Source organism: Loxodonta africana, chromosome 3 (genome assembly GCF_030014295.1).
Source record: "Loxodonta africana isolate mLoxAfr1 chromosome 3, mLoxAfr1.hap2, whole genome shotgun sequence".
Lineage (NCBI taxonomy): Eukaryota > Metazoa > Chordata > Mammalia > Proboscidea > Elephantidae > Loxodonta > Loxodonta africana.
This window is the reverse complement of record NC_087344.1, coordinates 118,893,498-119,470,213: the sequence shown is the minus strand read 5'-3', so window position 1 is coordinate 119,470,213 and position 576,716 is coordinate 118,893,498. Positions and strand designations below refer to the sequence as shown.

General features: G+C 39.4%; 1 protein-coding gene across 1 annotated transcript; it reads right to left on the bottom strand.

Moving 5' to 3' along the window:
- Window positions 1-202,207: 202,207 nt before the first annotated feature.
- ST6GALNAC3 (ST6 N-acetylgalactosaminide alpha-2,6-sialyltransferase 3) lies at window positions 202,208-568,648 on the bottom strand. Its single transcript, XM_010591182.3, has 4 exons — window positions 568,085-568,648; window positions 448,882-449,291; window positions 206,326-206,433; window positions 202,208-205,242 (listed from the first exon to the last, which is right to left on the bottom strand). The coding sequence occupies exons 2-4, from the start codon at window positions 449,238-449,240 to the stop codon at window positions 205,056-205,058; spliced, it is 654 nt and encodes a 217-aa protein (XP_010589484.2). The 5' UTR covers window positions 449,241-449,291; window positions 568,085-568,648; the 3' UTR covers window positions 202,208-205,055.
- Between the last annotated feature and the right edge of the window lie 8,068 nt (window positions 568,649-576,716).

Below are 576,716 nucleotides of genomic sequence, written 5' to 3'. Positions count from 1 at the left end.
TTGAAAAATCAGCCGTTGAAAACCCTGTGGAGCACAGTTCTACTCTGACATGCATACGGTCTCCACGAGTTGGAACTGATTAGACGACAACTGGTGGCTTTACTCATGAGCAAGTCAAAGGTAGAAAGTGTTGGTGCAAAGTTCTTGTACCAAGAAGTTAAATAAAATCTGTTGAGTTATTCTTGTGCAGTGTTTCCACTATTCTGGTAAGAACAAAATACACATGCACAAAAATTATGTAATTATGCAATTCTGGTGATTGTGCATATGAGTTAATGCTCTTTTATTTGCATTTAAAACTAGCATAGCACAATGTAAAGATGAATGGTAAAATTCATGATAATAATCTAATATTTTAATTTTTCTTTAGTTAGAATAGCATTAAATAACAAATTCCATGACCAGTCAAGAAAAACCAAGGAAGAAAGGGAAAAAATATATATATATTTTAGGATCTTAAACAACAGTTCCCTTGTTTTGTACAAAGAGTCTCACATTTTCATTTTGTTGGACCCCACAAATTATGTAGCTGATCCCGGGTGGTAAGAACTTGGAGCCCAAGCAAGTGGGGAAAAGCCTCATTGGTAGCACTGCTTGGAATATTTTTGTTTTAAAGTAAGCCAAACCAACTTGACTAACTTAATCAAAAACTTGTTTTGGTTTGTTTGGGGCAGATTCATGGTACTCACAGGATGGAAAGAACAGCTGAGAAAAGAGGTTTAGAAAAGGCAGGAATAACAGAAGTTCTGGGATACAGGTAGGAGACACCAAGGGATGGTTCGTAGGAGTCACAGCTGCAGTGAATGTCTTCGAAGTGATTGTCTACTGCTCATGCAGCTGGACTCAGCAGTCTACGTCTGAGCTGGAGGAGAAAAGAGGGTAAATAGTTATTTTCTCCCTTTTTTCCTCTGTCTTCTCTTTTCTTCATTTTCTTTATACTTCCTTCCATCTCATATGGTACTTGAGGTTAGGGGATACCTGGGTCATCAGCCTCATCAGGATTTAGACTTTAGCTTTGACCTTGACCTGAAAGGTTAAAGGGATTTTTGCAAGTCTTACATGTACTAGCTTAGTTCATTAGGATAGGCAACTAGAGAAAAAAATTGGAGCAGAAGTTCAGCTAGTGACAAAAATTTGCATCTTCTGGGGTCTTTCTTGGGCCTCTACATATCAGAAGCCTAGTTGGGAGTCAGGATTTAGCTACTTCATATCTTGGCGAATAGTTTTTAAATTCCCTGTTTAATTCTGAATTACCTTTAAGTGCAGTCTTTAGAAATAATATCGCTGAGATTTCTTTCTTCAAAAGATTTTGTAAAAGGCTGGTTGTTTAATTCCTGTTTAGATGGTACATGAAGACAATACTCAGAAATGTGCACTTTTGCCCTCAGCATTTCCTTGAAGGTAACACGAGTGACATATTTGTTTCATAGACCATTGGACACATTCGTGCTACCTTGAAAAGAATGGGACTTGTGGCAGCAGAAATGCAAAGAGGAAAAAAGAATCAGAGCTGAGGTTTTTTTACTTCTGAAATAGGCTGTTGGAGTCCAGCGCATAAATAACAGTTTCAAAAGGCAGAGCTTTTGAGTTAGAAGAGGTGGTTTTAATTAAGAGAAGAAAGGCTTTGAGAACCACAAAGGCAGTCCTGAAGGATGCAGGACCTAAAGATTAGAATATCATACTGGAAAGGGAAACAAAAAGATCCAGATAATTCTGCTCCCATGGGCCTGAAATGAGGACCACTGAGACCTGGAGGGGAGTGGAAAGTGGAATGGGGCATGGGCTTCGAATAGGAGCTTGAAGGGGGCCCACCCAAGCGAACCACAGGAAGGGGAATGAAGTCAGCATCAAAAGATCACCAATTACCTGTGCAAGGAGCCTCGTCCAAGCCAGACCAAGCCTGCAGACCACCAGCATTCTGGAAAACATTGCTTATCACCTGGGGTAGAAAGCACATTAGCACTTCTTGTTGTCCCTGATGCCTGGTGGGGCCTTTTTAGCAAGGGTTTCCTGCCCTGCCATCATTAGTAGCTTGTCCTTTATAAGAGAGGCGTTGCTGAGCCCAATATGAACTGTCTTAAGTAGATGTTCAACCATTTTTCAACCCTCTGGGGCACTCACAAGCTCCCTTAATCAAGCGGTGGATATCTTTGATGCTGATAGGTATGTTGGTAGTGTAGAGGAAACACGGGTTTCTCCACTGTGCAACCCACCCCAGTTACATAGGTTGTAACTGTCTTACTTTGCTTGGAGTTGAAGTGTAAACTGTCTCTATACAATCTGTATGCTGTAGGTCCTCTTTCTATGTTTTGTCTTCCCGATTATGCTACAGTGGAAGAAGCGCCATTTTCAACTCTTTTGGTAGAAAAGTAGCTTCCTGATTCCGTCCCTTTTGGACAGAAACATGGACTCTATGTATTAATATTAAACATCCACCTCTGGTTACAATAATCATGAGGGTATTTCCATGCTGCAGGTCCAATACTGATAATTTTGACAGCACATTCAATTCAATTTAATCTAATCAAATATACCAAGCATTTATTGAGTGCCAATTCTAAATCAGGCACTATGCTAATTACTGATAATACAAAGTTAATAAGACTTGGTTATAGATGTTCACGGTCTGGATAGAGCTTAGTTCTGTAAAAGTCCTTAAAGACACTTCTCCCCATCTATTGTATGTTTGTTACCAGTGTAGGGCAACTGGTAGACATGGAGACATCCAATAAATGAGCTTGACTTTTTTCTTTCTTGGCTGCAAACTATCACTGATTCACTCAATAGTGACTATTGTAGTCCTTAGAGAGGTTAAAGAAGGTATTTTGGTGGTTTTGCCACTTCCAGCTTCTCTTTTTGCCTATTCCCCAGTTTTGTCACTCATATTTCTCAAATTTGAAACTTTCCCACTGCCGTGACTGCCTCAGTGTTCTATCTCCCTGGCTCCTGTCTGTTCCCAAAGCTGAGTTCTTATTATTTCAGTTGTTCCCATTTAGCAATCAGGGACAGCTGCTTGAGGGTGGCTGAGTGGGTAGCTGGAGTGTGTTCGGCTCCATTTGGCTTGTGCTAATAATTTAGGAGTTTTTGTTTCTTTCATTTTTTTCTCATTCTGGATTGGAGGGGAAAAAAAAAACTCTGGAAATTTGTCTGCTGAGTGGGGTAGAAAGGTAGCAGGTGGACGAGGCTGAAAGAAAGGGACTGGGTACATCTTTCCTGCCACCTGTTAGGCTGAGAAATTCAGTTCCTTTCTTTTTTTGCTGTCTGTACCATCTGCCAAACTATATTAGTCAGGTCTCTTTTTGTTTTACAAGTTAACAGGAACTAACTTGACCTTACTTAAGTAAAAAGGACATTTATCTTAAGGATACAGGGATGTTTCACAGAACCTAAAGACAGAAATACAGTTGGACCTCAGGAAGCTTCTGGAAAGAACACCTGGAAACCTTTGGGTCTCTCCTTTTTCTTCCTTTATCTCTGCTTCTTATGATTCACTGGCTGGCTCTCTCTGTCTCTTGCTCTCTTCTCTCTTTCTTCAGATCTCTTTCTAGGTTTTTCATCCACAAGATACAACGTGGCTACTCTACAGCACCTGAATTCAGAGGTGAAAGCTCCGGCCAGCTTCAGAGCTGACTGGTCAGCTTTGGATCAGTGCTCATCCCTGGTCCAATCAAGCATAACAAGAGGGGTGGGAACACATAGTATAAACTTGATGGGAAGACCCACTTTGGTGTCCCAGAGACAATTCCAAGATAAGGGGAGATGATTGGGAACTGGGCAGATTTACTAGGCAGGTTTACCTCCAATCAGAATTTGAGTTTGGTTCTGCATTTTTCTCCCATTCTAATCAGGGTCATCTATTGTGGCCCTGGTCAGATTGGTCAGTGGTGGTAGCCAGGCACCATCTAGTTCTTCTGGTCTCAGGGTAGTTGAGGTCATGGCTCATGTAAGCTATCAGTTTGTAAACTTTTTTCTTCTCTGTGATTTTTTTTACCTTCTTACTCTTTTGTTCCTGACCAGTAGAGACCAATATAGTTGTATACTAGATGGTCACTCAAATTATTAAAAATGGCCAACTAACTGGACCATTGAGACCAGAGTACTCCCTGAGACTGTTACCTCGAGACACTATTTAAACATTGAACCAAAACTATCACCTGAGATCACCTTTTAACAGAAAAGCAGAGTGACACACAAAATAAAGGCTATTACCCGTTAAATCAGTGCTCTACTAAAAAAAAATCTGTATGAATAGAAAAGGTCAACATTTAAGCCAAAGCAAAGATGAGAAGATAAGGGGGTAGGGCATATCGAGTACTGGAAATGGAACAACTAGAATACAGTAAATGAGAATATTGACACAATGTGAAAAACATAACTAATGTCATTTAGCAATTTATATGGTAATTGTCAAAGGGGGCCTAACTTGCTGTGTAAACTGTCACCAAAAACACAATTAAACATTATTTTAAAAAAAGTCCTGTGAATTAAAGTCCTGACTCTGCTGATTACCCATATTATAATGATCATAACCTCAGTTTCATCACCTGTGCCTCAGTTTTCTCATCTGCAAATAGTGATAGTAGTATCACAATATAAAGAAAACTAAAATCCTCACAACTGAACCATAAGCAACATCATGATAAATGGAGAAAATATTGAAGTTGTAAAGCATTTCATTTTACTTGGGTCCACAATCACTGCCCACGGAAACAGCAGTCAAAAAATCATAAGACTCGTTGCATTGGGCAAATCTGCTGCAAAAGACTTCTTTGAAGTGTTCAGAAGCAAAGATGTCACTTTAAGGACTAAGGTATACCTGACTCATGCCATGGTGTTTTCAGTCACCTCATATGCACGTGGAAGCTGGACAATGAATAAGGAAGACCAAAGAAGAATTGATGCCTTTGAAATGTGGTGTTGGCGAAGAATATTGAATATACTACGGACTGCCAGAAGAACAAACAAATCTGTCTTGGAAGAAGTATGGCCAGAGTGCTCCTTAGAAGCAAGGATGGTGAGACTTCGTCTCACATCAGTCCCTGGGGAAGGACATCATCTTGGTAAAGTAGAGGGTCAGTGAAAGAGAGGAAGACCCCCAATGTGATGGATGGACACAGTGGCTGCAACAACAGGCTCAAACACAGCGATGATTGTTAGATGGCGCAGGACATGGCAGTGTTTTGCTCTGTTGTAAATAGGATCACTATGAGTCAGAAAGGACTCGACAGCACCTAACAACAACAACAACAACAAAGATTTATCAAAAACCCACTCTACACCTAGCATGGTCCTAGGGCCATGATACAGTGCCCTTGTGTGTGCACTTGTGTGTATGTGTATTTTAGTTATGAAATATATATTCAATTATCGTGAGACCTTTTAGACATAAAAAGAACTACCCATGATCAACTTAAGAAATATAATACATTCATGGCAGTTGAAGTCATGGTTAACCCCTTCCTGAATATATGTTCTCTCCTTCTCCCCTGAGGTGACCGCTTTTCTGAATTTGGCATCTATCACTACTTGCATTTCTTTATATATCTACTATATTTGTATGTAGCTGTAAATAAATTCAAATTTCGTTTATATATTTTCAAACTTTATGTAAATGACACCACACCACAGGTAGTCTTCTATGACTTGCATTTGTCTCTTAGAATTATGTTTGTGAGATTCATCCATAGGTATATGTAGTTTTAATGCCTTTTTTTATTGTTGTATAGCACTTCATTTTATGAATATACTTTAATTTAGTTAATACAATTGAGTATTCATTTTCCTGATGATGGACATTACAAACAATACTACTATGCACATTCTTATCAATATATCTCCTGGCAAACATGTCAAACAGCTTCTCTGGCATTAGTACCTAGGAAAAGAATTTCAGTGTTGTTATATGTTGTGCCAATTTTTACTCCTGATAGTGATATTAAAAAGTTTATGTTGCTATACAACCTTACCAACACACATCATCTGAATTTAAATTCTTGCCGATCTGGTCAGAGTGCCTTCAACAAATACTTAAAATTATTGAGAGTTCTATGAACAAGCTAACACCGGGTGCTACAGGAATGTACAAAAGAGGTCCAAACTAGCCTAGACAGTGCAGCATAGAAGCCTTCCCATGCAAGCTGAGACTTGAAGGGTGAATGGGCATTAGACAGGCAAAGAGAGTGTGGGAAGATGGTGAGGGTAAAGACAGCAGCTTGATGGAGAGTGTAGAAGGAGAATACACGGGACACAGTTGAGCAGGGAACAGAGCATGCATTTATTAATGCCAGCTTAGCCTTTTGATGATGCACGTGGGTCCTCCTCTTTGACAGGCAGCAAAGAACAAACCACCTGTTTAGCCCAATAATGAGCTCCCATTGACTCTAAGTCTAGGACTTATGCCTTGGAAACAGGGTTTCAAACTGGTTTGTTCAGGTTCAAACCCCTGCTGAGAATGTGCATTTCTAGCTAATGCTACTAGTAGAGCAGTGTTTCTCAAAATTTATTATATAGAAGCATCACCGGGGACTTGCTAAACTGTAGATTCTGATTCAGTATATCTGGGGTAGAAATGCACTTTCTCAGCAGGAGTGTGAACCAGTTCGAAGCCCTGCTTGGAAACTGAATGAAAAGATATGCTTTTTTCAATATGGATTTAGATAAGAGTTCACAACTGGAGTCAATGGGCTGACTTAGATCCTCAGATGTATCTTGTTTGTATGTCACAATAATTCTTATAATTTTTATGTTTTACGGCCTTAACATTGAATAGAATTAAATGAATTCTTTAGTCTGCAACATTCTATCTGTCTTATACCCAGACCACTTAACTCGTTTCCTATCTCCCTGGCCCCTGAAGCCATTTAAGTTTGAGACCCCTAGCTAAGACTATATTGTTGTGTGTTTGTGTGTGAAGGAGAGGGGTGGGAAGGGCAAAATAATCCATCTTTGGGAGAGGTTGCCTACTTTAACAGATCTCCTGGTTGAAATCACTGGTGGGTCTACAACTCCAGGAGTTACAGGAAAGAAAACTCGGTTGGAGGGCCCCTTGCTCCTGAGACTGGACTCCATCCTCCCCTGGCAAGTTAAGAAGTTCAGAAAGCTAGGAGCACCATTGCCCATCTCACCTACACAAAGGGCTACTTCTCAAGACTCCAGGAATCAGAGCTGGCATATGGGGCGTGGGGGCAGAATCTGGAAGTAGGAAAGGGTGGAATTTTCCTGTAGAGGATAGAGATTTTTACTGAAAGGCTTTAGGAAGAAGGCCTTAGAGGGAGTGGCTTGATATCCTGATGGCAGGAAAACACAAAAACGCTAAACACTTTGCCTTTGAATCGATTCCAACTCATAGCAACCCTACAGGACAGAGTAGAACTGCCCCATAGGGTTTCCAACGAGCAGCTGGTGGGTTTGAACTGGCGACTTTTTGGTTAGCAGCCAAATGCCCAACCACAGTACCACCAGGGTGAGGGATATCTTCCTTTTGCGATTCAGAAAGTCCACATCATTAGAACCTTGTTCATTTCTAAATTGTAACTTCTTTTTGACTCTTCCATTAAGTTTTGAAGCTATCTGATACACAGTCTGGTATAGTGAATTTGGGGAAACTGGTCACTATGAGTTGGAATCAACTTGAAGTGAATGGGTAGCAGGGGAAGGGGGCAGGGGCTGTCCTAATTCATCTTCCACTTGCCTCCAGCAGAAAAGGGATTGAGGCATATTCATTGGGCTACAACTCAGACTTTAGTTCTGTTCAAGACAGAGATCCATGGGGAAGTCCACAAGGGCAGCAAAGAAACAGGATACTAAAAAAAAAAAAAAAAAAAACCACTGCCGTCTAGGAGAGGATAACTGAAGGGACAAGAAACTCAAATGCTATAGGTTAGTCACACATTGGTTCTCAAAGTTGGCTTCAAATCGGAATCATCTAGGAGCTTAAAAAAATCCCATCGCCCATATTGCACCCTGAGATCAAGTATAAATCCAAATCTCTGGGGAAAAGGGCAGAAATCCAGGTATTGTATTTTTTAAGACTCCTCAGTTGATATCTGTGTTCAACCAAGATTGAGAACCATTGAGTTAGAGGATCTCGCCTTCTAAAAGGGATCAGAGGGTCCGAGGCAACACCTGTCTTAAATATCTTTTCAGTGAGAAAATTAAGTATATTGAATGGAAATTCACCATCTGAGGGGGTTTTTATATTGTTGTCAAATGGTTAGTTAGTAGAAACAAACAAACAAACAAAAAATAGATGACATTGGGAAGGGAAAGAGAGAAATGCAGTTAGAAATAAAGTGCTGTGATTTTTTTCTCTTTGCTTGCGGAAACTGCAAAATATTTTAGTCTCTGCCAAAATGAGATTGGATTCCCACCATCTTTTATTTCTTAGCAATCCTCATTCCTAGCATCAAATGCCCTCCTGCACCACCTCCGGTTCATAGATCCCAAAGCGGTTGTGTATTCCATCTCAGAAATTCATTCTTCCTTGCACTTACAACATGTGTCGATTCTGAGGGCGTTTAGAAGGAATTGGTTAGAAAAAGCCCTGCGGGGAGCCTGTCATAATGATGCAGTTTTAAAGAACACCTCAGACCACTTGGGGGAACCACTAACCACCCTCCTGTTTTGTTTTTAAAACCGATCTCCTAGCTTTCTGCAGTCCTTTGGTTTGGTTTCTAAGGCAGAATTTAGGATATCTTGCTAACTGAAGAACATTTGCATTTTATCCAACAGTCATGCTTGGCTTCAATTTCTCACCAGGAGAACCAACTAATATTTTCCCCAATATGCTCCATGTGTCTTTTGGTCTCTTTCCTCCAAGGAGGAGAAGGAGGTAAACATGCATGCCTTGTCAAACAAGCCACATGTACAGATGTTTTTCCTCCTTTTTCTAAGTGTGAATGCAGAAACTCGAACTCTGTTTGTGTTTGTATGTACATATACGTGTGTGTGCACACACTTAAATCCGTGAGGACATAGATCTTCTTATATAGTTTTAGATGACGATGGCTCCTGCCCAAATGGAATATGAGGCTTGTCTTACGGTAGTTGCTTGAGCTTTGTGACAGTCATATCCCATTGGCCTCTCAATCTCTGATCTTCTTGTCCAGTTAATCGTTTCACCTGGTTAATGATGTTTCAAGTGGCCTATGTTAGGGATTTAGAGGCTGGAACTGAAAGTTCAGAAAGTCTGCTTTGAAGCCTCATTTTTTTTTTTTTAACCAGGGGTGGCCAATTTTCTTACTCGTCTTAGTTACCTAGTGCTGCTATAACAAAAAGACCACAAGTGGATGGCTTTAACAAAGAGAAATTTATTTTCTCATAGTTTTGGAGATAGAAGTCCGAATTCAGGGTGCTAGCTCCAGGGGAAGGCTTTCTCCCTTTGTCGGCTCTCAGAGAAGTTCCTTGTTATCAATCTTTCCTTGGTCTAGTAGCTTCTCAGGCACAGTGCCCCGAGTCCAAAGGACACAACCTGGCTCCTGGTGCTGCTTTCTTGGTGGTAAGAGGCCTCCAAGTCTCTCTGCTTGCTTCTCTCTTGTATATCTCAAAAGAGATTGACTTAAAACACAAACTAATCTTGTAGGTTGAGTTCTGTCTTGTTAACATAACTGCCTCTAACCCTGCCTCATTAACATCATAGAGGTAGGATTTACAACACATAGGATAATCATATCAGATGACAAAATGGTGGACCATCACATAACGCTGGGAATCATGGCCTAGGCAAACTGATACACATTCTGGGGGGACACCATTCAATCCATAATGATTGTTTCATGTGGCTATGTTTGGGATTTAGAGGCTGGAACTGAAAGTTCAGAAAGTCTGCTTCGAAGCCTCCTTTTTAACCAGCGGAGACCAATTCTCTTACAAGGCCCTCTCCTCTCTTACATGTAGCTGAAAGAACTCTGGTGACTGGGTTTCCTTAAAAAACAAACAAACAAAAAACAGACTGGTTTCTTCCCTCATGGGTTTTCAAAGGTTTTATTCAATATTTGTTTCATAAAATTCAGATATCACATTGCGCATCTTCCCATACCTGAGGCTGGTTTGCTTTCCAGTTAAATCCCCTGGCTGGCTGTCCTTTTTCCTCTATACTACGGGGTTCATTTCCCCTTTCGGTACCAGGCCTAAGGAATACTCCACAGGTGTTGTCCTATTTAGCATATTTCCTTTCAGCTCTGAATGAAGTCTGCACCTCAACAGTGTTATTAAAAAAAAAAAAATGTTATTACCAAGGGCTAAATCAATAACGAACCTCTTAAGTCAAACAGGCCAGCAATTGTTCTAGCCAGGCTTAAGGAGGCAAGCAAAATGCCCACTGCAGACCCAGTAGTGAACCGAGGTGCGGAGAGCGTTTAGACAGTACCAGATTGATAAAATCACATGCGCTCAGCTTGTTCCCAGAACTTAAAGCAGTTTTGGGAAAAGCATATGACACACACACACAAAAAAAGCCAACGTTAATCGCAAAGTCAGGCGTCCAATAAAGCAGCATCTGTTTGAAAAGGGAAGCCCATCAGCCTCTGCTCAGCGACTTCTCTGGCTGTTCTGTCAAACGTGGTGATGTACAGAGCAGGCTTAGCAGGGCAGCAGGTCCCAGCTCGGCAGCTGCCAGGGTGGCCGCTGAGGTGCTGCCACGCGTGCCGGGGAGCCCAGAAACCTGGGGATGCGCTGGCCCAGGGCAGCCAGATGTGGGTCTGATTTGCAGCAGTAGCGAGTGCAGCTCCAGCGCTCACTATCCCCCCTTAGTTTCCTTTCCACTCATGAAACAGCCACCACCATGCTTGAACGTTTCCTACCAATTCTTGATGCACTGCCGGTTGTCAGTAATCGTCTGTGACCACAGGAGCATGACCTCATTTAAAGAGCTTTGGCTGAATGTCTGCGTCATGTTTTCTTTCTCCCCTCGTTTCACGATGACGTCTCTTTTTGCTGCTTGATGCTGGGACTGTCGTAATTGCCATTAAGAGCTTCTGTGTCTAGGACTTGGTAACACGACCACTCTCCTCCCAAGGAGACAGAAGAGGAGAGGGGGTTATAGACCATCATTCACTTGCTACCTTGTGTGGAATGTGTTTTCAGCTTGTTATATAGATGAGGACCATGGTTTAAGTTTTGGGCTGCTCTCCTGCTTGAAATCCTATTGTATTTACTGAGGGTAATTCCATGAGACACTAGTGAAATGTAATGGATATGACCTAAGAATATAGATTCCCAGGTCACTTAAAACTGAGAAACACTGCATTTTAAAAGGTTTTGTTATGTTACAGTTTCATTACTGCAGAGAGGGTCAGTATTTTTAAGATACTGATGTGCCTTGTTATTTTGGGGGGAGAGATCCTATAGTGGCTAGAGCTTGCAAAACTTCCCAACTGTTTTTCTGTAGAACCCCGTTTTAGGAAAAATATTCAAGGGACTACCATTCTAAGGCATGTACTTTGAGAAATGCTGCTTCACAGGCTTACCAGTAGCAATTGTATTGGTCTAAGGATATATTTGCAGAAGTTTAAGAATATAGAAAGTTTAAAGCTCAAATTAAGATTTTCTATATATAGGATCACTACGAGTTGGAATCTGTTTGACGGCAATGGGTTTTTATGGGACATATCGTGGGTAGAGTTAATTCTGACTACATCGACATTATTTCACATTTAAAAGAAAAATCTTGAGCCAACCGTATGAGATATTTTATAAAGCAAATGTCCATACTACCATCCTACATCCCCAAATGCTCAAATTATAAAACTAGTTTCATTATTTAAGTCAGTGGTAATCTTTTTGTCTTGCCTGAGTAACTGCTGCAGCCTTTAATTAACTGGGCTGGCAAAAGGGTCCCAGGAGCTATACTAGCCTGTCTATTGTACTCTTTTATCACACTGGCTTGAATTAAAATGGAATGTCCTAGAATTCATGGCTGTACATCAGATAGTGGTGCAGCTATTTTACTGAGGGAATTCTGAAAGTTTAAAAGTGATACCCAAATTTTGGTGTTTCATGGACAAGTACATTTTAAAAATTAATTTGGGAACTGATATAGGTTTATATTTTTTTTTCTGTTGTCTGTAAGAATATTAATACAACAACCAAGGAAACAAACAAGTATTAACTACCACCATGTACTAGTGACACTGTTTCAACTTTTTATTTTGCCAGGAATATTGAAACAACAGCAACCACCTAAACACACCAAAACAACAACAATAACAAAATACAACATCATTAACAACTATGCACTAGTGACATTGTTTATAAAAATTAAGAATAGTTTCAAAACCAAAAAGGTAGAACTAAATGTCATGTTAATACTAGTGGGTTATACGTTTTGAGTGCTAACTATGTGACAGGCATATTCTAATGCTTTATGTGCTTAAACTCAAATAATCTTACCAAAAAAAATCTACAAGTTGAGATGACTCCTTCCATGTTATAGAAGGGCAAACTGAGCCACTGGGTTTAAAAGTTGCACAAGGTTACCTGCTAGGTCCCTGGGTAGCACAAATGAGTTGCACTTATCTACTTACCTAAAAGTTGGTGGTTCGAACCCACCCAGTGGTGCCATGGAAGAAAGGTCTGATGATCTGCTTTGGTAAAGGTAACAGTCAAGAAAACCCAGTGGTACAGTTCTCCTCTGTAACACAGGGGGTCTCCATGAGTCAGAATTGACTCTACAGGAATGGATTTGTTTTTTTATTTTCGTTTTCCTTTTAGGTCACCTGCTAGTAGATGATGAGTCTGGGAGTTGAATCCACAAGCCTGGCTCTGGAGTGTGTGATCTTGGACGTTGTATGATCTTGCACCAGGAAAGAAAACTCAGCAAACTTACTGAGATATGCCTGAGGGTGAGTGTGCACATAGACGTTTTACAGTATTTCCATTTTTTTTCCCACTTTGCCGAAGACCTGTAAAACAGTGTCAGAGCAGCCCCGGTATCCGGACTGGCCTAGACAGCAGCTGAAGGCTGCACGCCAGCAAAGGACCCAGCCTGAAAAAAGCACTGTGCTGTTTACGGAGGGAATTCCTATGGTAGATAGGGGACATGGCTCATTTTTTTCAAATTAGTCATCTATGTTTTGTGGTAGGGTTTGAGCAACCTTATAAAAGGTGAGTACAAATCAATCATTTCAGCTGACATTTTGGAAATACTTCAGGGTGGCAGAAAGTTAATGTATCAAATGTCATTAAAGGTTTAAAACAACCAAACCAAAACTAATACACTTTCAAGTTAACCTCAAAACTTGGACTGTGATTCAGTGCTGGGTGTGGCGTGTGTGTGTGTGTGTATGTGTGTATGTGTGTGTGGTATGATTTGAGTTCTATAGCTGGGATGTATATGAAAACAGACCACATAAGCCATTCACTAAAAAAGGGAATAGCATCAAAAATGGTACTAAAAAGTAATGAGATAAACGTGTTCAGGGAGGGCTTGTTTAGAGAGTGACATTTATGCAGAGAGCTGAATGAAGATGCTATGACCTTTAAAAAAAAAAAAATCCAAACCCATTGCTGTTGAGTCAATTCCGACTCATAGCAACCCTATAGGACAGAGTAGAACTGTCCCATAGAGTTTCCAAGGAGCACCTGATGGATTCAAACTGCCAGCTTTTTGGTTAGCAGCTGTAGCTCTTAACCACTACGCCACCAGGGTTTCCATGACCTTTATGTACCTGGAAATTACCAGGCAGATATAGTCATTACAAGAGAACACCTTTGCAGTGTAGCGTGATTTAGTGAAAGGAACATATGCTCTCGGAACAGATAAACACAGGTTCAAATCATACCTTCTGCTCTTCCTTGCTCTGTGATCTCAGAAAAGTCACTTAACACTTCTGAGCCACTTTCATTTGTAAAATAAAAACAATGAAACTTATAGTTTTTTATGAGGATTACACTAATTCATGTCCAATGGTTAGCACTCTTATTGATTGAAGAGTTTTTTTTTTTTTTCAAATATTTATATAGCATTTATATTACCAGGCTCTATTCTAAGTAATTTACAAATATTCATAATAACCTTACCAGGGTAAGTTATTTTATTATTTCCATTTTACAGTTGAGAAAAACGAGGCATAGAGAGGTTAAGTAACTTGCCCAAGGTCACACAGCTGATAAGTGTCAGTAAAGGGGTTAAAACCCAGCCAGTCCAGGGCCAGAGATCATGGTCTTAGTCGCTACTGTGTATTGTCCTAATAACTGAAGGTGGACTATTTTCAGGTATTTCTCAGTAACCTTGAAGACTAAGGTGCGCCTGACCCAAGCCATGGTATTTTCAATCGCATCATATGCATGTGAAAGCTGGACAATGAATAAGGAAGACCAAAGAAAAATTGATACCTTTGAATTGTGGTGTTGGTGAAGAATATTGAATATACCATGGACTGCCAAAAGAACCAGCAAATCTGTCTTAGAAGAAGTACAACCAGAATGATCTTTAGAAGCAAGGATGGCGAGACTGTGTCTTATGTATTTTGGACATGTTTTCAGGAGAGAATCAGTCCCTGGAGAAGGACATCATGCTTGGCAAAGTACAGGGTCATTGGAAAAGAGGAAGGCCCTCAATGAAATAGACTGACACAGTGGCTGCAACAAGGAGCTCAAGCATAAAAACGATTGTAAGGATGGCTCAGGACTGGGCAGTGTTTTGTTCTGTTGTGCATAGGGTCGCTATGACTCAGAACCAACTCGACGGCACCTAACAACAACAACATTTCTCAGTCAATTGTATTTGAAGGAAGTGCTTTACCAGAACTTCAAAAGCAAAGGAAATATTTGGATGTGGGCAAATTTTATATGGATTTAATTAACTGTGACGTCTATGAGTTTCATCACTACATACAGAGATTATACAGTGTGGATTTTCATGTTACCTGCCCATGTCTTCACAAGAGAGGTTGGCACTAGTATGTGGGAATCAGCTTCCTAGATGACTCTTATTCCTCTCTAGTCTCTTCCTATTTGGAAACCCTGGTGGTGAAGTAGTTGAGACCCACAGCTGCTAACCAAAATGTCAACAGTTCAAATCTACTAGCAGCTCCTTGGAAACCCTATGGGTCAGTTCTACTCTGTCCTTTAGGGTTGCTATGGGTTAGAATCAACTATGAGTCAGAATCGACTTGATGGGTTTGGTCTGGCTTTTTGGTTTAGTCCTCTCTGGCCTGGCCTGCCCCTCTAACTTCTGTCCTGGTCCTCGCTGGATGTAGGGGCTCTCAGACTCTTGTGCACTTTCTGCCTTTGTTAACGTCAACCCCCTACCTGATTCCAGGCCACTTCCTCTCCTCACTGCCCTTCCCCACCCTGTTCAGACTCCCACTAATACCCGGTCTTCTCATACTCGGTACAGGACTTTGCCTCCTAATTCCGAAGAGAAACAGAGGTCAGTGCATGAAAACTCAGGACTCCTTTCGCCTGCACCACCGTGTGCACAAGCATAGCAATATGCAAATACAGGTCCTTCCTCCTCTCCAAAGCTTCCCTCCACTTGTGTTTCTGAGCTCATTCTTTTGCCTGCGGGGGCCTTTCTTTGCCCATTATCTCCCCTCTTTCTCTCTTGCATCTTCCATTTGTCAAGTTTTTCCTCATCTTAATATAGATCCTGTTTTGACCTGCAATCTCAGCAGGTTACTGCCCTTTCTCCTTTCCTTTACTGACACACACCTTGGAAAAGGGTTTCTACTGGCTGTCTCCCCTCTTTCTCATGAGACCCACTTCGCAACTCCTGCAGTCTGCTTGGCTCCTTTCCACAACACTTGACAGAATTGCTCTCGTGGTGGTCATCAGTGCTCCCTTAATTGTTGACTCTGAGGGCATCTTCTCAGTCTTCACACTTGGCCTGTCAGTAAGACCCTGCAGAGTCTGGCTGGAGGCCAATTCTCTTGCCATGTTTCCTATTATATCCCTTTTACTTACCACACTAGACTGGCCTACCTACTGTTTACAAACCAGCTCAGCAGGGCTGTGCCATAGGCTTTGCATGAGCTGGTACCTTTGTCCCTAGAGCATTATTCTTCCAGGTATCTGCATGGCTCTCTCCTCTTCATTCAGCTTCCTGCACAAATGTTACTTCTTAAAGAAGCCCTCCCTGAAAATTGTTACCTAAAATGGCACCCCCTTTGCCCATTACTTTTTAGTATCATTTAATATACCCACAATTCAGATTTCCCCATTGTCTCATTAATGGCTTTTTGTGCCTGATTTGATGAACAGGATTCAAACAATTTCCACACTTTCATTATGTTGATGAAGACTTTTCTAAACCAAGTGTTGTTGTTTTAGGTGCCATCGAGTTGATTTCAACTCATAGTGACCCCATGTGACAGAGTAAAACTACCCTATAGGGTTTTCTACGCTGTTATCTTTATGGGAGCAGATCACCAGGTCTTTTCTTTCGGAGCCGCTGAGTGGGTTCAAACAGCCCACCTCTCGGTTAGTAGCCTTAAGGTTAGCTTAACTGTTGCTCTACCTGGACTCCTAACCTTTACTTTGTACCCCCTTACCTGCTTGCGTTTTTTTCATATCATGTGTCATCACCTACATGTTCATTATCTTTCTCCCCAACAATATAAGTCCATGAAGACAATGACTTTTGCTTTTTGTTTTCAGGTATATTTTGGCTGTAATCTTTATGGAGACAGATTGCCAAGGCTTTCTTCCATGGCACTGCTGGGTGAGTTAAAGCCACCACCTTTTTGTTAGTAGCCAATCACAAAGCACTTGTGCTACCATTTACCAAACACCAGACATTATTCTAAACACTTTGTATATATTACTTGTCTTAATCATTAAACAACATTAAGTAGATACTATGATTTTCTCCATTTAACAGGTGAAGAAACTTAGGCACAGAAAAGATAAGAAACTTTCTGAAGCCCTTACATGTGTGAGTGAAACAAGGATTCAAACTCAGGCAATGTGACTAGGAAGTGAAGAGGCTTGTAGCTCTAACTGGGAGGGACATGGGATCAGGATTGGGAAGCCATATTCCTTTCAGAAGTCCCTGGGCGGTGCAAATGGTTGAATGCTTGACTACCCACCAAAAGGTTGATGGCTCCAACCCACCCTTAGAGGTGCCTCAGAGGACAGGACTGGCGATCTGCTCCTGAAAGGTCACAGCTTTGAAAACCCTATGGAGCAGCTCTACTCTGCACACATAGGGTCGCCATGAGTCAGCACCTATTCAAAGGCAACTAACACAGCAACAATGACAACATCCCTCACTTCTTTCTCTGGGGCCTCAAAGACTGGGCTGAGGAGAATGGCATGAGTAACTGAGGTAAGAATATACAGGAGAAATTTTATGGGAAGAAATTGAGTTTTCTTGAACAATAGTTTGAATAACTTAACAGAGATTTCAAGGGGTAAGGTAGAGAAGGGAGGGCAGGGGACAGGCAAGCAAAGAAAGAGAGAATCAAAGATGAAAGAAAGTCCTTTGCAGCCTCCCTCCCTGTGAGGCACTGAGAGGTCTAGAAAATCCTTCTGTTGTTTGGAGCAAGGGTATGACTCAGTTGATGAAACCGTGGCCCCTTATTCCTCCCTTCCCGGACTCTGCTATCCCTTCAACAACCACTGCACCTTTTGGATTGTTCGGGCAAGTGGAAGTGGATGGGCAGAATGGCATATGGAAGTGATTGATTCAGCCCTCTTACGTATTTTGGTAGAGAAAGGGCTGCAGGGGAACAGGTCTTTGTAATGGATTAAGCTTGGATGCTGAAGAGATCCAGGAGGCACCTCGGATGATCCTCAGGCTCCAGAGGCAAGAGGTAGAAATTTGTTACTGCCCCAGGTTGGTGCCCCCAGTGCCAAGTGAGGGTCTGCCACAACCAGATGCATGTGCTTCACCTGCAACAAGTGACTCACCTTTACCCCATTGTAGACTCACTGTCTTAGTTATCTAGTGCTGCTATAACAGAAAAACCTCAAGTGGATGGCTTTAACAAAGAAAAAATTAATTCTTCACAGTAAAGTAGGCTAAACGTCCAAATCCAGGGCGTCATCTCCAGGGGGAGGCCTTCTTTCTCTGTCAGGCTTCTCATCAATCTTCCCTTGGACTAGGAGCTTCTTCCCATAGGAACCCTGGGTCCAAAGGATGTGCTCTGCTCCCAGCATTGCTTTGTTGGTGGTATGAGGTCCCCAACTCCTTTTTCTTTTATCTTTTGTAAGATAAAAGGTGGTGCAGACCATACACCAGGGAAACTCCCTTTACATTGAATCAGGGATGGGACCTTACTAAGGGTGTTACAATCCCATCCTAATCCTCTTTAACAAAAAATTACAATCACAAAATGGAGGACAACCACACAATACTGGGAATCATAGCCCAGCCCTATTGATACACACATTTTTTGGGGGACGTAGTTCAATCTATGATACTTACCAACCAGGCCCTTTCCCATATCTGGATCTGTTAATATGCTTATGCTGCTCCCTGTCTCCAATGACCTTCCTTTCCCCTCTGTTTTCCTGCTGCTCTTGCCACTCCTTTCAGTTCCTCTCCCTCCTTTGAGGTCTTATATGTCTCCAAGGACATGGCATGTATTTCTATAGAGCACATTAAATTATGATTTTCTCACTAAATTGTGAGCTCCTCTAACAGCATACTTTGAATTTTATCCTTTGTGTTCCCAGCAAGAAGCACAGAGCACATGGTAGGTGCTTAATAAATGTTTGATGAATACATAAATGAGTGAATACCTGTAAAACATTTAATGGTGCTGCAGCTGTCCCTGCTGTCACTCGTCATGCATCTCAGTGGAGATTTTTTCTTTCTTTCTTTCTTTCTTTTTCTCTTGCACTGGCATGCCGCACCCACTGAGAAGAAAGAAAGATTCCAAGAGTGTCATTCCCCCTTGGGAGATTCCAAGAGTGTCATTTGCTACATGGCACTCCTTATGGCATACAAATAATTCTTTATCCATTGTCCTTCTGTTTCTTTATTAAAAAAAGAAAAGGAAAAAAAAGAAATCTGCTTTGTTTTAGAAGTCTCCTGTGGTTGAGGATCCACACCAAAAAGACTTTAATTCTTGATAATGATTATGGAGAATTCCACTGAAGATATACTTCATGCTGCCTACTGTGCTAGATGCTTTCAATACATATTCTCATTTTATCCTTAGAGTAATCCTCAGTTTAAAAAGCATTATCTGCGTTTTAAAATGAAGAAGCTGAGACTCAAAGTGGTTGAGTGACTTACCCAAGGCCAATTTACTAATAAGCAGAGACACCATGATTCAAAGCCAGATTTCCTGGAATCTAAAATCCCAGGCATGGCAGGGACATAATCAGATTTGAGATTTGGAAGGGCCCACTGGCTGCTGTGCAGAGGGTGGCTCTAAAGGTGACAGAGGTGGAATTGAAGAGGCAAGTATGAGGACTTGGCAGTGACTCCTGTGAGAGACAGGTAGGACTTCAGCTGGGGTGATGCTGATGAGGACAGGGAGAAGCAGACAGATCGGAAACATGTTTAGCATGTAAAGTTTGAAGAATGTTGTGACTTATTACCAAAAAACAACAACAAAAAAATGATAACAAAAAAACCTGTTGTCATTGAGTTGATTCCGACTCGTAGTGACCCTATAGGCTAGAATAGAACTGCCCGATAGGGGTTCCAAGGAGCGGCTGGTGGATTCAAACTGCTGACCTTTTGGTTAGCAACCAAGTTCTTAACCACTTCAAATTAGAGGTAGGCAATTAGGCAAGGGAAGACTTGCTAGTGACTTTCTAGTTCCTGGTTGGTTCCCTGGGCTTATGTGGGCATGAGTCCCTGAGTAGGAAATACTAGAGAGGGAACAGGGATGAAGAGAAGATAATGAATTTAGTTTGGGAGTATTGGATGTTATGTACTTGAGGGTGTCCAAGTAGAACTTCTGGTAGATAGTCATACAAGTAAGTCTGAAATTCACAGGAGATGTCTTTAATCTTTTTTCTAGTTGTTCGTGCTATGTGATCATTTGCTTTAAAATTCTTTTTGTTCTCAAAAGTTTTTCGTTGAAGGTCAGATTAAATCAAGGGAGTGTCTACTAGTGAATCAGAGCCTCTTACAGAAACCTGTTCCATATTATTCTATTAAATGCTTGGATAAGGTTTTTCCCCTTTGTTGCATTTTCCCATTGCCTGATGTCATTCTGCGGCCTTAAATTTATTATATTGAACATTGATCTTTCTCAGGAAACAAATAGCTGATTGTGTCACCTCTACTTCCATGGCCTCAAACTTATCTTGGTTGTCAGATAAACTAGCCATCTATGAATTATCTGCTGCAGTCTCTCTGCAAACATATGTTATAACAATATATTTATTTATTTATAAGTGAATTTAGACACCTTTTCATATATTTTAGGGCCATCAGAATGTCTCTTCTATGAACTGCCAAATTATGTCTTCTCCCCACTTTTCTATTGAGTTTAGGTCTTTTTCACTCAATTAAAATTTTTTTATCATGATAAAATATATGTCATGAATTGAATTCTGTCCCCCCAAAATACGTGTTGTAAATCTTAACCTCTATGTCTGTTATAATCCCATTTGGGAATGGGTTTTTTTTGTTAGGGTAATAAGGCAGTATTAGTGTAGGGTGTGTTTTAAGTCAATCTCTTTTGAGATTTAAATAAGCAGATTGCACAAGCAAGCAAGCACAAAATGGATGGGAAGATACATGTCACATGATTTCCAAAGTATCTAGGAATACAAACCCAAGCCCACTGCCATCCAGTTGATTCTGACTCATAGCAACCCTATAGGAATAGAAGCTGAAAAGAGACAAGGACCGTCTCCCAGAGCAGAGCGAGAGAGAGAGAGAGAGAGAGAGAGAGAGAGGGCTTTCCCCTAGAGCTGGTGCCTTGAATTTTCACTTCTAGGTTCATAATTGTGAGACAATGAATTTCTGTTTGTTAAAGCCACCCACCTGTGGTATTTCTGTTATAACAGCATTAGATAACTAAGACAATATATATATAACAAAATGTTTGCCATTTTAACAATTTTTAAGTGTAAATCCGGTGACGTTAATCACATTCACCATGTTGCACTACTGTTACCATTCTTTTTCTAAAAATTGTACATCAGCCCAAACAGAAACTCAGTACCCCCTCAGCGATAATTCCCATCCCCTCCTCCCTCCGGCCCCTGGTAACCGCTAATAACCTTTTGTTTTTATGCACTTGCCTAATCTAGATATTTCGTATAAGTGGAATATATAATGTTTATCCTTTTGTGTCTGACTCATTTCACTCAGCATGATTTTTTCAAGGCTCACCCGTTCCGTAACGTGTATCAATTACTTTATGTTTTTCTTTCACACCATCATCTATTTCAAAAGAATTACCATTTCTTCTTTAATTAATGAGTTGGTCATTCAATATAGCCTTGTTTATAATCCTGGACACAAATGAAAGTACCATGATTAAATAAACCCTAGGAGTCCCAGCTCAGGCTATCTCACCAAGGAGACAGCAAATGCTCTAAGATAAAAAGGGATACAGGATGGCAGCGACTGATAAAAAGCATTGTCTCATTGAACAAAGGAAGAGGGACATGCATGCCAAGATGGGCTTCTACAGACCTCCTCCCTTAAGCTGGGTGCCCAGTATGGCTTCTTCTATATAGTGGGCAGTTGCAGCGCATTTTGACTGCCCAGCATCTGAGCGCTGTACGTATGTTTGTGAAACCCCCGTCAACTGATAAAGAGCTGACTCCTATGAGACAAACTGAAAATGCCATGGTTGCTCTCCCGCCCCTTGGAGCTAGAGTGCAGGTGCTGGCAATGAGAGATACCCACCCCAGGCTTGCAGCTTGATGTTGGTGACAGGGGGCACATGGACTCCACGCTGGTGAAGGTGGCACCAGCAGCATCCAGTTTTCAGAGGGAGCAGGGAATGGTTTGGGAGAAAATGCTGTGTCCTCTATCCTTGGTTTGGTGGTATACATCACAGAAGCTGTGTCCCCCTCTGTCAGACCAATACTGTTGTATGTGATTCAGACACTGTTTTCGTCTCCAAAACCTCCACGTCTGGCCCTTCTACAGATTTAGTAAGCTACCCAACATTTTTATTTTTAATAAAAATAGATTTTTATTCAATCTATTTTCTGCTTGTATTAGCCAGGGTTGTTGTTTGTTGCTTGCAACTGGTAGGTATATCTCATTTTCATGCGATACACTAATTTTTAAGGATTATACTCTGTCCTCCTATAGCTTCTCTCACGGACTCTCCTTACAACGTATTTTACTTTGCCTTGTATTATATTTTAATAGTTACATGTCTTTTTTTTAAATCAGATTTTTGAAGAGCATGAACTGTATCTATCCCCACCCCAAGTACCTTGCATATGTTTTTGTTGTTAAGTGCCATCAAGTTGATTTTCAACTCCTAGTGACGCATGTGACTCAGTAGAAATGTCCCATAGGATTTTCTAGGCTGTAATCTTTATATCTTTTAATCTTTATGGGAGCAAATCATGAGGTCTTTCTCACCCAGAGCCTCTGGGTGGGTTAGAACCACAAACATTTCTGTTAGCAGCCAAGTGCTTAACCACCAGGGCTCCTCACCTTGTATATAGTAAAGATTATATAAAGAATTGACTTGATCAGGCTGTGAATAAACTAGACTTTTCTGGCTGTGTAATGGTTGTGGTTATGCATCACTTTGTTAGGCCACAATTTCTCAGTGATTTGGTGGATATTATGTCATCATCTTCCATTTTGTGATCTGAAGTGAGCAGCCAATATACTGAAAGGGAAATTTCCTAAGGGGTATGGACTGCGTTCAATATATGTGGATGTTTTGTCAAAGCTCTCTTTCTCACTCAATCCTGCATCCAACTCATCATTCTCTGACCTCTGGTTCTTGAGACATGAGCAATCATCCTGCTGCCTGACCTGCCAATTTTGGGTTCATCAGCCCCTGCAACCAAGTGGGTAAGGAGAAACCTCCAGCCTGATGCCTGACCCACAGATTTGGGACTTGCCAACCACTACAACTGCATGAGCCATTTCCTTAAAATAAATCTCTCTCTCGGCTGTAGCTCTTAACCACTTCGCCACCGGGGTTTCCATATATATGTGTGTGTGTGTGTGTGTGCGCGCGCGCGCGTGCGCACGTATGTCACTGGTTTTGCTCCTCTAGATCACCCAGCCTAAGACTTTTGGTGCCTAGAGTGGTTCTAGAGGAACAAAACCATAAGGATGAGTTGTCTGAATTGTTTCTCAAGCCTGGCTAGTCTTAAAGGTGCTGATGACTCTGTCTCCAGTAGTAAAGAGGGTGCTGCTCATTTGTGGCATGAGGTGGCAATAGAAATATGTAAAATATCACCCCATTGGATCAAATAGTTTTGAGAGGCAAGGTCCCAGGTGATTACATATTGGATACTTTTCTATAATTTTGTCAAAATGAGAAGTATAAGGAAGCTGGTTGGTTGGTCCTACTTTCACCAGACAAAGTGGTGAAAGAAAGGGTTAAGCTCAAAGCTTCAGAGTCATAGTTCAAGAGCCACATATAAGACCTGAAAGTTGCCACTTGTGCCCTGAAATAAATTCTTATTTCTTGTAGTAAGAGTTGATATTGCCAAAAACCAAACCCAAAGTCTTATTATAAGAGTAGGTGAATTACAATGCCAATTGAATTCCCAACCTCGAATTGCATCTAAAGTTAAAGTGAGGGCATTGATTGTGAAAAAATGGGATCCTGAAACTTGTGATGGGGACATTGAGCCACTAAATTCCATTGAATAACTCCTGCCAACAGAACCAGCCCTCTTACTCCAATCTGAAGAGATTATTCCATCTTTGTCTGCTAAGACAGGCTTCCCAGTAAAACCATTACCCTTTTCATCCACATCTGATGAGACTAACCCAGCTGTGCCTAAAGAATCTCTGAGATATCATCTGGTGTGGCACCTGGAGCAGATGCCTTACAAAACATCACTGAATGTCCTCAGGACCCACTCTCATACTCAGCGAGCTCCAAGAGGTGAAGTGTAAAATGTGACCCAGGAGGAGGTATGCTACAGTCCAAAAGAACTACTTAATTTTTCTAATATATACAAACAGAAACCTGGGGAATATGTGTGGGAATGGCTATTAAGGGTGTGAGATAATGGTGCAAGGAACATAAAGTTGGATCAATCTGAGTTTAAAAAGTAGTCTATTTGTTTATTTCACTAAAGCATTGATTAAGTGGTGTCCTACACTAAATCAAGTTGAAATACCAGACCTGACTTAGTGTACCGTAGAAGAAGATATACAAAGGCTTAGTAAAATTGGCATGTTAGAGTGGATTTATCAGACCAGACACACAGACACTCCCAGAGGGTACACCTTTTACCACAATGGTGAGGAATAAATTTGTGAGGGGAGTCCCAGCAATCCTTGAAGATTCTTGTGATTGCTATTTTACGTAAATCAGATTTGACAGTGGGAACTACCCTAACTGAATTAAGACACCTAACTACAATGGGGCTGATTGGACCCTAGGGTGGAAGGGCTAAGTGGCTGCACTTAATCCACAAAGTGGGCATGGCTATCATAATGGACAGCAGAATCAAAGCAGTAATCAGAATAACCTGACTCATATGGACTTTTGACATTGACTACTTAGTCACGGTGTCCCTAGGAGTGAAATAGAAGGGAAATCTACTAAATTTTACTTCATCTCTACAAGTGGAAGAATTCTGGGTCAAGTGAACGGCAGCCTAACTCAAACTGCCAGAACAGAGAGTCACGGTCCCTCTATCAATTTCCAGACTTGAGCTAGTTTAAAGACTCACAACACTTTGAATGAAGGGGAGGTCAGATCCCCTTGAGGAACCCCACTACACTGTCAAAAATTTAAACTGTTAATCTTTCTCCCAGCCTTCCCCCCAAAGGGATCAATGGCCTTTTAAGAGAGTGACTGTTCATTGGGGAAAAGGAAATAATCAGACTTTTGGGGGATTACAGGACACTGGCTCTGAACTGACACTAATTCTAGGAGACCCAAAACATCATTGTGGCCCACCAGTCAGAGTAGGGGTGTATGGAGGTCAGGTTACTAATGGCGTCTTAGCCTAAGTCCATCTCACAGTCGGCGCATTGGGTACCCAAACCCATCCTATAGTGGTTTCCCCGTTTTCAGAATGCATAATTGAAATAATCACAGTCAGTAGCTGGCAGAAGCCCCACATTGGATCTCTTACATGTGGAGTAGGGGCTATTATGTTAGGAAAAGCCAAGTAGAATCCATTAGAACTACCCTTACCTAAGAAAATAGCAAACCAAAAGCAATACCACATTCCTGGAGGGATTGCCTAAATTACTGCCACAATAAAGGACTAGTAAGATCCAGAGGTAGTAATTCCCACCACAACCCCGTTCAACTCACCTATTTGGCCTGTGCAAAACCCAGACGTATCTTGGAGAATGGCAGTGGTAAACTGATGCAGGTGGTGACTACAATTGCAGCTGCTGTTCCAGATGCGGTTTCATTGCTTGAGCAAATTAATACATCTCATGGTACCTGGCCATGAGAAGTATTTTTATGGTACCTGGCATACAGCTATTGATCTGGCCAATGCCTTTTTCTTGATTCTGGTTTCAAAGGATCACCAGAAGCAGTTTGCCTTCATTTGGCAAGGCCAGCAATACACCTTCACTGTCCTACCTCAGTTTAACAACTCTCCAACACTATGTCACAATTTAGTCTGCAGAGACCTTGGTTGCCTTTCCCTTCCATAAGATTGGTCTGTTACATTGATGATATGCTGATTAGACCTAGTAAGGAAGAAGTATCAATGACTATAGACTTACTGTCAAGACATTTGCATTCTAGAGGGTGGGGAATTAATCCAATAAAAATTCAGATGCCTTCCACCTCAGTAAAATTTCTAGGGGTCCAGTGGTATGGGGTATGTCAAGACATTCCTTCTAAAGTGAAGGATAAATTATTGCATCTGGTACCTCCCACAGCTAAAAGGAGGCACGATACCTGGTGGACCTCTTTGAATTTTGGAGGCAACATATCCCTCGTTTGGATATGCTACTCTGTCTTGGAAGAAGTACAGCCAGAATGCTCATTAGAAGCGAGGATGGTGAGACTTTGTCTGACACACTTTGGACATGTTATCAGGAAGGACCAGTACCTGGAGAAAGACATCATGTTTGGTAGAGTAGAGGGTCAGTAAAAAAGAGGAAGACCCTCAAAGAGATGGGATGACACAGTGGCTGCAACAATGGGTTCAAGCATAACAATGATTGTGAGGGTGGTGCAGGACCGGGCGCTGTTTTGTTCTGTTGTAAGTAGGTTTGCAATGGGTTGGAACTGACTCGATGGTACCTATAAACGACAAAAACAACTCTGGCCTATTTTTCAAGTGACTTGAAAAGCTGCTAGTTTTGAGTGGGGCCCAGAACAAAAAAAGGCTCTACAACAGGTTCAGGCTGCCATGCAAGCCACTGTGCCACTTGGGGCATATGATCCATCTAATCTGATGGTTCTTGAATTGTCAGTGGCACATAGAGATGCAGTTTGGAGTCTTTGGCAGGCCCCTATTGGTGAAGCACAGCTCAGACCCTTAGAATTTTTGAGCAGAACTCTGCCATTCTCTGCAGAAAACTACTCTCCTTTTGAGAAACAGCTTTTGGCTTGTTACTGGGCCTTAGCAGTGATGGATGCTTAACCGTGGGCCACCAAATCACCACTCCACCTGAGCTGCCCATCATGAACTGGGTGTTTTCTGACCCACAGTCATAAAGTTAAACGTGCACAACAGCACTCCATCTTTAATTGGAAGTGGTATGTATGAGATCGGGTTTGAGCAGAAGCTGAAGGCACAAGGAAGTCACATGAGATGGTGGCCCAATTGCCCATGCTCCTCACTTCTGTCAACTTACTGTCCTTCTACCAGTCTGCACCTATGTCTTCATGGGGAGTTCCTTGTGATCACTTGAGGAAAAGAAGACCCCTGCCTGGTTTACAGATGGTTCTGCATGATATGCAGATACCACTGGAAAGTGGACAGTGACAGCACTATAACCCTTTTCTGGGCGCTCACTGAAGGACATTTGTTATGGATTGAATTGCATCCCCCAAAAATATGTGTATCAATTTGGCTAGGCCATGATTCCCAGTACAGTGTGATTGCCCACCATTTTGTGATTTTCCTACTCATTGTAAATCCTATCTCTTTGATGTTAATAAAATGAGATTATCAGCAGTTATGGTAATGAGGCAGGACTAATCTACAAGATTAAATTGTGCCTTAAACCAATCACTTTTGAGATATAAGAGAGAGAAGCAAGTAGAGAGACATGGGACCTCATACCACCAAGAAAACAGCACCAGAAACATGTCCTTTGGACTGGATGTTCCTGCAGAGTGAAACTTCTAGACCAGGGGAAAATTGATGACAAAGACCTTTCTTCAGAGCAGACAGAAAGAGAAAGCCTTCCCCTGGAGCCGACACCTGAATTTGGACTTCTAGCCTAATAGGTTATGAGAGAATAAACTTCTGTTTGTTGATGCCATCCACTTGTGGTATTTCTCTTATAGCAGCACTAGATAACTAAGACAATGGTGAAGCAAAATTCTCCCAGTGGGCAGAACTTCAAGCAGTGCACCTGATTGTTCATTCTGCTTGGAAGGAGAAATGGCCAAAAGTGCAATTATATACTGATTAATTGGCTATGATTAACAGTAGGCTGGATGGCCAGGGACGTGGAAGGAACATGATTGGAAAATTGGTGACAAGGAAGTATGGGGAGGAGGTATACGGATAGACCTCTCTGAATGGGCCAAAAAAGTGAAGATATTTGTGTCTCATTGAATGCTCACCAAAGGGTGACCTCAACAGAGGAAGATTTTAATGATCAGGTGAATAGGAATGATGAATTCCGTGGGTACTAGTCAGCCTCTTTCCTCAGCCACTCCTGTCATTGACCAATGGGCTCATGAACAAAGTGACCTGGGTGGCAGGGATGGAAGTTATGCATGGGCTTAGCAACACAAACTTCCACTTACTAAGACCAAGTTGCTGAGTGCCCAATCTGCCAGCAGCTGAGACAAATGCTGAGACCCCGATATAGCACCATTCTTAGAGGCAATCAGCCAGTAACCTGCAGCAGGTTGATTCCATTGAACCACATACATCAGGGAAAATGCAGTGGAATAGACGCTCTGGATACAGATTTGCCTTTCCTGCATGCAATGCTTCTGCCAAAACTACCATCCACGGACTTACAGAATGCTTTATTCCCTGTCATGGTATCCCATACAGCACTGCCTTTGATCAAAGGATTCATTTTACAGCAAATGAAGTGTGGCAATGGGCCCATGCTCATGGAATTCACTGATCTTACCATATTCCCCATCATCCTGAAACAGCTGGCTTGATAGAAAGATGGAATGGCTTTCTAAAGACAATTATGGCGCCAGCTAGGGGGCAATACCATGCAGGGTTGGGGCAATGCTCTCCAGGAGGCTGTAAATGCTCTAAACCAGTGTCTAGTATATGGCACTGTTTCTCCCATAGCCAGGATTCGTGGGTTCCAGGAATCAAGGGATAGAAATGGGAGTGGCACCACCTACTATTATCCCTAGTGACCTGCTTGCAAAATTTTTGCTTCCTGTCACTGCGACCCTATGTTCTGCAGGTCTAGACGTCTTAGTTCCAAAGGAAGAAATGCTCCCACTAGGAAACACAACACTGATTCTATTGAACTGGAAGTTAAGAATGCCACCTGGTAACTTTGGGCTTCTCATGGCCTCTGGATCAACAGGTAAAGAAAGGATTTACCGTATTGGCTTATGTAATTTATCCTGATTATCAAGGAGAAATAGGATTGATATTACATGATGGAGGCACCTCTTAATACTACCATGCTCTGTGATTATAGACAATGGAAAACTACAGCAACCCAATTCTGACATGACTACTCATGGCTCAGATCCTTCAGAAATGAAGGCTTGGGGCACCCCATCAGGCAAAGAACCACGATCAACTGAGGTGCTTGCTGAAGGCAGAGGGAATATGCAATGGGTGGTGGAAGAAGGTAGTTCTAAATACCAGTTACAATCACATAACCAGTAGCAGAAATGATGACTGTAATTGTAACGAGTATTTCTTCCTTTTTTTATTATATGCATATGTGTGTGTATGCATATATCAATTTTTTTGTTGTTGTTGTTTTCTTCCCTCATTTACTCCATTGAACAACAACAAAAAGCAGAAACCTTTGCCAACAAGTCGATTCTGACTTATAGTGGCCCTACAGAGCAGAGTATAACTTCCCCATATGGTTTTCAAGGAGTGGCTGGTGGATTTGAACTGCCAACTTTTGGTCAGCTTCTGAGCTCTAACAACTGTACCACCAGGGCTCCCTTTATTCCATTATTTATTATAAAACGTAAGATGTAAAGGGGGCTAGTATGTTTTTGGTTGTAACATGTAAGTTGTATGGTGTTAGGCACAATTTTCTTTAGAAATTTTTTATGATTTACAGAGATTTGTATAGGTGCCAAGCAGACAAGGGGTGGATTGTAATGGTTAAGTTAATTTATGTATCAACTTGACTAGGCCATGATTCTCAGTGCTCTGGCAGATATTGTGTAAGTACCCTCCATTTGATGATCTTATGTGAGCAGCCAATTAGTTGAAAGGGAAATTTCTTTGGGAGTGTGATCTGCATCCAATATATGGATGTTTTGGCAAAGCTCTCAGTCCTGCATCTGACTCATCATCTTCTGACCTCCGGTTCTTGAGATGTGAGCAAACAGCCTACTGTCTGATCTACCGATTTTGTGTTCATCAGCCCCTGCAACCACGTGAGTCAGGAGAAGCTTCCAGCCTGATGCCTGATTCATGGAATTGGGACTTGCCAGCCTCCACAACTGTGTGAGCCATTTCCTTGAAATAAATTTCTCTCTCTCTCTGTCTATATATACGTTTCGCTGGTTTTGTTCCTCTAGAGAACACAGCCTAAGACAAGCTGTAAGAAAACAACATGGGCTAAGTGTACCCCTGGCAGTGAACTGTGAAACTCTGAAAAACCCCTGGAAGAATAGTCAAAGGGTATCCTCTCATAGTTAAGACTTAGATAGTGTGATATTCTCTATAAAGCTTTGCCTGTTAATAGGTTCAGACCCCTGGTAAGTAATAGCTGAGTGATGGTGGTAATCCCTCCTTTAAAATTCTCCCATCAGAGTCTATTCGCTGAGCAATTATAGTCTGCATCTCAACACCTACTGGGTCTTCTGGTGAGTTATTGTAGTGAACCCAATGCAATTCCTCTTTTCAGCAGGGTGCTTAGAAGCTTCTTTCCTTTCAAAAGAAAAAAAAAAGGTCCCTAGAATCAACAGGATGTACTCTGTATCATAATGCTTTATTTCTCAAGATCTCACTTTCTTTTTATTTCCTGTGGCATGAAGTGAAGCCCTGTGTGAAGTGTGCATCCATTTCTTACAAACATACTATCACTAGCCTAATTTTTTCATAATGCTTATTGGACACAATACAGAATATGGTACCTGCAGTTACATTTTGCTGCTAATTGACATGAGTCTAGGGATCACACCTTTAGCCACTTATGTCCGTAAAACCTGAAATTGGGCATAGATCTAGCTCACTTTAGCATGAACATGAATTGGAGCCTCTTCTCCATTTTACCCCATATCTTTGACCTAATTATGAATTATCATGTATTTGCTTTGCAGTTTTAGTTGTGGTCTTGATCCCTTCTCTACACTATGGTCTTAAAGTGGTATGTGCATTCCATTTTTACCTCTCCTCTTATCTGTGACTTATGACTTACCGAAGGGCAAGATACACTATATTTGCCCTATACTACTGAGAATCCCATTTCTTTTCATGAGAGAGGTCTCTCAAAGAATACTCAGAGTAGAATAACTGCTAAGACCCAAGTTCACATATACTCTAAGAAGCTATAAGAACTACTCTCCTTCTTCTAGCTCACTCATAGCTCTAATGTAAATCGCAAATTTGTCTTTAGCTAGCTAGATCTTCAGTATAGCAGTTAAGAGTATAACATATTAATTAGAAGTATGGCCTCTGACCCCCAGATGTCTGTCAGTTTGTCATACTGTGAGAGCTAAGATGTTGCTGTGATGCTGGAGGCTATGCCACTGGTATTCAAATACTAGCAGGGCCACCCATGGTGGACAGGTTTCAGCTGAGCCTTCACACTAAGAAAGACTAGGAGAAAGGATCTAATGGTCTACTTCTGAAAGAATTAGCCAGTGAAAATCTTATGAATAGCAGTGGAACATTGTGTGATATAGTGCTGGAAGATGAGCCCCTCAGGTTGGAGAGCACTCAAAAGATGACTGCGGAAGAGATGCTTCCTCAAAGTAGAGTTGACCTTAGTGACATGGATGGAGTCAAGCTTTTGGGGCCTTCATTTGCTGATTTGGCACTACTCAAAATGAGAAGAAACAGCTGCAAACATCCATTAATAATCAGAACGTGGAATGTATGAAGTACGAATCTAGGAAAACCAGAAGTTGTCAAAAGTAAAATGAGACACATAAACATCGATATCCAAGCATTAATGAGCTGAAACAGGCTGGTATTGGCCATTTTGAATCGGACAATAATATGGTCTACTATGCTGGGAATGACAACTTAAAGAGGAGTGGCATTGCCTTCGTTGTCAAAAAGAACATTTCAAGATCTATCCTGAAGCACAATGGTATCAGTGATAGGATAATATCCATATGCCTACAAGGAAGACCAGTTAATACAATTACTATTCAAATTTATGCACCATCCACTAAGGCTAAAGATGAAGAAATTGAAGATTTGTACCAGGTTCTACAGTACGAAATTGATTGAACATGCAATCAGGATACATTGATACTTACTGGTGATTGGAAGGCAAAAGTTGGAAACAAAGAAGAAGGATTGGTAGTTGCAAAATATGGCTTTTGTGATCCTGGAGATCCCATCTAGTGCTCCCATAACAGTCTAGAAGGTAGAAGTCTGAATTCAGGGCACCAACTCCAGGGAAAGGCCTTCTCTATCAGCTCTGAGGGAAGGTCCTTGTCATCAATCTTCCCCTGGCCCAGGAGATTCTCAGCACAGAGACCCTGGGTCCAAAGAATGGGCTTTGCTCGCGGTGCTTCTTTCTAGGTGGTATGAGGTACCCAATGTCTCTCTGTTTGCTTCTTTTTTATATCTCAAAAGAGATTGACTTAAAACACAAACTAATCTTGTAGATTGAGTCCTGCCTCATCAACAAAACTGCTGCTAATACCACCTCATTAACATCATAAAAAAAAAACCAAACCCGTTGCCATCGAGTCGATTCCGACTCATAGAGACCCTATAGGACAGAGTAGAACTGCCCCATAAAGTGTCCAAGGAGCGCCTGGCAGATTCGAACTGCTGACCCTTTGGTTAGCAGTAGTAGCACTTAATCACTACACCACCAGGGGTTCCTATTAACATCATAGAGGTAGGATTTACAACACATAGGAAAATCACGACAGATAAAAAAATGGTGAACAATTACACAATACTGGGAATCGTGTTCTAGCCAAGTTGACACATATTTTGGGGGGACACAATTCAATCCATTCCAAACGACTTCATGCTGCAAATACCCTTTATCAACAACATAAATGGAAACTATACATTTGGATCTTGCCAGATGGAATAGATAGGAATGAAATCGACTACATCTGTGGAAAGAGGAGATGGAAAAGCTCCATATCATCAGTCAGAACAAGGCCATGAGCCTACCTCAGCGTTGACCATCAATAGCTCATATTCAAGTTCAAGTTGAAACCGAAGAAAATTAGAACTAGGCCACGAGAGCCAAAGTATGACCTTGATTATATCCTACCTGAATTTAGAGACCATCTCAAGAATAGATTTGATACATTGAACTCTAATGACCAAAGGCAAGATGAGTTGTGGAATATTAACGACACCATACATGAAGAACACAAGAGGTCATTAAAAAAGCAGGAAAGAAAGGAAAGGCGAAAATGGATGTCAGAAGAGACTCTGAAACTTGCTTTTGAATGTTGAGTAGCTAAAGCCAAAGGAAGAAATGATGATGTCAAACTAGAGCTGAACAGAAGATTTCAAAGGGCGACTCGAGAAAACAAAGTATTATAATGAAATGTGCAAAGGTCTGGAGTTAGAAAACCAAAAGGGAAGAACAAGCTTGGCATTTCTCGAGCTGAAAGAACTGAAGAAAGAATTCAAGCCTTGAGTTGGAATATTGAAGGACTCTATGAGGAAAATATTAAATGATGCAGGAAGCATCAAAAGAAGAGGGAAGGAATACAGAGTCAGTATACCAAAAAGAATTGATCAACATTCAACCATTCCAGAAGGTTGAACCTATGTTACTGAAGGAAGAGGTCCAAGCTGCTCTGAAGGCATTCATAAAAACAAGGGTCCAAGAACTGATGGAATATCAATTGAAATGTTTCAACAAATGGGAGCGGCGCTGGAAGTGCTCACTCGTCTATGCCAGAAATGTGGAAGACATTTCCACCTGGCCAACCGAATGCAAGAGACCTCTATTTATGCCTATTTCAAAGAAAGGTGATCCCACCAAATGCAGAAATTATTGAGCAATACCGTTAATATCACATGCAAGTAAAATTTTGCTGAAGATCATTCAAATGCAGCCAGAAATTCAAGCCAGATTTAGAAGAGGACATGAAACCAGGGATATCGTTGCTGATGTCAGATGGATCCTGGCTGAAAGCAGAGAATATCAGAAAGATGGTTACCTGTGTTTTATTGACTATGCAAAGGCATTGGACCATGGGGATCATAACAAATTATACATAACATGTTAAAGCATGGGAATTCCAGAACACTTAATTGTGCTCATGAGGAACCTGCTCATAGAACAAGAGGCAGTTGTTTGAACAGAACAAGAGGATACTGCATGGTTTAAAGACAGGAAAGGTGTGCGTCAGGATTGTATCCTTTCACCATACTTATTCAGTCTGTATGCTGAGCAAATAGTCCAAGAAACTGGACTATATGAAGAAGAATGAGGCATCAGGATTGGATGGATGACACAACCTTGCTGAAAGTGAAGAGGACTTGAAGCACTTATTGACGAACATCAAAGGCTACAGCCTTCAGTATGGACTACACCTCAACATACAGAAGACAAAAAAAAAACCTCACAACTGGGTGAATAAACATTAAGATAAATGGAGAAAAGATTGGAGTTGTCAAGGATTTCATTTTGCTTGGCTCCACAATCAACACCCATGGAAGCAGCAGTCAGGAAATCAAACAACACATTGAATTGGGCAAATCTGCTGCAAAAGACCACTTTCAAGGGTTAAAAAGCAAAGATGTCACCTTGAAGACTAAGGTGCTCCTGACCTAAGCCATGGTGTTTTCAATCACCTCATAAGCATGTGAAAGCTGAACAATGAATAAGGAAGACTGAAAAAGAATTGACATCTTTGAATTATGGTGTTGGGGAAGAATATTGAATAAACCATGGACTGCCAAAAGAACAAACAAATCTGTCTTGGGAGAAATACAGCCAGAATGCTCCCTACAATCGAGGATGGAGAGACTTTGTCTTGCATACTTTGGATATGCTATCCACTGGGACCGGTCCCTGGTGAAGGACATCATGCTTGGTAAAGGAGAGGGTTATGAAGAAGAGAAAGACCCTCAATGAGATGGATTGACACAATGGCTGCAACAATGGGCTCAAGCATAGCAACAGTTGTGAGGATGGCACAGTGTTTCATTCTGCTGTACATACTGCTTCTGTGAGGGGAAGTGACTAGACAGCACCTAACAGCAAAACATGGTCTCTGATATCATCCTAACCAAAACCAAAAACCCACTGCCATTGAGACAATTCTCAGCTCTACCATTTAACAGTTTTAGACTATTAAATGAATCATGTCTTAATTTACTCAGTTATAAAAAGAGCATAATAAACTACCTCAGTGTAGCTGTTAGAAATAAATTAACTTTTACATACAGAAATTTAGAACAGAGAATGATTTTTTAAATAAGAACTCAATAAACGTAAGCTCTATTATCCACTTTTCCTTTTAATGATGTCATTTGCACTTGCAATGACAAGGCCACTCCTTATGACAAGGCCATTCCTTATGACAAGGCCATTCCTTCGGTCACCTAAAACTATAACTGTTGGAACTCAAAAGGAACCAAAATACTCATGATGAGCCTTAAGTCTCTTGGTGTATGTAAAGGAAATGTAGAAGAATCATAAATCTGAAGGGAAGTAAGTCATAGATTAATTTTTAAAGCTTAGTAAATTCATCAACTATTATTACTTTTATGCCACTAAAACATTATTTCATAGACTAATAGATTTTATCAACTTAGGTACTAATTTCCTGTAGATCATAAGTTTATGACTCTAGATGGAATCACAGCATTTGAGACTTAGAATTGGTCCTAGATATCATAGGGTCCCATTTTCTACCTCAGAAGTAAACCCAATTGTCCAGGTTCTTATGATATTTAGGGTTTTCAAACTCAATAAGGCCTAAATTTTAAGTATCAGTAAGGCTAACTTTGAAGCAGAGAGTTCGTTCTTCTCTGATGCTAAGTTTCTATTAACTTAAAGGATACACAGAGTGCAAAAATTCAGCTTACGAAGCAGCTGTATATAGACAACAGTAAAAAGTTTGTTATTCCAAATAATTCTTAGAAGTTATAATTCATATCATAAGAGAATAAATTAGTTCATTCAACTGGATTTCTCATGTACCTAACACAATCTTAAGAGTTAACTACCTCTTATCATTTTATCATTAAGGTCTTGGGTCAAATATGACCCCGTCAGAGAGGCCTTCTATAACCATCCTAACTAAAGAGGCCCTCCCCAGTCACTCTCTCCCTTTATCCTTTTTATTTCCTTCATAGTTTATAGAAGAAATTATATTATCCATTTTTTTAATTGTCTCTCACACTATAGCATAAATTTCATACGAGTATAAACTGTTTTGCTTAATATCATTATCTCTGTGTGCTAGTATCATGCCTGGCACATGACAGTCTCTCAGTAAAAATATATTTGATTGAACAAATAAATAAAGGCCTTGCTAAGGAAGTTTGATCTCATTTTGAGTGTACAGTGAGGGCAATTGAAGACCTTTATGTGGTGAAGTAATATGACCAGATTTATGCACTGGAAAGATACTCTGGCAGCATTGCGTTCTTACCATCTCCATTAGCCACCAGGAAATTAAATTTACTCTTGAACCTAAATTGAGAATACCAGCAAATGTCATTTGGGACAAAGAAAGACATGGAACCTGTAGAAATTGGAAATTGGGAAAATACGAGAAGAAGAGAAAGAAGGAAGAGGTGGGGTTGGAGGAAGAGGAGAAGGAAGAGAGAAGCAAAGCAAAGCAAAAGCGTGTGGAAGCAAATGCCTAGGAAAAGTAACCCCAGACAACCAAACAGATACATCTCAATGAGAGGGAGAAACTTGGTGAAGTGGCAAAGCTTAAATGGACCAAAAGAATTTTCTAGCACAAGCTCTGGGTTATGAAATGTTCTATCCCTGGAGATCAATTTGGGCCCTTACAGTTAGCTATTTTCAGAGCTACCGTACCATCTTATTACCTAAGGTTTTCCCAGAAGTATACACTGATACACGGACTTGGTCATCTAGGAAGTTTCGTGTATCTCAGAAACTCTCTTTAGCCCTTGCTAGTCTGGCACAGGAAACCCTGGTGGTGTAGTGTTTATGAACTATGGCTGCTGACCAAAAGGTTGGCAGTTCAAATCCACCAGGTGCTTCTTGGAAACCTTACGGGGCAGTTCTACTCTGTCCTATAGGGTTGCTATGATATAGGGTCACTATGAGTCAGAATCAACTGGTTGGCAATGGGTTCTTTTTTCTTTAGTCATGCATAAAGGACCTCTGGTGGTGCAGGGTTTAAAGTGCTTAGCTGCTAACCAAAAGGTCAGTGGTTCAAGCCTACCTGCCGCTCTGCAGGAGAAAGATGTGGCAGTCGGCTTCCATAAAGATTTACAGCCTTGGAAACCCTGTGGGGCAGTTTTACTCTGTCGTATAGGGTTGCTGTGAGTCAGAATCGCCTCAACAGCAATGGGCTTAGTTTTTTTGGTTAGTCATCTGTAAATACCAAGCAAGCTGCTGATGGGGAGGGAAGGGAGTAGCTGATGATCCGAGGTGACTTTCTGGGTATCTAAACACAGTAAATAGTGGCTCTCAATCCCAGCAAAGAGAAACAGGGCTGCTCAGAATGCTGGATTCAGTTCTAGAATCTCAGGTGGTATGAAAAGAAGAGGTCACATAATTAACTCTGATTTAATGGGAGGACAGCAGTGTCATGAATTACACCAAACAGTAGATCCTTTAAAAATTGCCATAAAATTGGGCTTTGGGATGCACTGTATGACTTCTTTGGCAGAGGATTTACATTTTATTTGCTTTGTTTAGCTAATAGAAAAATTAGTTTGTATTCCCTCTGTGTTTGAAAGATGTTTGGCATCAGGTAGATAGGATGGAAGCAGAGTAAGAGAAAAGGAAAGAAAATGTATAGAAGGAGCAAAGCAGCCCAGCAGCATGTCGGCCAGCCAGAGATTTCAGGCCAGGGTGAAAACTTACCACGTCTGACCTGAATGGTGCAAAAAATATATATGCACAATGAGGAATGAACAGTATAATCAGCTGATATGATTAAAAGCACCATACCTAATAGAGCCAGCATTCAATAAATACTTGTTGAATGAACAAAAGGGTTTTTCTGGGCTGTTGAAGCATGGACTCCTTATTCCAATGCAAATCTGCAATACTTACTCAGTGATGTTTAATCTTTATTGGGTGCTTTCCTGGTGAGAAATCACAGGGACTGCTCTCCCCCCACCCCATTTTTTTCTCATCACACTGACCCCTAGAATAGTAAATAATTTTTAGGCCTTGGGCATAAAACTTGCTCTTGCAACCAGAACTTAATATGTCAGTTTGAACTTAAGTGCCAATGCCACTTTTTTGGAAATTTTGTGGTTATCTTTTTGGTACATGTTTTTTAAAGATTGAAGGGTCACTTTTTCCTGAGGTCTCTAGCTCTTTAAAAAAAAACAAATTGTTATGCTAAAATATATACATAACATAAATTTGCCATTTTAACCATTTTTAAGTGTACAATTTAGTGACATTAATTACATTTACAATGTGGTACAAACATCACCACTATGGTACTCTTATGCAAATAACATGTGCCTTCTAAATTTGTTTGCTGACTGCTCCACCCCTCCCCCACCCAGGTATTTTTGTAAATGCCACTATGCCATCTCTTTTTTTTTTTAACATGTTGCTGTAAAAAAATTAGTGTAGAGTGCTAATGAAAATACCTCTGAGGGGAGGGAGCAGGTTGGCAAACAAACGTAGAAGGGGTGCGTTATCTTCGTAAAATATAGTATCTATTTCTAAATGGGGCCTATTTCTAAAACATTTTCATCACCCCAAACACAAACTTGTTGTTTGCCATCTAGTCAATTCTGACTCAAAGTGACCCTATAGGACAGAGTAAAACTGCCCCCTTGGGTTTCCAAGGATATAGTCTTCACGGAAGCAGATTGCCACATCTTTCTCCCATGAAGTAGCTGGTGGGTTCAAACTGCCAATCTTTTGGTTAGCAGCCAGGCTTGTAACCATTGTGCCAACAGGGCTCCTATACAGAAACTTAGTACCAGTTAAGCATTAATTCTTCATTCTCACCTCCCCCAGCCCCTGGCAACCACTAATCGCTAACATACTTTTTCTCTATTCATTTGCCTATTCTAGATATTTCGTATAAGTGGGATCGTACAATATTTGTCTTTTCATGTCTGACTTATCTCATTTAGTATAACATTTACAAGTTTTATCCTTGTTGTAGAGTATATCAGAACTTCATTTATCCTCATGGCTATCTGGCCACTTTTGATACTTGTCCGTATAACATGTACACACCTGGTTATTGTTGTTGTTAGGTACCGTCAAGTTGATTTTCGACTCATAATGATCCTGTGTGACAGAGTAAAACTGCCCCGTAGGGTTTTCTAGGCTTTTTTAGTCTTTATAGAAGCAAATAGCCTGGTCTTTCTCCCATGGAGCTGGTGGGTGGGTTTGAACTGATGACGTAAGATGCCCATTTCTGCTTGACCTGCTACTTCTGACAAGGGCCAGGGCTACTCTCAGCTGGCCTTAGTAGAGAAGAGTGCTATGGGCAAGTTTCCAGGATGTACTGAGTCAGCAGCACACTTTCCACCCATGCTGCTGCTCTTATGTCAGTAGGGACTCACCGATGAAGTGACCCAGCTCTCAGAGGACTCCTGGCTATCAGAAAAATAGCTGCTAGCAGAGTACTCCACACTCTGCCTGGAGTGGTGAGAAACTTAAAGCCTTAATCCCTTCTTTAGCACGGCTTCTCTCCCTTTTTTCCCCCACTGGATCTCAGTAGGATCAAGACATTAAATTTGCATGTATTTTTATCCAGATGGGGTGAATCTATAACTCCTTGTAAATAGACTCCTCTCAAAGAGAAAGAATCTGTTTTGCATCCTCTGCAGATACCATCCAGGTTGTAGGCTTCTGTTCTAAGATGTTATTTAGAACATGACTATATTCTCTCATAACCAAAAAACCCAAATTCATTGCTGTTGAGTCGATTCTGACTTATAGTGACCTTATAGGGCAGAGTAGAACTGCCCCACGGGGTTTCCAAGGAGTACCTGGTAGATTCCAACTGCTGACGTTTTGCTAAGTAGTAGAGACATTACGCCTCCAGGACACATAGGGAACAATTCTGACAAGAAACCACCCAGTCAGCCTAGGGGTGTCTATACTATTCTTAAAATTGTGACCTAGTGGCCCTATCAATAGAAATGTTAAAGGTCTGAAGAATACTTATTGCCATAGATTATTCTCATTCATTGCTTACAAATTCTTAACATAGTATAAGCTGGTCTGTGACCTTTGTCAGTTTTCTTTTCAGTCAGAAAATGTTGGGTGATATCTTTCATTGCTGAAAAACCTCAGAGGTTTAAAAGAATAGAGTTTTATTTTTCTTCTGTACTGAAGTTTGGAGGTAGATGTCCTAGTGTTGGTTGGATGGCTCCATGGTGCCATCAAGGGCCCAGGTTCTGCCTACCTTTCTGCTTTGATATGTCTGCTGCTTGCCTGTCTTCCATATGCTCACAGGTTGGCTTTTTCTCCTCCGGACATCAGATCCGATTCCAGGAAGAAATGGGAGTGGGGAAGTGCAGGAGCTGACAAAGGGCAAAATAGAGCTGAGTCAGTTCCTTTTGTTTCAAGAAAACAATAATTTTCCAAAAATCTTAATTGAGTAGATTTCAACTTTCGTATCTTTGGTCAGAACAGGACCAAATGGCCACCCATAGCAGCAAAGGAAGTTGAGACAGTTGAGTATTTTTCACTGAGCACATTTCTGTTCCAAACAAGTTTGCGGTTTCCTTAGTAAGAAATACAGGGAAATATTCTAACAGTAAAGGTACTGGTACTGGTTAGGCAACTAACTGTTTTTACCACAATACATTTATGACACATGGAATTTTTTTCAAATTCATTAAAATTTTTTAATACTTCAACTGGTTCATCGTAGAGGGAGTCCAAGCTTCTAATATATAAAGCAAATAAATAACCAGATTCTGACAAACTTTTGTTAGGGCAGTGATGATGTGGAAGTTGAAGCTGGAACTCAAGGGATTCGTTTATTTTTCTCCCCCACTGAGCTACGAGCCCGGAAGAATGGTGGCAGAGGGCAGGATTTGTAGCTTCATTTTCCCTGTTTTGTTCCAAGCTTCTCCAGCATCACATAGGGTAAGTGCTCAAAAGTACACATTTAATGATGCATGAATCAGAGTCAGTAGACTTAGGTGCTGTCATCATCACAGATTGGCTATGGGATCGTGAGCGTGTGGCTTGACCTTTCATGTGTTTCCCATCTCCAAAAAAGCAACATTACATGTGTGATGTGTCTCATGGGGCTACAGAGAAGGTCAAATAAGGTAACATAAAATAAATATTTTTTGGCACTGTGTAAGTATTTACAATTTTTAAGGCACCTTTAGATCCATTGACCCTCTTGGCTAATCCTTATAATGACCTACTGTCGGCCCCCACTTGTGCTAGAGTGAGGGCAAGCATCATTGCACCCATTTTTGCTAGATTAAGAAACTAAGGTTCAGGTGGGTTATAAATGGTCTAAACTCATATACATTTTAAGTGCCAAAACTGGGAGTTTAGGCTTGAAAAAAAAAGTGTGCAGTAAGACTTACTTAACACCTGCTTCCCAACCCCCCCCCCAAAAGAAATGGACTTAAGAAGATAAGGAATTGTTTTTACTTTAATCTGGTTACACTGAGAAATATGCAAATTCAGTAGCTTATAGAAAGCTTATCATTTAGCCTACAGAACAAAGTTTGAAAGCCCTCATGAAAGGTTTTCAAGAGTATAAGATACCCAGAGATATAGAACAAATGTAGGTGAAGCATGATAAAGTTAGGTAAAGAATTGTTAAACAATGAGGGTTTTAAATCTCTAAAATGGGTTAATAAGGTTACTTTCTCTAGGGGTTTTTAAAAACTAGATGGATTCTTATCTGTGGGAGGCGGTTTAAGTGCAGCAACTCAGAACAGACCATTTGGTCTGCTTTTAAGTGTGACTTTGAGCCTTGTAATCTCTAAACTCTTAGAATTCATTATCACTTCTGCTTATTTACTTCAAAACAACAACTGACACTTTGCAATTTACAAAGTGCTTTCACACATAGCCGCTCATTTAATTCTCACAACAACTTTCTAATATATTATGTGCATTTCACAGATGAAGCAGTAAAACCAAAATTTGAGCCAAAGTCTTCCAAGTCTAAATCTGATGCTCTTTTTCTGGACATCTCATCTAGCCCCACCTCTATGACTGGGAAGCGGGTAAATTCACTGTCTTCCCTTTCAAACCTCCTGCTTCTCCTGTAAACCTAGTCTTGTTGGTAGGACCATTTTCTACCCAATCTTCTAAGTAAGAGACCTGAGAGTCAAACTAGACTCTTCCCTCTTTTTCTCTCCCACATCTACTGAATCATTAAGTCCTGTCAATTTTAGCTTCTAAATATATCTCAAAAATGTGTCTTCTTTCCAACCCACCACTTTAAACTTTTTCAGTTTAAAGTCTTCACCACCTTTTATTTGAATTAGGAAGATATTTTTCTTCCTAGATATTCTCCTTTCAGCATTGCTTCCTTAACTCCAACCTGTGACCAGAGTGGAGAGCTTTAAGCAGGAGAGTAGTGAGATTCCTGGGGAAATCCCTAGCTGAGAGCCCTTCCACAGCCCCCTCTCTCCTACTGAAGTCTTTCCTAGACTTGAGCCTTTTTCATAGCCCCTTTATATTGTAGTCCTAGCTTGAATCACTGGCAGAGATTGGTATGGATTCAATTTTGTCCTCCCAATATTTGTGTTGTAAATCCTAACCCCTATACCTGTGGATCCTACCAAATACAGAAATTATCAAACAATACCATTAATATCATACTAAGTAAAATTTTCCTGAAGATCATTCAAAAGCAGCTACAGTGGTATATTGACAGGGAATTGCCAGAAATTCAAGCCAGATTCAGAAGAGGACATTAATGGAATCAGAGACATCATTGCTGATGTCAGATGGATCCTGGCTGAAAGCAGGGAATACCAGAAAAGATGTTTACATGTGTAAACCTCTGTAAACCTTCATCTCAAGTACAATTAAAAAAAAAAAAGAAAGAAGAAAATAAATCAAAAGAAACATTGCATGGGGCAATTTGTTGCAAAAGATCTCCTTAAAGTATTCAAAAGCAAAGATGTCACCTTGAAGACTAAGGTGAGCCTGACCTAAGCCATGGTGTTTTCAATCACCTCTTATGCATATGAAAGCTGGGTAATGAATAAGGAAGACTGAAGAAGAATTGATACCTTTGAATTGTGGTGTTGGAGAAGAGTAGTGAATATACCATGGACCGCTAAAAGAATAAACAAATCTGTTTTGGAGGAAGTACTACCAGAATGCTCCTTAGATGCAAAGATGGTGGGGCTATATCTCACGTACTTTGAACATGTTATCAGGAGGGACCAGTCCCTGGAGAAGGACATCATGCCTGTTGAAGCAAAGAGTCAGGGAAAAAGAGGAAAACCCTCAATGAGATGGATTGACACAGTGGCTGCAACAATGCCTCAAGCATAACAACCATTGTGAGGATGGCTCAGGACTGGGCAGTATTAGCTCTGTGGTACATAGGGTCATTATGTGTTGGAACCGACTTGATGGCACCTAACAACAACAACAGCTTACCTGTAGATGTAATCCCATTTGGGAATAGAGTTTTCTTTGTTATGTTAATGACGACATATAGCAGTGTAGGCTGTCTTAACCCAATCACTTTTGAGATATAAAAGGAGCAGATTAGGCAAAGAAGCAAGAAAACATGAATAGTGGAAAGATGGAGGCCATGTGGAAATCACCGAGGAATGCCAAGAAGAGTTAGAGAAACTGAGACAAGGACTTCCCTCAGAGCAGACAGACAGAGCCTTCCCTAGGGCCAGCACCCTGAATTTAGACATCTAGCCTTCTTAAGAGTTAAAACAGAATTAATTTCTGTTGGTTAAAGCTACCCTCTGTGGTATTTCTCTTGTAGCAGCACTAAGCAACTAAGACAGGGATAGTCAATGTATTGTTGAAAAGAATACATTGATGCCCATGGATATTTTACATAGGAGAATCCATATGATCAACCTCTACTCTATCCAACTCCCAATGGGTTGTAGAAGAAGTTTCAGGTGCTCAGGGTTTGAAACATTCCTCTTGAGTACTGGGCTTGAAATTCTTGGGGTCCAGATGGGAACAATAACTACTTTAGCCCATCAAGGCATGCGTATATGCAAAAAATTATGAGTTTGATGTGCTATCTGTTTCCCCCAATACACATTAAAATAATATACCTGTTACCATCAAGTTGATTCTGACTCATAGTGACCCTATAGAACGAGGCAGAACTGCCCCAGAGGGTTTCCAAGGATTCAAACTGCCAATCTTTTGGTTAGCAGCTAAACTCTTCACCAGTACACCACCCTGGCTTCTTAAAATACATATATAGCTATTAAAAAAAAAAAAAAAAAACTTTAATATTACCTAAAAACTACTTCCTTTATACCAGTGGTCCATCACCCATCTGTCAGTTTGCTGTACTATGGTGGTTTGTATATTGCTGTGCTGCTGGAAGTTATACCACTCATATTTTAAATACCATCAGGGTCACCCATGGTGGGCAGGTTTCAGCAGAGCTTCTAGGCTAAGAAAGACTAGGAAGAAAGGCCTGGGGATCTGCTTCTGAAAATTAGCCAGTGAAAACTCTATGATCACATTAAAACATTGTCTGGTATAGTGCTGGAAGATGAGCCCTCTAGACTGGAAGACACTCAAAATACAGAGTGGCTGCAACAATGGACTTGAGCATACCAGAGATCTTGAAGATTGTACAGGACCTGGCGACATTTCATTGTGTTGCACATGGAGTTCCCATGAGTTAAGGCGACTTGACGGCAACTGACAACAAGAACAATACCTGGTGGTAAACCTAGTACACCTTTGGGAACTCCTTAGCGTGACATACATGACTTTGTGCGATTTGACCTGTGCTTTACTCTATAGCCTCATCTGCAAGGCGACTGTAGGATGGTTAAATAATTTATCACCCAAACCAAGATACTTTTGAGTATGTGCGTGTGGAGAGGTGAAGGATGCTATTAACAACTTAGGAGAGCAACAGGTGTGAAACTGTACTGTCCTCGGTAAACCTGGACATATAGTTGCTGTATTCATCTGTTCATGCCCTAATTTATATCTTAGGAACTCAAGCAAAGACCATTTTCATGGCTTGGTACTTACCATGTGGTTTCATGCCTCCAGGTTTTTGTATATCATGTCCCGTCAGCCTGGAAATCCTCTCTTACTTTTCTTCTGCTACCTAATTCCTAGGCATTAGCTTCTCCAGGGAGCCTTTTCCACACTCCAGACTGAACCAAATGATGCTGCCTGTATTCCCTGAACATTCTAAGCATATCTTTATCTTATTTTTAACATTAAGGTGCTCTTCAGAGCAGGAATCATGTCTTACTCATTTTGTTCCCTGCAGAACCTAGCACAGTTTAAGGCACATGGTACTACAGCCTACTAGCTGAAGGGCTGATGGTTTGAGCCTACTCAGAGGTGCCTTGAAAAACATGCCTGGTAATCTGTTTCTGAAATGTCACACCCTTGAAAACCCCACGAAGCACAGTTCTACTCTGCACACATGGGGTTGCCAGGAATTGGAACCAACTTGACGGCAACTAACAACAACAAGTGACATATATATGACACATTATGGGCCACCCCAGTGAAAGGATCCATACTGTTCTGTAGATAACACAGAGGGTAACCTTGGCCTGGCTTGATGATTCCAGCATTTTACAAGAATATTACCTTCCTCTGGAGAAACCATTGCTCCTTTCCTCTCTCCTCTCTTCTCTGATTTCCTCTTACCTTTGGTGCAGAGGCAGAATATCATGGTGCTTAAGACATAGCTTAGGAGTTAGGCAGACCTGGTTTAGAATTCTTGCTCTGCACTTAATAGCTTTGTGACCTTGGGCAGGTTTATCAACTTTCCTAAACCTCAATTTATTTACTCATCTGTATAGTCTGTATGTAAAACCTACCTGATGGAAATGCTGTGATGACTAAGTACTACGATATGTCTAAAGAGATGACTATAGCACCTGGCATACAATATGCACTCAATAAATGTCTTAGAAAAGAGTGATGGGTGGCGGTGGTGAGACGGTAAAGACACTCATATTTTTCTTTGGCTGATTGACTCACCAGGGAATCTTTGATTTTTAAGATAACTTGGTTCAAATCAAAGTTCAAACGTGAAATACCATTCTCTGGACTCTGAAGAAGCATGGAGCCAACACAGAGAATTAAGACCTTACCTTAGGAAGCATATCTGCCTGGCGTGTAAAAATGAAGCTTTTAAAAACAATAATGTTTTTCTTCCACAATATAGCACTGAGATCCTCAAGAGTTGTTTGGAACTCTTGATGCCACATCTTCTGTGTACCCAAAAATGTAGGCTTATTAAGTCCCTAATGCTATCTCCTTGGGCCCCATGAACAACTTGATTAATTAATCAATCATGGAATATTTAATTAATTGATTAACCAGGGTTATTGCATGCCCAATACATGCCAGGTGCTCTTTTATGCTCCCATTTTGTGTTAGGCAGTGTAACAGGTACTGGGGATAAAGTGATGTTAAAGTAAGTATCTGACTTTGGAGTTTGAGGGGGTCAGATAAATCTTTAATCATACACTATCCATAAGTGAGGCAGGTTTTTGACAAATCTGTGTCCGGGTGGTATGAGAGCATCAGGGAGTGGTGCCTAACTTCTGGTGGGAGTGGGCAGGGCATGTGAGAAAATGTTTCTGTTCTGTTTCATGACTTTTTTTTTTCTATAGTGGCAATTACTTAGCATGAACAATCTGATCATTCAACGATGAAATTCACTGGGCAAGGGCAAAGGCCATTTTCATTGGTTTCTCTGATGTGACAGCTTTAATGAGGCTGGGAGGGTGTTAGGTCATTCCTGTGCTTGCCTTTAGGGACGGCACTCTCTGCTCCACTACTCTGGTCCCCCCCCCCCCCGACACTCAGTGCCTGAAATACAGAATCTGCTATGGCAGGCAGGGAGGTAATTTAATTAGGAGATTTCTATAATCATCCATGCTGGGAAAAAAAAAAAAAAAAACCACAGGTAGGAACCAATGGAGTGGAGAAATCTGAGTTTAGGAGGCAACCAGAGGATGGGAGAGATGAGGCCTTCTGACACCCAAGTTTCTGCCTGAGTGGCCTGATCACAGTGGATAGTATTAAGAGCTAGGGATTCAGAGGAGAAGGTTCTAATGGGAGTTTTAGCCTATTTTTTTAAATATAAGATATAATTTTTAACAGGAACTAATCTTTGTTTCTGACTGTAAATGGCAATTGCCATCTGCCCAATGTTTTAGCATTTCCTTCAGGTTCCAAACAAAATGAATGCTGTCAGATATGTCCCAGTACTACCCAAACACACTTGGTACAGAGTAAATTTAAACAAGGATAAGAAAGACAATGCACTTCTAACCTATGCACAGCTCCAGTCAAGCTGTGACAATTGTGAGCTGACTGCCACCAATTCATCAGTCACTATTTATGTCTCTATAGATACATGTTTAAAAATGACAGAGATTAAAACTGTGGTGGCTGTTAACCAGTGTTTGGCATGCTATCCTTGACCAGCTTGGTGGCATGTATCTCTTGAAAGGTCCTCTTAACAATCCCATTGTTGGTTACTTGAAATAAACCACGGGACATTGCCATACAGTGCAAAGCTCATGTCTAGTAAAATGGTGCCAGTTTGGTAAAGTTAGCAAAATGTCTGAACAAAAAAATTTAAAAACATCACTCTTAAAAGATTATAAATATCACTATACACTCTCTATGTTGTGTCAGAAATTATGTCAACCAACATGTGGCTGGATAGATCTCCTGCCATAACATAGGAGTAAAAAATTAGTTACAGTTATTAAGTCGAAGTGTCAGTATAAGCATGTAGATGACTACAGAGTTTGTATGAAAATGAGTGCTTCTAAAATGTTGAAAAGCTTTTTCTTATAACATAGCCAAACATACTCTGAAATTTTGTTTATACATTTCATGTTTTGGAAGCACACTAGTTTAATTCCTATTAGTACAAAATTAAATAGTAGCCCATTTCTTGTTAATTTTATTGATTTCATTTTTAACAAATATTTATGAAGGGTCTGCTTTGTATTCAGCACTGATGTCTACACAATGCAGCATGAACAAGAATCTCAGTTTCTGACCTCACGAAGCTTTCATTTATTTTGCAGAGTAGGGATAGTGACAAAGAGGATTTATTGTAACAACACATTTCCATATAACTATGTACTACAAAGGCACTAAATAGAGATTTGGAATAGGGAGTGCCTAGGAGAATGGGAAAGAGCCCTGGTGGTGCAATGGTTAAGTGCTCTGCTGCTAACCAAAAGGTTGGTGGTTTGAACCCACCAGCAACTCTGGAGGAGAAAGAGCCCACAATATTCTACCATAAAGATAACAGCCAAGAAAACCCTATGGGGCAGTTCTACTCTGTCACATGGAGTCGCTATGAACCGGAATCTACTCAATGGCACGTAACAACAACAGCAACAGGGGAGTGGAGGCTAATTTAGTTAGAGTACTATAGAAGTTCTCTCTCATTTGATCTAAGACCTAAATGATGACAGGAAGACAGTCATACCAACATTTTAGAGGAAGAAGACTCTAGGCAGAGGGGAGAACGTGTGCAAAGACCTTGAGACAGGATAGAAAATGATGTGTTCAATGGATCGAAAGGGAACCTGTGTGGCTAGAACATAATGAAGGAGAAAATGGGAGGAGGAGATGAATCGGCAGATTACCAAAGCCAGTTGCCACAGAGTCGATTCTAACTCATGGTGACCCCATGTGTGTCAGAGTAGAGCTGTATGCACTCCACAGGGTTTTCAATGACTGCTCATTTGGATCTAGATAATTAGCTCTTTCTTCTGAGGTGCCTTTGGGTGCTCGAACCTACAACCCTTCCATTAGCAGCGGAGTGTGTTAACCCTTTGCAACACCTGGGGAATCCAGTAGGAGATTAAAAAAAAATAATACACTTGCCACCACTCATCTGTCAGCTTTTCATACTGTGGTGGTTTACATATTGCTATCATGCCGGCAGCTGTGCCAGCAGTATTTCAAATGCCAGCAGGGTCACCCATGGCAGACAGGATTAAGCAGAGCTCCCAGACTAAGACAGCCTAGGAAGGAAGGCCTGGAAATCTACTTCTAAAAACTAGCTGATGAAAACCTCATGGATCACAACAGAACATTGTCCGATATAGTGCTGGAATATGAGCTCCCTAGGTAGGAAGGCACTCAAAATACACAGTGGCCACAACAATGAAGAACATGCCAACAATTGTGAGGGTGGCATAGAACTGGGCAGCGTATCATTGTGCATGGCATCACCATGAGTCGGAGCTATCGCCACAGAAACTAACAACAACAGTACTCTGGCAGTAGAAAGACAGTGGTGGGTGATGTGATTTAATGCCAGCATTAAAAATATCACTCTGGCTACAGTGTAGAGCATGGAATTTGGGAGACAGAAAAGGAAGCAGGAAAACAATTAGGAGCAAGAGCCAACTGTAGGTTAAACTGAAGCTGTAGAAGTTGGAAATGGTGAGAAGTGGTTGGATTGGGATGTACATTGACAGCCGGGTCTATAGAACTTACTGAAGGGCTGAATGTTGGATATGCTAAAAAGAAAAAAATCAAAGATGACATAATTTGGGAATTTTGGTTTGAACAACCTCATGGATGGTGGTACCATTTACTGAGATAGGAAACTCTAGGAAAAGAGCAGGAAAAAAGCAGCAGGAAAAGAGCGGGGATGAAATTAAGAGCTTAGCTGACAACACAGTAAGCTTGAGGTAGCTTTTTGAGATATGTCATAGGTAGTTGTAAATGTATGTCTGTAGCCCCAGAGTGGGTCTGGACTGGAGATGTAGATCTGGAATTACGAGGTGGGGAGGTCAGTAGATTTGCCATTCCTGTAGGGTCAAAGGAGAGTTGGACTGGGAGAACTAGAGGAAGAGAGAGGGGAGGGTAGGAGGAGTAGTCAGAAGGTAAGATGATTGAGAGGTTGTGTTGTTATTGGTGAAAATGATACCTAAGTTAGAACCATGGGAGGGAGGGGCTGAAGTGGAGGATAATATGCAGGGAACTGCAGCTGATCTGCTGTGGGGGGGGGGGTTGAAGTCACTTAGAATGACTACAATAGCAGAGGTGGAGATGAGGATAGGGACTTGGATGCTATAGCTGCCATGATTGAGGGGCAGAGACCGCCATATTGGTAGACGGCAGAAACCAGAAAGGATGGCAGGTACCAAATTGTGATGACGTGCATTTTAAAGAACCTGTGAGAAAGAAGGGTAACTAGTTCGGGAATAGCAAGGTGAAACAAGCAGGACATACCCTACCCCTACTCCCTAAGGTATAGGAAAAGGGGATCTGGGGGGAAAACCCAGGTATAGGAGGGTTGCTAGGGAAAGCAGCCTCTTCAGGGGAAATCCTAGTTTCAATTAGGACATCAGAATCCCCTGGGGGACTTGTTAAAACAGATTGCTGCTCCTCACACCCAGAATTTCTGATTCAGTAAGTCTGGGGTTGTTGTTGTTAGCTGTTGTCAAGTTGACCCCCAACTCATGGTCACCCCATGTGTTACAGAGCAGAACTGCTCCACAGGGTTTTCTTGGCTGTAATTATTTATGGAAGCACCTCACCAGGCCTTTCTTCCATGGAGCTGCTGGGTGAGTTCAAACTACCAACCTTTGGGTTAGCAACTGGTCACAAACTACTTGCACTGCAGGTCTGGGGTAGGGCCTGAGAATTTGCATTTCTAACAAGTTGTCAGGTGATGCTTATGCTGCTTGTCCACAGACTACATTTTGAGGACCATTGAGTTAGATCAAGTGAGTGAAGTAAAGTTTTGGAGAAGGGATTAAGGGTATGGAGAGTTTGCTGATAATAAACTGAATGCCAGAGGGTAACAAGGAAGTTTCTAGGAGAATAGGGAGGGGTGTGATAGTGAATGAAAACAGTAGGCTTGGCTATCTGATGGTGCCTGAAGAAACCAGGGATGTAAGAAATCCAGGGATTAGCCCTTGTTGTCTCTGAAAGAAGAGTAATCAGTGAAAGTCCACAATACAAAGCTTGAGGGTTTGGGTCACCAGTCAGCTCTTTACTTCTGTAATGGAGAATTGTGTATTGGCCTGGAGGATGGCCAAGAGACTTTTGAGAGGCAGCCCCTTTTGGGTAGCTCCATGATTTATGAAGGCTCTGGAAAAGCATCTTACTTGGAATGGGGGAAGATCTGACTTCCACGACACTTGTCTTCCACACAAGGAGGGGATGACTCAGCAGGAAGGCAAGGTTGGCTAAAGAGCACCAGGCAGTTGATGTCACACAGCTCTAGGTATTGGGAGCTGGAGCTTGGAGAGCTTTAAAAGCAAGTTAGGTTAAAAGACACTGAGCACCATTTTTGTATAATTGATAGGGTGAGCACTGTTATGATAGGACAGCTTTTGCCCATTAGAATCTCAAAATTCTGTAGGTGCAGGTAGGAGAGTAACTTATTTAGTCAGGACTCTTTCAGTTGCCAGTGACGGAAACTCAGTTAAACTAATGTAACAGAAAGACAAGCAATGTCTCATGTTATCAGAAAGCCTGGGAGTGATTGCTTTCAGGCACCATTGGATCGAGGTGCTCAAGCTGTGTCATCTGGAATCAATCAATCAATCTCTCTCTCTGTTTCTGTCTCCGTCTCTCCCCTACTCCCACTCTCTTTCAATTGTGCTGGCTTCATTTTCAGAAACATTCACCCTTTGTGGTAGAGATCTGTAGCCCGAAACTTGCATCTTATTACCCAGGAAAACCTTCTTTTCCTAATAGTTTCACATAAATTGGAGTTACACACCATCCCTTGAACCAATTATTATGGCCAATGGGACAAATGCTCTGATTTGACCTGGCTTATGTCATGTGCTCACCTCTGGAAACAGGAGGGGGTTCATGAGGGCTCAGCATCAACTCCACCTGAACCACATGGACTGAAAGTGCAGGAAATTAGTTTCCTAAAAGAAAATTAGGATGTTATGATAAAAAAAGATAGCAACAATAATGTTTATCGACTGTTTACTTTTTGCAAGGCATACTGCTAAGTGTTTTACATGTATTATTTCATTTTGTTTTCACAAAATCTGATGCAAAGAGTACTATTATTATCCCTACTCTCCTGAAACACCAAGAGGCTAAGTCATTCCATAGGTTCATATGGCTGTAAGTGGCAGGGAAGAACCTGGAATGAATGCTGGGCATGGAGGCAGGACAAAGTACAGTATGAGGTCAGGGCTGTAGGGAAGATGTTCAAGTGAGGGGCCCAGAAAGAGCCATCCAGAGAGAATGAAGCAAGTGGGGCCTGAAGGTGAGGCAGGAGAATAGCAGGTGGATATGGGATGAGGCACTTTCTTAGTATAGGAGTGGGCCGCATAAATAGTGGCATAGGAGTGCTAGAAAGTGAGCCATTTTCTATGAGAGTGAGGAGGGCATGGGGTGAAAGGCTTCCACATGAGATGTTTGGAAAGATGATCTGAGCCCATAAGGTCACTTTGAATGCCAGTCTGACATGTTTGGCTTTTAGCCTGAGGCAATGGTAAACCAACGGAGACTTTTGAGCAGGGGCATTACAAAATTGGGCCCCTCTAGTGGCTGTGTGTTGTGGAACTGTAGTGAAGAGAGAATGGATGGTGATTAGGAGGTTGCTGAAACATTGCAACAGGGAAGTAATGAGTGTCCAAGGGGCGTCAGATTCCAGAGTTACTGTAGACAAAATTAGCAGGATTTGGCAACTGGCTTGGATATGGAAGTAAGAATTAAAATGCTTTCTCCGTAGGAGGCACATAATAAATCCCTATTATATATGCACCAGAGTTTCATTCCTGGGGGGTAGAAGTATGGTAGATACACTATGGGGAAAGAGAATGCAGTGATGTTAGAGAAGTGGGGGCGGGTAGATTATAAAGTCAATATTTGATGTGCAAAGTTTGAAGTATCTGGAAGTTATCCAATGGGAGATATAGCTTGGGCAGTTGGAAATGCAGTTTGGTGTTTTGTTGCTTAGAAGAGACAGATGGACAGACAGAAATTAGATGATTGGAGGAGTCACCATAATAGAGAAGATATTTGAAGTCAGCCCTGTAAATGGCTGAGATTGTCCAGGGCAGAGGATGGTCTGCGAAGAAGGGGACACCTGTCTGTAAGAGGAGAAGGCAGGAAGAGGAGCCCAAGGAGGGGACTGAGAAGGAGCAGTGAAGGTGGTTGAAGAAGAATCAGGAATATACAGGACCCTGGCTCCCAGGGAGCAGAAGGGAGTGTCAAAAACGAAGTGCTCCGGAACTCAGACAACTTCAAATAAGTGAAGATGGACTTAATGAGGCTTTTCTGCACTATCTTGTTGCTGTCACGATCACTTACTTCCTCCGCAAACAAGTTAAAACTGAGATGGCACAAATCTTGAAGGAGAGAGAATTTAAGTCATGTGGCTCATTGACATGTTCACAGAAACAATCATACATTTTCCATCTGCTTTTCTATTTCACTTTGTGAATCTGTATCAGTTTGTTTACAGACCAACCCCCTTTTCCCATCGGACAGCGCTGTGTATAATTATGCTGAACTTGAGCAGAAGACAAGTGATTACGATGCCAACTTCAGCCATAGGAATGTTTATTTTCTTACAGCCCCAACAATTTCAAGTGTGATTATGGGAATGGGAAATTTACAAGGAACTTTCCACAGTTGTGAAGCTCACAGAAACCATGCACTGCCTCCTTTGCTCATGTCCAGATGGAAATCCTCTTAGTGAATGAATCACTAACATCACACTGTGTCAGGAGTGATTAGACCGACACGATTGATTTCCAGCTGCCCTTCAGAGGCGCCTCTCCTCTCCTCGGGGTAGGTTTCTCTCTTGTTACCTGCCTTCAATTGGTCCTAACAGCTGCAATAAAACCCACTTCGCCTTAATAAAAATGAGTCAGAGAGGCTCATTCTACATATTCCAACATCACTTACACGAGTGCTGACTATTGATCTGAAAACATGCTATGCTTTCCCTGGTTGTGTTTAGCTTCATTTTCCCCTTTCAAGTTTCAGTAACGGCCACTGTTACCTATGATGGAATTGCTCTAGCAGAATGATGATAGAGAACAGGTCAGAAAATCCATCCTGGGTCAACAATTTGTCATAATGAGAATTGCAGAGGCCCGAGAGTGTTGCTGAGCAGTTAGCCACTCATGCTTTTCTCCCCGAGATATCACATGCACCGGGCTCGCTGTCCCTCACAGATAAATTCAATTTCTTCAATATAGGTGATGATTATGGTATTGAACGATTGAGTTTGCATAACAACATAACCACCTAACCAAAGGTGATCATTTCTTCTGAAGGGACAATGGCAGTGGTGGCAGCTGAATGTCATCCACCCCTGAAGAACTGTTAGGGAAGGTGAGACTCGATATCATCTAATTCTTCTTTCCAGATGAGCTGTTTTGCCAGCTCCTTGTTGTGAAGTGAGAACCAGGTATCTTGGAAGTGACGGCAAAATGACACTAGGGCCATGGTTACCTTTAGTTTCATGCCATGATTTCCATCCTCTTCAAACCACAAAGTTTACAGGTTGACGAGGTCATTTTGCCAAGGGCATGAACCTCGGAGTTGTGCTGAGATAGGGACATCAAACTGTGTGTTGTTCTGCCTCTTACTTTATTGTGAACACTAAACCCTGTAATATTCCATTCCATTCAACAGAGGTTTCTTGAGTGCCCACACATCTCAGGCTCTCTGCTAGGGACTGCAGGTTGGTGTGATTCGTATGCACCTTGTTTCCTTTTGTGTTGTAAAATGCCACAGTGATGTTTCCTGGGGTAGGCATTTCACCATCAGCTAGATTTCTGCTTGACCATAGTTGTCATGGTGGGTTATTGTGTCATCTACGCTCTCACACAAACCATACATGGAGGGGAGCAACTTAATGGCTGAAACTTCAGGAGCCGTATCCTGCAAGTGGGGGGGCCTGTTACTACGAGACCATGTGGAGTGGGCTGGCCCTCATTCTGTGCTGCTGGCAGGACTTGGTAAAAATATTGGAGAAGAAGATCTGGCATGGCAATCCCATTGAAATGCATGGTAATTAAAGAACATTTAGAAAGTATAAGAATTATACAAAAGAAAAAAACAGATAAAAACTGTGTATAGTCACCTAGAGAAAAAGTGTGTTATTATGCTTGCTATTTTAATATTTACCCCATACTCGCACACAGGCATATACACACTCACTCACAAAAAATGGAGATGTGCTACTTTGTAGCTTATTTTTTTTCTAAGTAAAATGACACTGTGATGATATATTCATTTATTCCACATATGTTTATTAAATGCCTACTACGTGCCAGACAGGAGTCCCTGGGCAGTCCAAACAGATTAGCCCTCAACTATTAGCCGAAATATTGGCTGTTCAAACTCACCCAGAGATGTCTCAGAAGGCAAGCCTGGCTATCTGCCTCCGAAAGGTCCCACGGTCTTGAAAACCCTATGAAGCGGTTGTACCCCACACATATGGGCTGGCCCCGAGTCGGAACCGACTTGGTGGCAACTAACAACAACAACACGTGCCAGGCTCTGTTCTGAGCCTGGGGATTTGTGAACAAAAGAGACAAATTCCAGATTTCATGGAGGTCTCCATCCTAGTGAGGGTGTAAAAAGAAAAAAATAAATAAATAAACAACAGGCTCCTATGATAGACAGAGCTTGGGGAATGCTTTTGTTTGGATAGACAGAGAAGGCCTCTGTCAGAAAATGATATTAAATAGTGAACTGAATGGCAAAGCCATGAGAAGACTTAGGGAAGTGTGTTTCAGGTAGAGAGACCCCAGCTTCTGCAAGTACTTCAAGAGGGAAGCAGCTTGCCAGGCTGCAGGAACCACGAGAGGGCCCTCATGGCGGGAGCCAATGAAGGAAGGTAAGAGGAACATAAGATGAGGTGGAGCAGAACTCAGGAACAACTCTTTTTTTATACAGTTTTTTTTTTTTTGTATGTGATCAATATGTAATACAGTCATGGAGAGGATTTATGCATTTAAAGTGTTAAATTTTTGTACCATGAATGGATTTGTGGCTTTAAAAGATGCTGTAGCTGCTGGGTGAGAAAGAATTATAAAAGGTATCCCGGCTATCTACTGCTGCTATAACAGAAATACCACAAGTGGATGACTTCAACAAACACAAGTTTATAGTCTCAGTCTAGTAGGCTGGAAGAACAAATTCAGGGCATCAGCTCCAGGGGAAGACTTTCTCTCTCTGTTAGCTCTGGGGCAAGGTCCTTGTCATCAATCTTCCCTGGTTGAGGAGCTTCTTAGCACAGGGACCCTGGGTCCAAAGGACATGCTATTCTCCTGTCTTGTTTCTTGGAGGTGTGAGGTCCTCATGTCTCTCTGCTCACTTCTCTCTTTTATATCTCAAAAGAGATTGGCTTAAAACACAACTGAATCTTGTAGATAGAGTCCTGCCTCGTTAACATAACTGCTGCTAATCCCACCTCATTAACATCATAGAGAGGATTTACAACACACAGGAAAATCACAACAGATGACAAAATGGTGGACAATCACACAATACTGAGAACATGGACTAGCCAAGTTGACACACAGTTTGGGGGACAAAATTAAATCCATAATAGAGGGGAAGAGTAGAAGCAGGGACACCAATAAAGAAGTCATTAAAGTAGTCACAGAGAAGGATAATGGCTTGAACTCAGCCTTAAAAAAGCCTATTCATACCGTTTAGGAGTATTAAAGTATTCCAAAGGTACCTATTGTGTGTCCCTGGTTGGTACAAACACTTGGCTGCTAACCAAAAGGCTGGAGGTTTAAGTGCACCCAGAGGCTCCTTGGAAGACAGGCCTGGTGATCTACTTCCAAAAAATCAGCCATTGAAAACCCTGTGGAGCACAGTTCTACTCTCTCACACACGGGGTCATTGCCATGAGTCAGAAATGATTCGCCAGCTACTGGAAACTAACTATGGGCAGAATGTAGCAGTAGGCTCTTGGGAAGAAGAAAACTCATATATACCTTTGGATATTTTAATCAGGGATGAAAAAAAGCTTTTATCCTTGAGTGCCACTAGCAGAGTTGACTGGGAAAGAAAGAAGGGGAGATGAAAAAGACAATGTGAGCAGAAAACAAGGAAGATAGAAGAAGGAAGGTGCCAAGAGGAAAAATAAGAAAAATAGACATCAAGTGATTTTGAGTGGGAATACTATGAAAAAGTTCTACACACTGGCACCTGTGACGAAAATTGTCTAACATCTCCAGGACTGTGTCATTAGGAGTAATTAGTTAATGGTTAGGAATTTGCAAAGAAGGATGGAATCCAGTGGGTTATTCACAGCTGTAAGTGCTATATTGTCTGAACTTATTAAAATATGGAAATAAGCAGCACAAGGTCTCAGGCAGGAGCAGTTATGCGGAGTAACAAGATGTCATTTCAGAATCACTTTCCTGATAATTATGCATAAAGAGCTTGGTCTAGGCTCTCTTTTATGCACCTAACTTCCAACTGAAGCCAATTATAAGTAGAGAGTCAAACTTTCATTTCTTCTTATAGTTTATTTTCACAGCCTTTCTTCTAATCACTCCCCTTATTTGTTCTCATATATGTTGTTGACTAGCATCCCTTTCCACAGTGAAAGCACAACAGAGAAAGAGAGAGAGATTTAGAATCCATGTGGCTGCCTCTTCACTCAGGCAAACGTCTTCTAGGTGGGGAGTGTGTGGGAATCTGGTTTTGCCTGAAATACCTGCACAGTAATTGGGAAAGCCCTATATTCATGGAATAATTGCTTAGTGTAAGGAACAGCAGGAGATGTGGAAAGAGCAGGCACTTTGGAGGCAGAGAGACATAATTTCAGTCCTGGATCTGACATCTGCTCTGTGAACTTGTCAATTTATATAACTTCTCTCAGAGCCCCGCTTTTGTCATCAGCAAATGGAGATGGGATGACCTACCTTGCAGCGGTGTTGTGAAGAATAGATGGGATCACTGTGAAGAGGGCATTGCACCCAACAATCATTTGTTTTCTTCTGTTCATTGTGTTGTATTGCCTATTTCTATGTGGACGCATCTACATACATGTAACCAAAACTCTTTCCTTGTTTTTCACTCAGTTGTCACCTGTCTTTCTGTCTCCTAAATCCTGCTGCCACTCTTTGGTACATGAAGTTTTGAGGTTGCAAGCTGTCAGCTTTCTGGGACACAGTTTGGATCCTACCTCTGTCAACTTGGCTAAGGATCATAAACTATGTAAATAATGACACTTCTTAAAATATTTTTAATCCTTCATCTTGATGGATGTTATTGTGTTTCACATTTGTCCTTTTGAGGAAGGAGAAGGAAACTCATAACTTCTCCAGTTGACAGGGCAATTACACACCAAGAGCTACGTTAGCACCGAGCACTATCTGAGATGTCTTGCTACAGAAAAGAGATGTTCAAAATCCCAACTCTTGATGTTGCTAAGGGAAGGCAGGTGCACATTTTTTTTTAATTGTGCTTTAAGTGAAAGTTTACAGCTTAAGTTAATTTCTCATACAAAAATTTATACATCTATTGTTATGTGACCATAGGTGCAATCCCTATAATGTGACAGCATGCTCCACCTTTCCACCTTGGGTTTTCCATGTCCATTCAACCAGTTCCTATCTCTGTCTGCCTTCTCCTCCTGCCTCCGAAGAGGAGCTTCCCATTTAGTCTCGTGTATCTACTTGAGCTAAGAAGCACACTTTTCAAGAGTATTATTTAATGTTTTATAGTCCAGTCTAATCCTTGTCTGAAAAGTTGTCTTCAGGAATGGGTTTAGTTCTGGGTTGACAGAGAGTCTGAGGGCCATGTCTTCGGGGGTTCCTCTAGTCTCCCTAAGACCATTAAATCTGGTCCTTTTCTGTGAATTTGAGCTCTGCACTGCATTTTTCTCCTGCTCCATCAGGGACTCTTCTGTTGTGTTCCCTGTCAAGGTGGTCATTGGTGGTAGCCGGGCACCGTCTAGTTCTTCTGATCCTGGGCTGATGGAATCTCTGGTTTATGTGGCTCTTTTGTCTCTTGGGCTAATATTTTCCTTGTGTCTTTGGTGGTGTTCATTCTCCTTTGCTCCAGGTGGGTTGGGACCAATTGATGTATCTTAGATGGCTGCTTGCAAGCTTTTCAGACCCCAGATGCCACTCACCAAAGTGAGGTGCAGAACATTTTCTTAATTAACTTTGTTATGCCAATCCAAGGCAGGTGCACTTTTAATTAAACTTAAACGGTGGATCAAGGGAGTGACAAAGCTGTTGCTGACCCAGCCAATTTCAGAATTGCCCAGAAGTGGAGTCAGAAGGAGATGCATTGGGCTCATACCTGCTGGACCAGGCCAAGCAAAACCAACTTGATTGGCATTTGGAGCCAAATTCACAGAAATTAAGCCTCCGCCCAGAAAGTCACATAGCTAGAGGAGTAGATTCGGTTCATGGTCTTGGTTTTGTTTCCTTGTTTCTTCTCAACATAATCTGATTTAGTGAAGTGATTCTTAGTCTGTGTCGCAGACACTGAGAAGGAAGTTTGTTGTAATACATCCTACAAAATGTACTCATCCAGATTAATTGGATCAAGCAGTGTAGTGTAATAATAGCTAACATTTACTGAGCACTTGCTATGTGCCAAGCACTTTAAATGCATGAATCCTCTCAACAACTGTACGAGGCAGGTAGTCTTAATTGCTCCATTTTACATGTGAGTAACCTGATGCACCAAGTGATTAAATAACTTCTCCAAGGTTAGGTAGGGGCTGACTTGAAATCAAACAGAGACAGCCTACCATCAATATCTGTGCTCTTAGCCACAATGCTCTGTTGCCTGGTATAGAATCATGTAGTAGAAACTCGTAGTTCATAGTAGAAACTCAAACTGGGTTTGAGCGCAGCCAGTTACTCACCATGTGCCCACAGGCAAATTTCTTATGCTCTCTGATGTTCATTTTCTTAGCTATATAATAGAGATGATAATACTGCTTTCTCAGTTGCAAAGGATAAATAACTCTATTATTTATTTATAATATACTATGTTCCGGGTTTTATATACAGTTTACCAATTTCTTGAAAGCCCCTGGAAGGCAGGAATAATTGTCCTCATTTTAGATGAGGAATTGTGGCTAAGAGATTTAAATAACATGCCCAAGGCTGTCTGAATCCAAAATCTGCTTGGATCCAAAGTCTGCACTCTTCCCAAGGTTTGTACATTGAAAAGTGGGATATAAACATGAGTTATTACTACTTCCAGGATTATAGTCTCTTTTATTTCTCTTTACAATTAATTTTCCTCTCTCTCTTTGGTGGATGATACTTTACAGGTATATCCAGTGCCAAGGTTGTGAGGATTACTCTGAATAGATACTGTATGGTGTTTTTTTTTTTGGTGGTGTACTTAAGATACATCCTAAGTACAACCTCCTTTGTTTTTATGGACTATGGAGACTACAATATTAAATACTCAATCTCCCAGCTTCCTGTAGCGAAGGCTGGCCATGTGATACATTATTATATTTGGTGAGATGTTATGAGAAGTCCTTGTAGAGGATATTTTTTTCACAAATTGAAAGGTAAAACTTTGCTGGGAGAAAACAATTTTTTCTCTTGGTTCCTTGTACTCCTCCCTCTTCCTTCTGCCTGGAATATAGATGTGAAGGCCAGAGGTGCAGCAGCCATTTTGCAACAATGAGGTCATAAGCATAAAATGAAAGTCTACATTCTAAAGAAGGCAGAACGGTAAAAAAGAAGGTGCCAGTCCCTAGTGGCATGGACTGCCTACCTCTAGATCACTATGTGTGACAAATAAATATCTAATTTCTTAAACTTCTACTAGTTAAAATTTTCTGCCATTACTAGCCAAATGGAATCCTAAAGGATCTAGTTACACTCGATATTCTACATATTTATCTTGTGCCAAAGAAATAGAGATAGTCTTTGCCTTTCTCCTCACTCAATTTTCCCTAAACTTCAGCAGCACTCAAATCCTGCTTTCATGGGAAGCTACAGGACTCAAGATGAAACCACAGTATTAAGAGAAAAAGTTAGATAATACCACCTCGTGAATGAGAAAAAACAGGAATCATCATAAGACATTCTATTTGGCTTTCCTGATATGTAGCAACAGTGGAAGTCAGTGTACCAGACTACTATAACTTGAATATGTAACTCGTTAAAATTACCCGTCTGTACAGATTATATATTCACCAAGGAAACTTTGAATCTAAATTTGGGCTCCAAATATGGTTGTCATACTGTGAAGTGCTTTCACTAATGAATAAGAATATTCTGTTTAACTTGGAGTTGTTTTTTAGTGTTAACAAATAATTGGTTTCTCAAGCAGTTATCTTTTTAGTGTGACTCAGGGACCAGGACCTACTAAACCCTAGTAATCTGAAAATAGAGTTATTGAAAGTGTAAATCCGAAAGGCAAGATCCTGAAACTGAGGGGGCCACTCTAGTTTACCCATTGCCATTGAGTTGATTACAACTCATAGTGATCCTGTAGGAGAGAGTAGAACTGCCCCACAGGGTTTCCAAGGCTATAATCTTTATAGAAGTAGACTGCTACATCTTTCTCCTGTGGAGCAGTTGATCGGTTTGAACTGCCAACCTTTCAGTTAGCAGACCAGTGCTTTAACCACTGCACTACCAGGTCTCCTTACCAGTTGGCATACACTCTATATATCCAGTTTGACCAGCCAGCCAGCTATTCTCTGTCTCCTTGGCTCACCTTTGCTGTTCCTTCACTTTGTCTCTTCTTCTGTATCATTTAGTAAGTGCTTACTATATGCCAAAATAAAAACCAGATTTCCTGGAGTCATGGCAACCCCATGTGTGTGAGAATAGAACCGTGCTTCATAGGGTTTTCAATGACTGATCTTTTTTGGAGGTAGATTGCCAGGCTTTTTTTCCCATGAGTTACCTCTGGGTGGACTTGAACCACCCATGTTTCAGTTAGCAGCCAAGCACTTAACTGTTTACATCACCTAGGGACTCAATAACTATGTAATGTGTTTTTCCTCCTCTTAATTATCAAGATAACTCTGTGAAGTAGGATTTTGGGGCTCTTTTCTAGGTTGTCCTCTTATGAATAAAGAAAGGAAGGAAGGAAAGAACAATGCAGAAGAAATAACATTTTATTGAGCATTTACTATGTTCCAGACAATTTTCTAAGAATTTTGTATAGGTACTACAATTCTTCCCTTTTTACAGATGAGAAAATTGAGGCACAAGGTGATTATACCATTCTCAAGTTAGGCAGTCCAACTCCAGATCCAACAGTCTTAGTCACATTTTATTCTCATAATGCTCTCTTTTGCTGATGAGGAAACTGAAGCTCACGGGAGTTAAATAAATTGACCTAGAACACATACATAAAATGTGTCAGAGCTGTGATTCAAACACAGGGTTCCCCAACTTAAAAAAGCCATTTTTTTAAATAATTTTTTTAAATTGAACTTTAGATGAAGGTTTACAGAACAAACTAATTTCTCATCAAATAGTACACACAATGTTGTATGACATTTTAAAGGCCATGATTTTTGAATGCAACATGGTGTCTCACTTTGTGTCACTGAGGTCTGCATTATTTCAGTGTTTTGGTTTTAAAACCACCCTGTGAAACTTAGAGTATTTAAATAAATCTTCTGAATATGACCTTAAGAGTCAAATGACAACTTCGTCCTTGGTACTACAATTAGCCCTATAACTTTTAAAGCAATGGAAGCTGCAGGATACAGCAACTAAGTGAGTATCAGACTGAGATTAAGCAGCGTGGTGCAGGACCCCTATTTCATTGGTATAAATGGTCCCCCAGATCTTGCAGTTATATCTTAAATGAGACATGATTACCAGTTAGTGTCTGAGAGATATTTTAACATCTCCCTAAACGGGGCTTTTCATGCTGCTTAGGAAGAGTTACCACATCTTATGATGTCTAAAAAATATACATTTTTGAATCAGTTACCCACCTCAAAACTTAGGGACATAAAAAAGAAAAAAAAAAACCACTTTATGCAGCTCACAATTCTGTTGGTGACTTGGGTGCGGCTGGGTGGTTCTTTCTGGTCTGAACAGGGCTTGGCTATTTTTAATTGACCTGTTTACTTGCCTGGGGCCTCAGCTGGGAGTGCTCAAATCACTGAGGCCCCTTGATTTAGTTATCTAGCGCTGCTATAACAGAAATACCAACAGTGGGTGATTTTTTAAAAGCAGCTTATTCTCCCACAGTTTAGGAGGGTAACAGTCTGAATTCAGCGTACCAACATTTCTCTCTGCCTTTATCTGCTCCGTTCTCCATTCTCACCATCACCTTCCTCTGCTTACTCATGTTTCTGCCCCCATTACCTCAGTGTTTGCATGATCCTCTAAGGTCACTCTGCACCTGTGTCATTCTGTTTGCAGTGGCCCCAGATTGCTTATAATAGCCTCTCAGTTTCCCAGTCCCAAATATTTGTACAGGGAACTTGCTGGGCCAGTGCACCTAAATATTTTTAGCTTGGTCGCATAAATCTTGGGTCACTGGTTTCTTTATGGTTAGACTGCCCTAGAGAGAAATGCCTATCCCTGGACCATCAGTTCTGGTCAGAGTGAGGTCGGGTGGTACAGAGCATGGCTGGGTCCATTAACAGAGACTGTGGACTTGGGAAGATTCCCTGAGAGCAGAATGTGAGTGGTGCATACATTTTAAATGATACCTTGCTTAAACCTATTGCTGTCGCGTCAAGTCTGACTCATAGCAACTGTCTTAGGCTGGGTTCTCTAGAGAAGCGAAACCAGTAAAGAGAGAGATTTATATCAAGGAAATGGCTCACGTGGTTGTAGAGGCTGGAGTGTCCCAAGTCCGTGAGTCAGGACAGAGGCTTCTACTGATTCATGTAGCTGCAGAGGCTGGTGAACTTAAGATTGGCAGGTCAGAGGGCAGTGCTCTTGCTCACAGGCTGTGAAGATAGATGAATCCCAAGAATGGCAGGCAAGACCGCAGCTAAGCTGCTAGCTCGAGCCTCAAGAACTGGAGGTCAGAGAGACAGAAGCCACCTGCAGGATCCAGCACTAGCAAAAAGCCCCAAGGTGTGCCAGGATGTCTGCTTATATTTGATGCAGACCACATGCCCAAGAAAACTCCCTTTCAACCGATTGGCTCCTCAGAGCTGGTCCCGTCATGGGGGTGATCACATATCAAATCTCAACAGGGAAGTGATCACAACATTATATGGCTGCCAAAACACTGAGAATCATGGCCCAGCCAACCTGACACACAATCTTAACCATCACAGCAACCCTAGACGACAGAGTAGAACTGCCAGATAGGGTTTCCAAGGCTTTAATCTTTATAGGATCGATGCCACATCTTTCCCCAGTGGCGCAGCTGGTGAGTTTGAACCACTGACATTTCAGTTAGTAGCCAAACGCTTAACCACCTTGCTTAAGTGAGGGCACGTTATGTCTGTGGGTTGCCCTTACAGCCTCTTCCAGAATCAGCATGTACTCAGAAATTTGTTGTTGTTAGCTGTTGTCCCAGTTATCTAATGCTGTTATAACAGAAATACCAGAAGTAGGTGGTTTTAACAAACAGAAATTTACTCTCTCACAGTATAGAGGGCTAGAAGTCTGAATTCAGGGTGCCAGCTCTGGGGAAGGCCCTTGTCGTCAATCTTCCCCTGGTCGAGAAGTGTCTCAGTGCAGGGAGTCTGGGTCCAAAGGAAACTTTCCATTCCCTGGCTTTTCTTTCTTGGAGGTATGAGGTCCCTCTTCAGTTTGCTCCCTTCTCTCATTTATATGTAAAAAGAGATTGACTCAAGATACAACCTAATCCTGTAGATTGTGCCCTGATCATTAACATAACTGCCTCTAATCCTGCCTTATTAACATCACAGAGGATTTACAACAGGTACATAAGATCACAAAATGGAGAACAATCACACAATACTGGGAATTATGGCTTAACCAAGAAGATACACATTTTGGGGGGGCACAATTCAATCCCTAACACCTCTCATTTACTGAATGGCTAGCCTGAGTTTGTTCACATGGTGGTATAAGGGATCCCAGTATGAGACAAATGCTGCAAGGCCAATTGAGGCTTAGGCTGAAAACTAGTACAATGTAATTTCTGATACATTCTGTAGTTGAAAGCAAATTGCAGACATTCAGGGAGTGAAGAAGGAGATTCTGTTTTTTTGATGAGAGGAGCTTCAACGATGTAGAACCATTTTGCAGTCTGCTACACTTACCGTTTTTGGTTTGCTCCATATGGAAAGACAAATCTTCTCCAACATCAATTACCACAACCGGATGCATCTCAAAGACTGAATCTTTGCTAAAGTCTTCCCAGTTACACGGACCATTACTATTCTCTTCTAGCTACAGTAAATAAATCATGATTATATATTATTTTTTATAGTCCTTTAGATTGAATTCTGTGTTATCTAAAATTAATATTACCATTCCTGCTTTCTTCTTGCTGGTATTTGCCTGACAGAGCTTTACCTCCTTTATTTTAAATATTTCTGTGTCTTTGAGTTGTATCTCTTATAAATATCATTTACCAGAATTTTGTTTTCTCATCCCATCTCAGAAGTTTTTATGAGGGAAATTTGATGCATTTAGGTGTATAATGATAACTCTTTCTTATCTTTACCTAGATTGAGTTTCTTTGTTCCCTTTTCTTTTTTCTCAGGAGTTTAGAAGTCATCCATCCTATTTCTTTCTTTCTAGGGGCTAACATTTTATTTTCTGACACATATTTGAATTCTATAAATCTCCCTGTCCTAAATAATACATTTAGCGTGCTTTTATAAACCCTTTTCCCTTAGTAGATTCCATACCTTACTGAGATCATCTGGGGTTTTAGTTCCAGATAGTTATTTGTACTCATTAATCCCGTATTCTGCTGAGGAACCAAAGTTTTAAACTCACCTAGTTTTTTCCATACATTTATCTGCAACATTAAGGGAAACCTAAATTTTTAGACAAATAATTTTGTACATACAGATATATATATATTTACCTCATATAAGATGAGCGCTTCACTTAAAGTTCAAATTCCCATAATGGAGAAATTTCCTATTTTAATATATTTTTGTTTACGTATTTTGTAATCAGTTTTATCACTGTAGTTCACATATTAATAAAATTCACCGATTTTAAGTACAATGTGAAGAATTTTGACAAATACACATTTGCGTAACCACAACCAACTCAAGATATAGAACATTTTCATCACCCCTGAAGGTTCCCTAGGGAGGCTTTGCAGTCAGTCCTTTCCCCTCAACCTCTGTCTCCTGGCAACCAGTGATCTGCTTTCTGTCACAATACCATTGCCTTTTCTAGAATTTGCTGTAAGTGGTATCACAGAGTATGTAGTGTTTTGCATCTGGCATCTTTCACTTAGCAAAATGTTTTCGAGATTCATCCTTATTTATGTATCAATACTTCATTCCTCCCCACCCCCCCCTTTTTTTTTTTTTTTTTTTGCTTGTAGAGTAGTTGGGTGTTTGTGTGTGACACCTCACAATTTATTTAGCCATTCCACACTTAATGGACATTTGGGTTCTTTCCAATATCTTACTATTATGAATAAAATGCTATAAACATTTGATTATACATTTTTGTGTAGATACATGATTTCTTTTTATCTGAGTAAATATCTAGGCGTGGGACTGCTGGGTCAAATGTTAAGGGTATATTTAACTTTATAAGGAACCACCAAACTGTTTTCTAAAATGGCTGTGCATACCAGAAATGTATGAGAGTTCCAGTTTTTCTATATTCTTGCTGTCACTTGGTATTGCCAGTCTTTTTCGCTTTAGCCATGCTAACATGTTTGCAGAGATATTCCATTGTGATTTCATTTTTCATTTTCTCAGTGACTAATGCGGTTGAACATCGTTTCATATGCTTATTTGTCATCCATATATATTCTTTGAAGTCTCTGTTGAAACCTTTTGCTGATTTTTTGGGGCTGAGAGTTGTCTTTGTTAATATTAAGTTTTTTAAGTGTTCTTTATAGTTCTTTTATTAGATAAATGTTTTGAAAATAATTTCTCTTACTCAGTAGTTTACCTTCTTTTTTTTTTTTTTTAGGTTTCAGACTTCTTTTTATTTACTTATTTATGTATTTATTATGCTTTCAGTGAAACTTTACAAATCAAGTCAGTCTCTCATGCCAAAATTTAGGTATACCTTGCTATGTACTCCTAAGGGTCGGCAGTTCGAATCCTCCAGGTGCTCCTTGGAAACTCTATGGGGCAGTTCTACTCTGTCCTATAGGGTAGCTATGAGTCGGAATCGACTCGACGGCACTGGGTTTGGTTTGGTTTGGTTATATACTCCTTATTGCTCTGCCCCTAAGTGAGACAGCACACTCCTTCCCTCCACTTCCTGTTTTCCTCTTCATTCTGCCAGCTTCTAATCCCCTCTACCCTCTCATCTCCCCTCCAGACAGGGGCTGCACACATAGGCTCATGAGTCTACTTGATCCAGAAGCTCACTCCTCACCAGTATCATTTTCTATCCCATAGTCCAGTCCAATCCCTGTCTGAAGAGTTGCCTTTGGGAATGGTTCCTGTCTTGGGCTAAGAGAAGGTCTGGGGACCGTGACCACCAGGGTCCTTCTGGTCTCAGTCAGGCCATTAAGTCTGGTCTTTTTATGCGAATTTGGAGTCTGCATCCCACTGCTCTCCTGCTCCCTCAAGGGTTCTCTGTTGTGTTCCCTGTCAGGGCAGTCATTGGTTGTAGCCAGGCACCATCTAGTTCTTCTGGTCTCAGGCTGATGTAGTCTCGGGTTTCTGTGGCCCTTTCTGTCTCTTGGGCTCATAGTTATCTTGTGTCTTTGGTATTCTTCATTCTCCTTTGGTCCAGTTGGGTTGAGACCAATTGATGCATCTTAGATGGCCGGTTGCTAGGGCTTAAGACCCCAGATGCCACGCTCCAAAGTGGGATGCAGAATGTTTTCTTAACAGATTTTCTTATACCGATTGACTTAGATGTCCCCTGAAACCATGGTCCCCAAACCCCTCAACCCCGCTATGCTGACCTTCAAAGCGTTCAGGTTATTTAGGAAACTTCTTTGCTTTTGGCTTAGTCCAGTTGTGCTGACCTCATCTGTATTGTGTATTGTCTTTCCCTTCATCTAAAATAGTTCTTATTTACTATCTAATTGGTGAATACCCCTCTCCTTCCCTTCCTCCCTCCCTCACCCTTCTCAGAACCATCAAAGAATATTTTCTTTTCTGTTTAAACTATTTCTCGAGTTCTTATAATAGTGGTTTATTACAATATTTGTCCTTATGCAACTGACTAATTTCACTCAGCATAATGCCTTCCAGATTCCTCCATGTTATGAAATGTTTCACAGATTCATCACTGCTCTTTATCGACGCATAGTAATCCATTGTGTGAATATACCATAATCTATTTATCCATTCATCTGCTGATGGGCACTTTGGTTGCTTCCATCTTTTTGCTATTGTGAACAGTGCTGCAATGAACATGGGTGTGCATATACCTGTTTGTGTAGAGGCTCTTATTTCTCTAGGATATATTCCAAGGAGTGGGATTGCTGGATCCTATGGTAGTTCTATTTTTAGCTTTTTAAGGAAGTGCCAAATCGATTTTCAAAGTGGTTGTACCATTTTACATTCCCACCAGCAGTGTATAAGTGTTCCAGTCTCTCTACAACCTCTCCAACATCTATTATTTTGTGTTTTCTGGATTAATGGCAGCCTTGTCAGAGTAAGATGGAATCTCATTGTAGTTTTGGTTTGCCTTTCTCTAATGGCTAATGATCGTGAGCATTTTCTCATGTATCTGTTAACTACCTGAATGTCTTCATTAGTGAAGTGCCTATTTATATCTTTTGCCCATTTTTTAACTGGGTTATTTGTCTTTTTTGTATTTGAGTTTTTCTAGTATCATGTAGATTCTAGAGATCAGACGCTGATCAGAAATGTCATAGCTAAAATTTTTTTCCCAACCCGTAGGTAATCTTTTTACTCTTTTGGTGAAGTCTTTGGATGAGCATAGGTGTTTGATTTTTAGGAGCTCCCACTTATCTAGTTTCCCTTCTGCATTGTTAGTAATGTTTTGCCTACAGTTTATGCCATGTATTAGGGCTTCTAGCGTTGTCCCTATTTTTTCTTCCATAATCTGTATCCTTTTAGGTCTTTGATCCATTTTGAGTTCGTTTTTATGCATGATGTGAGGTATGGGTCTTGTTTCATTTTTTGCAGATGGATATCCAGTTATGCCAGCATCATTTGTTAAAAAGGCTGCCTTTTCCCCATTTAACTGACTTTGGGCCTTTGTCAAATATTAGCTGCTCATATGTGGATAGATTCATGTCTGGATTCTCAGTTCTGTTCCATTGGTCCATGTATCTGTTGTTGTACCAGTACCAGTCTGTTTCGACTACTGTGGTGGTATAATAGGTTCTAAAATCAGGTAGAGTGAGTCCTCCCACTTTGCTCTTCTTTTCAGTAATGCTTTAGTTATCCGGAGCCTCTTTCCCTTCCATATGAAGTTGGTGATTTGTTTCTCCATTTCATTAAAAAATACCATTGAAATTTGGATCAGAATTGCATTGTATCTATAGACTGCTTTTGGTAGAATAGACGTTTTAACAATGTTAAGTCTTCCTATCCATGAGCGGGGTTTTTCCACTTATGTAGGTCTCTTTTGGTTTCTTGCAGTAGTGCTTTGTAATTTTCTTTGTATAAGTCTTTTACATTTCTGGTAAGATTTATTCCTAAGTATTTTGTCTTCTTGGGGGCTACTGTAAATTGTATTGACTTGGTGATTTTCTCTGCAATGTTCTTTTTGTTGGTGTAGAGGAATCTAACTGATTTTTGTATGTTTATCTCGTATGCTGATACTCTGCTGTTCTCTTCTATTAGTTTCAGTAGTTTCCTTGAGGGTTTCTTAGGGTTTTCTGTGTATAAGATCATGTCATCTGCAAATAGAGATACTTTTAGCTCTTCCTTGCCAGTTTGAATGCCCTTTATTTCTTTATCTAGCCTAATTGCTCTGGCTGGGACCTCCAGCACAATGTTGAATAAGAGTGGTGATAAAGGGCATCCTTGTCTGATTCCTCATCTCAGTGGGAATGCTTTCTCCATTTAGGATGATGTTGGCTATTGGCTTTGTATAAATGCCCTTTATTATGTTGAGGAATTTTCCTTCTATACCTATTTTGCAGAGAGTTTTTATCATGAATGGGTGTTGGACTTTGTCAAATGCCTTTTCTGCATCAGTTGACAATGTGATTCTTGTCTTTTGTTTTATTTATATGATGGGTTACATTGTTTTTCTAATGTTGAACCATCCCTGCATATCTGGTGTGAATTCCATTTGGTCATGGTGAATTATTTTTTTGATATGTTGTTGCATTCTATTGGCTAGAATTTTGTTGAGGATTTTTGCATCTAAGTTCGTGAGGGATATAGACCTGTAGTTTTTTTTTGTTTGTTTGTTTATGGTATCTTTAGCTGGTTTTGGTATCAGGGATATACTGACTTCATAGAATGAGTTAGAAAGTATTCTGTCCTTTTCCATGGTCTGAAATACCTTTAGTAGAAGTGGTGTTAACTCTTCTCTGAAAGTTTGGTAGAACTCTGCATTGAAGCCATAAGGGCTAGGGCTTTTTTTTGTTGTTGTTGGGAGTTTTTGGATCACCTTTTTAATCTCTTCTTTTGTTATGGGTCTATTTCGTTCTTCTACCTCTGTGTGTGTTAGTTTAGGTAGGTAGTGTGTTTCTAGGAATTCATCCATTTCTTCTAGGTTTTCAAATTTGTTAGAGTACAATTTCTTATAGTAATCTGATATGATTCTTTTAATTTCAGTTGGGTCTGTTGTAATATTGCCCATCTCATTTCTTATTTGGGTTATTTGCTTCCTCTCCTGTTTTTCTTTTGTCAGTTTGGCCAGTGGTTTATCTATTTTGTTAATTTTTTCAAAGAACCAGCTTTTGGACTTGTTAATTCTTTCAATTGTTTTTCTTTTTTGTATTTCATTTAGCTCTGCTCTAATTTTTATTATTTCTTTTCTTCTGGTGCCTGTGGGTTTCTTTTGTTGCTCTCTTTCTATTTGTTCAAGTTGTAGGGATCATTCTTTGATTTTGGTCCTTTCTTCTTTTTGGATGTGTGCATTTATTGATATAAATTGACCTCTGAGGACTGCTTTCACTGTGTCCCAAAGGTTCTGATAGGAAGTGTTTTCTTTCTCTGTGGAGTCTATGATTTTTTTAATTCCATCCTTAATGAGCTTCTATAACTCAGTCTTTTTTTGAGCACGGTATTGTTCAGTTTCCAAGTGTTTGATTTCTTTCCCTGCTTTTTCTGTTATTGATTTCACTTTTATGGCCTTATGGTCAGAGAACATGCTTTGTAATATTTCAGTGTTTTGGATTCTGCTAAGGCTTGCTTTATGACCTAATATGTGGTATGTTCTTTGTGCTTTGGAAAAGAATATATTTGACTGCTGTTGCATGGAGTGTTCTGTATATGTCAATAAGGTCAAGTTGGTTGATTGTAGCATTTAGATCTTCTGTGTCTTTATTGAGCTTCTTTCTGGATGTCCTGTCCTTCACTGAAAGTGGTGTGTTGAAGTCTCCTACTATAATAGTGGAGCTGCCTATCTCACTTTTCAACACTGTTAGAGTTTGTTTTATGTATCTTGCAGCCCTGTCATTGGGCGCATAAATATTTAATATGGTTGTATCCTCCTGGTATATTGTCCCTTTAATCATTATATAGTGTCCTTCCTTATCCTTTGTAGTGGATGTAACTTTAAAGCCTATTTTGTCAGAAATTAATATTGCTACTCCTGCTCTGTTTTGATTGTTGTTTGAAAGATTTTTTCCCATCCTTTGAGTTTTAGTTTATTTGTGTCTGTATGTGTAAGGTATGTCTTTTGTAGGCAGCATATAGACGGATCTTGTTTTTTAATCCATTCTGCCAATCTCTGTCTCTTTATTGGTGCATTTAGTCGATTTATATTCAGGGTAATTATGGATAGGTATGAATTTAGTGCTATCATTTTGATGTCTTTTTTTGTGAGTTGTTGACAGTTTCTTTGTCTACTTAATTTTATGTGCTGAGTAGATTATCTTTACATATCGTCCTTTCCTCATATTTGTTGTTGTTGCTTTTGTTTCTACTGAGTCTCTATTTTTTTTCTTGTATTTTATTTTGATGAGTAGGATAGTTTGTCTCCTTTGTGGTTACCTTAATATTTACCCCTATTTTTCTAAATTTAAACCTAACTTTCATTTCTTTATATCTCCTTGTCTTCTTCTCCATATGAAAGTTGTATGACTACATTTCTTAGTCCCTCTTTATTGTTTTAATGTTTTCTTCTTTTACATAATAACACCACTGTTTCCCTGTTGTGAGCGTTTTTTTTTTTTTTATCTTGATTTATTTTTGTGATTTCCCTGTACGGGTTGACATCTGATTGCTCTGTCCAGTGTTCTAGACTTGTGTTGATACCTGATATTATTGATTTTCTAACCAAAGAATATTCTTTAGTATTTCTTGTAGTTTTGGTTTGGTTTTTACAAACTCTCTAAACTTCTGTTTCTCTGGAAACGTCCTAATTTCACCTTCGTATTTGAGAAACGTTTTTGCTGGATATATGATTCTTGGCTGGAATTTTTTTTCTTTCAATCCCATTGCCTTCTTGCCTGCCTGATTTCTGCTTAGTAGTCTGAGCTTATTCTTATTGACTCTCCTTTGTAGGTGACTTTTCTTTTATCCCTAGCTGCTCTTAAAATTCTCACTTTATCTTTTGTTTTGCAAACTTGACTATAATATGACTTGGTGACTTTCTTTTTACATTTACATTATATGGGGTTCAATGAGCATCTTGGATAGATATCTTCTCGTCTTTCGTGATATCAGGTTAGTTTTCTGTCAACGAATCTTCAACAATTCTCTATTTTCTCTTATCTCTCCCTCTTTTGGCATTCTAATCACTTGTAGGTTATTTCTCTTGATAGAGTCCCACATGATTCTTAAGTTTTCTTCATTTTTTAAAATTCTTTTATCTGATTTATCTTCAAATATATTGGTGCCAAGTGCTTTATCTTCAAGTTCACAAATTCTGCCTTCCACTTGCTCAATTTTGCTCCTCTGACTTTCTATTGAGTTGTCTAATTCTGTGATTTTGTTGTTAATCTTCTGAATTTCTGATTGTTTACTGTCTATGGATTCTTCCACCTTATTAAATTTTTCACTATGTTCCTGAATAACCTTTTTAATTTCTTCAACTGCTTTATCTGTGTGTTCCTTGGCTTATTCTGTGTATTGCCTGATCTCCCTCCTGAAGTCTTGAAGAGTTCTGTATATTAATCTTTTGTATTCTGCATCTGGTAATTCCAGAAACTCACTTTCATCTAGAAGATCCCTTGATTCTTTGTTCTGAGAGCTTGTTGAAGTGATCATGGTCTGTTTTTTCATGTGATTTGATATTGACTGTTGTTTCCAAGCCACCTATAAGTTGTTGTATTAGTTAATTTTGTTTGCCTTCTATATCCTAGCTTCTTGCTTTGTTTTGTTTTGATATGCCAACACAGGTTGCTCAAATGAGGTAGCTTAATTATTTTCACTTTTGAAACTCTGATGCCCTGTCACCAGATGGCTAGAGCTGTTATCAGGTATATCAGTCTAGGAGTCCATTCACTTTTCTTGTATGAATTCAGCTCAGGTATCCAGGTAGCTGATCATAAAGTCTGTGGTACAGGCTCTGTCCTACAGTCTTAAAGGGACAGGGGTATTTGGTGTAGGTACTGGTATCTGGTTGTAGCAAGGGGTCACACTCTGAACAAGGCAAGGGGTTGAGAATCATCCTCCAAGTGTCTCTGAGGAAAAGACGTCCCTCTCCCTAGAGCGTGCAGGTGGATGGGTTCTGCAGACCGACCATGGGCACCCAAAGTCTTTGGTTGTAAGGACTGGGAGGTACCAGTTATCCTTGGACTCTTGTCGCAGGTGGCTGGTTGACTTGAGTGGAGCCACCAGTCCTTAGGCCCGTGGTGTCTGTAGGCGAGGACACTGTTTAATAGGCAAAGTGGTTTCAAACATCAAACACCTACCTCTCCACCATACAGCTGAAACAGTTGTAATCTGCCCACAAGAGCCTATTCTCCTGAAATAGGCCCACACATGTACATGCGGGGGGAAAGGTACTCAAAGTCCATGAGCCATTTATGCCTGGAGAAGATCCACTTCTGTCCTGAGCTCCCTAGTTTAGTGGAGCTGGCAAATTATCTTTTCCCCAATAGAGAATTTATTCCTTCTCCAAGGGTGAGAGTATGGCTCTAGGCACTCAACAGAGACTATCTCAGGCCCAGGGAAATCAACAACCACTGAAGCTGGCTTTTTTTGGGGGGGGGGGGTTGTGGTAAAATATACACAAGTACTTAGCTTTCGCTGAGAGAGCCATTCTTCTCTGGTTCCAGAGGTGTGAGGAGACTGTGCAGCTGGTTGCTTCTCCCTGAGGAAACTGCAGCCAAATGCTAGTACCACTCCACCGCGGCTGCTCCTGGGAATGGTGCCTGAGGGCTCCTGGCAATTCAGGTCTTGTGACTCCTTTCTGCTTCTGAACTGTCTCTTCCTCCTCCTGCTGCTTAGTCCGCTTTCTAACTTTGCCTTTGATGTTCAGGGCTCCTGGCTTGTCATAAATATAATTGTTTCACTTGTTTTTTCAGATCTTTGTTGTAAGAGGTTCGCCAGAAGCATCTGTGTATTCCGCCATCTTGGCTGCTCCTCCCCCTCATTTTTTTTTAATAGTGCCCTTTGAAGGACAAAAGTATCTAGTTTTGATGAGATCAAATACATCACATTTTTCTTTTACAGTTCATACTTTCCACTTTCTATTTAAGAAATATTTGCTTAATTTAAGGTCATTAAGATTTTATCCTTTGTTTTCTTCCATAAGTTTTACAAAACTTTCAGATCTTAAATTTAGGCCAATATTGTAGGGTGAATAATGGCCCTCCAAAATTGTCCACACTCTAATGCCCAGAACCTCTAAATATGTTACTTTACATAACAAAAGAGTCTTTGGTGATATCATTACGTTAGGAATCTTGAAATGGGGAGATTACCTTAGATTATTTAGGTGAATTTAATGAAATCTCAAGGGTCCTTATAAAAGGGAGGCAGTGAGGCCAGAATGGATCAAAAAAAGGCAATGTGACAATGGAGATAGAAAAATATTGGAAGAAGCTATGCTGCTGGTTTTGAAGATGGAGGAAGGGGCTAAGAGCCAAGGAATGCATACAGCCTGTCTTAAAAAAGAAATGACAGCGGATAAGAGAAGTAGGGAGCTCTACTTTCCTACTTACTCTTCATGGAAACATGATCTCGCTTGAGCAGATGACAGGAAGCAGCACAATACTAATATTGGGAGGTATTTAATATATTGTTAAAAATAGTCACCATGTCTTGAGGCAGAAAACTATGATAGATATAGCTGATTTATGAACAGCTGGATATTAACGTGCAACATGTCAAAGTGCATGAATTTTGTAGGGTTTTCCTGATTCAGCTCTCAATCCACTGCCATTCAGCTGATTCCAACTCCTAGTGAGCCTATAATAGGTCAGAGCAGAACTGCTGCGTAGGGTTTCCAAGGCTATAATCTTTATGGAAGCAGACTGCCGCATCTTTCTCCCTAGAGTGGCTGGTTGGTTTGAACTGCTGACCTTTTGGTTAGCAGTTGGGTGCTTAACCACTGTGTCAGCAGGGCTCCCTAGACAGAGTGTAGAAGGTGGAAAAGGCGGAGAAGCAAATTCTCCCCTGAAGCCTCCAGAATTTTTGGTAATATCTTATGGCAAAAATAGGAAACTAATAGAGTCAGTGACTTTTTTTAAGTTTTATGCATATTGTGAGATAAGAGCGAAGATTTATTTTCTTTCCATATGGATATCTAATTGTTCCAGCACCATCAGTTGGAAAGATTACCCTTTCCCTGTAAATTGTCTTGGTGCCTTTATCTTCAGTCAAATGATCATATATGTGTTAGCCTAATTCTGGACTTTCTATTCTGTTCCATTGACCTATTTGTCTGTTTTTACACCAATACCTCCCTTCCTCCAAGCAGCCCTGGTGGCACAGTTGTTAAGCACTCAAATGCCAACTGAAAGGTCGGTGGTTGGAAGAGAAAACATAGTCTACTTCTATAAAGATTTGCAGCCTTGGGAACCCTATGGGGCAGTTCTGCTCAGTCCTGTGAGGGTCACTATGAGTTGGAACAGACTTGATGGCAATGGATGTCTTTTTTTAGTTATATTTTTTTATCCCAATAACACTATCTTGATTACTGTAGTTTTATAGTATGTCTTCATCAGGTAACATAAGTCCGCCAACTTTGTTCTTCTCTTTCAAAATTGTTTTGGCTATTCTAGGTTCTTTATATTTTTATATAAATTTTAGACTCAGCTTCACAATTTCTGCAAAATAGCCTGCTTTGATTTTGACTGGGATTGCATTAAATTTTTACATCCATTTGGGGAGAACTGACATCTTGATACTGAATCTTCAAATCCATAAACATGGCATTTTCTTTCATTTGTTTAGATATTATTTCATTTTTCTCAGCAATTTTTTTAATTTTTTATTTTTATTGTACTTGAGATGAAGTTTTACAGAACTAGTTTCTCATTAAACAGTTAGTACACATATTGTTTTATGACATTGGTTAACCACCCCATGACATGTCAACACTCTCTCTTTTCAACCTTAGCTCCCTATTACGTGCTCTCCTGTCCCCTCCTGCTTTCTAGTTCTTGCCCCAGGGCTGGTGTGCCCCTTTAGTCTCGTTTTGTTTTATGGGCTGTCCAATCTCTGGCTGAAGGGTGAACCTCAGCAGTGACTTCATTACTGAGCTGATAGGGTGTGCGGGGGCCATACTCTCAGGGTTTCTCCAGTCTCAGTCAGGCTAACAAGTCTTGTCTTTCTTTTTGAATTAGAATTTTGTTCTACATTTTTCTGCAGCTCTGTCTGGGACCCTCTATTGTGATCCCTGTCAAAGCAGTCAGTGGTGGTAGCCAGGCACCATCTAGTTATACTGGGCTCAGCCTGGTGGAGGCCGTGGTAGATGTGGTCCATTAGTCCTTTGGACTAATCTTTCCCTTGTATCCTTAGTTTTCTTCATTCTTCCTTGCTTCCAAAGGAGTGAGACCAGTGAATATCCTAGATGGTGGTGGCTCATAGGCTTTTAAGATCCCAGATGCTACTCACCACAGTAGAATGTAGAATATTTTCTTTACAAACTATGGTATGCCTATTGAGCTAGATGTTCCTCAAGACCATGGTTGCCACAACTCTCAGCCCAGCAATATGGTCCCTAAGACAGTTTGGTTATATATATGGAGCTTCCATGACTTTGCCTTATACAAGTTGTGCTGGCTTCTTCAGTATTGTGTACTGTTTTACCCTTCACCAAAGTTACCACTTAGCTATTGTCTATTCAGTGTTTTTCCATACCCACGTGTATGACCAGGTCTTATACTTAGTTTGTTAAATTTATTCAGAAACATTCCACAGTTTTGATGCTATTGTAAATGGTTTTCATTTGAACTGCCAACTTTCTGGTTAGCAGATGAACTCTTAACCAGTGTACCACCAGGGCTCTTTAAAGTATTCATTTTTGGTATGCGCAAATATAATGATTTTGTACATTGATTTCAGGTCTTGTAAAACTGCTAAATTTACCTTTTAGATGTAGTAGTTTTTGTTGTAGATTCTTTGGAATTTTCGCCATAGATTATCATGCCATATAGCACTAGTGATTGTTTTACATCTTTCTTTTCAATCTGTATGATTTTTATTTCTTTTTCTTGTTTATTGTCCTGGATAGGATCTTCATAATAATGTTGAACAGAAGTGGTTAGGGCATATATTGCTGCCTTGTTCCTAATCTTAGGGATATTTGTTTTTCTTTTCCTGTTAAGTATGTTCTGTGCCTGACCCAAACCATGGTATTTTCAATCGCATCATGTGCATGTGAAAGCTGGACAATGAGTAAGGAAGACTGAAGAAGAATTGACACCTTAGAATTGTGGCGTTGGTAAAGAATATTGAATATACCATGGACTGCCAAAAGAACGAATAAATCTCTCTTAGAAGAAGTACAACCAGAATGCTCCTCGGAAGCAAGAATGGCAAGACTGCATCTTATACACTTTGGACATGTTGTCAGGAGTTATCAGTCCCTGGAAAAGGACATCATGCTTGGTAAAGTACAGGGCCGGTGGAAAAGAGGAAGACCCTCAACAAGACGGATTGACCCGGTGGCTGCAACAATGGGCTCAAGCATAACAACGATTGTGACCATGGCTCAGGACTGGGCAGTGTTTCATTCTGTGGTACGTAGGGTCACTATGAGTCAGAAGTGACTCAGCAGAACCTAACCACCACCACTACATGCTGTTAGCTGTAGATCTTTCAAAAATACTCTATCAATTTGAGGGAGTTCCCTCGTATTTGTAGTTCGCAGAGTTGTATCATGAATGGGTGTTGAATTTTGTTGGATGTTTATCATAAATGGATAGCAAATGTTTTTTCTGTGTCTATTAAGATGACCATGTGGTTTTTACTTTTTAGTCTGTCAATATGGTGAATTATACAGATTGGTTTTCAAATATTAAACCTGCTTCACATTTCTGGAATAAACCCAATCTGAGAGTGATGTAGTATCCTTTTTATAGCCTGCTGATTTTAATTTGCCCTTTTTTTTTTTTTTTTAATAGATTTGTATGTGTCCATGACAAATTGTGGACTATAGTTTGCTTTTCTTGTTAGGTCTTTGCCTGATTTTGATATCATAGTAATGCCAACCTCTAAAAATGAGTTGCAAAATGTTCTTTCTTCTATTTCCTTGAAGGATGTGGATAGATTTGGTATTATTTCTTCTTAAATGTTTGTCAAATTGCCATGAAGCTGTCTGGGCAAAGAGTTAACAAATCTATTGACAAAAATGTGCTCAACATTTCTTCATTATTTTTTAAATGTCTGATACATACTGATACCAACTCTTTTATTTCTGCCTGATTTTGTAAATTTATTTCCTTCTCTTTTCTACTTCCCCTGATCAGCCTGGCTGCAGATTCATAAATTTTATTAATCATTTTAAAGAACCAGCTTTTAAATTCATTGATTTTTCTCTATTGTTTTTCTGTTTTCATTGGTTTCTGCTATTACCTTAATTATTTCCTTCCTTCTTTCCTTAATTTTTCCTTCTTATTGTTGCTTTAAGTTGTTTTTTTCCAAATTTCTTAAGAAGGTTAGATCATTAATTTTAGTAGAAAGAGTAAGTATAGTAGTGGATTTTTCTATTTGTGATCTGCTGTGTTTTGAAATTTTGTTACTAGGTTTAGGATTGTTATGTCTTGTTAATTAATTGGCCCTTTTATCATAATGAAACCTTTCTTTTTCTCTTGTATTTTTTCTTGTGCTTCAATCTACTTTGTCTGATGTTATATAAACATTCATGCTTTCTTTTGATGAAATTTGCATAATATAGCTTTTCCCTTCATTTTATTTCTGTTTTTGCTGTGTTTTTATATTTAAAAGCTGTCTGGGCCAGAAAACATATAGTTGGACCTTTTATTTCTTTAAATCCAATTTGTCAATCTCTGCCTTTTAATTTGAGTTTTTAAACCATTTGCACTGCATATAATCCTCAACATTGTTGGGTTTTAATCTATAACATTGCTATTAGTTTTCTCTTTGTCACCACTGTTTTGTTCTTTTTCTTTTTCCCTGTCTTCTTTTATATACATTGAGTATCTTTTACATACCATTTTATCTCTATAATTGGTGTATTATCTGTACTGCATTGTTTTTTGGGGGATTGGTGTGTGGGTCACTCTCTTATTTACAATATATATCTTTAACTTATCACAGTCTTTCTTCAAATAATATTACATAATTGTGTGTATTTTATAAGAATACTAACCACAAGGGTATATTTCCATCTTTTTCCAGAGTTCTAAAAAAGTTAATACTGACCGTTTTTGCCATTTTTTACTCCTATTGCTGCCACGGAAGGGGAGAATTTGGAGTTCCTACTTCATCATTTTCACTGATGTCATTCCCCTGATTGACTTTTCTCTTATTCCAAAACCAAATCAAACCCATTGCCATCAAGTTGATTCTGACTCATAGCAACCCTATAGGACAGAGTAGAACTGCCCCATAGACTTCCAGGGAGTGCCTGGTGCATTCAAGCTGCCGACCTTTTGGATAGCAGCTGTAGCTCTTAACTACTACACCACCAGGGTTTCCTCTCTCTTGCTAAGGGGTTGTATATTTCTGATTCTTTGCATGCCTCAAAATTTGTTATAGCAGCTTGACATTGTGAATTTTTCAATGTTAGGTGCTGGATTTTGTTTATTCCAACTACTCCTTTCTAGTGCTTCTTTCCTTAGATTTGGTGAAAAGTATCTCCTCACACATGTCCAAAGTAGTACTCTGAAAAAGATTTTAAGGGACCCCTATGCAGATCTCTGGAGCACTCTCTTTGCACATCTCTCATCTCCAATCCTATTGCTCAAAATGTTATCCATAATTTATTATGATCCACAGAGTCGAATGCCTTTGCATAGTCAATAAAACACAGGTAAACATCTTTCTGATATTCTCTGCTTTCAGCTAGGATCCATCTGACATCCGCAATGACATCTCTGATTCCATGTCCTCCTCTGAATTTGGCTTGAATTTCTCTCAGTTCCCTGTCAATATATAGCTACAGCTACTTTTCAATGATCTTCAGCAAAATTTTACTTGTGTGTGATATTAATGGGAATTCCAGAAGGCTTAATTGTGCTCATGAGGTACCTGTACATAGATCAAGAGGTAGTTGTTTGACCAGAACAAGGGGATACTGCCTGGTTTAAAGTCAGGAGAGGTGTGCATCAGGGTTGTATCCATTCACCATACCTATTCAGTCTGTATGCTCAGCAAATAATCTGAGAAGGTGGACTATATGAAGAAGAACAGGGCATCAGGATTGAAGGAAGACTTATTAACAACCTCCATTATGCAGATGACACAACTTTGCGTGCTGAAAGTGAAAAGGACTTGAAGCACTTACTGATGAAGATCAAAGACCACAACCTTCAGTATGGATTGCACCTCAACATAAAGAAAACAAAGATCCCCACAACTGGACCAATAAGCAATATCATGGTAAACATCATGATAAACAAGATTGAAGTTGTCAAGGATTTCATTTTAGTTGGATCCACAACCAACACCCATGAAAGCAGCAGTCAAGAAATGAAAAGGTGCATTGCATTGGGCAAAATATGCTGCAAAAGGCCTTTTTAAAGTGTTGAAAAGCAAAGATGTTACCTTGAAGACTAAGGTGCACCTGACCCAAGCCATGGTGTTTTCAATAGCCTCATATGCATGTGAAAACTGGACAGTGAATAAGGAAGACCAAAGAATTGATGCCTTTGAATTGTGGTGTTGGAGAAGAATATCAAATATACCATTGACTGCCAAAAGAACAAACAAGTCTGTCTTGGAAGAAGTACAACCAGAATACTCCTTAGAAGCAATAATGATGAGACTACGTCTCACATACTTTGGACATGTTATCAGGAGGGATCAGTCCCTGTAAAAGGACATAAAGCTTGGTGAAGTAGAGGGCCAGTGAAAAATAGGAAGACCTTCAATGAGATGGACTGACACAATGACTGCAACAACGGGCTTAGTCAAGACAACGATTGTGAAGATCGTGCAAGGCTGGGCGGTGTTTCGTTATGTTGTACACATGGTCACTACAAGTCAGAACCAACTCAATGACACCTAACAACAACAACTCATCTCCAATATTCTCCCCAGGAATGCTGGCAACCTGGCATCTCTGAATTATGAAATCTTTCTCCTCAATTCAGTGAAACTGCTGAGATATTTAGGTACTCCTCCCTGCATTAAGCCCTGGAAAATCACTCCTATCGACAAACTGGGACATTGTCGGACTCATCTTGTTTTTGTTTTTTTATCCTTTTTGATCCTTAATTTGAGGTTTAAATTGGCACAAAAGAGTGATCTTAGAGCGTGATAATGTGTTAAAGGGAGCATTCCGATCCCCATTTTCATTTTGTGAATTGTTCTTTCAGGCAGCACTATCATATACTGCTTGTTGTCCAATGGTTGAAAACCAGTGTTTCATGTGTTTTGTCTTATTTTGCAGTTTTTCAAGGTAGGAGTGATAATCTGGGTCCTGTTGCCACATTATGGCTATTCCTTCACAACACCTTAATTAGCATAGATGTAGACAGCTCTTAGTTTTACTGGTCCTTAGGTTTCAATACTGGGTAGGTTTCAATTTTTTTCTTACATCCCATGCCTTTCTTCTGCTTGAATTTATTTTTATTTTGCTGAAGTATATTCTTGCATAAGGGGTTCTCAGGTGGTATACATTTCAATCTTTGCGTGTCTAAAAATGCCTTCATTTTTTCTATTTTTTGTTGACTTGGCAGACAAATTTATGCTCAGAATAGGCGTACCTTAAAGACGTTGCTCTATTGTTTTCCAGAATCTTGTGTTGCATGTAAGAATTGAAATAGGGATTTATTAATAGTCTGTTTTTACCTCTTTAGAATCATTTAGAATTTTCTGCTTTTCCTGAAATTCAGAAATGCATGTGTTCCGTGACCAAAAACTCAATTGCTCTTAAGAGATGAGACAGGAAGATATTTTTAAAATCTACATTATGGAAAGAAAAAAAAAAAAGCTTTTTTTTTTTTTTCTTTTCACAGATATTTTTGAGCTCCAATGCCTCATAGGCCCTCTCTGATGTTACAAGCTTGCCTTTGTCCCTAATATCCCTGCCTTTGTCCTACAGTCCAGCCTGACAATGGGTCTTGTCTCTTTTGCGGGATATTTTGAGCCCTGTGAACCAAGCCTGTGTTACTTGTTTAGTTAACAGTCATTTCTGCTCTACACAGAAACATGGTCTGAAAGTTTTATTCTTTTCATAAAGGATTAAAGCTCGGAGAGTTACCCACTACAACTCATATAGATGTTCACAATTCAGTATATAAATGTTCTAAAATTAGATATCAACTTTGAAGCTAGAACTAAAAGAAAATGTTTCAGGTAGAAGTTCAAGTTCCAATATGGGGATGGCATATACTTACTGGTAAGTGTTATAGCCTATGAAAATTAATTTGAGGTTTAAATTGGCACAAAAGAGTGATCTTAGAGGGTGATAACGTGTTAAAGGGAGCATTACAATGCCCATTTTCATTTTGTGAATTGTTCTCAAATTATGTATTGTCATTAAGATTGAAGCCAGTCTGTGGAAGACCCTGGCTGTTGTTAAAGCAGTTGAAACAGATTTGCCTTTGTGTGTGTGTTTTTTAACCTAGTATGTCTGCTGTTACACAGCACAGGGAATGACAGTTTCTTTCACTAATTTTCATCAGAAAAAAAGAAAACAAAAATAAGAGCTAATCTGGAGGTAGAAGCTTTTTGTGAGAATATGGTTTCTGAAATGCAAGTTTCACCTTCATTCTACAGCCTATTATGATATAAGGTTAATCTGACACACAAAGGTAAGAAGAGGATGACCTAACTTCTCTTTATATATTAACTTTGTGTACAACGAAGCATTCATATAAATACTTTGATCAACAGTATTTGTTGATGTTCTTACCTATGTCAGCAGCACAAACTACTTTCAGTGCCAAATATGTGCCTATTCAACTGAAAACAGTTTATTGAGGGTTCTATTTCCTTAGAGGCTCTGAACCAGTTGCAAAATTCCCAGTACACTCTAGAGAGGAAAAATGTAAAAAGAGGTTATTGTTGTTAGGTGCTCAAGTCGATTTTGACTCATACTGACTGTCATGGAATTGTGTCCCCCCAAAATATTTGTCAGTTTAGCTAGGCCATGATTCCCCGTATTGTGAGATTGTCTCCACCATTTTGTCATCTGATGTGATTTCCTTTGTGTTGTAAATCCTATCTCTCTGATGTTAATGAGGCAGAACTCAATCTACAAGATTAAGCTCTGTTTTAAGCCAATCTCTTTTGATATATAAAAAAGAACAGCAAGCAGAGAGACATGGGGACTACATACCACCAAGAAAGAAGCACCTGGAGCAAAGCACATCCTTTGGACCCAGGGTCCCTGCATGGAGAAGCTCCTGGACTAGGGGAAGATTTATAACAAGGACTTTGCCCCAGATCCAGCAAAGAGAGAAAGCCTTCCGCTGGAGCTGGCACCCTGAACTCGGACTTGTAGCCTCGTAAACTGTGAGAGAGTAAATTTCTCTTTGTTAAATCCATCTACTTGTGGTATTTCTGTTACAGCAGCACTAGATAACTATGACAGTACCCCTATGTACAATAGAACAAAACACTGCCCAGTCCTGCACCATCCTCACAATCGTTGCTATGCTTGAGCCCATTGTTGCAGCCACTGTGTCAATCCATCTCATTGAGGGTGTTCTGTTTTTTACTGACCCACTATCCAAGCATGATGTCCTTCTCCAGGGACTGGCCTCTCCTGATAACATATCCAAAGTATGAGAGACAAAGCCTCGCCATCCTTGCTTCTAATAAGCATTCTGGCTGTACTTCCAAGGTAGATTTTTTTGTTCTTTTGGCAGTCCATGGTATATTCAATATTCTTCACCAACACCATAAATCATAATTCATAATCAATTCTTCTTCTGTCTTCCTTATTCATTTTCCGGCTTTCACATACATGTGAGGCCATTGAAAACACCACGGCTTGGGTCAGGCACACCTTAGTCCTTAAAGTGACATCTTTACTTTTTAACACTTTAAAGAGATCTCTTGAGGATCTTTGCCCAATGCAATGCGTCATCTGATTTCTTGACTGCTTTTGCATGGGTGTTGATTGCGAATCCAAGCAAGATAAAATCTTCGACAACTTCAATCTTTTCCACTTATCATGATTTGCTGATTGTTCCAGTTGTAAGGATTTTTTTCTTTATGTTGAGGTGTAATCCATACTGAAGACTGTGATCTTTGATCTTCATCAATAAGTGCTTCAAGTCCTCTTCACTTCCAACAAGCAAGGCTGTGTCATCTGCGTATTGCAGGTTGTTAATGAGTCTTCCTCTAGTCCTGATGCTGCATTCTTCCTCATATAGTCCATCTGCTTGGATTATTTGCTTAGCATACAAATTAAATATGTACGGTGAAAGGATACAACTCTGATACACACCTTTCCTGAATTTAAACCATGCAGTGTCCACTTGTTCTGTTCGAACGACTCCCTTTTGGTCTAAGTACAGGTACCTCACGAGTAAGATTAAGTGTTTGGGAATTCCCATTCTTCACAATGATATCCATAATTAATTATGATCCACACAGTTGAATACCTTTGTATAGTCAATAAAACACAGGTAAACATCTTTCTGTTATTCTCTGCTTTCAGCCACGATCCATCTAACATCAGCAGAGGTATCCCTGATTCCGTGTCCTCTTCCGAATCTGGCTTGAACTTCTGGGAGTTACCTGTTGATGTATTGTTGTAACCACTTTCGAATGATCTTCAGCAAAATTTTACTTGTGTGTGATATTCTGATATTGTTTGATAATTTCCACATTTTGTTGGATCTCCTTTCTTTGGAATGGGTACACATATGTACCTTGGCCAGGTACTTGACTTCCAAATTTCTTGGCATAGACAAGTGAGGGCTACCTATGCTACATCACTCAAACATCTGAATTGGTATTCTGTCAATTCCTGGAGCCTTGTTTTTCGCCAATGCCTTCAGTGCAGTTTGGACTTCTTCCTTCAGTATCATCAGTCCTTAATCACATGGTACTTCTTGAAATGGTTGAACATTGACCAGTTCTTTTTGATACTGTGAGTCTGTGTATTCCTTCCATCTTCTTTTGATGCTTTCTGTGCCATTTAAGGTTTTCCCTGTAGAATTCTTCAATATTGCAACTTCAGCCTTGAATTTTTCTTTCAGTTCTTTTAGCTTGAGAAATTCAGAGCTTGTTCTCCCTTTTAGTTTTCTAACCCCAGGTCTTTGCACATGTCATTATAATACTTTCCTTTGTCTTCTCAAGCTGCCCTTAGAAATTTTCTGTTTAGTCCTTTTACTTCATCATTTCTTTCTTTCACTTTAGCTACTCTTTGTTCACAAGCAACTTTCAGAGTCTTTTCTGACATTCATTTTGGTCTTTTCTTTTTTTCTTGTCTTTTTAAAGATCTCTTGCTTTCTTTATGTATGATGTCTTTGATGTCATTCCACAACTCCTCTGGTCTTCAGTCATTAGTGTTCAACACATCAAGTCTATTCTTGAGATGGTCTCTAAATTCAGGAGTGATGTACTGAAGGTCATATTTTGGCTTTTGTGGATTTGTTCTAATTTTTTTCATCTTCAACTTGAACTTGCATATGAGCAATTGATGGTCTGCTTCACAGTTGGCCCTTGGCATTGTTCTGACTGATGATATTGAGCTTTTCCATCGTCTCTTTCCACAGATGTAGTCAACTTGATTTCTGTGTTTCATCTAGCAAGGTCCATGTGTGTAGTTGTCATTTATGTTGTTGAAAAAAGATATTTGCAATGAGGAAGTCATTGGTCTTGCAAAATTATATCCTGTGATCTCTGGTGTCATTTCTATCACTAAGGCCACATTTTCCAACTACCAATCCCTCCTATTTGTTTCTAACTTTTACATTTCAATCGCCAGTAATTATCAATGCATCTTGATTGGATGGTAAAAATCTTCAGTTTCTTCATCTTTGGCCCTAGTGGTCAGTGTGTTAATTTGAATAATAGTCTTATTAACTGGTCTTCCTTGTAGGCATATGGGTATTATCCTATCACTGACAGCATTTTACTTCAGGATAGATCTTGAAATGTTCTTTTTGCCAATAAATGTGATGCCTTTCCTCTTCAATTTGTCATTCCTGTCATAGTAGACTACATGATTGTCTGATTCAAAATGGCCAATAACAGTCCATTTGAGCTGACTAATGCCTAGGATATTGATCTTTATGCATTCCATTTCATTTTTGATGACTTCCAATTTTCCTAGACTCATACTTCATACATTCTACATTCCTATTATTAATGGATGTTTGCAGCTGTTTCTCCTCATTTTGAATCATGCAACATCAGCAAATGAAGGCCTCAAAAGCTTGACTCCATCCACATCATTAAGGTCGACTCTACTTTGAGGAGGCAGCTTTCCCCTAGTTGTATTTTGAATGCCTTCCAAACTGAGAGGCTCATCTTCTCACAGTGTATCAGACTATGTTCTGCTGCTATTCACAAGGTTTTCGCCAGCCAATTTTTTCAGAAGTAGACTGCCAAGTCCTTCTTCCTAGTCTGCCTCTTAGTCTGGAAGCTTAGCTGAAACCTGTCCACCAAGGGTAACCCTGCTGGTCTTTGAAGTACTGGAGGCAAAACCTCCAGTATCACAGAGACATACAAGTCACCACAGTACAACCAACTGACAGACATGTGGTGGAAAAAGAGGTTAGCAGATAAAAATAAAAGAAGAAAGTATGGGAGAAAACTTATTTAGGAGTCAAACTTAGAAAACAGGGTAAGACTGCCTCCAAATTTCTGGTGACAATTCGTTGCCTGGTCTAAGATCTCACAGAAGATATGTGGACTCCCTAATGGGGTGTTTTGTGTGGGCCCAGGGAACAGCAGGTCAGACACCACTAGAATACTGGTGGATGGAGCTGCCTCTGGAACAAAGGCTAGGCCCAGGCTTAATCAATGCATCATTGTCCTGGACTGTAATGTTTTTGTGCTTCAAAATGAGGATGGCAGGAAATGACAATGGCCAGCATGTTAATTTCAAATGACTCTGCTCATGTAGAAAGACTGGTAGAAAAGGAGAGCTTCTTTGAAAATAAATGTTTTTAAAATTATGAAAGTATAAAATAGAAAGAAGACATGCAAAAACTGGTGTAGAGAAAAGGCAAAGGCCCAAGATCTAAACAGAAAAAAGGCATGCTATCCACTGAAAGAAGGCCACTTGGGGGTGATAATCTTAAAAAGATTTTCACAAAATTCAGAAATACACTTAGGCAAGGTAGGAGTCCTATGCAATACATTAAAAAAATGCTTTGCTACGGCCAATATGAGCTTCTGCCACAGAAGAAACAGTGCCTGGTGGAGTTGAGGGGCCACTTTTGGTCTTGGTTATGCCAAATCAAAACTGCTGTGGTGCTAATTGATCTAGTTGGTGAAGACACCTTGGATAAGCCTGATAAGGTGACCCACCCAGTGCCGTTGAGTTGTTCCAGCTCATAGTGACCCTATAGGACAGAGTAGAACTGCCCCATAGAGTTTCCAAGGAGCGTCTGGTGGATTCAAACTGCCGACCCTTTGGTTATCAGCTGTAGCACTTAACCACTATGTCACCAGGGTTTCCTGATAAGATGAAGTTTTCATTTTCCAAAAGGGAAAAAAAGCAAAGAATCAAGAATTTCTGTCTTGAGATAAAGAGTTTGTTGTTGTTAGTTACCATCAAGTTGGCTCCAGCTCATGGTAATCTCCCGTACAACAGAACGAAATACTGCCCAGTCCTGTGTCATCTTCATGGTCTTGGTATGCTCAAGTCCATTTTTGCAGCCACTGTGTAATTTGAGTGCTTTTTTTCCTAGGGAGCTCATCTTCTAGCCCTGTATCAGAAAATATTCTGATGTGATCTACAGGGTTTCCACTGGCCAATTTTTGGAAGTAGATTTCCAGGCTTTCTTCCTAGTCAGTCTTAGTCGGAAAGCTCCACTAAAACATGCCCACTATGGGTGATCTTGCTGGTATTTGAAATACGGGTGGCATAGCTTCCAGCATCATAGCTACATGCAAGCCACCACAGTATGATAAACTGACATATGGGTGGTGGAGAAAGAGTTTAAGATAACAGAAATGATTACTCTCACAAATATAGACTAGTTACATTTAAACTGGCACTATTGTACATTGCTGGTGATACTTGTAAACTAGTATAATCTTCTTGAAAGCAATATGGAAACACAAAGCAAGTACTGTAAAGACAGTCAGAGCCTTTAACCCAGGAATCTCACCTCGGGGAATGTATCTTAAGGAAATAATCCCACTGAAGTAAAAAATCTATATGCAAGAAAATATTCTTTGTAGCAGCTTTATAATAGCTATCAAAATGCCTCTGAGAAACAATATATGTATAAAACATTTAGTATATTATGGAACATAAGTCTATGGAATATTATTCAGCCATTAAAATTATAATTATGAAGACCATGAACAACAGAAAAAATGTTTATGCTATAATGTTAAGAGAAAAAAGTGGAATTAAAAAAAACTATGTACATTATGATTGCATCTGTTTAAAAATATGCACATGAGTTAAAAGAAAATGTGAAAAAATGAATATAGTTATGCTAGCTTGGTGGACTTATTAATGATTTTTTCTTTTTCAAAATTGTGTTCAATATATGATAAACATATTTGAATAAAGTGCAGTGGAGACAGAAGAGCTACTCAAGGGGATAAAACAGTAGATAACCCGTTGCTATGGAGAAGATTCTGACTCATAGTGACCCTATAGGACACAGTAAATTGCCCTGTAGGGTTTCCAAGGTTGTAAACCTTTAAAGACGCAGACAGTTACATCTTTCTCCCACAGAGCAGCTGGTGAGTTTGAGCTGCTGACATTTCAGTTAGCAGCCCAGCACTTAACCACTACACTACCAGGGCTCATTAAAATAGTATGTGATGGGATAAAACGGTTAAAGAAAATTTATAAGAAAATGTTATCTGACATTTATGGAAAATTAGTTGCTTTGGTTTAAAAAAAAAAAATTTTTTTTTTTTTTTTTGGTTTAGCAGAGGAAAATCAGTGTATATATGTGTAGTACAAACTACTTCTTACAAGAAATGTGGTTACACAGTGCGGTGAGTCCAATGGAGCTGTTCTAAGCCTTAGCATTAAATGCAGTTTTCCTTACATCACCATCAGTTACAGAGACATAAAGTTTAAGAAGAATTGACAAAACACTTGTTTACTGGAAATAAACAGATATGCTGACTCCACATCCACGTTGACTGCTACCACTCTCCACTCCCGTGAACACTTACTCTGATATGTTTAATACACGCAATTGAGTATGCATGTATCCTTGTGTCTGTATATGTGTCTGTGTGTGGGTACTTTTCCCTTCTAAAAGTTATGGATTTTTTCATACATGCAGGAAAATATATAAAACAAATACATGTAGTTTACAGAGTAATTATGATGTGAACACTTGTGTAGCCACCAGGTAGATTGGGAACTGGAATATTACCAGCACCTTAGATGCTCCCAATCACAGCCCTTCACAAACCCACCAGTGGTAGCTATAATCAGGGAGCAGTGCCCTGATTTTTTTTTTGTTTTGGATAATCATTCCCTTGTTTTGCTTTGCTTTTTCTCATGGATCCCTGGTGCACAGAATTGGATCAATCATAATTCTTGCTTCATGGCACACTGTCATAATCAGTTTATACATAACGCTCTATTTTTTATTTCATTTCATAATAATATGATGAAATTTATGCATCCACCACCTAACCTAGCCAAGCACGTAAGTAAGTGCTAGAACATTACCACTAACTTTTACCTTTCCATGTTCTCCTCAACTAACCCATTCTACCATCTCAGAGGTACTAGCGATCCTGAAACTTGTTTTCTTTCCTTGCTCTTTTTTAAAAAATAGTTTTGTCATCTAGATATATCCACTTCTAAACAATATCTGTTTAATTTTTTTCTGGTTTTGAATTTACATGGATGAAACTATACCACATGTATTCTTTAATAATTTGATTCTTTTACTCAAAATTATGTTTCTAAGATTCATCTTTGTTAATGTGTGTAACTATCATTTGTTTCTTTTCACTTCTGAGCAGTATTTAATTGAATAAATATGCCATGATTTATTTATTCAATCTAATGTTGATCGGAATGTGTCCAGTTTTTAAAATTGTAAACAGTGCTGGTATGAATATTTTTGAACATGTTCCGGAATGCACACATACAGGAGTTTCTCTATGTTATATTCAGAGGTAACCCAAGAGCACATTTTGGTAGGCTTTTGAAATCAATGCTTAAGTAAGGCCGAATATGAATGTCATAACATAATCAATTCCAGTGTATGAGAATAAGCCTAATTTTATATTAAGATGTAATTATCATAATGTAGCTATTAAAATATTTAGGGTCAAATTTTAAACATTTGAAATGGTACAATTCCTCAGTTACGTTGACTATTATCAATCCTGTTGGTGACACTATGGTCACCTCATTGCACGTTTGCAGCAGACACTTATTTTGAATTAAGATGGAGTGAGAAAGTATCATTTTACCCACTCTACCATTACAAGATTCTCTGATGGTAATGTTGGTTCCAGTTATTATTATGTTCTTCTTTAATTCTAATGACATCAGGTTATGATAAAGACATACCTTCACTTTAACTCATGGACCTGAAAACTCGATCTATAGGGTAATGGTGCAACTTCATTGAAGTATCCCACAAACTGAACCTTTGGGTATTGCTTAAAGAAGAAGATGTCTGACTATTCTCAGGAGCAGACTTAAGGCTGATATCCTTACTTTTATTTTAATTTACTGCTATATTTTTGCCCATACTTCCTCCTACATGCATTGAATTGAGAAAAAATTACCTTAAACCTTGGATTTAGAAATGAGGCAATAGAGCAATGTGATTAGCTTTCTAGGTAAAAGAACAAATCATGTGGAAATTTCCATCTGCATCTCAGTGTCATCACTGCATGCACAGTAATTTCGGCTTCTTCCTTGGAGTAAAACGGTGGGAGAACCTTTTGAGCAGGTGTCAGGTAAGAAACAACTTGCACTCTTAAGGCACTTGAGTTCAGTTGCTTCTTCAGCAGCTTCCAGCAAATAAATTATTTCATTGTTTGCTAGCACATTCCGCTTTAAAGTTATTATTCACTGCAACATCTGGTGTTGAAATTTTTGTTATTGTTTTCATTAACATGGAATGGCTGATTTTCTCATTTTTAAAAAACATTTTGTATAAGCACAGTACAAGGCTGTTCCATATTTGTGTCTCCTGTAGATTGGCTTTGGTGGAAGATGAATGATGAAAGTGACCGAGTATTATTATGTTTTTGCCTATTAATTCTGTAACATTAATGTTGAAAACAGAGCATACCACAGGAGGGTGTGAGCAAAAAGTCATATGGCCATGACTTCTAAACCACTCAATGTTTTCGCCTCTGGTTTCATCACTGATGACCACTGCACAATGCTATAGTCACTGATTTTTCATGGAGCTAAATAATGTGATTAATGAAATTGATCTAATGGAAATACATATAGAATACCCCATCTAATGGGCGTACATATAGAACACCGCAACTATAGGAAAATGTTCTTTTCAAACACATGCAAAATTTGAACATTTTTCTGGCTCATAAAATAAGCCTAAACAAATATCTAAGGATTGGAATCATGTGAACACATCTTATGACCGCAATGCAATTAACTTAGGAATCAATAATTTAAAAATTATATATTTGGAAATTTTTGAAAAGTATACTTCTTAAAGTAACCAATGGCTCAAAAGAGAAATCACAATAGGAGTTAGAAAACATTTTGAACTAACAATAATAAAAATACTACGTATCAAATGTGGGATTCAACAAAAAATGCTGACATTTAAAAAGTAGAAAAGCTAAAAAAAAAAAAAAATAACAAATTACCCAAAATAGAAGTTAGAAAATAACAGCAAGCTACAATCAAAGGATAACAAGTAAATAAACAAGAATAAAATAATGATAACAATTAAAATTTATAATATAGAGAATTTAAAAAGACATATAGTTGGTTCTTTGAAAAGACTAATACAATTGACAAACCAGAACAGTGAAGAAGCAAAAAAGAAATGACATAAACTATACTAAGAATGTAAAAGAACATTAGCACAGAAGCTGCAGATGTTAAAAAGATAAAAAAAAAAAAAGATTATTAATTTACAGGCAATTTCATGGAAATAAATTAGAAAACACAGATAAAATAGACGACGCTCTAGAAAAATATACAATACAATACAGAAAGCAAATCTGACTTAAGAAAAAACAGAAAGCCTGATAAAACTATAAATATTAAAGAAATTGAATTAGTAGTTAAAATTCTTCCCACAATGCAAATGCAAGGACCAGATGGCTTCACTGGCGAGTTTCCCCAAGCGTTCATGGAAAAAGTACTTCCAATCTTTCACAGACTACTCAAGAGATATGAAAAAGAAGGAAATCTCCCAAACTCACTTTATGAGACCAGCTTAATCTTGATACTAAGAATTGAAAAAGATTATTCAAGACAGGAAAAAGAAAGACCACTTATAAACTTAGATGCAAAAACTCTAACCAAAATATTAAGAAACTGAATTCAGAAATACACAAGAAGAATAATACGTCATGGCAACTTTGGGTTTAACTGAAGAATTCAAGACTGATACAGTATTAGAAAAATTAGTTAATGTAATTTATCACATTAATAAATTAGAGGGGAAAACTCACAAGATTATCTCAATAGATGCAGAAAACCTGTTTGATAAAGCTGAATACCTTCTCATGATTAAAACTTTCTGCAAATTAGAGAAGTTTCTTAACCAATGAAAGTATTTACAGCAATTTTTAGCAAACCTCATGCTTAAGGTGAAATGTCAAAACCAAAGCCTTTGTCCTTGATTTAAGAAAAAGACACTATATCCCCATCTTCCCCTCTTTTCAGTGTTGTACCGGAGATCCTAGCCAGCACAATAAGCCAAGAAAAATACATAAATAAGAGAATTGGACAGAAACACAGGTGCCATTTTCCAATGACAACAGTATTATTAGAATGCATTTTATTTTCACTGAGTCTAAAATTCACAGGGAAGAAATATCTCTAGAAAACTACATCATGTTTGGTAAAGTAGAGGCCCAACGAGAACTAAGGCAACCCTCAATGAGTTGGGTTGGCACAACAGCCACAGCAATGGACTCAGACATACCAATAGTTATGAAGATGGTGCACGACTGGGCAATGTTTCATTCTGTTATACACGAGGTCACCATGAGTCGGAGGTGACTCCATGGCAACCAACAACAACAAAACTCTATCGATTGTTAAGAGTCAGTATTATTTTGAACCGCTAAGAACGGAAAAAAACTGGATGTCAATTAAATTCTGACACCACCTTAAAATTAACAATAGTCCGGCATTATGTATGGATTGTCTTTTATCAGTACATTTGTTTCTCCAGCTTTTTTCAGGGTTCAGAGAAGTTCTCTTGTCTTGAGTGTTACTGCTTGATGTGTGGTAGATAATTATTCTGCACTCGCTGCAGCAAAAAAAAAAAAAAAATTTTTTTTTTTTCTCACTGCAGCAACAAAATGTCACATAACTTTAGCTACAAGTGAGTGTCTCCTTTTCTTTTTCTAAAGCATTTGGTTATTGTTTTGCAAGTAAATATGATATTTTGATTATTCCCCTAGGATAAATATTTATTACATTACTATCTAATTTGTGTTACTTTGTTTCTATACCTTTTTCTGTGTTCCATAACATAACTTTCTTTTCAAAGCTTATTAATAGTGTCATCATTTTAAAGACATTTTAATTGACATTTACACTCAACACATATAGCACCAGACACACTATGCAATTGAAATGATGATGATATAAATACCTATGTCCAAGTCTGTCCAAGTCTGCTTAAATATAGGTAATAATGACTGCTAACTAGAGAATCCAAAAATTCGCTGCTGTCAAGTTAATTCTGACTCATAGTCACCCATAGGGTTTCCAAGGCTGTAAAACTCTACAGAAGCAGACTGCCAACTCTTTGACCCACTGAACCGCTGGTTTCAAACCACCGACCTTTGGGTTAACAGTCAATTGCTTTAACCACTGTGCCATCTGGGCTCCTTATACCTAGGCAATAAAAAAAAATTTTTTTTTTGCAATAGTGATTATAAATTAAATTATAAGATTCATTTCAATTTCAGAAGTGTCAAAATGTGTAAAAAGGTGCACCTGGGAATTGCTTAGATATAAAAAGCCCTACTAAGTTTGCAAGATACAAGATCAATATAGAAAAAGGATTGAATTTCTTTACCAGCAATAGACAGAGCACTCAGTTAGTTGGGTGTTGCCGATTTCTGTTCTCCTTAGGAAAACGAAAGATGGGGCAAAGTGCACTACAAGAAAGCTTTCTGCCACCTCCTTGGTCCTCTTCCAGTGTAGCTGCATTCCAAGCCCCCTCCCACCCCAAAGTAAACACTGGGATTCTACTACCTTCTCTCCAGAGATTTTCACATTGCTTTTTTTTTTTTTTTTTAAACATTTCAAGTCCACGATCTTCCTATGGCTTCTGGGACCTCTCCAGCAGTGGATTGGGAGAATAGAATCAAGTTTGGGTTAGTTTTCAATCTTGTCAGGAATGGAAAGGTTCAGTTTAGACTTTTTCTTTGAATCTGTCATGTTTAACATACGTGTACTTTTTTTCTTTTAAGAAACAAGGGTATTAAAAAAAGAAACAAGAGTATGAGAAGGGCTTAAGTTATTCAATATTTCTACAGAATAGGAAAAATAATCACCATATGATCTCTTTCTCTGTTTCACCATTTGTAACCTCCATAGGTATGTATCTAAAAGAATACTCTTTACCAAGTCTTGCCATTTAGAAGGAAACCCTGGTGGTGTAGTGGTAAGAGCTATAGCTGCTAACCAAAACGTTGGCAGTCTAAATCCATCAGGCACTCCTTGGAAACCCTATGGGGCAGTTCTCCTCTGTTCTATAGGGTTGGAATCGACTCAATGGTAATGGGCTTGACTTGGCTTGGGCATTTAGAATGGTTAGTTTACACAAAGTATCACAAGGTTTGTTACTGGAACTAACTCTCAAAGATCTGATAAAGCTTTTGAATGCACTAAGTGTGTTAGAGTGATGGATCTTGCATATATTTCTTTAGTTGTGTCAATTATTTCTGACAACTCAAATCCAAAGAGAGTTTGAGCAGAAAAGACAGCCTTTTATTTAACTACTTTACACTCATCCCTTTTAGAAAATCCCCAAGAGTTGATTAGCTAATTTTATCTTGCCCTAAATAAACTCTAATGATAAGCTCTTTATGATTGGCAAATCTTGGACTACTTCTCCTTTTGATAGCTAACCATCTTCCAAAACATGGCTCCGCCAGAAGATCACCTGGCTAATGAGACAGGTAGGAAATCTGTTTTCAGACATGCGGATGCTTATCTTTTCGCGCTCCTCCCAGTTATTTCTGCAGCTATTACAGTGGCATTCTCCCTGGGTGATTTCCTTGACTTCATCAGGTAATGTGCCTCTTTTTGTTAATCATACAATGTGGCTTTCTTATCGATCCTACCTATGCTGTACTCTTTTTTTTTTTTTTTCCATCTTGACCATTGTGCTACAATAAACAAGCAGAATAAAATACATTTACTGCATTGCTTTGGAAGAAAGCGACAGTTAAATCACACCATCCTACTCCTTATATCTCTTCCCCAAGTGACATAGCTGACTATTTTATTGACAACAACAAATGTTCACTCTTGGGAACGTTGCAAAGCCAATAAAGCTAGGGAAGTGGGGGGAAAAAAGCGTCACTCAGTTTTCTTCATCAGCAATCAACTTTTATCGAAAGCCTTGCTACAAAATTTATATCACCAAAATGTAAAAGACAATCATGTTAAATAGGTTAATTCTATTTTTGTTTTTTTTCTTCTTAGAAAAGGTATTGGGACTAATAAACTATAAACCACTCTAAGGTCAATTTTACAGTTATTTCCTTTGGTCTACTTTGTGAGCAGGCTTATTGTAAAGGGGGACTGGCAGTGAAAGATTTTTTTCCTGGGTATCTATTTTGCTCTGTGACCTTGGACAAGTTGTTTTCCTGATCTGTCTGCCTAGGAGGGTGGTGGAATTCTCAAGAGTTATTTATCGTTTGCTACTTCATAAATATATTTAAGTTCCTTTCACTTTTTATAGCAGTACTCCTATATAATGGTGTCAAGTAGAAGTTAAGAGTGTGGGCTCCAGAGCTAACAGTTATTAACTGTGACTGTGTGCAAATTTTTTAACCTTTCTGAGTCTCAGTTTTCTCATTTGTAAGGTGGCAATAACGAATGTACCCACATCATAGGAATTAAGTGCACAGATGTATAAGAATAAAACACTTAACAAATATTAGCTATTATTTTTCACTGATATCAAGACATCTGAGCAGAGTAAGTGTATGTGTGAATCATAGTTGTTATGAGGTAACAACTGGATATATGCCACATCTGATACTGTGAATCACATTGGTAATTCCACTGTGCATCCACTGTACTTAACAAGGAAACCCTGGTGGCGTAGTGGTTAAGTTCTGTGGCTACTAACCCAAAGGTCAGCAGTTTGAATCCACCAGGCACTTCTTGGAAATTCTGTGAGACAGTCCTACGGTGTCCTGTAGGGTCACTATGAGTCAGAATTGACTCAACGACGGTGGGTTCAATGGGTTGGGTGCTTACCAAAAATGACAACTACTGCAAAAGAACACAGAGCTGAAATGAGTTGGACAAAATTACAATATTAACCCAATGACTGAAAAAATCATTTTCAGCTATTGAAATAAAAGCTAATAAAATGAACGGAAGTGAAATAAAATAACCTTGAAAGTGATGATTAGCTGATGAATGGATGATTAGAAAACTCTAAAATTGACATGCACCCTAAAGTTTTGGCTAATGTTTGAATACTTAAGAAATATTAGATGTCTTATAAAAGGCCCTTCAGCCTCATACTGAGACCCCTCAAATGAAACAAACAAGCCAGCCAAATCAGGAGACACTCAGCTGCGTTTATCCATGCAGCTATATCAACATAACTTCCCAAAGTAACATGATCAGTAGTGTTGGACAGAATGGGTAAGCCCAGACCTGAGGAGGTAGCATATCCAGAAATGTCAAGCAATAAAGGGCAGGAATTCACTTTATTAATTACTAAGAGCATCACCGATCAGGGGTTAACAACCCCGTAACCCCTAAGTAATGTATCTTTCATTGATGAAAAAGCCCCACAAATTTAAAATGATAAAAGATAAATCAGAGCTCCTGAAAAAAATATTAAGCTTTAAGTGTTAATTTCTTCAGTGAAATCATCTCTCTATCACCTTGTTACATACGAATCACGGTGCTAAAGTGAGAAAGCAGCACTGAGACATTGAAAGTTCAGCTTTATGTCTTCCAGCCCAGGTCAGGTTCTTAAACCTCCATTAAAAGCAACCAATTTTTAAGAGCCTATTTCTAGAAGGTCCACAAAAGCCAAGGCAAGGTTGGTGGGGGATGTCTGAACAAATCAAAAATGAAGACATATTTCATGGGGATCTCATTGACTTTTAGAAATACTTTGAACAGCAGCATGGCCATTGGGGTGCTGTAATGACATGCCCCGTTATAAAATGTAACACTAAGTAAATGTGGGGGTGGAAATTTAACAATTGAACATTTAATGGCTGCAATTACGGCAAAAGAATAATGAACCTATTAGACAGGCGAGCTGGCAATTACTCTACAGCTTACTGGAATACAGCTGTGAAAAAGTAATACAACGGCATACTTAAGAATGGTTATTAAAAGGGAATAATGCATTCTGTTTACACTGACAGAAGCAATTTTTCTTCTGAAATGAAACGGGCCTTTTTGGCTATCAGACGTATGAACTCAGATATGATAAATCCAACTATTTAAAGGTAATGTATTTTCAGATATGCCTTTCTAGCTGTAAATGATGCCTCCACTAAGACCATAAGGGTGAGGCTTTTTGGTGGAAGAAATGGAAGATGTCAAAAGGGACTTAAAACACTAAATAAATCACCAGGAGAAAAGTGGGCTAAATTTTAAATGATCCAAATAGCTGCAATAAATGAAATAGCTACAACTTCAGAGATGAGGGTTGCCAAGAGAAGGTGTTCAGAACAATTACGTGATCTATGAAATCATCATTTTGGTGTTCCGGAGTGATGAATGTGTCCCATTAAATTTTCAAATGTATACACTTCTACATACAATTTATATTGTCCTCTTCATTTTCAGATATATCCTTCTAAATGTAGTTATCAGAGCCCTGGGAGTCAGCAAAGCACCAGGCTGGCTGAAAACAATAATCTCAACAGAGGGTCAGGTGCTGAAGTGCAGTTGAAGTGTAAGAAAAGTGTCCAGCCTAAGTACATTTGACAGATGGAGAGAGGGCAGGGTTCCTCAAGACCTAGATGCCTGCAGGAGACAGCAGTTGGAGGGGAAGATGCATTCTTGTAACAAGGTGTAATTTCTGGCCGTTTTCAAGTTAGAGTAGAGGAATATAAAATGGAAGCCCGAACTTCACAGATTTTTAGAAATTCAGTGAGTTTTGGGGAAGTTCCTGGTCCATCCTGGACCAAACTCAAGTCATCCAAAACAGAGGGAGAGGTTCCTGTTTTGAATCTTTCACCAAGGAAGACTCAGTGGCTATGATAATGACAATAATTGTGTACTTCCTTCTCTGTGGGAGAAGTCTGCTCAAAACTCAAGGGCAGCTTTCTTTTCCTATTGTTATTGTCAGCTGCTGTTCAGTCAGCCCCCGACTCATGGTGACGCCACGCACAACAAAACAAAACGCTGCCTGGCCCTGTGCCGTTTCCATGATCAGTTACGGACCAGACCATAGTGATTCATAGAGTTTTCTTTGGCTTATTTTCAGAGGTAGATCACCAGGCCTTTCTTCCTAGTCTGTCTTAGTCTGGAAGCTCTGCTGAAACTTGATCAACATCATAGCAACACACAAGCTGCCACAAACAGATGGGTAGTGGCTACCCACGAGGTGTATTGGGCCAGAATAAAACCCAGATTCCCTGCCTGGAAGGCAAGAATTCTACCACTGAGCCAAAGCTGACCCTCTTTCTATTATAGCCCTATAATTCTATCTGCATGATTAAGGCATGGTGGCCAGGACTTGAACTTCACCTTCCCAGGAAAGCTGCTAAGTACAGGTGCCCCACTCCTGTCTGTGTTTTGCAGTCACACACCTGGAGCTTCAAGATAACTTGCTCCATATTATGCCTTAGATAGCAAGCACATGTCTTCTGTTGGGCTGATGGCCACTTTGATGTCTGACCCATGTAGAAACAGCAAAGTAAATTATCTTTTGACCCTGAAAGACATTGCTTAGGGCAGGAAATGTTTGTGAGGTTATAAAATAAGGTATTTTTTATAGGTTTAGGGTCACTGACTTGTTATGAAGATATAATGGAATTTGTAGACACTCACCCCTTAAAAATGCACATACATACATACCTGTTTTGCATGAAATTTCAGAGCTAGAAATCTAGCAGGAAGTCTGCAGTCCTAAACTGAGACTTACTCAAGAAGTGGCCAATTTCAGCCTTCAGCAGCCCTCTATCCAGAGAAGACTTATGAACTGCCAATTCTCTGACATTTGTGTTAATGAGGCTAATGATAGTGGTGAAATTAAACCTCTAGGTTATATATATATGGCTAAATAGTTTTCCTAGCCTTCTTACTAAGTCAGATTCTAACTGGTTTGGATTTCATTCTCTTTCTTCCCATGTTTACTCTGGTAGAGGGACCAATGGAGAAAAAAAATGTCCAGCGAATAGATAAAGAGTGAGAGAAGATTGTAGATGACCTCAGTAATGAAAGTTGACTATTAGTTTTGAGAAAGGGAAGATGGAAGATTAGAGAATGGTTTTGTCCATTTTTTCCATCAACTCTGGCCCCACCTCTGAAACAAACTTTTCTCCGTTCATTTTCAAGGTGATGGCAAAGTAACGAGAACCCCCTCACCTTCAACGGGTCAATGAAACGGGCTGAAAAGGCCAGTTGCTTTGTGGGACTCCCACAATGAACCTCAGGGTCTCATGGGACCTGCTCTCATTTCAAATAGTTGCTCTCCCCCTTCACCATGGCGCTTCATTTAAGTTTCTCCTTGGACTTTGAGTCTGGTCTCAAAACCAAAATATTGTTGACATTTTTGCTTTCTGACTTGATTTTACTCTTAGGTTTTGTTTCCTTGAAACAGCTATTGGTGCTTCCCTGAGTGAATTCCCACTTTAGATTGTAGTTGCCCAACTAATTTCTGCTTCTAGACTCTGAACCCCAGAGATAGGGTCTGAGACTGGTCCTGACCTTGAGCTTCCTGAAACTACTGTGTTCTGCCATCCCTGGGTACAGTCAATGGATGAATGGGGAAGATAGTGATTAAAAAGGTGAAGTTGGGGGAGAGGGCATGGTATATTGTCCTCATGTGCACAAAAGTCCTCAAAATGTCTGACTTCTCTCATTTGATCACAGGGACAGGTTAGAAAGTCGTTTGTAGCATAGGTTAGAAAGAGGGCATTCATGACACAATTTTAGACTCATGCATTTCTTCAGATTACAGTGCCTATTGTGCAGTGAATTAATTCTTTAAATACATCATAATTACCTTATGAATAGTGCAATTATATTGCTTTGTGTGTGTATATTAAAATCGTCAATTTTTTAATGGAAACATGTAATATGCCTACCCTGGCTTGTTATTTCATTTTTATATACTTGGAGTTTCAAAAAAATCCAGACTTCTAGCTATTTATGAAAGGCCTTTGAAAAAGTAAGGAGAGGGGAAGGAAAGGGAAAGTGAAAGGGGAAAAGAAAAAGAAAAAAAAATGACTGGACAACCAGTTAGGTGCTACAATATATCTTTATGACTGTGAACTCGCTGTAGCTAATGTCTGAGGCAGATATTTTAGATTTTGAATTGGTTCATAAATCCGCCTCTTCTCTCCATATAAAAATTGAAGGGCTCCTTTCCATTTCCCTTGCTGTTGCCTAATTTTGTACTGATGAATGTGTGAAAATTAAAATATGTGGAGGATATTTTGTGGCTTCAATTAAAACACTATAAAGGATTTTAGTACGTAATAAAGTATAAAAAAATACAAAATGCCAAAATTCTCTGATTTTGTGACTTGGTCAGCTCTCAATAAACATTTGTTATATTAAACGTCACTTTGAGGACTAAGGTGGGTCTGACCATGGTATTTTCAATCATCCCATATGTATGTAAAAGCTGGAAAATAAATAAGGAAGACCAAAGAAGAATTGATGCATTTGAATTATGGCGTTGGCAAAGAATGTTGAATATACCATGGACTGCCAGAAGAATGAACAAATCTATCTTGGAAGGAGTACAGCCAGAATGCCCCTTAGAAGCAAGGATGGTGAGGATTCATCTCACACATTTTGGACATTTTATCAAGAGGGACCAGTCCCTGGAGAAGGATATCGTGCTTGGTAAAGTAGAGGGTCAGTGAAAAAGAGGAAGACTCTCAATGTGATGGATTGACACAGTGGCTGCAACAGTGCGCTCAAACATAGCAATGATTGTGAAAGTATGGTGCAGGACCGGGCAGCATTTTGTTCTATTGTACATAGGGTTGCTGTGAGTCAGAACTGATACAGCAACGTACTAAATTCAAGTAAGTAAGTAGCAGTGCATTTTCATGGTCCTCTCCAAGTGTCAGTAGCAAATCTATGAATAGCTCTGCCTGCAGGTGTCTTCATGGATCATTTGGGCAGTGAGTTAGTCATGTTTAGCTCATGACTCATCTAGTCAACTCTGTGCATTGTATGTACACAAATGTTTGACTAGTGGAGAGACCTGAGTTTCTATTCCAAGCTCAGTCTTTAGCTAGCTCTGGGATCTTGAATAAGTCACTTTATCCCCCTGGGTTTTGCTTCCTTTTCTGAAAATAAAGGTATTGAATTTGACAATATGGAAGATGTTTTCCAGATCTAAATATTTGTGATTCTGTGATTTTAATTATTGTCAAAATGATGCTGTTTATGCTATATGACACCAACCCTCAAGCCCAGATATTTTGTTGTCTGAGTATACCAAATCAACATTTCTAAGGCAAATGAATATTTCCATCCAAGCATACAACTGTGAAGCCCTTGTTTTTCTGAACACATCAACAGCTTATTTTCACTTGGCATGTCCATACAGAGGTAGAACAGGAACTTGGTCTGAAGGACAATTGAAGAAGTAAGGCTTGTGATTATTAAGACACATATGCAAATTTCTCAACAGAACCCAATCCCTCCCTAGGCTGCCATGATGAGATTTTTATAAGTGTGATGCCAGCCCTAGCCTACCTCTGGAGATTATGATTACATGTTTCGACACATTTAGTGCTATCACAGTGGGAGATGGTCGAAGGCACCAAATGTATTTTCTTGCGGTAGAAGTTTCAGCCATGCAGGAATGGCACAAGCTGTTTTCTTTCGGAAGTGCATTTTGTTGATTAGAAAATACAGAAAGAAAGCCAACGTCTGACCAACAAGGAGCTTAATGATTAACAAGAAAAGAGAAATTAGATCGCAACAACATGTCTTTATGTGATGTGTACTCCATGTAGCTCACATGTGAGGTAAACATTTTGGATTTTGAATTGACTCTTAAATGCAGCTCAAAAGAGCGATATCAGCATAATTCTTAGAGAACATATACATTGCTTAAAGAATAAAAGTAGCTCTTGGTTGATGAGTTGTGAAGCTTTGAGGAATATTGACAGGAAAATTAGAAAACAGTAAGGAAAAAATTGTTCAGAAGAAACTCTTCAAACCTACGCCTCTCTAATTGAACTGTGCTTTACAGAAAAGAGAAGCCAGAAAACTTCTGGATTAGTGCGTAGCATCGTCTTTTCATTATTTTCTTTGCTAGCATTCAATGTTCACAATGAAGAAAGTTTACATTCAGTGTACCCTTTTCTTGGCTCCCTTCACCTTTAGCAGACTTCGAGAAAAGAATACATTTCTTTTACAAATACAATACAAAAATTCCCGTAGTAGGGACGAGCTCTACCCTTTCAAATCTAACAGATGCAAGGCTTTTTTTTGTTTCTTGTTTACTCTGCCTGTAGCATATCACTGCATATATCACTGCTGGTGTGTTAATACTATTTAATGATAATTATATTAGCAACATTAATAAACTGTTTTAATTTTCTTTCCCAATTATATCAATTCCCTTGTGTTAAGAAGAAATCATTAGTAATTATACACCAACTCACAAAATTTTCCAATTATTTTAATATTGAATTTTCTGACTTCTATGGAGATGTGGTAAATAAGCAAGGTTTTTGCATGTGACAATTCAAACCTTTCCATTTCACCCTCTTGTTGATAGGCGCCAGTGAGTCGTTTCTGACTCATAATGAGCCTATGTACGACAGAAAAAAACGCTGCGTGGTCCTGTGCTAGCCTCACAATTGTTATGCTTGAGCCCATTGTTGCAGTCACTGTGTCAATCTATCTCACTGAGGGTCTTCCTCTTTTCGCTGACCCTCTATTTTAACAAGTGTGATGTCCTTCTCCGGGGACTGGTTCCTTCTGACATCTCCAAAGTATGTAAGACAAAGTCTTACCATCCTTGCTTCTAAGGAGCTTGCTGGCTGAACTTCTCCCAAGACAGATTTGTTTGTTTTTTTGGTAGTCTACGGTATATTCGATATTCTTTGACAGCAGCACAATTCAAACACACCAATTCTTCAACCTTCTTTATTCATCATCCAGCTTTCTCGTGCATATGAGGCTATTGAAAACACCATGGCTTGGGTCAGATGCCCCTTAGTCTTCAAGGCGACATCTTTGTTTTTCTACACTTTGTAGAGGTGCTTTGCAGCAGATTTCCCATCGTAATGTGTCGTTTGGTCTCTCGGCTGCTGATTCCATGGGCGTTGATTGTGGCTCCAAGGAGAATGAAATCCTTGACAACTTCATTCTTTTGTCTGTTTATCGTGATGTTGCTTATTGGCACAGTCATGAGGATTTTTGTTTCCTTTATGTTGAGGTGCAATCCACACTGAAGGCTGTAGTCTTTTTCAGCATCTACATGTGGCATTTTTGTGACCAGTTGTAAGGAAAGAAAGAAAAAGCTCCTGAGGTGTTAGAAGAGGCTTCAAATTTGCACCTTCATTTGCCAATTTCAACTAGGGGCTTCTTCAGAAATACACAAGTGGGGTTCAGATTGTACTTTTTCCCTTATTTTTTTTCTAATATTTTAATAAGTGTTGTTTATATTTTACTGTTTTTGTGGCATGGCGGTTAAGCATTTGGCTGCTAACCAAAAGGCTGGCAGTTCAAATCCACCAGTCACTCAGTGGAAACCCTATGGGGCAATTCTACTCTGTCCTATAGGGTCTCTGAGAGTAGGAATCAACTCAATGACAAGGGGTTTGGTTTTTTGGGTTTTGTCTTAATGGATTCTCTGGGTGGTGCAAATGGTTAACATGCTCAGCTACTAATCAAAAAGTTGGAGGTTAGGGTCTGCCCAGAGGTGCCTCAGAAGGAAGGCCTGTTGATTTACTTCAGAAAAATCAGTCATTGAAAAACTTATGGATCACACTTCTTTGAGTCAGAGTCAACTCAATGGCAAGTGGTAAAGTGGTTGGTCTGAATATACAGCACAGTCTTTTTTATTTTTCAGGATGCTCCTGAGTTAAATAAACTCACAAGTCTCATTAGATTAATACAATTGATGCTTATATCTCACTCACGGCACAGTCCAATGTGGCTCATGTGGCAATCCAGCAGGGGTCTCATCCAAGCTATGATTAGAGACCAGACTATTTCCATCTTGCAACTTGGACATCTCCATGTCCTTTGCTCCCAGCCTCTGGACTTGAAGAGAGAAAGGATGTGTGCAGAGAAGGCACATCCCGTTTTACCTGGCACAGATTAGGAAAGACACAGACTTCCTTTCATTTCCCACTAGCTGGAATTAGTCACGTGACCTCACCTATGCAATAGGGTGGGGCAACACAGAGAAGCACGTGGATATTTTGTGAGCACTAACACTCTCAGCTATATATTAAGAAAAACTAGGGTTATTTCTATTGGGTGGGAGAAAAAAAGCAAAACTCAAAGTATAGCTAAATAAAACAATGTATAAATTGTCCTTTCTCCCTAGTGTTTGGAGGGCTTTTTGGATTAATGAATTCAAAACTGAATAATTCTGACATTACAAATGCTAGTGCGTGTTTGTATGCTGGGCACTGCCATTCGGGGAAGCATTACTGTATTCTCAGAACCTTTTAGTTTCTGACACCTACTCAATAAGTAATAGCTGAACCAATGAATGCAAGTCAATTCAATTCAAGTTTCTTAATTGTCTTGCATCCCATCACCAGTTGGCTCATTGGACCATTGGTGAAAATACAATTTTGGCTCATAAAGATTTTTGGGCAGCAAGTGAGCTGAACTACTCCTTTCCTTCTTTGGCTCTGCTCAGCCACTTGGTGTATATGGAACCTTTTCTCTAGGGAAAAGAAAAATACATCATTCTCTTTCTCCTTTTCCCTTAGTTTTCCTGGTATTGTTTAGCGTAAATTCTAATGGCGGTTGCGGATAAACCTCACATCACTGAAGTGCCTTATCACAGAACTTTATTTCTTACTCATGACATCATCCAGTGAAGGCGTTCCTGGTGAGGAAGGCTGGCTTCCAAGTTATGTTACAGCAATCAAGTCTCCTTGCACTTCGAGACTCCTCTACCTTCAGCTTGTGGTTCCCAGTTTATGCTGGGGGGTCATCTCCATTCAAGCCAGCTGGAAAGGGGATGGATCAAAGAGGATCTCCCCTGGGAAGTTTTCATGGAAGTTTTTTGTTGTTGTTTGTTTGTTTTGAATAGGTCTAGAAATTGTCTCAAACATTTTCACCAAAACTTTACTGGGTCAAAATCCAGTCATATGATCATAGCCAGCTGTCAGGAAGATTGGGAAATATCGCCCAGTTGTCATTCTAGAAGGAGGAAGACAGGCATTATCTGCCATAACCATCAACATGGATGAAAAAGACAAGTTATTCACTCCAAAACACGTAAGATGCTCATGCTAGTAGGACTAAAAAATTTTTACTCTTGCTGTACATGCACACATATGTATATATAAGCTATTGACTCTTAGTCACAAGTGAGTACTCATTAGGTATGGAAAATGAAAAGAAACTAGGTTTTAATTCAATCCAGTGATGGAGTACCTTACTTAGAAGCCTTCTTAACTGATGTGCTGATTATCAGTATTTGTTTGATTAATTTTTAAAGTTTCATAAGGAAGGAAATAATAAAAAATTATAAATATATCAAGTATTTTAACTTAAAATATATAAATGTATATTGTTTTACTAAGTTTTCAATATAAATTCAAAAACCTTTCATTTGTGCATGAATGTATTGATTAAAGTACCATCTTATTTTTCTTGCATAAACTACATCCTTTATGCGTTTTCTACAATTTCCAGTTTTGGTTTTCTTAAGAGGGATCAAATTTCCAACTCCCTCTAGCTTTTAAAGCTGACTCTCCTACACCTAATTTGACAGCAATTTTTAAAATGATTTATCTTTCCCAAGAATTTCAAAGACATTCAAATTCATTTTTTTACTTTCATGGTGAAATGCATTATGTATATCAAAATGTATGCCTATCATTAAAAAATGTGCCTATCACTCAGCTTAAAAATAGAACATTACTTGACATTAGAAGTCCCATTGTCTGCCTCTCCTTGACACGATACCCATTCTCCTCCCCTCCTGAGGTATTTTATGTTAATCAAATTTTATCTTAAGAATTTGCTTAAACTTTATGCTAATCATTTCCTTTGTTTCCGGTATTTTACCAGATATGTATATATCATTGAGATTATAAAAAAAACTAAAAACCAAACCCGTTGCCGTCGAGTCGATTCTGACTCATAGCAACCCTATAGGACAGAGTAGAACTGCCCCATAGAGTTTCCAAGGAGCGCCTGGCAGAGATTCGAACTGCCGACCCTTTGGTTAGCAACCACAGCACTTAACCACTATGCCACCAGGGTTTCCATTATATCTTGTTTTATTTTGCCTATTTATGCACTTCATAAACGTGATCATACAGCATATAGATAACAATGGCTTTCTGTATTCACTCAAAATTATCCTTCTGAAAGTCATATACCTTAATGTGTATTTCAGTTGTTCTGTTTTCACTGCTGTATACTATTCCGTATTTTGAACATGTTGCAATTTATCCATTCTACTGTTGATAGTGGATTGTTTCAAAGCTTTGCTATTTTGAACAATGCTGGTATGAGTATTATGTTACCAGTCTCCTGATACATGTCATGCAAAATTATCTTTGACCTCTTTATACATTTACGAGTGGAATTACTTGGTAATTACTGGGTAATGGGCATGTTCAAAATGAAATCAACTAACCAACTGACCCACTGCCGTCAAGTTGAATCCGACTCATAGTCAGATTCATAGCGACCATATAGGACAGAGTAGACCTGCCCCATAAAGTTTCCAAGGAGCACCTGGTGGATTTGAACTTCTTTCCTTTGGTTAGCAGCCATAGCACTTAACCACTACACCACCAGGGTTTCCAGCATGTTCAAATTCACCATGTAGTGCCAAATAGTTTTCCAAAGAAGCTGTGCCAATTTGTAATCATACAAGCTGTATACGAAGGTTTTGATTTTCCACATGCTCATCAATACTTGATATTTTCTTACTGTTTAATTTTTCTCACTTTGGTGAGTATATAACACTATCTCATTCTTATTTTAATTTGTTTTTGCATGATTGCTTATTATATTGAGCATCTTTCCATTACTTATAAGCAACTTGTATTTTTTCTTACCTGAAATGCTCATTCATGTGTTTTGCCCATTTTTCTACTGTGTTGTTATATCTTTTTCTTATTGACTCTTAGGAGTACTTTATATATTTGGGATACTAATGCATTGTTGGAGCCCAAGTGGCACGGTGGTTAAGAGCTCAGCTGCTAACTGAAAGGTCAGCAGCTCAAATTCATCAGCTGCTCCTCAGAAACCCTATGGGGCAGTTCTTAAGTAGTAAATATCTTTTTTCAGCTTTTCTTTCACCTTCATAATTATATTTTTAGTGACAAGTGTTTTTTAAATTTTTCACATAATCGAGCTTATTGTTTTTCAATTTACTTATTGAAATTTTATGTCTTGTTTAAACAATTCTTACCTGCCACAATGTCATAAAGGAATTCTCTTATATTCTGTTCTAAAGTTTTATAATTTTTCTTTCATATTATGTATTTAAGTCACTTGGACTTGATTTTTGTGTATGGTATAAGATAATTGACTTTTCACAGAACAAAAATTTCATTTTTGTTCTGTGAAAAGTCAATTATCCCAGTGCCTTTTAATAAGTAATTCTTCATTCCCCCTCTAATCTGCAATGCTAGTTTTCTCATATATCAGGTTTCTATATATAGTATACTCTGTCCTATAGGGTCACTATGAGTTGAAATCGACTCAACGGCAATGGGTTTGGTTTGGTTTATATATAGTGGGTTTATTTTGGACTCTCTTGCTTTTCTATTGAATTATTTATCTTCCCCTGAGCCAATAATACGTGGGTAATTGCTATAACTTTATTAAAAAATTGGATATCTTGACAGAAAAATTTCTCTTTCTTTTTGTGGAAAACAGACAACTTTTATGATATTGAGTTTTCCTATCCATGATCATGGTACAGCTTGCCCTTTATTTACAATTTTAATGTCTTTCAATAAACATTTATAATTTTATCCTTTAAAGTCTGTTATATCTTAGATTTATTACTTGATATTTTATATATTTCTTGATATTACAAATGTATATTTCAAATTACACTTTCCAACTTATTTTTGCTGATGTGTAGAAATGTTAAATGTATTTAGTTAAGTAACTTAGTCGAATCTTTTTGGGTTGTACACACTAATTTGCAAATCACGACAGTTTTGTTTCTTGCTTTGTTGATTTCATCAAATGCTTATTCTACAGTCAATGAGATTGTCATAGGTTGAATTGTATCCCTCTCAAAGACATGTTGAAGTCCTAACCTCTGGTACCTCTGAAAGTGACCTTAGGAAATACCGTCTTTGAAGATGTTATCAGTTAACAGGAGGTCGTATTACAGTAAGATGAGTCCTAATTCAATCCTACAAAAGAGAAGAGACACAGAAGGAAGAACAACTGTCTGACCATGGAGTTATGCTGCAGCTGCAAGCCAAGGAATGCCTAGGAGTTCCAGAAGCTGGAAGAGACAAGAAGGGGTCTTGCCCCACAGCTTTCAGAGAGAACACGGCTTTGCTGACATCCTGAATTCAGACTACCAGCTTCTGGAACTGTAAGGCAATAAATTTCTCTTCTTACAAGCTACCTAGATTGTGTTGCTTTGATACAGCGGCTCCAGGAAACTAATACAGAGATGATCATATTGTTTATTTTTCTGGATTACATTTATTGGTTTTCTAAGATTAAACCAATCTTGAATTTTCAGGATAAATGCAACTTGGTCGCAAAAAAATATTGTCTAGCCACATCTAGATTTGGTCAGCTAATAATTTAGCATTCCTACGTTTATATCCTCGAGAGATAATTGGACTGTAACTTTTCTCTTTTTTTACTATTATTGCTGGGTTTGGGTATCCACATTATGCCAGTCTGAATAAATAAGCTGGAAGTTTGCCCTTTAGTCTCTATTCTGGGGTGAGTTTGTATAAGATTAAAATAATTTGCCTCTTGAATATGTAATAGAAATTGCTAGTAAAACCAGCAAAATATTTTAATTTCTGGATTAGTGGTTATGTCAAAATTCAGTTTTCTTATTTATTTTTGGATCAACTTTGGCAAGTTATATTTGTCTAGAAATTTGTCTATCTCATTTTAGTTTTCAGATGTTTTTGGCATAAAATTGATCATAATATTCCCTGTTAATTTTTTAATCTCTGTTCCATATGTAGTTATGGCACCTTTTACTCCTTAAAAGTGGTCATTTGTGCCTTATTTTTTTGCTAATTATTCTTGCCAGAATTTGCCTATTGCGAAGAACCAATATTTGGCTTCGTTGGCACTCTTTATAGTAATTTTATTTCCTATTGCATTACTTTCTGTCTTTTTTGTATTATTTACTTCCTTCTACTTTCTTTGGGTTTATTCTGGTGCTCTATTTCTAACTAAACAGGTTGAATACTTAATTAATTAATTTTAACCTGTTCTTATTTTCTAGTGTAAGTATTTAAGGCTATAAATTTTCCTCTGGGTAACACGTTAACTGAATACCACAAGTTGCAATAAATACTACTTTAATTACTGCTCAATTGTAAGTATTTCCTAATTTCCATTGTGATTTTCTTTTGACCAGGAGTAGTTTTGAAGTATATTTTCAAATCCCAAACATATAGATTTTCCTGGTTTCCGTTTTGTTGGTGATTTCTAATTTAATTGGATTGTGATCAGAGAATAAGATCTGCTTGACACTAATCCTTTGACATTTTTTGAGACTTTCTTTATAGCTTAGCACATAGTTCATTTTCATGAATATTCTATATGTGCCAGAAAAGAAAGTGTATTCTGAAGTTTAGGGGGACAATGTTCTTGCTGTTCCTAAATTGTTCATTGTCCTTTTTAAGTTTTATCTATCTTTGCTCCTTTTTGGACTGCTTATTCTATCAGTTATGGACAGCATTATGTTTAAGTGTCTCATTATGATAGAAGATTGGCATTTTCAAATTTGAGCTTAATAACAGACTTTCAAATAAACCTATTGAGTGTGGGGTTCAGGGGAGAGGTGCAATGTGGATATGTAAATCTAAGAATCATTGTATATAGACATTTCAAGGAGACCTAGTGGCACAATCATTAAAACACTCAGCTGTTAATCTAAAGGTCAACAGTTTGAACCCACCAGCCACTCCATGGGAGAAAAGACCTGGCAATCTGCTCACATAAAGATTACAACCTAAGAAACCCTATGGGACAATTCTACTCTGTCCTGTAGGGTCACTAGGAGTTGGAATGGACTCAACCACATACAACAACAATGGATGATATTTCAGGCCAAGAGACTGGGTGACATCATACAGATAGTGAAAATAAGAAGGAACAGAAGTGTGAGGATAAAGTAATGGGGCACTCCAGTGTTTATAGACTGGGAAGATGAGGAGGAACAGACAAAAAAAAAAAAAAAGACTGAAAAAAAGAAGTTAGCAAATTAAGAGATGAATCCAGAGATAGCGATATCCTGAAAGTTAAGTGAAGAAGGTTTTTCAAGGAGCAGAGTGATTAACTGTGTTAAATGCTGCTGAATGGCCAAGTAAGACGAGGTCTAAGAATTGAGCAACAAACCCAAAGGCTCTTGGAGGCGTACATCTCCATTGGTGGGGGCAGAAGTATGAGTAGTGCCAGAGAATGGCTATTACTAACTGCCTCCACTCAGGGTGCTACCCAGGCTGATTTTCTCTCTCCTCTTCAATCCCTCATCCAAAAAAAGCCACTTCCCTTCTGTAATTCTCTTGTCCTCCTGCTGACCTGAAGTGTGTCTTTATACCATCTTCCTTCTGCTTTTCTAATAATAAAGCCCTACTTGCCTTTCTGGGAGTCCCTGGCTGGTGCAATGGTTAACAGGTTCAGCTGCTAACTGAAAAGTTGAAGGTTCATGTCCCAGAGGCACCTCAGAAGAAAGGCCTGGTGATCTTCTTCCTAAAGATCTGCCATTGAAAACCATATGGAGCACAATTCTGCTGTGATACACATGGAGTTGCCATAAGTTAGAGTCAATTCAACTGCAAATGGTTTGCCTTTCCAAGCCTAATTCAAACATATATCCTTCCGAAACTTCCATCCCTATGATGACCCATGATGAGCTCTCACCATCTGTCTCTGTTTCTGTCCCTCCCAGCAAAATGTGAGCCCGCGAGGTCAGGGAGCATGTCTGATTCACCTTTGTTTCTCCAGGCTTCACCGAAGGTTCTACAGATTGCAGTCTTTCGCTGAATGTCTTTGGGATAAATTAATAAATTCCCTGATTTGTACAGCCCATGTATCTAGCGTGATATGTTTAGCCCTGGATGAGGTACTGAATATAAGCAGGAGTGCTGTTTCCTCTCCGTTTATTCTGTTTTACCAACTGATTTGATGTTCTAGTTATCTTTCTGTGAATCACTCAGAGGAGCTAACGTAGTTGTGAGATGACAGTTGGTTCCCAATAATTCCTTATTGATTAGAGAGGAAAGGATGTAAAGAAAATGATTTAGGATGAAAACGGAAATGGACACTTCTAACATGTAGTGAGGCATGTCCCACTTCTACAGATGTATTTTGGTAAGGAGGAAGGGAGGGAAAAATTGGAGAAGATTAGAAATTATCTCAAGACCCTGCAGTAAGCATTCTATTTCAATTTTTTTTCTCCCTGCTGCTGCCCTTATTTTTAGGATTCAAAGAGATCTTTGAGGCGATCTCCACTGTGACTATGCCCTTTCCTCTTAGTAAGGCTGTCATACTGCTTGGCAGTTACATATTTCTATCTGGTTTATGCAACTCGCAAATAACTTCCTAAGCATTGGTCTGCCTTGAAAAAACAATCATGGTATTTTTTGACTCTGGATTATCTGCCAGACCAGTAGTAGAACTTTAAAAATCCTACCTACTAACTCACATTGGTTTGTGGAATAATTTTTTTTCCTGAACATTAGCACAGTAGTGAATTGATTTCATTATGACTTTAATTAAAATTTTTTTAAAACCATAATTATAGATAATACAGTTGAGATGGCTAAAAAGAGTCACTATCAAGCCAAAAACTACACTGTGATTAGGCAATATATCAGGACGACACCTTTTCTCACAATTCAAGTCAAATAAAAATGAGGAATAGAGAGTGAGGTGGCTGCTTAGGCAAGGAAGTCTGCCGCAGTCATGCCCCTTTCACATTATGCAGAGGCCCGGGCTGGGGCAAGCCAGCAACTCAGGTAGTGGAAAGCAGATCTGGTAGCGGGAACAAGCAGTGGAACCTCCCTGCATTTCTAAGTCAGAAAGATCGGGGTTCAAATTCCAGCTACTAGCTTTCAGGTCTTGTACAACTTAATCTTACTGAGCCTGGATTTCTTCGTATTTTATTAAATTTCTGAATAACATGAAACCAGGACTAACAGACAATATTTGGATATATATGTATATATGTGTGTGTGTGTGTATATATATATATATATACACTGTTGTTACTGTTAGGCGCTGTGGAGTCGATTTTGACTCATAGCAACCCCATGCGACAGTGTAGAATTGCCCCATAGGTTTTCTTGGCTGTAATCTTTATGAGGAAACCCTGGTAGCATAGTGGTTGAGAGCTACGTTTGCTAACCAAAAAGGTCGGCAGTTCAAATCCACCACGCACTCCTTGGAAACTGTATGGGGCAGTTCTATTCTGTCCTATAGGGCCGCTACGAGTCAGAATTGACTCAATGGCAATGGGTTTTGTTTTTTTTTTAATCTTTATGAAGCAGACTGCCATGTCTTTCTCCTACAGAGCCGTTGGATGGGTTCAAACCAACAACCTTTCGGTTAGCAGCTGAGCACTTAACCATTTGCACCACCAGGGCTCCTATACGTATGTGCATACACACACACACAGATACGTGTGGAGTCCCTGGGTGGCATATATGGTTACACACAGGACTATTAACTGAAAGATTGGCATTTCAAACCCATTCAGAGACTCCTCAGAAGTAAGGCCTGGCAATCGGCTTGTGAAAGGTTGAAAATCTTGAAAAACCTATGAGCAGCTTTACTCTGCACACATGGGGTCGCCATGAGTTGGAACTGACTCGACAGCAACTAACAACAACAACATATATACATGTACATATAAAAAAACACATGTATATATACTCTTACACTCTCCGATGGAGACACATATATCTCCAAAGAGATCTCAAAGGGTTGCATCAAGTAGGCTCAATCTCAAAAAAAATTTAATAAATAAATACTTAAAGTTCTACTCTTACATTTACAACATCACTCAACAAAAAAAAGCAACAGTAATTGTACATACACATAGTAGAAGTTACAAAACTTCTTGTAAAGAAAAAGTACAAAAGCTTTTCACTGTCACACACACACACAAAGTCTTTACAGAAGAAATATCATACAAATTAAGTCTTGGCAGACAAATGTGAATTCCCAGGAAAAGATTTGTGGCACAGGATTAGATTAAATTTATTACCCCAAAGCGATCAGTGAGTAGAAATATTAGAGAAGGCTCTAGGTTGTTAGAATACATGTCTAACCACCAGAACTGGCAAGAATAAAATGGGCTGTTTCTGGAGCTAGTGAATTCCCTGTGATTGGAAACCCTGGTGGCGTAGTGGTTAACTGCTATGGTTGCTAACCACGAGGTCGGCAGTTCAAATCCACCAGGCATTCCCTGGAAACTCTTTGGGGCAGTTCTACTCTGTCCTGTACGGTCGCTATGAGTCAGAATTAACTCAATGGCAGTGGGTTTGGTTTTTTTTTTGGAGGCATTCAAACAAAACATGCATTGAAGGCAGCATGGCACAGGGGTTATGAGTGCACCTTCTGGAGATAGACTACCTGGTTTGAAATCCTGGCTCTGTCTCTTACAACCTGTGTCCTTTCGTGTCTCAGTTTCTCCACCTCTAAAATGGATATAAAAGTAGCACCTACCTCATATGATTGTTGTGAGAATTAAATAATAACAAGTATAAAGCACATCAGTGCTATGTAAGTTTTAGACATTATTAATGGTAATATTTCTTGCAGGGGTTGTTGCAGAAGGAACTCATGCTTTGAATAAGAGTTTGGATGATCAATAAGTGGTCTGCCTTATTGACACTATGATTCTATTTTTCTAATGTGCTCTGCCTTTAAAACCAAACTCATTACCATTGAGTTGTTTCTGGCTCACGGCTATCCTATACTCTCATGGCACCCTGTCAAAGTAGAACTGCTCCATAGGGTTTTCTTGGCTGTAATCTCAATGGAAAAAATGGCTAGGCCTTTCTTGTATGGAACTGCTGGGTGGATTTGAACCACCAACCTTTAGGTTAGTAGCCAAGTGCAAACCACTCACTCCATCTAGGGACCTGCTCTGTCTTTAAAGGGTCAAAATTGCCCATCAATTTAGCGCTGGCTGAGGCTTATTTGAAAACAAATAAAGAAAAACATGAACCTTTAAAACAATCTTTGACCATCCTTTACTGAGTAGTAATGAGTAGCATGTTTGAACAATATTTATTTATGCAAGTATTCCATGACTTCAGAGAGAAAATAGCCCTTCCCCCCCCCCCCCGCCCCCATACCTGCACTCGGAAGCCTAGGAACAGCAGGGATAGACGTGGGAAGGGAAGGGGCATCAAAATTAAATTCATTTCAGAAAAACCAGTCTATGAAATGACTTTACTGCATGATGTATACAAAATAAATGGAAACTGGTTTCACCTGTGGTAAATATGTCACTTTGCTGTGAATAGTGAGCTTTCACCAGGGATCAGAATAATGTCCCCACCATGGGGCAATGCAATAATTCTTTATTGCAAACAGGTTCCTCACAGTTCTCTCTGCTTTAGCCTTCCCATTCTCCACTCGATTTGTGTATTATGGCCTGAATGTTCCTTTCAAGATACAAATTCACCCCTGCCTAAAATTCCTCAAAGGCTCTGCACATGACATACAGATTCTTTCTCTAATGACTTACCATCAACCATGGTAAAGATCTCACAACTTACACCTGCTTTCCAAAAGAGGCTGTTGACCACCTTGGATATTTGTAAAAAGGAAGGTCCCCAGGCCCCACTCAGAGCTATTCAATCAGAATCTCTGAAGCTGGGGCCCAGAAGTTAAGAACTCGACTGAACAATTAACTGTTCCATCCACTTTTGGTCTAGTTGCTATTAAAGGAGGAATTTTTTTTTTTTTCATTGCGATTTAAATGCAATAAATGTTTGGCCCCCTGTTCTCACACTTACCTCCCTATGGACAGTAGCAGCAGCAGCCCTTAACAAAGCAGATAGCCGAAGACAGCTTAGCCATTTTCTCCAGCACTGTGTCTTCCAGCTGAACTGGAGACATAATTCATGACAGTAAACTTGAAACTGCAACTCTTGACAGATTAACTTCATAACAAAAATCAATCATGGCACTTGTTGCCAGCCTACATAATATTTTGAGCTTCCTGTCTAGCACCACCGAGATGCAGACCTCCTTGACCTTGGCTACCTCAAACGAGCGCACTGGTACATTAATGTAATCAGACAATCACTGCACTCGCCATCATCCCAGGCCGCTTAGTGGTGATCAGCGTGGAACTCTGGTTTCCTGTGGAGCTATCTAACTGAACCGAAATGACTTACTTACCAGCAGGAAGAGCGTCTCTTTTAGCCTAAAATGATAGCTATAGCAACATCCTGAGAAGGTTTTATTTTTTGACTGGTCACCCTAGGCGATGTGTCAGCTGATTTGCCTGCTAGCTTCTCCCTGAGCAAATTATCTGCCAGCTCCCAAAAAAGCTCACACTGGAAATCCAAGTCTGACCACAGATACAATAATCTTCTGTTTAGCAAACACCCTTGCTTACTCCCAGGGCCAAAGAGGCTAACTAGGAAAGGAAACATGGACAGGCAGGTGGCCGAGCACATTACCAGTATAATGAGCAAGCTGTAAAGGCTGGAACCACAGGTGACAAGGTGGATGGAGTGGAGAGAAGAAAATAGCTTCTCCTCTTTAAGATTAGAAAAGTTGAGGGACTAGATTACACCTGACAATGTGAATTGCTTTTGGAACAGAAGGACGGACCCTCAGTGAAAGGGCTGTTGGCTCTTCTGCTGCGTTCTCTACTTACCGACGAAGACTCTTGCTGTCGATGTCATCTGAAGGACAAAGCTTCTAAGTAGTCTGGAATGAAAATCAAGCTGATTTTCCTTAGTCGATTATTTACAGATAAAAACAAACGAACTTGGAGGTGCTTGAGGAAGGAAAGCTGGTGTGGCCACTGTCCCCAGCAAGTGGTCTTTATGTAGAAGCCTGGCATCTGACATATAACTAGAAGCAACCCTGGGTGATTATTTCAATTAAGCAAAGATGACTAGGGTACACACCTGGACTTAGAAACCTGACTGACAAATAGAAATGCCTCATTTTCAAAGCTCTTAATTTACCATTTTATAAAACGATCCAGTGGCAAAGAGAATGAGCTAATTAAGCATTTTGTTATCTGACTGATATAACAAACAACAAAGTGACAGTGAAAAAATCAGCATCAGGAAACATCTGTCCCCCTCTAATGCTGAGAATTTCACAGCCTAAGACAGTATCTGCAGATGGAGGTTTTAAAAAATTGAAATAGAGGGATCTTCAAATAGCATGTTATTGAAATACCTCCAGGGAATAGACTGCAGGCAAAGTGTGCTCTTCAAACCTGCGCATAGAATTTACTCTTCTTAGAAATGATAGTGCACCCTTTATACAAAGGAAGTCATGTTCAAGTTGGCAATGATTTAATGAATACAAGGATATTATACTGGAATTTAACATGTATTATCTCTCTCATGCTTAAGACTTTTGGAAGTGTCTTACTAACAAGCAATTAAAATGCTGGGAGACCAGGGTTCGGTGGGCAATGGTAAAATGTTTGTTCTTATTCTAGTAGTTTGCAAATTGCCTGGAATATCTCTTTGGTGGCTAGAGGAATGTTGAATGCTGATGTCATAGCTGTCCCTATATTTGCTTGAATGGGCAATAAGATTTGGGATACTCTCTATTTCATGGAATTTAATTGAAAATGCCCCTTGTAGCCTCTTTCATTAATATTGTAGTAGTCTAACTGCAGAGGCATTGGTAGGTCAGCGGTAGAATTCTCACCTTCCATGCGGGAGACGCAGTGCTTCACACGTGCAGCCACTACGCATCTGTCAGCAGAGGCTTGAGTGTTGCTATGATGCTGAACAGGTTTCAGCAAAGCTTCTAGACTAAGAAGAAGGGCCCAGTGATCTAATCCCAAAATCAGCCAATGAAAACCCTATGGATCACAAATGAGATCTAATCCACAAATATGATGGGGATGGCACGGGACTGGACAGTATTTCATTACATTGTGCACTGGGTTGCCATGAGCTGGGGGCCTATTGGACGGCAGCTAACAACAACCGTATAAGTGCAGTGGGCACACAGGCCATTTGTGTGTCCTGAGAATGTGCTGCCCAAAGACAAACAACCCCAAAACACATAAGCATAGTCTACATGAACTACAGCCTCACCTAGCTTGAGACCAGAAGAGCTAGATGGTGCCCAGCTACTACTGACCGTTCTGACCAGGGACACAATAGACGGTCCCAGATAGAATGGGAAAAAAATGTTGACCAAAACTTGAATTCCTAAAAAAGGCCAGACATACTGAACCAGTAGAAACAAGAGGAACCCCTGAGGCTATTGCCCTGGGATACCCTTTAAACATGGACCTCAAATCACTCCCAGAGATCACCTATAAGCCAAAAGACAGAGCGGCTCTTAAAATAAATAATATCCCCAATAAGTACTGTGCTCCTGTCTCTAAACAATCATCTAAATGAGACCTAATGGTCACAGATGAGAAGATAAGGGGAGAGGAGGAAGCTAGATTAATGTAAATAAAACAACCAGAGTGGAAATAATGAGAATACTGATATATTGTGAAAAGTATAACCAATGTCACTGAATATTTATAGAAATTGTTACATGAGAGCCTAATTTGCTACGTAAATTTTCTCCAAAATCACAATAAAATATTTTTTTAAAACTTCATAAGCAAATAAAAGCACACATTTGATTATTTTTATTATGAAATTAATATATAATTAGTATAAAAAACACAAAAACCAAGAGAAATATAAAATTACAGATAAGCAAATAGAAAAACTAAACACAATTTATAACATCAGCCTAGGATGAGTTAACTGGCACAATGCCTGGTAAGTACTTAATAAATATTTATTAAATAAATATTTCCTTCTAGTCTTTTTCATGTAAATATGTACAGTCTTTATATAAAAATTAGATCTTATTGTAATTACTATAACTTGATACTAAAATTTCAGCACTAGTTTGTAAATAGCTTTCTAAGTCATTAAATATTCTTATATATTTTTACATAACTGCTTGGTATTAGGAGCTCTGGTGGTGTAGTGGTTAAGAGTTCAGCTGCTAACCAAAAGACAGGCAGTTCAAATCCACCAGCCACTCCTTGGAAATACTATGGGGCAGTTCTACTCTATGAGTCAGAATCAATTCAACGGCAATGGGTTTGGTTTGGTTTACTTGGTATTGCTTATTATGGGGATAGTGTAGAACTGGGCAGCATTTCATCCAATTATGCATGAGGTCACCATGAGTTAGGGGCTGACTTGACAGCAGCTAACAACAACAAGAAGTTAGTGTTACGTTTGGAGTAAAAATTAGAAAGTATTTAATAACATATACTCATTCTTTCATTTATTCAATAAATAATATTTGAATACTGTCTTAATTACCTAGTGCTGCTGTAACAGAAATACCATAAGTGGATGTATTTAACTAATAGAGATTTATTCTCTCACAGTCTAGGAGGCTAGAAGTCCAAATTCAGAGTGCCAGCTCCAGGGGAAGACTTTCTCTCTCTGTCAGCTCTGGGGAAAGGCCCTTGTCATCAATCTTCCCCTGACCTAGGAGCTTCTCAGCGCAGGAACCCCTGGGTCCAAAGAATACACTCACTCTTGGCCCTTGTTTCTCGATGGTATGAGGTCCCCCTGACTCTCTTCTTGCTTCTCTCTTTTATATCTCAAAAGAGATTGATTTAAGACACAACCTAATCTTGTAGATTGAGTCCTGACTCATTAACATAACTGCCTCTAATCTTGCCAGAATTTACAACACATAGGAAAATCAGATGACAGAATGGTGGATGGTCACACAATACTGGGAATCATGTTGTAGCCAAGTTGACATACATCTTTAGGGGACACAATTCAATCTATAACAAATGTTTACAATATTGCAGATACTGTTTTAGATTTAAAGAAGAGATAAAATATTGCCTTCAGGGAACTTAATTGTAGTGAGGGGAGACAGACCACAAAATTAAACATTTAAAAAAAAAACAAAAAACTTTGAAGATGATAAGAACTATGGAAGAGAATAAAACTGCATAAAGGCAAAAGAGAGTTACCAAGGAAGTAGGGGGCAGGGTAGTATTTTCAAAAGGTGACATTTGAATCAGGTCTTGAAGGAGGAAAGGATCTTAGCTGTAGAGATATTTTGAGGGAAGTGTTCCTGGCAGAGACAATAGCCAGTGCAAAGGCCCTATAAAGGGAGCATAATGGGTATGCTTCAGAAACATCAAAGTGGCCAGAGTGTGTGTCCCCTTCTTTCCAATGTACCAGTGCGTCCCATCATGTGCTCTAAAGATAATCTGTTCAGATGCAAAGGATTTTTGGTTCAACCTAATCACACTGCTTAGGATTTAAAATTTAATGGAAAAAAAAAATGGTGGACAATAAAATCAGAGGTGTCCTCTGTTGTAGTGAAAAGGACACCGGATCTGCACCAGAAGGCCCAGGTTCAAGTCTCTGCCCTTTTTACTTGTCAGCACTGTGTGACTTTCTGCAAGTCACTATATCTCTCTGTGCCTTAGTTCCCTAATTTTAAATTTGTGGGAAATAATAGTACCTGGCCTACTTCCATCACCTTGTTGCTTGAGGGCCAAGTGAGATATTTGGGAGTGTTAAACAAATGCACATAAATATTTTCTTTGGATCGAAAGAACTTGTCAGGGCTAATCCGCCAGGGGTGGGGAGAATATGCAGGGAGTTCTGCCTAAGCACATACACCATCTGGCTCTTTAAAATGTGTCCCTCAGGAAGAAAAATACTATCGTTGTCGAGATTGCTGAAAAGAATCATTTTGAAAGTGATATTTTCCAGCTCTAATAAGTCTGTAATCAAACAATCAGTTTCTGGGGTAAAGGCCGCTACTTTCCACTAACTGACCTGGAAGCATGGACCATGTATTTCATGCCAAGAGTGTGCAAGGGTAAGCAGTTTCTGCCTGTGAGGAATGGAAAATAGAATCATGTCATGTAAGAGACTAGACACCCCCATCTAGTTGGGGACCTGAAAGAGACGTGCCTCCAAAGGACCCTCACCATGCACAGCCTGGCAAATGCCAGCCTGTCCCTGGGGTGACCAGGGGTGATATTCTAAATACAGCCTTCCTGTGTGTTTGTTGCAAGAAGAGAGAAATTGACTGAAAGGATGTGCCTGCCAGGCACAGCAGAGAAACAGGGGCAACTTGGGGCTATCTCTTATTTTCTCTTTCTATCCGGGAAGCATTTCTTTCTGCGTTTATCTGCTCCGTTCCCCTCTCTCACCATCACCTTCCTCTGCTCACTCATGTTTCTGCCTTCTCCCCCACCCCCATCACCTCAGTGTCTATGTGATCCTCTAGGGTCACTTTGCACCTGTGTCACTTTGTTTGCAGCTACCCCAGATTACTTGCAATAGCCTCTCAGTTTTCCAGTCCCAAATATTTGTAGAGCAATCTGATTGGGCCAGTGTACCCAAACATCTTGAGCCTGGTTACATAAATCTGGGGTGACTAGTCTCTTTATGCTTAGACTGCACTAGAAAGAAATGCCCATTCTTGGACCATCAGTTCTGGCCAGAGTGAGGTTAGGTGGCACAGAGTATGGCTGGGTCCATTGACAGAGACTGTGGACTTGGGAAGATTCTCTGAGAGGGGAATGGGCAGTGCATACATTTTAAAAAATAACCTTTCTTACTGGAAGGGCTGACTTATTAGGGGGAGAGCAAGTGGGAGTAAGGAGTAAGATGTATATTAACTGATATGTGACAGACTGACTTGATTTGTAAACGTTCACTTGAAGCTCAATAAAAGTTAATTAAAAAAAAATAACCTTTCTTAAGTGAAGGCATATTATGCCTATGGGTTGCCCTTATAACCTCTTCTAGAATCAGCTTCGACTCAGAAAGTTGTTGTTGTTAGCTGCCATCAAGTCAGCTCCAGTTTATGGTGATCTTATGTGCACAGAGAATGAAACATTACCCAGTCCTGAATCATCCTTACAATCGCTAGTCTGTTCAAATCCATTATTGCGGCTATTGGGCTGATTCATTTCGCCTAGTGTGGGCCTTCTAATTCACCAGACATGATGTACTCCTACAGCAATTTGATCCCTCCTGATGACATGTTCAGTGCAAGAGGCAGGCAATGTTCTTTTGTGACTCATAAGGTTTTCATTGGCTAGTTTTCAGAAATAGATGGCCAGGACTTTCTTTCTAGTCTGTCTTAATCTGGAAGCTCCTCTGAAATCTGTCCACCCTGGGTGACCCTGCTCGTGTTTTAAACGGCAGTGGCATAGCTTCTAGCATCATAGCAACGTGCGAGCCACCACAGTACAACAAATTGACAGATGGGTAGTAAACTCAATGTAGAAGCGTAGTGTTCAAAGAAGCAGGTTCAATTGATTATCAAATCTCCCACTTGAAAATTCTATTTTCTTTTTATCTTGTCAATCAATCTAAACTATTTTGTAAGTCATCCTTATTAATTATCAAGGAAAACAAGCTGATTTCTAATGTGCCAAAAAGGGACTTAGATGTGAAGTCCCATTAAGTTCTAAGAGCTGTTGCATGAAATGTACTTTTATTACAGTACTTTAGGTGGTCCAAGATATTCACGCTCCAGTGTAGTACAGTCTGGAATCCTGCTACACTACATTCCTTCATTGGTGTCCATCCACCCACCCAACTCTGACTCAGTGCTCCGTGTGTTTCTTCCTGGTTCCTAGCAGTGAGCATCCTTTGGCTCCACAAACCCAAGCAAGCATTCAGTTAAACTGAGGGAATGCTGTAAGCCTTTCACTCTGTAGATTAAAAATTGGCTGGGTGGAGGAGGTCAGGGCTCCCTTCTCCTCCCATCAATATCCCCTATACAATCCCTCTGGAGATAAGGATTTTTGTGTCGTCAGCATATAATGGGAATTGAAAGTGCTTTTTCCCTTGACACTTTGCTCCAGCACTACCTGAGGATGCAGCTGGTCCAGGCATTGGACTTCTGTGTGGCCTCCTGAGAGGTCCTCTCAGAGCAGGAGTGGGACTTGGAATTCTGCCATCAGGTTCATCCCAGGACATAAAGAACGGGGGCTGGCCCCCACCGTTAGAGCCAGAGGACTGAGTCATTTAGGTTTCTCTTGAAGTGGAGGCCTCTGTGGCTTTCTCTGTCATGCCCACTGACTACTACCATTTGCTAAAAAGGAGAATAGGAAACCCCGGATCTGCTACAATTACCGGGGCCTAAATGTATTGACTATATAAGGTTGCTACAACTCCTGTTCACTCCTAAGCTTCAGGGAGACATTCACACAGATAGACTTCACACAGACTCATATCTGAGAAGGCCATCAGTGAAAGATGGAGTTTCACACCTGACCCAAGCAGTCTGACTACCCAGAAAGAGTGTTCTGGAGGTCCTGTAAGTTCAGTCTGCAAACCATGTTCTTTTGGATCAGAAAGCCCAAATGAGCATGATAATGACAGTAATAATGATGTTAATATCAGTAAGCCCCTCACGTACTCAGAGACATTAAGTGACTTGGCCAGGGTCAAAGGTAATAAGTAGCCCCAGTACTGGAGAGGCAGGTTTCCACGATCACTAAGGATAGACATGCAGATGTTCGAGAGTTTTACATATGCACAGGTTGGTTCACACCCAATTTTTCCAGCCCAGTTGCATTTCTGACTATTTTTTTAAAAAGTGGAATATTGACCTAGGACTCCATGTATTTAGGAGCTAAAACGTGTTTTTCACTGCTGTTTCTATCTTGGTCTACTCTCAATCTGGCTACAGTGTGTATCTAAGGATTTGGAAGGAAGATTCAATAGCAGGAACTGCCCCAGAGGCCTGTCCTCTGCTTGTGTTTACTTTTTAGAGAAGGGACACTGGCAAAAGCATACACATCTTCTCAGGAAGGATGGTATTTGGTTTTTGAGACAGGGCTGCCACGTACAGCTGTGCAGTTTAGCACTGCACGAATGAGTCTGACCTAAACGAAGGGTGAAAGCAATAATTAATATGCCCAGGTCATAGGACTGGTGAGTGGTAGAAACCCCACAACAGCATCTGAACATAGTACACCATCAGTAAACAGTTATTTCATGAAAGCCAGAATTCAACCTCAGCTTTCTATTCCAAAGACAATGTAGTTTCCACTTGAAAATTCTGCTTCCATTTTAAACATCTTTCATTAATTAGCACTGAGAAAAATGCTTACTGTACTTTGCATTTTCTCTCTGAAGCAGAAACTTTTTTTGGTATTGAGTCATCACATTAGCAATGCCAGAATAAGGATGGTAGAAATTTAGTCTTTCTGGTCATCCTCCTTGTCGTGGGTAAACAGCAGGCCGCTGTCTGTGGGCATCTCCCTTCAGTTTCACAGTGGAATAACAAGCCAGTCTAAAATTAGTTTCAATGAACACTGGAAGGAAAGAATTCCACTTGAGATGACGGTGTTGTGGTGAATATGACATACAAACCAAGGTGTCCATCCCTTCTGCTGATGAGAGCAGAGTGATCAGAGGTGGATAACCAATTACTCAGACCAGAGCAGTGTGATCCTTGAGTGGGGACATTCCTGAGATTCACCAGGTAAGCTAATTCAGGGCTTACCTGCTTTTAAAGGCCACTCGGAAACAATCACTGGGAAATATCATTGTAACTCCCCCTGCCATGGCTTGGAATGCAGTATGTAGTTGTTTTTTGGTGTGACCCCACTCACAGCAACCTTATACGTAACCGAACGAAACATTGCCCCATCCTGCACCATCCTCACAATTGTTGCTATGTTTAAGCCCATTGTTGCAATCACTGTATCAATCCATCTCATTGAGGGTCTTCCTCTTTTGCTCTGTCCCTTTACTTTCCCAAACATGATACCTTTCTCCCAGGACTGGTCCCTCCTGATAATGTATCCAAAGCATGTGAGACAAAGGCTCACTATCCTCTCTTCTAGGGAACATTCTAATGAAAAAAAAAGAAACCCGTTGAGTCGATTCCGACTTATAGTGACCCTATAGGACAGAGTAGAACTGCCCCATAGGGTTTGCAAGGAGCACCTGCTGGATTCGAACTGCCAACCTTTTGGTTAGCAGCCGTAGGTCTTAACCACTATGTCACCAGTGTTTCCGGAAACATTCTGGCTATACTTTTTTTCAAGACAGATTTGTTCATTCTTCTGGCAGTCTGTGGTATATTCAATATTCTTCGTCAACACCATAATTCAAATGCACCAATTCTTCTTTGGTCTTTCTTATTCATTATCTGGCTTTGACATGCATATGAGGTGATTGAAAATGCCATGGCTTGGGCCAGCACATCTTAGTCCTCAAAGTGACACCTTCGCTTTTTAACACTTTAAAGAAGTCTTTTGCAGCAGATTTGTCCATGCAATATGTTATTTGATTTCTTGACTGCTGTTTCCATGGCTGTCGATTGTGCATCTAAGTGAAATGAAATCTTTGACAACTTTAATATTTTCTTCATTTATCATGTTGATCATGGGTCCAGTTGTGAGGATTTTTGTTTTCTTTATGTTGAGGCACAGCAGAAAGATGTGGCAGTCTGCTTCTGTAAAGATTTACAGCCTTGCAAACTCTATGGGGTAGTTCTATTCTGTCCTGTGTGATCACTATGAGTTGAAACTGACTCGTCATCAGTGGGTTTTGTTTTGGGTTTATGCTGAAGTGTAATCCATATGGAAGGCTGTGTTCTTTGATCTTTATCAGTAAGGGCTTCAAGTTCTCTTCCCTTTCGGCAAGTAAGATTTCGTCATCTGCGTATCACAGGTTATTAACGAGTCTTCCTTCAGTCCTGATGCTGAGTTCTTCATATATTCCAGCTTCTCAGCTTATTCGTTTGGTTTACAGATTGATTAAACGTGGTGAAAGGATACAACCCTGACACACACCTTTCCTGATTTTAAACCATGCACTATCCCCTTGTTCTGTTCAAATGACTGCCTCTTGGTCTGTGTACAGGTTCCATATAAGCAATTAAGTGTTCTGCAATTCTTATTCTTTGCAATGCTATTATCCATAATTTGTTATGATTCACACAGCCGAATGCCTTTGTATAGTCAATAAAACACAGGTAAACATCTTTCTGGTATTCTCTGCTCTCAGCCAAGATCTATCTGACATCAGCAATGATATCCCTTCTTCCATGTACTCTTCTGAATCTGGCTTGAATTTCTGGCAGTCCCCTGTGGATGTACTGCTCCAACTGCTTTTGAAATATCTTCAGAAAAATTTTACTTGGGTGTGATATTATGATATTGTTTGATAATTTCCATATTCTGTTGGATCATCTTTCTTTGAAATGGGCAAAAATATAGATCTCTTTCAGTTGGTTGACCAAATAGCTGTCTTCCAAATTTCTTGGCATAAATGAGTAGTGCTTTCAGCATTGCATCCATTTGTTTAAACATATCAATTGGTATTCCATCAATTCCTGGAGGCTTATTTTTTGCCCATGCCTTCAGTGCAGCTTGGACTTCTTCCTTCAGTACCGCCGGTTCTTGATCATATGCTACTTCTTGGAATAGTTGGACGCTGGCCAATTCTTTTTCATACTGTGACCCTGTGTATTCCTTCTATCTTATTTTGATTCTTCCTGCATCATTCGATATTTTGCCATAGACTCCAATACTGCAAGTTCAGGCTGGAATTTTTTTCTTCAGTTCTTTCAGCTTGAGAAATGTTGAGCATGTTCTTCCCTTTTGGTTTTCTAACTCCAGGTCTTTGCACATTTCATAATGATACTTCACCTTGTCTTCTCAAGCCACCCTTTGAAATCATATGTTCAGCTCTTTTACTTCATCATTTCTTCCATTTGCTTTAGTCTTTCTACATTCTAGAGCAACTTTCACAGAGTCTCTTCTGACATCCATTTTGGTCTTTTCTTTCTTTCCTGGAATTCAGTATTAAGTGAAGTAACCTATCCAAAGGTGTTATCTTAATGAAGTAGTGTAAAAGAACTTGTGAGTTTTTTCACCAGTACGGCAGGCCCATAGCGTGAATGGGGACAGCACTGGGTGAGCTCTCCAGCTAATACTTGACTGTAATGACATAATATGAAGTCTCTTGGACTTACTGATTTAGACATTTGAAAATCCTCTGTCTCTCATACACTCTTAATTCCCTCTCTCCACCCCCTTCTCCCTCTCTCTCCTTTTTTTTTTAAACCCCTGAGCTCAGTGGACTAGTAAAATTTATAAAACTTCAGCAAATTTCTTACCCATTTTCTTAGTCATCTAGTGCTGCTATGACAGAAATACCACAAGTGTGTGGCTTCAACAAAGAGAAGTTTACTCTGTCAGTTCAGTAGGCTAGAAGTTCGAATTCAGGGTGCCTGCTCCAGGGAAAGGCTTTCTCTCTCTGTCAGCTCTGGAGGAAGGTTCTTGTGATGCATCAGTCATCTCTTGGTCTGGAAGAATCTCAGCACAGGAACCTGAGGTCCAAAAGACGTGCTTTGCTCCTGGCACTGCTTTCTTGGTGGTATGAGGTCCCCATGTCTCTCTGCTTGCTTCTCTCTTTTATAAATCAAAAAAGGCTGGTTTAAGACAGTATCTAATCTTGTAGATCTCATCAATACAACTGTCTCTAATCCATCTTATTACATCATAGTAATAGAATTTACAACACGTAGGGAAATCACAACAGAAGATAAAATGGTAAACGATTGTACAATACTGGTAATCATGACCTAGCCAAATTGACAGATATTTTGGGGGGACACGATTCAATCCATGACACCTGTTGTAACTGTGTTAAAGCAGCTCTTTCTAATGCAACTCTTGGTGCAAGAAACTGAGCCCTCAAGCACAGTGTCAGCCTTATAACTTCTCCTCTCTAGATTGCTCCAGCAACAATCTCTCTTCTCATCATTCTATTACACGAAAGAGTAAATTTCAATTATTTTTTCCATGAATGCAAGCAAATATTTTGGAGCCTCCATCTGGTGAAGTTTAGTTAGGTGTCTAGTCTCCTCCTTGCCTGCCCATGGATGTTGGGAATCCAGGTGGGGAAAACTCTGGCAGAGGAAATATGGAAAGGCAGAGTGCCAGAGCCAAGGCTGGAATCCACATTTCTGCATTCCTAAGCCAGAATTAATTTATTAGTTATTAAACCATGTAGGTATGCAAAAGGATCCCTTGTGGTGCTTTGGTTCAGTGCTCAGCTGCTAACCAAAAGGTTGGTGATTCAAACCCACCCAGCAGCTACACAATAGAAAGACCTGGAGATTTGCTCCCATAAAGATTGAAGCCTAGACTGTGGGCCCATGGTCTCAGGAAACTTCTTGCTCAATTGCCATAACATAGTTTATAAAGAAAATACTCTATATTCTACTTTGGTGAGTAGTGCCTAGGGTCTTAAAAGCCTGTGACTGGCCATCTAAGATACTCCACTGGTCTCACTCCTTTGGGAGCAACAAAGAATGAAGAAAACTAAACATACAAGGGAAAGATTAGTCCAAAGGGCTAATGGACCACATCTACCATGACCTCCACCAGACTGAGTCCAGCACAGCTAAGTGGTACTCAGCTACCACCACTGACTGCTCCAGCAGGGATCACAATAGAAGGTCCCAGACAGAGCTGGTGAGAACTGTAGAACAAAACTCTGACTCACAAAAAAAGACCAGACTTACTGGCCTGACAGAGACTGCAGAAACCTCAAGAGTATGGCCCCCGGATACCGTTTTAGCTAAGTAATGAGGTCACTCCCAAGGTTCAGCCTTTGGCCAAAGATTAGACAGACCCATAAAGCAATATGAGACTAATGGAGCACAACAGCCCAGGGGCAGGGACTAGAAAGCAGGAGGGGATAGGAGAGCTGGTAGTAGGGAACCCAAGGTCAAGAAGGGAGGGTGTTGACAGGTCATGGGGTTGTTAACCAATGTCGTAAAATGATATGTTTACTAACTGTTTAATGAGAAACTAGTTTGTCCTGAAAACCTCCATCTAAAATACAAAAAAAAAAAAAAAAAAATGATTACAGCCTAGAAAACCCTATGGTGCAGTTCTACTCAGGGTTGCTGTGAGATGAAATTGAGTCACACAACATCAATGTTGATGTCATACAACAACAACAACAGATATGCAAGGGACCATCACACCTTTAAAATTACCTGTTTATCCTTCAGGATGAGGGCTTGCATGTGTTGCACTTGGATTACGTTACTTTGTCCCGTGATCATGGTATTCAACGCTAGGCAGCACACAGATACAGGTCAAGAGCAAGTGACACACCATCCATAGCAGGACTGCATCCATGAGGTACTCGCTCAGACAGTTGATGTTCTGGCCCAGACTACAGTTAGGAGATTTCAAATTCTCAAACCTCAACATCTGTCTTCTACAAAATGGACACATTGGTCTCAAACTCTAAATGATCGCTAAGGTCTTTCTAGCTCTGCAATAACTTACACAGCCTGAGTTATGATTTTAATTATCCTGTTCATCCAATGTCTGTCTCCAGCTTATTACCTCTCACTCTGTTGGATGTATTTGTTATCTTAAAAGCCACCCACCCCCCATGTGTTAGCAACTTAAAATGGAATAAGGATTGTCACATATCACATTTGAGTGGTATTTCTGTCATCCAAAAGCATTCAGTCCTCTCAAAGGAGCCAAATGGAAAATAATTCCTTAATTAGTTTAGACTGTGGTTGTAAGTAAGTGGGGGGTGGTGAAGAGGGTGAAGGGAGAGAGTGGATGAGAAGTGCTATAGAAAATTCTAAATTTTAGCAGAAGAAAATGCTTCTGGGAAGTGACTGATTTCATAAGATTCTCACTTTTTAGGGATTTTGTATGTTTTAGGAAATGTAGACTCTTAAATGATGATTTAAAAATCCATGTGCAGGTAGTCTTCTTTCGTAAATGCATATGGGGGCTGGGTAAAACTAGAATCCTCTTGGTACAAGGCTGAAATAACTTATTAACCCCATAGCTTGTAAGCTGTGCATTTTCAACCATATTCCACATTAATAGGTCACATGGAAAAATTATCATCTTGGTTAGAGCAAGTTGCATAGTTTAAACAACAATTCCACCAACCCACAGATCACTTCTGGGGCTTAAGGTCGGTGAATAGAATACCAATCTAGAAAACCTCACAAATGTGGTGAAAATTACCTGCAGCTGCATGAAAAGCATAATGTATTTCAAGAAGCACCATTCCTAGTTTTAGAACTCAATGACTAACACCCTACTTAACCTTGAGATTCTGATATTGCACAGCCACATGGTCCAGCATTGGCGTATATAATGATAAAGCTGTTTTGCCAGATATATATTTATCTGAGGGCTATTATGCTATCCTGATATTAAGATTGGAAAAAGGAAAGAATGTATGTAGGTGGGTAAGCAAATCAAGCTTTGTGTTTTGATCTGAGAGAGATTGAGAGACATTTTCTAAGGCAAAGAATTGTTCTAAGTCTCTTTTGTTTGAATGCATTGTCCTCCTCCCACACTCCCAATACTGGGTGCTGATTATAAGTTTAGGAAAACTTCCTAGTGACGTGGTTATTACTTGATAAAATTGACTTCCGCAATCACTTCCTTTCCCCCTTGGTTTTTGCTTCTGAGAAAAGTTTTAGGCCTATCAACTTAAAATTTGCAAGCTTTTAAACAAAATTTTGTCTTGGAAACACAGGAAAGCTCATCACCTTCAAAAAAAGTGAGTAATTATCTTGCCTTGCTGGGTTTGGCAATACCAATTTACAGAATTTGCATGTGAAGTCAATGTCAGGAGAACTGTTACATAACATTGGGGCCATTAAAGGAAGTGTTAAAGCTGGAAATCACTTAACTGAGACTGCAGTAACTTGAGGTTATGCTGCTAGTATGTCTAGGTGTCCCCTCCCCGCCTCCATAAAGATCACAGGAACTGGTAATTCCCTATGAATTTCCCCAGGTCCTTGAAGGCATCTATCCGCTCCCACTTTAGCTCTTCTCAAGTCCTCATATCAGATGAAGAAAATCAGGAGGACTTGAAGTGGTTAGGGTCATTTCCAGGGATAGAAATATGTGAGCATCCAGTAGTATAAAGGGTATCAAAAGAGAAAGAGTATAGACCCAGGGAGACAGTGGGAAAAACCAAAGTAACCAAAGGTTGACTGGAAGCATGAGGAAGTGGAACATTAAAGCCTGGCAATGGAAAGAAATCTCCAACAGAATTCTTGTATCAGAGGGCCTCCAGATACACAGCCCTTGTGTTTGGTGAAACTGCGTTATGCCACCGTTATTTCTCAGAAATGCTACCAGAAACCTTTGCCATTTACTTAATATTTTAAAACTTGCAATAATTATTTACTGAAGAGTAGTTCTTCCCTGCAAAGTTAATTCTTTGAGAGCAGGTTTTTTAAATATCTTTCCTAGGGAAAAGAGTTTCCAGAGCCATCCCAGATGCTTATTATGGTGAGAACCACATTTTTACATTGAATGTTAAGTCTGCATAAAACCTCGAGTTACTGTAGTGTCAATTAAGTGATTTCCAGCTTTAATACTTTCTTTAATTGCCCCAATGTTATATGACAGCTCTGCCGACACTGACTTCAAGTGTGAATTAATACTGAACATTAAGTTCACCAAGATGAACTAAGGGTATCATAGTAATAGGACTGTCCTAGAGACCAGAATGAACCTGGATGGTAAATAATGCTCAGCAACAAGTTTAAAAGTAGAAGAAAAATAAGATTCTAGAAGAGAAGAATGACTGGCTGAATTAGTGGCTGAGAGAGTCATAATTGGATGAGGCACGTGATTTCAGAGTTAAGGATAACGAGTCAGTCAGGACCACTCTAAATACTCAAAGCAAGAAGGGATATGACTCTTAAATAAATGATGCTGCGACAAGTGGATTTCCACATGCAAAAAAATGAAGCTGGACCCACATACTTCATACAATATGAAAACTAATTCAGAACGATTCAAGGACCTAAATGTAAAAACTAAAACTATAAACTCTTAGAACAAGTTTTACTTAGGGGTAATGCTTCAGGACCCAGTTTTAAACAACTGATTCTTAGATATGCCACCAAAAGCACCAGCAACAAAAACCAAAATAAATCAATTGGACTTCATCAAAATTAAAAATGTTTGTTCATCAAAAGACTTTATCTACAAAGTGAAGAGACATTCTGTGGAATGGGAGGAAACGTGGGAAGCATACATCTGGTAAGAGTTTAACACCCAGGAAAAATAAAGAACTCCTACAACACAACAACAATTAAAAAGAAGAAGAAGAGGGATTTAAGATAGAAATTTGATTGCTTTCAAAATGTTCAGAAGGATGGATGGAGTGGATACTAGGATGGCACTAGAATTACTCTCAAAACCGTTCTTAACTGATCCCCATGGGAACCTCTATCTACCTGTGAAGCCACCGTTGGAGCTACAAATTCAAGAACACGCTCTTGTACCTGCTATTCTGGGTTCTGGACCCTGAAATCATTGCAACTGGTGCTGCTTCTTTCTTGTGCGCTGCCACTGCACCTGCCTTGCAACACCTAGAAAATTGGGGAACAGACTGGATAATACCCTCAGAAATGGCTCACATTCTACAACCTTGCTTGTCAGCAGAAGCAGCAAAAATGGACAGGAAAAGAGCATCTGCCTGACTTTCCCCTAAGTTCAATTTGACTTTGGTAGCATTTGCTTTCCCACATGGTGGAACAAACTTAGATAACATTGCACTTTTTCCCCTAAATGAGTCTCCCAGGCACCAAAGACTACTTAGGCTGAATCAAAGGTCACGCACCCCTGGTGTGATTTTCTTCCTTTTTCAGGTAGGATTGAAAAGGAGATAGATTATTTAGGGCTATTCACTGGAGTTTACAGTTTGTCAGGAAAGGAAATTGAAAATTCAGAAAGAGATTGCATCGCTTCGTAAATAATTTTTTTAATTACAAACTTACAGATGGTGAGAGAAAATAGCGTTTACATAGTCGTGAATTTAAGACGAGTGTCTGGGCCTGTGCAAACAGGTCCAGAAGAACTTGGTAACCTGGTGAGAGGGCTGGTGAGAGGAGATTTAACTGGAGAAGGGTGGAGTTACCACTGCAGAGTGGTGCAAATGGTTAACGTGCATAGCTGTTAACTGAAAGGTTGACAGTTCGAGGCTACTCAGAGGTAACTGTGAAGAAAAGCCTGGTGATCTACTTTCAAAAAATCTGCCATCGAAAACCCTATGAAGCACAGCTCTGTTCTGACACACATGGGGTCGCCATGAGTTGGAATCAATTGAACAGCAACTAGCACAACTGCAGAAGGCCTGAATGTTCTCATCTAAGCCCTGCGAGCTCTGGAAGGACCCGTGCATTTTCTGGGTGAGAAGCTCCAAGTCAGAGGCTTTGAATACATCTCTGCCACTTCCTAACAGGATCCACTTGGTCACACTTTTCTCATCTGCAAAATGGGCTTAAAAGTACCCATTCTACCTGACTTTCTCAAAGGATTGTTGAAAAGACCAGGTGAGGTAATAGTTTTGACAGTACTTTGTAAAAGCATTCAAGAGCTGTCCTTATGTAAGGTAGTGTTATTATTGCAATTATTATCATCATTTTTGAGCCCAGTAAAGTGCCTGACACTGCACAATGCTCTATACAGGGTAGGTGTTCAAGAAACTGCCAGATGAGTTAATGAATTTATTGTTCTATTTGTGAAGACATTTGGCCATGCTTGGAGAGACAGAGGTGGTTGTTAGCCTCAAAGAATTCCCAATCCACAGTTCATAAAGAGTATGTCTACTAAATACATAAGTGGATAATTTCAATCCCAAGTGGAAAGATAATAGAGGTGTATGTTGGGTACTGTGGGAGCACAGAAGCAGGTACCTAATCAGGCCCGTTGTTGTTGTTAGGTGCCATCAAGTCAATTTCAACTCGTAGCAACCTGGTATGACAGAGTAGAACTGCTCCATAGGGTTTGCTAGGCTGTAATCTTTCTGGGAGCAGATCATCAGGTTTTTTTCCCATGGAGCCACTGTGTGGGTTTGAACCACTTAAATCAAACCAAACCCACTGGCATTGAGTTGATTCTAACTCATAGCCACCCTACAGGACAGAGTAGAGCTGCCCCTTAGGGTTTCCAAGAAGCACCTGGTAGATTCAAACTGCAACCATTTGGTTAGCAGTCATAGCTCTTAACCGCTACACTACCAGGGTTTCCTTCAAACACTTAAACTCTAAAAAATAGGGGAGCTAAAAAAATGTTTTTGCAAGAGGCCATACTTTCATCATTCAAATGGTAAACAGCTAAGGCAAGAAGGTATCTTTTGTCTGTGGTGAGCAACTTTTTTTTCAGTAAGGTGTATTAGTTTCCTGTTGCCACTATAACAAATTACCACAAACATGATGGTTTAAAACCACACAATTTTATTTTCTTGCAGTTTCTGGGGGCCAGATATCTGAAATCAGTTTCACTGGACCGAAACCAACGTGTTGACAGCGATGCTTTCCCTCTGGAGGCTCTAGGGGAGAATTGTTTCCTTCCTTTTCCAGCATCTAAAGCTGTGCTTTTTGTATTTTTTGGCTCATGATCCCTTTTTCTATCCTCAGAGTCCACAGGGGAACATCTTCAAGTCTCTCTGTCTCTGCTGAGGTCATCACATTACCTTCTGTCTTCTGTGGTACAGTCTCCCTCTGCCTCCCACTCAGCAGGACACTTGTGATTACATTGAAGGAAACTCTGGTGGCATAGAGGTTAAGTGCTATGGCTGCTAATTGAAGGGTCGGCAGTTCGAATCTGCCAGGTGCTCCTTGGAAACTCTATGGGGCAGTTCTACTGTGTCCTATAGAGTCACTATGAGTCAGAATCAACTCGACGGCACTGGGTTTGGTTTTGGTTTTTTTGATTACATTGAAGGGCCACTCAGAATATCCAAGATAATCTTCATATCTCAAGATCTTTAATGCAATCACATCTGCAATGCCCCTGTTAGCATAAAAGGTAACATTCACAGGTTCCAGGGATTAAGACCTGGATGTTTTTGAGGGCCTTTTCAGCCCACCACAGAGGATCTGTTCAGGAAAAATAAAAATGTCTACAGGTCACATGAAGCACTGTTTTAAATAGGAAATATAGTACTTTGTGTCTAAGCAGATTTTGATATCCCCCCTCCACTCTACCCCAGTCACTGTGTGATTTTTATTTTTGAATAAAATTTTATAAACTATATAGCTAGGATACTTCATAGTATCTAGTTGTAACTAGAAACTTTGAATACATTTTATAGAAGTTGAGATTTGGCAGTAGGATTGTAGGATTGGGAGATTAGGGATGGGGGGGGCGAACTGGCATCCAAATTCAGCCAGAGAACAAGGACGGCAAAGGCAGCCTCAGTAGATTCCTAGGTGAAAGGAACACAGGAAGAGGGAGATGCCGTTTGGAAAGGGGTGGGTCTAAGTGGGCTGCAAAATTTCTCAGTGTCAGCAAGAAATGTAAGTAGGGGTAGATTCAAAATTCCACGTAAATTATTAACTTTTCTTCTCTATTGCCTACTTACAAAATAGCAGTCTTACTACCACCCTTCTGGGAAGGGCGATTGTTCTCTTGTATGTGTGTAAAAAAAAAATTTTTTTTTTTTTTTTATGTGTGTATGCGGGGCGCGGGGGGGGTTACTTTTCTCGTGCTTTCTTGAGGACCTCCATTAGAGCTGCACTGGTTGGTGAGTTTGGGAGAGGGACCAGGTATGACTTAGCTCTTTCTGGAGCTGTCTGTGGGAGCTGGCTGCCCTCAGGTAGCATACAATCTGCTCTGATTCATTTTTCAGAGATATGCAGGGGCCCAATTGGAGTTTAATCTTTGAATTTTAATTTCTCCTTAGGAATTTCATAAAGGAAGAAGATTTATATTCACATAAGTCTCTGGCTTTGTGTTATTGAAGTATCTTTAGATTGTCACGTAATCTCTCTGCAGAGCTGCTGAGCTAAACCAGGCATTGTGACCAGACATAATTTAGGGTAGGGGACAAAATAGGACATAAACTTTCTCTCCTGGGTATAGAGTGAGCTTGTACTGTCCTGGCCTGTCCTGTACTGTTCTGACCCATTTTAGATTTTTCTAGACCCGAAATCTAAACTGTCCATTACCAAAAAAACAAACCCATTACTGTCAAGTCAATTCTGACACATAGTGATGCTTTAGGACAGAGTAGAACTGCCCCATAGGGTTTCCAAGGTGCCGTTGGTAGATTAGAATTGCCTATCTTTGGGTTAGCAGCTGAGCTCTTAACCACTGCACCATCAGGGCTCCAAACTCCCCATTAGTGGTTAGTAAAGGGTGATCTCTTCCCTCAGATGAATAACCATAACTCTGATTGACCTTTAGGTTAGGGAATATTGGGAGAACCTTCTTTCCCTGACTTCATGTTTCCATATGGAGAAAGTTCAAGTGGAATAAGTTATCCAATTATTGCATATGGGGGCATTGGCTTCACATGGTTCAGCCCCTTCCTTTCCCTGGGATCTGAAGGCAGTTGCTGACAGGAAGCATAAATTCTGCTCTATTTTGCTCCCCTGCCAAAGATTGTGGATGGGTAAGTCAGTATCCAAATCAAAAACCAAACCCGTTGCTGTTGAGTTGATTTCGACTCATAGCAATCCTATAGGACAAAGTAGAACTGCCCCACAGGGTTTCCAAGGAGCTGTTGGTGGATTCAAACTGATGACTTTTTGTTTAGCAGCCAAACACTTAACCACTGCCCCACCATAAATTGTGACAAAATATTAACAGGTACACTAGGCTAATATCAATCTGTATGACTCTTTGGTCTCTCTCTTTATTGATTCTGACTTGGGTGAGGAAGAGAGAGATGTTAAGGGTTAACCCTCTCAAGCCCTTACAGGTAAAGGCAGAATGGCTCTTCCTCAGTCCCTTAGCCTGTGTTGTATCATATGCTGTGCAAATGAGAGCCCAGGGCCACATCCTGGACAGGAGACTGTGCCAGAAATGCAGCCCTCTTGTGGCAGTGTTATGGACTGAATTGTGTCTCCATAAAATATGTGTTAGAATCCTAACCCTCATACCTGTGGATGTAATTCCACTTGGGGATAGGATTTTCTTTGTTACATTAATAAGGCCATATCAGTATAGGGTGAATCCTCAATCTGATCACTTCTAAGTTATACAAACAGCACGTTAGACACAGAAGCAAACCCATACAGGGGAAAATAGATGCCATGTGAAGGTCACCAAGGAACCAAACAACGCAGAGGCTATAGAAGCTAAAACAAACAAGAAAGGGCCTTGTCATGGATTGAATTATGTCCCCCCAAAAATGTGTGCATCAGTTTGGCTGGGCCATGATTCCCCTGTATTGTGTGATTTTCTTATATCTTGTAAATTCTGCCCCTATGACACTAATTAGGTAGGATGGGTGGCAGTTGTGTTAGTGAGGCAGGACTCAATCTACAAGACTGGATTATGCCTTGAGGCAATCTCTTGAGATCTAAAAGAAAGAAGCGAGCGGAGAGATGGGGACCTCATACCACCAAGAAAGCAGTGCCGGAAGCAGAGCCTGTCCTTTGGACCTGAGGTTCCTGCGCTGAGATGTTCCCAGATCGAGGAAAGACTGATACATCACAAGGACCTTCCTCCAGAGTCAACAGAGAGAGAAAGCCTCCCCCTGGAGCCAACACCCTGAACTTGGATTTTTAGCCTACTTTACTGTGAGGAATAAATTTCTCTTTGTTAAAGCCATCCACTTGTGTTATTTCTGTAATAACAGCACCAGATGACTAAGACAGGCCCCTTCTTAAAAGCCATATCCTGGTTTTGAACTTCTACCCTTCTGAACTGTGAGAAAATATATTTCTGTTCTTTAAAGCCACCCACTTATAGTATTTCTGTTACAGCAGCACTAGGGAACTAAAACAGGCAGTAAGTTCCCTAGCCCAGGCTGGTGGTGTCATCCATTTGGGAAGGGCTTTGCAGGGCACTTGCTTTTCAATAGGACTTTCAGTCAAACTTCATTTTTTTTTAGTGATATCAAAGTAAATTTCAAGGCTCCATGAAACTCAGGTTCACTACTGTGTTTTATATAAAGACATACAATATAGCAACAACAAAAAAAATAACTACAAAGTAGTGTGGTTCTAATTTTTACTTGTATCTCTTGGAGAACAGTAAAAAGGATGTAATGCAAAACTTAGTAAAAAATTCTTTTTGTTCCTCTCCAATTTATTCACAACCTTGGTTGGTTCTTAAACCTTCTGCTCAAAACGCAAGCATGTCTCCTCAATGCTCTCCTAAATGCTTTTCTGTTTCTCTCCCCTGCACTCATTATTATCTCTTTATTGTATGGATTGATTTAGTTTTCTTTCTACTCCACCTACTGATAGGGTTCCTCAGAATAAATGAGACTCCAGTGTCAATATGAAAATTTTAATATCCAAGGTTGTCTTTTGTACATAGAAAGAACTAGTCACAACTACTTCAGTTTAAAATAAGTATCAGTTTATTAAAATTGGTCATATTTTTAAGACCTAGTTTTCCTTAAGCCTTTAACTGCCAAGTCTTGATATTCTATTTATCAATTTAGTAATTTCGGTATAAAATGAAAACAACTTATTAATGTCAATTAACTCAAGTTAAACAGATGAAATACCCTGTAACATTAGACAATTTATCACCTCTTAGATCAATTTCCACTCTTCATTACCTGCTCTGCAAAAGTAGATCCTAAATGGGCCCTTAAATATCTTTCCCTTTGCCAGATGGCATGATGTTAAGCTTTGTCGGCAGTGGGCACTGGAGAGACGTTGCAGAAGGAAAGGGCTTGTCTTCCTGGTTCCACTGTGCTCCTTGGAGAGCTCCTGGAGCACACAAAGCTTCTCCATGTGCCCAGCTACTACAACATGCATGGTTTCTCCAAAGTCTAGATCCTCCAGTGCAGGCTTTTCCACCTTCAGGCTCTTGCAGTGGGGGTGGCTTCTTCAGCATCTGGCCCCTGCAGGTCGAGTGGCTTCTCCAGCTTCAGAACCCTGCAATGTATGCAGCTTATTCAGTGCCCAGCTCCTGCAGTGAACAGCAGTGAGCAACGTCTGGCAGCCAAAAACTTTTCCCAGCACCTTCTCAGGAAGTTTTGTAGCAGCATCTCTCCGAAAAGGTACTCCTTGGCATCCTAGATGGTGAAATGCTGGAAAGTTCCGTAGGGTGGATTTCCAGAAAGTTCTACCAGCTTAGCCCCACAGCAACTTCTCTGCCTTCCAATGAGCCATGACTTTGCCTCTTCCAAAAGAATCTCGGTCCTGTGTGGGCCTCTTCCTGTGTGCTCTATCTTACTCTAATGCTGAGGCTGCTTCTTATAACCGCTATCTCTACGTTCTTTACAGTTCTCTTTACTTCTTACCAGATAAAGTAGCACTTACTCCGTTTTGAATAGAATTGTGTGTCCCTCAAATTTTGTGTTGAAGTCCTAGTCCCTGTATCTGTAAATATGACCCTGTTTGAAATAGTAGGTTTTCTTTAGTTATGTTAATAAGCTTATACCAGAGTAGGGTGGACACTAAGCCTAATCACTTCTGAGTTATAAAAAGAGCAGAATAGACCCAGATATCACATGGTGCAGTCAGATGCCAGGAAACTCCAAGGAACTCCCTGGACTATGGACAAATAAGGACCTTCTCCTAGAACCACACTTTGGATTTCTAGGCTTTTGAACTGTGAGAATAAATTACTGTTCTTTAAAGCTACCACTTGTGGCCTTTCTGTTTTTGCAGCGATAGGCAACTAAACCATCCTCATTACTCCAACCCTCTGTTACAGATAATAACTCTTTATATTGAACTTTCCCTGTGAAAATTGTTATGTGATTTCTGTCTCCTGATTGGACACTGAATGTTGTTGTTAGTTGCCGTCAAGTCAATTCCAACTCATGTCAACCCCACGTGTGCACAATAGAACTGCTCCAAGGGGTCTTCAAGGCCTCTTTTCTGAGGTACCTCTGGGGGTTTGAACCACAACCTTTTGGTTAATAGTCGAGCACTTAACAATTTTTGCCAACCAGGGACTCCCAGCCTGAATGATACACACCCTTTGAACAAGCAGTTCCATTTATGAGCCTAATTAACTATATATGCTTAAATTTTTGAACTTCACATATGTATTTAATACGTTTGGTTTTCTTTTCAATTATTAAAATACCTAAAAGGACAAGCTTAAAATCCCAAAAAGCATTATCTTCCTACATGCTTAAGAAATTTTTGCAAATCTAGTAAGTTAAACTTATAAATATAGGAAATTTCAAGTTCACTTGAATATTCCAATTTGTTTGGAATATTTTATTTGACTAATAAAACTTAGTCAAATTGTTGTAGCGCTTTCAACTTAAATCATAAATCTAAAATCAATTGGCTTTTTAAATTTAGCACAAAAGTCTAATCTTTTAGATATTTCGATATGCCAAAATACCTTAGACAATATAATCACTTTAAATAAACAAATATGGATTAATTTGATCTTAACATGAAAGTATTTATAAGTCTGAGTTGCTTATTCATGTCTATATTTATTAAACCTTCCAAGAGTTGAGTCTTAGTTATTTAGTGCTGCTGTAACAGAAATTATAACAGAAATTTATGCCTTTGAATTGTGGTGTTAGTGAAGAATATTGAATATACCATGGACTGCCAAAAGAACGAACAAATCTGTCCTAGAAGAAGTACAACCAAAATGCTCCTTAGAAGCAAGAATGGCGAGACTGCGTCTTACATACTTTGGACATGTTGTCAGGAGGGATCAGTCCCTGGAGAAAGACATCACGCTTGGCAGAGTACAGGGTCAGCGGAAAAGAGAAAGACCCTCAACGAGGTGGATTGACACAGTGACTGCAACAATGAGCTCAAGCATAACAATGATTGTGAGGATGGTACAGGACCAGGCAGTGTTTCGTTCTGTTGTGCATGGCGTCGCTATGAGTTGGAACCAACTCGACGGCACCTAACAAGAACAAAACAGAAATACCACAAATGGGTAGCTTTCACAAACAGAAATTTGTTTTTTCACAGTTTAGTCCAAACTCAGGGTGCCAATTCTAGGGCAAGACTTTCTCTCTCTTTCGGCTTTAAAGGAAGATCCTTGTCTCTTTTGAGTTTCTACTCCCGGGAGATCTTCATGTGGCTTGGCATCGCTCTTCCTCCACCTTTACTTGCTCACTTGCGTGTTTAATCTATTTTATACCTCAAAAGAGATTGACTTAAGACACACTCTACACTAATACTGCCTTATTAACATCACAAAGAAAATCCGTTCCCAAATGGGATTATACCACACGTATAGAGGTTAGGATTTACAGCACATATTTTGGGGGGCACGATTCAATCCATGTTGTTGTTAGGTGCCATCAGGTTGGTCCCAGCTCATAGCAACCCTATGTACAACAGTACAAAACACTGTCGGGTCCTGTACCATCCTCGTAATAATTGTTATGTTTGAGTCAGTCCACTGTTGCGGTCACTGCATCAATCCATAAGAGGTTGAAAAAACCTTACCCAGCAATGGGCAGTTTTATTTCTGATTAGCTAAGGTTACCAAATTAGCAATTCATGCTCACATTATACTCACCGTCTTGGATAGGATGAAGTAAAAGTGCTACTTATTGGGCAATATTCTGAGACTATATAAATGAGATATATGAGCTACATTCATCCAAGTCACTTTTTCTGATGCGTCCAGCAGTAGGTTTTTTTTTTTTATACATGGACATGTTTAGTCCTCTTTAAAAAACAGTTCCTATGTTAACAGGGGACTCAAAGATGATACTTTCCTAATTCTTTCATGTGATTTAAGTAGTAGAAATTCTGTATATTCACTCAGATTTCAGTTACCTTCTTTTAATTCTGGATTGAATTCTGAGTGCATTTAGCAACCAGTCACAATTCTGAAGTCATTTCAATGCCATTTGATTGAATTGTGCACTCCTATTCATTTTTTTGTCTGGCTCTGGGGCCTCAGTTCTGAAGTTCTGTTAATGACACCTTACACTGACCCAGAAAACTATAATGCTTCCTTCTGAGAGAAGGGTAGTGGCGCTGTGAGCTGGGGTAGAGTTTATGAAATTGTTTTCTTCTGTTTCCATTATAGTTTTGTTTCTGAATCAGGCTGTGGGACACAGTGAGAAGCTAGACAGACCACATAAAGCCTGAGGGTGCAAATTTGGTCATTATTGCCTCTTACGGAATCTAAAACATTCACATAAAAAATACATACCTTAATTTCTCAGGTCATACCATTCTTGGGGGATAATTAAGAACTTCCATATTTGTCTTGAAGTCCCCTCTGGACTCCAAGGACACAAAACTCCTGGCCTCGCTCCTTTCCCACAGGCCCAGAGTGGCTTACACACATTTATTTTTTATTTATTTATTTATTTTTTTTTTTGAATTTTTTTTTTTTTCTACTTTTATTAAGCTTCAAGTGAACGTTTACAAATCCAATCAGTCTGTCACATATAAGTTTACATACATCTCACTCCCTACTCCCACTTACTCTCCCCATCTTGAGTCAGTCCTTTCAGTCTCTCCTTTCTTGACAATTTTGCCGGCTTCCCTCTCTCTCTATCCTCCCATCCCCACTCCAGGGAAGAGTTGCCAACACAATCTCAAGTGTCCACCTGATATAATTAGCTCACTCTTCATCAGCATCTCTCTCCCACCCGCTGACCAGTCCCTTTCATTTCTGATGAGTTGTCTTCGGGGATGGTTCCTGTCCTGTGTCAACTGAAGGTCTGGGGAGCATGGCCACCGGGATTCCTCCAGTCTCAGTCAGACCATTAAGTTTGGTCTTCTTATGAGAATTTGGGGTCTGCATCCCACTGATCTCCTGCTCCCTCAGGGGTCCTCTGCTGAGCTCCCTGTCATGGCAGTCATCGATTGTGGCCGGGCACCAACTAGTTCTTCTGGTCTCAGGATGATGTAGGTCTCTGGTTCATGTGGCCCTTTCTGTCTCTTGGGCTCTTAGTTGTCATGTGGGCTTGGTGTTCTTCATTTTCCTTTGCTCCAGGTGGGTTGAGACCAATTGCTGCATCTTAGATGGCTACTTGTTAGCATTTAAGACCCCAGACGCCACATTTCAAAGTGGGATGCAGAATGATTTCATAATAGAATTTTTATGCCAATTGACTTAGAAGTCCCCGCAAACCTTGTTCCCCAGACCCCTGCGCTTGCTCCGCTGACCTTTGAAGCATTCATTTTATCCCGGAAACTGCTTTTGGTCCAGTCCAATTGAGCTGACCTTCCATGTATTGAGTGTTGTCTTTCCCTTCACCTAAAGCAGTTCTTATCTACTGATTAATCAATAAAAAAGCCTCTCCCACCCTCCCTCCCTCCCCCCCTCGTAACCACAAAAGTATGTGTTCTTCTCAGGTTTACTATTTCTCAAGATCTTATAATAGTGGTCTTATACAATATTTGTCCTTTTGCCTCTGACTAATTTCGCTCAGCATAATGCCTTCCAGGTTCCTCCATGTTATGAAATGTTTCAGAGATTCGTCACTGTTCTTTATCGATGCGTAGTATTCCATTGTGTGAATATACCACAATTTATTTACCCATTCATCCATTGATGGACACCTTGGTTGCTTCCAACTTTTTGCTATTGTAAACGGAGCTGCAATAAACATGGGTGTGCATATATCTGTTTGTATGAAGGCTCTTGTATCTCTAGGGTATATTCTGAGGAGTGGGATTTCTGGGTTGTATGGTAGTTCTATTTCTAACTGTTTAAGATAACGCCAGATAGATTTCCAAAGTGGTTGTACCATTTTACATTCCCACCAGCAGTGTATGAGAGTTCCAATCTCTCCGCAGCCTCTCCAACATTTATTATTTTGTGTTTTTTGGATTAATGCCAGCCTTGCTGGTGTGAGATGGAATCTCATCGTAGTTTTAATTTGCATTTCTCTAATGGCTAATGATCGAGAACATTTTCTCATGTATCTGTTGGCTGCCTGAATATCTTCTTTAGAGAAATGTGTGTTCATATCCTTTGCCCACTTCTTGATTGGGTTGTTTGTCTTTTTGTGGTTGAGTTTTGACAGAATCATGTAGATTTTAGAGATCAGGCGCTGGTCGGAAATGTCATAGCTGAAAATTCTTTCCCAATCTGTAGGTGGTCTTTTTACTCTTTTGGTGAAGTCTTTAGATGAGCATAGGTGTTTGATTTTTAGGAGCTCCCAGTTATCGGGTTTCTCTTCATCATTTTTGGTAATGTTTTGTATTCTGTTTATACCTTGTATTAGGGCTCCTAGGGTTGTCCCAATTTTTTCTTCCATGATCTTTATCGTTTTAGTCTTTATGTTTAGGTCTTTGATCCACTTGGAGTTAGTTTTTGTGCATGGTGTGAGGTATGGGTCCTGTTTCATTTTTTTGCAAATGGATATCCAGTTATGCCAGCACCATTTGTTAAAAAGGCTATCTTTTCCCCAGTTAATTGACACTGGTCCTTTGTCAAATATCAGCTGCTCATACGTGGATGGATCTATGTCTGGGTTCTCAATTCTGTTCCATTGGTCTATGTGTCTGTTGTTGTACCAATACCAGGCTGTTTTGACTACTGTGGCTGTATAATAGGTTCTGAAGTCAGGTAAGGTGAGGCCTCCCACTTTCTTCTTCTTTTTCAGTAGTGCTTTGCTTATCCGGGGCTTCTTTCCGTTCCATATGAAATTGGTGATTTGTTTCTCTATCCCCTTAAAATATGACATTGGAATTTGGATCGGAAGTGCGTTAAATGTATAGATGGCTTTTGGTAGAATAGACATTTTTACTATGTTAAGTCTTCCTATCCATGAGCAAGGTATGTTTTTCCACTTAAGTATGTCCTTTTGAATTTCTTGTAGTAGAGCTTTGTAGTTTTCTTTGTATAGGTCTTTTACATCCTTGGTAAGATTTATTCCCAAGTATCTTATCTTCTTGGGGGCTATTGTGAATGGTATTGATTTGGTAATTTCCTCTTCGGTGTTCTTTTTGTTGATGTAGAGGAATCCAAGTGATTTTTGTATGTTTATTTTATAACCTGAGACTCTGCCAAACTCTTCTATTAGTTTCAGTAGTTTTCTGGAGGATTCCTTAGGGTTTTCTGTGTATATAATCATGTCATCTGCAAATAGTGATAACTTTACTTCTTCCTTGCCAATCCGGATACCTTTTATTTCTTTGTCTAGCCTGATTGCCCTGGCTAAGACTTCCAACACGATGTTGAATAAGAGCGGTGATAAAGGGCATCCTTGTCTGGTTCCCGTTCTCAAGGGAAATGCTTTCAGGTTCTCTCCATTTAGAGTGATATTGGCTGTTGGCTTTGCATAGATGCCCTTTATTATGTTGAGGAATTTTCCTTCAATTCCTATTTTGGTAAGAGTTTTTATCATGAATGGGTGTTGGACTTTGTCAAATGCCTTTTCTGCATCAATTGATAAGATCATGTGGTTTTTGTCTTTTGATTTATTTATGTGATGGATTACATTAATGGTTTTTCTGATATTAAACCAGCCTTGCATACCTGGTATAAATCCCACTTGATCAGGGTGAATTATTTTTTTGATGTGTCGTTGGATTCTATAGGCTAGAATTTTGTTGAGGATTTTTGCATCAATGTTCATGAGGGATATAGGTCTATAATTTTCTTTTTTTGTAATGTCTTTACCTGGTTTTGGTATCAGGGAGATGGTGGCTTCATAGAATGAGTTGGGTAGTATTCCGTCATTTTCTATGCTTTGGAATACCTTTAGTAGTAGTGGTGTTAACTCTTCTCTGAAAATTTGGTAGAACTCTGCAGTGAAGCCGTCCGGGCCAGGACTTTTTTTTGTTGGGAGTTTTTTGATTACCGTTTCAATCTCTTTTTTTGTTATGGGTCTATTTAGTTGTTCTACTTCTGAATGTGTTAGTTTAGGTAGGTAGTGTTTTTCCAGGAATTCATCCATTTCTTCTAGGTTTTCAAATTTGTTAGAGTACAATTTTTCATAATAATCTGAAATGATTCTTTTAATTTCATTTGGTTCTGTTGTGATGTGGTCCTTCTCATTTCTTATTCGGGTTATTTGTTTCCTTTCCTGTATTTCTTTAGTCAGTCTAGCCAATGGTTTATCAATTTTGTTAATTTTTTCAAAGAACCAGCTTTTGGCTTTGTTAATTCTTTCGATTGTTTTTCTGTTCTCTAATTCATTTAGTTCAGCTCTAATTTTTATTATTTGTTTTCTTCTGGTGCCTGATGGATTCTTTTGTTGCTCACTTTCTATTTGTTCAAGTTGTAGGGACAGTTCTCTGATTTTGGCTCTTTCTTCTTTTTGTATGTGTGCATTTATGGATATAAATTGGCCTCTGAGCACTGCTTTTGCTGTGTCCCAGAGGTTTTGATAGGAAGTATTTTCATTCTCGTTGCTTTCTATGAATTTCCTTATTCCCTCCTTGATGTCTTCTATAACCCAGTCTTTTTTCAGGAGGGTATTGTTCATTTTCCAAGTATTTGATTTCTTTTCCCTAGTTTTTCTGTTATTGATTTCTAGTTTTATTGCCTTGTGGTCTGAGAAGATGCTTTGTAATATTTCGATGTTTTGGATTCTGCGAAGATTTGTTTTATGACCTAATATGTGGTCTATTCTAGAGAATGTTCCATGTGCGCTGGAAAAAAAAGTATATTTTGCAGCAGTTGGGTGGAGAGTTCTGTATAAGTCAATGAGGTCAAGTTGGTTGATTGTTGTAATTAGATCTTCCGTGTCTCTGTTGAGCTTCTTACTGGATGTCCTGTCCTTCTCCGAAAGTGGTGTGTTGAAGTCTCCTACTATAATTGTGGAGGTATCTATCTCGCTTTTCAGTTCTGTTAAAATTTGATTTATGTATCTTGCAGCCCTGTCATTGGGTGCGTAAATATTTAATATGGTTATGTCTTCCTGATCAATTGTCCCTTTTATCATTATATAGTGTCCTTCTTTATCCTTTGTGGTGGATTTAAGTCTAAAGTCTATTTTGTCAGAAATTAATATTGCTACTCCTCTTCTTTTTTGCTTATTGTTTGCTTGATATACTTTTTTCCATCCTTTGAGTTTTAGTTTGTTTGTGTCTCTAAGTCTAAGGTGTGTCTCTTGTAGGCAGCATATAGATGGATCGTGTTTCTTTATCCAGTCTGTGACTCTCTGTCTCTTTATTGGTGCATTTAGTCCATTTACATTCAGGGTAATTATAGATAAATAAGTTTTTAGTGCTGTCATTTTGATGCCTTTTTATGTGTGTTGTTGACAATTTCATTTTTCCACATACTTTTTTGTGCTGAGGCGTTTTTCTTAGTAAATTGTGAGATCCTCATTTTCATAGTGTTTGACTTTATGTTAGTTGAGTCGTTACGTTTTTCTTGGCTTTTATCTTGAGTTATAGAGTTGTTATACCTTTTTGTGGTTACCTCATTATATACCCCTATTTTTCTAAGTAAAAACCTAACTTGTATTGTTCTATATCGCCTTGTATCACTCTCCATATGGCAGTTCAATGCCTCCTGTATTTAGTCCCTCTTTTTGATTATTGTGATCTTTTACCTATTGACTTCCATGATTCCCTGTTATGTGTATTTTTTTTTTTTTTAATTAATCTTAATTTGTTTGTTTTTGTGATTTCCCTATTTGAGTTGATATCAGGACGTTCTGTTTTGTGACCTTGTGTTGTGCTGATATCTGATATTATTGGTTCTCTGACCAAACAATATCCTTTAGTATTTCTTGTAGCTTTGGTTTGGTTTTTGCAAATTCTCTAAACTTGTGTTTGTCTGTAAATATCTTAATTTCGCCTTCATATTTCAGAGAGAGTTTTGCTGGATATATGATCCTTGGTTGGCAGTTTTTCTCCTTCAGTGTTCTGTATATGTCGTCCCATTCCCTTCTTGCCTGCATGGTTTCTGCTGAGTAGTCAGAACATTTTCTTATTGATTCTCCCTTGAAGGAAACCTTTCTTTTCTCCCTGGCTGCTTTTAAAATTTTCTGTTTATCTTTGGTTTTGGTGAGTTTGATGATAATATGTCTTGGTGTTTTTCTTTTTGGATCAATCTTAAATGGGGTTCGATGAGCATCTTGGATAGATATCCTTTCGTCTTTCATGATGTCAGGGAAGTTTTCTGTCAGAAGTTCTTCAACTATTTTCTCTGTGTTTTCTGTCCCCCCTCCCTGTTCTGGGACTCCAATCACCCGCAGGTTATCCTTCTTGATAGAGTCCCACATAATTCTTAGGGTTTCTTCATTTTTTTTAATTCTTTTATCTGATTTTTTTTCAGCTATGTTGGTGTTGATTCCCTGGTCCTCCAGATGTCCCAGTCTGCATTCTAATTGCTCGAGTCTGCTCCTCTGACTTCCTAGTGTGTTGTCTAATTCTGTAATTTTATTGTTAATCTTTTGGATTTCTACATGTTGTCTCTCTATGGATTCTTGCAACTTATTAATTTTTCCAGTATGTTCTTGAATAATCTTTTTGAGTTCTTCAACAGTTTTATCAGTGTGTTCCTTGGCTTTTTCCGCAGATATCCTAATTTCATTTGTGATATCATTAAGCATTCTGTAAATTAGTTTTTTATATTCTGTATCTGATAATTCCAAAATTGTATCTTCATTTGGGAAAGATTTTGATTCTTTTGTTTGGGGGGTTGGAGAAGCTGTCACGGTCTGCTTCTTTAAGTGGTTTGATATGGATTGTTGTCTCCGAGCCATCACTGGGAAACTAGTTTTTCCAGAAAATCCGCTAAAAAAAAAACTGCAGTCAGATCCCTATCAGAGTTCTCCCTCTGGCTCAGGCTATTCGGATGTTAATGAAGCCGCCTGGGGAGGGTGGGGGAGGGAACAGAGAGATAGGAGAGTAGCACCTCAGAATATAGCCAGAGTTGCTTGTCTTGCTTGGAATGACTGTTATATCTGAGATTCCCGCGGGCGCGTCGCCTATGTGTGCTGGCTGTGTGGAGATTGCCCCCAGGGGGTCTGGCCCGCTGGAGTCACGGTCAGATCCTCCGCTTCCAGCCCCACGCCCAGCGTCAAGGCTCCCCTACTGGAACGGTGCACTCTCAACTCCAAAATCAGTCGCTGCCTCCCGGGGACTTCTCGTCTCTCCAGCCACGTGGCCGTGCCGCCCCCGTGAACCAGGTGGGCCCCCTCCCGGGGTTAGTTCAGATGGGTGGAGTAGCTCCCCGTGCTTGTGCCGCGACCGAGTGTCCCGGCTGGAACGCTGTTCTCCCCACTCCAATACCAGTCGCTGCCTCCCTGGGACTTCTCCTACCTGCTGCGTCCCACGCCGCCCGCGCGACCCGGCTGGTCCCCTTCCCGGGGTTAGTTCAGGGGGTGGAGCAACTCTCCGTGTTTATGGCGTACCTGCGTGCAGTCCAAATCCCTGCGGGACGATTCCCCGGCTCGGATGCTGCTCTTTCTGCTCCAAGATCAGTCACTGCCTCCCGGGGACTTCTCCTACCGGCTGCGTCCCACGCCGCCCGTGGAACCGGCTGGTCCCCCTCCCGGGGTTAGTTCAGGGGGGTGGAGCAGGTCTCTGTGCTTGTTCCGTACCTGACTGGTACTCTGGCTCCAGGCTCTGGAAACAATCGCTGCTTCCCCGTATTAGTTCGTTCTCCGTCTCTAAATCTGTGTTTGTTGTTCAGGGTTCATAGATTGTTATGTATGTGATCGATTCACTTGTTTTTCCGTGTCTTTGTTGTAAGAGGGATCCGAGGTAACGTCTGCCTAGTCCGCCATCTTGGCTCCGCCCCAACATATTTATTTTTTAAAGTGCCATTTATTGAGCAATTTCTATTGCTCTATCCAGAGCCTGTGACAGGCACATTGTAGAGATGATTTCATTCAATTTGCACATCAGCACTATGACATAGATATTTTTCACCATACTTTTATTGATGAAGAAACTGAGAGATTTCATGTACAGTGAAACCTGTGAGAGCTGGACTGCCTTGTTTTTCTGGGTATTGCAAGTTTCCTGCATTTGACAGGGTGTAGTCTTACTACTTTTCTATTGCTCGTTTTAGTGGAAAATATTTGAGTTTTCCTTCTCCAACAGGTTTCCACCTTACATAGGTTCTGGCTCTCACAAGTTTTGTTGTTGTTGTTGGTGGTGTTGTTGTTAGGTGCCATCAAGTCAGTTTCCACTCATAGCGACCGCGTGTACAACAGAACGAAACTCTGCTTGGTCCTATGCCATCCTCACAATTTTTGCTATGTTTGAGCCCATTGTTGCAGCCACTCTGTCTATCCATCTCGTTGAGGGTCTTCCTCTTTTTCGATGACCCTCTATTTTACCAAGCATGATGTCCTTTTGCAGGGTCTGGTCTCTTCTGATCACTTGTCCAAAGTGCATAAGATGAAGTCTCATCATCCTTGCTTCTAAGGAGCATTCTGGCTATATTTCTTCCAAGATAGATTTGTTCATTCTTCTGACAGTCCATGGTGTATTCAATATTCTTTGCCAGCACTGTAATTCAAAGGCATCAATTCTTCTCCAGTCTTCCTTATTCATTGTCCAGCTTTTGTATTAATATGAGGTGATTGAAAATACCGTGGCTTGAGTCAGGTGCACCTTAGTCCTCAAAGTGACACCTTTGCTTTTGAATACTTTATTTTTAATTTTATGGCCTTTAGGTGAAAGTTTACAATTCAACTTAATTTCTCATTAAAAAATTTATACAGATATTGTTTTGAGACATTGGTTGCAATCTCCACAATGTGACAGCACACTCCCCCTTTCCACCCTGGGTTCCTTGTGTCCATTAGTCCAGTTTCTGTTACTTCCTGCCTTCTCGTCTTGCTTTTGTGCATTTGACCATTTGGTCTCATACATTTGATTGAACTAAGAAGCGTGTTCCTCAGAGTGTTATTGTTTGTTTTATAGGCCTGTCTAATCTTTGCCTAAAAAGTGGGCTTCGGAGTAGTTTCATTTCTGGGCTAACAGAGTGTCCCAGGAGCCATAGTCTCAGGGGTTCCTCCAGTCTCTATCAGACCAGTAAGTCTGGTCTTTTTTTCATGAATTTGAATCTTGTCCTACATTTTCCTCCTGCTGTCTCTGGGGCTCTCTGTTGTGATCTGCATCAGATCGGTCGGTGGTGGTAGCCTGGCACCATCTAGTTCTTTTGGGCTCAGGCTGGAGGAGTCTCTGGTTCATGTGGTCCTTTAGTCTTTTGGACTAATACTTTCCTTGTGTCTTTGGTTTTCTTCATTCCCCTTTGTTTCAGACCGGATGGGACCAATAGATGTATCTTAGACAGCTGCTCGAAAACTTTTAAGACCCCGGATGCTACTCACCAAAGTGGGATTTACAACATTTTCTTCATGAACTATGCTATGCCAATTGACCTTGGTGTCTCTCAAGACTATGGTTCCTGGTCCCCACCCCCAGCAACTCGATCCCTCAAGGTGTTTGGATGTGTTTAGGAAACATCTATGCCTTTACTTTGGTCAAGTTTTGTTGCATTTCCCTTCTCCAAAGTTGACACTTGTCTATTATATAGTTAGTGATTTCTCTTTCCCTTTCCTTCCCCCTCATAACCATCAAAGAATTTTTTTTTCCTGTGTTAACCTTTTCTTGAGGTCTTATGATAGTGGTCTCATACAGTATTTGTCCTTTTGTGACTATTTCACTCAGCATAATGCCTTCCAGATTCATCCATGTTGTGAGATGTTTCACAGATTCATCATTACCCTCTATTGTTGTGTAAGCTTTTGAATGCTTTAAAGAGGTCTTTTGCAGCAGATTTGCCCAAGGCTATATGTTGTTTGATTTCTTGACTGCTGTTTCCATGGGCATTGATTGTAGATCCAAGTAAAATGAAATCTCCACAATTTCAATACTTTCTACATTTATCACGATGTTGCTTATTGGTCCAGTTGTGAGGATTTTTGCTTTATGTTGAAGTATAACCTATCCTGAAGTCTTTGATCATCAGTAAGTGCTTCAAGTCAGGTGCTCTGTTGGGTGCTAGTGATAGAATGGCGAGCAAATGGTGGTCCCTGCCACTTTGGAGTTTACAGTCAAGTGTATAAGGAGATATCAAACAAACAAACGCATTGCCATTGAGTCAATTCAGACTCATAGTGACTCTATAGGACAGAGTAGAGCTGCCCCATAGGGCTTCCAAGGAGTGGCTGGTGGATTCAAACTGCTGACCTTCTGGTTAGCAGCCAAGCTCTTTAACTACTGCACAAACAGGGCTCCATTAAGAGATATACAGATAGACAAAATTATACATCACGATCAATATAGAACCTACACTAGGGCCCTAATACCACTGCTGTCGAGTCCACTCCGACTCATAGAGACCCTAAAGGACAGAGTAGAACTGCCCCATAGAGTTTCCAAGAAGCACCTGGCGGATTCAAACTGCCAACCTCTTAGTTAAGAGCCGTAGCACTTAACCACTACGCCACCAGGGTGGGGGCCAAAAAAGGCTACCTTGAGTGACATTTTAGCTCAACCCTGGTATGTTTTGACCACAAAGCCCTTTGAAGCCCCAGTCAGTTTAGAACTGATGAAAACACGTAAATTTTAGGATCAAGCAGGCCTGGATTCAAATCTCAGCTCTAATTTTTGCTGTCTGCGTTAACCTGTCTGAACTTCAGTTTCCTCATTTGTAATGTGATAATAATAGTAAAGATGGTATGATAATGATAGTGATGATGACCTCAAAAGGTAGTGAAAAAATAAGATGACATTTGTGTTATGGGTTGATATGTGTCTCCTAAAACAATATGTTCAAGCCCTAATCCTGGTCCTTGTGAATATGGCCTAACATGAATATAATCTTTGCAGATGTAATTAATTAGGTTAACATGAGGTCATGCTGGAGTAGGATGGGCCCTAATCTAGTATGGCTGGTGTTCTTCTATGAGAAGACAAATACATGGGAAAGAATACCATGTGATGATAAGGCAGAGATTAGAGTTATGATGTCACAGTCGAGGAATACCTGAGAACATCTGAAGCTAGAAGAGGCAAGGAAGGATATTTCACTAGAAACTTCAGAAAGAGCACTAGAAACTTCAGAATAAATTTGATTTCAGACTTATATCCTCACGAATTGTGAAAGAATTTGTTGTTTTAGGCCTTCATTTTGTGGTAATTTGTTATGGTGGCTCTGGGAAACTAATGCAATATATAAGCAATTTAGCACAGTGTCTGGCATCTAGATTTTAGTTTCTTTTCCCTTCCTCTTGCTTTAGTCCAAATTTGTCCTTTATCTTTTTTGGGTAATCTTAATTCTGATTCCTAAATTCCTAGCTATTGATCTCAAAGTTCCCTTCCTTTTGGAAAGAACCTGGGCCTTTCATGCAAATAGAGTTCCTGGAGACCTGTTCTCATGCCCAAACTCCCTGAGGTGGATCCCCAGATTAGGTGCTCGCCTCACAAACAAAAAACTCATTCTTTAAGACAGAAAGCCCTTCACAGTGAAACAAAGATTAAAAATAAGTGAGTAAATTTGTCTTCCCTAGTATCCTTGCCAGTTAGCCAGTTCTTCTCAGTCCTGATTCTGAGGGGGTCTCCCTTTCCTGGGGAAATTCAGAGACCTTTGCTCATTGCCATGGGTTGTGCAGCTCCCCCTGCTTGCTGTGCAGGTCCCAGCAGCCTTGCTGAGCCTGCCAGCCTAGGACACAATTACTGCCAATTGCACTGGGATATTTTATGTGAGAAAATGCCTGTTACAGAACACACAGAGGGAAGCAAAACACTGATTATTTAATTTGCATTGTTTTTCCATGAATCTAAAGAAATTCCCTTCTGCAAGGAGTGTGGAGGCAAAATGATTAAGACAGAACAGCAGACTAGAATAAAATAAATCGAGTTGCTTTAAAGGGAGGAAAAAAACAGAAGCAGAAGCAGTCATAAAAAGCAATGTTATTTAAATAATACTATATCTCTCCTGCCTTATTACATTCAACTAATCTACAAAATTGAAAGGTAATGAGCAGTATTTCTTTAATGCACATTAAATAATAGTGTCAAAATGCAAATTTATTCATTAAGTATAGATGAACGTGTTAAATATTCATGAATTGTTGCTTACATTATGTAATTAATCCCACGGTCTCTCTGTCCAAAGCCTTGACAAGGTAAAGGGAAGAACCATCACTGTTATAAAATGATACCATTCCCGAAACTACTCCTCAGGGCAAAGGTCAGGCACCTAGCTGATCCCCAAACTAGGATGGTATTTTATCAATACATTCAATTGCACTTTAATAGGAAAATGGCTATTTGATGACACGAGATTTATATTTCCAACTCCCATTGTCTGATAATCTAGGTGGGAAATAAATATTTCAGGCTTGAAGAAGCTGTTGCTTGGCCTGAGTAAACTAGATCTGAGATTCACTTTTGTTTTGCTTCTGACCTTGGGCAAATGGAAGCATTTTTTAACACCCCTGCAACTAAAGCAGAAAAGATCATGTTTGCATCTCCTTTTCTACTCCTGTGTTTGAGCTCAGTTCTCTCATTTGGGGTAGAGCACCTCGGTTGTAGAATCTTCTTGAAAACTGGTCCATTTTCTCTACATGGCCCATCTTAATTAGGGCCAAATGGAGTTTGAAAATCATTTCTCTCCCTAAATGGCTAATATATCTTCAGAGGTTTTGAAAAGCTTAAAGCCACCCATTAATAGGGTTCCTTATTTACTTTCTAGGTTACTTTATCGTTGCTTATTTTGGTTCACAGGTAGTGTTGTTGATCTCTGAAAAAACACAATTGGAAAAACCAATGAAAAAAAAATTTGGTTTTTACCAAAAGCCAAAGGAAGCTATTTTATTCCTTTTCTTATAACTTACTAAGTTTATTAATAAAGTTTATAGTGTTTGGAAGTTTTAAAACTGGTAGCCAGTTTCTTTTAATTCTGAGGCATGTCAGGAATGAACTAGATATGCCTGATACCTTTTATATAAAGCTATATAAGTTTTTTTTTTTTTTTAAGTATACCTTTATGTCTATGTGGTGCATTGGAGTCTTGTTCCTAATTCTTTACGTTGTCCCAGTGTTAGAATGTTACAACCATACCTTTGTCATGTGATTTTGTATTACATCCCACGAGAGTGGCCAGAATATATTTCTCTGCCTCATCAATGTGGAACTTGGCCATATAACTCATTTTCCCAGTGAAAGGCTGGCAGAAGTGAAAGTGGGCAAGCTCCAAGCCAAGGGTATAAGAGGCATCCTGTGCTTCCACTCATTCTCTTATGCTCTTGCCATTCACCACGTGACGGACATGCACAGATAGCCGCTCTTCTTAAGGAGAGTGGAAAGAAACATGTAGATGACCTGATCCCAGCCCTAAGGCTGGAGCCAAGCCCAGCCTAGATCAGCTGAACCCCAGGCAAACAAGTTTACCTTCACACCTGTGAGTGTGAATACACATATTGTAATAAACCACCGGGCTGTGAAGGGTTTTTTTTTAATTTTGTTTTTATGCATCTTTTTTATTGTTGCAGTAGTTGACTAATGCAACATATATAGGCACTGAGTGAGGTCTAGAAACATCCACAAAGAAAGGTTCATAGCAGTTATTACTTACAGAAATTCCAGTAAGTTTTATTTTCTCTTTTATACTTTTTGTATTATTTGAATATTTCACAATGATTATGTATCATTTTTTTATTAACTTTTATTAAGCTTCAAGTGAACGTTTACAAATCCAATCAGTCTGTCACATGTAAGTTTACATACATCTTTCTCCGTACTCCCACTTGCTCTTCCCCTATTGAGTCAGCCCTTTCAGTCTCTCTTTTGTGACAATTTTGCCAGCTTCCCTCTCTCTCTATCCTCCCATCCCCCCTCCAGACAAGAGTTGCCAACACACTCTCAAGTGTCCACCTGATATAATTAGCTCACTCTTCATCAGCATCTCTCTCCCACCTGCTGACCAGTCCCTTTCATGTCTGATGAGTTTTCTTTGGGGATGGTTCCTGTCCTGTGCCGACAGAAGGTCTGGGGAGTGTGGCCGCCGGGATTCCTCTAGTCTCAGTCAGACCATTAAGTTTGGTCTTTTTATGAGAATTTGGGGTCTGCATCCCACTGATCTCCTGCTCCCTCAGGGGTCCTCTGCTGTGCTCCCTGTCAGGGCAGTCATCGATTGTGGCCGGGCACCAACTAGTTCTTCTGGTCTCAGGATGATGTAGGTCTCTGGTTCATGTGGCCCTTTCTGTCTCTTGGGCTCTTAGTTGTCGTGTGACCTTGGTGTTCTTCATTTTCCTTTGCTCCAGGTGGGTTGAGACCAATTGATGCATCTTAGATGGCCACTTGTTAGCATTTAAGACCCCAGACGCCACATTTCAAAGTGGGATGCAGAATGTTTTCATAATAGAATTATTTTGCCAATTGACTTAGAAGTCCCCTCAAACCATGTTCCCCAGACCCCCGCTCCTGCTCCGCTGACCTTTGAAGCATTCATTTTATCCCGGAAACCTCTTTGCTTTTGGTCCAGTCCAATTGAGCTGACCTTCCATGTATTGAGTGCTGTCTTTCCTTTCACCCAAAGCAGTTCTTATCTACTGATTAATCAATAAAAAACCCTCTCCCTCCCTCCCTCCCTCCCCCCTTCATAACCACAAAAGTATGTGTTCTTCTCAGTTTTTACTATTTCTCAAGATCTTGTAATAGTGGTCTTATACAATATTTGTCCTTTTGCCTCTGACTCATTTCGCTCAGCATAATGCCTTCCAGATTCCTCCATGTTATGAAATATTTCACAGATTCATCACTGTTCTTTATCGATGCGTAGTATTCCATTGTGTGAATATACCACAATTTATTTACCCATTCATCTGTTGACGGACACCTTGGTTGCTTCCAGCTTTTTGCTATTGTAAACAGAGCTGCAATAAACATGGGTGTGCATATATCTGTTTGTGTGAAGGCTCTTGTATCTCTAGGGTATATTCTGAGGAGTGGGATTTCTGGGTTGTATGGTAGTTCTATTTCTAACTGTTTAAGATAACGCCAGATAGATTTCCAAAGTGGTTGCACCATTTTACATTCCCACCAGCAGTGTATGAGAGTTCCAATCTCTCCGCAGCCTCTCCAACATTTATTATTTTGTGTTTTTTGGATTAATGCCAGCCTTGTTGGTGTGAGATGGAATCTCATCGTAGTTTTAATTTGCATTTCTCTAATGGCTAATGATCGAGAGCATTTTCTCATGTATCTGTTGGCTGCCTGAATATCTTCTTTAGTGAAATGTGTGTTCATATCCTTTGCCCACTTCTTGATTGGATTATTTGTCTTTTTGTGGTTGAGTTTTGACAGAATCATGTAGATTTTAGAGATCAGGCGCTGGTCTGAGATGTCATAGCTGAAAATTCTTTCCCAATCTGTAGGTGGTCTTTTTACTCTTTTGGTGAAGTCTTTAGATGAGCATAGGTGTTTGACTTTTATGAGCTCCCAGTTATCGGGTTTCTCTTCATCATTTTTGGTAATGTTTTGTATTCTGTTTATGCCTTTTATTAGGGCTCCTAGGGTTGTCCCTATTTTTTCTTCCATGATCTTTATCGTTTTAGTCTTTATGTTTAGGTCTTTGATCCACTTGGAGTTAGTTTTTGTGCATGGTGTGAGGTATGGGTCCTGTTTCATTCTTTTGAAAATGGATATCCAGTTATGCCAGCACCATTTATTAAAAAGACTATCTTTTCCCCATTTAACTGACACTGGGCCTTTGTCAAATATCAGCTGCTCATACGTGGATGGATTTATATCTGGGTTCTCAATTCTGTTCCATTGGTCTATGTGCCTGTTGTACCAGTACCAGGCTGTTTTCACTACTGTGGCTGTATAATAGCTTCTGAAATCAGGTAGAGTGAGGCCTCCCACTTTCTTCTTCTTCTTCAGTAATGCTTTGCTTATCTGGGGCTTCTTTCCCTTCCATATGAAATTGGTGATTTGTTTCTCTATCCCCTTAAAATATGACATTGGAATTTGGATCGGAAGTGCGTTATATGTATAGATGGCTTTTGGTAGAATAGACATTTTTACCATGTTAAGTCTTCCTATCCATGAGCAAGGTATGTTTTTCCACTTAAGTATGTCCTTTTGAATTTCTTGTAGTAGAGCTTTGTAGTTTTCTTTGTATAAGTCTTTTACATCCTTGGTAAGATTTATTCCTAAGTATTTTATCTTCTTGGGGGCTACTGTGAATGGTATTGATTTGGTTATTTCCTCTTCGGTGTTCTTTTTGTTGATGTAGAGGAATCCAAGTGATTTTTGTATGTTTATTTTATAACCTGAGACTCTGCCAAACTCTTCTATTAGTTTCAGTAGTTTTCTGGAGGATTCCTTAGGGTTTTCTGTGTATACGATCATGTCATCTGCAAATAGTGATAACTTTACTTCCTCCTTGCCAATCCGGATACCCTTTATTTCTTTGTCTAGCCTAATTGCCCTGGCTAGGACTTCAAGTACGATGTTGAATAAGAGCGGTGATAAAGGGCATCCTTGTCTGGTTCCCGTTCTCAACGGAAGTGCTTTCAGGTTCTCTCCATTTAGAGTGATATTGGCTGTTGGCTTTGCATAGATGCCCTTTATTATGTTGAGGAATTTTCCTTCAATTCCTATTTTGGTAAGAGTTTTTATCATAAATGGGTGTTGGACTTTGTCAAATGCCTTTTCTGCATCAATTGATAAGATCATGTGGTTTTTATCTTTTGTTTTATTTATGTGATGGATTACATTAATGGTTTTTCTGATATTAAACCAGCCTTGCATACCTGGTATAAATCCCACTTGATCAGGGTGAATTATTTTTTTGATGTGTTGTTGGATTCTATAGGCTAGAATTTTGTTGAGGATTTTTGCATCTATGTTTATGGGGGATATAGGTATAGACCTATAATTTTCTTTTTTTGTAATGTCTTTACCAGGTTTTGGTATCAGGGAGATGGTGGCTTCATAGAATGAGTTGGGTAGTATTCCGTCATTTTCTATGCTTTGAAATACCTTCAGTAGTAGTGGTGTTAACTCTTCTCTGAAAGTTTGGTAGAACTCTGCAGTGAAGCTGTCCGGGCCAGGGCTTTTTTTTGTTGGGAGTTTTTTGATTACCGTTTCAATCTCTTTTTTTGTTATGGGTCTATTTAGTTGTTCTACTTCTGAATGTGTTAGTTTAGGTTAGGTAGTGTTTTTCCAGGAATTCATCCATTTCTTCTAGGTTTTCAAATTTGTTAGAGTACAATTTTTCATAGTAATCTGAAATGATTCTTTTAATTTCATTTGGTTCTGTTGTGATGTGGTCCTTCTCGTTTCTTATTCGGGTTATTTATTTCCTTTCCTGTATTTCTTTAGTCAGTCTAGCCAATGGTTTATCAATTTTGTTAATTTTTTCAAAGAACCAGCTTTTGGCTTTGTTAATTCTTTCAATTGTTTTTCTGTTCTCTAATTCATTTAGTTCAGCTCTAATTTTTATTATTTGTTTTCTTCTGGTGCCTGATGGATTCTTTTGTTGCTCAGTTTCTATTTGTTCAAGTTGTCAGGACAGTTCTCTGCTTTTGGCTCTTTCTTCTTTTTGTATGTGTGCATTTATCGATATAAATTGGCCTCTGAGCACTGCTTTTGCTGTGTCCCAGAGGTTTTGATAGGAAGTATTTTCATTCTCGTTGCATTCTATGAATTTTCTTATTCCCTCTTTGATGTCTTCTATAACCCAGTCTTTTTTCAGGAGGGTATTGTTCATTTTCCAAGTATTTGATTTCTTTTCCCTAGTTTTTCTGTTATTGATTTCTAGTTTTATTGCCTTGTGGTCTGAGAAGATGCTTTGTAATATTTCGATGTTTTGGATTCTGCGAAGATTTGTTTTATGACCTAATATGTGGTCTATTCTAGAGAATGTTCCATGTTCGCTAGAAAAAAAAGTATACTTTGCAGCAGTTGGGCGGAGAGTTCTGTATAAGTCAATGAGGTCAAGTTGGTTGATTGTTGTAAGTAGGTCTTCCGTGTCTCTATTGAGCTTCTTACTGGATGTCCTGTCCTTCTCCGAAAGTGGTGTGTTGAAGTCTCCTACTATAATTGTGGAGGTGTCTATCTCACTTTTCAATTCTGTTAAAATTTGATTTATGTATCTTGCAGCCCTGTCATTGGGTGCATAAATATTTAATATGGTTATGTCTTCCTGATCAATTGTCCCTTTTATCATTATATAGTGTCCTTCTTTATCCTTTGTGGTGGATTTAAGTCTAAAGTCTATTTTGTCAGAAATTAATATTGCTACTCCTCTTCTTTTTTGCTTATTGTTTGCTTGATATATTTTTTTCCATCCTTTGAGTTTTAGTTTGTTTGTGTCTCTAAGCCTAAGGTGTGTCTCTTGTAGGCAGCATATAGATGGATCGTGTTTCTTTATCCAGTCCGAGACTCTCTGTCTCTTTATTGGTGCATTTAGTCCATTTACATTCAGCGTAATTATAGATAAATAAGTTTTTAGTGCTGTCATTTTGATGCCTTTTCATGTGTGTTGTTGGCAATTTCATTTTTCCACATACTTTTTTGTGCTGAGGCGTTTTTCTTAGTAAATTGTGAGATCCTCATTTTCATAGTGTTTGACTTTATGTTAGTTGAGTCTTTACTTTTTTCTTGGCTTTTATCTTGAGTTATGGAGTTGTTATACCTTTTTGTGGTTACCTTATTATTTACCCCTATTTTTCTAAGTAAAAACCTAATTTGTATCATTCTATATCGCCTTGTATCACTCTCCATCTGGCAGTTCAATGCCTCCTGTATTTAGTCCCTCTTTTTGATTATTGTGATCTTTTTTTTTTTTTTTTTACCTATTGACTTCCATCGTTCCCTGTTATGTGTATTATTATTTTAATTAATCTTAATTTGTTTGTTTTTGTGATTTCCCTATTTGAGTTGATATCAGGACATTCTTTTTTGTGACCTTGTATTGTGCTGGTACCTGATATTATTGGTTTTCTGACCAAACAATATCCTTTAGTGTTTCTTGTAGCTTTGGTTTGGTTTTTGCAAATTCTCTAAACTTGTGTTTATCTGTAAATATCTTAATTTCACCTTCATATTTCAGAGAGAGTTTTGCTGGATATATGATCCTTGGCTGGCAGTTTTTCTCCTTCAGTGCTCTGTATATGTCATCCCATTCCCTTCTTGCCTGCATGGTTTCTGCTGTGTAGTCTGAACTTATTCTTACTGATTCTCCCTTGAAGGAAACCTTTCTTTTCTCCCTGGCTGCTTTTAAAATTTTCTGTTTATCTTTGGTTTTGGCGAGTTTGATGATAATATGTCTTGGTGCTTTTGTTTTTGGATCAATCTTAAATGGGGTTCGATGAGCATCTTGGATAGATATCCTTTCGTCTTTCATGATGTCAGGGAAGTTTTCTGTCAGGAGTTCTTCAACTATTTTCTCTGTGTTTTCTGTCCCCCCTCTCTGTTCTGGGACTCCAATCACCCGCAAGTTATCCTTCTTGATAGAGTCCCACATAATTTGTAGGGTTTCTTCATTTTTTTAAATTCTTTTATCTGATTTTTTTTCAGCTATGTTGGTGTTGATTCCCTGGTCCTCCAGATGTCCCAGTCTGCATTCTAATTGCTCAAGTCTGCTCCTCTGACTTCCTATTGCGTTGTCTAATTCTGTAATTTTATTGTTAATCTTTTGGATTTCTACATGCTGTCTCTCTATGGATTCTTGCAACTTATTAATTTTTCCAGTATGTTCTTGAATAATCTTTTTGAGTTCTTCAACAGTTTTATCGGTGTGTTCCTTGGCTTTTTCTGCAGTTTGCCTTATTTCGTTTGTGATGTCTTGAAGCATTCTGTAAATTAGTTTTTTATATTCTGTATCTGATAATTCCAGGATTGTATCTTCATTTGGGAAAGATTTTGATTCTTTTGTTTGGGGGGTTGGAGAAGCTGTCATGGTCTGCTTCTTTATGTGGTTTGATATGGACTGCTGTCTCCGAGCCATCACTGGGAAACTAGTTTTTCCAGAAAATCCGCTGACTGGTACGCTGGCTCCAGGCTCTGAAAACAATCGCTGCCTCCCCGTATTTGTTCGTTCTCCTTCTCTAAATCTGTGTTTGTTGTTCAGGGTTCGTAGATTGTTATGTATGTGATCGATTCACTTGTTTTTCCGAGTCTTTGTTGCAAGAGGGATCTGCAGTAGCATCCACCTAGTCCGCCATCTTGGCCCCGCCTCCCCGCCTATGTACCATTTTTATAATCAGAGAAAGCAATACATTTGTTCTCATGTAAATAAGTTAATTAATTAACTGGACCAGAGGTGGCAAACAAGTGGTTTGAAGGCCATATTTGGAATCATAGTCATGTTTTCTACAGGCCTACACAGAAAGTTTTGAATTAAAGTTCATAAACAACGTAAAAATGAGGATATTTCATAAATTTCAGACTTCTCTTGGCAAGGAATAAGAAGCTCAAACAACTCTGGGCCTGCCTTCTGTCATGGTAATCATTAGATCAGGGGTGAATAGGGGCTGCTGATTCGTCTTCCCTCTGCCCACATATGTTATCATGGTAGCTACTTTTGAACTTGTGATTCCTGGGAAAAACAGAGATGCATGCCTGGGACATTTAATTTCCTCAGGTTCTCAAATTCCATGTGCAATGTGGAGTGTTATGGAATGAATTGTTTCACCCTAAAATACATATTGAAATCCCGGCCCCTATAGCGGTGGATATAATGTAACTCAATGTAATTACCTTAACAGTAATGTAATGTAGGAGTGCCTGGGTGGCACAATCAGGTAAGTGCTTGACTACTAACTGAAAGGTTGGCAGTTTGAACCCATCCAAAGATACCACTGAGGAAAGGCCCGGTGATTTACTTCCAAAAGGTCACAACCTTGAAAATCTATGAGGTGCAATACTACTCTGTATACATGTGGTCACCATGAGTCAGCATCAATTCAATGGCAACTGACAATAACAACAACAACAGTGTGTTTTTTACTGCACACATTATCTCTAGAAAACTGGTTTGGTCTTTTTCTATATATTTCTCATCTTTATTTAACTTAACTTTTTTTAATATATGGACAACAGTTATAAAGGTTGTTTTAATCTCCTTTTGTGCTAACTCTAACATCTGTGTCAGTTTTAGGTCAATTTGGATAGATGGTTTTCTCAATCAATTGCCTATTATGAGTGTGGAACAAAAGAGAAAGAAAGAAACCAAAGACTTAGAGAAGAAAGTAGTCTATAGGACAAATAATCTACACAAACCATGGCCACATCTACCCAGAGGCCAGAAGAACAAGATGGTGCCCAGTTACCACGACCAACCATTCTGATTGGGGCTGCAATAGATGGGTCCTGATAGAAAGGGAGAAAAATGTGGAGCAGAACTCAAATTCTTAAAAAGTCCAGACTTACTGAATCAGTTGAGACTAGAGGACTCCCCATGACTATTGCTGTGAGGTACTCTTTAAAGTTTAAACTGAAATTATTCCTTGAGGTCACCTTTTAGCTAAACAACGGATTGGCTCATAAAACAAAGAATATCACCCATGAGTAATGAGCTCCTTTTAAAGATCATCTATAGGAGATGAAATGGTCAAAAATTACTCTAAAGCAAAGATGAGAAGGTAAGGGGGCAAGGAAACAAGAGTACTGGAAATGGTACAGCCAAAATGGAATGAATGAGAATGACGATACATTGTGAAAAATGTAACAATTACCACTGAATAATTTGTGGAGAAATTATTAAATGAGAACCTTATTTACTCTGTAAACTTTCATCTTAAACACAATAAAAAATTATTGGAAAAAATCTAATTATGGGTCATATTTTCCTGCTTCTTTGCTTTCCTAGTAATTTTTTATTGAATGCCAGAAATTACAGCATTTCCTTTGCTGGGTGGTGGGTATCTTTCTATTCCTAAAGTTATTCCTTAGCTTTGTGTTGGAATGCAGTTAAGTCACTTGGAAGAAGTTTATTCCTTTTGGGTCTTGCTTTTAAGGTTTGTAGGTGGGACCAGCACAGCATTAAGTCTAGGGCTAATTATTCTCCACCACCCAGTCAAGGGAAACCCTGGTGGTGTAGTGGTTAAGAGCTACGGCTGCTAACAAAAAGGTCGGCAGTTCAAATCTACCAGGCACTCCTTGGAAACTCTATGGGGCAGTTCTACTCTGTCCTATAGAGTCACTATGAGTCGGAATCAACTTGATGGCTGTGGGTTTGGTTTTTTGGTTTCCCAGTCAAGGTAGCCCTGGTGGCCAGTGGTTAAGAGCTCAGCTGCTAACCAAAAGTAGGCAGTTCAAATCCACCAGTCGTTTCTTGGAAACCCTATAGGGCAGTTCTATTCTGTCTTATGGGGATGCTATGAGTTGGAATCAACTCAATGGCAATGGGTGTTATCCAGTCCAGAACTTTGTGAGTACTGCACTCAATATAAATTATGAGGTTTTCTAGTTTTGCTAGTGAGAATGGGTACTATTCTCAATCCTGTGTGAGCCCTGGCAATTGTTCCTTCTAATTCTTTTGGGTAGTTCATTCCCTGGCCTTAGGTAGTTTCCTCAAATGAATGTGCTGATGAGTACACAACTGAGGACTCTACAGGGACCCTTTCCAGATCTCTGAATTCTCTCTCCGTGCAGCTCTCTCCTCTCTGATACTCTATTCTGCCAACTCTGGTCATCTTGATCTCTCTGGGATCGGAATTTTGTCCTTTCAACTCAGGGTATTCACCAGACTCTGCCTAGGTTCCCCCTTCCCGGAGACATAGCCTGAAAACTCCCTCAGAATAATAAGCCAGGCAATCCTATGCTCACCATGTGTGTTTCCCAGTTCTCATTGACTGGTGTTCAGTTTCCTTGAAAACCGATCTCCTATACATTTAGTTTCTTTTTTGGCTCTTTCAAGAAGGAGAGTAAATCCAGCCCATCCTTATCTTGGCCACAATAGGCAAACTTTAATAATTTTTCTAAATTTTTTTAAACTATATTTTATATGTGTATCACAAGAGAAGCCAGGAGCCTTGAATGTATTTTCACCATTTAAGGATAGGGAAAGCCAATTTGGCATGTGCGCTGGCCAGTGCTATTTGATTTCTTTCATGCTAAGTAAAAAAAAATTTGGAACCAATAACCACTTGAAAACACGGAATTAATAATCTTCTGTAAATACCACACTATAGGGGACGAGAAGTAAAATAATGCCTTCATTTTGCCCGGTGAGTGTCTGGGGGTAGAGAGGGCAGAAAAACATCTAGACATAATTGGAATCACCAGAAGGCAGGACCACAGAGAAGCAAGTTGAATTTCAGGACATTCTTTATTGTTGTCAGCCAGATTATTAATGAGAAAAAAGAATGCATAGGGTAAGCCATTAGGATAAGATGACATCATTGTGAAGGACATCTCTTTTTGAGGTGTTATAAGAGATAGAAATGAACAGTAACTACTTTGATTCTTTCCTCTGAAATTGTGAGACCACAGATGCCCAGAGTGATGAGCAAAAGACTTCCATAAGCAAAAGCCAGCTGCATTGTATGGACCTCAATGATGAAGCTGAGCTTGGGCTACTTGATGTAACACTGAGGCTGAGGGCTGCCTGGGATTTCCTCAGATAGTTGGGTGTGAAGGTGGAGGCGAGGAATCAGGTGGGAAGGGACATATGTCTGTCTAAAGTCATGTCTTGAATTCTTCTTTCATGATGCAAATTGAAACGGATATTGGCAACTACCTAGTTTCTATTTAAACTGTAAAAAGACATATGCCAGGCACTGAAATGAATACTTAGATCTGAGAGATCTGATTTGGTTGTATCCTTGGATCTACTTGAACTAGGTAATTTTCATATAATATATAAATAATGCACGTATGGGGAAGGGGAGGATAATGATAATTGTATTAGCAAATAACATTGAGATCAGTATGGGCTAAGTTCTTTATTTGCATTAACTAATTTAATCGTGCCAGTAGCTATAAAAATGAGATATCTTAGTATTTTGCAGGTGAGGCTTAGAGGGATTAAGTAACTTGCCCAAGGACATCAATTTAATAAATGATGAATCTGAGAAACCTCAGATTCTTTTGAAAATATGGGTGTTAATTAAATCCCTTTGGGTTATTGTTAGAGCTAACTGAGATACTATGTGAAAAGTTCTCAGCCACAGTGCCTAGCACAGAGTAAGCACTCAGCAAGCGATAGACAAGCATCATCTTCATTAACACCAGTGGCTCACTCGAGGTCCCACAGGTAGTAAATTGGAGTCAGGATTTGAAATCCATGTCTTTTGATTCTAGAGCCTAAGCCTAGAATCTTGCCTCTAACTTAAAAAGTATTGTTATCTATTCCATACAGGCTTTGATGTGATTAGAGTCATGGCTTCAATTCCTGCTAGGAAGATCAGACAAAGAGGAAAGTTAAAAAGAAAAATAAAATCCTAGAAGAGGAAAGCTATGTTTTTCCTGCCTTCCCAAAACCTGAGGCAAGATAGTGTGCTAAGAACTGACTGGTAAATGACTTGTCACCCAAAGAGGAGCTCACGGGATGTCATAAGAATCTCCTGTCGATACCAGTGAAATTGGAAACACCCAATGACCGGAGTGCAAAAAGTTGTCCCCATGACTAACTGGTCATCTTACCAAGTAGCTAATATGATCAAGAAGACCAAAAGAGATAAGGTTATGGACCTTATGACCACATTGCCTTGTGAAGAGAAAGTCCAAGGATAGCAGGACAAAGAAAGGAGAATAAAGGAAGCATAATCCTGTTAAAAATAAAGCATCAGGCCAAGAGTCCAGTGGACAGGAAAAAGAAGCATGGCAGCAGTAACAAGCGTAGTAGTGCAAGTAGCTGTTGTGCTGTGACCCTGGTCCTTTAATCAGAGCCAGCTCACCCAGAACGCACACAAACTCTGATAATGGGCAATGGCTGCTACCTGAGGAATCACCTGATTTTCCTTCCTCTTACCTGATCCACTTGGGTTTCTTGAGCCAGAATTCAACATTTTTCTATGGCTTTCCAAGATCTTCCTCCGACTCTTTTTTGCTTTGGTTACCCTTTGGGCATTATTTTTAGGCAGACAGCAATTCCCATAATTCACCCATTTCTTGCCTGCTGTGAGCTTCCTTGTCATCATATAATGGTAAGAATTCCCAGGTCCTGATGAGGCCAGGTCTTTGAAGCAGAAGCACCAGCACCACACAGTGGGTTACTGAAGCAATGAAAAGCTCTCTGAATGCCCAAGAGCCCAGGCTGTGACGGGCTGGGCTGTTAAAGCCAATTTGCTGCAACTCCAGGTGCTTTCTTATCTCTTCCTTTAGATGTTATGCTCCCTGATTACTTGAAAAGAGCTCAGCTTTTGGAGTCAGATAGACCTGGAATAAAATTGTAGCTCAGCTGCTTATTAGCAATGTGACCTTGAGCAATTTACTTAACCTCTCTGAACCTTACTTTCCTCATTTGCAAACTTCCCCCCCGCAAAAAAAACCTGTTGCCATCCAGTTGATTCTGACCCATATAGACCCTATCGGACAGAGTAGAACTGCCCCATAGAGTTTTCAAGGAGCAGCTGGTGGATTCGAACTGCCAACCTTTTGGTTAGCATCCGAGACCTTAACCACTCTGCCACTAGGGCTCCTCATTTGTAAAGGGGGGTTAAGAATAGCAATTACCTTGCAAAGTTGATGTGAAGATTAAAAGAGAAAATTCCATAGTCTTAACTATGCTTGAAATAACAGACACTTGTTTAACTCTTGCTCTTAAAAAAAAAAAAAAAAAAAACTGTTAAGATTTCCTGTCTTCCTCCAACTCCACATTCCTCACTTCAGTCAAATATCTTCTTCCTCTTGATTTACCTCCCCATCATGTCCAGGTTATTGTCAACCAAACCCCTACATTCTTTTTTATAAATGCTTTTATTCTTAAATACAGTATATATACTTTTAAGTGCAGGGAAAATAAATGTACAGTTTAGTAAGTTATACAGTAAACTCCAGAGTAACCCCACAAGAACAGAGATACTGTGCTTTAGACTCCCCTATACTCATCATCTTTTCTTAGCCAGCTCCCATCACTTCCACACATTAAGTAAATTTTTAAGTAAAAACTCACTTTCTTCTGTCCATACAGATTTCCTTGTAATTTTCTGAAGGGAAGTCCTAGTACCTTTTTGTTTGCCAGTAACTCCCATGAGGAAGGTGTTGGGTGATAGGAACTAAGGATGACATGATGGGGAGGATGAGGACAGCTGACCCATCAGAGAGCCCTCTAGCGAGGGCCAGCAATCCAAATCACCTGCGCCTAAGCTAACTCCAAGGAGCCCTGGTAGCACAGTGGCTAAGCGCTTGGCCGCCAACTAAAAGTCCAGGAGTTTGAACTTACCAGCTGTGGTAGAAAGATGTGGCAGTAAAGATTACAGCCTTGGAATCAACTCAATGGGCAGTGAGTAAGATGACTCCAGTCTATTTGGGGCAATGTATTTCCCTAAAGGGTTCCATCTGTGAAGAACTCAGGGCCTGGCACTGAAGCTGTCTGATGGCCCCAGCTCTCAGTGTGCAGTGGATGTCTGAGTTGCACCTCAGAGGAATCTGTCCAAAGAATGTGAGGGTTACTAAAAGCAGCTCCAGGGTAATGCTTTAAAAGGAACTTACAACTGGGCTGCATTTCAGAAGTAGGCTCTAATTCTAGGTGGGTGAGTGGGAATCAAGGAGTCCCTGGTTGGCGCAGTTATCACACTCAGCTGCTAACCAAAAAGTTGGAGGTTCGAGTCTACCCAGAGATGCCTTGGAAGAAGGCCTGGCAATCTACTCCTGAAAAATCAGCAGTTGAAAACCCCCAAGACTATGGTCTCAAGACTTCTAACCCAGTAAACCAGTCCTGTGAGTTGTTTGGATATGTCTAGGAAGCTTCCGTAACAGCGCTCCCTATGTGGTTTGTTATTTGTATGGGTATAAATGAAGGACACACACACATACATATGTCTGCAGATACACCTGTAAATGTATGTAAATTTACTTGCGTCCACCTTTCTATATGCACATGTGCATCCATATCTACCCACATAATTGCACATATATTTTTTTATTATTTTTACTGTTTTTGAAAATTGCTGTATGTTATAGCATTTGCTAAAGTTGTTCCTTTTGCTCATGTACTTCTTAGTGTCTTTACCTTGGTCAGGTTGTGCTGACTTCACCCATATTTGGTTTTGTCTTTCCCATCACCAGAAGTATCAAGTGTCTACTATCTAGAAAATGATTCCCCCATTCTTTTCCTCCTATCCCTGTAACCATCAAAGAACTTTGCTTTCTGTGTGTATATCTATTTTCGATTTTTTGTCGTAATGGGACCATACAATACTTTTCTTTTTTTTGACTGGCTTATTTCACTCATAATGTCCTCTGGATTCATCCATATTAAAAGATGTTTCCTGGACTCCTCATTATTCTTTATAGTTGCATAGTATTCCATTGTATGTACGTACCACAGTTTGTTAACTCGTTCATCCGTGAATGGGACTTAGGTGGTTGTTTCTATCTTTTGCTATTGTGAATAACGCTGCAATGAACATAGGTGTCCATATTGTCTATTCTTGTCACTGCTCTTATATCTCTAGGATATATACATACCTAAGAGTGGGATTCCTGGATCGTAAGGTATTTCTATTTTTAGCTTTTTGAGGAAGTACCATACTGTTTTCCATAGTGGTTGTATCATTTTACAATTCCATCAGTAGGCTGGTTGTCTGATGTTGTTAGTTCTCTGTCCAAAGTTCTCTCTTCAATATTTCTTGTCAGGTTAGTCTTTTTTTTTTTTTAATGAGGTCCCTTAATTTCTGTTTATCTGGGAATGTCCTAATTCCACCATCATATCTGAAAGACAATTTTTCTGGATATATGATTCTTGACTGGCAATTCTTTTCTTTTAGGGTTTTATATATGACATCCCACTGCCTTCTTGCCTGCATGGTTTCTGCTGAGAAATCAGCACTTAAGTCTTATTGGTGACCCTTTTAAGTGATATTACATTTTTCACAAGCTGCTCTCAGGATTCTTTCTTTGGTTTTGGAAGATTTGGTTATGATATGTCTTGGTGGCTTTCTTTTGGTGTCTATCCTCTGTGGGATTCCTTGAGCTTCTTGGATGGAAATCTTCTTGTGTTTCATGATATTAGAGAAGTTTTCTGCCAACAAATCTTCAAAAATTCTCTCTGTGCTTTTTTTCTCTCCTCCTCTTCTGGATTTACAATTACACGTAAATTCTTCCTTTTGATAGTGTTCCATGTAACTCCTAGGCTTTCTTTATTAGTCTTCATTCTTTTTTTCCTGATTGTTGCTCAAACAGATTAGGGTCAAGGGATTTGTCCTTGATTTCACTGATTCTTTCTTCTGTTGCTTCAATTCTACTTCTTTGTCCTTCCATTGTGTTATCTATTTCTGATATTTTATTGTTTATCTTCTGGATTTCTAGGGGTTTTTTGTGTGTAAGTTTTCTAACTGTCTATTTATTTTGTCATTTTTTTCTTGTATTGTTTTCCTGAATTCTTCCAGTGTTTTATCGGTGTTTTCCTTCATTTCTTTGAGGAACCTATATATATATCTTCTGAATTCCTTATCAGGTTGTTCTATTGCCCATTTATTTTGCACACTTGTTAGAGCTATCTTATCCTATTTGTTCATATGATTTGTTATTGTCCACTGTCTCCAAGGCATTAAGGTGTTAATTTATTTATTTATTGTATGTATATTTGTTTCATATTGATTTGTTTTGTTTTGATATATCCAGAGATTTGTTTCATCTCTTTCTTTTTTGAATGTCTTCCTTCCTTTGTATTATTTTAGTGGTTGTTGTTTTGTGGTTCTGGTCTGTGTGTGACTTTGGTGGTGTCTGTTGGCTGGGCATGATTTCCTCTCACTAGTGGATATGGTAGGTCACACCCATGTGCATGTCCTCTGTGGTTAGGCTTGTATGTCTTCCCTTACTGGATTAAGCATAGTCAGAAGAGCATGTTATTTCCCTGATAGTGGGTGACAAGTGTTGGGTAGTCAGGGTCCTTCCACAGCCCTTGTGGGACCATGGGATCCTTCCAGGTTGGTGCTATCAATTAGTGAATCAGCTGGAGAGAAAGACAGGTTGTCTTCACAGCCACAGGGTGACAATGCTACCCAAATGGACAGCATAAGCCCTTTGTGTAGTCACGAATTGGCATTTCAGTAAGTGGTGGGAGATCAAGAGGTCTCAGTGCATGCGGGGGTCAGCCTGTGGGAACAGGCTGAGTGTAGGATGGGTGTTGCTGCAGCCAGGCTGTCATTGCCTGTTGGCACAAGGAATGTCTGCTTGCATTTGGGTGGGGTAGTGTTAGAGCCTGTCAGGGTGGACCTGGAAGTCACTGGTAATGGGGTATGCCTGCTGGGAAGGGTGTATAGGGGTGATTCTGCTAGTCATTGGGCTGGGATGTGGGGCACATCTGCTGGCTGCTGAGCAATGATGGAAGGTGCTTTTCTGGTTACTGTGTGGGCATGGGGGGATCACGCCAGTAATGGGCAATGGATGTAGAGGTGCCCCTGCCAGCCACTAGGCTGTAGGTGGGGGTGGTGTTTTCTCTGGCCACTGGGCTGTAGGCATGCTCCCATGAGATGCTGGGCAGCAGGCTTTGGGGTGCTCCTGCCAGGCTGAGGGGAGAGAGCGCTCCTAGTGGTCACTGGGCTGCAAGCATACTCCGACCATCCCACTGGGTGCTGGGGCACCCCTGCCAGCCACGAGGCAGTGGATGAGGGGGTGCTCCTGCTGATTGTCAGGTAGCTGGTGAGGGGTGCTCCTGCCAGTTGCTAGGCACCAGGCGAGGGGATGCTTCTGCTGGTTACTGGGCCAAAGATGCACTCCCACCAGTCTTCAGGATGTGGGGAAGGGGGTACCCCTGCTGATCACTGGGCTGCTGGTGTGCTCCTACTGGTCACCAGTTCGCAGGTGTACTCCCACTGGTCTCTGGGCAGCAGGTGTGGGTGAAGAGTCATTATTGCCATTGGTAGGTGCGGGTGCAGGGAGCACCCCTGGCTGGCTTCTCCAGGTGATTGGAGCAAAGCCTGTCCACATGTGGGGTGTGGGAAGGTTACACAGAGGCTGGCTGGGTGGGGGAACTCCAGTTGCTACTCTATGGTTTTACAACCCAGTGGTTGATTCCTGGCCTAATGTTCAGGCACTGATAATGCTGAGTAGTCCCTTCCCCAGTTCCTGGCTCTCTCCCTTCTTTAAGGTTGGCAGGATCACTTGAGCTCTTGCTGCACTTTCCCTTTCTCACCCCAGCTTGTGTCCTGTTCACCTCGTTTCACTTCAGATTTGTTTACACACACTGTCTCTTTCTCCTGTTGTGCCTTCCTGTACTCCTCAGGAATGCTGTCTGTTTATCCCCAGATGGCCACGCTGTCCTGGGCTGGCTGGTTGGGCATCAAGGACCTGTAAATCTCCACATCTGCTGTTTTCTTTGTCTCTCCTTCCACTCAGAGTGCCACCTAATTCTTCATCCTTCCACTTGGTGTTCAGGGTTCCAAGGTTGTCACTTGTATCTGTTTCACTTGGTTTCAGGAGTCTTTGTTGTAGGGGGATGTTATGGTGTGTCAGTCTAAGTTGCCATCTTGGACTCCCTCTCCAACAGATTTTTTGTTCATATTTTATCTCGTTTTCCCAGTTGATCTTGGAAGTAAAAGTTAGTTTTGTACAAGGTAACATGCCATCATTGGATTCAGAAACTCTTATCACACTTCTCAAATTGTAATTTTGGATGTTCATATGTTATCTTTAGTGCTAGATGATAAACTCCTAAAAGGAAGATATAGAAGATTTAATATATATATTTTTTACGTCTAATATCTTTTTTCTAAAAAGGTTATAGACTCATATTTACTGATTAATTGAATTAAGGAATTATTTTTATTGGGAATCTCCCAATAAAAAGCAAATGTTAAACTCATTTTTCCCTAAAGCTAAAACTTTCTATAAAGATGCTATTGAAGGGTCATTGTGATGAATGTATATAGACACAGAAAAGCGAACCAGCTAAACTGCATCAAAGTTTTAAAATAATGTCAGAAAAGTCAGATACAGAAATTCTGAAAACTTTGAACTCCCCAGGATTTATTCATTTTACATGAAATAGGTGTTCTTCTAGTGACACTTTGATCCAACATCTCAGTGTTGTCAGAGTTCAGAAGGCTTAAGGCCTCAAAGTGCTCCTATGATTTTTATCCAAAATCATAATCAGGTTTTGATCCATTTCAGAAAGAGATCCAATCCCTGGAGTCCAGCTACAGCCACAGGACCAGAGGAATTGCTGTTGCACAGCCCAAAGGACCAGCAAGGGACAAACTACTAATAAATATGTTGCTGAAAATATTTGTCCACTTCTTCTTCCTTTTATTCAATTGCTTATCATAAGAAAATATATTTTTTATCTTTTAGCTCTTTTGAATCAACAGCGTTGCTTATTGTTACTTATTTATTTAAGAAACATTTTTAGCACCTACCACCACTAGAAGTCACTATCAAGTCAACTCAACTCAAGGCAACCCCATGTGTGTCAGAGCAGAACTCTTCTTCATTGGGTTTTCACCAGGTCTTTCTTCTGAGGCCCCTGTGGGTGGAGTTGAATTTCCAACATTTGGGTTAGCAGCTGAGTGTGTTAATCATTTGCACCAAGGGACTCCTTTTAAAGTCTACTGTGAGGAAAATATCATGAAAATAGCAATGGCTGGGGGATGCAGAGAGTGATATGGAAACTATTAAGTATAGTCCTTGTCCCCCAAATGGGGGAGACAGGTGTGTGTGTGTGCTGATGTATATGATTAAGAGACTACAGGGACCAGGCAGGATAAAACCAGAGCCTACTTCAAAGTTCCAGTGACACCTTGCTGTGGAAAAATTTATATTTATTTAATGAACATTTTAAGATCTATCCTGAAGTACAATGCTATCAGTGACAGGATAATATCCATACGCCTAAAAGGAAGACCAGTTAATAAAACTATTATTCAAATTTACACACCAAACACTAATGCCAAAGATGAAGAAACTGAAGATTTTTACCAACTTCTGCAGTCTGAAATTGATCAAACATGCAATCAAGATGCACTGATAATTATTAGTAGTTATAACGTGAAAGCTGGAAACAAAAAGGGTCAGTAGTTGAAAAATATGGCCTTGATGATAGAAATGATGCTGGATATTGTATGATTGAATTTTGCAAGACCAATGACCTATTCTTCGGAAGTACCTTTTTTCAACAACATAAACAATGACTATACATGTGGACCTTACAATACAGGATTCCTATACAGGAATCAAATGGACTACATCTGTGGAAAGAGACAATGGAGAAGCTCAATATCATCAGTCGGGACAAGGCCTGGGCTGGCTGTGGAAAAGACCATCAGTTGCTCATATGCAAGTTCGAGTTGAATATGAAGAAAATTAAAACAAGTCCATGAGACCCAAAGTAGAACCCCGAGTATATCTCACTTGAATTTAGTGGCTGTCTTAGGCTGGGTTTCCTAGAGAAGAAAGACCGGTGAAGAATATATATATATAGAGAGAGAGAGAGATTTAAATCAGGAAAATGGTTCATGAATTTTTATGGCTGGCAAGTCTCAAGTCCATGGGTCAGACGTCAGGCTGGAGGGTTTTCCTGACTCACGTAGCTGCAGGGGCTGATGAACCCAAGATTGGCAGGTCAGATGGCAGACCATTGGCTCATGAGCTGCAGAGGATGATAAATCCAAGATCGACAGGTAAGACAGCAGGCTGCGGCTCACAGGTTGTGGATGCTGATGAATTCCAAGATCAGTCAATATATAGCAGGTCACTGGCTCAAGTCCCAGGAACCAGAGGTCAGATGATGATGAGCTGGATGCAAGATTCAGGGCAGGCAAGAGAGCTTTGCCAGAATATCCTTATATATACTGGATGCAGGCCACACCCCTGAGGAAACTCCCTGTACAACTGATTAGCTGATCACATTAGATCACATAATGGAGGATGACTACATCATCACATAACTGCCAAACTACACCATTTTATCACTGCCAAATCACTGAGAATCATAGCCCAGCCAAATGACACACAACCTTAACCATCACAGAGACCAGTTCAAGGATAGATTTGATGCATTGAACATTAATGACCAAAGACCAAAGGAGTTATGGGATGACATCAAGGACATCACACATGAGGAAAGCAAAGGCATTAAGAGAGGAAGGACAGAAGAGACCAGAAGGGATGTCAGAAGAGACTCTGAAACTTGCTCTTGAATGGAGACCAGCTAAAGAATGTGGAAACAATAATGAAGTAAAAGAGCTAAACCAAAACTATCAAAGGGTGACTCAAGAAAACAAAGTAAAGTACTACAATGAAATGTGCAAAGACCTAGAGTTAGAAAACCAAAAGGGAAGAACACACTCAGAATTTCTCAAGGTGAAAGAACTGAAGAAAAATTCAAGCCTTGAGTTGCAGTATTGAAGGATTCTATGGGCAAAATATGAACGATGCAAGAAGCATCAAAAGAAGATGGAAGGATTGCACAGAGTCACTGTATCAAAAAGAGCTGGTTGACTTTCAACCATTTCGGGAGTTAGCCTGTGATCAAGAACTGACAGTACTGAAGAAGTCCAGGTGCACTGAAGGCACTGGCGAAAACAAGGCTCCGGGAATTGACAGAATACCAATTGAGATGTTTCAACAAACAGATGCAGCCTAGAAATGCTCACTATTCTGTGCCAAAAAATACGGAAGACAGCTACCTGGCCAACTGACTGGAAGAGATTCATATTCATGCTCATTCAAAAGATAGGGGATCTGACAGAGTGCAGAAGTTATTGCACAATATCATTAATATTACACACAAGTAAAATTTTGCTGAAGATAATTCAAAAACAGTTGTAGCAGTACATCTATAGGGCACTGCCAGAAATTCGAGCTGGAATCAGAAGACGATGTGGAATGAGGCATATCATTGCTGATATCAGGTGGATCTTGGCTGAAAGCAGAGAATACCACAGAGATGTTTACCTGTGTTTTATTGACTATGCCAAGGCATTAGACTGTGTGGCTTATACCAAATTATGGTTAACATTGCAAATAATGGGAATTCCAGAATACTTCATTACGTGAAACCTGTACAAAGGCCAAGAGGCAGTTGTTTGAACAGAGGAAGGGGATACTGCATGGTTTGAAATCAGGAAAGGTGTGCATCAGAGTTGTATTCTTTCACCATACTTATTCAATCTGTATGCTGAGAAAATAATCCAAGAAGTTGGACTATATGAGGAAGATGGAGGGATCGGGATCAGAGGAAGACTCATTAACAACCTGCATTATCCAGATAATGCATCCTCGCTTGCTGAAAGTGAAAAGAACTTGAAGCACCTACTGATGAAGATCAAACACTACATACAGTCTTCAATATAAGATTGTACCTCAACATAAAGAAAACAAAAATCCTCCCAACTGTACCAATAAACATTATGACAAATGGAGAGATGATTGAAGTTTTCAAGGATTTCATTTTATTTGGATCCACAATTAACGCCCATGGAAGCAGCAGCCAAAAATCAAATGTCGTATTGCCTTTGGCACATCCCCTGCAAAAGACCTCTTTAAAGTGTTAAAAAGCAAAGATGTCAGCTTGAGGACTAAGGTGCACCTGATCAAAGACATGATATTTTCAATCACCTCATATGCACGTGAAAGCTGGACAATGAATAAGAAAGACTGAAAAGAACTGATGCCTTTGAATTACGGTGTTGGCGAAGAATATCGAATTTACTATGGACTGCCAGAAGAATGGAAAAACCTGTCTTGGAAGGAGTACGGTCAGAATGCTCCTTAGAAGCAAGGATGATGAGACTTTGTCTCACATACTTTGGACATGTTATCAGGAGGGTTCAATCCCTGGAGAAAGCATCATGCTTGGTAAAGTAGAGGGTCATCGAAAAAGAGGAAAACCCTCAGCGAGATGGACTGACATAGCAGCTGCAACAGTGGGCTCAAACATACCAATGATTGTGAGGATGGTGCAGGATGGGGAAATGTTTCATTCTGTTGTTCAGGGGGTTCCTATGAGTTGGAACCAACGTGATGACACCAAACAACATATAATATGGAATGAACAAGTGGAGTTTCAGAAAATTCTGATTACCACAGGAAGTGGTTTGTTCTGAAGTGCTTTCTGATTAAGTCATAGGGAGATGTTTTACAGAATTTGGCAAAGGTTATTTCAAAATGACAACTCTGAATTTTTGCCTATTTTTGTCAGTGCAGAAAGGAATTCTGAGACTCACAGCAGGCAGGAGTGTTTGAGAACCCACAGTTCCTAAAACCGCCTCCACAGTTGGATTGACGTGTGACTTTTCTACACTTTGGGTAGTCAAAAAAAATATGGGCAGGTGAACCCTCCATGGGAGAGGTCGTACTGCAGCCAGGTTTAAAAGAGAGAGCTGCACACTGCAGCCCACAGCTGATCAGCCAGAGTCCTGGAAAGCCGAGGTGGCAGAAAGCCTGACTGCCTTAGATTGAATGGGTTTAAACCAGGTGGGTAGGTTATTTGATGCAGTTGTCCAACAATTCAATGCTTGATTTATCTAGGATGGGCTCGACCAGATCCTTCATTTTACTAGGAAAAAATGCTGGTGGTAAATATTTCTCTTTCAACTCACTGGTGAAATGATTTTAACAATATTTTGTAGTTGATCAAACTAGGGAATACAATTTTTTGTTAAAGAGATAACATTTCTTTAAACTTTCTTTGTCCAATAGTTATTTATTCAGTACATACAATGTGTCTACCACTTACTAAATACTTGGGGTATCATAAATGGAAGATACTGACTGCATTATTTAGAATAGTATTGGCTCTTAGAAATAGATGACCACAAAGTAATAGTGATCTAAACCAGAAAGATAACTTCCCTTTTGATTGAGTAATCCCCAATAAGACACTCCAGGACTAGTGTGACGCATATTTCCAGGTAATATCTATCATCCATATTGCTATGGTCCAAGTTGGCATTCATGTTCCCAGGACAAAGTAGAAGAGACAAAGAACAGATGTCTATTTTTCAAAGACTTCTAACTATGATTATTACTATTTTAGTTTACATGCAATAGAATTCACCTTCTGTGTACAGTTTTGAGTTTTAATACATGTATAGATTTGTCTAACCACCATCACAAGTAGAATACAGAACAATTTCATTACCCAAAAAAATTCCTTCATGCCATCCCTTTGTGGACAACCCCTCCCCTTCAACTGAACTGATGGAACCACTGACCTGTTTTCCATCCCTGTGGATTTTTACTTTTCAAGAATGTCATATAAATGGAATTATATAGCATGTAACTTTTTGAGAGTGGCTTCTTTCAGTTAACATAGTGCACTTGAGATTCATCTGTGTTTTTGTGTGAATGATAGCTTTTCTCTTTTCTGTGGAGTAATAAAAAGAAAGACCAAAATTGCTGTCAGAATAGACTCTGAAGCTTGCTCTTGAATGTCGAGTAGCTAAAGTGAACAGAAGAAATGATGAAGTAAAAGAACTGAAGATTTCAAAGGGTGGCTTGAGAATACAAGATAAAGTATTATAATTACATGTGCAAAGACTTTGAGTTAGAAAACCAAAGGGGATAACACACTTGGCATTTTTCAAGCTGAAAGAACTGAAGAAAAAAATCAGGCCTCGATTCGCAGTAGTGAAGGATTCTATAGGCAAAATATGAAGGATGCAAGAAGCATTAAAAGAAGATGGAAGGAATACACAGAGTGAATGTACCAAAAAGAATTGGTCAACATTCAATCATTACAGGAAGTAGCATGTGATCAAGAACCGATGGTACTGAAGGAAGAAGTCCAAGCTGCTCTGCAGACTTTGGCAAAAAACAAGGCTCCAGGAATTGACAAAATACCAATTGAGATGTTCCAACAAGCTGATGCAGCGCTAGAAGTGCTCACTCGTCTCTGCCAAGAAATTTGGAAGACAGCTACCTGGCCAATGGACTATAAGAGATCCATATTTATGCCTATTCCAAAGAAAGGTGATCCAACAGATCGCAGAAATTATTGAACAATATCATTAATAACACACACAAGTAGATTGTTGCTGAAGATCATTCCAAAGCATTGCAGCAGTACATTGACAAGGAACTGCCAGAAATTCAAGCCAGATTCAGAAGGTGTGGAACAAGAGATATCATTGCTGATGTCAGATGGATCTTGGCTGAAAGCAGAGAATACCAGAAAGATGTTTACCTGTGCTTTATTGACTATGGAAAGACATTTGACTGTGTGGATCATAACAAATTATGGATAGCATTGTGAAGAATGGGAATTCCGGAACACTTAATTGTGCTCATGAGGAACCTATATTTAGACCAAGAGGCAGTTGTTTGAACAGAACAAGGGGATGCTCCATAGGCTAAGTTCAGGAAATGTGTGAGTCAGGGTTGTATCTTTCACCGTACGTATTCAGTCTATATGCTGAGCAAATCATCTGAGAAGCTGGGCTATATGAAGAAGAATGGGACATCAGGATTTTGGAAGACTCGTTAACAACCTGTGATATGTAGATAATACAACCTTGGTTGCTGAAAATGAAAAGGATTTGAAGCACTTACTGATGAAGATCAAAGACCATAAGCCTTCAGTATGGATTACACCTCAACACAAGAAAACAAAAATCCTCACAACTGGACCGATAAGCAACATCATGATAAATGGAGAAAAGTTTGAAGTTGTCAGAATTTCATATTACTTGGATCCACAATCAAGAAATCAAAAACACTTTGCATTGGGCACATCTCCTGCGAAAGACCTCTTTAAACTGTTAAAAAAGCAAAGATATGGCCTTGAGGGCTAAGGTTCACCTGACACAAGCCATGATATTTTCAATTGCCTCATACACATGCTAAAGGTAGGCAATGAATAAGGATGACTGAACAAGAATTGATGCCTTTGAATTATGGTGTTGGTGAAGAATATTGAATATACCATGGACTGCCAAAAGAACAAACAAATCTGTCTTGGAAGAAGTACAGCTAGAACGCTCCTTAGAAGCAAGGATAGCGAGACTGCGTCTCACATGCTTTGGACATGTTATCAAGAGGGTTCAGTCTCTGGAGAAGGACATCATGCTTGGTAAAGGGTCAGTGAAAAAGAGGATGACCCTCAATGGGATGGATTGACATGGTAGCTGCAACAATAGGCTTAAGCATAACAACGATTGTGAGGATGGTGCAGGACCATGCAGTGTTTTGTTCTGTTGTACATAGGGTCACTATGAGTTGGAACAACAACAACAATATTTCCATTATGTGGATATACCACAGTTTATTAATCCATTCACTTGTCGAATGGCATTTGAATTGTTTCCAGTTTGGGGTGATTATGAATAATGGTGATATAAATATTCATGTACAGGTATTTTTGCTCAGAACATAAATTTTTATTTCTTTAAGAGTGCATACTTAGGAGTGGGATTATTGAATCCTAGGACAAGTATATGCTTAACATTAAAAGAAGCTGTAAAAATGTTTCCAGTGTGACTATCATTTTGCACTCCCTTCCACAATGTGTGAGAGTTCAGGTTGCTCCGTATCTTCTCCAGCAGACTACACAGTGGTTTTTTGTTTGGCTTTTGCATTTTTTGTGAGCTTTTTTAAGCCATTCTAATAGGTTATGTGTGTGGTGGTATCTCACTGTAGTTTTTGTTTTTATTTCTCTAATAACTAATGACGTTGAGCATCCTTTCATGTGCCTGTTTCAATCCAGATATTTTCTTTGAAATGCCTGTCAACTCTTCAGCCCATTTTTATATTTAGTTTTATATTTTCCCATTATTGAGTTTTGGAAAGTTTTTATACATTCTGGATAAAAGTCCTTTATCAGACATGGGATATGCAAACATATTTCCCAATCTGTGGCTGATTTTTTTTAATTCTCTTAAAAATCTTTCTCATAGCAAAAATATTCAGTTTCTATGAAGCCTAGTTTTTCGATTTTTCCTTTTAAGAATTGCGCTTTTGATATCATATATAAGAACTCTTTGCCTAACCCAAGGTCATGAAGATTTTCTCCTAAGAGTTTTGTAGTTTTAAGTCTATGATCTATTTAGAATTAATATTTGTATGCCACCTGAAGAATAGATGAACATTCTTATGTTTTGTTTTGCGTAGTGAAGTCCAATTGTTTCAGCACTATTTGTTGAAAAGGCTTGTCCTTTCTCTATTGAATTGCCCTTGCAACTTTGACAAAAATCAATCGAACATATTTGTGTGGGTCTATTTCCGGACTGTCGCGTCTGTTTTACTGATCTATGTTTCTATCCTTTCACTATACCACACTGTCTTGATTACTGTAGCTTTATAAAAACCAAACCAAACACAGTGCCATCAAGTCGATTCCGACTCATAGCAACCCTATAGGACAGAGTAGAACTGCCCCACAGAGTTTCCAAAGAGCAGCTGGTGGATTCAAACTGCCCACCCTTTGGTTAGCAGCCATAGCACTTAACCACTACGCCACCAGGGCTTCCAATATAGTGAGTTTTAAAATTGAGTAGTGTGAGTCCTCCATCTTTGTTCTTTTTTTCAAAATTGTTCTGATAATTCTAGTTCCTTTGCCTATCCATACTTGTTTAGAATAAGCTTTATACATACATACAGATATATGTATACACATATACAAAAATTTTGGTGGAACTTTTATTTATATTTTATTAAATATACAGAAGAATTTGAGATAACTGACATCTTACCCTTATTTCAATTTTCAATACATGAATACAGTATGTCTCTTCATTTATTTAGGTCATCTTTTATATGACGGTTCAGTAGTTAAGCACTCAGCTGCTAACAGAAAAGTTGATGGTTCGAACTTACCAGCTGCTCTGTGGGAGAAAGATGTGGCAGTCGGCTTCTACAAAAATTTACAGACTTGGAAACTCTATGGGGAAGTTCTACTCTGTTCTATAGGGCTGTTATGAGTCGGAATGGACTCAGCAGCAGTGGGTTTTGTCTTACATTTCTCACTGGCCCGTGTAGCTTGTGGCACAGTAATCCTGCTGATATTTTGCTATACATGTGTTAAGTAGTATGAAGAGTTTGAGATTTTACCCGACTTTCCAAATAAGAAGTTAGCTTGCATAGTTTCATGGTTGCTGGTAGGAGACATAAGACTTGTGGATCAGAGACCCAGTAGGCTTCATGACAGAAGAGGGATCCTTAGCTTAGAGATCTGAATCTTTTGTAACAGGCAGTGTGCATGCCTCCTGTTTTGTTCTAGAGGAAGACATTATCTTTATTACACTGGGCAGTAAGCATGCCTGATCTTTGTGCCAGAAAGAGACACTATCGCTATCTTTTAATGCTGTTTTCTGCACAAAACGTCCTTGAAAAGATAGTTTGTATCAAAAGACAGCCAATGCCTTTCTTGCAAACAGGCAGAAATGTAAGAGGCTCAAGGAGAATTGTCTCCCAAAAATGTATACCTAAGTCTTTATTTTTCGTAGTTATTGTAAATAGTGCTTAAAAAAAAAAAAAAAACTTAAAAAAAGTATTTATTTTTGGTTTCTAATTGTTCACTGCTAATGTATATAATTCTTTTGGAAACCCTGGTGATGTAGTGGTTAAGTGCTACAGCTGCTAACCAAAAGGTCGGCAGTTCGAATCCGCCAGGCACTCCTCGGAAACTCTATGGGGCAGTTCTACTCTGTCCTATAGGGTCGCTATGAGTCGGAATCGACTCGACGGCACTGTTTTATTGTAATGTATATAATACCTGGTGGTGTAGTGGTTAAGGGCTATGGTTGCTAACAAAATGTCGGCAGTTCGAATCCACCAGGCGCTCCTTGGAAACTCTATGGGGCAGTACTACTCTGTCCTATAGGGTCACTGTAGTCAGAATTGACTCAGTGGCAATGGGTTTTTTAATGTATATAAAGTTTTTTGTTTTTTTGCTTTTTTGTAAACCCTATGGATCACAACAGTCTGGTCCCCAACTGATCATGTAGGACCAGGTAGTGTTTTGTCTGTTGTACATGGGGTTGTCATGATGATAGTTAACAACAAAAACAATATATGTAAATATAATTCTTTCCTGTGACATGACTAAATCCACTAATTAATTCTACAAGGTTTTATTCTTCTGTTCATATCTTAAGCCCTTGATTTCTTTTTCTTCCTTTATTGCACTGGCTAGGACTTCCAGTAAAATGATGAATACCAAAAACCAAACTAAACTGGTTGCCATCAAGTTGATTCCAACTCACAGTTACCCTATAGGACAGAGTATAACTGCCCCATGGGGTTTCCAAGGAACAGCTGGTGGGTCCAAACTGACGAACTTCTGCTTAGCAGCTGTGCTCCTAACTGCTGTGTCACACCTTGCCTTGTTACCAAACTTAGGAGAAGAACATTCAGCCTTTGACCATCCAGTGTGATGTTAGATTGTAGGCTTTTTTAGGTAATTTAATTCAGGTTAAAAAACTATCTTCCATTCCTTGTTTTCTGAGAGTTTTCATCAGGAGTGCCTGTTGCACTTGAGGGCATGTGCGTCTCGAATTCATGCGTAAATGCATTTTCTGCGTCTGTTGATGTCATCGTGTGATATTTCTTATTTAATGTGTTGATATGGTGAATTATATTGATTTATTTTCAGATTTTGAACTAGCTTTGCAAAAAATATGGTCACGATATATTATGATATTTATTTATAAATGGATTTGATTTGCTAATACTTTGCTGAGGGATTTTGCATCTATTTTCATGAGCTATGTTCATTTTTTTTTTTAATATGTTCATGTTCATTTTAGTTTTCTTGTACTGTCTTTATCTGACTTTGGTATCAGTGTAACGATGGCCTCGTAAAATAAGCTGGAAAGTAATTCCTCCTCTTCTACTTTTTGGGAAGAGATTGTACAGAATTGATATTATTTCTTCCTTAAACGACTGATAGAATTTCCCAGTGAAGCCATCTAGTCCTAGAGTTTCTTTGCGGGAATTATTTAAACTATGACTCATATTTCTTTAATAATTAAAGGATTATTCAGGTTATCTATTTCTTCTTGAATGAGTTTTGATAGTGTGTGTCTTTCAAAGAATTGGGTCCTTTTATTTAAGTTGTTGAATTTCTATGTATCAAGATGTTTACCGTATTCTCTTATTACTTTGTGATGTTTGTTTGACCGGTAGTGATATCCCTTCTTTCATCCCTAAAGTTTATAATTTGAACTCTTTTTCTTTGTCACTCTTGCCAGCAGCTTATACATTTTGTTGAGTTTTACAATGACTATGCTTTTGGTTTCGTTGATTTTCTTAATTTTTGTGTGCATGTGTTTGTGTGTGTGTTCAAGGACATTGACTTCTGCTCTCATCTTTATTATTTCATTCCTTCTGCTTGATTTGTGTGGCAGTATTGATTTGAGATTTTTTATCTCCTAAAATAAACATTCAATTCTATAAATTTCCCTTTAAGTACTCTTTTCATTGCATCCCACCTATTTTGATATGTTTTATTTTCATTTTCATCCAGTTAAAATATATATCTAATTTTACTTGAAATTTCCTTGTTGACATATGAATTATTTAGAAGTATTGTTTAATTTCAAGATACTTGGGGATTTTTTTTCTCTAGCTCTCTTTCTAATTTAATTCCCTTACAGCCTGAGAGGAGACCCTGGGTGGTGCAAACAGTTAAGTGCTTGGCTGCTAACTGAAAGGGTAGAGGTTCAAACTCACCCAGAGACACCTTGGAAGAAAGGCTTGGCAATTTGTTCCTTTGTATGTCAAATAATGTTGGACTGTGTCCTGTACATTTTGAATATCATTTTATGATACCCCGGGGCTTGTTAAAATCTTCCGAAGAATGTTGATTTTTTTGGTTGTTTTTATTTGTTTTATTAGGCAATCAGTCCAGTTAGGCTCAGATCACAAGTCCTAACCTGCCTTGCATAGCTTTTGATTTCAATATTAGCTTAGTTTTCAAAGCCTTTGCAGTGCTAATCTCATTTGCCTCCTGTGTGCCACCAAGAGGATAGTAAGGAACTTATGCTATTATTATACCTTAGTTCTCAGTTCTCAAAGCCTGTGCTGTTTTGATTCTGGTCAGTCCCAAGCATCAGCAGTTTGGGTTGAGCCTGGGACTTTGTATAGAGAATAAGATCTCTTTCTTCAGCTTCCTGCTCTATGATCTCTCCCACACACTGTCTCTCAGAAGCCCCCTTTCCTTGTGCTTCTGTCCAGAAACCCAAGCTTTAGCCTCCCTGTGTTGCCATGCTCTTCCCCCAACTGGGTCCACCTCAAAGTAGTATTGAGAGAAAAGAGCCCTTGGGCCACTACTGCCACCGCTGCTGCCACCACTACTGTGGGGATCAGCTTCATTACTGGGGATCCATCCTACAGGGGCCTGACTTTCTGGTCCTTTAGTCAGAGAAAGAGAGAATTTTTCTTGGAGCTTTCTCTTTCCACGCATGATGAACAATTCTGGGAATCAGGCTGCCCTAGAGTGTAAGGGGAAACCCTGGTGGAGTAGTGGTTAGGTGCAATGGCTGCTAACCAAAAGGTTGGCAGTTTGAATCCACGAGGTGCTCCTGGGAAACTCTATGGGGTAGTTCTACTCTGTCCTATAAGGTTGCTATGGATCCGAATCGACTCGACAGCAATGGGTTTTTTAAGGGTATAAGACAGGAAACATGAGACGAAAAACAAATGAACGGGGAACCCACTTTTATATGGGATGTTCTTCAATTTTGTTTCCTTTTCCAATCTTCCTGCTATTACTTACTTTTCTGCATTCTTAGATAATTCCTTTATTTATTCTGTTCAGCGATTTTAGCTCTCATCAGTGGGAGATAGGGTAGGCTGTCCTTAGTTCTTCTTAAATGTGATCATAATATTGTCAACTATCTCTTAAGATTCCAACCTTATGCTTACACAACACTCATGCTTATATCTCATTGACCAGAACTAGGTAATATGACCACACCCACTTACAAGGGTGCACGATCATATGCTCAGCCATGAAGTAGAGGCTCTGTCACCTTGGAAGAATGGAAAAATAGATATTGGGGAAAAGCTAGCAGTTTCTACACCACTATTCATACCTTCAATAATGTCAAGGTCTAATAGGGAAGACAGACCTGTAGGACATCTATCACATTAATGTGTTGAAAGCTCCACTTGAAAGATTTGTTTTCATGAGTATAATATCCAATCTGGAGTTTCTAGAACATAGGGAGTTCTAAAAGTAGTCATTTATGTCTCCGAACCGTTGTGATATTTTGGAAAAACTTCACAGAAGTCTATGTTTACCTTTGATTGAGTGCCAAAAGTTAACAAAGTGTTGCATGTCTTTCCCTTTGGCTGGAATTCTGTCAACTCAATTAGTAATTCTAGGTTTTTTTTTTTTTCTTTTTAATTGTGATTAGAAGCTTAGAATGGATTTAAAATTTCTCAGTTATTAAAAATGTTAAAACTAATTTCTTTTTACTTACTAAATGCAATGTAGTAGATGATGATAGATTTCAAAGCATGGAGTCTACATGTTGTTGGTAGATTTTATTAGTCTGAGTTCTTTTGACAGCAAAAAACAAAATAACAAAAATCCAATTCTGTTTTCAGATAGTTTCTCTGAAACAAAAGAGAAAGACTTGATATATTGGCTCATGTAATTGGGAAAAACATACTTGAATAGGCATCAGTCATGGTTTTATTGAGAGGTTCAAAAGTATTACCAGCTAGTTTTTTGTCTCTTCATCTCTACGCAGCATGGGCACTTTCAAAATTAAGGGGAAAATTGTTGCTGGCCAGCTAGACTGACAGCATCCCTAATTACAGCACCATCACTAGGGAGGGTCAGTTCCTTTCTCCCAGGCTCTATACAGCTATTACAGGGAAGAGAACTTGGGACAAACACTTATTCTAAACCATTCACCAAGCTGATATGGTACAAATACTGGCCCAGCTTGAATTATGGGTTTATTTTTTTTTCTAATGCCATGGTTTTTTACTAGACAAAAAAGGGAGTAGAAAGGAGGTATATAGAGAAAATAAAAGTAGCAACCAGGCAACTTTAATATGGAGTGCAAAACAGAACTAAAATATTACACCTGAGGCTATTTTCTTATCTTTTCTTTTGTTTGGGTATCTTATTTTTTTATTCAATTCCATACCTGCATCATTCAACAAGTTTTTCCTTTGAGAAAGGTCATGATCTGAGAATTTCCTCAAATTATCACTTACAGTGTATTCTAAACTTTCTTCTTTCTGATAAGAATTCTGAATTTTCACTTCATGTACCCAAGTCAGGAATATTTTCTATCATTTGAGACAGAAAGGAAGTCTAAAATTCATTTTAGCCATAAGTGATATAGACCTGAAAGCTCTTTATTATTTTTTTCTTTCTCCCTTTACCATATTCCAGCTGTGATACAGATAACCTAGCAATAGGCTTAAATGGTCATTTAAAATATTATAATTTACTACTTAAAAAAAAAGTTCCAAAATTAATTTTCCTCAAATTTCAACTGTCATTTAGTAAATATTATTTAAATGAATAAATGAATGGCTGGTACTTGATAAATATTGTTTGCTCAGGGTATCACTCAAATATCAATGCTATTTTTATCTTTTTTTGAGATCATGCAATTTTCCCTCTATACATTTACTTAATATTTACGATGCAAGTTTCACTCTAATTTTAAAATGTCATTTCAACTTTTTTTTTTTTTCCCAGCCTGTGGATCATTCGTTTCTGAAAACAATATTTCTGACATTAATCAGTTGCCATTGAGTCAATTCTGACTCCTGGAGACCTCCTGGGTGTCAGAGTAGGAACTACACTCTACAGGGTTTGCAATGGCTGATTTCAGGAAGTAGATTGCCAGGCTTTTTTTCTGAGGTGCCTCTGGGTGGACTCAAACTTCCGACTTTTGGTTAACAGCTAAGTGTGTTAACCATTTGCACCACTCAGGAACTTGCTGGCATTACAGAGTTTTTACAGCTACAAATGATTCATTTCTCTCTGTGTGTTCTTTTTCCATTATCTCAGAGCCTCTCAAGTGCCAGTGTGTCTGGGATTCTCAGTTCACAAAATGGGGCTGCTTCTGTTCGGGAGGTCAAATAACAATCATCCTTAGAAACAGACTTCACTACATTATCTCTTGATAAAGACTAAATTAACACTCCTCCATTCATACCTACTCACTCTGCTTTGCTTCCCCGCATTGCCGCCACCTCTAAATGTTCAGCGTTCTTTTAGCTAGTCATTTGTAAACAGGATAACTTCTCAAAGTCTTTTTCTTTTCCCCCTTTGATCTTGATTTTCCTTGCAAGTTACCTCCATGGGATTGTTCCTAAATTGATTCATTTTCTGAAGCTATATACTAAATTTATTAAATTTATTATAACTTTGTATGTTTTGTTCAATTTGGTTCATGACTAATCTTGGCATAGGAAATATAGAAATTTTGCTAATCAATATTAAGATGGGAAACTGAAGCATCACTATTCTGTCCTTTTTTTGGTCGATGCTTCAGAATTCACATATTTCCCCTCAGACTCAAGTGTCACTTTTGTTACAGAAGTTTTGTCACTTTTTTCTAGGTAGTGATGGAGTGGTAAGTAGCGTAAAGATGGCCCTGATGATTCTGCTTCCTGGTAATCACGGCCTTGTGTAACCCACTTCCCCTCAGTAACTCGCTTTTCACCAACAGAATATGCCAACATTGGGAAGTTGTCACTTCTATGATCAGAATACAAAAGATTGTAACTTCTGTCTTGCTAGCAGAAACTCTCTCTTGGTGGCTTTAATGTTGCAAGCTGCTGTCAAGGAACTGAGTCCTGCCAACAATCACTTGGGCTTGGCAGCAGATCCTTCCCAGTCGAGTTTCCAGATAAGATGGCAGTCCTGGCTAACACCTTGATCGTAGCTTTGTGAGGGACCCTGAAGCAGAGGACCCAGAAAAGCTATGTCTGGATCTCTGATCCACAGAAACTGTGAGATAATAAATGTGTGTCATTGTAAGCAATTACGTTTATGGTAAAAAGAGCACTGGTAGAGTAGTGGTTAAGCACTCAGCTACTAATCAAAATGTCAGTGGTTCGAAACCACCAGCCATTCTGTGGGAGAAAGATGTGGCAATCTGCTTCTGTAAAGACTACAACCTTGGAAACCCCATGGGGCAGTTCTACTCTGTCTGTTATGAGTGGGAATTTACTTGACAGCACATAACAACAACAGCAAATTTGTGTTAAGTTGTCATGCAGCAATAGATATCTAATAGAGGTGGGCACTTATTCCTTTGTGCTTTTATGATATTCCATACATACCTCTATCAAAGAGGTATTCTCCATTGTGCAGATAACTCCCAAATTTATATTTTTAGAGTAGATTTCTTTCCTGAGTTTCATATGTACAACTTCACTTCAATGTCCTATAGGCACCTCAAACTGTGTTTAAAAATTGATTCATCTCCACTGCTTCTTCTCCTATATACCTTATCTCAGTAATATCACTATCCACACAATTGTTCAAGTCAAAAACTTGTGAATTATGCTTGATTTCTCCTCCCTTGCTGTGATCTGTTTGAACAGCAAATCAGATATTATACTCCATTGTTTAAGGGGTATTTCCATGCATTGTTCTTATAATAAAGTCAAAACTCCTTATTACAGCCTAGAAGACTTATGAGATCCTACCCCTAATTAAATTGCTTATCTTATCTTTAACCTTAATCTTTAACCTTTCACCTTTCAACCCCATGTTTTTCCTCCAACGAGCCATACTAAGCTTCTTTCAGATTCTTGAATGTATGCTTTTTCTTTTCATCATGGCTTTATGGATTATACTATCCCTTGTTTGTCCATGGTTGCCTTCTTCACAGGTCCTTTGCTTGATGGACTTCCACTCATCTCTCCGATCTCAGCTGAAATGCCATTTTCTACAAGGAACCTGCCTTGACATCCCCCGACTCAACATTTTGTTTGTGTCGTGACCTCCTCCATCATACTCCCAAAGCAGCTGTATTTCCCCTATGCCTGCTTACTTGTCTATATTTCTCATTAGAGTTTGAACTACACAAAGGCTGGAGTTATGCTAACCTTTTTCACCAATGAATTCCTTATGCCTAGCAGTGTGTTCAGTTTTGATTTGTATTTTTCTGTTCACTATGATGTTGAACATCTTTTCATGTGCTTGTTGGTCATTTGTATAACTTCTCTCTTCAAATCATCTATTTTTAATTGAGTTATGTGTCTTTATTATTGACTTTCAAGAGTTCTTTATATATTCTGGATAAGTTCTTTGTCAGATATACATATTGGAGACATTTTCTCCAGTCTGTGATTTATGTTTTCATTTTTTTAGTGTCTTTCAAAAATGAGTTTTTAAATGTGAAGAAGTCGTATTTATCTTTATTTTTTTAAGATTTATGTTTTTTGTATCCTAATTCAAGGTCATGAAGATTTTATCCTTTGTTTTCTTCTAGGAGTTTTATAGTTTTAACTTTTATACTTGGGTCTGTCATCCATTTCATATTTATTTTTGTGTATGGTATGAGGTAAGAACTGAGGTTAATTTTTTCTATACAGATACATATTTGTTTCAGCACCATTTGTTTAAAAGACTATCTTTCTCCCTTGAACTACAATGGCATCTCTACAGAAAACCAATTAGCCATAGATGTTTTGACCTGTTTCTGGATTCTGGTACAGAGCTAACTAAAACACCCTTTTCCATCAATTCAATCCTGACTCATAGTGACCCTATAAGACAGAGTAAAACTGCCCCATAAGGTTTCCAAGAAGCAGCAGGTGGATTTGAACTGCCTACCTTTTGGTTAGCAGCCAAACGTGCCACTGTGCCACCAGGGCTCCAGGACTGACTAAAAAAAAAAAATTTTTTTTTTTTTTTAGAGCTCATGAAATCACCTGGGTGGCCAGCTTTCACCTGAATATATAATGGAGAAGTAAAACCATTAGGAAAAAATATACCTACTCCTTATTTACCTACTATCTCATATTCCAACATTTCACAGTTATGACAATAATAAAAAATCTACTGACTATTTTGTGCATTAACGATGTACATCTGGCAGTAATGAACTCCAGGTGCAAGGTGAGAGTGACACTGCCTGTGATGGTTAAGGTTATGTGCCAACTTGACTGGGCCACAATTCTCAGTGGTTTGGCAGTTATGTAATGATGTAGTCATCCTCCATTTTGTGATCTGATGTGGTCATCCTCCATTTTTGCATAACGCTGATTTTTGCATAATGATCAGATCTTTGTAACCTAACCATGTCAATAAGTGAGGAGCGGGTGTATAACATTTCAGCAAAGATTGAGACTAGACATGTGTAATATCACCACACTTCATGTATTGATTTCTGCTCTTGCAATTAGTTATCTCTTCTTACACACCTCCCCCATTCAGACTAACTCATCTACTACATAGGACAGTAATTTTCCTGGGACTCAATGGCTCACTCCCAGGAAGATATATTTAGGTTACTTAGAATGCAAAAACCATTTAACCAAATAAAAGAGTGTGATTCCCCTATCAGTTTTCTCTGGATGTTACAGACAACAGGTGAAAGTCAGGACAGGTGCATATGATAATTTTTGCTTTCCCAGTCTATTTCTTAGCCCACTTAAGTCTCCAATTAGATGCATATAGCTATCATTACATTAGAAAATTTTCCTCAAACTCAGTAGATAAGTATAGATGAAACCATCATAAGAAAAGGCATAATCAGGGTAATTCACATTCATGGTAACTTCTAAAGCTGAGAATGAATGCATATCAAGAATAATAACACAAGACTAATTGATCTACATGGATAAAAGGGGTAAAATGGATCCATATTTACACCTACATTGGCTCCACATCATACGCTATTTGAATTCACAGCTTACTTTGAAATGTCTTTAAAAAGTGCTGTTTGTTCAATGAATACATTTAAAAATAGTACCAGAGTCTTAGCTGAATTCTGGGGTCCCCTAGCAGATTCCAGAGAAGACAGAAAAAGAGTCCTTAGCATTTTATTATACCAGGAGCATTTTCCTTTCTTTTTGCAAAAACAGCTCCTACATTTTCAAATAAACTTTGCTCTTCCTCTACAGAATACTGCTGTCAGGAAGCCTCATCTTAAGTTAGATGAAAAGGTCTTCATGTCTTGGCGGCTGTCTCCTGTATTAACCATTTCTATAAGGCATTGCTAATAGAAGTTCAATATGCACTTACCGGATCCAGCATGTACTGTATCATCCTGAGAATGTGAAAAAAATGAAAAAAAAATTTTTTTTGAATATTACTTACACATAAATTACAATGAAAATTTTTATATCTGAATCATTATTTTCTTATACTTCTGTATAACATATGAAATTTTTGCGGGAGGCAGATTAACCAGTAAGCAAGGTACACATAGGCTTACAGTAAGCAAGGTACACACCGACTTACTTCTGTTTACTTACTAGTCTGTAGTGCACAATTTCACATCTTTGATGTGGTGAAGAACAGGCGAAATTGTATACTACAGACTAGTAAGTGCTAGAAAGACAGTACATACCCTGCTTATTGGGTAATCCAACCCTGCCTTTTTTTTGGCAACACTCTTGTGGCCATTACTTTGTTCTGCATCATCTGGTAGTTATTTGGAGTTTTATTTTTCTCAGTCTTTGCTGAACTCTTAAAGATAAATACTGAGGCCTACCCATCTTTGTATTCTCTAAAACCCTAATGCAGTACCATGAGTGTGCATGCTCAGTATTTGTTGAAATGATATGTATTATATACATATTAATAAAAACCAGGACTAAGTCCCTAGTTATATACTAATCATATCATCAAGCTTTTACTCCAGTTACATTGCCAGGAACACAGTTAAGCTCATGGCCTATACAATTCTCAGTAATGAGAAGACAGGTTTGACAGTGTGGAATGATTAAAATGCTTAATGTTCAATTAGCCTTCTTAGATTAAGTCTAGTAGAGGAAAATGCAGGTAATTTAAAGTAGTATTATGGAGAATGTTATTTTACAAAAACCGAAAGAAGGCAATTTGAAAAGGGCACTTATTGCTCAAAACTTAAAATATCAAAGACATCATTTTGAAACTACAAAGACCAGATAAAAGGATTATAAATATACTGAAAATGAGTAGTACAGACTAGAAAACTGAAAAATGCAGCAAAACTCAATATGAAGAATTTATTTAATTTAGCAGAGATAGGAAAAGGTGGACAATATAAATGAGTCCTAAATCTACAGTGACATCCATTATCATAAACTACCAACATGAGAAATGCTATGATACTAAATGCAATTTTCTTGAGTCATTGTATTTCAAAGACGTATCACAATGGCAAGTATATGAAAATATGGATGTATGAAATGTAGATAAATTTCCCCCACTGGGAAGCCAAGGAAGTTATAGTTTCCTGAGAAGCATTACGAGAATGGCAAGTCAGTGAAGTCAGTGATAGGCAGTGTTAGAGCAGGTGGTAGTGGTGAGTGTGTTGTGTGTGTGTGTGTATGTGTGCACCTACTATCAATCGAATAGAAAAAAAAAAAAATGCCTTCCCAGAATTCAGGAACCGACTCTAATTATGAACTGGATGAAATTTGTCATCAGAAATAACCTGTTTTAAGACATGGTTTCTGAATATGCTGCTGCTAAGGTAAGGCTCTCCCCAAAATCAACTATTTTGTCTTTATTTTTTTCAGCTTCAGTGTCAGATCTTGCCTTCACACAGAGCAGTTGCATCCTATTTCACAGGGCATTTTGGATCCTTTAGAGGGACCTTGGTGACCAATGCATCCAACTCTCTATCCAATCACATGAATCACCAAACAAGTGGTGGCCTGATCTCTGAGAATACTCCTACACAAACTCCCCATTCTAAATTCTGCACCCTAATTGTGGACTCCTGTAAATGTCCTCCTGAGATAAAATCTGCAATTTGTTGGCTCTAGTTCTGACCAGTGGAGCCACAGAGTATAAAACTAATTACACACCTGCATTAATGCCTTTTAAATATTTGAATGTATTTCTCCCTAAAACATTATATTAATCTGACTAAATGTTTCCAATTCCTTGTGAAACACAATTTCCGATCCTTTCACGATCCTGGCTGCTGGCAACCTATTGCCTGTCCTGTGAATGAGTTCTGGTTTGTCTATTATCCTTAAAATGTAGTGACTTTCACTGCAGTAAAAAAAATGGACAAAAATTATTTTGTTACCGCCGAGTCGATTCCAGCTCATATTGACCCCATACGTTACAGGGTTGAATTGCTCCATAGGATTTTCTTGGCAGCCCTTTCTTTTGCAAAGTCGCTGGGTGGGTTGAACCATGAACTTTGAGGTTAGTGGCCAGTCATAAACTGCTTGCTCCACCCAGGCTCCTTGGACAGAAGTTGGGACAAGCTAATTCATGAACGATAGAATATAAATTGCCAATAGATATTTAAAATGTTTAATTTTTATAGTAATCAATTCAATGCTAATTAAAACAAGACAACTTTTTTCATATATAAAATTGGCAAAGATGGGGAAAATAATGCCAATTTTTGGTAATGATGCAGAGAAGGAGTCACCACTGTATTTTGGTGCAATAAGAGAAGTGTTAAAAAATTCTTGAAGAAGGCTGTTCACCATATAGGGAAAAGTGACAACAGAGAAATGGTAAAATAAATTATGGCTCCTGTTATGTAGCTAGTGAAAATGTTTTAGGATATTTTAGTGACATGGGAAAAAAACGCTTGCAATTTCTTATTAAGGAGAAAAATCAGGCTATAAATCAGCACATACAATACATATAATCCCATTAATATTGATAGCAGAGCACTGGATGGTTATGCACCAAAATACTGGGCAGTGGGGGAATGGATCTCGTGCCCTTCTGTCTTTTCAAAGTTTCTGACAACAAAAATATATTACTTGTCCAGCCAAAAATCAAGTTTTTACTCATTTTTTTAACAAGTTTTAAAAATACCTCCCAAAATAGTCTGATTAGTCCTCAGCCATACAGCTCGTTTTCTAGACTTGTTCTATGCATCTTAGGTCACATTGACCTTTTAAATTACTACATTTCATTATTAGTGTTTTCTCAAGCTTCCAAGTATTTTTCACGATTACTGCTAAGTCATGTTCCTGTCTTTTTTGAACCTCAGTGCTCAGCTTTACATTTGCTCCTGTCAGATTTTGTCTGGTTTCTTGGAACCCATAAGTTGTGCTGTCGAAAACTTTTTGTTTTTTTATTCTACTGTTAACCATATTGAACAGCCTACCCACTGCTCTGAAGATCCACAGTTCCACCTGTATGGCAATAATGTCCTCATCCAACATTGATATTCTTTAGCCGTCAAAGGTTGTAGAGTACATCCTGTTTTTCTAGGGATAAAACCCATTGTAATCAGCATCACCAAAATGTAATGGCCAAACCCTTTTAGTTTGAAGGAAGACCACCACTGAGGAAGGAAGGCCATTCTAAGTGAATTTCATTGTGTATGTTATACTTCTGGGGAAACTGAGGCATTAGAAAGAAAATTATTTTGAAAGATTACTTGGATTTTTAAGTTATTTCATAAGCATGGAAAATGGTGTATTTGAAAAGTTTTATTAATTATCAGTGCACGAACTCTCAATAGTGCATGGTGTGAAATGCTGCTGGTTACATTCTGTACTTGTCTTATTACACCATTGGCTTGGGAATGGTGGGCGCCATCACTCTGGTTAAACAAATTATGTCTTTAAAGCACTCTAAGATATTATCACCAGTTACAACTTTTAGAAAGTGATTCAAGTCTATGTCGTTTACCAGCCTGGTGCTATTATTTCTTATCCTTAAGAGGAATCTCACATTTATCTGAAAGAAGGTAAACATTGGCAGAGTCTCTTCTCTAATTATTTTGTTTTTAGAGTCCCCGCTAATGTCTCTCAATGGACAAACTAAGAAAATTTACATGCTAACATTCAAAGCACCTTTCCCAAGCCAACAAATAGTTTTTCATTAGGTGAAAAGAACTGTAGGATGTGAAAATCTATTAGCGTAAGGGAAAAGAATTTCTAGATATCTTAAAAGAAATAATGTTAAAGGGTAAAGAGTATTGGGGGTGGAAAAGAGGTGTTGGGAGCTGAAGATAAAAAAAACAGGAGGGAGGTCCTCTCTCCAAGGGGCTCTTCCTCGTGCTGTTTGGTGGTAGACAGTCCTTATTAGTATTCTTGAGCACATTTATATGCCAAAGTGAACAGGAGAAGATGAAGGAGTCAGAGAGAGATAGTTCTAATTTTAATATATGAGAGCCAGTAACGTCATTTTTTACTTTTAAAAAATTGCCACAGTACTGCATAGACCTGAAGACTTAAAGGAGAGTTGAAAAGAGAGGCTCATCTTGTGACATCTCCCAAAGGAAATAGGTACAAAAAGAATGGGTTGAATCAGAGGAAAGGATGGATCTGTTTTATTTCAACCATAGATAATTAAGATATCAAAAGTCATATTCTACTACCAGTAGAGTTAAATCACTTAAAAATGTTCTTAGCTTGCCAGCTTCTTTCTTTGCTTCCTTTGACAAAAGAAATCAAATCCTCTCTTCTTGGCATAACAGGGCCTAGAACAATACTTGTTCCCTAGTTTACTCTGTTTGAGGTATGGGTACTGATATCTGAAAACCTATTGCTGTTGAGTCGATTCTGACTCATAGTGACTCCATGTGTTACAGGGCAGGACTACTCCATAAGGTTTTCTTGGCTGTAATCTTTACGGAAGCAGATCGCTAGGCCTTTCTTCTGTGGTGCTTTTGGGTGGGTATGAATCAAACTGCCAGTTAGTAGATGAGTGCAAATCGTTTGTGTTACCCAGAGACCAAGTAAAGAAAAAAATGTTCTCAAGTGTTCCTAACACCTGAATAACAATTATTGACATAACTCATCCATACAATTGCACAAAACTGCATTTTTTTTTTTTTTTTAAGGCTACATGTCATCGTGTGGTAGAGACTGCTATGTGTTCATCGAAACCCTGTTCCTTTTCCTCCTGGATACACAGTAAGACAACACTGCCCAAGCTCATACTAGATCAGAACATGTGTCTGAGTCTGGCCAATGGAATGTGGGTGCAGTGATGTACACCCCTTTCGAAAGAGCCCGTAAGTCCCTCTGACATGAGAGCTCCAGATTAAGGAGGGAGCCTATGTCTCTGGGGCATCTTTGGAGGCAAGCTGACTAGAGCACCTACATGCAACTCATGTGTGAGAAATAAACCTTATTCTGTTAAGGCCCTGACATTTTGGGGTTGTCAGTTACATCTATTATCCTACCCCAACTAGGCATATACTCTAGGGTTAAATTGCCTAGGTTCAAAACCTGACTCTACTACTGGCTGTGTGACTTTGGGCAAGCTCCTCAACCTCTCTGTGCTTCACTTTCTTTATATGTCAAATGATGATAATAATATTACTTATCCAGAGTATTTAGGGGATTGAATGAAGTGTAGAGCTCTTTAAACAAATGTCACATATAAGTTATTATAATTTTGTTCCCAATATCAAATCGACTCTCATTTTAAGATCACGCCTTGTAGGGTGTGTTTGGTAGGATATTGTAAACTGATTTGTAAAATGGGAACCTATCCAAATATGACATGCCACCCAGGCCAAATTGCCTGGGTTCGAAACCTGACCTTGGGCAAGGGTGCTCAGTTTTAGAGAAAGAAAATAAGAGAGAACTGGAAGAAAGGAGGGGGGGAAAGAGTGAGAGAAGGAAAGGAAAGAAGAGGACTTCTCTATTTTGAGCAGCTAATGTGCTATCCGGAAATCCTGGTGGCGTAGTGGTTAAGTACTACGGCTGCTACCCAAGAGGTCAGCAGTTTGAATCCGCCAGGTGCTCCTTGGAAACTCTGTGGGGCAGTTCTACTCTGTCCTGTAGGGTAGCTATGAGTCAGAATCGACTCGACGGCAGTGGGTTTGGCTTGGTTTTAATGTGCTACCCATAAGGTTTATAGTTCTGCTCTGTCCTAGGGGTCCCTATGAGTCAGAATCAACTTGATAGCAACAGATTTGGTTTTGGCTTAATGTGCTACCCAAGTTTACCGACAGGTCTGGAACATCAAGGAAGACAATATATCTCAGCAACAGATAGATAATGTGGACAAAACAAATTTTAGAGGCTGACCAACATTTTCCTTGTCACTGCCTGTAGTAGTATCCTAGACATCTTCCTGCCTTGTATATTGAGTACATTAAATATCTCTCCCCTCATCCTCCCCTTTTTTTTCAGTGACACATACTCTCTAGCCTTGTTCACATATCCTCATGTATCTTGTTGTAAGAGTAGGAGAAACTGAAATATGTCAATAACCCTTTGCCACTGGTAAGCTTTATTCTAAGACACAATGCCTATAAATAAAGCAATAAGATGACAGGAAAAAAAAAAAAAAACCTCACCAAATGTATAACTGTGCACTTACAGGCTCTTCTATAAATAGACGAAGATTGCAGGCTTTTAAAGCAAATGAGAGACTATGGCAAAAATTGTGTGAACTCAGAAAAATGAGTGAAGCATAAAATATACTGTGTGTAATATAAAAAAATAGAAATGGGTATTTACTCAGCAGCAGTGACAACAAAGTTAAACACAAGGAAATTAGTGCTTTGTAGGTTAGGGAACAAGAAGTCGTGTGATGCCTTGGTTTCAGTCCCTTCGGAGTTTCTTAGAATAAGCTGCTCACTATGTAGGCAAATATGTGAACTTGGCAGTTGGCTATTTATTCATCAAGATGTTCTTCACCTTTGTGAAAGTGAGCGGCTTTTTCTCCTGAAGTCTCTAAGGCATGAACAAAAGGAGATGTATGTGTGAAGAAGGAAGAGTCTTTTTCCTCCAAAAACAAATTTTGCCTATTCTGACAATAAAATAAAAAAGCAGATATTTGAAAAAAAGTAAATGAGGTTTTCTGCACTGTTGCAATGCCCAAGGACAGTTCTGATTCGATGCCTTAGCAATTTACATGGAATTTTACTCTAGTGGTTTCTTTAAGGTTCAGCAAAAACAAGCAACAGAGCAATATGCTACTTCTGAGCCAGAGAAGCCATTTTCAGGCCCAATGCATATAGTTTCAAAATTCTCCTTTTCTAACAGTATCATGTGAGTGGACTGGGAAAAAAGCAAGAACAAAAAAACCTTCCAATCTTGCATGACAATTGAGCTTTTATGGCATACTGGGCTTCGATTTACCTTCCACAACGATATGTGCATTCAAAAATCATATGCAAGGCACAGATGAGTGTGCATTTCAGCAGCCGGTGCAGGTGGGTGATTGTACCAAGCCCAGCCGCTGAACTGGTTTGAGGATGAGGACACTCAGCTCTGTTTCACCAGGCAACCTCCATCACTCAACAGCCCTTGAGCCTTTCCAGGGCTCAATTATCCTCAACAACAAAAGGGAAGTAAGTAACTCATTTGTATGGTGTTTAAGCTAGTCCTAGAGTGTCATCATAATGGAACATGGCCTAGTCTTAGTAACATAGAGAAGGGGGACAAGACAATTACTTTCATATTGTCCTTCAATTATGCAAATATTTCTACAGTTTGTTGTGAGATTTTCTAAGACTGTAAGCGTAATTGACACTGATTGGAACTCTTTGTTTCTAGGAAGACACTCTCTTCCGTAGCCACGTATGCATTTTTCCAGCTACTATTCTGTGCTAAAAGAAAGAAAGAACATGTAGTGGAAAAAGCACTAAAGAAGATATGAGACATGAATTTGAATCATAGTACTCCTATGAGTCTGTTTTGTAACGAAAGGCAATTGATTGTACCGCTCTAGGTCTGTTTCCTCAACTCTAAGATGTGAGGGTTCAGCTGGGCTGGTCTCTCTAAGGTATCTTTCAGGTTTAAAAGTCTAAACTACTCGCAAAGGCTACGCACTAGCTCCTTCAGTCATCAGGGCTATAAGTACACTACTAAGATGAAGAAGTCGTGCTTTTTTAAAAATGCAGTTAGGGAAAAAGCATTTTTTTTTTTCCTCATGGCCCTGACTTTAAATCCTTTGTGGTACTAAGACATCCAGACAACAGACACTGGACAAAAATGTTTGTTCTTTGCTTCAACATAGCACATTAAATGCTAAATGGGCATATTGTTAAAAAAAAAAAAAAAGTAAGCTATTTGATTATATTTTCTTGCTTATCAAAATTAAACTGAGTTTATAATTAACATCCAATTAACACCACTAGGTGAAGTACTTTAGAGTCGTATTTTTTTCTCAAGAAGTTAATGAACGATTCTCTTCTGATTCTTTTATACTTCTTGAAAGGTCAGCAGAGAGAATCTCAGTCCCCAATTCAGACTCTTGCTCCCACATAAGCTGATTCATACCAAATCCTCAAAGTGCAATCTCCTTACACATTTTTCTCTTTTCACAATGGTCACAATTCTCTAGCCATAGAAGAAAAATCATGCAAATCTGTGTCTTGCTTATGCTAAAGACAGGCTTATGTGAATGGGGCGGGGGGGGGGGGAGGGGGGAGAGGCAACATTCATTTATCTCAGTGTGAATGAAGCTTGATGCACTGTTCTCCACTGTGGCTTTAGCAGAGCTGCAATCCACAGAGCCTGCTATACACGCAGCTATACTTACAACTCTGATTTGTGACAACTGTAGCATCTAACTGTGTTCTCAGTTCCAGATTTAGCGGCTTCCCTAGCTTTATTCTTCCTGCCAGCCATTGCGTATGATTTTATGTACTCTTTCTCAAAGGAATCAGAAGACTTAAAGTATATTTAATTTTGATTTTTTGCTTTCTTTTTTTCATCAAGATTCAAAATGAAGTCTAAAAAAAGTGTATTTTTTGTGATTCATACTCATCAGTGGAAAATATAGAATTAAATATACATCTCCATATGTAAATACGAGCATGTGTGTATACACACGTGCGTGCACACACACACGAAGTCATTGTGCATACGTACAAACATCCCCCCCAAATTGCTTTTTCTTTAACGGGTTTCATAGCAATGAAAAATCATACTCTAAAAGGTTTCATACTCTCATTACCATCGTAACAATGTAAATCACTACTACTTATGAATGGGTTAACATAGAAATGAATTATATATTCATTTTATAAAACCTTTTACATTTCCTTGCTATTTCTAGGGTTCTGCAGGATTAAAAATAATGTTTACTCTAGTATTTTTAGCTAGCATATTTTAACGCCGATTTCAGCAAATTTGGGCCATTTTCCACAGTACATTTGCCTAGAACCTTGGATGATAATAAAATATTTTTATTTTTCCAGATGTTAATTAACTTCCTGGATACATATACATCAGTGATGAGTAGCGTAGTTAGATTTTCCAATATCTAGATGCTAAATGAAATCCATTTTAGTGGACTGGAGCCTGTGGAATTGACCAGAATTTTGCCTGAAAGAGCACTCTTCTTGAATTGCTCCTTGGCTATGCTTTTCTCTATCAGTAAATCTTCGATGGAAAATCTCTTCTCAACATGTAAGAAATTAGACTTTGCATTTCCACTAGAATTAGGAAGCTGGGGGTAAAGAACAGAAAATGAAAGCAGAGAACACTAAGGAAAACAAGTTATGCAATTATATCAAAATGCTGATTATACTGGAAATCAACCATCCAGGTCTCAAAATTGGGAATAATGTGTTTTTTGTTTCCTGTTTTTAGAAGGAAGAGATAAAAGAAAACAAAAATACAAAGTGTAGAGAAGAGGTTTAGTTAAAAAGAGAAAACAAAGAAAAAGGAAAGGAAGTGGAGGGAAGAGAAACCTGGTGAATTGTGTCTGAAACATCACAGCCTTGAATACTGCATATAGCAGTTCTCTGCACACATGGGGTTGCCTTGGGTTGAAATCAAAGGTAACTAACAACAACAACCCCTCCAAAGGAAACACTGCCAACATAAGTATAGAGAACGCACCTACTCCACACACGCTTACTGTCCTGGAATGAGGAATACTGACATCCACTTCTATCCCCCAGCACCTCAAAGGTCTCCTTCATCAGAGAAAGCTACAGTGAGGCAGGAGAGCAAGCAAGTTTTCAGGTTTCTCCTCCGTAGGGCTAAAACAAATAGAGTTGGCCCTCCATTTACCAGAAAACAAAATAAATTCAGTTATCTCATTCCCCCAAGCATTCTATCCAGGATTCTCTTTTATTTAAAAGTGTAACTGTTCTATCACAGAGAGGAGAAAATAAAGGTCTGTACTACGATTTTAACATTTGTATCTGTTTATTTTTTTTCAAGTGAACATTTCTATCCATCGTTAACTCTTAAAAAAATCTAACAGTCATACAACTGAAAGGAAACAAGAAAAGAATAACAACTTCCTTCAACGACGGAGCTGGTGTTTGGTAATTTTTATAGATCTGAGTATTGGGGTATCAGAATGGCAGATGGGAGCATGAAAGAAGCATTCATCCAAGATGGCACATTTTAATAATAGTTAATCATGGTACTTAGCACTTGCAAACAGCTGCAAAATGCTCCTGAGGTGAAAAGAACATCACTTCCAGCCTCTAAAATATTCTGTAAATACCAACTAATAATTAAACCTGGCTTTTGTCTCTCCAGTCATTCTGCAAGGATGATTTTTGGGCTCTCAACTACTCTTTCAGCAAACTGGTCCTCTAATACTTAATGAGCAATGAGTAATTGGAGAATAGAGTTATCTCAAACCTGGGACAGAAACTTTACATTTCTCTGTTTTCATTCCCTGCTATTGCCTCTGTTTCCTCATTTTTTCCCACAGTAATAGAGCCATTAAAAAAAAAAAAAGAAAGAACCGAAGTTTACAAAGGTCCCAGTCTATGGCCAAGACCATCTTTGTGATACTTTGTGCATAATCCTGATATAATACATTGTTTTTGGCACTGAAATCAATTGGTTACTAGTCTACCTATATGCTATTCTATACAAATATTAGCAAAGGAAGCAATCTGGAATATAGGAGAATGATGAACAAATCACAGAACATCTGCTAAAGAAATGGCAGAATGCCAAAGCAATGGCCCAACAGGATGGTCGTGGACATCACATGGCGTAGCAGAGGTGAAAGGACTCTAAATGACAAAGCACATTGACCACTAAGGTCATTATTATTGTTGTTATGGTATAACACCTTATACACTGTGGGGAAAATAAACCCCAAGAAGGCAGAAGCTCTGGTCAGATTTAACACAAGGAATCATCTCCTTTTCATGTCTAACAGTTGGCACTTGGCAATGATAATATGTACGCAGAGACACATCTTGGGCTTATAAAATAGAAATTTGAATATACAAATATACATTATGAAGTATGATCAAATACAAATTGATGTAAAAATATGCTTTGCTTTCCCCATTTCATGATTTTAAAAAGCACAAAAGTCTGTGTTATTGGATGTTGAAGCAGAGTTAGTAAACCCTTTTGGTTATGGTTTAGGAATGCTTTCACAGTACACGTTATTACAGTGTTAAAGTTGATATCTTACATATCAAATAGCCTTGTGAAATATTTAGAGCTCAACAAAAAATAACTAAACATTAATATAGATCATTCTAATAACATGTTTAGTTATATTATTTGAAGTAGTAAGAATGGAGCGGCTAGAGTGGAAATACATCAAGTTTTGATAATTGGCCCATTTTGAAAAAGCGTTTGAGATAGTCAAGTAATCCTGATGGGTAGGATATCCATTGTTAAATAGGCGATTGAACTGAGGCTTTAGCTATGAGAAGTACCCCTGTATGAAGATGGTATGTCGGGAAGAGATACCTTCCTTTCTGCCAGGCTTACTAGTAACTGTAGTAAGATACTTGTACCCAGATACCATTTCTTGAGTCAGTGTTTGACAATCAACCATTATTCAAGGTGGTGGAGCTGCTCAGGTTCAAGAGGCTGTGAAGTCAATAACCTTGCCTCATGTGGCCAATTCCCATGGCTTTTGGCAGTTACTCACAGTTTGAGAATTCTGTTTAGCCATCTTGAAGGATAATCTTCCCATTTCTTAGGTCACAGCTGTTGTGTCCCTGGCCTTCATTTCAATTCCAGTTAAATTATAAAGTGCAGTATGTAGTGTTGAAGCTTCAGAAAGAACATAATAAGCACAACCACCCTCCACAGAATCCAAGTTCAAATTACTGGCAGAGTCACCATCCATATCTGAGAAGGTACAGGAACTTGATCGTCATTGTTGTTACCCTTATCACTGTCCTCATCATTATTGTCATCCGCACCAGCATCATCAGCATCACAGTTGCAGTATTATGATCTCATCAAATGGTGTGGCAAGATAAAAAACAAAACCAAACCCAACATCAAGACACTGTCCAGTTTGGGTGTGTAAATATTATCCTGTGTTTCTTGGCCCATTTAGCAAATACTTTCTTTTCAGTAATAAACCTATGCCCCCCATATGGGGCATGTTCATGAAGAAAGTATTCATCACACTCATCTCTTCCTTGTTCGTAATAATGGTAGGGGACTTTTCTATACCCTTCTGTCCTAGAAAAGAAAAAAGAGAGAGAGAAAGATGGAGATGAACGAAGCACTCATTTACAAGAATCTATTATAAAAAATTATTAAAAAAAAAATTATGTACCCAGTAAATGCATTTACTTGCAAACCCATATGTGATTCTTGTCCATGAACTCAGTTAAAATCTATTATGTATGAAAGCTTTTAGGAAGATGTACCAGGCCCTCAGAGCTTTAATAGATCAAATATAATTTATATATCACACCAATTATATTCCAACATATGGCTATCCTTTGAAGAAGGAAATGGTATATAATGGAAGCAAACTCTGGATAGCCTGATGGTTTTGCAGAGCTTGAAAAATCTTTGTGATTTTTCAGAGTAAGATATTTGGTTCATTTGTGTTCTATTGTGCTTACAGTTAGGGTAGAAATATTTGATAATTGAAGATTGTGACTGAGGTTTACCACTTTGACAATATGATTAAAATGCTGTCTGAATTAGATTGTACCAATTGTTGGTGGGAAAATATATTCTGTTATCCTGATGAAGCATGGAGGATTTGTTTTATTACCTAATTAAAAACTATCCTACCAGTGAAGATATACTGTGGATAAACACAGTGTTTTTAAATAGGGATCTGGCAGGTTATTCACTTATTAGTGAAATATAATTTCCGGAAATTCTGGTTAATCTGTCAGTTTCTCTGAGGCTCCTGGACATTTTGTCCTTCGTGATCAAATATAACCATTGCATAGATAGCCACCCACCAAGCCATTAAAGGAGCGGAAATGTCAAACTTGCTTTGCAAATTAAATAACCACTAAATTTGTTCTGTCTTTCCAGGCCCCACAAGTCCCTGATATGCCACTGATTAAGAAAAAAAGGTTCCTTGTGACATTTGACATTAGGCTGGTAAATATTTTTCTTTTTATCACCCCAAAAGCCACAACTTGATGCACTGACAATAAAATGTCATGCCAGCAAAGAACACCGGGAAATAATTGTTGCTTTATCTGTTTCTCAGATTTATGGTATTAAAATGAATTGTGATACTTTGACAAGATCTCAGAATTGGAGATGCATAAAAATAATTTCCAGTGATCTTACTTGCAGTAGGTGTCATTTATCATCCCGTAGACGTGGATGCCGTAACAGGCGTCCATGGCCAGAATGAAGGTAAACCATCCCGTGCTGAGATAAGAGCCAGACTGGACTCTGTGGGGGGAGGAGGGGAGACAAAAACAAACAACAACAACAAACAAAACAAAACAACATAGTCAGCACGCACAGAGGAACAATAAAGTGTGGTGAGAAACGAGCATCATTTTATCAAAAAAGTAGCGCTTGTTATCAGGATAAAAAGCATGAAGAAACTTGACAATCTGTCAAAGATACACACTTATTTTGAATTATCTCTGAATAATTTATAGGCATGCTCTCATTCTTGCTACCTTAAGCCTCAAAGCTATGTTGTGTGGAAGAGAAACCATATGGCAAATATCTGAAGTCGAATAATCCTGTTCCCTTCAGGTGAAAAATAATTTATTTGATTTTCCGTAAGACACAAATTAGTCCTGTATATCAGAGGACAGATTTTTTAAAAGGTCCTTGGAGCCCAGATGGGAACTGAATGATAATGGTGTTATCTTGCTTACATGAACATATCAGCTTCTCTAAGACTCATCGGATTTCTAAGTGTAAATTGAATGAAGTGTAGGTGAAAGACTTGGTCTATGAAAGCGTCTGAAAAGTTTTTCCTTACTAATTTCTAGCCATCGTGAGCCAAGATTTTTCCTCTGTAAGACTTAAGTTATTCACCTCTTCAGCAATTTTTCATTGAACACCTACTATGTGCTACAATCACTGTTCTAGATACTGGGGACACAGTAAGTTATCAAAACAAAGCCTCTGTCTTCATGAAGACCAGAGGATTGGGTTTGGAGGTAGCTGTGTTATCAAGCTTGCTCGGAAATGCTAACTTTGATAAAGTGAACAAAGATCTGGGGAGAAGAAAGGAGAACAGAAGCCATGTGGAGCACATGATGGAAAAGCATTTCAGGCAGAGGAAATGGCAAAGGCAAACTGCAAATATGGAAGTGTGCTTGGTATGTTCAAGAAACAGATGGGAAGAGCAGTGAAATTAGGGGGAAGGGTAGTCAATGTAGCTTGAGTACTGACTGGAGGGCTTTCCAGGTTTCAAATTGTTCATGGAATTGTTCAGCGAAAAGCTGGATCTCTATGGTTGTCTTTAGCCAAGGTGGCTCAATCTATCCAAAACAGATAATTGCCCATCTCTTTAAAACTTTCCCCATAGGGGCATTTGGATCATCCCAGGTTGTTTGGCAACTGTGCAGAAACATTGTTAAAAAAGACAAAATTTCCTATCTTCCATCTAGATTTGCTGACATACTAGAACATGGGCAGCTTTTCTCCTATAAACCTACACTTAGCTACTGATCACCATAACTAATCAGGAAGTTTTACTACATTTCTGATATCTGATTTCTTTTAGGCCTAACCTGATTTATCTTGTGCCTGGAAAGACAGACACACGCTAATTAACCCAAAAGCTCTTCCAGTGAGCTGTGTTGCATTTAATTCAGACCGGAGAGGGTCATACTGCTCAAGTGCCCTGTCCTACAAACAGCACTTAATTAGACAGTTGCATTTTCTTTCCCTGGTGCCTCTGATATATTTGAGATGAGACATTACAGGAGATTCCTACCCATAGTACATACTGGGGCTAGCAAAGTGGTCTCATTTCAAAGTACTCAAAGTGGGCGTCCATGCAATGGTACTGGCAGTAGTGTCATTGAAATTGTTGGATTGACCCAGAAATTTATCTGAATAAATGCCCTGGTGAGTTCGGTCTCCAAGGGAACTCCACCGGCCTGGATAGCACTGGCTCTGAGAATTCTTGTAATTGCATATTTCCAAACTCTCCCATGCTGCTCTTTGGGCACACTGAAAATGAGGATGTATAAATTATACCCAAGTAGACCTTTTAGGTTCAATAACAACAACAACAACAACAAAAGGATTGAGTTGATGTACATGAAATTGTTTATGCTTTTCAGCTTGGAGAGACCTAATGATAACTGTCAAATGCCTTAAAAAAATTCTTAAAGTGTCTCCTCTGGGACCAAATATTGTCTTGTAATTTGTCATTCATGCATGCGGCACTAACTACATACCAGCTGGCCACCAGCCATAGCACTTTTTATACCTTCCACGTTTGGGGATCAATAAAAACAATTATTGTCATCCACAAATAAACAATCAAGCTTCCCATAGGGATGATAAGAGAATTTAAGCCCTCTAATTCAGCTCAATAGGAAAGCTTAAATTAATGCAGCAGAATAATGAGCCTTGCAGGGGAAAATAAAGGCAAGAGTGTTAAGAGGAAGCTATCAATCATTTGTTACACTGGCCAAGCTTTGCATCCCACTGCTCCTTGGTAATCAAGATACTTGCAACTTGGAAACTACTTAAATTTACTTGCTCATCTCTTAGAAAATGATGCTGTCAACACCTTGATGTAGCACATGCTTGAAGGCATATCATTTAAAATATGATCTTTCATCTCGTTTATTACCAATAAAATATAAGCTACCTTGCCCCTTGATGTTTACCCCTGTTCCTTGATGTCTAAAGGTCATCACATAGCCACAGGGATTCAGTGTCTGTCAAGCTATCCTTATTTTTACTAATATCAATATTTTTGGCTGTCAGCATCCTTCATTTGCCTGAACCCCTGCTTCTGAGCATGCTCTCTCAGGGCCTCACTTCTGGAAACATGTTCCTTGTGAAGCATTTTTCTCCTATTGTCCGGCAAGCTAGAATCTTCCAATGAGTGATATTTGCCGTCTCAATAATTTCAGGGGAGGAACTTAGGAAATTGATATGATTACTCTTGAAAAGAAAACTTGATTACGTTGAATTTATTACCTATTTTCAGGATTCTCTGTGACTTACTGAACGCCTTTAGCTCATTCTGAACCCAAGGAGCTTACACTCTAATGGGCAAAGTAATAGCACTTTCCCTAAATCAGGGTTTCTTCAACTTGGCACAATTGACTCTTTGGACCAGATAATTCTTTGTTGTGGGGGCTGTTCTGTGTACTGGCTGATGCTTAGCAGCATCCCTGGAGTCTACCCACTACGTGCCAGTAGTACCCTCCCCCGAGTTGTGACAACCAAAACTATCTGCAGACATCGTCAAAGGTCCCCTTGGTGGCAAAATTACTCTCGATTGAGAACCATTGATCTAGGTAAGCATTCATATGGAGGCAGAATGTCTATGTATGCCTATTGAACATATGTTTATATTATATGAATATGAATATATGAAATTACATCTTATGAATATAAATTATGTGAAAAGAACTATAAAGGTTGGAACTGACTCTTTTGGAGCAGTCCTCAAATTTTAATGTGCTGAAGAATAACTGCCCCTACCCCCAGAAACTTGTGGGTCTGGGTGGGGCCCAAGACCCTGCACTTTATCAAGCAGCTTCAGTAAATTAAGATGTAGATGGCCCATGTGAGCAGCAGTGTTATAGAAGCAGAATAAAAAGATATCCAAAATGATTCAGTTGTAGGGACCAGAGATTGCTAAGAACAGGTGAAAAAGATAAAGGATAAAAAAGGGAGCAAAGAAGGAGAATTATGGACAAAGAGAGAGTCAATGAAGTGTTTGAGAGGAGACAGTAGGGAACAATCCATGGTGTTAGTATTCTTAGTTGTCTGTAATTCTGAGCCTTAGAGGTCAGCAGGAAATTCAAGGGTTAATGTAAAAGGAGAGCTATTACCAATATTATCATAACTAACTCCAATCCCCACCATATCTCTACTTGAGTAAGGCCGGGACCTATAGAAAGAAATGCTACAGTCTGCCTACATAATACATCTGTGAGACTCATCTCTAGAAGCTCAAGAATTTTTTTTATATTAACTTTATTGGTTTGACCTGAACCATGTTACTTCTAATAATCTGATAGTGGGTGTTAGCAATATGTACCTATCACAAGTTGCACAGGCCACTTTGAGGACAGCGGATTCAGTCCATCATGAACAAGATATGGGAGAAAGGGCCTATCTCTATGCTCACCATGTTTTAGAAAGTTTCATTATATCCTTATTCCTCTATCCATTCATCCCACTGAACCCAGATACTTATATAGGTCACGGGGCATTTATGTTACTTTTTGGTTTTGTGTGTGTAAGTATGTGAGCTGCATTCATCTAATAACAAAATATAATCCCTGTTCCTCAGTTTTGTTATCCCCCGCATTATAATCACTTCAGGAAGTGTGGCAATTTCTCATCTCTGTCAAGGGAATCCTGTACTGTCCAGTGTTATTCTGTGTACTTGTGATCACAGGAAAGAAATATCAATTATTAAATGCTTGGTCCATGTAAAATTGCTAGACAACAAGGTGGACAGGGCTCTGGGCTTCTTTTGATGGCCTGAGTCACTAGGAGGGAGAGACCACCATTTAGATTGGTACTCTTCTTTTTTGCCTTCTTCTGGGTGAAACTGATAAAATTATTTTCCTCCTTAGTGACCTAGTGGGGCTAGGTCCACAACTGACAAGCAGAGATTCTGCTTGTTGGGAGAGCTGGGAGGAAAGCTGCTGAACAACTGGTCCTGGAAAAATGAAGAGTTTCTAAGGAGTAACAATGGCCCCACTCTGCCCACTGGTTCTCAATGTGTTTAGCAGAAAGGAAAATATCCTAATAATCCGTAACACAGGCACAAACGCAGAGACAAAAGACTGTCTGCTAGGACAAGTGTATACACTGGATGCCATGTTCCTCTAGGAAATGGCCCCATCTCCAGGAGTGACATGCACTTCTATAGACATTGCCTTATTTTAGCCTTACAACAACCTGCAAGGCACAAGCTATTACCCTCATTCTACAGATTTGGAAACCAAATGTTAAGAAATATTAAATAACTTTGTTTATTTAACAATTATTTACTGAACACCTAGTAGGGGCCGGGCACCCTGCTGAGTGCAGTCATCATATGGAGATTATAGTAATCACACCATTGGTTATGGTTCTGGCTTTGCCACTTAACTGATTTTGTGACTTCACTTAACATTTTTAGGTTTCAGTTTCTTCATCTGTAAAAGGGAAATAATAATCAGCTATACTTTATCGGGTTCTTGTGAAAATTAAATGAGTTTATATATGCGAAGTACTTAGAGTGTCTAACAGGAAATAATAAACATATGGGCAATATTGTTATTTCTGAATCCAGCCTCTTTCTCTTAGTAGAAAAGTCTTAGATACATTTTTGGTTATGGACACATTAGTCCTAACTCTTGATTTCCCCTCTTGAGCCCAGTCTTATTCTTTTCCTCTTGACTCCTGAGCAGTTCTCTTTCATATTTCACTAGATTCCCCTCTGTTCTAAGCTCATTTAGGCCCTACAAGTACAGCAGCTTCCTTGGCTCACCAATGCCTACCCCTGGTTTAGGCTGACCTTCCCTGTGGGTTTCCTTGACCCTGAAAAACCATGTTATCCTTACCTACCATTCCCACTCCGCACTCACTGCCCCATTGGCTTTCCTTATGGAGCCAAGTGTCTTACTTTCCTTTCTTTTCATTACAAGTCCATCTGAAACCATTCAGTTTTGGCCAATAATGAACCATTATCTTGCCTTTTAACACAACCCTGTGAATCAGCAAATTCACTTGGCCTAGACCCAAAGGGCAAAGTCATGGCCTGCAATGGGGGAATATGCAATGGGGACGAAGACAACTGTCAGGTGGGAACAGGGCCCAGGGCTCCAGGAGCCTCAGTCTCTGTGACTACCTCTCTTTCATGGAATGGTTCCCCTGGGGGTCTTTGGCTCAAACTTTGCAGCTTCAAATCTACTGTTTCTTACTCATTCCTTCCATGAACTGATGAAAGCCAGGCCCAGGGCACTTAAAGCTAACATTTCAAAAGCATAATAATCATTTATCAAAACCCAAAGGGAATCAAGACCCTTCCAGTAATGGAGGTTTATTGGAGAGCATAATATTAGCAGCAGCTTCTGAAATCTACTATACTCAAGAATAAAAAGGGAATTTAAAAAAAAGCATTAATGGATGCTTCGTGTCTTGTTTTAACACTACTGGACCTCAGTTCTCTTGCCAATATACTACACTGGCAGGATAAATAAAAATAGCAAAGTAAGTTTCCAGATACCTTTCTAGGAAGAAGGAATACCTGACAGAATACAGGCTATTCAGTTAAAAATTCTTTCTCCCAATTTTTTCAAAAGCACGTGGATAATGAAAGAATACATTTAAACAAAAGAGACTGGGCAAGAGAAACAGCTAATGATTATTAGTAGTACCTTGGGATTCAATCTAATATTGTGGACCAGTGTCATGGAAGCAGAGCTCAAAGTGTGGAAACAATTTCAGCTGTCCCCAAGTCATATATTTTTGTATATCATTTGATAGTCGGGAGCTATGGAAATGCTCTGGAGTTTGCCTATTATGTTAACAGTGGATATTTGTACTATCTGTCAACAGGACATGCTCAGCAAGTTTTTAGGCAGCAACAACTTTCTGCAAATCAGTCAGCAGAATTCTTGATTCTGGATTGAATGATTTGCAAATGGACATAAACTTTTTAAATGGATACAAACATCATCTTGTAGATGGTAATTCTTAAGAGAATGTACCAAGTGAAAAGAATTCAGGCCTGGAAAATAATGAAAAAATGGACCACAGGTACATGGAGAAGGCAGTAAACCTTAGAGGAAGACTGTGCTGCTACCCTGATAGCTAATGTGAAATGCTTGCACTCATCAGTAGATGCTTGGACTGTGAGCATATTAAATAGCTTTCCTACCATAGAATCAACAGGGTCCTATGACTAGTGATGAATGAAATTGTACAAAAGGAGAATAATAAGAAACGACTGTGTTCTTTTCAAAATACACATTTAAAAGTAAAATGGTACAGCTCCCAATGGTATGATTTATGGCTGCTATAGAAATAGAAGACACAGCTCACAAAAATTACTTTGTTCATTCATCTTGGAAATTAAAAGGTTATTTTCCTCTTGCCCTTAAGCTTTAAAGCCCCTTCAATTGGAAATGTTGATTTTCTGGATTTCATTCACTTTCTTAAATGAACAATTGAACCCCAGGAATGGCAGGGATGGATAGTGGAGATCTCCTTGGTCCACTTCATTAAGGCAGAAATTGTTCCTTAACCACTCAGTGTGGGCGGATGTCCCTTTAGGTCCAACCCCACAAACCTAAACTCCTGCATTGCTTTCTAAGACTTCTCTTTGTGAACTCCCTGCTCTAGCCATGTGGATTTCTTTATTGCCCTTTAAATATACCTTGAGCTTTTCAGCCTATGTCTTTTTATTCTTTTTCCTTTTAAGTTCTCCCTCTTCCTGAAATGCTCTCCCCCGTCCTCTCCAGTTTCTAATATTATCCATCCAGCTTCACTGTACCTACTAACTACCTACCATTGCTCTAGAGTCAATTCAGGTTTATGGTGACCCATGTAAAAGCATAACTGTGCTCTGTAGGGTTTTTAATAGCTGATTTTTCAGAAGTAAATTGGCAGGCCTTTCTTCTGAAGTGTGTCTTGGTGGACTCAAACTGTCAAAATCTGGTTAGCAGTCAACTGCATTAACCCTTTGTGCTACCCAGCGACTCCTGATTCTACCTATTCTCATTCACCCAAGAAAGGGTTGTCGAATACATAGTATGTGTGTGAGTCACTAGAAACACCAAGTGGCTCTTGTTCTCAACTCAGGGTTAAATGCAGTAGGCCAACTCTATGACTATTTTCCAAAATAAGGTCTGCAGAGGAGAGACTTCCACTGCTAGTGTTATGGGAAAACTGAGAGGAGAACAACAAACACAGCTGGGGAAATTGGAGAAGGTGCCTTCACATAGGAGGTACGAGCTGAGTTGAGGATTAAGGCTAACTAGGGAACACATACTTAGGTCCCTGGGTGGCACAAATGGTTTTCACTCAACCACTAAGATTGGTAGTTCAAACCCACCCCGTGATGCCGTGAAAGAAAGGCCTGGTGATCTGCTTCCAAAAGATTATAGCCAAGAAAACTCTGTGGAGCAGTTCTGCTCTCCATAACATTTGGGGTTAACAAGAGTTGCACATCAACTTGATGGCAATGGGCTTATTTTTGTTTGTTTGTTTAGGGACCAGGCCAAAAAAAAAGAGAAGGGGGAAAGCACTTCGGGCACAGGGAATGCCTGTGTAATTGTACTGAGGTGAGAAAATATTGGGAATACAGAATCATTCTGGTATGTCCCTGCATCTGGAACAGATCTCAGAGCACATTAGTGTTTATGTACGTAATAGATTGTTAGTTAGAGACAGGATGCATAGGTAACACTGCTTTATTTTTCTTACATTATGCTTTGAAATATTAGAGAGCTTGATTTTCTGTATTGTTATTTTTTTACAGATGATGGAAATTTATGGGTCCGGAAGAAATATCTTGAAGTAAATTGGCAGAATTATGTTTTTTTCTTCCTCATTAAGTTCCTCATTAATTCAGAATTGGGAACAAATATAAACAATATGTGACTAAGAATAAAAACAATTAAAAATGTTCAATGATCTAAGATGCACCTAGTAGTGCTCATGTGTGTTATAAACCAAAGCTACTGGTCATGACAAGTACATTTCATCCCCACTTACCACCAAGCCGGCTTCCTCAAGACAACCTGGAGGCTCTCAGCCCGTCCCGTTTAAAAGGAAAAGTTTTTACATAAACATTTACCTCACTGAGGTTTTTTTTTTTTTAATTCATGGACATGAAAACAGATGCCATTGCTGCTTTAAGGATATGAACCCTCTGAATTACCTTTCAGGTTTGAAAATGCTGAACCAAATGATCTCTAAAGCAATACAAGCTCCATCTAGTAATGCTTCTGGGAGAAAGTATGGATATTCATAAGGAGCCCTGGTGGCTTAAAAGGTCAAGTGCTTGGCTGCTAACTGAAAGGTTAGTGGTTCAAACTCACTCGGTGGCTCTTTGGGAGGAAGACCTGGAGATCTCTTCCGTAAAGGCTACAGCCTAGAAAACCCTATAGGCCATTTCTACTCTATCACATGGGGTCACTATGGCCAAAATCAACTGGACGGCAACTAATACAACAACACGTACTCCCATACAGAATCTCTACCCTAAGTAGGGATTTCTAAATGGCCCACGATTTCAAAGACATGAGGTATAGCCTGTGTGGGTTCTAGTTTCAGACTATTCAAACTACCTCAGAGACCCTTCTCTTAATGACCGTAGATTTTCTTGCAACCTTCCGGTGCTAGACTGTATTGTTAACAACCCCCTTCCCCCCGAACATAGTTTGCTTGTGGATGGAGTAACTTCTCTGCGCATTGACTGTGGGTTTGGCCCAATGACTTGCTTTGACCGGTGAAATATAAGCAGAAGTGAACAAAGTCACAGTCCCCAATAGAGGTTTTTAGAAAGCATCATACGCTTCCAATTTCTTACACTCCTGTCTTCCACTATGAGAAAAACTCATCCTTGGTAGAGGCTGTTCCTTTAGCCTGGGTCCTGGGATGAGGAAACCCATGAGTCAGACAAGAACTTGGCCCAAAACTGGAATCAAGCCCAACAGAGCCTAGCAGAGCTATAGGTGACCACAGAACTATAAGCCGGAAATAAATGTTCTTGTAAGCCAGCAAGTTTCAGGGTTGTTTGTTATGCAGTTAAAAAGCTCACTAAATAAAATTCCTTCAGTTAATAACTGCTATTATTTACATCCCGTTAAAAAACCCATTGCCGTTGAGTCGATTTCGACTCATAGCGACCCTATAGGACAGAGTAGAACTGCCCCATAGAGTTTCCAAGGAGCACCTGGCAGATTCGACCTGCTGACCCTTTGGTTAGCAGCCATAGCACTTAACCACTATGCCACCAGAGTTTCCATTATTTACATAGCACTTATACATTTTTTTTATACATACCAGACATTGTTCCAAGAGCTGTTCATTGGTCATCTCATTTAATCCTCAAAACAATCCCACCCCACAGGGGGTATTGATGTCCCCATTTGAGAAATGAAGGCTCAGGCAGATAAAGTACTTGCCCAAGGACAGTCTGACACGAGAAAACTCAGGCTCTTGACCAACTTCTTTTTTGGTCACAGGTTTTAGTATTGTATGAGGCATCACGTGTCTGATCGAGCAGCCGTTAAAGGACCTCAATCCTTCTGACTCTGCTATTAGCTCTGAGAAGTCTTGGACACATCACATGTCCTCCCTGGGCCACAATTTTTTCGATGGTGGAACAAGAGAATTGACTTATGTAGCTTAGGATCTTTTATCCCTAAAGTTCTGTAATTGCAGCTATGGTAACATAGTCCATGCTAGAGAGATTATAAATGTATCAATTGTATTTTAATACAGACTTATTATCATTATTTGTGTGGATTGTAAGTTCCGGATTAGAAACACCTTTTTAGAATTTTGGCTGTTCTCGTGTTCAAACAGTAACTTCATGCCACTGATGCAGATATATACATAAACTTAAAAAAAAATAAGGGGGTAAGTCCTGAAATAAAGATCAAGTTCCTGGATCTATATCATTCCCCAAGCCTGGACTCCTTCTAGCCCTTAGGCTCTGTAACCTTTTAATAAACCCCCCTCTTTTTTCCTTTTGGCTTGTGCCAGCTGCAGGAGGCATCTGTCCGTTGCAACTAGGAGTCCTAAGTAAACCTTCCAATTTGTTTTAAAGATTTGTAGTTGGACTGGTTGACCTCTAAGAACTTTTCTAATACAATGAGTCTATTAAATATTTTAGTATAATTAGGGATTCCATTTCTAACTAATCCTTAACTCTTATTAACAATCTCTATTCGATCTGATCCAAGTTTTATATTTAGGCTTTAAAAATGTTTTTGTTTTTTTTTTCCCTAACTGACCTTTCATCTTATCTTGAAATCATGCCCTTCCTGAAATGTTGTGGGCCTCAGTATTGCGAATGCTAATCATCTTTTTCTACATAAGGCATAGACGCCTGTTCCTCTGCTAACCTGACAAAGGTAATTAAAGGAAGGTTTTGGATTCCTCTTCTAGTTCTCTTATCTGCCATTCCCTCTGCATATACTTTCCTTATGACTGAAGGGGGAAAAAAAGGGAAAGATTACAATCAGGTAGGAGAATTTCTAAGCACGTAAAAGACCATTTCCTGCCACTTTACCTTTTTAGAAGAGAAATGACTCACTTTCCCTTAGCTTCTTGACTTAATTGGAGTTTGAGTTAACCTTAGTTTTTTCTTTAGAAATAACTTGCATAAGACTCGGACTTGCTTCTGACAAAAATGCTTTCTGAGTCCCTTTTCTCTTTTAAATAAAAATTTACATTTAAAAATAACTTCCAAACAGCTAAAACTTTCCATAAGGATTTAAGATAGAGATGTGAGGTGGTTTCATTCCAGAGGAAAGAGATTTGAGTATCCAGCTTGTTGCTATGGTCTCTAGTCCCACTGGGATCATAGTTAACCAGCCTCAGCCAGAGCCCAAGCAATCAACCGCACATCAAAGTGAAATCTAAAAAAATACAAAGCAGCTCTGACCTTTTTCTGGTTACGAAGGACTAGTTTTGCAGCTACTTCCTGCCTCTCCAAAGCTATTATTGCCTTTCTGACTGAGTTACATGGCTCGATAGTTCCTGAAATAAATTATTTGGAGAGGAATATTTATTTTTAATAGGAAAAGCTAAGCTATACTCCTGTTTCCCCCATCTATTAAACGTGTTTTTATCTGGCTCACTAAAGGAAGATAATTTAATCAGAAGCAACAACTGGCATATGGGTTTCCAGGCCTTTGAAAGAATAAGCCAAAGAAATGAAAGCTTATCATTCATATTTGTTAATACCTAAGAGAAGAGATGCAAGTCTCTAACCTAATGAAGAGGAGTCCTTGGGTGGGACAGTTGGTTAACTCTAACTGAAATATTGGAGGCTGGAGTCCAAAAGAAAGGCCTGGCAATCCACTTCTGAAAAAAATCAGCCATTGAAAAACCTATGGAGCAGTTATACTCTGACACATGGGGTCACCAGGAGTCACAGTTGACTTGATGGCAACTGGTTACTGATAACCTGAAGTAGAAGGCTTTAAAGTTTGCCATTCACTGACACTCATCGACTAGAATATATTTGCCAAGTAAGTAACAGGGCATCAAACCAAGCACTAGTCTAGTTCTCCCATTCTAGCCCCAGCAAATTCCTAAATTTGTCTGCTCCAGCAAAACACCTGAAGTCAAATGACTTGATGATGCAACTATCCTTGAAATAATCACAACTAATTGAGTCGTTCCTATTAAACAAGCTGTTATCCCACTAAGATAGAACATTATTCCAATTTAATTTTGCCTAAGAATTTCAGTCCTAGAAAAATCCATTTTCTCTACATCCTTGAGATGAGATGAGATTTGAGAAGAGAAAATTCTTTATCTGGGGGTCCTTACAGATTTTCCAAGTGAAGTAGATTTCTCGCTTAGTGAAGAATTTCTCTCTTGAGGTAGTGGCTTCCTCATAGTGTTGCAACACAGCTTGGTTCTTGTCGTTGTTGCTCTTAGTTGCCATCTAGTCTATTCCAACTCATGGCGAGCCCATGTGTGCAGAGTAGAACTGCTCCATAGGGATTTCAAGGCTGTGAACTTTCAGAAGCAAATCACCAGGCCTGTCTTCAGAGGCACCTCTGTATGGTTCAATCCGCCAACCATTCGGCTAATAGTTGAGCACTTACCTGTTTGTGCCACCCAGGGACTCCTGTTCTTGTTGCTTACAGTAAATCTGTACCTGGGAAGAAGTCTTTCTGTGCACACCCTCCACGGTACCAGAGCTTCCAGAACCAGGGCATTCTCACCTGTTTTCACTATCGTTTATTCTGCCCACGTTAAAAAAAAAAAAAATCAAGAATATGCAAAATGTCAAGAATAGAGCTGAATTCCAGCACTTCCCCTTAAGGCCCATCTCTCAGATCAGAGAGAAAATAATAGCAGTAATTTCCTTCCTTTAGGCAGAAAAGAAAACTGTCATGTGTCACTGGAATTCTTTAAGTCCAGTATATATTGTTGATCCAGAGTAGCCAAAATGCCATAAAGATGGAACCAGAACTCAGAGTCAAAGCAATATATCCTAGAAAATGCCAGAAAAAAATAGGCAGAACAGAGATAGAAAATATTCTTTAACTGAGAGCATCTGATTGAAATGTGAGAATATTGCATCTCCATAGATTTTTCTACATGACAGTAGTCACAGGCAAGAAAAAGAAATTTCCATGCCTATTATAACAATGAGAAGGACTCAGCAAAAAACAGTTGAGGAGACGCTCCACCCAGTGTATTTGCTTTTACCAGTTGGTGACAATGCTTTACGCCCATGATTCTGAACCCTGAAATGTGGACTGAAGGGGTTGCAGGGAAGTGACCAGAAATAAGAGCTACTGAACTCCACAAGCTGTTGTGAAAAGCAGTGGTAGTTGAACAGGATGACCTATCTACTCCACTCCTACTTTTGGAGCCCTCTTATTGAACTTCTTCCATTTGTCTCACCTTCTCTTAACCCATTGTTGTCAAGTCGATTCCAACTCATAGCAACACTGAAGGACAGAGTAGAACTGCTACATAGGGTTTCCAAGGCAGTGAAGCTTTACAGACGCAGATTGCCACATCTTTCTCCAGTGGAGCGGCTGACATGTTCAAACTGCCTAACTTTTGGTTAGCAATCGGACACTTAACCACTGTGCCACCAGGGCTCCATCTGCTTAGTCTTATGGATCCATAATCATGCCAAGATGATGAAAAGAACTGTATATTTGATTTTGTACAGGGAAAATATGAGGCATAACGTTTTGTGAAAGCCTCACCCCAAAATAACGATGTGGACCGAAGGTAGCTTCCGGTCTTCCTTAACTGGACTAAAGGGTACTGGTGGATGATGCTGACAGATTAGTTTCTTACCAGCTCCTTCCTCATCGGAGCCCTGGTGGTGCAGTGGTTAAGAGCTTGGCTGCTAACCAAGAGGTTGGCCATTCAAATCTACAAGCCGCTACTTGGAAACCCTAAGGGGCAGCTCTACTCTGTCCTGTACAGCCCCAATCCTAGTGCTCCTGGAATTGAATATTCCAGACTCTCCCCCTACTCTATCTCCAGCTCCTGAAAAACTCCTTTTATTGTCATTAGAGACCCTAATCACTTATAGGCAGAGAGCCCACAGTCCTATTCCTTCTCCCAGGGGCTTCCTTTCTTCTTATTCTAGCCATCGATGCCAGAATACTGACTCCACCCTCCTGGAATCCTGGCCTTTACCTCTCAGTCTGAGCCCTGATCCTACTTTCCCTGGAGGCATTATTTCTGAGTCCTCTCCACCATTTCCCACCATTGGTACTGGTGATGGATTCTGATTTTATTGTCCTGGGGGTATAGCCTGGTATTAGCACTTAATTTAAAAGAAAAAAATCCGTCCTGGGTGATTATAGTGTGGTGGGCAGGCTGGGTTGAAAATCACCACTATAAATGGTAGTTAGAGTCTCAGATCAATACTCAGAAGCTAATTTAATTCATAATATAGTAGAACTTAACTTTTAATAGAATCCTAGAAACTAACCATTATTTTAAAATTTGTTTTTTTAGGAAAATGTGTGCCAATTTATAAATACCTAACTTGCAAGCTTATCGGAAACTTATGAGTGAAGGGACGCTGATGGGCAAAAGGGCCTTGCCTACCTAATTCACCTCCAGGACTGGCACAGAGGAGGCACTCAACTTGTTCAACTTAGTTCAATAACTTCTGGAATGCAGCCTGCCCCTAAGTAGGAAACTGTGAACATATTTTTCTCCCTAGGAATTTTAAACACTTTACAGCTGTTTTCTCAGTGATCATATAACAGAGAGGTTTATTGATGTGTCTAAGACTACCCCACAGGTCAGGGATACAGCCCAAATTACCGCTCAGCTCTAAGTTTCACACGCGGCCCCTGCAATCATTTAGCTTGAAGATCAGATTGTGAACCCCTCTTTCCAGTCAATGGATGCATAGCTCTGCCAGAATTCTGACTTCATAAATTAGGACTGAAATGTGCTCTGTACTTTGCATTTTTTTTATAAATAACAAAGTGTAGCAAAGAGCTGTTCACATACAGTGTGCCAAAGAAAAGAGAATAAACGAAGATGGGGCTTCAGGGTGGGAAGTTGTGTTTCTGTAATTTACTGGACCCACAGTAAATATATCAACATTCAGAGGCTGGTTTGCTATTAAGTTCATGAAATCATGGGGTAAAGTGTCAATTTAACTAAATTAATCTTCACTGCAAAGTAAACTCTCAGAAAATTAGAAGTGTCATTTGTACCTTACTGAAGTTATGAAGTACCTACCTAACTGAATCGCATGGCAATTAATGTCGTAGGTCATTCTGCAGACACAAGCAAGACCTCTTCCTCCTGCCTTTGGCTGCAATCATGCCCTTCCCTTACTTCTGTTGCCTCCAGACTGACAATCAACAATGCCCTGAAAGTGACATTGGCATGCGAGCTACCCATAGCACAAAACGCTTTAAGCTATGCTCAGCCTCAAAATTGCCATTTTACTTATTGGAAGGCCATTTTCCAGTTTTTAAATAGGTTTGGATGTGCCACCTCTTTGAGTAACCCTGTTTATAAGAGCAGTTGCCATTCACCTTGGGTCAGGCCAGTAGCAATCCTCCATGACTAAATAAAATAAAAAGAAAAAAAAAAGAAAAAGAAAACCAGACCCATTGCCATCAAGTCGGTTATGACTCAGGGCGACCCCATGCATTACAGAGTAGGACAGCTCCATAGAGTTTTCTTGGCTATAATCTAGTAGCAGTTAATAGGACTCATGCACTCAGGATGGTTCCATTACTTATTGAGAAGGCTTTTTAAAATGCAAGCTTGCAACTGCTGATTCGCACACTGTAAAAGGAGAAAAACTAAGCGTTCACAAATGTGGCAGGGTGAGATTGCTTTCTTCGGCTCATGCTCAGGAACTCAAAGCGATAATAACGTAGCTAAGGAATGTGTCAGATGGAAGATGGCCCCAGCTCCTGAAATATTTTACTTTTTTATTTTTTGGGGGGATGGTAACACCATCATTTTTCAGGATATGGGTAACATCCTTGGCTTTACCCTTTTCCTCATCTTTCATGCCCCAGTAGGTACTGAGTCATATCAGCTCTGTCTTCATATTGTCTGTGACAGCTGTTTCTTCCTTTGTATCCACTGTGACTGACTAAGTATTGGGGTGACTTGGGTATAGGCCTCAGATGAATATACATCCATGCGAACTACTTTAACCACTAACAGAACGGAAGGAGTTGGTGACTGGGCTGGTGGCAACAGTAGATAAGAATGCATTCCCAGGGAGCTATCATCAACCCTCAAAATGCCCCTTCACAATTTGGCATTTTCTTTAAAATCACAAAAATGGGGCAAGGCATAACACACACACACACAAAGCATTCAAACATTGCTGCAGAGAAAGATATGTTTTCCCATCTCCTTTTCCAATAATTTTTTCTAGTCACAAGTGGCTTTATTGTGAAAATAGCCTTTAGGTATTTCCTGGTTAGGTGTTGGAACTGAGAAAGCACAAGCTGGGTTAGACATGAAATCAATATTCTTTGATTCATCCTTGGCTCTTCATCGTGGCATTTCCCCCATGACCTCTTATGTGAAAGCAATATAAAAGGAAAATCAGATTTTTCTCTAATCAAGGGCAAGGAATGATTTTTAGCTCTGATTATCAAGAGTCGTCAAAGAACTCAGTGAGCATTAAAGTGTTCCCACTGCCATGGAGTCAATTCCAACTCATAAAGACCCTCTAGGACAGAGAAGAACTTCCCCATAAGGTTTCCAAAACTGTAATCTTTATGGAAGCAGACTGCCACATCTTTCTCCTGCGGAGCAGCTGGTGGGTTCAAACCACTGGCCTTTCAGTTAGCAGCCATCTTAAGGTTAAAATATTACAGCCATTCAAACTCTGATATATTGTAAGATACCATCAAAATCTTGCTTTGATTGTTATTATTATTTAAATTTGTGCACTGTGACAGAAGTAGACGCATTTAATAAGCATGCTAAACCTAGGTCCAGCACTATTAAGTAGAAAGCTACTTGCATGGATGAATGGGCCATAAATTTCTCCCAACAATTCATCTAGAGGGCCATTTTTTTTCAAGGGAGGGGAGGAGCCTGGAGAGGGAGGGAAGCTCTTTCCTACTGATAGCCATTGTGCTCCTCTAACGTGTCTTTCCTGTTTTTGACATACATTACATTCCAGAGGTTAACTCAAGGATTCGTAATCCCAGCAGTTTCTTCTTTTTGTCTTGAAAGAAATACATCACGTATTTAGGTAAAGAATGGCATCATGCACTACCTGTGTTTTAGAAAGAGATACATTATTTTTAGTCTACCCAGCACATAAAGATACAAATAGGGAAAAAATGAGAACTTAATTTATTGAGAAAAGTCATTTTGAATATTAATCTCCCTTTAACGTGTGAAATATCTGAATCCATTATTACGCCTTGAAAGTATGGGTAAAGGAAAGCTGAAAGTTAAAATTTCAGTGCTAAGAGACACGCCAACTAAAGAAGGATAAAAATATATATATTTAGCACCTAAGGAATTATTATATAAATCGTGTGGAAAAAAGAATTCATTTCTTGCCATTTAATTTATGCCCTAGATTTTAGGAGCATATCTACTGCATAAAGACAGAGGAGGACACACATAGCATTTATTCAAAAAACACTAATCAGGTGCCTGCTATGTGCTGGAAACCCTGGTGGCGTAGTGGTTAAGTGCTACAGCCACTAACCAAGAGGTCAGCAGTTCAAATCCACCAGGTGCTCCTTGGAAACTCTATGGGGCAATTCTCCTCTGTCCTATAGGGTCGCTAATGAGTCGGAATCGACTTGACAGTAGTGGGTTGGCTATGTGCTGGGCACTGCACAGCTAAGGTATTTTGCCTTTTAATGTTCAGTAATCCCAGTATCAAAAAGGACAGCACAGGAACATTTGAGTGTGTGTGTATGTTTTCCTCGGCCCTTAGAAGATCTGTGAAGTATTTTATCTGTAATAATATGGCATCTCTCTGAATAGAGGGCTTTACGGTGTGGGGAGAAATTGGTCTCAAAAGTGGCCTAACACCTCATCTCACAGACCATAAATGTCCAATATTCTCCCGACACTGCTTCAAAGAAAGTGTTTTAAAAACAAGATCAATACTCTTTGACCCTCTTCCCGGGATTTTAGGTCCCACAATTCATCAGGCTGCTCTGCCTCCCGCCCTCCAGGGCTTTATTCTTGTCACCTCACTTTGTTCTCGCATCAGGGACAACATGCTCCTGGAGGATCTTCACTCTCCTGCCCAGGATTCTATGGTTTCCTGCTTCCCTGACCTGACTTTGATGCATCCCTGTTCTGAGGTGAACTGGAAAGACAAGAGCAAGGAGTTATTGCTTCTATGTGGAGTAGGCTGTCTGAACCGTTAACCCTCTGGAGCAAAGAGCCATCATGTTTACCACAGTGATGGAAAATGGAGCCACTTGAAACCCCATCAGAAAAGGAAATAAAGTTAACAGGGGAGATTCAATTACAAGCTCACCGACAACCAGTTAGCATTGTGTTTGGGTTCATCTCTCTTTTGGAGATTTTATGAAAAAAACATTCCAAATTAAGAAAATAAAATCCTATGATAATTCCCATGCTACATAAATTGTTCCAGAGCCCAGAAAATATGGAGCATTTCCCGATTCATTTTACCAATCCAGCATCACACTGATATTAAATCCTGGGAAAGAGCCAAAGGAGGTAGGGAAGAAGGACAACAGTACAATTCCATTTATAATTACAGACTCAAAAATTCCCAATTAATGCCAAACTGAGCTTCGCACTAAATTAAAAAGCTGTCCTCTATGGCCAGGCAGGTTCCATTCCAGGGCCACAAGGATAATTTAATATAAGGAAAGCTATTTCTTAAATGTGTTAGATTGAATCCTAAGTCAATGAGATGTTAATAGGTACTATACCAAACCAAACCCACTGCTGTCGAGTGGATTCTGACTCATAGCGATCCAATAGGACAGAATAGAACTGCCCCATAGAGTTTCCAAGGAGCGCCTGGCATATCCGAACTGCCGACCCTTTGGTTAGCAGCCGCAGCACTTAACCACTATATACCACCAGGGTTTCTGTAGGTACTACATGAAGGTTAAAAAAAAAACAGATAATGTTTGGAAGTCCTTGGGTGGTGCAAACAGTTAATATGCTTGACTGCTAACCAAAGGCTGGAAGTTCAAGTCCACCCAGAGGCACCTCGGAAAAAGGCCTGGAGATTTACTTCGGAAAAAATCAGCCATCGAGAACCCTATGGAGCACAGTTCTACTCTGACACACACGAGGTCACCATGAATTGGAATCGATTCAATGGTAACTGGTTACTGGTCAATGTTTGGAAATGGTGGGTTTAAAAAAGGTAACTAAATTTCTTGACTGCAGGACTTCTCAGCACCTTTCATAATGCAGTATTTTAACAAATTGTCTAACGAGAGAACAATTTCACACTTCTCCCAGTTTTTCTTTCTTTCTTTCTTTTTTTTTTTTTTAACAGAACAACCTGTGGAACTAGCATTCTCTGGAAAACATTTTCAGTAGATTCTTTGTTAATTTAATTCATTGCATCAGTCACTCCAAGAAAAAATACCATATCATTTCTTCAACATATGCCTAAAAGAATTTGATAAAATTCAATACTCAACGCAATAAAATTGTTTTAATCTATGACTATGGCGATACTTCCCTAAGTTTTACTTTATCTACATCATTAAGGTCAACTCTATTTGAGGAGGCAGCTTTTCCCCAGTCATATTTTGAGTGCCTTCCAACCTAAGGGGCTCATCTTCCAGCACTAAACCAGGCAATGTTCCACTGCTATTCCTAAGGTTTTCAGTGGCCAATTTTTTTTTTTTTTTTTTGGAAATAGATTGACAGGCCCTTCTTCCTAGTCTGTCTTAGTCTGGAAGCTCTGCTGAAACCTGTCCACCATGGGTTACCCTGCTGGTATTTGTAATACTGGCGGCATAGCTTCCAGCATCACAACGACATGAAAGTTACAACAGTACAACAAAGTGACAGACAACTGGTAGAGAATCTAGAGTAATACTTGTCCCATAGTAGGGGTTCAATATATATTTTTTGACTGAATGATAAATACCATTTAGTCTCCATTATTTAGTTTAGGCATTTCCTGAATTCACTGGACATTTTGACTAATTTGTTTATGCATAACTGTCTTTCTCATTCATATCAGCACGTTCACATCTCAGGTTCACATACTTAAGGCTACTTCGTTGGTTTTGGACAAACTTGCTATTTTGAATAGAAGTTATAGTTCATATCAAGCAGGGCACTAAAGCCTTGAGTAAAAACTACATTTTAACCATAGTCTGTCACAGGTCTATGGAAATTCCCATTTGTGTTAACTCAGTGGCATATCATAGAATTATTATCAAGTGAGTAGTATAAGAAGAATTGCCCTCTAGCAGCAGACTGGCTGCCAAGGATGCTTAGGCCAATGTTATCCTTGGTTGGAGTGCTCATGGGGCCCTAAGTCAGAAATTCTGAGTCAGAATCAAAGCCGCAAGTTGTGGCATGGCAATTTGTCTCTTGTACAAGGGTCTTTGGCCAGGAGGGTGCTTGAACATATGTGGGGCCTAAAATCCAACGCTTACTTTGTTTTCCAAGATTTGTGCTCTGGCTCTGTCTATATCAGTCTAGAGAAAGGGACACTTTTCAGTAATCCCTTCACTAGAGGGAGCTGTGCCAGCAGCAGGCCTACATGTAATGGAAACTGTCCTTAGTAAATTAACCACTGGTTTCAGAAGGCAAAGAGAAAAGGAAACCATCACAGCTTTAACAGCTAGAAATTTTGTTGTCAGTGAAGGAAAAAAAGGAAGATCCCAGGAAAAGTCACTTCTAATTAGCATTTAGGAGAGCAAAATGCCTTGTTCTAATAACTAGTGGTAAACTTAATAAAACTTTTTTTTTTAAAAAACAAAGAGACCAAAGTTAGAATAATCCTGGAAACATGATCTTAAGTTTACACTCAAAATTAAGTTCAGAAATATTTATAATAAGAAATATTTAACTGCAGGAAGTATCACCCATTCTTTCACTCATTAATTCATACATTTAATGAAATTCTTCCAGTGCCTGTAGGTTATGGGAAGATATGAGGAAGCCAGAGCTTGTTTGAGAAGACAGTACACTGTGTTAGGTGCTACCATGAGAATCCAAACAGATTTTTGGTAGTTTAGAAAAGGGAATGACCAACTTTTATTGAGAATGTTGGAGGAGGTGTTTAATAGATGGTGATATTTCATCTGGGTATTAAAGTATGAGTACGAGCTTGCCTGTTGGATGAAGAAGGCAGAACATTATCAGTATATAATAAAAGACAGAGAAGTTAAATAGAATGTTAACGTTCAGGGAATGGTGAGAAATTTAGTATCACCACATCAGAGATATAAATGACAGAGGGGTAGGAAATGAGGTTAAAGAGGTAGATTTTAAAATGTTGAGCTGTAAAAGATCCTTCTTTGCTAAGTTTGTTGTTATTGTTGGTTGCTGTTGTGGCACCTCTGACTCATGGCAACCCCATGAGTAACACAGTGAAACATTGCCTGATCCTGAGCCATTTAAATGGTGATTGGCATGCTCAAGTCCATTGTTGAAGTCACTATGTATTTTGAGTGACTTCCAGCCTAGGGGGCTTATCTTCCAGCACTATATCAAACAATACTCTGTTGTGACCCACAGGATTTTCATTGGTTAATTTTCAAAAGTAGATTGCCAGGCCTTTCTTCCTAGCCTGTCTTAGTCTCTGAAACAGAATAACTTTTTTGGACACCAACTGAAATGATAACTCTGACCATAGAATCAGCACAAAGCTGGTTCCTATGAGGCGGAAGTCAAATATACCCCTGTTCTCTAACTTCTCCACCATTTCTCCACCAGCCATTCCCTCCATGGAATTCTTTCTCTATTGGGCTCAAGAATTCATTGTTACCGTCACTGGGAACTCTCAAAAACACCATAACTGCAGTAACAACTTTAATAACAAAGAAGGATATAACAGTAAAAAAGATACGCATAGGCTGAGGTTTGGGAGGGGGTCCCAGCACAGGGCTTCAGCCTCTTAAAGGGGACCACTTATGTTTTAAAGGGGACCTGCTTACCCTTCCTGAAAACCAATGTTTATTCTCACCCATCAGGAAGCTTTCAAAAAGGAAACTCAATGACGTCACATTATGGGCTTGGCTATCGGCTGCTCCTCTCAGGAAGGTGGCTCCTGACTCTTCCAGGATAGCTCCAGGACAGCTCTTGGATCGGCCCTGCTCTCAGAGTGTTACAGCTCTTGGCCAGGGTTCAGTCTTTACACTCTGCTGCTACCATCCAGGTCTGCTCATTGTCTCCACCTCATCTGGTACCATCACAGCCACTGCTTCCATCGCCATGACCAGTTTACCCTGTCTGGGAGGGTCATACAGCAAGGCCCCCATGTCCAAAGGACACACTTTTTTCCCAGTTCTTAATGTTCAAGAAGCCCCATCTGAGACTTATGTTCCAGGATTTTTATCAGCAGGAGGATGTCCACTTCTTCCCCTCCCAACTCCCACCCAACCCTGGCCAATCCAGGTAAAGGTCAACTACTGGGTGGGCCCCCCCAGCCAATCCCATTAAAGGTAAGTTCCTGGGCAGAGTCCCTAGCAAATCCATATAAATGTCAACTACATGGTACCTTCCCTCCCCACGCCCCTCCCATGTGGGCCACCCCAGTCAATCTTGGTAAAGGTCAGACTGGGTGGGGCTCCCCAGCCAATCTAGATAAAGGTCAGCCCTGGCAGGGTTCAGGCACCAGGACCAAAGGCCAGATTGTTTTTTGGTAATAAGATTCCACACTGGGTAGTCGGGAAGCTCTGTGGAAACCTGTACACCAAAAGTGATCCTGTTGGTATTTGAAATACCAGTGGCATAGCTTCTAGCATCATAGTAACATGCAAACCACAGAATGTGACAAATTGACAGACAGGTGACAGTTGTAAAGTTTGGATTGTATCTTTTAAGCTATAGTTAGCAGATGTTAGTTAATAGGAAATAATATGATTAGATTTTTTTGTGAAAATAAATATATGCTGACTACGAACTACATTTGGGAAAGACTGGTGATAGAATGACCAGAAAGGAGGCTCATCCGAGACTAATGAGGATGGAGACTAAGGTGAGATGAAGGATAGAAAGAAGAGAGGCCAGAGCTGGGAAACATTCCTGAGAAATAGCAAAATGATCCAAGAAGATAAAGCAAAGAATTAAACTGAAGCGATTTATAATTTGAAAACTGTGGCTGATGACACCACAAAGGAAATGGAGACTCCAGAGGCCAAGTTATTTTAGGGCGTAAGATGGCAGAGTCTGATTTAGATGTGTTAAATCTGACAAGCTTCTGGGACCACCAGTTTGAGAAGTTCCAAGACAAATTTAGGATATGAATCAGATCTGGAAAAAGAGATCTTGAAATAATCATATTATAGATTGTAGGGGAGAAACAGAGATCAGGAAGAGAAGAGCGACAAGAACAGGTATCTAAGGAACACTGACATCTAATGTGTGGGCAGAGGGCAAGGTGCTATAGAAAGAGAAGGAGAAGACGCTGTTAGAGATGCCATTTGATGGATGATTCTTTCAGACCTTGTTAGAGGTTATGTATATGTTACCTCCCCATCTATCGCAGGGAATGTTTAAATTTTACATGCTATTCTTTTTATTGGAAACCCTGGTGGCATAGTGGTTAAGAGCTAAGGCCGCCAATGAAAAAGGTCAGCAGTTCGAATCCACCAGGCACTCCTTGGTAAACCTTTGGGGCAGTTCTACTCTGGTTGCTATAAGTCAGAATTGTCGGTAATGGGTTCATTTTTTTTTTTTTTTTTGGTTTATTCTTTTTATTAAGATTTTATTTTAATAGAAAAAATAACTCCCCATAGGCTAGATTAGGTGTTTATTTATGACTTTCTAAGAATGAGTAGTTATCCAACATTTTCTGAATATAGTTGATTTCAGAACCCTTAACATCTGGTGTTCTTTTTTTTGGGAAAATATTACTCTGCATACTTTTAGTGAACTTGCGTTTTTATGTACAGAAGTTAAATTGACAGATTCATTATAATAAAGTCCTTCTTACCGATTAAATATGAAACACTGACTTGTTCTTTTCCCATTGTTCAAACATTGAACAGTTCTTGCAAAGAACTGTGACTTTGCAAGGCCCAGCCAACTCCTTATGTACATCAGAGTGAAAGTCATAAAGATCTATATATTTTAATTGAAAGTGTGTGGTTATAGACTAACACCAAGGTTTCTCATATACACATGCTTTTTTAATTTTTGGCCCAAATTTACATTTGTTATCATTATGAAACATTTTATACATACAAAGGACTACAGATAATATATTTATAGGTTCAGAGAATAATAAATTCTCAAGCTTAAGAAATAGAGCATTATAAACTCCCTGTGTTCCACTCCCCTTCTCCCTGGCAGGGGTAATTGTTATTTTAATTTGGGGATTTATTACTCTTTTTTTTTTTCTCAGTATGTGTTTCTCTACATGCATATGTGCATGAACTAGAAGTTATTTGCTTTTGTGTTTCAACTTTATATAAATGGCATCATTCTACATGCATTTCTCTGTGACTTGCCTTTTTCATTCAATATTGGTGAGATTCATTCCTGCTAATGATTGCGGCTGGAGTTCATTCTTTTTTTTTTTTTTTTACTACTATAGTAAAATCTATTTTATGAATACATAGCAATTTATTTATCTAAACTCCTGTCAATGGATATTTGAGATGCTTCCAATTTTCTTTCTCCTCTTTCAAACATTGCCACTATGAACATTCACACACCTGTACTAGTTCTTCTCCAGTGAAATGTCTAGGAATAGAATTGCTAGGGGGAAGGGTAAGTAAATGTTCAAATATAAGATAATTCCAAACTGTTTTCCGGGGGGTGGGTACCAATTTATATTATCAACAGCGTATAAGAGCTCATGCTGCTCGCCATCCTCATCAATACTTATATTTTCAGCCTTTAATATTGTTGCTAATCTGGTGGGTGTAAAATTGCATTTAATTGTAATTAAAATTTGCTTTGTAATTTGAATTTGCATTGCCCTGATTATTAATGAGGTTGAGAATCTTCTCACATGTTTATTAACTATTTGTATTTCTTCTTCTCTGAAATGTCTGTTCAAGAGTTTTGCTTATTTTTTTCCAAAGGGTTGTTTGTCTTTTTCTTAATGATTTCTTAGCAGTCCTTTATGCCACTCCCTTGTCTGTATGGGTTACTGGTATCCTCTTCCACTGTGACTTGCCTTTTGACTCTTTTCCTTTGAAGCTTTAAATTTTAACGTAATGAAATGTATAAATTTTTTTCTTTACAGCTTGTACTTTTGGGGCTGTTTTTAAGAAATCTACCTGTTATACCTGTTGTCAAATTTAAGATATTACTTACAAGCTCATTTTCTTTGCTTGTCTTACAACTTGAAAGCACAAATCTACCACTATACTAACTCATTATTTTATTAACCACTTACAAATAAAGTGTTTTCAGAAGGCTTAACTGTATCTTTGTGCCTTTGCTTCGTCCTGCTAGTCCCCTTCTGAGGTCCCTCTTCAAATTTATCCACTCAAACACTTCTTTCTTACCCACACTCCCTCCTAATTCCTTCCCCCCCTTAAATGCACGCACACAAGCACACACCCCTGTTTGCTCTCCCCACACTTATTTCCAGCTCTGCCTCCCCACTGAAGTCTTCCCCGTTGTAAGTCAGGTGACCCAGAACATCAGACATTCACGCTTAAGCTTGGCCTTACAGGTTACCCAACCCAAAACCCAGTGCCGTCAAGTCAATTTCGACTCATAGTGACCCTATAGGACAGAGTAGAACTGCCCCACACAGGCACCCCTTAAACAAGTTGTCTGCAGGTAGTGCTCTCTTTCATTTTTCTCACATCATTTCTTCTCTTTCCTGAAGCCCCATTAACATCCTCCCTCTCTCAACTTATGACCTCACTTCCTACTTTGCAAAACAATTAAAAAAACAGTTGCTATGGAATGCATTCCAACTTACGGCGCCCCACGTGTACCAGACAGAGTAGAACTGTACTCCATAGGGTTTTCAGTGGCTGACTTTTTGGAAGGGGATCACCAGGCTATCTTCCAAGGTGCCTCTTGGTGGACTCAAGCCTCTAACTTTTCGGTTAGCAGCTGAGCTGCGTTAACCCTTTACAACACCAAGGGACTAGAGGCTATTTAAAAGTCTCTTTGAAATTTCTCTCTGCTTGTCTTCTCCACCTCCCCTGAACTTTTCTCCATTTGTTATCTGTTTTCATTCATTTCTGTGAAAGAGGGCTACAACTGCACCCCATTCAAAACTCAGTGTTCAGATCTTGCCCCCGCTTACTTTCAGCCAGATCGATCACCTCGTACAGCTTTAAAATCTGTCTTTACTGGCTCCTTCTCCTCAGGATATAACTGTGTTCTCCCTCAACGTAGTCGCTTTTCATACTGTTTGTGCTAGTCTCTACTCCTCACTCCCATTCCTTCTCTCATTCCAGTGCAAACAGGCTTTTGCCCCATCCCTGTCTTGGCCATGGACTCTAAATGGTTCTTCTAAGAAGAACTTCATTTGAATTCTGGCTCAGCTACTGCCTGGCTGTTCCACCTTGGAAAGAAAAATATGAAACCTCTCTCAGCCACACCATCTTTGTAAATGGGAATAATTACTCCTACTTCATTAGGCTGTTGTGAGAATTAAATAAAACGTAGCATTTGAAACCGAGCATGATGCCAGCACATGGTAGGAGTTCTATATATGTAAATTCTCTTTATTTTTTTTAATTTTCACCACCTGTCTGTCAATTTGTTAACTTGCATGTTGCTATGATGCTGAAGGAGGCCTGGTGGCACAGTAGCTAAGAGCTCGGCTTCTAACCAAAATGTCAGCAATTCAAATCCACCAGCTGCTCCTTGGAAACCCTATGGGGCAGTTCTACTCTGTCACATGGGATCGCTATGAGTTGGAATCAACTCGATGGCACTTAACAACAACAACAACATGATGCTGAAAGCTATGCCACCAATATTTCAAATACCAGCAGTGTCACCCATGGTGTATACGTTTCAGCACAGCTTCCAGACCAAAACAGACTAGAAAGGCCTGGAAATCTACTTCCAAAAATTACCCCGTGTAAACTCTATGGATTACAAGAGAATATTGTCTGATATAGTGCTTAAAGATGAGCCACCTCAGTTAGAAAAACCAAAAAACCCAAACTTGTTGCTGTCAAGTCGATTCTGCCTCATAGTGACACTACAGGACAGAGTAGAGCTGCCTCATAAGGTTTCCAAAGAGAGGCTGGTAGGTTCAAACTGTTAACCTCTTGGTTAGCTGCTTTAGCTCTTAACCACTGCAGCACCAAGGATTCCCTCAGAAGGCCCTTAAAATACACAGTGGTCCCAACAAAGGACTCAAGCATAGTAACTATCTTGAAGATGGCACAGGACAAGGCAATATTTCTTCTGTTGTACATGTCATTACCGTGAGTTGGACCCAGCTTGACAGCAATTAACAGCAACATTTTTTAATTTAATTGCTTCTTCTTTAATCTTATCTTTCAACTTTAAAAAATAAATTCTTATTGCTTCCTGAGCTAGTAATTTAAATTCTTTTACCCCATAATTATGCTTTTCTTTTGTAACCAAGACCCAGTACTCTAATTCCTTTATTCATTTGAAAATGACTATACATTTCCCACAAATTACCTGATTTATATATCCACACTTATATTTCAATAAATACGAGAAAAGAGAATGCAAAAACAGGTGAAATTATGAAATTTTAATTTGCTGCTTTCCTGTAAGACTTTTTAGCTTGGCCTCAATACATCTTGTCCATTTTTTAGATGGCCATTTCCAGGAACTTTTTCAGTGAAATGGGATTTGGAAAAAATACATTAGATAAATGGCTTCTGAAGTAGTGTTCTAATCTAATTATTGAAGCCAATCCATATTCATAAGTTGAAAGTTGGCAAAAAAAAAAATGTTGCTTTGATGCATGTATTTTATAATAACCTTGACATGTTTTAAAATGAACCAGACAGACATTTTTAACATGCAGCATGGTGCTCTGTCTTGGAGGGGAACAGGCACAGAAAAATGAGCAGAGACCTTGTCTTATCAGTTCTCCTGTCCCTGGCTCCCAGCAATGTCTGTACTCAGAGAAAGGGAGACTGAATAATGGGAGTGGGTATGAAATATAACTCTTCATTTGAGAAAGGTGAAAGCGACCCCCTTTTCAGGCTAGGCTACTTTTAAAATAACCTTTGCTCTAGAATTGACTGTAATTTCTATTTCTCTCTTTCCACTAGATCAGTTTTCCTGCTGTATAGAATAAACACAGCAGACAAATATTCTCAAAATTGTGTGTTAATGATCGTAATCTCACTGACGTGCATCACCCAACATAATAAAACATGATAGAGAATGGAAGCAATTATTCATATTTTCTAAGCAATACTCCTTCTACCACACACACACACACACATAAACATACATACTACATTCTCTCTCTCTCTCCACACACACACCCCCCAAAAATGGAATAAACCAGTAATGGTCAGGGATGGGGGATAAAATAGTCACATAATCCATTTTTTATCTTAATTACTTGAATATTCCAGGTAAGCATGCTCCTGGATTGGGATTTTACTTGATTTTTCACATGTAGACACAGCATGTAGCGCCTTTCCAACATGAAAAGTTTACTCAAAAATATTTCCTTTATACTTTCTCATATTCTAAAACTGGAAAAAGTAAAAAAAAAAATCTTACATAAACACTTCAATTATTTGCATGCATAAGAGAACTATAAAAGATGGCTTTTTTAATATGAGTAAAACAATATGAGTAGCTGATGAAAAATAAATGAGAAGTATTAATGATATTTCTTCTATTAAATTTATGGACATAAACAATCATAAAAATATCTCTAAGCAAAAAGCAATGCAATGAGCCTACAACCATGAAAAAACAGAAATAATACTAATAAAGGTAGATTACTATTGGAAAAATAAACTTTTTGACACCAATGAGCTTCATCAAGTTATTTTCTCTTTCCATGAAAAATACAGAAATGTATTGAGAGTCAGATCTATCTGGATTTCACATATTTTGTAAGAAATTTATTTTTTTTTATAGGTATAGGATGAAGTCTATTGTAGACATTGGTGTAGACATTGGTATGATTGAAGAAATGCCCTAATCACTCCTCACTTACACGCTTAGTGAAAAGAACCCTTCTTTTTCAGTCTAACAGAGGTTTACCACTTGTTTTTTAATTTGTGAAGCATTTAGGGCAGGAATGAGCAGCGAGGCTCCGTGCTTGCCTATAAAGCACGCCTGAATCATGGGTATAGAAGAGATCAGTAGAAGGATTAGTGGAGGTTTGAAAAGGCATTTTACTTTTCTCCAACGTTGAATATAGTGGAGTAGATAGAAAAAGAGTTTTTGATCCAGAAAGATTGAAAGAGGATTAAAATTCATATTTCTTACCCAGGCTTTCACCGTCATTTAAAATTATGAGTCTGTAAACAACATTTTACAAACCATTTCTACTTGGCAGCTTGACTCTGGCCCTTGCTTTGGTACCCTGAGGCTGCTCATCTTTCTGAAAGCCCTGGATGCCGTGGGGTGAGCAGAATTGCATGGATGCGTGGGATCCCCGTTCCTCTGGAGTTTGCCTGGTACTCTGCTCGTGAAAAACTGCCGTCTTTGTTGAGAAAGCAGTTGGCTATGTGCACTTAGGCTGAGCTTGAAGTGACTGATGCTAGGTCCAGATGGGGAGGGGCATGCCAGATGGAGAGAAGAAGATGAGCAAAGGCATCGCATTAGGGATGGCTCAGTGGAAAGAGCACGGACTCCGGAGCTCTGGTCCCAGTTCTGGCACTTACTAGCAGTTTGAATTTGAGCCCATCACTCAAACTCTTTGTCAGCTTCCTCATTAGTAAAATGACAATGAAAATACAGGAGCCCTGTTATGGATTGAAATATGTTCCCTTATCGCCCTACCCTCTACAAAGATATGTTGAAGTCCTAACTCCTGGTAACTTTGAAAGTGACCTTGTTTGGAAATAAGGTCTTTAAATATGTTGTCAGTCAACATGAGGTCACACCAGGGTAGGGTGGGTCCTAATCCTGCCTGAGTGGTGTCTTCATGAAAGAGAGAAGAGACAACAAAGGAAAGACAGCTATGTCAAAATGCATCTACAAACCAGGGAATGCCTGGGGCTACCAGAAGATTAGAAAGACAGTAAGGAATCCTTCCCTAGAGCCTTCTGAGAGAACATGCCTCTACTGACACCCTCAGTGCAGACTACTAGCCTTTAGAACTGTGAGACAATAGATTTCTTATAAGTCACCCAGCTTGTGGTATTTTGTTACAGAAGTACTAGGAAACAGAAACAAGCTTTCTACTTACTAACAGTTGAGGTATGTTATTAATACTTGTTAACAATTTAGGTTCTGAAAAAGTGCTTCAGATTTCCATTTGTTGCTAAGTCTGAAGCAACCAATTTTTTATGTGATTTTTAAAAATTTTAAATTATTTTTTATTTATCTGTTGTGCTTTAAGTGAAAGTTTACAAATCAAGTCAGTCTCTCATAAAAAAATTTACATACACCTTGCTGTGTACTCCTAATTGTTCTCCCCCTAATAAGACAGCACACTCCCTCCCTTCACTCTCTATTTTCGTGTCCATCCCACCAGCTTCTGACTCCCCCTGCCCTCTCATCTCTCCTCCAGATAGGAGATGCCAACATAGTCTCAAGTGTCTACTTGATCCAAGAAGATCAATCTTCACCAGCATCATTTTCTATCTCGCTGTCCAGTCCAATCCCTGTCTGAAGAGTTGGCTTCAGGAATGGTTCCAGTCTTGGGCTAACAAAGGGTCTGGGGACCATGACTTCTGGGGTCCCTCTAGTCCCAAGTAACATATCAATAAGGAGAAGAACAGGCATGTTCTTCTCCTTATTGATATGTTACTTGGGTAAAACCTCTTGAGATTTTCAAATTACACTGAAAATCTCAAAAGGAAAGTAAGCCGCCCTTTCACCCAAGCTTTCCATCATAAATAATGCTCTTGATGGTGAGGGGGAGCACTGACAGCTCCAGTATCTGCACTCAAGCCTAGCCCATGTCTTCTTCACACGGTACAGAGGTGAACAGTCTGTGAGCCTATGGAACCATCCTTGGCATTAAAAAAAAAAAACAAAACAGAAAACTTTGTGGTCAAGTCAATTCCGACTCATAGCGACCCTACAGGATAGAGTAGAACTGCTCCAGAGGGTTTTCAAGGAACATGTAGTGTATTTGGACTGCTGACCTTTTGGTAGGCTGCCAAACTGTTAACCACTACACCTATTTCACCATGCTTCTCAGACCATGTTTGACCACTTCTGAGTTAGGTAGAGTGTCTATGAATCTCAGGAGGCAAAATCAGATATGTAAGACGTAACAGTTTTTATTTTGAGCTTCCCATCAGCCAGGTAATACAGATGCAATATTATTCAATTCAGGGTCTTTTTAGTCAATTCAGGTTCTCCTCTTCCCTTATCCCTCAGTGCATACATGTTTTTGGGAGTTTATGCAGTGTTATCTGGTCCTCAGTTGTCACCATGTGTCATGGTGGCAACTGCCCAGATATCCCTGTGCCCATTGGGCTTCCGGTTACAGATTCATGTAATTCATAGCAAGGAAATTCTCCATCCTGCTCGCTCCTGGCTACTTCCGAGATTGTCTTGAGTGCATGCTTCTCACACCACATGGAGTGCAGGAGAGTCTTACATGGCTGTCTTAGTTTCCTCTGCCCAGTAACCCCTTTCAGCTATCCTTAGCAAGTTTACCACTTCCAAGTTGTTGCTAGAACATTTGTTTCAAAGTAGCTGAGACATTCTTTTCTAAGAATCTGCTGTTAGTCTGCTTTAAGTAGGTACAGAATATGGGAATGTTCCTGCTCTGGGCCCCTGCAGGGCTGCCATCAATCATCGACTCACAGAAAGAATATGTTTTTTATTGGACGTTGCAATGCAAGGAGGGTTGATCTCCCATTCACCAACAGCCTGCATCCCCTGATTCATTACAATTGGATAAGATATTATATTTCAAACATCCCCTGCTATATGCATCTTTTGGAAGAGTTAACTCATTTAGCATAGACTCTGGAGTCATGCTGCCTGCATTCGAGTCCCAGTTCCACCTTTTACTGTGGACTCAGTTTCCCCATCTGTAAGTAGTGATGATAATAGTATCAGCGCAGGACCCATAGGCTGCTGTGAAGATAGGTTGAGTTAATTTATCTATAGCACATGGAACATTATATGCTACATGCTATGTAACTGCAATTTATTTTGCCATTATTTTTTTATCTTGCAGCTATTGTTAGATGAATCACACTCTAAGAAAAGCTCTAAGGAAATAGAAGAAAGAAGATACGGGCCTCCCAGGGAGATGAGGTGGGCAGGGAGAGACAAACTGGTCTGTAGCATGTAAAACTGCCTACAGTAAGCAGGCTCAGAATAAGCCAAAGAATACGTGGGGATAGGGGAGTCGAGGGCACTCTGCACCTCGTGAGAGTTCTGGTTGTTACTTGTCAGGAGAGGAGTACAGAAAGAGGCAGGAGAGAGTTGAAGACAAACCTCACATTTTACAATTTGGACAAAGTGCCACGATAAAGCAGAGGTTCTGGGTCATATGGCTTTAAATCAGCTGGGTCAGGAAAGCTGGCAGTCAATGGGTTTGACATGGCAAGAGCAAAGTGGGGTGTGTGTGTATGTGTGTGTGTGCACAAGCGTGCACACGCTCGCGTACCTGGGATATGTGTAGGACAACCTTTGGTTCTTAGGTGGCTATAATCTCCCACCAGGAAGCTCATCAGTGTCATCACCGGGACATGCATGTGATAACCATGCAGCATTTATTTTCTGAATAAATGAATAAAAGATGAATGATGAGTCAAACTGCAATACTTAAGTCTCTCTGCTACTCCCTTAGAACTTCCTCCCACTCACCCCAAAAGTTCTGGGCCGCACTTACTTGCGTAGGCCTCCTACACTGATTTGATTAAATGGGGAAACTAATCAGCAGGATACTGCCCAGCGTCCCCTTTATGCTCTCAGCCTCGGTCTAAACTATAGATTGTCTCATCTTTTAATAGTGTCCCCAGAAATCTTTTAGGCTAGTAAACCTCTCTGAAAACACAGTGGTAGTTAGAAGAATTAAAAAAAGAGAAAGAAAAATTTAAAACGCTCTCTTAAAATCAAGAATAATTATACGCTCACAAGTATAAACATGTTCAATCAAAACTGAATTCAGGTTTAAAGAGACTGACTAGCAGTATTCCAGATATTGTAGTGGCCATGCGTATGATCCACTGATACCAACAGTCAGAACAAATGTTCTGACACGTGAAATACTGGGGCGGGGGGTGGGGTCCGGGGCTGATTTTATTTCAATTTTATTACGAGTTGATGGAACTTATTAGCAATACCTATCTCACTATGAAACCCTGGTGGCATAGTGGTTAAGTGCTACGGCTACTAACCAAAGGTTCGGCAGTTCGAATCCACCAGGCGCACCTCGGAAACTCTGTGGGGCAGTTCTACTCTGTCCCATAGGGTCGCTATGAGTCGGAATCAACTTAACAGCAATGAGTTTGATTTGGGTTTTTATCTCACTTTATGTCGCTTTATTTTCTGAAACAGATGTTGGGCTAAATTCTTTAAATTAAGAATTTGATAGCTGCCAGATTTCTGATAGTTATCAGTATCAATACAAGAAAATATGTATTTGCCTATATTGAATTTATTGAAATTAGAAGTGAGTTTTAGTCCAGAAAGACTTTTTTTTTTTTCAGTCAATGCTAACCTACACTTTATGTCTCCTTTCAGATTTACTCCAATCCTTCCATCCTGGGATAGTCACTGGGCAACTACTACATGCAGGAATTGTGCTGAAAGCTGAGGATTTCACAGATAAACAGGATGTAGTCTCTACCTCAGAAACTGTTCAACTGGAGAGACAGGCACTTGAAAAAATAATTATAATTCCACATGATAAGTAAAATAAAAGAGCCATGAATAAGCTGTTAAGGAGGAAGTAATTAATTCTGCTTGGGTAGCAGAGGGGAAACAAAAGCTGAAGCAAGAGGTCCTTGAAGAGTCTTCCAGGCCTCATGTTCATAAACAAGGCCCACATTTCATGTGTTTATATGAATTAAAAAGATGAACTCCACATTTTCCAATGCAGTGGATCCAAGCCCTGGTTGGGCACTGGAATCACCTGGGAAACTTTAAAAAAATGAGATGAGGGGGCTATGTAGACCACTTGAATAGGATCTCCGGAGTGAGCCTCAGTCACAAGTACTTTAAAAAAAATTTTCCAGGTGATTCTAGTTATGTTGCCAGGCTTGAGAACATCTCTTCTATTGTAACCAGCTACAGAATACCCTTCTTGTCCTAATCCAAAAAAGAAAAAAAAAAAAAAAAATCCTGTTACCCAACAAGTCAATTCTGACCCACAGAGACCCCACTATGTCAGAGTAGAATAGCACTCCTCAGGGTTTTCAATGGCTGTAATCTTATGCAAACAGATCACCAGGCTTTTCTTTCAAGGATCCTCTGAGTGAGTTCTAATCATTAATCTTTTGGTTAGTATTTGGTTAGTAGCTAAGCACAAACCATTTGGGCTAACCAGGGACCTGCCCTAAACCAAAAAAAAAAAAAGGGGGACCATTATTTTGGAGGAAGAGTAAGAGATCAAACTGAAACTATGTATGTTCCTGAAAAGAAAATAAAAGAAAACCACAAAGTTTTAAAATCCACAACTTTCATATTCATAACGGCAGTCAATGTAAAATTCAAATCAAAGTGGCCTAACAGATATGATACAAATGATGTTTATTGACAATTAATGACAGGGTATTGAGAATTATAAATCAGTATGTGGACCTGAGGGAACCCTGGTGGCATAGTGGTTAAGTGCTACAGCTGTTAACCAAGAGGTTGGCAGTTCGAATCCACCAGGCGCTCCCTGGAAACTCTACACGGCAGTTCTACTCTGTCCTATAGAGTTGCTATGAGTAAGAATCGACTCGACGGCAGTGGGTTTGGTTTTTTTATGTGGACCTGAAGGCTCTTATATGCTAAAAACTCTGGAGGTTATAAGTAGTTGAAATGATTCTTGTCTCAATTAAGCTATCCTGAGTGATTTCTGAACATTTTAAGTATGCAATGGATTAAGTAAGCATAGATTGTATCGCCAATTAAAACTCCCACTTTAAAAAAAAAAAATTGAGGTAATCTGGATAAAGTATAAACTTTCGTTAATAATAATGTATCAATATTCATTCCTTCATTGTGACAAATGATAAGGAAAGAGGTAAAAGGCCCAAAGGAATACCTTCATCTATCTATCTACCTATCATGATCGAAGTTTTCATTTATGTAGTGGGCGTTATAAAAACATAAGAATGCTTTATTGTTAAGTATAATTTGGTAAAACAGGTTCTCTGAAGAGCTAGAAGGAACAAGCGAATATTAGAGATCTGTCGTACTTTCAAAGGGCTTAAATGCCAAGAAAGGTATTGAGGTAAGGGACCAACATGTTTCTAAGAGAAGGCAAAATCTTCAAAGACTTGGGTAGATGAGGTGTGCTCTTCTTTTCTGTTTATCCAAGATTAATATTGCACATGGAAACGCATAGAAGGGGTATTGTATTTGTAATACTAATTGCCATCCAGTTGATTCTAACTTATAGCGACCCTATAGGACAGAGTAGAACTGCTCTGTAGGGTTTCCGAGGAGTGGCTGATGGATTTGAATTGCTGAATGTTTGGTTAGCAGCCAAATACTTAACCACCGCGCCACCAGGGTTCCTTAATACTAACTGATGGGACAATTACCCTTCAAATAAAAACAACGTTAGTTTGGAATATGTAGAAATAAGGAGTCCCTGGATGGTGTAAATGGCTAAGCACTTGACTACTAACAGAAAGGTTGGTGGTTCAAACTTACCCAGAGGGATCTAAGAAGAAAGTCCTGGCAATCTGTCTCCAAAACATCATAACCTTGAAAATCCTATGGAGCATAATCCTACTCTGACATGCATGGGGTTGCCATGAGTCAGTTTTGTTTTTGTAGGAATAACTCATTTTTATGTTAGTATTAATCGATCTTTATACTTCTCAGAAAAATATATTTATTTGTAGAAGCTACTGAATGTTATCTCCCAACCCACACTCAGGGTGATGTTCAGAGTCAGTCCAGGAGCTCCTTGTGGTTGAATTAGGGGGAAAAGGGGGCAGCGTGAGGGTCTGCCTTATACTCTAGGGTCTTTTCTCGTACTAGTGACAGGCTCTGTGAAAATTTTGGTAATTCTTAGAGATTTCCACAGGTGAGTGGGTGGCCAATTCCAAATGAGTAAGTTTCCCTCCTTTGCTGTCACTGTCCCTATGACCTACCACATCATCGGGATTGTTACATTGTATTGTAATCATTTGTTACAGGCCTCTATTTCCCACTAGACTGTAGTGTGGGTTCCTTGAGAGCAGAGACTGAGACCTGTTTTTCCTTGATTCCCCAACAAGTATCACAACTAGTATGCACTCAATGGTTAATTACAGAATGAGAATAAACTTTTGAGGAAGTAGAGCAAACAGCTGCAGATAGAGTCTAGGTGGTGATTCTGAAATTCTGGGGAGTGTTTATTACATTCTCTTACAAAGAAAGTATAAAAGTACAGGCAGTCCCCGGGTTATGAACAAGTTCTGTTCCTAAGTCCAAGTTTAAGTCGAATTTGTACATACATTGGAACAGTTAGGTCCACTTCATACCTAATGTCAGTCAAATATTTGTCTTAGTATATAGTATACAGTGTACCTTTCTCGGCATAAAAACATTAAAGAAACACTTCCAGATAACGCTAAAACATCTTTAACATAATAATACAGTGATAATAATGTTTTGACCCACTTTGAAAAGTATAACTTGTTTGTTATTATGAACCATTGTATGCACCTCAATTTTTAATATAATAGGCTTTATGAGGGTCGGTTAGTAACTACAGGTTGTACGTAAGTCAGACGTTCGTAACCTGGGGACTGCCTGTACTTCAGAAAGATGCTGATAAAACCTCTTTCCCTTGCCCTGAAGTTCAATGTCTCAAAATTGTGCTCTATTGAAGGCAAGGATCCGTTGGGTCTCTTTTCTGCCTTAGATGGATGCTTATTACTAAATGTTTACCATGCCAAGTTTTTGTTATTTTATGTGGATGCTCGGAACTCTAGGTAGGAGTTAATAACCTTGCTGTTATTAAGGGTACCAAATTAAAAATTAACAATGAAATCACATAAAATTCCAGCAATGAAATCACAATTAGCTCTGCAAAACAACACAGTTCTTTACAGAATCTTCTTTTGCTTCTACACTGCACTTTGTCTGATAAGCACTTGCCAACAAAGGCATCACACTAATTATAATTTGTAAACTGATAAATGATTCATTGATTATTTTCTTTCAGAAATAACTCTTCCATTCTTGCCCTTAAGTTACATTTGGAAAACAAATGGAGGCCTTAAGTGCTTTCCCAAGGAGTTATTTAGAGGAAATCATGTTGACAGTTTAATTCTTAACAACTGTTGAGTAGATACACATTAAAAAAAAAAAAAAAAAAAGACGACAAAGCAAATATTTTGTGGTCTTTGTGTGTGGAAAATAATTTCCCTTTTAAAAGTGGATCTGTGCTGTAAAATGTTTTTTTTGCCTCCACGTTAAGATTCTTAAATCCTGACCATTCCAGGTTCTGTAAGGCACACCTTCTCTTCCATCTCCCCAGATGGCTGTGTCAAGAGGGACAAGATGTCTCTAAGAATTTATCCTGTTTTTTCTGTCCTGAAAAGGACAGCACATATAAGCTAATTCGTGCAAGGACAGTGGTTGGTCAGTAGTATGAGTTTGACAGGGAAGCATGTGAGCCAGTTTAAAAGGTCTCTAGTGACTACTAGGGAATGACCAGGAGGTCCGAGGAGTCACTGATGCAGGGTGGAGGGTGGTAGAACAATAGTCAAGGGGCTCCAACATTCTTTTGATTCTTTCTCTTCCCTCTTTAACCATCCTCTACAGGAGTCCCTGGGTGGGGCAAACAGTGAATTCATTTGGCTAGTAACTGAAAGGTCAGAGGTTTCCATCCACCCATTGGTACCTCGGAAGAAAAGGCACGGATATCTACTTCTGAAATATCAGCCATTGAAAATCCCATGGAGCACAGTTTTACTCTGACACACATGGGCTCATCGAGAGTTGGAATCAACTCAAAGGCAACTTATTTTTTATGATCCCTACATCTATGCAAAGGAGCCCTGGTTGCACAATGGTTAAGAGCTCGGCTACTAACTGAACAGTGGGCAGTTCAAATCCACCAGCTACTCCACAGGGGGAAAAGACCTTGTGATCTGTTTTCATAAAGATTGCAGCCTAGGAAGCCCTATGGGGCAGTTCTACTCTGTCATATAGGGCCATTATGAGTTTTTTGCATTTTTTTTATGAGTTGAAATAAACTCAACAGCACACAACAACAACACATCTATACAAGAGGTCCAGAGCTCTATCTGGATGTTTTCCTATGTGCATACCATGCCTCACATTCGTAACTTTCCTAAGCTGATCATAGTATGTTTCCTCAGTCCTTTTCTCATTTCTGTATTCCCATCTCAACTGACAGTGTTAGCAGCCACATAAGCCAGAAACGTTTTCTTATTATCCTCATCTCTTTGTTCTCCCTTAACCCCACAGCTGGACTTTACTTCGGAATGTTTCTCAAATCCATTCATTCCATCCTCCTTCAGTATAGATTGCACTTCAACATAAAGAAAACAAAAATCCTCACAATTGGACCAATAAGCAACATCATGATAAACAAAGAAAAGATTGAAGTTGTCAAGGATTTCATTTTACTTGGATCCACAATCTATGCCCATGGAAGCAACAGTCAAATCAAAACACACGTTGCATCGGGCAAATCTGCTGCAAAGGACCTCTTTCAGGTGTTGAAAAGCAAAGATGTCACTTGAAGACTAAGGTGCACTTGACCTAAATCATGGTATTTTCAGTCACATCATATGCATATGAAAGTAGGACAATGAATAAGGAAGACCGAAGGAGAATTGACGCCTCTGAATTACAGTGTTGGTGAAGAAAACTGAATATACCATGGACTGCCAGAAGAACAAACAAATCTGTTTTGGAAGAAGTAGAACCAGAATGCTCCTTAGAAGCAAGGATGGCAAGACTTCATCTCACGTACTTTGGACATGTTTTCAGGAGGAGCCAGTGCCTGGAGAAGGACATCATGTTTGGTAAGGTAGAGGGTCAGCGAAAAACAGGAAGATCCTCAATGAGATGGGTTGACATAGTGGTTGCAACAGCGGGCTTAAGCATAACAACGATTGTGAGGACGGTGCAGGACTGGGCAGTGTTTCATCGTGCTGTACATGGGGTCTCTATAAGTCAGAACTGATTCATAGGCACCTAATGATAACAACATCGTCCTTCACTTAGAGCCTCACTATCTCTGTTACGGACAGCTGTAATAACCTTTTGACTGGTCTCTCTGCTCGCAGAGTCCCACTTACCCATCTCCCAAAATGTTACCACAATGACTTTTCTGTAATACAAAGCTGATTATGTCATTCCCTTGCTTAACGTACTTCAACTGGTCTCCCCCATCTGGACTAGAGAATAAGAGCTAGTATTTTTGGCCTTGCATTAAATAAAAAAATAAAATAAATCACTATTTAAGCCATTTACATTTCTTGCCTCATATCTGTAAGTCTCAGGTATTTCTGAGCCATTCAGAATGACTTGTAGAGCTCTTTACCACGATATTTGTAAATTAAACAGGTCTATATTTAGACATATTTTCCAGGCACTCTTCTAGGTTCTTGGGATACAGCTTTGGCACCTTTTCAGATACTGTCTGGAAGTCCTTCCTTGGCCTCTTTCAAATCTCTGCTCACACATCATCACCTCCTCTGTGTAAACTTCTTCTGTGCTACCAGAGTTTACTGACCACACATACACAGCTCTGATGTGGCACATTATTTATACGTGCTTTGGTATCTCTTTCCCTCACTCAACTGAAGACTGAAGTCCTTGAAGGCAGAGGCTGTGTCTTGTTCATCTCTGTGTCCTCAGTATTTACAGCAGAGCCTGGCATGGAGTAGGTAGGTGCCTAGTAAATATTTTTTGAATGAATGACAACAATGTGCCCAATGATATGTACCGAAAGGAGCCCTGGTGAGGCAGTGGTCAAGCACTTCCTGCTAACCAAAAAGTTGGTGGTTTGAACCCACCAGCCATTCTGTGGGGGAAAGATGTGGCAGTCTGCTTGTGTAAAGATTACAGCCTTAGAAACCCTATGGTACAGTTCTGCTCTGTCTTATAAGGTCACTATAAGTCAGAATCAACATGACGGCAATGACTTTGGTGTTTGAATGTGTCCAAGTAAAATCTGCTTGCCTGGTATTCTCTCTTCAAAATATAGACACATCACCAAAGGACCTACACATACAAAGGTTATGCCTCTGTCATGCCTGTCAGTAAAAGCAATTTTATGAATTTCTGAAACAAAACACACTCATTTTGCTGAAAAACAAAACATAACTGTGAAGAATGTTAGTAATGGTAGTCTCAGGGTGGTTTGCTCCCAGAGGTAACCTGGGTGCACGTGTTCTCTCAGTCTGAAATCCAACCACTGCTATACACACACACACGCACACATACAAACACACACACACACTTCCCTGCCTGATTAAGTCTTACTGATCCTTCATATCTCAACTCATTTGTCATTTCCTCAGAGAGATTTCCTAGATTCTCCCTCCCCAGATTAAGTGAAGTCCCCCTATCACGTGTTCTTATAGCACCAAATATTTTCCCTTTGAAGCCCTTAAAACCAGTTGCCATTGAGTCATTTCTGACTCATGGCAACCCCACGTGTGTCTGAATAGAACTGCACTCCACGGGATTTCCAATGGCTGATTTTTTAGAAAATTTTTTTAGATCACCAAGACTTTCTTTCACGGTGACTGTGGGTGAACTTGAACTGCCAACTTTTCTGTAAGTAGCTGAGTGCTTAATCATTTGCACCACCCAGGGATTCCTTAAAGCCCTTAGTAAAGTCTGTAATTATATTTATTTGTGTAATTATTTGGTTAATTTCTATTTCCCTCACAAGACCATAAGTTCAACAAGAGTAGGCTCCATGTCTTACATAGAAGATGCTCAATACATATTTGTTGAATAAACTTAAAAAAAAGATCATTAGAATGATGCATTTAATCATCATAATAATTCATAATAATTACCCAGGGTAAACACTATTATTATATGCATTTTCTTGAGAAAATGAACACTAGATGTGATTAAGCAATCTGCCCAAGGCGCAAAGTCAGGGATGAAACCTGGACAGCTACTGGATTCCGGCATACTGGCTTCCTGTATCACAAAGAGCTAATCTAGAGCTATTTTAAAACTTCAAATAAATGGACTTAGCTTTATTATTCACTGTTGAATGCCTAAGAAAATTAATTTTAAACATGAGTTTTAAAAACTGTGAGTAGATCTACACAGGATTTGTCTTTCTTGATCTCTCAGCTTTGAATGGAAATAAGGTAGTATTAACAATGTTGCTGAAATCTCCACCATGAAGATCAGTGTGGGTGCCTGGAGTCTAACAATAGAAAAGGTAAGCCTATTTTCTTCTCTCATATATAATTTCTGGGGTAAGTTTGAAATAATTAAAGAAGTAATCTTATATTTGCATTTAGTGAAACATATCTGACAACTGGGTATTGAAGAATTTATTGTTGCATTATTTTATAACTTTCCTAATATCCTAATCCTATTTATCTTATAGAATGGATACATTCTTTTCTAATAAAAAATACTGGTAATGGTAAATGAAGTGTAGTCACATTGACCAGCTGCTTAGAAACTCCGTGAAGTATGGGTCCTGGTTACACAGAGTTCTACAGACCCCAGTTTTGGGGAGCAGAACAGAGGCACATTTTGTGTACAGAGGTACCACATGGGTACATTTTGTCTACACGGAGCATTTGCTAAAGTCATTGCTAGTTCTGTTCTTAGCTGCCAATGGACTTGACCCAGAATTAACTAAAATATATTCCTAATCTGCAGGTTACTTAGCTCAATGAAAATGGCTAAGATAACCCTGGATGGTGCATATGGCTAACATGCTTGCTGTTAACTGAAAGGTTGGTAGTTCAAGTGCACCCAGAGGTACTTTGGAAGAAAGACCTGGAAATCTCCTTCCAAAAATCAGCCATTGAAAACTCCATGGACACAGTTCTACACTGATACACATGGGGTCCCCATGAGTTGGCCTCGACTCAACAGCAATTAGTAACTGGTACTAGAAACACTGAATTCAAATTGCATTCCAAGGGAACTAGAACCCACACCCATAACCCAAAGAGAAAGAAAGGGCTATTATTGCCCTCTCCTTCTCAAGTTTGATACAGACAAAAAGCTCTGTGCATGAAGGGAGTACAGGTCACCAAGGAAGAACTGGTTTCTAACTCATTAGGTATCTGAATGCTCAGTTCATCTGCTTCAGGTGGCATCTTTCTATTTTTAAAGCTAATTTAAGCCATCCTTAAAAACAAGCCAGTAATTCTATTCCCTTCCATTCACACGGGTTCTTTTAATATTACTCAGTCAAGCAGTTGGGAGAAGAACTCTGAGGAATCATCTGCTGCACCTGACATGTTGCATCACATTAATGCTGCATTTCAGACATGAATTATTTTATTGGCCCATTTAATAAGTTACTGTCTAAATTCTTATAAGAATTAGCACAGTGTTATTCTTTAACCACTTAATAAAATCTCTCTCCAGATTATCTCACTCAGAATGAAATAGCCAAAAGTAGGTCAGAGCACTTTTGTCCCGTGGGCCAGGCAAATTCCTTTATACCAGGGCAATAGACTGATCCTCTAGTGATTAGGAGTGTCAGAGCAGTAGAGACCAGAGCAGTGCTTTTCTGTGATGGAATGTCTTGGTACACTATGCATGTATTTTTTTCCCACAGCTGCGTAGACACACATCTGTTAAAACACATTAACTTTCCCATTTTTACTGACTCATTGGACAGAAACAGGTTCATAACACCATGGGTAGTGTATCACTCAGGACCACGCAGAAAATAGAAAATACTATAAGAACTTCACATAAAGAAAATGCAATACCAGATATCATTTACACAGGTGATGGAAGACCTGAGAAGCCACTTAGGAAAAGATGGGACAACCTAAAGATGTGCAACAGCAAGAAGCCACTACTCCTAAGAAGTGGCATTCTCAGAAACCAGGACACTCAGGCTGGAACAAGTACCACTGTGGAGTGTGTCCATCAAGAGCTGGGACCATGGAGGAAAGGATGTCTAGTGGGAGTGGAGCCAGAGGAGAGACCACTTCTGCTGGAAATGCCACCCATGGCAGAGGGAGAAACACTTTGACTTCTCCCTTCCTCCTACCAGCCAAGCTTCTGCCAGCACTACCTGGAAGCCACTTGTCAAGGGAACCTGGAAATGTTTCCTGTGAGATACAGCAGAGCAGGGATGGGAAGGAAATGGATCTAAGGACAAAGGGACAGATGTGCTGACCTATTTGTCTCATCCATGGCAAATATCAAATGTATTACTTTTGTGCTGTAAGCTTTGAAATTCAGTTAACTGTTTCTTTTCTTTTACTTACACTTCTTAGTGACTTTTCTTGACATATTCCTTGTGTTCTGCGTAACCCTTTCATGGTCCAATTATCTTCTGCTTTGAATTTTTTGTTGTTACCAATTGTTTTCATTAATGGAAGCATGCTGAATTATGGAATAGTGTTTAAAATTTTAGTTGGTAATATGGATTTTGAGAAATATTATGTGGGAATACATGGTTACCAAAAACCTTTGGGGGTTCTTGGGAGCTACATTTGGTGTGCTCCCACCTTTACCACTGGACCTTGGTTGCTAGATGTATTGTAGGGTGCCTTCCAGTAGGTTACACGGGCAACATCTTGTTTTTCAAATACAAAACCAAAAAACCCAAAACCAAGCTCACCAGAGATCCCTAACTATCACACAGGAAATCATACTATACTTACAAGGCTTATCTAGGGGTACAAAATCAAAAAAAGACAGAATTTTTACCCACTCATGTTTTCTGGATACAGTATTTCATATTTAAGCCTCTTTTCCCCAGCTATTTTGCTTCAGTGAACATTTCCTTCATCTTTCACCATTACACAAGTTCCCAGTGGAAGGCAGTAAATACTTTCAGTGGTAAAAAATAGATTACCAGGAAACTGGAAAGCCAGAAAAAGTGAGTGGTCAACCATATATACCACGTACTATGAAAGCACTAACACACAGGTGCTGGAGTTTGCTGTGGTAGAAAAGCAGAGAAGACCAGGAGAACATATAAAGGGAGGAGGTTGTGAAGAAAGAACGGTACACTTTATTTGGATGTGACTTCATTAAAAAAACAAACAAATGAACAAAAAAACAACAACCAAAGGTTATCGAATGGGGAAGAGACAGTCTCGTCAACAAATGGTGCTGTCAAAATTGGCTGTCTACCTGTAGAAAAATGAAACACGATCCATACCATGTACATACCATACCATACCTCACATCATATGCAAAAAGTAACTCAAAATGGATCAAAGACCTAAATATAAAACCTAAAACTATTAAGGTCATGAAGGAAAAAATTAGGGACAATGCTAAGGGCCTTAACAAATGGCACAAATAGAATACCAAACATAATGCACACACAGAAAAATTAACTAGCTAAATGAGACCTCCTAAAAATTAAACACCTACACTCAACAAAAGAGTAAAAAGGGAACCTACAGATTGGGAGAAAATTTTTGGCTATGACATATCTGATGAGGATCTAACTCTAAAATTTATAGAAAACTTCAACACCTCAAAAACAAACAAAAAAATCCAGTTTAAAAAATGGGCAAATGATATGAGCAGATACTTCACCAGAGAAGATATTCAGGCTGCTAACAAACATATGAAGTAATGTTTGCAATCATTTGTCATTAGAGGGATGAGAATCAAAATTACAATGAGATACTACCTCGCCCTGACATTACTGGCACTTATAAAAAAAAAAAAATACAAAATAACAAATGTTGGTGAGGATATGGGGAGACTGAACTCCTAAGCACTGATGATGGGAATGTAAAATGGTACAACCACTATGGAAAAAGGCACGGCGCCTCCTCAAAAAGCCAGACATAGAAATGCCACATGATCCAGCAATCCCGCTCCTAAGTATATGCCCTAAATAATTAAGAGCCATGAAATGAATAGACACATGCACACCCATGTTCATGTAGCATTATTCACAATAGCAAAAAGTGGAGAAAACCTACGTGATCATCAACAGGTGAATGGATTAAAAAACTGTGGTACATACACATGATGGAATATTACACAATGCACAGAATAATGATGAATCCATGAATCATAGATGAATCTGGAGGGCATTATATTGAGGGAAATCACTCAATTGCAAAAGAAAAATATCATATGAGACAGCTTTTATAAAGTAACAACAAAAGGTTTGCACACAAGAAAAAAAAAACTCTTGATGGTTACCAGGGATGGGAGTGGAAGGGAGGGAGATAGTAGATACATGTTAATATTGGTGAAGGGAAGGGCAATACACAATATAGGAGAAGTCAGCACAACACGATCAAGAAAAGAAAGAACACTGGGAGGAACACAGGAATAAAGGACAACTGTGGAGCCCTGGTGGTGCCATGGTTAAGAGATTGGGTGCTAACTAAAAGTTTGGCAGTTTGAATCCACCAGCAGCTCCTTTAAAACCCTATGGGGCAGTTCTACTCTGTCCTACAGGGTTGCTATGAGTCAGAATCAACTCGACAGTGATGGATTTGGTTTTTTTTTTTTGGATGGTATCATAGATGATCCTACACAACAGAATCAACAAAAAATAATCTATGAATGGCTACATAGATAGATTGATCAATAGATAGATATGCCAAGAGGTGAGGGAAGGAGTAAGAGAGCACATCCACCAGCAGATATAGGTTCAGTGGTGGAAATTTCTAAATACACAACTGTAGGTGCTCCCCATATATTAATATAGACAATACAGCACATAACTGGCACAGTCGGGAAACCTCCTAGACATAACTAAACACTTCACAGGATGAATTTCGCAGGCTTGAAGGCAAAGAACCATAGACTTGGAGGACATCTACATCAATTGGCACAACATAGTTCTTAAAGACCATGTTCTACATCCTACTTTGGTGGGTAGCATCTGGGGCCTTAAAAGCTTGCAAGCAGCCATCTCAGATTTAACAATCAGCCTCTTCTAGTCAAGGGCAAAGGGGAGTGAAAACAACTAAAGACTCAAGAGAGCGATTAGTCCAAAGGACTAATGGACCACATGAACCACAGCCTACATGACTCCAAGACCAGAAGAACTAGATGGTGCCCAGTTACCACTACTGGCTGCTCTGACTGTTTTTACAACAGAGGGTCCTGGACAGGACAGGAGAAAAATGTAGAACAAATTAGCAAATTCACAAAACAGACCAGGCTTACTGGTCTGATAGAGACTGGAAGACTGGAAGAACTTCTGAGATTATGGCCCCTGGACATCCTTCTAGCTCAGAATTGAAGCCACTTCCAAAGTTCACCTTTCATGCCAAAGCAAACTCATTGCCATCAAGTCGAATCCAACTTATAGAGACCCTAAAGGACAGAGTAGAACTGCCCCACGGGGTTTCCAAGAAGCGCCTGGTGGATTTGAACTGCCGATCTTTTGGTTAGCAGCAGTAGCTCTTAAACACTACACCACCAAGGTTTCATAACACACATGAGGGACATGCTTCTTAGATCAATCAGGTATACAATACTGAATGGGCAACACCTGCCCAAAAACAAAAACAAGAAGGTGGGAAGGAAGAGGAAAACTGGAGGAATGAAACCAGAGTGGAAAGGGAAAGGGGAAGAGTACTAATATAATGCAGGATTGTAACCAATGTCATGAAACAATTTGTATATAAATTTTTGAATGAAAAACTAATTTACTCCGTAAGCTTTCACCCAACATACATACACACACACACACACACACATACATACACAAGCAACCCTGGGTGAAATGCTTTATTTTTTAAAAAATTATAATTTTTCGATACACCCAATATTAAAAAATAAATAAAGTATCCATGGCTATTTATTGAGCATTCACTGGGTTCATCATTTACTTTTTAGGACAGCTTTAAGAGCAAATAGAATACAAAGAGAAATGGGCTCTAGGGTGAGAGCTGTTCTAGCAAGAAACAAAGAGGCTATCGGTAAAAAAGAAAAAGGGCAAACTGTGTTCTCCATGTCCATCATGACTGCTTTCTATCTCCATTCCCTTTTGGCATCCCCTAGGCTTCCCAGGACATAGTTTCCCTAATCCCCTCCTTGTGTTCCTGGAGGTCTGCGTAGACCCTAACTGGCAGATGCCTACAGGGAGTTCATGCTGCCACAGCCAGTAGCCAGGTCTCACTGTTGTTCTCTGAGCTGCTCTCTTGGATCCCAGCCTCCAGGCTTTGCTGCCCACGTGCCATTTCTCTTGTCCGCCTGGAACTCATTACACCTGAATCTCACTGCCTGAGGGCTAGGTTCTCTTTATAATTTCCATCTAGAGTCCATTATGTGCCCAGAACTGGACTATACACTTTACGTAGATTATCTCATTCAATCCTCATGCCAACTCCCAGTTTACAGGTGAAGAAACAGACTTAGAGATTAAATCATTTTCCCGAGGTCACTCAACCTGTAAACTGTAGAAGTGGGATTTGAACTGATTTCCCTGGCTCCAAGCAGCTCCTCTTAAATCCACTGGATTATACTGCCTAAGGAGTCTCTGTGTGGTGTAAATGGTTAAGTGCTGTGTAGCTAACTGAAAGATTGGTGATTTGAGTCCACTCGGAGGCATCTCAGAAGAAATTCTTGCTAATTTATTGCCAAAAACGCAGCCATGGAAAACCCTATGTAGCACAGTTCTACCGTGACACACGCGTGGTTACCATGAGTTGGCATCAATTTGATGGCAACAGGCCTACTGCCTCAAGCAGCCCAGGGGCAGTACGGAGCAGCAGGACCACTGGGTGCTACTCATTCATACCAGGCTGCTGGCCTCTGGAGAACTTTATTCTTTAACTAAGCACCTCAAAGCCACAGTCACAGCTCTGAACACAAACAGGAGACCCGGATGGGCAGACACACTGGCCATCGACAGTGTACACGCTCACGGTGGGCAGTCCAGGGCTCATGCAATACATTCTCCCAGTCCCTGGGCTCCTAATTAGCCTTCTGTCTCACAGAGTGAATTGGTGCCAGGTAATCAAACACATTTCTTTCCTTGTCTCTTCTCATTTAGGGGGCTGTACCTACTTCCTATAGCTTATTTTGTACCACTTATCAGGACTAATACAAAAATCTCTCTAATAATAATCCACCCAAACTGGTCTTCATCTCTGGTATCCGCTGGAGTATAACAGAAATCTTTTCATTTCAGTTTTAAAGCATTGCTTCATCCAACCAACTGACTGCAAACTGACACACGATCTAACCTAAAGGTTATGGATCAGCAGGTAAATGCAGAAATTCTATTAGCTTTCAGACCTGAGATTTATGCCATTCATTTTAAAGAAATCACAACCCTATACAGGAATAGGAAAATCACTGTGGATAGATTCATTTTTAAAAGCATCCACTTACCTATTACACAGGGCCAAGAAAGCAATATTTTCTGTATCACGTAGAGATACCTTTTATTTCTGTTCATTGACTTTGACAAAGACAGTAAATAGTGTACAGAGAATAGGTATTTTGAAGAAATATTAAAACACTTATTAATATAACATTAAGAAATGTAAATTCCCTTGAGTAGAGAGAGAGAGAGAAAAAAAAATTAAACTGCCTTTGGTCCCTTATGAAACTGTACCAGGCTTATATAAATCTAAATTCCTTACCTTAACCTGAGTTTAAAATAATGAGCTAACTTGACAGAGCTTTACAAATCCTGGCAATAGACATTATCATTTATTACCAGAATGAGTGATAATAGGAATAGCAGGGATATACAGCATATTGGGAAGTGTCCAAAGAGTTTAGCAGGACAATATTTCTTCCCACAATACAAAGATAAAACAGTCGTAAAACTAAGAGTTCATTTCATTCTCCTGGGGGAGAAGGCCAGGTGGGTGTTCTGGTAAAACAGATTGTAACCCTCTCCTATGAGAGCGTAAGGGAGAATGAACAAACACAAGAGGTAATATTCACTCCACAGTGCAAGAAGGTACACGGATTTAAAGTCCATCGCAGTAATTAAATTTCCATGTTGACACAGTACATCTCAACATTCCGAGTTCTAAATATAGTTTATACAGTGCCTGTGAGCAAAATGCAATGCACATGAATATTTATCTCTGGAGCAACGATTCTTCTGCCACATGCTCAGGAAAGAAGGGCTGAGATTAGGATAGACCAAAACACTGTCCACAGAATTTGATGACAATCATTTCAAAATAATCGAGACGATCCCGTGGCCTCATCTGGGACAGTGTTTTGCAAACTTTTTTGGTTGCCGAGCTCCTTAGACAAAAGAAATCTAATTAGAAGCCACATATTTGAAATAGATAAAAGTGGATTGGTCAGTCGATTTATGAGGGTATTGCTCAAACCAGATCAGACTCTGAGACATAAAAGCTAAAAACTACTGTTTTAACCCATAAATAAATAAAAGTTCACTTAGCATTTGATTGAGTTTAATACTAAAAAAAGAGAGAGAATTAGTGGTGGCTTTTTTTAAGGTATTGCAAGATAGTAGAGAACTACGTATTTCAAAGAAATCTTATGGAATTGGTAGATCCTGATAGGGATACAATACGATTAGAAGAAGTAAATGTTATTTACTTTCTGCCAGTCTTCAGGAAGATACCATCTTCTTTCATATTATTCCCAGGTCCCCAACTGTGAATCTGGGCAATGTACCTGCTCTGCAGATGCCTTTATCCCCAATTGGTCCAGCTCTGCCCTCAAAGATGGCTCCAATTCCTGGAAATGGTTGGGGTTACAAGGTACAGGGTTCTTCTTGTAACATGTTTCTCCTACTTATAGCTCAGATATCCTCAAGCATATTTACTAATTTATTAGTCAGTTTAGATTAAGCATGCTTTGGTAACATATAACCCCAAGTCCTCAGTGGCTTATAATGATTTATTTCTTGCTAGTATTACAGGGTTAGTATTAAATGGCCATAATGGGTTGGCTACATGTCTTTTTCACTCTGGGACTCAGTGTAATGAATCATCCTTATTTGAGATATTGCTGGCCTTGTGACAGGGGAAAAAAAAAAGGACTGGAAGCTTCTGTCAGGAGTGGTACACATCATTTCTACTCACATGCCATTGGCCAAAATAAGTCAACTGGAGAAGTTTAACATCAAAGGAGGGGGGATGTATCATCTTTGTACAGGGAAGTGCCCTGTAGGGAGAGGTCCATAGGAAGAAGAGGCAATTATTTTGGACAATCTAATGACAGGTAGGTAATTGTTAAGGCCTTTTTTCACCCCTAAGCCATTGAGAAAGCTCTACTCAACAATCTCCACTTGGTTTCTTTTGTCTCGTGATTTCAGTGATAGATATCACATATTTCTAGCGCTGGCATGCCCCATGCCAATTTCCCCTGTGAGCCAGAAGTAGGATTTATTATATGTCCCTCTTTTAGAGCTTGTTTCTTCTATTAGGATTGCCTACTAACCAATTTCATGTGTGAGGCTGCTGCTAGCTTTTAAGATATTTGACAAGCTGAGATACCTAACACTCCCTGAACAAAAAGATAGCTCTGCCTCGGTGCTGCTAACTCTCCCAAGAGGATGTTTTTATGGAGTTCTATCATTACGTTTTGTTCTGTTACACATAGGGTTGCCATCAGTCTGAGTCAACTTGATGGCAACTAACAACAATATTTACAAAATCAAAGTTAAAAAAATTTTTTTTCACTACACATTAACAGTGACAGACATGGTTTGCATCTATAGGAAGCTGGACTTTGCATCATAGATGTTTATTAGTGAATTCATAGATTGCCTAATCCATAACATATTCATTCATTCATTCAGCATCTACTATGAACCAAGCAAGTACTGTGTCAGATCAATGCCTGCTCTCATAAAGTTTACAAATACAACCCAATCTGGAAGGGATAGCTGACATCATAAATGATAGATTCCTATGATATCATCCCAACAGGGACACTGATACCTGTTCTACCATTAGCGGCTATGAGACCGTGGGCGAATTCCTAACTCCTCTAAGTTTCACCATATATAAAGTGAGGAGAATATAAGTAACTATCTCAAAGCTTTGTTGTAAAGGTTTCCTGGGATAATAAAAGGAACTTAGTTGTCCCTGCAAGGGCCCAAGAAACATTATCACTGTCCTCACCACCAGATTAAATGTTAGAGTGAGGGGTGAGGAAGAGAACCTTGCTTTGCAGAATTTCATATGAGAAAGATCTGGGGGTCTTTACTGAAGAGGCTTAATCTGGGTCAACAGTGTAATGCAACTGTTTAAAAAGCTGAAACAAACATAAAGTCACATTGTAGGCAAATGAATTCTACTTCAGTCTGCTCTGATCGAAGTTCACCTAGAATATAGGCATATGCTTTTTGACGTGGAGCATGCGTTTCTGAAAACGAGGTGCCAACTGTATCTACATTCACATGGGGTCCTAAGAGCATAGTACCTGTAAAGATGAGTTCCTGGCATGATATGCTGGCAGGCGCTCTCCCATTTTCGTTGAATCACTGTAAGTCAAGACGTGCTAGCTTTAGTTTCTTCCAGGAGTTTTTCAAACAATTGTTGGTCAATCCTACTAGGCTACAGGGATGCTTACAATGCCCTTCAGAATGTCAAAAGGACTTACACCAATCCCTAATTTCCTGCTGATCTTTACCATCTGTTACCTTGACCTTTTCGTCAAATGCTCCTCAAGCTGCTGGAAACCCTGCATGTTAACACCCAGTATGACACTCTTCCTGTGTTTCTTTGCCTTTGTCTCAGCACTACCACTTGCATACATTTTGTCTGCTATTATGGTTTGAAACGGCTCAGCAGAACGCAAAAATATATGGCAGAAAGAGAGGCTCCTGAGGGGACTATAACACACATTGCTGAATACCTTCAACTCAGTATGGTGCAGTGAAGTGTTCACTGGCTGGGAACATTTACCATATGGGGCACAAACATTTGCTGCCTGAAAGCGTATAGTACAGTCTACCACACAAGCTCTCACTGGCTCAGAGGGTGTTGGCATTTTGAGGATTCAAAAATTTATATATTAAGAGTGCACTCTAATGAATTATTCTGTAAGTGCTTATATTTTTCTTTGGTGAAACTATTTAATATATGAATAGCATTACTATAATAATGCAGCCATCAAGGGGCAATATTAAATGGAACATGTGTTCAAATTTAGTAGCACTTTAAGAAGGATAAGGTCCAACTACGGTATGCTAGAAGATAACCAGGTGATAAAGGATTTGGGAAACTTGGTTGGAACAACTCAGGATGCTGAGACCACAGAAGAAAATGCCAACTCACAGCAACCCTATAGGACAGAGTAGAGCTGCCCCACAGGGTTTCCAGGGAATGCCTGTTGAATTGGAACTGCTGACCTTTCGGTTAGCAGCCGAACTCTTGGCCACCGCACCACCAGGGTTTCAGAAGACAACACAGTTCACTTTAAAGTTGTTGGTAGGTGCCCTTAAGTCAGTTCTGACTCATAGCAACCCTATGCACAACAGAATGAAACATTGCCTGGTCCTGTGCCATCCTCACAATCGTTATCCTTAAGTCCATCTTTGCAGCCACGGTGTCAATCCATCTCATTGAGGGTCTTCCTCTTTTTCACTGAACCTCTACTTAACCAAGCATGATGTTTTTTTCCAGGACCTGGTCCCTCCTGATAACATACCCAAAGTACATGAGATAAAGTCTCACCATCCTTGCTTCTAAGGAGCATTCTGGCTGTACTTCTTCTAAGACAGAAAGCTACTTTCAACGAAAAAAGGAAGTTTACTTGCTCTGTTCACTTCCAAGGGTCAGAATGAAGGTCAAAAACTGAAAATTCTAAGAAGGCAATTTTTGTCCATTTTGAGAAAATATTTTCTAATATTTAATGCTGTCCAAAAAAAGGAAGAGCTTACTTTCTGTGATAGTGAGCACTAGATCACTAGAGATAGTAAATATTGGAGGACCATTTGTCGAAGACACTATATATGGGAATTATGCATTGGGCAATGTAATGTTTTATAACAACGGCCACAAATTCTTTGACATTTCTTCCATAGAGAGGTAGGGTATAGGTGCCCTCCCCTTGAATCTGGGTGGACTCACAATTGCTTCAATTAATTAAATATGGCGGAAGTGATGCTACACGACTTCTAAGTCTGGGTCATAAAAAGCCAGACTACTTCTGCCTGGTTCTCTTGGAATGCTTGCTTTGGGATCCTCCCTCTTAGAACACAATTATCGTGCTGGGAGAAGCCCAAGCCACATGGAAAGGCTATTTGTAGGAAGAAAAATTCAAACCAAATCTTGAACTTTTATTTATATCTATTTTGTCATCTGAAAAATTAGAAATAAATTATATTCTACAGAGTTTCATATACTAATTGAAATTGGCACCATCACTTATCCATATTTCAGAGTGAACTTATTAGACGTATTCTCTTTTAACATATTGTGACATATTCTGATTTAGGTGGTCCAGTCAAATGGCTTTATATATATACATTTATATAATTTAGTTCTGACTTATGAATTAGGCCTCTCAAAATGGACAAGAGGTTTAAAGAGATTCCTGCAAAGAAACCATAAACCCACCAAACCAAACCCATTGCCATCAAGTTGATTCCCACCCATAGTGACCCTATAGAGAACCATAAGTGACAAAAATGCTAACAATGCAAACACATACAAACAACAAGAAGTTGGCAGAGCTGATACTTTCCCACTCCTAGGTCAAGCTTAAGCTAGCCACAGTGTCAGAGTAAAAACTGTGACGGTCTGATAAGAACTAATCAATTTAGAAATTATACAGGAGACTATTTGAAAGACAGGTTTACATCTAATATATTATTGACCCTCATCCCAAAGGTTTATTGTACCTTGATATATTAATTAGTGGTAATAGTACATGTGTGTTTATTTGTAAATGATAAACATAAACATAAGGTTGAAAGATATGAAATTGCCAATAGTTGACTACTTTTGATCCACAAAATGTCAGTTTCATAAGGTTCAACTTAATTTATTGAGCCTAAATTTTCAAAAATTATTTACCTTTGAGTGAGTGTAATAAAAATTGTATGCAGACTACCAGTTTAAGGAATAAGGCAGGTGGTTAGCATGGATTCAGTAGGCACACAGGAAACTGTTGAGTACTGTCCCCCAGTTGAGTATATATCTTGTGTCTATGTGAACACTGCCACATGCCATGTTAAAAAGTTATTGCTTTCCTTGCCTAGGTGATAAATAATTTTATTATAACCCATGGACCCTATCAAATTAGGGTGCTTCTTAGCACCTGGGTGTATTATGAAGCACCCACTTGAATGACAATGATTACTCTGCCTGACTCCATTCTGTAGTGATATATCTAGAAAATCAACATTCCTTAGGAAGAAACAAGGCTTTAAAAAGAATGATCTTTATGGGAGCTGGTGGTTATAGAGAATTTTAGTGCCAATAAAAAGAAGATGAAGATTACTTGTTCCTTTGAGGCCATGAGGTAATTAAAAAACAATATTTAGTGGCTTTTAGAACACCTATTTCCATGAAATCTCGGCACTAAACAATTCAGGGAAATCAGAATAGATAAATCACCTACATACATCAGAAGAAATGGATTAAGCAACTATAATTCTATGCTACCTCCACCTCCGCCAAACTCACTAAATTATTTCAACCTCTTGGCACAAAATCCTATAACACTCCAATGTATGTGTCTTGCTTTGGCGCTTGTAAAAATTAGTGTCTGAAAGACTGCATAGGGCATGTTTTCCATCCAAGGAACCATTTCCTCCTTGAAGTCCTCCTCCCAGATGGCTCAGGAAATCCACTCTCATCCTGCATCTCTCAAAACCAACTCTGTCTTACCAGCTAAGACTGTGCTCAGTTTCACAGCACAAAATCTAAACCCAGATTTACCTCTGAAAGTAAAAGGAGATCATGTTTCACTTGTTGATGTACTTGTTCTCTCAATCATTGATTCATACAGCAAGTATTCACATGGCTACCATGTGCCAGGCAATGATGAGTAAGATACAACATTCGCATAGCAATTTGCAGTCTGGGGCTAAGGGACCACCAAAACCTTAGGACTCTAAACACCAACTGAATTTTGTTCCCCAAAATAAGGTGAAAATGTGAGACGAATAGGACAAATGTTATTGGAACATAATGTGTTCTGGCATTCTTTTTTATCTCAATAATTTACATTTAAAATCCAGCCCTTTTAGGAGCTATCAAAAATTTAAAATCATGTGACGGAACACCTGGAAGAGCAAGAGACAGGAAGGGTAGGTTGAGTAAAAGGGAGAGGAAAGCAGCAAAGTGCCTGAGATACAATACCCCAAGCAGAGTTAAGAGGGACATGCACGTGTCTGTCAAAAGGACTTAGGAGGCAAATTGAAGGGGTTCCTACTGGCCAAAGATGGGACAATTTAAGCATCAATAAAGACAAAAACTACAATGGATTAAAATAGTTCGATAAATTTTAAATCCATATGTTCTTTTTGATATTGAAAATAATTACTGGGAACTAACTCATTATTTTGAAAACTATAAATAAGAGGAAAGAATCAAGAATGCACCATCGACCGGACAGCAACAGATCTGGTTTGGTTTTATTAAATAGAAAATATCAGAGATACGGGTGTTTTGTCAAAAATAAAATAAATTCAAATCTGATCAAACCTGTAGATCCAACTATTAATTATAGGAAACAAGAGAATTGAAGAACATATTAAACTATACCATGGGGATACAATCAGCAAAAGCCAGACTGTAAGATGCTATAAGAAAGCATCCTAGTTTCTTCAACAAATAAACTACAAGGAAAAAAAAGGAGAGTGTCTGTATGTTAAAAAAAAAAGTCTTAAAAATTTATCAAGTGATCACAATATATGGACTTTATTTGAATCCATATATTAAACTAAATATAAAAAGCTATGACATTTATGAATAATTAGAACTATAAATATTGATTGGATATCTGATTATGTTAAGAATTATTGTTAATATTTTAGTATGATATTGGTATTCTGGTCACATATAAAAAACTATCTTTTAGGGGTATATGCTAAAATATTTAGAAATGAAATAATTTGATGTCTTGAATTTGTTTCAAAATAATATAGGGGTAGGACTAGAGAGATGCAGCTGGTGGTACAGACGGGGCAGAGTGGGCCAATGAGCTGATGTTTGTTGAGGTTGGGTGAAGGATGATACCTGTAGGTTCATTATACTATGCTGTCTGTATTTTTGCATGTTTGGAATCTCTTCAATAATAAACTAAAAGAAAAAAATTGGTGAACATATAAACTCATATACCCAAATGGCCAGCCAGAACTAACTAACTTAGGCTCTTTCAGGTTTTCCAGTCAACTTACAATACACTTAAGGGCCTAGTTTTCTTAAAGCTAAAGCTATATCCTCATGGGGAGATACGAATATATGTAGGCAGAATAGAAAGAAAATAGAAACTCTGTAGGTGTATTTGTATAGAATACATGTATGCCCACAAATGTGTGCATGCATACATATCCCCAGATGTATCTTTTTGATATTCTGCTTGGAGCTCTTTCTAGCCTTGTCGAAGGAGGCATTTCAGTCTGAAAACAAATAAACCAATATTTCAATTAGCACAAGCACATATTTTAGGTTGTGTATCAGATAAATTACATTGGCAGCATGAGGAGGTATCGTCTATCAAGTGTGTCTGTGTGAATGAGCATGCAGACACTGTGCCTGAACGATTAAGGGAATTGTACACTATCCAATATCTGTGCCCAGGTTGATTTCAGCCTGGAAAAAATGCACTGGGTCCAGAATTTCCACACTTTAGTGTAGCTCCAGGTCCTGGGGCTAATCTTTAAAACCAAATGCATACAAGAATCTTCTCTAATCCACCAAATTAAGCAAGAAAAAATGTTCACCTACCTTTCGTATCAAAGATCAGAGCTTCCGTCTTAACACTGAACTATGAAATGCTAGCACAATGAAATTGAAACAAAACAAAGCAAAGCAAAAAACCTTAAGCTCCCCAAAAGAGACAAAGTCCAGAATATGATATGATGGCCTCTTGCATCTGATTGTTTACCACAACTAATTGTTTATACAACATAGAAACTCTTCTGTGTTCTTATATTATTAGAACAAATTAGCATGTTTCAAGAAAGTAGTAGGTTACTGCAGATGAAAATGCCTTACCAACAGGGGTTTTACGGTTGGCAAATGTGATTATGTATCTATTAGCATCTGCAAGCCAAACAAAACACGTGTCACGTACCTCCTGGAAACACCTTAATTCTAGCATTCTAGATTTCACCGTTTCCAAAGGACAAAAGGATTTTTACCCAGCTGTATCCAAATATAATCTTAAAATTGGGTATTAAACCAGGGCAAATTCTTTCTGTAACTTAAACAGTTATCGACTCCCCATCTGCTATCTAAGGATAAATGGCAAAGAAGAGCATCTGTCATTGTCATTTTTCTGAAACACGGGAAGTGTTTACCATTTACTTTATTAGTCTACTGTCCTCACCCTCTAAACATATTGAAATTTTATAGAACAGGAACTTGGGGAAAGTAGTAAATAGTCTCTTCTCCATCTCAACAGAATAAAGGCACAAAAAATGAGAAAGCTGCCCTCCCAGGACGCTGGCTGTATTAATGCAGTTCTGCGGGAGTCCATTATTGTGCTGAGGCGTGCACGCGGTTTCCATTACCGTTAATGGGAGCGACGTGTGCACGGGGAGGAGAGGAGGGCACCTGAATGCTCCGAGGATGCCAATGCTAAGGATTTCCCTACTTTACCACAGCCTTATTTCTGACAAATCTGGTGTGCTGTCATAAAGTGTAAGCCACAGCTGGAGGAAGAAGACATGTTCAGTTTTCAAGGTCTATGGGAAAATGAATGTTTTTTATGATGTGATTTATAAATGATATTATATCTATGAAATTTTAATGCTTTAATTTTGGCCCACATGGCATGAAGTAGTGAGCCAAGACACTCTCACGCCCCGTTTTCACAAGAGCAATTTCCACTAAAAGATTAAGAGGCTGTAGCTCTAGCTAAAGGTTACCTTCCCAGCAGAGTAGGCAGTGGCAAAGGAAACCTAGCATGGACTTTTCTACAAGACAATTCCCTTTGGAGGAATAAAAAGAAAGAAAGAAACCAAAACAAAACAAAAACGAAAAAAATCCTCTTCAGTCTGCAGCCTTGTAATCAAAAACAGAATAATGGGAAGATGATCATCTTTTGCTTGAATAAGACTTGCTGTTGTTAGGTGCTCTCAAGTCGGTTCTGATTCATACCGACCCATGTACGACAGAACAAAACACTGCCTGGTCCTGTGCCATCCTCACAGTTTTTGCTGTGTTTGAGACTACTGTGAAGACTTAATGGGGAGAAATTAGAAAAAAGCAAAACAGATCAGAAAAGAGAGAAAACCCTTAAAAAAATGTATATCACAAGTCCCCCTCCTTTCTCATTGCCATCTTATCTGAATAATTATGCGGTGTGACAACAAAGGAAAAGAGAACTTTGCAAAAAGCCACAATCTTTTATTTATTTATTTATTGTGCTTTAGGTGAAAGTTTATGTCTCAAGTTAGTTTCTCATACAAAAATTTATATACACATTGTTATGTGACCCAGATTTCCCATGTCCATTCAACCAGCTCCTACTCCTTTCTGCATTCTCATCTCACCTCCGGACAAGACCTGCCCATTGAGTCTCATGTATCTACTTGAGCTAAGAAGCGCACTCTTTACGAGTATCATTTTTATGTCTTATAGTCCAGTCTAATCTTTGTCTGAAGAGTTGGCTTCAGGAATGGTTTTAGTTCTAGGTTAACAGAGAGTCCAGGGGCCATGTCCTCTAGTCTCAGTCAGACCATTAAGTCTGGTCTTTTTACATGAACTTGAGTTCTGCAACCCACTTTTCTGCTGCCCCACCAGGGACTCTCTGTTGTGTTCCCTGTCAGGGTGGTCATTGGTGGTAGCCGGGCACCATCTAGTTCTTCTGGTCAAAAAGCCACAACCTTAACCTCTGAACCACGGAAGGAGGAGTTTTTCTTTTGTTTCTTTCTTCTTCTTCTTCTTTCCTTTTCTTCTTAAGGGAGGGGCGGGTGCTGCTTAATCAATCAATACTGTGTGCTCCACTCCATACTAGACATCATGAGCATGGAGAAGTACTGTCAGAGTTGGTTTTGGTCTCACAGTCTAGGTGGGGTAGGGAAACTAACTATCATAGAACAATCTGTTAAAGTAGATGATTATGCTGCCTTATGTCACAGAGAAGGGAATCAAGGACATCTATAGAAATCAGGAAAGGGCTCTGTGAAGAGGTGAAGAGTTAGTGCTTAAACTGCGCACTTAAGAAGGCAGAATTCTGATAGCTAGGTGTGGGAGGGAGGGGTACCCTAGGCAAGAGATCCTACTGGATTAATAATGGACTTACAGCCTTCAGATAATGAGTGTGTGGGGTCGTTTCTCTCTCTCTCTTACACATACGTACACACACACACACACACACACACACACACTCACATGGCGTATACATATGTAATGACACCGAAGGGAATTAATTACACATGCAAATCTATTTCTTTATCTCTACTAGGATCTTCCTGTTCCTTTTGACTACTGTGAAAATGGTTAATCAAGCTCCCAGAGCTCATCCTTCTGGCATTTCTTCTGACATGTCAGTTGTACATCCCAGAGTTATTATACAACTTTTATGAAACTAAGTCTACAAGACAGGCTCTAAGGTGTGACTGATGTCTCTTTTGTAAGCCAGAGAAATTTGCACAGCCCGTGTCTCAGGAGACTAATATTTCAGCTCTTCTTGGGGTGTTATTACCTGTTTGTGTCTGGCTTCCACAGTACTAGACTGCCAAGATTTCTTGGTCTAACTGCAGCAGGGGAAAAGCTATCATCAATTATGGATTGGGAGCAAACAATTAACTTTGCAGGAAGCAATTCAAATGAAAGCCAAATTTCTTTTTGGACATTCTGTGGTATCGAAACTTCAATTTACCAAGAGTTACAAAAACACTTCATTTTCCATCTTGTCTGTGGGTTCCATTAAGTTATACCCCTTGGCCTTTTCCTGTGTCACTGTAAGAATAAAAGCACCATCATGGACAGAAACACCCATTGCCAAATAACTAATAATCCCGTTCTCCACTGCTTCTGATATTCTCTAGAGGAGAAGCAGAGAAATTCTTTGAGCAGAGTTGCCTAAAGTTTCCCTAGCTGGCCCTGACTACACTGGCCACCTGTTCCCTATTTAGACAAACCATCCTTTCCCTCCCCAACCTTCTGTTCCTTGTCTCAGACTAACGATGATATATGGAGTTCTGTGTTCCTCCTAATTATGAAAATTGCTTTCCATTGGTTCCAAGATTTTTATTTGATATCTTCTCAGAATCTTAGCCAGCCTCTGTGCCTTGGGGCCCTTAAGTAAAATTAGATCTTAGAGCCCCCATATGGGGTCTGACACACAGCTTTAAACCAAGAGCTCTTATTTAAAAAGGGAAAGCTGACGCTTCAAAAAGATGCCAGTCCTCTAGCATGCAGTCCAGATATGGGCTTCCATATTGGAAGAGAAGTTCCTGGACCCTGGTACACAAAGTATTCAACATGTCATTGTCTACCAACTCTTCCCTGAAGATTTTTTCAGTATGTTGGTCCTTCAATATTCCTTACCTATGTTTGTGGGGGGCACCACCATCCACCCAACTCTCCAAGTCAGAAACCAGTGAGTTACACTTAGTGCTTCTATCTCCTTCACCACTCCCATACTGAGTTACCCACAGATCACCCTCCTCCATATCTTCTGACCCAGTCCACTCCAATCCACTGATACTCTACTACTTTATTTTAGGCTCTTATGATTTCTCACCTGGATTATAGCAAATAGGCAGCCATCCATTCTTAATCCCAACTGCCCTTCCTGCCTTCACTCTTGTTAGCTGCCATGGAGTCAGCTCCAATTCTTGGTGATACCATGTGCAACAAAACAAAGCATTGCTTGGTCCAGTATCATCTTAAGATGATTGGTGTGCTCCAGTCTATTGTTACAGCCACTGTTTATTATGATGTCTGCCAGCCTAGGGGGCCCACCTTCCAGCACTATTTTAGACCGTATTCTGTTGTGATCCATAGGATTTCACTGGATAATTTTCAGAAGTAGGACCACCAGGCCTTCCTTCCTAGTCTGTCTTAGTCTGGAAGCTCCACTGAAACCTGTCCACCATGGGTGACCCTGTTGGTATTTGAAATATGGGTGGCATAGTTTCCACCATCATAGCAACATGCAAACCACTATAGTATGACAAACTGACAGATGGTGGTTTCAGTCTTACTCTCCTTTAATTGTTTCTATACACTATAGTTTGAATGATTACTTTAAAGTGCAAATCTGATAATATTTTTCTCCTTCAAATCCTTCAGTGGCTCTCCACTGCTATCTGGATGATGGGCAAATCTTTTGCTGATAAGTTCTGGAATGCCCTTCCCATTCTTCTAAATAACTCTGACATGTCTTTGTGAACACGTGTCATAAATGTCTTTCACATTCTCATGCATACCTCTAACATAACACTAATTACTTGTCTGTGTCCATGAGCTCCTTTATGGGGGGGGGGAGGGCTACTCTGTCTTATTTATGAATCCACAGCACTTATAGTGTCTGATACAGCCTAGATTCTCAACATATGTTTGGTGAATAGACCAGTTATGCAAGTAACCAACAAGTATGTTCTCCCCATGGTTAACCACTAAGGGCATTAGTGGATATAACACTAATTTTTAGGTGCTATAGGATATGAAGAGAAAACTCACTTGCTTTACTTTTATAATGCAATTATTGGTATGTTTGTTATGGATGTTGGAAAAGGAGTCTAAGAATAATTATCTTTTCATTGGTAATTATAGTGTATTTCCATTTCCTCTGCACAGAAAGGTAATATTTCTTCATGGCTCAAACTAAGACATTTCACCAGTGGCTTTTCCATGATGACACACTCTACACTTTTCTCAGCTATGAAAGTAGGTGTTTGCGTGCTTTAAATTGCAGTTTCATATTCAGAGTTTCCACTAAAATAACTTAGCTATTCAGATACTCTTGACTGAAGAAGAGTCCAGACATAGCCTAAAAGGTCAACTTTGCCTTAGCATACACCTTGAGGCAGGGCACACATGAAATAGCCAGCGAGGAAGGTGCTGCTTTCCCAGCTAGCAAGTGAGTTAAATCCACACTGCTGATAAAGGAGTGACAGATGTCACTCACACCCCCAGTCCTTCCATGTGCTGTTAGTGTTTCTGTGATCCACTTTATTATCTTCATCATCAGATTCATAGAAGAGAGTTTAGCCAGGACTCTTTCTGGCTATTTGAGCTTCAATTTGGGGGAAAGAAATATGCTCATACTTCAATTCCTTTGCCTGAGATAGTTCCCAGAGTCCTGTACATTACTTCCAAAAGAAGAAGCTATAGGTCGGTTTCAACCTACTGTAAAGAAGATGATTTTTAAAACTGGAGCTACTGGCTGGTGAGATGGGCTGCCTCAGAAACTGGAGACCTTCCTGTGCCTAGAGTTTTTAGAAAGAGGCTGCTGTCACTGTTTAGATATGTGAGGGAACAGATTCTGCCTTCAGGGGCAGGGGTGTAAGCTAGGTAGAAATGGGGAGGGCAGACCAGATGATGCTCAAGTCTCTTCCATTTCTGAGATTCTATGATCCTTAAAGATGTGACTCAACTGGCACGAAATTCTATCTCTGTGCCAACTTAAATAAATGTCAAAAGGTTGAGAAAGGTAATGTAGAAGTAAGGTGATATGAATGCCTCATTTTTAGGCATTCTACCACTTTAGACATATAAATGAGGTAAAAGTTCTTGATCCAAATTTAACACAGAAAAAAAAATTAAAAAAAAAAATAAAATAAATTAAACACATAGAAAAGAATAGCTACTGAAAATTATGCCAGATAGCACTGGCCCTGTGTTTATTTAAACCCACTTGGGTACAAATTATTTATTGGGCTTTCAAGTATTTTCGGTATTTCTGCCACCTCCCATCCAATTTTCATAGGTTATAACCTCCATGAAGGCATTTTCACATTATTCATTGCAGTGTTTCTAGTATCTAGAACAGTGCTTGGCACATAATAGATGCTAAGTAATATTGTTGAATGATAAGTGTTTTTATTCCCCGTATGGTTGCACTAGAAGCATAAAGGTATCTCTCTAGAGGAAATGTTTTATTTAGATTCTTCTCTACTGACCCTGTCACCCACCTACCCCACCCAAAATTGCCCTAAGGACTCAAAGACCATAACAAGACCATTTATTACTCCCCAGAGTGTAAGATAAATACAAAAATGTTAACAGTATTTACATCTGGATAGGAAAATAATGAACGTGTTTATTTTTTTCCTTTAAGCATATTCATTTTTTATAGTTTTTCTAAAATGAACATTTATTATCTGTATGATATGAAAGCAAAAGGAGGGGGAAAGAAGATGCCCCCTTGACCATCCTTTCATACAAATCTGGCTAACATCTCCATAAACATGGAGTCAAGAGGATGTTTTTCCTGTTCTCTACATAGGCGAAGGAATCCTTGGGTCGTACAGTTAACACACTCGGATACTAACTGAAAGTTTGGAAGTTCAAGTCCATCCAGAGGCACCTTGGAAGAAAGGCCTGGTGATCTACTTCTAAAAAGTCAGCCATCAAAGACCCTACGGAACGCATTTCTACTCTGACAAACATGAGGTTGCCATGAGTCAGAGTTAATGTCACGGTAACTGGTGTGCAGGTTAAGCACGAGCAATGTGACCTAGTCCACACAGTCACATAAAGGTCTGGGCAGAAAATGGACTGAAGACTTAGACACCCTGGATCCGGGTCTATTCGTGGATTGTCTCCTACTGAGCAATTCACACACACAACCCTACTCTGTCAAATAAGAGCTCAACATCTGTGTGTTTATGGCTTTTGTGATTCATGCTGATGCCTACCAATTGGCAATGGGATCTGTAATGCGGAAGAAGGAGGCTGTTGACAATAATCATTAGGGGTCAGTGGGTTTACATTGCCTCTAAAGTTTCAGCAAGTGGCAAGATGCTGCTGAGAAGACCCGGGGGCAATTGCACTCTCAAATGCTAGTAATCACTTACGAAGCGTCTGTAGGAATCATCAGGTGCCGTGTGTGCCTCCCACCCCTCGGATAAGACACGGTCAAGTGACTTCTGAGGTTTGTTCAGCATTGCCTTCAGCCACAAAAAAAAAAAAAAAAAAAATTTTTTTTTTTTTTTTCAAGTACAACAAAAAGGATGAAGCCTGTCTCCCCACAACTCCCCTGGCAATGCACTTCTAATCTAGCCACATCGATCACTGAGAAAAGATTATCCACTTCTACAAAACTTCGTTAACTTTCCAGGCTATTTTCTGAAATCAGCAAAGCTTCTCTCTAACTGATAAGACAAGCAATTTCATTTTCTTCTTTAGTGAGTTTAAGGTACTAAGTCACTACCTGGAATTGTTCAAAGTGGTATCTTGTTTCTTTGCCAAACTACAAGAGTAACAACACTTTTGACAAGCTGAAAAATTCCTAAGCTGCCTGCTGTCTCCACAAAAAATTTCCTTCATCAACTAATTCACTAATCTGGGCCTTCTTAAGAACTCAGCTAATTTGTAAGAACAGGTGGCTCATGCCATAAGTGTTCAATAAAGATCCATACATGATTACACACACAGCGTTGCCTTAAAAACAACTGAAGAAATGTGTGTATTTATGGAGAGAGTAAAGAACAGACAAGAGATTCTTCAGGAGCTAACAGTGAGCATCTGGGGTTCTGGTAAAATTCTTCCAAAAATTGGTGGTAGGGGGGTGGAGGCAGGTGACATAAGGATATAAGGTCCTTGTCACATGGACAATTAACTATTCTTGGGAAACTACCAAGAGGTGATGGATATGAAACAAATATAAACAAAACTACAAATCACAGGCTTACTTTTACCTTTTTCTCTATTCTTTACCTGGATTTGACTTCATTCCTGCAACATTTATTGAGCACTTAATACATGGCAGGCACTGTGTTAGTTACCTCAAGGTAAACTATCATCTTTCATTACAAAAATAGGAAAAAGAGGCTCAGTGTTTAAGTGCTCGGCTGCTAACTGAAATATCAGTGGTTTGAACCCACCAGCTACTCTGCAGGAGAAGGATGTGGCAGTTCTTCTTCCATAAAGATTTACAACCTTGAAAACCCCGTGGGACAGTTCTACTGTGTCCTATAGGGTTGCTATGAGTCGCAATGCGCAGTGCCTTTTTTGGCTTTTGGCTATGTGGTTAAGAAAATCTCATTATTTTGTTTAAAAAAAATTAGATTCTGAGATATCACCGAAACAAGTAAGGAAAATAGAGCTTAAAAAATTTGAAAAGTCAGTCAATCTACCAGCTGTTTGGATATTATACATACATTCACGATTTTGAGTGATGGTTTTACTGAATTAAGGAATTGGCTAATTATTTTCCCCACAAAGGGGTTATAACTTGCCTAAGAAAAAATGCCTAACATATGTGAAAAATCAAAGATACAAAGTGATGTTATCATTCTGTATTTTGATTAAAAAGGGCAATAGCTTCTGCTAAGAGGGTTGCTATAAGAAAACATAATCTTTTAGTCTTTTTTTCTTAGTAGGGAATTAAGAAAAACATCACCTTACTACCATCAGAAGCAAATAGTACAAAGCACAGTGAGTGCCACAATAGTTTTGAATTAACTTATGTATAAAAAAAAAAAAAAAGAAAGAAAGAAAAACCAAACCCATTGCTGTCAAGTCAATTTCAACTTATCTCAACCCTATAGGACAGGGTAGAATTGCCTCATAGAGGTTCCAAGGAGCGCCTGGTGGAATCAAACTGCCAGCCTTTTGGTTAGCAGTCATAGTACTTTACCACTATGCCACCAGAGTTTCCCAACTTATGTATAACAGGGTGACAATGAATTCAGACATGCTTTATATGTGGTAAATAAAGAGCCAACTCACTCAGGCACAGTGGACTTCTCTTTCTGACTTAGAATTATAGCCATTGTTCTATTCTTTTATCCAAGAAAAAGAAATATTTGCATTTATAAGGTAGTAAAAAAAAAAATAGTGCTCCGTAGGTTTAAAATTGAGGTCATTGGAGGTGAAGAATTCAACACTGTTTCCTCACAAAACATGATTTTCTAAAAGAAAGGGGATATGGTTGCTACAACCTGTAATAAAATCATGGCTGTGAAAGTTCTTCAACTGGTAAAAGAATTACTGGCTTTGAGTGTGGAAGTTACCTTTTTAAAAAGTAGATGTAGATAGAGGTAGCCATGATTTTTGGTCAGAGTTCCAGACGGGCTCAATCCTTCATTCACTCTTTCATCAACCTGTTCATTTACTCTAAAACATTTACCGAACAACTCACAAGAGCTGGGAATCATGGTAAGCTCAAGGCAGATGAAGGAAAATAAAGAGTGGTAATACATGCATAACTCAGAGATACTGCTGGTTCGATTCCAGACTACTGCAATAAACCAAATATTGCAATAAAGTGAGTCACATGAATTTTTTGGTTTCCCAGTACATACAAAAGGTACATTTACACTGTACCATAGTGGTAGTATATTAAATACGCAATAGCATTATGTTTAAAAAAAAACTGTATACCTTTATTAAAAAATACTTCATTGCTAAAAAATGCTAACCATCATCTGAGCCTTCAGTGAGTTGTAACCTTTTTGCTGGTGGAGGGTCTTGCCTTGATGTTGGTGGCTGCTGGCTGATCAGGGTGGTGGTTGCTGAAGGTTGGGGTGGCTGAGGCAATTTCTTAAAATAAGAAAAAAATGAAGTTTGCCTCATCAATCGACTTTTCCTTTCAAGAAAGATTTCTTTGTAGCATGGGTGTTATCTGATAGCATTTTACCCACAGTAGAACTTTTTTCAAAATTGGAGTCAAGCCTCTCAAAACTTAGCACCGCTTTATCAACTAAGTTTATATAAGATTCTAAATCCTTTGTTATCATTTCAACAATGCTGACAGAATCTTCACCAGGAGTATATTACATCTCAAGAGACCACTTCTTTGTTCATGCATAAGAAGCAACTCCTCATCGGTGAAAGTTTTAACATGAGATCACAGCAATTCAGTCACATCTTCAATCTCCACTTCTAATCCTAGTTCTCTTGCTATTTCTACCACATCTGCCATTATTTCCTCCTCTAAAGTCTTGAACCCCTCAGAGTCATCCATGAGGGTTGGAATCAACTTCTTCCAAACTCCTGTTAATTTTTATATTTGACCTCCTCCCACAAATCATGAATGCTCTTAATGGCATCTGGAATGGTGAATCCTTTCCAGAAGGTTTTCAGTTTTCTTTGCCCAGACCCATCACAGGAATCACTATGTATAGCAGCTATAGCCTTATGAAATGTATTTCTTAAATAATAAGATTTGAAAGAGGAAATTACTCCTTGATCCACATAAGCTGCAGGATGGATGTTGTGCTAACAGGCATGAAAACAACATTAATCTCCTTGTACATCTCCATCAGAGTTCTTGGGTGACCAGATGTATTGTCAATGAGCAGACGTATTTTGAAAGGAATATTTTTTTTCTGAGCAGTAGGTCTCAACGATGGGCTTAAAATAGTAGACCGTGTTTGTAAACAGATGTGCTGTCAACCAGGCTTTGTTGTTCCATTCACAGAGGACATAACTCCTAAGGGCCCTAGGATTTTCAGAACGGTGAGTGAGCGCTGGCTTCAGCTTAAAGTCACCAGCTGCTTTAGCCTCTAATGAGAGAGTCAGCCTGTCCTGTGAACCTTTGAGAAGTGCAAGGCGAAGTACCAAGTGCCGATGTAGAAGCTGCAGCAAGTTATCCAGACGATCTAGCTAAGACAATTGATAAAGGTGGCTACGCTAAACAACAGATTCTCATCTGTTTCTATCTTTTCCTCTCTGTCTATGAAAGTCCTAGATGGTATCTTCTTCCAGTATGAGGCTGTTCTGTCAACATTGACAACCTGCTGTTTACTGTGGCCACCTTTACCAATTATCTCAGCCAGATCTTCTGGATAACTTGCCGCAGCCTCTACATCGGCACCTGCTGCTTCGCCTTGCACTTTTATGTTCTGGAGAGGGCCTCTTTCCTTAAGCCTCATGAATAAATCTCTGCTCACTTCAAATCTTTTTTCTGCAGCTTCCTCACCTCTCTCAGCCCTTTACAGAACTGAAGAGAGTTAGGGCTTTGCTCTGCGTTAGGCTTTAGCTGAAGGGACTGTTGTGGCTGGTTCGATCTTCTATCCAGACCACTAAAGCTTTCTCCATATCAGCAATAAGGCTGTTTTGCTTTCTTATCAGTTGTGTGTTAACTGGGGTAGCACTTTTAATTTCCTTCAACGTCTTTTCCTTTGCAGTCACAACTTGGCTAACTGGTGCAAGTGGCCTAGTTTTCAACCTATCTTGGCTTTTGACTTGCCTTCCTTACTAAGCTTAATCATTTTTAGCTTTTGATTTAAAGTGAAAGACATGGGACTCTTCCTTTCACTTGAACTCTTAGAGGCTACTGTAGCGTTAGTAATTGGCCTAATTTTAATATTGTCATGTCTCAGGGAGTAGGGAGGCCCAAGAAGAGAGAAAGCAAGAGAGAGAGAGGAACAACTGGTCAGTGGAGCAGTCATAACACACACAACACTTATCAATTAAGTTTGCTGTCTTATACGGGCACAGTTTGTGGCACCCCAAAACAATTACAATAGTAATGTCAAAGATCACTGATCACAGATCATGAAAACAGATATAAACCAAAGAAAATTTTGAAATATTGTGAGAATTACCAAAATGTGACAGAGACATGAAGTAAGCACATGCTGCTGGAAAAATGGTGCTGATAGATTAGCCTGATGCAGGGTTGTCACAAACCTTCAATTTGTATAAAGGGCAATATCCATGAAGAGCAATAAAGCAAAGGGCAATAAAATGAGGTGTGCCTTTATTAATTATTACAGTAAAGTTTAGTAACTGCTGAGAAGGAACTGGAAAGGGGGATCTAAACCAGATTTCCCCACAGTGGTTATGCTAGATCTAATGTTTGAAGAATAAGTAGGAGATAGCTAGAAGAAGGTTGGGATGTGGGAAGGCACCCTAGGCAGAGTGAAGCAAGGAGTGATTAAAAAAAGAAATCATGATATACTTGTGAAAATAAAAATAGTTTGTTGTAGTTGTAGAGATAGGAGGGAGCCATGCAGGTAGGCGATGAGACCAGCATGGGCCTAAGGGAAGTCTTATACGCTAAGCTAAAGTCTAGAAATAGTGAGGAACCACTGATACGTTTTAGTCAAAGTGCGACATGACTGTATTCAAATTGTGAAGGAGGCCATACAAGGAGCAGGGAGAATGTTTCACAACATAATGTATTAATTCAATGAAGTGACGACAATCAAATGACGAAAAGTGTACAGATATAAGGCAGAGTGGGTAAGATTTGGTGAAAATTGAACATGAAATATAAGGAAGAAGAATCTGGGATAATGGAGTTTCTGGATTTTGGATAGTATAACCTTTGTTCATCACTAAGATTAGAAAAATAAGCAAAGGAGCAGTTTTTGGAGATGAGATAGTATGTTCAGTTTGGGCAGTTGGAGTTTTAGTTGCCTGCAAATATACTGAAGTAGAGACATCACTGATATTTGGATCTGGAGCTCAGCAGATATAGGCTAAGAATACGAAAACAGAAGTGGTACCTGAAGACACAGGCGTGGATGATATACTGCACATTATACTTATGGATGAAAAAGAAGGAGCTCTTAGAAATGACACAAAGAACAGCCAGAGAGCGTGGTGTCCATCCCACAAGGCAAAAGATCATTTTAATAAAAGAAAATGTCTCAAATACCCCAGAAGTATAAATAATAACAAAAAGGGACCATGTCCTAGGCGATATGCAGGGCACCTGGTAAGTTTCTTGGTGTGGTATTGACAAAAACTACTTGTATATGTTAGAGAAGCAAATGAAAATTTAGAGGAAAAGACACTGAAAGTACACACCTCTTTCAAGTAGCTTGCTATGATGTATGGAAGAGTTTTATCACAGGAAGTAGAGGAGGATATGAGATTGAGAAAATAAAAAAAGTAGATGGAATTAATACACTGCATGGAGAAAAACAATAATTCAATTATGGGAAGGAAGGGGGAGGGGAGGGGAGTGGAGTGGAGGGGAGGGGGAAGAGGGAGCAGAGGGAAGGGAAGGGAAAGAGGGAGAGAAATAAAATAAGAACTCTTGGTTTAAGGGCAGAGAAGAGGTTGGGATCCAAAGTACAGGTGAAGAATTGCCCATTGCTACATGTAATTTTTAATGATATTCCATAAAGGTTTATGTTTTATAAAAAGGTTTTAATGAAGATATTCCATAAAGGTTTCAATTTCTTATTGATTTGGGATGGACATTGTTGGCTCAATCAACGTGAGTGCACACTATCCAGTAATAGCTGGATTAACTATCTAAATTAGCTCCATTACTTCCATAGTTAAGACCATGGCCCAGCCCCTCTTTAATTCTGTTGTTTCATTACAGAAATGGATTGGGTTCACACAGCCTCAGACGGAAAATTATCAGTGATTCAGACCGCCTTGACGTGGATGAGATGCCATCTCACTTGATTCTTGAAGACAAAAGTAGATACTAGAAACTGATTTCCTTAATTTTATGAATACCAAATCCAAGAACCCAGGAGTTTCATGACTTAAAAAAATCTCTTGTGCTAATATTACAAGTGATAAAATATGGGTCTAATCAAAATGACTCAGTATTGAACATTAAGCCCTGCAGCACACAATTATTCAAGTGCTGTTTCTGGTGAGAAATATGATGTTCGGTGTATAACCTAACCCACAGCCATAAATAATATCCAGGGCAAAAAGAAGTAGGAAGATGAGGGCCCCTAAATGCTGTCCTATGTGATCTTAGGTACAGTCCTATTAGGAGAGTAATTAGTTGGGGACATTTCATTTCAAGCAATCAGATTTTCACATCGGGGCAGCACTTCTCCTAAAGTTGACTTGCTAATAAAGTTGCATTTGCAACCGACATTAACATGAGTTTATTTTGAATGCGTCATTTTGATTTGCCTAGGAATCTCATTTTGATTTGCCTAGGGATCTCATTTTGATTTGCCTGGGCTAATTTTGCAGCAGGACACAGAATTTTCTTTGTTGTCTCTGCTCATACAAGGTTAATCCGGCAGCCCCTGTACTTGGTTAAATAAGTGATCTGCCATATTTCTATTTATTCATTTTCGCCAAGTCAAAATCCATTTTCAGACTGGAATACTTCTCCTCTTTGGATTTACTGATCTCGTTTTGTACCAGGACAACAAAATATGTCTTGGAAGACAAACGTAAAATACAGAAACCGGCAGGGGTTTTGTGTTTCTTTATTGTTATTGTTGCCTTCACTTCAAACAAGTGCCTGTTTGTGCAGGAGAGACAGTAGTATATGACTCTTTATTCCCTTCCCGAGAGAATGGTTTACCAACTGACGGAAAAGGAGTTATTTTATTCTGCAAAATGCGTATCAGACTCCTTGACAACCAGTCCTCATTAAGGTCCGATCTGTGGGCGTGGAATGCTTCCCAGACAAGCAGTCCCCTGGGGCAGTTAAAGCCCATTTATTCATCTCATTTTTCCTCTAGGTTCCTAGCTACAAAAGAAACAAAATAAATTATATTAACAAAATCCATTTGGAAAATGAATCTTTTGTACTGAGTTCCAGGACATGTTTAGTGCAGGCAAGAATACTACCAGTATTTCCACTCACACCGGAGCTGACTCGGTGTGGATATGTGAGCAGAGACATGCTTAGCAAACCCTGGATTTGAGACGCCGACTCATTAATGCACCTGCACGCTAAGGAATGTACTATATATCAGTGTTTCCACTGTGCCTTTCCATCCCCTCCTCTCCATGTTGTAGAACCTCAGTCTGCTATTGTTTGGTTAGGTAAAAACTGCCAATGTGCTTGGGGAATGGTTGTGTGTGTTGCAGTAACTGTTAATACATGCGTTGGTTCAATGTAGTCGGGCTCCTGTAGAGATTCCAAATTACAATGCGACTGCACAGGGTTTATAGACAACTTTCATGCTGGGACAGAGATGGTCTGCAAAGAGAGTGCCAGGAATAAAGTACACACACGAAACTAAAGAGGGCTTGGGCACAAACCTTCCAGAACATTTTCGTAGACAGGATCTGATGTGTTAAAACAATGTGAAATGCTTAACATATGAATCAGTTCAGCTACTGGAGGACATACACAGGTATTCTGGAGGGAGTACTAGACAGCAGTTAGAGGGACCAGGTTCGAATCATGCCTCAAACTGCGTACTTGTCTGATCTTCTGCAAGTCACCGAAGCTCTCAGAGCCTGTCTCCTTAGCTTTAAGATGAGTCATAACACCTGCTTCACAGGGTCTTTTAAGAACGGAATGGCATAATAGATAAGCAACCCTCTAATGCCCACAGTGAGTTAGCTCGGCATTCTGCCAGGAACTGGGGACACAAAAATAATAAAATATGATCCCTACCTTGAATTTAAAGTATTTTCTTCCTTTCTTTAATTTCTAAAGGCTCTTCTCTCAATGTCATAAGAACTCAAAGTAGCAATAATCTTATTTTTACCCTACAGATGCAGCTACTGAAGCACAGAGATATATAATTACTTGCTCAGGTCCTCTCTCAGTCTCTTAAGAACTCAAACTAGCAATAATGTTATTTTTACCATACAGATGTAACTACTGAGGCACAGAGATATATAATTCCTTGCTCAGATCCTCAGGATAGAGACTGTGGTCTGACTCCAAATGGACAGTTTGAAGATTAGGAAGGCAGGAAGGACTTTGCTTACCACACTCCACAAACTTATAGCACTTCACAACATACCCTGTGCAAGCAGAAGTATTGTCAAGGCAAACAGTAGAAATGCATAAGGAAGACACACAGTAGGTTCTTTGAGAACCACACTACAAGGATCCACAAGAGATGCCTGTTTCTATAAGTGCCAGTTTGATTTGATTTGGACTGTTCAAAGGATATTTTTAAAATATCAAAGGAATGAAAACTGCAATATTATTAAATACCTTCACATTTGGGAATTATTTCATCTGGTGGAGTGGCTGCCTAATGGTACAACTTTAAAATGTTTTCTCATGTTGAAGGAAAAAAATGACATTTTATAACATTGTTTTGTTAGTTTTAGTACATCATTGGAAACGGTCTTTCATTTTGCTTGAGTTTTTCTAGTAAAATGTCATAAGTAAATAACAAGTGGTACTCCCCCTGGTTCTTTGACTATTGTTCTCTTGCTGGTATCTTAATTTGCCAGACATATCACAAGAAAGGGTGTGACTGCCCGTCAAAATGCATAATTACAGAGCCTACACCAGCTTGTGCAGTATATTAAACTTGGTATTAAAATTCCATCGAATGTGTTATGGTACTGTTAAACATCAAAACCAAGAATACAGGGGTCCCATGGCTTTAAAAACACACTGAATTTGATCCAGGCATTCCCTGAAAACGGAATACAAAAATACCTCTTCTACTTTCTACAGATCTAACAGGGAGATATTACTATCGTTTCTGTTTCTCTCTCTTGCTCCTTCTCTCACTTCCTTGGTCCATTCCTCCCTCTTTTTCTCTCTTCCTTCCTTTCTTTTTTTCCCCCTTTCATTTAATAACTATTTATTGAGGGTATAGCGACCAACCATCCTGGCTTGCCTGGGACAGAGTGGACACCAAGGATATGGAATTTACAATGCTAAAATTATCAGGCAAGCTGGGATGAGTTGGTTATAGTAATTGAGAACTTATTTTGTGCCAAGTAACTATGCTAGGGAGCCCTGGTGGTACAGTGGTTAAGAACTTGGCTGCTAACCAAGAGGTCGGCAGTTCAAATTCACCAGCCACTCCTTGGAAATACATGGAGCAGTTCTACTCTGTCCTAGAGGGTCGATATAAGTTGGAATCAATGGCAACAGATTTTTTTTTTTTTTTAAGTATGTTAGGTCCTGGGCATTCAGCAAAAATTCAGATCCACTTTCATGTGGTATACTTCCCAATGAAGAGAGACAGACAATAAATACTGGCAATGTGAATAAGCACCATGAAAAGAATAAAGCAGGGTAAGAGAAAAAGAATGATGGGTAAGGCAAAGGGAGCCCTCTATTTTATTTTGTTGTTGTTAGCTGCCGTTGAGTCAATTCTGACTCCCGGCAACACCATGTGTGCAGAGTAGAACTGCTCCATAGGATTTTCAAGGTCGTGACCCTTTGGAAGCAGATCACCAGGACTGTCTTCCAATGTGCCTCTGGGTGGGTTCGAACCGCCAACCTCTTGGCTAGTAGTCCAGTGCTTAACCGATTTCTCTACCCAGGGACTTCCCATTTTATTTAGGGTGGTCCGCTAGAAGCTTTGTATCTAGTGGCATTTGAGTAGGGTGTGAAGGAAGTGAGGGAACGAGACACATGGTATTTCAGGGCAGAGTATTTTAGTAATTGGAAGGGCCCTGAGGCTGGAGTGTGCTGTCAGATTGGAGGAACAGCAAGGAGGCCAGCGTAGCTGAAGTGGAGGGAGAGAGGGTGCAGGAGGTAAAAGATGTGGGACCTGGCAGGTCATAGTAAAGGACTCGAGCTGTTACTGTAGATCCAACTTGAAGTCATTGGAGGGTTACTTAAATTTATAAGGATGGTCCTGTGTTGAGAATAGACTATAGGGAGGAAATGTAGGAGCAGGGAGACTAGTTAGGAGGCTCCTGCCATAATCTATTTTTAAGATATTTTGACATGACTTGGTCTTTATCTCCTAGTTGTAAAACCAGGTCCCTTTGAAAGTCACTTTATATTATCAGGTCATGTGACATACATGCCACTGTTTTGACATGTGGATTCCTGAAGCCCAGGCAAATTCCAATCAGGTTACTTGCTGGTTGGAATTTGTCTGGGCTCCAGGAATCCAGAATGGCACCTACCATTCACTGACACCTAATATGTACTATCCAAGGAAGTCATCTTTTCTTTAACAACAAAATCTCTGTTAACCAAATACAAATATTTAATTTACCTGACTAGCTTCTAAGGCATATCAGAATACCAAACTATCATTTTAAACAATAACTGAAACAAAAATCTAGTACTGCTCAAAATGGAAAAAAATTTTTTCAAAAGAAAATCTGCAGAAAATATTTAATAGTCTCTAGAAGTTAAGCTATCAACTATTTGTGGCTGAGACAATAAATCTGACTCATATTAATATGTTTTTTTTTTTTTTTTGTCATTCCTTTGTGCACTCCCCAGAGGATGCATCCATTCGCCCCAGGGAGAATTAGGATTGTTAGGGCAGGATTGAAAAAATAAAGGGACAGCTAACATTACAGCTTTGGAAATCCAGAAATCCAGATCTTTGGAACTGGCAATAAGACAATAGTTTTGAATAACTGGTTCTGTTGAAAATAAAAAGGCTTTTCTTTTTAAATTCTGTTATCTCCACTTAACACACCAAGAACCAGGCCTAAAGCACAAATCAAGTATTTCTGCTATAGTGTGGGGAGGACGTCCTTTCTGCCACTTTAGCTGAGCTGTTAGGCTTAGTGTCCCAGGAAGAAGGATATGACTTAGAGGAAGTTCATTTCACATAGGAAGAGAAAATGCAAGGTTCTCCTCCTTTCAATGAAGAAGCGTGAAAATAAGTAGATAGAGAGTGAGGTAGGAGAAGGTGATGTGAAGACATGTCACAATATCTCTTGGAACAAGGTATATACTGTGGGAGAAGACTACGGTGGTGGCCCCATGAAAGAGAAATTGCCTGAGATTAGCTCTCCAGAATCTTCCTCAACTTATGTGTGGTTTAGAAAGTATCTAGAATCTTCCTCCTATGTTCTGGAGGACAGGAGAAGGAGAAGAGCAAAAGGAGGTTAGTATGTCTGGTAAGCATTATTATATTTTTTTGCAAATAACACACTCACATAAACAACATGCCCACACATATAACGTACATAGTACACCTAGGAAAATAATGTGCAAGAGTGTTGTGTGGTTGGCAAAAACGTATAAAAAGCTCATTATTTGTATAAAAAATATGGTAACTGGGACTTGTTTTTCTGGGAACAAAAAACCATGCTGAGGTATAACAAGTAGACCACCTGGGTTGAGGACCCATTGGGAATTGCATATAGGTGCTAGGGGGATATTCAGTGTTAGTGAAAATGCAAGTGAAGCTAAGTCTACAGGGAGAGCTACTAAGTCAAGAGAAGACACACCAACATTCCACCAGCCAAAGATTTCAACATCTTCCAGAAAAGAGACAGACAAGGGTCTCAAAGAAGGCCCAGAGAGAAACACAGGCACATTCGTGAGATCAGAGGGGCCCTTGTGCCCTTGAAACCAGGACATGGAGCTCTCCAGGCACCTAGACGCCATCTTTGGGAATAGAAAGGAAGAATTCTGAACCCACCTGAGCATTTCCCTGAAAAGAAGTATCTTAAATGAAAAGAAAGTAAGAAACAGAAGTTTCTCTACTCCCCAGAAGGAGAGTGGAGACGTACGAAGATCAGTTTCAGAAAATAAAGATGCCCCATTTACTTTACATATTAGAGGGAGGTGGGTTTCCTTTTGATCTCACCCACTAGCATTTATTCCAAGTCTGGCCTTGTGAGGGTTGCAGTCATTTGCTATGGTACTCTTTTGAGTTAAGTATTCTTCACCTGGGAGCCCCTGGGTGGTGCAAATGGTGAAGTGCTGGACTACTAGCCAAAACCCCACATGTCTGTCAGTTTGTTGTACGGTAGGGGCTTGTGTGTTGCTGGGATGCTGGAAGCTATGCCACTGGTATTCAGATACCAGCAGGGTCACCCAGGGAGGACAGGTTTCAGCTGAGCTTCCAGACTAAGACACACTAGGAAGAAGGACCCAGCAGTCTACTTCTGAAAAGCATTAGCCAGTGAAAACCTTATGAATAGCAGTGGAACACTGTCTGATACAGTGCTGGAAGATGAGCCCCCAAGGTTGGAAGGCACCCAAAAGGTGACTGGGAAAGAGCTGCCTCCTCAAAGTAGAGTCGACCTTAATGACGTGGATGGACTAAAGCTTTTGGGACCTTCATTTGCTGATGTGGCACGACTCAAAATGAGAAGAAACAGCTGCAAACACCCATTAATAATCGGAACCTGGAATGTAGAAAGTATGAATCTAGGAAAATTGGAAATAGTCAAAAAAGAAATGGAATGCATAAACATCAATATTCTAGTCATTAGTGAGCTGAAATGGACTGGTATTAGCCATTTTGAATTGGACAATCATATAGTCTACTATGTTGGGAATGACAACTTGAAGAGGAATGGTGTTGCATTCATTGTCAAAAAGAACAGTTCAAGATCTATCCTGAAGTGCAACCCTGTCAGTGATAGGATAATATCCATACCCCTACAAGGAAGACCAGTTAACACGACTATTACTCAAATTTACACACTAACCACTAGGGCCAAAGATGAAGAAATAGAACATTTTTATCAGCTGCTACAGTCTGAAATTGATCAAACATGCAATCAAAATGCATTGACAATTACTGGCAATTGGAATGTGAAAGTTGGAAACAAAGAAGAAAGATCAATAGTTGGAAAATATGGTCTTGGTGATAGAAACAATGCCAGAGACTGAATGATGGAATTTTGCAAGACCAACAGCTTCTTCATTGCAAATACCTTCTTTCACCAATATAAACGGCTACTACACACATGGACCTCGCCAGATGGAACACACAGAAATCAAATTGACTACATCTGTGGAAAGAGACAATGGAAAAGCTCAATATCATCAGTCAGAAGAAGGCCAGGGGTCGACTGTGGAACAGACCATCAATTGCTCATATGCAAGTTCAAGCTGAAACTGAAGAAAAGCAGAGCAAGTCCACGAGAGCCAAAATATGACCTTGAGTATATCCCACCTGAATTTAGAGACCATCTCAAGAATAGATTTGACACATTGAACACTAGTGACCTCAGACCAGATGAGTTGTGGAATGACATCAAGGACATTATCCATGAAGAAAGCAAGAGGTCACTGAAAAGACAGGAAAGAAAGAAAAGACCAAGATGGATGTCAGAGGAGACTCTGAAACTTGCTCTTGAGCATTGAGCAGCTAAAGCAAGAGGAAGAATTGATGAAGTAAAAGAACTGAACAGAAGAGTTCAAAGGGCCTCTCGAGAAGACAAAGTAAAGTATTATAATGACATGTGCAAAGAGCTGGAGATGGAAAACCAAAGGGGAAGAACACGCTCGGCGTTTCTCAAGCTGAAAGAACTGAAGAAAAAATTCAAGCCTCGAGTTGCAATAGTGAAGGATTCCATGCGGAAAATATTAAATGATGCAGGAAGCATCAGAAGAAGATGGAAGAAATACACAGAGTCATTATACCAAAAAGAATTAGTCAATATTCAACCATTTCAAGAGGTGGCATATGATCAGGAACTGCTGGTACTGAAGGAAGAAGTCCAAGCTGCTCTGAAGGCATTGGGGAAAAACAAGGCTCCAGGAATTGATGGAATATCAATTGAGATGTTTCAACAAACAGATACAGCGCTGGAGGTGCTCACTCGTCTATGCCAAGAAATATGGAAGACAGCTTCCTGGCCAACTGACTGGAAGAGATCCATAATTATGCCTATTTCCAAGAAAGGTGATCCAACTGGATGTGGAAATTATAGAACAACATCATTAATATCACATGCAAGCAAAATTCTGCTGAAGATCACTCAAAAACGGCTGCAGCAGTATATCAACAGGGAACTGTCAGAAATTCAGGCCGGATTCAGAAGAGGATGTGGAACCAGGAATATCACTGCTAATGTCAGGTGGATCCTGGCTGAAAGCAGAGAATACCAGAAAGATGTTTACCTGCGTTCTACTGACTATGAAAAGGCATTTGACTGTGTGGATCATAACAAACTATGGGTAATACTGCAAAGAATGGGAATTCCAGAACACTTAATTGTGTTCATGAGGAACCTTTACATAGATCAAGAGGCAGTTGTTAGGACAGAACAAGGGGATACTGATTGGTTTAAAGTCAGGAAAGGTGTACGTCAGGGTTGTATTCTTTCATCATACCTATTTAATCTGTATGCTGAACAAATAATACGAGAAGCTGAACTATATGAAGAAGAATGGGGCATCAAGATTGGAGGAAGACTCATTAACAACCTGTGTTATGCAGATGACACAACCTTGCTTGCTCAAAGTGAAGAGAACTTGAAGCACTTACTAATGAAGATCAAAGACCACAGCCTTCAGTATGGATTACACCTCAACATAAAGAAAACAAAAATCCTCACAACTAGACCGATGAGCAACATCATGATAAATAGAAAAAAGATTGAAGTTGTCAAGGATTTCATTTTACTTGGATCCACAATCAACAGCCATGGAAGCAGCAGTCAAGAAATCAAAAGATGCATCACATTTGGGCAAATCTGCTGCAAACGACCTCTTCAAAGTGTTGAGGAGCAAAGATATCACTCTGAAGACTAAGGCATGCCTGACTGAAGCCATAGTATTTTCAATCGCATCATATGCATTGAAAGCTGGACAATGAATAAGGAAGACCGAAGAAGAGTGGACATCTTTGAATTGTGGTGTTGGCGAAGAATATTGAATATACCATGGGCTGCCAAAAGAACAAACAAATCTGTCTTGGAAGAAGTGAGGCCAGAATGCTCCTTAGAGGCAAGGATGGTGAGACTGCGTCTTACATACTTTGGACATGTCAGGAGGGATCAGTCCCTGGAGAAGGACATCATACTTGTCTGAGTACAGGGTCAGCGGAAAAGAGGAAGACCGTCAACAAGGTGGATTGACACAGTGGCTGCAACAATGAGCTCAAGCATAACAACGATTGTAAGGATGGCACAGGACCGGACGGTGTTTCGTTCTGTTGTGCATAGGGTCGCTATGAGTCGGAACCAACTCGACGGCACCTAACAACAACAACAACTAGCCAAGAGGTTGGTGTTCAGACTTACCCAGAAGTGCCTTGGAAGACAGCCTGGCAATCTACTTCTGAAAGGTCACGGCTTTGAAAATACTACAGAGCACAGTTTTACTCTGCACACATGGGGTCATAATAGTTAAGTACTCGGTTAATTAACCCTATGGGGCAGTTCCACTCTGTCATATAGGGTCGCTATAAGTTGGAATCAATAAGAACAACGCTTATATGATATGAGAGGAGAGAGCTCTTTAAGAAAGAAAATAATACTACAAATACAAAAGCAGGTAAAATGTAAATACTTATTTAGAATGAAAAAATAAATCCCAGCAAATGGTTGGAGACTTGGAAATTCAGCTCCTTTTCTTCTTGGAGAGGCATGTGCCTCTCAAAGTCCATCCCCTTTGTCAGTATACTGAAAACAATAGTTTTCAAAGTTGGTTTCTTTAACTCCCACAGGAGTCCATGCAAGTGAGGGGCCCTGACCCTTAAGCTTCCTTAGCTTCTTGTCAAGTCTCTGGTACTCAGTTTATGCCAATAGGTTATCCTTGTCTTCTGTAAGAACTGATGCTGTAAGATTAAGTCTACAGTCTAATTAGAAGCAGACTACGAGGTCAGAAAAGCACTTTCTAGAAGACAGAAGATACACAACCGGAATGCTCCTTAGAAGGTTGGTTAGCCTTTAATTGGCTTACTTTGGAGACATCATCAGAAGAGACCAACAGGTAGAAAAGGACATCATGTCTGGTAAAGTAGAGGGTCAGTGAAAACAACAGAAACCCTTAGTGGGATGGATTGACTCAATAGCCGAAACAATGGACTCAAGCATATCTTCGATCGTGAAGATGGCACAGGACTGGGTAACATTTCATTCTGTTGTACATAAGGTGACTGTGAGTCAGAGCCATTGGAGAAAGAGGCATGTGGTCAAGTTCATCCTGTGCACACTCCTATACCTCCTGTCTCCTTCTTAGCATGTCTTTCTCTTCCCTGGACTTGCGACATTTAATGGATCCTTCTTAAACAATATAAGGGAGATTATTACTATCCTCTAGTCCTGCTGAGTTACTAGGACTTTGGCGGGGCGGGGGGCAGAACGGAGAAAGAACATTTGCTGAGCGCTCTGACAGAAGCTGTTCTAAGAACCATTTTATGGGCTTTATTTGTCTACGGAGAAAAACTTTTTGCTTCATGTTTTTTCATAATACAATCAAAGAAAACATATATTGAACAACTCAACAGCACTGTTTTCTCCACCGGGTGAATTAAATAACATAATATATTTAAAGTATTTTGTACTGCACCATGGTAAATAAATGTAAAATATTTTTATTATTATTATTGCTGTTATTATTTCTACTGCTTTGGGGAATGAGAGTTAAATTGGTTCCTAAATATGCATAACTTTGCCATCAGAGTATGGCTGAAACTGTGGATTCTCAAGTAATATCTTTCTTTGGGGAATCCTGGAGAAAGCTACATGGATGAAAACATTTAAAAGAAAATGTTGTTGTTGTTGTTAGTGGCTGTTGAGTTGGGCCCCGACTCAAGGTGACCCCATATGCAGTGGAAAGAAATGCTCCCATGATCTGTTGCAAATCAGACTGTTGTGATCCATAGGGTTTTCACTGGCTGATTTTCAGAAGCAGATCACCAGGCCTTTCTTCCTAGTCCATCTTAGTCTGAAAGTTCTGATGAAACCTGTTCAGCATCACAGCAACATGCAAGCCTCTAGTGACAGATAACGGTGGCCACAGACAAGGTGAACTGGCTGAGAATTGAACCTGGGCCTTCCTCAAGGAAGGCAAGAATTTTACCTCTAGACCAGCAATGACCCTCAAAAGAAAAAAATGGAGAAAGAATCAGCATGACTTCCTGAGATACCTCCTGATTCTCTGGACAAAAGGAGACATCAGGCACCTGCTTCTCCAAGTCCACCTCGTTTGTCAGCAAACAGAAAACGATGTCGATTTCCAAGTAGATACGTCAACAAAGATTTAAATTCATCTCTGGCTCAAGGCCTAACATCTCTTCCTCCTTTTTCCACAGGCCTCCTGCCTGCCTGGTTTAGTGAGAGGGTTGCCAAATGAGATTGAAAACTGATTAATTTCCCACTTTGATACAGTTGCATTTGCTGGTTGTATTATTCTTCAGTAGCAATAGTTAAATATTTAATGGAATCTTAAGAGAAAAATTCTGTCTGTGTAATGTAAACACATTGTTAGGTTGCCTGAAAGGGTTGAATTTTGAACATCAGGAATATTGATAGCACCTTCTCAGCATAACAGAGAGATGCCATCTGTAAGATCCCCCCTAACATCGGGGCTGCTATGCCTTTTACACACAGAACAAATGGATTCATGCTGAGAGAGCTGGTCCGGCACTACGTGGGGGCTTGGTCCCTTCATCCACATATCTGATTGACAGTTTAGGTTTTCAAAAACAGAATTCTAATTTGAGAATTAATCTCTCTGACCTTTATTGTACAAATATTTATACATTCTATAATCCACCACAGATCTCGATCATTTATTAAGCAAACAAACAAAAGTTTTGGAAAGCTGAGATAGTAACATGTCTATTTTTACAAGGCAGAATTAAAGACAATGGGAAGATGTGGTAGACAAGCAAATTTGCCTCCAAACAAGAAAAGAAATTAAAATGATTATCCAGCAAGATAGGCTACCTCAGGAGGTCTTGGGAGTTTCAGCTCTGGGTGTTTTTATTTCGGAGGTATATACTTCATCAAAGAAGGTATATGGATGGAAAATGAGCTTATATAAATAAAGTCATTGTTGTTGATTCCAACTCATGGCAACCCTGAATATGCAGAGTAGAACTGTGCTTCACAGGGTTGTCAAGGCTGTGACCTTTTGGGAGCAGGTTGCCAGGCCTGTCTCCCGAGGTACCTCTGGGTGAGTTAGAACCGCCAGCGTTTTTGTTAGTAGTCAATTGCTTAACCGTTTTCACCACCCAGGGTCTGCTTCTGGGTATTTTAAAATAAAGCAGTAGTTACCACCTAGCAGGGATAATAACAGGATTACTGCCTACGGTAACCGCCCCCCCCCCCCGCCCCATCTGTGGTTTTGCTTTCTGCGGTTTCATTTACCCTCCTTAAACTGAGGTTCAAAAATGTTAAATGAGTAGGGTGATGAAATCTCATGCTGTCCTGCTCCATCTCGCCCGGGGACAACATTCATATAACCATTATTACAGTAGATTGTTATAATTGCTCTACTTTATTATTAGTTGTTGTTGGTGTTAATCTATTACTGTATCTAATTTATAAATTAAACTTTATCATAGATATGTATGTATACAACACAACAGTATATACATAGTTCAGTATAATCTGAGGTTTCAAGCATCCACTGGGGTCTTGGAGCATAACCCCCACGGATAAGGAGGGACTACTCTACTTGACTCCTTATGAGAGTCCCTGAGTGATGCAAACGGCTAAGTGCTCAACTACTAACACAAAGGTTGGTGGCTCAAATCCACCCAGTGGCTCCATGGGAAAAAGGCCTGGCAATCTGCTTCCATGAAGATTACAGCTAAGAAAACCCTATGGAGCTCAGTTCTAATATGTAACACATGAGGTTGCAGAAGTCTGAATCGACTGGACAGCAATGTGTTTTTTGTTACCTCCTTATAACCCTGCATTTGCTCTCATCCTGTGATCCCCATTGCCACTATGCTGGCTCAAGCCTTGGTCACTGCTTCCCCAGACTATATCCATATTTTCTCGGCTTGTTTCCTTGTCTATGACCTCAGCCTCTTACATCCTCTCCTCTACTCTGACATCAAGTGATCTTTCTTACTGTTTTGTTTTTAACAGCTTTATTGGTGCAAAATTCACATACCATATAATCTACCCATTTAAAATACACAGTTCAGCAGCTTTTAGTATATTCACAGAACTGTGCAGCCATAACCATAATATAAATTTAGAATATTTTCAATACCCTCAAAAGAAACCCCATATTCATTAGCAGGCACTCCTCATTCTCCCTGATCCCTGCCCCAGTCCCAGCTTTTCCTAGATTTTCTGTACATTTTATAAAAATTGAGTCATATAGTATGTGTTCTTTTGAGACTCACTTCTTTCACTTAGCATAATGTTTTCAAGGTTCATCCATGTTGTAGTATGTATTAGGCCTTTAGTCCTTTTTATTGCTGAATAATGACCTATTGTATGAATATTAAAAAACAATACCTAAATTCATTGCCACTGAGTCAATTTTGACTCATGGCGACCCAATGTGTTACAGAGTAGAACTGCTCTATAGGGTTTTCTTGGCTGTAATCTTTTTTTTTAATAATTTTTCATTGTGTTTGAGGTGAAAGTTTACATAGCAAATTAGGTTTCCATTTAACAATTTTTATAAAATTGTGCCATGCCATTGGTTACGATTTTTATAATGTATCAACATTTCTCACTATTTCCATTCTGTTTGTTCTGTTTCCATTGGTCCAGCTTCCCTTCCCCTCCTTGCCTTCTCATCTTTGCTTTTGGGTAAATGTTCACTGTTTAGTCTCATATGGTTAATTGTTTAAGGGAGCACATTACTCATGGGTAATACTGTTTATTTCATAAGCCAATCTATTATTTGGCTGAAAGGTGACCTGCAGAAATAGCCTCAAATCCAAGTTCAAAGGTTGTCTTAAGGTGTTAGTCTTGGAGGTCTCTCTAGTCCCTATAGGTCTAGTAGGTCTGGCCTTTTTCAGAAATTTGAGTTTTGTTCTACATTTTCCTCCCATTGTATCTGGGACCTTCTATTGTGTCCCTAGTCAGAACTGTCAGCCAGGCACCATCTAATTCTTCTGGTCTCCGGTTAGAGGAGGCTGTGGTTCCTGTGTGCTATTAGTCCCAGGGACTAATTTATTTTTTGAGTCCTTGATTTCCTGCATTCTCTTTTGCTCCATACGAGTGGAGACCAATAGTTTTATCTTAGATGGCTGCTCACAAGATTTTAAGACCCCAGATGCTATTCACCAATCTAGGATGTAGAACATTATCCATGTGAACTATTTTATGCCAATGGACTAAGTTGTCCCCCAAGACTATGGTCCCAAGCCTTCTAACCCAGTAAACCAATCAATCCTGTGAGTCGTTTGGCTATGTCCGGGAAGTCTCCATAACTGTGCCCCTTTGTGGTTTGTTACTTATGTGCATATACCTATAGCACACAAGAAAGTGCATATACATATGCCTACAGATACCGGGCTGTAATCTGTAGGGAAGCAGGTTGCCAGGGCTTTCTTCTGTGTCATTGCTGGGTGGATTTGAACTGCCAACCTTTAGGTTAGTAGTGGAGTACAAACCATCTGTGTCACCCAGAGACCATGTATGAATATACCACATATTATTTATCTATTCATCAGTTGATGGCATTTGCATCGTTTCCACTTTTTCTATCAATAATAACATTGCTACGAACATTCAGGCACAAGTTTCTGTGTAGACATATGGATATATATTTTTTGGGTATATACCTAGGAGTGGAATTGCTAAGTCATATGATAGATCTATGTTTAACAATTTGATGAACTGCCAAACTGTTTCCCAAAGTGGCTGCATCATTTTATATTCCCACCAGCAACGTGTCAGGGTGCCAGTTTCTCTACATACCTGCCAAAATTTGTTATTATCTGCCTCTTTATTATAGTCATCCCAGTGTGCTTGAGGTGTCCTTGTATGACACCAATGGTTAACTACTCAACTATTAACTGAAAGGTTAGTAGTTTGATCCCAACCACAGGTGTCTCAGAGGAAAGGCCTTGTGATGTGCTTTTGAAAGGTTACAACCTTGAAAACTCTATGGAGCACAGTTCTATTCTGCACACATAGGGTTACCATAAAGTTGGAATCAACTTGACAGCAACTGGTTTGAGATATTTTTAGTGAGTGTTAAGTGATATCTCTTTGCATTTTGATTTGCATTTCTCTGATAGCTAATGATGTTTGAGCATCTTTTTATGTGCTAACTGACTACTTATATATCTTCTTTAGAGGAATGTCTTTGCCCAATTTTTGACTGGAGTATTTGTCTTTTTGTAACTGAGACCTTTATATAGTCTGTATACAAGTCTTATATCAGACATATGGTTTATAAATATTCTCTCCCATTCTGTGAGCTATCCTTTCACTTTCTTGAAGGTGTTCTTTGAAGAACAAATGTTTTTAATTTTGATGAAGTCCAATTTATCTATTCTTTTGTTATTTGCCTTTCTGATGTCCTATGTAAGAACTATTGCCTAACTCAACATCATAAAAATTTACTTCTAGGTTTTCTTCTAGGAGCTTTCTAGTTTAAATTCATATTTAGGTCTATGATCCACTCAGTTAATTTTTGTGCATTCCATGAGGTAACAGTCCTACTTCAATCTTTTCCATATAGATATCCAGTTGTCGCACCACCATTTGCTATAAGACTGATCATCCTTACACATAAATCTAGGGGTTCCATTTCACTCACACTCCAAATTCTTTAGCAGTTCACTGTTACTTATTGCAGTGGTTTTTAGACTTGGATTTCATGACCTGCTGAACAATTCTGGGAAATTTATATAGGATTTCAGACCAAATAAGAAGAGCAAAAGGGAAAATAGTCTCTATCTACTCTCTCCATAATTTAATAAAAATATATTTTAACATAGATGCAAACATCAGAAAAAAAAAGAGATGCTCGATATTCCAATGTGACTTTAGGCTTATGAAAAATTTACCATATTGCCCTTCCTTTTTTTCATGTTCTATGTACCAGATGGAAATGTTTATCACAGTGTGTCATTTGGGAACCACCATGTCCTCTCCTACGTAATCAGCTCCATATTTTGTTATATTCCTCCAGCACACCTTCATGATGCACCCATAATGACAAACATGACCTATTTTCTATTATTCTCTGCTTCTGCCTGAATGTCTCTATCCTATGCCATTCTCCAAATGGAAGAAAAGCACATATAAAATCTAACACAATATGATTGTTATGATAGTGATACAAAGACCATAGGAGTACAAGGGAGAGAGATAATAATTCTGGCTAATCAAGAATTTGTGCTGGGGAGGCCTCACACTCCGATTTTACAATCTGTTATAAAGCCATGGTAGTCAAAACAGCCTGGTACTGGTACAATAACAGACACTTAGAGCAGTGGAACAGACTTCAGAACCCAGATGTAAATCCATCCATGATCAGTTGATACCTGAAAAAGGGCCAAAGTCTGTTAAATGGGGAAAAGACAGTCTCTTTAACAAATGGTGCTGGCATAACTGGATGTCTATTTGTAAAAAAATGAACAGGATCCACAGCTCACATCATACGCAAAAACTAACTCAAAATAGATCAAAGACCAAGATATAAAATCTAAAATGATAAAGATCACGGAAGGAAAAATAGGGGCAATGCTAGGGGCCCTAATACATGGCATAAATAGTATGCAAACCATAACTAACAATGCACAAACACCAGAACAGAAACTAGATAACTAGGAGCTCCTAAAAACTGAACACTTATGCTCATCAAAAGACTTTACCAAAAGAGTAAAAACAGAACATACAGGCTGGGGAAAAAAAAAAAAATTGGCCATGACATAACTGACAAGGGTCTTATTTCTAAAACCTACAAAATGCTTCAATACCTCAAAAACAAAAAGACAAATAATTCAACTAAAAAAGAGCAAAGCATATGAACAGACGCTTCATCAAAGAAGACATTCAGGCAGCCAACAGACACACGAGAAAATGCTGGTGACCATTAGCCATTGTTGCTTTTGTTGTTAGGCGCCATTGAGTCGGTTCTGACTTATAGTGAACAAAACACTGACCGGTCCGGCTCCATCCTCACAATCATTGCTATGCTTGAGCCCATTGTTGCAGCCACTGTGTCAGTCCATCTTGTTGAGAGTCTTCCTCTGTTTCGCTGACCTTCTACTTTAGCAAGCATGATGTTCTTCTCCAGGGACGGGTCCCTTCTGATAACGTGTCCAAAGTATGTCTTGTTATCCTTGCTTCTAAGGAGGATTCTGGCTGTACTTCTTCCAAAATTGATTTGTTCTTTCTTTTGGCAGTGCATGGTATATTCAATATTCTTCACCAACACCACAATTCCAAGGTGGAAATTCTTCTTTGGTCTTCCTTATTCATCGTCCAGCTTTCGCATGCATATGAGGTGATTGAAAGCACCTTGGCTTGGGTAAAGCACACCTTAATTTTCAAGGTGACATCTTTGCCTTTCAACACTTTAAGGAGGTCTTTTGTAGCAGATTTGCCCAACACAACGCGTTCTTTTATTTCTTAACTGCTGTTTCCATGGGTATTGATTGTGGATCCAAATAAAATGAAATCCTTGACAACTTTGATCTTTTCTCTGTTTATCACGATGTTGTTTATTGGTCCAGTTGTGAGGATTTTGGTTTTCTTTATGTTGAGGTGCAATCCATACTGAAGGCTGTGGTCTTTGATCTTCATCAGTAAGTGCTTCAAATCCTCATTTTCAGCAAGCAAGGTTGGGCCATCTGCATAATGCAGGTTGTTAGTGAGTCTTCCATCCAATCTAGATGCCCTGTTCTTCTTCATATAGTCCAGTTTCTTGGATTATTTGCTCAGCACACAGATTGAATAAGTATGGTGAAAGGATACAATCCTGATGCACACCTTTCCTGACTTTAAACCTTGCAGTATTCCCTTGTTCTGTCCGAACAACCACCTCTTGATCTATGCACAGGTTCCTCATGAGCACAATTAAGTGTTGTGGAATGCCCATTTTTTTGCAATGCAATCTATAATTTGTTATTATCCACACAGTTGAATGCCTTCACATAGTCAGTAAAACACAGGTAAACATCTTTCTGGTATTCTCTGCTTTCAGCCAGGATCCATCTGACATCAGCAATGATATCCCTGGTTCCAAGTCTTCTTCCGAATCTGGCTTGAATTTCTGGCAGTTCCCTTTCAATATATTGCTCAGCTGCTTTTGAATGATCTTCAGCAAAATTTTACTTGTGTGTGATGTTAATGATATTGTTTGATAATTTCTGCATTTCGTTGGATCACCTTTCTTTGGAATAGGCAAAAATATGGATCTCTTCCAGTCAGTTGGCCAGGCAGCTCTCTTTCAAATTTCTTGGGATAAATGAGTGAGCACTTCCAACACTGCTTCCACTTGCTGAAACATCTCAATTGATATTCTTTCAATTCCTAGAGCCTTGTTTTTCACTAATGAATTCACGCAGCTTGGACTTCTTCCTTCAATACCATCAGTTCCTGATCATATGGTACCTCATGAAATGGTTGAACGTTGACCAATTCTTTTTGGTATAGTGACTCTGTGTATTCCTTCCATCTTCTTTTGATGCTTCCTGCATCATTTAATATTTTCCCTGTGAAATCATTCGGTATTGCAACTCAAGGCTTGAATTTTTTCTTCAGTTCCTTCATCTTGAGAAATACTGAGTGTATTCTTTCCTTTTGGTTTTCTATCCCCAGCTCTTTGCACATGTCACTATAATACTTTACCATGAGCCATTAGAGAAACGCAAATCAAAACTACAATGAGATACCATCTCACCCCAACAATACTGGCACAATCCAAAAAACACAAAATAACAAATGTTGGAGAGGTTGCAGGGAGATTGCACTGGTGGTATGAATGTAAAATGGTACAACCATTTTGCAAAATGATATCGCGATTCCTTAAAAAGCTAGAAATAGAAAAACCATATGACCCAGTAATTCCACTCCTAGGAATACAGCCTAGAGAAATACGAGCCATCACATGAATAGACATATGCATACCCATGTTCATTGCAGCAGTATTCCTAGCAGCAAAAGTATGAAAATAAGCTAAGTGTGCAACCAACAGATGAATGGATCAACAAATTATGGTACATACGATTAATGGAATACTGTGCAACAATAAAGAACAATGACGAATTTGCAAAACATCTCACAACATGGGTGAATCTGGAGGACATTATGCTGAGTGAAATAAGTCAATCACGAAAGAACAAATATTATATGAGACCAGTTTTATAAAAACCCAAGAAAAGGTTTACACACAAGAAAAAAAAAAACAACATTATTTGATGCTTATAAGAGTGGGGAGGGAAAATCACTAACTAGATAGTAGACAAGTGTCAACTTTGATGAAGGGAAAAACGACACACAATATAGAGTAAGTCAGCACAACTGGACAAAAGCAAGAGCATAGATGATTCCTAGACATATCCAAACGTTCCGAGTAGCTGGGGCAGTGGGCTGTAGACCACAGTCTCAGGGGACATCTAGGTCAACTGGCATAACATAGTTCATAAAGAAAGTGTTCTATACCTCACTTTGGTGAGTACCATCTGGGGTGTTAAAAGCTTGCGAGTGGCCATGTTAGACACATCTATTGGTATTATCCCGACTGGAGCAAAGGAAAGTGAAGAAAACCAAAGACACGAAAAAAATATTAACCCAAAGAACTAAAGGACCACATGAACCATAGACTCCACAGCCTGAGACCAGAAGAACTACATCGTGCTGGCTACCACCACCGACCTCTCTGACAGGGATCACAGTAGAGAGTTCCAGACAAAAAGGGAGGAAAATGTAGAATAGAATTCAAATGCACATGAAAAGACCAGAATTGTTGGTCTTGGAGGAACCCCCGAGACTATGGTTCTGGACACTCTGCTAACTCAGAACTGAAACTATTCCAAAGGTCAGTTTTGTGACAAAGATTAGACAGGCCCATAAAACAAAAAATAGCACACTTGAGGAACGTGCTTCTTAGTTCAACCAAATATACAAGACCAACTGGGCTACTCCTGTCTGAAAACAAGATGAGAAGGCAGGAAGGGACAAGAACTGGATGAATGGACACAGGTAAACTGGAGTGGAAAAGGGGAGATTGCTGTCACATTGTGGGGATTGCAACCAATGTCACAAAACAATATATGTATAAATTTTTCAACGAGAAATTAACTTGCTCTATAAACTTCCATCTAAAATGCAGTAAAAGTAAAAAAAAAAAAAAAAGAATTTGCACTAATCCCTTAGTTTCCAGACTATATGAGCTACATGTTTCTTGGGGAGGGAGTTGGAATAATTAATGCAAAATCAAAATCTTACATTCAAATCACTATACTAACAATGGGTAAGAGTTAAATTCTTTGAATCTCAGATTTGTCTATAAATTGAAGATAATAGTATCTGTATCATAGGGTTAGGGTGGGTATTAAATGATAAAAGAAATGTAAATCAGCCAGTGTAGAAAAAAAAAGCTGGATACAAATTGAGTGACCAGTAAATGTTTATTTGCCTCCCTCTCAACCCTATTTCAGTGGTTTTGAAGCCTCACTATTAGTTACAATCACCTGGGGAGTTTGAAAATAATTATATCCCATTGACAAGCTAATTCTAGAATTCATATGGAAATTCAAGGCACAATAGCTAAAACAGTCTTGAAAAAGGAGAACAAAAGTTGGAGGACTCACACTTCATGAGTTCAAAACTTACTACAGAGCTACAGTGATCAAGACATTGTGGTACTGGCATAAAGATAGCCGTATAGAATGGAACAGAATTGAGAGTCCAGAAATAAATCTTTACATCTATGCTCAACTGCTTTTCGACAAGGGTGCCAAGACAATTCAATGGGGAACGTATAGTCTTTTCTACAAATGCTGTTGGAACAGCTGAATATTCACATACAATAAAATAAGATTGAACCCTTTCCTCACACAATACTCAAAAATTAACTCAAATCTGTCATAGACTTAAATATAAGAGCCAGAACTATAGAACTCTTAAAAGAAATTACAGGAGTAAATCTTCCTTACCTTGGTTAGGTAAAACCTTCTTAGATACGACACTAAAAGCGCAAGCGGTAAAAAAAAAAAAAAAAAAGGTAAATGGGATTTCATCAAAATTATAAACTTTTGGGTTTCAAAGAATACCATCAAGAAAGTGAAAAGACAACTCCCAGAATAAGAGATAATATTTGTAAACCACATATCCCATAAAAGACATTTCTGAATATAAAGAGAACACTTCTAACTCAACAATAAAAAGTTAAATAACCCAACTGAAAAATGAGTAAAGGATTTGAATGGCCATTTCTCTAAAGAAGACATACAAATGCCTAAAAAGCACATGAAAATATGCTCAAAATCATTTGCCCTCAGGGAAATTACAAATCAAAAACACAATGAGATAACCACTTGCCACCTACTAGGATAACTACAGTAAAATAGATGGATAAAGCCAAGTACCGTCAAGGATGTAGAGACATTGGAACTCTCATACACTGCTGGTGGGAATGCAAAATGGTGCAGTTGCTTTGAAAAACAGCCTGGCACTTCTTCAAAATGTTAAATATAGAATTAGCATATGACTCAGCAATTCCAAGAGAAATGAAAACATATGTCCACACAAAAACTTGTACACAAATGCTTATTACACCATTGCATTATTCACAATAGCTAAAAAGTGGAAATAACCCATATGTCTATTAGCTGACAAATGGATAAATAAAATGGGATATATCCATATAAGAGAATATTATTCAGATAGTAAAAATCACTGCTGATACAAAATAATTGCTGATATAAAAAAATTGCTGTCGATTATAAAGTTTTGATACACTACAACATGGATCAACCTTGAAAACATTACACTAAGTGAAAGAAGCCTATCACAAATGAGCTCATATTGTAAAATTCCATTTATATGAAATGTTCAGAACTGGCAAATTTATAGGGTAAGAAAGTCGATTAGTGATTGCTTAGGGACGGAGTGACTGGTAGTAGGTACAAGTTTCTTTTGCAGTGTTATGGATTGAATTGTGTGCCCCAAATATATGTGTCAACTTGTCTAGGTCATGATTCCCAGTATTGCATTACTGTGCACCATTTTGTCATCTGGTATGATTTCCCTGTGTGCTGTAAATCCTATCACTATGATGTTAATGAGACGGATTAACAGCTGTTATACTGATGAGATCTGCAAAATTAGACAGTGTCTTAAGCCAATCTCTTTTGAGATAAAAGGAAAGGGAAGCCAGCAGAGAGGGAGGGAGCATACCACCAAGAAAGCAGCACGGGGAGCAGGGCACATCCTTTGGACCTGGGGTTCTGCACAGAGAAACTCCTAGTCCAGGGGAAGATTGATGAAAAGGACCTTCCTCCAGAGCTGACAGAAAATGTCTTCCCCCTGGAGCTGATGCCCTAAATTTGGACTTGTAGTCTACTAGACTGTGAGAGAATAAATTTTTCCGTGTTGAAGCCATCCATGTGTGCTATTTCTGTTATAGCAGCACTAGATGACTAAGACTTGGGGTGATGAAAATGTTCTAAATTGTGGTGATGGTTGCACAACTCTGTGAATATACTAAAAAGCACTGAATGGTACAGTTTAAACGGTGAGTTGTACGGTATATAAATTATATCTTAATAAAGCTGTTTTTAAAAAAATGTCCCATCTCCAGAGGCTCTGAGTGTTAATCTGGCACGCAGGCTTGTTTTAAAAATAGATACCCTGTTAATTTTAATGTGTTCTTCGTCAATTTATTCCTCCAACCTTCCTTTCCTACCTACTTTAAAGAAAATGTATTCATCCTCTGCTCTTGCCTGTCTTTCCCTGCTGTTTTCTCCTTCTTTCTCAGCCTATCCCTATTTTCACTCTACATCATTCCCAAACCAGAATACTCCATCCTCTGAGACAAAGTGTCTTACCTTCTTCGGATCTGGTTCAAACCTTATCTTCAGAAGACCTTAAATGATCAGCCCCACTTTGCTTTGATCAGTCACCATTTGGTGTGTCCTCCACACGGATTTGTTCATATCTAATTTTCATGAATAAGAATCAGCATGAATCCAATTCGCAAAATGTGGAGACTGATCAAGTCCCCACTTTCCCACTTCTCAATCATTTCTGACACCAGCTGCCACACATGGCACACTCTCTTTCTGACCCTAGCCACCTGGAGCTAGGGCAGATCTCACAGTCTAAAGGACACTGTCCTTTAGGCTGCCAAATAGGCAGACACCAGCTGTATGTTCAAGAGTCCACATGACACCCTCACTTTAACCTGCTGGCTCTCCCTTATCCTCTGGTTTTGATAATTTACTGGGATGACTCAAAGACCTCATGGAAAGTACTATACCTGTGATTATAGATTTATTATAGGAAAAGGGTAGAAATCAGGATCACTATAAGGAAGAGATGCATGGGCAAAGTCTGAGAGGGTTTCCAACATAGAGCTTCCATGTCCCAAAGGACGTGATACCCTCTCAGATGCATAGATGTCTTTCGCCAACCAGGAAGCTCTCTGAGCTTTACTGTTTTGGGCTTCTATTATCCAGTCCTGCATGATACACTAAACCATGTCTCCTGAGGCTAGTGGATATCAGCCTTCCAGGTGAAACTTTTCTGGTCTTGCCAGCTGCTATTCACTAGCACAAATCATCAGGTGTGGCCTGGAAGTCCCAGACCGAAGCACCCCAATTACTCCAAGGGTATTTCTCAGGAACCAACTTTGGGTAATGCTAAGTTCAATACCCCATGCCCTTATTAGAATCACCAGCATGTGTTTGAGAGCAGGAAGAAACTTTGATATCAGTAGTTGCCAGCATTTTACAGTTGATAAAAATTATAAATTATATAGTAACACTAATTTACACTGATCACATATCTAAAGAATTCAATTCCACATATGTGCCTACTTCACATTTATTGACGTTTTGTTTTTTAATTATTACAAGTAATCCGTCATGTATGTGTTTTATCTGCCTTATTAGATTACAATCTTCTTGAAGGTATAGTAACTTCGCTCCAAGGGAACTTTTCTGTGCTTGTTAACAATAAAATACATGCTACTGCTAATGAGCTAAAACTTCTAATGTCTTCCAGAAAACTTTCCTTCTATTATCCAAGGAAACTTTTATTCTTAGGGATATTAGTACTAATGTAAAATGGCAATAATCAGCCCGTCTGTTTCCATGTCACAGAAGAGAACTGATTTCACCTGCCAAAGGAGACATTTAGGTGACTTTGGTCAAATTGCTCAACTTTTCTGAACTTCAGCTTCCATAATCGGAAAGTGACAGAACACCTATTATGAGTATTAAATGGCTTGATGCTTAATTAATGTTTAGGAAGTGCTTGCATGTGGCATACACTCAGGAAATATTAGTTACTATAATCATCATAATCATTATGATTATTGAAAATATTTCTAGTCTGGAGTTAGGCCTTAGCAGCACAGAAGAATTTAACACAGTTGGAGTGTATTTTTGTATTGAAGCAGTTCCCCGTTGACCTGTTTGAATTCATAGAGCTTTCTCAGACAGTTAACTTTCTTCCAGTAAATATAAATGCTTCTATGCAACCAGTGTTCAGAAACACTAATTTACACTCGATGCCTCCCACCCCCCATCTGATCACATATCTAAAGGAACTGGCTTTATTAACCCAGGAAACCTCCAGACTCCAGCCTTTGGCGAAGGAAGAGCAGGTGTCCCAGAGCCCACTGTCTATCAAGAAATAACAATACCCACGTGGTGCATCCTCATTAGTTGAGTTTTTCATAAATGTTCAGGTTGAAGGTTTTTTCTTTTAAATCTGAGTAAAGCTGGTTTAATTGGCTTTTTTCCCCTGTAGCAAAAGTTTTGAGGGAAGATGTATATCTTGAAATCTAATTACATATCTTAACTGTAAGCTGAGAAGCTTAAACTCCACCGATGCACTTTATCTGTCAAATATGGAGACAGTTGGCAAATGCAGGCCATAAAGGTGGAGATTTAGTACCGACTGCATGAATTGTTGCTGCTTTTCTATGTTTATTACTTCACAGTTAATCAAGGAGATAATCCCCAGGAGTTTGGTATATTTCTCCCTGTGTTCTACATGATGGGGGTGGGGAGAGGAGAGAAAAGAACATTCTCTTTGTAACTCATTTTTCGACTGGAGTAAGGACCTTGGTTCACAAATCCTTGAATGAAGAACTGGCATTGTGTTTTAATCAATTTCCAAAATGTTTTCTTTTAAAGCCAACAACCAGGGCATCACATTAGTGTTACTATGCGCACATAGTGGTTTTGGTACAGTACTTTCTCAGTTATTGTATGAATGTGTACATGTAATTAGGACAGATAGGCAGAAACAGCATTGCTCCACAATCATCAAAACTGTATTTCCACACTGGTCTGGCATTTTACCACCAAGAACAATTACACTGAAATAATTTTGTAATATAGAATTATTGAGCAAAACATAGTTTCTTTTCAGAGCATCAGATCTGCAAAGGTTTTATATGTAAACTCTAATTACAGGGCAGCACACAATTTCTTTGCAGGGTATCAGAACTACAAAGGGTTCTACATGTATATAAGTCTCAAAAATGATGCAATGACCAAAGATGAATACAAACAATCAGAAGAAACCAAAGTGGTTCTAAGAGAAAACCGTACTCTTCACGCTGCTCCATCATCAGCCATTCTCTCAGTGTCACCCAGAGTAACTGGTGGAAAACGAGCCCTCCAAGTTCGCACTCAGAACCCAGTTAACTTTAGCAATTAAGGCCTTGTTTCCTAAATGAATCTGGATACAGGTGTTTTCAAGTCTCTAGATAAATGGCCAGTATGATTCACCTCCTCAGTAAATAAGGTAATTATGGCACTGAACCAGGTTGCCTTAGAAAGCCTCGGAAGGTAGAATTCTAAGTTGCAGATGTACTTTGGAGGAGGTTCTTTGAGTTATTTCTTTCATGGTCCAAAATGAGCATAGCTAACACCTGCACCCTCACCTTTGATTACATGTATATGCATATAGTATAGAAAGGCAAATATATGTTGCAAAAATATATACATACACATATATACATACATACACATATATATGTGTATGTATGTATATATATGTATATGGAGAGGCAAATACATATATAGTAATAGTAGCAAATATATATATATTTACTACTATTACATATATGTTCCACTTAAAATTATGAAAATGCCAACAAAATAAAAAAAGAAATTATAAATGAAGCATATAAAGAGCTAAGAAAATTCATGTGAAGTCAAATAATAATAATAATTGCACAAAAGTCTTCAGGTTTCTTCTTCTTCAGGGAAAAAAACCAGCTACTTCTCTGAAATTCTCTTGATAATCAATGTGCATTACTCTAAGAATGAAAGGGTATTTCAATAATAGAAAATCTATTAATGTATTAAATAATATAAACAAATTAAAGAATAATCTATGATGATCACAGTAGATGCCAAAAAAGTATTTAATGAAATTTAACATTCATTTATGTTTAAACTCTTTGTAAACTAGAAATAAAACGGAATTCTATAAACTTGATAACTATCAAAAACCTACAGCAAGGATCAAACTCAATAGCGAAATTTTATAATGTTACCATTAGAGTTAGAATAAGACAAGAAGTCTGCTATTACTACTCCTCTTTAATGCTGATTAGGAGAATTAAGTCAACACAATATAACAAAAAAAAAAATAGGTATATATAGGAGAAATAGAAGAGAAATATATTTTTATATAGACTATCTGTTTACATAGATAATCCATAAGAATCTATAGGTCATTAAAATTAATAAGTATTCATTAAGGTAGCTAAGTCAACATAAAATTAATAATAGGATTTCTGCAAAGCAGCATTGCTGATGTCAGATGGATCTGGCTGAAAGCAGAGAATACAGAAACATGTTTACCTGTGTTTTATTGACTATGCAAAGGCATTTGACTGTGTAGATCTTAACAAATTATGGATAACACTGCAAAGAATGGGAATTCCAGAACACTTAATTGTGCTCATGAGGAATCTGTCATAGATCGAAAGGTAGTCATTTGAACAGAACAAGGGGACACTGTGTAGCTTAAAGTCAGGAAAGATGTGTGTCAGGGTTGTATCCTTTCACCATACTTAGTCAATATGTATACTAAGCAAATAATTCAAGAAGCCGGACTATATGAAGAACGGGGCATCAGGATTGGAGGAAGACTCATGCAGATGACACAACCTTGCTTGCTGAAAGTGAAGAGGACTTGAAGCACTCACTGATGAAGATCAAGACCATAGCCTTCAGTATACATTACACCTCAACAAAAAGAAAACAAAAATTCTCACAACTGGACCAATAAGCAACATCATGATAAACAGAAAAGACTGACATTGTCAAAGATTTCATTTTACTTGGATCCGCAATCAACAGCTATGGATGGGAGCAGCAGTCAAGAAGTCAAAAGATGCATTGCATTGGGAAAATCTGCTGCAAAGACCTCTTTAAATTGTTAAAAAGCAAAGATACCACCTTGAAGACTAATGTCTGCCTCACCCAAGCCATGGTATTTTCAATCACCTCATATGTATGCAAAAGCTGGACAATGAATAAGGAAGACTGGAGAAGAATTGATGCCTTTGGTATACGGTGCTGGTAAAGAATATTGAATATACCATGGACTGCCAAAAGAATGAACAAATCTGTCTTGGAAGAAGTACAGCCAGAATGCTCCTTAGAAGCAAGGATGGCGAGACTTCTTACATACTTTGGCCATGTTAACAGGAGGAATCAGCTCCCTGGAGAAAGACATTATACTTGGTAAAGTGGAAGGTCATCAAAAAAGAGAAAGACCTTCAGCGGGATGGATTGACACAGTGGCTACAACAATGGGCTCAAGCATAACAATCAGTGTGAGGATGGCGCAGGGCCTGGTAGTATTTTGTTCTGTTGTACACAGGTTCGCTATGAGTTGGAATCGACTAAATGACACCTACAACAACATTTATTAAGCATTTATATTCAAGGCACTGTTTTAAAAGCTTTTCGTACATTGCAAGCTTGGTACTATTATTGTTGCCATTTTACAGATAAGAAAGAAGCTAGGCCCCAAAGAGATTATGGAATCTTCTCAGGATCCCACAGATAGGCAATGAAAGAGTTAGGATTCAAACCCAAGCAATGTGGTTCTCAAGCTCCTACACCTAATCCTATGCTATAACGTCTCTAAAGCTACAGTTATTAACAAGATGTGTTAATGCGAGGATATAAAAGTAGACTACTGAAACATATACACAATCCAGGAACAGACCCATTCATACATGAAAAATTGCTAGAGATGCAGTTGACCAAAAATGGAGAATTCATAATGTTGCTGAGACTACTGGCTATCCATACAGAAAAACAAAATAAAATTAGATCTCTGTACATCACACAAAAATAATCTCAGCTGGACTAAATGTGGAAAGCAAAACTTTAAAGCGTCCATAAGAAAATATGAGAGGATATCTTTAGGACTTTGGAGGTATAGAAGGATTTCTTATATAAGATATAAAAAGCTCAAACCACAAAGCAATGTATTGGTAAATTTTAACCTATTAAAATGTAATGCCTATATTCACAAAATGACATCATAAAGAATGTGAAAAGACAAGCAACAGTTTCCAGTGTGTGTTAACAACAAAGGATTACTATCCAGAATATATAAAGAACTTTGTAATTCAAGAAACAAAACAATCCACCTTACCACACCCACCAAAAAGGGCAATGGACACAAACAGATGATATTCATAAAAGGAAACATGATTGACCAACACGCCTATGAAGGGATGCTCAATCCTCAATTGTCACGGAAATACACAATTAAACACTGTGATATCACTTCTCACCAAGAGATTGACAATAATCAAAGAGTTGATTGATACTAAGAGTTGAGTTCAGAAACAGTTTCTCTCACTGACTGCTCATGAGATTATCAATTTGTCCAACTATTTTGTAGAACACTTTGGCAATATCAAAGAAACTTGAAGAAATAAACCTCCCTCACCTTGTAACTTTACTTCTAGGTATATACCTTAGACATAGAATCTCTTACATCTGAATTTCTTAGACACTTGCAAAATAATGTTGATTGTACATAGCATTGTTTGCAATAGGAAAAACTGTAACCAGCTAAAATATTTATCGAGAGTAGAATAGATAAACGGTGTTATATTCATACAATGAAATACTACACAGCTACATGCATAAATATGGTTAAGCACCAATAACAAGATAGACTAAAAAGGCATACAAATATGTTTAATATTTATAGAATTTGGATAGTGTTTATGCAAAATACGATATTTATACACAGCTTTTTGAGAGTATGCAAAATAATATCCTAGAGTTTTATCTTACTAGTGGCTATGAATGTGGATAGTTATAGTACAAAAACACATACTGGAACTATAAACCCAAATTCAGGGTAATGGTTACCCCTAAAGACAAAGACAAGAACAGAATATCAGGAAAAGTTAGGCACACAGGCTTCAACTGTATTTGATGCGCTTTATTTTTTAAAACACAACATCAACGGACCTCAAAGGCGTATGACAAAATCTTAGATAGAGCTGAGTGGTGGGTATGTGAATGTCCATTACTTTATTCCATATATATCTCTCTATTTCAAATATTTTATGTTACATGGGGCCCTAGTGGTGCAGTGGTTAAGTGGTTAAGCTGCTCATCAAAAGGTGAGCAGTTCAAATCCACCAGCTGCTCCTTGGAAACCCTATGGGGCAGTTCTACTCTGTCCTGTAGAGTTGCAATGCTATGTGAAAGTTAAACTTTGATCATCCGAATCCTATTGTCCCAGGAGTTACGATTATATAATAACTTCAGAGGTGTTTTCTCTTTTCATCTAGCAGACAATCAGCCCATGAATGAAGCCATATGGTCAAGCACAAAGCTAGGGTCTAGGAATATAATGGTGAGAGAGCTGGCCATGAAGTACATATTTCAGTGGGATTATAAATGTACAACTACCAGTCATGATAGAGAAGAAGTAGGAGACAGTGACAGAGAATAACTGGGTACTGGGCTGGGGGGACAAATGCTGCTGCAGATACTGAGGTGTGGCTGCCTGAAAGTCATTCACCTCCTCCTCTCCCCCTGCTGTGGCAGTCAGTTTTATGTGTCAACTTGGCTAGGCTTAGGGTGCCCAGTTGTGTGGTTAAGCACTAGCCTAGACTCTTATGAAGTCGTTACATGTGATTAGTCAGTTGGCCTTAAGTAAAGCAGATTATCTTCCATAACGTGGATGGGCCTTAACCAATCAGCTGAAGGCCTTAAGAGCCAAAAAAGGAGTTTATCCTAGGGTATATTCTGGCCCCCACTAAAAATAGACATTTTTCTAGAACTCACTCACTCTTCAATTTTCCTATCATGTAACCTGTGGATTTGGGGACATAAGACTGCAGGGAACGCCACCCTGTCACCTGATCTACAGATTTTGGGCTTGCCAGTCCCAACAATCTCATGAGCCACTTCCTTAAAAGTAATTCCTCTCTCCTTATCTCTCTCTCATATACATGACCCTGCTGAGTCAGGACCTAACTCATGGTGACCCCTGCACAATGTTACAAAGCACAGCCTAGTCCTGCACCACCCCCATGATCAGTTGTGAATTGAACCATTGTGCTCCAGAGGATTTTAATTGGCTGATTTTCAGAGGTAAATCACCAGGCCTTTCTTCTTCATCTGTAAGCTCTATAGAAATCAATATCATAGCAACACGCAAGCCTTCACTGTGGGATGGGTAGTGGCTGCATATGAGACGCATTGGCTGGGTTCCATCTCCTGCGTGGGAGGCAACAATTTTACCACTAAACACCCACCACTGCACTGAGAGGACCCTAAACACTTCCCTTCCTCCACTACAGAGGCTGAGAAGCTGATCATGGCTTTCCAGACTCCCTTGCATGCGACACACTTCCAGTTAGATAGAGTTCACAGTCTCTGAGGATGGTGCCCTTTCCCAAATAGAAAACCAGTCTCACTGGAAGAAAGCCTTTTTGTCCTTCTTACTCCTCCCCTATCATCCTGCCTGGAGCAGGGGTGTGATGCTGGGGTGGAGAAGACATCTTGAGACAATGAAAATGAAAGCCACATACTTAGGGGGATGATGCTGAGAGATAGTCAGACACTGGGCTCTTGATGGCGTAACTGAGCCATGGCACCTTCCCTGGACCATTTCATTTACTTCTGGACTTTTCTTTATGTAGGTTAATTATTATGTACTAGCTTGAACCATTATTTGTAAGAGTTTCCATTATTTGCAGCCAAAATCACTCCAGATAGATATACCTACATAAGGTGACTTTCTAGGAGAGGTGATACTTAAGTCCACTTCGGAGGAATGACAGGGAGCCAGCCAGGCAGAAAGCAGGAATGGGCCAGGGAGGTAGGAGGGAAAAGCACGTTTGAGCGGACTGGCCTGTTTGAGGAATGGTAGAAGTGTGTGTCTAGGCTGCAACTAGTTGGGAAGCTGAATACTTAACTGTTATTCAGGCTCTTGGTGAAGAACAGTGTAGTTAATGATCTGTAAACAAAGACCAACTCAATGGCACCGAAGGGAGCTGCTGCTTTTAGAGACTCCTTTCTATAAAACAAAGAATTAATCCCTAATTCATCTACTTGGACTTGTGTGCTTCATCTTTTTAAAGTGAAGTATATCAAGTCCACCTTTATAGTCCAGCAATACGGCCTTCTCTGCCCCCTCCCCGCTGCCAAGGAGGGGGAAAATTAGCGTCTCACCAGTCCCTTTTGACATAAAGTAAATGGCAATGATAGGATTTAACCAGAGCTTAGCCAACCATGTCTTAGGCATTCCCTGGGCTACAAAGGTTTCTATTTTGTTCTGTATTTCTCTGAATGGGAAGAGGCAACTTGATTGTTGGAAAGAGCCTGACTTGAATCACACAACAAAAATCTAGTTCCCGTAATCCTGTCATCACCGGACACTAGGAAAAGAGTTGACTGATTTTTTAATGTGCTTCTGATTGGTCTGTTCCCCGGATCCTATATTTTTTCAGCCTTTACCGAACGTTATTTTATAAGATTGTATTTGTCGAGCACCTAGGTAGGCAGGTTGAGACAAGAAGTTCGTGGCTTGGAAAAAAATGTTCATTTTCACATAAAAAATGTTTTTTAGCTTGATGGGTATTCTGCAAGTCTCTACTTGGCTATTTTAAATTAGGTCTGGATATTTATTATTAGTTTCCAGGTCTCTCCCTCTTCTTCCCCTTAGCTTTTTTGCAGATAAACTATAGTATCTCCTCCTTTTTCTCTTTCATCCACATCCTTTCCTCAGGCTCCTGAATTCATTCACTCTTGTTGCTCTTCTCTGCACTTCTTCCAAATTGCCTGAGCTTCCCTAGTAACCAAGTGGTGGGAACACAACATGTGGTGCCAGGTACAGCTCAGCTACAACTGCCCACAGAGAAACAGTTATTCTGCGCCCTTCTGCCTGGGCAGCCCCAACCTGGGCTTCCCTTCAGCCTGCCAGACTGGCCCGGATTTAGTTTAGAGACCACTGTTCCCCCTGGGCCCACTTTGGCATCACTGCAGCCCTGGCGTCTGCTTTCCAGATAACAGCTTTGTGTTTGCATTCTCTTTCCCCACATGGATTCACTGCCTTGTCTTTTTCAAATGTTCACCAAGTTATTATTCCCAGCCTACACACCTCAATTCTCAAAGGTCGTTTGCATTTTATTTCTGTTGCCTGAGCTGCTCACGATGCTTTCCAAATTGGAATCATTAGTGGATTCCAAAAATGAGCAGCTTCTTCCTTTCCATCCAGGTCATGAATAAGGCTTAAATAAGAGTTAGACCCACAGTTTCAGCAACAGCAGCATATTAGGGGGCACATCTTCATAATCCTCCTTTAATGGTAATCCCTCCACCAGCATCATCACTCAGAATCTTCTTAATTTTTCAGCCAAATTTAAGTTCACATCCTCAACCACCCAAATAGTCATCGAGTATTACAGTACGTACTGTGAAAAGTTCCAAGTCATGTAAGACACCATCATTGTCTTTCAAAAGGTTCCTATCACTATAGAGTATTTAAGGTATTCCATAATTCAACACATAATATGCACCTAAAATGTACCAGGCACCATGTTAGGTGCTGAGATTACAAACAGGAAAAATGCAGTTTCAGTCTTCAATGAGTTTCCATTATAGCAGATAAGGGTATATAACTACAATAATACAACATAAAACAATACTGAAATGTGCACTGGGATGTCAAATAGGTGTCTGCTGGTAAATATTCTAGCACTGGGGTCAGGGAAAGTTTTAGTTCTGCTTACGTGCTGTACGTTTTTGGGCAAGCCAGTCTTTCAGCCTTGGTTTCTTACCTAAAAAATGGCACCAAGCTCCTGCGTGGTAGTGAGGGTTTAAATGAGATGAGGCATGGGCAACACTTAGTGCAGTGCATGACATAAAGTGCCAAGAATGTTATTATTAATAATAATAGCTACAAGTATAATAATAATATCTATTATTATTACCAACATTATATTCCACAATCAACCTGATGGATCAGAGCTGTCTAGAACACTGTGCTAAAGAGAATTCAGAAACCTTTACTAGGCTCAGTAGAAGAATATATCGTGATGGATGCCTTCCATGGACAGAAAGAGGAGACAGTTATGCAAGTGTTTACTGACCCTGCTGCACACAAACAACTAGACTACAAGGGGCAATGTAGTCCTCTGTCCTAGGAATGCCACAAAGTGCATAGGACGCAACTGACGTCATATGTACCATTCTGTAACTTCCAGTGATTCAAACCCCCAGGCATGTTTGTAAGCTTGGAGAGCTTTAGATGACAGGGGATGCTGGGTGTGGATAAGACTTTTGCTACCAAAAGGAGGTCATTGCTGCCTAAGGTAGTTGCAGAAAGTCTAGGGCAGTGGTTGGCAACTACTGCTCCATGACAAAGTTCTCACTGCTCTACAGCAAAACAAGAATGATGAGGACAATGTCGCGAGGATTTCAAGCAACTAAATCTCCTCAATTTATCATGCTGATATTGTGTCCTTTCTTTTCGGGGGGGCATTAAAATGTCATTTCTTTCATGGAAAGATGATTTGAAGACTTTCTCTCTTTTCAGGCCTCAAAATGTTATGAGTTCCATAGTGCTCGTCCCTCTGAAACCTCATCTACTCCCGTGACTTTAAGTATCATCGATACGCTGATGACTCCTAAATGTATACCTAGAGACAAAACCCTCCTCTAAGCTTTTAACTTGTGCATCCACCTACCTTTAATATCCCCCGGGATCTTGAAATTTAAGAAGCCAAAAGAAGAAACCCTTGCTTCTCCCTTCCTGCCTCAACCTGTTCCTCTGATGGCCTTCCCTACCTCAGTAAATGGCACACTGAATGGTAAGTTGCTCAAGCCAAGAATACAGGTGTCACCTTTGATACTTCTTTCTTTCTCCCGACTCCCTTCCTCTGTCTAAGTCTCAACAATTCTAGTTTCAAAACATGATTTAAACCCAACTACTCACCATCACCATTCACATCACACTCGTCACGTCTAGGTCACCACAATGCCCTCCCCACTGGTCTCACTCCTTCCACTCTTGTTTACTTACTTAAATCCATTCCACAGTAGCATTCAGAGAAATCTTCAATGACTTTCTATTACTCTATTACTCTTAGCATAAAGTCCAAAATCCTTCTCAGGGCCTTCAAAACCCTGAATAGTCTGAGACCTGCTGAGTCCAAGCATCACTTTTCCAGGGAGGGTTTCTCTGAGCCTCTTTGTGCTCACAAATTAATGTGTTACATGCTCTAAGGGAACTCTGCTTATGTCCTTCAAAGCACCTATTTCAATGTGAATTTTACATGTGTTAGTGTGATTGGGGTGCAACGGTTAAGTGCTCAGCTGCTAACTGAAAGGACGGTGGTTTGAACCTATCCATGGCTCTGAGGAAGAAAGACCTGGCTATCTGTTTCCATAAAAATTACAGCCAAGAAAACCCTTTGGGACAGTTCTACTCTGTCACGTGAGGTTGCTATGAGTCAGAATCCACTCAGCTGCACCCAACAACAGTGTAATTGGTTGATTAATAACTATCTCCCTCACCAGGCTGTATGATCATGAGGCAATGGATTGATTGTATTTTTTTTTTTCCTTCACTGCATTTCCTGGGCATACTTTAGTAGCTACAAATAGTATATGCTCAATTAATTAATAAACAAGTGAACCCAGTAAAACCCAGTGCCGTCGGGTCGATTCTGACTCATAGCAACCCTATAGGACAGAGTAGAACTGCCCCATAGAGTTTCCAAGGAGCGCCTGGCAGATTTGAACAAGTGAAAGGAAAATAAATTTTAATCATCTTTACTTGGTAAAATAAAAAGGTGACCGCCCTAAGTAGGACCCTAACTAAAAAGAATTAATTTTCTCCTAGTCTCTGAGATCCAAAAGCCTGGGAATCACTGATCTGTGGTTAAAAAAGATACATCTACTTGTGCCTCTAAATCTTACCAGGGGTCCCAGGGGATATGCAAATAGATTCTGAGAGTTTGTAGAAGGTTCTAGTAGAGACCAGCTAGCTAACCGTGGGCTGACTTCTCCTCTCAGGACGGAGCAGTTTCTTTGGTCTAATTCTAGCTTTGTAGTTCTGAAATTCTGGGCATGGGCTCTAGAATTCTTAAGTAAATGTCAGAAATGAAAAAGAACAAATGGTATCCCTCTCAAGTTTAAGCTTAGCATTTTAGAAGAATTTATGTGCATATTTTTTATCTGATGGGCTGATAAGGTCTACAGATAGAAAAGTTCATTTATCATGAAACCCTGCCCATACACTAGCTGGCTATCCAGTTTTCCAATTCATAAAATGTGAACTACAATTGAGGGAGACAAGACTCTAAGCCAGCCAATTCGACTTGATTTTCCCAGTAGCAGCCCACGTTATAGCACTTGGATTGTGACATCAAATATTTTATTGAGATCCAGATGTTCCAGTTCTTGGCCTTCCATGAGCGAGTGGTTGACAAGTACTCCTGTCCAAAAAACAAGGCAGTCAGTACTTAGCTGCAGGCTCCCACAATTGTCAAACCATCTCCAAAGAACATGAAATTGCTTGTCATCATTGTCAACATTACATATGAATGCAATATTTGCTATCTGTGTTGGAATTTAAAACTCAATTAAAAGAAATTCTGAAATCATTATCAATTTTTTCAGGCATGATTTGTTCTGCTGAAATGCAAGTTGTTTATAGCTTAGGATTTTACTAGCTTTCAGAAGATGGCTGAATTCCAAAACAGACCCAAGGAAAGGGTGAGATCTGGACCGAGGTGGAAGCATCCTAAGGTGGGGCAAACACAAGGCACAGATATTGACATTACCTTTTAGGTAGCAATTTCCCTCCTTCTGGCACTAGTAGGTGTAACTGCAATTCTCTAACTGGGTTGTGTCACTTCATTAACATTGAGGACCACTGTCCATAATGAGTCCCTTCAAAATGAGCAAACAGGAGATGGCTTATCACAGTTAGCATTTGTACTGTGCCTATCTACTAGATGAATATTATTGGAAAAAATTAATTGCATAACAGTGGGTGCCACTGAGTGTAACCACGTTTGGTTCTTAGGGAAACCATTACCCTAAGTGGCCGATCATATTAATCAGCTACAGTGAGCAGGCATCAGTGAAGAGAGAGAAGCAAGTGGGTATGCATTATCTTGAAAGGGAAGCTCTCCTTTTATAGCCATATAACAGAGGCTGGCTGAGAAAATAATCCCAGTCCCTGCCTGCAGCTAGTTAAACTAGGCAATTTCTAAAATCAGAACACAAATCGTGAATAGTAATAATTCAATAGCAGCCTCCATTAACTGAGATCTTACTATGTACCAGCAAGGAGGCTAAGCCCTTTAAATTCATGATCACACTTAATCCTCAAAACAAGCTTTTGAGCTATGTATCATAGCTTCTAAGTGGTAATCAGGAAGCAAATCAGTTTGACTTGAAAACCAGGAGTCCTAACTATAAAGCTGTACATTCTAGAACCAGGCTCAATAGGGAGCAGAGCCCCTGGGTTATTTTTATTATTAGTCCAGCTACCCTGTCAACCTGGGCATAGCCAGTATATCTGGGGTTATTCTAGATATGAGAATGAGTCCAGTGAGCTTTGGTGGGTATTTTTTATTCTGTTCATTTGGGGACTGTTTTTAATATAATGGAAAACTTTTATTTTTTCTAGAGAAAATGTCAGCCTTGGCTTCTGTGATTGTAACAGTAACCCACAAACAGCAGTAAAGCCTGATTAAAAAAAGAAAAAGTAGCATTGACTCAAATTTTCCTAGCTTTCAGTTAGGGCAGAATCAGTGCACAGTACTCCTTTTCCGTAGCATAAAATTTCTAATGAATGGAGGTGGTGTACATTGGAATATGCCATCTTAGAAACAGCAACACCTCCTTCAAGAGCTGCCTGTGGAATCCCCCTGTGATGTGACAATGGGGATACCTCAGAAAATCTTCACTATCCTAATGAATAGCCATGTGATTGTCAAACCACATGCCTTACTTTCTTAAAAAGTGGAGATTATGGCATGACTAGAGCAGAGGATCACATTAGTAGAGTGGTGGGAAGAAGGGTTGAAAAGAGGGGTGGGGTGTCTAATAAGGCAAAGCCCCTGAAAACCTAGCGTCCATGTACAAGGAAAATGCTCCTAGGAAGGTTGGCCAGTTATCGGGATACCAGATATTTATATCCTAGAATGAAATGCTTTATAACATCCTTGAATGCAAACACCAATGGATATTTTAAAGAGAAGAAAGTGAGGGGTGGGCCACCAGTAGGCTCCCTCAGTGCCATTTTTTTCTTTTCTTTTTTTTTTTTTTTCAGTTTCTTGTCTCTCTCCCTTCCTTTCCTTTCTCTCACCCACCTAGCCCTGTGTGCCATCCCTGCCCCTTCTTGATGAGCTGTGCCAGCTAACAGACATATGAGGAAATGGTCATGATCACTAGCTATGAGAGAAATGCAAATCAAAACTGAGATACCATCTCACCCCAACATTACTGGCATGAATCGAAAAAAACAGAAAATAACAAATGTTGGAGAGGCTGCAGGGAGCTTGGAACACTTATGTACTGCTGGTGGGAATGCAAAATGGTACAACCATTTTGGAAAATAATATGGCGCTTCCTTAAAAAGCTAGAAATAGTAATACCATACAATCCAGCAATCCTACTCCTAGGAATGTATCCTAAAGAAATACAAGCTGTCACACGAATAGATATATGCACACCTATGTTCACTGCAGCATTATTCACAGTAGCAAAAAGGTGGAAAGGACCTAACTGCCCATTGACAGATGAATGGATAAACAAACTATGCTTTATACACACAATGGACTACAATGCAAGGATGAAGGACAATGATGAATCTGCAAACATCTCATAACGTGGATGAACCCGGAGGGCATTATGCTGAGTAAAATTAGTCAATCGCGAAAGACAGATACTGTATGAGACCGCTATTATAAAAACTCATGGAAAGGTTTACATACAGAAAGAAACAATCGTTGATGGTTACCAGAGAGGGGAAGAGTGAGAGCGAAAAACATTAAATAGTAAAGTGGTAACTTAGGTAAAGTGTAAGATAGTATACAATGCGGGAGAGTCAGCATAACTTGACCAAGGTAAGGTCACGGAAGCTTCATAGACACATCCAAACTCCCTGAGGGACCCAATTACTGGGCCATAGGCTAGAGATCATGATCTCAGGGGACATCTAGCTCAACTGGCATAACATAATTTATAAAGAAAATGTTCTACATTATACTTTGGTGAGTAGCATCTGGGGTCTTAAAAGCTTGTGAGCAGCCATCTAAGATACTCCACTGGCCCCACCCCATCTAGAGCAAAGGAGAACGAAGAAAACCAAAGACATAAGGGAAAGATTAGTCCGAAGGACTAATGGACCACAACTACCACAGCCTCCACCAGGCTGAATCTACACAACTAGATGGTGCACAGCTACCACCACCAACTGCTCTGACAAGGATCACAATAGAGGGTCCCAGACAGAGCTGGAAAAAAAAGTAGAACAAAAGTCTAACTCGTAAAAAAAGACCGGACTTACTGGTTGACAGAGACTGGAGAAACCCCTAGAGTATGGCCCCCAGACACCCTTTTAATCCAGTACTGAAGTCACTCCTGAGGTTTGCCCTTAGAGCCCCTAGGCAAAGAGACCTGCAACTTGGAACTTACTTACAATACTATGTGTTGGCTAATGATATAAAACCTCCATCCTGGAATGTGTGATAAGGAAAGAACAAACAATGTACTCCCTTGTAAGATGTTTTTCAGAAGGACTGGCCTGATCTGGTACCTGGAGCATGCGCAGACATCCACAAGGTGACCAAGGTGACCAACAAATGACTTCTGCCTGATGCAAGTACCCAAGACAGGAATCGAACTTGTACACAGGATGGACTGTGCAGGCGCAACACCCCATAATAAGCCCTGCTACGAAACCCAGAAGCCTCCAGGACAAGAGTTGTCTTAAAACCATCTTAGAAAGCTGCTGCGCAGGTACCATAGTTAACATAGCCCGGCCCAGGCGGGCCATTTGCCAGAAAGCCCTGCCTACACCTATGAAAAAACAAATCCACCCCCTCCCCCCCAAAAAAACCTTAAAAACTCATGCAAATCCTTTGTTCTGGGAGATAGGGGTGAGCGTTGCCTAGGCCCTCCTCGTCTCTGCTTGCAAACCTCTTTAATAAAGCTTTGCTTGTGTGGAAAATTCTCCATCTTACTTGTTCATTCTTGATGAGTGAGAGGCAAGAACCTCATTTCGTGAAAGGCACAGAGGCGCTGGCAACTCTTTCAGCCAAAAATTAGGCAGGCCCATAAAACGAAACAAGACTAAATGGGTGCACCAACCTAGGGGCAAGGACAAGAAGGCAGAAGGGGAAAGGAAAGCTGGTAATGTGGAACCCAAGGTCAAAAAGGGGAGAGTGTTGGCATTGTTGTGGTGTTGGCAACCAATATCACAAAACAATATGTGTATTAATTGTTTAATGAGAAACTAATTTGCTCTGTAGGCCATCTAATGTATAACAATAATAATAAAAAAGAATTCTACCACTGAACCACAACTGCCCCCATTCAGCTCACTGGGGAGGGGGGAGGGGCATTATCAGTAATGCTAGGACCACAGACATAAACCAGGTGATACGGAACAATAAATTAGGCTAAACAAAATGGAAATATTTCATAAACAATGATGTCCGTTAAGAGATAAGATGCAATTAAGCTGACCACAGGGTTTGAGGGAGGGAAAAGGTTACAATGTAACTAGAAGATGATTTACTTGGACCAATTCCTCCCTTTCCTACAACAGAAAGCCCCAGTCTACCAGTCCCACATCTTAAATATATTTGACATTTCAAAAATGAAAAAAAGAAAGTAGGGCGTGAGATCCAGTACTACTCAAAAAAGCAGAAGCGTGGGTGTGGGAGAGGGGGCATGTGCTTGAATTGACATTGTACGAGCAGCATGAGAACAGTGGGTTACTGAGGGGGAATATTTTAGTGGCTGGTGGGAGAGGGACCCAGAAAAGGATGGTGTGAGGTTCCTGAAGATGGACTTCACCTGCTTAATCATTGTGTTTGGGCCTTAGGAGGATCAGTAAATTCTAATGATCTTTGTCTTGAAGCTATAGAGCTTGAGCTACCTCTGCTTCTCCACTGCCCACACTCTTCCTTCCATCCACTCTTCTAGCCTCAGAGGCTTAAGGGTTTAAGTCCTTCCTGACGAAGGCAAACCTTTCTTTCCTCTGGATGCCATCATCTCCCACCTCTCTCATTCTCTTTGGGGACTTGCTGTACCTTTTTTTTTTGCTGCTTTATCACATATTTTGTAGCTTTTCTGCTGTTGGCTGCTTCCCTTCAGCCTCCATGACACTATGTTGGGTCTTCTCATACCATGTTTACTGTTCCCTCTAGGTCTTGGAGCCCCTGGGTGGTGCAAGCAGTTAATGTGCTCAGCTGCTAATCAAAAGGTTGGAAGTTCAAGTCAACCCAGAAGTGCCTTGAAAGAAAGGTCTGGCAATCTACTTCTTGAAAATCAGACATTGAAAACCCTATGGACCACAGTTCTACTCTGACACACATGAGGTCACCATGAGTTGGAACTGACTCGATGGCAACTGGTTTTGTTTCAACTTTATGTGCTTATGATTTGAAAATCTGAATTTCTTACTCAGACCTGTTGTTCACAGTTCAAAGGCATATGTCCAATTGCTTCCTGGACACCTTCACTCAAAAGTCACATGGAAACTTTGAGATAAACTTGCAAAAAATGAATATATTATTTTACCCTCTACACCTGTTTCTTCTGTAGTGTGTCTTTAATTTGCCCTACGAGTTGCCTGTATGCCAAACTATGAGCTTGGGAGTCCCCCTCACCAACTCTCATAAAATTAATCCATTGCCTTTCTTAGCTACTTCTCATATTAGTCTTCTCTGTTCCAACCAACTATCCAAACTTTAGTTCAAGCCCTCAGTATGTTGCATCTAGATTGCAGTGATACCCTCCTAATTGTTCCCCATGACACTCAAACACACATTTCATACTCCCCCAGAGTGACCATGTTACTCCTTTGCTTCATGGGTTTTTCATCATCAAGAAGATAAAATCCAAGCTTTTAACATAACATACAAGGCCTTCTGTAATCTGACCTCTTGAGCTTCATCTTTTGCTATTCTCTGCTATGTGTTCTAAACGCTAGTAACACGGATCTCTTTACTGACTCAGAACACACCTTGCTATTTTCCACTTTAAGGTTATATTCACACCATCTCTTCCATCTGGAACTCTCTTCTCCTCCATCTCCTTAATTTCCTTTGACCTCCTTGACTCTAAAATATAGTAAGGGGCCCCTTTCTATGCTCCCAAGCACTGTGTCATAACTCTATCATTAAACTTATCACATTCCATTGATGCTTCTATGTTTATATGCCTGATCCTCAACTCAAGGGTAAAGATCAGTATTACTATTACTTTGTGAATTCCCAGTACTGAAAATAGTTCCTGGCATATAGTAGGCACTGAATTTTGCTGGATAGAATAATAACAAAAATATATATGTGTATAAGGAGTCCCAGAAACCCTGATAGTGGTTAAGAGCTATGGCTGCTAACCAAAATGTCGGCAGTTCGAATGGGGCAGTTCTACTCTGTCCTATAGGGTTGGTATGAGTTGCAATCAACTTGACGGCAATGGGTTTATAAGGAGTCGCTGGGTGGTGCAAACAGTTAAAAGCACTCAGCTGCTGCAGTGAGAAGAATTACTTAATATAACGGCCCTTCTAGCCATTGGTTTTGGGACTCACACACGATGACTGAATGGGACTTACGCAAATGAGGTATATGGAACCTATGATGGTTGGGGTTATGTATCAACTTGGCTAGGCCATGATTCCCAGTATTGTGTGGCTGTCATCCATTTTATGTGTTGTGGATCCTGACCTCTGCATGTTGATGAGGTAGAACTGGTATAGGGTGTGTCTTGTGTTGCAGCCTTACAGGAGGGCATAGGCAAGTTCCACCCTTACTAAAGATATGCCTTTCCCTGCTGTGTGGCCTGTATCTAAGATATATGTGTATCCTGGCGAGGCTCTCGCTCTCTCTCTGCATCTGGATCCCACATCCAGTTTATGGTCATTTGACCTCCCCCAGAGACCTGCCATCTGACCTGCTGATTCTGTGGTTTCCTGGTCTCCACAGCGCCTTGGGCCTGCAGCCTATCATGTGATCTGATTTGCCAGCTTCCTCAGCGTTGTGAGCCAGCAGCCTGTGGTCTGAGCTGCTCGTTTGGGTTCATCAGCCCCTGCAGCCCCATGGGTTGGGAGAAGCATACACCTGACCCACGAATTTGGGACTTGCCAGCTTCCACAGCCTTTATGTGGTTCATGAGTTCTGTAAGGCATTATGTCAAATTAGGGAATCCAAAGAAGGGAGGGAGAGTACTGAGGGGAGAGGGAATAGTTGATGTCAGAGATGATGGAGCGGTACAGCAGCCTGGAAAAGTTGCACATTTGGAACATCTTTAACCTCCGTCTCTTAGGAACCAGGTTTGTGCTGATCCTTATAGGAACCAGGTTTGTGCTGATCCTTATAAAAGGCATTATTCGTTCAGCTGCTAACAGAAAGGCTGTAAGTATGAGTCCATCTAAAGGCACCTCAGAAGAAAGGCCAGCAATCTACTTCTGAAAAAATCAGCCACTGAAAAAACTACAGAGCACAGTTCTACTCTCACACACATGGGGTCGCCATGAGTTGGAGTTGACTCAACAGCAACAGGTATATGTGTACAGGACTTCCGATTTTTCAAAATGCCTTCATACTTATTATCGCCTTTAATTTACATGACAATCCTTCTTTGGTACTGAAACTACGTATTTTATTTTTGTTTATACCATGTGGAAATACAGGGAAGTTTTAGCTGAGAATTACCTGAGCAATACAACACAGAAAGATCTTAGAACACAGCACAAGAGTGCCCATCTTTATCTTAACAGGAAACTGTGCTACTCCCAAAAATTAAGTTCATGAGTAAAAAAAAAAAAAAAAAATTTTTTTTTATTTAAAATATCACAACTTAACATGCAAGTTTCATAGTTTAGAGTTTCTGAGCTCTGGAACAAGATCTAGATTCACGGTCATTTTCCTATGCTGTTGTTGGTAACAACATTTTACCTATTTTTGTAACCTTATCGGTAGAAGATTTAATTATTCCTTGGTCCAAAAATTTCTAATCTATATGGAGTCCCCAGTTCTCATTTCATATTTTTAGCTGATTTTATTTTTTTTCCTTTTAGGTAACAGATGAATTCACAGATTGGATTTTGTATGTAAAAGCATTAAAAACTGAAATGGTGTTTGATTAAGGCTTGCCCAGTAGAATATTAGAATAAAATAGTTATCAAATGCTATTTTGCTCATGAAGCAAATATAGTTGTTATAAAACTTGTAGCCCATTACCAATACCATTTAATGTATTTTTCTTTAGACAAGTAGCTCTACCTCTTGACCTAGAGAGAAAGAAGCCTTATAGCAATAAACAAACTCGTGCTTTAAATGCTGTTCAGAATTTTAATACTGGTTTGTCCAATATTTGGATTTACTTCCCTAAGGATAAGAGAAACCAAATTACATTATTTAGTTATTACTTCCCTACTGAAGGGAAAAATATCATCCATATATGATATTAATAAGTTCATAGATCTATTCTGTTTCCATTTCTAAATGCCTAGAGAAGAAACAGGGCCCTGGTAGCACAGTGGTTAAGAGTCTGGCTGCTAACCAAAAGGTCGGCAGTTTGAATCCACCAGCGGCTCTTTGAAAACCCAGTGGGGCAGTTCTACTCTGTCCTATAGGGTTGCTATGAGTTGGAATCGCCTTGATGGCAAGGGTATAGAAGAAACAGTAGTTTTTTTTATATACAGCAAATATAGAATCCAGAATTCTGGTTCCAACATTTTCATTGGCTGCTGTATGTACAGAAAGAAACACTGGTGGCCTAGTGGTTAAGTGCCATGGTTGCTAGCCAAAAAGTCAGTATTTCAAATCCATCAGGCACTCCTTGGAAACTCTATGGGGCAGCTCTACTCTGTCCTATGAGGTTGCTATGAGTCGGTATCGACTTGACAGCAATGGGTTTGGTTTTTTTTTTTTTTTTATTTTCTATGAGTGGAAGGAGCCCTGGTGGTGAAGTGGTTAAGTGCTTGGCTGCTAACTGAAAAGTTAGTGGTTCAAACCCACTAGCTGCTACGAGAGATAAAAGACCTCTTATCTGTTTCTGATCTGCTTCTGTAAAGATTACAGTCTAGGAAACCCTATGCGGCAGTTCTACTCTGCACTATAGGGTTGCTATGAGTCAGAATCAACTGGATAGGAACGGGTTTTTGGTTTATATCTGTGATCTTGAAGGACAATATTCTTTTGCTTCACTTGACAAAAGCCATGCAAATTAGAACTTGCCCATTACCAGAAAGAAAACAGTGTGGGTGTAAAAGAAATCAGATTGTTGTCTGGTGATTATTGTCCTGGAAATGAAAACTACTAATTTCAGCAGTGATATTAAAATTCCTGAGGATTTTTTTTTTTTGTACATAACTATGAAGACTAGACTTCCACACACTGAGCAAGAGATTATTACAAAGGCTAGTAGATTTTCTTTTTATTATTGTTATTATTGTGGTAAATCTGTTTGTGACACGTCATTTGCCTTTTCGACATTCTTCGCACGTACAATTCAGTGATGTTGCTATGTTTATCACATTGTTCAACCATTACCATCATCCGTTTCCAAATTTCCCATCACCCTTAACAGAAAGTCCATGCCCCCTAAGCAATGAGTCCTCCTCCCCACCGCCCCCCCACCTGCCCCCAGTAACCACTAATGAATTTTGGACTTTATAAACTTGCTAATCCTAGATATACGTTCTTTTTTTTTTTTTTTAACGTGAAAGTTTCACAGTTTAGAGTTTCTGAGCTCTAGAACAAGATCTAGGTTCACAGTCATTTTCCTAGGTTTTTGTTGAAAGTTCTTCTTCTTTAAGTGAAAGCTTACAAATCAAGTCAGTCTGACATACAAAAACTATACACACCTTGCTATGTACTCCTAGCTGCTCTTCCCCTAATGAGACAGCATACTCCTCCTCTCCACCCTGTATACCCCATGTCCATTCAACCAGCTCCTGTTCCCCTCTGCGTTCTCATCTTGGCTCCAGACAGGAGCTACCCACATAGTCTCATGTGTAGTAGATTTTCTTAAATTTATAAAAATGTAGTAGTAAACACTTACCCAGCACTTACTATGCACAAAGAACACTTGTAAGCACTTTGTGGGTAATAACTCATTTTACCCTCTCAGCCACTCTGAGAGTTTAAGATCAGAACCCACAGGACACGTTCTCAGTCAGCTACTGCCCAAGGCTACCTTTCCCACGCTCTACTGCCTTGAGCATGATTACTTTGTATTGCCATGGAGATGAACTCATAATGAAGACTCTCTTATTTTGCTATAATTTCTTGTTGAAACACTTTTAATGAAATCACAGAGTCTTGGCAAGTTAGAGTGGACAAGGATCTAAGAAATCATTCAGTCTAACTAAGACCTACAGAGGCTACTTGATGTGCCAGCGTTGCAGGTCAGATATTAGAATTCAGGTATTCTGAACCCTGTATTTGCTACTACTCCATAATCCCTTTCTTATGTGAAAGGTGAGACACTCATTTACTTCAAACATATTTCCTGATCACCTATAACCTATCAGTCACCATTTTAAATACTGGACATATGATTATGAGCCAAGAAAATACCTGCCCTCATGGAGTCACGCTATTGAATTCACTAAAGCAACAAGGATTTACTGAGCACCAAGCACCAAAGAAGGTCTACAGAGGTGAGGGTGGGTGGAGTAGGGGGTGAAAAGTGTGAAAGAGATATTCCCTCATCTCAAAGGAGTTACATAACAGGCAAGAGAACAACAAGAAACATTCATAGAAAAATACAAGACAGCATACAACTAAGAGCCCAGTTGTGTGGTAAATGAATTCCAGGGAATTTCAGAGAAAGGAGATCCAAGAAGTAGGAAGGGTCTGGGTGAGTACTTCCTGGGGAAAGTGGAGAGTTCAATGTGGTTGACCCCATGGAGTATGCAGCAGCCCTGGACTTTGAGACACGAATGGATTTAAAAGCATAGTGCTGAGTAAATAAGAAATGGAACGAGATATGACATGTGTCCTTTATGTACACTAAAATACAGGAATACCTCATTTTATTGCACTTAGAGGATATTGTTTTTTACAGATTGAAAGTTTGTGACAACTCTGCAACAAGCAAGTCTATTGATGCTGTTTTTCCAACAGTATGTGCTCACTTCGTGTCTCTGTAACATTTTCGTAATTCTCACAATATTTCAAACTGTTTCATTGTTATATCTGTTATGGTGATCTCTGATCAGAAATCTTTGATATTACTATTATAATTGTTTTGGAGAGCCATGAACCGCACCCATATTAAGACAGCAAACTTAATTGATAAATGTTGTGTGTGTTCTGACTGCTCCACTGACGTATCTCTTTCCTTCTCCTCAGGCCTCCCTACTCCCTAAGACACAACAATATTGGATTAGGCAAATTAATAACCCTACAATGGCCTCTAAGTGTTCAAATGAAAGGAAGGGTCACATGTCTCTCATTTTAAATCAAAAGCTAGAAATGATTACACTTAGTGCGGAAGGCATATCAAAAGACAAGATAGGCTGAGAGTTCGCCAAGTTGTGAATGGAAAGGAAAAGTTCTTGAAGGAAATTAAAAGTGCTACTCCAGTGAACACACAAATGATGATAAAGGGAAACAGCCTTATTACTGATATGGAGAAAGTTTTAGTGGTCTGGATAGAAGATCAATCAGCCATAACATTCCCCTAAATTGAAGGCTAATCCAGAGCAAGACCCTAACTCTCTTCAATTCTATGAAGACTGAGAGAGGTGAGGGGCTGGAAAAGAAAGGTCTGGAGCTATCAGAGGTTGGCTCATAAGGTTTAAGAAAAGAATTCATATCCTTAACGTGGAAGTGCAAGGTGAAGCAGCAAGAACTGAAGTAGAAGCTGCAGCAAGTTCTCCAGAAGGTTCAGCTAACGTAAGTGATGAAGCCGGCTACACCAAACAACAGGTTTTCAGTGTAGATGAAACGGACTTCTACTGGAAGAAGACACCATAGCTAGAGAGTAGAAGTCAGTGCCTGGCTTCAAAGCTTCAAAGGACAGGCTGACTCTCAGGGGCTAATGCAACTGATGGGGTTAAATTAAAGTGAATGTTCATTTACCATTCAGAAGATCCTAGGGCCCTTAAGAATTATACAAAATCTACTCTGCCTGTGCTCTATAAATGGAACGACAAAGCCTGGATCACAGCACATTTGTTTATTACATGCTTTACTGAATATTTTAAGCCCACAGTTGAGAACTACTGCTCAGAAAAAAATATTCCTTTCAAAATATTACTGCTCATTGACAATGCACCTGGTCACCCAAGAACTCTGATGGAGATGTACAAGGAGATTAACGCTGTTTTCATGCCTGCTAGCACATCTATTCTGCCATCTATGGATCAAGGAGGAGCTTTGGCTTTCAAGTCTTATTATTTATGACATACATTTCGTGAGGCTATATCTGCTATAGATAGTGATTCCTTTGATGGATCTGGGCAAAGCAAATTGAAAACCTTCTGGAAATGATTCACCTTTCTAGATGCCATTAAGAACATTCGTGACTCATGGGAGGAGATCAAAATATCCACCTTAACAGGAATTTGGAAGAAGTCAATTCCAAACCTGATGGATGACTTTGAGGGATTCAAGTAATTGCAGATATGGTAGAAATAGCAAGAGAACTAAACTGAAAAGAGAGCCTGAAGATGTGAATGAATTGCTGCAATCTCATGATAAAAAAACTTCCACAGATGAGGAGGTGCTTCTTACGGATGAGCAAAGAAAGTGATTTCTTGAGATGGAAACTATTCCTGGTGAAGACACTTGAGAACATTGTTGAAACGACAACAAAGGATTTAGAATATTACATAAACTTGGTTGATAAAAGCAAGTAGCAGGGTTTGAGAAGATTGACTCCCATTTTGAAATAAGTTTCACTGTGAGTAAGACAGTTTTGGGTGAGTAAAATGCTATTAAACTGCATTGCATGCTACAGAGAAATCTTTCGTGACAGGAAGGGTTATTCAATGCAGCAAACTTCATTGTTGTCTTAATTTAAGAAATTCCCACAGCCACCCAAAGTTCAGCAACCACCACCCTGATCAGTCAGCAGCCATTAACACCGAGGCAAGACCCTCAACCAGCAAAGAGATTACAGCTTGCTGAAGGTTTAGGTGACGGTTAGCCTTTTTTAGCAAAAAAGTGTTTTTTAAATTAAGGTTTGTACATTGTATTTCTAGATACAATGCCATTGCACACTTAATATACTACAATATAGTGTAAACATAACTTTTATATGCACTGGGCAATGAAATGAATTTCTGGGACTCACTTTATTGTGATATTTGCTTTATTGTGGTAGTCTGGAACCGAACCCTCAATATCTCTGAAGTATGCCTATGTGTGCACATATATCAATAAGAACTATTTTTAAGGATGTATACAAAAAAGAAAAAGATGCAAATAAAGCAGAATAGAATGTCTGCTTGTACAGGGAGGTAAAAGAGGTTAGGGTTAAATATAATAACTACATTAATTAATTGATTCAAACACAAGATCAGAGACATGTATGGACTATTGGTGGAAATGTGTCCTTGATTAACTCAGCCCTCTGCCCTCAAGTCCAAGGAGAAAACTCAAGGTGGCCTGGATAGACACAGTGGGCTTCGTGGCAAGGACTTGAGTGGAGAATTGTAGGATGTAGAGACCATATTCAGGCTGAGAGAGGAATGGGAAAGGTGAGCTGGATGAGGGAACAGTATGGTAGCGAAGAGACTACTATGCCTAGGAGGAAGGTGCAAGTAGAAGGAGGAGGGGAAATACAGGGGAACACATGGATTAGGTCTGTTATGGAAACCCTCAGAAGTCAGGCAGAGACCTCAGAGCTGATGTATTAGAAAACACTCACTGGAAGGAGGTTCCTGAGCAGGTGAGTGATCCCAGGAAAGAGGATAGATGGGAAGGGGAGCTTGGGAGAGTTCTCACTGGAGAAGCACCCAGATGGTACAGCATTTAAAATACAAATCATAGACATTCACATGTGTATGGATGAAGACCTGAATTAGGGGTAGTCACAGGAATGAGGAAGTCCCTGGGTGGTGCAAACAGTTAACATGCTCAGCTGCTAACCGAAAGGGTAGAGGTTCAAGTCCATCCAGAGATACCTCAGAAGAAAGGGCTGGCAATCAACTTCTGAGACATCAGCCATTGAAAACCCTATGCAGCACAGTTCTACTCTGACACACGGGGTGGGCCATGAATTGGAATTGACTAGAGGGTAATTGGTGGTATGCAAAGGAGAGGTAGATGAAGAAGGGACACGTTCACGGAATAGACAACAAAAATGGTATGGCAATGTATTAGTTTGATTCTTTGTATGGGACATTTTCAAAAGTTTGCTTCCAAGTAGCCGTGATTCCCGAAAGCATTTAAGTGGGTCACTTGCTTAGCTTTCCCTAGTGGTAGATTAATTAGCCAGCTGTAACTCCCGGATCTCTATTTTTAAATAATGACTTGCATAAATCTCCGAAGACAAGAACTCGCCACTGGTACACAGCACATTCCGGCAGCTGCAAGTTATTATGCCCAGTGGAAATTAAATATCTTTTAGGGAAATCATGCAAGATCTCGTGATGAATATGAAATTAACCCCTGCCACCTCTGTCCCCACCTCATTTCTTTGCTCCACTGCCATCTTAATAAGCAGAGACTCTGGGGTCCCGGAATGACAGCAGAATTGGCAATTTTTAAAAAGGCATTATTCATCTCTGAGCATCAGTGGAACAGAGCTTCTGTCCATGGTTGGGCCGGAAGCTCTGGAAATTAAACATCAATAAACACACACAATAGGTCCCTCCTAAAACATCAGTAATCCAGGGTCAGAGGTAGATATTTAAAATTCCAGAGATGCAAACAAATGAAGAAAACATGTTATCCGTTTAGGTGCTTTGTTTCCTCTGCCTAATACCATCAAATTCACACTTCTCTCCTTCCTATCAAATACATTCTGGCTCTTTATTACTTCCTTGTTTATGAACAAGATCCAGGTTTCAGATAACATGTGACTTTTTACTTTCCTTTTCACACCCCATTTTTTACGGCGGGTTTGTGTTCCTGTATTTTGTAGGGGATATGAAACACTGCATACTGAGAGTGAAAACAGAATAAGGGGGACGGGGAGAGTTGGCCAGAATAAACCCTGACAAAGCTGCATTAGGAAGGATTCTAAGGCCAGGAGCAGTTTTCAGTATTCAAATGCTGTTTGTCAGTGCACGTTTCATAAAAGGGCGACCAATATACCTGCCATAATCACCAAGGGGAGGGCTTGATTTCTTTGGCCATGTTAAATAAAAGGTAAAAGCCAGGTCATCCTATGCCTTTGCCAAGAGACACTTCCTTAAAAAAAAAAAAATTTTTTTTTTTTTAGGTGGGTGAAAATGGAATGCTCAGGTTTCCCAGGTTATTGTAAAGACTCCGTAACAAATTTCTAATTTCTCACTTGAGCACCAACAGTTTAGAATCAAGGAAAGGAAAAAGAAGTAACATCTCAATATAGATGGTATAATTTTGGGTCAGATATTGGAGTGGAGGTTAACGGTGGCCTCTAGAAAGACAAGTTCACGTCCCAATCCCTGTGACCCATAAATGCTATCTTATTTGGAAAAAGGGTCTTTGGAGATGTAAGGTCAAGGATCTTGGGATGAAGAGATCCTGGACTCTCTGGGTGCATTCTAAATCCAATGGCAAGTGTCCTGATAAGAGTGAAGCAGAGATTTGTGGCAGAAAGAAGAGAAGGCAGACACCACAGGAGAAGTTCATGAGAAGGCAGAGGCAGAGACGGGGGCGATGCAGGCACAAGCCAACAAATGCTGGCAACTAACAGAAGCCAGACCAGGCTAGGAACAGCATCTCTCCTAGGGCCTCTGGGGAGGCGGGGGTGGTGGTGGGGTGGGGTGGTGCAGCCATGCCGACACCTTGACTTTGGACTTCTGGCTTCCAGAATTGTGAGACAATAAATTTCTACTGTTCTAAGCTACCAAGTTCATGTTTGTTATAGCAGTCCTCGGGAGACTAATGCAGAACTGAAACAGAGGAAATTATTAAGTATCTGAAAAGAGAGATGGAGGTGATGTTTATCCTGATACCCCTGCTCAGAGAGGCCATCACTCAGCCTGTGACAGTGTGGAGTTGGGGTCGGCTGCTCTCCTAGTAGGCCTGGCCTTAATGTTCCGCACACTCCAGGATGTCTCTGACTCTGACAGGAAGGGGTGCAAACTTTAACACTGCTGGGAAGCCCTATTTTCCCATTTCATCTGAGTCCAGACATAGCTGCTGCCTGGCCCTTCACCTTGACCTTCTGACCTCCTACATCAAGAAGTTAACATGGTTCCTGTCTTCAGCTAATGATTTCCAACACTGCTGAATGTGAGTCTATCTTATCAATTATATGAACTTCAGTCTTTGGCATAAAAGGTCATTATTGTTTTATGCACCTGGAGGCATACTGTAATGAGGCAAATCACATTCTCTTATAGTCAATGAGGGGGAAAAGAAGCACACAAAATGGAAATTACTCCTAAAAATGACCTATCTAAATTTCTACACCTAGATAGCAGAGCCCGTTTCTATACATCAAGAAAGCGAAGTGGCAGTTTTGTCATACAACCAGGCAGCCTGATCCCATGTTAGCAAACATGCTATTATGGAGCATATGGCACAAGCCCATTAATATTGTGCACAGTTGATGAATTCCCAGTGTAGTACCCGAGATGTTTACTCATTCCCTGCCACCCTGCCCCAGGCTACTTCAAACACGTCAGAAAAATAAAATGTCATCTATATTTGCATTCAGAAGTTATTCCGTATTTACGCATGCTAATAAACACAAAAGCTTGCTTTTTAAGAAAGGGGCAAGCTCCATAATCAATTTTCAGAGAAGCCCGAATGTTTGACATGTTCTGCATACATTGTGTGTGCTGGAATAGCAACTTGAAAAACACTGGGAGACTGGCTCTGTGGCTTCTCTACCCTTGCTGGGCTGACAGTAGCTGAGAGCAGACAGCCATAGTGAGGGACTAGGGGATCTGCAGATCACTCACATCCTTTACCTAATCAACTTGCCTTAGATTATTTCTTCGTGCCCAAACAATATTTGATGAACCAGTGAATGAATTAGCTATGAGAATAGCTACAGTCTGATGGTGCCCTGTAACTTCTCTGTCTTTTTCATTAATAACCAGCTTCCCCTCCAAGTTCTCCCATCTTGTTCACTTTACTGGTTGTCTTAGTCATCTAGTGCTGCTATAACAGAAATACCACAGGTGGATGGCTTTAACAAAAAGAAACTTATTTTCTCACAGTCTAGTGGGCTACGAGCCCAAATTCAGGGCATCAGCTCCAGGGTACGGCTTTCTCTCTTTGTTGGCTCTGGTGGAAGGTCCTTCTTGTCAATCTTCCCCTGGACTAGGAGCTTCTTCACGCAGGAACCCCAGGTCCAAAGGATGTGCTCTGCTTCCGGTGCTTCCTTCTTGGTGGTATGAGGTCTCCCCATTCTGCTCATCTCCTTTGCCTTTCATCTCTTGTAAGATAAAAGGTGGTGCAGACCACACCCCAGGGAAACTCCCTTTACACTGGATCAGGGATATGACCTTAGTAAAGGTTTTACAATCCCAACCTAATCTTCTTTAACATAAAATTACAATCACAAAATGGAGGACAACCACACAGTACTGGGAATCATGGACTAACCAAGTTGACATATATTTTTGGGGAGACATAATTCAATCTATGACATTCCACCCTTTGGCCCTCCAAAAATCATATCCTTGCAAGATGCAAAACATATTCATCCCATCATATCATAGCAAAGTGTTAAGTCCAAGTCCCAAATCCAAAAATTCCTCTTCATCTGTGAAATCTAGAATACAAGCTATCTGCTTTCAAAGGTACAACGGCAGAAAACAGATACAGGCTAGACATTTCCATCACAAATGGGAGGAACTGGAGGAAAAGAAGGGATAACAGACACCAAGCAAGTAAGCAGAACACACTACATTAGCTCTCAAGGCTTTAAAAATAAACCTCTATTCTTTGAAACCATTTATACAACGGCCCTGCCCTCCAGACTCTAGGTATTGGCCACACTCTCTGGATTCTGAGTGGAGGCCCAGTAGGACAGCAACTCTGCTCCCTAGGCTTTAGGTATACCATTCTCCTAGTCCATCTTTGTGGTAAGTCCACCCTTAGAAACACCAGAGGCCATGGCTCCCCCCTTTGAAACCCCTGAGGTCCTGGCCATACCTGTTGAGACTGAGGCAGCTCAGCTTCTTATGTTCCTTGTCTCTTCAGCTTCTGCTTCCTGGTTTTTGGCCTCTCGGCCCTCAAGCCTCACACCCTCATCTGATCTGCTGGGGCAAGTGTTCCAAAGCTCAGTAGCTCCACCAATAAGTGCCTGGAGGCACCCCACTTTGCCAGGAAGCCTCCTGTGCACAGGCACTCAGCTTTCTCGCTCCATGGGTCAGCTCCAGCGCTGTCTACCGCTGGTCTCCTCATTCTCCTGTTGCCAGTTTGCTGCTGCTGCCAGTCCTCTGCTACTGTCTCTCACCATCTGTGCCTTCTCCAGTGTTAAAAGTTCTCTTCACTTCCTTCTGAGTCTTCTATCCATTCACAGTTTCAAAACTGCTTCTACATTTTAGGTACCTGTTAGAGCAACATCCCACTCACTCTCTTGGTGTCAAATTCTGTCTTAGTCATCTAGTGCTGCTGTAACAAATACCACACGTGGATGGTCTTAACAAAGATAAATTTATTTCCTTAAAGTAAGGTAAGTTACAAGTCGAAATTCAGGGTATTAGCTCCAGGCTTTCTCTCTCTGTCAGCTCTGGAGGTAAGTTCGTTTCATCAATCTTCAATCGTCAAACTGCCCCTGAACTAGGAGCTTCTCTGCACAGGAACCCCAAGTCCAAAGGAGACACTTTGCTCCCAATGCTTCTTTCTTGGTGGTATGATGTCCCCCCATTCTGCTTGCTTCCCTTTCTGTTTATCTCTTGTAAGACTGGAATACAGCATTTGGGGTCATCGAACAGGGTATGAAGTTCTGGCTCTGAAAATCACTGGTAGAGTTATCATGAGCAAGTCACTTAACCTCTCTGAGCTTCGATTCTCTTATCCAAAAAAATGGATGAATTATATTACTCGTCTTGTAAGGATTCTTTAGGTTACAAGAAAGAAACCCAATTCAAGCTATTTTCAGAGGAAAACAAAGAATTAGTTTATAGGCTCACATGGCTGGGAGGGCACTAGTGTATCTGGCCAAATCAAAGGATAAGCTATGGGGATCAGGAACTCAAATGCTGGAATCAAAATTTGAAGCCATCAGAACGCACTCTTATCTCAGCCTGACTTTGCTTGGCTTCATTCTCTTCTACTGTAGACATTTCCTTCTTCACTTGACAATGAATATGGTCACTCTGAGCCTCAACCTCACATCTGTCTAGCATCATGAATGTAGACGAAAAGCTGTTTATTCTTTACTTTCCAATCAAATTATTTGTTAGTATCCCAGGGGAGGCTTCAGATTGGCCCTCCTGGTTCACATGCTCGCCTTAGGATGAGAAGTACTATGACTGACCAAGTGTGAGTATCCACCCCTGTACCTAGGGTGAAAGGGAATGGCTAGAGTGAATTACCTGAGGGTGCCCTATGACTCTGAATTACCAGAAGAAAGGGGATAAAAAGTTTTCTGGGCACATAAGGCAAAAATAAAAGCTGCCACTCTACTAACCTATCTCACAAAGTTGTTGTGAAGATCCTGGCTGAATAATTGTAGGTTAGTATTATAAGTAAATGGGCTTTGCAAACTGTCAAATGTCATCTATGAGACCTAGCAAGATGAGTATGAAATCTATTTATTATTTCTCTATCTGACAATGGAACCTGCCTGGGCCAGTATTAATGACGATAATAATGATAATAATAAAAAGTTTAACATTTATTGAGCAATCACTATATGCCAGAGCTGCTCTTCTGAACACCTTATACGTAAGAGTTATGAAGCAGGTATGATTATTGCTCCCATTTTTTACATAAATAAATTGTTGCAAAGAGATAAAGCAAAGTGCCCAAAATCACATAATTAGCACTGGAGCCAGGTTTTGGACCTGGGGAGTCCGATTTCAGAATTCACACACCCAACCACTATGTCTTGTTGCCTCTCAATACTTTCTGTGCTAGAAGTATAGGGAATAGGTTGAAGAGCAACTAATATTTTGCATTGCCACTATGTGTCTATTCCTTGATGTACTGAAAACTCCATGAAATTAGCAATTTTGTCTATTTTAGAGTTGCATAAATATGCCACCCTTATGTTCTACATGACTAGCATGAGAAGATTAGAGATAACTAGGATCAGGCTAGACTTTTGAGTGTCTGAATATCATTCAAATAATAATGTTTTTGAGAATGAATATGCACATCCATTTTTCTCACATTCAGAAAAGATGCATAATATTCAGGTGCCTAATAACTTGGCTGCTAGTTAATCATGCTAGACACTTATATAGCACTTCACCTTTTAAAATCACTTTAGAATATGTTAGTTCATTAATCCCTACAACATCCATCTGAGACAGGGCAGATTCCTGAGTTTGCTTCTGATCTTCCCACCCTCTGGTATCCAAATATTTGGTGGACTAGTGAAAGAAGAAAAGAAGTTAACGAACCAAGCAAGGGATCACATACAGTCAAGAATGACAGGGAATGTAAAAGAAACATCTCCTGACTTTGTAGAAGTTTTCTCTTTCTGCATAAATTTTCAACATATAATATCCATGTGATAATAATTATCCATGTCTGATTGGTTAAAATGTAAGAAAACAGCAATCAGCCAACATCTTCAACTTTAAATGCCAGTGCACCAATCACTTGACCTTATCAAAGGTCATTTCCATTGAATAAGATATGTGCCTACTTATAACCTTTCATGATATTTTTGCTCTTATTTTCCAAGTCCTATTCCCTATCTCAATTTTTCACTTCTCTTAAAAAGGATTCACCTGAGGCTAACATCCAGTATGGGGTTGGTCAGGCTCAGAATAGATTTCCTTATGTTATCATGTCATCTGGCTAACAGTTACCTCTAGAGTATGATGCTCAGCTGATCTTGTCAGTCACCTGAACAAAGACGACCCTGCCCATTGGTTTTCCACTTATAAATTGGGACTATCCCTGCCTTACCTCAGGCATGGATGCTGATCACCACTCCCAGTAACAACCCAAAAGAATGGAGAGACAAAGATAATGGAGCAAGGTATAAAACACCATTCTAGGATGCTTTGAAAATTAGTAAGAAGGTATCCCAATTAATTGTTGTTGTTCTTGTTAGCTGCTGTCAAGTTGGCCCCCAACTCATGGCAACTCACGCACAATGGAATGAAACACTAACTGGTCCTGTGCCATCCACGTGATTGGTTGCAAATCAGACCATTGTGATTCACAGGGTTCTCACTGGCTGATTTTTGGAATCAGTATACCAGGCCTTTCTTCCTAGTCTGTCTTGGTCTGGAAGCTCCACTGAAATCTGTTCAGTGTCAAAGCCATACTCAAGCCACCACTGAAAGATGGGTGGTGGCTGGGCATGAGGTGCACTTGCTGGGAATTGAACCCAGGTCTCCTGCCTGGAAGGCAAGAAGTCTACCACTGAATCACCAATATACTCTCCAATTAATAGACTGGCATAAAAATCATACCCAACCCAGGTTGGCATACCGTGCATGTACCTGGCAGGTAAAGAACCATCTTATTTTTAGCATCCTTTCATCCTCCTTTGTCCAGGTAAAGGATTAAAGGGAAGGCAGTATAGGACAATAGTTATGAGCTTAAACTGTATGATCAGGAAGACCTGGGCTCAAATTGGTTGAACTAATTACAAACTGTGTAACCTTAGGCAAGTTGCTTGATCACCCTGAGTGTTAATTTCCACAAGGTAACACCAGAACCTACCTCAGGCAATTGTTACAGGATTAAAAAAAATAATCACTCACACACCTAGCACAGCCAGGGACACAGTGAATGCTCAGAAATAAATATTATTAACCATCTCCAGGTTTATTTTGATAGTCTCACACTGGATTTTAAGGTATGATATTGAGGCTTCCTTAAAATGAAAAACTCAGGAATTCTAGATATGATTGCCTTTGAAGCAGGAATACATTGTGGTCTGTGTTAACACATAATGACCTTTATCTACCCAGGCTAGAAACAGAAATGCTCTAAATCACTGAAAAGGCCAGATACTTGCTAGCAGTTAGTAGACTAATGTGCAATGTTGACCCTGGGCAACGTTGGGGAATAGATGATTTGTCTGTGGTTAACCTGTATTTTTCTGTTTGTACCCCTTTCCTTCTTCTTGAGATATCATCACCTTATTTTACCTGGGGCAACTGAGGCCCTCCCAGGTGCTTCAGAAGTCCCCGCAAGTAAATGACCATGATACTTACTCATGGGTGCTATCCTGGTGGCAGCATGAGATGCTCAAGGTTACTAATGATAGCTTTTGTCCATTTCCTATAACCACATAATTAACCTGGAAGAGTGATTTTTCAGCTCTTTTCCTTCCCTGCAAACAGCTACAAGGAATATCCATGGTAAAGAAATTTGACAGTGTCTCTAGTTACACATCAGCATGGGGCATGGTAAAGATGGGTGTGTGCATGTGGGAGAAGGTATTATCAAGTTCATGGGTTAATTTGCGTCAGTGCAGGGAAATCTGAATAGATACTTTTAGAATCAGTCCACTGGAGGAAAATACAGAAGGAAGCATTCAAACCACGGTGCTCAAGCAGAATGAACACTTATTTCGCAGACACAATTACAACTGCCAGGGGAGAAAATTTTTCCAAAACTATTTAATCTCTGAAATGGGCAATAAGCTTGTCAGCCTCTTGGGCATCTCAACCTTGGTGCAATGGTTCATAGCAAATCTTTCCATGACCAAAACCCATTAGATTCATCAAGTGTCTCTATTCCCTCACAATAAAAGGCTTTTAAGGCTTTGAGGATGAGGCAAGCTTTCTGTGTGCGATATAAGCTCTTCTCTGTCACCAGTGCAAAACCTGGAGATGTGCTGGAAAAAGGAACCTTGAAAAATGAGAGGAAATTTGTCTTGCAAGTGTTAGAGGTGCTATTTCTAAATTAATCCCCCTTATAACTCAAGAAATCAGATTCCATTCAACCCCAATTCAAGCTTGTCTTCAAGAACTTCTAGTAAATCCTCAGAAACAGGAACAATGTACTTGTTCTGTGTCTCACTTTCCACACATCCTTCCAGCCCCATGAGTTCATTGTGGCTATGGGAAGTATTAAGGTTAAGACTGAAATTAGCAACCAGCGAATTTGCTAGAACTAGCCGTTTTTTTTTCCTATCATGTCTATTAATGACTGCAACATCATAAACAAAAAAGTTTAATTAGGAACTAAAGTGTCTACAGCAATTAAATATGAAGGAAGTGTTCAAAAACACAGCAGGAAGAATTATATTTTTAAGGCATTTAAATTGCAAATGATGTTATCGACAGAACTTTTAAAAGAAATGTTGTGTTTGGGGGGGAAGAAAAGAAAGAAGTCAAAAGTCAAGTGTCTACTCAATGGCATTTACAGACAAATAAATATTTAGGATGGATCAATTTGCAACCATGAGCAGATGCTTCAGGAAATATAGAGAACTAATGGGAGCTATCCTTAATTCCTACCTCACTGAGTCAATGAGAAATAAATCAACTTAAAGGATTCCAGAGTAATGACGTGACTCAGTGTTAAGGCCGCTTCAAATTAAAGGATTCATCTTCAGTTACTGAGAGAAGAAAATTATTAATGAGCTTCATGCATGAACATTTGAAAAGGGCTACAGCTGCTCATTCTCTAGGAATAAAGCCACTCAAGTTGTAACCACCAGGGTTTTCGGTTTGTCAGACCAATTCTAAAAAAAATTTGCCCCACTTTGTGTCTACAGCTCACAGTTCAATGAACAGTGCTTGGAATGGAAGTTGCACGCCTTGGAATCCACTAGGAAGAGCTTGGAGTGTTGAGAACTAAACACACAGGTTTAGCGCCAGAGCTGAGGGAAAGTTCTATCATCAGAAACCAGGAATTTGGAATACATAGAAAGGAAAAGGGGAAGATAAGTCTTCATTCTTCTAAGTTCAATACTATTCCAAAATATACTAGTGGCAACTTCAGAAAACAATGTAAAAACAAAGAATAGCATAAGGTCTCATTCTGAACACTCCGAAGTATTGCAGAGCTACTGAGTTTGTCATTATCTTTGGCATTCGTCCTTGAACCTGGAACTTGACAGTCTTCTATCCTTAACTCCATTCCATACTGGGCCGACCCCAGAGAGGTATCCTTTTGGAGCCTCTGGTACTAAAATTTTGGTGTTTGGAGGAACTGTGCTGAGTGAGTTGTAATCTCGGTCCTTGTAAACAACTTACGTAAGTAACGCTCTCATGGAAAATGAAATGCTGAGGTGAAACGTCATAGGAAAAGTTCAGAATGCGAGAACTAAAATGGGTTGGGAAGTTCGTAGATAGCGGTGGTGGCTTTTACTCCATTTGTGAGAAAGAAATTCTATTAAGATCCTCTCCCAAAGAGTTGGGATACTGCCAAAACAACAGAGCATTTGTTCATTGACTCATGGGGTGACCTAAACCAGTAACTCATTTCTAAGTTAGAGAAGAAAGGAGCAGAGGCTGGCCTTTTTGGGATTTCTTCCCAGTGCTAGGAGTCATGGGGATTTTCTTTTCTAGTACAATTATGCTTCTACCTACTCTGTGTTTAAATAGCAAAGAACATCAGCATGGCATTTCCAGTTGAAGTTCTTCAAGTTGACAGTCTGATAGTCTGATCTATTTTTACTGACTTTTAAATTTAAATTCAAAGTCAATGTTCATAGCTGTCTTCACAACAAGCTGCAGTCCTGTGGGAAATGTTCCCTGGCCCCTCTGTTTATCTAAGGTTTGGCCTCCTCATTATGATCAATTAGTATTTCAGGGGCTTAATTTTTTTCTGAGATTGGAATAAATGTCACTTTCCAGAAAGTCATTTACATTGCTATTCATTTTCTTTTCAGTGCTTTGTTTATGACTAAAAAATGCACTGATGATTTCATAATGAGAGTATATTATGTAGAAATGGAAATATAACTTTGAAAATATGACTTTTTATGTGTTAGGTAGCATTTCTCTTCAATGTTCCCTTTCATTTGATTTTTTCTTTTCTAAAGGGAAATGTAAGTGTGAGAACTCTGAAATATACACCAGGAATGTTTAATATATATTTCTTGAGCTAGTATGAAATCTACAGGGACCAGATGATTAAAGTCCTTCATTTTTAAAGAATTCTGTTTGAGAAATCCCAGGTGCTGAAGACAAATTGTTTTTTATCATTATTTAAGTTTTATTAGGGGCATAGAATATACTAGTTCTTGATGGCACTGGTTTGGGTTTATGAAGAAAAAAATGCTTGTTTCTATTTCTATTGTTTTATACACAATATTTTACATTGTTAAAAGCAATATTATTTATACTATGAATTATATCAATAAAGCTATTGACCATGAACCTCCAGTGGTCATTTATTCATTTATTTCATAACTTATTTAACAAATAAATGATGAGCACCTACTATATGTGAAGACATATGCTAAATATTATGCCAAGCATGAAAATGAATAAGATATAGTCTTCACGCTTAAGAAGTTTGTAATACAGTAGTCCAGGCTGAAATAATCAGGTAACTATAATATAGGGTAGAAGGTTTTAAAATAATACGGAATTTGTAGTTCAAGATGAAGTACAAATACTGAAGGTAACTGTTTAACCTACCTTCCCTTTCAAATTATTACTGATACAACTTTAAATCAAACCATTACAAAAATCATGAGAAGTCTGACAATCTGGACATCCTAACAACAGGGCAGTATACTAATAGGAATTTCAGGAAGATAATAAATAAGAACAGAATGACCATCTTTTCTGTTCCATGTAGACTAAAGTAGTTTTTGATGAGCCAATGCTCCTGCTGAGCAGAAGAACGGCCTGATAAACACATGCAAAACTTTTTGTTTAAAGGGATAGACAATTGCAGAAATAATGAGGACTAACTAAAAACTAAATGAGGACTAGTGAGACTAAAATTATGGAGATGCAAGACTTTAGAAAGGTGTAATAATAATCTGCAGCTGCATTTTTCCCTGGAATGTTGTGCTGATTCTTGGCATGGCTAGTCTAGGAAATAAAGATTTCACTGTCAGAGGGCCACTCTTGGGGACAGATAAACTGGTAGATGTTTTTGAACTTACATGGGCTGGTATCACAAAATTGAATACTGAGGAACCTCAGGACAAAGCTAATATTCCTTTCAAAACATTTGCCAAATTCTGAAGGTGTGCAGCGTAGGATGCGAAAGAACTAAGCCACAAACTCTGGAAATTTCTGTAGCCTATTGATGCCGAGAAGACAAAGACCTGCCAGGGTGAAGGGACCCAGTGACTACACCAAGTTCTCAGTTGCAAGCAATGGAGACCTCTTGGCCAGAGATAGGGAAAACTAGAGATAGATTCAATCTTAATCAAAACTCCAGTCTAGACTAAAATCAACTCATTCTTGAATGAATTCAGGTAATCAGCCTCTCACTTCATCTAGCTACCAGAAGAAACGGTAATCCTTCTCTGATGCAAGATGAAAACATCTAGGGACTCTTCAATGTGAAATACACACACACACACACACACACACACACACAAATATAGGGAGTCCTAGCTGTCCAAATGCTTAATATGCTTGGCTGCTAATTGAAAGGTTGGTGGTTCAAACCCACCCAGCATCTCTTGGAGAGAAAGATTTGGCAATCTGCTTCCATAAAGATTAAAAGATTACAGCCCTGAAAACCCTACAAGGCAGTTCTACTCTGTCACATGGAGTCGCCATGAGTTGAAAAACGACAATGCCACCCAACAACTATACATTGTTTTTGTTGTTAGATGGCATCGAGTCGGTTCTGACTCATAGTGTTCTGTGCACAACAGAACGAAACACTGCCTGGTCCTGCACCACCCTTACAACCGTTGTTTTGCTTGAGCTCATTGCTGCGGTCACTGTGTCAATCCACCTCATTGAGGGTCTTCCTCTTTTCCACTGACCCTGTACTTTGCCAAGCATGATGTCCTTCTCCAGGGACTGAGCCCTCCTGACAACATGTCCAAAGTATGTAAGACGCAGTCTCGCCGTCCTTGCTTCTAAGGAGGGTTCTGGCTGTACTTCTTCCAAGGCAGATTTGTTTGTTGTTTTGGCAGTCCATAGTATATTCAATATTCTTTGCCAACACCACAATTCAAAGGCGTCAATTCTTCTTTGGTCTTCCTTATTCATTGTCCAGCTTCCACAGGCATATGATGCTACTGAAAATACCATGACTTCGGTCAGGCGCACCTTGGTCTTCAAGGTGACATCTGTGCTTTTCAACACTTTAAAGAGGTTCTTTGCAGCAGATTTACCCAATGCGATGTGTCGTTTTGTTTCTTGACTGCTGCTTCCATGGCTGTTGATTGTGGATCCAAGTAAAATGAAATCCTTGACAACTTCAAACTTTTCTCCGTTTATCATGGTGTTGTTTATTGGCCCAGTTGTGAGGGTTTTTGTTTTCTTTATGTTGAGGTGCAATCCATACTGAAGGCTGTGGTCTTTGATCTTCATTAGTAAGTGCTTCAAGTCCTCTTCATTTTCAGCAAGCAAGGTTGTGTCATCTGCATAAGGCAGGTTGTTAACATGTCTTCCTTCAGTCCTGATGCCTCACTCTTCTTCATATAGTCCAACTTCTCAGATTATTTGCTCAGCATACAGATTGAATAGGTATGGTGAAAGGATACAACCCTGACGCACACCTTTCCTGACTTTAAACCAATCAGTGTCCCCTTGTTTTATTTGAAAAACTGCCTCTTGATCTATGTAAAGGTTTCTCATGAGCACAATTAAGTGTTGTGGAATTACCATTCTTCACAATGTTATCCATAATTTGTTATGACCCACACAGTCGACGCCTTTGCATAGTCAGTAAAACACAGGTAAATATCCCTCTGCTATTCTCTGCTTTCAGCCAGGATCCATCTGACATCAGCAATGATATCCCTCATTTTATGTTTTCTTCTGAAACCAGCCTGAATTTCTGGCAGTTCCCTGTTGATATACTGCTGCAGCTGCTTTTGAATGATCTTCAGCAAAATTTTGCTTGGGTGTGGGATTAAAGATATTGTTCTATAATTTCTGCATTCAGTTGGATCGCCTTTCTTGGGAATAGGCATAAATATGGATCTCTTTCAGAGGGCTTACCAGGTAGCTGACTTCCAAATTTCTTGGCATAGACAAGTGAGTATCTTCAGTGCTGCAACCATTTGTTGAAACATCTCATCTGGAATTCTGTCAATTGGAGCCTTCTTCTTCACCAATGCCTTCAGTGCAGCTTGGACTTCTTCCTTCAGTACCATCGGCTCCTTATTATACGTTACCTCTTGAAATGGTTGAATGTCGATCAATTCTTTTTGGTACAGTGACTGTGTATTCCTTCCATCTTCTTTTGATGCTTCCTGCATTGTTTAATATTTTCCATGTAGAATCCTTCAGTATTGCAACTTGAGGCTTGAGTTTTTTCTTTAGTTCTTTCAGCTTGAGATATGCGGAGTATGTTCTTCTCTTTTGGTTTTCTATCTCCAGCTCTTTGCACATGTCATTATAATACTTTGTCTTCTTGAGGGACCCTTTGTAATCTGCTGTTCAGTCCTTTTACTTCATCATTTCTTCCTTTTGCTTTAGCTGCTTGACGTTCAAGAGCAAGTTTCAGAACCTCCTGTGACATCCTTCTATGTCTTTTCTCTCTTTCCTGTCTTTCCAACGACCTCTTGTTTTCTTTATGTAGGATGTCCTTGATGTCATTCCACAACTCATCTGGTCTTCAGTCACTAGTGTTCAGTGCATCAAATCTACTGTTAAGATGGTCTCCAAATTCAAGTGGGATATACTCAAGGTCATATTTTGGCTCTCGTGGACTCGCTGATTTTTTTCAGCTTCAGCTTGAACTTGCACATGAACAATCGATGGTCTGTTCCACAGCTGGCCCCTGGCCTTGTTCTGACTGATGATAGTGAGCTTTTCCATCACCTCTTTCCATACATGTAGTCAGTTTGATTCCTGTGTGTTTCATTAGCTGAGCTTCCAGGCTAAGACAGACTAGGAAGAAGGACCTGGCAGTCTACTTCTGAAGAGCAGTAGCCAGTGAAAACTTAATGAATAGCAGCGGAACATTGTCTGATATAGTGCTGGAAGATGAGCCCCTCAGGTTAGAAGGCATTCAAAAGACAACTGGGGAAGAGCTGCCTCCTCAAAGTAGAGCCAACCTTAATGACATGGATAGAGTTAAGCTTTCGAGACCTTCATTTGCTGATGTGGCATGACTCAAAATGAGAACAAACAACAGCTGCAAACATCCATTAATAATTGGAACCTGGAATGTATGAAGTATGAATCTAGGAAAATTGGAAATCGTCAAAAATGAAATGGAACGCATAAACATAGATATCCTGGCATTAGTGAGCTGAAATGGGCTGGTATTGGACATTTTGAATTGGACAATCATATAGTCTTCTATGCTAGGAATGACAACTTGAAGAGGAATGGTATTGAATTCACCATCGAAAAGAACATTTCAAGATCTATCCTGAAGTACAACCCTGTCAGTGATAGGATAATACCCATACACCTACAAGGAAGACCAGTTGATAGGACTATTATTGAAATTTATGCACCAACCACTAAGGCCAAAGACGAAGAAATAGAAGATTTTTATCATCTGCTGCAGTCTGAAATTGACTGAACATGCAGTCAGGATTCATTGATAATTGCTGGTGACTGGAATGCAAAAGTTGGAAACAAAGAAGAAGGATTGGTAGTTGGAAAATATGGCCTCGGTGATAGAAACAATGCCGGAGATCGAAGGATAGAATTTTGCAAGATCAATGACTTTCATTGCAAATACCTTCTTTCACCAACATGAACGACGACTATACACATGGACCTCCCCAGATGGAATAACTATGCATACATATATACGCACACATATATATATGATTAATTATATGAATTAAAGTGTTAAACAGCCTGTGAAGCGGCTGTGTTTGTCTCTGGTACTGGAGCTTGATATTTAAAGGGTAGGCATTTCAGAAGGGAGAATATACACAAAGTTTGAGAGAGTAAGAATAAACTGGAATCCATAAGAATAAGCTGGAACATATATGGATGGACTGAAACTCAGGATGGTCTCTTTCTTCCTCTAACTTCAGTGGCAACTGTCTTGCCTTTCATCACAGACTTGGACACGTATTTGGTTGAGAATTTAGAGAAGCTGAAGAAGGAGGAAAAACTGAAGGCCTGGCTGCTGCCCCAATTTAATGAGAGGAGCCAACAGATAAATGAAAATGTGTGTGATCTGCAGTAGCATCTGCTACCCCTGCATTACTTTTCCTGTATAAAGCAATACGGTTGCTTCAGTTCTCCTTCCAAACCTCACATTTATGTCTTCTGTGGGCCACTCAAACTAGAAACATGTAGAAACTAGAGAGTTGTAAGAAATGTAGTTTGCTTTAGCCAAGTTGACATAACACAAAGCCACCACAGGATTTATACAAAATAATTAGATGGAAGCTCCAGAAATAAAAGTGTTACGTCCTAAAATGAGAACTAAATTGATTCATTTAACACCAAACTGGACACAGTTGAGAACAAAATTATTGAACTCAAAGACTGCCAATAGAAACAATCCAAATGGAAGTACAGAGAGAGAGAGAGCACAAAGAACAGGGAAGGGATATCAAGAATAGAGCAAATGAGAAATAGTCTAAGATATATGTGACTGGTATATCAGGGGCCCATCTAGTTATGTGTCTCTCTTCCTTTTCTCTCACTGACATCAAAGCTCCTGCTACTAGAAGTTATATTTGCTGCTAGGTCAATAGATATTCTCATTTGTGCTGAGTAAATAAGATGCCAGTAATGATACTTTTCAATCAAGATCCTCAGGTACAAATGCAAGCAAACTTCCATGAATCACTGAACATTTGAGGGACACAACAGTATGAAAATGAGGCAATGACTCAACAAATGGAAAAAACAACTAGAGAAATAGAGAAAGCAGGGGGAAAATATATACATATATATACACACTCACAATTTGTACAAATTTTTTTTAAATCTCGGGAATATTTTTAAAAATACATCATCTATTTTTTATGATAAAAGCAACTGGCCACTATAAAAAAATAAATGGTCAAAGTTATTGGAAATTAAAAACATTATTATAAACTTGATAAATCAGCACAATAGTTGAAAACCGAGTAACGAACTAGAAGATCTAATAAGGGATTCTCAGAGAAAACAGTACAAAATGACAAAGACATGAAGAGTGTGAAAGAGATGACTCATGAGAGAATGAAAACCCATACTAAGTGTCAATAAAGATTAATGAAGCAGCTAGACATAGCTCTTCGATGCTAGAGCTGTGCTAAGAAGTAGTCGTTAGCTATATATGGCTACTTAAATTTCACATAACTAAAATTTAATAAAATTTAAAATGCAGTTCCTCAATGTACTACCCATATGTCAAAGGTTCAGCAGCCACATATGACAGGTGGCTATAATTTTGGACACTGAAGTGAATAAAGAAGATTATTGAACAAGGAACAAGGAACTAACTGATGGCATTCTCTTCAGCAGAAAATTTGGACACACAGAAACTGTGGAACAATGTCTTCTAAGTTCTGAGCGGACATGACTTTCAACCTAGAATTTTATATTCAAAGAAATATCTTGTGAATGCGAAGACTGAGTTAGCATTTTCAGACACAGGGACTCAAGATATTTTCTCCCAGAGACTCTTTTTTGAAAGGAATACTTGAGGACAAACATCAGGAAAAACAAAGGAATCTAACAAAAGGATGGAAATGTGAAATACAAGAAAAGAGAGTCAGTAAATTAACTCCCCCCGCAAAAAAACAAAACCCACTGCCATCAAGTCGATTCTGACTCATAGAGACCCTATAGGACAGAGTAGAACTGCCCCATACAGTTTCCAAGGAGTGCCTGGTGGATTCGAACTGCCGACCTTTTGTTAGCAGCGGTAGAATTTGCTATGCCGCCAGGATTTCCAAATTAACCAAAGAAGCATGCAGATAGGCCTAAAATAGTTGGTAATGAGGCTGTAATGTTTAAGGCAGTTTCCAGGAAATAATACCTAAGAAAAAAATATTTTTTTAAACCAACAAACTGAATATAAAATTTTATTAAATTTGTAGATTTATATGGAGAAAATGAACACATTTAAAATATGGACTCTTCCCAGCCAAGAATATGATACATTCCATTTATTCAAGTCACCTTTATGTCTTATAGTAAAATTTTATTGTTTTTCTTCATGTAGGTCTTGCATATTTTTGGTAGGTTTATTTCTATGTGCTTTATAGTTTCACTGTTTTTGTTAATATGTATGTTTAAATTATAGTTTTAATACTTTATTTTTGGCATATCAAAAAATAAACTATTTTATTTTTATCTTATATATATATATTTTGGTTAAACTTGTCAATATTTGTAGATTTTATTCATCCTTGCAAAGACTCAGCTTTTGGGGTGATTAGTCAAGCCTATCTTTTTATCTTTTTAAGGTTTATTGTCAATTACTACTGTGTTTACTCTCTACCCTTACTAAATTTAAATGGATTGTTTTCTGGTTTGTACAAAACAGTGAAATTGGTAAGAATCCCAAAGAAACCTTTGAAATTAAACAATAATTAATTTGGATCTGCCTTGCCAGGTATCAAATTTAAAAACAAAATGATAAATGGGATTGGAAAAAGTAAAGGAAAAGACTGATAGATTTTATTATATAATTTTAAGGTGTGTATTTTTAAACAAATAATAATAAATTACAATAAACAAAGTTATCTAAAAGATACCTATAACATTTATCATTCATGAAGATTTAATATTCATTTTATATGGAGGTCTTAAAAAAAAAGAAAAGCCAATAAAAATCTGGACAATGGGCCATTCACAAGAAAAGCAATACAGGTAGCTAAGAAATGTATGCAGTGTTTGCCAACCTCACTAGTATAGGGGAAAGAAAATTAAAAGAGTAGTCCCCCACTCCCCACTAGATTGAGCACATAAAAAAGATTGATAATATTTAGTATTGTTGAAAATGTGGTGAAAGCCTTCTCAGATGTCATCCTGGCACAGTTCTCTTGGAAGCAACCTGGCCGTGTATATCTGTCAAATGGAAAATGCACATACTCTCAGCATCTTCACTTCCAGGAATCTCTCTTATCAAAAATCTTACATTCATACAAATCTATATATATACACCAAGTAACAGCAAAAAAACAGTAGAGAGGATTTTTTTAAATTGCCAGTTATAGAAACCCAACTCACATAGTTTAAGCAAAAACAAACAAAAACAAAATGTCCTACAGCCACTAAAAGCAAACAATAGGAAAAAGAAGAAAGTGTATTTATACACACACACACACACACACACACACACCCCTATGTATGTATATACACATATACAGTGAAACCTGAGAGAGCTGGAACTTGACGGGACTGTGTCGTTTTTCTGGGTCTTGCAAGTTGTCCACCAGTGATAGGGTGCTGTCTTACCCTTTCCTATTGCTCTCCATTAGGGGAAAATATTTGAGTTTTCTTTGTCTGACAGATTTCCGCCTTACACAGGCTCCAGCTTTCACAGGTTTTATTGTATATGCATAGGAGTCCCTGGGTGGCACAAATAGATAAGTGCTGGGCTATTAATCGCAAGGTTGGTGGTTTAAACCTACCCAGAGACACTGCAGAAGAAAGGCCTGGAGATTTTCTTACAAAAGGTCACAGCCTTGAAAACCCTGTGAAGCAGTTGTACTCTGCACACATGGGGTTACCATGAGTTGGAATGAACTCAACAGCAACTGGATACAGGTTATGTGTGTGTGTGTTTGTATATACATCTTCAAGACACACTGTTAAATAACTTTTTAAAAAATAACTCCGTGGCACTGTAATGCTGAGATTATAATTCTATGTAGTAATAAGAAGCAGAAAAAGCAAAAACAGCATTTATTCCGAGGGTATGCATGCACCTGTACAGGCATAGAAAAAAGGCTAGACTCACTATGGGTTACCTGCAGAAAGCAGTGTGGGTTTGAATGTTGAATAGAGACTGACTTTCAGATTTATTTTTATTATTTTATTTTTCTATATTATTAAACTCCTCTACCACAAATATTAAAACAATCAAATATCAGGTTTCCATGTGAAAACATCATTTAAAGAAAAGAAATCATGTTATGGGAGCACAGTGGAAGAAAAAACTAATTGAAAGAAATAATTCGACTTTGGGGCTTAAGATACGGTCCTCCTACCCTCCCAGAGGTTGCCGGGAGATGAATATCCCTCAGATTGCCATGATACAGTATAGAAGCCCACAGGAGAAGTAAAAACAAATCGCAGGAGAAGGCAGGAGAGAGCTATTACTTCAAATATGGTATCTAATAATTCATTTTGTTCTACCACTTAATGTTGAGAGGAAAATTCAAATCATTTGAAATCATTTATTCATATCCCTAAACTGAATGGCATATTGATTTTGATATTAATTTTCACTACATTCAAGAGGCCTTCTATGTGGAGCCTTTTCCATTTTTAAGTGTTCTTGACTCGCCCAAGACCGCATTACCCACTGCCTGAATGACAAGATGGCACACTAATGGGAGACGCTTTGCTGCTTCACTTGGTTGAATTTAATAAACATTCGCTGAATGGCTTTTATGTGCCAAGTACTGTGCAAGGGACTGAAGAGTAGAAGATGAAAAACTGATGTTCTTGCTGGAAAGAATCTTCAAATTTCCTGGGGAAAACAGAGGCATAAACACCTGGGCTGTGTTCAGGGCATTGTGAGGAAAAAAGGCTCCTAACAGGCTGGGTGTGGACAGGAGGGCAAGGAAGATTGTGAGGAGGAGTTTACATTTAAGGCAAGGCTTGTGCAACAGCAGAGCGCAGCTAGAGGAAGAGGTGGTGGAGATCAAGCCCAGGAGTATGAAGCAGCCCAGCTTCCTGGGGAGACACTATCCACTCTTTCCAGATTGTAAATAGTGACAGTGGGTGGGGTGAGAGAAGGGTGGAGGTGAGGTCAGAGGGGTGGATAATGCAGATCATTGAGGGGTTTCAATGCACGGTTAGTTCTTTAATGTTAAAGAGAACTTTAGCCTATGTTCTTGCAGGCTCTACTCTGGCCAGGATTTGAAGTTTTCAGTTTCCAACTTAGATTTACTTTTTAAGTGGACCACTCTGGTATAGGGTAAGAGGTGAGGAGGGCAGGGATAACAGTCAGGAAACATTGATAAAAGATTGTAGTGTCTTCATCTACAGTAGTAACAGTAGGTAAGGGGAAGTGGAATTGTATTTGAAAAGCCGTATCTAAGAAGCTGGAAACCCTGGTGGTGCAGTGGTTAAGAGCTACAGCTGTGAAGCAAAAGGTTGGCAGTTGGTATCCACCAGGCACTCCTTGGAAACCCTATGGGACAGTTCTACTCTGTCCTATACAGTCGCTATGAGTCAGAATCCACTCGACAGCAACGGAATTTTTTTTTTTTTGGTATCTAGGAAGCCATTGGTGGCTCAGTGGTAGAATTCTCGCCTTCCATGCCAGAGAAATGGGTTTGATTCCCAGCCAATGATCCTCGTGTGCAGCCAACACCTGTCCGTCATGTTGCTATGATGCCTGAACAGGTTTCAGCAGACCGAAAAACATCTAGGAAGTAAATTTACCAGTCTTGGGTTGTGAGGATAAGATGAGTTAATATATGCAGATCTTAGACCCCTGCATGGCATAAATAAACACTATATAACTGTGATTATGGTTCTTGGATCCAAGATATTCTGTCTCCAGGTCTTTGCACTTTCTGCTCCCAATTCTTGGACAATCCTTCCTCTAGTGTTCCTTTCTTTGGTCCCACAGTTTACTCTACTGTCCCTATCATAATGTATTACATTATGTGTGCTTTCTGGCTATGGGATTCTGGACTGCAGTCTTATCTCATCTGTATTGCTTTTTTTTTTTTTTTAAATGATTCCAACCAAGATGTTTCTGTAATCTCAGCCAAAACAACCTCAACATTATAAATGCCCATCTGTTCTTAATATGAAGCTCAATTTGACCCAAGCCAGTTCTCCGAATCCCTCTTTTTCCTGGGGACCTGTGAATATTTTCTGAGCCATTCCTTGAGTGCAAATTAGGTAACAACTACACTCATGCCCTTCCCGCCCTCCCCAATTTCTTTATCTTTGTTTTGTGTTCATTTGTTTGTTTGCCTGTTTATTTTAGACTGCACTGAGTGATAAAGATTTTGTCTTTTTTAGACCACCAGCATCCAAATCATTTCATATTATTACCAACAATTGAAAAGTAACTCTGCTGGTCTTTCCAGAATAAATATTCCATTTCTTGACTGAGCTTAAAAATGACAAGCTCTTCAGATCTTACATTACAGGCATTACAGTTCTGTCCCATTCTAAATGTATTTTGTCCTTATTAAGTTGATCCTCTAAGCACATCATATAGTCTATGCTAGCAATTTCAGGATGTTTTTACGTGACAAAAACAAAACACTTTCGTATTGGTTTTTAAATAAGAAACATGCCCAGAGTCTCAGAAATCAGCTGAAAAAGTTTCAACTTTTCCATAAGGTAAAAATAACACTGTGTTCCCTAAGTAGAATTGTGCTCCAGAGGGTTTTCAGGGATGTGACCTTTTTGGAAGTAGATTACCATACTTTCTTTCAAGGTGCCTCTGAGTGGGTTCAAAATGCCAAACTTTGGGTTTGTAGCCCAACACTAAACTGCACTACCCAGGGACTCCTTTATATAACTATACATACATTTTACTAGCAAATATATATATATATTTGATTATATGTCTATATAAAATTAAAAAGACAAATAATAAATGTGGCAAGAATGTGGAGAAATTAGAATCCCCATACACTGCTGGTAGGATTGTAAAATGGTACAGGCACTTTGGAAACCAGTATGGCAATTTCTCAAAAGGCTAAACACAGAGTTACCATATGACCCAGCAATTCCACTTGTAGGTGTATTAAAAAAAAAAACAAAAGCCAAATCCGTTGCTGTCCAGTCAATTCTGACTCATAGCAACCCTATTAAAAAAAAAAAAAAAAACCCTATAGGACAGAGTAAAACTGCCCCATAGAATTTCCAAGGAGCACCTGGTGGATTTGAACTGCTGACCTTTGGGTTAGCAGTAGTAGCTCTTAACCACTAGGCCACCAGGATTTCCTGTAGGTATATATAGCCAAGAGGAATACGTTCACTCCACTTGTTCACAAATGTTCATAGCTGCATTATTCATAAAAGCCAAAAAGTGGAAACATCCCAAGGGCTTATCAACTGGTGAGTGGATAAAACGTGGATAAACAAAGTAATAATGGAATATTATGACAATAAAAAGAAATGAAATATTGTTATATGCTACAATATAAATAAACCTTGAAAACATTATGCTAAGTGAAAGATGCCAGACACAAAAGGCCACATATTGTGTGATTCCATTTATAGAAAATGTCCAGAATAGACAAATCTATACAGACAGAAAGCGGATTAGTGATTCCCTAAGGCAGGGAGGGGCTGGAAGGAGGTGGGGGTGATGGCTAAGGAGCACGAAGTTTCTTTTCAGGGTGATAAAAATGTAAAACTGACTATGGTGACTCTTGGATTCTGTGAAAATGCTGAAGCTACTGAGATTTACACTCTAAGTGGGTGAATTGTATGGCAGGTAAATTATATCTCAATAAAGCTGTTTAAAAAAAAGTGAAAGGAATGAGTATTTCCAAAAACTCATACTTCTTGGGCTGTGTCACTGGTTACCCAAACCGTATTACCTTCTCCAACCACTTTTCCCTCCAGCCCCAACTTCTTACTTAAAATCAACACGATCAAAGCTAGACTTAGCTTCTGAGAGAACCAACACCAGGCCAGAGTTTTATGTGTTTTGGTAAGTTTGTGAAATAATGGATAGCAGAAGCACTTTCTTAATTCTGCTTGCTTCCTGAAAATTTCTGCCAGAGCCAGAACCACATATCACTTTTCATTATTTCCAAAGGGATGTTCATGTTAAATATTTATTTCTGTTTACAGCCACTCATCTCCCAAACATTCCGCTCCACTATGTCAACATTCTTAGATATTTACTTTTGCTGACGTTTAGCTATTTCTCTAAGGCCTGCCCTCCCCAAAGAGATGACAGCTGACTATCTTTATGACATGATCTGGGTGTTCTCATCTGACCCATTTGATCTCTTTAGCCAAACTGTCTTCAGCCTCCTTTTTTCACCAGCTAAGCCACTGCCTTGGACCTGAAATCTCCCTTAGTATTCCCTCCTCTGGATAAGGCACTAAAAGTCCTCCTTGAACTTTAAGTGTGCCTTAGAAAGGTGAACATATTGATACTCCATATATATCCCCTAATATTGAGTCAATCACAATTGTTGCTCAATATTTTTAAGGAATGGGTTGGGAAAGTCTGGGGCATGTGGCACAACCTATGGTGGGTCTGGCTGTGTTGATAACCTCAGGAAAGGCGAGAGAGAAGACACAAATAGCCAAGGAAGCCTCAGGGCAATGAAAATCTGCTTCAGTGGGTCACCGAAAGAGAGAAAGGGACTATTAAAGGAGAGTTGGGGTTTTGGTGTTAGAGATCTTTCAATTCACAATTTTTCCTGATATGGACTCTGACTCCATCCTTTCTGGGACATGAAGTTTTCTCTTTCTTTCTTCCACCATAATGCAATAGCACTCTGCCACTAACTGCTGTCACGTTTTGGTGATATTAGAGGTGGTTGCTCTCTGCCCTTAGATATAAATTAGCTAATAAAGATTTGCAAACACTCCAAGATTCAGTAGCTGAAAAGTACTACCTGATGTAAGCGGAATACCATATAACCTTATGAGCTCTGTTACAATGGGTCTTGGCTACACCCTGGAGTTTATTAGCATATGCTGTGTCCAAGCTCATGGTTCATATACAGCACCTTATTAAAAGATGATTATGTCACAAGGTAGCAGCTGAACATATTTCATTTTTTCCTCTACTGTTAAATAAAGAGGTTACCCTCAGCTGCCATTGACAAGTACAAATGGTCAAATCAACACTGTGCTTCACTCTGAACTTAAGAGATACCCCTCTCGCGTGCACATGTTCGTCCCTATGTTCATTTTAAAATTACTTTTGACTTTTAAGATTAGCAAAGGTGAAAGATTCATGATGGTGCAGCCCAAGTCCCACCATTCTGAAGTTTACTTTCAGAGCTTTTAATATGCAATGCTACACTTCCAGTAATACCTAGCCTGAGGGACTAGGCCTGTTTCTCCAGGGATGCAGAGCTGGTCCCACTTCTAAGGTTTTTGAAGTTGTTTCCCCTTTAGAAACGAATATTCTCAGTTTAGATTGAACTGAGTCTTGCCAACCTGAGCCACAGTGTAGGTTTTACTTGGATCTATTTATAAAAGAAAGAGCAATCACTCCCTGTGGTGTCAATAATTAATGATGCAGGACAAGCTCTAGTTTGATTACATGTCTAAATGCTATTTGATATATTACCCTGAATTTTTCAATAATAATTTCAGTTATCCCTTTCCGGCCTAAGTACCCTAATTGGCACATCACTACTAAAAATCAATAATCCTTCTACTAGGAACCAGAAAAGATTTAGCCACATTACCAGATGGAAAACTGTTTTATGCTTAGTAAGATGATAATGTAAAGATATCCACCTCCTCATCGGGCATGTTCAGTTTCACATGTGAAATTACAAGATAGAGGAGAAATACTAGACACCTCTGGGCTCTCTGACCTTGAATGAGACAACACTCAAGAAGGTGGTCTGCTCCCATCCAGCAGAACATCTTGCTGTGGTCTAAATCTTTTGAAAATAACCAAACATGTAACTTAAATACTAGTAGATAATACTACTTAATAGTTTAGAGAAACTCAAGTAGTAAATAACATAACTCCAACAATAGTAAATTTCACTGTAATATGATCAACTATGCTATGGGCCACAAGTTATACTAACCAGGTGCCCTTGAGTAGACTCCGATTCTTGGTGACCCCATGTGTATCAGAGCAGAATTGTGCTCCATAGGGTTTTCACTGGCTGATTTTTTTTGGAAGTAGATCATCAGGTCTTTATTCTGAGGAACCTCCGCATGGACTCAAATAACTATCCTTTTGGTTAACAGAAGAGAGTATGTTAATCATTTGTACCACTCAGGGACTCCACAAGTTATGTTAGGTTCTTTAAAATCTAAGATTCTATACTGCGAAGGCCTGAGATAACACAGTGTTACCCTCTAACACAGTATCTATATGTTCTTTGAGCATCTGTTGTGGGTTTTCCTAAGGTATATGTTTGATCTACATTTACGCTTCTGTATGCTTTTTAATAGAGGTTGTTTTCATGTAGTGTAAATGCATAATCCTTCACCTAAATATTGAAGCCACATTAAATATCTATTCATTCATTCACTCCCCAGAGATTTATTCAACACTAACAGTGTGCCAGGCTTGGTACTAGGCATACAGAAATGAAAAACCCAGTCCCCCTCCTTGAGAAATTCATGGTCTTGTGGCGGAGAGCAACTGTAGTGGGTTGAGTGGTGGCCTCAGAAGAGATAGGCTCATTTCCTAACCCTTGGAAACTGTGAATGTGGCCTGATTTGGAAAAAATATCTTGTAGATGTAATTAGGAATCTCAAGATGATATCATCCTGTGTTATCTGAGTGGGCCATAAATCTAATAATAAATGCCCTTATAAAAGACAGAAGAGAAGACAGAGAAGGCCACGTGAAGACAGAAGCAGAGATTGGAGTTATATAGCCATAAGGAAAGGAACAACTGGAGCCATCAAAAGCTGAAGAGGAAAAGGATTCTCCTTTAGAGCATGGCCCTGTCAACACCTTGATTTTAGATGTCTGCCCTCCAGAGCTGTGAAGGAATACATTTCTGTTGTATTAAGTCACTAAGTTTGTGGTAATTTATAATGACAGCCACAGGACACTAAGGAAGCAAGAATAAATAAGAATGGCAATGCATCAGGACGGAAAAGGAATTGTAAGGATGCCATGGAGGGAAATAAACCCAGAAAGGGGAAAGGAGGTAATCGGAAACTTCAGGAAGAGGTGAGGGCTGACCTGAGCTTGTAAAAACTTTTTCTAGATTACTCAGTTCTGATTAACACCAAACACACGTTGCAACTGACTTTCCTTTTTAACTACAGGCTCACTGCTTATATGATAAAATTTTTTGCCCTGCATAAAACAGAGAATTCAGAGCAAGAAGTCACTGACCATGTCTACCATGTTCCTCCTGATGTCAACAAATCCCTTGATCCCAACAAAGGTGGATACAGCCTCTGGAAGAGGGTAAGCATGTCACCCAGCTACAGCCAATGAGATGCAATAGGGCACTTCTAGGGGGCTCTGAGAAAGACCTCCCCTACCCCATAAGAGAGGCACAGGAGGAGAATCACTGCCCTTTATCGCCCTTTGCCTCAAGGCTTTGAAGCAGACTGTGTAGGGATGTGATGTCTGGAGGTGCTGCAGCCATCTCTGAATATGGGACCATTGTTGCTGTTGTTAGGTGTCACTGAGTTGATTTTGACTCACAGTAACCCAATGTGACTGAGTAGAACTGCCTCATAGGGTTTTCCAGGCTGTAATATTTAAAAGAACAGATTGCCAGGTCTTTCTCCCACGGAGCCACTGGGTGGGTTGGTTAACACCCAAGCACTTTAACCATTGTGCCACCAGGGCTCCTTATGAGAATGTTGGGGAGGCCAAAAGTACCCCAGGGATGCTGAATTTATCAGTAGCTCTAATATCAACGATTTTCTGAATCAATTCCAGGGACTGTCTATCTCCAGATTGCTTGTTATATGAGAAAAATAAACTACTTTTTAGAAATAAACTTCCGTTACCCAGGGATTCTCTTACAGAATTGAAGCAAAATGGCTTGTAGTTCACCGTGTGCCCTCATTAAGCACTAGTTCCCTTTCCCCTTTGTTCTCCTGTCCAAACTGCTGCAGCTTTGTTCCTTTGTCTTCCTTTTGAAGCTTACTTGTTTAGGCTGCCTTGATATTCTACTTCTCTATCTCTGGTTCCTTCATTTATTTTGGAAAACTGCTGTTAGCTTGTTCATCATTGTGTTCTCTTCTTTGACCCACCTCATAAAATACATTTCCTTCAGTCAATTTTTCCCAAACTGACCTCCTTTCCTGCTGTTTCAGCTCAACAAAGTGATTTACTCTTCCCTGGTGTTTACTTGTGTGTGATTTGAAGTATGAACTCCTGGGATAAGGATTTTGCCTTTTGAATTTTTTGTCTTGTAAAGCACCACGTATACATTTGGGGATTTATAAATTCAGGCAGAGGTGGACAAAGGCTTCGGTGAATGGCTACAGCAGAGAATGGATGGGATAGAGGCTAGAGTCACTGAACAGGCTCTGGCCTTTTTCACCAGGAGGTCAGTCGTTTAATTTGGCTCGAGGTAATAACAAGCAAAACTCCCACTGAGAAATGACTTGTAGAAGGAGGTAGAGGGGAAAGAACAAAAGGAATGGACTGCATTTTAAACTAATTTCCATGTAACACCTCATGGCCAACACTGGCACAACTATAAAAACAAAAATATGAATCTTCCTTCTCCTTCTAGGTTCCTTTTCCCCCTGGAAGTAATTACTATGTATCCACCCAGAAATGGTCTATGACTATGTAGTCACATATAATCAGAAATAACATTTATATAGATAATTTTTTTTTTTAATTTTGTACAAATGGGTTCACTATAAACATAACTTGCTTTTCTACTTCAAAATATATCTTGGATATCTTTCTGCATCTTGCTGTATCTATGTATAAATGCCTGAGTTAAAAGTAAATTTACTTTCCAAAAATTATCCTTCATAACAGAAAGATAATTACCTTGGGTTCTTGCAAAGTCTCTCAGATTATGGAAACCTTTCTTCATTACTTAATTTTGAAGAAAAGATTATTGTTTTGGAAAGATACGTTAGCCTGAAAACAACCTCAATCAACACTAGTGTTGGATGCTTATTGAGGTTACCTAATGGAATTCATTAAAAGGGGACAAAGAAACTTACTACAGATTAGTCTTTACTCTTGGGGGTGAGAACTCACAATTCAAATTTGAGATCGTGAAAACAAGCCTTTTGATGATCACTTAATAAGCAATAGAACAAGTAGTTGTAATGTAAATCCCACATATACCCCTACAGAATTAATGATTTAAAAACCAATTTTCCTGTGTGTGAATGGGTACTTGTGGCTTGGGATAAAATTACCAGTGAGAGTATCATACGTGGGCCAGTAAATGCTGCATCTCAAGTAACAGATGGAAATAATTCAAATGTACTTTGAAAAATATGTTTGATGACTCAGAGCTGCTGTAGTTTGTAAGAAGAGACTGATGTCAAAGATGTTCGTGAAAGTCTTTAATTAATACTGCTTTAAGGTACACAACACTGGGGCTGGGTGGTTTAAGGTATACAAAAAGTGCAGCTATTTCTAAAGTGTTATACATATGTTATATGATAAGTGATCTTAAATATGAATGTACAACTAGACTAATAAGTAAATATTGGAGCCCTGGTATCATAGTGGTTAAGAGCTCGGCTGCTAACCAAAAGGTCAGCAGTTCAAATCTACCAGCCGCTCCTTGGAAACCCTGTGGGGAGTTCTACTCTGTCCTATAGGGTCTCTATGAGTCTGAAACAACTCGCAAGCTCCTAACAACAAGTAAATATTTGATAATTTCATTTATAACTCTAAAAAGCGTGTATACTTAAGTTGGCCAAAGGCTTTATTAAAAATCTTTACACTGGAGAATATGGGATTGCTTTATAGTCCAGACCACTTCCAGTCAGAGTGTAATGGAAGATCTACCTCATTCTTAAGGGCTTGTTTTTTGTTATTAGGTGCTCTCGAGTCGATTCCAACTCATAGAGATCCCATGCACAACAGAATACAACTGAAACACTGCTTGGTCCTGTGCCATCTTCACAATCATTGCTGTTTGAGCCCATTGTTGCAGGCACTGTGTCAATCCATCTCATTGAGGGTCTTCCCATTTTTCACTGACCCTCTACTTTACCAAGCGTGATAGCCTTCTCCAGGGACTGGTCCCTCCTGGTAATATGTTCAAAGTACCCCATTCTTGCTTCTAAGGAGCATTCTGGCTGTACTTCTTTCAAGGGAGATTTGTTCCCTCTTTTAGCCATCTGTGGTATATCCAATATTCTTTGCCAACGTCATAACTGAAAGGCATCAATTGTTTTTGAGCCTTCCTTATTCGTTGTCCAGCTTTCGCATGCATATGAGGTGATTGAAAATACCACGGCTTGGATTAGGCACACCTTAGCCTTAAACTTACGTCTTTGCTTTTTAACACTTTAAAGAAGTCTTTTGCAGCAGATTTGCCCAATGCAATATGTCTTTTTGTCTTAAGGGATGTATAACCAAAAAAAAAAAAAAATCCAAACCACTTTCTGTTGAGTTGATTCTAACTCATGGTGACCCCATAAGAGTAGAACTGTGCTCATTAGGATTTTTAAGGGCTGTGATCTTTCGGAAGTAGATCACCACAGAATTCCATAATGGAGATGCACCATGGTTTGTTTTGCCAGTTTTGTATTAATAGATATTTACATTTAATGTTCTGCAATACAAACAAGGTTGCAATTAATTTCCTCAGATGTATCTTCATGCACTCTTGCAAGTACATCTATGGAATAAATCCTTCCAAGTGTAAATTCAGGGAAAATGTATATCATGGTTGAATAGAATATTCTACTCCTCCTTGCGTAATGCATTTGTATTACCCTATAAGTGGTAGCCAAAACAGCAAGAGAATATTTATCATCTTACATATTTCCATTCTGAAGGCCATAAGGACCCTTTTCCTACACCAAGGCCCAGGGTGCAAAGAACACAAAAGGACCCACCAGGAGAAAGCTTAGTAGAAATGAGAACCTGGTAGCCTGAAACTGGAAAAGACTTGAGAGATAAAAACATGTAGGGAGGGAGGGAATGTTCAGAGCAGAGGTGAGAGAGAGGATACCAAAGGAGATGAGAGAGGAGACTCCTTGACTTTGATCTGGGTTGGACTCTGCGTATAATGATAAATGACCCAATGAAAACAGCAAAGACCTTGTTGGTCTATTTTACAGGCCTCATGGATTCTTTCTTTCCAGTGATGAGACTACTTTCACATCCTGCCAGATGTTGGGGGCATTACTGAAGAGTTATAGTAAATATTGCCACATTGCCCTCCAATAAAACCTGTTTCAACTTATACTCCCACCAACAGTTGTCCCCCTATGCTCACTAATGGTTGGTACCATCAAACTTTTATAAATTATTATCAATTAGAGATAAATGATACCTGTGGCATTTCCTTAATTCCATATAAATTCAAGAATCTTTGCCTGGTCACTGATCAATTGCTTTTCTTCTTCTTTGCATGTATACTTTGTATTTGATTGTTTATATATTTTTTATTGCTATGTAAATAGCTTTGTGTATATTAATAAAATTAACCCTTTGTCAAGGGTGACAAACTGAGCCCTAATTTGTTGTTTGCTTTTATGTTGTTTAATTATTTAATCAATACAATTATATATGCTTCATTATATAGAAGATTAATAGTTTTTTGTATATTAATAAAATTAACCCCTTGTCAAGGGTGACAAACTGAGCCCTAATTTGTTGTTTGCTTTTATGTTGTTTAATTATTTAATCAATACAATTATATATGCTTCATTATGTAGAAGATTTATATTCTTAAGTACTCAAACTTATTGTTTTTCTTATATCTTCTGGTTTTTGTGAAGGGTTGTTACATTTTAAGCACAGCTGGTTAATGTAGCAGAACACAGAAAAGCAGTCAGTCTCATCCCAAACATTCACCAGCCAAGTGACCTTAAGTAAGTTTCTTCTTCTACAAAAAGGAAACGTTCTCTTCTGCCTTCCTCTGTTATCCCAAGAATCAGTTGAGGCAAGGTCTATTAAATGCTCCTGACCCTACCAAAAAAAAAAAAAAAAACCCCAAACCCGTTGCCATTAAGTAGATTCCAACTCATAGCAACCCTACAGTGTGGTGGTTATCACGTAGTGTAGCGGTTATCACGTGTGTCCCTTGACCATATAGTCTACATAAATGGTAAAGCAGTTTACATTGGCAAATGGAGGATAAAATGTGAAGTGTTTTTAGAAAATGCATTGTTTTTACCCAATTCGAGGATAAAATGTGAAGTGTTTTTAGAAAATGCATTGTTTTTACCCAATTCAAGGATAAACTAAACTTACCCTTGAACTGGGTAAAAAGTAATGCAAATTCGTGGGGTCAATTAAACAGATTTCAAGCAAGGCTAAGAGAGGTTTTGTGGAAGCCTCTTTTTCCTGTTGGTCACAACATCCCTTAAGCCATCCCAGACACCATTAGGTCACCTCAGTCAACCCCACATTCAAAACTTTCCAACATGTGACTAGTCAGTAGCGGAGACTGGTTGTTGTTAGAAAAAAAAATACTCTTTTACTCCTAGGCATTCTACCAATTAAAAACAGAAAGAAGAAGCCAAATGGTGATCAAAATAAAACACCAGCTTTGTTGATGATAAAGGGCATTGAGAAATGTGGAAGGAACTCCTACCACCTCCTCTTGGGACCACATAGCACTGACTCGGCCAGCAGGTGCAAGCAGAAACACAGAGACCAAGAAAGTAGAGCCCTGACTGGGCTTCCAGAACAGTTTCTGTGTGGCCTGTTACTGCATGGAGTCAAAGTACAATGCCCTCTGAGCCTGGCACATACTGGTGTACAGGGCACACACAAGAGAGTTCAGCAAAGGGGTAGATTTCAGTGTTGTGTTCCTGCCTGTGATCAATGTGGTCAGAGCCTTAGGTTTTCTGCACTCTCTCCTTTTTACAGATGAGGCATTTCTCCCTTGGTGGGGAGAGAGGCCACTGAGACAGAGGATCTGTCATTCTCTTCAATATTGCCCACGTAGAAGTGCTGAATGGAACTCTCCTCTCTCCTCTGGAAACATAGGAAAGAGAGATCAGTATTCATCCCTAAGATTATGGGCTTTTGATGCAGACAGGCTTTTCTTCAAAAATACAAACACTAGCTGGACGCCTCTGGGCAACGTATTTAAACTAAGTCTTAGCTGCCTCCTCTCTTAAAAAAAAAAAAAAAAAAAACCTATTGCTGCCAAATTGATTCCAACTCATAGAGACCCTATAGGACAGAGTAGAATTGCCCCATAGAGTTTCCAACAAGCGCCTGGTGGGTTCGAACTGCCAACCTTTTGGGTAGGAGCTGTAGCTCTGAACTACTATGCCACCAGGGTTTCCTCCTCTCTAAAATGGGATATTAATACCTATCCTGCTGAGGCAGGTGGGTGAGAGAATTAAAGAGATAATATATGTGAGGTACTTAGCAAAATAAGTAGAGCAGAACGTGCACTCAATACATGTTGGTTTTCTTCTTGCATTCCCCTAAGTCTTTTCTAAGAACCAGGCTTAGGTCTGTTCCTTCACCTCATGGAAGGTGAGTAGTCACAGATCAACCCTGTGTGTTTCACTTTTGTGAACCTAAATAATGCCATTTATTTTATCCTCTTCCACCTGGGCCCAATTTCCCAACCCTGGACTTTACTACCGTCCATTCAGAACCCTCTTGTAATCCTTTTCATTTCCCTTAATTTGTGGAGTAATAGGTTGGACAGAGGCCTCACCAAGACCAAAGAGTCCAGTAGGTAGCAGGTAAAACAGGCTTCATTCTGTGGCTCCCCCAAACTGCCCACCCACAGTTATGCCTTGCTCCTATCCAGGAACTGGAGAGTCTCTTTCTTTGAATTCATGTGGTGTCAATGACTCTTCACTTCCCACCATTCCAGATATTGGGGCTCCCCTTCCTGAGAGAATCTTAAATTAGGGTTATGAATACTTATGACCAGGTCTCCTGAAGAAAGCAGACCATCTGGTATTTTTGGCAAGGATTGAAATGGTAATCATTAAAAACAAATCCCCTCAAAAAATTAAAAATAAAAGAGGTAATAGCAAACTTTTTAATTTCTTCACATAGCTGAAGAAGGCAGACACCAGAAGGGCCCCAGAGGGAAATCATAATCAGCTTTGGAGGAAGCTCCCACCAAGGCCACAGGGCAGTCAGTCTTAGGAGGCAGTGACTCTGGGACACAGACATATGGAGAGGTCATTTGTTTCTCATTTACCACACAGAGAAAAATATGGAAATAGTCTCAGCCCATTTGTTTGATGGGCCTCCTCTGTCAGTAATAAACAAATCAATACAATTAGTTTTGGCTCATCATCATTAAGGAACTTTCACCGCTGGGACACAATTTAATTATACCTCTGTTCCACAGGAAAGGGAACCTTTAGATGGACAGCTTCTCTTGGGGTTGTAGCAAGGCAGTTCCAGGTGCAGAGGCTTGGAGGCAGTGTCTGTATGGCTCCCTCAGAACACTGTGCATAGTAAGGCACAGTAAGGGTCTGTCCGGGGTGGTTCTAAGTGCTCCTATTACAAGGTCTTGGGAATTCAATTGAACAAATCTTCATTCTGTGTGCCCAGTGCTATATGGGGCTCTGAAAATAGCAACAATGCTAATAAATTGAAACAAGTAGAGATGAAAATGAACAGGGAATGCTAATAAATAGAAACAATGAATAAAGATTAAAATAAACATGGATTCCTTAGCAAGGACATTTACTTCACAACTGAAATCTAACCAGAAGCCAAAATGCCTGGTGTACCCCTCTGTGACAGTGAGCAACAGAACTGCCTTCTGCCTCAGCTTTTCCAGCTGCATCTCAGGCACATAATAACTAAGAAAGCTGTAAATAAGACCTGTGAATGTAACACTGTTTGTACGAAGTGCTCATCGGACCATGGTTTCTGCTCAGTGGACTTAAGAGTTTTGAACAGCACGTATCGACGGCTGGAGTGAATTGTTTCATAAAGATGGAGGAGCCATTTTACATCTTTCCACTTCCTTCTCTCACCTTCTAGTAGAGCTTGTCCTCAAATTAAATCTAGAGAGATGACTGTCCAATTGAAGTAATTGTAAGTTTGATTTGGGAATTTTAGGAACATCAGTTAGGCCAACATCCCAAGCTTCAAATGAGAAACTAAGACCTGGAGAGATTAATTTATCTGCCCATGTTACCCAGTTTGATGAGAAAAATGTGTCACTTGAAACCAAAACTCAATTGGAGGGTTCTCTCTATTACACCAGCCAGACAAGTCCATATTTCCAAAGTTTTCAGTTAAGGAAGACAGCCCAAGCAACCACATCTCTTGGAAGTTTTATTTATTTCAACCTGTAGCCCTTTCCCTCTGGGTTCCAAGGAGATCATTCGTGGATAAAAATGATTTGCCCAAGGTCATACAATTTCTAAATTATAGGAGCCAGTAATCAATTAAATATATATTTTTGCAGTTGACTTTATAGGTCTACCTTCCCAAAGTACAGCATCAAACACATTGGCTTTAACATTTATATTTAAATACTTGGAAGGGGCCTGAATTCTACGACTTGGAGGTGAGTTATCTAAGAGAGCCTCCTGACCTCTATCAGATTGTGACATACGTGAGAAATAACTCATACGTGAGAAATAACTCATACGTGAGAAATAACTCTAGCAAAATTTGGAGATTGATTGTTATAGCACTTAGCATTACTTACTTGATTGACACATGAAACTTTTCACAATATTGAGATCACAAAGACAACCATAGCATATCTTTCAACCAGAACTAGAAATCCTATGCTTAAACATCTGCGTTATTGTTACATAAAGCTACTCAGCAATCTTTTCTAATAGAGTAAAACTGACTCAAAGAAGAGTCTGTTAAGAAGTACCTGGCACACACATACAATATGCATTTAATAAATGTGAATAAATGGATTCCTGTTCCCGTTGCTGTCAATTCCGACTCCTAGCAACCCTATAGAACAGAGTAGAACTGCCCCATAGGGTTTCTAAGGAATGCCTGGTGAATTTGAACTGCCAACCTTTTTGTTGGCAGCCGTAGCTCCAAACTACTATGCCACCAGGGTTTCTAATAAATAAATTAGGAAACTTAACTGAAGAGGCTTACGTGACCTTAATGAAGATCAAAATTTCCTCCAAAAAAAGAGAAGAAACTTTACTTAAAAACAGGATTCCCCCACCAAATGTCAGACATGAGATTTCCTGATATTTAAGGTAGTATGGATCCCAGAAGGCATGGGATGTGGTCAAGATATCATTTAGCTTCAAAATGGATTAGGAATGTATAGAAACATGGCACCAGAAATTATGCTCAGAAATCCTGCTGCCAAGATTGAGCCAAGGTTGTGATAAGACACCAAGACATTTTGAAAAGATGTTCTACTATTTGAAAAACTTCATACAGTTGCAGAGATTTGCAGAGATACTGACATAGCACAGCCCTGCTAAGGGCCTGGGGAGAGATGATAAAGGATCTCTGATGAAAAAGGGGAACAAATGTAGAGATGCAGGATGGGTGCACGAACCTGCTCACATCCTCTGAGGAAATGGTCTGCACACAAGCATCATACTCAGATTCTGGAGATACCTGAAAAATTTGTAGTACCTGTTTGAAAAAGTTCTCAATGGCCGAATTCAACACCTCTGCTTCTTTAACATACATGCTAAAATGAAAAAGTGGGCCAAATAAATATATGAACACATGTTAAACATGTATTAAAATCAGACTAAACTGAACAATAAAAAGAAATCATACCCAACGTGTACATTGTTTTTTATTCTGAAAAGCTGAAAACATATTTATATCTGTGAGCCCATTTAAAGCAGAATGGAACAGGCAGGCATTCCTTGGAGACAGTACAGGAAAGCTCACATTTTAGAAATCTAGACTTCAAAATAACAGGATGTTATGGATTGAACTGTATCCCCCCAAAAGAAATGTGGAATTCCTAACCCCCATACATGTGACCATGTTTAGGAACAGAAGTCTTATTCTGCAATGTTAATGAGGTCATAACAGAGTAGGGTGGGTCCTAAACTTTATCACTTCTGAGTGGTGTCCTATAAAATGAGCAGAATAGACACATGGACGCACGCACAGGAAGAGGCCACATGATGAGAGAAACAGGTGCATCTATAAGCAGCAAAGGAATGCTCAGGCTAGCTGGCAGCCACCAGAAACTAGGAGAGGCCCATGGAAGAAATCAACATGGCTGAGCCCCTGACTGGGGCTTTCAGCCTCCAGACCTCTGAGAAAATAAATTCCTGTTCTTTAAAGCCACCACTTTGTGGTATTATGTTATGGCGGCACTAGAAAGCTAAGGCATAGGGGCACATTTGAGAAACGGTTAATCAAAATGAGACCACAATCCAAAATCAGGAGCTAAGGACAGGCCTGAATAAAGAGGCTGTGGCAAAGGGGTTGCAACTGTTTTGTTGTGTTTTTCTTTCACATAGGACCACATTTCTTCTGGTATCCCCTAAATTCCCTTACCTTAAAAGTCCTACTTCCAAGATTATTTTCCAGTACCACCCCCTTGTCACTTCCTGTAATCTTAGTGTGCCTGTAAGTCATAAAGTTTGGACTTTGCCAACTCTACCCTGCAGCATCTGCCTCTCTAGCTGCTTGAAAAGCATCCAATACAAGTAGTTTTATAACAGATGTTCTTTACTTTCAAAGACAGCTTTCAATTTTGAAAGATTGCTGAAAGATATAAGCAATTGAAAGAAAAAAAAAATAAAACCTAAAATTGAACTTCACGGGGAGTAAAATGATGTGTAAAAGTAAGTCTAATGGTACTTCAAAAATAAGTCAACAAAAGTGAAATGTTAACTCTCTGTTTCACATGCCCCACCCATCCCCAGCAGGCCTGGTCCTCAGGGTGAAGTAAGGGTGTGGGTTAGAAACGACTACGACTGCCCCAATCCCAAGGCACCAGGAGATGACCTTTTCTTTCAGGAAAGGAGTAACTGGTAGAACAGCTGAGGAAACATGGCCTAGGGAGGGCATTACCGATATTATTCTGCAACAGCTCTGTAGTGTCCCCAAATTTCTGACTCTCGTGCTTAGTCTTACACATTTATTTAAATCCCCAAGTGAACCTTTATTTGGTCTCTTACTTTGAGCCACCAAGGTTCTTGTTCAGAGCCCCTGGGTGACACAAATGGTTAGGCACTTGACTACTAGCTGTAAGGTCGGCAGTTTTAACTCACCCAGAGGGGCCTATAACTTGACAGCAATGGGGTTTGTTTGTTCGTTTGTTTTAGAGGTGCCTCAGAAACAGGCCCAGCAATCTGCTTCTGAAGGTTCACAGCATTGAAAACAGGATGCAGCACAGTTCTACTCTGCACACATGGGGTCACCACGAGTCAGAACAGGCTTGACAGCAACTAACAACAACGTGGTTCCTACTCGGTACTTCCGTCAGAGTCGTTTAGACTGTGTATTGGGTAGTTCCACGCTATGGCCTACCTTGATGCCCAAATTGTGGCTGCATACCTACTTTCTGTGCAACATGGAGGGTGATTACCCATGGAGGGTGGTCTGTTGTCTCAGGACACTTTGTATGGAACTTGTGTGGCTCACTGTTGGTGATAAGCTAACAAGTTCTCTTTCCAGTGTAAGCAAATCGCATGGAGTTTTTGTTATCAAAATATCAGATATTTTGTTCTTAATAATAGGTATTATTTTTTTTAATTTTCGCTATGTTTATACTTTTTATTCTTTTTGTTTCTTGATATAATCCTGTTTTTTTACTTAAGTGTATTTATTTTTGGAGCCCTGGTGGTGCAATGGTTAAGAGCTTGGCTGCTACCGAAAGGTTGGCCGCTCCTCAGAAACCCTGTGGGGCAGCTCTACTCTGTCCTATAGGGTCACTATGAGTCGGACTTGACTCCATGGCAGTGGCTTTTTTTCAAGCAGGTACTTATTTCTAAGGCATCATTTGATCTATTCTTTTATTTTATTTTCCATTATTTATGTGTTTTATTTATTTGGTATAAGGACCTCCTAGTAATTCTGTAGGCCATAGGACACCAACAAGATTACTTTTGTTCATCAACTCTCTGGGCCTCCAGTCCATTCTTGGGAAGAGCAATGTATCAACTCAGTAGCAGTGTAACAGCAAAGATCATAGAGTAAGAAAACCTAACTAGCCATGGTGTAGTTTACTTAACTTGTCTGCACCTCAGGTTACCCATCTGTCAAAATAGGAATAATAATAATCTCTGCTTACACCATGGGATAGTTTTGTGCATCAAATTGTATATACATGTCAGGATGTTAAATTGGAAGTTTTGGCTGAACACAAAGATCTCACAGATATCAAATACCAAAATGACTGGAGACAGATCAGCCTGCAGGACTTGAAAAGAAGACAATTAAAACCAATTACATGACTCTCAAGCAATTCAGCCACATTAAGGATATAACTTGAGGTGTGGATTTCTTAGTGAGAGCTGTGCTGTGAGGTCCCCTTCCCAAAGGTGTATGTTATGAATTGAACTGTGTTCCCCAGAAAGATATGTTGAAGTCCTAACTCCTGGTACCTGTGAAAGTGACCTTGTTTAGAAATAGTCTTTGAAGGTGTGATCAGTAAAGTTAACATGAGGTCATATCACAGTCAGCTGAGTCCTAATCCAATCTTTTTGTTGCTATTAGCAGCTGTCTAGTCTGTTTCAATTCATGGTGACCCCATGCACAAGGAAATGAAACACTGCCCAGTCCTGCACCACCCCCACGATTGGTTACTGATAGGACCATTGTAGTCCACAGGATTTCTTTGCCTGATTTTTGGAAGTAGATTGCCAGGCCTTTCTTCCTAGTCCATCTTATCCTGGAAGCTCTGCTGAAATCTGTTCAGCATCATAGCAACATGCAAACCTCCACTGACAGGTGGTAGTTGCCCATGAGGTGCATTCACCAGGAATTAAACTCAAGTCTCCCACATAAAAAAAAAAAAAGAGAATTCTATCACTCAATCATCACTGCCCTGTGTAATCCTATCAGTTGTATCCATAGAGAGAGAGGAAGGAAGAAGGTAGCCATGTGGCCACAAAGTTATACTGCAGCTGCAAGCCAAGGAATGCCTGGGACTCTCAGAAGCTGAGAGACAAGAAAGAATCCTCTTCTAGAGCTTTCTGTAAGAACATGATTGTGCCAACACCCTGAATTTGGACTTCTAGCCTCCAGAACTGTGAGAGAATAAGTATCTGTTCTTATAAGCCACCCAGTTTGTGGTATTTTGTTATGGCAGTCCTAGGAAATGAATACAAAGTTCCTGTCCCTTCAAGTCAAGTGAGAGACTTCTACAGTCCCACTTGGAAATTTGCTATCTGTCTCTGTAGCCAGGGAGATGCAATGAACTGGCATCTAACCCCAGTGGCAATGATGGCAGGAGAAAGTATTTCCCAGAGTTTCATCTATTACCCATGAGTGATCAGAGGGCAGAAATTGTGTGTGTGCTAGCCTTAGACTTAACATAGGCCATGAAAACAATGGAACCAGAATGAGGTTGTGTTAACTTCATTTTGTTCAACAGGGCTTTTGAGACGGGAGACCAGAAACTCAGCAAATAATAGCTACAGGTGAACCCTTCATTCCTAGGGCTGTGAAAGGGGTAAGCAGCAAGTCAGAGGAAAATATATCGCCTGTATCAAAAGAATTGTTCAGGCGAGATAGTTCTCAGAATTGGAGGTGAAAGGGGGATTCCAAAGAACCCATGAAAGTGCTCTGAGATAAACAGATTTAACATAGGCCAGGCCCAGAGGACAGAAACCCTGGTGGCACCGTGGTTAAGAGCTATGGCGGCTAACCAAAAGGTCAGCAGTTCAAATCCACCAGGCACTCCTTGGAAACTGTATGGAGCAGTTCTACTCTGTTCGATAGGGTTGCTACGAGTCAGAGTTGACTCTATGGCAATGGGTCAATGGGTTTGGTTTGTTTTTTTTTAGGCTCAGAGGACAAGAGACCATCTTGGTGGAGGCACTGGTAATGTAAGAGCTTGGTTCTCTTCCTTTACCTCTTGCTCCAGCTCCAGATTGTCCATAAATAGCAGCTACCTAGTGCAGACAGCTCCCACAAGTCTGTCAGTTTGTTGTAGTGTGGGGCCTTTTGTGTTGCTGTGATGCTGGAAGCTACACCACCAGTATTCAAATACCAGCAGGGTCACCCATGGAGGACAGGTTTCAGCTGAGCTTCTGGACTAAGGCAGACTAGGAAGAAGGACCCAGCGGTCTGCTTACGAAAAGAATTTGCCAGTGAAAACCTTATGAATAACAGCAGAACATTGTCTGATATAGTGCCGGAAGATGAGCCACTCAGATTGGAAGGCTCTCAAAAGATGACTGGGAAAGGGCTGCCTCCTCAGAGCAGAGTTGACCTTGATGAAGTGGATGGAGTCAAGCTTTTGGGACCTTCATTTGCTGATGTGGTGCCATTCAAAATGAGAAGAAACAGCCGCAAACATCCATTAATAATCAGAACCTGGAATGTACAAAGTATGAGTCTAGGAAAATTGGAAATTGTCACAACTGAAATGGAATGCATGAAGATCAACATCCTAGGCATTAGTGAGCTGAAATGGACGGGTACTGGCCATTTTGAATGGGACAGACATATGGTCTACTATGCCGGGAATGACAACTTGAAGAGGAATGGCGTTGCATTCACTGTCAAAAAGAACACTTCAAGATCTATCCTGAAGTACAATGCTGTCAGTGATAGGATACTATCCATACATCTACAAGGAAGACTAGTTAATATGACTATTATTCAAATTTATGCACCAAACACTAAGGCCAAAGATGAAGAAATTGAAGATTTTTACCAACTTCTACAGTCTGAAATTGATTGAACATACAATCAGGATGCATTGATAATTACTGGTGATTGGAACCTGAACACTGGAAACAAAGAAGCAGGATAGGTAGTTGGAAAATATGACCTTGGTGATAGAAATGATGCTGGAGATCACACGATAGAATTTTGCAAGTCCAACGACTTTGTCATAGCAAATACCTTTTTCATCAACATAAACAGCGACTATACACATGGACCCTCGCCAGATGGAATACACAGGAATCAAATCGACTACATCTATGGAAAGAGACAATGGAAAAGCTCAATATCGGTCAGAACGAAGCCGGGGCCCAACTGCAGATCAGACCATCAATTACTCACATGCAAGTTTGAGTTGAAACTGAAAAAAATAAGACCAAGTCCACGAGAGCCAAAGTATAACCTTGAGTGTATCCCACCTGAATTTAGAGACCATCTCAAGAATAGATTTGACGTGTTAAACACTAATGACTGAAGATGAGACAAGTTGTGGAATGATACCAAGCACATCATATGTAAAGAAAGCAAGAGATCATTAAAAAGGCAGGAGAGAAAGAAAAGACCTAAATGGATGTCGGAAGAGACTCTGAAACTTGCCCTTGAACATCGAGCAGCTAAAGCAAAAGGAAGAAATGATGAAGTAAAAGAACTGAACAGAAGATTTCAAAGGGCCCCTCGAGAAGAAGAAGTAAAGTATTATAATGACATGTGCAAACAGCTGGAGATAGAAAACCAAATGAGAAGAACGTGCTCCAGATTTCTCAAGCTGAAAGAACTAAAGAAAAAACTCAAGCCTCAAGTTGCAATACTGAAGGATTCTACATGGAAAATATTAAACAATGCAGGAAGCATCAAAAGAAGATGGAAGGAATACACAGTCGCTGTACCAAAAAGAATTGATCGACATTCAACCATTTCAAGAGGCAACATATAATCAGGAGCCGATGGTACTGAAGGAAGAAGTCCAAGCTGCACTGAAGGCATTGGTGAAGAACAAGGCTCCAATTGACAGAATTCCAGATGAGATGTTTCAACAAATGGTTGCAGCATTGAAGATACTCCCTCGTCTATGCCAAGAAATTTGGAAGTCAGCTACCTGGCCAGCTGACTGGAAGAGATACACATTTACGCCTATTCCCAATAAGGTGATCCAACCCAATGCGGAAATTATCGAATAATATCATTAATATGACATGCAAACAAAATTTTGCTGAAGATCATTCAAAAGCAGCTGTAGCAGTATATCAACAAGGAATTGCCAGAAATTCAAGCCAGATTTAGAAGAGGATGTGGAACCAGGGATATCATTGCTGATGTCAGATGGATCCTGGCTGAAAGCAAAGGATTACAGAAAATGTTTACTGTGTTTTATTGACTATGCAAAGGCTTTCAACTGTGTGGATAATACTGTGAAGAATGGGAATTCTGGAACATTTAATTGTGTTCGTGAGGAATCCGTATGTGGATCAAGGGGCAGTCATTCAAAAAGAACAAGCAGATACTGCATGGTTTAAAGTCAGGAAAGGTGTGCGTCAGCGTTGTATCCTTTCACCGTACCTGCTCAGTCTGCATGCTAAGCAAATAATCCAAGAAACTAGACTATATAAAGAAGAACCGGGCATCCGGATTGGAAGAAGACTCATTAACAACCTGCATTTTGCAGATGACACAACCTTGCTTGCTGAAAGTGAAGAGGACTTGAAGCACTTACTAATGAAGATCAAAGACCACAGCCTTCAGTATGGATTGCACCTCAACATAAAGAAAACAAAAATCCTCACAACTGGACCAATAAGCAACATCATAGATGGAGAAAAGATTGAGGTTGTCAAGAATTTCATTTTACTTGGATACACAATCAACACCAGTGGAAGCAGCATTCAAGAAAACAAAAGACGTGCTGCACTGGGCACATCAGCTGCAAGAGATCTCTTTTAAGTGTTGAAAACCAAAGATGTCACCTTGAAGACTAAGGTGACCCTGACCCAAGCCATGGTGTTTTCAATCACCTAATATGGAACAAAATGCTGCCTGGTCCTGTGCCATCTCACTGGTGGGTTGGAGAGTGCATCCTTGTGCTCATATACTTTTCATTGCCTGATTTTTTGCAGTAGATCGTCAGGCCTTTCTTTCTGGTTCATCTTAGCCTGGAGGCTCCAATGAAACTTGTTAAGCATCATACCAATATCCAAGCCTCCACCGACATATAGGTGGTTGCTGCACTAGAGGTACAAACCCGGGTCTCTCTCATGGAAAGCAAGAATTCTACCACCGAACCACCACTGCCCTCGAGACTAAGGTATTATCTTCTTGTTTTATTCTTTTTTATTTGTTCAGCCATGAGTTGGGGGGATCTGATCCAAGAGGTATAAGGTGATGAAAGAGGTGAGCAGGGACAGAATAAAGAGCATACATCCCATGACTTCCTCCCTGACTGCAGGGCTCAATCCCGAGGAGGGTAGATTATTTTGTGAGACTGCACATTATAGTTACCAAATAGAGATTGTGTTTGTGACTTCAAGGCAGCGTAGAACCATCTGTTACCCATAGGAACTATGGAACCTGCTACAATTTTCATCCAACAGCCGGGAAAGAATAATCCTTGAAAAACATTTAAAGTGATGATGAAAGACAGAAGTTGCATTTCAACTGCATCATGGTCAACAATAATACACTCCAATGCCTAGGACAGCCCCAGCACATCGTAACCCACCCAGTGCCGTCGTCGGAACTCCATAAATATTTATTGAATAAATGAATAACATGATAGTTTCACATACATACACACATCCACAGCTTTGGAAACTATAAAGCTTCTGACAGTAAGGCTTGCAAATAAGTACATTCTTGTGATAATTACTAACATTAGTAATACCTAATTAGCTGCAATCCTGATAAGTAATTTTTGCAGTGAAAAGCATTCATCCACCCATGCGTTCATTCACTAATTTAGGTAACAAATGTTGATTAAACTCTTTTTCTCCAGATATCATGCTAGGCACTGGAAATGTATCGATATTTTCGCAGACATTACTGACAAAAAGGGAAGGCAGGCAACCAAACAGTTACTTCAAGAAAGACTCAAATTTTGACTGAAGGGGGTTAAGGAAGGAAGAAGAAAGCTGATCACAAAAAGTTCATAGTGGAGTTGATCCTGGGTTTGCAGAGTTCTGGGCAGCCAGAGGTCAGTGGGAGGGACAGCTGAGGTCTGGGAAATAGTAGCATCAGCAAAGAATGAGAGATGGAAGAGGCTGCCAAGAAGGCATTTGCTCACTTCACAAATTTGTGCAGCGCTGGTTCTGGGAATGGAAGCCAAGCCTTGAAACAAATCACGGACAACTGACAGATGATAGAATGGGCTACAAATGTGACTAGTTGGGGAGCGGGGGGAGGTCAAAGGGCCAGAGTGCCCTATATACTGTCTTCCATTATCTTGCATTAATTCATGCAATCATTTATTCAATAAATATTTGTAAGTGTTGGCTCTGTGCTGGTGCACCAGAGGGTGGACCTGGGCTCTGGAGAACGGTCAACTGTAAGCCCACCCGGGTCTTCATGTCCCTTAGTTACCTCTTCCTACCAAGGTTCCTTGTTCTGCTCTTCTCTTAGAGGAGGCAGTCGCCAGTTGAGCAATTAAAAACAATTAAGGGGCTTTGGAACACTGGAAGCCAGAAAGCAATAGGGTGATATATTTAAAGTGCTGAAAGAAATAAACAAACAAACAAAAAGCTGTCAACCAAGAACGAGGGTGAAACTATCCTTCAAGAATGAGGGTAAAAGAATAAAGCAGGAGGTCTTGCACTCCTCAATATCAAAATGTGCTATACAGCCACTGTAAAAAAAAAAAAAAAAACATAGTATTGGTTCAACAATAGACACATAGACAAGTGGTATAAACTTGACAACACAAAACTAAACACAGTCATCTATGGACAACTGATTTTCAACAAGGGTCAAAGTCCATTCAATGGGGAAAAATAGTCTTTTTAATAAATGGTTCTGGCAAAACTGGGTATCCACTGCAGAAAAATGAAACAGGACCTGTATCTCATACCATACACAAAAATTAACTCAAAATGGATCAAAGACCTAAATGTTAAACCTAAAACTATAAATTCCTGGAAGAAAATATAGGGAGAAAATTTCAGTATCTAACGACTTGTAAAAATAGGATAGCAAATGTAACAACAAATGCAAGAATACAAGAAGACAAAATAGATAAATAGGACTTCATAAAAATTAAAAACTTATGCTCATCAAAAGATTATTAAAAGAGTAAAAAGAGAACCCATAGACTGGGAAAAAATTTTCAGAAACTACACATCAGATAAGGGTCTAATTTCCAAAATTTATAGAAAACTTCAGCAATTCAACAACAAAAAGACAAACAACTTGATTATAAAATGGGCAAAGGACATGAATAGAACCTTCACCAAAGAAGACATCAAATCAGCCAACAAACACAGGAAAAGATGCGCTCCATCATTAGCCATTACCACAAAAAACAAAAAACCCATTGCCATTGAGTCAATTCCAACTCACAGGAATCCTACAGGACAGGGTAGAACTGCCCCATAGAGTTTCCAAGGAGCAGCTGGTGGATTCAAACTGAACATTTTGGTTAGCAGGTGAGCTCTTAACCACTGTACCACCAGGGCTCCCATTAGCCATTAAACCAAAACAAAACCAAACCCATTGCCACTGAGTCAATTCCAACTCATAGCAATCCTATAGGACAGAACAGAACTGCCCCATAGGGTTTCCAAAGAGCAACTAGTGGATTCGAAATGCTGACCTTTTGGTTAGCAGATGTAGCAGTTAACCACCATGCCATTAGCCATTAGATGCAAATCAAAACTATAGTGAGATATCATCTCACCCCAACTAAAATGGCACAGATTAAAAAAAAAAAAAAAAACTGATAACAAATGTTGGCAAGAATGTGGGACGATTGAAACCCTTATGCCTTGCTGGTGGGACTGTAAAATGGTACAACCACTATACAAAATGATATGGTGCTTCCTCAAAAAACTAGAAATAGAACTACCCAACAATCCAGCAATCTCACTCCTAGAGATATACCCTAGAGACATAAAAGTAGTGACATGAACAGAAGTCTGCACTCCTATGTCCATTGCAGCTTTATTCACAATAGAAAAAAAAAAAAAAATAGAAACAACCAAAATGCCCATTAGCAGATGAATGGATAAGCAAAATGTGGTACATACATATAATGGAATACTATACAACCATAAAGAACAATGATGTGTTAACGAAATATAACATGGATGGATTTGGAGGGCACAATGCTAAGTGAAATAAGTCAAGCACATAAGGACAAATATTGTATGATCCTTCTTTTATAAGAAGACAAGAATAGGCATATATAAAGAGACTGATATTCAATGGTGGTTACCAGGAGATGGAATGGAGTGAGGGGGAAGCACATTCTAGATTGTAAATAGTTGCTAATTTTGGTGATGGGAAAAGTGGCACTAAATGTGTGTGTAGTGAGCATAGCATGACCAAAGTAAACAATGCCACTGAGAAGCACTCATGAGAAAAGGATGCCTGCACCAAAGAATTTGACATACATAAGAGGGCAACAAATCCAATAAAGAACAAAAACTGAGTCTAGGATCACAAAAGGATGGGTATAGACATGTATGTATATGGATAGTTTCAGGTATACATATACATAAGAACTGACAGAAGCACACGTAAATACAAATATGTGTAGGCAGGCACGTATATTATTGAAGACACAACTACAGATAATCCTCAGACATAACCAAACATCTTCTGAGATTGGTTTTCTGGGTTTGAAGGCTCAGGACCATAGTCTCATTGGATAACTCAGTCAATTGGCATAATGTAGTTCACAAAATTCATGTTCTGCATCCCAGTGAATTGAGTAGCATCTGGGGTCTTAAAAGATTGTGAGTAGCCATCTAAGGCAAAACTATTTGTCTGTATTCATCAGGAACAAAAGAGTAAGAAGCTAAGCAAAATCACAGAGAATAAACAAGTCTACAAGGATGATATCCTACAGAAGCCACAGCTTCAGCTATCCTGAGACCAGAAGAACTAGATACTACCTGGCTACCTCGCTGACTGATGTAACTAGAGGCATGATAGATGACCCTGGTTAAAATGGGAGAAAAATGCAAAATGAAACTCAAATTCTTAAAAATGGCCAGGCTGTCTTAGTCATCTAGTACTGCTATAACAGAAATACCACAAGTGGATGGCATTAACAGAGAGAAACTTATTCTTTCACAGTCTAGTAGGTTACAAGTCCAAATTCAGGGTGTCACCTTCAGAGGAAGACTTTCTCTCTTTGTCAGCTCTGGAGGAAAGTCTTTGTCCTCAATCTTCTCCTGGTCAAGGAGTTTCTCAGGGGCAGGGATCCTGGGTCCAAAGGACACGCTTTGCTACTGGTGCTGCTCTCTTGGTGGTATGAGGTCCCCAACTCTCTGCTTGCTTCCCTTTCCTTTTATCTCTTGAGAGATAAAAGGTGGTGTAGGCCCCACCTGCCCCAGGGAAACTCCCTTTACATAGGATCAGGGAGGTGACCTGAGTAAGGGTGGTGTTATAATCCCACCCTAATCCTCTTTAGCATAACATTACAATTACAAAATGGAGGACAACCACACAAGACTGGGAATCATGGTCTAACCAAGTTGACACATACTTTTGAGGGGACACATTTCAGTCCATGACACTAACCAGACCACTGGAGACCAGAAGGCTCCCTGACACTATCTATCACCCTGAGATGCTCTTTAAACCTTGAATCAAAACTATCCCCTGAACTCACCTTTTAACAGAAAAGTAGAGTGACAAGTAAAATAAAAGATATTACCCATTAGATTGGTACTCTACTAAATCAAAACACCTGTATGAGTCTAAAAGGTCAACATGTAATCCAAAGCAAAGATGAGAAGATAAGAGGGAAGGGAAACTATAGTACTGGAAATGGAACAACCAGAATACAATTAATGAGAATGCTGACACAATGTGAAAAATGTAACTAATATCATTGATCAATTTGTGTGGAAATTGTCAAAAAGGAACATAACTTGCTATGTAAACTTTCACCAAAAGCACAATAAATTATTTTTTTAAAAAAAGGGTGAAATTAAAACATTCCCAGACAAACAGAAGCTAAGAGAGTTTATATCTACCAGACTGGCCCTACAAAAAAAAATACTAATGGAAGTCTTGTAGATGGAAGGGAAAAGACATTAGAAAATAATTTGAAGTCATACATAAGGATTCCTAATAAAGGGAATTACATGAACGATAAGGGCTAGTAATAATGTATGCATACTTGGTAATTCTAACTATTTTGTCCTTCATGTTTTTTAATAACAAATATATAAAAATCTAGTATAAAATTATGTTACAGAGCATATGGAATATAAAGACATAATTACTGATAACAACAAGAAAAGATGAGGAAGAGGAATGGTATACGTAGAGAATTTCTTGTATGTTACTGAAGTTAAGTTGGTACCAACTTATTCTAGGATGTCATAAATACAAAACTGTTAAAAGTAATATTCATGGTAACCACTAAGAAAATATTTAAAAAACATACACAAAAATAAAGGAGAAGGGAACCAAAATGGCTCACTATAATAAATCAACAAAACACAAAAGTAAATAGTAGTAAAGAACAAAGACAAAGAAGCTTTAAGACACACAAAAAGCAAATAACAAAATGGCAGAAGTAAATCACTTCTTATTGATTATACATGTTACCATATGGATGGAGCTTAAAGACACTATTCTGAGGGAAATAAGTCACAAAAAGACAAATATTGTATGACCTCACTTACATAAAAGAAAAGGCAAATGTATAGAGATCAAAGTTTACTACTGGTTTACAGGAGCAGGAGAGAGAGGGGAAGGGGGGCGGTTATTACTTATGGAGTACTTAGTTTCAGTTTGTGGTGATGGAAAAATTGTATTGATTAAGTAGGGTTACACAGTCGATTATTGAAAGTGCTGTCAATATGTTGCACATCTATACAAAGTTCAATTGGCAAAGTTGTGTGACAGATATATTTACAACAATGACATCGACAAAAAAAAAAGTAGCTGCTGAGGCTGCTCACGTACAATGAAAAACCTCACGGTTCCTTGGTTTGGAGGTTCAGGGCCATGTTTTCACATGATACCGCACTTAATTAGCCTATTAATGCGGTTAGTGCCTCCTAATGCTGGCGTCTTAAAAGCTTGCAAGCAGCCATTCGAGGCACAACAATTGGTCTCTATTCACCTGGAGCAACAGAGAAAGAAGGAAAGTCAAGAATAGAAGGAAAAAATGGAATGTGTGCCTGATCGCCTCCATAAACAACTTCTTCCTTTGCCCTGAGATCAGAAGAACTGGATGGTTCCCAGCTACCATCACTGAACATTTTGATCAAAGATTCTATAGGAGAATCTTCATCAAAAGGGGGAAAATGCAGAACAGAATTTCAAATTTTAATGGAATCCAGACTGTCTGGATCCATAGAGGCTGTATGAACTCCTGAAACTATTGTCCAGAGATAATCTTTAAACCTTAAACCAAAAATATCCCCTGAAGTTTTCTTAAAAGCAAACAATAGTTCAGCTTAACTAGTCAAGAATGACTGCCTTGAACATTGTGCTCTTTTAAGAACTACATATGTGGGATCAATCAAACTGACAACAGCAACATGAAAGATAAGATAGAAAGCTTAGAGGGCAGTGAGTTTATGTCAATGGTGGAAAAGAGGGTAAGAACGGTTGCATAACTTAAAAGAATGTGATCAATGTCACTGAATTGTTCATGTAGAAACTGAATTGGTGTATTCTCTGCTGTGTATAATCTCAACAACAAAAATAAAGCATTAAGGAAATGGCATAGAAACAATTTTATAATACATTATTAAGTTAAAAAAAATTAATAAGTGGCTAATGAGCACAGGTTAAAAAAAAAAAAAAAGAGCAAAGGCTTTGGAATCAACCCTATTTGGGTTTGGTCTGGGTGACCCTAGTCAAGCTATTCAACTTTTCTGAACCTCAGTTACTCCATATGTAAAAATGCTTTAGTGAAAAACACATTCTCAGAGAGATGCTGGGTGCATTAAATGGAACAATGGACGTAAAGACCTCACACAGTGCCTTGAACATAGGAAGTCCTGGATAAAGGTTGCACAGCTATTTATCATGATTCTCTTTTTTACTGCTCTACTTCTTGAGAAATTGGGCACTTTATTCTACTCAACATAAATGCGGTAGTGTTTAAAATATCCCTTATTTGTGAAGCCCCTTAATATTGGTTATATGGAATGGCTCCTCTTTTCTCTCCTCTTAATCAGCGTTATTGTTAACAACTCAGAAGTAACACAGTGATTATGACTCAGAAAAGAGTGAAATCTCACGGGCTCATAACCTTTCAGAAAATGAAACATTTCTTGGGCTGAAATTTCAAATGCTGGCTCTTATTGCAAAGGTGAGTTCTCTGTGTGTGAAGAAAATTTGATAAAATTCTCTGACAAATTTCTGAGCCATTAGAGCATGAAAAAAGGTGTTCCGCATCCCTTGAAAGAAATTCTGGGTGCCTTTTTCAGGCATGAATATCTCAATAAGCAGCTTGATTTTAAAATGTCAAACTTGCCACAGAATTTGGTTCTTGAGTAGGACAAATGCCTTTGATTTGTTTGAAGAAATTTGATTTGGAAATAGCCAAGTCATTAGTTGTCGAGACTAAGGCTTTGAAGTCACAGAGTATGGATTTCTATTATAGGCCCTTGTGGAGCCCCAGACATTTGCATGTAAAATACTTCTAGAACTTTTGCATATGCTTAGATATTAAAATAAGCGTGCCTAATGCATTTATAAGATCCCATCTATCATATACAGAATGCACTTTAAAATGCTACCCAATTAGGAAATATCATCTTGTTGTTTAACCTTAATCGAATAGGGGAGTGAACACATAGCACTAATAAACTATGATTGTTGAAATCCTAAATGCACAGTTGTATTTAATTCTGAACATTGCACATTTGGGACACTGTTAAATAATAGCTCTTATGAGATCTCCATTTGAAAGAAACTTAAGAATGTGGAGCTGAACGAAAGAGACTCAAGAATTATTCAAGCATAAAAATAGAAGCCTAAAAAGGACCAAGAAGGGTTATCACATCCAATCCCTACTTAAAATTGCACACTTGTGGGACGGTAGGGCTGGAAGAGACTGAAGGAGGATCACCTGGTCTAAACCATTCATTTTACAGAGTCAGGAAACTGGGGTACAGGTTAGAGTTTGCTGAAAACCTGTTTGTGCTGTTCTTACAAATTTTCAGAAAAGAAAATCCTACAACTTCCCCTGGCAACATATTCTAGTCCTTAATCATCAGGAAATTTCAACTACCTTAATTTCCTCCAATTTCTGTTTAGGCCTATTTTCTTGATGTGTGCGGATTTAAAATAAATAGCACACTGTATAATCTCTGTAAGTGACTAACGCTAGAACCTGACACTATGATCAAACATTAGAAATTGCAAATAATTAACCAAGAGATCAGAAAGCTCACAGGGGACCTAACCAGAGTTTTTCAATAGATGCACAGCATCAGGAGGGTCAAGAGTGAGGGTTTGCTCTAAATCCTACCTCTGCCCCTTACAAACTATGAAATGGGCAAATTATTTATCTTATGTAAGTCTCTGTTTTTTCATGGATAATAACAAAGGATAAATAATAAGGTCTGAAAATGTACTTAGAAGACTGTATAGCCCATTTAAGCCCTTAATAAATGGTGTTTTATCATGGTTGATATTATATATAATATTTGTAGAAAAATAAAAAAGGATAGTGATTACCTGCCATTACCACCTCTATCATCTCTAACAAACAAGTTATTTTGAGTTGTCTATACGTATGAAAGGAAACCCTGGTGGCGTAGTGGTTAAGTGCTACGGCTGCTAACCAAGGGGTCTGCAGTTCAAATCTGCCAGGCACTCCTTGGAAACTCTATGGGGCAGTTCTACTCTGTCCTATAGGGTCACTATGAGTCGGAATTGATTCGATGGCAGAGAGTTGGTTGGTTTGTTTGTTTTTGGTATATACATAAAAATACACTACTGAAAAGACTTTGAAGGACTAGTATTTGAGGTAGGGTTTGGGGGGTGTCCTAAAATTGATTACTGAAGGATCTTTTACTTCTTACTTCTGTTTTCTTTGGAGATTATCGTATGACAGAAGCTAGAAGTGTTATATAGCCCATCCAGGGGAATGGACTAGCTGACATTTTGGTACCCTTCAAATCTATGATTTCCTAAATTTTGTTTATCCAACATCATCTTCAAATTCTACCTTATTCTCATAGCTCCATATGACATTAATTCATGTCTGCACTTAAAGGAACCTTAAGATGAGATGAGGAAAACCTTGTACACAAAGTTTATGTTCAATCTCAAGATCCAGTTACAAGAAAGAGCTATTGTTGTCAACTTTTTTTTTCCAGAAATGCAGAAGGCAATTCTTGTTTGTTATCACTTGAGATTCTAATTTTTCTAGGTAAAATGAATTCCAAATGATTATTGATAGTGGTAACTCTTATGCAAACCTATTTCAGTTCAATAGTTGAATGTTAATTTGCACCGTAATGAAAAACAAATCCTCTAAGTTCTCACTCTCATCATTTAATACAAATTGATGTCACAGCATAACCAGTAAAGAAAAAAAAAATCTTTTTCTATTATTCCCCTTTGTTAGTTTCACACACTTAATTACAGACATGGGAGCTGTCAATTTTGTTGCTTTTATCAACCAACACTATAGACAACTTCACTACTTTCAGGTCAAGTGTTATCTGGAAAAAAAAAAGCGATTTTTTTTCAATAGGTGGATTGACTGCTAAAAGGGAGAAATTTGGATAATAAGGGATTAGCACACAAATACTAAGTGGAACATTTACCAGCCAAGAGGAAACCACTGATGGATAGTGAGGATCTTGTTTGATTGTACAAGGCAATGGGAGGTTTGGGAAAATGGAAGAATCTTGATTTTGTCTCTACACTCCAAGGAGCCCCCAAAACTCACTACTGAACTAACTGCTGAATTAGCATACAGCTACTGAATTAACATTCCCTTCCTGGAGTAACTTTTTAGTTTTTTTTTCCTGGAGTAACCTCTTGTAGTGATGCAAAGATACATGTAGTTTAAAATATTCTCTCCTCCTTTGGAGTGGGCAGTATTTCAGTTCTATTGTCCAAAACACCATTTTAAACATGTAAAAACTCTTCTGGGTAGAGCATTATAAATCAATGAATTGAGAGAAGGGCTATAGCCACAAATATGACCATGAAGAAAAGGGTTGATCAGAGAGAGAGAGAGAGAGAGAGAAAAAAAGCTACAATAGTATGACTGGAAAACAAAACAATGGTATTGGGAGTATCTTGATTTTAGAACAGAAGAGAACATGTCGTTTTCTCTTGTGGTTAACAGAAGCCCATACTCTGTGTCATGGATTGAATTGTGTCCCCCCAAAATATCTGACAACTTGGCAATGTCATGATTCTCCTGTATGATTGTCTACCATTTTATCTTCTGATGTGATTTCCCCATGTGTTGTAAATCTTATCACTATGATGTAATAAGATGGATTAGTGGCAGTTTTATTGATGAGGTCCACAAGATTAATGTCTTAAGCCAATCTCTTTTGAAATATAAAAAAGAGAAGTGAGCAGAAAGACATGCTGACCTCATACTACCGAGAAAGAAGCGCTGGGAGCAGAGTGTGTCCTTTGGACCTGAGGTTCTTATGCTGAGATGTTCCCAGACCAAGGAAAGATTGATGCATCACAAGGACATTCCTTCAGAGCCGACAGGGAGAGAAAGCCTTCCCCTAGAGCTGGCAGCCTGAATTCAGACTTCTAGTCTACTGGACTGTGAGAGGATAAATTTCTCTCTGTTAAAGCCATCCACTTGTGGTATTTTTGTTATAGCAGCACTAGATGACCAAAATGCCCTGTCTGAAAGGATGTTAGAGGCACTAGGCCTGCATGGCAAGGAACCTGACTTCACTAAGTAATTAGAAATCACCCTATAAATTAGCTAAATTAGGTCAGTCAGAACTGAAAAGTCTGAATACACCAAACAGGACAAGTGCTGGCTCAGCCCGGGAGTCAACAGAACTTCCTCAGAACATAACTGAGGAGGAACTCCGGAAAAAAGACAAGGATGTGCTTGCAAAAAGTCAGGACAGATGGCCTCCATCTAGTAAAGTAACTTCCCTGTCCCCAAACAAAATGATCGTTGACCGCCATGACATCATAAAGATGGCAATTGTAAAGTGAGTGAAGGATGGCCTGACACCATGGGGGACAGCCTCAGGCCCAAATAGGCTGAGACTTAATTTCACAGGTTATAAAGTAGGTTTAAGGGAAATTAGGCCATGATTAGGCAAACAGAAGAGAATCAGACAAGGTTAATAGATGAAAAACACAGGCGTATTCGTATCACTCAGACTTGGAAGGGGGTAAGAATGAACACAGCAAGAAATAGAACTTGTGGCAAAAGCAGCTCACAGCTTCCTTTTAGCCACATCTTTCGACCCCACCAAAGAGGAACATGCTATGGGTTGGTCTGGTTCAAAGACATTTTTCTAGGTCACAGTCCCATAGCTCTCACAATGCTAAATAAAAGTGATCAAGGAAGGAAGGAGTCCATGGAAGAGTAGTTTCTTTGGAGGCAATTCTTCAGACAAGATGTGAAGTAAATGATCAGAGACTGTTTTTCAAGTTTATTGCTTTGTTTCCAATGCTAAGAACAATGTCCAGCATATAATAGATGCTCAATAAGCCTGTATTAGGTGGATGAATGACTGAATAAACCAGTGAGAGGAGCTGGAGGGTGCGCTCTTCCTTGGTGCAACCCTTGCCTTGACAATACCTGGAGTGAAGAGACCCGAGAGCGCTGTGAAAGGCAGACCAGGAGAGCTCTATCTTAAGTACTGGGGCAAATGTGCTTGAGCTCGCTTGGTCTGGAGCTGCTTTTCTTCATTGACTAATGGGCATTTTCTGAGCCAGTCTTCCCTCACTACTAGATTGGTAAAAGTTGCCAAAGGCCAGGTTCCAGTGCGGGCTTAGCATGAAAGGAACAAAGGAGGCTACCTGATCTATTTTGTCCCCGGTCTGAGACTGTACCATGACCAAGTAACCAAAAGGAATTTTCCTGGTCTAGCTTGGTCACAAAGGACTGCATCAGGGGATGAGACTACGACCTCAGCCAGAGTGTCCTTTGCCTGGTCTTATTAAGAGAATAGTTAAGGTCGAGATGGTAAGATTCAGATCATGGGTCATGGTTCCATCTGTCACTTTAAACACAAAATATGGGGCTCACCAAACACACATCTGGATTAAAAGATAAAAATGTAATCTGTTTTCAACATGCACAGTGATAAATACTTGTGGGTATATTTACTTTTAAAATTCTCCTTTTTCTCTATCTTTGCATTGTTGCTGTTATTTGCCACTGAGTTAGCTCCGACTCTGGGTGACCTCACGTACCACATAACGAAATGGTGAAATTTCCATGATTGTTGGTATACGTTGAGTCCATTGTTGTGGCCATTGTGTAGTGGCTTCAAACTTAAGGGGCTCGTCTTCCAATGTTATATCAGACAATATTCTGTTGTGATCCATAGGGTTTTCATTGACGTTTTCAGAACTAGATCACCAGGCCTTTCTTCCTAGTATGTCTTAGTGTAGAAGTTCTGCTGGTAACTGAAATACCAGTGGTGTAGCTTCCATCATTGTAGCAACATGTAAGCCATCACAGTATGACAAACTGACAGAGAGGGGGTGGTCTATCTTCTCAGTCAATGGAAACGAGTGGAGAAGGCAGAAAACAGTGAAAAGGGGGAATGGACACTCAGAAGGTATCTCTAGGGAAGTATCTTGGGACATAAGACAAAAAAAAAAAAAAAAAAGATCAAGACAATCCTAGATCATGGCCGCAAGGAAGTATTTCACTCCTGGGTCCACTGAGAGACAGAAGCCAAGGTAGGGGCAGGGGCTGAATAAGACAAGAAAGGATTGCAATTAACCACTGATGAGTAATTGCCTCCCAATGGGTAATAGGAAAACGTCCTAAAAATCCCTTAATGTGAAGGAGTATTCATTCAAGCTTTGTGTACACAAGTGGAGCTGAGGGCAGGCGATGGTCTGGGGCTGACCAGCTGTTCATTTTCATAAAGGACAGTGCAATTTTCAGTTTAGGATTTTAATGGTAGCTTATGCCTAACGCCATAAAGCCCTGTATCCAAACTGTTCCTCTGAGGAACAGAAAGACTTTTGTACAAAGCACAAGGATATTGTTCAGAACTAATGTGCTGAATAGTAGTCCCTAATCCTCAAAGTCACAGCTAACCTCATTGTGTTTCAGGGAAAATGGTCCTATCCCCTAAATGAAAGTGATCAGTGATATTAGTTAAGCCCAACAATAAGAATTGTTTCAATGTTATTTACTTAATGCATTTTCTCATTCTCTTTTTTTCAATGCTTATTGGCATAAGGATCCTGGTAATAAGTAATATAGATTCATACAGACAGCCTATAGCCTGTTTTCATAGGAGCTAAAAACGGTTTTTACATTTTTAAAGAGTTGTAAATTATAACAAAGAAGAGTATGTGATAGAGATCAGCTGTGGCCTGTAAGCCTAAAATATTTACCATATGATCCTTTATAGAAAATGTCTGCCAACTCCTGCATTAGAGCATTATTTATTTTCTTACACTCAAAATTATGAATATTAAAAGGTAGAATGAGCATGTCCCTTTTGGTTTGCCTGAAGGTTTAAAAATTTTCTGTGAAACAACAGAGTATTTGTTCCCTATGATGGAACTCTAATGACACTTATAAATTGTTAAATGACCTGTATTACATTACATTATGTTGCTGCCGTCGTTAGCTGCCGCTGAGTTGGCCCTGACTCATGGCCGCCTCATGCACAACGGGATAGGGCTGTTGCGATTTATAGGGTGATCATTGGCTGATTTTTGGAAGTAGGTTGCCAGGCATGTCTTGCTAGTCTGTCTTAGCCGGGAAGCTCCACTAAAACCTGCTCAGCATCATAGCAACACACAAGCCTCCACTAACAGATGGGTGGTAACTGCGCTTGAGGTCCGTTAGCTGAGAATTGAAGCTGGGTCTCCTGAACGGAAGGTAAGAACTCTACTACTGAACCACCATTGTCTTTTATTATATTGTATTATATTACATATCAACATTTGTTACATTTAAATCAATGACTAAAATGCACTAGGGCCTCATTTCTTTATATTGTAAACCTTTCTGGAAAAGAGTCACAATGGTAAGCCAAATATGTAAAAGCCTCAAATGAGCACTACTTCCAATAACTATACCATATCATACCCTACCATTCCACCCCATGCCTTTTCCATGATTCCAACTCATGGCAGCCCTGTGTGTGTCAGAGTAGAACCGTGATCCACAGGATTTTCAGTGGCTGATTTTTTGGAAATAGGTCACCAGGTCTTTCTTCTGATGTGCTTCTGGGTGGACTCGAACCAGCAATCGTTTTCATTTAGCAGTTGAGCATATGACCATTTGCACCAACCAGAAACTCTTTCCAGTTGACTGTAGTTACTACTCATTGTGCCTTTACTAGATGCCAGGCTGTGCTAAGTGCTTTGCATACAGTATCTCATTTACTCTTCAAAACAACCCCATGAGGTAGATGGTATCCTCCCCATTTTACAGCTGAAATGACTGAGGCTTAGAGGGTTAAATACTCTGTTCAACTTCACAAGGTTAATAAGTGATGGGTCAAGGATTTGAGCTTGGTTTTCACTGACCCCAGAGCACGAGCACATAGCTCTCACACTGTACTGTGAAGTCTCTATGCTATACTGTCTCCCTTGGAATTTTGTTTTATTTTTCACTCTTTTTACAAATATTAGAAAACTTGGTGAGTGGGACATCGTGACATTGGCTGTGAGGTGGAATCATCCCACCTCAGCATTCTGGGCGTCCTCCCCATGCAGACACAGCACAAGCCATCCTGCTTCCAACACAAAAGTCTCCTTTCTGAAGGTTCTAAAAATCCATAGAAGGAAAGCATCGTTTGTCCTTTCATTGCTATTTAAAAAGCTAAGGCTAGGAATTTTATTTTCGTTTGGTACTATTGAAAGGCAGAACCTTTGAAGGATGATAATTTTGGTGGAGTGTGTATGTTGCTTTCCTTATTTTTCCTTAGGCAGAGAAGCCTTCCAACGGGTGTAACTAAAATAAGATACAGTCCCACAGGATACCACGTTGGCTCTTTCTCTTTCATGTGTCCTTCTCTCTCCCTCCTGCCTTTCTCTCTTCTGCTTTTGCTTGATGTCTCCACCTTTGCTACTGAGCACAGGAGAAAGGAGTTAGAAAATATCCTTTAGGCTGGAACAAAAGGGAAGCAGAGCTGGTTGCATCTTTTTTGTTTGAAACCTCAAACAGCCTCAGCCCCAACTCTGTCCTCAGCTTCAGGCCTGTATTTCCAGCTGCTAATGGAGCATTTTTACATGAAAGTTGGGCTGTGACATTAAAAAAACTACAAACTTGAATCCTCTTCCTCAGAAATCCACTTCTTTATCTAGACCTTATTTGTGTCCACAGTAACATTACTTTCCCAGACACGCAGTTTCATAATAATCTTTTATTACTCTTTCTGCTTTGCACCCCGGTTCCAATCACCAGGTTAGACAGAAACTGCCCCAGACTGTTTTCTCACATTTTCCCTACCGCTCTATCCATGCCCACCAGCTCACCACCTGACACAGCCCTGGTGATGTTGGTGGTCTTTTAATTTGTCCCCCTGTCTCATGGCTCTTTTCCTTCACATCCTAATGTGGTATAATAAAGCTTCTCAAAACTTGGTGGCTTAAAATGATGACGACCATTTATTTGCTCACAATTATGCAATGTGGGTAGGGCTTGGTTGTGCCGGCTTGTCTACTCCACATTGTATTGGCTGGGGAGACTCCACTTGGGGCTGGAGGAATCAGGCTGGCTTTAGTAACCCCTCTGATTCCTCTGTTGGGGTGGCTGAACCAGCTTGGGGTGCCTGGGTCTACGTCTCCTTGTGGTCTTTGATCCTCCAGGGCTTCTGTGTACCTGGCCTCTCTCTAGCAGGGCAGATTGACTTTTTTTATATGGTAGCTTAGTGTTCCAACAGGGCAAACATAGAAACTGCAATGTCTTTTAAGACCTATGCACAGAACACATATGGTGTCGCTTTTACCTCCTTATATTGGTCAAATCGAATCAGAAGTTTAACTCAGATTCAATGGGAGAGAAAATGGACTCCACATCTTGATGAAAACAAAATAACACTGTAAAAAGGAACGCAGGATGCGAAGGCATTTTGTGGCCATTTTGGGAAACAATCTGTCCCCACCAAAACAATGCGAACATACAAGACAAAATACGTACTTCAACACATATGTTTCTATACTAATGGAATCCAATGTACTAAGAAATAGAATGGCCAGCCCTATAACAATCTATCCTCCCACCCCCAACACCATCCACGCACAAGACACAATCCATATTTTAACTCATATGTTTCTACATTAATGGAATCCAGTGTACTCAAAAATGGAATGGTCAGCCATACGAAAGGTTAATCTCACATCAATAGGTATATTCAAGGATGGATTGGGTGGTATAAGTATAATATTCCAACTCTAAAATTTTCTAACTCTAATCTTCCAACTCAAAAATTCTAAATTTGTAGGAAAGGGAAGGATGATTCAATAAAATCAATAAAAGTATAACCCAAAAAACCCAGTGCCGTTTACAATTATTTATTTGTGCTGAAAAATCATTTTAAGTTTTAACTTCACACTGTAGACAACCAAAATTTTCAAGTGGTCCATCTTAGACTTGTAATCATTGAAAAGTTCCCACCTGTGAAATCAAACACCAATGTCTCACTTTGTGAGCACAATTTCTGAATTCTCACACTCTTTGTCGGACTGGCTAGTGTCATCTTGCCTACAGGAGTTACTGCTCTGTAACTCCTCCCTAATTTCTTCATTCATCAATCCTACCCCATTCCTCACTTTTGTCACCTCTTCTTTCCTACCAGTTGAGCTCATTTCTATTTTCTGAGAAAACAAGAGATAAGCCTTGAATGCTTTCAACTCCCTGCTACCCACCCACAGATATTCATCTTTTGCTTTTTCCCTTGTCATTACCACCAACCTACTCCCAGCTTTAGAAAAAAAGAAGCCCCTCCTATCAAGGTTCATCCACCCACCCACCCATCCACCCATCCATCCATCCATCCATCCATCCATCCATCCATCCATCCATCCATCCATCCATCCATCCACCCACCCACCCACCCATCCATCTGCCTCCTTTCTGAGTTACCTCTTCTCTCACCTTCTCAGTAATTTTGCCTCACAGATTAATCCCTTTCTTTCTTACGACTTTAGCCTGTCACTCTCTAAGAACCACTTTTTTTCCTCCAGCATATAAAATAGTGACCTTTCACATATCTGGTGGGGTGAACTCCCTAGTCCCTGCATCATATCTGACTATGACTTCATTTTCTCTCCAATTTTCTTGCCAAGCTTCAAAAGTAGTCTCAACTTAACTGTCTTCATGTACTCATCGAGAACAATAGCTAATATGGCACAGAACCAGGCAACATTTCATCTGTTATACATAAAAAAAGGTCACCATGAATTAGAGGTGACTTAACAGCAACTAACAACAACTATTGAGATTTGTTCAATAAATAAACTTACTGAGGCCCTGTTCTGAGCATTTTATCCATTTGAACTCATTTACTCTTCATAACAACCTTGAGAGAGTCCTATTTTCATTCTCATTTTATAGAAGAGGAGATTGAGGTTTAGAGGTTTAGTAATATGCCCTCAGTCAGCAACCAGTGAACGGCAGTTTGAACTTGGATGGTTCAGCTCCAGAGCCTATGTACTTCTCACTCATCAGACTTTACTAATTCAACTATTTATGCTGTTCAGTCCACTGCAGTCTGGCTTCTGCCTTCACACTTCCCTGAAACAACTCTCACACAGATCACTCTGGCCATTATAGTTACCAATTTTAATTGACCCCTATTGGATTGGCCCTCATCTAACTTTGCTGACAAGTTATTATGAGGAGGAACCATGAAGGAGAAAAGAAAGAGGGCAGAGACTTCCTGTCTCTTATCCAGGGTGGAAAGATGTAACATGAGAAGCTCTGACCTTGTCCAGCATGGCTAAGACCAAGACAATGAATCTATTCTCCCTCCCATTTATGCCTCATTTGTTTTAGATCCAATTTATACATGGACACATCTGAAATGTTAGTCAATTCAAATCGCAAATGAAGGCAAATGACCAATGGCACCGGCAAATGACCCTACAAATTGTTTACAGCATTAAACAATTGCTGGGGCAATTGAATACTTATACATACTAACACCTACCCAGCCCATTGGCCTGCAAAGCCCCTTGGCTGTTGGAAGTACTTTGTGAAATTCAGTCTTTTAACAATAGGTCAATAGCCCTGGCTTGTGCAATTATTGAGGAAAGTCACCATTGTTTTTTTTTTTTCCCTAAAGCTCTTAAACAGAATTTAGATATCCTTGTAAAAGCTGTTTTAAAAAGTCCAATAGCAAGAAAAAGTTTCAAAAATGATGTCAGAAGACTTAAAAATGTAAAACAAAAGGGGAAATAGTTTATTTTTAGGTATTCGAATGTTTTTATTTTCTGTCTCATTTAGATAGTCAGATAGTCAATAAACAATTATTGAATGCCAAGCATGTCACCATACTGTGTGTGGGGAGGAATTCGAGAGAAAATTAGGCTTACTCTCTAAGGTCTTAAAATCTAGTGCTCAAAAAATATGGAACGTAAATGAATGTACATTCTTTCATGAGGCATTTGCTCACTGCCCACTATGGGTACGTGGGCTTTTAAGGATACTATTTTCAAGGAATTTATTGGGATAAAAAAAGCCAAGAACCCCACGAACAATAATATAAAGTAAAAAAGCAAAATCTTTGAGCACTTAAAAAAAAGCAATAAACACACAGTAAACAGACAACAAATAATTGTTAAGTAAACAGTAAGTCACATAAGCCAGATTTATGTTAAATACTATGGACATTAGATAAAGGAATCAGTGGGTGTTTCATGGAGATAGTATTTGAATTGGACTTTAAAGAGATTCAGATGACCGTTGATAGGCATAGAGAGACGGATTCCAGGTAAAGCCACAGGGGCAGAAAAACCCAAAAGACATGTGAGTAGTCACTTTTGCCTGGACTGGGAAGTAGGTTGGGAAGGGGGCTATCCAAGGAGTTAGTATTTTAATCAAAAGGTAATAAGGAACAAGCAACATTTATGTAGATTGGTAGGACAGGATTAGAACTTTGATCTAAAAAGAAGATGAATTTGGTAACATAGTATTAAAATAGATTGGAGGGTAAGATTCTGAGAGGGAGAGAGATCAAATTATGTTTGTCTTTGTATCAACATCCTGCGCAGGATCTCTCAGTAAGCATGGTACCAAAAAACCAAACCAACAACCCATTGCCATGGATTCGATTCTGACTCATAGCAACCCTATAGGACAGAGTAGAACTGTCCCATAGAATTTACAAGGAGCAGCTGGTGGATCTGAACTGCTGATGTTTTTGGTTAGAAGCTGAGCTCTTACTTACTGTACCACCAGGACCCCAGTGAGCATGGTGGAACTCTTTGTCATTTGCTTACCAGCATCCACCCAGCTTTTGGTAAAAACACCTCAGCAAAACAATTTCAGCCCCAGGCTCAGCCCAAAAGGTTTGTGTGGGCCTGGTCCTAGTACCAGAAGAGAATAGAGGATGCAGGCACTCCCTTGGCCACAGTGATTGGTCCTGGGGTAGACGTGGCCCAATTTGTACCAATAGACCAGGCTTGGTGTTTTTGATCAAATTGTTGGTAAAGAAAAGCCCCTGATTCCGTCCCCCCCTCCCCCGCCCCTTGGATTTGGGGACTCTTGAGGGAAAACTTGTCTTAAAATGGAGCCAACACAGGAGAAAGCATATTTAAGTATGTAAGACAGTAACTTCCTTATTTGCTTAAACCATTTGCACCTGGAATTTTCTTCTAACTTGCAACTGAAAATGATCCCAACTGATGCAAGAAGAGCTTTTTATATGTTTATTTAATCAATAAATGGAACAATGAGTGATTGGTTTTATATGCAGAAATAATTTTTTTTTAGTGGGAGAGACCAGTCTTTGTTTAGCCAAAGTACCATATCTTTTCCATCCCAGATGTCAACAATCAATTAGTTTCACTTAGAATCTGTTTCACTCATGAGCTATGACTAATTTCCAGCCATAGAAATTTCCAGCTATGTTTCTAGTGACTCAGTCAGAGAATCACAGCGCTAGGCACTCAGTAGCGATGCAATGAATCCTTTGATTTATTGCTGAACTTAGGCTAGAGAAAAAACAAGTCATGAAGTAGCCTATTTCCAAAACACATATATTTTGGAAATAGGAAAGTAAAAACTGATTAATACTGGAAATACCACTCAGCTGGCCCAATAACCTGCACTGGGCAAATGCTATAGGAGCAAGAGGGGCCATTTCCATTTGTGGTCACCTGAAGCAACGGCTTCCATTAATACAAAAAAAATCAAATACCTGTCAGAACATTTCAAATTTGTTTCATTCTAAGAGCATACTACAAACTAGTCACAGCCACTCAGTATTCCCATGGTTGCATTACATTGCCAAGGCTTTGGCTATTCTGAAATAAAGTAACTGCTCTCCTCTGCCTTACCTATCACTAAATTGATGGGCTTTATACATCATTCATAAGCCTCCTGATGTTATTTATTGTGAATCTCTCTGGCCCAAGTCATATTTGATTAACATACTGAGAAACAGGTGTTCCAACCACTAAACAAAACTTTGTATAAGAAGAGATATGATTTGAAACATATTCTGGGTTCAGCTTACCTTAATACAGTTAACTGGATTAGCTGCCAGAGATATGTCTCTTTGTGAATTATTTGATAAATTTGTGGCTTTCTTCCCCAGGGTTCTGAATTGAATTTATTCAATATTTACAGAGAGCCTACGCTATGCCAGACACTGTGCTGGGTCCTGGGGCAATCCGATGTAACGTACTATTAGATATCGTCTCTCAAATCCTCAAGGAAATAACAAAAATGTAAATGTTGAGGGGCATGAAAGAGGAAACAGAAGGAGGTGTGTTGTGTTTAGGGGTAGCAATAAAAAGGCAGGGAAAGAGAAATTTTTCAAGAACAATGTTTTATTTGGGCAAAACCATTCTTGGCTAAGCTCCAGGCTAAACCATTGTAACACATGTTGTTGTTATGTTCTGTGGAATCGATTCCGACTTATAGAGACCCTATAGCAAGGTGAATTTAAATGAAACAGACAAAATAATTGACCCCTGGCATAAATAAGATTCTTTTACTACTTACCTAATAATATTGTAATAAATAATAGGTTACACTTTGGCAAGGGTTTCTCTTTTATGCTACCAGTGTGGAAAAAGCAGGGGATTCCTTATCGGCAGACACAGCGTTCAAGGAAAGACTATTATTTCCTCATTGTGTGATGCCCTCCATCGCTCCTTCCCTCCCTTCCTCCATTTCATAAATATTTACTCAAAACCACTAAAAAGTTCAAGAAAAATTTTCATAGTTTTTGCCATTGTCAAATTATATTGATCAGGAACCCCTTCTCACTGATTAACCACATTGTCATATCACATCCTGGGCCTGGAATCCTATAGTCCTTCGACCTCTGTTGGCATGACAGGTGTCTAGACCCTCAAGCCTTAGAAGCAAAGACAAAAGCTTTTGGTAAAAATGACTAAGAAAGAACAGGAACAGAAACACAACTATGGAGTTTATCAATACTGTTGAGGGGTGGGGAGTGACCAGTACATTGTGCATGTGCGTGTGTGTGTGTGTGTGTGTGTGTGTTTGGGTTGGGGGGTGAGGGAGATGGGTGAAGGCAGCCTTGACAGTTTGCATCATTTCATTAACAACGGCACTGGTATACTTAGTGTCAAAAACCAGTGTCAGAAGCTGACAAATTTGGGGGCCAATCTCCTTCAATATATGTGTGAGCTTCACAAACACAAAGTGCAACATTCTCCTTTTCAGGGTATTCTGTTCACTAAGTTTCAAGCTGGGAAGGTTTTGCTTTTGTTTCTTGTATATGAATCTAGAAAGTTAACATCAGGCTCTTCGATGTGTCCAAACAGCTATTTAGATCACAGGCACTAAAGTATCCGGCTGAATCAAATTGCCACCCAATACTTAAGTGAGGGTCTTTGCCGTCTGTTACTTTCATTTGTTCAGAATTTTACAAACAAGGCTACACCTACCCTCGCTCTGCCTACTCTTGTAGAATTGAAACAAAGCAAGAAGGGAGGAAGCGAGGGAGGAAAAAAGAGAAGGAGTGAGGGAGGATGAGTTGATTGATCCCAGTATATGTTACACTGTGACTTTATAAAAAAAATTTAGAAAAGAAAAGAAATACAGGAGAGTATCAGGAAGGGCTGATACATACAAATACCAATATTTGGCATTTAAATGTAATCCACTTACTGGTGTAGTTACAAGACTTTACCTGGGCACTGCTATAGACTTTTATTCAATAAACCAAAAACCAAACCCACTGCCGTCAAGTCAATTGCAACTCACAGAGACCCTATGTGACAGAGTAGAACTGCCCCATAGGGCTTTCAAGGAGTGCCTGGTGGATTCAAACTGCTGACCTTTTGATTAGCAGCCAAGCTCTTAACCACTTTACCAGCAGGGATCCTTTATTCAATAGATGCAATTAAAATTTTATTTTGTTTTATTTCATTTTATTTTAACTTATAATGCTCCCACTTTCCATTATGATTTTAGGCTACAATTCAATGCTTAGGGGCTATATTAAATTCAGTGTAAGAAACAATTATTACACACAACTTTATCTAGATTATTTTAGTAGTGCACATGTATGGGAGAAAGAAAATTAGAGAATAAAGACATGGATAGGGAAGAAAGTAACTGCCCACTATCCTAATGTCCAGATAACCACTACTGACAAGTTCACGAGCCTCTTTAACTTCTTTTTTCCTGTGGGTGAGAGTATAAAGGTTGAAATCATGCTCTGTGTATAGTTTTATATCCTACTTTTTCCACATGACTTTATATTGTAGGCATTTCCTTGGATTAATATATATTTTTCTACTTCACTTTCAATGTCTACTTAATAGTCCATCAGAGGAGTGTAGCATACTTTATCTACCCAGTCCCCTGTTGTTAGGTATTTAGGTTGTTCCCAATAGACTTTTTATTTATTTATTTTCTGTGAGATGTTTCTATGTCTGATCAAGCCTGGCAGAAACAGATCACCTATTCTCATACTCTCTTTCCTGTTCTAGATCTTTAGGATAAAGCCCCTCCCACAAAGCCTATTTACCCCACTCAAATAAGGATATTTTAGCACTTAGCCATGAAAGCCTCATAAACTACACTGCTTGAACACATTAAAGGAAATGACTTCTATCTATATCATCTGGTGAGATATTCTTACTCCAGGTGCTAACATCAAAAACCCCAAAAAGAGTAAGAATTGGAGGCTTCATTATTCTGGAAAGATGCATCCCTCTTTTGTACTTCTATCTGATTTCTCTTTTGCTTAAATTCAATCATTCAAATATCAATTTTCCAAATCCTTGACACTTTGAGGCCTCAGAAGTTTATGGTTAAACAACTGCAATATTTTGCACAAAGTTCCAATTTAAAAAAGTAAAAAAGATTTCCATTGATATTAATAAAATGAAATTTAAATGCTCAATCTGAGCCCATTTTTCCAAATTCCCTTTCCTTTTATGCAGACAATAATTTTATATGCTTGTAATCAGGACTATTTCACTGAGCCCTATATCATAAATTTTTACATGTTACAAATTATACTTCGTGTATATAACCCATACCAGATTAATAAAATTGACTAAAGTCATCTATCCATTGTTGCCTACTGACGGTGTTTCTAACTGTTTACTCATATAAAAAATTCTATAATGAACAACTTAGTTTTTTTTTTATTCTTCTAAATGATTTCCTTAGGCCAAATTCCCAGAAGTATAATTGTAACATCAAAGGATATGGACACTTCTATGTATTGTCAAAATATTTCCCAAAGTAATTACATTGTTACCGATAGCATTTGGGTTCAGCAGCTTCACCAATACTGTATGAGCAGTGAGTATTATACTTTTAAAATGTTTTCTAATTTGGCAGATATAAAATACTAACCGCTCATGGTCTTTAATCTGTATTTGTCTATGGGTTGCTCTCTCAAAAACCCTGGGGAGCTATGTGCAGGATTCTCCTTGGTTCTGTGTGTGAACTGGTAGTCAGAATAAGCAGATACATAAATAAAATGGGTCACACAAGAGCAATTTCAGTTCACTGAGACATCTCTCCTCTTCTAAATAAAAGATGATCTAGGGAGTTCATATGAGTTCGTATCTCCTTATATCTGAGACTGTGTCATCATCACCATGATTTAACCCAACTATTTGAAACTGAAGGTCAGTTTTTCTGGAGACTAACAATACTCAACCTAGATTTATTTGAGATTAGAGCTATTACAAACTATGACAGGGAGAAATGTTTGTCACAACACAATTTATTTTTACAGGAGCATCCTTTATACCAAGAGTCATAAAACATTTTACAGTGATACATAAGCTAATGGTCCTTGTAGAATGCTGATTTTTTCAATGTTTATTTAACTTGTGATGAAAAATTGGTTGTTTTATTTTCTGGCAGGTAACAGCCAACTTTCCAACAACTGTGTTAAAGAAAATAATCCCAGAGGTTCAGAAAGACCAGAGACCCGGAACCTCATCTCACACAGGACCAAGGAAACATTGCGGGGAAAACAAAGAGGAAAAGAATTAGGGAAAAGAAAAATAAAAACCTCACCAACAGGGAAAATCTGGCAACCAAACAATTTTTTTTCCTAAAACAAGTGAAAAATATTCTCCTGCAAAAGGACCTAAACATTTTTCTGGTGAGTTTGCCACCCTTCAGCTGTTCTGAGTGTATGGCTGATATGACATTTAAATGATAAAGGAAGATAATACAAAGTTCACCATATCAAATACAGCAACAGCTCCCCAAGGAACTAGAAAGAAGAATCAACGGATGCTTTAGGCCTGTGGTATAATTTTCATAAATTAAATTTATAACCAGCTGGATTGCTTCCTTTTGTTTTTTCAGAGAAAGCAAAACATCATAACTCCATATTGAGAAAGCACTGTCAGCTTTCAGATAAACTTCTTGGCTTTCTTTTTCATTTTAGCCCCAGTCCCTCGTCTAGTGCACACATTCTGTGAGATCTTTGCTTCCCATAGGTAGGTTAAAAAAAAAAGAAAGAAAGAAAAAAAAAAACATTGCTGTTGAGTCGATTTCAACTCATAGCAACCCTGTAAGACAGAGTAGAACTGCCCAAAGAGTTTCCAAGGAGCGCCTGGTGGATTCGAACTGCCGACCTTTTGGTTAGCAGCCACAGCACTTAACTGCTACAGGTAGGTAGGGTTCGTCTAAAACCACATAAAAGTGATTCAGCTGGTCAATGAAAAGTCTTTGATTCTCCAAGGACACAAGTTCAAAAGTCTGAAATCATGAGAAAGCCTCACTGGGCCTGAGGGCAAATGACTCACTATCTAAAATGCAGAAAACCCTCTTTTTGATTGTTATTCACGTGGGAATTCCCCAGGCCCTCTGCTAATCTGCAGCTCATTTATTCCTCCTCCTTACCCCTCAGATTCTGTGCCTCTGCTCCTTTACCACTGTAGGGAAGGAGATGAAGCTCAAATCAGTTTTTTTTTTTTTTTACAATTTATATAACATCTGATTTAAAAAAGGAAAGAAAAAGTTTGAACCTTTGATGGCAAAGGTGATGATAAAAAAAAAAAAAGAAAGAAATTGGACTTTTGGAAGATGAAATAGTGGAAAGAACACCCTGAGTTAGATGGAGCTGGGTTTAAATCTTAACTCTGAAAATTACTAGCTAGGCACCTTACCCTGTCTGAGTCTCAACCATTTGGTCTATAAAAGTGAATTAGAGATATCTCACAGAGTGCTTGTGATGATTAAATTAAGCTGGTAATTTAAAATTCTAGTATGCTTGTCTAGTACAATGCCTGGCATACAGTAGGCAATGAATAAATAGCCACTGACTATGCTACTACCGTTGTCAGAAACATAAATTACTGTATCATTCTTTTCCATATTACCCTGAGAAATGACAGTAGCTGAGTGCCATTGAGTCCAGTCTGACTCATAGAACCCCATGAGACAGAGTAAAACAGCCCCATAAGTTTTCTTGGCTGTAATCTTCACAGAAGCTGATTGCCAGGTCTTTCTTCCCCACAGCCACTTGTTTGAACCACCAGCTTTTGTTTAGTAATCAAGCTCTTAACCATTGTACCATCAGGCCTCCTTTGAGAGAAAAGATGGCAACACTCAAATAGGATTCACAAACCTGGGGCTGGCGTTAAATTTCTTAGCAAGGTGGTGAGTTCTCTTACCCTTTCCCAAGATTCTTCCTCCCAAGATACTGACCTCCAGCCTGCCCACAAAGCCCAGTGAACCAGGTGATTAACAATGAAGGCTCTGACTGCTTCCTGGGTTGTGATCAACATTACCCATAATGACAAATATTTATTGAGTTTTTCAATAAACTGTTGATTGGATAGAGGGAAAACATATTTGTAGGAACTAGAGGTTGTGGTTTTAAGTACCTTTCCATATTGATTAATAAGATACATTCCTGGAAGCACATATAAAAATAAATAAGGCTTTTGAAATTGTTTCAACTGTGTGTGGCAGAAAATTAGCTAAGACATAAGTCAGGAGCACTGAAAGGTTATAAAAGAAAAAGTTTATAGTTAAAAATTAAAAAGTCGTGCTCAGCCAATGCACACAATACGAAAAGAACAATTCATAAAGTTATGGGTGGGTTGTGGAGAAATCTTAAGGAATAGCGCAGTACTCTAGGCGTGATAACCATGGGAGGTGGGTGGGGAGAGGGAGGGGAGGGGTCACTGAAACACAGAGACAGAAATGACTCTCTCGGGCCCTCTGTGTGGAGTTGTTTTTAGCTACCTTCAAGTTGGCCCCCAACTCATGGTGACCCTGCAGATCAGAGAGTTGTGATCCACAGGGTTTTCACTGGCTGATTTTTGGAAGAAGATCTTCAGGCCTTTCTTCCTAGTCTTAGTTTGGAAGCACCACTAAAATTTGTTCAGCATCACAGTAACATACAAACCTTCACTGACAGACAGGAGGCCACCTAAAAGGAGATGTGACTTATGGTAGAGAGACACAGCCAGCCTGAGGGTGATCTTGCAAGAAGGGAGCTGGGAGAATGACCACTACAACCTCACTCTCCTCCTTCCCTGTGATCTCCTGCTGCCACCAGGGAAACCCAACCTGAAGCCAGAGAGCAAGGGAGTCCATGGCTGCAGTACATATGGGCCAGCCTCTCAGAGCAGAAAGGTGGAGAAGAATGCAGAATGGACCTGGGAGGGCAGATAGAGGACCTCCAGCCCACTCACAAACCTAAACAAAAAAAAACCAAACCCGTTGCCCTTGAGTCGATTCCGACTCATAGCAACCCTAGAGGACAGAGTAGAACTGTCCCATAGAGATTCCAAGGAGCATCTGGTGGATTTGAACCACTGATCTTTTGGTTAGCAGCTGTAGCAACCACTATTCCACCAGAGTTTCCACTCACAAACTGAGGCAAGATAAAACTAAGCAACCCTAGGGTGGAAAAACGCCTAGACCAGAAGATCCTTTAGAGTAGGGATTACATCTTGCTCACTTTTGTAACCCTAGTACCTAACACAGTACCTAGCAGTGTAAGCCCTTAACAAGTATTTGTTTCAGGGAGGGCAGTATTACTTGGGTATTCACTGTAGTATGAGATTTTCTAAGAAGAGCATTTTCAATTTGCTGCTCAACCGATCAAAAGCTTGTCTCTGCAGAGTCATATAGAAATAAGAAAATAGACAAAGTGACAAAAGTTTGGCATGTAAAGTCAAAACTGTCTTATCTCCAATGAGCTGTGCAAGCAGGCTCTGCACGTGAATGCCTTCCACAGCAAAGTCTGGCTCCTTCGCAGCAAGCTGAAGTCTGATTCCTATATTAATGCCGTTGACTGATACAAACGGAGCCCCCACGAATTACCTAAAGCAGTAGTGCTTTTAAGTTAACACTTTGGGAAACGTATTTAAAAGAAGTATATGAAATAAAAGAATTCATTGAATTTCAGAGTTGAGCTCTCACTATTAAAATTTTTTTAAATTTTCTGTTTTTTCCCCCCATTAAGATTCTCTGAAGCACTTTTATTTTTGATCAGATGATGTTAAAATAATTGCATTGGGGTTAAACTTCCTAAACTCTGGCTATAATTCTTCCAAGAGCACTGACTAAGTATAAGACTTTATGAACTGTTAAGCAGAGCAAGTGATGTTTGACTACAAGTCACACACTGGGATTTCATTTCACTTTTGGACAGTGCATTTCAAACAGTAAGGAATATATTTCACACAGCAATCTATATATATATACTCACATATATACTAGGTGACAGTGTAAAGTATTTTTCCACTGTGGATAGTGGTCAAATATTTTGAAATACGCTGATGTAAATCAACATCTCAGTATGGGATCTGTCCTGCTTAAAACATGCCTTAATGTACAATATTTAATCAGTGCAAGGTATACTGTAGATTGCCAAAAGAACAAACAAATCAGTCTCAGAAGAAATACAACCAGAATGTTCCTTAGAAGTGAGGGTGGTGAGACTTCAACTCACTCACTTACTTTGGACAGGTTGTCAGGAAAGATCAACTGCTAGAAAAGGACATCATAATTGCTAAAGTAGAGGGCCAAAGACAATGAGGGAAACACTCAGTGAGATGAACTATCACACAACCACAACAATGGACTCAAACATACCAACAATTATGAAGATGGTGAGGAACTGGGCAATGCTTTGTTCTGTTGTACATGGGGTCACCATGAGTCGGAGCCAATTTCAGCAGTAGCTAACAACAACAATAATTGATTCTCTATCAATCCATTTGAAATAATACTGAATCTTACATGCGCAATGCATGCTAATAAGTTTCTTTCTTTTCTATTCTGTTTCTTTATTTCTCTTTCTTTTTTTTAATGCTGCCTGCCGCCCACTAAATTAATTTCAAAATCTACTATGGATGGAGAACTATAGTTTTAAAAGGCTTGATTTGCCTTGCTTCACATATAAGTGTGGATTGTAAAATGTAAGAAAGCACAAAGCAGCCTAAAAAAAAGTATGGAGACTTGAAAAACTAAAGAGAAACACAATCATTTATCCAGGGACATATGGAAAGGGCTGGGCATATTTTATATTAATAGTTGGAACAGAGAGCAGCAATGGGCTATAGTTCCCTTGGAAACTGCCTACTTATTCACTCACACACACTTTTTTTTTTCATTCATTCAACCATTCTTACACGAACATTGAGCTCCTGCTCTGTGTTGTGTCCTAAAGGTAGAGAACTAAGATAGCATCCACGCTCTCATGAAATTCAGTCTGTTAAAATGGGGACAAGTACAGGGATAATTGCTCTATTGACAGCAAGAGCTGCTCTAGAGGCAAATACAGGATGCCAAGGAAACATGAGGCCTTGCTGGGAAAGTCAGGTAAGGTTGCCCAGAGCAGGTTATATTAGAGGCAGGAATAAAGGACTGGCCCCTTTGGTGGCGCAAATGGTTAAGTGCTCAACTATTAGCTGAAAGGTTGGTGGTTCAAGCCTACTCCAGGTGTCTCAGAAGACAGGCCTGGCAATCTGCTTCTGAAAGGTAACAGCCTTGAAAATTCTATGGAGTAACAGCAGGATTTAGCTAACGGAAGTTCTACTCTGACACACATGGGGGTTGCCGTGAGTTGGAATTAACTCGACAGCAACTAAGAACAATAACAGTATGGCTACACTCAAAAAAGACAGAATAATAAATGTTGCCAAGGATGTAGAAAAATTGGAACAGTCATATACTCTTGATAGGATTGCCTTGAAAACTTATGAAGCAGTTCCACCCTGTATACATGGAGTCACCATGAGTTGGAATTGACTTGACAACAGCTAACAACAACAACAACTTTCAAGTCTTAGAAGAAATACAACTAGTGTGCTCTTTAGAAGCAAGGATGGCAAGACTTCAACTCACTTACTTTGGACACGTCATCAGGAAAGACCAACTGCTGGAAAAGGTCATATGCTTGGTACAGGGCCAACAAAAATGAGGGAAACCCTCAGTGAGACAGATTGACACAACAGCCGCTACAATAGCCATACCAATGATCATGAAGATGGCACAGACTGGGTAATATTTTATGCTGTTATACGTGAAGTCAGCATGAGTTGGAGCCGTCTCAACAACAACCACCTTCCATAACCTGCTCAGCTTGCTTTCTCAGGGTTGCAGTCAGGAAAACAGGTCTCAATCCTCATTCCACCTTTTACTAGCTGAGTGAGCTTGAACAACCTCCTGAGTCACAGTCTTTTTGTCTGTAAAGTGAAAGGATTATAACACTCGCCTAGTGGGGCTGTGGTAAGGATTAAGTGTAATGAGAGCAAAGTACACACATAGCTTCATGAGTCCACTGCTACAACTATCACTGTCATCATCAAGATCATCATTTTTCTTATCCCCCTCAAGGTTGGTGGCAGTAGCTCCCTCGCACAATGGTATGCCAAATTATTAGACTGCTGGAGGCTGGGTCACCCTGAGCTTGTAACAAGCATGACAGATGCCCATGCTGGGAAAGAATCCTCTGCCTGAAGAGTTGGGAGAAGAAGGAAAGCAGAAAAAAGGCTCTAGCAGGCAGCACCATTGTCCTGAAGTGAGTGTCTTTTCCTGAAGTTTTAACACTGTTATCTGAAGTGTTTAATTGTGTGTTTTTAAATATTTTGATGCTTTTGAGGCTTAAGGGCACACAGTATAATTACTTAGAGATGAAATATAAAATAAGGAGTGAAGAGCTATCAAACCCCAAAGTCTGCCAAAGGCAACCACCAGGGGAGAAACTGCTTAAGTATAAAACACAGCTTATTAGAGTTGTACCAAGATTCAAATGATACCTGTTCGCTGATGACTGTGCTTTGAATAGTTAGCGAGTAGTTATAGAGCTCCATAAAGAACAACTTTACAGGTAAGAAGAATAAAGCAGAGCCAGATTAAATAGTACATTGACCAATTTTGACTCCTAGGATTCAATTTCTGCCTTCCGCTTTTGTAAGTTGAATCACTGTGTGCTAAGAACTCATTTCAAAAAATCAGACATTCAAATGAAGTGACCGGAAACATTGCTCATACTCATCCCAACCAAAGCCTTCAGAAGCTTAACCCAACCACTGTAAAATCAGTCATCATTGCTCCTCATGTCCATTTACCCAAAAATGCTTAAACAAACTCAAAAATGTTGGGTCTTCCACCTCTAGTCATACAATCCAAAAAGGAATTCACCCACATCATCAGGCTAAATGTTACCAGTGAGAATGACTTGGATGATGTGAAGAAGAAAAGCAAATGCTCTTTAAAAGAGATCCATCTCTACGTATTAAATCAAATAAAGGACAGATAACAGGCTGCTGCTTTGGGTTATAATCTTATTACCATTTAGAGCAATTGCTAATGCCAATGAAGAATAATGAAGTCAGGGCAATTTAGCAGTTGTCTTTGAAGGCAATGCTGACTCCTGGAAACCCAAAGTGATGAAATTTTGCAGATGCAATAGTTAGGCTTGGTTCTACAGTGTTTCATTTATTTGCTGGAATCAAAGGTTGGCTTGTTTCTTGATAAATAGAGCATGAGGACTGATGATAAAAGAGAAAGAAATGAGAAAGGAATCTCTTAACGAATAGTGGGTAAAGAATTTAGCAAATTGAGCCTTGAGACTTTTCCAAGTTGTGCTATTTCTAATAAAATGGCTGACCGGTAGTTTCCATTTTGATTTAGATTTATGCTTAACACTGTCGCAGCTTCAGAAGTCCTGTATAGAGGTGGGAGAAGTGCTTAGGAATAAGTGGCATAGTTGTCTTGGGGGTCTTTCAAAGAAACAGAACCAGTAAGATGTATCTTACTTAAGGCCAACTGATTCAACCACATTAAATACTTCATGACATCATCTAGATTAGCATTGAACCAAACCACTGGGCTCCATAGCTTATACAAGTCGACACATAAAACTGATCATCACAATGTTTGAAGGGCTTTTAGAGGTATTGTCTCAAAACCATGCTTGCAAAGCGTGCACATCATTTTCATTTAAATTTGATGTTTATTTGGGATGGATAGGAGTAAGGGGTTGATGGAGATTAAGGAAAAGTTTTGGCAAGGAATATTGAATATACTGTGAATTGCCAGAAGAATGAACAAATCTTTTTTGGAAGAAGTACGGCCAGAATGCTCCTTAGAAGCAAGGATGTGAGATTTCATATCACATACTTTGATATGAAGTTCTCAGGAAGGAGCAGTCCCTGGAAAGCAGTCCTTGCTTGGTAAAGTAGAAGGTCAGCAAAAAAGAAGACCCTCAATGAGACAGATTGACACAGTGGCTGTAACAATAAGCTCAAACATAGCAATGATTGTAAGGATGGTACAGGACTGAGCAGTGTTTTGTTCTTTTGTACACAGGGTTGCTATGAGTCGGAACCGACTTGACAGCACCTAACAACAACAACAAAGAAGGGGAAAACTATGGGAACCACCCAATAGTACTATCACTGTTAAAACACCTTATTTAAGTAGCCAGTTTTTCAAATTTAAAATAATCAATATGGAAAACTATTTTTTCAGTGTGAACAGAGAATATAATAGACCTCGTGTATTCAGCAGAGTTCACATTTTGTTATCTTTATTTGTTCAAACGAGCATAGCCTATATTTTCTGCTCCCGGTGTCCTCACTCTTCTCCCCTGCAATATGGAGATGCTGCTAATTTTGTTTTTCACTCCCCTGCAAATTTTTATTGTTCTGTATAACAAGGAGCAAGCATGTTCACACAGTTGTAATAAGCTACTCCCCTCATATCCCACAATCAATTCCATTCTATCTCCATATTTCTCTATTAGAGAGTTAAGTCTTATTGTCTAAGGACACTATGTTAATTTGTCAGTCCATCTTGATTCTTAGTTTTAAAACAAAGAAATGGAAGGAATCAGAGTTGATGGCTTAGAGTTTTTGTTTTATAACTTGTGGTTAAGTGCTACAGATGCTAACCAGGAGGTCAGCAGTTCGAATCCACCAGGTGCTCCTTGGAAACTCGATGGGGCAGTTCTACTCTGTCCTATAGTGTCACTATGAGTCAGAATCAACTCGACGGCAGTGGGTGTGTGTGTGGTATATGTATACTCCCAGGGATATTTACTCACATGTTGAGCGGCATATAAATCCCAGAAGTTATGAAGTAAAAATAATACATCTTCCTGAATTGTCAATTTCACTCCATGATAAGGAAACTAAGAACATTATTTCTTTATATTAAAACAGATATATTATGGGGCAAGATACAAAATCCACACACATTTTTAAGATTATATAAGACTTAAAAAAAATTTCTCACTCTCCCTTAGACTCTGGAGGGAGGAGCCCAGAGTCCTCTGCTGACAGGGATACGGAAAGCATGTTGTAAACTGCAGCACACCATACAAGTCTCCAGCAAAGCATCACTGAATATGCTGGTGGCAAAGCATGGGCATCCCACCTGACGCACTCTAGATAAGAAAGTCTTTATTTCCAAATCATTTTGTTTCAAAATTAATAAAATACATACATTTTATAAAGCACCAGACTGCATGCCTTAACAACTTGACAAAGGCAAGAAAGCTAAACCAGTCTCCCTCACACTTCAGCCAAAGCTATTGAAGATAGGCAGTTAGATACTTTTTGGTACAGGGCTTCATGGAGGATTGGAATAGGTTAGAGGAAAGATGCTTAGGAGATACAGAGGGCCATTAGTCTCCTGCCAAGTCAGCACTTCTGAGAGGAAGTTATTCCGTGTACTCTGCATAAGAATCTTGTAGACAGCAGGCACAATAGCTATCCTAATTCTGGGGCCAAATAAGCTCATAACCTCTTCACTTTGAGGTTAAGGTTGAATAGATCTCCTTTGGCTTTGCTTTGGTCATGATACTTGGACTTTACAATAATTAAAAGATATATTAGTAAGTGTATAGGAATAAAACCAAGCTGGTGCTTTCAAGACTTCAAAACGGAGACTCCAAGGAAAGAAATCATGACTAATCATAATTACAATACTATAGATGTCAGATGTGATACTACAAAACAAATTTACAGAGAGTAGGTAATTTAAAGAGTAAAAAGAAAAGATCTTAAGCACAGGAAGAGACCATTTTGATCTTACTCATCAGTCCTGTGTAAGGAAAAAAAAAGGGCTGAATTCACCAGGAGTCTGATGGAGGAGGAATAGCCAAGCTGTTTCTATTCAAATCTTTGAGTCTTAAATCCCATTAAAAAATGCATATTTAGATTGGCAGCCATGTCCTGTTGATGAAAGTCAAATGGTAGGTGCTAAAAGTAAGAGTGTCAGGGCACCCATCAAGTCAGGCACCTTGCTCTGTGATAGGAGAAAATGCCAGGCTGGCCTTAAGTCAGGGTGTCCTCAGGAGGCAACAGCTTTGCTGCTGGGAACAGATGGGAAAAAGTAGGAGAGTGTTCTTGGTGGGGGAAAAAAAGGAAAGTACCCAATACTTTTCTCTTTTGCCCACACATGACTCACTGGAGCCTAAATGAGTTATATCACAGCATAGACAAGATTATCTCTTGAAGATATGTGAAATAATCAAAATAGTCAACCCTGAACTATGCCATGGTAACAAATGAAAGCAAACTGATGTGAATATTCCCAAAAAATGCAAAATCAGAAAAATACTTATTTTTGATTATTGAATATACTATATCATTTAGGAAGTATCAGGTTTACATTTGTGTTTGTGTTTTACCTATAAAAGAAAAATTTTTTGTCCACTGCCCCCTCTGCCTGTGCATTTCCTTCAGTCTCATTGCCTGTGTCCACGTTAATCTGGCTCACAGCTGTTTCTCTACATAAAGGTCACTTCCTATAGAAATGTGAAAATTAGAGCGTAGCCCATAAACACGCATCAACTGATTGAGGAGACAATTGGGGTTGTTATTGTTGTTAGTTAGGGTCAAGTTGATTCCGACTCATGGCAACCCCATGTGTGCAGAATAGAAGTGATCCAAAGGGTTTTCAAGGCTGTGACCTTTCAGAAGCAGATCACCAAGCCTGTCCTCCAAAGCACATCTAAGGGTGCGTTGGAACTGCCAACCTTTTGCCTAGTAGTCAAGCATTCAACCATTTGCACCACCCAGGGACTCCTGAAAATCAGGGTAGAAGGAATAAATCATTCTAGAATGGAATATTTCTGTAGATAAATTTCAGATGGCAAATTTAGAGCTGACTAGTCATTGGGTCATAAAGGGGGAACGGACATAAGTTTAAACTCATTTTATGGAAGGGGAAACTGTAACTGAGGCTAATTTACTTAACCAAGGACACACAGTTACAGATCCCATTTCTTACCTCTGATTCTGACATTCCACTGTCACACTGCTCACCCCATGCACCTGTACATTAGTACTTATCACAGTGGGCTGGAAGAACATAAACAGGCTCACAAAAGGCTCTGAAAAATTGATGAGTAAAAGCATGTCAAAGGATTGTTTAGAGAAATCAATTATGCTTTGAAGACTAAGGATGATATCAAGGGAAGCTTGCCTGGATTGTTTAAAGAAATCAATTATGCTTTGAAGACTAAGGCTGATATCAAGAGAAGCTCACCCTTCCAAAGTGTGTCCTCATCAACCCCGGCCAGAGAGAACCAAATTTGATGAAAGAAATGTCCCGAGGTGATGCAAATGGTTTCCTCTGAACTACTAACATAAAGGTTGGCAGTTTGAACCAACCCACTGGTACTGCAGAAGAAAGGCCTGGAGGTCCACTTCCACAAGATTACAGCCAAGAAAAGCCCATTCTACTCTGTAACATGTGGGGTCACCATGAGCTGGAATTAATTCACAGCAATAAGTTAATGGCATTTGTCTTGGTGTGAAGGTGTTTAGGTTTTCACAGAGTGTTTCCTACTGACATTTTTTGGATGCTCCCAGTATACCATAGATAAGTTGTCAGGCTCTTGAATCAGACCTAGGTTTGAATTTTAACTTGACCACAGTTTTTCCCTATAGTTCCTTCCCTACTAGCTTAGACAAGTAACACAACGTTTCCAAGACTCACTTTCCTTATTTGTAAAGTGAGGAAAATAACTGTACCTGCTTCATAGAGTTGTTGAGACAATTGAATGAGATAATGTATGTAATATGAAGTCCAGTGCCTGGCATATAGCTAAAAAAACAAAACCAAGAAAAACAAACCCGTTGCCGTCGAGTCAATTTCGACTCATAGCAACCCTATAGGACAGAGTAGAACTGCCCCATAGGGTTTCCAAGGAGCACGTGGTGGATTCGAACTGCTGACCTTCTGTTTAGCAGCCATAGCTCTTAACCACTATGCCACCAGGGTTTCCAGCAAGGGTTCAATAAATAATATTTATTATAATAATAATTTTTATAATAGGTACACACACCTTTCAGTAGTTTGGGTTGAACAAATCCACATTCTCTCACATTTCTTTAAGGTTTGATGTCTGTGTTTTCTGTTTCTCCTTCTATAGTGGTTCCTGAGAAAAGCCCATCTTTCATCTTATTTTCTCTGCCTAGTAACTGCCAGACAGGGACTGTCAAGATAAATGTAAGTTTAAAATTTCCATTTACTTCAAATAGTGAGTCATAAAATTAATTAATTTCACAGTTTATGAGGCTATAATGTTCCTGGGTGGTTTAAAGGTAAAATTCTAAAACAGAGTTTGATGAAAAACAATAAGATTCTATCAAAGACAACTCTATTTTCTCGAAAAGGAAAATGATAAATCTGTAGTGGGTATTTTGCCCTCGATACATTGTTTGCTTTCAAATCCTGGTTCTTGTTTCCATTCCCATGGACAACATGTCTCCCCCCTCCTGGTCCCATCATCTCTAACTCAGGTTGTTATAATAAATAGTTCCTAACTGGACTCCTTGGCTATACTTCCTTTATAAAACATATATAATACATACATATACACACACACACATATATAATAAACATACACCCTCTTTACAAACCATATATATAAAACATATAAATGTGTATATATACCCCCTTTACAAATCATATATATACATATATGTTAAAATATGTAATATACATATAATACATATATATATTAATATATGTATATACTCACACAAAAAAACTTGCCATCAAGTTGATTCAGACTCATAGCCACCCTATAGAATGGAGTAGAACTGCCCCATAGGGCTTCCAAGGAGCAGCTGGTGGATTTGAACTGCTGATATTCTGGTTAGCAGGTGAGCTCTTAACCATGGTGCCACCAGAGCTTCACATATATATATATTTGGCCCCAAAGTTCACTTTTTGAAAATATAAATATTAGGGTCAAAAATTCTTGACCTTGCATATAATGCCCTTTCTGATTTGATGCCTAACTAATTTTCCAGGACATCTCCCCAGTCTCTTTTATTAAAAGAAAATTCTACTGACACTGAGTTTTTGAAAAACACTTTATATTTTCATGTCTTCGCGTTATGACTATGCTGTTACCTCTTTGCCATTTTTCCTTCTAAAAAAATCTACACTATTCTTTGTGAAACCAATCCTGGTTATATTTTATTGAGCACATACTATGTGTCAGAATATGTTCTAAGCACCCAAAACATATAAACTAATTTTGCCTCCACTACAATCCTATGAGGTTAAAAAAAAAAAAAAAAATTTTTTTTTTTTTTGTAGGTATCATTAATATCTCTATTTACAGAAGATCAGACTGACATACTGTGAGGTTAAGTACCACGCAAAGCCAAACAAGTAGAAAGCGAAAACCACTTATGATCAGTCAGAATTAATTCTGTCCTCCTTTCTAAAATGGGATCTTTTTTTTAATTTTTATTGTGCTTTAAGTGAAAGTTTACAGATCAAGTCAGTCTCTCATACAAAAATTGATATACACCTTGCTATATACTCCTAATTGCTCTCCCCGTAATGAGACAGCACACTCCTTCCCTCCACTCTCTTCTTGTGTCCATTCAGCCACCTTCTAACCCCCTCTGCTCACTCATCTCCCCTCCAGATTGGAGATGCCAACATAGTCTCATGTATCTACTTGATCCAAGAAGCTCATTCTTCACCGGTAACATTTTCTATCACATTGTCCAGTCCAATCCCTGTCTGGAGAGTTGGCTTTGGAATGGTTCCTGTCTTGGGCTAACAGACAGTCTGGGGACCATGACTTCCAGGATCCATCTAGTCTCAGTCAGACCATTAAGTCTGGTCTTTTTACAAGAATTTGGGGTCTACATCCTACTGCTCTCCTGCTCCCTCAGGGGTTCTCTGATGTGTTTCCTGTCAGGGTAGTCATCAGTTGTAGCCAGGCACCAACTAGTTCTTCTGGTCTCAGGCGGATGTAGTCTCTGGTTTATGTGGTCCTTTCTGTCTCTTAGGCTCATAATCACCCTGTGTCTTTGGTGTTCTTCATTCTCCTTTGCTCCAGGTGGGCTGAGACCAATTGATGCATCTCAGATGGCCACTTGCTAGAGTTTAAGACCCCAGAAGCCACTCTCCAAAGTGGGATGCAGAATGATTTCTTAATAGATTTTATTGTGCCAATTGACTTAGATGTCCCCTGAAACCATGGTCCCCAAACCCCTGCCCCTGCTATGCTGGCCTTCAAAGTGTTCAGTTTATTCAGGAAACTTGTTTGCTTTTAGTTTAGTCCAGTTGTGCTGATCTCGCCTGTATTGTATGTTGTCTTTCCCTTCACCTAAAGTAGTTCTTATCTACTATTTAATTAGTGAAAACCTCTCTCCCTCCCTCCCTCCCCCTTCTCATAACCATCAAAGAATCAAAATGGGATCTTTTTATACAACCATTTTGGTGCTTGTTAGAGTGTGATCTGATATATATAAAGTCTCATTTACCTTTGGCTCCTCATTACCCAGTACTGCACCTCATATTTTCTAGTTGTTGTTAGTTGCTGTTGAGATGGCCCCCTACTCATGATGAATTCATATACAGTGGAAAAAAACACTGCCCGATCCTGAGCCATCTCTGTGATCAGCTGTAGGTCAGACCACTGTGATCCATAGGGTTTTTATTGGCAAGTTTTCGAGGTAGATCACCAGGCCTTTCTTACTAGTCTGTTTGAGTCTGAAAGTTCCACTTAAAGTTCTTATCCCACACAAGCCTCCACTGATAGATGAGTGGTGGCTGCACATGAGGTGCACTGCAAAGGAATTGAACCCTGGTCTCCCATACGAAGGCAAGAATTCTACCACTGAACCCACATGGGGTTGCCATGAGTTGGAATCAACTCAGCAGCACTGGTAACTGTATATTCAGGTGGTGCTTCATTAATGTTTATTGACTGCATGAATCCAAATAAGAAAAATGTAGCAGTGTTCTCTACAGATTTCCCCAATAGCATCTATGTAACCGTAGCTTTAGTTGACTACAAAAATGGGTTTAGCGGCAAGTGGATAGAAATGAGAGTGGGTGGATGAGAAGACATAGCAGCTCTAGAGATGGTACACTTCTTTAAAAATATACACTTCAACTTAACAGCAATAACCAAATGCATTAAAAAAAAAAATTACACTCTCCTAAATCCTAAAGAGTTCCTGAAGCATATGAAGAGAAATTGAAAACATAAAGCATAGCTTTTCAAAGTCCCAAGCCCTTTTAAACAAACTTCCTTTTTTGTTTTTATATTTTAGGTTTTCTTTGAAGCCATCCGTATTAGGGAGAGTTAAGAGCCTCCTGAAACAGCTTAGTTTAGTTTTGACAGTAACTCTTTGCAAAGGCTCTTTACTACCAAATTCCTTCAGGACTCCTTTCTCTTCTTAGCTGTCACAGGAAGACCACTGAAATATGATATTTCATGCTCTCCCCTGAACATTGCCCTTATCTTGACCAATGGTTTAGGCAAAGAGTCTTCACATTACTATGGAAAACCCTCAGACATTTCCAAAGACAACCTCTCATTATTCACTTCAATTTTCAAGAAAGATATACAGCGATGAGCAAAAAAAACCCCAAACCCATTGCCTCAAGTCGAGTCTGACTCATAGAGACTCTATAGGACAGAGGAGAATGGCCCCATAGGGTTTCCAAATCTGTAATCTTTATGGAGATAAACTGCCACATCTTTGTCCCATGGAGCAGTTGGTGGGTTCGAACCAATGACCTTTTGGTTAGCAGCTGAGCACTTAGCCACTGCGCCTGCAGGACCCCTAGCAATGAGCAACTGCATGCTTATTCCACAGAAAAAAAAAAAAAAGTCAACATTTAGGTCTTCATCCCACCACTTTTTATTTGCAAATTAGTATTTATTGAGTATGGTGTCACAGATGCCAAAAGAACAAAGCTGCCCCTTACCCTCAAGAATGTTCACATTCTAGGTGGCCAGAAAAAGATCCACTCAAATAGCTATTCCACTGTGTCATCTAAGTGGGAAGTATGAGAGCCCAGAGGAGAGACGGAGCTGCTCTGCACAGAGGTAGGAATAGCAGGGAGGGCTCCTGCAGTGGTGCCACTTATGATCCTCAGGAGGCACCAGATTTGGCCCAATGGAGAGGTGTGATGTAGGTGAGATCGGGATGGGAATTATAGATAGAAGGAAAAGAATTCATGAGCAAAACAACATGAGAAGTTAAAAATATTGTTTTGTAGGAGTACAGCATGCTGACTTATATAAAAAGAGAAGCGAGTGGGGAAAAGAGAAAAATAAAAAGATTTTTGTCCCACTTCATAAAAGGAAGGTAGAGGTTATGGTTGTGAGTTTTATATAAGGATGTTAAGGAGGAGAAACGCAGTAGGACTACAGGAATTAACTTCACCTAAATGATTTACTGGAAACCCTGGTGGCGTGGTGGTTAAGAGCTACGGCTGCGAATCAAAAGGTCAGCAGTCTGAATCCACCAGGCTTTCCTTGGAAACTGGGGCAATTCTCCTCTATCCTGTAGGCTTGCTAGGAGTTAAATCAACTCGATGGCAATGGGTTTAAATGATTTACTAGATAGTCAAAAAATATTGTTTGATAGGTTTTCATTTAATGACTCCAGGACTATTTAGGGAACAACTGTAAGGCCTTTCTAAATGGACCACCAAACCAAACCAGTTGCTGTCGAGTCAGTTCCGACTCATAGTGACCTCATGTGTGTCAAAGTAGAACTGTGTTCCAAAGGGTTTTCAATGGCTGTGACCTTTTGGAAGTAGATTACCAAAACTTTCTTTCGAGGAGCCTCTGGGTGGGTTCGAACAACCAACCTTTTGGTTAGTAGCTGAGCGCTTAACTATTTGCATCACCCAGGGACTCCAAGTCACCAATACTTGAAAAATTAGATAATTTCAAAGTTTGGTTCAAAAAATTTAGAAGATACATAATTTTAGATAAGAAGTTTGGATTAAGCCTTTGTCACATCTAGAATGTTCAGGTTTCTTAATTTTGACACTTATTTTTTAAATAAATGCTTATTGAGAAAGTATTATATACCAAATGTTGTTGTTGTTGGTTGCCGTTGAATCAATTTTCAATTCTTAGCAACCCCATGTGACAGATTAGAACTGTCCTATGGTTTTCTAGGTTGTAATCTTTACAGGAGGAGATCTCCAGGTCTTTCTCCCACAGGGCCGCTGGGTGGATTCAAGACACCAACCTTTTGATTAGTACCTAAGTGCTTAACCGTTACACCAGCAGAGCTCTTTATGTACCAAGTGGGTTCTTAGGATTGATTTTAAGAAACTGGGGAAATACAATACTGCAAACAATTTCAAGTGAAACTAGATAATCAATATTGTTAAGATTAATGTAGAATTATATGTATTTTCTAAGTGATAAGTAATTTCCTCAAGCAAAAAATAAATGACTTTTCATTAAACACTAAGTGTAACACAAGGAATGATATATTTATCCAAGAATAAATTCACCTTGGAAACTGGAAAAGCACATGGTATTGTGAGAACAATCACACAACAGAATATTCTACTGAACAAGGTTGATGGAGACAAAGACAGAGCTGTTCAAACTGAGAATCCTGTGCTTCAGAGGAAAGGTTATGAATTGGTGTCTTGAGAGATCTGAGGAAGCTGGGTCTAAGAAATCATCTTCCAAGGACACAGCCTTTACTTCTATCAGGTGACTGGCTTTCTTTTTCTCATTCTGACTTAATTTTATAAAATACCTTTGCTTTGAGCATGTGAAGACTCACAGAGGAAAACTAAACAAAAGAATAAAGAAGAAGTTTTTGCCTCATGCTGTGATGTTTCACCCTCAATTGTTATGAGTATACAAAGTCGCACAGGTTACAGCTAAAAAGTTTTTAGAACCGTGTGTCAATAATTAGTAGGGTTGCCACGCACACAGCAAAGCTCATCCGCTGCCAGGAACATCTGGTCAGAGCAAGAGTCTTCACTCCAACATGCCACCTGGATTGGGGATTAGGGATAAAATTCCCAGACTATGTCAAGGTTCAGTTTCTAAAAATGATACCATAATCAGTAGTTGTTTCAGTTTTCAAACTAGGGAACATTAAAAAAAAAAACTCAAGTTGCATATCATCATAGACAAAAATAAGTTTTCACGGTACAGTCTGTATAACTCAATTACTTTGTCTGTTGAGAGGGGAAGTAATATTTTTCCTCATGAAGTTTCTGTAAATATTAAATGAAATAATATTTTTTAAAAAATTGGCACCGTGCCTGGTACAAAGTCAAGGATTCATTATATATGATTAAAAAAAACCTAACATTTATATATTTAATTTATTTTTGGTTAAGAGCTCATTTCTAATATTTAATGTAACGGCTGATGCACCACAAACAGATAAAACAGAAATGTTACATACCAAAAAACCAAACCAAACCAAACCAGTTGCTATCAAGTTGATTTCGACTTAAGAGTAGAGTTTCCAAGTAGCACCTGGTGTATTTGAACTGCTGACCTTTTGGTTAGCAGCCATAACTCTTAACCACTACACCACCAGGGTTTCCAAGGTTACACAGCCCTCATTAAATTAAAATATCGTGACTCGGGATACCTTAATAATAATACCAAATAATAAACCAAAACCAAACCCAGTGCCATTGAGTTGATTCCAACTCATAGGGACCTTAAAGGACAGAGCAGAGCTGCCCCATAGAGTTTCCAAGGAGCGCCTGGTGGATTCAAACTGCTGACCCTTTGGTTAGCAGCCATAGCACTTAACCACTACACCACCAGGGTTTCCATACCTCAATAATAATAATAAAAAAAAAAACTGGTTAATTCATTGTAAAAGAAAGCAACGTTCCTTTAGGCTTGAATTCATAACTCAATGCCTTAGTAACTAGCAGTTTCCCAAACGTGATATTCTGACGGACTCCCGGGTCCTTTAGGAATTACTGCCATCCTCAATCAGCTGTTCTTTAATCTATTTTTGAACTTGGTCTCATTTGCTTATTAGCAGTCTGAATTCAAGTGAGTTTAGAAAGTTGCATAGTGATGCAGAGAAAATTTATACTTTTTGCAGTCAAATACTTCAATGCAAAAGAGCTCAGATTGCAAATTTCACTCAAAGGAGTTTTAAAAACAGAGAGTGATTTTTGTTCTCATTCCGTATGGAAACCCTGGTGGGGTAGTGGTTAAGTGTTACGGCTGGCTGCTAACCAAAGGGTCGGCAGTTCAAATCCACCAGGTGCTGTTTGGAAACTGTGGGGCAGTTCTACCCTGATCCTATGGGGTCGCTATGAGTCAAAATTGACTCGATGGCACTGGATTTGTTTTTTTTTCTTTTATGAGAAGTTTTAGAAGAGGGTGAAGCATAAAGCAATAGGTCTGTTGTTGAATGATATTTTATATGACTTTCAGGTATTTAACCATCAACTGAAAATAATTTCTCAACACAACCAAGAACATACAAAAACTAAAATTATTTTGAAGCTACACTGAAATACTGAGCTGATTTCTATGGAAACTACTTCTTCGGGAAGGGGAGAAAATATTAATTTCAGGGGAATTTGGGAATTACAGTTAAGTCTATTTAGTTTTGACCAAATAACATTATTCAGGGAGAGTATTAGCAGGGTCTTAGCACACAAACTTCACATTTTTAGATTTATTCCATTATTTACCCAGCATTTAGAACATTCATCATCTGTGATCCCTCATTCAAATATGAGGATGTCAAACCTCTAAAACTTCCTTTTAACCTCTGTTCTAGTGACTGAAAAGAATGTTCCTTATTTATGAGAGAAAATAATGGATTTTTCTCACCCATTTGCCACATATATATATTTACTTCACAAATGAGTCTTTTATAATATGTATATATTCATCTACTTAACAACTTGTTTGCTTCACACATAAATTAGTAATAATAACAGTTATAATTCCTTTCATTTAGTATATATTATCAAATTGCTATTATATTCATAGTCTTGATATTTTCAATCAATTCCTTGATATATATTTGTTAACATCCCAAACCTATATATATATTTTTCAGTACATAAATTATTAATTCAATTTTATAGATAAGGAAACTGAGAAACTAAGTGACTACGAATATTAAATATGAATTACCAAAAATGTAAAATGGCAGTAAAAAGTCATTGTCTAGTAACAGCTCATAAATTGCAGTGAATTCAATACAAAGACAATTTTGTTCACACGACAATTAAAAAGTGGTTTAATATAACTTTTTAACTTTGGTCTCTCCCTCTACTGCATTGTGTAAATAGCTACTACCTCTTCTAGAAAGGCTTTCTTACAATCCTGCTTTGCATTTGTTAACATGCCTGCTTTCTTCACTGCATGACACTCTTTACGGAAATTTTCACTTCTTACTCACTGCTGCAGGGTATCTACCACATAGATGTTCAGTAAATGCTTGCTGCATGAATAAATGAAATGCTGATTTGCCATACCATATGTGAGCTAGAATCCCAGAGAACTGCTTATATTTGATGAACAGTCTGACACACCAGCATGTTTGGAACCTGACAGTTTATAGTCATGAAATACCAGGTCTATGTTCCCGTGTATACAACAAGTGACAACAATTTTACAGGCTGTTATGGACTGAGTTCTGTCCCCCAAAAATATCTGTCAACTTGGCTAGGCCGTGATTCTCATTATTATGTGATTGTCCGCCATTTTGTCATCTGATGTGATTTTCTTACGTGTTGTAAATCATGTCTCTATAATGTTAATGAGGTGGGTTTAGGGCAGTTATGGTAACGAGGTAGGAATCAGTCTACAAAATTAGGTTGTGTTTTAAACCAATCTCTTTTGTAACATAAAAGAGAGAAGCAAGCAGAGAGACAGGGGGCCTCATACCACCAAGAAACAGGAGCCAGAAGAATAGCATGTTCTTTGGACCCAGAGTCCCTGTGCTGAGAAGCTTCTCCACCAGGGAAGATTGATGACAATGAACTTTCCCCAGAGCTGACAGAGAGACAAAGCCTTCCTCTGAAGCTGGCACCTGGAATTCAGACTTCTAGCCTCTTAGACTGTGATTGAGTAAATTTCTCTGTGTTAAAGCCATCCATTTGTGGTATTTCTGTCATGGCAGCACTAAATAACTAAGACACAGGCACACGTAAAAATGGGCCTGCTCTCTGGCCAAAGTTTATTACTATGCCTCTGATTCCTGTCAGTCTAAAAAGAAGCTAACCCATGCTAATGATTATACCCAAATCAAAAAGCAAATTTGTTGCTGTCGAGTTGATTTTGACACACAGTGACCATTTAGGATTATACCAAAACCAAAAACCAAACCCAGTGCCATCGAGTCGATTCTGACTCATAGTGACCCTATAGGACAGAGTAGAGCTGCCCCGTAGAGTTTCCAAGGAGCACCTGGCGGATTCGAACTGCCGACCCTTTGGTTAGCGGCCGTAGCACTTAACTAGTACGTCACCAGGGTTTCCAGGATTATACCAGTTGGAAGGAAAGCTGGGACTTGGATTTTATTCAGGGCCTTAGCACCTTAGTTTTGGGTGACATGCCACTGTTTGCTTTTTGAGGTTGTTATCTGTGAGAGTGAGCAAATAGCAACATTCATCGTGCAACTTAAATGTAATCAATAAGAGCAACGAATAAGAATGCTAAAATAAATACATAAAAAACTAGATAGATAAAATAAACTGTGCAATCATAGTGTGATGCCATCATAATGAACAATCCTTATCACACAGGTTACTCCTATCTGCTATCATCAGCAGCTTTGGGAAATAATTGTCGTATTGGACTAAGTGTCCCAGATTTCATGAGGTAGGCAGTGCTGTTTCCCTGCATTTTCCCCATCCCTGAACAACTGGCAGCAAGGGCCTCGCCTTGGGGAATCACAGAAGTGACCCATGACTTGCAGTTTTGTAGGCTCCTGCTAACCATCACATCACTTTCACAATCCCCAAGGACTGCTGTCCATCTGGGGCTCAGCCAGTCTTTGTAGTTACACTTGGTGGTGGAGACAGACAATGAAAAGGAAGTAGATGGTCTCAGAGCTAAACTAGAAACAAGACCCAAAGCTCAATAGTCACGATTTTTTTCCCTACCAAAATGGAAACGGGTTTTTTTTTCCTAACTGTAAATATTTTTTTATATAAATATTTGCACAAATGCACAAAAAATTTCAGAAAATACAGAATACTGTAACAAAGAAACTAGAAATCATACACAACACCATCACCTACTCTGGTAATTATTCTTTTAGACTTTAAAACATGCTATACACCCAGATTGAGGCCCTGGTGGCACAGGGGTTAAGAGCTATGGCTGATAATCAAAAGGTTGGCAGTTCAAATCTACCAGTCGCTCCTTGGAAACCCTATGGAGCAGTTCTACTCTGTCCTATAGGGTTGCTATGAGTCAGAATTGACTCCATGGCAAGGGGTTTGGTTTGGTTTTTTTGTATAAACTCACATTACAAAATACAACAGAAATAAAGACCAGGTATAAGAATGAATGAGGATAAAATCTTTCTTTTTCTCTCTTACAATATTATAAAATAAAAAAATAAAACTTAAGGGAAAATTTAATAAAAATGAAAACAAAATCTAACGAGAATGACAAGCATCACTGGGAATCAAGAATATACACAGGAGAAAGGAAGCTTTCAGAGGGAGGAAGAAAAGAGAGTGATCAAATCAGCCCAAAACACAATGGCATTGAAAGTGGCAAAGGTAAGAGCTCTGACGAATATCAAAGTAAGGTAGAGAAAGAACACGGTGAGCTGGTATGGAAGGACAGAGAAGAGAAAGGAGCTCTGGCAAGAGGCAGAAGACCACATGGAGGGCAAAAGGTCATAGCCAGAAGAGAAGCAACATAATGACAAGGAAAACCCCGTGCATATTTCACCCTCAAAGGCCAACTGGAGAAGCTGTGAACTGCCCGATTCCTTTCTTCTATTTTCTTTTAATGCTAAAAACATTTTTAGCTGCTACAAATGAATGAAAACGATTTCCAGTTATATTCAATATCCGTAACTCAGAAAAGGTAGATCATTTAGCATTGTAAAACGAAAAGAAAAAGAATTCAGTGAAGGCAACTTAGCTACACATTGCAGCTGGAATTTTTTTCAAGGTACAAAATATAACATTTAAAAAGGGAATCATCTTCTTACCCTATTCCTGTGTACTATTTCACTGGCAGCTCTCTCCACATAGGTGAGGACCTAGGGTGCAAGAGATTTCTAGGAAAAACTGATTAGATAGAAAATTGTGTGTATGTTTGTGTGTTTGTGTGTGTGGAGAAAGAGACAGAGACAGAAGGAGACAGAAAGAAGGAGACAGAGACAGACAAGGACAGACAGGCAAAGGAAGACAGACGGGTCAGATCTATGATAGATTTGCCTTTGTGAAATGAACAGCTACAAAAAATCAGGTGGATTTGTCTTGTACTTTATTATTGACCAAAATACAATTTTCATTTTATTTGAATCTATCTAGCCTCTGATTTGAAGGAGAAGAAAAAAAGGTCATCAAACTTTAATGTTGGCACTCTCTACCCATTTTAGAGTGGAGGAGATAAAGCCTTGAGATTGGGGGAGATGACTTGCCCAAGCTTACCTAGTTAGTGACAGAATTGAAGCAAGAATATTCAGTTTTCCTGTCACCTGCTTTCATTTCTGGGTTTCACTAAATAGTGTCAGCTACAGGTGAGCCAATACTTGCTCTTAGCAGAAACAAAGCAAGTTAAGGAAAGGGCCTTTAAGCGTGGGAGATTGAGACAGCTGCCCTGGCAGAAGGAAGGGGCACCAGGGCTGCGATGCTGATCCCTGCTTGACTGTCCTCTCCCATAAACTCCCAGGGAAAATGACACTTTCCCCAAGAGGTTTGTGAATTCAGGGCAAAGGGGATTGTGCTCGGTTTTACCAAGAGAGTTTACAAGACTCCTATAAGAAAGAGGCTCAGAAAACAATAACTTTAAGTGTGAAATCAACTCCAGGCAGATTCTAGTAGCTGCAAGAAGACTGGAGTTTTGTCAGCAAGTGGGTACAAAATTGACATTCTCGTCAGCAAGTATTTGTTAAAGACCTAATATACATCAGGTCTCTGGGTAGAGAGATGTCAGAAGCCCTGAGGGGCTTCCAATCTTGCCAATCTTGTTGGCCAGTCAGCACCATACATAAAAGATAAGAAACAGCACAACTAGCCGGTACAAAGTTCAAGATTCAGGCAGAAAAAAATTAATGCTTGCAAAGTTCATAGGAGGGAGAGATAAATGGGGCTGTTACAGACAGTTGCATGAAAGAGTTGACTCTTGAACTGTGCCTTAAAAGATTTATGACAAGTGTAGAAAAGGAAGGGCATTCCATCTGGGGAACCAGAGGGATTCTGAGCTGGGGAAAGCACAGCATGTGTATTACGGGATAATGACCAGAACCATTTGATCAGATAAGAGAGTATGTGTAGACACTAAAACCAAACAGTTGTCCTTGAGTTGATTCTGACTCATGGCGATCCTATGTGTTTCAGAGCGAACTGTGCTATATGAGGTTTTCACTGGCTGGTTTATCTGAAGTAGATTGCTTGGCCTTTCTTCTGAGGTGCCTCTGAGGAGACTCAAACCTCCAAACTTTCAGTTAGCAGCTGAGTGCATTAACCAATTGCATCACTCAGGGACTCCTTTGTAGGGACTAGTTGGTGATAAACTATGAGAAAGGGTAGAACAATGTTCTCAGAAGAATGCCAGATGAAAGATATTATCAGCAGAGGGAAACCATCCAAGCTTTGTGGTTAGGTGAATGAAATGCAAATGGTAGAAATAAAAAAAAAGCAGATGAGAAGGGCAAAAGATGAGGAACAGAGAGAATAGTTGGAGAAGATTTTAATAGCCTAGATATAAGGTAATGAGGGCCTTGAAATAAAAATGAGATATATAATCAAGGGATATTATGAAGCAAGAGGTGATGATTTGGTAGCTCAGTTAGGCTTTAGGTGGAAAGAAGTTGAGCTAAGTTTTAGACAGATTAAGTTTCACCTAGAAAGTGTCTAATAGCCAACCAAGCATAAGAGACCAATATCTAGAAGTGAGATCAGAGACGGAGATAGCATCTATCAGTGCTGGTGGGTGTCATGGGGATGAATGATTCCTCTCAGGGAGGGAATTCTTCAACTCTGCTGAACATATAAGGGAACAGAAAAAAAATTAAGACCAATTGCATGGCTTCTGGAAAGGACAGTAGCAACTGAATGATTTGCTAACTTCTACCTGTATTTCCTTAGACAGTCTCTACTTCCTAATGCTTCCTGATGACTCAGGACTGATGACAGTGGCCAAGGGTCATTCCACTGTGTGGAAGGAATTCCACAGTCCATCACTGTGAAAGCGAAACCTGAGCAGTTGGAAACACTGGTGACTTGGTCAATGCCTTTCAGAGCTCAGGAGTCTTAAACTCCATTCAAAAGAACATGTGGATCACATGTGCTCTTCTCAATATGATACAATGGCTTTGTTTTTATTTTTTTTAATTGTGGTTAAAAATATACACAACTAAACTTTCACCAATTCAACAGTTTCTACATGTATAATTCAGTGATATTGATTACATTCATGTTATACAAATTTATCGCTATCCTTTTCCAAATTATTCTACCACCATTAACATAAACTCAATGTCCCCTAAGCAAAAACTCCCTCTTTCCACCTCCCTCCATTTCCTGGTAACCACTAATAATCTTTGGTTTCTATATATTTGTTTATTTCACATAAGTGAGATCCTACAGTATTTGTCCTTTTGTGACTGACTTAGCATAATATTTTCAAAGTTCAACTATGTTGTAGCATGTATCAGGAGTTCATTTCTTTTTATGGCTGAGAAATATTCCATTATATGTATATACAACTGAAAAAATAGAAGTCTGAATGATTACCTACAGATACAATAAAATGTCACTGGAGGAAAAGTGACACCAGCTTCAAATTGTTCTTTTAATATTATTGTGTGGATGCAAAATAGTTCATAATAATAACTAATATTTACCAATGCTTATTAAGTGCCAGGCCCTGGCTATGAAATCTATAAGTAGTATTTAATTTATTTCTACCAAATATGTACAAGGAAGATATCACTCTTATCCTCATTTTACAGACAGGAAAACTGGAACAAAGAAGGTTAACACTTGGCCTAGATCACGCAGATATGATGTGGTAGACAATCTTGTGCTATAAACTAGGCAAGGAACTAAAAGTCTGCTTCCACCCTCTATTATAACCCAAAGCAGGGTGAACCTTCTATAACTCAAGAACATAGCACAGAAAGTCTATTGTCAAACACAAAACACAGATGAGCAAATACACACATACACACACACATATTTAAGGGAGGAGAGGAGCAAATGGGTATTATATCAAAGACACAGGTCAAACTTCTCATACAGCTATCCTTGGTAAGAACTCACATTTCCAGTTCATTTAACAAAAAGGCATTAAGTTACAGTTTCTCATTGGACTGATGGTAGCATTTCAAAACTCATAATAAAGATGAACCTCAGTTTCACTAATGTCTCCACAAACACGATTTTGAACAAAATATAGCCCGTTTACAAGAAGTACGGAAATGTTGTTAAACTTAATTAGATGTAATTGTCACACTTTCATTAGCTATTAACATTATGCAAAGATAAACTAATGCATAATGAATTTTTTCTTTGTCACATAATTATAATTTTAATGATTGCATTATGACTGCTATAATACAGTACATATTTTTAAGTTTCCCATTACTGGGCAATTATTTATAAGATTTTCTATTACAATCTGTCCACAGAGACCAAGTTATTAATGCTTCCATTTTACCCTAATGATGACCACAGTGCTGCAATCAATGTGATGGTCACAGGGAGAATTGCAAAGCAACATGGAAAGAACAACAAAACTACAACCACAAAGTCAACTCATTCAACACATGCCTGAGGAAATTTCAAGACAAAAGAAACAATAATATATTGATATTCCTTTGAGAAATTCTAGCTTACAAGGTTTCTTCAAGCACATTTTCCTTCATTTTTTTTTGTGGACTTTTAGTCTCTCCAACTCTTTCCTAAGACTGTTTCCACGGTATGAAATATTTAATACCTATTCTTTGAAAAATGTCTTAAGCAGTTTTCACCATTCAGAGTATGAAATTAACAGCCCACAATGTCATTTCTGGGAAATTTTTTGAATTAATTTCAGGGTCATATGTGAAGAAATGAAATTCTGATGAATTTTATGATTCATTCCCAAAGATAATAAAGAGTGGAGGAAATTGATTAGTATAATGGCAAAGAGCAATGAGACTGGATGATTATGGCAACAAGAGGCTGGGTGTGTATTCTGCAAACCAATAACAATAATAATAGCAATAATAAGAATAATAATGTCTAGTGGGGTTTTGCTTTTAACCACTAACTCTGAGAACCAGCAGTCCTCCTTGCTGTTATTTATGTGAAAAAGGCTAAGGCAATTTATTGGACACGTTGGTCTGGGGTCTTAAGAGAGATGCCCAGAAGTACTCAACGAGATTTCAGAATGCGGCCTACTAAACACCCAGCTTTAACTAGCTGTAATCCTTGGCCCTGACACTCGTGTAGAGGCATTATAGTATCCTGCAGGGTTTCCCTATAGTCCTGTGAAGCCATGTTTGTCTCCCTGAACTACACTGGGGCTATCCCAGTTGTCACTGAAACTCTGGCACCTTGTATTCTACAATGGTTGTGGAAGAAATTAATAAACTAGTTAGATTTAAACCCCACCTTTGAAAGTTGCTCATAGCTTACCTTATCTAACGTGATGGTAAAATTAAACAGATTTTAATGGCCTGGTGTCCCTCCCTGAGAGAAGCTGTGGTGTAGCCTTGAGAAAGGCACTAAATTTGCCTTGGTTTTAGTTTCCTCACCCATGAAATGAGTTTGTTCAGCTCAGGTAGTAGTTAGTTTCCTCCCTGAGATCTCTGGACACCTTCGGTGGCTCTAAGCTGATCAATAGAGATTCTTGAGCTATGCACAGAATTTTAAAAAATCACTTATTTATCCAATAAGAATCCCTACTGAAACTTCCACTTTTTTTTCCGTTTTGAGCTAGAACTGTATCTCCTCAATGTGGTTCTCTTGGTTATCAGAATCTCTGAGGGCTGTTAAATACATCTTGAATTTATGAAAATGGAGAAGTAAATTAAATACTATTCAGCAAATGTAGGCTTCTTGTTTGTTTTGACAATTCATAGTTCAAAGAATAAAACTCACAGGGAAAAAATAGTACAATGAAATATTGGTGGGGAAAATGTGGCACAGTGGGGTAGAGATTTCTGTGTTCTGGTCCAAAGCTAAGAGTTCTTGGCTATTTTAGGGTTCTCCAGAGAAACAGAACCAGTAAGATATACATACAGATACAGATGATATAGATATACATAGGGAGAGATTTATTTTAAAGAATTGGCTCTCGTGATTGTGAGGCTATCAAGTCCAAATCTATAGGTCAGGCTGGAAATTCTGGCAGTCTTTTGTCCCAGAACAGGTAGGGCAGACAGTAGGAGGAGAGAGGAATTCTAGCAAGATAGCTAATTATCATCTGGAGGCAGACTACTCCCTTAGGCAAGCTCCCTTTTTGCTTTTAAGGCCTTCAACTGATTCGTTGAGGCCTAACCACTTTATGAAAGGTAATGTGATTTACTTAAGGCCAACCGATTTAATCATGTGTAAAACTCCATAATAGCGTCTAGACTGTTTGACCAAACAACTGGGCCACGTTTTTCCCACCAATATTGGGAACTAACAATCCCAAACAGTTTGACATCATCCACTCAATAATTGGGTAGTGAGTGTCACCTATGTGCCAGGCGTAATACAAAGAAGTGGAGATACTGCACTAGGTAAAACACAGTCCTGCTTTCATGGTGCTTACAATCTAATGAGGGAAAATGGACAAGAGCAAACATACGATATGCCAGGCCCTGGATAAGTGAGATAAAGACAAATAAAGTTTGGTAAGCTGGACACGGTGGGTGCGGTGGGTTTGGTATTGTCAAGGAATGACTCTCTGATAAGGTGACATTTGGGTGAAGACGTAGGAATTAAGGTAGAAAAGTAATGTAGATATCTAGAAGAAATCAGGAAATACTGAGTTACAGAATATATACTTTTCTAAACAGAAAGATGACTCACCTCCTATATTATCATAAGCTTCATTTAAGCTAATATATTTATAAGCTCATGTTCTGGGCAGACTCCAGACTTAACAGAAAAAGCACACGGTTTTGCTTTCTTAACAGGCCTTGTGAGGAATGCTGATGAAATCTCTAGCTCACTGATTGTCTGACAATGAGGTAAAGCCTGGGCTTTGGCACAATAATTATTTTTGCTGCTTGAAGAACACATCTCGGTTCATTGCACATCCTTGTGGTCAACATATTTTTAGTTCACTCTGGGGTTTGTTCAGCACTGGCAGGATTTCTCAGTTGCCTTCATTTCCTACCTAATAACATTCTGATGAGCATTATTCATAAATAGCAAAAAACAAGGAGGTGAGAGAACCTGCCAACACATGCCAGAGCTTCCGGTGAGTTACCAGTGAAACTAGAAAATGTGTTTCAAATACCGGTGGATTCCCAACGTCTAGGACAATGCCTGATACCTAGTTAGCACTTAGGGAATACATGCTGAAAGAATGAACGAAATGTTTGCAAAAGACTAGGAAAAAGCTACACTACTGTACTGCCTGTCTCAAAAAAACAAACAAAAACCAAACCAAAAAAAAAAAAGAAAAACTGCCTAAATGGAATAGCTTGGTGTGAGTGTACGTGGGTGGGCACATGTGGGTGTATGTTAGTAAACAGAATGTTTTCTCTCTCTTATAAGAAAGCATGGCAGCTGCTTGCTAAGCTCCTAACAGGGGGAAGCTGCTAGTTTTACATCCTTGAAAAATCCCTATTTGCATGACGCCTAGAAGGCAGACGTTAGAAATGAAAATGGTATCTGATCACCAAATCTCACTTGTGCCAGAACTTCTGACTACGGTTTGTGATTTTTGAAAATGTGCATGGGCTGACAACAAAATTAACTTCTCCAAATAACCGAGACTTGCCTACTGTCATCATCCCTCTCACTATAATTTACATGACTTGACGAAATTAGACTGTTATTTTCATCGGGGTGATCTGCAAAATCATAAAGTGATGTGTATTTTGGGAATGCCTAATTAACTCTCCTTAGTTCCACCAAGGTTTCAGCTTGTAATATGAGCACTGCAAACATCACAGAGGTGTTCATTTAGTTTTATATCATCTAGCATTAGTAACCACAAAGAGACAGTCAAAGGACATGAAAGAAAAATCTGTTTAGAAATCATGCAATGATAAGGACTCAAATTACCAACCGGTGAGTCTATGGGATAAAATCAGATCTATACTAATTAGCCAAAACTTGCCTTATATCAAGTAGAAAAGTACTTTTACAGTTGAAGCCAATATTAATAATCAAAACAGCAGAATTACAGACATATACACAGAGTCCATCCCTGTGTAGTTTTATCACAAACATCGACTAATATTGATCAAGCTGTCTGTCACAAAAGTTTGCTTTAACACATAATCAGTGTCTGATGTAAGAGCCACATTTCATAGACAATTGCCAGCACCTTGTGTTATACTTGTAAATAATGGGCTACTCCTATTGAGCACCATCTGCCTAATAGAGAAAAAATGTTCGTCTTAATTAGAAATTCTTCTTCTTATTTAATATTTATTGAATGTTGAAAATGTGCTTGGCAGCAAAAACACCAGAAACACGCTTGCTGCCCACCAAGTATCCACCTGCTAAGGAAATACGATGAACCAGCTACTCAGTCATGTCTGTTTTTAACGTAGTCTATGTATCTCTTTCCAGGTGACAGAGTTGCAAATGATCCACTGTTTGGAAGGGTCTTCTTTCTCAGCCAAGGCCAGATGATGAGCTATCAGATGAGTTATGAGTGAAGTAAAGATAAAGAGGAGACAAAGGGCAAATTAATTACGGTCACCATTAAGCATAAGGGAAATTTATGCCCCTAATAGAAGAAAATTTAACAGACTCCTAGATAAAGCCAACTGTGTTTGTTATGGACTGACAGATTAGTACTACAGAAACATATCCAGAACACAGGATTTGTAGTGGGAGAGAAACATTGAAATAGCAACCATTCTTTCTTTTGCATTTACCTTCAGAATCCCTTTGTCTCCACGATGATACAAGATACCCTGTAGGACACTTAATTCATCACAAGGATATTAACATTTTCATTAATAAAGATTTAATGGTCAAATATCTACTATTAATTAGAAGAATTAAGACAGATTGACTAATACTAGTTATTCACATAAGCTTGAAGTTACTTCAGAAAAATGAGGTACTCTACATGGAGTCTCTGGGTGGTACAAATGGGTTAATATGCTTGGCTGCTAACCAAAAGGTTGTAGGTCTGAATCCACCCCGACGTGCCTTTGAAGAAAGATCTAGTGACCTAATTTGGAAAAATCAGTCACTGAAAACCCCATGGAGTGTAGTTCTAATCTGACACACACAGTGTCACCATGAGTTGGAACTGACTTAACCAGAACGACAAAATGTGTAATATACACAGTTGGCATTCCATAAGCAGCTGTTGATGGCTTAATTGGATAAGCAAACCAATCTCCAATTTTTAAAATGAGGTGCTATTTCATCACCCATCAGTGGAAAGAAGACATATATCTAATAAATCTTACATTTTAATTAAAAAAAAAAAAAGACAGATTGACAACCTCTCCCAGAAACCCCAAACTATATTCTCTTGTCTTTCTCCTATCTTCCAACCAACAAAAGTTCAAGAAACTTTGACATGTTCAATATTACACCTCTATAGAGAAGCATTCTGGGGGAGAATAAACGACTTATTCACATCAAGAGATTGTTACGTATCTGTAATAGTGCCTTTGCATGAACTATCTAATAATAACTTTAAGTCTCCTTTTAGTGAGAAGTATAAATAAAAAGAAAATATGTTTTTGCTCCAAAAACTGAATATCTCAGGTATGACTGTTATGTTTATTAGGTCTTGCATTTTGACCAGTTCTCCACTTCACACAGTTCACATGTTTCTGGAAAAGCTTCCCTGCCTACTTTGCCAGTGTCTCACTGAGTGTTTCAGGGTTTTTTTCTTTAGTACTTTTCATTAAATCATATGTTTTCATCATTGTATCTTCTTCATAAGGAAAACATACAATAAAAGAAAAAGAATGCTATAAATGTGGTCATGTGTTACTTTATTGTGCTCAGGTTTCATTACTTCATATAAATCAGCAACTCCATTCCCTAGAGCTAGAAGCAACCAAAGAAGACCCCAGGTTATACATTTGTAAATGGTGAGTCAGAGAATGAAATACAACGTGATGGATATACTTCCTGGATAACCACCTCGCCCAGATAATTCAGGTAAAAGAGAAATTACATCTTAGTGGAAGTAATGCTGTGATGATGGCAGTTGTCAGACAGTGCCAATCTGAACTTTAAATGAGTATAATTTGAAAGAAATACATGACAGAGGGATAATGACTAGCTCAAACATTGTCAGGGTAATAAATACCTAATGAGCAAAATCGTAAAGCAAATAGTAGGTTGAACATACACCCAAATGTTGACTCTTGACTAGAAGTCAGAGAACAGAATGATTTGTCTCTCTGTCTTCAATGATAAAGCATCCCTTTCTCCTGAGCTAATGAGCAGCACCATCTGGCCTGATTGCAGAGGGATGAGATCTTAAAAAAGTGAAGAATAAAACAACAAAGCTACAGTTGGATTTTCACAGGAGGTTAAAAAAAAATTCCTCACCATTAAAAATATCATAATAAAAATAGTTTTAAATGTTCATACAACATGACACCAATAATATAAAGATTATAGAGCCAAATGTTTTTTAAATAATTGGATAGGCTTCCTGTTAGAATCTTTCTCTACTACAGTGGTTCTCATGAAGTGTGGTCCTGGACCAGCAGCAACAGCAAAACCTGGCAATTTGTTAGATATGCAAACTTTGTGGCCCTACCCAAGACCTAGGAGTCCCTGGATGGTGCAAACAGTTAACCTGCTTAAGCGCTAACTTAAGTCCCTCCTGAGGCACCTAAGAAGAAAAGCTTGCTGATCTACTTCTGAAAAACCAGCCATTGAAAACTCTGTGAAGGACAGTTCTACTTTGACACACATGGGATCACCATGAGTTGAAATTGACTTGATAGCAAGTGGTAAACCAGTAACTGGTAAACTCAAGACCTACTGGGTTGGAAACTCTGGGAATGGAACTCTATGTTCTGTGTTTTAACTAGGCCCCTAAGCGATTCTGATTTAGGCTCAATTTTGAGCACCTCCACCAAATCGAGTAAGAGGCAGGGATTTTGCCCCACCCCCCCACCCCGTCGTTTCTGTAGGATACCAAAGAAATTATCTAGTTTGGTCAATTCTATTTAAACACCTGGTCCATGCTTTGAGGAGTAAAAGTAAGTCAGATGAGTTTCTTGCATGGAATGATGATCTCTTTGAATATGCGAACAGTCATCCTGGTATCTTTTGTAGCACAACAGCAGAGCCAACTGCCTTAAACTATTAACTTAGCTGCACTGTTTCTGAAAATATGTATTTTCTTCTTGCTAAGATATTTTGGTTGACACTCTAAGGCAAGTGGTATAAGTTTGTCTGAACCTTTTATTTATTTAATGGCTTTTCTAGGTCATTCATTCAGCATATATTAATTGAGTACCTACTACTTGTCATGCACTATTCTAGGTGCTTGGGGTATATCAGTGAACAAAACAGACAATGATTTCTGCCCTTAGGGAACTTATATTCTAGTGGAAGGAGAGAGACAAAAAACAATACATCTTCTCACTTACTGTCTCATTATCCTACATTTCATATTTATGACAATAGTAAAATATCGACTGAGTATTTTGTGCATTAACAACACATCTCTGGGAGTAATGAACGCCAGGGTGTGAAGCAAGAGTAACACTGGTTATAATGGTTAAGGTTACGTGTCATCTTGGCTGGACTATGATTCTCAGTGGTTTCACAGTTATGTGACGTAATTTGACAGTTATGCAATGATGTACTTTGGCAGCTATATAATGATATGGTCATCCTCCATTTTGTGATCAGATATGGCCATCCTCCATTATCACATAAGGTCGATTTCCTCATCTGTGTAACCTCATCACGTCAATAAGTGAGGAGAGGGTGTTAATATAATAAATGAGTGTATTATGTAGAATGTTTGAAAGTAAATAATGCTATAAAAAAAATAGAATAAGATAAGGAGAATTGGGAATGCTAGGTATGTATATCAGTCTCTTGGGGCTGCTGTAACAAAGTACACAAACTGGGCAACTTAGAACAGAAATTTATTGTCTTATAGTTCTGGAGGCTATAAGTCAAAATCAAGAGTGTCAGCAGAATCATGTTATCTCTGAGAGCTCTAGGGGAAGATCCTTTCTTTTCTCTCCCAGCTTCTGATAACTCCAGATATTCCTTGGCTTGTAGTTGCAGCATAACTCCATCATTTTCCCTCTGCGTCTTTCCTCTATGTCCCTTCCTCTTTTATGAGGAAACCACTCAGATTGGATTAGATCCCACTCTAATGTTAACTGACCTCGGGTTAACTAATAACCAGGGCTTTGAACTGGTTTGTTCCAATTCAAACCCCTGCCGAAAATTTGCATTTCATTTCAGATATGCTGAATCAGAATCTACACTTTAATAAGATATCCAGGTGATTCTTATGTATACGCATGTATGTATTATTATGTATACATTCTTATGTATACATGTATATATAAGAATCACCTGGAGATCTATAATAATCACTTGCAGATCTAGATACAATGTAGATTCAGATTCAGTATATCTGGTGATGGAAATGCAAATTATCAGCATGGGTTTGAACTGGAATGAACCGGTTTGAATCCCTACCAATATCATCTTCAAAGATCCTATATCCAAGCAAGGTCAACTTCACAGGTTTTGGGTGGGGGAAGCAATTCAGCATGTCTTCCTGGAGAACACAATTCAATACATAACAATATGTGAGGCGGGGATTTCAATTTTAAGCATGGTGCCATGGTAGACTTATTGAGTGGGTGACAGATGAGAAAAGGAATGAAGGATATGGCAGAACAGCTCATGCAGTATATGAGGGGTAAGAGTGTTCTAGCAGAGAGCTAGAATAAATGCCCAAAGTAGTAAGCATCTCTTGTATGTTGAGGCTTAGCAAGGAAGTCTGTGTGGCTGGAGCATTGTTAAGTATGGCGGAAGTTTAATAAATGAAGGTAAGAGAGAAAACAGAGGGCTAAGAAAGGGCCAGATCACCCTATAAATCATGAGTTAATCTTGGACTTGGGTGCTAGGATTTGTTTTTTCACCAAGCAATTGATAGCTAACAGAATTGTGAGTGAAGTCTTGAAAACTGCCCTGCCACTAAAGTGAAGATAAAATGGAAACCTGTATTTGAGAAATGGGTCTCTCAGTGACTTATTAAAACCCAGTGCCCTGTCACACAAGCCCTAGAGAATGTAATAGATTTGCCAACCTTTGGGTAAGATAGAGCAAGGGTGGTCTCTCTGAGTGAAAAGGTAAAAAATTTTCTATCAAAATCCTAAATCAGGTAGAACTTGCCTTGTTTGGCATTACTGTGACCCCTATATACTGAAGAAAAGTGTTCTGAAATTCACAAGTATTTCAACAAATAGCAAAAGGATTTTTTAACTCAGAAAACTATTTGGTATTGTTTAATTCATTTTTTCACCCACCCATCAATCAAATATTTATTGAATACCTATTAGATCAAGTATTATAGCAGATGCTTGAGGAAACAAATATATAAGACCTAGTATTCCCACAAAGACCTTATGGACTACTTGAGGAGATTAGATATAAATAGCAATAATGCATGGTACAGAGCAAAGATTTCTATTAAAATAAATGCAAAGTGCTATGAGTTTTCAGAGAGGGAATATGAGTTCTAATTAGGAATATTAAAAAAGGCTTCTTGAAAGAGTTAACAGTTGATGGGTTGCATTTCTGTGCATGGTGATAGAAGAAAGTGCATTCAAGCAGAGTGAATAACCTCAAAGGCATAGAGGCAGGGCTAGATTAATAGTTACCTACGTGAGAGGCAGTGAAGACTCAAACTAGAGTAATGGTAGTGGTAATGATAGGAGAAAGAAGAAAGCAAGTTATCGCTGAGGTCAATTCGAGAAAACCTGAAACATGTATGGGGTATTTAGCTGACAGGCATAGAGTAAAATAGCATATTTGTTTGGCATTTTGGTGACTTGACTCTAGTATGTTAGGTATGAGGATAAAGTGGAGACAGACATAGTCCCTGTCCTTAAGAAGTCCACTGTCCATGATGAATATGGAAAATAAACACAATAAAGTCACATAAATAATTCCCTTGCTGACAAGTGATATTCTTAAGGAATTCTTGGCCCCATGCTTAATTAGATCAGGCATAGGCCAGGTCACAAAATTGGGATCCAACTACGAGCAGATTACCAAAGGTATTTGGGAAATAACTATTCTTTATGTACTTCTCTATTTCAGGGAACAATGAAATGTTTTCTTGTACTTTCATTCAAAATAATCTAGAATAGGGTTATTCAAAGTGTTATCTGTATACCAACAGCATTAGTCTGCTCTGGGAGATAGTAAGAAAAAAATACAAGGAGGGAAGCCCATTTAAAAGGTCAATAATACCACATCTTACAAGAAGTCTCTTATTTTTGTTTCTAAGAAACAAAAATTCAACTCAACAAACGTTTGCAGCACTCCTACAACATCCCATACACTATGCAAGATATTTTGAAATAGTTGCCCATACACTGAAAAACCTAATAGTAAAATGGACATAATGATGTGGAATAAAAGTCTCATAAAACATGGGCCTCTCCAGTCAATTGGCTTAATATTGTTTTTAGAGTTTCTGTTCTACCTCCTAGTTTAGGGGTCTTAAAAGCTTATAAGCAGCCACCTAAGATACAATTGGTCTCTATTTACCTGGAGCAACAGAGGAAGAAGGAGACCCAGGAATCAGAGAAGGAAATGGACTGCAGGTATAACTGTCCCCTTGTACTACTACTTCCTTTGCCATGAGACCAGAAGACATGGATGGTGCCCTGCTACCATTGCTGAACATTTCGATCAAGGACCCAATAGTTGGATCTTGATCAAAAAGGAGAAAAATGTGGAACAGAAATTCAAATTCTTAATGGAAACTAGACTTTCTGGATACATTGAGGCTGGAGAAATCCCTGAATCTACTGCCTGGAAACAACTTTTAAAACTTGAACTGAAAATATCCACAAAGTCATCTTTAAACAACAATTTAGATAATTTAATAAAGAATGTTCACCTTGAGTATTACATTTTTTTTAAAGAATTATCTAGAGGGAGGAGCCAAGATGACAGTCTAGTCAGATGCACTGTATCATCCCTCTACAACAAATACCCAGGAAACCAAGTGAAACAGATGCAGATAATTATCCCAGAACCCTGAACATCGAAAAGAAAGGACAAAGAATTGAATCAAACACCGACTGAAAATAAAAATTGATTGAACACAGCAAAAGGGGAGTGAAATTGAGTGAAGGGGCTCTGCCAACCTTCTCGGCTCAATGTTGTCATCTAAAAACAAAGCCAGCAGTGACCCCAGGTGAGGAACGTAGGAAGGCAACTTCATGGTATGCTCATAAGGAACAGGGAAATGATATAAACACACCTGGAGAAAAGCAAGCTGAGCAGATCATGATCTGAATCTAAGGAAGGAAAACACAGAAAGGAAGGTGAGAATTCCAGGGATCCTGCCATCCACAGAACAGGGAGGGAGCCAAGATCCAAAGTCAGGTATACTCATGAGCTGTGGTCCCTGACCTCCAGGGTCGGTGACATGCACAAAGCTGTGGAAGAGTGGAGTATCGGTGGGAGTTCCCCCACCTGACCAGATCCCAGGCAGTACTCCAAATGCTGGCTGCAGCAGATAGGAAGTGCCTGGGCACCTACATCTGCTGAAGAGGTTCATTCCCCCTCCTCTCACCCTCCTGATGGGAAGCAGCAGAGGGTCCCATACCCTGGCCACCCTGCCCTACCAAAGACCATAACACAAGCTTCCTCCCTCCACCCTAACTCAGCCCCATCTGCCACCCCACCCTACCCACCCAAAGAACAGTAGTAAGTAGAAGGACATAGGAGTAGAATTGAATCAATGGAACACAGAATCAGTGAAATAGATAAGTCCCTTGATACTGATTTTTTTGAGAAACATTCAGAAAAAAAGAATGAACAATACTGAAGAAAGTCTCAGAGTTATGTGGGATACTATCAAAAGGAATAATTTGTGCATGATAGAAATTCCAAAACAAGAGACAAAATAAATAAATAACACAGAAATTTTTTGAAGATTTCCTGGCAGAAAACTTCCCTAATGTCCTGAAAGACGAGAAGATATCCACCCAAGAAGCTCAATGAGCCCCGTATAGGATAAAAATAGACCCCCCAAAAAAGTCACCAAGATATATAATTGTCAAACTTTCCAAAACCAAAGATAAAGAAAGAATCCTGAGAGCAGCTTGGGAAAACACACTGTCACCTACAAAAGGGAATCAACAAGCTTAAGCTCGATTCTCAGTAGAAACTGTGTTGGCAAAAAGGCACCAGGATGACATGTAAAACCCTAAAAGAAAAAAATTGCCAACCAAGAATTATATCCAGCAAAACTGTCTCTCAAATACAGTGGCAAAACTAGGACATTTCCAGATAAACAGAACTTAAGAGAATTTGTAAAAACCAGACCAACCTTACAAGAAATACTAAACAGAGTCCTCCAGACAGAACCAACAACATCAGACAACAATGTGAAATTAAGACACATGACAATATTACCCAGATACTAACCAAGACAAGAAATTCTCAAAAATAAAGCTACAAGACTGAAAACAAGGAATGAGAGACATCTATCTGTAATTGGTGACAACTTCAAAATAAAAAGGGGGAATGTCTTAGTTATCTAGTGCTGCTATAAAAGAAATACCACAAGTGGATGGCTTTAACAAAGAGAAATTTATTCTCTCACAGTCTAGGAGGATAGAAGTCCAAATTCAGGGTGACAGCTCCAGGGGGAGGCTTTCTCTCCCTGTTGGTTCTAGGGGAAGGTCCTTGTCATCAATCTTCCCCTGGTCTAGGAGCTTCTCAGTGCAGGGACCCCACGTCCAAAGGACATGCTCCTGTCCTGGTTCTTCATTCTTGGTGGCATGAGGTTCCCCTGGCTCTCTGCTCACTTCTCTCTTTTATATCTCAAAAGAGATTGACTTAAGATACAACCTAATCTTGTAAATTGAGTCCTGCCTCATTAATGCAATAGAGGTAGGGTTTGCAACACATAGGAAAAACACATTAGATAACAAAGTGGTGGAAAATCACACAATACTGGGAATCATGACCTAGCCAAGTTGGCACATATTTGGGGGAGACACAATTCAATCCATGACAGGGTATAAATTGTGTAGCTACAAAACTTACATATGAAACAGAAGTCAAGGCGATATCAATGTATAACAGGCTGTTTTAAACTTAGGAAGATAAAGGCAAATTTCAGGGTAACCACAAAGAAAATTAATAAACTCACTCATCAAAAGAAAAAAAAAAAAAAAAACCCATAAAGGTACAGTAAACACAAAATCAATTACAAAGGAAATGATAAGAAAATCCATAAACAAAAAGAGCTCAGTTCAGAAAAGTAAGTGGAACGAAGAAACCATCAACACTGCAATGATAACAACAACAAAAAAGCACAACAAAATGGCAGTGATAAATTCATACCTATCAATAATCGCACTGAATGTAAATGGGTTAAATGCACCAGTCAAGAGACAGAGTAACAGAAGGGATAAAAAAGCATTACCCATCAATATGTTGCTTATAAGAGGCACACCTTAGACACAAAGATAAAACTAAGCTAAAAATGAAAGGATGGAAAAAAAATATATCAAGCAAACAGTAATCAAAAAACAGCAACAGTGACAATATTAATTTCTGATAAAACAGATTTTAAAGCAAAATTCAACTTAAAAGACAAGGAAAGGTTCTATATAATGACTAAAGGGTCAATCCACCAAGAGGACATAACCATAATAAATATTTATGCACTCAACAATAGAGCTCCAAAACATATAAAACAAACTCTAACAAAAGTGTAAAGAGAAATAGACAATTCCACAGTAAAAGTAGGATACTTTAACACATCACTTTCGAGCAAGTACAGAACAAATAGAAATTCAACAAAGGTACAGAAAACCTAACCATCACAATCAAGTAACTTGACCTCATAGACATCCAGAACACTCTATCCAATAGCAGAACAGTACACATTCTTCTCCAACACAAATGGGTCATTCACCAGAATAGATCATATTCTGGGCCACAAAGCAAGTCTCAATAAATTAAAAAGTATTGAAATAATACAAGGCATCTTCTCAAATCACAGCACTATAAAATTAGAAATAACAGGAAGAACAAGGAAAAAAAAATCAAACACATCGAAATTGAAAAACACTTTCGTTAAAAACCAAAGTAATAGATGAAATTAAAAATGAACTAAAAAATTCTTAGAATCAAATGAGAATGGAAACACAACATACCAAAACCTTTGAGACACAGCAAAAGCAGTGCACAGAGGTCAATTTATAGCAATAAACACACACATCAAAAAAGAAGAAGAGGCCAAAATCAATATCCTAACCCTACAACTTGAACAAACAGAAAAAGAACAGCAGAGGAAGCCCATAGCCAACAGAAGAAAGGAAATAATAAAGATCAGAACAGAAATAAATGAATCGGAAAACAGAAAAACAACTGAAAGAATTAACAAGACTAGAAGCTGACTCTTTGAAAAGATGAGTAAAATCAATAAACCACTGGCCAAACTGGCAAAAGAAAAGAAGATTCAAATAACCCAAATAAGAAATGAGATGGGTGACATTACAACAGAACCAACTGAAATAAAAAGGATTATAACAAAATATTATGAAAAATTATATTCCAACAAATTTGAAAAGCTGGAACAAATGGACAAATTTCTAGAAACACACTACCCATCAATGGAAGAATGGATAAGCAAAATGTGGTATGTATACACAATGGAATACTATGCTATGATAAAGAACAATGATAAATCCACACTACCTCTCACAACATGGGTAAATTGGGAGGACATTATGCTGAGTGAAATAAATCATTATCAAAAGGACAAATAGTATATGAGACCACTACTATAAACAGTCAAGAAAAGGTATACATACTGAAAGAAACATTTTTTTGATAGTTACCAGGGATAGGAGGGAGAGGGAGGGAACAATCACAAACCAAGAGTAGTGAAGGGAAAGGCAGTACATAATATGGGGGAAGCCAGCACAGCATAATTAAGGCAAGGGAAGACACTGAGAGGTATGCAAGAATAAAAGGCAACAATAGGGAATGCTATAACTGACAATCCTGAAACAACAGTAATAACAAACAGTAACTTATGAGTGGACACATAGGTAGATACGCGTGCTGAATAGATATGGGAGTGCGTATGGGAGTACATTCATGTGCATATGTAGGTTTGGCTATGGATATTTCTACATACATATTTGTATATGCTGCATATATGTTCACATCTGTAATAGAGCACACAGGGGCAGAGTCATGGAAACATTCTAGACAGAGGCAAACATCTCGTTGGACTGAGTTACTGGGCTTGAAGGCTAGGGGCCATGGTCTCAGGGGACATCTATGCCAATTGGCATAACATAGTTCATAAAGACGACATTCTACACCCTACTTTGGTGAGCAGCGTCTTGGGTCTTAAAAGCTTCTGAGCAGCCATCTAGGATATAACTATTGGTCTTTTTTCGTCTGGAGCGAAGGGGAGTGAAGAAAACCAAAGACTCAAGGAAACAATTAGTTCAAAAGACTAATGGACCACAGGAACCACAGCCTCCACCAGCCTGAGACCAGAAGAACTAAATGGTGTCCAGCTACCATTACCGACCATTCTGACCAGGAACAGAATTGAAGGTCTTGGTGGGGGGGGGGGGGAGGGAGCGGAGAACAAGATTCATATTAATAAAAAAAGGCCAGATTTACTGTCTGAGAGAGACTTGAGGAACCCCTGACTCTATAGCCTTTAGACACCCTTCTAACTTGGAATTGAAACCGTTCCTGGAGATCACCTTTCAGCCAAGTAACAGACCAAAAAAAAAAAAAAAACATTGCCGTTGAGTCGATTCTGACTCATATCGACCCTATAGGACAGAGTAGAACTGCCCACAAAGTTTCCAAGGAGGGCCTGATGAATTTGAACTGCCAACCTTTTGGATAGCAGCTGAAATCTTACCCACCATGCCACAACAGACCTGTAAATAAACAATGACAGATGTGAGGAAAGTGCACCTTAGAACAATCATCTGCATGAGCCCAAAAGGGCAACTTATGCCCAAGAGCAAAGATGAAAGGACAGGAAGGGGCAGGAAAACCTGATGAATGGAAATGGGGAACTCAGGGTGGTAATGGGGAGAGTGCTGACACATTGCGGGGAGTGCAACCTATGTCACGGAACAATTTGTGTATAAACTATTGAATGAGAAACTAATTTGCACGGTAAACCTTCACCTCACCTAAAGTGCGCGCGCGCGCGCGCACACACACACACAGAGAATTATCTATATGAGATTAAATAGACAACGGTAACTCAAAAACATAGACGAGAACTTTAAGGGGCAGAGCTTAATGGTAGTGAAACAATACGGATAGGGATAGGGAGAATGGTCACAAAATGTGAAACATAAAACTATTGTCAATGAACTGCATATATTTAAAAATTGTTGAGTGGGGGTATGTTTTGTTGTGTATATTTTCACACACACAAAAAAGTCTCGAAACAACCAACTCTCTTAAAAGGAGCCAAGGCATGTAAGAACTGAGAAAAAAAAAAAAAAAAAAACATTGCTCACGCTCATTTTTTAAGGGCAAGTATATAATCATTGTTAATTATCTTAATTTTGATCTAAATTTGGAGAGAAAAAGATGGTTAAAAAAAAAAATGAAAGGAGAGGAGAAATCCAAATTATAAAAGGAGGAAATAAATCAACAGAAGAGATAAATCCCATGACTTAAAAAAAAAAAGAGGGGGAACCTTGAAAGCCATTATAAAATTTTAAAGTATGGACATATTCTAATGAGGCTTCTAGTTTAAAGCCTATTTTTCTTTGGCTTTCCTGCAGTTTTCAGTGTTCAGAAGTCTTTATATTGAGGAAAATGTTCAGCATAAGTGTTTATTGGGACTTAAAAGAACTTTCTTTCTATACACAGTTATCTGGCTACATATCTGGCCATTCTGTCAAGTGTTTTAACTCTGGCCCAGGCGAACCATATTTACCTAATTAGATTGGCTGCTTTCCCTTTTTAAAATAGTCACTGAATTTTAGAAGTTTCTGTTATTCTAATACTAAGCTGTCTTGTCAAATATAGTTTTGCCCAGTGTGTATGTATTTTTTTTGAACACATGAGAGGTTGGTACTGAGATCTCAATCATAAGTGCCTCTCCTATCCTCCCATTATTAAAATTTATCTTTCCCTCTTTTCTTATTGAATTTTTAATTTCCAGCACCTGTGTATTACAGAGGAGGCCTGATGTAGGTCACTGGATCCCATCATGAATAATTAGGAAAAGGACCGTCCCCGGTTTCCCAATACTCATTAACAGAAAAACACAGCCCTGGATGCCTTATTATGTTTTTTGACTCAGGAGTACTACAGGTCTGCCTGTGACTGCTGTGTGAACTTTTTGCTCCTGCCAAATACATCAGCTGGAGTGGAAACATTAATTCATTTTAACAGAAAGATGTCAACGTTGCTCCTGAAAATGTGCTGAGATGCTGTATTTGCAAAGACTGTCTTCAAGAAGAAAAGAATAAAAAAAAGGACAATAATGCTTTTAACACTGTGTCCTATCTTGCAATCCAAGAATTGTCCTACTGTTCCTACATTCTCTTGGTCCAGGTTTTCCCGAGAGTAGGAGATACAGTGAGACTTGAGAGAGCTGGAACTCAACGGGACTGCATTATTTTTCAGGGTCTCATGGGTTTCCCGTCTTTGACAGTGTGTAGTCTTACCACTTTTCTATTGCTTGTTTTAGAGAAAATATTTGAGTTTTCCTTCTGTGACAGGTAGGTATCTGCCTTACACAGGTTCTGGCTTTTGCAGGTTTTACTGTATTTACTCTGAGTTAGAAATAACTAGACGTCTTTGCTTTTGGAGTCCAGGAAGAGTAAAATTGTTCCTTTGAGAGAATGAGGCACATTTCTGGGTCTTGTGGCTGACTCTTAAGACTGGCAGGTTATTTTTTTGTTCTTGTTTTGCCCCCTTACTGCACTGCTGATTCTGCATTTGTTGAGGCAAGTCACCTTATATCCTGACAGAGAGAGTACCGAAATTCCCAGGTGGGAAAGCTTGAAACCCCTTCCCACTCTGGAAACTACTAAGGGTTTGTAAACCCAAAGGACCTGAGTTAATTTAACCCCTAAGGCTGATCATGCAGCCGCACAAGAAACTTTCAAAATCTCCAAACTGAAATAGTGAAACCTGAGCTGCACTCGAAACCCATGCCAGAGTATAAAACTGTCACCACAGAAGGCAGTGAGGAATGACACATGGCTGATTTCTTTTTCTCTGCTGAAGACGGAGTGGGAATGGAAGGAACACTCTGATGAAGATTAGCTAGGTAGAGATTTTGGTATTTACGAATCAGTTTCCCATTTTGTCAGTGTTTTCTGAAAGTGACTTTTGTACATCCTGTCTCCTAAATGATCCCTAAAAGTAATGCCTCCCCACCCCCGCCCCCCATATCCCCTTCACCTGAGGCAGTAACATCTTGAAACATTGATCTATTGGCTGCTAGCTTTCATTAATTTCATCCGTCCCTGAAGGTGGAGCTGCATTGGTGCCAGCTAATTAAGACCTACTTAGGGCAGCTCAGGGCCCTTTATCAGCCCAGAATTAGCTTTGCTCTTTTTAATGGGGTCTCAATTATTGCTTAATTAAATAATGTGTCTGCATTTGCCAACATATTTCTGAAGTAGAATACAAGCAGCAATTGCCCACCTGCCCCTAGGTGGAATATCTCACATGGGATCTTTATTGCTTCTCCAGGAAAATCAATATTCCCTTTGCATCTGTACACAGCCAGGCACATAATCACATTCTTCCAAGTGTTGAGCATGGTGCCATGTCAGCACCTCTAGGGTATTTCAGTCTTAAGATGTATTAATGCAAATGTGTCAATGTCATCAGGCTAATATTATTGATGCACACCAATCATTCAAAAAGAAAAGATCCATTTTGTCCAGATTGTTTTCAATATATGATCTTTAATTCCAAAGCTTTTTGGAAGCAATGAGAGTTGCTATAGAATTCACAATTCTTGTTTTCCAGAAATTTATTGGGTAAGTGAAAATCTAAAGGCAACCACTGCCCATAGGACCTAGAGTTCCAAAGAAAACTGGGCGCCAAAAGACAAAGAAAGAAAGCAGATTTCCCTTTTTGTTCTTTCAGCCCTTCCCACAAGGTCAGCCTTTCTGATTACCAAGCCAAATAATTTTAGTCAGTAACTGAGAAGATAGCAAATTAAATTTCATTTGGCTTGAAAAGGTACTCCAGTATGCTGATGAGTGGGCCTAAACTTATCCTGAGAAATTTAGCAGAGTGCATACTTGTACTACTCCATGTTTCTTCAATGAGGAATCCCTGGAGACAAACATAAACTCACTAAAAAAAGATACAGATGCCCAGCTTAAATTTGGGGAGGGATATTTTTAAGAGAGGATTTTAACACTTTGAAGAAGTAAAGCAAGCTGAGAAGACTGATTTTTCTTTGAGGAACTGCATTTAATCATTTCCTATCATGTATCACTTTAACTACTAGTGACACAACTTTTTTTTAAATTCTATAAATTATACATCTTAATGGTGACATGATCTCTTCATTAAACACTTGATGATAAAAATGAATACTTGCTAAAGAGTTCCAATAAATGCAGACAAACCAACCAAACTAGCTTTAAAACAAAAGTAAAATTGGATGTACATCCCTTCCTCACCACTCCCTTGCCCCTGCTAGGATGTGTACCACTTACCTTACTCCTGCTTACATAGATGAAAAACATTAAAAACTTTTGTTGGGGTATAACTAACACGCACTTTTGTGAGCATGGCTACAACATGAACGCTAGGCATTAAAATGTCTTATTTAATGCAGAATAATCATAAATTGTTTATAGGAATAATATTGCCGGTTGTGCTGTTATTCTAAGATTGTTGCGTGTGTGTTGTGATATAAAGCAGATGAATAATTACACTGCTGTTTTTGGGACCTGTGATTGTCAGCATGGTAGAAAGAAGAAACAGATGTAAGTTGGATGAGATAAAACAGAAACCTGGTAGCCTTGAATTTGAATTGGAAGTATCAGTCTGAACTCATAATGGTTTTATCTTTAAATACAGCATTTATTGTTCACATACTAGCTCTGTCCACTGAAAAGGCAAAGAAACAAAGACCAACCCAGGATCAATGGGTACCAAGGGTGTCAAGATTATGGTCTCTTAAATACCATTTCCTACTATAAGAAATCAAGGTTCATTAAACAAATGTCTGAAACCAGCTCTGGGTTATGTCTGGGTCAGGATATATACAAGAGCCTGAAACATCCTCTGATACCAGGAAGCAAAGAAGCTATCAAAGACTGCTGAGGGCCTGTCCAAAGGACTCAAAAAACAATTTGAAGGGATTCCCACAGGCCAAAATAGGACAATTTCAACATCAATAAGGATAATTTATAAATTAAAACACTTCAAATATGTTTCACAGTCTGTAAGTTAACATGAAAATAATAAAAATAAACTTAAAAAAATTTTTTTTTTTTTTTTTAGATGATGCTATGGAGTCAATTCATGAAACCTGGTCAATAAAGAGAAAGGATCTGTTCTGTATTATATCCCTCATGGTAAACAAATGGTTAACGAGGGCAAGTTTTACTTTATAAATTATTTCAGCTAATAAATAAAAAGGGAATGATAAAATATTGCCATTTTGCAACCTTTAATGTATAATTTGGAGCCCCGGTGGTACAGTGGTTAAGAGCTCAGCTCCTAACAAAAACTTTGGCTGTTGGAATCCACCAGCTGCTCCTTGGAAACTCTATGGGCAGTTCTACTCTGTCCTATAGGGTTGCTATGAGTCACAATCGACTTGATGGCAAGGAGAGTTTACTTAATGTATTATTAGATGTAGTCAATGACCATTAATGGTTGCTTGGATCATAAAAAGAGGGAAAACCAGAAAGTATTCCTCCTTACAGAAATACCACTTAAATAGTCTTGGCAAAAGTTTGGGCAACATGCAAGCAGCCAAATCCAGATTGTGAAAAGCTCTACAGAACAAATGACTAAGTGTCTTCAACAACAAAGAGAGAGAGAATGAGAGAGACCTATAAGCTAAGACAAAAATAGGAGATATTAATCAACTGCAGCGTATGAACCTTATACCAATTCTGGTCTGAACGTCTGAGCAAATGTATGGACTGCATGCTAATCCTGATTTAAACAAACTGATAAAAAATTTATTTATGAGATAACTGGAGAAATTTGAAAATGGATTAAATATATAAAAGAATTACTGCTTTTTTAAAATAAAAGTGTTTTTAGAGAAAATTTAATAGCAAATTAGTTTTTTTTTAAAATAATATTTCATTATGTTTTAGGTGAAAGCTTGCACAACAAATTAGGTTCCCATTTAACAACTTTTATACAAATTGTCCCATGCCACTTGTTACAATTTTGACAATGTGTCAGCATTCTCATTATTTCCGTTCTGTTTGTTCTGTTTCCAGTGATGTAGCTTCCCTGCCCCTCCTTGCTGTCTCATCTTTGCTTTTGGGTAACTCTTAATTGTTTGGTCTCATAAAATTGTTTAAGGGATAACATTACTTATGGGTGATGTTGTTTATTTTATAAGCCAACCTATTATTTGGCTGAAAGGTGACCTGCAGAAATAGCTCCAATTCCAAGTTCAAAGGGTATCTTTGGGCAATAGTCTCAGGGGTTCCTGCAGTCTCCATCAGTTAATAGATCTAGCCTTTTTTGGGAATTTGAGTTTTATTCTGCATTTTTCTCCCACTGTATCCAGAAACTTCTACTGTGTTCCTGGTCAGAATGGTCGGTAGTAGTGGCTGGGTACCAGCTAGCTCTTCTGGTCTCACGTTAAAGAGCTTGTGGTTCCTCCGGGCTATTAGTTCCATGGACTAGTTTGAGCCCTTGATTTCCTTCATTCTCTTTTGCTCCATATGAGTAGAGACCAATAGTTGTAACTTAGATAGCCGCTCACAAGCTTTTAAGATCCCAGGCACTACTTACAAACTGGGACATAGAACGTTATCTTTATGAACTATGCTATGCCACCTGACTAATATATCCCCTGAGACTATGATCCCGAGACTTTTGACCCAGTAAGCCAATCCTGCGAGGTGTTGGGATATGTCTAAGAAAGCTCTGTAACTGTGGTCCATATGTGCTTTGTGATATATGTGGATATATATGCAGCACACACTAACATGTGTATACATATGTCTACAGGTACACCTATACAGGAATGTGCATTTACACCCAAGTGCCTTGATACACACATATATGTATCCATATCTACCTATGTCACCACATGTTTTTTGATTGTTTTTGCTGTTGTTGCAAAATTATGTTATAGCATTTACTGAAATCGTCCCTTTTTTTTTCATGTATTTTTCAGTGTTTTTATTTACCTTGGTCAAGTTGTGCTGACTTCACCCATATTTGGGATTGCCTTTCCTATCACCAAAAGTAACAAGTGTCTACTATCTAGAAAGTAATTCCCCCTCGTTCTCCCTCCGATCCCTGGTAACCATCAAAGAACTTTGCTTTCTGTGTGTACATCTCTTCTTTACCTTTTGTAATAGTGGAACAATACAATATTTGTCTTTTTGTGATTGACTTATTTCAGTCAGTACAATGCCCTCCAGATCCATCCATGTTATGACGTATTTCGCAAACTCCTCATTATTCTTTATAGTTGCATAGTATTCCACTGTATGTATATACCACAATTTGGTATATACATTCATCCATTGATGGGTACATAGGTTGTTTCCATCAGTTATCCACCAAATATGAAAGAATCATGGCTAGAAAAGCCAGGGGTGGCCTGCAGTGTGACTGATTACTTTTGTGTGGCCTTTCTAGCCATAGTCTTGTAAGTCCCACCCAGGTGATTAGATTATGTGATAGGATAATTGTGGCTTACCAAGGGGATTGTTCAGTTTTGCCTTAAAAGAGAGCCAATTCCAGAGCAGAGAGGAGGAGTCCACTACCACCAAGGAAGGAGAGACCCAGCAACAGAGGCCTTGCAGCAGGAGGTGGTGGGATGGGCTTCCTAGCCCATGGGGAGAGAAAACAGAGTACATTTGGGTAGTGACTGAGGGCCAGGGAGAGGTGTGCCTGCAAGCATAGCTAGAGAGGGCCTGTCCTGATGGAAGAACTGTATCCTGAGTGTTCTCGAGCCTGAATTGTAACTGTTACTTCCCTAATAAACCCTGTAATTGTGAGTATGGTCTGTGAGCTCTGTGTGGCCACTGTAATGAATTATCGAACCCAGCAGAGAAGTAGAGAGTGCTGTGGGAGGGACAGTTAGTGTCAGAATTAGTAAAGATGGTAGAGAAAGGAGGCTTGTCTGGCCTCTACCTCATGGGAGTCAGCCTTGTGCTGTTGATCTTGGTTCTCCTTCCCCCTTGTGGAGTTGGAGGAGGTCAGACACTATCCCCAAGCCATTTTTACACCATTTTTTTGCTACTGTGGATAACGCTGCAATGAATATAGGTATACATATGTCCATCCATGTCACTGCTCTTATATCTCTGGGATATGTACCTAGAAGTGGGGTTTCTGGATCATAAGGTATCTCTATTTCTAGCTTTTTGAGGAAGCACCATACCGTTTTCCACAGTGGTTGTACCATTTTACAATCCCATCAGCAATGTTTATGAGTTCCAATTCCTCCACAACTTCATCAGCATTTGCTGTTTTCTGTTTTTTTGATCACCGCCATTTTTGCAGGGGTAAGAGGGTATCTCCTTGTAATTTTGATTTGTACCTCTCCAGTGGCTATGGGGTCACTACGAGTCAGAGTCGACTCTATGGCAATCAGGTTTTTGGTTTAATGGCTAACGATCATGAGCATCTTTTCACATATTTGTTGGCTGCCTGAATGTCCTCTTTGGTGAGGTGCCTGTTCATGTCCTTTGCCCTTTTTTTTGGTTGGATTGTTTGTCCATTTTGTTGTTGAGTTGTTGAAGTTGTCTATGCATTTTAGAGATTACAGCCTAGGAAACTGTACGGGGCAGGTCTACTCTGTCACATTGGGTGGATATGAGTTGGAATTGACTCAAAAGCACACAACAACAACCCATTGAATGATACCAGCCAATTAATTCTACCAAGCAAACTTTTTTCCCACTATACAAACAGCTCTCCTCATTATAAAAAAAATTTTTTTTTTTTAAAGAAAAATGAATCTCTCAAAGCTATTCTTTCCCAGCTCTTATTGTACAAGCCACACATTTGTGATAGTATTGTCTCACCGTACACTCATGGCAAAGGCCAAACACTTAGGAACAAACAGCATGCTAAGCTCTTCTCTAATACCCCCAAAGGATCCTAAGGCTTATGGTTATGACTTGGGGGTGCCCTGAGGGCTAACTATGAGTAACGAAAAACCAAATCTATCTAATTAATTGCATTGCTCTAGGCTATTAAAAAAACAGAAATTTCTGAAGCCCTTTGAGAATTGTCTTGTTTACACAGAATATTTCTTTGAAGCACCATACCTAGTCCTGTTATCTCCATTGCCTGTCTCTTTTGGACAGCTTATGCTGTATCAATTCAAATTTAACCTTTAGGATTCTTCTTGCTAACTCTAACAGTAAAAAGGGTCAGTATTATAACTATTTCCATCTTGCATTTTATGTGAAGCTGTGCATTGTTGATGCTCAGAAGTAGAAAATGTTAAATTCAAATCAACTCAAGATATCAATATGAGAGTCTGTCCACATAAGATTTTAAAATTATTATCACCATTCAAATTATACCCAGAGATATCAGAAGCTGCACCCCCCCACAAGCAAGCATACATCCCAATATGTTTAAAAGTTTAGATTTAATAACAATAAATAGTTAAAGACATATATTCTGAGGAAATCTGAATGTTAATACTGGAATTATAGCCAATGCTCAGTTTATCCATGGCATTGCACAAAAAAGCAAAATTTACAGATAATTTAAAACTTTAGTCATTGGTTTCAATATCTTCCTTCAGCAGCTCTTTATCAGAGCTAAAGATATGAACCGACCGAGATCTACTGATTGGTGATTCCACTCCCCTCCCTTATCCTGCTTCCGTTCCTAAAGATGAAGGAAAAAAATAGCCGGCAAAAGAGTTATATGCGAGATGACCGTGATGAAAACAGAGGAGCGAGAAGAAGCAGGAGCAGAGGATGGGGAAGAATGAGGCAAGTAGGTCTGAAGAAAAGGAAGTGGGAAGGGGAGTTTACAAGATGCTGCAGGAGAAATAGATGTAATGAAAAAATGCAAGTCAGTATTTGGATAATTGAGTGGATGGTATTTATACCCCATTTCTCTTCAAGGATTCAACTATCAATGATTTTAAACCCATTGCTGTCGAGTTGATTCTGACTCATAGTGACACTACAGGACAGAGTAGAATGGTTTCCAAGTAGCGGCTGGTGGATTTGAACTGCTGACCTTTTGGTTAGCAGCCAAATACCTAACCACAGCGCTAAGTGAGATATAATTTCAATATGGCATTCTGCTTAATATTTTAGATACCACGTTATGGTCTTCAAATCACAAAGCCCATCTGCATACGAGAAGCTATACGACCTTACCAGAGAATCAATAGGTTATTTTGTTTGTGGCCTCAGGTAAATTTTAACCACAATTTCCCAAGGAGTTTCGGTCAATACATAATCCTAAGGTTCCTTAACATTTCTATGTTTTGAAACAGAAATGTATGGGCTTCCGCTTTCAGCTAAAATCCAATTTTTTAAAAAAATTTAATCAATAGCAAATTGAGCTAAATAAGAAAAGATCTAAAGATATCTTAGGGAAGCATCCAGTGTTTTCGAAGTCTCAAGCCAGTCAAAAGGGAAAGAGAACAGAAAGTAGTGTAGGTGGAATAATGAGGCCTTGCTGCTGGCTCATCGAGTACCTATAACAGTAAAAAACACATAGCAATCGATCTGAAAAGTTACTCTGTTCATTTGATAATCATCACAAGGACTCAGCAAAGACTTGGTATAAAAGACAAGAAGGCTGCTTCAGAGAGGACTCACCTGTCTTTCCCAGTTTCTTTCTTAAAAACTCCATCACAGTAGCTCATGCGCTTCTCTGTGGTCACATAAATTTGGGCATTCGGATAGATGTCGACTGTCTTTTTCAACATGTTGTAAACAATGCCATTGCCATCTTTCCTCATGTTACGGAAAGGGCCCCAAATAACATAAATAGTAGCGTTTGCCTCTTTGAAAAAATAATCAGGGTTTTTTAGCAAAAGGGGAACACTGGTATGGGATACAACGCGGATCATTGTCATGCGCCCAACATCTTCTTCGTAGCCCCTGGTGGGGGCATTGTTCATTCTCCAAATGCAGGAGGAGCGATCTATCTCACTGCCCACCTTCTGGCCAACCATCTGACCTGAGTTCGACACTATGGCACAAAGGTCACAGTCCAGTTGCAAAGGCTGAAAAACAGAAAAACAGGAGGTGGGGGAGAAATAGGTAAATCAGTAAATTCCAGCTATTCAAACAAGCTTCTCTGGAAAAAGAAAAACTTCAGGCATTGTGTATAATTGCTGAGTTTGGGAATAGCTGTGAAAACTCTATATAATTTACAGTTACTGCCATAGGTTAGGAAACCCTGGGGGGGTAGTGGTTAAGAGCTACGGCTGCTAATCAAACAGTTGGCCATTGGAATCCACCAGATGCTCCCTGGAAACTCTATGGGGCAGTTCTACTCTGTCCTATAAGGTTGCTATGAATCAGAGTTGGCTCTAAAGCAACGGGTTTGGTAATGGGTTTGCCACAGGTTATCCAGCTAGGGGCATGCTTCCATTTAAAAAGTAAATACATAAAAAGTTATAAAAATCATTTTAATTTCTCTTCCCACGTCTCAGTTTAATTAAATGCAAAATAGTCATTTTCATTCAGAATTGCAATTTCAAATGAAAAGAGAAAATACAGAAAGATGCTATCTCTTTCATAAGAACAGTGGCTAAAAAAGAAAAGCAAAAGGAACAAATCCAGGCATCATTTCTCCATTTTACTTATACGTGTGAATGGTTATGTAGTAGCTGATTAAAATATGAAGAGTTCAGCAAATAATGACATATCTTTTCAGAACCCAGTACAATTTATGACAAGTCCCAGGCTATCAAAATATTAAAGACCCTTAAAAAATTCTCTTGAGTTACCGCATTAACTGGCCTTTGTGCCTATGTTTAATCTTGATGGATAAGGAACCAAAAACCAAACCAAACCCATTGCCATCAAGTCAATTCCAACTCATAGAGACCCTATAGTACAGTGTAGAACTGCCCCATATAGTTTCCAAGGCTGTAAATCTTTACGGAAGCAGACTGCCACATCGTCCTCTCAAGGAGCAGCTGGTGAGTTCGAACCATTGAACTTTTCAGTTAGCACTTGAGCACTTAACCACTGCACCACCAGTACTCCTTAGGATAGGGAAAGGCCTCTTTTAAGAAGCCAGGAAAGGCACGTACATAGACAGTCTCTAGAGCTAGTCTGGTACACCACCCTCCGCTTATTAACCAATGAGGTAATGGAAGAGCCAGGGAAGTTAAGAGCTCTCAGCACTTGCAGATGATCAGGTTGCTGGGGTAGATTCAAAATCTAGATCTTTTAACTCTAAGGCCACTGCTCTTTCCATTACCCCCTGCTTTTTCTCTTGCTAAACAAACCAGATAAATTACTTTTGCCCCTTGCCTCCCACAGGAAGAAAAGCCATCCTATCTTTTAAAGCAGTGATAAAAGAAGCAATGTGCTTTGTTGTATACATTTTTCTTATCTTCCTTCTATGAGAGTCTACATTTTTTATCTGACATTTGATCCTGGATTTTTATTGTGCTTATTGGTCAGTGGTCCCTCTTGTGCCAGATACTGCCCTTATTTTACTTTGTGTGTTGTACTTTAATTTATTGTTTAATTATGTCTGTCCACTAGACATGCACTCTCTAAGAGCAGAGTCAATGTCTGTCTTCTTGATTTTATTCCCACTTCCCAGGAATCCCTGGAATAACTTAGGGGCTCAATATGTAATGGTTAAGTTAGGAAATGAACTGAATTAAAAATAACTTATAAGAAGTCTGAGCACTTAAGCTAGTATTAGTGAAGAAATGGACTTTTTCAATTCATTTGGAATTGTTGACTTAGATGAAGATAGAAAAGCAACCCAGAAGTAATCAGTATAAGGCAAAATATCAACAGGTACAATTTAGGTGTCACAATGTAGATGGGTAAATTGAGAAGCAAAGTGCCTCAGAAAGGTCATCTGGATAATCCTCATAGAACTTTAATAAACCATCTCCAGCACTGATAGTAGGTACTCAAAGTGGTTATTGAAACTGCTATGTGCCAAGCACTGTTCCAGGTATTGGGGATTTAGCTTGAAAAATAAAAACAAAAATCCCTGCCTTCATACAGTATCAGGAAAAGGGCAATAAATAAATCAGTATAGTATATAATATGTTAGATGGTGATAAGGACTAAACAGAGAAAATTAAAGCAGGGGAGGGGGTAGGAAGTATGTGTGTGTGTGTGTGCATGTGTGTGTGCACGTGTGTGTGTGTGCGTGCATTGGTGGAGTGCTCAGGGAATGCTTCTCTGAGAAAATGATACTTGAGGAAAGACATGAAATGAGAGGGCTGGCCTTGTGGACATTTGGGAAAAGGACATTCCTGGCAGAGGAACAGCAAATGCAAATGCCCAAGGCGAGAAAGGAGCAACAGAGAGAGCCGTATGGAAAGCCAGTAGGCATGCGGGCCACAGAGACAGCAACAGAGCCATCACTCAAGGCTTTTTACTGAGTGAGATGGGGAGCTGTAAGAGGGCTCTGAGGAGAGGAGAGACTGATCTGACTTATGTTTTAACAGTTCGGGCTGCTGTGTGGAAAACTGACACAAGGAGGCGATGGCAGAAATAGAGTGAAGAAGCTACCGCCGTCCTCTTGGCAAGAGAGGATGGCGGCTTGCACCAGGTTGAGCAGTAGTAGGTATAGGGAGCAGTTGGTGAAATTCTGGATACATTCTGAAAGGACAGTGTCTTAGTCATCTAGTGCTGCTATAACAGAAATATAACAAGTGGATGGCTTTAACGAGAGAAATTTATTCTCTCACAGTCTAGTAGGTTACAAGCCCAAATTCAGGGTGTCAGCTCCAGGGAAGGCTTTCTCTCTTTGTCAGCTCTGGAGGAAGGTCCTTGTCCTCAATCTTTCCCTGGTCGAGGAGCTTCTCAGGCGCAGGGGCCCCCAGGTCCAAAGGACACACTCTGCTCCCGGTACTGCTTTCTTGGTGGTATGAGGTCCCCCTGTCTCTTTGCTTGCTTCTGCCTTTATATCTCAAGAGATTGCCTCAAGACACAATCCAATCCTGGAGGTTGAGTCCTGCGTCACTAACACAACTGCCACGCATCCTCCCTTATTAACATCATAGAGGCAGGATTTACAACATACAGGAAAATCATGCAATACTGGGAATAATGGCCCAACTCAATTGATATACACATTTTTAGGGGGACATAATTCCATCCATGACAGACAGGCCCCTGGATTGCCTGGTAGATTGAACGTGGGATGTGAGAGAAAGAGAAGAGTCAAAGAGAACTGCTGATTTTTAGCTTAAGCAATTGGAAGACAGGAGTTACCTCTAACTGGAAAGGAGAAGGTATAGGATCAGCAAGATTAGGAGCTCTTTTTCAGACCTGTTATATTTGAGATGCCTTGAACACAGACTCCTGCATCAAATTTCATAGCAAAATTCCTCTAACTGCTTTAACACCATCCCTCCCCACCTTTTTTTTTCCTGATTATAAAAGTAATATGGGCTTGTTGTGGAAAACTTAAATATTTTTGGAAAAAAAAAAGAATAGATAAAAGAATAAAAGTATTTCCATATTCCCACCACTGTGATTATTTTTTTGTATTTTTCTCCTTCTCTCTATATTTTAGACAGGTTGAGAACATACTGCTTGTACAATTTGGCAGCCTTCATTTTCGGTTTAATTGTATATCATTAACCTTTTCTCATGACAATAAATCCTTAGAGGTATTTTTTAACGTCTGTGCAATAATCCATTAAATGGATATACCATAAGGTACCTGACTATCTGTCTACTACTGGGCGTTTAACTATTATCCTATTTCTTCTATTATAAAAAAGTGCTTTGATGAACAACCTTTGTAAAAATGGCATGAGGGCAGTGTCTGATCTCCTCTAACTTCACAAGGGGGAATGAGGATCAAGATCAACAGCCCAAGGCTGATTCCTATGAAGCGGAGGTCAGACATGCCTCCTTTCTCTGCCATCTTTACCGATTCTGACACCAGCCGTCCCTCGCAGAACACTCCTACTTTTCCGCTGGGTTCGATAATTCATTGCAATGGCTACACAGAACTCAGAGATCATACTCATGATTATGGGATTTATTAGGGAAGTAAGAGGTTACAATTCAGGCTCTGGAACACTCAAGGATACAGTTCTCCCATCAGCACATCCTCTTCTCAGCTGTGCTCGCAGGCACACCTCTCTATGTCCCTCAGCCTCCGCACAGAGGCACTCAGCTTTCTCTCTCCATGGGTGGGGAAGCCCACCATGCTGTCTCCTACTGCCAGGCCTCTCCTGTCACTGCTTCTCACCATCTCACTCTCTCTCTCTCTGTTTTCTGCTTCTAAGAGTTTCTCGGCTCAGGGACCACAGGTCCGAAGGACGTGCTGGTTTCTAGCTGTTCTTCCTGGGTGACGGTGGGATGTTCCTTCTCCCACTTCTAAGGTGGCTCATTTCAAAACCTGTGGGATGCCAAAACTGGCCAGTCCCTTTAGTGGGTCACAGTTACCCTGTCACACAGTACCACCCAATCACTTGGGTGGGAGTTACAAGACCATGGCTAGAAAGGCCACACAAAAGTGATCCATCGCAATGCAACCTTGTATTATGGATGCCAATAGCTACAAATGCTTTTTTTTTTTTTTTGCTAAAGATTAAATTCACTCAAATTCACTTCTTTGATTCAGTTTTTGTTGCGTACGTAAAATATGCTAGACTGACAAAGGGCCAAGAACAATCCACTTGGACAGCCCACGAAGGTCCTTTTACAAGGTGTTTCATAGCTCTGCTATCAAGAGGGCTGTACATCATCCCTGCCACAGTCAGGCTTCTAAACTAAGGTGGGCAACAGGTGGCCTCCACCTGGCCCCCAGGTTAGAATAGGCCTGCATAAGGTAGGTGAGAAAATTACAGCACTTGGAACTGAAGTTTTGTAGGTTGGTGCCATAGTAAAGACTTCACCAGTGGTCAAATGGAGGCATAAGGGGATGCGTCTTGGGGTCAGGCATTGAACTAAGACTCTTCTCCCATCTAGAAGCCTATGTTCTTTTGAACAACAAGAGAACACAATGTTCTCCCAGGCAGGCAATTTGCAGCAGGCTCAGATATCCATTACACTTAACTAAGGCCTCCAAACTCACTTAGAGTCATGCCAATCAATCCCTGATTTAAATTGTGTGTGTCAGATGGCACATACCAACTTATCACCAAGATGCACGTGGTGCAGGGAGGTTACAATCCAGTTACTGCTCCAAGAGTTGGGTATGGCTTCCATATTTAAAAATTAAAAAAGAAAGAAAAACCTTGGATGCGTTCTTATCTACAAAATGCAGCAATTTGTACTGGATTTCCCAGTCATTAGTGTGAATTAGCCGGTTCTGCTGTAACAAGACTTCGTTTAACTAATAAGAACCAGCATACTCGTTTCGCTTGACAATTGTAACCTCTGAAAGTGATCAATTAAGACATCACAATCTGTTGCATGACAACACATTGGGATGCCACAGCTGTGCAGATTATGAGGTCAGCAGCTGACTAACAACTTGAGGGCAAACACTGTGAACAACAGCCTCTTGTTCATGTGACAAATATGTAATTGGAAAGAATGTTAAGAATGCAATGGCTTGGGGATGGATGGTGATCTTTAAATTATCCTCTTCTTCCAAACTGTTCACTTGGCCATATAGTTACCATGACCCGAATCTTAAGAGACTTTCATTTGTCTTGACTCCATGGTCACAGTTCTGCCTAGCTTTCTGACTTTGTGAATGAGTTATCAGGAAACATGGCTGAACACGGTGACAGCTCTATTTACCAATTAGTTTCAGAACCATCTTTAAAGCATGTTGGGAGTACATGGCTAGATGAATGAAATATTCCTAATCAAAATCAGAAGCTTCAGGTAACATGAAGAGCTTGTTTAAAGCCCAAGGATTTATATATACTTTTGAAGGCATCTTCAAATTGCAGTAAGCCACGATAAAAAGAAATACCTAGATGTGAATGGACGGTTTGACCTAAGAGCTACTCTTATTGAGTTGTCTCAGTTTCTTTTATTAGCTTTATCACTGCAGCTTTTCATCTCAACTTTCTTTGTTAAAACGTACTGCTGTTTCTTGAACTTCTTTATATTATTTGATTTCGAGGCCTTGCTTGGAAATTTATTCCTTATGTCTCCACTAGCTCAGTTCTGCCTCAGTAAGCAGTTACTCTTTCTTTTTAGATTGAGGCCCTGGATTTTCTGAGACTTTTGTTAAGATTTATCTGGTTCCACTTTACCAAGCCCTATCTAATTTTGAATTCTTCTTTTTGGTTGACTTGACTCTTTTCATTAAAAATAAACTTGACCTCTTCATCTTTGTCTCTTGTGCACTCAAAACATCACTGTGATCAATGTTTTGGTTAGATTTTGGGCTGTGTCTGTAAACTGGAGAGCATCACAGATATTCAGCTGTACCTGTCTGGGTAAGCATGTCGCTGTTAAAGAAAGCCCACAAATGTCAAACACTTCCTTTTACTTGCCGTCTAACATACTGATCAGCACTATACTTGATTTGGATATTTTCTCCCCCTGAAAAAGTATACTCACTTTCTACCAGCGTATTTGGTTATAAACAGCTTGGGGAGAGTTACAAATTTGGTGACACCTATTAAACAACCAGGAAACCCTGGTGGCACAGTGGTTCAGTGTTGTGGCTACTAACCAAAAGGTTGGCAGTTCAAATCCACCAGGCGCTCCTTGGAAATGCTACAGGGCAGTTCTACCCTGTCCTACAGGGTTGCTATGAGTAGAAATCAACTCTACAGCAATGGGTTTGGTTTGGGTTTTACTAAACAACCAAGTAATTTTTATTTAGCACCTATTCTCGGAAAAACACTGTCAAGAGTAAAATAATTTTAAAGTTCTAATCAGTGTGAATTTTAACGTCACTCCACAACTCTGAAGGAGTGTGGGAGAGGTCTATGATCATCTAGGGTCAATTCATATGCTGTTTTAGAAGCCCTGAGGGATTGCTTTGAGTAAAAGTCCTTTCCCTGCTGAAATGAATCTTGACACTTTCCTCCCTACAAGAGCCCCCGAAAAAACCAAACCCACTGCCATCAAGTTGATTCCGACTCATAGCGACCCTATAGGACCGAGTAGAACTGCCCGATAGAGTTTCCAAGGAGTGCCTGGTGGATTCGAACTCCTGACTTCTTGGTTAGCTGCTGTAGCACTTAACCACTATGCCACCAGGGTTTCTCCTTACAAGATAGAAAGGACTTAGTTCTTGGCAGGGGCGTGGAGGGCGGAAGGGGTAAAACGGGATGAGAGAGACATATTTATTGATATACATGTGATCAAACACTTATTACATGCCAGTCATCATATCCAGCACTTTGTTATATGACATCATTTAATTCTTATAATAAATCTTTCAAGTTAGTCTGTTTTTAATTCCCATTACAGAGTTAAAGAAGCTGAGATAAGCCTAGCCAGTGGACACTGGATGTCTTTCGGGTTGAAAAAAGGAACATTTGTTATCTTTTATGAAATGCACTCACACTAGTGTTAAGAAGTGGGAGATATTAAAGAAACATTAACTATGAACTTGCACTATTCCTAATATATACATATGCAAACACATCAAATCTCACCCAGTTTTATATTATTATTTATAAGTTATAATACTTTTAAACATGCTGGTGGCCAGAAATTTCACCAAAACAGGACAAATTGTCTCACCTGATGACAGCCTCCAGAAAAATACTAGGGCTTAAATGTGAGCAGAATTAATCCTTCCTTTCTGGAAATTACATGGACTTTTTTTCTTAGTATTTTCATTTTGAAACATGGCTGAAACTTCATTCTACCAAGATAAACCAATCGTGATCCATTTTATTAGTTTCAAAATGGTCTTCCATATCTTATTCAATTTGTTTTCCAAACTATTCCTATCATGACAGTAGCGAGTTGTGTTTCTTTATCAAACAATAAAAGATTACTGTCCATTCTGGAGGGGACAAAAAGGCAATGGCAGATGATGTTACTGTCAAGCTGATCTCCGTGGCTGAAGGGACGACCCCCATCCTCAGCCCCTGCCTCTGCCTGAAAGCTTCCCTGGGGTGAATTCATTTAGAAACTCACACTGGCTGCTTGCAAGTCCTTGGAAATCAAAGTTATCTGGACACTACCAAGCTAGCCTCTAACCCTTAAGACTCTTAGGAAGATTCACGTACTTAGGAAGACTCTAGGATACTGGCTGATCCAGATACTATGCTCATACTATATGTCACTTTCCAGCCATGCCTAGTGTTATTTCTCTTATATGATTTATAGCATGAGTATTTGATAGGCACAAAAATGAATAAGCACAGGGCAATAGAGAAGGTCCTTAGTTCTCTGGTACTATGGGGAGAGGGTGCATTGTGTACGGATATTTTTATCTTTTTGTAAGGATCTGTGGCATTTTTATAATTAGTCAGCTTTAATCTGTCTGTGTTTAAATAATGTATACTTTTTACATACACATCAGAAATTGATACTTTTTTATTTAAAAAAAAGAACAATGACCAAAACTAAGCAGGTTGCTCGCCCTGATTGGCAAGTTTCGCGTCTCATTGAGTTAGAGTGTGTGTATTAGTTGAAGAACCATTCTGTTTCTCTGGTATAAATTTACACACACACACACACACACACACACAGTTACCCTCACAGAGCTGACATGATATAGCTCACTCTCCTGGGCCACTTTCTTCATCCTCCTCCTTACCCCCACCCTGGGAAAACTCCCCCTCTCTCTTCTAGGCATATCCACCCGACAAATTGCCCTGTCCTTTTTGAATGATATATTGGAACAACTGCCAAGCATTTTACATTTTAATCAGTAGGAAGAATGAAATATTTAACCTTTACTTTTTTCCCTCTGAATAAGCTTATAGACAATAGAATAGATAATTAAAGTCTGTGAATTAAAATTTGCAAAACAGTGTGGTTTCCCCAGCAAAGAGAAACGGCCATGCACGAAAGGTCACCTGTCAACCAGTTCTAGTTATTAAATCTCTGCATTTATCACTAAGGTGGCTCTATGGAAACCGAAGGTCAAGACATTAAATTATGAAACAGTCAGAATTAGAAAAGGTCATGGAAAACTCAAGTAAAATTTAACCAAAGCTGCTAATTTTACACCCAAGAAGCAAGCAGAAACAGCCAGCGATGAAAGGTAACACTGGATAGTGCTAATCTAGCTCCCAACTTGAGTCACATACTGAAAATGAACTTCTATTTGGTGTCTTGAAGTCTAAAAGAAAACTTGTTCAATCTCAAATAAAACAAGAGCTTCGATAAATATTTCAGAACAAAAATTATGTCTGAAACGCATCAGCCTAAATTATCGAAAACATTGTCTTATACTACTTTAATGGTCTCTTCCATTTCAGCCATAAGAACACAATTTAAAAAACTAGAGATGGGGCCCTCTTGGCATCTCAAATGTTTTGCAGGACAATTAGCAACTCACCACTAATTTACTCCTTTAATGTTGAAACAAATGAGATCTTTGCTTTTCATCATCCAATTTGAATGAATTTGAATAAAGCAGGTTGAACAAAACTCCAGAGATATGCTCTTCAGCTTGCGGTCATTTATTCCTCTACTCTTCCTGAATGCCTTTAGAGTTTTAGTTTTAGAGGCTTCAACATGTATAATGACGCCACTGGGGACTAGATTTTGCCTTTATTCTCCTTGATGTTCCTTTGAGGTCTCTCAAATGAAAGGTACAAAAGAGGCATTAACAGTCTGGCATTGTTTTTATTGCTTGACAAAGAAAAAAAATGTATTTTAATTTTTCCCATGTTTCAGGAATGATAAAGCAAGCTGTTTTCATCTACACTGAGTCACTTTCAGCAGACCTCTAACTGTGAGCAAAGAATTGTTAAGGCTGTTCTAGAGAGAAATCAACGCAGTTCAGCCAAGTCAGGCTGTAAATGTACTTCTTTACCCCTCCACAAGCCAGTATCTTCCAGTTAATGCAGCTTTCAAAAGCAGTATATAAATCACAGACTACGAGTAACAGCACATAAAAAGACAGATTTGATAACCCACAGTTTGGCTCTCACTCTCTGTGGATTTGGAATATGGCATTTACCTTGGTTCCTACCTGGTGGCATTACATCCAAACATAAAATTTAATGTAGGGCTGCATAAAAATGTTAATGTCAAGAAATAATTCTGAAACAGGCAACATAAAGCTATGCTTCTCAGTTGCCATAGATAATGTGCTCCCTTTATTTGGAAGTTCCTCGAGGGAAATGGATCCATGCAATCATATAGGCATACGTACCGAAGGAAAGCAGCTTACTTTGATCCCACTGGGGGTCAAAAAATCAGTCTTCTCAAACCAAGGAGGATTTTTTTTTTCTATTGATTTGAATAATGGAAATAATTTATATTTACCATCACTATTAGGTCATAACAAAATTTGACCCTGGCGGCGCAGTGATTAAGAGCTTAGGCTGCTAACCAAAAGTTTAGCAGTTTGAATCCACCAGCTACTCCTTTGAAGTCCTGTGGGGCAGTTCTACTCTGTCCTATAGGGTCACTATGAGTTGGAATTGACTCGATGGCAATTGGTTTGGTTTGGTGGCCAATTTACCTCTGGTATATTTTCCTCTCACTTAGGGAAGATGAGCCCAGGACAAATTGCTAAAATACTATCCAGGCATGTCATGTAAGAAAGAAAACTGATTCACGCTATGGTGTTATTTCCTTAGGATGCTACTCAGCTTTTAGGGAAGTGGCTCTCAACTGGCTGCACACTAATGACCAGGAGAGCTTTTAAAAAATAACAATGCCTGAACCCCAACCTAGACCAAATTAATCAGACAACTCTAAGGGTAGCACCTACACATAGAGTGCTTTGTATTTATTTTGTTTTTAAGTTTCACACTTGATTCCAATGGGCATCCAGGTTTGAGAAACAGTGTCCTGGGGAACAGGCCATCATAAAAGAGAAGACCCTAATCTTTTTTTTTTTAATTGTCCTTTAGATGAAGGTTTACAGACAGTATACACATTGTTCTATGACATTGGTTAACAACCCCGTGACATGTCAACACTCTCCCTTCTTAAGACTGGGTTCCCTATTACCAGCTTTCCTGTTCCCTCCTGCCTTCCAGGCCCTGCCCCAGGGCTTGTGGGCCCCTTTAGGAGACCCTAATCTTGACTAAAGGGATGAAAACAAAACAGCTTATTCAGGCCCTGGAGCCCTGTGTGGAAAAGATGCTGGGGCAGGAAATCCTCCCAGTAACCTCTCAAATACTACTGGATTGGCAAGCAGCACGTACACTTGAGATTAACCTTAGAAGTCAGATGTTTTGAAGGGCAAATGGAGAAGATATCGAAGTCTGCGTGCAGTATCACACACAAGAATTTGTATTTCCCACAAAGTTAGTGTTAAGTATATGGCATCAGAGGTTTGCTTAATATTCTTGCTTAGAATTTTCTTTGGAAGCAAGACAAATTATGTTACCACATAAATTCTCTTAATTGTCACGTGAATTTTTTTCCAGCATGTAAGGGTAGTAGGAAATTGAACATTCATTGACATTTGTTAAATACAGGTTTTGTTTTGTTTCATTCTCCAGGCTCATAGATACTTTAGCGGGTTTATAGTTTGAAAGGAAGGGGATAATGGAGATGGAGTGCTTGAGAATAAAAGGGAGGGGCCATTTGCAGTGTGAGACCCCAGAGAAGACAGAAGTCAATACGATAAAGAGTATAGTTGGATAGGTAGCTTTTGAAAAGGTAGACACTTCTTCCTCCAAGACAGAAAGAAAGAATTAAGAATAGGTGGGAAAATGTATGACTTTACAATAAGGAACTACAATCTAGAGTTCACCTCAGATTCCCCTAAATTTCTATAAAGTAAGCTGCTGAGTTAATTATTGAGAGAGGAGGTTCTTAGAGGTGAGACTGAGGGGATTTCAGAAGACAGACGAACTTTTGAGAAAATATTTTGTGCAAGAGAGCTGACTAAGGATAAGTGATTGCCAATAGTGCCTCAGCTGGAATTTAGAAAATATAGATTTGTGATGAACCCACTGGAAGGCTATGCATTTTCTCCAGTAAAGTTCAGGAACATAGAAACAGGAATAAGAAAGAAGCTAGTCAGGTTGATCCAGGGCCGGCCGGTGATTGCAGTGGTTGGTGAATTGACAGTTCGAAGTCAAAAAATAATTATGAGAACTAGAAAATGTGGATCCCAAGCTGAAAGTGGAAGAAAATGGTGGCAAAATGAGTGAGTGAAAGGGATAGAATGCATGAACATCTTAGTGGGGTTATGTACATTCACTGGAGACAAGGAGAGATATGTTTATATTATATATCCTAAGATTACACTTATTTTAGGAATAAGGAGAAAAATATAACTTGTATAGGCTTTGAGATAGGGGTCTATAATTCCAACTGGGACAGACTTCAGGAAAGCAGCTTGTAGTGTAAGTCATTTCTTCTGTTTGGAAATGCAAAACCAAAGCACAGGGGAAATCCAAATTCATTACTGTTAAAAAATACTAGCCTGAGAATGTCTGCTTCAATGTTAGTTTAGGTAATTCAGACCAGCCTTCCCATGGAAGACCACTAAAAGAACTTGTCAAAATATAAAAATCGTATCTTTAAAATCATAAAGGCTTAACAAGATAGTAAAGAATTACCAGCCCTATAAAGATTGCAGCTCAGTGAGGTATACCCAACACTGTTGTTGTCATTAGGTGCTGCCAAGTCAATTTCAACTCATATGACTCCATGTGACAGAGTAGAACTTCCCTATACAGTTTTCTTGGCTGTAATCTTTACAGAAGCAGATCGACAGTTCTTTCTCCTGTGGAGCCTCTGGGTGGATCGAACCAAAACCTTTCTGTTAGCAGCCAAGTGCTTAACTGTTGCACCACCAGGGCTCCTTACATCCATCACTATGGGCTGTTTTTGCCTTGGAAGCAATTGTGGCTCTAGAAGAAGTGGCTGAGCTCTGCTTCTGGCAGGATCTTGAGACTGGGAGAACAGAAATCAGAATCTGGGGCCCAGCAAGGGTAAATCAACACTCATTTTGGATTAGGATTCATAAGATGTCTTCTAAGAGTAAGTTTGAACTGGAAATAAATCAGTCTTGCAAAAACTGTCATCCTATTTCATATCAATACAATGACTCTGAAAACCTCAATTATGGAAAATGCATTAAACGGTCCTGAACTGCTAAAGACTCTAGCCACCTGGAAAAAAAAAAAAAAAAAATCTCCTCTGGAGGAAGATATTATCATCCTAAACCTCAAATAATTGCTACAAATAAATTTTCAAATAAAATGTCCAATACACTGTCAAAGAAACCCAGATATATGAAGAGATCAGACATCACTAGAGAGAACCAAGAGAAATAGTCCTATAGGGTCTCCAAATGTGGAATTACAAGACACAGACTAAAAGACCTGTGTTTACAATGTTCAAGGAAATAAAAGGAAAATTTGAAATTTTGAGCAGGGAACTGAAAACTACAAAAAGTAATGGAGTGGATATGAAAAAGAATCACTTAAAAATTCTAGAACTGGCAAATATAGTACATAAAGAACTCAGTGATGGACTGAACAGCAAAATAGACAACACTAAAGAAAGAATTTGTGAACTAGAAGAGAGAAGCAACTGTTAAGAATGAAACATGATATTAAAAAAAAGATGGGGTACAGACACAGAGAACACAATGAGACAGCCTGCCATTCATTTTTATTTGGAGTTCCAGAAGGAGAGGAGAGAGAGAGAATAGACTGGGAATTATTCAGAAATTATGAAAGACATGAATTTATAAATTAAAATTAAAAAGATCCAGTGATTTCAGATAAAGTAAATAAAAATAAATCCACACCTAAACATATCATAGTGAACCCTCAGAAGAACAAAAGCAAATGAGAATTTTTAAAAAGCAAAAAGAAAATCTTAAAAGCAGATAGACAAAATATATATATATATATATATGTTTATATTTCATATCCTAAAAATATTCTTAGTGTAGGAATAAGGAGGAAAATGTGGCAAGGGAAGATTTGCAAAATAGAGTCTATGATTCTCACTGAGTCAGGCTTCACAAAAGAAATCTATCATTTTCCTTTCTTCTGGGTTGAGAAATGAATGTACTGAAATACAGAAGAGACTCAGATTCAGTGTCCTTAAAAATAATATCCTATCACAGGCCAGAAACTTTATAACTTAACTCTCTACAGAAACAATGGAAATCACAAGAGAGTAGACTTATATCCTCACAATGTCTCTGAAAATAAATAACTTCCAATTTAAAATTCTATACCCAGGAAAAATATCCTTTGAGAATGAATCTGAAATAAAAACATTTTCAGACCATCAAATACTGAGAAAACTTGTCAGCAGCAGATGCACACTACAGGAAAATTTTAAAAGATATTCTTAAGACAAAAAAAGGAAATGATCCCACAGAGAAGATGAGAGATTCAGGAATAAAAAACAAAAAACCAAGTAGTTTTACTGAGAGGGGTAGGGGTGAGGGATAAATCTAAATGAATAATGTCCATATAAAATGACACAGCAATAACATCAATAATAATTTTATTATAATTCTTAAGGGACTTTAAAGTTTTGTACACAAACCCACATATACACAGAGGGCACTAATGGCAATGGAAATATTGCATTAAGGGTAGGGTTTCACAGCCGATTATTGTAACTGTTGTCAGTAAGTCGTACACCTGTAAAAAGCTGTGTGATAGATATATTTATGACAAATGCAAAAAAAAAAAAAATAAAGAATAGCTGCTGAGGCTGCTTATGTACAACCAATACCTCATGGGATTTGGTTGGTTGATTTGGAGGGTTAGGGTGGTAGTTTCATGAGACATCGCAGTTAATTGGCCTAATAATGTGCTTAATGCTTCTTTTCTATCTCCTAGTGAATTGTGTAGTACCTAGGGTCTTAAAAGCTTGCATGTGGCCATCCAAGTTACAGCAATTGGTCCCTACTCACCTGGAGCAACAGAGGAAGAAGGAGAGTCAGGAATAGGAGGAAGATATGGAAAGTGTGGCTATTGCCTCCGTAAACAACTGTCTCCTTTGTTATGAGACCAGAAGAACTTGATGGTCCCCGGCTACCGTTACGGAACATTTTGATCAAAGATTCTACAGAAGAATCCTGATCAAAAAGGGGAAAATGTAGAACAGAATTTAAAATTCTCATGGACTCCAGATTTTCTGCAGCCATGGTGGGTGAGTAAACCCCTGAAACTATTGCCCTGAAACAATCTTTTTAAGTTTTAAGCCAAAAATATCCCCTGAAGTCTTTTTAAAACCAAACAATAATTTAGCTTAACTAGTAAAAAATGTCTGCCTTGACCATTTTGCTCTTTTAAGAACTATCTGCAGAGGATCAAAGTGACAACAGGAATTGGAAAGTTTAGATAGGAACCTTAGGGGGCAATGAATTTATGTTAATAGGGGAGGAACAACTCAGAAAAGGACGGTGAGAATGGTTGTACAACTCAAAGAATATATTCAACGTCACTAAATGGTAGATGTAGAAACTGTTGAATTGATGTATGTTTTGCTGTGCATATTCTTAATGACAACAACAAAATAAATAAAAATTGAAAGAAAAGACTGACATAAATGAAGATACATAACATGTACATGGAATTGAAAACAGAATATTGTAAAGATTTGAATTCTCCTCAAATTGATCCATACATTCAAGGTAATCCCGATCAAAATCCCAAACTACCACAGGATTTCTTTTGTGCAATTTGACAAGCTGATTCTAACGCTGCGAAAATGCAAAGGACTAAAAATAGACAAAACATTCTTGACAAAGAACAACTGGCACAAGGACAAATAAACTCATGAAACACAATAAAGAGCCCAATATTCAATTTAAGACAGACATGCCAAGCATAAAACAAAAACCCATTGCTGTTGAGTCGATTCTGACTCATAGGGTTTCCAAGGAGTGGCTGGTGGATCTGAACTGCTGACCTTTTTGTTAGCAGCTGAATGCTTAACCACCACTCCACTAGGGCTCCATGCCAAGCATAGTGGAGAAAACAAAACAAAACCAGGCTTTTTAAACAATGGAGCTAGAAGAACTGGATAAGCTCATGTAAAAAAAGTAAAACCTGAGAATTGGAAATCTAAGTCTGAAAGACAAAACAGTAGAGCTTTAAGAAGAAAATATAGAATATTTTCCATGACCTCAGGATGTTAAAAAAAAAAAAAATTCTCAAATAAGATACAAAAGCACTAACAATAAAAGAAAAAAATTAATATAATCACCTATATTAAAAGTAAGACTATTTGCCCTTAGAAAAACATTAAGAGATTGAAAGGCAAGCCAGAGAGAGGGAAAAGAAATTTACATGCATGTATCTGGGTAAGAGTTAAAATATAAAAGGTAGAACAAATTCCAACAAGTCACTAATAAAATACAGCCAAAACAAAAGAAAAATGGGCAAAAAATTAATTCATTACATAAAAGTGGAAGCCCAAATGGCAAATAAGCATAAGAAAAGGTGTTTATCATTAGTATTCAGAAAAATGTTAATTAAAACCCCAATGAGATGCCACTGCACATCTACCAGGTTGCCTGAAATTAAAATGTCTGACAATAAATGTTAAAAAGAATGTATAGCAACTGGAAGTCTCATACACTAACTGGTGAAAATGTAGACCTTACGTTAACACTTAGGAAAACAAGGTGCCATTATTCTGCATAATTGAATATACACGAGCCCTATTACCCACGAATTCTACTCTCAGCTATATACACCAGAAAAATACATTCTTATACGTAACAGGATACATGTAAAAGAATATTTATAGCAGCATTGTTTATACCACCCTGAAACTGCAAACACCACAAATTTTCATCAACGTATTCATTCAGGGGAATACTATCCAGCATCGAAAATAAATGAGCAAGAGGGATGAATCTTAAAAACAAGATGTTGAACAAAAGCTAGATACAAAGGAACACACAGTGGAAGGTGCTATTTATATAACACTTTTAGTAAGCTAGGGTAGTTCTTAAACATGATAAGGCATATCTATCTGAAACCAAATCCAACATCACATTTAACAGTGGCCTACCAGGGCAATATGGAAGTATTGTTTTGTAAGATGTTAATAAAAAATTTTTTTAAAAGTTGTTAATAAGTATTCTTCAAAAACAGTGTTCTGTGGACAGATATGCTGGAAAACATTGCACACATTCTCCACCTCTTGGAGACCATCAATGCATATTAAATATTAAAGGCTAGGAAAGGTCATTCACTAAAGAAATCTGTCTCACTTTTGGTTAATTTAGAGTTCCAAAGAATTGTTTGGGAACTTCACCCTCTTTTTTTTTTTTCCTGTAGGAAACTGATTACACCTCATGAGATAATGACAATAACAGTTTGGAACACAGTTTGAAAACATTACACTGATACATGCTTACTAGGGCTGGGGATAAGACATGAATGCCTACTGTCACCCCTATTATCTAACATTGTTCTAGAAGTTCTTGTCAATGTAATAACAGAAGCCTGGAGTGGGGGCTTCAGAGGAGAAACAATTATCATTACTTGTAGATGATGAGAGAGAGTCCCTGGCAAACACAACTAAGTATTTAGTCTATTAGACTATTAGAACTAATATGAGAATTAAAAATGGTAGCCAGCTAAAAAGTGAGTATACAAAATCAACAACAGTACATCAGCAACAAAAGGAACTATAATGGAAAGAAATCCAATGTACAAAAGTAACCAAAATAGAATATGCCTTTTTTTTTTTTTTTTTTTTAGGGGACAGTGGGGAACAGAGTAAGAAATGTACAAAAGCTGGTGTGCCTCTTTAGCCTCGTTTTGTTTTATGGGCCTTCTTTGGCAGAAGGGTGAACCTCAGGAGTGACTTCATTACTGAGTTAAAAGGGTGTCCGGGAATCATACACTGGGGGTTTCTTCAATCTCTGTCAGGCCAGTAAGTCTGGTCTTTTTTTGTGAGTTTGAATTTTGTTCTACATTTTTCCCCAGCTCTGTCTGTGATCCCTGTCAGAACAGTTGGTGGTGGTGGCCGGGCACCATCTAGTTGTACTGGACTCAGTCTGGTGGACGCTATGGCAGTTGTGTTCCATTAGTCCTTTGGACTAATCTTTCCCTTGTGTCTTTAGTTTTCTTCATTCTTCCTTGCTCTGGAAGGGGTGAGACCAGTGGAGTATCTTAGATGGCTGCTCACAAGCTTTTAAGACCCCAATTGCTACTCACTAAAGTAGAATGTAGAACATTTTCTTTATAAACTATGTTATGCCAGTTAAGCTAGATGTTTTTCTAAGACAGGTTTGTTTGTTCTTTTGGTCAGCAACACCACGGTTCGAATGCATCAACTCTTCTGTCTTCCTTTTTCATTATGATAACAATCTTTATTTTTGTTTTATTCTACAAGTTTTATTGCTAGGTAACAACCATGAAGAGGAAAAAAAGAAAGGATTTTGAGCATTGGAAGAGCAGTGGTTGTGTACTGCTGCCGAGACACACACAGCTCCTGCCTCACATATGGGCTCATATCTGTAGCAGCATATCAGAAAACTTGTAGTCTAATTAGCAAGCTAATGAATTATGTATGAATCTTATTGATGGTATTGACCACAATAACAAATAAATAATCTTTTGATACCACATAATTCAGTCCAGGGTCATTGATTGGGGGTGAGGGGGTGGGGAGGAAAGAGCCAAATAAAAGGAAGGAGCAAATAAAATGAAGAGCTTTGTCTTCAGGCTTGCATTTAAATTCCTCTCTGCCACCTTGTAGTCATTTGCTTTCGCATAGCTTTCTCGAAATGACTGGTGTCCCTATAAGAAGGGGAGAAGAGACAGAGACAGAGAGACACACAGGGAAGAACATTATGTGACAACAGAGGCAGTGACTGGAGCGATGCACCTCCAAACCAAGGAACACCACCAGAAACTAGCACAAAAAAAAACAAGGAAAAATCTCCCCAAAGCCTCGAGGGAGCCTGGCCCTCCTGACACCTTGATTTCAGGCTTCTAGCCTCCAGAACTATGAGAAAATAAATTTCTGTTGTTTTAAGCCACCCAGTTTGTAGCACTTTGTTACAGTAGCCCAAAGAAATTAATACACCACCCCACAGAGCACTAGTGAGCAAGGTAAGCTTTGCTAAAGATGTCTCCGGGATATGGAATAGGGCTTTCCTCCCCCAAGTCTTCATTTCTCCCAAGTGACACACCCAGGTTCTTAATTCCTCTCCATTTCCTTATAAAGCGATTTCTCTCTTCTGGTTCTGCCAAGCTCCTAGTCTTACAATCATCATTCACCAAGCACATTAAAGACTCTTTAGTTACCAGGATTAGTAAAGAACAAATATAAAGACATATACATACATTTTAAAAGGGGAAATATGGCCTTTTTATTTTATGCATTGTTTCATGTGAGGATTCCCTTCAGGGCTTGCAAAATCATTCCCTGTTTTAGCTGTTTCTTATTTTTCTTAGAAGACGTTCGTGATAAAGTTAAATGTGTGTCAGAACACATCATATGCTTGCTACTGTCATTTTTTTTTTTTCTCACACAAGTCAGCTTGGTAGAAAAATGCTGCTTAGAAAGCATCGGGAGGTAAAATGTCAGATGCAGCTTAAGGATACATGGAGCGAAGTCTTCTATGTGGGTTGGATCATGAATGTAGAGTATGAATTGTGAATAAGATCATTCCTCCATCTCATGATGAAAAGAATTTCTCAGATCTAAGTTTCCCCACTGCATCACAGAAGAAATGCTAAATAACAATCATGATCCTTTCTTAAAATTGCACTACAGGCTTCAAAAGACAGCCAAGGCCTAGAAATTCCACTATGTGGTTATCTGTCTCCTCTGAGTGACAAGAGACAGTTAGACAGTTCTAAAGCCCAGCCCAAACACAGCACTGGGCTTTGTTTCTTAGAAACAAAAGGATAGATTACACTAAAAATAAAAAACAGAAAATTTCAAAGTTTCAAAACGGATTTCTGGGCTGGGCTTTTCAGAGACTGTTCTCAAAATATAAAGTGTTATTTGTAGTCCTTTTTGGAAAACTGGTAGGGATTTAAGGATAATATGGATAACCACAGAGGGCACTAAAGCATATAATATATACAAAATGGAATGATTCCAGGCTTATATTTTTTTTTCCTGGGAAACTTTCTAATACTTCCACATTAATAATGGGCCATTATCTAGAAATTGAAGCAGCTAAGTCCAAACACCATAGGACTTGCAGCTTGGCTTTGGATGTGTTCCTGCAATTATCAAGCTGTGCGTTAAATACACATTAACCCAAAAAAATACACGTTAAAGCCTACGACTTTCCAACTTGAGTTTTGGGTTTTATTTCAGGCCAATTGACCCGTGCTTTGGTTTTTGACTGCAACATTACATTGATCCAAAAGAGTATCTTAGAAGAATGAAATGACATTGCCACCGGACCCAAACTCTCAGGCTGAAATTCTAACCCCTAATTTACTCTAGTCCCAGGCTGATTAGACCCATTATTTAATGAAGTCTGTCTTGGCTGTCTGTCTATCAAATTATTTGCATTCATGGAGAGAAAATGATAAGCCAAAATGCTAATTATCCATTTTTCTAAAATAAAACGTCCATGCTAAGAATAACAATGAGTTACTAAAATAGCACTTTTCAACTGACATAATACATCTTAACGAGCTCTTTAAATTCAGGGATTTTCATTGCTGGACATCTTATCTATTAAGAAGGAAGATGTTTATTTTATATCTATTCTGACCTTGCTAGTATTAGGAATCAGCTTTTGAATTTGAATTTGAATGTTGGAAATAATGAAATATGGTGGTAGAACCCGGTCTTTGAAATTAAATTAAAAAAAAAATCTGCGCTTAACATATTGATTTATATCAGTATTTGTCCAAGTACCTGGTTCAAAACAACGGTTCTCAACTGGGAGTTATTTTGCCATCCAAGGCACATTTTTGGTTGTCACAATTGGGACCTACTTCTGGCATCTAGTGAGTAGGGGCCGATGATGCTGCTAAAGGTCCTACAATGCACAGAACAGCCCTCCACAACAAAGGATGATCCAGCCCCAAATGTCAATATTGTTGAGGCTGAAAACCCCAGGTCTAAAAGAAATCAAGTAATCCCCAGAAGTAACTGGGCAATAAACCAGCTGCTGTCAAGTCCATTACAAATGGGTCCAATTAAATTAGGCTACATAAATGCTATGAATTTAATCCTTTCTGTGTTCCAAGTTTTATTAGTTTTTCACAAAAGTCAACCTTCTTAGGACAACACTAACCAAAACCAAACCCATTGCTGTTGAGTCAATTCTGACTCCTAGCGACCCTATAGGACAGAGTAGAACTGCCCCATATGGTTTCCAAGGCTCGCCTGGTGGATTTAACTGCTGATCTTTTGGTTATCAGCTGTAGCTCTTAACCACTACACCACCACCATTGTTTTTAATGTAGGCTAAGCCTTAATTTTTTTTTTTATAAAATCCTACATCTACAGCCAGTCTTGTGCTAGGTTAAATAGAAAATTTTCCCTCTGATAAAAACTGGATGGAGAAAAATATGTATTGGTAGAGAAATAAGAAAGAATGGAAAGATAAATCTAGGGCAAATAAGAGAAGATAGGGATGGATGGATGAAAGTGTGTAAAGTCAATCCTAACGTTATTGGTCCAAAATAGGAATACTATGGTCCTAATAGCTTCCCTATTTATTTCTAAAGAATCTTCAATCCTATAAAAACTTTTGTTTAGCTGACAAATTACCCACATCATCATTAATCAGTTGCCATTGAGTCGATTCCAACTCATGGCAATACCATGTGTGTTAAAGTAGAACTGTACTCCACAGGGTTTTCGATGACTGATTTTTCAGAAGTAGATCACCAAGTCTTTCCACCTTCCCATAAATACCACATTAATTTACATGCAAATGTCCACTTGGGGTACTTTCCATCCCCTGTCACACCTTCACAACGCTCAGGACACCCATTTACACATGAAACCTTTCACATACAGAGATGCCTTAGCTCAAAGGCTTAAATGACTATCCCCACAACAGAAATTATATGGATCATTTTTGAAAAATGAAGCCATTTTGTAAGAGTTGTCACACAAATAGATAAATGTACACCCATGTTCATTGCAGCATTGTTCACAATAGCAAAAAGATGGAAACAACTTAGATGCTCATCAACAGATGAATGGATAAACAAACTGGTACATACACACAATAGAGTATTGCACGACGCTAAAGAACAATGATGAATCTCACAACATGGATGTATCTGGAGGGCATTATGCTGAGTGAAATAAGTCAATCACAAAATGACTAATATTGTATGAGACCACTGCTGTAAAAACTCATGGAAAGGTTTACATACAAAAAGAAACAATATTTGATGGTTATGAGGGAGGGGAAGGGTGGGGATGGAAAAACACTTAATAGACAATAGATAAGTGGTAACTTTAGTGAAGGGTGGGACAGTACACAACACTGGGGAAGCCAGCACAACCTGTACAAGGCAAGGCCACGGTAGATCCATAGACACATGGACCTGAAGGACCGAATTGCTGGGCTGAGGGCTGTGGGGACCATGGTCTCAGGGAACTTCTACTTAACTGGCAAACAGAATTTATAAAGAATATGTTCTACATTCTGCTTTGGTTAGTAGTGTCTGGACTCTTAAAAGCCTGTGAGTGGCCATCTAGCATGCTCCACTTGTCTCAATCCTTCAGGAGCAAGGAAGAATGAAGAAAAATAAAGACATGAGGGAAAGATAGTCCAAAGGACTAATGGAGCACATCTACCACAGCCTCCACCAGACGGAGTCCACTACAACTAGCTGGTGCCCGGCTAGCACCACTGACTACTCTGACAGGGATCATCACAGAAGGTCCCAGAGAGAGCTGGAGAAAAACATAGAATGAAATTCCAACTAAAAATGAAAGACCAGACTTGCTGGCCTGAGACTGTAGAGACCCTGAGAGTATGGCCCCTGGACACCCTTTCAGCTCAGTAATGAGGCCACTCCTGAGGTTCACCCTTCAGCCAAAGATTGAACTGACCCACGGAACAAAACAAGACTAAAGGGGTGCACCATCCCTGGGGCAGGGACTAGAAGGTAGGAGGGAACAGGACAGCTGGTAATAGGGAACCCAGGGTTGAGAAGGGAGAGTGTTGACATGTCATGGGGTTGTTAACCAATGTCATACAACAATGTGTGTACAGTTTTATGAGAAACTAGTTTGTTCTGTAAATCTTCATCTAACGTTCAATTAAAAAAAAATAGAGCACCTAAAAAAAAATTTAAGCCATTTTCATAATTGAGAGTAAAGTGATTTGTGAAGCATAAATAGTCCCTAATCCACCATTTTGTTTCATGCACGAAGTTGTAGCATTAAAGTTCCAATGCAAACTCCTGGAGAATTTTCTAACCACAAAACAACTTATAGGTTCAACCTCTCCTAGTCTTCCTAGAGGGAAAGTCCAAGAGAAATCAGTTTATTTTCTAGAAAGGTTTCTGTTTCCTTGGCACACAAACACCTGGCAGTAGAGAGCTGTGAGGTACAGAGTGGTTTCAGGTTGGCAAGCTCTAAGTATTTCAGTTCCCAGCAGCAAGACTCCTCTGAGGTTGCCAAAGCCACCAAGCAACACTTAGTCTTTAGAGCCAAAAGCCCTTGGGAGGTAACCATTTTCTATGCAAAAACTCAATATATGCTCCATTAGCTAAAAGGATGATAACCAGTAGCAGAATTTCTAGTAAACCTTACCTTAGCTTTGACATCTGAGAATATTAGTGTTACAGGAATTTGGTAGTCAATAACATACAATAATGTAGATGTCAGAGAAAGGCAACTATCTCTATTAATTACCCCAAAGTCCCTCTCGTGAGCCAAGATGGCGGACTAGGCAGACGCTACCTCGGATCCCTCTTACAACAAAGACACGGAAAAACAAGTGAATCGATCACATACATAACAATCTACAAACCCTGAACAACAAACACAGATTTAGAGACGGAGAATGAACTAATACGGGGAAGCAGCGATTGTTTCCAGAGCCTGGAGCCAGCGTACCAGTCAGGTACGGCACAAGCACAGAGACCTGCTCCACCCTCCTGAACTAACCCCGGGAGGGGGACCAGCCGGTTCCACGGGCGGCGTGGGACGCAGCCGGTAGGAGAAGTCCCTGGGAGGCAGTGACTGGTCTTGGAGCAGAAAGAGCAGCATCCAAGCCGGGGAACCGTCCCGCAGGGATTTGGACTGGACGCAGGTACGCCATAAACACGGAGAGTTGCTCCACCCCCCTGAACTAACCCCGGGAAGGGGACCAGCCGGGTCGCGCGGGCAGCGTGAGACGCAGCCAGTAGGAGAAATCCCCGGGAGGCAGCGACTGGTATTGGAGCGGGGAGAACAGCGTCCCAGCCGGGACACTCGGTCACGGCACAAGCATGGGGACCTGCTCCACCCATCTGAACTAACCCCGGGAGGAGGCCGAACTGGTTCTCGGGGGCGGCACGGCCACGCGGCTGGAGGGACGAGAAGTCCCCGGGAGGCAGCGACTGATTTTGGAGCCGAGAGTGCACCGTCCCAGTAGGGGAGCCTTGACGCGGGGCGTGGGGCTGGAAGCGGAGGATCTGACCGTGACTCCAGCGGGCCAGACCCCCCGGGGGCAATCTCCACACAGCCAGCACACATAGGCGACACGCCCGCGGGAATCTCAGATATAATAGTCATTCCAAGCAAGACAAGCAACTCTGGCTATATTCTGAGGTGCTACTCTCCTATCTCTCTGTTCCCTCCCCCACCCTCCCCAGGCAGCTTCATTAACATCTGAATAGCCTGAGCCAGAGGGAGAACTCTGATAGGGATCTGACTGCATTTTTTTTTTAGCGGATTTTCTGGATAAACTAGTTTCCCAGTGATGGCTCGGAGACAACAATCCATATCAAACCACTTAAAGAAGCAGACCGTGACAGCTTCTCCAACCCCCCAAACAAAAGAATCAAAACCTTTCCCAAATGAAGATACAATCTTGGAATTATCAGATACAGAATATAAAAAACTAATTTACAGAATGCTTAATGATATCACAAATGAAATTAGGATAACTGCAGAAAAAGTCAAGGAACACACTGATAAAACTGTTGAAGAACTCAAAAAGATTATTCAAGAACATACTGGAAAAATTAATAAGTTGCAAGAATCCATAGAGAGACAACATGTAGAAATCCAAAAGATTAACAATAAAATAACAGAATTAGACAACGCACTAGGAAGTCAGAGGAGCAGACTCGAGCAATTAGAATGCAGACTGGGACATCTGGAGGACCAGGGAATCAACACCAACATAGCTGAAAAAAAATCGGATAACAGAATTTAAAAAAATGAAGAAACCCTAAGAATTATGTGGGACTCTATCAAGAAGGATAACCTGCGGGTGATTGGAGTCCCAGAACAGGGAGGGGGGACAGAAAACACAGAGAAAATAGTTGAAGAACTCCTGACACAAAACTTCCCTGACATCATGAAAGACGAAAGGATATCTATCCAAGATGCTCATCGAACCCCATTTAAGATTGATCCAAAAAGAAAAACACCAAGACATATTATCATCAAACTCACCAAAACCAAAGATAAACAGAAAATTTTAAAAGCAGCCAGCCAGGGAGAAAAGAAAGGTTTCCTTCAAGGGAGAATCAATAAGAATATGTTCTGACTACTCAGCAGAAACCATGCAGGCAAGAAGGGAATGGGACGACATATACAGAACACTGAAGGAGAAAAACTGCCAGCCAAGGATCATATATCCAGCAAAACTCTCTCTGAAATATGAAGGCGAAATTAAGATATTTACAGACAAACACAAGTTTAGAGAATTTGCAAAAACCAAACCAAAGCTACAAGAAATACTAAAGGATATTGTTTGGTCAGAGAACCAATAATATCAGATATCAGCACAACACAAGGTCACAAAACAGAACGTCCTGATATCAACTCAAATAGGGAAATCACAAAAACAAACAAATTAAGATTAATTAAAAAAAAATAAATAAAAATACACATAACAGGGAATCATGGAAGTCAATAGGTAAAAGATCACAATAATCAAAAAGAGGGACTAAATACAGGAGACATTGAACTGCCAGATGGAGAGTGATACAAGGCGATATAGAACAATACAAGTTAGGTTTTTACTTAGAAAAATAGGGGTAAATAATAAGGTAACCACAAAAAGGTATAACAACTCTATAACTCAAGATAAAAACCAAGAAAAATGTAACGACTCAACTAACATAAAGTCAAGCACTATGAAAATGAGGATCTCACAATTTACTAAGAAAAACGCCTCAGCACAAAAAAGTATGTGGAAAAATGGAATTGTCAACAACACACATAAAAAGGCATCAAAATGACAGCACTAAAAACTTATTTATCTATAATTACCCTGAATGTAAATGGACTAAATGCACCAATAAAGAGACAGAGAGTCACAGACTGGATAAAGAAACACGATCCATCTATATGCTGCCTACAAGAGACACACCTTAGACTTAGAGACACAAACAAACTAAAACTCAAAGGATGGAAAAAAGTATATCAAGCAAACGATAAGCAAAGTCCCTCTCGTTGGTTCAGACTTAATTCAATAAACTCCTCTCAAAGATAAGGAAAACTTGGAGAACAATGATAACAATAGAGTCGGATAAAGGTAGAAAGAATCACAAACATTTGTTTATATGGAGGAAGCTATCCAAAATCTATGTATACCCAATGAAGAAATTATTGTTGATACAAGGTGGCTCTATCAAAAAAAATTTTTTTTTCCACGAATAAAAGCCCCATGAAACCAACATAAATAATAAATCATTTCTATAAATAAATAAGCACAGGGAAATTTATCATAACCCATTAAAACAAGAATCATATACAAAACTGTGTTTGTGTGTAGTGACTGCTGGATTAAAGGTCAGTATGGTGCAATGATAGGAAGTGGTAGCAAATCAACTGTAGAGGAGAAAGCAAATATCCAACTGCTTTTCTATTATTTATTAAATTGTTGGCTATCATGAAAAATTAAGTTATACACATTTTTAGTAAATGGTACCAAAAAGCTAAAGCTGAGTGTCTAAACTCTGTAAAAGCAGAATACTAAATCATCCAGAAAACACATAAATTGAAATATTTGGCACTTTGCATTATTTTCTCAAAGTATGATACTTTTTTTTTAAACTTTGTTCTTGACAGATAAATTGTGTCCAATACAAAAATACTCCAGAAGTAATTAAAATGTCATTGACGTGTGCTGTACTTTCTTAAAACTATTTTTAAGAGAATGAATTAAAAGTGATCTCAAAGGTTAAATGTAATGAAGTGTATCTAAGATACATAGTTTCCAATTAAAAACACATTTGGGATAACTAGCACTCAAAATAAATGTGGTGATTTTAAGCTCTGCAATCCACAGCTCATATTCTCACAAGGCATATACAAAAAAAAAAAAAAAAAAAACCCAACAAGGCATATAGCTGTCATAAAAGTACCTGAATCAAAATCCTAACTTAAAATAAACTTCGTTCACGTGGCTTAAGGCACTCTAGACTCTGGCCCTCTCAGTCATCATCAGCCAGCACACTTAAGTTTCTTGAAAATGCCATGTTCTTGTGTCAGTCTCAGGGACTTGGAATATACTTTCTTTTTTTCTAGAATACTTTGTCCTCCAATATTTGAGGTGCCTTCTCACCATGGAGCCCTGGTGGCACAGTGGTTAAGAACTCAGGCTGCTAACCAAAAGATCAGTAGTTCGAACCCACCAGCCACTCCTTGGAAACTCCTATGGGGCAATTACACTCTGTCCAATAAGGTCTCTATGAGTTGGAATTGACTCCACGGCAACAGGCTTTTTTTTTTTTTTCTCTCATCATATGGAGTCTCTGGGTGATACAAATGGTTAACACACTCAGCTACTAACCAAAACGTTGGAGGTTTGAGTCCACCCAGTGGCAGCTCAAAAACAGCTTGGCTCTATAATTCCAAAAAATCAGCCATTGAAAATTCTATGGAGCAAAATTCTACTCTGATATACATGGAGTTGCCACGAGTTGGGGTCAACTCAACAGCAACTGGTTGATTCTCATCATACAAGACTCAATTCAAATGTCAGCTTCTCAAAGAGTCTTTCCTTGACCACACAAGCAAGCTCAAAGTAAATTCTCCCTATAATGCCCTTCCACAGCACACAGTGTTGTACCCCCAGAGACACTTATCAAAATTATAATTTTGTACTTATTAGTCCATTTACCTATTGTCAGTCTCTCCCATTAGACCTTAAGTTTCTTGGAGAAAGAGCACATTTCGTTTCCACTGTATCAACAAAGTGCCTGGCCCAAAGCCGATGTTGAATGAATAGTCTTGAGTGTATAAAAGTAGATTCAGATACACTGTCAATATCACACTGGCTAAAAGACTTAGATGTGATATGTATCTATAGGGTGGTTTTAACATCACTATCCAACATCAGTGCTAAATAGGGTTCCACTTTGTGTGCACAGATTTTTTTTCAGGGCGTTAAGTCTTCATTTTTTAAAGTGTAGAGAACTCTGAGGAGGCATCAAAAATTTGGAGACCTCTGGTACGACTGGGACATACATACACTTCACCAAAGCCCTCTTGAGCTGAGAAACAACACAAAATGCAGTCAATGCAGTCAATGCCTAAAACACACTAACATGTGTCTGCGTGTACACAACCACATGTGTGTACACACGTGTAGAAACACACCCACAAGGAGATTTCTAGCCGGTGGCCTCTGCTGAACAGGCTGTCCTGAGGTGCTTGACGATTTAGCCTCCAAGTTCTTTCCTCTCCTCAACTTAAAAAAAAAAAAAAAAAAATGCTTTCTAAACCTGCATTTTACTTTAACATCTAAGAGGTTTAATACAAAATTTCAGATAAAATACTATATTGAGTTGGAGGGACTGAATCTACAACAGACTTGAATTTGCAATAAAAAGGTTACAATAGTTGGAAGCAACAAGTGAAGGACAGGCCAGGATCACAGGAGTTTCTTGTTTGAACAGGCCAGTCCAAATGGACACAACATGAAAATGGAATATGGATTTGAAAGCAAGGAAAATACAAGCTAAAAATACAGTAAGATTATTCATCTACATAACAGATAATAAAATTATTTTTAATCTACATGTTTGAGAAAAAAGAAATGAGGATTCTAAGTGTTATTAGAAAAGAACATATCACTTTCAGTTGTAATTTTAATGATAATAACAACTAGCTCGTAAATTTTATTAGAACAAAGAATTTTATTCCCTGTATAATTCTAGCAGCTAGAATAGTGGACTCACAGATAGCAGGTACTCAGAAAATATGTTTGAATGAATAATAACAAAAAAATGTTCTTGTTGAGTGCCATCAAGCCAATTCCAACTCTTAGCAACCCCATGTGGCTTAGGGTTTTTTTTGGCTATAGTCTTTATGGTAGCAGATCACCAGGCCTTTCACACACAGAGTCACTGGGTGGGTTTGAACCACCAACCTTTCAGTTAGCAGCCAAGCGCTTAATCGTTGCACCGTCAGGTTCCTTAATAACAAAAATAGCAATTTCTGTTCATTGACTAGAAACACTTTGCTAAATATTGTGCAAAACACTTCAGATAATATACCAATTAACCATTACACCAATCTTAGGGGGTAGGAGTTATCATTTTATAGATGAGTTAACAAAATTCAAACAATTTCTCAAGGACCAAAGAGCAGAGCCAGCGTTCACATCCAGGACTAGCTGACTGCAGAGCCTGCTTTCTCAACCACCACACTAAATGGGCTCCTTGTTGTTAGGTGTCAAGTAGTCAGTTCCAACTCATGTCAACTCTTTGTACAACAAAATGAAACACTGCCTGATCATGCACCATCCTCACAATTGTTGCTATATTTGAGCCCATTGTGGCAGCCACTGTGTCAGTCCATCTCTTTGAGGGTCTTTCTCTTTTTCTCTGACCCTCTAATTTACCAAGCATTTTGTCCTTCTCCAGGGACTGATCCCTCCTGATAACATGTCCAATGTACATGAGACCAAGTCTCAGTGTCCTCATTTCTAAGCAGCATTCTGGCTGTACTTCTTCCAAGACAGATTTGTTTGTTCTTCTGGCAGTCCATGGTATATTCAATATTCTTTACCAACACCATAATTCAAATGCATCAATTCTCCCTTCATCTTCCTTATTCATTTTCCAGCTTTTGCATGCATATAAGGTGACTGAAAACACTATGGTTTGGGTTTGGCACACCTTAGTCCTTAAAGAGAAATCTCTGCTTTTGAACTAAACTTTAAAGAGGTCTTCTACATCAGGTTTTCCTGATACAATACTTTGTTTGATTTCTCGACTGCTGTTTCCATGGGCATTGATTGTGGATCCAAGTAAAATGAAATTCTTGACAACTTCAATCTTTTCTCCGTTCATCATGAGGTTGCTTATTGGTCCAGTTGGGAGGAATTTTGTTTCCTTTATGTTGATGTGTAATCCATACCGAAGGCTTTGATCCATACTATAATCTTTGATCTTCATCAGTGTTTCAAGCCCTCTTCGCTTTCAGCAAGCAAGGTTGTGCCATCCGCATAATACAGATTGTTAGTGAGTCTTCCTCCAATTTTGATGCCCTGTTCTTCTTCAAACAGTCCGCTTCTTGGATTATTTGCTAAGTATACAGACTGAACGACTATGATGTCGTGGGTTGAATTGTGTCCCCCCAAAATATCTGTCAATTTGGCTAGGTTGTGATTCCCAGAATTGTGTGATTGTCCACCATTTTCTCATCTGATGTGATTTTCCTGTGTGTTGTAAATCCTGTCTCTACAATGTTGATGAGATGGGATTAGCAGCAGACATGTTAACGAGGCAGGACTCAGTCTGCAAGAATTGGATTGCATCTTGAGCCAATCTCTTTTGAGATGTAAAAGAGAGAAGTGAGCAGAGAGACATGGGGACTTCATACCACCAAGAAAGTAGTGCCAGGATAATAACATGTCCTTTGGACCAGGGTCCCTGTGCTGAGAAGCTCCTACTCCAGTGGAAGATTAATGATAAGGACTTTCCTCCAAGGATGACAAAGAAAGAAAGCCTTTCCCTGGAGCTGACACCCTGAATTCGGACTTTTAGCTTCCTAAACTGTGAGAGAATACATTTTCCTATGTTAAAGCCATCCACTTGTGGTATTTCTGTTATAGCAGCACTAGATAACTAGATAACATAAGGTGAAAGGAGACAACCCTGTTGCTCACCTTTCCTGACTTTAAACCACGTAGTATCCCTTGTTCTGTTTGAACAACTAGTTTTGTGGACTTCCCATTCTTCACAATGTTATCCATGATTTATTATGATCCACACAGTCAAATACCTTTGCATAGTCAACAAAACACATCTCAATTGGTATTCCATCAGTTCCTGGAGCCTTGTTTTTCTCCAATGTCTTCAGTGCAGTAAAAGGCCCCTTGGACATACAGAATTGTAGGGAAGAGAGATGTGACTACATTTAAAAGGATGTGCCAAAAAAAAAAAAAAAAATCAGAATGGAAGATGCACTCTGGAGCTGGAGAATGGAGCCTGTGTCTGCGCAATCAGTTTACTGAAGCTGGGAGACAATGCCACAGGCTGGTATGGAGGTGGCTAAAGGCAGGATGGGGGTGGGAGTAGGAGTGCAGAAAAAATAGAGAGCAAATAAATAAAGAGCTTTTTCCTTCTCATAGTAGCTACTATATCTCTAACCGCAACACCGCAATGCTATTAGAAGAGCCTTCTAGAAATGAGGCAGACCCTGTTTTTCAAAAGAGTAATAATGAAAAAATAAAGTCCTGTGGTGCCTTTCCTCTATCGGCCCTGCTTATAAATTCATAGCACAGCATGGAGGTTATTAAAATCCCATATGTGAGAACCACACACAGCACAAAGAGATATGAATTGGTGTTCCATGGAGATAATGCTATCTAATGGGCAAAACAAGTAGTAGGGTTTCATTTTTATTCTGAGTACATCTGAAAAGGGCTCAACATCTGACTACTGCACATGGATAGCTGACCATCCAAAGACTGCTTTTTCTCTTCCTTCCTATGGATTAATAAGTGGGATATAAAGAGTAGGGTTGTTATCTGGCCAAGTCTGGACATTCCCATGGCATTTTTTTTCTTTGCTTGCAACTGCTTGAAATTGAGTGGATTAAAAGCTTCTCAGGCTGTCTTGATACAGGAGGATAGCAGAGTGAAGCTCCCCTGCTTCCTCTTAGAGCATCAGGGAGGCTGAGGAGTCAGAGGAAGCTCACAATTTCCAGTCAAGTCCTCTAGTGACTCACCATGAAACCTGGGGCTGTCTGGCTCCTACCTCTCTAGTGCTGGGGTCATTTGTTCACTGTGTCTGTCAAAAAAAAAAAAAGGGCTGCTCTTACTAAACATTCTACCAGGGATAGTTAATAGCAAGAAGTGTTATTCTATATGATATGGCAATGAGAGTAGAATACAGCATCTCAGATCAAAAAAGCCAATTATAAGAATATCCTATGACCCTAGCCAACAGAAAACCCTATATCATAAATTTCCTAAATTCCCTGTGCCATAATTTAATTATCAAAATGAAGTAACAGCTATTCATTGACTACAAAATCCAATCTCCAAAAGCAGGTGTGTTTGTGGTTATAAATACATGGGCAGGAAACTCTCCTGAGGAGCTAATAAGTTTAAAATCCAAGCTACCAAAGCAAAAACAAAAAAATCTAAATAGAATCTAAACTAAAAATCTAAATGTATGGAAAATATGATGAAGACATGAAATTAACCGAAATGTGAGAAATTTCTGAGTCAGAATATTATTCAGTCTGCAAGACTCATCCACGTTGTATGAAGCAGTAGTTCATTCATTATTCCACTACATGAATATATGACATATAAATTTTCCATTCCACTGTTGATGGACACAGGATTATTTTTTCATTTTAATTATTATATGTATTATTTTATGAACATTTTTGTACATTTCTTTTCATGCCAAATGTACCCATTTGTGTTAACTACCTAGGAATGAAATTACTGAGTATGAGGTACATGTAAGTTCTTGTTATTTTTCTGTTATTGATTGATAGCTCAATCCCACTGTGATCAGAGTAAATATTCCATGTGATTTCAATCCACTGAATTTTTTGGAACTTGCTTTATTGATCAGTATGTAATCAATTTAGTTAAATGTTTTATACTTAAAAAGAATGTGTACTTTGCAGCTTTTGGGTGCAGAGTTCTATATATGTCATTTAGATCAGATGTGTTAACTGTGTTCTGAAATCTACTATATCATTACTCATACTTTTGTCTGCTAATGCTCACAGTTAGAGAAAGAGGCCTATTAAAATCTCAAACTATGACTGTTAGATTGTCTACATATCTTTTTAGTTTTGCCAGCTTTTGCTTTAAACATTTTGTTATTAAGCTCATGCCGTTTTTGATTATTTAGGTACTCCTGTAGAATTGCCCATTTTGTCATTATGATGTGGTGTTTATTTTTAGTATGACTTCTTTCCTTTTCCTTAAAGCCTATGATGTCTAGTACCAATATAGCTCACCAGCTTATTTCATCTTTATTTTGAAGAATATTTTCACTTGGTACAAATTTCAGGCTGGCGGTTATTTTCTCTCAGTACTTTGAAGATGCTATTCCGGTGGTTTCTGGCTTCTACCATTTCTATTGAAAACGGAGCTTTGGTTTTACTATGGTTCCTTTGAAGGTGATTTTTTTTTTTTTTCTTCTTCTTGGCAGCCTTTAAGATTTTTTTTTCTTCGTCTTAGGCTTTCAAGAGTTTCGTTCTGATGTACCTTGGTATGTTTTTCTTTGATTTTATCCTGCTTAGGGTTCACAAAGCCTGTCAAAATTGTTGTATGAGATCTTTGTCAGTTTGGGGAAATCCTTGGCCAATATAGTTTCAAATATTACTTCTGCCCCATTCTTTCTCTCTTCCATTTTTGAGACTCCAAGTATACATATGTTATATCATGCTTCTCAAACTATTTGTGATGAATATTTTTTTCCTTTTATTTATAATTCCTTGCAGACTAATACTTTTATAAAATGCATTAAAGATGTTGTGGCAAAGTCAAGTTGCTATAAACACTTCTAAACACTCTACCCCACCAAACCCAGTGCCGTCGAGTTGGCTATCTTTATCTATCTTGTTATGTATCAGCAGTAGTCTCAGGATCATTCTTTGAGAAGCACCAGTTCCATCTTTTCACTGGGTCTCATAAGTCTTATACTATTTTCTGTACCTTTCTTCCTTGGTCTGTTTCAGTGTGGTTTTTTTTTTTTTACTGAATCTTCTGGCTTACTAATCCTCTCTTCTATTATGCATAATTTGTGATGAAACACATCTCTTGCACTTGCAATTTATGCTGTTCAATTCTAGGACTTCCATTTGTGGTTTGTTTCTGTATTCCAGTTGTAAAATAATAAATTTTTACATTTATTTTCTCGACTATATTAATAACAGTTATTTTAAAATCTGTGTCTGATAACCTCAATATATGAATAACCTATAGGCCATTTCTTTCTTCTTTTTTTTCCTCTTAAAATTGAGTTACTTAGTCCTGTTTCCTGACAGGTCTTATAATTTTTTATTGTCTATTTTTATTGGAAATTGTAAACAAAACAATTATTTAGGCTCCAAATGATGTCATCTTTCCATGGAGAGGATTTAATTTTCTTCTGGGTGACAGAGAATAGACAGAATACTTTGATCCAGTTTGGAATGGTCTACTTCAATTAGTCCCTTACCATTGCAGTCTAGTCCTTTTGAGACTCAGTTGAGAGTCTGCCATGTTTATCAGGGCCCTTCCTTGTTGTAGAGCTCTGACATACAATGCATGTCTCTTCTAATCCATTACACCTGAGTAGATTCCGACTCACAGAGATCCTGTAGACAGAGCAGAACTGTCCCATAGGGTTTCTGAGGCTGTAACCTTTATGGAAGCAGACTGCCACATCTTTCTCCTGTGAAGCAACTGGTGGGTTCAAACCACAGACCTTTTGGTTAGCAGCCAAGCACATAACTACTGTACCACCAGGGCTCCTTATGTTTCTTCAGTTCTGTGAAATTGCCTAATTCTTTGCTAGAATTTTGGCTTCTACACTGTTGCTTTCTTCTTACTTTCTGAGTGTCTCACCCTACTCATGCAAAGTGTAGAAGTCCACGAATTACTCAGGGAAAATTGAGCACAAAATGCTGACTCAGATCTCTGTGGTTCCTTTTTCTCCAAGATCTTGGCCCCTCATATCCTGGCTGACAAGTAGCCCTTGAAGGTAAATTTTTATCTCCTAAACTTAACTGAAATTTCTCTAAGCTCTAAGCCACTAATTTCTGTTTGGCTTCTATGCCCTATGTTATGATTTGGCAAATGCCTCACAAGAAAAAAGCTATTCATCTCAATGGATTTTCTTCTCTCAGTGGTCTTGGCTCACAAATTCTGACCCCCTTCAGTACCTTCTGATGCCTTCACACAGTAATTTATCCAGCTTCTTAGCAAAAGGGTTAGTCTGATGCCAGCTACATCATCATGGCTGCAAGCATTAGGCTCTTGTGAGGATTAAATAATTATAAAAAATATCTAAAAGAACTAAATAGTAATTATTCCATAAATGTTTATTATTAGTATTAGCTATTATGACTACTATATTGCTTTGTAACCTTCTATCACCAAACAAGAAATTCTTTAAAGGAGTAGTTGTCTTTTTTAGCTGCCCAAACTTTTTTTCAAACAAAACTTTATGCACAGCCTCTGCAAATGGATCTACAGCGGCCTGTTTCGCTCTCTCTTATCTTAACCCTCCGCACAATAGATAGATGATAGAGAGATAGAAAGATTGACCCAACATTCTGAGCTTTACAGTCTTGGAATCCAAGAACTCTGAGAACCCCAGTTTGAAAACGCCTGCTGCAGTCACAACTTCTGGAAGCTACAGATCTTAGAACAAAATAATTCTTAAACATTCGTACTCTAAAGGTGCTCTTCTAATTTGGAAAATTTTACCCAATATTTTATCCCCGTAGGCTTCCTAGAAAGGCCCAGTATGGCTCAATCCAGTTTTCTGGTGATTTTTACAAATCATTCCACCTCTTCAGTGCTCACCGGTATCCCAGTTACCATTATATTTCCTCCACAATGTGCTCAATACACACCATGCCCCAAATACTATGCCTGTTTAACAGCTAGAATAAGCAAGTACTAGATGAAGCACGAGAGTTACCTCATATATTCACAGAGAACTCTGATCCAGGATGGTCTAAAAGCCCATCTTAGACTCTTCATTGCTAGAAGAGAACTACACAGAAGACATGTGTAGCATGAAAGCATGAAAAGGAAAAGGAAAGGGAAAAGATGAACAACAAACATGATGTTATATGTAAGGATAGCCCTTCTAGGTCCCTCGTGGCATTGTCTGGGCATAATATCATATTCAAAGGAATAGTGTTTAACCAATACAATAATTTAAAAACAATTCCAATCTCATTTTGGTCTTAAATTCCAATCTCATTTTGAAATAAATAAAAAAATCTAATTCATAACCCGACCCTCTTTCTTCTCTTTTTAATAGACTTCTTAATTCAAGTATATATTCAGAAAAAGGCAGTAAATGTACAACTTAATGGATTATTTCAAATTGAACATGAGTATGTAACCACCCAAAGTCATAAAATAGAATGTTATCAGGACCCCAGAAATCCCTCATACCCTTTCCCAATCACTATCCTATCCCTGTCCCAAAAGACAACCACTATCCCAAACCTAGATTAGCTTAGCCTGCTTTTGAATTTTATATAAATGTAATCATATAGTATGTGCCTTAGTCATCCAGTGCTGCTATAACAGAAATACCACAAGTGGATGATTTTAACAAAGAGAAATTTATTTCTTCACAGTAAAGTAGGCTAAAAGTCCAAATTCAAGGTGTCAGCTCCAGGGGAAGGCTTTCTGTCTCTGTCAGCCTTCTCATCAATCTTCCCCCGGACTAGGATGTTCTCCAGGCAGGGACCCCGGAACTACTTTCTTGGTTGTATGAGCTCCCCCACTTTCTGCTTGCTTCCTTATCCTTTTATCTCTTGTCAGATAAAAGGTGGTATAAGATAAAAGCCCAGAGAAACTCCCTTTACGTTGGATCAGTGATATGACCTTAGTAAGAGTGTTACAATCCCACCCTAATCCTCTTTAACATAAAATTACAATCACAAAATAGAGGACAACCACACATGGCCTAATGGAGTTGACACATATTTTTGAGGCACACAATTCAATCCATCACATTTTTTTTAGCCCCCCAAAATTCATGTCCTTGCTACATGTAAGACACATTCACCCCATCATATCATAGCAAAAGCCTTAAACCGGCTCCAAATCCAAAAATTCCGCTTCATCTGTGCAATCTGGACTATAAGTTATCTGCTTCCAAAGGTACAATGGTGGAACAGGCACAAACTAGACGTTTCCATTACAAATGGGAGAAACTGGAGGAAAAGAAGGGATAAGAGGCACCAAGCAAGTCAGCATTACATTAGCCCTCAAGGCTCTGCAAAGAATCCTCTGTTCTCTGAGACCATTTACACAACAGCCTTGCCCTCCAGACTCTAGATATTGGCCACACTCTCCAGATTCTGAGTGGAGACTCCTTAGCCCTGGGATTCAGCTCAGGCTTCCAGGCCCACTGGGACAGCAACTCTGCTCCCTCAGCTTTAGGCAGGCCCATTCTCCTTGTCTATCTGAATGGCAACTCCACCCTTTGAAACCCCAGAGATTCTGGCCATACGTTTTGAGTCTGAGGCAGCTCGGCTTCCTGTGTTCCTTGTCTTTTCAGTTTCTGCTTCCTGTGGCCTCTCAGCCCTCGGACCTCACACCCACATCTGCCCTGCTGGGGCAAGTAAGTGTTCTAAAGCTCTGTAGCTCCACTGGTAAGTGCCTGGAGGCACCCCCACTCTGCCAGAAAGCCTCCCACGCACAGGTACTCAGCTCCCTTGCCCTGTGGGTCGGCTCCAACGCTGTCTGGCACAGGTTTCCTGGCTCTGCTGCTGCCAGTTTGCTGCTGCTACTGGTCCTCTGCTGCTGTTTCTCACCATCTGTGCCTTCTCCAGTGTTAACAGTTCTCCTCACTTTCCTCTGAGTCTTCTATCCATTAACAGTTTCAAAACCTCTCTCACATTTTAGATACCTGTTAGAGCAGCACCCTACTCTTCTAGTATCAAATAGACTTCTTAACTCAAGTACATACATTCAGGAAAAGTCAGTAAATGTACAACTTAATGGATTATTTCAAATTGAACATGAGTATGTAACCATCATCAAAAATCATAAAATAGAATGTTATCAGGACCCCAGAAATACCTCATACCCTTTCCCAATCACTACCCTATCTCTGTCCCAAAAGACAACCACTATCTCAAACCTAGATTAGCTTAGCCTGCTTTGAATTTTATATAAATGTAATCACATAGTATGTAACTTTTTACACCTGATTTCTTTTGCTATTATCTTTGTTGAATATAATAATATTTATTATTTTCCATTGCCAAATAATATTCCATGATATAAGTATGCCACAGTTTATCCATTCAGCTGCTGATGGACATTTTTAGTATTTCTAAATGTGGCTATGATAAATAAAGCTGCTATAAACATTTATGGACATGACTTTCAGTGCTCATATGTACTCACTTCATTTGAATATATATACAGAAGTAGAATTTTTCAATTATAGAATATGCATATGTTCAATTTTAGTAGACAGCAATAAACTGTTTACCACAGGGTTGTACTAATTATACTCACACCAGCAATATAAGAGAGTTCTAATTCCTGCATATCCTCACCAATACTTGGTTTGTCAGTCATTTGTGGTTCAGCCATTCTGGTGGTATGTTTATCTCATTCTGGTTTTAATTTGAATTACTCTGATTAGTAATGAGGTTGAGCACATTTTCACTTAGTTATTTCCCAACTCACTCTCCCCTTGAAAAGTCTGCATGGAAAGTTTCTTGCCCATTTTAAGAACACTTCTTAAATGAACCCTTCTATCCTTGTCCTCTTCTCTTGGGAGCCTCTCCCTCATCTCCAGCCCATGTGGCTAATCTGACATGCCCCTTAATCCCTCACCTCCTCACATTTATTTTTCTTAACATAGTTGGACTTGGCCTCACTGCCTTACTTTTTTCCACATCACTTTGCTTCTATCAATACCCATATTTTCCCCGACAAAAGAGCCTGAGAATTGCCACAGCCAGTAGGAATCCTCCCTCCATCACACACACATATACCCTTTCCTCCCTTGCTGCTACTCTCTATCATCCTCCTATTTCTGCATCACCAAAAGCCTGGAAACTTCTCTTCAGAAGTTTATTGTAACTCCCGTGAGAGTTTCTTTCTTTTTTTTTTTTTAAATTCCCTTTCATGGCTCTACCACTCCCCTGTGCCATGCCAGGCACCTGGCACGAACTGAATTCTACAGATGGGCTAGTGAAGAAAGGACACACACAGGGAGCTGCTTTAGAGTTTCTGATGCCAAATTCGGCCATTTGCCAGGAGAAGCCTGCTTTTCTGGGAGATGAGCCACATATGACAAAGAGAACGAGCTGTCTACCAGCTCTCCTAATCCTCCTCTAGGACAAGCTCATTCCTTAGTAGCCCCGACCCAAAAGCCGTGATCAGATTCTCTGTCTTTCTCCACCATGGAAAACTACTTGGCCACAGTTTGACAGGAACAGATGGTATCACCAGCTACAAGTTTTTTTAGTTCTTGTTGACTGTAAACTGCCCTTAGTCTTAATCTTCTTGCAGTTTGCTCAGTAGAATGGGAGATGGAGCCAAGCTCCTAATCTGGAAGTAAAATTCATGGTGGAGGATTTAGCAGGGTCCAGTGAAGAGTGACATGAGATTAGGATATTGACAAGATGTACAGGGAGGAAAAATGCCCTGGAAAGAAAACAAATGGATACTTGGAATGAGTTAGAAATTGTTTAAACCAAGAATCAGGACCCATAAAGGAAAGAGACACAAGGATAGGAAAAATATTCCTAGGTCTGATGACAATGAGTTATAAATTGTTTAAAGAATCAGGACCCATAAGGAAAGAGACACAAGCAAGGACAAGAAAATATTCTTAGGTCTGATGATAATTTTCTAGTCAGTTTGAAAACAGGGCCAGGTCTCTACACCATGAAAATTGTATATTAAGTAAGGAACGGGGGATAACAAAACTGCAGATTGTTTCCAGGAAGCTCTCTCTTCTTGATTAGAATAGCCTAAGCTGGCCACTCTGATTGTGTAAAGTGTCATTCAACAGACCTGGACAATCCTTCATCATACAGAAACCACCAAAAAAGCAGTTCTAAGAGTCATTTACATATGTTCTGGGCCCTGTATAAAATAAGTAAACATCTGCAAGGCATTCTATCCAAAGGTCCATCAAAAACGATGTGTGGAAAGATGAAAAAAACTGATCATATCTTTTACTGCCAGGGATAATGCTACCAGTCCTGACACTTCCTCTCATTCTCCCAAACTGAGAACCTATGAATCTATATCCATCTTCTTTAATACTCTTTTTTTTCCATGTCTAAACTACTATCAAATACCAAGGCCATCAGTGTAAGGATAGGGAAAGGAGCTAAGATGACTAGAGCAAACTCTTTCTTCCCCAAACATGTTTATGTGGTAAAGTCTGGCCTTAATGGGAAAACGTAGGAAGATAGTATCAACCCTGCAGTCTGAGAAGCGAGATATATCTTCTTGTCCTGAGGAATAGCACTGTGTCACTGCACACCTACAACCACCTGGGCCCAGGTAGGTACTTAGGGGAAAGTTCATTTATATAATAGCAATTATCTGAGTTTTTGCCCTGTGCTAGATACTAGATTAAGAAGTGTAAGTATGTTTTCTCAATGAATCCTCACAGCAATTCTATGAGGTAGTTTCCATTACTATCTTTTTTACAATTGAAACTTGGAGAGCTAACAGAAAAGAACAGGGTCCCACAGGTGGTAAGTGACAGGTTTATAAAAACCCAAGGCCTGGATACTCAACAATCCAGTATCTGGTCCATGCTTCAGAGATCCTGGACAAACCCCAAATTTTCCATTCTGAGGCATACTCTGAAAAAATCTGATATAACGTTTTCTTCCTAATCAATATTTCTCTGAGCTCTTTCTTCTGGTATGCTTTGATCTTTACTTCTTTTCCTGCCTACAATCTGACAGTACCCAGGGGAGTTTTTGTTTGTTTAGTTTTTTGGGGTGAATATGTATGGGAGTATGTTTGGGTTTGTTAGTTTCATTTATTTATTTTTGAAAAAAAAAATAATAACCTGTAGGTAAAAATAATATTAAAACATAAAAACACAGTATAATATTAGCAGACTGTGCTAATTTATATATGTATATCGTAATACCCTGAGCAATCAGTTAGAAAACTACAAAGCGATGTACTCCAAACTACTATAAATAAATCAATAATCCTAAAGTAATGTTCAAGCAACCCACAGGAAGAGAAGAGAAACAAAGGAAACAAACAAGAAAATGAAACAGCAGCTCTAAGCCCTAACATATCAATAATTAACTTCAATATAAAAATAATAAGGCAGTAGCCTTAAGCTCTAACATATCAATAATTACCTTCAATGTGAATAGTCTAAAAAGACCAATTAACAGTCAGAGATTTACAGAGTGGATAAAAGAAGGCAAAAAACAGAATCCAACAACATGCTCTCTTCAGGAATGGATACAGGCAACAACTTGGATGAATCTCAAGAGAATTAGGCTGAATGAAAAGAAAAGCCAATCTCAAAAGGTAAGATTCCATTAATATAGCATTCTTGAAATCACAAAATTATAGAAATGGAGACTAGATTTCCGATTGCCGGGGTTAGGGAGTGGGAACGGAGCTCTGGTGGTGCAAACAGTTAAGCACTTGGCTGCTAACCTAAAGATTGGCAGTTCGAACCCACCCAGTGGCTCCACAGGAGAAAGACCTGGTAATCTTCTTCCATAAAGGTTACAGCCAAGAAAATCTTATGGGGCAGGTCCACTCTGTCACGCGGGGTCGCTGTGACTTGAAAATCAACTCGACCAAATCTAAGAACGACAACCAAAACCCCAAAAAACCAAACTCATTGCGTCAAGGCAATTCTGATTCATAGCAACCCTGTAGGACAGAGTAGAACTGCCTCATAGGATTTCCAAGGAGCAGCTAATAAATTCGAAGTGCCAAGCCTCTGGTTAGCAGCTGAGCTCTTAACCAGCAGAGTGGGAAAAAGTAGGCAGGCAGCTATGGCTCTAAAGGGACAGCACTAGGCAACATTCTGAGGGCAATGTTCTGTACCCTGACTGAGGTACTGGTCACACAAACATGCAAACGTGTTAAAATTGCATAGAATTAAACACACACAGGGATGCATGTGAAACCTGAATAAGGTTGGCTGACTGTATCGATATTAATTTCTTGGCTCTAAAATATACTTATGAAAGATGTTACAAAAGGGGGAAACTGACTGAAGAGCACAAGGGATCTGTCTGTATTATTTCTTACAACTTCTTATAACTGCATGTGAATCTACAATATCACAAAATAAAAAGTAAAAAAAAATACACAAATAAAAGTGGAATACACACTGAAAGTAAGTCTTCCTTATATCCCTATCTCCTAATTCCTCCATCCTCCTCCCCAGTGGTTATTTTCTTACATATTCCTCCAGAGACAGATTAGGGTCTCTTCACATATAAACAGGTGTGAATGCACACACAAATATAAATGTATAGTTTTTACACAAATTGTAACACTCTATATACTTTTCCCCACCTTGCTTTGTCAATTTGTCTTAGAGTTTTCAGCAGCAGTTGTTGTTATTGTTAGGTGCCATCAAGTCACCTGACTCATAGCCAGGTCCTGCACCATCCTCATAATCATTATTATGCTTGAGCCCATTGTTGTAGCCACCGTGTTAATCCATCTCCTTGAGGGTCTTCCTCTTTTTCACTGACCGCCTACTTTACCTTCTCCAGAGTCTGGCCCCTCCTGATAACATGTCCAAAAGACATGAGATGAAGTCTCACCATCCTTGCTTCTAATGAGCATTCTGGCTGCACTTCTTCCAAGACAGACTTGTTTGTTCTTCTGGCAGCCCAAGGTATGTTCAATATTCTTCACCAACACCCTAATTCCAAAGCATCAGTTTCTCTTCAGTCTTCCTTATTCATCATCCAACTTTCACATGCATATGAGGCAACTGAAAATGCCATGGCTTAAGTCAGGTGCACCTTAGTCCTCAAAGTGACATTTTTGCATTTTAAAGGCTTTAAAGAGGTCTTTGGGAACCCTGGTGGCGTAGTGGTTAAGAGCTACAGCTGCTAACCAAAATGTCGGCAGTTTGAATCCACCAGGCTCTCCTTGGAAACTCTATGGGGCAGTTCTACTCTGTCCTATAGGGTCGCTATAAGTCCGTAATCGACTCTATAGCAGTGAGGTTTTTTTGTTTTTTTTTTTAGTTAAAGAGGTCTTTTGCAGCAGATTTGCCCAGTGCAATATGTCATTTCATTTCTTGACTGCTGCTTCTGTGGGTGTTGACTGTGGATCCAAGTAAAATGAAATCCTTGACAATTTCAATATTTTCTCCATTTATTATGACGTCAGTAGCAATAGAGTTCTTTATTTTAATAGCTGCTTAGGGTTCCATTGTATGACTAAGTCCTGATTTATCGAATCAGTCCTTTCTTCACATGCATTTTGTTTATTTTCAAACATTTCTTACTACAAACAATGCCCCAGAGTGAGGCAGGGATGGCTGAATTTATTTTAGCATTGTCAGTTCCACCCACATACGTAACAAAAACAAAAAACAATCCTTGGTCCTGGGTTCCTAAACCTCGACCTTCCAAGCACTTCACACTGTCAGGCTCTGAAGTTAGGAGATGTTGAGCAAATGCTTGTGTACATTCAAGACCATGTCCGTGGCTCTACATCTCTTGACTTCTTGTTGTTTACTCTGGTTTTCAGGTTTGTAAATTTTCCTTAACAAAAGTGAACCTGTTTATAATTTCCTTCAGACATTTTCCCCACTCTATGAACACTTTCTTTCTCATTGTTATCCCAAAATCTACAACACCCTCCCTTCCTTATTCATCTCCCTGCTATCTCTTCCATTATTTGTACTCTTTGAGTGAGGGAATAATCTTTCTCACAGCCCTATTTTGACAAGCAGCTCAATTAAAAGCATGATTCCCCTTTCTCCCTGAATACAGTGGAAGGAAGGTATCCTAATGATACTTATTTAATCTGTATGCTGAGCAAATAATCTGAGAAGCTGGACTATGTGAAGAAGAAGTCAGCATCAGGATTGGAGAGACTCATTGACAACCTGCGATAAGCAAGATGAAAACTTGCTTGCTGAAAGTGAAGGGAACTTGAAGCACTTATTGATGAAGATCAAAGACTACAGCTTTTAGTATGGATTACACCTCAACACAAAGAAAACAAAACTCCTCACATCTGTACCAATAAGCAACATCATGACAAATGAAGAAAATATTAAAGTTGTCAAGGGTTTCATTTTCCTTGGATCCACAATCAATGCCCATGGAAGCAGGAGTCAAGAAATCAAATGACATATTCCGATGGGCAAATTTGCTGCAAAAGACCTCTTTAAAGTGTTAGAAAGCAAAGATGTCACTTTGAAGACTGCAGTGTGCCTGACCCAAGCTATGGTATTTTCAATCACCTCATATGCATGCAAAAGATGGACAAGAATAAGGAAAAGCATAGGAGAATTGACACCTTTGGATTACGGTGTTGGCAAAGAATATAGAATATACCATGGACTGCCAGGAGAATGAACAAATCTATCTTGGAAGAAGTATAGCCAGAGTGGTCCCTAGAAGCAAAGCTGGCAAGACTTTGTCTCATGTCCTTTGGACATGTTATCAGGAGGAATCAGTCCCGGGAGAAGGATATCATGCTTGGTAAAGTAGAGGATCAGCAAAAGAAAGGAAGTCCCTCAATGAGATGCGTTAACACAGTGGCTGCAACAATGGGCCCAAGCACAGCAACGATCATGAGGATGGTACAGGACTGGGTGGATTTCATTCTGTTGTACATAGGGTCGCTACAAGTTGGGACCAACTTAACAGCACCTAACAACAAAAAGGTGTCCTAATACGCCTCGCAAGTGTAGAAATATGTATAAACAGGATGGTGTTTAATGGCATGCAAGCACTCATATTTTGACATCATAGAATCCATCTCCCTTTTCTCTTCATATACTACCTCTTCTCACCTCTGTGGAATTTGCAATCCTCAAACATACACTTGAAACAGGTATAGATCAATAAATGTTGCTATGAAACCAAGGGGGGAAAAAAAAAAGCTAGCCACTGCCTAATGTCTACTGCACAAAACCACAACAAAAAGCATTTTTGGTTGTGATTTAGATTTTATTACCAAAGTCATAGCTCAGCTCTTGCACTGGAATATTAACTTCTTTCTGCCAAGGAGTCAACAAAGAAAAGTGCTGATTGAATTCTGCTTGTGTGTGGGTATGACCAGATTAAGGTATTTTAATGAAAAAGGAAACTGAGGCCCAAAGTGACAGATTTCTCTGACTGCATAGGAAAATTCACAATGGTCACCGACCATTGTGAAATGTGCCCTCAAAACAGATAAACAGAAATAACATGGAGACACAGCGACTATGAAGTTGCACAGAACCTTCTTTGTGACAAAAAATCATAAACTAGCTCAGAGTTTATCTTATGCAAATAATTTAGCTTTAGTAATTTCCGGAGAGATAACCCTTGGAATTTCCTGAATAATCGAAGTACCTTTATTATTTTATTTTTTTTAAATGTAATTATTTCCTTTTTATTTATTCTCTATATAATCTTTGTTTGTAGCTCTGGTGGCACAGTGGTTAAGAACTCAGCTGCTAACCAGAGTGGGGCAGTTTGAATCCACCAACCACTCCTTGGGAACTCAATGGGACAGTTCTCCTCTATCTTATTGGGTCAACATGAGTTGAAATTAACTCAATGGCAAACAATTTGGTTTTTTCAGTTTAATCTTTGTCCGTAACCATATACATATTTTTTATTGTGCTTCAGGTGAAAATTTACAGAACAAATTAGTTTCTCACTTGATAGTTTGTACGTAAAGTGTTCTATGACATTGGTTGCATTCCCCTCAACATGTCAGCTCTCTCCCATTTCTGCCCTAGCTTCCCTATTTCCTTTCCTCTGGATTTTCTACCCTTTCCTGCCTTTTCATCTTTGCTTTTGGGCAAATGTTGTCCTTCTGACTCTGTATATCGATTGTCCTATGGAAAACATTCCTTTTGGGTTTGATCGTTTATTTTATGGGCCTATTGTTTGGCTGAAAGGAGGTCTCTAGGAATGGCTTCAGTTCTAGGTCAGAAGGGTGTCTCAGGGCTATAGTCTCAGGGGTTTCTCCAGTCTCTGTCAGACCAGTAAGTCTGGTCTTTTTTGTGAATTCGATTTTTTGTTCTACATTTTTCTCCCATTCTGTCCAAGACCCTCTGCTGTGATTCTAGTCAGAGAGGTACGTAATGGCTGAAAAAAAAAAGCCGCCATGGAGTCGATTCGGACTCATGGAGACCCTATAGTGGTAGGTGGGTACTATCTAGTTCTTCTGGTCTTGGGGTCATGTAGGTTTTGGTTCACGTGGTTCTTTAGTCCTTTGGACTAACTGCTCCCTTGAGCCTTCATCTTTATTATTTTAAAACCTCTGGACTATACCTGAGGATCATGAAAATGCATGAGAACTGGCCAGGCCACAGAGACTACCTAGTAACCTGATATCAGCTGATTTCAGAAAGAGGGACATGATTCAATCAATCACGTTAAGACTAGCCAATGGTTAATTTTCTACTCTCTTTCCTCCTTAAAACCTCATTGTAACTGTCCCAGAGTGGGACCTCCTATTTTTTCCTGAAACAGAAAGGTATCACTGTATGCATACAGACTGACTGCTCAAATAAACCCTATATACTTTATTTGTGCTTCAATTATTTTCAGCAGGTGCGATAAGTAAATGACATGTAACATGACAAATCCACAATAGTAAACTACCCCGTATAATTTTAAACATATGTCTCCAGTGTCTAGTAAGCGCTCAAAATACATTTTTGTTGAACGAATTTGAATGACTGAGTCAATGGATGAGTGAGAATGTGTGTTCTTATCAATGGATTCTTCTTAGAGGATTTGTGCCTACATGTCAGATGTCTGTTTCACTAGTGTTGCTGAGTGCCTGCAATTACATAGAATTAAAAAAAAAAAAAACAGGTGATGAAACTTTTCTTTGGCTTTTCCTCTTCAGGTGAATATTCTGTAGCCTTGAAATATTCCATTATGTGCAAGCTCTGCCTTATCCCTACCCATTATTACTCTGCGCTGCAGGACTATTTTAATGTCTGATCTATTCCACCAGGTGAAGCAAACAAATTAGACAGAGCACTACAGCTGCTCAATATAGAATGTCCTCATGTTTTTGCTCCCTTTTTTAATACACCCAAGCATCATATTTATTTTTTCAACAGCTGCTGCACATTGAGCAGACATCTTAATTAGCTAATGTTTGGAAAACCCTTTGAAGATAAAAAGCCGTACATAGTGCTAAGTGTTATTATTACCTTGACAAAGGTGTTCTCTCTTACTTTGGCTCACTGCAAAATGTGTGGGCTTTCCTTCTCTCTAAGAAGCGGGAGTCAAGCTATAGGCTGCATAAATCACAAGAAAAATAACCTAGAAATTTGGCTGTGGCCCCTGAACTCAGGCAATCAGGCACCCTAGAGTGTTCCTCCAGGTTCCGGTGTAATCTTCTTGAGGCTCCAGAGGAAAAGAATGCCAGGAAAGGGAGGGACTTATAAATCACATTTTCAGGGTCTAGAATGCTTTTTAGGGAATGAAAACACTCACAGGGCCCTGTTTCCTCAAAGGGCTTTTTGAATGCCAAACCAACATTTGTTTCTCTTAGCTTAACTTTGGAAAGAAAGCAAATGTTCAGCTATCACAGGCTGCCTCCTTATAAATAGATAAATTCACGGTCTAAAAACAAAACAAACAAACAAAATAAAACCTATAGCCACTGAGACAATTCTGACTCATAGCGACCCTATAGCAAGCTTCCATAAAGATTTCAGCCTTGGAAACCCTATGGGGCAGTTCTACTCTGTCCTATAGGGTTGCTATGAACTGCTATGAATGATTCATGGTCTAGAGACACGACATGATTTGCCTGAAATAAATTCATGAATGAGCTACCTTCTCCTTTCTACATTATCAGGAGGTAGAATAAAAAAAAAAAAAAAATTTTTTTTTTTTCAATGCTCACACCTTATTCGCAACCTACACGCTCACCATTTTTATCAAAAGTACTACCCATCTTCAAGGGTGTATAAGATACAACTCCTGTCCTTGAGAACCTTTCAATTTAGTATGAATAAAACAACAACAAAAACTTGCATTGGCACCTATAAACCAGGCCCCACGCTAGGTGACACATACGAATCTTATTTACTCCTCACAACAACTCTGAAAGACAGTTATTATCATCTCCATTTTACAGACAAGAAAACAGGCCCAGAGAGCCCAAGTGACATGCCCAGGCCATTAAGTAACTAGTGGAGTCATAATTTGAAGCCAGGTTTCCAAGGCCACAAATCTGAGCTCTTTCAATAGATGATGACACTTAGAAGTCACAGTTATTAGTCCTCCAAGAGAGGTTCAAATATGTATGGTGTCATTCTTGTTACAATTTTTAAGCACTACGGAAATGCAGAGGAGGCAGGGTGTACATCTGGCTGGTATGATCAGGGAAGTCATCGTGAAAGTCAATTTTGTGAGGAGACAGCTTTGCCGCATATATGTGAGACCTAGACTCTCTGATCACCACCTTACAGACCAGCAATTGATATTATTCCCATTTCCAAAGTCATTCAAGAAGTGGGAGGTGATAATTATGAGAGAAGATGAATTGAAAGAACCAATACACATGCCATAGAAATTAGCCCTGGCCTTCAGTTCCAACTTTAATAAATTATTGAAATTTATTTCAAATAAATTATTTTATTACTGTTTTTCCTGTTGATGCTGAAGTTTCAAAGCTGGGTACCGAGAAACATAGAACAGAGGTGGCATTAACTGAGAGGGAGAGGAATTTAGAGGAGAAAGAGTTGGGGATGGGGGAAAATGAGAAATCCTACAGAAAGATTCAAAGTTGAAAATGTTCCCATTAAAACTCCCAAACTGCAACGAGTTAGGCAAGGGCTACATGAGCAACAGCTTTAGGACCGTCTGCTCAAGCAGAGCTCTTAATCAGCCTGCTTCTCCTTCCCATCACTTGAAAAGCTTCTGTCTCTGCTGCCTGGTGCCAAAGGAACAAGGACACACTCAGCAAGCTCACATGTCAAGATAAAAACACTTTTTTAGTGTCCTCCCTAAATGAGGCTAGGAGTAGAAAATAGTATCTGTTATTACGCAGTAAAAATCAAACATTTGTGAAGGTAGAAACCCATACTCTGAGTCAATTTTGAAGCTATCTCTAGAATGGGGACAATTCATAACCCCCTACTGAATGGCAAAAGAAGGGGGAGAGAGATGGTCAGTGGTGAAAGCTTCTTTGTGGATAATATATGAGATACATTATTCAAAAACAACATCCTTGTGAGCCCTGTCATTACTGCCAAGTAACTGAGCTCGTTGACCTACAAAACATAGATCAAAGACGAGATGTGCATTTCACACACGATTCCTTCCAGGCTCTAACAAGTTGGGCTGGCCAAGTTGCTGAGCTCTTTAAAACTCAAAACATGAAGCACAAAACATTGTCACTCAGAAATTATAATGAAGGGGTGATGGAGAGGGTCAGATACCAGAGAATCTTAGAGTAACCACTGCCAACAAGTGGCACAGGAATCCTCCATAATATGAACCAACTATTCTTTCCATATAGATCTCCCTATACTACTTTTGGAGCCCTGGCGGCACAGTGGTTACGAGCAACGGCTGCTAACCAAAAGGTCTGCAGTTCGAACCCACCAGCCGATTCTTGGAAACCCTATGGGGCAGTTCTACAGGGTCACTATGAGTCAGAATTGACTCAATGGCAATTTTTTTTTTTTTTAATACTTTTACTTCTCCAAGCTTCTGCTAAGCTAAGCGACTTGCTTTTCCCTTTTCTGTTGTTGTTAGCTCCCCTTAAGTCTGCCCTGAACTCATGATGACACCATGTACAGCCGAATGAAACACCGACTGGTTCCTTCCCCATGATCAATTGTGGATTGGATTGTTGTGATCCGTAGGGTTTTCACTGGCTTATTTTCTGACGTAGATCACTAGGACCTTCCTCCTGGTCCATCTTAGTCTAGAAGCTCCACTGCAACCTATTCAGCATCACAGCAATACACAAGCCTCCGCTGAAAGTCAGGTGGTGGCTACACATGAGATGCATCGGCCAGGAATCGAACAGAGGTCACCACGTGGAAGGTGAGAATTCTAGCTTCTTTCCCTCTGAAACACACACTGTATTTCCCACCTCCACTTCTTCATTCCCGCTGCTGCTTTTTTCTAGACTACCTTTCTAAGTAGACTACCTTTCCAAGAAAAAAAGCAGCACTAGGAATGAACATTTTAAAATCCTACCCCTTCTTCAATGTCTATTTCATATGTCACTTCCTTAGTGAAGACTTTCTCTCAGTTGGAAGTATTTCTTCCTCTTCTGAACCCTATAGCATTTCTGCTACATTTCTTACATGGAAATAACTACTTTCAACCCTTTTTTATAGTGATGTTATTAAAAGGATATGTTATGGTGATGATTTTATTAGCCTGGGATCTCCTTCAAAGTGAAATTCATATCTTCTTTTATCAGAGATCCCTTTGGCACTCAGCCCAGTGCTTAGAAAAATGGTGAGTGCTAAATAAACATTTATCTAATAAAAACCCACTCAACATTCCTTCCTCACATATTTATGGGTCACTTGTTGCCAGGTACTGTTATAGGTACTGGGAATACACTGTGAAAAAAATGTACAAAAATTTCTAGCTTAGAGGAATTTACACTCTATAGTGTGAAACAATCAACAAAACAATAAGTTGTACAAAATAACAGCTTATGACATTTAAAGAGGAAAAATAAAGAGAAAACAATAATAAATTAAAAAATAAAGATAGTAGATTGATGGATGGTTGGGTGGACAGATGAATGGGTGAGTGGACAGGTGGGTGGATGGGTGGATGTGTAGGTGAGTTGATTCATTATACAGTCAAAAACTGGCTTTTACCAGTGGGAAAACAAACTTTTCAAAAATACTTTCTATTTCTCTATACGAATCAGTGCCTGGGACCAAAAAAGCAATGGCTCATCTCTTTCACAACATCCTTAAAAAATATAGAGCAGATCTGACAGGGAACACAACAGAGAATCCCTGATGGAGCAGGAGAATAGTGGGATGCAGACCTCAAATTCTCATAAAAAGACCAGACTTAATGGTCTGACTGAGGCTTGAGGGACTCTGGAGGTCATGGTCCCTGGACCCTCTGTTAGCCCAAGACTGGAACCATTCCCAAAGCCAACCCTTCAAACAGGGGTTGGACTGTCAGAAAATGATACTGGTGAGGAGTAAGCTTCTTGGCTGAAGTAGACACATGAGACTATGTGGGCAGCTCCAGTCTGGGGTCAAAATGAGAAGGCAGAGGGGGACAGGAGCTGGTTGAATGGCCACAGAGAATACAGGGTGGAGAGGAGGAATGTGCTATCACATTGGGGGAGAGCAGCTAAGAGTACATAGCAAGGTGGGTAGAAGTTTTTGCATGAGAGACTGACTTGATTTGTTACTCACTTAAAGCACAATTAAAAAAAAAAAAAGATGCTAAAAGAAAAAACAAAAAAGAGGGCAGAGAAACTGATTTCTCAATTTACTGCCATATTGACTTCAGGTGCCCCAAACAAGTCACTTTTGGTTACCTTGTAAAAATACATTAATTACTATGAGTTTATGAAGAAACGATTTACTTGGGTCAGAAAGAGAATGTTTTCATCTTGGGAAACTCCTACAAAAGAAATGGTTCTTTCAAATAAAAATTAACCACGAAAGATGGAAATATGAGAAAGCAAAAGTTTAGACAGGAAAAGGAAAATTTTTAAATTGAAAGATGACCAAGTTATTTGTTTATGCTAATTGAATCTAGAATGGAATCAAAAGAGTTTTCACAGAGCAATTGTCATCTAATACATTCTAGGTGAATACTGGCCAGTTCTTGCGTCACAAGTGAGGTCATTAGGCTTCACTACTAACTTACTAATTTTTATTTGTAAGATGCAATAGCGAGAACCACGTATGGGTATCCCCATTCCCGAGATGAGGTGCATGCCTAGTGTAAGGTCAACAGGGTGGCACATTCCGCATGCTTGGCCCCTGTTGCTCTGTCATTGGGAAAAAATCCAAAGGCATTATATTCTCTACATTATTTCACAATTGATTTCAAATTTTAGGGAAAACATCTAGTTGTTGCCAAAACCCTACTTCAAAGTCAAATAGTGAAAAACACTTAGTGAATAAGCACATCCTTTCAGTGTTCCAAGCTAGCTCTTTGAAGAGAGAAAACAACATAGCCATTCAAGGGCATTTTCATCTCCCTCATGATTTGCAAGACTCAGAAAATCCTGGATTTGGAATTTTCTACCTACTATACACTTTCTTTTTTATACACTTAGCATATAGGAGCCCGGGTGGCTCAGTGGTTAAGCACTCAGCTGGTAACAAAGGCCACAGGTTCAAATCCACCAGCTGCTCCACAGGAGAAAGATGTGGCAGTCTGCTTCTGTAAAGATTTCAGCCTTGGGAGCCCCATGGGGCAGTTCTACTTTGTCCTATAGGGTCACTATGAGTTGGAATCAACTCGACAGCAAGGAGTTTTTAAGAGCTTGGCTGCTAACCAAAAGGTTGGCAGTTCGAATAGACCAGCTGCCCCTCAAAATTCTTTGGGACAGTTCTACTCTGTCCTACAGGGTCCCTATGAGTCAGGATCTTCTCAACAGCAACGGTTTTTTTGTTTGTTTGTTTGTTTGTTTGTTTGTTTGTTTTAGCATTGTCTAGTATTTTTAGTACTGAGTGTAGTTCCTGAATATTTCCATTCCAATCTCAAGCTCTTCTATAAACCATGCACTCTTACCTGTTTCTGTTTCCTGCCTCCCTTTCATTTCTACTTTCTGAGATTCTGAGAAAGAAATGGGTAGAGTCCAGTTGCATAGGCTACAGGGAACAGTGAGAGATCACAGCCTCCAGGGGAGTGGATTAGCACACCAGTTCAGAATCCAATTGACTGAGTTCAACTTCTAGCTCCACAGTTACAATCTGTGTGACTCTGGGCAATGTAACAAACCTTTCTGTGTCTCAGTTTCTTCATTGGTAAAATAAAGATAATGCAACAGAATTGCCACAAGAGTGAAATAATAGCAGTAGATCATAGTGTAATTTGTTATTAGCTGTTCTGCTTGCAAGTGGAAGAGAAAAAAAACAAGATTCTTTTGTGGCCAAGGTCCCAGCTTGCTCTGGCTAGGATTCAAAGTGGTATCTGAGCATATTGACAAATTTGGGGGCAGGTTCCTCAAAGTATGTGTTTGTGAAGGTTGGAGAAGCTTCCTGGGAAATAATTCAGGGTTCAGCCTGGTAATCTGGACCCAGTAGCAAAGGCTTGGTTTTTGAGGACAGAAGAGTTATTCTGATAACATCAGAGTCTTATTCCAGGTTTGTCTCATGGGCTTATGCTGAATTCTAGGGAAATTGTGAGCTATATTAAAACAAAAAGATTTTCACTAAAAATTCCATAAAACACTGGTCCACAGACAGCACTGGATTAGGACCCCCTCTAAAAATATTGTAGGACACTGAAGGGAGTAGAGAGGTGCTGTCATCCACCTCACCAAGCAGCAATGGCCCTGACAAAGCCTACTCGAGATGGCAGAGCAGCTGTCGAACCCAGAGGGGCAAGCTTGTTAGTGGCCACAGACTGCCGAAATGCACTTACCACCTGTTACGAACTGAATTGTGTCCTCTAAAAAGATATGTTGAAGTCCTAAGCCCCAGTGCCTGTGAAAGTGACCTTGTTTGGAAATACGGCCTTTGAAAATGTTTTCAGTTAACATGAGGTCATACTGGAGTAGGGTGGCTCCTAATCGAATATGAGTGGTATCCTTTTGAGAAAAGAGAAGAAACAGAGAGACGACACAGGGGGAGGAAGGTCATGTGAAGATGGAGGCAGAGATTGGAGTGATGCACCTACAAGCCAAGGAAAGTCAAGGACTGCCAGGAAACCACCAGAAGTAGGAAGAGGCAAGGAAGGATCTTCCCCTAGGGAAAAGCATGTCCCTGCTGACACCTTGAATTCAGACTTCAGCCTCCAGAACTGTGAAAGGATACATTTCTGTTTTAAGCCACCCAGTTTGTGGTACAAAGAGAGTAGGACACCAAAGGGAGCAGAGAGGTGCTGTCATCCACCTCGCCAAGCAGCAAGGACACTGCCAAAACCTGGCTCGAGATGGAAGAGGCCCTAGGAAACTAATATGCCCATTTAACCTCTGCCACCCCTGGTAGAGGGTGAGAGGGACTAAAACTATTGACAGCCACTGCCCTCAGAATGCTGCTGGAGCCAAGATATCATTACATCTTTGCTTTGTTACAATATGGCAGCTAAAAAAAAAAAAAAGGCTCGTAAACTATAAAGCCATAAATAAATTTCATCTGCTAGACTTTGGAATCTAACAAAGTCAGAGCAGGTATAAATAATTTCATTCATTAAGCAAATATTTATTCAACACATCCTATGTTCCAAGTGGAGTCCCTGCAAGGTACAAACAGTTAACATGTTTGACTGCTAACCAACAGGTTGGTGGTTCCAATTTACCGAGGCATCTCAGAAGAAAGTGCTGGGGATCTACTTCCAAAAAAGTAGCCATCGAAATGGCTACAGAGCACAGTTCTACTCTGATATACATGGGATCACTATGAGTCAGAATCTACTTGATGGTAGCTGGTGGTTTGGTATGTCCCCGGCACTGTGGGTTAGGTGCTAGGAAGACAGTGGGGAGAAAACGCAAACAGGATTACACACTTATGAAGCTTACACATACCAACCCGCTGCCGTCAAGTCGATTCCGACTCGTAGCGACCCTAAAGGGCAGAGTAGAACTGCCCCATAGAGTTTCCAAGGAGCACCTGGCAGATTCGAACTGTTGACCTTTTGGTTAGCAGCCATGCCACCAGAATTTTTGCTTACACATAAGGCAACTAGAAATCACAGTCAGTGCTCTGCAGGGGAAGGCATACTGTATTGTGGAAGCAGGTTTGTGGAATGAGTGATGGCTTCTTCCTTGAAGAAGTCACGATTATGCTGAGAGCTAAGAATGACTATCTAGTTAGGCAGAGAGATGGAGAAAGAACATCCCAAGCAATGGAAATGGCAGGTGCTAGAGTCCAGATACCGTGTCTTAGGGACTGTTGTTCATAGGCCTAAGCAGGGATCAGCAAACTGTGGCCTGTGGGCCAAATCCAGCCCATTGCCTATTTTGTAAATCAAGCTTTACTGAAACACAGCCACGTTCATTTGTTTGTGTATTGTCATTAGCTTGACTCATGCTACACTGGCAGAGTTGAACAATTGTGACAGATACTGCGTGGTCCACAAAGACAAATATTTACTATCTTGCCCTTTACAGAAAAAAATTGCCAATTCCTGGGCTAGAACACAGAGGGCAAGTGGGAAAGTGGGGAGCATTCCCTCAGTGAATTCATTCAGCATTATTCTGTGTTAGATTGGGTAGTAGTATAAAGTACAACGGAATGAATTGGTGGAACTCTTTTCTATACAAGCCAGACCTATAGCAATGGCCCCTGTGGCACTATGAAAGGCAGAGGTGTTCTGTAGGATGTTTTTACGTTTGTGCTTCATGATTGTTTGTAGGACACATTTTTATTGAAGTTTCTGGGAGGGGGGCTCTAACTTACTACATGCTGCTGAGACAAAGAACTGTGTTTTAGCTTCCAGACCAAAACCCACTGCTGTCAAGTTCATCCTGACTCATGGCGATCCCATGTTTTACAGAGTGGAACTACTTCCATAGGGTTTTCTTGGCTGTAATTTTTACAGAAGTAGATTGGCTTCCTTCGGTGGAGCCTCGGGGCGGGGCGGGGGGTGGTTCAAACTGCCAACCTTTAGGTTAGCAGCCGATCGCAAACCACTGGCGCCACCCAGGGACTCGTTTCTAGGTTATAGTCTCAAATTTCCAGCCATATGCAGAATAAACACACTATCTGACAAGTTACATTGTAAGCCTTCTTACAGTGCTGTAGGGGGCATGTTGACCTCTTGGCTGAAATCACAGTAGACTTTTATTCTCTTCAGTGAGCTGTCTATAACATACCAGGAGAAGACCTTTATTTTCAGGTCTTATAATAACAACAAAAACTTCACTGAATGTGCTCTCTTACTCTCAAAATTTTGTACATGCTTCTGCATGCAACCTTCTCCCCAGTGCTCTTGTAATCCTACTCATCTGCTGGACTTGGTTACATTTATTTCCTTTGCCCACAAAGAATCAGGTATATATCCTCACTTCATACTCCTATAGTACACTGTTCTTACCACAACATACCCTTTCTTTCCTGGCCTAATTGTCGCACTCCTATAAGATCCTGAGGGCAAAGCTGTGTCCTTCTCACTGTTGTAGCTCAGTACCCGAGACATTTTTGTGGGTCCTCGATATATATTTATTTAATGTCTAAAAGAAAAGAAAAAACTAATAATGATTAGGTTCACACTCTGGAATGAAAATTTTCTATATAGTTTATAATATAGGTAACAAGCATAATTACATGAATAATGAGTCAGTTGTTTCTGGTATTAACTTTCATTTTCTCCACACCAAGGAATTAGCCAGGTGTCACTCAGATAATGTTCTGTTTTGTGATATAGTTTCTATCTTGCTCAGCCTTCCTTAAAATATCCATCTTTTAAAATCCCACTAATTTTCTGCCTCAGGGTTTTTCTTAGGCTGGGTTCTTTAGAGAAGCAAAACTAGTGAAGTGTGTGTGTATGTATATACACACAACATGTGTGTATATGTATTTATATATATACACATGTGCATATGTGTATATATGTATAGATATGTGCGTGTGTGTATATATATATATATATATATATATATATATATATATATATATATATACACATGTGTATGTACATGTGTATATATGTGTGCCCATGTAAATCAAGACCATGGGTCAGGCATCAGACTGGAGGATTCTCCTGACTCACACAGCTCCAGGAGCTGATATACCCAAGATTGGCAGGTCAGACAGCAGGCTGCTGGCTCACAGGCTGCAGAGGCCGATGAATCACGAGACACAAGATTTGCAGGCAATACAGCAGGTCACTGGCTCAAGTCCTAAGAACTGGAGGTCAGATAATGACCAGCTGGATGCAGGATCCAGAGGAAGCAAAAATCAGCGAACTTTGCCAGAGTGTCCATAAATAGTAGCTGTAGGCCATACCCCTGAGGAAACTCCCTTTACAGCTGATTGCTGATCACATCAGATAACATCACGGAGTTGATTATATTATATCACAAAATGGAGGATAGCTACATCATTACATAACTTTCAGATTACACTACTACATAATTGCCAACCTATATCATTACATAACTCCCAAACTATATCTTTACATAACTGCCAAACAACATCATTATGTAACTCTCAAAGTACATCATTATACAACTCTCAAACTACATCAATACATAACTGCCAAGCCACTGAGAATCATGGCCCAGCCAAGTTGACACACAACCTTAACCATCCCAGCATTCTGTGCTGTCATTTTCTAATACTGATCTGGTGAAATTCTCACTTTCTTATGTCAGAATTTTTAATACTTATTACAAAGAGTTTCTAATCTCTCCTTTTTTAAACTTTGGTATACAATTTATAAAACACAGACTTCATCATCTGTATTTCCACTGACGTTTGTTTACTACAATTTGCCCTGGGAAGTGGTGGCTTCCAAATCTCATGCATAGGAATGATAATACTTAGCTGACGCTATAATTTACTGGGTTTAGCACTTGTGTTTCCTGCCAGGTCAAGGAGACGTGAGACAGTTTTTACACAGTAGAAAAAATGACTTCTTCATTGACTTCAAGTAATGGCATCAGGGAGGCCTCAATATTTGCTGGCTGGGAACTTTCTGTTTAACATTTTCATATCCACAGTCACATAGAAGAAACGAAACCAGACAGAAGGACCTAGAACTCCTCAATAAAGATCATGGGAGAAAGATCTCAGTGCATAGGCAGTCAGTTCACAACCAGTAGCCTTATATTTATTCTTATTCCTGTCATTTAATTCTTTTAGCATGTAAGTAATAATAAAAAAATAAAGCTTAAGTGTTTTTCTAACAAATTCAGACATCAACTAGAATTGAATATGCCCAGTCTTTGTACTTAAGATCTACTTTCGAATTTCTAACAACATAAAACATAAATAATAGATAGATAATGTTCAGCGCTAAATAAGAGCCAAAAAAAAAAAAAAGACAGAATTTAGGAGGGTCGATCAGATCAGGTTTCTAAAAGGAGGTCACGGATTTGTATTCACAGAGTATTAACTGCTTTGAAAGCAAAAAAGAGTGCATTGGACAAAATCAAGCTGGGCTAAAAACTGAATATTTTATGTACAGGTAGATTTATAAACAAAACACAGTATAAAGGTGAGGAATTCTGAAATGGACTATGAATCTGCTTTAAAGAAAAAGAATTCAAGTTAATTCTTAAAGAAACCATTTAATGTGAACACAGACAAAGGAAGGACTCAGTCTGAAGAAGCAAGGCAATACCTTTTTCTGATGCTGGTAACAGTGTAATTTTCACACCTACTGTATATGTATTGCCAGGGATGGTGGATAATATAATTGCTGGAGGGAGGGAGTAAAGCAGAGACAGAAGAGAGAGTGAAAGTGGAAGATTATATTTATAGACACATACATCCACAGAGTTGACACAGGAGCTATAACCATGAATTAAACTAATGAACCTAATCTTCAGAAAATCAGAGACAGGGCAAGTGGTTCTCTTAGTTTATCAATTTTCAGAACGTGGGAAAATTGAAAAGACTATGCTTGTTGTTATTTTAAAAGAATTCTAGGCCCTATTTTTACATACATACTCAAAGCCCTTGTGAATTCTTCTTTGAAAAGATCTTAATTATGTGACTACACGTTGATTTTCATTGGCACAGACCTCTAAGCCAGAGACTCTTGTGATATGAAATTATTTAAGATATCACAGAAAATTTTACTCACTACAGTGCTTAAACAAAAATAATAGCTTTACCTTCAATAAACATGGAAAAGAATTTGATTTTAAACAGTTTTTTCAAGGGAAGGGTTTGCCTTAACAATTCTGCCCAAAGTTCCCTTGCTCCTTCAGGATGGGCCAGATTCTTTCATTTCTGTAGTGTACTCACCTACCTCCCAAAACAGCCGATATCTGTTTTTAGTTTTCAGTGTTCCTTGTACTGAGTTCCACAATATTATCCTGCCTAAAGAAATTTTTAAGAAAATTTCAAGTGTATTAAAACAGTCTTCCTTCATTTTTAAAGACGGAAATTTGAAAACAAATGTTATGTAGGGACTTTATATTTTCAAATACACTGAGTTAAAAACAAACAAAGAACCTAAGGTGTGTTTTGGACTTATTCCCATTTAATCTGCTGTTCTTTGCAGATAAACTAGATAACCAGGAAACTCTTTCCATCAGTCCTTTAATTAGCCTCTATCTCTTCTTCCTTAAACACAAAATCTCCTGTTTTGACAAGATTAAGTGAACAAGAGGACATGAAAGGAAAGGTTCAAATTTTCCTTAAAATTGTGATGCTGGCTCCCAGAAGGCCAGTGAGGTTCTAAATTTGAAATCTACACATGACAATCACTATTAATAATGAAGACATACAATCACATAAATTCCCCAACCTACTTATTATGTATGAACACAAGCAATTATGGCTTTGCACAACACACCATATACTGTGGAGCATGGAATTAAATTAATACATAACACAATTTAGCATGGATAATTGATAACAGGAATATTGATCAGCTACCAGAACTATTTTATCTCAGTACTCAGCATTTTCATTAAACAAGGAAGTATACAAGTATAATTTATTATTAAATTATTGAAATAAATAGCTGTAGTACAGGATATTTGAAATAATTGGGTCTTGAACTTATTCTCATTGGAGCAGCAGTTATTAAGTGTTTATGCACAAGGCTCAGTATTTGGCTACAGGTAAAATTAACAAAGCATGGTCTTTGCTCTTAGAGAGCTTACCACATAATGAGAAAGATATCTGGGGCTTCATTTAATTAGAATGTAAGGAAAACAATATGAGAGCAATAAACAAAAGGCTATACAGCATAAGAGAAGGATTAATAGACTGAACTCATGCACATGGCCATTAGGATGCTGCTTGAAGATATAAGAATCTACCTTCCAAGGGTGTCCATTCCATTTGGTGGAGTTCTGGTGATTAGAAGTTTTATTAGGTAGAATGAAAGTATGTCCTCCTGTAACGTACAATTATTCAGAGGAGTAACACGTAAGTCCTGCCTTTCACCTATATGATATCCCTTTATATATTTAATCATCAATCACTTTATTAATTTACTTAAACATTTATCAAGTGGCTGTGGAAAGTCCAAGTGGAGCTGACTTGGCATTTGGGTATAGGAATCTAGAAGAATGGAGATAGTAAATTTGATCCTATCATCTCTGCTTAAAATTATTTAATGGCTCCTCACTGCCTCCAGGACAAAGTCAAAATCTTTTTAACATAGTTTAATAAATTCTTCATAATATGGCTCTATTTCCTCTCTTGTTTCATCGCCTTCCCATACTTCTTCCAGAAATCATCAGCAATAAACGTAAAATTATAACAATGATATGTGTTTTCATAACATGGTGCTATGGGAGATTATAATAGAGGATACGGCCTAATCAGGGAGATTAGAAGATGCTTCCTCAAGGAAGTGATGATTGATCTGAGAGATAAAATTTCTGAAGGGTTAGTATGTAAAGAAAGGAGAGAAAAGCATCCCAGACAGAGGGGACAGTTTGTCCTACATGCTTGAAGGAGGGACTGAAGGGAGGCAAGGGGAGCATGGTGTGAGATGAGGCTGGACATGAAGCACAGTCTAGTGGGCCATATCCAGAGGCATTTGACCACTCAGAGTCTTACTCAGGATAATAAAGCAATAACATCTGTACTTCAAAAAGTCACCCTGGTAACTGTGGAAAACTGGACAACAGAGCTGAAGGGCAAATGTGGCTGTGGGAACCCCAGTGAGAGGCTATTGCAGCAGTCCAGGCAAGAGATGATGGTGTCCTGTTCTAGCACCATGGCGATGGCATGGAGATGATCTATCTCTAAATGGGTCCTAGATATATTTAGGAGGAAAACTCCAAGGGCTTGGAAATGAATTGGATATGAGGAGTAAGGAAGAAGGAGATGTCAGAGGTAACTTTTAGAATTCTGGCTTGGGCGCCCAGAAGACCATCTTCATTAAAATTGGAAAGCGTGGAAAACATTCATGAATTCCATTTGCACATGTTGGTCCTGAGGAGCCTTTGAGTCATCTAGGAGGAGATGCTGAACGGGCAGTCAGGGCTCTGAAGAGAAGGTGATTATTTCCATTAAGTTTTTAAAGAAGAGTAAGTATTTGAGATTAGCTCGATAAATCCCCCAAAAATTGGCAGAGTGGAAGAAATGGTAGAGAAAAATCTTCCAGCTGGAGAAGAACAAATAAAGGCAGCATGGAAGGAAATCAGAAGACATATGTGAGGATGTATGAAGCACTAGGAAACAAGACTAGAAAACTAGAGTGCTGCCATTTAGTGGAGGGCTATGAACATTAGGCTAAAGATTTTAGACTTTCTCCTAAGATTTCCTAAATATTATTCATAATTCACATTTGTGCTTCACTCTGGGCCCTGGGACTCCCATCTTGTGTACCTTGAGTTATCTATGGTGGGCTTCCCTTTATTGATCAACCTTAGCACTTTTTTTTTGTGAGCACAATTCTTATATTTAGACCTCGGTAAGGTTTTATTGAAAGTACTGAACTCAGAGGGGGATGGCTCTGAGAGAGGGAGAGTAGCTTGGCAGCTATTGCAATAATTTATGTTGCATGATGATCAGGCATAGATTAGTGCTCATTTCCAAGTTTGGCATCAAGACTGGGAAACTGAAGCAATAAAATTAGAATGCCTTTTGCTGCTGTCTCTTTTTGTTCATGTGTTCCTTGGGGCCCTGGTGGCACAGTGGTTAAGCATTTGGCTGCTAACCAAAAGGTCAGCTAACATCTACTCCTTTGAAACCCTATAGGGCAGTTCTACTCTGTCCTATAGGGTCGTTATGAGTTGGAATCGACTTGATGGTAACAGGTTTGGTTTGAAGTTTAAATTAATTTTCATTATTATCTTCATCACCTGTTTTAGATCTCTATCTTCCCTGCCTAGCCTTCTGCTCTCTCTATACCCCCTTCATTGCTTTGCTTTCATCTATTGCCCTTAACACCATCCGCATATTATATTTTACTTACTTATGCCATTTTTTGTCTCTTTCCTTCATCCTTCTGCTGGAATGTAAGCTCCATGAGCCAGATTTTTTTTTTTTTACTCTGTTCACTGCTACATCTCCAGAGCCTAGAACAGGACCTGGCAGATAACAGGCACTCAGTTATTGGATGAATTACTCAGTTAGTTTTGGTCTTTATATCTGAATCCCACCAAAAGCATTCTAAACAAATTGGCTTTGCTTCTTTGAAGGCACCAGGAAGCATCATGAGTCCAGTAAACAAGGGTGATAAAAGATGGACTCAAAATATATCTAGGAGGTAAAATCCAAAGGATCTGACAATTCAGTGAATGTTTGGGAAAGGAGAGAGGAAGAAATCAAAGATGATTCACATTTTGAGACTGGGGGAATAGGATGAGTAGGAGAACTGGCAAGAAAAGAACATGGAAAACTAGTGAAGAAGCAAGTTTAGAGATTAATATAATGGTCTACAAACTGATTAGCAGTATAATTATCATTTCCCATAAAATATTGCTCTGTTCCATAATATCTTATTTTGAAAAAGAGGAGAAACTTGATAAATCTTTGCATTCCAAATAGCAATTTTTAAGCCAACAGTACACACATATGAAACAATACCATATGGAAGGCCAGACAGAGGGAGGCAGAAGAAAGAAATTCTGATAGATTAAACCCTTGACTTGATAAATGGCTCATGCAGATCAGTAACGGGAAGTCCAACGTGCCAATGCAAAGAGCCAAAAATAATCCTGTATTTTCAAAGAGTGAATGAATGATACAGCACTCTGAACTCGGAAAAGCCATGATGATGAAATGTGTATCAAAAGTATTGGCTCTATGAGTGATACATAAAGTTTCCTCTCCAAATGTGGTAAAAAGTTGCTTTTCTGATTTAGAGCGGGCCAAACTCAGATTAAAGAGTCTACATTTTATAATTCTTCCAGAATAACTTGCTGCAAACCAAGTGAAATCCAGAATGTACTTTTTCTTGGTGGAGGAAGTGGCAGTCTATAAAAGGAAGTGAACCAGCACATTTATCCTCATTATCACAAAGAGAAATCACAGAACGTATCTCAAGGTGGAAGGGAAAACAATCCTGTATCAGAAAAAGGACCGAAAGGAAATACACTCAAATGGGAAATATTTTTGGTAGAATATGCACAATATTTATTTTATTTCCTTACCACAAATATATGTTATTCTTCGGTTAGGGGGCAAAAAAAGATTTTCTTTAAGAGAATGATCACTGGTCAAAAGCAGCCTGGCAATAAGCTCACAGGTCATTTCTAAGAAATTCTGCAGCATAGATGTCCACTGAGAAAAGAAATTAGTTGGAGATGGAAAGGGGATTTTTGTATAAACCGAAATCAATTTGATTATTTTGGAAACCAAGAAATAGGCAGTTCTAATCACCCAGATGATTAGATTTCCAGATACTACTCACAGTCTGTTTCGGTCAATAAAGTCAACCTCTGCAACCAAAAATGATTCAAATAACTTAGTATTTGCCACTTAAATTTTTCCTGCTTATTTAGAGAAAGCTATATCAAAACCTTTTTGTTTTGCTTTGTTTTATTTTAAAGGGCCAAAGTAGAAAAGAAAAACAGCCAAAAGGTAAGAGGTAAGTAACCCATTTGATAGGTGAATAGAGATTAATGTAGAATTGCCAATAATGGACACATTCCCCCAAACCAACATTTATAAAAGTTCTGTAGTGATCCTGGCAAAACATAATTAATTATTTGAAAGGAAATTAAAAAAAAAAAAATCTCTCACCTATATACTCCCTTACGAAGGCATTAAACCTGTTGTCATCAAGTCAGTTTCGACTCAGGGCAACCTCATGTGCTTCATGGTAGGACTGCCCCATGAGGGTCTTACGGCTATAATCTTTATGGAAGTACACTACCAGGCCTTTCTTCTGTGATGCCACTGAGTGGGTTCAAACTGCCAACTTTCTGTTAGTAGCCCAGTAAAACCATTGTGCCACTAGGAACATACAAAGGCACACACTCCACCAAACTTCATGCACATAAAACTTGATGGATTGCTTGATTTTAAAGTCAACCAACCAACCAACCACACAAGAACAACCACCAAAAAAAAAAAAAAAAAACACTCTAAATACAGCAAACCCTCAGCATTTAATGCTTTAACATTCATCATTTGACTCTGAGAGTTAAGCCAAAAGTCAATTACATAAAATACTTACACACACACCTACCATGGACCAGGTTCTATTCTAATACAAAAGACACGTTGGAAACAGAGCAATGTCTTTTCATGGCACTGACATGATAGGAGTAGGAGGCCTATAAGAAACAGGTAACCTTATCAAAAACTAATACGCTTTCAGAAGAAAACTGGACAGGTTACTTAAAGAATCACTAGTGGAGATGAATCAACATTAGTTATAGTGCTAGGAGGGACGATCTCTCTCAGGAACCGAGACTTTTCAGGCAAGAACGGTCCACCCCATAAAAACCAGAACCTGAAGAGTGTCTAGGTGGAGGAAGCAGCAAGCAACTCCATGGCAAGAATGGCCGTGGCATGTTCTGGGAATAGATGGAAAACAGTGTGGTGACATGGGGAGAGGTGGGTAGGATGATACTTCTGTGAAGCCTTATAGGCCAGATGAAAAGTTTACCCTGACTGCAATGAAAATCCAACAGGGATTTTAAAGAAAGCAGTCAGGTAATCCAATTTATATTTTTAAAAGATCACTTTGGCAGCTCTGTGGAGAATGACTGATGAGGCTAGGGGCTGAGGGATGAGAGTGGAAGCAGATCAGTCAGGAATCTAAATGAAATATTAAAGAGTAACAGTGAAAATCAAGAGAAGTAGACGGGTTGGAGATATAACTGGCTGACATAATGGTGAACTGGGTGTGGAGGGAGGGAGGACAGCAAAGACTCTAAGATGCCTCTTACGGTTTTGGCTTGAGAAACTGAGTGGATGACAGTACCACTTAAATTGAGATGGTGAGGAATGGAGATGAATAGGTGTGAAGGGAAAATTCTGTTTTGAACAAAGACTTAATTAAGACAACTATACATCTACACGGTAATGTCAATCAAGCAATGTACAATATACAATCCAGAATATACAAGTCTGGAACTGATGGGAGGTGTCAGGGTTGAAGGTACCAGGTTTTACAGGAGGATTCAAACCAGTGGAATTGGATAAGTGTATCATATAACACTATATACCATTTTATGCTAAAGAATTTGAAAATATAGGTAAAACGTTAATTTTCTAAGAACGTATAGGAATAAAATATAGATTGCAAAGACCCAAAAAGATAGAGAAGACTCAGGCTCAAGCTCTCATGTATACCAGCAACTGGAGAGCAGGTGAAGGTGAAAAAGTCAGCAAACAAGTCTGAGAATAACCAGTGAGATAGAAGAAAAACCAGAAGTAGCCATGGTTCTAAGTGCTTTATTGTCTTAACTCATTTAATCATATGAGGCTGACAATATTCCTACTATAAGGGTGAAGGAGTCCACAGGGTCAGATGCTGCTGAGAGGTGAAATTATCCAAGGACACGGACAGGACAACTGTGTTGACAACACTGAAGTCACTAATAATGTCAACAAGGGCATTTCAGTATTGAAACAACAGTCTATTGTTTAAACAAAAGCTACAACAAACAAAAACCCATTGCCATCAAGTAGACTTTGGCTCATGGCGTACCCACCCATGTGTGTAGAGTAGAACTATACTCCATAGGGTTTTCAGCGGTTGGTTTTTCAGAAATAGGTGGCCAGGCCTTTTTTCTGAAGGGCCTCTGGTACTGCGGCCTTTTGGATGGCCACAAATCATCTTAATATCAAGAACTTTTCGTACCCCACCAACCCACTTCCTGCAGAACCAATTTTTGCTACCCCGTAATTTTTTAAGGACAACATTAGGAGCCCTGGTGGCACAGTGGTTAAGCACTCAGCTGCTAACTGAAACATCGGCGGTTGGAAACCACCAGCTGCTCCATGGGAGAAAGATGTGGCAGTCTAGTCTCATAAATATTACAGCCTTGGGAACCCTATAGGGCAGTTCTATTCTGTTACATGGGGTTACTATGAGTTGGAACCCGCAAGACGACAAGGGGTTTGTTTTTTTTGTCAAGGGGGAGCAACATTGGCCTGTTGATAATACATGCATTATACTTATAGGATGCAACTAAATTTTAATTTAGAAGAAACTATACAATTCACTCATCATTGAGATGACCACATAATTTATTATCCAACTGACATATTTTTGAGAGGAAAAGGGGGTCCAGTTGGAATTACAATACTCAGATATGTGATTATCTTATTCATCACGAACTATGAAGAAAAATAAAGAAAATTATAAAGATGAAATTAGGGATAAATGAGTTCTAAAATGAGCAAATAAATCCAAAAGCTGTTTTGTCAGGACAATGAACAAAATAGGCAAATATGGAAAATCTGATAAAGACAGAAAACATAAAGCAAATTATAAAACCCACAAAAATATAAGAGATTTGAAGTGTATCATATAACACTACATACCATTTTATGCTAAGGAATTTGAAAATAGGTAAAACATTAATTTTCTAAGAATATATAGTTTTTTTAAAGTTGGCTAAAGAAGTTAAAAACCACACAGATGAATAAACGTGCAAGAAATTCAAATTGTTAGCAGTGAAATATTTCCAAAAATGTACTTTAGGCCCATAGACTTCTTTGAAAAACATTCCTTGAAATCTTCAAAAACACACAATGGCTATGCTACCTAATCAGTTCTCAGGCTGAACAAAAAGAAAGTTACCCAATTCATTTTATAAAGTTAGCGTAAACCTAATGTCAAAATTTGTCAAAGGTAACACACAAAAAGGAAGACTATAGCGCAATCTCACTTATGAATATAGACACACACATCCAGAAGAAATTCTAGCAGATTAATCTATCAGGGCACGCTGATTAGTATGCAAGATCCAGGATAAAATCTGCCTTACTTCTCAACATTAGGTTACACTCTGAACTTTTGTACTTGTTCTAAGACTTTTCTTAGTCACATGAGCAAGGAGATAGAGAAGAAATGTGATGCTGCAAATCCTTAGAACTATTAAAGTGAAAAATGTGTCAGAAAACTAAGATGTGTCATTTAAAGTAGTACGATCGTATAGCAGAATAATAATACTTAGGACAGCCCCAGGAACCTAGTGTTTGCTTCCCAACTGTCAGCCCCTTTATTAGTGTAAGTACTGAAAGATTTTACAGTATTAATACTTTATGTTTTAGATGAGATAAAACAATACTTTTAATCTATTATCATAATTTTAATCCATGTCACCAAGTTGGTATAATAGAAGGCTTATCTAAGAAGCTAGAAAATGTATTTTCAACCTGCTTTGGCTTAAAAATCTAAGACGTGATTCACACATTTACCCATCTTATTGATGAGTCTTTTATTAGACTGTTAATTGCAGCCGAGCTGGAAAAATCTGATTCAAACTAATGCTTTTAAAATGTGTCACTCAAAGGCTACTTTAATGTTCTTTTTCTTCATTTTAATTAACCCTTCAGTAGTTATACCTTTTATGAATGAAAGCTTAAATATCCTTTTTAATTCAGTACTTGCTAAGATCATGTGAGAGAAATATAAGCATGGTTACATTCATCTATTTTAAAGGTGTTCAAAATTCTCAACTTCCAATGGACTAGGGCTTTTTTTCTTCAAATAGTTATTTTGAAAAAATCTAAGCCAAAAATTACATGAATAAGAGAATGAATACGTGTACGCCCTGCATCTAGATTCACCAGTTGTTAATATTTTGCCACATCAACTTTATCTTTCTCTACTGATCCATACCTAACCTAGCTACCCAAATTTTACCCTTTTCATATACTTATATTTTTGTTAAACTATTTGAAAATATGTCACAGATATCAAGATCCTTTACACCTAAATTTTTCAGCATGTCATCTTGTGACAGAGTAGAATTGCCCCATAAGGTTTCCAAGAAGCCGCTGATGGATTTGAACCCTGACCTTTTGGTTAGCAGCCGAGCTCTCAACTACTGTGCCACCAGGACTTCAATCCCTTATGTTAGTACAATATAATTACCAAATTCAGGAAATTTAACAGTGAAACAATAATATTTTTAATATACACTCCTTTTTAAAATTGTGCTAATCCATATTAGAATATAAATGCTGTTTATTGGTTTTCAGCCTTTAAAATTAACCTCTATGTAAAACTTGAAAACATTAAATATGGTCATAAAATAGAACACTGACAACCTCGGCAATGTAGAGCTAATATCTTCCCTCATCTCAGTTGGTGGATACGCAAGGGAGGCTGTCTAAAGGTAACGAAACAAGAAATGGAGGTCTAAGTAAATTATTTAAAATAGCAAAGGAAGCTAACAGAAGAACCAAAATACTAATGTAACTATCAAACTTTAGGAAGGAGATGAGAGTAAAGGTAAGAAAAAAATATTAAATACTCTATTTATAAGGAGAAGTCAATACATAAAAGTTGATAAAGGCCTTTCTTCCTAGTCTGTCTTAGTCTGGAAGCTCCACAGAAATCTGTCCTCCATGATTTACCCTTCTGGTATTCGATTAAAGGCTTTAGGATCTAATTCTAAAAATTAACCAATGAAAACCCTATGGATCACAACAGAATATTGTCCAATGTAATGCTAAAAGATGAGTACCCAAAGTCAGAAAGCAATCAGAATACACGGTGGCTACAATGGACTTGAGAATATCAATGATCCTGAAGACAGCGCAGGACTGGGCAATGTTTTATTCTGTTTACATGGAATCTCCATGAATCAGTGCAGACTTGATGGTAACTAACAACAACAAAGTTGATAAATAATTCCATTTACTGTTGTTTCTGACTCATGGCAACCCCATGTGTGTCAGAGTAGAACTGTGCTTATACGGTTTTCAATTGGAGATTTTTCAGAAGTAGATCACTAGGCTTTTCTTCTGAGACACATCTGGGTGGACTCAAATCTCCAACCTTTCAGTTAGTAGCCAAGCATGTCAACTATTTGTACCACACAGAGACTCCTTGATAAATAAACAGTCAAATAAGAAAATATACCAGAGTGATTCTATCTCAGAATGTTAATCTAGTTATTCTCTGTTCATATTTCTACAGAATTTTTACCTCATTTGAGCCCCAAAGGCTATTTTCCTCCCTGTTATGAATTGAATTATGTCCCTCAAAAATGTGTGTCAACTTGGCTAGTCCATGTTTCCCTATATTAGGTGATTGTCCACCATTTTGTGATCTGATGTGATTTTCCCATGCATTGTAAATTCTACCTCTATGTTGTTAATGAGCAGCAGTATGTCAATGAGGCAGGACTCAATGTACAAGATTAGATTGTGTCTTAAGTCACTCACTTCTGAGATATAAAAGAAAGAACCAAGCAGAGAGATGGGGGACCTCATACCACCAAGAAACAAGAGCCAGGAGAACAGAGTCAGGCTCCCTACACTGAGAAACTCCTGGAGTGAGGGAAGATTGATGACAAGAACTTTCCCCCACAGCTAACAGAAAGAGAAAGTCTTCTCTTGGAGCTGGCACCCTGAATTTGTATTTGTATCCTCCTAGACTGTGAGAGAATAAATTTCTGTTTGTTAAAGCCATCCACTCCTGGTATTTCTGCTATGGCAGCGTTAGAAAACTAAGACACTCCCTCATCTCCACACCTGTTCCCAGGCCATGTCAAAGGGGAAACAAAGATTCAAAGAGCTAGACTAAGAGAGTTCCAGGTTTTTTTCTTCTTGGAGAGTCTAGATAAGACTGGAGATGGAGAACGGTGTGAGAGAAAGCCAGAGGCAATCAAGTGAAAGGAAAGGGACAAATCCTGGAGGGACAAAGAAATGGTGTGATGGTTAAGATTGTGTGTCAGCTTGGCTGGGCCATGATTCTCAGTGTTTATATGTGATCAACCCCATGACTGGATCTGCTGTGAGTAGCCAATCAGTTGAAAGGGAGTTTCCTTGGGCGTGTTGCCTACATCCGAATATAAGTGGACGTTCTGGCTTTTGCCCTCTCTGGATCCTGCAACTGTCTCCTGCTCTCCAACCTGCTGATCTTGGGTTCGCCAGCCCCTGCAGCTATGTGAATAAGGAGAAGGCTTGTGGTCTTGCCTGCCAGTCTTGGAATATGTCAGTCTTCACAGCCCTGATCTCCGACCTGCCAATCTTGGGTTCACCAGCCCCTGTGGCTATGTGAATCAGGAGAAGCTTCTAATCCTGATCCACAGACTTGGGACATTCCAGCCTCTATGATCTATATATATACTTATAGGCTTTACTGGTTTTGCTTCTCTAGAGAACCCAGCCAAAGACATTTGGTATCGAGAGTGGTTCTAGAGAAACAAAATTGTAAGGATGGGTTTTTTAAATTGGTTCTCAAGTCTGGTTAGTCTTAAAGATGTTGAAGACTCTGTTTCTGGTAGTAAAGCAGGCACTGCTAATCCATGGCACGAGGTGGTAATTAAAATACGCAAAATATCACCACCAACAGATCAGGTATTGCTGAAAGACAAGGCTCTGGGTGATTGCATATATGATACCTTTCTACAATATTGTCATAATGAGAAGTATAAGGAAGCTGGTTGGTTGATCCTACTTTCACTAAACAAACTGGTAAAAGAAAGAGTTGTACTCAGGAATTCAGAGTCAAAGCTCAAGTGCTGCATAAACGACCTCAAAATGTCCACTTGTGCTTTGAAAGAAAGCCTTATTTCTTGTAGCAACAGAGCTGATATTGCCGAAAACCAAACACAGAGTCTTATTGTAAGAGTAGCTGAATTACAATGCCAGTTCAATTGCCAAACTAGAGAGGTGACTGAAGTTAAAGTGAGGGCACTGACTGGGAAGAAATGGGATTCTGAAACTTGGGATGGGGACATAAGGGCAGATAATCAGGAAGCTGTAGCCACTGATCCTCCAAATTCCATTAAATCACACCCGCCAACAGAACCACTCCTATTTGAAGAGATTACTTCATGCTTGTCTGCTACACCACCCTACCCAGAAAAAGCATTAGCCCCTCCTCTCCCATCTAATGAGATTAGTCCTAGCCCACCTGCCTCTAAAGAGCCCTTGCCTGAGGCAGATGCTTTAAAGACAATGCTGAATGTTCTCAAAACAATTCCACAATACTGATTCTAGTTTCTAGACCTATAACTATACTTAAGTCCCCGCAAGCCCCAAAAGATGAAGTGTGACCCAGGAGGAGGTACACTACATTCTAAAAGAACTGCTTGCCTTCTAATATCTACAAACAGAAGCCTGGGGAATATGTGTGGGAATGGCTATTAAGGGTGTGGGATAATGATCCAAGGAACATAAAAATGGACCAGTCTGAGTTTATTGGTATGGCTACTAAGCACAGATTCTTCATTCAATGTTTCAGCTCAAGAAGTTAGGAAAGGATCTAATAGCTTATTTGGTGGGTGTCATGAATTGAACTGTGTCCCCCAAAAATATCTCTCAACTTAGCTGGACCAGGAGTTCCAGTACTGTGTGATTGTCTACCATTTTAGGTGATTTCTCTATGTGTTTTCAATCCTATCACTACGATGAAACGAGATGGATTAGTGGAAGTTATATTGATGAGGTCTACAAGATTACGTAGTGTCTTAAGCCAATCTCTTTTGAGATATAAAAGAAAGAAGCGAGCAGAGAGACATGGAAACCTCATACCACCAAGAAACCAGTGTCAGGAGCAGAGCGCATCCTTTGGACCTGAGGTTCCTGCACTGAGATGCTCCCAGACCAAGGAAAGACTGGCGAGAAAGACCTCCCTCCAGAGCCGATAGAGAGAGAAAACCTTCCCCTGGAGCTGAATTTGGACTTCTAACCCACTAGACTGTGAGAAAATAAATTTCTCTTCGTTGAAGCCATCCATTTGTGGTATTTCTGTTATAGCAGCACTAGATAACCAAGACAGTTGGGTTGCTGATACATGCATTATGTGGTAGCCTACACTAAATCAGTATACCTGCCTTGTCATACTGTAGAAGAAGGTATCCAAAGGCTTAGGGAAATTGGCATGCTAGAGTAGATCTATCAGGTTAGACCCACAGACCCACACATGGAATGCCCAGAGGACACACCTTTTACCACAACTGTGAGGAACAAATTTGTGAAGGTAACTCCAGGATCCTTGAAGACTGCTGTGATTGCTATTTTATATAAATCAGATTTGATAATGGGAAGTGCTGTAACTGAATTAAGACACCTAACTACAATGGGGCTGACTGGACCCTATGGTAGTAGGTGCCAAGTGGCGGCACTCAATCAATAAAGACAAGGTGGGTGTGGTTACGGTAACAGGCAGCAGAGTCAAAGCAGTGATCCAAATAGTCTGACTCATATGGATTTATGGCATTGGCTACTTAGTCATGGTATCCCTAGGAGTGAAACAGACAGGAAATCTAATAAATATTTACTTGATCTGTACAACGGATGAATTCTAAGTCAGGTGAACAGCAGTCTAACTCAAATTGCCACAATAAAGAGTCACAGTCCCTCAATTAATTCCCAGACTTGAATGAGTTTAAACACCCACAATCCCTTAAATGAAAGGGAGGCCGGATCCTCTTGAGGAAAGACTCCAATACACTGCCAAAAATTTATACTGCTAATCTCTCTCCCAGTCTTTCCTAAGGGATTTATGGCCTTTTGTGAGAGTGGCTGTTCAATGGAGAAAAAGAAATAATCAAATTTTGGGGGGATTACTGAATACTGGCTCTGAACTGACACTAATTCCAGGAGACCCAAAACATAATTGTGGACCACTGGTCAGAGTGGGTCCATATGGAGGTCAGGTCTGAGCTCATGTGCATCTCACAAGTAGATTCATTGAGTCACCTAACTCATGCTGTAGTGATTTCCTTAGTTCCAGAATGCATAATTGGAATAGATATATTCAACAACTGACAGAACCCCCACACTGGATCCCTGACAAATGGGTTAAAGGCTATTATGGTATGAATTGTCAAGTGGAAGCCATTAGAACTGCCCTTACCTAGGAAAATAGTAAACCAAAAGCAACATTGCACTCCTGGAGGGACTGCAGAGATTACTGCTACCATCAAGGACTTGAAGGATTCAGGAGTGGTGATTCCTACCACATCCTCATTCAACTACCCTATTTGGCCTGTGCAAAAAACAGACAGATCTTGGAGAATAAGAGTAGGTTACTGAAAACTTAACCAGGTAGTGACTCCAATTGCAGTTGCTGTTCCAGATGTAGTTTCATTGCTTGAGCAAATTAATACATCTCCTGGTACCTGGTATGCAGCTATCGATCTAACTAATGCCTTTTTCTCCATACCTGTTTCAAAGGACCACCAGAAACAGTTTGCCTTGAGCTGGCAAGGCCAGCAATACACTTTTACTTGCCTACCTCAGTGCTACACCAACTCTCCAGCCCTATGTCATAATTTAGTCCATGGAACTCTTGATCGCCTTTCCCTTCCATAAGACATCACACTGGTCCATTCTAGTGGCATTATGACATTATGCTGATTGGACCTAGTAAGGAAGAAGTGTCAATGACTCTGGACTTACTGCTAAAACATTTGTGTGCCAGAGGGTGGGAAATTAATCTCACAAAAATTCAGGTACGCTCCACCTCAGTGAATTTTCTAGGGGTCCAGTGGTGTGAGGCATGTTGAGATATTCCTTCTAAAGTGAACGATAAGTTATTGCATCTGTTCCTGCAACTAAAAAGGAGGGACAATGCCTAGCGGGCCTCTTTGGACTTTGGAGGCAATATATTCCTCATTTGGCTGTGCTACTCTGGCCTATTTATCAAGTGACTCGAAAAGCTGCTAATTTTGAGTGGGGCTCAGAAAAAGAGAAGGCTCTGCAACAGGTTCAGGCTACTATGGAAGCCACTCTGCCACTTGGGTCATACGGTCCAGCTGATCCAATGGTGCTTGAAATGTCAGTGGCAGGTAGAGATGCTGTTCTGAGTCTTTGGCAGGCCCTATTGGTGAATCACAGTGCAGAGCCTTAGAATTTTGGAGCAAAGCCCTATCATCCTCTGCAGATAACTACTCTCCTTTTGAGAAACAGCTTTCGGCTTGTTACTGGGCCTTAGTAGAGGCTGAATGCTTAACCACGGGACACCAAGTCACTATACAGCCTGAGCTGCCCATCATGAACTGGGTGTTGTCTGACCTACAGAGTCATAAAGTTTGACATGCAAAGCAGCACTCCATCATTAAATGGAAGTGGTATAAAAAAAAAAAAAAATGGAAGTGGTATATATGAGATCAGGCCTGAGCAGGACCTGAAGGTACAAGTAAGTAGTATGAGGAAGTGGCCCAAATGCCCATGGTCTCCACTCCTATCACATTACCTTCCATCTCCCAGTCTGCACCTATGACCTCATGGGTCTTCTTATGATCAGTTGACTGAAGAAAACTCACGTCTGGTTTACAGATGATTCTGTGCAATATGCAGGTGCCACTCGAATGTGGACAATGGCAGCACTACAGCCCCTTTCTGGGACCTCCCTGAAGGACAGTGGTGAAGGGAAATCCTCTCACTGGGCAGAATTTCAAGCAGTTTACCTGGTTGTTCACTTTTCTTGGAAGGAGAAATGGTCAGATGTGCAATTGTATACTGATTCTTAGGCTGTGGCCAATGGTTTGGCTGGATGGCCAGGGGCTTGGAAGGAACATGACTGGAAAATTGGAGACAAGGATTTATCGGGAAGAGGTATGTGGACAGACCTCTCTGAATGGGCCAAAGAATTAAAGATACTCATGTCTCATGTGAATGCTCACCAAAGGGTGACCTCAGCAGTGGATGATTTTAACAATCAAGTGGATAGAATGACACGTTCTGTGGAAACTAGTCATCCTCTTTCCTCAGCTACTCCTGTCATTGCTCAATGGGCTCATGAATAAAGTGGCCATGGTGGCAGGGATGGCGGTTATGCATGGGCCCAGCAACATAGACTTTCAAACACCAAGGCTGACTTGGCTATAGTCACTGCACAGTGCCTAATTTTTCAGCAGCAGAGACCAACACTGAGTCCTAATTATGGCACTGTCCCTCAAGGTGATCAGCCAGCAACCTACTGGCAAGTTGATTACACTGGACCACTTCCATCATGGAAAGGGCAGCATTTTGTCCTTACTGGAAGAGACACTTACTGTGGATATGGATTTACCTTCCCTGCACGCAGTGCTTCTGCTAAAACTATCACCTGTGGACTTATAGAATGCCTTATCCACTGTCATGGTATCCCACACAGCATCGCCTCTGATCAAGGGACTCAATTCACAGCAAATGAAGTGGAGCAGTGGGCCCATGCTTATAGGATTCACTGGTCTTACCGTGTTCCCCATCATCCTGAAGCAAATGGTTTGATAGAACGATGGAATGACCTCCTAAAGACACAATTACGGTGCCAGCTAGGTGGTAATACTTTGTAGGGTTGGGGCAATGTTCTCCAAGAGGTTGTACATGCTCTAAACCAGCATCAAATATATGGTGTTGTTTCTCGCATACCCAGGATTCACAGGTCCAGAAAATGGGAGTGGTACCACTCACTATTACCTCTAGGGACCTACTCGCAAGATTTTTGCTCCCTGTCCCTGTGGCCTTATGCTCCGCAGGTCTAGAAGTTTTAGTTCCAAAGGTAGGAATGCTCCCACCTGGAGACACATCACTGATTCCATTGAACTGGAAGCTAAGAATGTCACCTGGCTCTTTATGCCTCTGAATCAGCAGACAAAGAAAGGAGTTACCATACTGGCTGGTGTGATTGATCGTGATCACCAACAGGAAATTGGATTGATATTACATAATGGAGATAAAGAAGAGTATGTCTGGAATGCAGGAGGTCTCTTAGGGTGTCTCTTAGTACTACTAGGCCCTGTGATTAAAGTCAATGGAAAACTACAGCAACCCAATTCCGACATGACTACTAAAGGCCCAGGCCCTTCAGGAATGAAGATTTGGGTCACCCCACCAGGCAAAGAACCATGACCAGCTGAGGTGCTTGCTGAGGGCAAAGGAATTATGGAATGGGTGGTGGAAGAGGTAGTTTTAAATACCAGTTACGGCCACATGACCAGTTTCAGAGACAAGGACTGTAATTGTTACCAGTATTTCTGCTTTGTATGTGTGCACCAAATATTTTTTGTTTTCTTCACTTATAAAATATAAGTTGTAAAAGGGGCTGGTTTGTTTTTGGTTGTACGCGTGTTGGTTGTTTCACGTTAGGTACAAGTACGATTTTGTAATTGTCCTTATTCAGAGATTATGTATGTTTTGGGGAGATGTGTGCAGGTGCCAAGTTGACAAGGAGTGTACTGTGATGGTTAAGACTGTGCGTCAACTTGGCTGGGCCATGATTCTCAGTGTTTATATGTGATCACCCCCAGGATGGGATCTGCTATGAGAAGCCAATTAGTTGAAAGAAAGTTTCCTTGGGCCTGTAACCTGCCTTCACATATAAGTGGATATTTGGGCTTTTGCCCTGTCTAGATCCTGCAGCTGTTTCCTGTTTGTCTGACTTCTGGTTCTTGGGACTTGAGCTAACAGCTTACATGCCAATCTTGGGATTCATTGGTCCTCACAGCCTGTGAGCAAGAGTCCAGCTCTCCAATCTGCCAATATTAGGTTCACTAACCCCTGTAGCCACATGAATCAAGAGAAGCCTTGCAGTCTTGCCTGTTGATCTTGAAATTTACTGATCTTCCCAGCCTGTGAGTAACAGCCCTGTTCTCTGACCTGCCAATCTTGGGTTTGCCAGCCCCAGCAGCTACATGAATCAGGAGAAGCCTCTATCCTGATCCATGGACTTGAGACATTCCAGCCTTTACAATCGTGTGAGCCGTTTCCTTGATATAAACCTCTCTCTCTCTCTACATATATATACATATTTATGTGCTTTACTGGTTTCGCTTCTCTAGAGAACTCAGCCTAAGACAAGTGGGAACTACCCCCCACAGAAGTCTGGAAACCAGTCCAAAAAGGAATGGGAAGATGAACTAGTCTCAGGCATGAACTCCCCCATGTCAATTCATCCGTCTGGACAACGGGCCTAGAGTTCAGCAATCATGTATACTTGGAAGACACTCAATCTGAAAAGGGATAAGAAGGAAACTTGCCCCCTGACCAAAGTGAATCTAGACTGAGCCTGCAGAAAATTTCCTTATAAGAGTATAGTGATAGACCCATAACCATTGGTACCTGTATTATTTAACACCATATAGGTGTCTATCAGAAGAACTGAACTTAAAAATGGTTAAAACTCCAGAGTATGACTGAAAGAGAACAGTAGCAGCATGGGGGACTGCTGCTTTTTATGTCAACTCTTCTGCTCTATTAGTTTCTTTATTATATGCATTTATAACTTTTGTAAAAATTTTAAACAGCAGATTAAAACTAATGATTTATATTCTATGCTAGGTGCTTTAAATGCACTTCCTACTTACTCTTAAAAAAATGAAGTATTATATATGCAAGGTCCTAATCAGAATGTCTGGCACATTATTAGGGGCTTAATAATTATAGAATGAATTACTAAATGAATGAATGGTAAACATCTATAGGCATACATGGATGAACAAAAGATGCATGAAAAGTTTCAAGAGAGTTCAGAACTCCAATCTTCTCCACCAACCACCTCACCACATATATGATTATCCTGCCTGGATTGCATAAGATTGGCATCAGCATTTTCAAAGTTCTTGTTTTTCAGGAAAGAAAAAAAAAAATTAGAAAATCAATCACACAATGAAAATTTCAATTTCTGTAGCCTCACTCTGACTTGGAAGTTCTCAGTCTTCAGTGATTTAGAGGAGAGGAGGTTCATCCTGGCACAGAAAACCTTAAATTAGAGTGAATAAATGGAGACTTGGCACAGCACTCCTGAAAGGTTGCCAACCCCAGCTCAGCTGCCTTTTCTACATCAACTCTCATGTGCAACAGAAATCAGAATGTACAAGTTGCTGGGACAGATACTTCCACATTCTGAAATGTACAAAATCACAGGTGGCCTCTCACACTAAATTAGACTTTCAGAGTAGATCAATAGGGCAGAAAAGTACACAAGACAAAACTACAGACTAGACCAGTCACTGGTAAATAATAAGTTCTCTCCATTTGCAAACATAGAGTAGAAAGTTAGAAAATAAAGAATGAAGGACATTTTTCAAATTCATTCAGCATGGGATATCTTAATTTCTAATGCTAAGAATAAAATACCCTCTATATCAATTTTTTTTTTTTATAGCAAATACTTGTTTTTAGACCTAGTTGTTGACTTCTAGGAAAAATAAAAGGGAAGCTATGTCATATTGTGTAATTACTGTCACAGTTTGAAGAGTACTAAAATCAAACATTATCAACAGATTTGCAAAGTTCCATTTCCTTTACTAAGCTCCTAAATGGAAAACAAAGTACAAGTAATAACAACTAATATTTATTGAACACCGTGTACCAGACACCATACTAAGCATCATATATACATCACTTCATTCACTCCTTAAAATCCCTTCTGAGATAGAGTCAGAATCAACTCAAGACAATGGGTTTTAATATGGCCCCATTTGTTGGTATGGTTAAATAGCTTGTCCAAGATTACAGAGCTAATTAATAAATGGCAGGGCTAGAACATGAATCCAGGCAGTCAGATTTCAGAGCCTTTACTTGTAACCACTGTGATATATTCTTCTCATCTCTGGCAACCAATGTACAATAAACTCTAGTATGAATAGTCAATTTCTTCAAGAGTAAAAATGCCATCCAAAACACAACAATTGGTCTCTATTCACCCAGAACAATAGAGGAAGAAGGAGAGCCAGGAATAGGAGTAGGAAATGGAATAGCCTCCATGAACAACTGCCTCCTTTGCCATGAGACCAGAAGAACTGGATGGTGCCCGACCAATATCAAGGAACATTTTGATCAAAGATTCCATAGAAGAATCCTGATCAAAAGGGGGCAAATGCAAAACAGAACTCCAAATTCTCAAGGACTTCAGAGTTTCTGGAGCCATGGATGCTGTACAAACCCTTGAAACTATTGTTCTGAGGTAGTCTTTAAACCTTAAAACAAAAATGTTCCCTGGACTCGTCTTAAAACCAAACAGTAGTTTAGCTTTGCAAGTAAAGAATGTTGGCCTTGAACATTACACTCCTTTAAGATCTACCTATATGGGATCATATCAGAAAATCAGAAACAAAGAAGAAGGATCAATAATTGGAAAATATGGCCTTGTTGATAGAAACAATGCTGGAGATCACATTATACACTTTTGTAAAACCAATCACCTATTAACTGGAAATACCTTTTTTTGACAACATAAATGGTGACTATATACATGGACATTGCTTGGTTGAATACACAAAAATCAAATCAACTACATCTGTGGAAACAGACGATGGAGAAGTTCAATATCATCAGTCAGAACAAGACCAGGGCCGACTGCAGAAAAGATCATCAATTGCTCATATGCAAGTTCAAGGTAAAGCAGAAGAAAATTAAAACAAGTCCATGAGACCCAAAATATGGCCTTCAGTATATCCCACCTGAATTAAGAGACCATCTCAAAACAGATTTGATGTACTGAACACTAATGACAAAAGACCAGAAGAGTTGTGGGAAGACATCATACATGAAGAAAACAAAAGGTCATTAAAAAGACAGGAAACGAAGAAGAGACCAAAATGGATGTCAGAAGAAACTCTGAAATTTGTTCTTGAATGTACAGTAGATAAAGCAAATGGAAGAAATGATAACATAAAAGAGTTGAACAGAAGATTTTAAAGGAAGGCTTGAGAAGACAAAGTATTATAATGAAATGTGCAAAGACCTGCAGTTAGAAAACCAAAAGGAAAGCACGTGCTCAACATTTCTCAAGCTGAAAGAACTGCATAAAAAATTCAAGCCTTGAGTTGAAATAGTGAAGAATTCTAAAGAAGATAGAAGAAATATACAAAATCATTGTACTAAAAAGAACTGGTCAATGTTCAACCATTTCAGGAGGTAGTTTATGATCAACAACTGTTGGTCCTGAAGGAAGAGGTCCAAGCTGCACTGAAGGCATGAGTGAAAAACAAGGCTCCAGAAATTGATGGAATACCAACTGAGATGTTTCAATAGGATGCCAAAGAAAGGTGATCTAACAGAATCCAGAAATTATTGAACAGTATCATTAATATCACACACAAGTAAAATTTTTATGAAGACCATTTAAAAGCAGCTGCAGCAGTACATCAACAGGGGACTGCCAGAAATTCAAGCCGGATTCAGAAGAAGATGAGGAATGACGGATATCATTGCTGATGTCAGATGGATATAGCTGAAAGCAGAGAATGCCAAAAAGATGTTTACCTGTTTTTTATTGATTATTCAAAGACATTCAACTGTACGAATCATAAGAAATTATGGCTAATGTTGCAAAGAACGAGAATTCTAGGACACTTAATTGTGATTATGCAGAACCTGTACATAGACCAAGAGGCAGTCATTCAAACAGAACAAGGGAATACTGCATGGTTCAAAATTAGGAAAGATGTTTGTAAGGGTTATATCCCTTCACAATACTATTCAATCGGCATGCTGAGCAAATAATCCGAGTATCTGGACTATATAAAGAAAAACATCAGGATTGGAGGAAGACTTATTTACAACCTCCAGTATGCAGATGACACAACCTTGTCTTGCTGACAGTGAAGAGGACTTAAAGTACTTACTGATGAAGATCAAAGACTACAGCCTTCAGTATGCATTACATCTTAACATAAAGAAAACAAAAACCTTCACAACTGGACCAATAAGCAACATCATAATAAAGAGAAAATATTGAATTTGTTAAGGATTTCATTTTATTTTGATTCACAATCATGAAAGCAGCAGTCATGAAATCAAATGACGTATTGCATTGGGAAAATCTCCTGCAAATATCCTATAAATTGCTCAGAAGCAAAGATAGGACTTTGAGAGTAAGGCGGGCCTGACCCAAGCCATGGTATTTTAAATTTCTTCATTTATACAAAAGCTGGTCAATGAATAAGGAAGACCGGAGAAGAATTGATGCCTTTGAATTATGGTGTTGGTGAAAAATAGTTTTATACCATGGACTGATGAAGGATGAACAAATCTGTCTTGGAAGTATAGCCATAATGCTCCTCAGAAGCAAGGATGCTAATACTTTGTCTCACGTACTTTGGTGGGACCAGTCCCTGGAGGACATATCATGCTTGGTAGAATAGAAGATCAGCAAAAGAGGGAGGCCCTTAATGAAATGGATTGACACAGTGGCTGCAATAGCAGGCTTAAACATAGCAGCGATTCTGAAGATGGCGCAGGCCCTATGCAGTGTTTCATTCTGTTGTACATAGAGCTGCTATGAGTCGGAAGCAACTCTATGGCACCTAACAACTACAATATGGGATCAAACCGACAACAGCAACTTGAAAGATTAGATAGGAATCTTAGAGGGTAGTAAGTTTATGTTAATGGGGAGGAGCAACTCAGTATGAGGATGGCTGTACAACTCAAAGAATGTAATCAGTGTCACTGAACTGTACATGTAGAAACTGTCAAATTGGAGTATGTTTTACTTTGTATATTCTCAACAACAATAATAAATATATATATATATATGTGACAAGGCTCAGAATGTTAAAACTTAATTATTCTCATACAAATATATGGAGAGTTATGTGTCAAAGATATATTAAAACCATTGATAACATAACCAGAAAGGTAACAAAGTTGATTCAAAGGAGAATACAGTAAACTGACAGGCATGTAGATAGGTAGGTAGGAAGATACATAGATAGGTAATAGCTAGCTAGCTAGACTATAGGTAGGTGGGTGGATGGATGGATGGATGGATGGATGGATGGATGGATGGATGGATGGATGGATGGATGGATGGAAGCATAGATAGACAGGTAAGAGATTGTTGAAATAACATTTCTGAGCTAGACATGAAACCTGGTGGCATAGTAGTTAAGAGCTACGGCTGCTAACCAAAAGGTCAGCAGTTCAAATCTACCAGGTGTTCCTTGGAAACTCTATGTGGCAGTTCTACTCTGCTCTATAGGGTCGCTATGAGTTGGAATCAACTTGATGACAATGGGTTTTCATTTTTTTTAAGCTAGATATACACAATTGCTTAATGTTTTACAAAACAATGAAAGCCTAACATCTGATGTTACCTTCTCTACTGTTGGAAATCATTTACCTCTCTACTGGACAGTAATAATTTGCATCTTATTTGTTTTCTACAAGTTAATATTCAACTTTACAAAAACTGCATAGTAATTCATGGTAAATATTCAGTCAATCAAAATCTACTGCCTGGCAGAGTCCGGTGATCCTTAGGAGGGCTTGGTAGACAATGTGCTGGTATAACAGAGAAAGTACACGCCTTTTGCCTTATTTCCAAATTTTCAATGTTCTCTCTTGAAAGAGAACAATAATGTATAAACAGACAAAATTCCAATCCAAAATTTCTCAGAATATATAGTAAGTATATATCATACAGATTATGATAATAATAATTTCAGTGTTTAATGAACCCTTACCAAGAGCAGGTACTGTCCTATGAACATATGGACAGTGTATTTAAAAAAATCAGGTGCCATTAAGTCAATTCCAACTCATGGAAGTTGTGAGTCAAAGTAGAACTATACTCCATAGAGTTTTAATGGCCGATTTTTTTTTAATAGATTGCCAGGCCTTTCTTCTGAGGTACCTGTAGGCAGACTCAAACTGCCAACCTTTCAGTTAGCAGTCAAGCACACCAACATTTGCACGAGCCAGGGACTCCCAAACAGTATATACATTGTCATAATCCTCAAACAACCCTAAGGGTTGGCATTATCCCCATTTATGCAGCCCCATTTTATGGAAGAGGACATAGATGTTCAGAAGAGTTTTGTAACTTGCCAAGATCTCAAAGCTAAGAAATAGCACAGAAGGAACTTGAACTCACTACTTATGTTTCCCAAAACTTATACGTCATTAACCACCCATACATCACTGTTCCCACAGTGTATGTAATAGATTCGCTTTTATATGGCTTTTTCGCTATGGTCTTGTGAAGCTTACAAAATGATTGGGCACGGCTATGCAGATAAGGTGCTTGTGGCCCACCAAGGGGACTGGACAGCTTCCTAATGATGAAAATAAGGTGCATGGAACCCTGTGGGGACATGACCATGCAAATAAAGTGTATGGAACCCTAACAAGGGGATTGATCAGTTTTGCCATCCCACTAGGCTGAAATGAGGCTCCTAGAGGCAGAAAGGGGGAATCTCATTACCATCTAAAGAAGATCCAGGAGTGGTACCCATCCTTTGGACCTAAGGTCCCTGCACTGAGAATCTCCTAGACCCAGGAGACATAGAACTATAACACCGGAGACAGCATGAGACAGCGAGAAGCAGTGGCAGAGAAACGGTGGCAACAGAATCAGGAGGCCGGTGCGAGATTAGTGCGTGTGTGGACCTACGGAGCAAGACAGCTAAAACCCATGAGGCAGGAGGCTTCCTGGCAGAGTGAGGTGCCTTCTGGCACTTATCGGCAGAGCTAAGGAGCTTTGTAACACTTGACCCAGCAAGGCAGGGCAGAAGCCAGGCCGAGGAGCCCAGGGGCCCAGGAGCTGAAGGGGCAGCCTGGCTGTTGGCACTGTGGAAAAGCTCTCCTGACCAAAGAGCTGTATCCTGAGTCATTCCGGATCCTGAAATTATAATCTGTTACTTCCCTAATAAGTTCGCTATGAGTTGGAATCGACTCTATGGTAACTGTTTGGTTGGTTGGGTCTCTCTCCTCAGGCATTAGGCCAATAAATCTCTTGGAGCCCTGGTGACTCTGTGGTTAAGAGCTACTGCTGCTATTGTGGCACAATGACAGATTCATTGACCAGTGGAACAGAACTGAGAACCCAGATGTAAATTCATCCACCTATAGTCACCTGATCTTTGACAAGGGCCCAAAGTCCATCAAATGGGGAAAAGGCAGTCTTTTTAAAAAATAGTGCTGGCAAAACTGGATGTCCATCTGCAAAATAATGCAACAGGGCCCATACCTCACACCATACACTGAGTCGACCTACAGGCACTGCAGAAGAAAGGCCTGATGACCTATTTCTAAAAAACCAGCCACTGATAACCCTATGGAACACAGTTCTACTCTGACACACATGAGATTGCCATGAGTTGGAATCAACTCAACAGCAACTGGATTTTTTTAGGAAGGAAAAAATAATGTGGGGAAAGGGAATAGAAAATGCCCAGGGTGGAGATGGGGTGGGGTGGGGGGGGTGGGGGGGGAGCCAGGGAAGGGCTCCTCAGAAGCATACCGATGAGAGCAGGGCCCTCTTCAGACCCTGAGACTCTCAATCTCCCTTTGTAAATCATAGGTCTTCAACTTTTCTCAGCTCAGCCTACAGTGAAAACTGTTTCAGTTCCTGGCCTGCAACAATATATCTGGAGCCTTCTCATCAGGTCTCAAATCTCAGGGAGGCCTCACCTGGCCACTCTATCTAAAGTAGGTTCGTTCATCTCACTGTGCTCCTGCCGGCCATAATTCACTAGCATAATACCATGTTGGCTACTTTCATAACATTTTCAACTTGTAATTTAATTGCCTATTTGTTTATTTACACGCTTGTCTGCTCCCCATTTACATTATGAGCTCTAGAAGACCTGGGATAGGGTCATGTTGCAACACTGACCCATGTCCAGTGCTCAGCACAATGGTTGACATCTAGTAGACACACAACTCTTTTATGCATAAATGAATAAATATGCCACTTGAAGCAATTCTTATAGCTTGCCTTAAGGCCTCTGCAAAAGCTTGTTTTACAATTAATATTCACTGGCATGTTTATCATATAAAGCAAGGCAATCCTGCTACTCCATGGCGGTAACAAGCTATCAAGGCTTAATAAAAGGCAAGAGTACCAAAGCACTTCAAAGCTAGGAGAACTTGTTTGGTCTTCATTTCTCCTCTGTACTCTGTAGGTTTTGCTTTAGATGGTGAGAAGAAAAGGAAAAGCAAGTTAGGAATCTGTTCTGACCTTGAGTACAGGGGAAGCTGCCTGTACACCAGTATTTCACAGACCAATGCTTGCTCAGAGTTTTTCTCGCTGTTCATCCTGGCTGCTCGCCTGGTTTATTTCTGGTTTGGACTACTTTCCCAGGCTTTCTAGGATACAGATTCAGCTCCCACAGAACTCACAGAAAACCCTCATCTGGCCCTCTTGCTTTCCTTTCTTCTGGTTTGGAGTCTCTCATCTTGCTTAGCCTTCCTTTACATTTCCACTTACATTCCCTCCAGACCGCAGAGAAAACTGAAATAAAAGTACAGGTTTTACAGAAAGAGATTCTTTCACTGAAAGACTGGCATGGCTGAAGGTGTCCATTTTATTTTTATTTCTAAGGATCTAAGAAGGGAAATCTTCTCCCGACTCAGACTAGAAAGCACAAACATTAATCTTTCCATTCTGAAGATATTCCACTTACGTTACCAAAGAGTAGGTTAAAGACAGCTTAGAGAAACTCATTTAAGAAAAAAAAATTAACATGATAATCAAATTAATGACTGACATGCCTTTCAGCTATGTCTTGGTCATCTAGTGATATTATAACAGAAATACCACAAGTAAACAAAGAGAAATTTATTCTCTCACTGTCTAGTAGGTTACAACTCCAAATTCAGGGCATCAGCTCCAGGGGAAAGCTTTCTCTCTCTGTTGGCTCTGGATGAAGGTCCATCAATCTTCCCCTGGTCGAGGAGATTCTCCACACAGGAAGCTCAGGTCCAAAGGACGTGCTGCTTTCTTGGTGGCATGAGGTCCCCATGTTTCTTTGCTTACTTCTCTTTCATATCTCAAAAGAGATTGGCTTAAGACACTATCTGATCTTGTGGATCTCGTCAATATAACTGCTGCTAATCCGTTTTATTAACATCATAGTGATAGGCTTTATAACACACGGGAAAATCTCATCAAATGACATAATGGTGGACAATCATATAATACTGGGAATCACGGCCTAACCAAGCTGACACATATTTTGGGGGGACACAATTCAATCCATGACAAGCTACAAAGGAGATTCTTCAGTTATCCTAAAGAAGGATGAAATGCACACATACCATCTATGACCTTGCCTTAGTCACTGTGAGATTAGGTACAAAATGCACTTCAAAAGCTCCTTAAGCCTAAAGAGCTTTTGGGTGTGCACATAGGCCAGCTGGAGATTCTGAGAACCTCCTGGATGCCTCACACTCTGACCCTTGGCCAAGCCCCACCCCAGCTTCCAAGAAAAGTCTCTCTCCCTAGCACAAAGCCATGTGGAACATTTCAGCAACTTTATTTTCTCAGCCTTTCATAAAAACTAGACCATTTTACCACCTGCCTTGGAAAAAGAACGTGTGGATTATATTTCAAACATTTCAATTTCACTCCTCGGCAGAGCTTGATTCCCCCCTGAGGGATCAGTTGCTGGCAGGGCTGGGCTGCTAGAGGCTCTTCTAGCTGCTTCTCTTTGGACCCTGGCCACACAGAGGCCAAGGTCTTTACTTTCTCCATGATTTATGTCCCATGATGGCCGCGCACTCTCAGGAGAGACAGGCTGACAGCTCTGTGCCCCATCTGGTTTGTGAGAAGCATCCCCCTGGACCAGAGATGTGTAAGAGACAAGGCTGATGCCAGCAGCAAAGACCTCCCATTCATCCTACCCTCATCTTCACCACCCCTCTCCCCAAAGCTTTGCCAACTGGAAGGATAAACATGGAATTGCCATCAGCTCCATGTTGGGAAAATACTCCTACTTCTGGGCTTCTGTGCACAATTTCAGGGCCTCAAACCAAGAGATGTTTCCTCTTCACTTTTGTATAGACAAAATATAAAGGTCACCCCACGGTCACTTGGCTGACCCTCAAATGCACTCTGAGGAACCACAGCAATGATATGAACTAATATTTGCACAGAGCTTTGAGGTTCACCAAGGGGTTTCATGTATGTTGCCCAGAAATCTCACAAGAGCCTTGCGAGGTGATGGTTATCATTATCCACACTGGCCCCCTTGCTGTTCTTTGAATCTCTGAAGCACGCTCCTAGCTCAGGGCACATGTTCTTGCTGTTCCCTCTGCCAAGAATCCTCTTCCTTCAGATGACTGCATGGCTTTCTCCCTCACTTCTTTCAGTTTCTGCTGGAATGCACCATATCACAGAATCCTTCCCTGAATGCTTTATAAGAATAAGCCATAAACGCTAGCTCCCCTACCCTCTTCATTTTCCTTCATAGCACATACCACTTACCACTCATATATTTACGCATTTTGTTGTAGTTTATTATCGGCCTCTTGTCACTAGATTACCAGCTCCATGAGATCACGGCCTTGGTCTGTGTTGCTTACTGCTCTATCCCAAGTGCCTAGAACAGTCCCTGATACATAGTTGTTAGTTGCCATCAAGTTGCCTCCAACACACGGTGACCCCCATGTACTACTAAACGAAACACTGCCTGGTCCTACGCCATCCCCACAATCGGGTGTGAATCAGACTGTTGTGATCCATAGAGTTGTTACTGGCTGATTTTTTGGAAGTACATCACCAGGCCTTTCTTCCTAGTTTGTCTTAGTCTGGAAGCTTCACTGAAACCTGTTCAGCATCACAGCAACGTGCAAGCCTCCACTGACGGACAGTTGGTGGCTGCGCATGAGTGCATTGGCCAGGAATAGAACCTTGGTCTGCTGCACGCACGGAAAGTGAGAATGCTACCACTGAGTCACGGGTGACACATGGTAAGCATTCGATAAGCATTTTTTGAATGAATGAGTGAATGAATAGTTAACCCCTTTTTTAGGAAACTGTTGAGGGAAACTGCAGCACTGAATAGGAAAATTGATTTACTCAATTATTAGTTCCAGGGACTGCTCCCTCCTGATGAGCTGTCCAAAGTAGGTGAGATAATATCTCACCATCCTCGCTTCTAAGGAGCATCCTGGCTGTACTTCTTCCAAAATAAGTTTGTTTGTTCTTCTGGCGGTCTGTGGTATATTTAATTTTCTTTACCAGCACCATAATTCAAATGCATCAATTCTTCTTCAGTCTTCCTTATTCATTGTCCAGCTTTCACACGCATATGAGGTGAATGAAAATACCACGGCTTGTATCAGGTGTACCTTAGACCTCAAGGGGACATCTTTGCTTTTTAACACTTTAAAGAGGTCTTTTGCAGCAGATTTGCCCAATGCAATACACCATTTGATTTATCAACTGCTGCTTCAGTGGGCGTTGATGGTGGATCCAAGTAAAATGAAATCCTTGACAACTTCCATCTTTTCTCCATTTATCATGATGTTGATTACTGGCCCAGTTGTGAGGATTTTTATTTTCTTTATGTCGAGGTGTAATCCATACTGAAGGCTGTAGTCTGATCTTCATCAGTAAGCAAGGTTGTGTCATCTGCATATCACAGGTAGTTTATTCTGATGCTGTGTTCTTGTTTATACAGTCCAGCTATACGTAGACCGAGAGGCAGTCATTCAAACAAAACAAGGGGATACTTCATGGTTTAAAATCCAGAAAGGTGTGCATCAGGGATATATCCTTTCACCATACTTATTCAATCTGTATGCTGAGCAAATAATCTAAGAAACTGGACATACACATTGATTCCTGTAATTTTACGTCTCCATTACTAGATAAATCAACAGCAGAATTATATTTAACAGCCTCCTCTCCTGGCAGACTTTTTGTTAAATATATTAATGCTAGAAGAGTGATACTTTCCCTCAACTTTGCATAGCAGTCCACCTATAAAAATGTTAATAGCCACAACATCATTTTCAGAATGCTGCTCCTCCATTAGCTCTGTGGCTCCCCCACACAAGGCAGCTGTTGGCTTCTCTGACTATAAGGTGCAATAGAGAAAGTAGCTGCTCCACAGAGGGCCACATAGCTCAAAGGTTGCTGGGAAAACGCCTTGCAAAAGCACTCATGCAACTGCTTGTTTCTAGTCTGGGCTTGTACCACCTTACACAGCTCTTTGGAAATATCACACTGGGCCATAAACAACAGGTGGATTAGTATCACTCCTTCACCAGTACCTGGAGGTAGTTTCCTATTAGAAATCCAACCAAACCCATTGCTGTGGAGTCGATTCCAACTCGTAGTGATCCTACGGGACAGAGTAGAACTGTCTCATAAGGTTTCCAAGGAGGAGCTGGTGAATTTGAACTGATGACCTTTTGGTTAACAGCTGAAGGCTTAATTATAGTACCACCAGAGCTCCAGATTTCCATTAGGCTTGACCAACTATGGAACCTACATAAGAAACGTCACATGCCCCCAAGTATCTCACAAGCCCCTAAGATTCTCTCCAGGCTCCCGAATGTTATACGGAACAGGGCTTACCAAACATACATATAAACCCCTGTGGATCTTGTTAAAATGCAGATTCTGATTCAGTGCAGCTGGACTGGGGCCTGAGAGTCTACATTTCTAACCAGCACTCAGGTTAGAATCTCAGCTAGGAGTGAAGTACTAGAGAACTTACTTTTAAATCCCTCACCCCTTACCAGTTGTGGCTCAGCTGACCCCTACTTGTAGTGACCCTGACTCACGATGACCCCATGTGTGTCAGAGTTGAACTGTACTTATAGGGTTTTCAATGGGTGACTTTTTGAAATTAGATTCCCAGGCTTTTCTTTCAAAGTGCCTCCAGGTGGACTCAAACCTCCAACTTTTCTGTTAGCAGCCAACTGCATTTACATTTAGCACCACCCAGGGACTCCTCTTCATCCCTTAAACCAAACCAGTTGCTGTCAAGTCAGTTCTGACTCATGGCCACCCCATATGCTGCACCCTAGAATAACACCCCATAGGGTTTTCAAGACTGTGACATTTCAGAAGCACATCTCCAGGCCTTTCTTCCAAGGCCTCTCTGGGTAGGTTCAAACCACCAATCTTGCAATTAGTAGTCCTGCTACCCAGGGATTCCCCCCACCCCTTAGATCAAAAAGGCCTCACTACAAGAGGAGAACGTTCCTGAATGGAAGCCACTGGTCCACCATTTGCAGCTCACACACAAAGAGTAGTTCATTTGCTGCCCCAGTTACCCTGGATTCAAACCCAGTGGGAGACGTAATTTCCCGCTATTTCTGTGCCACTGTAATTGCACAGTAGCTCCTGCCATTTGTTAGCACGCACATCTGGCAGCCCTCTTGCCTCTGGGCCAACAGGCTCCAGACTCTACAGTCCTGCAGAGCCCGGGCGAGCATCCAGTTGCTGACACAGCAGCCAGGGAGTGCTCAGGGACTGTGGGAATGAAGGCTCAACACCCGCGGAACCTCTCTCCTGCTCTCCATTCCCTTCCGAGGGGATTCAGCCCTGCTTCTGCTTAAGCAACAGGAGGGACTGCTTTAAGCAACAGGGTGAAAGGAGTGCTGGGAGATCAGAGACTGGCCTTCATCCCCAGGTCCATCATCCCTCCAGCAGCCACCGAGCAGATTTGAACTGGGGCTGAGAGGCGAATGCAGATGTCCTCTTTGGTCTGTGAAGTACACCCTGCCTGTCTCCACTCTGGCAGCAGCATTAACACATCTGGAGGAAGCCCTGGATACTTGCTAATGCAGCTGCTGTTCGCAAACATGTCACAGACCAAATGGGACCGTGGCAGATGGGTAATTAACAAATCCTTTTTGGTGTGGTGGAGGGATTTCTGCTTATCTCGAATTTAGCTTTCCAAATCAGCTTGCACAATGACTTGTCCTTCAACCTTGACCTTTCACTTGCCTTTCCTCTGCCTCATATTTTTCTGATCAGATGAATGGGAATGACAGGGACTGGGTAGAGCAGTGCTGGATAGAGGGGTGTTGTGAAATGGCTTTGAACCTGGGGCCAGGAAACCTAAGACGTGGTCACAGACCTTACCACTCATTAGCTGTTTTATTTTGGACAAGACACTTAAACTTTTAACAACTTAGCTAGGTCATCTATATAATGGGGTTAATATCTGGGTGATTATCTCATAAATTTTTAATGAAGATCAAATAAGAATATGACTGCTTTTAAACTGTCCAATATAATATTTGGTGAGATTCCATGAACGACACCGAATGGGATACTAAGAGACTTATTCATACCACAAAGAAAAACTACTGTTTGGAATCGAAGACCTCTACACTACTGACTTGGGATTCACTTATAGGATAAATTTAGGGGCATTCCATAACAATCATTGGGAACAACTGGTAAATATTCTGTGCCTTCAAATCTAGTCCTAGATAGAGGGCATTCAGTGTATACATGAGTAATTATGCAATACTAAGAAACATGTTTTGGGTCAAGGTTTTATTATTCCAATAAACAATTGAAATGATGCCAAAAAAAATCAAGATAACTGAGCTCTACCTTGCTTGCCACACGTAAATGCAATCTACCCTGTGTTCTTCTTGGTAAGCTAAAAGCACTCTGAGGAAATCCACAGTGAGAAACTGCAGCTTCCTCCCAGCCTTCTCAGCCTGCCTGAGCATTTTAATCTTTGCCTCATGTCAGGCAGGCTTTGAGAGTGTGACTCTGCCCTCCAGACTCGCTTATTATCCTTCCCAGAAATTGGAGCCCTTATTAAAATCCATGCAGCCTGTTCAGCTGTGGTGCTGCTGGCTGAGCCCAAATTGGAAAAATTGAAATAGCAAGTAAGAAGAGGAAAACAATTTTATATGGCTCTTTTGGATCAATGGAATTAATAATTTTTATCAGAAATAAATTATTCCTATTCCAGCCTAGTTAGAGATATGTGGTCAGTCAATCTAGCTCAGTAGAATTTTTTTTTTTTTTTTTTTTTTTAGTGTAAGAGATATCCATTCATTTAACCAACATTCCTTAAACATCTACCACGTGTTGGGGAATATATGGCTATAGGAAAACATAATTGGAAAAGGAAATATTAAAAGCTTCAATTAATTACTTGCTTGGTCTTTATTGAGGTAGACCTCAGGCAAAGTTCTACTCCCAAATGATCTTTTGAAGCAACAGATCCAGTCATTTTATCAAATAGTGATAAATGCAGATGGTATTCTGGACCAAACTGGTAAAGTAAGTAGAAATAAATCACCAGGATAGAATGGTATCAACTCAAGCATTTTGAAAGAGTTAGAGCAATAGCATGAATAGTGTAACACCTGGGTATGCATTAGAATGACCTGTGAATACTTCTAAAAATGCTGATAGCTGTGACCCGGCCCAGCCTCTAAATCTGTAGTTCTCAAAGTATGGTACCAAGACCAGAAGCATCAGCATTATCTAGGAACATGTTATAAAGGCAAATTCTCAAAACCCATCTCAATTCTACTGAATCTGAAACCCTGGGGCTGGGGCTGGGGCTGGGGCTGGGGCTGGGGCTGGGGCTGGTGTTTTACCTAGATCTTCAGATAACTCTGATATACGTTAAATTTTGAGAATCATTTCTCTAAATATACATTTCAGGGACTCAGGTGTGCTTATAGAAAGGGTTTGTTCAGTCAAGGTCGGAAAGAATGATTTTTATAACCTACTACCCGACAACTGTGAGATTACCAGCATGATGACTAGCCCTAAAACAAATTCCAGTGAAGACCCTGAGAAAGAGCCGTACGCTAATCTCATTTCTGTGATTGATAATTTCACTTCATGTCTCCCATATCACTTTATTTGTACTTCTTACATAGTGTCTTTTATTGTTTCATTTAACGTATATGTTTTCTATCTCCTCCCAGAGTAAATTCTGCATATAGTACACATTCAATGATGTGGAAAAATTACTAAAGCAAAACCTATTGTTGGATTATTGCATACTATTGTAGTTCCTGCAAAAGCAAAATATAAATAGAGAAGACTCAGGAAAAGATAATAAACATAATCATAGAAATAGAATATCACCTCTGAGTTCAAGCTATAGTGGATATAAGGTGAGATAGCAAGTCTAGAAAATCATAGATGGTATAGATAAGATAAACTTAGATTTGGTTGACCAGTGTCAGAATATTATAAAGTGACAACAACAGAAGAGCTCAAAAGAATAAATTTTTAGAATTAAAGAATGGACTGCTTTGCCCATTGTAAAAAGCACATGTAAATTCTAGCAGCTAAACTCATCCTTGAAGGTAAGAGATGATATCTTAAATTTATTCAACGTGAGGCAGTACTGCGTAATGGTTATAAATGCAGATTTTAGATCAGATTGCTTAGATTTTCCACCTACTAACTATATGATATTGGGCAAATCAATTAGCTTCTCTGTGTTTCAGTGTTCTCATCTGCAAAATGGGAAAATAGTATTTAACATATAGCATTTTTATGAGAAACAAATGAGTTCACATAGCCCTGCTAGAAATGTAATCTCCCTCTTAGAAAACAAGGGTAGCCTAAGTGTTGCATAGCAACCAAACCTCTTGCACACTGGATTTTGCACAGTCAGAAACAGCAGTGCCCCGTTCCAAGATAGTGGCTGACCACACCACTTTGAATGTGTGTCACTCTCCTAAATTCTGGCAATAGTCCAATCTCAGGCTTCAGGCTCCAGAAAAGTCTCAGTATACCTCTTCTGAGTCTCCCGTTCCAGAGCTTTGACCCATAATTTTTCCTGTCCCAGTTATGGGTCTGGATCACCCAACTTTAAAAATTGGGTCTGTTTCAGTTTCATTTCGTTGGCCATGATTGAACCAGTTTGAACCAGTTCAAGGACTGAAGAAAATATGAATAAATAAAGACAGCTAGATTCATTGGGAAGTGAAGCAAAGAAAATTTTTTCATTGACTTTAAATAATAACAAATTAAAATGAAGGTTGAAATAAATTAATGGATATCAAAACCATGATTCGCAATTATGAGATGTTAATTATATTTTCAATTGAATTATAGAAATAAAAATACAATGTCAGAATTAAAAAGGTATTGCAAGCATCTATTCAAACCAATATAGGAATATATATGTGACAGCATCCCTGTGAGTCTTGGGTACAAATACGTCCAGTCATTGAGACTTCACTATTTGACCAGATAGCACATTCCAGTTTTAATGCCCAGAAAGTTATTCCTTATATTGAGTTCAAATATGCTCCTGTATGTTCCAGTCATTGCCCTACTTCCTGTGATTTTTATGAAACACAAATCTTGCTAAGCATTCTTGCCCACTGAACATACTATAACTAAGGAGAGCCACATTTCTGGACAAAACGGATCTCAGTTCTTAGGGCTGAAATAAATACTGTATTGTAATTCACACATTTTGAAATATTTTTGAATATGCTTCTCCCTGGGTGGAGGCTTCACTACTGGCTGGAAGGAAATGGAAGGAACTTTAGATGCGAAGATGGTCCCACATACAGAGGAAGACAGTTCTGCACACCAAGAGAAAAGAGGTGGTCAGAAAGGCCTGGAAAATGAAGAGGAGGAGTTTACCAGGTGAATGAAGGGCAAGATGTAAAAATTCAGAATTGTGTATTTGAGAATTTGAAATGATTCAGAATGGCCAAAGTATTGGGCAGCCAAGAAAGGCAGTGCAATGACAGAGGAACTTAGAGAGTTGGGCAGATGTCAGAGTCTGTAGACCGAACAGGCCACTTTAAGGACTGTCTTGGATTGATTCACAACATAGGCTCTGACCTTGTAAATGACTGATCTACTATCCCGAGAAAGGCCATTAGACCTGAAACACTAAGCATAGCCTACACATAGTGAAAACCTGACTCATCATGGCCTTATTTCTCTCCAAGAAGTGGTATTGACTCTGTTCTATAGAAGGCAATTTATAGCTCGATGAAGTTAAATACCTTATTTCGGTTGAAACACTATGGAGACGAACGCAGGAAAATCAATTTCACAATTTGCCAAGTCCCAATTTTTCCAAATGTTTCCATACCCCTTTCATGAATTAGAAGATGAGAACAAGGATATGACTGGATAAAGAAATTGTACCACATTTCAAAGCTTCAATGAAGAGGAATAATGGCATGCAGCCTCCAGTTATCAGCGGATTAGTGATGAAATCCCCAGAAGAGCATTTTAGCAGGTTCAGCTCCCACAAGGCATCTGAACCAAATTCCTTGCTTTCCCTTTCGGGACCTCACTGCCATTAACCCTGGTAAACTCCATTAAAAACACTGAGCTACTAGGAGACACCTTGCCCACACAAATACACTTCCGCAAAATTAACTGCAGGTGCAGAAAATTGTGACTACGAGGAAATTTATAACACTAATGACTTTAACAAATCTGAGTTGATTAACAGAATCCCATAGACTGAAATTCTTGTGTTTCAATCAATCTTCTCGGAAACTTCATGAAAGCACAATCGGGAAAGAAAAATCCATGAGATATCCTAGGCAGGTCTCTTCATAAAAAGACAGAAGTTATCAGATAAGACACACTACGCTGACAAGTTCGGTGATTATTAGTTAGTAATCCCTAAATTACTCCTCTTTTTGCTATGTAAATCTCTACGGAGCACATTTACATTTAGCGCATACCTCGTTTTATTGCTCTTCGCTTTTTGCGCTTCACAGATACGGCGTATTTTACAAATTGAAGGTTTGTGGTAACCCTGTATCAAGCAAGTCTGTTGGCACCATTTTTTCCAACAGCATGTGCTCACTTCGTGTCTCTGTGCCACATTTTGGTAATTAATGCAATATTTCAAACTTTTTTCATTATCATTATATCTGTTATGGTGATCTGTAATCAGTGATCTTTGCTGTTACCATCGTAATTGTTTTGGAGCACCACGAACTGTGCCCATAAAAGTCGACGAACTTAATAAATGCTGGTGTGTTCTGACTGCTCCAATGACTAGGCATTCCTCTGTCTCTCTCCCTCTCTGTGGGCCTCTCTATTCCCTGAGACATGATAATTAGGCCAATAATAACCCTACAATGGCCTCCAAGGGTTCAGGTGAAAGGAAGAGTAGCACATCTCTCACTTTAAATCAAAAGCTAGAAATGATTAAGCTTAGTGAAGAAGGCATGTTGAAAGTTGAGATATGCCTGAAAGTTAGGCCTCTTGTGCCAGTTCGTCAAGTTGTGAATGCAAAGAAAAAGTTCTTGAAGGAAACTAAAAGTGCTAGTCCAGTGAACACACGAATATTAAGAAAGGGAAACAGCCTTACTGCTTATACGGAGAAAGTTTTAGTGGTCTGAATAGAAGACCAAACCAGTTACAACATTCCCTTAAACCAAAGCCTAATCCAGAGCAAGGCCCTAACTCTCTTTAATTCTGTGAAGATTGAGAGGGGTGAGGAGGCTGCGGAAGAAAAGTCTGATACTATCAGAGGTTGGCTCATGAGGTTTAAGAAAATAAGCTGTCTCCATAACATAAAAGTACAAGGTGAAGCAGCAAGAGCCAAAGTAGAAGCTACAGCAAGTTCTCCAGAAGATCTAGCTAAGATAATTGATGAAGGTGACTACACTAAACAGATTTTTAATGTAGACATAACAGCCTTATATTGGAAGAAGATGCCATCTAGGACTTTGATAGCTAGAGAAAAGAGATAAATGCCTGGCTTCAAAGCTTCAAAGGATAGGCCGATGCTGACTCTTTTCTAAGGGGTTTATGCAGCTGGTGACTTCAAGGTGAAGCCAATGCTCATTTTCCATCCCAAAAATCCTAAGGCTCTTAAGAATTATGCTAAATCTACTTTGCCTGTGCTCTATAAATGAAACAACAATGCCCGGATGACAGCACATCTGTTTACAACATGGCTTATTGAGTATTTTAAGCCCACTGTTGAGACCTACTGCTCAGAAAAAAAGATTGCTTTCAAAAAATTACTGCTTATTGGCAATACCCCTGGTCACCCAAGAGCTCTGATGGAGAGCTACAAGGAGATTAACGTTGTCTTCATGCCTGCTAACACAACACCCATTCAGCAGTCCATGGATCAAAGAGTAATTTTGACTTTCAAGACTTATTATTTAAGAAATACATTTCTTAAGGCAACAGCTGCCATAGATAGTGATTCCTCTGATGGATCTGGGCAAAGTAAATTGAAAACCTTCTGGAAAGGATTCACCATTCTAGATGCCATTAACAACATTTGTGATTTATGGGAGGTCAAAATATCAACATTTACAGGAGTTTGGAAGAAGTTGATTTCAACTCTCATGGATGATTTTGAGGGGTTCAAGACTTCAGTGAAGGAAGTAACTGCAGATGTGGTGGAAGTAGCAAAAGAAGTAGAATTAGAAGTGGAGCCTTAAGATGTGACTGAATTGCTGCAATCTCATGATAAAACTTTAACAAATGAGAGTTGCTTCTTATGGGTGAGCAAAGAAAGTGATTTCTTGAGATGGAATCTACTCCTGGTGAAGATGCTTATGAACACTGTTGAAATGGCAACAAAGGATTTAGAATATTATATAAACTTAGTTGAAAAAGTAGCAGCAGGGTTTGAGAGGATTATCTCCAATTTTGAAAGAAGTTCAACTGTGAGTAAAATGCTATCAAAAGGATAACAGGCTACAGAGAAGTCTTTAGTGAAAGGAAGAATCAATTGATGAGGCAAACTTCACTGGTGTCTTATTTTAAGAAATTTCCACAGCCACCCCAACCTTCAGCAACCACCACCCTGATCAGTCAGCAGCCATCAACACTGAGGCAAGACTCTCTACCTGCAAAAAAGATCATGATTCATTGAAAGCTTAGATGATGGTTAGCATTTTTTAGCGATAACATTTTTTAATTAAGGTATGTACATTGTTTTTTAGACATAATGCTATTACACATTTAATAGACTACCGTATTGGTATAAACATAACTTTTGTATACACTGGGAAACCAAAAATTTTGTGTGACTTGCTTTATTACCATATTCGCTTTATTGAGGTGGTCTGGAACTGAACCTGCCGTATCTGTGAGGTATGCCTGTAGTCTCCAAGAAAGAAGCCTTGACACTTTTTCAAACAAAGGTCAGTCTGAGAGACCATTCTTATCAGGGCCTTTTCTGCCTTAGTCAGTTGGACGTGATGAAGAAATTGTGACAGAATATTTTCACGTAGGACCATAACTAGAATGGGAGCCTGCAAGTAATTGGTGAGATGAGTGACTGCTGAGATGAGGAACCGATGGCAATCTATCCAGTATTTTAATAGATTAGTTGCAGAACACTTAGGAAATGATGGTTATGGACAAGAAGTAATGCTAATGAAGCAGAGTTTGAACAAGAAAAGGGGGCAAAGGTTCTAGTCAATCATAAGCTAGAGAGCTTAAGGATTAAGGAAGCATTTGGATGACTGCACAACCACTGAATGACTGCAAATAGGAACGCATCTGGATATAACTTTCTAGGCATTTGTTTGCCTGATTAATTTTCCATTAAAGGTAGTATAAGCCTCTTCTCAGAAGCCAAAGAAAACATCCCCTTCTTTGTCAGCCCTTTATGGCACTACTCACTAACAAGTACTCGTTCTTTAAGACATGAAACTATGAGGCTGTTCAGCTCCCTGCAGTGTTCAGGTGATGCCCCTACATATCTGAGTGACTAAATGGTGAGTGGTAGAATTCTCGCCTTCCATGCTGGAGATGTAGTTTGATTCCTGGCCAATGCACCTCAAGTACAGCCACCACTCAGTTGTCAGTGAAGGCTGGTGTGTTCCTATGATGCTGAATAGGTTTCAGCGGAGCTAAGACAGACTAGGAAGAATAGCATGGAGACCTACTTCTGAAAAATCAGCTAATAAAAACCCTATGGATCACAACTGTCTAGCCCCATTGTGCATGGGGCCAATATGAGCTGGGGCTGACTCCAGGGCAGTTAACAACAGTAACAAGCATTCAGTGGTCATCTTAACATGGTCTTATTCAAAAGTTGTGACCAATAATTTAACATCATCATCATGCTAGGCTAAATATCATCCATTGGCACTCCTGGATGTCATTTAGATTCTGCTAATGGAATGTACTCATCTAAGATCTGAAATGCAGAAGGAGATGGGGTTCAATCTTCCTGTAGCAATGATGGTTGAAGGGTAGCCTCTGGTAATTGCTAGTATTTGTGGTATTTTCACTGGTTCACTGACCAGATGCCAAATTTGTAATGTGGAAAGACTGTGACACTGACCTCCTGTAGTTATCTGACCTTGAATAAATTACTTAACTTCTCTGTCCCTTGGCACCCTCATTTGTGAATAGCAGAATAATGATGGTACCTACCTATTGGATAAAGTTGCTTTGAAGACTAAGTTGGTAAGGAGGTGTTAGATATTACTACCACTACTGCTGCTGCTGCACATAATGACTTAGAATTACGCCCGGTACAGAGATGTGCTTGATAGCACTTAACGAATACTAAAATGATGATAATGGCTAAGATCAATAGGAGATACCTGACAAAGGAAGGGATTTGATGTCTGAAGAAGAGGTCAGCTCTGTCAAAATTAATTACTTAATATCTCTGTGTTTCACTTGTTTAATGTTCTCAACTCAAAATGGAGGATATAATCAAGTTCACAAAAATATTTATTAAATGGTGTAACATGTCTATAAACTTTGTTTATAGACCCCCTTGAGTCTGTCAGTTTGCTGTACTGTGGGGGCTTGCATATTGCTGTGATGCTAGAAGTTAAGCCACTGGTATTCAAATACCAGCAGGGTCACCCATGGTGAAAAGTTTCAGCTGAGCTTCTGGACTAAGGCAGACTAGGAAGAAGGGCCTGGCAGTCTACTTCTGAAAAAAATTAGCCAGTAAAAACCTTATGAATATCAGTGGAACACTGTCTGATAGATGTTTACCTGTGTTTTACTAACTATGCAAAGGCATTCAACTGTGTGGATCATAACAAATTATGGATAACACTGCAAAGAATGGGAATTCAAGAAAACTTAACTGTGCTCATGAGGAACCTATACATAGATTGAGAGGCAGTCATCTGAACAGAACAAGGGGATACTTCGTGGTTTAAAGTCAGGAAAGGTGTGCATCAGTGTTGTATCCTTTGACCATACTTATTCAATCTGTATAAAACAACTGGGCAGATAATCCAAGAAGCTGGACTATATAAACAAGAGCGGGGCATCAGGATTGGAGGAAGACTCATTAACAACCTGTGTTATGCAGATGACACGACTTTGTTTGCTGAAAGTGAAGAGGACTTGAAGCACTTACTGATGAAGATCAAAGATTACAGCCTTCAATATGCATTACACCTCAACATAAAGAAAACAAAAATCCTCATAATTGGTCCAATAAGAAACATCAAGATAAATGGAGAAAAGATTGAAGTTGTCAATGATTTCATTTTACTTGGATCCACAATCAACACCCATGGAAGCAGCAGTCAAGAAATCAAATAACATATTGTATTGGGCAAATCTGTTGCAAAAGACCTCTTTGAATGTTAAAAAGCAAAGATGCCACTTTAAGGGCTAGGGTGCGCCTGACCCAACCCATGGTGTTTTCAATTGCCTCATATGCACGTGAAAGCTGGATGATGAATAAGGAAGACCAAAGAAGGTTGATGCCTTTGAACTATGGTGTTGGGGAAGAATATTAAGTATACCATGGACCATCAAAACAATGAACACATCTGTCTTGGAAGAAGTACAGCCAGAAGTACATGCTCCTTAGAAGTGAGGATAGCGAAACTTTGTCTCACATATTTCGGACATGTTATCGGGGGGAGCAGTTCCTGGAGGACATCATACTTGATAAAGTAGAGGGTCAGAGGAAGAGAGGAAGACCCTCAATGAGATGAACTGACATATCATTATTGCAATAATGGGCTCAAGCATAACAATGATCACAAAGATGGTGCACAGCCAGGCTGTTTTTCGTTCTTTTGTACATGGAGTTGCTATGAGTCAGAACTGACTCTATGGCACCTAACGACAACAACAACAAAAATTTGTAAAGCATAAAAACACTATACAACTGTTCTTATTATTAAGTACCGTAATATAATGTGTAGACTAAAAATGGAAGGAATTATAAAGTGCTAAAAGAGTTCATAGGAAGGAGTCATGGCTTCTAAGCAGGAGAATCAGGTAAACTAACATGGAGGAAACGGCCTTTGGACTGGGCTTTGAGGAATGGGTAGATTTTTGATGTGAAGAGATGGCAGATGGAGGCTTGCCAGTTTGACTAAGGAATGAAAGTGAGAAATTGAAAGGCCAATATAGGATATATTATTATTCTTCTAGCGTCTTTTTCTAGCAGTTATACCACATAGCTGGGAGACACAGTTAAGAGAAGGAATCCTAAGTGGGATCTCCTAATTGGCTTTCTGCATACTTAACATCACTTACAGAGAAAACTAGTCATGAGAGCAAAATGTATTGAAAAGAGGGGGCTCATGGGCATGATTATGTAGCCCAAAGAATTTAAGATGCATTCTTCTATGTTAAAAGCAAAAGAAAGAAAGAAAGCTTGCCACTAGCAGGAAAATGTCAAGGCGGCTCAGATGGTAAATATTATTCAGTTGCCACGATTTCTGTGTTTTTGTCAGCATAAGAATTTTTAACCCAGCACACTCCTTACTGAAGAGATGAATGACCTTATGTTGGGTGATTCCACTCCCAAACTCTAAGTGGGGATAATAAGAACAGGCTGAGAGCAGGTTATTTAATGAAAAGGAGAATTATTTTCAAGAAGCAAATAAGCAAATGGACCACAAACCCAAGCTCTAAAAAAATAAATAAATTCTGTGGATGATGAGGGCAATTGGAGCCAGTTCATATTCATGCAGCTACCATGGATATCAAAGACAAATCTCCCTCTTTGAAGTAGATGTTCAAGAAAGAAACACAAGGGCCATTTGGCACATAGCTTAGCACCTAAAACTTTGTCTCATTTTCATCCTCTGTGTATTTCTGACAATGTCAATTTCCACCTAATTTAAAATCAAGGGAAAATATTACCATATCCCACTAGTTTCGTAATTTGGGAAAGTCAGCATTTTCACTCTGCCAGGCTGTCCTGAACACATTCTGTCTCAAAGCTTACATTGTTTCAGAACACAGTGTTAAAAGGCCCAGTGGAGCCAGGGATGAAACACAGTTATCAACCACGCTGCTTTTGAAACAGAGCTTAAGTAACTCATAAAGCAGCTCTGTTTGTTCCGAAAAATGTAGGGAGAGAAGTATGAGGTTAATTCATCAGCCAGATGGCACGAATGTTGTTGTTGTGGCTGTTATGCCTACAAGTACAAAAGAGTAAAAAGCCAGAACTTCCTTTTTGATTGTACTGGGTCCAGATGTGGACTGCAGCAGAATGACCAACTGACAGCAGCACATACAAAGAGTAAAATTTTTAGCTCTTCCCACTCGTCAGCTGTGAAGCCCCCAAATTCAACAAATGCAGTCAAGACTAAATCACATACTGGAGTTACAGGCAATTGAATCCCAAGGTAAGGAAGTAGGGCCAGTATAGAAAATAATGTGTCCTCGTTTTCTGCGTTTGACCATGTGACTAAAACCTGGGGTTCTGGAGTCAGGGTTTCAGACTCAGCCCTGTCACTTTGAGCAAGTGTGACAGTGAGCAAATTATATAACCTTAGTCTCAATTTCCTCATCTATAATATGGAATAAAAATTTTATATAATCCATAGTTTTAGTGAGAAATTTTCAAATTCAATTCATTAAAAGAATTAAACGCAAATTAAAAAAAAACACTTAATTGGCAAAGGTGGTTCAAAATAAGGTCATATCGCCTCAATAATTTTTAAGAGAAAAATCAGACAGTCATTATAGTAGGTGCCAAAAAGTAATTTGGTAAAATTATTCAACATATAAAAATATGATTTTAGAAAAATAATTTTTAAAACAATGGGATTCTTAATATGGTAAAGAAAGCTATATTAGGGTCAATTTTATATTGAGTAATCAAACATTACAAGCACTGTCTTTAATAATTTTGCACTATTGTTTACTACTGTTTACTAAGCCCTGACCAATGCAATAAATACTGAAAAGAAGAGAAAAGATCATTTAAAAACACTGAGACCGCATATCTAAACAATCCAAGAAAATCTTCTAAAACTTACTAGTACTCATAAGAGTTCAGCACAGCAGCCAAATGCAAAACCAATATTTAAAATTAATAGCATTTTTGCACACCCAAAATAAACAGCTATAAATATGACTTTAAAAGAGTATGCATTTGAGAAAAAAATGCAAAATGTTTATTAATATCGGTTCAGCAAACATTTATTGAGCTCCTCCTTGCTGCTAAGAACTCTGCTTGAAATGTATATGTGAACTTTTTTAAGTAAATTACTTAAACATTATTTGAATAAATAAGATATTCTTAAATTGAAAGAGCAATTGTTATAAAAGTATCTGCTTTTATCAAGTTAACATCTAATGTAATTCAAATAAAAACTCCACCAGTATAGTAAATGCAATTATTTGTGGCAAACATTCACACTCTCTGCACCACAAGAAGAATATGCTTCCCTGCTATGTTGATATTGGACTTGGCCATGGAACTTGCCTTGGCCTCACGGTGGGTAGAGTGTACTTTCCTTGTGCCTTCATTTTGGGCTTGGCTCTGTGACTTGTTTTGGCCAATGGGATACAAGGAGACATGAGGGCAGCAAAAGTTTGCAACGTACCTGCAAAGCTGAGCTTAATCTCTTGTGGTTTTGCCAACACCTTGAGAAGAACATGCCCCAAGTGGCCCACTGGTCATCAATAAAAAGAGACACCCAACTTGCAGCTTTGGAACTAAGCCCAGCTGAGTCTGGCCTGGATGGACCAAATCCCAGCTGACCGTAGAAGCATGAAGAAGAAAAATAGTTGTTTAAGGCACTAACTTTCTGGCCTAGTGGCATAGTGGTTAAGACCTATGGCTGTTAACCAAAAGGTCGGCAGTTCGAATCCACCACGCATTCCTTGAAAACCCTATGGCACAGTTCTACTCTGTCCTATAGGGTCACTATGGATGGGAATCAACTCGATGGCAGTAGGTTTTTTTCATTAAAAGTATTGGCAACTGTTAAGTAAAAACTAAGAAAATCTGAATAAAACACAGGCTGAATAAAACACAAACTTTAGTTAATAATAGTGCATCAATATTAGTAATTAGCTGTGGCAGTTTCTCAAACTTTCCCTTTTTTTTGATGACCTCAACAGTTCTGAGGAATACTGAGCAGGTATTTTGTAGAATGTCCCTCAACTGGAATCAGTCTGATAATTTCCGCATGATTAGACCTGGGTTATAGATTTTAGGGAAGAAGACCGCAGAGGTAAAGTGTCATTCTCATCACATCATTTCAAGGGCACAAACTATCAAAATGACTTATCCCTGTTGATGCTCACCTTGGTCACTGGCTGAGGCAGTGTTGGTCAGGTTGCCCCACTGTAAAGCTACTCTTCTCTACCCCTTCCCATATTGTACTCTCTGGAAGGAACTCACTATGTGCAGCCCGCACTGAAGGAGTGGGAAAATACTCACTTTTAAAAGTACTGCAAACAATATTTTCATCTAGACTTTTTAAATTCCATTTTTTAATGATGGAAAGAGTTCTGGAGTGTTTCACACATAGACATTACTTAAGAATAAAGTGCATTTTTTCTAATAATAAATGTAGTACATGCTCATTGTAGAAAAATTTAAAAACAAGTTTAAGAAAAAAGTCACTTCAAATCCACTACCCATACATAGACCACTACTGCTAACATTTTGATCTCCAAACTGTCTTTGTCTACATTTAAACAGTTAAAATAATACTTTACATATACTATCCTATCTTATTACCCATTTACCATTATGAACAATTATGTACTCTTAGGCAAAGAGTGTATTATTGTTTACAATTACCAAGCCTAACACAGTGTCCAGCATGTATTCAACAAATCTTATCTGATGAACTTACTAACTTAACTATTTGGCAAATCCTCCAAGTGATGGTTAAGATTGTGTGCCAACTTGGCTGGGCCATGATTCTCAGTGTTTATATGTTATCACACCCATGATTGAATCTGCTGTGAGTTACCAATCAGTTGAAGGGGAGTTTCCTTGGAGGTGTGACCTGTATTCAAATATTAGCAGACGTTCTGGCTTTTTTGGAAACCCTGGTGGCGTAGTGGTTAAGTGCTACGGCTGCTAACCAAAGGGTTGGCAGTTCAAATTCGCCAGGCCCTCCTTGGAAACTCTACGGGGCAGTTCTACTCTGTCCTATAGGGTTGCTATTAGTCAGAATTGACTTGACAGCACTGGGTTTGGTTTGGTTTGGTGGTCTGGCTTTTTTGCTCAATCTGAATCCTGTGGCTGCCTCCTGTCCATCTGACCTCCCGCTCTTGGGACTTGAGCTACCAGCTTAACTGCAGACCTTGGGATTCATCAATCTTCACAGCCTGAGAGCAGGAGCCCTGCTCTCCAACCTTCAGATCTTGGGTTTGTCAGCTCCTGCTGCTACATGAATCAAGAGAAGCCTCTAACCTAATCCACGGACTTGGGGACATTCCAGCCTCTACAATTACATGAGCCGTTTCCTTGATATAAATCTCTCTCTGTATATATTTATATGCTTTACTGGTTTTGCTTTTCTAGAGAACCCAGCCTAAGACACTCCATGAAAACATTAGATGGAATTTGCAGACCAGGCCAATCCCTGGCTCTTCCTTTGCCCACATGGGATGGATAGCTAAAGTCACTGGTATAGAATCACTGATTTGGGGCCTTGGAAAATTAGTTAAACCAGTAAACAGTACGTACTCTGTAAGGACTAGAAGAGATAACAGTGTGTGAAATACTTAGCACAGTGACTACCATTTAATTTAATCGCTGAAGTTTTTTTTTTAAATGTATTTTTTTATTTCTAAGCATTATATTTTATTATTTTCAAAGCTATCTGATCTTCCCTTTGCTAGAACCTTGCTTTCCATGTTTTTGATTCAATGTTTTCACTCTTTATTCATTTTGCATACACTTATTTTATGGTCTGTGTCTGATATACGTTCAGAATTCCTTACCCAAAATCCTTTGGACTTCGTGAATTTCAGAATTCAAAATTCTTGAGTTTGAGAAAGATAATACAGTAAGTATACAGTATATTAGGAGACACCACCAACAGGTTATGGGGAAGCACATTGCAATTAAACACAGTAATATTTTTTGTAGCAAAACAGGAAGGATCATAATAGTTTCCTTGTGCATTTTATAATTTTTTATGGTGCACTTTAAGAATCCCTTGTGGCTAAGTTATCAGAACACCCCTTCAGAGGAATTTCCAGTCCCTTGATAGCCAGGTTATCAGTGGCTGGGGACCAACTTTTGGTTGATTTCTCAGTTTACAGTGTTCCTAGAACATGCAGGGTAGTAACATTTAAACTATAAGACCACAAGGGTACATACAGGTCTAATACCTAGAATTTTAAGGGATAATTTTGGTTACACAAAGACCAAAGATAAAAATAAGTATGTTTGTCTGTTCCATGGGCCATTCTTCTCCACGGTAGAGGTTCGGCAGCCTCAGCTTTATGTGTGTGTGTGTGTGTGTGTGTGTGTGTTTCTCATTCGCAGCTCCTGCCTTCCCTGAGTCCAGGCCTTGCCCTCTCCAGTACAGTCAATACTGCCCAATCTTCTCAGTTACTGATACTGTTAAATCCCCAGGAAGCCACATAATTAGCTTTCATGATCAGTTCTCTTTCCATTCCTTCTTGATTTCTGGTGCCTGAAGATTTCTTTCTGACCAGGTCAGCTGGGTGTTAAATAATATAATTTATCTAGCATGTTCTGATGTTTGTAGCAGGAGGGCTGTCAGGCTGTCTTAGACTATCACATTGCCAGACCAAAACCAAAAAACCAAATCCATTGCCATCGAGTCGATTCCAACTCACAGCGACCATATAGTCGGTTTGCTATGAGTGGGAACTGGCTCGACGGCAACGGGGATTGCCAGACCAGAACTCTTAATTTCCTTTTAAATCAATAACCTATTTATTTAATACTTGGAAAATTTCTATTAGCCAGAATATTAGATTAACCAGATATACCATTTCCTAAGCCTCGCAGGGTTATAACTGATAGAAGAAAAAAGTAATTACTTTTGAAATAATATAGTCTTTAATGAAGATATACACATTTGTTAGGCTACTCTGAAAATTGAGGAATCACAATTTGATGCCATCTGTTATTGTTGCTGCTGTGTGCTGTCCATCCCAACTCACAGTGACCCTACATGACAGAGGGTTTCCAAGGACGTAATCTTTACAGGAGCAGATCACCAGGTCTTTTTTCCCACAGAGCCACTGGTGGGTTTGAACCACTGATCTTTTGTTTAGCAGCTGAGTGCTTAGTCATTGCACCGGAGCCCTGGTGGCAGCAGTGGTTAAGTGCTCAGCTGCTAACCGAAAGGTCAGCAGTTCGACTACCAGCTGCTCCACCAGAGAAAGATAGCCTTAGAAATCCAATGGGACAGTTGCACTTTGTCTTACAGGCTCACTATGAGTCAGAATTGACTCGAAGGCAACGGGTTTGGTTTTGGTTTACTTAGTAAGAAATCATCTTTCAGATATTGAACATAATTATTTAACTGAAATTACTTGAACATCCACTATTCTTAAAAGCAATGGAACTCATCTATTATATAAAGTGGTTATTAAGTTTACATGCTAAAATGTCAATGCCCTACAGGTCATAGTGTTTCAGGATGTTGTAACCAAGTCCATTTTAGTTTATTCCCTGGTAAACCCCAATTTTAATGCTTCTTTGAGGTGGGGTTCATTGCTGATCCTTGGCACATTGTCTGGCACGGAGTAAGCACTTATTAAATATTTGCTGATTAGCTAATAGTCACAAGAATAGCCGCCACGCGTTGAATGCTTTTTGAGCTAGTTGCTCTGTCAGGCTCTCACCTGGAATTGGAGAAATGCTGAACAAAAACTCCTACCATCAGGAGCTAATTCTATCAACTTTTTTAACCACCAAATCAGCTTTCTTTTTAGTAAATTCACTGTTTTGTTTTCCTTTGCTTGTCACAAATGAGGTAATTTTATATTTGAATTTCTAATAGGTCCCTTTCAAGTGTGTTAACACGACAGCTGGCAAATGGGCACTTCTACCTGAGGTTCTATAATGGATAAAATTCCCTTATATCTTCCTGGGGAACCAATTGCTACATTAAAAATTATGATAATAATGGATCTTTCATCAATAACAGATGTGATTCTTAAAGCGAAAATCAATCTATTTTGACTGCTGATGCCTCACAGCAATAGTGCAAAATCTCATCAGAATAATTATAATAAAACTATATGATTTCTCAGTTGAGTAAGACTAGAATTTCAGCAAGCCATTTTTGTCCAGCCATTTTCTGATTTTATGACCTTGGGAAATTGTGACCTTCACTTTCCTCCCTCCGAAGGATGTGCTGGGTTACTATAACAATATGCCCCAAAGCAGAAAGGTACACAGCTTACATCTCTTCTTAGGACACCTAAGAACAGATGATGGATGTGACTTCTGTTCAGCCTCCCAGCAGGTTTGAGAGTATGGATTTGGAAAGATAGCTCCTCTCATCCTCCAGGTGTCACCTTGTTTGAAGATGAGTTACTAGATGTTTGCTTACTGTTATTGGGAAGTAACTACAATGTATCAGCCAGAACTCTTTTGGTGTTACAAGTGACAAAAACACAACTTAAACTAGCTTAAGAGAGAAAGAGGGGTTCACTGGCTTCTATAACCAAACCACATGGTTGTAGTGGTGGGGGAGCAGGGCTGGCTTCAAGGATGGCTAAGCTCAGGACCTATTTTCTAGGTTCTTGCTATAGCTCTGTAATTTGTTTCTGCTTCTCTTGGTGTTTTGGTCTCATTATCTCCATGAAACACAATCACAGAAACTCAAGGAATCACATCTCAGCAGATCTACCACCAAAGAACAGAGGGTCTTTCCATCATCTTTACCAAAAAACCCTTTGCCATTGTGTCAATTCTGACTCATAGCAACCCTATAGGACAGCGTAGAACTGCCCCATGAGGTTTCCAAGGCTGTAAATCTTTATGGAAGCAGGCTGCCACATCTTTCTCCCTTGGAGCAGCTGGTAGATTCGAATTGTCACTCTTTTTGGTTAGCAGCTGAGTATTTAACCACTGTGCCACCAGGGCTCCTTCCACCAGCTTTAGACAGGAAAAAAGATGAGGAAGGGTTCAGACTGGCTCATCTTGGGCCATATGCCCACCTCTTGACCAATCACTTAACTGTCCAATCATCAACCTAAATTACCTTGTCACTTATGTGGTCAGAAGGGAAGGGCCTGTTTCCATACTAAAGGGGAGGCGGAGAGTGGACAAACACAAAAGCCAATATATACATCTGACTGACTAATTTTATGTACCGATCATTTTAGTATGTAATATATATTCTATGTATGTTTATATTTAAGAAAGTATAAATTGTTCTATGAGCAGGTGTGTATGTATATATTGTATGTATATATTGTATGTATGCATGTATGTATTTTCTGCATGTATGTATTCTCTGCATGTATGTATATACTGGCTCATGAATATGAATGGCGTACATACTGCACATATGTATGTATTATTGTTTTGCTAATATGATGTCTTTCCTTTTCCATGGATCCACTTCACATTCTGAGATCATAATTTCCCAATGAATTCATATTCTCCTATCTTCTATACCCCACAGAATAAGTTCAATTCAAGCAGTCTGGTGTATTTATTGTCCACACATCTGTCTGATTTCCTTATCTGGAATTGGAGGCAGGCCTGAGACAGTGCTTTGGGGCCTCTTGGGTATGAGGTGCTGTGCCCATGTGTGGGGCACACAGAACACAGGGGAAAATTAATAGAACTGGCCTTCTATGTAGTTTCCAGGGCAGCAGTACAAAGATACTCCAGGACTAGGTAACCAGCTCAACAGAGGGGCCAAGGAATTAGAACTCCTAACCAAAACCGCCTGGCAGATTTGAACTGCTGACCCTTTGGTTAGCAGCCGTAGCACTTAACCACTACGCCACCAGGGTTTCCGGAATTAGAACTAAAGGTAGCATATCCCAAGGGAGGTTAAGAAATGGATCTACAGAGTATGAGGCTGTATTCATTCCCTGAAGAGACATTAGGACTTTGCTGAGACTTTTGTTATAAAGCCCTTGGCCAACTGGGAGCCATAAGAGCTGAAGAAAAATGGACAATGTCTACTCTGAAATTTCCTATTGCTTTTTTCCCCAATTTCACTTTCTTTTCTTCCTCTATTGCATCCAAATCCTTTTCTTAAGCATATGTCTCACCTCTCCCATAAAAGCTTCCCAGAATGATCCCAACACAGGCATGGCTGTCCCTCGCATTTGGCAGTCAATCATAGATATGAGATCACAAGATATGGCCATTGATTGGATGTTGCTTCTCCAGTCAACAGATATATATCCTCATACTCGGAAAAAACACTCAATTATCATAGCTGGAAATAACAAATCTAATATGCACATGTCAAATAAGTAACCTTTATTATATGTTAATTTAGTTGATCCTTTATAATAATTTAAGAGCTGGAATTTCTTTTTCTTTAGGGTTACACATATGTGAATATTCGGGCTTTAATTAACAATTAAATTGATTAGTTTTAGACTTTTAGGACCTGTATTCGCATATAATTACTCTCAATATTTTTACATAAAACCCAAAGCCCTTATTCCTGAATATAAAAAATCTATTCATATCAGCTTTAGTTACATGTGTACATTTATTTGAATGCATGAAGCGTGTGCTTTTATTGCTGAGAAAGTCAGCTCTGTTCCTTAATTGTTGCTCTAACCACAATTCAGGAAATTCTATTGCAACATCAATATGTTATGCACATCTTTAATTAGGCTAGTGCGGCCTGTCTGTCACAGCAACTGATCCTAAGTACTCTTATTTAGTCTCCTTGAAGCTTTAAATGTTCTCATTTTTTAAAGAAGCATATTTCAGCCTCATTAAATTGTTAAGCAACCCCATATGCAGCCCTACAACTTGATTACTGCTGCATTCTAGAAATCCTGTGCTTCTACACTTAGCACATCTTCAGGCACCATCTGAAAGGGTACTCTTCCCCCCAAACACCAGAAACCCTCAGCATTCCAGGATGTTATGGTTCTCTTATCAGATCTGAGGGTGATATCTGTCACTCCCACTGATCACCAAGGAGATCTGACTGTGGCATCCTATTGATCACCAAAGCCAATTGTCTTATCTAGCAGCTGATAGAAGTAACTTGCTGGCTGCTTGCTCTGAGCAATGTCTTCACACCAGGTCACCCAACAAAAAAGACAGCATGATGATTGATTCCGTGGTCTGAACACTGTGAACAGAATCTAGCCCCCAGTTTCATTCTCTTCTCTTTCCTCAGAAGTCTGGCACGGTCTCAACAGGGAGAAACAATGATTACTCTGAGCCAAGCCCAGGCTACTTCAGTGTTTTACGCCTGCCAGTCAAAATCGACTCGACGGCAGTGGATTTAGTTTGTTTTTTGTTTTTTTTGGAATCCATTATAATTAATTAGCTTAAAGGGAAATGCTAAAATTTGTGTTAAGGAGAAAGCAGATTCATAGGAGACTGCCAAAACAGAGATATAATTAAAAACATGATTTTTGGAAACACATGGGTATTATATGGTTTTTACCATGCCCGAAGTAGGTTGATAATACCATAAATCTGTCCTAATGCTAAAGGTGGGGTTAGCCAAATTCAGTTCTGTTAAAATGGAAGTTGCATTATTGACTTACAGGGCAACCCTTAGTAGCCAGTCGGTTAGTAATTGGGTGGACTTGGGAGGAGGAAGTATAGGGCCTGTTGCAAAATTTGAATCACTTCTGGTTCAGGCTTCCGTTTGGTGCTACCTCACAGTTGTTGTCAGCTCAAACATAAATGAAGAACAAAACCAGTATAGTTGTCATCGAGTCAGTTCTGACTCATGGTGACCCCATGTGTGCCAGAGTAGAACTGTGTGATACATAGGGCTTTCAGTGGTTGGTTTTTTAGAAGATCACCAGGACTTTCTTCCAATGTACCTCTGGGTGGCCTTGAACCTCCAACCTTTTGGTTAGTAGCCAAGTGGGTTAAGTTGCATCACCCAGGATGATGAAGAATTCTGAGTTCTGTGGCCAGCAAGACTTTCAGGATTTCAGTACTCAGTTAGTTGGGGCTCATTTTGTGTTCCTGCTTCCCAAGACAGGAAGTGGCAGGGGTTTCCTGGCCTTCCCCCAACACAGCCCTCCCCAAAGATAAGACCTTTAGCCTGCACTGGTTGAGAAAGTAAAGGTGGGACTGAACAAAGGATGGGAGCCAAACATCAAGTTCATCATATTTACATTGTCATTATTTTAGTGAGGGTGGTGTTGCAATTCTTTTAATTAACTCTTCTAGAATAGTCCTCATAGGACTATTCACAACACACCCTTGTTTATGGGTCTGGACCAGGAAAAAATAATACACAAATAATCTGAAATATAAGCAAGCCCACATATTTAACTGTCTTATGTTGTTTGCACTTTTACTTTTTGTACTTCCTCTGGAAACAGATTATTCAAAAACTAGATAAATTGATAAAATGAAGCAGAACTTGAACTCGGTATAATTTACTATATGTGAGGTCTTGAGACAGACCGTCACAGATTCATGAGGCTGCCTACAGTTCACTTGTGCCAATCCAAAGAGACCAGAAATCATCTCATTTTTAAAGATAACCAGAGTATCAGATTTTGCTCCTAGAAAGTCAGTTCTCTACAGTGTCCACTAAATCTTCAACCTAATGCCCTCCCTCCTTGTAGGTGGAGCCCTGGTGGCGCAATGATTAAGAGCTTGGCTGCTAACCAAAAAGGTCAGCAGTTCGAATCCACCAGTCACTCCTCAGAAACCCTATGAGGCAGTTCTACTCTGCCCTATAGGCTATAGGGCCATCAGGAGTTGGAACTGACTCAACGGTAAAGTGTTTGTTTTTTTTTTTTCTTGGTTGTAGATGGTAGTGGGGAGTCATTCTGTCTTGTACACATTCCAGCTCTTGAAATCTATGCCTCGTTGCAGCAATGTCTGGCCCAGCTGGAACATCGTGCAATAAAACCATCATCAACCATGATCGTGTTTGCAAATTCTCTCGGTCTAGAAATCATTGCTGACATGTTATGTGTTAAAAAAAAAAAAAAAAAAAATTCTAGGAAGTCTAGCGGTTTCTAGAAAGCACATGTATTTTAGGAGAAAGAAACTTCTGAGAAAACGTCAAGGACCAAGATCTTGAGATACACAGGTCAGCTTGGTGACCACTTGACTCAGATCAGCCATGGCTTTTTACCCTTCCCAGGTTTAGAATAGAGTGACTAGAGATGTAGGAGTGCACCTACACTTGAAACATGGTTTGAGGGTCACTGTGGGTGGTGCAAAGGAGCCCAGGTAGTGCAGTGGTTAAGTGGTTGGCTGCTAACCAAAAGGTCAGCGATTTGAACCCACCAGCCGCTCCATGGTAGAAAAGACCTAGTGATCTGCTCCTGTAAAGATTACAGCCTTGAACACCCTATGGGGCAGTTCTACTCTATCCTACAGAGTCGTTATAAGTTGGAATCAACTTGACAGCAAGTTTATGAGTGGTGCAAATGGTTAACGCACTCAGCTGCTAATGATTAGGTTGGTTCCAGTCCACCCAGAGGCACCTTAGAAGAAAAGCCTGGAGATCTACTTCTGCAAAGTTAGCCATTGAAAACCGTATGAAGCACAGTTCTACTCTAACACACAAGGGGTCACCATGAGGTGGAATTGACTCTAAGGCAACTGGATCTTTTTTTCTTTCTTTAGCTATCTTCTCAGAACATCAAATCCACCACCTATTGTTTTGCTGTATTACTTTGACCTTACAGGCTTTTTATTCTGAAGACTTTTTCATCCTGAGTCTCTTATTTAATGCAGCCATCTTTGGGAAGGATTGTGCCGTAAGTAGACTATTTGGTAAGGACCAATGAGCAGCCATTTGAGAGTAAGAGTGAAGTGCAGACATGGGGATACAGCGGGATTGTCAGAAGAAAGAATAAAATAAATGATGGGGGAGCTAAAGACTCATCAAATTTTCTTTCCTTCTAGCCTAGAGCTGTTTGAGTTTGGGAAGAAATCTTCTATTCTCCTTGAGTTTTCCTATGTTGTTGTTCAACTTCCAGTGCTCTGCCCCTGCACTCGTGATATAGTCTGAGGCCTCTCTATCATGCATAGACCAGAATCAGAAAAAGAAGTTGCCTGTATATCTGATAGTCTTAATATAAAATGAGATTGCCTATTTCAAATATTTCTAGTTTATTTTAGATAGCTGAATATCCAATTGCATCTTGTTACCTTATTTGTTTTTGAAATGCATTTTTATTTTTGTAAATACATATAAAACACAATATTTGCCAAATCAACCTTTTTCAGGTGTACAGCTTAGTGATATCAATTACATTCGTCATGCTGCACAACCATTACCCTTAATAGATGCCAAATTTCCCATCGCCATAAACAGAAACTCGCTGCTTCTCAAACAATGGCTCCTCCGTTCCCCTCTCTCATGGCCCTGGTAACCACTAATCTTGTTAGTTATTTCTTATTGTTGAATTAGGTAAAATGCTTCATGTAATTCCTAGAACACAATAAGTGCTCATTAAATATACTTCGTGGGTTCAGAATATATTTTTAATGTTTTATTATGAAATAGACACACAGAAAAATGCATAAAACATCAATGTATATATAATAAATAATTACAATATAAACATCCAGGTAACCTCTAAGTGGATCAAAAGACAGCATGTTGCTGATATCCCAGAAACCCTTCCCAATCACAAACCTCACACTTCTCTCAGAGGTAACTGGTATTTTAACTTACATGATAATAGTTTCCTTTTTTTTTTTTAATGCTTTATGTGTCTCTAAAGAGCTCTGGTGGTGCAATGGTTAAAGCACTCAGCTGCTAACTGAAAGGTCAGTGGTTCAAACCCACCAGCAGGTCTGTAGAAGAAAACACCTAGGGATCTGCTTCCTTAAAGATTACAGCCCAGAAAACCCTGTGGGGCAATTCCACTGTCATACAGGGTTGCTATGAGTCAGAACTGACTGGACAGCACACAACAACAGGTATACCTCTAGCAATAGCATTTTGTTTTCTCTATTCCTGTGATCTATAAACGGAATCTCACTGTGTGAATTATTTTATTCTTATATCTTTTGCTCAAAATTATGTTTATATAAGATTTATTCATGCTGTCACATGTCACAGCTATAGTTTCCTCATTTTCATCACTGTATAGTATTCCAATGTATGAATATAACCCAATTTTTAATTCATTCTACTGATGATAGACATTTGGGTTGTTCTTAGGTTCTGGCTGTTACAAACGACGCTTCTCTGCATGCCTCCCCATGCACGCGTACACAAGCAACCCTAGAGTATGTATGGATTAATTGGAAATGTTGGGGCATAGGGTACACAGAGCTTCAACTTTACTTGGTAATGCAAAGTTGCATTCCAAAATAGTTGTTCCAATTTATACTCCTACCATAGTGTGTAAGAGCTCTGTTGTTCCACATCCTTACCAACACTTGATGTTGTCAGAATTCTTAATTTATTGCCTCTGTTGCAAATGGTTAATTCACTCCGCTGCAAACCAAAAGGTTGGCAGTTCAAATCCACCCAGAGGTGTCTTGGAAGAAAGGCCTGGCAGTCTACTTCCCAAAAATCAGCCACTGAAAGCCATGTGGAGCACAGTTTTACTCTGACACATATGGGGTAGCCATGAGTCAACATCAACTGGACAGCATCTGTTTCTTGTTGTTATGTTCTACATCCTCACCAATACTGTCAGAATTCTTAATTTTTTGCCAATATGGTGTTTTATGTGTAGTCATACCTCACTCTGTGTGTGTGTGTGTGTTTCCTTCATTATGGTTTTAATTTACAAAACCCTGGTTATTGATGAGGCTAAGAACTTTTTCACATGTTTACTGCCCCAAGTCCAGAATCTTTAATATTGAAATGTAAACTCTGGCATACTGGACTTTGGTTTTGTGGTGTTATTCATACTGAGCACTACAAGTTGTATCTGCTAAATACAGGCGAAGCAAAAGAAATTCATTCATAGAGCATTGATATGAGTCTGAGAACCTCACGCTTTTTATCCTGCTTATTCCTCTTAATAACTTTTCTCAGATGATATTACTATCCCTATTTTGCAATAAGGAAACTGAGACTAGAAAGAGATTGAGAAATTTGCTGAACAGCAAATATACAACTAGTACATGTCAGATCTGGGACTCAGATCAGATCTGTGTTCCTCAAAGTCTAAACTCTTTTCAGTGAGCATACTTCCTCTCAAGAAATCATCTTTGCAGGAGAAAATAATGATCAAAACCCTTTGGTGAGGACATTGTGTTAAAAACTATACCCAAAGCATTTCAAAGGCAGCCTGGTGAAAATGAATAGTTAAATAACTGCATCCCTAGGTTACTTTTTTCCTTCTTGATGTTAGGTGCTGTCAGGTTGATTTTCAACTCATGGCAACCCCATGTGACAGAGCAGAACTGCCCTATAGGGTTTTCTAGGCTTTAGTCTTTACAGAAGCAGATCACCAGGTTTTTTTCTCCCCACTGAGCTACTGGGTGGATTCAAATTGTCAACCTTTCAGTTAGCAGCAGAGCGCTTAACCATTGTGCCATTAGGGCCCCAAAATCCAATTCACTCACCATTAAAAAAATTTAAAAGGTCTTTGATATTTAGTAGGATTTCCCTCGTGAGAGTAATTTGTGAGATACTTTAGTTACATTGTTTCATTTTCAACCTGTGACAGGCACCTGTAAAATGATTAACATGATCCAGTAGAGTTATAGAATATTAAATGACAAGGAGAAAAAAAAGGAACAAAAGATGAGTGTGAGACAAACTATTCTCTAAGAGATATATTTTTCATATAATCAATTTATTAGGATACTCAACAAATTTATGCAACAGACACTTCTTAAAAATTAATTTAAAACCAGTTAAAGAATAAATATCAAACAAGTTTCCTTAGAATTTATATGTTATTAATGGCACCTTTATTTATTTATTTATTTTCAGCTACTAAGGTCTAATAAAAAGCCTGTAAATCCTGAAGCTACAGAAACAATTTTCAAAAAATCACATTAACGAGAAGTGATGACTCAGGTATGATACTGTCTACAAAAGGGTCAGACCAAGCCAGCTTTGAACATCCTTCCCTGGATGCTAAGAATAACTCTCAAGGCTGTAGAATTCTGTGTGTGACTCTTCTCTCTGGTATCTTTCCATAAATGACCTTTTGATGTGGCCTCATTCAAAACTCTACCAGTAATGCAGCCACACTGATGAACTACACTTCTGTCACCAACTTCAAGCAATCTTGGACTTTGCATGTATGAATATTAACTTCACATTCATCTCACTCCACAGAAACAAACAGCGCGCCGAATTTTATCAACCACATCTATACATTTCCCATACTTTGTGAGGTTCATTATTTCTATTTTACTTCATGAGGCAAGCACTTGCTTGCAAAAGCACTAGCATAGTGTGCACTTTATAGTTGTCAATATGCCCCCATCCTCTACCATGCTACCAACTGGCTACAAAGATTTCAAGGTTCAGCGATTACAGGATTTAAATGATTTTAACCCCTTTAAATTTGGAAACTCTTTAAATCCCATTATCTCTGCAGCCACTCCGAATTTTAAAAATCAGCTTGGCCTTTTCTAGCTCCAGGTCTAAGGATTACAGAGTTTTAAAGAGCTTAAATGCTTTTCTGAATTTCTATAAAGAGCTGTCCCCAACCAGTTGACCTCTAGGAAATAAAGCCAGCCAGTTCTCCAGCTGGTAACTGCTGAACAGAGTTTCTAAATGGAAAGATAGGTATGTTATGCTACAAACCACCAGGAAAACAGGTAATTGCTTCCTCAACTCCACATGAACCGAGTGAGTCAGAAGATTTGATGTAGGGGGTTGCAGATTTAGACATGTGTCAGTTAATATCTATGAATGAGAAAACAGAGGATGTTTTCAGGGACCCAAAGAAGCTCACTGGGGCAGAGAGGGTGAATTCAGTAAGTTGGATGCCATCTTGCTCCTAAAGAAAAACCATTACCATGGATACCCTCCTAATCCTAGGTAACCCTCTGAGGTCTTACCTCTTGCGTCCTCACATTTAGGTATCCATAGTGAGTCCGAAGGGGCCGCCTGTATGTGTAGGAGAACGGTATCCATTTTGCACCAGGTTGTCCAAAGCACTTTAGCAACAATGGGAAATTCACTTCATTTACAAGGCGCACAACCAGCAGGAAGAGGAATGCTGCTATGAAGCTCACCGCAATCACAGACTTTCTCTACAAAACATTCAAAAGAAAAATGAATGACTTTCAACTAAAAGCAGTCACAGAGGGGGGTTTCTTTATTCCCCTCTCTTTTTCTTTCAAAAGGATCAAAAAACAAAAACAAAAACAAAAAACCCCAAACCCAGTGTCATCTGTTATTCAGGATATTTCACTTACAGACAATGTTCATTTGGTGACCTAGTTGCCTCAGTGTCCTGGGCCACTGAGGGCAAGTAGAGCAGCTTTCCTGGATTATCACTCTATTCTATCCCCACCCTTTCTTACCTTCCTTGAAAACTCCTAAGGAACTGAAATAAGTTTTCAAAACCCAAATCAGACATTGCCAACTCCAGGAAGCCCTTCCTACATGCTCAACCCTTCCCCACTACCATCCCTTCACCCACCCTGATAAAGGTAAGAAGTCCCTCCACTCCTATACCTTAAAGGCACCTTGAAGGCACTTCTACTGTCATACTTTTTTCACTGTATAAATGTCAGTGTAACTTGTCTCCATGTAACTGTGAGTTCCAGGAGAACTGTGACAGGCTGTGTCATGTTGCTCTCTGTATCCCAGGTCCTCAAAACAGTGCCTTACATATTGTAGGCATCCAATAAACACTTGTTGAACTTGTGAATGAATGAATGCAAATGAATTTTTCACATCCTTGTAGACATGGTCTCATTATTAGCTAATCTTCTATTTCATTATCTAACACCCTCTGGCAAGAAATTTTGCCAGTATTTATAGGACACGCCAAAGTAAGACTCAAAAATGTTACAATAAGAGGAGGAAAATATTTGTATCAAGAAGGGTAACAACTTCCCCCTAAAATGTGCTGTCATGGAATAAAAGAAGGAACACCTACATGTGGTTGGAGTAAGGGAAGCAGAGAAGTATTTGAGATTGAACTCGATAAAACGCATGACTTTTAGTCAGTAGAGACGGCTGGGCAGAGCTTTCTAGGCAGAAGGAAGTGAGCAAGGATGCAAGAAAACGCGGTTATTCATAGTCATGGAGCAGTTTGTTTTACTAGAGTGCAGAGGAGAAAAAACTAAAAACAAAAATAATAACTTGATTGTGGAGAGCCTTGGAAGCCAAGCCGAGAAACCTAAACTACATTTGTTTGCTGATGGAAAGTCAAAGAAATCTCGTTTGCTGATTTGTTTACTTTATGTTTTTTAAGGTAATATAACTTATAAGCCAACATCAGTGTTCACGATGTTTTGGAGCCGGGAAAGACTAAAGGCAGGCAGGGACTAGTTAGGAGGCTATTAAAATTGGCTAGGACAGAGGTAGCAGGGATAGAAACTAGAGCAATGGCAGGGGAATGAAAAGGTGGAAAAAGACATGAGAAACTCAATTTAGGTGGAAGGAAGTGAACTCGGCTATTCATTGGATAGAAGTGGCCGAGATAAAATCCAGGAGTGCCTGAGATTTTGAGTCTAGGTGACTGCGATAAGCTGGTCATATCAGGAGGACCCAGGGTGTTCAAAGCAGGGATTGACTTAAGAATAGGAAGGTAAAGTTGGCTTTTCGGGTATTAATACCGGGGGCAGGTGGGTTATCTAGGTGAAGCCGTTAAGGGATCGGATAGAAGGTCAAGTCTAGCACAAGAAGAAAGAGAGCAGAGCTAAGGCAGACCTCAGAAACAATTCTGCCATAAAGTCCGGGGTGAAGACTCAATGAAATATTCATTCGTGAACTTGGGATTGGCTCTGATTTATCTTCAAACTTAAGAAAAGTCAAATAACTTTCTAGTAATGACTGAACTTCATTTTTTTTTTTTTTGCAGCATTCCACTCCCTGACTGAAGGTGCTTCTCTTTGCTCTTCACAGAACTTCCCTGGGAAGATAAGACACCCAAAGCCAGCACGTGTATCCTCCCTGAACCTAGGGTCTTGGCCTCTGAATGGGCAGCAGAACAAGATCCTAGAAGTCTGAGACACCCAAAGGAAGTCTTAGCTCTTGCTCAGCTCCCATAATTTGTACAAGGGCCATCCGTCTCTCTAGCCAGCCTAATTTTCAAGTCACCTGAAAGTCCCTTGAGCTCTGCCTCCTCAAAACCCCTTATCTCACCACTAACTACCATAGCCTTACCTCATTTAACCTCCTAATCATGAAAAACCATTTTAATTTGCTCCTCTGTGGAATCATTATGTCCACAACATTGCAATGAGTCAAGTTAACAGCTTAAATGAAGTGATGGATCTTACAAGTTGAGAGGGACATAGACCAGAACGGATGGCTAAATAAAAGCAAAGAGGCCAATCACCCATTAAGTAAACAGGTGAGAACTTTTTTTTTTTTTTTATAGCTATCCAATAAAAAAATAGCTTGTTGCAAAACAGCAATTTGCTTTGAAGGAGACCCAAATGGGAGTTGTGCCTTTGTTCCAGAGCCCAGCGTGGCTCTACATTGTATGTCTGGGGGTTTGGGAAAAAGGCATAAAGGGTTTTCTGAATCCTGATCACAATTAGCAACACATACATAATGCATACCTGAGAGGAAAATAAATTAACCATTTTGAGGGAAACTTCAAAATAGAATGCAGTCATAGTTGTAAAAGCCTGCTCCCTGTTAATTCGTGTCTGTCTCCCATGTTCTATCAAAGGGAACCAAGTAATGAGCACAGACAGGGTGAGAGGGGCAAATGGTGAGGACACTCCAGACTCAGACCTCTCTGTGCTCTGCCTGGAATTATATAATGCGGTGGGCAGAGGAATTCCCTTCACGGCTCAGGTTCCAGACTAATTTCTGGTGCGTTACCTGGCCCTGATTCTTTCCGTTTCTTCTTGTTTCCACATTCTTTTCAGGATGAAAATGTTTTTATAGTGCTGATAAAAGATCACTATGAAATTTCACAAGAAGTGGTATAACCTGCACACGTTCTATACTCCAGGGGTCAAGGAAAAAATAGAACCCAACATGAATGTGCATTCTTCTAGGAGTCACTTCTGCCAGACCATGACCTTGAAACTCAACAACTATAACTAAAACCACAGAAGAGGCAGTTACAAGTCTACAGACACCTTAATGCAGTGAGAAGAGGTGTGTGTGTGTGTGTGTGTGTGTGGTTGGGATATATGAGCCGGAGAAGAGAACAAAGGACTGATAATACATGATATTCATGAATGGATTCATTCCATCTAGTCATACTCAATCACTGAGTCTGTACTCTGTATGTATTACTTCACTAGGTGCTGAAAAACAGAAATAAAACCTTAAGAGACATGGCCATGCTTCCAAAGAGCTCACAACTTAGTGCAAACTGACAAGTAAATAGAAAAGTATAATACCATGGGGTAAAAAAAGGTAACGAACATATGCATAGGGCACTCTAGGAGCCCAGAAATGGGATGGGGCTGTGGGGTAAAGACAATTCACGAATGCCTCCATATGGAGTCCTGAAGAATGAGGAGTTAGCCAAGAGAATATGGGAAGTGCATTCTAGACAGAAGGATCAGCACATGCTAAGAAAGAAAAATTTGAAAGGGCATAATTTGGTCAGAAACCTATAAGTCATTTGGTAAGAAGGGTATGTGGCAAGAAGTGATAGGGAAATAAACAGAGTTCAAGTCATAAGCAAATAATAAGCCACATAAATGAAGCCAGACAGAATGACCATATTTCACACAAATATTGTGCACATTCTGCATTTGTTTGCCAGCTGTGCCCTCCTCCCTCGAGGTATTTTCATAAGCACACTATGCCAATTTTTTTGTACAGAAACAGGTAAAAAAAAAAAAAATTGGCATAGTGGTGCACAGTAAAATACTTTGTGGGGGGAGGGAGCAGTTGGCAAACAAATGTAGAAAAAAAAATTTTTGAAGGCACCCGTTATTTGTGTAAAAATGTGGTATCTGCCTCATCTACCTTACATTAAAGTAATGAAAGGATAAATGCATAAAAGTTCTGTATTTTATAATTTTAAATGATCCTTCACTTTCTACTCAAGTGAAAATGTATCAATCACTTAATTTTATTTGAAATTGTGATTTAACGTACCACCAAACCTTGTTTCCAGTTGTCTAACTTACTCCATCAATAAATGTGTTCCATCAGTGGCTTGTTCTGGTGTTTTGAGGCCATCAACAATCAGGAAATTAGAGGACTCTTCCTGTTTACACATATTTTATGTCTAACAATTTGTTTATGAAAGTGATCGCTGCTGCCTTTATCGGAATACTCAGAGCATCAAAAGGATACTTGTTTTTCCCTCATTTGTTAGATTCAGCCAGGGCTTCATATCAGTTTGGGTTGGAACCCCAGGTGAGAATTTGCATTTCTAACAAGCCCCCAAAACCCAGCGCCATCGAGTCAATTCCGACTCATAGCGACCCCTTAGGACAGAGTAGAACTGCGCCACAGAGTTTCCAAGGAGCGCCTGGCAGATTTGAACAGCCAATCCTTTGGTTAGCAGCCATAGCACTTAACCACTATGCCAGGCAATGCTAATACTGCTGGCTTGTGACTAATTCTGAGGACTACTAGTAGAACAGTGGTTCTCAAAATTTATTATACATAAGAGTCACTTGAGGATCTTGTTATACTGCAGATTCTGGTTCAGTATATCTGGGGTGGAAATGCAAATTCTCAGCAGAGGTTCAAACCAGAAATTAATTGGTTGAAAGCCCTGGATTCAACAATCAACAATTAGGTTAAAGAAAACAGACATAACTTTAGTAAAAACTCATTTACTTAATAAAAGTCAATATTAAATGAAACAGGCACACAGTGAGCACTCAAGAAACAGAAGATATTATTATTATAATTACTAATTGTCAGATCCTTGGTGGAGAGTCAAGGAGATACCTTTTCCTCAGATATCCCAAGCGGCTGCAAACTCTTGAACTATTCTGTACGACTTATCCACACATGCCTGGAGAGAATGGCACTGAGCCTAAATAGATCTGATGAATTGCTCTGGGGAAAGCTTTTTCCTTTTTTGTTCTTCATTTTGGGCAAGTCTGAAGGGGTCTTTAACAGCTGAGACATTTAGAATCTAATCCCCTCTGTGCTGCAAAAATATGCATAAAAAATGTGGCATTGCACTTGCTCGATCTTTAGAGTTGGAAAATCATTTATTAGACTTTATAGCAGAGGTATGATGTATTTCAAAACAAAATCTACTGAGAATTCATGATATGGGAAAAGAACACAATTGCAGAGATTTGGAGCTACCAAATCTGCAACCTATATTAATTTTTGTATGCTTTTATTCTTTCTACAATTGAATTAGTCTTTAACCACTTAGTTGCTAGATTTGTTTTCTTTCATAAATGATAACCCATAGTATAAAGATGTATTTTTCTATTTAAATAATATTTGATAATTGAAGTAGTTGCTTACCAAGGTAAAATGGTGCATACTTTTGTCCATATGGTGTTGTTTATCCAATAATAAATATGAAATACAGTGTCAATTGTATTGTTTACATCAGTGCTCAATTATCTTGCATATGAATGAGTTCCTACCATTGCTTATTTGGGATCTTATCAAATTCTGATTTTTCTCCCATATAAATATTTGTGTTATCAATATAATTCTACCTTGTGCCATTGGCCAAGTTCCAAATATGGTTCTCCCTGAATAAAATAAAGGTTTTTCCCATTTGTACAAAGATGAATTAACAAAGCTCAGAGTATATAACTAAAATCTTCATTTGTTTTATCTATTGAACCAACAGTCTGTTTGGATTCTACTTATTAAACTAAAGTGAACTTTGGGGAAATTTCACTCACATTTGGGGGGACGAGTAAGGAAAAGAGGGTAATAAATAGGTGGGAAGTCCTGGGTGGCAGCCTTAGGAGGCATAGCTGGTGATAGATTCATAGATGATGTTAAGAAGAGTAATGAATGTCAAACAAGGTCAACATGGGAGAATGAGCAGCCATGTCAGAATCCAGGAAGCTGATGAAGAAGACGTGTGAAGGTAAAAGAAACAGATTTTGAGAGTAGGCTTTGAAGTAGACAGAGAGAGCGAAGCTGAAGAAGCGGGAAGGGATCCAGCCATGGAAGATCTTGCGTATCATGTCAAGGAGTCTGAATTTACAGTACAGAATTCAAAGAAGGAGTCTACATGTGGCTAGACAGAACCAGATTTGATTTTACAAACTCAGCTCGGAGGTGGTGTGGCCAATGGATGGGAGGTACGTAAGATCCTTTTGGGAAAGACAATGACAACAGCAACAGTGGACCACCTTGTCAGGTAGGATGCATTGACATTTAATTACCATTATGAAAAACTCTCAATTGTTACTTTTGGAGATTGGCTTTTCTTCTCCTAGTAGGGATCCTGGAAAAAAACTGTTGGTGGAGTGTATACGCATGAGTAATAATCATAATCTTAACAGAAGATAATACTTCAAGAGTGTGTTATCAGTTGGAATAACATTTATGTAATCCTCATTGTCCAAAGAGATAAGAGGTGTAAAGAGGTTAAGTGGCTCACTCAAGGTCACACAGTAAGTGGTAAAGGCAGGTTCTGAACTCAGATATAATGCCTACAGAGCCTGTGCTTTAGTGTATACATTGTTGTTGTTAGCTGCTGTTGAGTTAGCTCCCAACTCAGGGCAACCCCATGCACAACAGAACTAAACACTGCCTGGTCCTATGCCAACCTCATGATCAGTTGTGGATCAGACTATTGTGATCCATAGGCTTTTCACTGCCTGATTTTCAGAAATAGATCAGCAGGCCTTTCTTCTTAGTCCATGTTAGTCTGGAAGTGTCACTGGAACAGGTCCAGCTTCATAGCAACACACAGCCTCCACTGACAGACAGGTGGTTGCTGTGTTGAGGTGCCTTGGCAGGAACTCGAAGCTGGGTCTCCAGCATAGAGGAGGGGATTCTACCACTGAACCACCACTGCCCACCATAGTTGATGAATTTACAAGGTTGTTAATCATTACTCATACCAATGAGAAAGCTCTTAACAAAACTGGTTCAGAAAATTTAAAAACCTGTACCAGCCTTAAATAAACTTTACAAAGCAGTTGGTCAATAAACAATACCTAAATCATGTGGAAAATTAAAAGGCTGACCTGAGGCATGGTAATTGAATTTACTTCAAAATCAGTAATCTGTGTGAACAATTTAATTCCGTTTGCCTAAACCTGGGTTTATTTCCAGTATTAATAAGACAACCACAAAAAATCATGGGTTAGCACTCAGGGAAGATAAAGCAATTATACTTCCATTTCCACTAGAGAATGTCAGGCTTCCTTTGTCAGTCAATGATGTTGAATCTTATTGTGGACATTTATAGGAACCAGCAAGATGGAATAGGCATGTCCTCTTTTGTCAGTTCCACAATCCCATGATCCTTTTATTCAATGAAGATTCAGCTAAACATTCAGTAAAACGTTGATGGTTTTGTAAAAAAAAAAAAAAAAAAAAATCAAGCAAAGCCACAGTTTAAAAGTGTTAGAACACCTTCAGAATGGCAAACTAAAGAATTTGGAGCACATATCACAGAGACCAGTGTGGGATATGGCTATAGTCCACTGCCGTTGAGTCGATTTCGACAAGAATTATAAATCCAACAAACAAAAACCAAGGCAATAGGGTTCTCATGGGTACCATTGTCTTAAATAATTCTGTGCAAAAAGCTAGTACTGGAGAAAAATTACAGGTCACCCAAATTTCCTTGGGGATTTTTTTTTTTTCCTCAAAGGCGACTTCCAAAAAAAAAAAAACTATAAAACTCAAAAACTATATAGAAGTTCAAGCTAACATAAGCAACATGAGTTTGTCAGAGAACATAAGAGGCCACACTGAACTTTCTAGTGCCTATTTTTAAGCCATAATGAAAAACTCCAATGAGTTTTTAATATGCCTGCACATTTTTCTTATTTTATTTGAGGAGCAGATTTAGGTGTCCCTGGCCTGATTAATTTTTGAACTGCTACAATATCAAATAAAAGCAATCACGGCCACATTCACTGAGTTTATTTTATTTTGTAGAATTATTTAAAACCAGTTTTATCACATTTTGCCTCTTTACCTTTATTACATTACTTCAGCATATGTTCTTTCATATAGCAATAAGGAATCAAAGTTCTTCAGAAACACAAGATACAGAGTTGAAGATTGATATTAAATGTGTAGAGTGAAGGGCCTAGAAAGTAAAGTCTCTCAGTGTGGCTGGACAGATGGACACAGAAGTTAAATCCAAAGGGCCAATTTAGTGATGATAACATCAGAAACTGGGCAGATGCCCCTGAAGTTATTTGTTTTCTCATGGAATTCTGGTACTTACAGGAAGAAATACGTTCTAGTCCACCTGTTGCCCTCACTCAGGTTCTCTCCCTGTGCCCTGGCCATTCTGTCAAAGAGAGATGTACTAACTAAGCAGGAACAAAGAAGTAATCAGGCCAGGTGCTTTGTCTTATTCTGAACTACTTTAAATTCTTCATTGGACTTATCTGCTTTCTGCAAGAGTCTGCC

Coding starts and splice junctions, on each gene's coding strand:
- ST6GALNAC3 (XM_010591182.3), bottom strand. CDS start 449,240: ATGGTTGGCCAGAAGGTGGGCAGTGAGATAGATCGCTCCTCCTGCATT. Junction 206,434..448,881: donor AAAGAAACTGGGAAAGACAG/GTGAGTCCTCTC, acceptor CTCCCCCCACAG/AGTCCAGTCTGGCTCTTATC. Junction 205,243..206,325: donor ATAAATGACACCTACTGCAA/GTAAGATCACTG, acceptor TTTCTTTTCTAG/GACAGAAGGGTATAGAAAAG.